This window comes from Mixophyes fleayi, chromosome 2 (assembly GCF_038048845.1).
Source record: "Mixophyes fleayi isolate aMixFle1 chromosome 2, aMixFle1.hap1, whole genome shotgun sequence".
Lineage (NCBI taxonomy): Eukaryota > Metazoa > Chordata > Amphibia > Anura > Limnodynastidae > Mixophyes > Mixophyes fleayi.
In genome coordinates, this window is record NC_134403.1 from 234,333,900 (window position 1) to 234,910,615 (window position 576,716).

General features: G+C 42.7%; 1 protein-coding gene and 1 long non-coding RNA gene across 2 annotated transcripts; one reads left to right on the forward strand and one right to left on the reverse strand.

Annotated features, from left to right (window-relative positions):
- Window positions 1-16,983: 16,983 nt before the first annotated feature.
- CACNA1S (calcium voltage-gated channel subunit alpha1 S) lies at window positions 16,984-468,960 on the forward strand. Its single transcript, XM_075195636.1, has 42 exons — window positions 16,984-17,278; window positions 52,079-52,287; window positions 53,135-53,240; window positions 55,594-55,733; window positions 88,413-88,555; window positions 117,719-117,871; window positions 120,238-120,443; window positions 150,471-150,574; window positions 151,040-151,188; window positions 151,265-151,346; window positions 151,448-151,608; window positions 203,885-204,110; window positions 216,534-216,741; window positions 220,135-220,255; window positions 234,892-235,006; window positions 267,717-267,810; window positions 272,405-272,474; window positions 300,471-300,603; window positions 300,910-301,039; window positions 318,324-318,383; window positions 318,503-318,609; window positions 320,396-320,483; window positions 320,577-320,684; window positions 335,853-335,905; window positions 336,026-336,172; window positions 337,500-337,701; window positions 337,843-338,001; window positions 338,965-339,075; window positions 339,498-339,581; window positions 349,204-349,356; window positions 353,201-353,266; window positions 353,675-353,766; window positions 383,291-383,450; window positions 383,550-383,677; window positions 423,651-423,747; window positions 424,767-424,869; window positions 436,517-436,618; window positions 437,273-437,397; window positions 437,917-438,048; window positions 467,471-467,673; window positions 468,068-468,170; window positions 468,745-468,960. Exons 2-41 carry the CDS (start codon window positions 52,136-52,138, stop codon window positions 468,153-468,155), a joined length of 5,061 nt encoding a protein of 1,686 aa, XP_075051737.1. The 5' UTR covers window positions 16,984-17,278; window positions 52,079-52,135; the 3' UTR covers window positions 468,156-468,170; window positions 468,745-468,960.
- Window positions 468,961-566,267: 97,307 nt separating this feature from the next.
- On the reverse strand, window positions 566,268-568,923 carry LOC142140320 (uncharacterized). Its single transcript, XR_012688401.1, has 3 exons — window positions 568,115-568,923; window positions 567,505-567,713; window positions 566,268-567,134 (listed from the first exon to the last, which is right to left on the reverse strand). It is a non-coding gene; the product is annotated as an uncharacterized LOC142140320 (long non-coding RNA).
- Window positions 568,924-576,716: the final 7,793 nt, after the last annotated feature.

Consider the following 576,716-nt stretch of genomic DNA (forward strand, 5'->3'; position numbering starts at 1 on the left):
TAATAAGTGTCAGAGGGGCATGATGGCAATAATAAGTATCAGAGGGGCATGAGGGGGCATGATGGCAATAATAAGTATCAGGGAGGCATGATGGCAATAATAAGTAGCAGAGGGGCATGAGGGGGCATGATGGCAATAATACGTATCAGAGGGGCATGAGGGGGCATGTTGGCAATAATAAGTAGTAGAGGGGCATGAGGGGGCATGATGGCAATAAAAAGTATCAAAGGGGCATGATGGCAATAATAAGTATCAGAGGGGCACAATGGCAATAATAAGTATTCAAATGGCATGAGGGGGCATGATGGCTATAATAAGTATCAGAGGGGCATGAGGGGGCATGATGGCAATAATAAGTAGCAGAGGGGCATGAGGGGGCATGATGGAAATAATAAGTAGCAAAGGGGCATGAGGGGGCATGATGGCAATAATACATATCAGAGGGGCATGAGGGGGCATGATGGCAATAATAAGTAGCAAAGGGGCATAAGGGAGCATGATGGCAATAATAAGTATCAGAGGGGCATTAGGGGGCATGATGGCAATATTAAGTTTCAGAGGGGCATGAGGGGGCATGATGGCAATAATAAGTAGCAGTAGGGCATGAGGGGGCATGATGGCAATAATAAGTATCAGAGGGGCATGAGGGGGCATGATGGCAATAATAAGTAGCAGAGGGGCATGAGGGGGCATGATGGCAATAATAAGTATCAGATGGGCATGAGGGGGCATGATGGCAATAATAAGTATCAGAGGGGCATGAGGGGGCATGATGGCAATAATAAGTATCAGAGGGGAATGAGGGGGCATGATGACAATAATAAGTAGCAGAGGGGCATGAGGGGACATGATGGCAATAATAAGTATCAGAGGGACATGAGGGGGCATGATGGCAATAATAAATAGCAGAGGGTCATGAGGGTGCATGATGGCAATAATAGGTATCAGAGGGGCATGAGGAGGCATGATGGCAATAATAAGTTTCAGAGGGGCATGAGGGGGCATGATGGCAATAATAAGTTTCAGAGGGGCATGAGGGGGCATGATGGCAATAATAAGTATCAGAGGGGCATGAGGGGGCATGATGGCAATAATAAGTAGCAGAGGGGCATGAGGGGGCATGATGGCAATAATAGGTATCAGAGGGGCATGAGGGTATATGATGGCAATATTAAGTAGCAGAGGGGCATGAGGGGCATGATGGCAATAATAAGTATCAGAGGGGCATGATGGTATTAATAAGTATCAGAGGGGCATGATGGCAATAATAATTATCTGAGGGGCATGAGGGGGCATGATGGCAATAATAAGTAGCAGAGAGGCATGAGGGGGCATGATGGCAATATCAAGTATCAGAGGGGCATAAGGGGGCATGATGGCAATAATAAGTATCAAAGGGGCATGAGGGGACATGATGGCTATAATAAGTATCAGAGGGGCATGAGGGGCATGATGGCAATAATAAGTAGCAGTAGGGCATGAGGGAGCGTGATGGCAATAATAACTATCATAAGGGGCATGAGAGGGCATGATGGCAATAATAAGTAGCAGAGGGGCATGAGGGGCATGATGGTAATAATAAGTATCAGAGGGGCATGATGGCAATAATAAGTATCAGAGGGGCATGATGGCAATAATAAGTATCACAGGGGCATGAGGGGGCATGATGGCAATAATAAGTATCAGGGGGGCATGATGGCAATAAAAAGTAGCAGAGGGGCATGAGGGGGCATGATGGCAATAATAAGTACCAGAGGGGCATGATGGCAATAATAAGTATCAGAGGGGCACGATGGCAATAATAAGTATAAGAGGGGCATGAGGGGGCATGATGGCTATAATAAGTAGCAGAGGGGCATGAGGGGTCATGATGGCAATAATACAATAATAAGTATCAGAGGGGCATGAGGGGGCATGATGGCAATAATAAGTAGCAGAGGGGCATGAAGGGGCATGATGGCAATAATAAATAGCAGAGGGGCATAAGGGGGCATGATGGCAATAATAAGTATCAGAGGGGCATGATGGCAATAATAAGTATCAGAGGGGCACGATGGCAATAATAAGTAGCAGAGGGGCATGAGGGGCATGATGGTAATAATAAGTATCAGAGGGGCATGATGGCAATAATAAGTATTATAGGGGCATGATGGCAATAATAAGAATCAGAGGGGCATGAGGGGGCATGATGGCAATAATAAGTATCAGGGGGCATGATGGCAATAATAAGTAGCAGAGGGGCATGAGGGGGCATGATGGCAATAATACGTATCAGAGGGTCATGAGGGGGCATGATGGCAATAATAAGTAGCAGAGGGGCATGAGGGGGCATGATGGCAATAATAACTATCAGAGGGGCATGAGGGGGCATGATGGCAATAATAAGTAGCAGAGGGGCATGAGGGGCATGATAGTAATAATAAGTATCAGAGGGGCATGAAGGCAATAATAAGTGTCAGAGGGGCATGATGGCAATAATAAGTATCAGAGGGGCATGAGGGGCATGATGGCAATAATAAGTATCAGGGGGGCATGATGGCAATAATAAGTAGCAGAGGGGCATGAGGGGGCATGATGGCAATAATACGTATCAGAGGGGCATGAGGGGGCATGTTGGCAATAATAAGTAGCAGAGGGGCATGAGGGGGCATGATGGCAATAATAAGTATCAGAGGGGCATGATGGCAATAATAAGTATCAGAGGGGCACAATGGCAATAATAAGTATTCAAATGGCATGAGGGGGCATGATGGCTATAATAAGTATCAGAGGGGCATGAGGGGGCATGATGGCAATATTAAGTTTCAGGGAGGCATGAGGGGGCATGATGGCAATAATAAGTATCAGAGGGGCATGAGGGGGCATGATGGCAATAATAAGTAGCAGAGGGGCATGAGGGGGCATGATGGCAATAATAAGTATCAGAGGGGCATAAGGGGGCATGATGGCAATAATAAGTAGCAGAGGGGCATGAGGGGCTATTGTCTGAGTAGCATTACGTCCGTAAGTACGGCGACCCCATAGTTAAAAAAAAAAGAGATACACCCAGCGATGCCAGTCCAGTAATATCCGGACTCGAGCAGGCATCCTTGAGAATGATTATCATTCTTGGGAGGGTAAGGTTTTAGACCAAACAAAGTGCTGGGCGTGCTCACGCGTGCCTCAGTGATTATATCAAGTAGTATTAGTTCTCTTTCCACTAAATATTCTTGAGGTACCCGAACTATGGGTGGGAGGTCACTAGGGGAAAAAGTAGGACACCTAGGTCCCTTAGTCTGAAGTCTCCCAATGCTTTACAAGCCGATCACTGTTAAATCTGGGTATTGGGAGACTGGGAAGAACGAACAGACAATAGCCCGCCCACAAGTGTTGATGAAAAGAACTGGTGACATTATTAGATGTGTGTATATTAACGCAAGCTGAAGGAGATTGCATATGACATTATTTATAGACATAGGATGATGCTATTGATGAACATGAAGTGTTTAAATGTATTCTGAGCTTAAAGACATGCGTTGGACAGAAGAACCTGTTAAACTTGAAGAACTGTAGTAGAGAATTCTGTATAGCTGATACACGTTCTACTGTACCATGTACCTTTCCAAATAATGTATTAAGTGTTTTATTGCACCCTCGAAGGGCATACAAAAAGTTATCTCCAAGCTCCAGAAGTGTACGGTTTATAGTAAAAGAACAAGTCGTTTAGAGGATTAAGACTCTCTCTTATGATAACTTGTTTAGATCTACAAACAGTGTGGACATACACCAAAGGGGATTTGTATTACATAACAATGAAACGTGGTACTGAGATCCTGCTTATACCATCTTTAAGGTGATAGTTTATTGTACTATCAAAGGGTGGCCTGTTGAAGTCATATAATTGGATGAACGAAAGAGGGGCATGAGGGGGCATGATGGCAATATTAAGTTTCAGGGAGGCATGAGGGGGCATGATGGCAATAATAAGTATCAGAGGGGCATGAGGGGGCATGATGGCAATAATAAGTAGCAGAGGGGCATGAGGGGGCATGATGGCAATAATAAGTATCAGAGGGGCATAAGGGGGCATGATGGCAATAATAAGTAGCAGAGGGGCATGAGGGGCATGATGGCAATAATAAGTATCAGAGGGGCATGATGGCAATAATAATTATCAGAGGGGCATGAGGGGGCATGATGGCAATAATAAGTAGCAGAGGGGCATGAGGGGGCATGATGGCAATATCAAGTATCAGAGGGGCATGAGGGGGCATGATGGCAATAATACGTATAAAAAGGGGCATGAGGGGGCATTATGGATATAATAGGTATCAGAGGGGCATGAGGGGGCATGATGGCAATAATAAGTAGCAGTAGGGCATGAGGGGGCATGATGGCAATAATAAGTATCAGAGGGGCATGTGGGGGCATGATGGCAATAATAAGTAGCAGAGGGGCATGAGGGGGCATGATGGCAATAATATGTATCAGATGGGCATGAGGGGGCATGATGGCAATAATAAGTATCAGAGGGGCATGAGGGGGCATGATGGCAATAATAAGTATCAGAGGGGCATGAGGGGGCATGATGACAATAATAAGTAGCAGAGGGGCATGAGGGGACATGATGGCAATAATAAGTATCAGAGGGACATGAGGGGGCATGATGGCAATAATAAATAGCAGAGGGTCATGAGGGGGCATGATGGCAATAATAGGTATCAGAGGGGCATGAGGGGGCATGATGGCAATAATAAGTATCAGAGGGGCATGAGGGGGCATGATGGCAATGATAAGTATCAGAGGGGAATGATGGCAATAATAAGTATCAGAGGGGCATGAGGGGGCATGATGGCAATAATAAGTATCAGAGGGGCATGAGGGGGCATGATGGAAAAAATAAGTATCAGAGGGGCATGAGTGGGCATGATGGCAATAATAAGTATCAGAGGGGCATGAGGGGGCATGATGGCAATAATAAGTATCAGAGGGGCATGAGGGGGCATGATGGCAATAATAAGTATCAGAGGGGCATGAGGGGGCATGATGGCAATAATAAGTAGCAGAGGGGCATGAGGGGGCATGATGGCAATAATAGGTATCAGAGTTGCATGAGGGGGCATAATGGCAATATTAAGTTTCAGGGAGGCATGAGGGGGCATGATGGCAATAATAAGTATCAGAGGGGCATGAGGGGGCATGATGGCAATAATAAGTAGCAGAGGGGCATGAGGGGGCATGATGGCAATAATAAGTATCAGAGGGGCATAAGGGGGCATGATGGCAATAATAAGTAGCAGAGGGGCATGAGGGGCATGATGGCAATAATAAGTATCAGAGGGGCATGATGGCAATAATAATTATCAGAGGGGCATGAGGGGGCATGATGGCAATAATAAGTAGCAGAGGGGCATGAGGGGGCATGATGGCAATATCATGTATCAGAGGGGCATGAGGGGGCATGATGGCAATAATATGTATAAAAAGGGGCATGAGGGGGCATTATGGATATAATAGGTATCAGAGGGGCATGAGGGGGCATGATGGCAATAATAAGTAGCAGTAGGGCATGAGGGGGCATGATGGCAATAATAAGTATCAGAGGGGCATGTGGGGGCATGATGGCTATAATATGTAGCAGAGGGGCATGAGGGGCATGATGGCAATAATACAATAATAAGTATCAAAGGGGCATGAGGGGGCATGATGGCAATAATAAGTAGCAGAGGGGCATGAGGGGGCATGATGGCAATAATAAGTATCAGAGGGGCATGATGGCAATAATAAGTATCAGAGGGGCACAATGGCAATAATAAGTATTCAAGGGGCATGAGGGGGCATGATGGCTATAATAAGTATCAGAGGGGCATGAGGGGGCATGATGGCAATAATAAGTAGCAGAGGGGCATGAGGGGGCATGATGGCAATAATAAGTATCAGAGGGGCATGAGGGGGCATGATGGCAATAATAAGTATCAGAGGGGCATGAGGGGGCATGATGGCAATAATAAGGAACAGAGGGGCATGAGGGGGCATGATGGCAATAATAAGTATCAGAGGGGCATGAGGGGGCATGATGGCAATAATAAGTATCAGAGGGGTCATGAGGGGGCATGATGGCAATAATAAGTAGCAGAGGGGCATGAGGGGACATGATGGCAATAATAGGTATCAGAGTTGCATGAGGGGGCATGATGGCAATAATAAGTAGCAGAGGGGCATGATGGCAATAATAAGTACCAGAGGGGCATGATGGCAATAATAAGTATCAGAGGGGCATGAGGGGGCATGATGGCAATAATAAGTAGCAGAGGGGCATGAGGGGGCATGATGGCAATAATAAGTATCAGAGGGGCATGATGGCAATAATAAGTACCAGAGGGGCATGATGGCAATAATAAGTATCAGAGGGGCATGAGGGGGCATGATGGCAATAATAAGTAGCAGAGGGGCATGAGGGGGAATGATGGCAATAATAAGTATCAGAGGGGCATGATGGCAATAATAAGTATCAGAGGGGCATGAGGGGGCATGATGGCAATAATAAGTATCAGAGGGACATGAGGGGGCATGATGGAAATAATAAGTATCAGAGGGGCATGAGGTGGCATGATGGCAATAATAAGTATCAGAGGGGCATGATGGCAATAATAAGTATCAGAGGGGCATGATGGCAATAATAAGTATCAGACGGGTATGAGTGGGTATGATGGCAATAATAAGTATCAGAGGGGCATGAGGGGGCATGATGGCATTAATAAGTACCAGAGGGGCATGAGGGGGCATGATGGCAATAATAAGTATCAGAGGGGCATGAGGGGGCATGATGGTAATAATAAGTAGCAGAGGGGCATGATGATGGCAATAATAAGTATCAGAGGGGCATGAGAGGGCATGATGGCAATAATAAGTATCAGAGGGACATGATTGCAATAATAAGTATCAGAGGGGCATGATGGCAATAATAAGTAGCAGAGGGACATGATGATGGCAATAATAAGTATCAGAGGGGCATGAGGGGGCATGATGGCAATAATAAGTATCAGAGGGGCATGATTGCAACAATAAGTATCAGAGGGGCATGATGGCAATTATAAGTATCAGAGGGGCATGATGGCAATAATAAGTATCAGAGGGGCATGAGGGGGCATGATGCCAATAATAAGTAGCAGAGGGGCATGATGATGGCAATAATAAGTAGCAGAGGGGCATGAGGGGCATGATGATGGCAATAATAAGTAGCAGAGGGGCATGATGATGGCATAATGGCAAAAATATGTAGCAGATGGGCATGATGACAGAAATGTGGAACAGGCCATGTGAGGGGAAATAAACAAGGGGAGCAAAAATATGGAGGGCACAGTGTGATGGTGAAGGGAGGACAGTGTGATGATTAAAGAGCAAAAGCATGATAGAGGGGCACAGTGTGATGATGAAGGGAGTACACTGTACTAAAGGGGAAACAGTGTGAAGCAGGAGCAAAAGTAATCAAAGTGATGAAGTAGGGGACATTTTTTTCTCTTCTGTACTTCAACTTATTTGCCCAAATACATTTTTTGTAGGAGGGAGCTGTGAGAGCTTACACAGGCCCAGTGTGCTTGGACTGGGCGTGCAGGGACTGAAGTGACATCATACAGAGGATCAAGGTACAGTGCGCAGAGTTGGACCTATAATATCAACCTGTAGGGACTGAAATAACCTTTCTTTTCATCAGCAAATGTGAGTAATGAAAAATTATCATTCTAAACGATTATTGTAAAAATCCTATTATTAAAATGTAATTTTTTCTATTGAAATAATGTGCACTCTTCAGTCTGTGACAGAAGCTCTGGGCAAGAGGTAAATAGCAGGTACATTAGTCCCAGGTTTCTGTCGGTTGTACTTTAAAACAGACTGATCAAGAGATGGGAGGTGTCTGTGAAAAGGCAGCTAGGATATACATCCAGTGTCTGAGACCTGGGGAGGAGATGAGCTGCCTCCTCAGACACTCTGCTGCAGTGAGCAATAATAAGTTGTAGTTCTGAAAAAGGGTCTTGCTAAATGTATTGTCTAGTAGCCAGATGGCTAGGATTTTGATTATATTCTGTTTTGTTTACAAGCTGGTGAATAAACTGTCTGTGGTTGTTATGGTGAAACGTCTGGACTTGTGTGGTTTACTGCTGCTGCTCACCAAGGAGATAGTACCTATTCCCCTGATTACACTACAAGTCTTTATATAGTGCAAAATCATGGGTGGAGCATGTCTCTGATATCAGACGTTTAAAGTTAATATATTCTATTTAACAGCAAAAATTGGAATAGAAGATTGTTTGCAGTATGTTTTATGTCAAGTGTATAGTTACAAAAAAAAGTTTGGGGTAAGAATTATTAGCATTTAAAGCTATATACAACATTATTTGCACTCTGTTTTATGTAAGGATTTAATTAAAAGTTAATATTTATTGGTATAACATTGTCTGCACTATCTTTTCTAGAACCTATTAAAAGTTAATATTGTTTCACGGGGGGGCACCAAACCAGTATCCTGCCTAGGGCCCTATGAGGTCTAAATCCGGCTCTGGACTCTGGAGAGATGGACAAGGTAGATCAGTAGCTCCCAGAGTGTATCTTCCAGACCCAGCGGAGGCAGCACATGGTCTGGCTCAGCTGGGTTCAGAAGGTATGTGCAAGCTGGTAAGAGTATATTGGGGTGCACCAGACATTCCTTCTCAAGCTAATAGGACGGCAACGTCCTATCTTGTTAAGAGAATGTCAGGAAAATGATACCAATAGAGCCATCCCATATCCCTCCTGCAGATGGGGTTTTCTCCAGGTAAAACAAATCCACGTCATCCAATTACCACCATGCAGGATCCTCAAGTATACACTGGTGTACCAATGAAATATGTCTGGGTAAAGGTGAATTGAAATGTGTCTAATGTATTACTGTATCATACTCAAAGCTTTTGTTATTCAATGTGATAGTCCTAGAGTTGTAATAGATGATAGGGGTATTCATGTTATTGATAAATAGAGGTATAATGTATGAGTAGTGGTAACAAATCACATACTTTCGATTAGCCACAAACCAGTGTGAACATAAAGTAATGGTACTCGGTAGAACGAATTGAATAGAATAAGAGTTGGAACTTGGTTGAAGTGACTGATAGCTTCGGACACTAGTCCTTCCCCGCTACCAAAGATTTGAAATGTTCTTGACCCCTCTTGGGATGAATTTGTAAATGAGAGGCTAGCTTAGACCTTGAGAGGAGGTAAATGTTGAGACAGCAACCGAGAACGTCCAAAACACTGTTTCCTGAAAAGTCACACTAGCTGTCAGGATGTTGGATCGGGAGAGTAAGTTGTGGAACAGAAATTTCTTAGGCTCAGGTTATTTGACAGACAGGTACCAGGTGTAGGCTACCAGCATCACGGCTTCAAGGGTAGCAGAGACACACTGGTGCCCATTCCACCCACTGCAGAGGAGCCAACACTCAGAGAAGGGTCCAAGGGCACTCATGAATCTGTTCTGGAAGGCCTCGAATGTAGTTAGTAGCACCTGAGCCAAAGGCTAATACAGTTGTCCATCATGAAGTTGTAGTATTTCCTGTTCTGTGTTTCTTTCATTTCATTCTCTTCTCAGGACGGTCAATTCTTTTAATTATTGGCAGGTGACAGAGACTGGTTTAGGTAATGATAATGAGGTATTGGGGATGAAGGAGACGTTAGTAGCATAATCGGTCCAGCCAATTATTCTATTCAATTCAGGGGTAAAGGAAAATTCGGAAACCTTGGAGCTTGGAGAAAGTGCAAGGGGCTATTGTCTGAGTAGCATTACGTCCGTAAGTACGTTGACCCCATAATAAAAAAAAAAAAGAGAGAGGTACACCCAGAGATGCCAGTTCAGTAATATTCGGACTTGAGCAGGCATCCTTGAGAATTATTATCATTCTTGGGAGGGTAAGGTTTTAGACCAAACAAAGTGCTGGGCGTGCTCTCACGTGCCTCAGTGATTATATCAAGTAGGACTAGTTCTCTTCCCACTAAATATTCTTGAGGTACCCGAATTATGGGTGGGAGGTCACTAGGGGAAAAGTACAACACTTAGGTCCCTTAGTCTGGAGTCTCCCAATAGTTTACAAGCCGATCACTGTTAAAACCTGAGTATTGGGAGACTGGGAAGAATGAGCTGACAATAGCCCGCCCACAAGTGTTGATGAAAAGAACTGATGACATTATTAGAAGTGTGTATATTAACGCAAGCTGAAGTAGATTGTATATGGCATTATTGATAGAAATAGGATGATGCTATCGATGAACATGAAGTGTTTAAATGTTTTCTGAGCTTAAAGACATGCGTTGGACAGATGAACCTGTTAAACTTGAAGAACTGTAGAAGAGTATTCTGTATAGCTGATACATGTTCTATTGTACTTTGTACCTTTCCAAATAATGTATTATGCGTTTTATTGTTCCCTTGAAGGGCATACAAAAGGTTATCTCCAAGCTCCAGAAGTGTACGGTCTATAGTAAAAGAAGAAATCGTTTTGAGGATTAAGACTCTCTCTTATGATAACTTGTTTAGAGCTACAAACAGCATGGTCATACACCAAGGGGGATTTGCATTACATAGCAATGAAACATCGTACTGGGATCCTGCATATAACATCTTTAAGGTGAAGTTTATTATACTATCAAAGGATGGATTGTCGAAGTCATATAATTGGATGAACAGAAGTATATTGGTTAATATTGTTTTGCTGTGCGACTGCGATCCGTACACCACGTAACGCGTGGCATGGTGCGATCGCATGGTAAAATGCGCACACACGCACTATAATATTTAGTTTCACATATATATTTATAGATTCCATTCCAAAGTGATTTATGAGCAGACAGTATTTGGTTTATTATTAGTTTATATATTATGATTATATGTACACTTTAGTGTTATTTAAGGTTCATGTTATAGGAAATGTGTCATGTCTGATATCATACTAATCCCCTATTCATCAGCAGCTGTCCGGTTCCATCGCCGAAGAGATCGCATATTGCATACTCTAGTTATTGATGTTTGGGAATAAATGGCCAGATTGATATCAGATGGTAAAATGTTAATGGACTAATTGTAACTGGAGCACATCCCCTGGAGAGATGACCCCCACCTTTGGATTCCTTAGTCTGAACTAGCCTATGACCTGTTTACCCTGGACCCATGTGAAGTCTGGACCTATAGAAGCAAGCCACATCATCTCTATTGTTCACTCTGTAACACTGACTGTATATATAATCATAGCTGCACCCCCACTAGTCTCAGTCTACTCTTATCACAGTATTCAAGGGTGAACTACTGTTCACTGGTGCCCGTGGTTAGCGCAGCGGTATGTATGTATCTTTTGGTATTGGCTGTACTGTACTGTATCATAATATAATCATGTATTGAACTGTTAAACTTTACATCTGCTAAAATAAATCACTTTGGGCGTTAGAAACACAATACAATCACTTGGGCAATGCTTATTTGAAAACGATAGAATTATTTTAATAATATATACACTCACACATATATATATTAGAGATGCTCACTGACCCCCGTGTTTTGGTTTTGGATCTGGATTACCGTCGTGTTTTGGTTTTACCAAACCGCCATTATGTGTTTTGGTTTTGGTTTTGGTTGGTCTTGTTTTGCTATTTTGTTTATAAATCTATGTTTTTGGGCATAAAATAACCAAATTTAGTGCTCCACCTGTTTCTTGGATAAGTAATGTAATTGTAAAGCTAATAAATTATCCAAAAAACAGTTTAATTCCTGGTAGGCCTTCATTAATTCTACACAAAAAACAGATTGTCTTCCTCTCCATCTATGCATATTGGCAATGCAGCCATAGTCTTTGGATGTATATTACACCCTACACTTATAATTAAATATGTAAAGAAATGGACAAAGGCAGTTTGGTTTCTGTCTCTCTAGGCCCCCCTCCAATTGTAGAAAATACTCAAAAATTCAGCCATTATAGACCAAACAGCAGCCTTTCAAAATGGTACGTGATATAGAAATGCCCCAAGTCCCTTTCCTCTTTGGGGGTAGATTGCACCCTACACTTAAATAAAAAGTTTTAAAAAGATGTTATTGTCATCATCTTGAGCTTCATCCTCACCCTCATCAGTGTGTACGTCATCATCACAGACTATCAATTCATCGCCTCTTGAATCCACCATTAGAGAACAGTCTAACTGACTAAGTTCCCGGCTGTGCTGAACACTCATTCAGAGTACACACTGGAGGGTGGGCAGCTTAGGTATTGCAAAGCAAGTTTGATGGGTTTCCAAATCGCCTGCTTTTCTTCCCAGTAAGTAAAGGGACTGTCTGACATTTCCATATCACTTAACTCTTGAAAATAATCCTCCACCATCCTTTGCATGTTAAAACTCATATTGGATGGAGTTATGGGCAAGGTGACACATTTTTTTTAAAAATCCTTCAAACCAGCCCAGATGTTAAGCTGTTCTGGTCTGACCCCTGCGTCTTCCCTGCTTCTTTTTGGAAAATTTAATTTTTTACGAGCAGCAGCTGCTTGAGAAACTGAAGGAGGACACGTCGTCAAGCCAAGGCCCAGTTCAGCGAACAACTTGCTGAGCAATAGCTCCTTGCAAAAGTTCACATCTCGTTCATTTTGAAGCAAAGACTCAATGTAGGTCTCAAACCTTGGATCAAGCACAGTGGCCAAAACTTACTGATCCTAGTTTAAGATCTAAATAACTTGTGGATCATTGTGAAGCGAATTAAGTACTTGATCTACAAGGCCAACATACTTTGCAGAATTGCTTGCGTTCATCTCCTCCGTCAGTTTATGAAGCTGCTTTTCCAATAGTCTAATTAAAGGAATGACTTGGCTCAAACTAGCAGAATCTGCACTCACTTCACACATCACAACTTCAAATGGTTTCAGCACCTTGCACAGCACTGAAAGGATTCCCCACTGTGCAAGAGTGAAATACATGCCCCCTCCTTTCCCAATGTCATGGCTTGTGCAATATGCTTGGATGGCTTTGCGCTGTTCGGAGGGGACCTAGCTACCAACTCTTGCTTAAGTTGGTGGCAGGGCAAGTTAAACTGCTCTTGGAGCTGCTGCAATCTTTTACATGCTGTGGCAGAATGCCTGAAATGGCCTGAAATATTACGGGCCACCGAAAGCATCTCCTGCACCTCACAGTTATTTCGTAGGAAGCTCTGCACCACCAAGTTGATGGTGTGAGCAAAACAGGGAATGTGATGGAATTCACCCAGCTGTAATGCTCGCACTTGTTGGCGTTATCAGAAATGACATATCCTGGGGAGAGTCCAAGTGGTATAAGCCATGTATCAATCACATCTCTTAGTTTGCGTAACAAAATTGTCAGCTGTATGCCTGTTAGTGGAGCCAGTGATACAAAGAGTGGCCTGCCTGTGACAAATGTTATGTAGTGGTGTACATGCTGCTGCTGTTCCTGCTGGTGAAGGTGAATGACCAACCCAGTGGACTGTCACAGTCATATAGTCTTTGGTTTGACCACTTCCACTTGTCCACATATCTGTGGTTAAGTGGACAGTGGGCAGAATGGCATTTTTCAGCGCAATCTCTAGATTTGTACACACTTTTTGGTATAGTTGTGGAATAGCTTTACGGGAAAAATGTTGTCGCGATGGAATTCTGTAACGCAGACACAAAACCTCAATTAAATGTGAAAAACCAGCTGCGTTTACTGTGGATATTGGATGCATATCTAACACTAACATGGCAGCCATGGCGTCTGTGATTCGCTTGGCGACTGGGTGACTGCTGTCATATTTGCTTCCCCTAGCAAATGATTGTTTCACAGTTAATTGTTGAAATGTAGGACTGCTCTTTTTCTTGGCCTTCCTCTGGGCTGACGATTCACCCCCGACAGCAGCAACAGCAGCAGCAGTGGGACTAACGCTTTCTTCAGAGGAATCAATTATAGTGCAGAAGTAATCCAGCCTTAATGAGTTGGATGCACGGCTAACTCAGAGCGCTACTGAGGATATTGATGAGGATGGTGTGGTGGGTCCGTCGAGATGTAGGTGACCGGAGGGTCCTAGCTGATGATGGAGTGTATCACCGGCTACACTCGGGCTGTTCAGGCACACATCAGCAGGACTGCTGAAGGGCCCTTCTTTATGGGTACACTAACAGAATGCTCACGATTAGACATACCACTGGTGGATGGACTCTCCACAGGGATTGTTGTCATTTCTGATTCAGAGCATACATTATCCTTTAATGCCTTACTGTTTTCTTGCAGCTCGGCTTTAACGCGTAACAGTAGTTGTGCACCACTTTTAGACTCCAAATTACTTGGTCTTGCTTGCTCACGAGTGACTGTACAAGAAGAAGGCTCAGTAACATTTTTTGATCTGCCACTAATAGAGAAAGGCGAAGGCCTCATTCTTTCTTTGCCACTGCGTGTATAGAATGGCATGTTGACAATTTTTTTTTTTTTCAGCACTTAACTTTTCCTCAGTTACACTTCTTTTTCGCTTCAACACAGTAAAAAATTTTTGGGTGTGTGTTTTTTTCTTTGATCTAAAAAGACTATGTACTTTTACTTTTTCCCAGAGGACGTACTGGGAACACTACGATCAGGACTGGTGACAGAACCTGGTTGCTGATTCTGCTCATATGTGGACTGCTTTGAATCCATTTTAATGAGCCCAAAGCACTTGTAGTGCCAAAAATTGTATTAGATAGATACTGCTGACAAATATGACTTTTTTTGACAGCCAGAAAAATTACTGTAAAACACTGGGGAATATTGGACACCCCAAATCACTTGTAGTGCAAAATATTGTCTTATATAGATACTGCTGACAAATATGACTTTTTTTGACAGCCAGAAAAATTTGTATAAAACACTGGTGAATATTGGACACCCCAAATCACTTGTAGTGCAAAATATTGTCTTATATAGATACTGATGACAAATATGACTTTTTTTTGACAGCCAGAAAAATTAGTGTAACACACTGGGGCATATTGGACACCCCAAATCACTTGTAGTGCAAAATATTGTCTTATATAGATACTGCTGACAAAGATGACTTTTTTTGACAGCCAGAAAAATTAGTCTAAAACACTGTGGAATATGGGAGACCATAAAGCACTTGTAGTGCAAACAAATTGAAAAATAAGCCTCCTCTATCCTCCTGTCTTGCTGCTCTAACAATTGCAAATAGAATTTGATTTAATAATAGAATTGAATAGATTTGAAATGAAAGAATAATAGAAAGAATAAGGTGTACAATTATTGCTCTGTCCCTGCGCTAATAGGGACAGAGCCCTGCTCTCTCCCTCTGTCAAATGGCGATGGATTGCTGTGGAGGCGGGTATTTATGCTTTTCAAATCTCACGAGAACCGAGCTCAGAAATTCGAATACGTCAGGATGACATTTTGCCTCGATTTCAATTCCGAATGGGCGGTAGAGTACCGAGTCTGCTCGGTTCAGTACTCGGATAGGCCCGCCCATCTCTAATATATATATATATATATATATATATATATATATATATATATATATATATATTTATTTTATTTTTTATTGTGAGACATAGGGTGAGATTCGGTTAGACGCGTGGTGTCTCAGGAATGTCCGCGGGACACATTTAGCTGCGGAGATTCCTACTGTACTTGCTAGCAATGTGCGCAGCGCAATGTCCTCATGCCACATCGCCAGCATTTGAATCTCCTCCATATTGTTACTTTATGAATAAATTAGTTTGGAGTTTAAAAGTTTATGTATTTTTTCATCATTATTGGATTTATCTTTAAGGGTTTTTGAGCTCCTCTTAATTTTCTATTGTGTGTTTATCTTTGTATGGAGTTGCAGAACCCCTAGAGGCAGCCATTTCTCTAATACACCATAACTACCTGACCATTTCCAAACATATAGATATCTGTGATTATTTTTAACACACATATTTTGCTTGTTATTTAATTTTATACTGTGTGATCTGTGTTGTGTACTGTGTTCACTAATTATTACCATTCTTTTATGTATCTATACATTTTCCAAACAGTTCCCAACATTCCATGATCTATACAAGAATCCAGTATTATTACCAGCTGCAATAACAGGTAGATGAGAGCAACACCGTTTTAATACACAATGGGGGTAATTCAATTGCTGGCGATGTGGCACAAATTGAAGGCAATTACGATAGAAATTCCAGACAAAATCTCAGCCGCAAAGTTTCTCACGGACATTCCAGAGACACTTCATGGCTAATTGAATTCCCCCCCCCATAATGTCATCTCGGACACAACCCCATCACTATGTGGCTACGCCCCCTTTGACGGTGAAGTCGCTTAGCAGTCGCACACATCCCTTCTCCTGCTATTGCTATGTGTGGAGAGGGGCCCAGAAAGTTACTGTACCAGCCCCCAAATTCCTCTTGGCAGCCCTGAGCACATATAACCAGCAGGGGTTTCACACTACCATGCATATAAATAAGTTCCAATGCTGACAAGCCCTATCCCTAGCTCAAATCAAATTTAAAGAAATAGACTTGTCCCTCTAGCAAATACACTGGGAACTTAAATGGCCACACTAACAGTGTGTGCCTCTGTATGCACAGTTAATATATGCTGATGACGCTCTATGTAAGCACCAATCATTTACATTGTGTCTGTTTTAGAAAAACCATAGGTTTTGGATGGTAAATGTACACCACCTTTTTTACATTAGTAACCTGTTTTATTAGATATTTAATAAATAAATATAAAAAATAATAAAAATAAAGATCACATTTATAGCAAAGATCATGTAAAGACAAAAGGTCTGCAAAAGTTGCTAATTATATAAATAAAACATGTAGTACTTTTTAACATACTTGGAGTATAAGAGTTAATTTAGCACACGTTACTAAGTTGGATAAGTTTGTTCTCCTCCCCCATACAGTGAGAATTTGAGCTGTGCAGCTGTCACAAGGAGAAGATGCTTTTGGGTCTAAATTTAATCATGAGGCTGTGTCTATCTCTGCCCTGATCTCACTCCACACTGGATAGGAAGGGACTCTCGAGTAAAAAAGCAGCAATGGCACCAACTTTTCACCCCTTCTAAAATATCCAATTTTTGCCCACTTCTAATTGTTTACATAAAAATATGTGCTTTTTAACTGGATTCACTGTTAAATGGTGAAGGGAGAACACAAAGGATTTGAAATTGGATGGAATATTACTACTTCAAGAAAACTGAGGAGGAAAAACAGAAAAATAATTTCAAGGAGAGGAACAGTGGTGTGAAAGAGAAGAAAACATACAGGTATGTGTATATGCTTTAATATTGCATGTATTTATATCTGTATATGAATATGCTTGTGTTTGAAGTTATATACCTGCTGTATTTTTGAAGGCTAACCATATATGATAATTTATGGACAAATTATTTGCTCCAAAAGTACTTATGAATGTTATATGGTTATTTCAAACTAGAGATAAGAAAAATCACGGTGGAAATGTACAATATGAGTTTTGTGAGGGAGAAGGCAGCTTTGCAGATGTGAAAGTCTGGTGGTGCAATCTTCAAGTTTCACCTTTACTTCACAATTCTGCGTAATTTGCATTTCATGGAAATTAAAATCTATGAAAACAGTTGGGATAATGACGGACACTTTCGGCTTTGTAGTGAATTAGGACTAGGAACACTTAATACCAAATTAAGACAGCAAAACATGTAAAATATTTTTTTCAAATTGAGCTGGTCTCTTGTCCTAACTTATATCTTAAATGACTGTTTAAAAACTTCAGCAATGTATGTACTTCAGATGTATATACTTATAAACAAACGTTTTTGCAACTGACAATTTTTTAATGTATGCTAGAAGCAAAATCTATTTTTAAAGGCAGCACCTTAAAATAAAGTTTGCTATTACTGGTTATGTATTAAGCAGCTGCTTTTTTCAAAGCCTTCTGAAAATGAAAAGGGATGCCTTCAAAATGATTGTTCTTAAGCTGGGTACACACTACAGAAATTTCGACCAACTTTTTATGCAGAGCGATTTTACATGCAATCGATGATCCGATCGCTCGGTCCATGGACTGCATACACACTAGCCTTGTTTAGGACGATAAAGGGAAGAGCGGACGTCCCTTTAGCGACTTTTTACAGCCATGTTGTCGTGAGCAATGACTGTAATTTCGTACTCACTGTTGTGGATCGGTCGGAAGTTTATATACACTACACAGCGGAAACGAGATTGGACCGAAAATATTAAACGGTACGACCAACCACATGAGGCGATAATTGTCCATTTGGGCAAACTTTCGACCATCGTGTCACTGCACACACTGACCCGACTTTTGAACGAGCGGTCGTATGTCGGCTGTTTGAGCCGATTATTGGATGAAAACAGTGTAGTGTGTACCCAGCTTTAGTAAATGTCTGTGATCACATAGACGTGTCAGAAATTACACCACAAAGTGCTTAGGTGATTGTTGTTTTAGATAGTGGCAAGTATTGCACTTTAAAATAAAACTCTGCTATATATAATCCCTTAAATATGTTCATGGGTATAAACTAAAGTATTGTGTACATGTATAGATATAATGGAATGCAAGTATGTTTAGTATTATTTTAAATTAAACATTTTAACTTTACATTTTAATATTTATTTTTCATTTGACTTTTTTGTGTGGCGTCTCAATACAAATACACAAAATGGTTTCACATATGTTCATATTTTTTACCAATATATTTTAATAGCTATCTACACTATATGGACAAAAGTATTAGGACGCTTGACCATTACACCAACAGGGACTGTAATGACATTAAAAACTTTACTTTAAAACATACTTTAATTTGGAGTCGGTCCCCCTTTTGCACCAATAACAGCTTCCACTCTTCTTGGAAGGCTTTCCACAAGATGTTGGAGTGTTTCTGTGGGAATCTCTACCCATTCATTCTATAGAGCATTTATGTGGTCAAGCACTGATGTTGGATGAGAAGGCCTGGCTCGCAAACTTTGTTCCAGTTCATCCCAAAGGTGTTCTACGGGGTTGAGGTCAGGGCTTTGAGCGGGCCAGTCAAGTTATTCCACACCAAACTCACCAAACCATGTCTTTGTAGTCCTTGCTTTGTGCACTGGGGCACAGTCTTGTTGGAATAGGAAAGAGCCTTCCCCAAAATTGCCACAAAGTTGGAAGCATAGCATTGTCCAAAATGACTTGGTATGCTAAAGCATTAAGATTGCCCTTCACTGGAGATAAGGGTCCTAGCCAAAACCCTGAAAAACAGCCCCATACCAATACCCCTCCTCCACCAAACTTCACAGTTGGCATAATACAGTCAGACAGGTAACGTTCTCCCGGCATCCGCCAAACCCAGACTTGCCCATCTGAGTGCCAAAGAGATAAGCATGTTTTGTCACTCCACAAAACACATTTCCACTGCTCCACAGTCCAGTGTCGGTGTGCTTTACACCATGTCATCCGACGCTTGGCATAGCCCTTGATCATGTGAGGTTCGCATGCAGATGCTTGGCCATGGAAAACCATTCCATTAATCTCTCGCTGCACAGTTTTCGTGCTTACATTAATGCCAGTGGAAGTTCGGAACTCTTGAGCTATGGAATGAGCAGAGCGTTGACAACTTTTATGCACCATTCCCCTTAGCAGTTGTTGACCACGGCTCTGTGATTTTATGTGGTCTCCCGCTTAATGGCTGAGTTGTAGTTCGTGGCTGTTGTTCCTAAACGCTTCTACTTTCTAATAATATCACTTACAGTTGAACGTGAAATTTTCAGCAGGGATGATATTTCACAAACCGCCTTATTGCAAAGGTGGCATCCTGTCACAGTACCACACTTGAAGTCACTGAGCTCTTCAGAACGACCCATTTTGTATCACAAATGTTTGCACACATCTGGCAACGAGTCTGATTAAAACACCACAATTCAATAATTAACAGATGTAGCCAAATACATTTGTCCATTTAGTATATCTATGTAGTGTGGCAAAGAGGCATATTTGCCACAGTTCCCCTATAAGGGAACTGTTAAAAACACAGCCAGTCTGCAGCAGCAGGCTGCACAGGGTTAAAGGTTTCCTAGGTTCCTCTTTGAGCACACACAGACACAGATGTACCACATGGGTGTGATTGGTTTGCTGTGATTTGTTTGTAGTGCTTGGGGTGGAGGATAAAGACACTGGGCCTGAGTCATTAAGGAGAGCAAAGCATAAAAAATGAGTAACTTTGCACCTGGGCAAAACCATGTTGCATTGGAGGGGAGGTAAATTTAAAATGTGGGGCCAGATTTATAGTTGGGGTAAGGCATGTCCTAGATCAACTTTAAATTTCAGTGTAAAAATAAAGCTATCAAGTATTTATGTGCTACATGAAAAAGCAGCCAGTGTTTAACTTATGTGCAAAATAATAAACTAATTTACACTCCTTGCATTGCAACATGGTTTGTCCCGGAGAATGGAGAATATTTACTCCTTTTTTTTGCCTTACTTTCCTTAATGACTCAGGCCCACTGTCTGTATGTGTGGGTGGGACCTCGGATGCCAGTAAGTGGCCGCCTTGTAGACAGGGAAGAAATGTCTAGTCAGATGTTGGTGATGGGGATTTTTGTGTACCATTACTGGATATGATTGCTGAACCAGCGTTGGAACTGTTTACCATCCTGACAACTGCTAATAGACAGTTAAATGGTTCAGCATACCTGTGTTGGATTCCTGTGAATGCTGTACTTTCTCACAGTATCTGTCTGCCTATCCAGGATTGTCATTAATGTTTATTTAGCAGGGGTAAATACAACAGAGAAATTGAATGAGACCGAGGTGATATAAACGCTGAGGGGGCAGGCAGAGGAAAATGTACAGGCATACCAGGAGTTAACTTATCTGGGTGGTGGTAGAAACCTGAGTTATCCAATCAGTAGAGCAGGAAGGGGAGGGGTTAGTTTTTCCAGAGGAGGCTTATAACATATAGGAAAAGGATGTGACTCCCTCTTGCCGGATAGATTTGTAAGAGTGAGTATCTGCTCTGCTGTCCTACTGAGTATAGCTGTAAAACTTGTGTTTCACTGTTTTTTACACTGTATTATACTGTTTTGTTGTGTATATATTCCTATATTCTGTTTTCAGAATTATTATTGCCAATTGCTGTTTTGTGTCTTGTGTTTTCCAATTCTTTTCCTCCTTCTGACCCCCTTTTTTCTTTGTTTCTTCCCCTTCTCCCCTTTTCTTTTTCCCTCTCCCTTCTTTTCCCTCTCTTCAGGGTTTTTTCCTCCTTTTCCCACCCCACTTTTTTCTCATTTCACTATGCTTCGTGCCAAGAGGGTCCGGGTCCCCCCCACCGCCTCGCTGAAGCTTGTATTGCCCCCTCTGCCCTTAGCAAGCGGCGAGCCCAGCTCCGGGACTCGCCTCCGGGCATTTCTTCCCCCCCGGGTAGTGTGGTAGTAAGAGGGTTACCGCGCAAGCGCCGGCATGTGCGCGCGTCAGGTCGCGCATGCACGACCGTGTACCACAGGTTCGGCGGCCATATTGGAAGCTGTGTATAATCCTGCCTCTGGCTATTCAGCTTCCCCCTCTGACCCCCCCTGGCCGGAGACCAGATTGTCATTGCGGCTGGCGGGGGGAGCGCTGCAGGCTCTGCAGAAATAGCGGAGGGGTCTGGTGGCATTTTTTCCTTTGCCAGTTCCCCGGGGTCCTTGTCTGGTCTGGGGTCCCCCCCCTCCATTAACCCTTAGCTCTCCATCAAGCACTACTGTGCCTACCCCCCTTGGTCCAGTCTCTACTCCCCATCCATCCCACCCTGGCCTAGCTCTAGCTTCATCTGTGGGTCTTCTCCTCCCCTTGTCACAGCTGCAACCCCCCCTCCCTCTATTTTCCTCCCCCCTGGCACTTCTGGCCCCCTTTTTCCTTCTGGGGCACCTGGCCCTTCATTCCACCCTCCCCTTCCCCAATATAATATTCCCTTATCCTCCGCTATGTCGGTCTCCCATTCAGGCACTGCGGTATCTTCTACCCAGAGTACTTCTTCGGTGGGTGCAACAGGGGTTGGCTCAGGGCTTACCAGGGGGGGCACATTTTCCCTAGCGGGGCACAACCAGAATGTTAATGTGGGCCACACAGTCAGGTCCGGCACTCCTTGGGCAGGTTATCTCCCTCCTTGGGGGTCAGGGTATGGGCCTAGTCAGTTGCAGTTCCCAGGTTTACTTCTGCCCCCCTTTCCATGGGAGGGGACTGGCTCGGGTAGGATGTCGCATAGTCAAGGGTTTCCAACTTATCCTTTTGCGATGCCTTGCCCCCCTTGGGGATTTCCACCTTGGTATCTTCCTCCTACTTCTGCTTATGGTCCATATTTCGCTGGTCCCTGCTGTCCAGGTAATGTAATGATAACCTCGAGTGTTTCTTCCACAGTGGCTGCGGTTCTGGCGGTTGCGGGATCAATGGGGCCTCAGGTTCCCATATCCTCTCTGTCAGTGCCTGTAGGGTCTAGCGATGTGCAGTCGGCTACAAGGGGGCCGGTTTCGGGGCAGGGTCAAGCGTCCTCTTCGGCAGGTCCTCAGGTCGTCCCATGCACGGCAGCATCGAGGTCACAGAAACGGCAGGTGCTCTATTGGCATCTGACCATAGCTTAAGAGAGCAGAGCATGGCACTGCCAGTGAGAGCGGGGGCTGGGGGTCCCAGGCCGGAGAGTTCTTGTTCTGCCTCCCCATCTGCAGGCTTGCAAGGGCGTGTGAGGTCGGGTCAGAGATCTGGGCGTGCTTCTTCTGCAGAAGCCGCATCGGTGGCCACGGTGGGCCCATCATCTAGTGTGGAAGGAGGTGGCCGTGTAATCGGTGAGCATGCCAGCGGGGGGTCTGGTTCTAGCTCCAATATCAGTTCTTCAGGCTCAGAGAGTGAGGTTCCGGCCAGGTCTGAGAGTGCAGACGCAAAGTTGGTGAGGCTCCTGAGGAGGAAGTTGCATAGTTCCCGCCGTAGGGCGGAGGTTGGAGGCGGGGAGCCTCGGGAGGACAGTGGTACCTCGGGAGGTGATTTTGTGCACTGTGCTAATACAGCGGTCCTGCGTGATATCAGGAGCAGTGTGCGCAGTAGGATACGCGCTGGTCGGTTCGTGGACATGTTTGCCATCACAAACAGGGCTAAGGATGGCTTAATAGCAGCACGGTCACGCTCTGGCGTGGTAGAGGAAGCATACAGGAATTTCCAGAGTTGGTTGGAGGGCTTTCTAGTTTTTGCTGCATGTTATCTTGAAACCAGGTCAGCTGAGCACATGAACGTGATTAAGTACATTTACTTAATACAAGGAATGTTTACCCGTTCCAGGGGTATTATGTGGAGGCGGTACGATGAGGCCTTCCGGAGGAAGCATGATGGAATGTCATTGATGGATTTCGGGTGTAAGGATGTGGAGGTGTGGTTGGATGTGACACAGCCGAGGATGGCTGGTAATGACGTGGGTGTGGCAAGACAGAGGCAGCCCCCGGTGCGGTTTGGTCAGCCCTTTCGAGGGAAGTGTTTCGCTTTCAACGGGGGCCAATGTGAGAGAGGTGCAGCCTGCAGATTCAGGCATGTATGTTCGGCATGCAGTGGAGGTCACCCAAGGAGAGAGTGCCCCAGGAGGAACGGTCCTGCCGCTACTGATAGACCCGCCGCTGGAGGCGCGGCTCGGTAAGGCGACATCGCCCATTGTATTGGTTGAGCTTGGGAAATGGCTGGGTTGGTACCCTGATAGGAGGGCTGCTGAGTTTTTATGGAATGGTTTCAATGTTGGGTTCATATTGCCGGTGACAGGTGTGGTGCAGACTGGTACGCCCCGGAATTTGAAATCAGCTACGGAATTGCCGATGGTAGTGCACGAGAAAGTGTGTAAGGAGGTGTCTTTGGGAAGAATGTGTGGCCCTTTTTCGGTTCCCCCAGTGCAGGATTTAGTTCTTTCCCCGGTAGGGGTGGTGCCAAAGAAGGAGGTGGGGAAGTTTCGGCTAATCCAACATTTATCCCACCCACATGGTACATCTGTGAATGATGAAATTGCAGAGTCTGAATGTTCGGTTGGTTACCAGTCGTTTGAGGATGCATTGGCGTTTGTTCAGGGATGTGGCGCGGGTGCGCTGTTAGCAAAATTGGACATTGAGTCTGCTTTTAGGTTGTTGCCCCTCCATCCTTCTTCATTTCGGTACATGGGCTTTCGGTTGTCAGATGGTTATTACGTGGATAAATGTCTACCTATGGGATGTTCGATGTCATGTGCGTTTTTTGAATGTTTTAGCACTTTTCTCCACTGGTGTGTGGTGGCCGGGTCGGGGCATCAGAGTGTGGCCCACTACCTTGATGATTTTCTGTTTATTGGTCCAGCAGGTACAACAGTGTGTCAGGACTTGTTGTTTTCTGCTCAGGCGTTGTTTAGGGTGATGGGAGTTCCGGTGGCAGCGGACAAGTCAGAAGGCCCGACTGTGAGGTTGTCATACCTAGGTATTCAGATTGACACGGTTGCAGGCTGTTGTAGGCTTCCAGCAGAGAAGATGGCTAAGTTGAGGGGAGCAATTGATACAGTTCAGGGTGAGTGTAAAGTGCAGTTGAGACAGGTGCAGTCACTGCTTGGTCTTTTTAATTTCGTCTGTAGAGTCATTCCCATGGGGAGGGTGTTTTGTCAGAAGCTGTAGAGGGCTACGGTTGGCGTTACAAAGGCAAAGCATTTTGTGAGAATGTCCAAAGAGATTAGGGATGATTTGGCCATGTGGCATTTGTTCTTAGAGAGTTTTAATGGAGTTTGTTTGTGGCCCCTGCCTGACGCCAATAACGTGGAGTTGCAATTGTTTACAGATGCTGCTGGGTCTTCCGGGTTTGGGGCTTACCTGGATGGGAAGTGGTGTGCAGCAGCTTGGCCAGGTACTTGGCGTCAGGAGGGTCTCACGAGGAATCTCTTGTTGTTGGAGTTGTTCCCCATCATTGTAGCTATCGAGTTGTGGGGTGTTTGTCTGCATAATAGGAGTATATCTTTCTGGTGCGACAATTTGGGGGTAGTCCATGCTATTAATAATCAGAGGGTCACCTCCCTGCCAGCTCTGAGGCTATTGAGACATTTGGTTTTTAGGTGTCTGACTCTCAACATTACTTTCAGGGCAAGACATGTACCTGGGGTAGATAACGGTATTGCGGATGCTTTGTCTAGGTTTGATTGGAATAAGTTTAGTTTGTTAGCTCCGCATGCTAATGTGTTTGATGTTTCATGCCCCGATTTTGTCTGGCAGATTATAAGGCCGGCGTAGAGGATCTTGCTAGGCGCTTGGTTGCACCTGGGACGTTGAAGAAATATCGGGAAGCTTGGTCGTCCTGGGAGGGTTTTTGTGGATGTGATGAGGCTCAAGGTAAGATGGGGCGACAGCGCATGCTCGCGTTTGTGTGGCATTATTTTCAGGCGGGTAGATCTAAAACATATATGGTGTCCGCTTTGGCTGGTATTTCGTTTTTTCTGCAGATTTCAGGTAGTGGTGATGTTACCAAACAGGCATTGGTGCGTAAGGTTTTAAGAGGTTGGGCTAGAATTTTCCCCCCATTAGTAGATAGACGTAGACCTATTGATAAGAGAATGTTAGTGAACTTGGTGAATGTTATCACGGTTGTGGCAACGGATGAGTTTGAGGCAGCCTTGTTTCGGCTGGCGTTTGTTATGGCTTTTTTCGGGGCTTTTAGAATAGGTGAGTTGGTAGCCTCGTCTAGGACGGCTGTTGAATCGGACTTGCTTTTCAGGGATGTTGTGGTTCAGAATGAGAGTATTGCTCGTAAAATTCATAGATCAAAGACTGATTCGTTGGGTAGAGGGAAGTGGATCACTTTGCAGCGGAACCAGGATATAGCGGTTTGTCCAGTAGAATTGACAAGATTGTACAGGGATAGGTCTCCTGCTCCCAGCGGTAATTGGCTTAGACATAGTGATGGTTTTCCCTTACGAAGTTTCAATTTTCAGCAGTATTCAAAAGTTGCGTGGTTAAGCTTGGTTTGAGTGCAGCGGACTATGGGACGCATTCCTTTAGGATAGGGGCAGCTACGGTAGCGGCAGAAGAAGGTGTGTCTGAGCAGAGCATTATGGCTTTGGGTAGATGGAGGTCTAAGTGTTTTAAGCGGTATGTTAGGCCAGCTGTGGCACTCTAGGCTTAGACAGTGCGATGTAGTAAGGCTGACCCATGACGTTGCGTTGCTTACCTTGTTGAAAGGGAGCGCGGAGGGTTTTGCCATTTCTTTTCTCCGGGGGCCTGATTGGCAGTGGCACCCCGGGGTTTCCGGTTTTACCTCCGCATGGGTCACCCTGCGTCATGCGCGAATGTGGCAATTTTTTGTTTTCCGTATTAATTATATTATGTTTTGCTGTTGAATTAACATGCATTGTTACTCCATGTTGCAGGTGTATGTCAGGATGGGAGGAGTATTTGGCTGGTCGGCCATTCATTTGTTTTTTGGGCCGGTAGGAGCGGCCCTGCTCATGATTTGAGCAAATTTCCCCGGGCAGAGTCAATAAGATGGATAGGTGTTAGAGGTATGCGTTGGGCAGCTTTGTTGAATATACTAAAAGACACCGAGAGTAGGTATGGGCGTCCTTCAGAACTTATTATTCACCTTGGGGGGAATGATCTGGGTAAGTGGTCCAGTTTAGAGCTCTATATGGCATATATATGGATTTTATTTCTCCAAAACATTCAGATTTTTTGTCCAAATATAGTTTAATCTGCCTACATACAACAATACAAATGAAGTTTAGAGTGATCATAATTTTCAAACTTTATTAAACAGTCTTTTCTATCAAAATATTTTATTTGTCACACACACATAGGGCTAGATTTACCAAACTGCGGGTTTGAGAAAGTGGGGATGTTGCCTATGGCAACCAATCAGATTCTAGCTGTCATTTTGTAGAAGGTACTAAATAAATGAAAGCTAGAATCTGATTGGTTGCTATAGGCAACATCCCCACTTTTTCAAACCCGCAGCTTAGTAAATCTAGCCCTTAGTGATAGCTCTAAGATGTCACCAAAAATGATCACACTAAGAAAAAAAAAATACTGGTTTGCACTTTGTGTTCTTATTAGTGAATGTAATTGATTTTATATGTATCTCAATAATAGCTGTATTTAAAAACGAATCACTTTGTAAATCTGACACTTTAAAATAAATTTTAAAATAAATGGGCCTGATTTATGTTTGAACATACGCACGTCTGCGTAGCATACCTTGCCTGAAATAGCTCTGTGCATGCCCAGAAATAGACATTATGCCAATAAATGCAGTTGCATGCAATTCATGTCAGCATGCAACTGACAATTACGACTGTCAACGACTTGAAAGGGGGAATGGGGGTGGGAAGAGGGGCCCATGTACAGTAAGGAGTTTCAACTCAGATGTAGCCCATTCAACATCTGTGTTTGTCGTAAATATGCTTGTATTCACCCATTTTTGCACTGACATCGTATAACCTTTGACTAAAATAATGACACGCATGTGCAACTAAGATAAACTATTAAAATGCATCAGTGGCGATCAGAATTCCAGCAGAGGAATTGCACGCGCTTAACCCGCTGACATGAACATGCCAGCTGGCTAAATGCTGTCACTTCCATTGTACTGACAGGTTCCCAATGGCGCTACTGTGAGTTGTAATATCAACAATGTTGCTAATCACAATACCGACATTAAAAGAGTAACGGAGGCGGGTCCGGGGTATAGCCGGTGTCAGTTATTTTTATTTTACAAAATGTCAAGTGTCTGAGGGGCTTGGAAGTGAGATCTGGAGTAGTATGAATCCTCATAGGACCCAGACGTATCCTCCTGGCAGAAAACCAGAGTGGATGGTCCATGGTAGGCCTGGGGTCCTGGGTCACCAGATTTGGAGCTGTAGTGCAGTGATCCAAAGGTTGTGTGGCTGGTGATTCTTGCTGAGCCAGTGCCCTCACAAGCTCACACTCGGCCAATATCTCCTCATCTCTCAATTCTGCATAGGAAAGGTGTATGAGGGCCCCATGGTATTGGCCCCTGCCGTTGTCACGCTTTTTATCAGCCTCCTTTTCCTGCTAACTTGGAATCTCTGAACTAAGCGCTCAAATCTCTTGTATCACTGGTTATACTCCACAATTTGTGAGAAACAAGGGACAGGCTGGTTAAGGTGATATCAAACTTGTTTCATCACAGTTGTTATTTTTATTTTACAAAATGTCAAGTGTCTGAGTGGCAGGGAAGAGAGTTTTGGGGGAGAAGAAGGTCAGTGGGCTGAAGCTTTGCCTAGGGTGCAGAACAAACATGCAGGGCACTCATATTATATATATGGTGCTATAATATCAATTCAATATATTATCTCTTCTTAATGTACTTTTATACAGTAAGAATAGATAAATCTATATGCTTAAATACACATAATACATCACATGGACAGTGATACCTATATCAGGAAATATTGCAAACAGATGTAGAGATTCATTTAAATATTATATATTCTCATTAACATAACAATATAATATAAAACAGTTTAGTATAGATTGTACAATATATTGTCAAATTGCCTTTACTCTGCCTGTTTTTATACATGCATATAAATACCTTGCTCAAGCATGTGTGTGCATATGTGTGTCAATAACCCAGATTCCATTACAATTCCCAAGGTAGCAGCATTAGCTCAGCATTCCAATATAGCACAGCAATATCCTACTACATACAACTTTCTCCCAAGACATATAACACCGCTGGTCCCAATGCATATCTCATATATATTGCCAGTCCTGTCAATACTGTCCCAAATATACATATAAACACACTATCCCCATATATACTTCTCATACTGCCATATATACTCTATAAACTGACATTTATACTACTTTCCATGGAGTCCTTGATCCTGTTCCCAATATTCCAGCTGGGAGCACTGCTTTCAGTCCGACAAAATTATGTAACTACACATTCACTGTCAGGGCCGTCTTAGCATCATTATAGGCCAACAGTCAAGGCAGTGGACTGGGGCCCTACACATACTAATTGTACAGTAGAATTAGTACTTGTACGTTGTTTTCCTCAAGGTCAAGGTTTGTATTCACAACAGCAAGATCGCTTGTACAGGTAACAGCTGATACTGAGGTGATTAGTCCTCCTAAATGTTTTAATAAAGAGGTTTTGAATATACATTAAATACATTAAATGGTCAGTACCTAGATATATCTTCTAATAGCGCCGCTTTTTACACCTGGGGTAGCAGTTTTTCTCTGCTACTATTCAGCGCCCTGTAACGGACAAATAGCAAGTGGTTAGAACTCATATACAATGTTACATTAGTGCGTCTGATCATACCTAGGTGTAGCAGGAAAATTATTCATTTGACAATTAATGACTAGATCAGCTAGGGAATTTTGAACCAAATACTCAGTACCCAATAGCTTTTGTTTGGTAATGCTGGTCTATGTATCTGGGAATGTTTGATTACACCCAGATATAGCAATAAAAAAATATTTTTTTTTTCTCATTTGAACATAATAATTAGACCAGCCACAGGATCGTTAATAAATGTATCCTTGGTAGTTACACCACTATAGGGAGACACCTTTTCTATTTGTGATGAAGATAAGGTCAATCTGAATTAGAGTAAGGCGGGCTCGGTTCCCCGAGAACCGAACCCACCCGAACTTTGCCTATCCGAGTACCGAGCAGGCTCGGTACACCCCCGCCCGCTCGCCTTCCAAATCGAGGCCGAACGTCATTGTGACGTCGTTGGATCTCGGGGCTCGGTTCTCGCGATACTTGAAAATTTTAAATGCCCGCCTCCACAGCAATCCATCGCCATTTGACAGAGGGACAGAGCAGGGTGTAGTCACAGGCTGATTAGAGCAGGGACAGAGAATATACCTTATTCTTCATCCAATTCTGATAACAATTGTGATAACAATTCTGATTACAATTCTGATAACAATTGATAAAGAAGAGAGGAGGATAGAGGAGTCTTTTTTTTCAATATTTGGCACTACAAGTGCTTTGGGGTGTCCCCCATTCTTTTGCATTAATATTTCTGGCTGTCAAAAGTCCTGTTTGTCTGCAGTATAAAAAAATAATATTTAGCACTCCCAAGTGCTTTTGAGATGTCCCCCATTCTTTTGCATTAATATTTCTGGCTGTCAAAAGTCCTGTTTGTCAGCAGTCTAAAAAAATAATATTTAGCACTCCCAAGTGCTTTTGGGGTGTCCCCAATTCTTTTGCATTAATATTTCTGACTGTCAAAAGTCATATTTGTCAGCAGTATCTAAAACAATTTGTAGCACTACAAGTGCTTTGGGCTCAGAATGGATTCAAAGCAGTCCACATATGAGCAGAATGAGCAACCAGGTTCTGTCACCAGTCCTGATGGTAGTGTTCCCAGTACGTCATCTGGGCAAGGCGATGTCAAACTACACAGTCTTTTGAAATCAGTCAAAAAAACGCACCCCCAAAAAAAATTTACTGTGTTGAAGCGAAAAAGAAGTGTAACTGAGGAAAAGTTAAGTGTCGATAAAAAAAAAATTGCCAACATGCCATTCTACACATGCAGTGGCAAAGAGAGAATGAGGCCTTCACATTTCTCTATTAGTGGCAGATCCAAAAATGTTACCGAGCCTACAAGTGGTGCAAAACTACTGTTACACATCAAAGCCAAGCTGCAAGATAACAGTAAGGCATTAGAGGATAATGTTTGCTCTGAATGACACCAATCCCTGTGGAGAGTCCATCCAACAGTGGGATGTCTAATCGTGTGCATTCTCTTAGTGTACCCATAAAGAGGGACCCTTTCAGCAGTTCTGCTGGTGTGTGCCTGAACAGCCCGAGTGTAGCCGGTGATACACAAATTGAGGATGCCACTATGGAAATAGAAGAGGATGAGGGGGAGATTTGTGTAGGCGACGAGGGCGCTAATGAGGATGTTGATGAGGATGAGGTTGTTTGTGTAAGTCCTGCACCAGTGGCAGCAGTTCTGGCACGTGACAAGAAAAAGGCCATTGTCATACCAGGCCATAAAACTAAAAAATCCACTTCTTATTTGTGGAATTATTTCTACCCCAATCCAGACAACAACTGTATAGCCATTTGCAGTATATGTCAAGCCACAGTCAGTCGAGGGAAGGACCTTAACCATCTTGGAACCTTGTCTATGTTACGCCATTTGACTAGAGTTCATGGCAAAGTGTTGGGAAAAGCTGAAAGTTCTTTCAAAAAAATTACAAGCACTCCATCATGAGCTAGGACCCTCTGCTCACCGACATCACAATGGCTACAAAATACACCCACCACACCATCCTCATCAATATCCTCAGTAGCGCTTGTAGTTAGCCCTGCATCCAACTTATTAAGGCTGGATGACTCCTGCACTATTAATGATTCCTCTGAAGAAAGCGTTAGTCCCACTGCTGCTGCTGTTGGAGGTGAATCGTCAGCCCAGAGGAAGGCCAAGAAAAAGAGCATTCCTACATTTCAACAATAAACTGTGAAACAATCATAAGCTAGGAGAAGCAAATATGACAGCAGTCACCCAGTCGCCAAGCGAATCACAGACGCCATGGCTGCCATGTTAGTGTTGGATCTGCGTCCAATATCCACAATAAACACAGCTGGTTTTTCACAGTTAATTGAGGTTTTGTGTCTGCGTTACAGAATTCCATCGCGACACCATTTTTCCCGTAAAGCTATTCCACAACTATACCAAAAAGTGTGTACAAATATAGAGATTGCGCTGAAAAATGCCATTCTGCCCACTGTCCACTTAACCACAGATATGTGGACAAGTGGAAGTGGTCAAACCAAAGACTATATGACTGTGACAGCCCACTGGGTTGGTCAGTCACCTTCACCAGCAGGAACAGCAGCAGCATGTACACCACTATGTAACATTTGTCACAGGCAAGCCACTCTTTGTATAACCGGCTTCACAAACTGGCATACAGTTGACAATTTGTTACGCAAACTAAGAGATGTGATTGTTACATGGCTTATACCACTTGGACTCTCCCCAGCATATGTCATTTCTGATAACGCCAACAATATAGTGCGAGCATTACAGCTGGGTGATTTTCAGCACATTCCCTGTTTTGCTTACACCATCAACTTGGTGGTGCAGAGCTTCCTACGAAATAACCGTGATGTGCAGGAGATGCTTTCGGTGGCCTATAATATTTCAGGCCATTTCAGGCATTTGGCCACAGCATGTAGGAGATTGCAGCAGCTCCAAAAGCAGTTTAACTTGCCATGCCACCAAATTAAGCAAGAAGTGGTAACTAGGTGGAATTCCACCCTGTACATGCTGCAGAGGATGGAGGAACAGCGCAAAGCCATCCAAGCATATTGCACAAGCCATGACATTGGGAAAGGAGGGGGCATGTATTTCACTCTTGCACAGTGGGGAATCCTTTCAGTCCTGTGCAAGATGCTGAAACCATTTGAAGTTGTGATGTGTGAAGTGAGTGCAGATTCTGCTAGTTTGAGCCAAGTCATTCCTTTAATTAGACTATTGGAAAAACAGCTTGAGAAACTGAAGGAGGCGATGAAATCAAGCAATTCCGCAAAGTATGTTGGCCTTGTCGATCAAGTACTTCATTCGCTTCACAATGATCCTCGAGTTATTAAAATCTTGAACTCGGATCAGTACGTTTTGGCGACTGTGCCAAAAGATAAGACTTACATTGAGCCTTTGCTTCAAAATGAATGAGATGTGAACTTTTGCAAGGAGCTATTGCTCAGCAAGTTGACCGCTGAACTGGGCATCGGCTTGACGACGTGTCCTCCTTCACTTTCTCAAGCAGCTGCTACTCGTAAAAAATAAAATTTCCCAAAATGAAGCAGGGTAGACACAGGGGGCAGACCAGAACAATTTAACATCTGGGCTGGTTTGAAGGATTTTTGCAAAAAATGTGTCACCTTGCCCATAACTCCATCCAATACGAGTATAAACATGCAAAGGATGGTGGAGGATTATTTTCAAGAGGTAATTGATATGGAAATGTCAGACAGTCCCTTTCCTTACTGGGAGGAAAAGCAGGCCATTTGGAAACCCATGTACAAACTTACTTTGCAATACCTAAGCTGCCCACCCTCCAGTGTGTACTCTGAACGAGTGTTCAGCACAGCCGGGAACTTAGTCAGTGATCGCCGTAGAAGGTTACTTCCCAAAAATGTGGAGAAAATTATGTTTATTAAAATGAACTACATCTTCCACGAGGAAGGCCTTCACTATCAAAGACATCCAAGCACTGACTATTCTCTAATGGCGGATTCAAGCGGCGATGAATTGATAGTCTGTGATGATGATGTACACACTGATGAGGGTGAGGATGAAGCTCCAGATGATAATGATAACATCTTTTTAAAACTTTCTATTTAAGTCTAGGGTGCAATCTACCCCCAAAGAGGAAAGGGACTTGGGGCATTTTCATATCACGTACCATCTTGAAAGGCTGCTGTTTTGGCAATTTCTCATTATGGTGTCATACACAGACTGACCCCAAACTGTCTTTGTCCATTTCAATTAATATTGTACAGTCTATAATGGCTGAATTTTTTTTTGTATTTTCTACAAGTGGAGGGGGGCCTATAGAGACAGAAACCAAACTGCCTTTGTCCATTTCTTTACATATTTAACTAGAAGTGTAGGGTGTAATTTACACCCAAAGACGATGGCTGCATTGCCAATATGCATAGATGGAGAGGAAGATAATCTGGTTTGTGTGTAGAATTAATGAAGGCCTACCTACCAGGAATTAAACTGTTTTTTTGCTAATTTATTAGCTTTACAATTACATTATTTATCCAAGAAACAAGTGGAGCACTAAATTTGGTTATTTTATGCCCAAAAACATTGATTTTCCAACAAAATAGCAAAAGAAAACCAAACAAAACCAAAACCAAAACACGCAATGCCGGTTTTGCAAAACCAAAACACGACGGTAATCTGTCCTATGAGGCAGAATTAAAACTGTTCTTTTTAAACAATATCACGCTAGATGTGTATTTTTTCTGTCTCTCTGATTCTGCTATGATCGGAGGAGAAATAAAAACATTCACTAGAAGACTCACACTCAAGAGACATTACTTGAAGAAAAATGAGAATGCTATTGAACTTGTAGATTGTAAAAAATCAACTACAGGTCTTAAGTTACCCTCAAAATTTTATCCCCTTGAATCCAGGGGCAGTAGTATAGAGATGTTTTATTAGTTAGTTAAGAAAGATCTTTGTCAAGCAAATGCTACAACTAGATTTAAAAAGAATATCTCACCCTCTGAGAAAAAAGCATTGGATAATCTAATGAATAATGATAAGATTGTTATTAAGCAGGCCGATAAAGGGGGAGGGATTGTGGTCTTGAATAGGGATGATTATATCATGGAGGCTGCGAGATTATTAAATGATAAAATCTCTTATATGAAATTAGAGCAAGATCCCACACTGAAATTTGTGGAGGAGCTAAGGATTATTTTGCAGGAGGCATTAAGAAGAAATATACTAATTTGGGATGAATATTTATTTTTGTTGCAGGAATCACCTGTGATCCTGATTTTCTATTATTTGCCTAAAGTGCATAAATCTTTAGAGAAGCCCCCTGGGAGATCCATTGTGTCGGGGATTGACTCCCTTACGTCACATGCGTCACATGATGTAGACTTTTTTATTAAAAAGTATGTTGTCTCCTTACCTGCCTTTCTGAAGGACTCCACCTCTTTGTTACATCTTTTGGGCGATATACAGTGGAAGCCTAGTTTTAGATGGGTGACAATAGATGTACAAGCCCTGTACACTTCTATCGACCATGCTAAAGGAATAGAAGCCGTGAATTATTACCTTCAGCTAGATAAGGATTTAGATGATGGGCTTAAGATGTTTATTTATAAACTGATTGGATTCATTCTATCTCGGAATTATTTTAAATTTATGGAGGATTTTTACCTACAGATATGCGGAACGGCAATGGGGACTATTTTTGCCCCCAGTTTCGCCAATCTCCTTATGGGTAGATGGGAATATGAGTTCATCTATGGCGATAGCAAGCCTTTTTCCACATACATCATTTTTTACCGTAGATACATAGATGATATTATTTTAATCTGGGATGGTCCCCTCCAGCCTTTAGAAGAATTTCTGGGCTATTTGAATAAAAATTACTTCAATTTGAAATTTACATCCAAGATTGATGATAGTAGTATAGAGTATTTAGATCTGGTTCTGGAAAGTAAGGGTTCTGAAATTCACACGAAAACTTTCATTAAAGAGGTAGACACAAACAGCTACTTGCACTATGATAGTTTTCACCTTTAAAAATGGAAGGATAACATTCCCAGGTCACAATTTTACCGCATTAAACGCAACTGTTTCGGATGAGAACTCATATAAGGAACAATCTCTCATCTCTCATCTCTCAATCTAGAAAGATTTAAGGAGAGAGGCTATCCTGATCCCATTATTGCAGATGCGCTATTAAAAACAAATGATGTGGATAGAAGAGAGATGCTGGTATATAGGAATAATCAAATCAAAAGAGGACCTGCGCTCAACTCCAAACGGCAAGAGCAGCAATAATTCAGGAATCCCTTCCTGTGTACCAAGCAATGTATAATAAATTAATGCGCTCAAATTGCCTAGAACATATCTATAATATAAATGGTAACTATTTGTAGAATTAGATAGTTAACATGAAATAGTGCAGAATGGTAAAAACAGTGAATTTAATTGGCATAAATAAACAATTCCAGAAAAAAAAGGGGAATGAATATTTCCAACGATAATTGGATTTTGATACATGAGTACATACATGAAATGAAAATAGAAATAATAATAAGATTAAAATAAAAATAAAAATAAAAATAAAATTAAAAATAAAGAAATATAAAAATGAAAATAAAATAAAATTAAAATAAAAGTGAAAAAATCCGGAAAATGCAAAAATGCAGTCCAAATAGAAGCACTCATGAAATTCCTGGTGAAAAATGACTAAAAAAATGACCTAATAAAGCAAACAGCAATAATCCCAAATGGGGATGCAAAAACTGTCCAGATACCTGATATGTGCTGCGGTCATCCGGCAAATGTCACTATGGTAGACAGGATAAAAACAGGAAGGCTAGCGGTGGAGCTCACGGCAACCGATATTAACTGTGTCCCTAGCGATGCTGCAGTTTGATGATGGAGAGCCTGGCGTGCGTTCCACAGTGGAACGCATGAACCGGATATCCTGTGACGTCACGAAAGTGGGCGTGTCCCAATGCGTTTCATCTGCAGGAGCAGATTTCTTCAGGGGATGTGGTATGAGTGATGGTCTAATGTGCTTCCTTATATATTGTCAATAAATGATTGTTTGATAGAGTGTAATTGAGGATTCATTACTAAGCCTACAGAAGGGCTTAATTGTCCATTGTAATAAAATCTAAACACCAACCAAGTCATATGAGTATACAGGTGATAATACATCTATCATAAACAAGGTGGTAGTTATAAATGTTAAATATATAATTACATACCAAAGATTAATATAAGCCAATTGAAAACCCTAATATGGATTGGTGTAACAGATTATATGGATAACATTGGTATATAGGAATAAAGAACAGGAGGGAAGTAAAGAACTAGTTCCTTTCATCACAGAATATAGTAAAGATGAAAGAAATATAAAATCTGTTTTAAACAAGCATTGGACCCTAATTTGTATGGACCCAATCCTAGGTCCTGTAGTTCCATCAAAACCAGATATCATTTTTAAGAAAACTAGAAATCTAAAATCCTTACTGGCGCCAAGTTTACTAAAAAAGGTAAAGGATAATAAGACTATATTTTTGAATAATCTAGGAAAAGGTTCTTTCAAATGCAACAATTGTAATATGTGTAAATTTGTTTCTCCTCTGAATAAAGTTTTCTATGATTCATCACACCAGAGGGAGTATAAAATTAATGATCGTATTAATTGCCTCACAATGTCAGTTATTTATCAATTAGAATGCTCGGAGAGTTTGTTACCTGGTTCCTGCGCTCACTGTTGGATGTCTGAGGTGTTGCCGGCTGTTACCTTCAATATCTCTGATTGTGCCAGAGGACAGATAAGCTTGTTTTCACTGTGCTTCATGTACGGGCATTGATTTTACTATAAGCTGCTATTAAATTTGTGCATTTTGAGACTTGATTGGTCTCTTTTCCTATGGTATTACACTATTGTGGCTATATTTGAGTTTGCAGATCCTCACTTGCCACTTGGTTCATGGTTGGAGGGACTTCTCGATATCCAGACTTGATGTGGATTCCCATTACGGTCAGAAAGATCTCTATATTGGCTTCAATAAATTGAATATCTGGTACGGGGATTTCCTATCTGTGGAGATATTTTTACACTGTTTATCACCTGTAATACACTATGTGTGGCGCCCCCTGTCTCTTTTTGTATTTTATCTATCAGGATTGACACTTGCAGACAGGTGTTGAATGACTGGGGAGCTGCCTATTACATTTAAGTATTTTATGTATTTCTTATATACATTAAATTGATACATGAGTAACCATAGTGAATCATAATATAAATATATAAGAAGAAACACAGTATCGCTAGGTACATCAAAAAATACTACGACCTACAAGAAAACATTTTTTAAAAATGAATTAAAGTTTATTCCCAGAATTATCTAAAATTATGTTAAAATTATGTCTTTTAACCCTTCAGGGTGAAGTGTCCATAATTTAAAACTCCATAAGATTTCTCTTTTACATATATTATCTCCACTCCTTATAGTGGGTTTAATATGCTCCATAGCAGTGATTGTAAGGTTGGTAGGATCTGCATTATTTATCTCCATCAAATGTTTGGATAAACTGTGAGAGCCAAATTTATTAAGAATATTATATCTATGTTCCACAAAATCTAACCCTAATGGGTCTATTTGTCCTGACAACATACTGTAGTCCGGAAGGACATTCTAAAAAGTAAATCACATAAACCATGTCACAATTACTAAAAGAGAAAATATTAAAACTTTTCCCTGACACTGAGGAGCTGACATTCCTAAGATTATTTTACATATGTTTACAGGTGGTACACCTTGATTTGTTGCATCTAAAATTACCGTTGGCATTTTTTAGGAAACCTGACATAGCCCTTACAGTAATAGAGTCACCTGATGTTTTAAAAATACTAGGACCTAACATATCTTTAAGATTTTTTTTTTTTTTTTAAATGAAAATTATGTGGGCTCATAAGCTTCTTCTACAAGTACATGTGGATACCTCTATCTTTAAAACTATCTATCATTTCAAATGCTTGTTGTTGAAATATAGTATATGAAGAACAGTTTCTTCTTAAGCGATTTAGTTGACTGTCATTTCCTCCTTCTGGAATAAGGTTGCTAGTCTCCTGTACTTCCTTCTTCAGTCTCCTATTCGGAAAGACCCATGGTCCTTCCCTCTGCACTACCCTCTGCAAGACACCAATATCCACTCAGCGAAATTGGCTTCACATGTCGCTAAGTGCCTGATTGCCAAACTGTGAAACACACAGAACCCCCCCGTGTGGTAATGTATTTAAAATATTAGTGCCATTGCGGCAGAAAAAGATTTTTATGGTACATATTCCCAGTACAGTGCTGCATAATATGATTGGCTCCATATAACTAATATGTTTTTCTTTTTTTTTTATAGTAACATATGGTTATTACATATGGTTATTTGCTAACATGAAAAAAAATCACATCCCACCTGAAAGATAAAAAGCAGAGGTTTCACCAAGTTTGGGCCCCCCGTTAGCTCACCTTTTGAGTCACTTTTCCCTCATCACACATCCCTGCCCATAACTTGCATATGACGCGCGTTAGAACTTCTGAGAACCCCCCCACCTGTGAGATCCCTAATCTTCCTAGCTTCCAATAGCTGACGACCACTTACCCCTCCCCGTACTCCTTATCTCCTTCTATTATGTGGTTATTGCTTGATTTAGCGTCTAATTTTCATTGCCTCAATGTTTTATTACCATTGGCAATTTCATTTCAGATCGTGACATTGTATGCATGTTCTATTCCTGTTGTCTCTTTCTTGCATGTTGTGATCCATGTTTGTTTGGTTTTTTTTTAAAAAAAAGTAATTGTGTGTGAGATTGAAAGCAATAGAGTTCAATATAAAATTGTATTGTCACCGAGATCCTCCCATCCTCACAAAATTCCTGTAATAGTCCAAATGAAAATGACAAATAACTAGAGATGGGCGGGTCCGGTTCCCCGAGAACCGAATCCATCTGAATATCGCCTATCCGAGTACCGAGCTGAGTAGCTCAGTACTCTCCCGCCCGCTCCGAATCCAAATCGAGACGTTGTCGGATCTCGGGGCTCAGTTCTCGTGATACTTCAAGATTATAAATACACGCCTCCACAGCAATCCATCACCATTTGACAGAGGGAGAGAGCAGGGTGTAGTCACAGGCTGATTAGAGCAGGGACAGAGAATACAATATTCTGATTCCAATTGCGCTAACAAAAATCACTAGAAAAGAGAGGATAGAGGATTTTTTTTTTTTCAATATTTGGCAGTCAAAGTTTTTTTTGGGGTGTCCCAAATAATTGTGCATAAATATTTCTGGCTGTGAAAATTACTATCTGTCAGCAGTATCTACCAAATACTTTTTAGTACTACAAGTGCTTTGGGCTCAGAATGGATTCAAAGCAGTCCACATATGAGCAGAATGAGCAACCAGGTTCTGTCACCAGTCCTGATGTTAGTGTTCCCAGTACGTTATCTGGGCAAGGCGATGTCAAACTACACAGTGTTTTGAAATCAGTCCAAAAAACACACACCAAAAAAAAAATTAATATGTTGAAGCGAAAAAGAAGTGTAACTGAGGAAAAGTTAAGTGCCGATAAAAAAAAAAAGTGCCAACATGCCATTCTACACAGGCAGTGGCAAAGAGAGAATGAGGCCTTCACCTTTGTCTATTAGTGGCAGATCTAAAAATGTTACCGAGCCTACAAGTGGTGCACAACTACTGTAACGCGTCAAAGCCGAGCTGCAAGATAGCAGTAAGGCATTAGAGGATAATGTTTGCTCTGAATCAGAAATTACACCAATCCCTGTGGAGAGTCCATCCAACAGTGGGATGTCTAATCGTGAGCATTCTGTTAGTGTACCCATAAAGAAGGGCCCTTTCAACAGTTCTGCTGATGTGTGCCTGAACAGTCCGAGTGTAGCCGGTGATACACCAAGTGAGGATGACACTTTGTCTTTAGAAGAGGATGTGGGGGAGATTTTGGTATCCGTCGATGAGGATGCGGTTGATTGTGTAAGTCCTGCAGCAGTGTGGCACCAGTGGAAGCAGTTCTGGCACGTGAGGTTCTGGCACCAATATGCACTTTCCAAACACAAGCAGGGATGACGCAGAGGGCAGAGCACAACAGATTAACATCTGGGCTGGTTTGAAAGTTTTTTTTAAAAAATGTGGGAACTTAACCATAACTCCAACCAATCCTACTATTAACATGTAAAGTATGGTGGAGGACCTATCAGGGATTAAACTGTATTTTTACTAATTTACAGTCATAAGGCTTGGGTGTAATATACACCCAAAGACGAGTGCTCAATTGCTAAGAGTCATTGATGAAGAGGAAGACAAGCAGGCTTGTCTATAGAATTTGCAAGACCAAGTAATTTGAATTCCAAAAGTGGTGCACAACTACTGTTACGTGTGAAAGCCAAGCTACAAGTAAACACTAAGGCCAATCCCTGTTGAGAGTCCATCCAACAGTGGTATGTCTAATCATGAGCATTCTGACAATGTACCCATAAAGAAGGGCCCTTTCAGCAGTTCTGCTGATGTGTGCCTGAACAGCCCGAGTGTAGCCGGCGATACACAAATTGATGATGCCACTTTGGAATTAGAAGAGGATGAGGGGGAGATTTGTGTAGGCGACGAGGGCGCTAATGATGATATGGATGATTAGGATGCAGACAGATACCAAACTGTCTTTGTCCATTTATTTTAATAATCTAATTCTACAGTGTATGCAGGCTGCTTTTTTCTATTCAACTACAAGTGGAGAGCAGGGGGGGCACAGACAGGCACCAAACTACCATGGTCCATTTATTTTTTATATTGTTCAGTCTATCCAGGCTGCTTTTTTCTATTCAACTACAAGTGCAGGGCGGGGTAGGGGGGGGGGGCACAGACAGCCACCAGACTACCTTGGTCCATTTATTTTTTATATTGTTCAGTCTATCCAGGCTGCTTTTTTTTTATTCAACTACAAGTGGAGGGGGGGGGGGGGGGGGGGCGGTGGCTCTAGAGACAGAAACCAAACTGCCTTTATCCATAGATGGAGAGGAAGACAATCTGGTTTGTGTGTAGAATTAATGAAGGCCTACATACCAGGAACTAAACTGTTTTTTGATCATTTATTAGCTTTACAATTACATTACTTATCCAAGAAACAGGTGGAGCACTAAATTTTCTTATTTTAGGCCCAAAAACATTGTTTTTCCAGCAAAATAGCAAAACAAAACCAAACAAAACCAAAACCAAAACACGCAATGGCGGTTTTGCAAAACCAAAACACGACGGTAATCCAGATCCAAAACCGAATACAAAACCAAAACACGGGGGTCAGTGACCATCTCTACAAATAACAAAATCTGACAAATAGCAGCAACTTGACATACTGTTGTGCTGAAAAAAGTACAATCAGCAGGTCAATAATCAAACAGACAATGAGAAGCTGCTAGAATTTGCTGCTGTGTCATCATCATCTTTACACCAGGCCTCAGACACCTGCAGCAGATACAATGATGCATCCAAGACTAATTAGGTAATTCTTCAGGGGACAATGCTACACTTATGTGTACATGTACTTATTGTATATAACTTACTCTTGCCAACCTCTTCAGGCATATGTGGCCGCAAGTCTAAGATAAGTACAGAACTAAAAACGGATGCATTTTCGTATGCATGCACAGTACAGAAATGCGTATATTTATGCCACAACAATTCACTTTTGTCAAAGTTTAAATCAGGCCCATCAAAGTTTACAGATCAGATTGTCATACACACCACAATATTAACCCCAGATACTATATGGGGAATTCTAGTATTTTAATGAATACCAATAAAGCTATGTTTTTATATATACATGAATCTTTTTCAATTTGACTGTCTATATTCAATAATTTAACCCATTGAGTGCCCCTCTATACATATTTTCTCTTGCTCTTTCCTTTTTTGGACATACATGTTATAGTATGGGAGGGTGCACCACACTCAGAAATGTATTACTTATATAGGTCAAATTTGTGTTGACTTTATTAAATATTTCTGGATGGGTTTACCCAGTGCGGTCTACAATTCTCTAACACCACAATATTAGTCTGGGGGCATGTTCAGTTCTGACACCATTTAGCAAACAAAAAGGAAACACATAGCTCCATCCAAGTGTCTGGCAAAGAAATTTGCAGATAAGTTTTGCATCCTGACTGCATGATCCAGTTGTTTGCTGCACATACAAAAACATCGAAAACTTTCATGTGTTGGAGTCCCTTCACTGTTTATTAAGCTTCAAAATTACAACCTGTTATCACTGAATAAATGAAGCAAAAACTATCACAAAGCGGAAGTCAAGCTTCTGGTCTTATAGAATGCAATGAAAAAGCGAAGTAATTATAAAATTAACAAAAAGAAAAGCAAATTGACAACTCATAATTCTATTACATTGTAGAAAACAAAAAAGTGCCTAGGAGTATATTTATAAATTATGAATGTATATTATTTATGACTGCATACAGACAATTCCAATAAGTAAAATCATTATGTTACTAATAAACTATATATTATTATCGGATTTGTTATCTGGAATGTTTGGTACTTAGGATTTTATGAATTCGGAATCTGAAAAACCATGTTTGACATCTACTAAATATCATTTAGATTGAGCACTGTCTTTACTAACGCTACCTCTGACATCCTCTGATTATATTGCTTAGATTAGCTCCTCATAGTTTATGTAGGAATAAATGCATGGGGCCTCAATTACAATTTGAAGCAAATCCTGCTTTGCAGTGCAAAGTTTGCACCTGTACAAGCTATGTTGCAATATAAGGGATGCAAATGCAATTTTTCATTTAGCATGCTGGAAAAATACTACCTGTATTTGCATGTAAAGCACAAATATTGAGCAACATAAAATGCACAGTGTGGAAGTTCATAGTGTTTACCATAATACCATCCTAAAACCAATAACGACACGGACACCAGAATAACGTTGGAATTAAAATATATTTATTAAATGGCTAATATTAAACTAAAGGGGCTGAAAGGCGGACGAGAGCAGGGCAGTCAGCAAACACAAAACCAATAACGGCGGAAAGGTCAGACCATTGAACCACCAACCCAGGATCATACCTTATCTATTGGCCGGTGCGAAATATATGTCCAGTGGCAAGACTACACCCCCCTTTTTACCGCCAGCAAGATATTCAACATACTGGCCCAGAGTCCCATTCACTGGACCCAACACACGTGATGACAACACAATCCGAAAGGGGGAGTAGTGACCTATGACAATATAACCCAAGCACCATATGCAAACTTACCGACTGCACTGCTCTCCGACCCACGCCGCAGAGATGACTATAAATGCGGCCCGCCAACCACAGCCCTAAAAATAGTTCTAAGCTTCCAAAATAACTGATCTATAAAAAAGATAATGCCTTCCTCGGACAGATGAACCCCGTCCACTCTAAATAGATGAATACATTCAGCTTTTAACAAAGGATGAGAAATGGAAAAACCCCCCGACTGTCGGAAAATCTTACTAGCCACCTGAATAATTTTTCTGACCACAGATGCAATAGCCATAGGGGGCAAATCAGACCTCCATATCCTGCGAGGAACAATGTAGGACCAACATAACTTTATAGACGGCCAATTCTTAGAGACCGACAAAATGTCATCATGAATATTTATAATGAGGTCCAGGGATTTAACTTGCCCAATGTCATTACCACCCAAGTGAACCACGAGGATATCGGGAACTCCGCGAACAGCAATCTCACAGAATAAAACCGACAAGAACTGCCTCCATCTCATACCCCGTCGGCCTATCCAAATGACTTCTGAATTCACAGGGAACCACGGGCACGAACGCACAAACGGGTGTCTACCGGCCCAGAAGATATAGGAATGTCCAAAAAACCACACCGAGATTTTTCTGGTATCAACCCCTAAAAGAATAACAACTTGTAACAAACGTAAGGCCAAAAACAACTTAAAACTGCCCATAGACTAAAAACTTAATGAAACTAATAACCAAACCGAGCAGGAAGAAAAACCCAGAAACTAACAACAAGGGTGATTTTACTTCCAACATTAAATAGAACGGAAAAGGAAAGGCAGCGAACCCAGGTGAAGGTGAAAACCCGGTGGGAAAAAGCCCTTCACGCACCCGCAAATAGCGGCGAGCAGCTAGCCCCTGGGTCTACCACCTGAGGGAGTAAAGCGAAGAAACAGAAGAACTGCGCAAAAGGGAAGCAAAACAAATTGTTAAACATCAGGTCTAATGTATCGCTTATAACAACTGGATTTCCATCTACCTAATGTCTGTATAGCTGAATTAGAAGCCCCATCTGCTGCTGCCACTGTCGCTGCGCCAATGCGAAAGGAATGTGTCCCGAATTCAGAGGGGGGTAAGCCCAGGCCCCTTAGAGCTTTGCACATAATAGCATGAAACTGAAACTTGGTAACCGGGGAACTGTCTTTACGAACTAACCAAGCTTCCGCATGTTGCGGGCGTGCTTCTGATAACTGATGGCAAAGCCTGACCGGACAAATCATACCATCGACCTGCTTTGAAAGTGTTAACCAATGACCGACTCGACGGAATCCGAATTCATGATGACATTTCTTGCTAAGATAGCTGACCCTAACTGATTCTTAGACTGAGCAACCAACTCCCCTACTCTCAAAGCCCCGTAAAAAGCCATGGAAAAGGCCGTGCTAAAAAGGGAAGCCTCAAAGGCATCCACCATTATATCAGGCAATACTCCTAACAACCGGGACAACAAACAAGTGTCAATGGGACGTCTGTGATCTCTTGGTACAGGGTGTAACCTAGCCCACCCTTTCAGAGCTTTCTTAACCAGAAAGGATTTTGTAGGATCCGTTAACCCCCGAACTCTAGACATAAAAGATATACCTGCTATAGTGGATGACATGGACGTTTAGCTAAGCCCCTCCTGATAACACCTCAACATAAACTCCTCCATGTCTGAACCATTGCCCATTAACCGCCTACCAGAAGATACCAAATAACTCTCCCAGCGCTTCCACGCCAACCGGTAAGTCTTCAGCGTAGAGGAAGCTAGGGCCGATTCAGCCAAAAACCTTAGTCCGGACCGACCATCTGCCAAATATAAGATGGACAAGCTATACCTACGGGATTAGCTCTCGGAGCCAATAATCTAAACCGCCCCCAATCAAAGCGAGAAAGAGAATCAGCAATGCCATTTTCAATCCTCGGGACATGTTTGGCACAAAAATTTATGTCGCAGTCCAAGCAACGAAGAACCAGAACCCGCAATAAATTCACTGCTGGTCTTGACGATGCGCTCTGGCGATTAATTGCCTGGACCACTCCCAAATTGTCGCACCAAAAGGAAACATTATGACCTTTAAGCTGAGAAGCCCACAACTCCAGGGCCACTATAATGGGAAATAGCTCCAATACCAGTAAGTTTTTAATCAAATCGCTGTCAACCCACTCCTGCGGCCAAGAAGTTGCGCACCACTCGCCCTGAAAGTATGCTCCAAAACCTTTAGACCCAGCTGCGTCTGTGAACAATTCTAAATCCCTAGTGGAAATAGGGGGGGGGGGAGGCCAAATTCTAATACCTTTAAATCTCCCCAGGAAAGATGTCCACACCAACAAATCCTGCCTAATCTCTTCTTTTAGTTTGATCAAAGCATTCGGCCTGTTCATACCCGCCGTAGAAAGCTGTAGCTTTCTACAAAAAATCCTACCCATTGGAATAACCCTACATGCAAAGTTAAAAAGCCCTAACAGCGCCTGAACTTCCTTCAATTTAAGGGAGGGGGCAGACATAGCATTATCTATCATCCCTTTTAGCTTCATGATTTTATCTGCCGGCAACCTACAGCAGCCCGCCACTGTGTCTATCTCAATCCCCAAGAAAGCCAGACATGTAACTGGACCTTCAATCTTGTCCCGCGCCACTGGCACCCCCATGACTGAAAAGAGGGCCTGTCCGGAGAACAATAGGTCTTCACACGTTGAGGACTTGGCCGGGCCAACAAACAAAAAATCATCAAGATAGTGAGCAATGCCCTCCTGCCCTGTCCCTGCTTGAACTGCCCAATGAAGGAAGGAACTAAAAGCTTCAAAATAGGCACATGACAAAGAACAACCCATGGGCAGACATCTATCCACGTAAAACCCTCCCTTAATTTGGAACCCCATATATTTGAAGGAATCTGGGTGAAGGGGAAGTAATCTGAAAGCGGATTCAATATCTAATTTCGCCATGAGAGCACCCGCGCCATAGTGCCTAACCATCAATAGGGCCTCCTCAAATGATTGATAAACTACCGAGCTTATGTCCTGATCGATAGCGTCATTAACCGACTCACCTACCGGGTGCGACAGATGTTGAATTAGACGAAATTTACCCGGTACCCTTTTTGGAACAATCCCCATCGGAGAAATGACTAAATCTGATAAAGGGGGTGAGCTAAAAGGGCTGATCATGCGTCCTAGGCTAATTTCTCCACGAATCTTTTCTTCAAGGACTTCCGAGAAATTATAAGCTGATTTTAAATTTCTCGCCGCCCTGGCCTTGACTGTTGCCCCAATCGGCAACCGGAACCCGTGACGAAAACCCTCCCGGAGAAAAGAAGCCTGTTCTGCATCTGGATATAATCTAAGCCATCGTTCTAAATAATCAATACGAATAGGGGAGAGGCCCTTAACCCATACTTCCGTCGCTGCCACGACCTCTGCCGAGACCGGGGGCACTCTTCGTACACTCCATGGCAGAATGTGGTCCGCGGCAATACGTACAGCTGTGCCGATACCTACATGTTTCCCCCCGCCCACAGGACGTATTGTTAAAGGCGAAACATCTGTTCTTAGCAAACTGGGGAGCACTACGTCTCCCCCCTTGCGGAAACCGATTCCCTTGTGCCCCTGGACCGAAAGCTAAGCTAGCCCGGTTAAGTTGCATCCAAATCTCTACGTCTTTCATCCCCAGTGGCATGTCAATACGACCGTCCACCCTCTCTCGACACAACTCATCGTATTTAAGCCAGGTTCCTGGACGATCATTAATATACATCTCATTTATGAGGTGCAAATATTTCCAGACCTACTCGTGCGCTTCCGGCTTCGTCTCGATGTAGCATGCCGCAAAGGCACAATAACCGGTCACCCAATTGGGGCAGGTTTTATATGCCTCCTCGCCGATACCCCCTTTTTCGCAAGCTGCGTCTAAACCCCTTTTTTGCCGCCTTCGTTATCTCGAACATGTTAACGAACCATCCCTTCCTAATCCTGTCTTTAATACTGGGCCGTAACCCTGCTAAAAGAGCCGTGTTCTCACATAGCACCATAGGGGCTTTAGACGCTGCCAACTTAGCTGCCACACCCCGTCTCCCTCCCTGGGATCTAGACCTGCCAAAGTGTGTATTAGGCAACTTAATCAACTTCCGAGGACCCTCACCTGATGAAGAGGGAGAATCCTCGTCAGTGGAGGACAATGGAGGACTATGTGTGCGCTCTTGTGAAATAACAACATCTGACAACTCACCACCAACGACAGCCTCCGCTTGCGGCCCGGATCCTGATGGCCCGGAAGGACCTGATGCAGCTCCGACCTCCGCGGCGTCCGCCTGCTGAGATTCCGCTCCCGACAGATCAGCTGATGTCCTCGCTGCTGGCGACAGACCATCTGCTGCGACCAGAGCTCGTGTTTCCGCTCCTGGCCTGTCACCGACCACCTGCAATGGCTGCGCTCTTGTCCCACCAACCATAACTTGCAAATCTGAAACAAGAGGCATGTTAACATCTGACAGTCTTGCTGGCATCCCTGCCGGTGAATCTACCACTGCCACTGAAGCAGTGCCTCCCAAGAGCTTCTTCTCTAACCCTAAAAACCCCGGTGGAGGGAGTCTATTCAATGAAGCGCCTGGGCCACACCCAGGTCGTACACCTTCCCCCCCAACGGGCACTTCGGGCACCGGGTAGGAAAGCATGTAAACCCCGGAGGGAATAGAGTAAGAGGGACCCTCCCCAGCCCCCGCCAGGACCAGCGACGGCCCACCCCCCGGGGGTACGGCAAATCCCACGCAACCCGAGCGGGAACCGCCATGGCTGCCGGAAACTGAGGGATGGGAGACCGCAAGTTAGACTGGCCTAACGGAGTGGGGAGAAACCCTACCCTGGAACCCACCCCGGCAAGACCCCGCAAGCCCGCAAAGGGACTACCTGCCCAGGGAAAAATGGCCCCAAGACCCTGAGGGTCTGCCCCCCCCCCCCCACCGGAGGCAAAGGAACCTCCCCATGCCAGGGCCTATCTGTACCTAGCCTAGCTAACCCGCTGACCCCACTGAAGGCACCCGTAATGGAAGGGAGAGTAACATGGCTCACTCCACCCGCCAACACCCCCCGAACGGACTCACCAATAGAAGGGGGGAAAGGTAGCACCCCCGGGATAGGAGAATCCCAAATCACAGGCCCCAAACCTCTGTAAGTGGACACAGCCCTCTCTTCCACCCTGGGCCTGGAAACTCCCCGGGACACACGGGCTGGGGAAGACTCCCAGCCCCTAAACACACCACTTGTTGAAACGGGCCGGGGGCATTATCAGAGGGGCAGGAACGGACCAGGGACCCCCCCTGAATATCACCGATGACAGGGCCAACTGCCGCCACCCCTGGCCCCGCCGGGGAACCAGATGCCTGGGCCAATGGAACAAGACCGCCGACCGCTGTGCTCACCCGAGGTCGCCTCCCCCTCCCGACAGCCATGCTCCTGGAGGAAGAAGGGGGAGAGACACTGCGCGACCCCCTGGAGGACACACCGCCAGGGGCCGAGGGAGGGACACCCGATAACCGGGCAGACGGGGAAGCTGGAAGGGACACTGGACCTGGCCCCACCTCCCAATATCTAGCTGGTGCACTACGCACCTGGCTAGGCCGCGACATGACCGCGACGGTTGAAAACCAGAAGAAGTTGGGGGATGCGCACCACGGAGCCACGAAGAGGTACAGGGGGAGAAAAATGGGGGGGGGAATTGGGAGAGGGGGAGAGGGGGAAAGAAGGAGAAGGGAGAGGGGAGGGAAGGAAGGAACAGAGAAGGGAGGGAGGAGAAAAACGAAGGGAACAGAGAAATGGGAAGGAAGGAAAATACACACAGACAATGACACAGGGGACAAGGAAAATACACAGTGCTGCAATACAATACCACCAAAGCACTCTCCACACGGCCTGAATCCACAGCTCCGACTGCACAGCTAGGAATCCGGAAGCAGAGAGGGGAAAATGGTGGAGAACATCACCTATATAAAACTAAGCCACCCCCCTCCTCTGCCTTATTGGTTCACATATAGAAGAAGCCCATAGGCTAAACATCTAATCACTCACCCACGTGATTTTAACTGCGTTCAGGCTGATGGCCACACTTCTCTTATTTTTGTACTGTGTTTTAGAGTTGAACTATGATGCACACCTCAATTCTAAATCTTTCTGAACATTTTAAATTTGCACTACCACCCCCCTTGAAGGGCAACACTGTTTTGCTGCTAACGCTAAATGAGTTGATAATGTCTGTGTATATAGCATACTTGTCAACTTTCCCGAAATGTCTTGGAGACTCCTGAAATCCAAATAGGTCTCCCGGACTTCCAGGAGTGCAGGCAAGTCTCCCGCATCCTGCAATTTGCTAGCCAAAATGATGTGTTTCGCATTGAATTGCGTTATTTTAGCACCAACCCGCAACAAAAATTATATTTACATCTGGGGGGGGGCAAAATGATGCGATTGACTGCGCCAAGCCCTCTAGCCACACCCCCGCCCGGGGTCTCACGGACTTCACTATTTAAAAGTTGGCAAATATGGTATATAGCAAATTCACCAAACAGCTTCAATAATTAAATTTTATTTCCTTTCTGTTTTTATGGAACATTCTGGATAATGCTTCTGGAATTGTTTTTTATTTTGTATCCATATATGTTGCATTACATATACAGCAGATTAGGGTCGGGTTATATAAGACCACAGCGAAGATCAGATTGACCACAAAGCTGCTTTATTCTGATTTGCTACTACATGGTCTCTCAGTCAAAGACTTGCTTACAGATCTCTTACACCAAAGAAGCATGGCTAAATCAGCTCTGTGACTGGATCCTAACATGTACATTGATTCAAAGCCAACACTGTTTCTTGTCTTGGATAAAAGAGATTACACTTTACAAGCAGTCAGAGCTTCTCCGGAGATCTTTTCATCTCATATTCAAAAAAACCTCCTAAATTTTAATAATTCTCTGTCAAGTTAAGATCCACTATATGGTGGTCACTAGGATGCACTGTGTATTCTATGGTAGTCACAAGAATGCACTTTGTATTGTATATCTGTCACTGGGATGCTTTTTCCATTGTATATTGGTCACTAAAATGCTCTCTGCAATGTATGCATAGGTCAACTGAATGCAGACAGTATTGCATAGTGGTCACAAGGAGGCAGACTGTATTGTTTGGCTATACATGTATTGCATGTATAGTTTATAGGTCACTTGAATGCTCTCTGTATTGTTTAGAGTTGTCTAGAATAATCTCTGCATGGAATACTAGTAAGATGGGTGAGTTGTATTTGATTATAACTCTTTGACATAACAATTTTATTTATTTTATTAGCTATATGAAACCGAACTCACATTACACAAACCATGTTCAAACAGTTTTTGTCATGCACATTTTTCTGTTACCGTCGTATTGAAGCCTGGGACACTTATTTGAGTTTACTCCGAAGGCAAAAAGTTGCCAGCCTTCTCCACTCAGAAACTCAGAATTTATACAGACTGTGATTGTCCTCACAGTTTTATGGTGATTCGCTGGCTAATTGTTGCATGCTCTGATAAGTTTGGCATCCGTGGAATATCCTTCCATTTCATCCGGGCGTAAAAGGAGTTCATTATTGGATTCAGGGCTATCCTTCACAGATACTTTTGATACTTTTACCCATTTGTAAGAATACTGTCTTCTGGCTACATTGGATTTCATTGAGAAAGATCCACTTCAAAGAAGTCAATGATAGATAAGCATAACTTTTATACATAAAATGTACGCTGATTGTTTCTGATCACAATTAATGGCATTTGAAAATACTACACTTTGAGTGTCCTTTTCCTTCACTTTATTTGTCTTTAGAATTCACCACATTGTGTTGTGGGAGATTGGAAAGAATGAGCTGCTAAATTTGACATTTATTGTATACTGTTTTTTTAATCTGGTAGTGTAAGCGCTGATATAGGTATTTATTTTGTTACCTCTTTTACATCCATGATTTATCTCAAAAAACCCACTGCAATAAAAAATTTGGCATAGAATAAAGGGCAATGTTAACAATAATCCCTGAACACACTTAACTAAAATTGATTTCAGACTGACAGTTCTGGTGGAAATTTCACAAACTTGTATGCATAAATTGAGTATAACACTGTAATTATGATCGCTTTCAAATAATGAATGTATGTAATTACATACTTACTGCAATTTTCTCATAATTTTCAGAGTTGGTTTAATTTTCTATTTATTCAGACATGTGAGCTTGCATCAGAAATGTAATAATGGTCCGGAAAGAGTATTCTTGATCATTGGTATTTCTGTATTGCATTTGTTAAAATCACAGGAATCTGTTTGAAAAGGTATATTATGAAGAAACATGGCATGACAATATACACAATTAAAATTAATAGCATGAATTACCATTTTGTTTGTTTTTGTTCCATTGTTGCTATCGTACAAAATAAATGAAAATGCACACACCTTATCTTTACGGATCTGTACGTCTTTATAACTTAATAAAGTAAATTATTTTTTGTGTACGTACTAGGATATTGCTGTAAACGGAACGGAAACGGAAGCAGTGCTGTAAGGTGTCATAGAAAAGATGGATCCAAGGGAAGCAACAGTCGAGGAAGGAGCACAGAAGAAAAAGAGGAAACCATTAGTGCCACCATCCCCTCGCCCCCCTCGCTCACTATTCTGCCTTGGCCTTCAAAACCCATTCAGGAAAAGTTGCATAAACATTGTGGAATGGAAGTATCCTATCTCAAGTCAAAATATTGATCCATTTTAAAACATTAAGTATTTAATTTTAATATGTTCTTATTGCATACAACACTTTGTCCATGTTTTTCACAGACACAAGCTGATTTAATTGCCTTTTACTTTGTATTAGATGTAGACTATGTAAATATATTTACAGACATACCTATATTACCTCAATCCCATTGAAATCATGTGGAATTACCTTAAAATAACTGTGCACAGGAAATACCTTCACAGTTTCAAGGACCTTGAACTTTTCTGCAGGAAAGGGTGAGATAGAATTGTATAGGGGGGAAACTTATTAAGCTGCGGGCTTGAAAAGTGGAGACGTTGCCTATAGCAACCAATTAGATTCTAGCTATCATTTTGTAGAATGTACTAAATAAATGATAACTAGAATCTGATTGGTTACTATAGGCAACATCTGCACTTTTCAAATCTGCCGGAATCTTGAAGCTTGACAAATTTACCCCTAGGGGTGCAAAGGTGACAAACTGTTATAATAAAAGTGAAAGGTGCTTCCACAAAGTATTAGTTTAGGAGTATGCACAATTATGAATTATGCAACCAAGGTATTGTTTTTTTTTTTAATTTTCACTTTTTCTTTTTCCTAAAAAATGTCTGTTTGGTTTTCACTCGAATTTTGTGTGTTGCAAGATCATTTTAAGGGTGGTTGAGTTCAGGCTCTACATCACAAACACCTGCTATTTTTAATAAGGGTGTGTAAACTCTTTATATATACTGTAATAGCTAATAGTATTGTCAATGTATTTAGTTAGCTAAATTAATTTATATTTACGTGTTAAACAACTTATTTCCTTTGACTGCTGGATGCCAGACCATTTGAGATAATAATCCTCCTCACCATTTTTGCAAATTGTGTGGCACTAGCAATCTACTTGCCCATGCCAGAGGATGACACCAACTCCACCAATGCTGTCTTGGTAATGATTTATCAGCCTCTTCTTTTGTTGTGTCTATCAATGATGTATAAATAAATCAACATATGCAGGATCATATGTGAAAGTAAATTATTCTGAGGATTCACTTTTTGATAAGTAAATAGGGTGCAAAGATGCAATAATATAGTAAATTATATACTTAAGTATTCATAAATAATTAATGATATACATTCAACCTATTATGATCCCAACAACTGCCATGAGCTTCTATGTTACAAATCTGATATGTAGCTGATGTACAGCAACACTGCATAGTGACAACAAAGCAGTTTACAGGAATAAACATTTGCTCTGACAGTTTATTTTTTCAACGGAACTGTAAACTGGATCCATACACTGAAATTGTATACATATACAGCACGGCAGCATCTTATCTAATTATGATCCTGTCCATATTGATGTTCAGAAGTTAGGTGACCTTTCAGTCATAGCTAGTAGTAAGTAATCTCCAAAATTACCCTTTTGGTATTTATCAGATCCAAGGAAAGATGAGGTAATGAATTGCCCTGTACCCTTAAAGGGGTCTCCACTTTCTGCCATGTTCATTGTAGAGTGTATTAAAAGTTAGTGACAACACTTACCTCATACTTACCTACTTTCTTCAGCTCTCTTCCGGGAGCCAGCCAGTGGAGGGGGGCGTGAGGGGGCGGGGCGGCCAAAATCGCGTCATTTCGGCCCCGCCCCCTGTGACGTCATGACGCAAATTGCGTCATTTGACAGCGGGGGGCGGGGCTAAACGCCGCGATTCATCGGGAATCGCGGCGTTTGGGATCTAATTCTGCCCACTTCACTAGGAAGTGGGCACTTCCTAGTGAAGTGGGCAGAATTCGGGAGATTGCCACACTCGCCCGGGAGTCCGGGAGACTCTCGCAAAATGCGGGAGTCTCCCGGACATTCCGGGAGAGTTGGCAAGTATGACTTACCTAATAATCGCAGTCCAGAACTAACCACTACTGCTCATCACTTTCTCTCAAACCCTGGCTGTAAGATGTTAAATTTACAGCCTTTGAAAGAGCTCATGGCTTCCTCACAGGTTTCCTGTCACTTATAATAAATGTTTATAATGTGCTATACTGTAAAATCACATTATAAATATAATATTGTCATTGTAAAACACATTGGGCCTGATTCATCTAAAAATGTATGTCTCTTTGCAAGCTGTATCTTGTGTGAAATTGCTCTGTGCATGCTCAGAAATGGACTTTACGCCAATGAATGCAATTGCAATGCAATTCATGTCTGAGCGCAAGGAACACTTACTACTGCCTAGGACTTAAAGGGCGCATACGCAATGTACAGTAAGGGTGTGCTAAGGGCGTGCCATCGCAGATGCTACCGATTCAAGGTCTGGGCATCTTGTACGTATTTTTATTTTTAGCCGTATCATTTACACCAGCTACAGGGCATGTGTAAGTGCCGACTAATAGTGATGACTGTCAAGGCATCTTCTTTATATTATACTACACGTGTCAGTTGCACTATATAGCATAGAACATGTGCATGGAAGGAAGAGAAACTATAAAAACGGACTGTATGTACATTACGTATTAAGAACATTGTGATCTATGTATTTAATGAAAAAAAAAAAAATGTTTTCTTTTAAATTATTATTTTTTAATGATTTATAGTATTATGAATTTGCAATTTCTGTTATAAAAGTTTTTTGTGCTTGCATTCTGGTGGGATTTTATATTGCACATAGGCATGTGCATATCCTGCAGTCTGTTCTGTCTGTTATATGACAAGTACTGTTTAGACAAAGCGTATTTATAGCCAGATTCAAATGAAAATGTACCTAGAAATCCACTTGTAATTGAATATAGGCGCACATACTCTCAAGTTCCGTGGTCATTTTAAATGCGCAACTTGCATGCAGGTTGCATTTGAAGAGGAATCACGTCCATTATGTTCATATACAGGTGACAAGTGACTACAGGGATTTTGAAATCGGGGACCTTTGTCAAATTCTATAACTTATAGCCAGGAAAGAGCGATCAGCACTGGACCATGTTTATTAAAGGAAACTAACAATACTTACATAACAGAGTCTACAATTAAAAGAACACCTTAAAACTAAAAGGCTAAATGTTATTTACTCCCTCATCTTTTTCTGGGTCAGATTGGTACACAGAAGGTAACTGTGGTGATTTTTGCCCCCCCAATAACTATGACTGAAGGGTTACCTTTATAAAATGAACAAGTAGGTTTCATAAGGAGAAAAAACAAACATGGAGAACACCTTTAAAATTAGATGGAGTTTAGCTAAATATTTAGGTCAAGAATAAACTTGAGCTTGCAACAACATTGACCTTCTATTGTCTGTTTTCATTTATAGGAGAAGATTGAGTATATCTTCCTATTTATTTTCACAATTGAAGCATCTTTGAAGATTGTAGCCTATGGATTCATTTTGCATACGGATGCTTATCTCCGCAATGGCTGGAATATCCTTGACTTCACCATCGTGTCTGTAGGGTAAGGATATATGAACTATACACAGTGTTTAAAGAAGCCTACTAATAGATGCTTCAGTGTATGGACATAAACTGTAATAACAACCATAGCCATATAAGAACAGTCAAATTATCATGAAAACATAAAACATACTTGTCTTTACAAGAAAACATAGAAACGCTTTGCAACAAAGCATATATATGTATAGTTTACTCTTGCAAATCTTGTTTATTCTTCATCATTTTTTGTAATGTTTTATAATCTCATGTAATCAATATTTATATAAGTATTGAGTTCTGATTTCATGTTTTTATTTTCACCATCTACTCTTGTATGTATTGACTGATGTGAATGGTTCCATAGAATAGCAGCTGAGCATTCCCAAGATGGCTGCTTCTCCTTCTGCAACAATGCAAAGTACTTTAAGTCCTATTAGGAGAAAATTAGGAATTATTATTGTTATTATTATCATTATTATTATTATTATTAGTTATGGCTAATTGATTTCAAGTGAGACAAACATTCCTTTTTTGTTTTTTGCTTTTTTTTTTTTTACATTGAAAGAAGCTCTACACAAAGCTTATTAAAGTATATTCTAACTGCTCTATTAACCCTGTTACAGCACATGATAATGAATGCTGTGTGATAGAGCAGACTGGACGAATCATTAGTCACAGTAGATTCTTAAATATATTATGTTGCCCAATGAGAGAGCAGTGTTAACGAAAGCCATGCACAAGTCAACACCAAAAAACTATCTCTTTTTTTCATAGAAAAATAAGAAGTAAATGTTAGCAGTCGCGACGGCCGCGGGCACCGCCACGACTCTCACCTAGTTATTGCAGGCGTCCCAGTCGTCACTATGGCAACCGGGACGTCACTTCCTGCCTTTACCCGACCGTTGCCAGGACAACGGCTGGACGCTAATTACAGGGGCGCTGCGTCCCGGCAGCTGGGAACAGCCGGGCGCATGTGCAGAAGCGCCCACAAGCCTGTGGGCTGATTAATATGGCAGGATTGAGCCTGCCCATGTGATTTCAGAGCTAGGCTCTGATTGGCCACTACTGGTATTTAAGGCAGTGAGGTCTGCAGCCTCACTGCCGGTTATAGCGTTCTGTCCTCAGTCCTGCTGCCTGTTTGTGCTATCCATTTTGGTTCCTGCTACCTTGGATTTGACTACCCGTGTTTTGACACCTGCTTGTTATTTGGACCTGTGACCCTTCTCTTCTGACCTTGACCTTTTGCCTGGAATTCGGATTTTGCTTCTCTGCCTGTGAGTTTGACCCTTCGCTTGCCCTTGGATATTGCATCTGTGCCTGTGACCTTTTGAACTAGGATTCTTCTTATACTACAATCCACCAATCACTCCACTTCTGGGAACTCCTTTAAGTCAGTATACGTTACTCTACCCTCGGTCGGCCCGAAGCCCAGTCTGTCCCCACCACTAGGGGCTTCAGCGAACACCTGGCCTTCAGAGTAGTTCCCGAGTTTCACTGTACTGACTTGGGAGTTCCTAACATTATAACCGGCCAAGGAAGATTGGTATCATACGGCCATGGACAGAGAGGAGTTGAATCTGTCCCCAGTCCAGATTCTGGCCAACCAGATACAGGCGGTTTCCCAAGTGGTGCAGAGTTTATCCCAGCGCCTGGCAGTCCAAGAAGGGGCATCCAGAGACCGTCAGCTCCAGCAGGTTCCCGCTGGTGACACACCGGAGCCTAAGATGAATTTGCCTGACCAATTCTCTGGAAGTAGGCCAGCCTTCCGTAATTTTAAAGAGAGCCGCAAGTTGTACTTTCGTCTGAAACCACGTTGCTCTGGTTCCGAACAACAGAGGGTAGGGATCATCATCTCTTTACTCCAGGGCGACCCTCAGTCTTGGGCCTTCTCCTTGCCTTCCACAAGTCCAGCCTTACAGTCAGTGGATGCCTTTTTTCAAGCTCTGGGGCTATTGTATGATGACCCGGATAGGGTAGCCTCAGCTGAGTCTCATCTCCGTACGCTGAGGCAAGGACGTCGCTCAGCGGAAGAGTATTGTGCGGAATTTCGACGATAATCCACTGAGAGCGCCTGGAACGATCCAGCATTGCGAAGTCAATTTCGCTTAGGACTCACTGAGCAGATAAAGGATTATTTGGTCCAGTATCCGATATCCGACACTTTGGAGAATTTAATGCAACTAGTTATAAAAATTGATCGCCGGATCAGAGAGAGAAAGGCCGAACGGGAGTCCTCTGCTCCTATGGACGTTTTCGCTAAACTTGATAACACTTTGCCCGATTCCTCTGAACTCATGCAGTTGGGCGCTTATCGTTTGCCTCCGGAGGAACGCTCCAGAAGACGCTCACTAGGCTTGTGTATGTATTGTGTTCAACCAGGCCACTTAGTTCGTTCATGTCCCAGCAAGCCGGGAAACTCTAAAGCCTAAGTGCAGGTGAAGAGGTGCGCTTGGGTCTTCAGATTACCTCTTCAGACAATTCTTTATTAGTCCCTGGACGTCTAACTTTCCGTGAGAGATCCATGGACCTGAAAGCTTTTCTTGACAGTGGTGCGGCTGGTAATTTTCTGGATATACATTTGGCTCAGACACTTGATATTCCACATATCAGGTTAGGATCAAGCATCACCACATGTGGTTTGGATGGTAACCCCTTGCCTGGGGGAAGAATTCTCGCCAGGACTCCAATGGTTCAGTTGTCTGTAGGAGTCCTCCATACGGAGAAGCTCTCCTTCTATCTTATCTCTTGTCCCTCTGCTCCTTTGATATTGGGGTATCCATGGCTTCGCAGTCATAACCCCTTATTGATTGGAAAACAGGGGACATTGTCCGTTGGAGTCCCGGGTGCTCTATGTCCTGCTTGACCCTGCCTCTTAGAATTATACAGCCTAGTCCAGAATTATTGCTGGTACCCTACCAGGACTTCAGTGATGTCTTTTGCAAGAAGAAAGCTGATTCACTTCCACCACACCGGGAATACGACTGCGCAATTGAATTGGTACCCGGTTCTAAGTTGCCCAAAGGGTGTTTATATTCACTATCCCTTCCTGAAACACAGGCCATGGAATTATACGTAAAGGAAAACCTGGAGAAAGGGTTCATCCGCCCTTCTAAGTCTCCGGTAGGCGCAGGTTGTTTTTTCGTTTCTAAAAAAGATGGCAGCCTGAGGCCGTGCATCGATTTCCGTGGACTAAATAGCATCACGATTAAGAACATGTATCCGTTACCCTTGATCTCTGTTCTGTTCGATCAATTAAAAACAGCTACTGTATTCTCTAAGATTGACCTCCGAGGGGCCTACAATCTTATCCGAATCAAGAAAGGGGATGAGTGGAAGACTGCCTTTAATACCCACTCGGGACATTACGAATATCTCGTAATGCCATTCGGTTTGTGCAACGCTCCGGCAGTCTTTCAGGACCTGATTAACGATGTATTACGTGAGTTCTTGGGAAAAACAGTTGTTGTTTATTTGGATGACATCTTAATTTATTCCGAATCCTTATCTCAGCATTGTCAGCACGTCCGCCAGGTTTTATTGAGATTACGAGAAAATCATCTGTACGCAAAACGGGAGAAATGCGAATTTGAGGTGTCCACAGTGGCATTCCTGGGTTATATCATCTCCTCATCAGGATTAGCTATGGATCCCGCCAATGTGCAGGCAATTCAAGATTGGGTCCTACCTACTAACTTTAAGGCGATCCAAAGATTCCTTGGCTTCGCCAATTATTACCGAAGGTTTATTGGCTCATTCTCCTCGTTAGTGGCTCCTATCACTGCCCTCACTCGAAAAGGAGCTAACCCAGCGGACTGGTCCGCAGAAGCACTGGCAAGTTTCTCAGCTCTCAAAGCTGCCTTCATTTCCGCTCCAGTCCTTAGACACCCTGACCCAGGACTTCCGTTTATTGTGGAGGTGGACGCTTCGGATGTCGGTGCTGGTGCCATTCTCTCTCAGAAAGACCCACAGAGTAAAAAGTTACATCCTTGTGCATTTTTCTCGAGAAAGTTTCTGCCTGCGGAATGTAATTATGACGTTGGAAACCGTGAATTATTGGCCATTAAGTTGGCATTGGAGGAATGGCGACATTGGTTGGAGGGAGCTGCACATACCATTACCATCTTCACAGACCATAAAAACCTCCAATATATTCAGACCGCAAAAACTCTGAATCCCAGGCAGGCTCGCTGGGCCCTATTCTTCACCAGATTTAGGTTCATCCTCACATTTCGTCCAGGTTCCAAAAATTCTAAAGCCGATTCGTTGTCCCGAAGTTTTTTGGCCCATCACCCTCAGTCACCTGATCCGTTGCCTATTGTTCCTTCAACCACGATTCATCTCGGACTCACCCAGGATTTAGGAGCCACTATCCGTCACTTCCAGAAAATTGCTCCGGTGCAGACACCTGCCAACAAATTATTTGTTCCGGTGCACCTTAGGAAATCGGTTCTCATAGAAGGTCACAATAACCGCTCTGCTGGTCATCTAGGAATTCGTAGGACTATCGAAATTCTTTCTCGCTGGCTTTGGTGGCCTACCTTATCGGATGACGTGGAGACTTATGTCCGTGCCTGTCCCGAATGTGCCAGAAATAAATCTGCTAGAAATCGTCCTTCTGGTCTACTGTTACCCTTACCTGCTCCAACCAGGCCTTGGACTCATCTTTCGATGGATTTTATTGTTGACCTGCCAGTATCTACAGGTCATAACACCATTTGGGTAGTGGTGGACCGATTCAGTAAAATGGCACATTTTATTTCCTTACCCAAATTACCTGATGCCAGGACCTTGGCCACCTTGTTTCTCACACATATCTTTCGTCTCCATGGGCTTCCCGAAGACATTGTATCAGACCGAGGATCCCAGTTTATTGCGCACTTTTGGAGATCGTTTTGTAAATCCATTGGGATCACTATCAGTCTGTCTTCGGCATATCACCCTCAGTCGAATGGTCAGACAGAAAGAACCAATCAGGCCTTGGAACAGTTCTTACGCATGTATGTGTCTAAATTCCATGATAACTGGTCCTCTCTCTTACAATGGGCGGAATTCGCGTATAATAATTCTTGCCATTCCACTTTACACACACATCCCCGTTCTTCTGCAACTTCGGGTTCCATCCGAAATCCAACTCGTTCTCTACTGCTGTTTCCTGTGGGGATTCCGGAACACCTGCTTTTACTGCCAGGTTGAGGGGTGTCTGGAAAAAGGTGCACTCTGCATTAGGTCTAGCCTCCCAAAAATCCAAGGTTTTCGCTGAGCGCAATCGTGCACCATGTTCATTGAAAGTGGGGGATCGGGTTTGGTTGTCCACACGCAACATCAGGTTACGGCAACCTTGCAGGAAGCTGGGGCCCCGATACATTGGACCATTTTCAATCGAGAAAAAGATAAATCCAGTGGCGTTTAGGCTGAGACTACCACCTTCCTTAAAAATACCCTCAACATTCCTTTGTTCTCTTCTAAAGAAAGCTGCGGCTCCCAGCAAATTCAGTCAGCCTTCCTCTAACAGGCCCTGGCCTTTGATTGTGAACGGAGATGTCACGGGCACTAGGAGTTGCTTACCCGAGTTTCACCAGATGGAACTCTGCTAGAGAGGCGGGGTTATGGCACGCACCTCAAAGCAGGCAGGTGAATGATTGGAGCGACACAACATCAGGAGAGTAGAGGTAGTCTGAGGAAGTCAGCGACTTGCAGCTATGGTTAGAGGAAAGTCAGCGACTTGGAGCAGTAAACTGGAGGCTAAAGATAATGTAGACACGAGGAGTGGACGTGGATAGGTGATGGTAGGTAGAGGAGGAGTCAGTGGTCTGCGTACAGCAAGTTGTACAACTGCAGTGATGGGAAGAATAGTACTGGTGCAGGTAGGAAGCAGGGTAGTCGGTGGTCTGCGTTCAGCAAGTTGTACCACCGCTATGGTGAGGAGTCTGGTCCAGGTGTAGGTAGGTAATAGGAGAGTCAGTGGTCTGGGTCAGAGATGACCTAAACGGGTCCTTTCTCCTGAACTCCGGCTGCTATACCTTGTGGGTATCGATCGATAGAGAGACAGACAAGCTCAGATATTAGGCTGAAACTCCATCTGGTTCTGACCAGCCCTAAGTCAGAGTAGCTTTATTTATACATAGTTAAACAGGAAAGGGAGATAAGGAATACAAGGTTTGTAAAGGCAGCTTGTACATGTCAGCAGTTTGTGGGCATGACGAAAAGCATATGTTCGTATCTCAGTCACGTAGGCCTCAAGTGGGGGTTGTGGGTTCCTGGTACAGAAGCTGCTTGATGTGCACATTCTTGAGAAGAAACATGTTGACGAAGAGAAAAGAAATGTAAGGCAAAGGTCATAGAGAATGATCTGCAGACCTGCAGATCATCCTACTTTCAGCAGTAATTATACAAAATGCATTACTTTAAGAAGTTCATAAAATGTATATCTCTCACATCTGCGTATAGCAAGTTGTACCACCGCTGTAGAGGAAGACCCGGAGGACCAGGTGTTATAGATGATCTGTTGATTTTGAGTGGTACCACTCAGGTTAGGCATCTATGATGACAATCCAGGCCCCAGGATGTGACTTGGGGAGTACTCCAATCAACTTGTGGTGAATAAAGCTGAAGCCATGGAAGGCCAAGAACGATGGGACTAGTAGTAGCAGGAAGGACCAGCAAAGAGATTTTCTGTCGGTGTAAGGCTCCAATTTGAAGGGTCAAAGGAGTCGTACAGTGGGTGATAAGTCCATTAATGATGCGAGAGTCGTATATAGCGGTGACCGCTATGGCGGTTTTTAACGGGGCCACTGGTAGGGACCACTGGTTAACAAGAGCACTGGAGATAAAGTTGCCAGCAGCGCCGGAATCCAGAAGTGCTTGAGAGATAAAAGATTTGGTGGCTGAGAAGATGGTAACATCAAATGCACACACTTTGGAATCCATAGAAGATGGAGAGGAGTCCAGGGACCCTAACCTTACCTCTCCAGAACTGGTTAGGGCCTGGCATTTCCCGACTTCTTAGGACATGAGTTCAGGCTGTGAGTAGGGTCAGCACAATAGATGCAGAGTCTATTTTGTATTCATCGATCCCTCTCTCTAGATGTTAACTTAGAACGTCCTACCTCCATGGGTTCCACTGGAGGGGGAAGATGACGAACTTGAGGTGATGGGCGAGTGAACCCATTAGAGGTGCTTGTTATTTAAGACTCCGTCTCACAGTATCTCATGTCTACCCTATGACATAGGGAAATTAGATCGTCCAAAGAGGAGGGTAACTCTTGTGTGGTCAGTGCGTCTTTGATCTTATCCGTCAGACCCTGCTAGAAGGCAGCTATCAGGGCCTCCGTGTTCCACTGTAGTTCAGAGGTGAGTATCCAAAACTGAATGACGTACTGGGCCACAGAGTGTGATCCTTGGCGTAGTCGGAGAATGCTGGAAGCCGCAGAGACAACGCGGCCAGGTTCATCGAAAATTTTGCGGAACGTGGAAATGAAGAGTGCACTATCCTCCAATAGAGGGTCATTTCTCTCCCACAGAGGGGAGGCCCACGCAAGAGCCTGTCCGGAAAACAGAGAAATGAGGTAGGCAATCTTGGCACGGTGAGTGGCAAAATGGTGAGGTTGAAGCTCGAAATGAAGAGAGCACTGATTCAAAAAACCTCTACACGTCTTGGGATCTCCATCATATTTTGAGGGATTAGGCAGGTGTAGCGTGGAAGCAGTAGACACCTGGGATGGCACTGGGAAAGGAGAAGGCGCTTGAGGTTCAACAGTCGCTGAAACAGTTTGTAGAGGAACTCCTCGGGTGGCCAGAGTCTGGAAACACTGGAACAGATGTTGCTGCCGAACATCCTGTTGTTCTACCCGAGTGATCAGATGCTGCAGCATCTCCTTAGCTGTTGGTTCCAATCCTGGGTCTGTCATGGCCTGATCTTACTGTCACGGGCACTAGGAGTTGCTTACCCGAGTTTCACCAGATGGAACTCTGCTAGAGAGGCGGGGTTATGGCACGCGCCTCAAAGCAGGCAGGTGAATGATTGGAGCGACACAACAGCAGGAGAGTAGAGATAGTCTGAGGAAGTGAGCGACTTGCAGCTATGGTTAGAGGAAAGTCAGCGACTTGGAGCAGTAAACTGGAGGCTGAAGATAATGTAGACACGAGGAGTGGACGTGGATAGGTGATGGTAGGTAGAGGAGGAGTCAGTGGTCTGCGTACAGCAAGTTGTACCACTGCAGTGATGGGAAGAATAGTACTGGTGCAGGTAGGAAGCAGGGTAGTCGGTGGTCTGCGTTCAGCAAGTTGTACCACCGCTATGGTGAGGAGTCTAGTCCAGGTGTAGGTAGGTAATAGGAGAGTCAGTGGTCTGCGTATAGCAAGTTGTACCACCGCTGTGATAGGAGGACTTGTCCAGGTGCGGGTAGGTAGCAGGGAAGTCAGTGGTCTGCGTGCAGCAAGTTGTACCACTGCTGTGAGAAGGAATGAGGACTTGTCCAGGTGCAGGAGAGTGAAGTTGAAAGGCAAACTGTGGCTGTATGGAAACAGCGCGAGTACAGCAATGTCTTGTGAGGCAGAGATGGAAGGCACAATGAATAGTCTGTATGGAGTAGATGCCTTGCAGGGAGGAGAAGCTGGTCACAGCAGATATGCACAATAACGCTAAGTAGTAGCGTGAGGAGATATCATAGCTTGAGTGAAAGCTTGTCCTAAATGAAGCAATGCAGTAACACAGTCTATATGGGTACTTGTACCCTGTGCAGCAAACAACAATGGATACAACTGGTATGCGAGCAATAGTCAATAGTCAATAGTCAGTAGAGCATACCCAGTTGTGTAGATCCGGAATCAGCTGAGAAGTGAAGCGTTGTAGCGGTATGGGAACCGCCGCTGAGTTGAGCAGGGAGCAGCGTGGAAGCTGTAGCACGAGTAGAGCTGGAAGCAGTTTGGAAACTGTACACATGAGTAGAGCTGGAAGCAGTTTGGAAGCTGCACACAGGAGTTGAGCTGGAAGCAGTTTGGAAACTGCACACAGGAGTAGAGCTGGAAGCAGTTTGGAAACTGCACACAGGAGTAGAGCTGGAAGCAGTTTGGGAACTACACACAGGAGTAGAGCTGGAAGCAGTTTGGAAACTGCACACAGGAGAAGAGCTGGAAGCAGTTTGGAAACTGCACACACCTATAGAAGTTCACTGGGAGTGAGACTTCAAGATCAGGCAACTACCTAAGGCTGCAGGTGCCTTAAGTAGGGAGGGGTGATTGATCCATCAATCACATTAGTGGTCAGGTGTAGTTATTAAAGGGACCTGCGCATGCCCAGTGCGACAGGATGGCGGACGGCCGCGGTTCCACACAGGTGTGAGCGAGAAAGATGGAGAACCACGTACCAGAGTGGAGGCACTCACACTCCGGTGAGTGACAGGAGACCAGGAATACATCATCGAAAGGATCCTCGACTCTAGGACGGTTCAAGGCCAAGTTCAATTCCTAGTCCACTGTAAGGGTTACGGCCCAGAAGAGAGATGTTGGATACCACAGAGGCGTCTCCATGCTGAAAGGCTCATTAAAGAGTTTTTTTAATAAGTTCCCCACGAAACCTGGATGTCGGGGTTCCTTGACCACTCCTCAAGGAGGGGGGTATTGTTAGCAGACTCTCACCTAGTTCCTGCAGGCGTCCCGGTCGTCACTATGGCAACCGGGACGTCACTTCTTGCCTTTACCCGACCGTTGCCAGGACAACGGGCGGACGCTAATTACAGGGGCGCTGCGTCCCGGCAGCTGGGAACAGCCGGGCGCATGCGCAGAAGCGCCCACAAGCCTGTGGGCTGATTAATATGGCAGGATTGAGCCTGCCCATGTGATATCAGAGCTAGGCTCTGATTGGCCACTACTGGTATTTAAGCTCAGGGAGGTTTCTGTCCTCCCTGAGCTCGCCTTAATAGTGAGAATTGTGAGCAAACTCTGCAGAGGGAAGAAGAGTTAACCAATCGTCTTGGGACCGATACATAGAGCCTGATAAAAGTCTCTAGATCCTGGCTGACCCTTTCTGTCTTACCATTAGACTGTGGGCGGTATGCAGAGGAGAAGTTCATTGTGACTTGGAGGGACTTACACATGGAACGCCAGAATTTAGCTACATTCTGAACTCCTCGATCAGACATAATTTCTTCTGGGCATCCATGTAAGCAAAAAAATTACTTTGCTGAAGTATTGGGCAAGTATGGGGGCAGATGGAATTAAGTGAGCCATTTTTGAAAACCTTTCAACCACTACCCAAATGGTATTAAAGTTGTTTGAGCTCAACAGGTCAGTAATAAAATCTATGGATATATGGGTCCACAGACAGGAAGGAGTTGGCAGGTGTAGTAGTAACCCTACTAGAGCTTTCCTGGGACTCTTATGTTGGGCACACTTGTAACATGCTGCAACGAAAAGTTTAACATTTTTGAGAAGCATCAATGCATGTGTCTTTCGTACGCCAGCGTGTCCTGCGAAGTTAGAGCAGTGAGCCCAGTGGAGAAGTTTCTTGTGTAGGAATACTGTCACATAAGTTTTCCCATGAGGAGGAACTGGCTCAGGATTGTTGGCTGTTATGTGTATTGGATTGATGCTAGGTCATGGTTGTTAAGGATTGGGGTCCTCATCTTCAACTATTGACCATGACAAGGCATCTGCCTGCAGTTCTTGGAGCCTGGATGGTAGTTAACATAAATGTCAACTGAGAAAAGAATAACACCCAAAGAGACTGATGGGGTTCAGAAACTGTGCAGTCTTCAGGTATAACAAGTTCTTATGATCTGTATAAACTGTCACCGGATAACGACAGAATGGGCTGTTAATGTCAGGTTGCAAGAGGATAGGAGCCAAGACATATGCTTGCTGCAATTGCTAGAAGGCTGACTGTGCTTAAAGAGACCACTTAGCCAGGTTGGAACCCTTTTGGGTTAAGGCAGTAATTGGCGTTACTACAGGGGAGTAGCCTTGAATAATCTTCCGATAATAATTGGAGACACATAGAAAATATTGTATTGCTTTCAAGGTGGTAAGTTGAGGCCAATTTGATAATGGCTTGCACCGTGTCTGGATTCATGCGAAGACCAGTTCCAGAAATTATGTAGCCCAGAAAGGGGATGAAGTTAACCTCAAAGGTGCATTTTTCCAGCTTACAATACAACTTGTTCTCACAAAGACATTGAAGAACCTGCTTGACTTGGGCTCTTTGAAACTTGCTTTCTGGAGAGAAAATAAGAATGTCGTCCAGATAAACTACTATGGTGTTGTACAAGAGATCTCGGAAGATTTCATTCATAAAGCTCTGAAAGACCGCTGGGGCATTACTGAGGCTAAAGGACATAACAAGATATTCATAATGTCCATCCCTGGTGTTAAAGGCTGTTTTCCACTCATCACTTTTTCTAATCTGGATCAAATTATAGGCACCACGGATATCGAGTTTGGTAAACACTTTAGCTCCTCTGACCCGTTCAAAGAGTTCATTAATGAGAGTCAGCAGGTATCTGTCTTTTACAGTTATGTCATTAAGTCCCTGATAGTCTATACAGGGGCGAAGGTTGCCACCCTTTTTAACAAAAAATAATCTGTCCCCAGTGAGTGAGGAAGATGGACAAATAAAACCCCTTTTCAAATTCTCCTTGATATATTCAGACATACAATACAATCCAAAGGAGATCTTATATCAGTGATTTTCCTTTTGGAAATATTATAAACTCTGATCGGCTCCACCACAGGGTCAACTTATTTTTAAATTCTATACTTTTCAACACTACAATCTTTTTTATATTTCGCTTTTTTATCTGTGTGGTATATCTATACGTACCATTTTTAATGCATACCAATAAAAATAATATGTATTAATTCCCTACTCATATGTACCTGGAGTGCTTATTTAGGTAATTTTTCTCTTTTTTCCTCCTTTGGATTGTATTGTATGTTCATATACATGACCTTGGCAACCCCCCACACAATAGTATATCTATTACTGAGGTAGGGTACTATCTTGTGCGGAGCGGTTTTCCCATTACCCTTTCCCCATTTCTCTCCATGATATTATATATTCAGACATAGCCTTTGTCTCGGGTACAGAGAGAGGGTAAACCCATCCACGGGGTTGAATTTTCCCAGGTATCAAGTCAATGGGACAGTCCCAGACCCAGTGAGGTCGCAGAGTCTCAGCAGCCCGTTTCCTAAATACATCCATGTAATCTCAGTAGGACACAGGAATGATAGGAGTCTCTTTGCTGGAGGTATTGCGATGAAGCAATACCTTCTGAAGACAGATCTTAGTGCATTCAGAGCCCCAGGTGAGCACTTGGGGGAAAAAACAGTCAATATGGGGGTTATGGCATTTGGAATCACTAGGAATTGAATAGTCTCAGAGTGCGAGGCTCCTACCTGCATGGTCACTGGAAATGTCTGACAAGAAATGGTGCCCCCACAGATGCAACTCCCATCTACAGCTGTCAGAAAGATGGGAGGAGACATCAGGACCAGATGCATGGCTAAATGCTTGGCAAACTGAGCTGACATGAAGTTGCCTACAGCTCCAGAGTCCAAGAGGGCAGAGATGTACATGGAATTTTGAGTCAGACTCAATGTGACTGGCAATACACAGTCTCTAGCTTGAGGAGGACAAACTAATTCTCCTAGCCTAACCCCCTCACCATTGGTTAGTAGAAGGCGTTTTTCAGACCTCTGAGGACAGGACTTCAGATAGTGGCTGGGAGCACCACAGTAAATGCAGAGTCCTCCTTTGACAATCCATTCACGCTCAATGGGTGAGAGACAGGCTCTGCCCATTGGCATGGGTTCTTCTTGAGGGGAGAAGAGGACCGGAGTTGAGATGTCTGACGAGACTTGACACACCCCGAATTACTGCACTGTGATGTGCGGCATACCTCCCAACTGTCATTGCAGTTGAACCAAATCATGACTAAGGCGAGGCGGTCATCCAAATTCGGGACAGCCCCACCAGATTCAGGACAGTTGACAGACTTTCCTGCTCTTTCCTACCTTTTCTTCTCAGTTTCACCACCTGTGGCTGCTGGTGTCTTTAGATAAGTTGCTGTTTGTCTGAGATTAATATTTAGGGTGACATGGGTAGAGGGACTACCTGTGATCACGCCATAGGCATAGACAACTTAGGCATAGTTCAAAGGTGTAAAAGACTTGTGGAAGGGGCCACTTACAGATGGAGTTAGGACTTAACACCTTGTCTTGTAGAGCTACTATGTGCTGAGCAGACCAGCTGCGTGATGTAACAGAGAAGTGCACTTCACTAAATGAATAGACTCCAGTAGATTATTACAATCAAGAGTTAAATCCTTCCTTTTTTTTTTTTCCCCTCTCTTTATTTTAAGCAGCCACCAGGTGGCAGTGTAACCTTATATTTGCCTTTGTCTAGATAGAAACTGGAGTGGATTGTAAACGGCAATAAAGTGTTAGTGTTGTAGTTACAGGAAGCCTCTCCAGCCTGCTAGTGCCTGTCATTTGTGGGGAAACACGGGCACAGTACCTCAGCCGGCCAGCCAGCAGCCCCGATGGCAGTGGAGCAGACAGATATCCTCCTGTGCATTCACTGCTGCACACAGTTACTCGTCTCCCTCCTCCTCAGCTCCCCCTGTGTCTCCGCTGCTGACTCAATCCCCGCAGCTCTTCCCAACCCCCAGACTCGGCGATCACACTGCTGGGATGTGGCTGATGCCAGCAGGTTAGTGCTGCTCTATTATTCACTGTAGGGGAAGGACAGGACCGCGGCCGGGCGCCATGTAACACAGCAGGGTCTGATGTGCAACAGGCCTCTCACCTCCCGCCGACAGTTACTGCCTCGCTGGTCACGCTCCGGGTATACAGTTGGCACCCTTGTATATAGGCACGCAGAGGGGAGCTCTAGGAAGAGTTTTGGGTCACATGAGTCCCGATATTTAAAGGGGTTTTGGCACAGTTTCCTCGGAGCCTACTGGTCACGCGTCCGCTGCCAATGGCGTCCAAACCACGCCCCCAGTTACTGTTTGTCTGGATCCTGGAATGTTGGAGGCCCTATTTGGGAAAAGAAATAGATACATGAAATTTAGAAAACTGCAACCAGCTCCAATAGCACCCACATTTTATAATTAGGCCTCCCTTCAGCCCCAACAATAAAATAATAATATTCACATTTGCTAAATAGAACTATTTCTCTCCAACCAGTCCCAATATTAAATTAATAGTATTCCCTTTTAAGATATAAACCTATTGTCCTCCCCCCAAAAAGCCCTAGTAATAAATGAAATAATATTTGCTTTTAATAAATATAAACATTTCCCACAACCATCCTTGGAATATAATAATTAATATTCACAATTAATAAACAGCCCTCCTCCATAATCTACCCCAATAATTCATATTCAATTAATAGCCCCAAACCACTTCAGCATTTAAATGAAAATGTCCAATTACCCCATCTTAAATTAATAGGCCCCACTATTAAATGATATAGCCCCAACAATAAATGAAATTGCCCCATCATCACCCCACAAATAAAATAGCACCCATTAAATAATTCACCCCCACCGGCACTCCACCATTAAATAGCTTACCTTCCACACTATATTAACATACTCCCCTCCACACACGTTAAATTAACATACTCCCCCCCACACAAACACACATTAACTTAACATACCTCCCATCCTCACTTACCTTGTTCCACTCGTGCACGCTATGTGGTCGCCAAAAGGGGCATCGTCAACATAGGGCTTTGTCGCTTTAAACATTATTATTATGTATTAAAATGCTGTTCCCCTCATTTAGCTGTTATTGCAGCTTTCAGAACCTGGTACTGGATTCTTCTATGCATCCTGGAATGTTGGGACCTGTTTAGAAAATGTATAGGTACATGAAAATTGAAACTCAAGCAAAAAGTGGAAACAGAGCATGCAGTGTATAATACATACATTATAATAAAACATTACACTCATCACGCCACTCCCCAGCCACATCATGCCACTCCCCAGCCACATCATGCCACATCACACCAAACACCAGCTACATCACACCAAACATCAGCCACATCACAACCCCTCAGCCATATCACAACCTCCTCAGGCATATCACATAATTACTGTAATGATTATAATAAAGACGACATGTCATGCCAATCTAGCCATGTGCAAACTATTTTGCCATCTATAACTCCACTACATCTCACCGATATGTCTCTTAGTGTATGTGTGTATATGTATATATATGTACACATATATATCTACATATATTTTTGAAGAGAGGAATTGTTCTGCTTTGGTTTTAGACATTCATTACCTGTCTTAAACAGTGTACCTAATTATCTCTGTGACATATTCTAGTATTCATTCTCAAGATGAACAAACATATTTACTCCTCAATAAAGTTTTTTATTTTATTTTATTTCATTTTATTTTTATTTTTATTTATATATCTATATTCATTTTAATTTTTATATTCATATTTATAATTCCTTCCCAGTGATGTTACAAACTGTATAATGTTACCATTAATGTATTTATCCCCAATTTAATTTTATTAGCCTTTTAGGGGCGTATTCAATTGTTTGCCGTGACCGCCGAAAAACGAGCGCTCGAAAAACATTACCGTTTATATTGTAATATTGCGCATAATTACCGTTCATACGGTAATTTACTCGCTCAATTTCAGCTCGCTGCTCAGGGAGCTGCGTGCTGAAATTGAGCGAGTAATTACCGTATAAACGGTAATAGTTTTAACGCGCTCGTTTTTCGGCGGTCACGGCAAACAATTGAAAACGCCCCTTTATGTTTTGTTCCTTAACCATCTTTATTTGGCACATAATGTCTAATATGATATCATATATTTCCTACATCAGCCACTAATGTTTTCTGCCATCATGTCTCAACTGTATATCTAATCAACTAAAGGACAATTAAATTGCATTCAATATGAGTCACAAATAATGAATTAGACAACCAATCAAAGCGACTTATTGGCTATAAAAGACAGGATTCCCATTACATCACTCAAGACATCCCTTGAAAAAGAGTGACAAAACCGGTCGGGAACTCAGCTTACTTTGAAACAGGAAATAGGAAGTACCGTGCGATCCAAGGTGGAATGTACACCACCGCTACATTGGAAAAGACTCTTCTCCATGCACTGTCCACTGCGGCCAAATCACTCTAACATTTAGTATGGGACTCAGAGGACTTCAGTCCCACAACTAATTGCAAGTATAGTGGCGGACAGTGCGCCCAGCTATTTCCGTATTGGTCATTCAATATAGATATCTACTCAAGACCTTTTCTCCTCTTTTTACTCTATACCTGGCATGCGCAGGCATTTTTTTTATTTTGGTCACTTATAATTAACCCTCAAGATTTTTGTTTGAGGCAGTTTTGGACTGTACAACTGCAATTGTTTTTGTTTTCATTATTATGTTTTTTTATGTGGTTTGATTTATATTTTTCTTTTTCTTTGTGTTGGTAAACACATTAACGGACTTCCAACTGTGGATTTGTTCTATAAATCTATGAATCTATAAATTGTCACAGTTGCTGTTTGTGGCATATTGCACTGTTGCATGCATATTTGCATCATATAGAATAAACATTGTTTTTACATTGAGATCACCACCATCAATACATCATTTCATGTATCTGTGTTTAGCGCTGCTTTTCTATCTATAATTTTATAAATCACAGACCCGCCCAGACACACATCATGACCCTCCAGCCACATAACGACCCCCTCAGGCACAACACAACCCTCCCCCAGACACACGTGATGAGCCCCCAGCCACAACGTAACCCACCAGCCACATTTTACCACAACCCCTCAGGCACATCACACACACACCCCCAGACACATCATGACCTCCCAGCCACATCACAACCTCTTAGACACATCACAGACCGCCCCCCCAGACACATCATATCACCCCCTCCATACACATCACATACACAAATACAACCCCCTCAGACATTTAAAAAAAAAAAATCAGCATACATAACTCATACTTACCAACTCCCGGAAACTTGAGGGGGCGTGACTGGAGGGCGGAAGGGGGCAAAAACGTAATTTGCGTCGCGGGGGGCAGGGCCAAAATGACGCGATTGGCCTCAACCCGCCCCCTCCCGCCCTCCAAAATGGCGTGATTCACAGAGAATCGCGTCAAATGACGCGATTCTCTGTGAGATTGGGATGCGGGAGAAATGCCAGCTTGCCCGGGAGCCCGGGAGACTGACCCGAATTTCGGGAGTCTCCCGGACTTTCCTCGAGAGTTGGCATGTATGACATAACTAAGATGTGCTGTGGATACTGTCTGAGCAGGGAAGCACTAAATCTCGTGAGATTCTCACCAGACTTAGAGCTCCTCAGACAGTGTGTGATGTCACACATTGTCTGGGGACTTGTAACTGCTGACAGCTGTCAGCTCACTCCCCTTCCCCCAGTCGTGGATGTGTGCATCACCTGCTGGACAAGAAAATAATAATTTAATTTTAAAAAATGCAGCCTGCCTGCCCCTGGTCACCTGTCCCTGGCACAGTGCCTCTGACCCCTATGAGAGAGGGGTGTCTGGGGTATAGTGTCTCTTAATCCAGCTCTAGGTTTAGGTTGGCACAATAGGATAAGAGCAAAGGAAGACTGACCTGAGAGTACCACTTCACCTACCAGGGCCTTATTAATTGTTCCAGCCAGTCTAGGCTAATTCACCCCTAGCACCCCCTCCCACCAATATTTTCATTCGTTAGCCCTGCAGCTATTTCATCAACCTCCGAGTCAATTCATCAGACATAGACATTTCAACAACCCCAGCCATTTCATCAAGTCCCACAACCATTGCACTTAAGTGACTTACTTGCTGAAAATAGTATGATGATGACCGATGTTTCTCCTTTCTCAGTCAGCAGTTATCATCCCCATTACTTGACAGGCAGTTTGGCAGCAAATAAGATAGATTGCTGTTAGTTGTCAGTGTGGGCCATGGTTCTTAGTCTGGTCTCCTTATATCTCAAAACCAGGCTAAGGACCCTAACCGCTTAGTGTGCCACCCACATTGTAGGCATTTGTATGTTCTCGGTGGAGTTGATGTTAAAATAATCTTGAATTTTGGTATTATTAAATCTTTGATATGTGAGCTTTTCAAAAGGTTTCATTCAGTCTCCATGCTGGTCTTTCCCACTGTGAGTCATTTATCTCATATGTTTCTTCTACAATTGAGTGGCCCGACCAGGGGTTTGTTTGAATGCCGGAGTTGACTAGGGATTGGAATAAGGTGGCGTTAACTAAGATACATGTAAATTCTAGAGTGAGTGTTCTTTGGGTGTGAATGAAAAGTTTAGTCCCTGTAGAGGGATTGAAACCCCTCCATGTATCAAACATACCATACGTCTGTTAAAGGACCTGGATTCTGCTGCTGGCATTACCGGGGTGTTTGCCTGATATTTCCAAGGTCTGAGAAATAACCATGTTAATATTGCCTTTTTCGGTTTTGTGTAGGTTGTCAATAAAGGTGTGATTGTGCTGAATTTGGGTCATCAAGATTTGTGTTTTCTGTTTTCTTGAACTCTAATCTTACCGCTGAGGATGACGCATATGGATTCTGTTAGTGGGAAAGTGATGGAACTAAGGATCATTATTGCCACTCCATTGTGCTTGGAGCTGTGGTTGGAGTAGAAGATTTGTGGGAATCTCCTGGAGGATATCAAGGGAAGGCTTTTCTGCCTTGAAGTGTGTCTCCTTGTTAATGGATTCATGTAGTAATGAGTGTTTTGGAGGTTTATTTAGGCCTTTGGTATTGATAGATATGAACGTGATTAACATATTGGGGTGTACATGTTTTGTCTATGTAAGTTGGGTTGCACAAATGGTGGTGGAGAAGTGAGAAGGAGGTAAAATTTGAGATGGTGAATTTTGAACTACCTTGGGATGCACTACTTGTTTAGAGCCCTTTTAGGGTAGGTCTGGATGTTGGGATTTATTTAGAACTAAATAGTGCAAAAAGGTAAATGCCTGAACTATTTAGGACTAGTTAGGACACCTGATCACTGGTTGGGGATGAGGGGGAAGTTGAACTGAGCAAAGGCATGTAAATCCAGACTACAGCAAGTAAATTATATCCTGTTGCAAAGATAGTACTAGATATTGTTACAACAAGCTTAGCAGTATTGGTAACAAACAAGAACAATTGTGACAATTGAGGTCTAGGAACTGCATATTAACATAAAATAACCACTGTTTTTTTAAGGACAGCATATGATGATATACAGGGGGCTCCACTTGACCCTGGCATTTAAGGTAATTTGAAGGGGTTACTGGTTGAATAAAAGTTGGTCATGCTACAGGGGAGGAATAACCTTTTAGTATCAATACCTCCAGTCTCTCACAGTCCCCACAAAGTCCCCATCCCAAACCAAAGGGAAATTGGATCTTCACCTTAACCTTTCCCCCAGCAGTGGGAAACTACTCTACTTCACACCACATATCTAAGTGTATCAACCACACAGAGATGCACATTAAATTGGTTAACAGATTATTAGACAGAGATGGATAATCTGCGCTTCCCAAGAGAGAGTAGTTGCAGCCAGGGGGAAAAATTAGAAGGGGATTGGTCCCAACCCCTAACGTAGAATGAACCAGGTTCCCTTTGTGGGGAAGCCTTCCCTTGATATCCTCCAGGAGATTCCCACAAATCTTCTACTCCAACCACAGCTCCAAGCACAATGGAGTGGCAATAATGATCCTTAGTTCCATCACTTTCCCACTAACAGAATCCATATGCGTCATCCTCAGCGGTAAGATTAGAGTTCAAGAAAACAGAAAACACAAATCTTGATGACCCAAATTCAGCACAATCACACCTTTATTGACAACCTACACAAAACCGAAAAAGGCAATATTAACATGGTTATTTCTCAGACCTTGGAAATATCAGGCAAACACCCCGGTAATGACAGCAGCAAAATCCAGGTCCTTTAACAGACGTATGGTATGTTTGATACATGGAGGGGTTTCAATCCCTCTACAGATACAGAAAATATCATCTATATACCTGAGCCAAAGGTGGATATTTTCACGGAAAGGGTTGTTGTTATAGATGTGAGATTCCTTCCAGTGGGCTACAAACAGGTTCGCGTAACTTGGCGCGAATCTCGCGCCCATAGCAGTCCCGCGAACCTGTCTGTAGTAGTTCCCACTGGTCCAAAAATTGTTGTGATGAAGTACAAAGGATATGCTATCGACCAGGAATTCTATTTGATCTGGGGTGAGGTCTGACAATTTCTCCAGAGCTGACCTGGTATGGGCACAGCCTGCCTCATGATCTATAATAGTGTAAAGAGAAACTATGTCACATGTAAGGAGGAGGAAATCCTTTTCCCATTTTGTGTGTTTTAGGACCTCTAGTAGATGGCCAGTGTCCCTCAGATAGCTCTGTTGTTGGGTAACCAGTGGTTGGAGGTAAAAGTCAATATAACTAGATATATTTGTGGTGAGGGACCCGATCCCGGAAACAATGGGTCGGCCAGGTGGGTTATTGAGGGTTTTGTGTATCTTAGGCATCTGATAAATGACTGGGATTCTGGGGTATTTGATGGAGAGAAATTGTTATTCGTTTCTGTTTAGAATGGCTTTTAGTGCTGCTCCACTGAGGAGTGTTTCCAATTCCTTAAGATATAAGGAGGTTGGGTCTTTGGGTAATAATTCATACGTGGAGTTGTCTTTGAGTTGTCTATCGAGTTCAGCAAGGTAATTTGCTTTGTCAAGAACGGTAACTCCTCCTCCTTTATCAGCAGGTTTTATGATGATATTTGGATTTTCTCTGAGTTGTTTAATGGCCACTGTTTCTGATTGAGTCATGTTAGAATGGGTACTTGCCTTATGGATTTTAAGGTGCTCAAGATCTTTCTGCACTAATTTTTCAAAGGCATTAATGAGAGGACCTTTTGCATATCTTGGGTAGAAGGTAGATTGGTTCTTAAACTGAGTATGTTTATAGGTATTGGTGGCAGAATCTGGGGTATTACATGCTAGGGTTCTTGAAGGGTCTGAAAAAAACTTTTTAATAGTAAGTTTTCTGATAAATTTATGGACATCTATAAAAGTGTCAAATTTATTGAGTGCTTTTTTGGGAGCAAACTTGAGGCCTTTTTCTAAGACTTTGTTTTCTGAGATAGAAAGTTCTGTTTTACTTAAATTGAAGATACCATTCTGTACTAGGCCTGTTTTGTTATTTTCGGCCTGGCTCCTTCTCTTTTTCCCACCTCATTTTCTTCTGGGTCTAGGGATTCCCTCCTTCTTTTTAGGCATCCTGGGAATTGTTGGTTGGAGGGTGTATTCGGAGTGGGAGGGGATGTGTTCTGAGCCAATCCTAAAAAAATGTCTATGTTTTTTTCAATTTCTAAGGAATTGGGAGACAGAGCAGATTGGTTCTCGGTGTTTGTGTGGTTGATGTCATTAAGCTTAGTCATGAATTCATATTTGGTTTTATTAAGATCAGCTGGTCAAGCGATTATGAAACTTTTTGCATGTCCTTAAGGTACTGCTTTTTGGTATGTTTTATCTGTTTCTGGAACAAAACACGTACATAACCTGTGTATATGTATATATCCCAGTTCTACTACAAAGTACCTAATTGAATTGGGAAATTCGTTCCTGACGGATGAACTACAGTGTTGACTCCTTCTGTGTTTACACTTACTTTAGTGGCTAAGCCGGCTGGCTTTAGCATCAGGAGTGAGTGACTGTTGTCCAAGACTTTTTGTCATTTCAAATTACACATAAACGTGTGATTCCTGTTATGTGTGTATATGCTATCCACCATAGCTGAAACTGATCTATTACTATCCACCTTCTCACATTAAACACGAGTACACCGGCTGGTTTACTTGTTTGTATATCTTTTGCATTTTTTCATTTTCTCTGGTTAACAGATTATACCTCACCCCAGCTAGGCTCCATATTATGTGGCCCTCCAAGACGAAATCATGCAGGCGTCAAGGCGAAACAGCAGATATATGTCTTTTGGACATGCCCTATAATACGTCCACCCTGGCAAGAGGTTTTTGATTTTATCTCTATGTTATGGGGGTATGACATGGATCTAGGCCTGGCACTACTTCATCTATATCCACCTCTGTCCCTAAACATGACTGATATCTTTTGGGTCATATTCTGATAGTGACCAGAGCAGAGATGGCCCAAAATTGGAAGGTCGCTACTCCCCCTACGTTACCTAGAATCATCTATAAAATCCAGAATAGTTTCAAGATGGAGACGATCAATATGCTTTATGCTACCTCCGCTTCAGCCCCCATCATTAAGTGGCTAAAGTTGCACGTATATGTTACAAAGTGAGCCGGAGCGTCTGGTAGACCCCCTTCCCCCTCTCCTATCCATTAGCCACAAGCTCTACTTGATTCCCCCCAGGTCGATTAGAAGGTTAATATTTCCACTTTCTCTTCTCAGAAGTTCTATACTTTTCCATTTGGCAATGTTATGTTTATTCTTGCTACATAGTTTAACAATGTTTCTTCTTTTTGATTGTTTATAATTATTGGTAAATTATGTTATGTTAAAATACTCATTGAGCAACTTTTTCCTCTCCCAATTGGTGTGGGGACTCTGTGTGTCTCCCCTCTACCTCTCCTCTCCCTTCAACTCTTCATTGTTTAATCCCTTCTTTTATATTCTGTACCCCATATACCCCAAAATTTCTCAATAAAACTTTATTGATGGAAAGAAAAAAAAGTTGGTCATGCAGGATGGATATGGGAAATGTATAACAAAGAAGAGATCAATACTTTAATGTACATCCCTGTTCCTAACTATTAGCAAGAAACTGTTTGCATGGTGAGTGGATGCTCTGTCTGCCTCTGAGGTGCCAGGTGAAGGTTGGAGGTTAAGCTTTCGGAGTAGAATCTATCCTTACTCTAGGTTCCTGAGTTGTCATCCCCGTATTCTACAACCAATTTAAAGGGGACTCCCCATCTGTACTTGTAGCTTTGATCACACAGGGTGAGGCTGATTTCCCACACGATTGACAAAATAGTGTGATCCTGGAAGATATGAAGTTTGGATCCATCAAAATGTGATTAGAGTTTTTGTTCCAGTCCTTAACTTGGAACGATAATAGTTTCAAGATGATGTCTCTGGGGGTGTCTGTATCTTTTGGTTTGGGATGCCTTGTGAGCTTGTTCTATGGAGATTTGCTTGTCAGTCAAGGAGGGGACTAGTGTTCGGAATAGTCTTAAAAGGTACTGCTCCAGTTTGTCAGTGTTCACCAATGGTTTCCAGGATAATCCTTATGTGCTGATTGTTCCTCATTTCTCATTTTTTCCAGCTCTTCATTTTTACTTTGAGGGTGTCCAGTTCCTTGTTTAGGTATTCCAAGTCTCTTTGCGTTTCAGCTTGGAAATTATGATTCTGGTTGAATTTTTGTTCCAGGTGCATTTGGAGCCAGTTGCGATATTTCCATTGCAATGGAGTTTTTGAGGCCCATGATTAGAGCTGGAAAACCAAGTATGTCTTCTGTTATTGACTGGGCCCCTTCTGAGTCCATGTTGAGGTATGCAAACCCTTAGGAGGAAGTCAGGGAGGGGTGCTGCTGAACCTATTTATCTTGATGGGGTTAATGGTGGGTTATTTCTGCAGCAGCTCCTTTTTTTCTCCTAGCAGAGGCTTTCTCTATGGCTGAACTTATGGTGTTGATGATGATGCTGCTGTAATTGTTTTGTTCATTTGCAGTTTTAACAGTTCTGGGAGGATTTCCAAGTAATTGAGAGCATTAGGACTGAATTGATATCAAGTGTAGGATGAGAGAGCCTAAGGTGCTCTTCTGGGTCTGGGTATGAAAGATGTATAGCCCAGTTAGGAGGTGAATAGTGCTGAGGACATGGCCAAGTCAGCTGAGGTGGGCTGTTATACTAAAATAGTCTGTGCCTGATCCAAGATTGCAGCTTTCTTGGTGGCTTGTACAAGGAAGGAAAGAGTGCTCTTGCACTCCCACATTTAAAATATGCAGAGTTGGGGTGTATGCTCTTTGGCTTTATAAAGACTTACTAAATAAGTGTTGTATTCTCTGACACTGTAACAAAGTAATGTGTGTTTTTTTAACAGTACTGAGAGTACTGACCTGAGAGTATAGTATATAAAGTTTGGGTCATACTGATGAGGGATACAAGAACAAATGGGTTAACAGTATAAATAGAATATTGCAGGCTGTGGGATTTTTGTGAGTAATGTTTTGCTGGTGATATTTACAGGAGCTCTGCTTATGTATAATCTGGTGACTACAACGAAATATATGTCAGGAGACTAATGAAGGCACCCTTAGGATAATCTGGAGTCAGATCTTAAGGTCTGTGGGGAATTAGTACTGCTGAGACACTTAACTTTGCCTCAGCATACAATATTTGTTTAAGATGGATGCCAATCTTGCAGCCCAGCTAGGTCTAATGGTAGGAGGGGGTCCATAGTTGCAAGAGATCTTCAAGGGTCTTTAAAAGGGGTAAAAGTATTTCATACCCTGCCATAGGATATGCATAACAGTAGGTTTTTCTTCGGTGGTGATGATATAATGGCACGTCCAGTCTGGAGGGGAAGTCCTCCTTGAGAGACATGAGGCTGACGGCTGGAGATTCTGGTGAGGTGCTAAATTGTATTGGTATTGCTGTGCAGCATCTGTCTCACCTTATCGATCATGTGTTGTAGGGCCTGCAAGATGACTTCTCGGTGCCTCCCAGTGGAAAGGATGGGACTGAGCTTGGTATGTGTTATCTGGGTTCTTTGTGGCTAGGCGGGAGTCAAACAGTTGGAGTTGGCTCCACAAAGCAACATTCAGGAGGGCTTTAGAAGCTCTGAGAGGAAGAGGGAGTATCACCATGCAGCATTTGCCTTGTGTACTGGGGAAATTTTGCAAATGGGCCTTAAATTAACTGTTGTTAGAAGCAGGGGTTATAAAGGAAAAATGAAAAAGGGGTCCTGTGTTGGAGGCACTATCAATTAACTTTGGTGTTATAGCAAAATAAGGTATGGCCATATTCATAAATATAAATTGTCTTCAAGATTAAAATTAGGGGGGTTAAGAAATTTCACCCCTTAGGTACCTTAGTTCATGTATTCATAATTTCTGTAATATCTTTCCACCATTTGCTTATGTAATTTAAAGGTCTCTGGTTATATGGGAGGATATTTTCACATTATAGAAGTTTTTCGTATTGTACATATAAACACTTCTAGTAACTAAAATAAAGTGAATGTTGTTATCAGGTCTAGGATTGTAGACCCAAAACCCAGCTAAGATTGATACTGCCAAGTGGTAGCAAGTATTCACCAGCACTATCACAAAGCATAATGGAATTGGTTGTGGTCCACCAAACTGGCCCTTAGCTTGGTGGTCGGAGCACTACAGGCAAATAGCTCTGAAGGCAGAATAGTCAGACTAGCCTAGGGCGCAGCAGTAGGATGCAGGTTAAGTGAACAGAATCAGCAAGCAGAGGAATAGTCAGGAAAAGCTAAAAGTCAAAATCAATCTGTCAGCGCAATACAAAGTCAGGATCCAGGTATCACAAAGTTAGGAACATGTCTGTCAAGAAACCAGTAAACAGGACGTGACAGGATGGAACGCCTATTCCACCCTGTCTGTTGTTGCTGGGAACAGGCTGGGCTTACTTTGCCACCTTTCCCGTTCGTTATTCTAAATGTGCCCTCTTGCCGCAGTAGGAGGGGCTTACAAATGCTGGCACCACTGGACTCCTTACCTGCATCCAGTACTGGGTTTCTTCTGGGTAACTGGTGCTGCGAGTGTACCCTGTTACTGGCGTACCTGGGCTGGTACTCCTGGGGGTAAATGTATCAATATGCGGGTTCTTCAACACCCGCGTGTTCAGCCTCTTCCGCGATTAAATTTCAAGCGGCGCTGCATTGTAAAGGGTTAACTTCCCTTTACAATGCAGCGCCGCTTGAAATTTAATCGCGGAAGAGGCTGAACACGCGGGTGTTGAAGAACCCGCATATTGATACATTTACCCCCTGACCTCTTACGATGGATCAGGGTTGCTGTGGATGGATCCCCCCCTGGCCTATCACACTGACCAGGGCTGCAGGGTAGCAGGCAGAGCGGTGGTACCGGAAAAGCTGGGTCCAAACCTCAGAAACAGCCTGGAACGGATTAGATTTAGGATCTAATCTGTAGGTCACAGGATTTTCAGCATGAAAGATATTTTCAAGCAGGTCTTTGAAGCATGCGATGTTTATTTGCTCTTACACTAGTTAAAGGTACTAGTGATGCTGTTTTTATACACATTTGAACACAGCCTCACTGGGTAAGCCAGCCCCCTTGAGGTCTGAGCTATTGTTAGAATCAGGATGTAACCTGTTTATCCAAACATAGATTTACATGCAATTCAAAGCTAACAATTATCTGTGATTTGCTGTGGTTTGCTGTGATTTCCTGTGTCTTATTTCAGAGGCAGGAAATCTACGAGCAAGTCAAAGGGTCTAATTAACATGAATACTTTCTTCAGACAGTTGCAGAATACATTCCCAAAGAAAGGTACAAACCCAAAACAAGCCATTTCCCCACATCACAATACACAAAAGACCTCCATCCACAAAGGTTTATTGTATCAGATATATACCTCCACAAATAATGCATCTCCTCTAGCAAGGCTAAACAAGAAACAAATTTATTTCACTGGTCTCAGAAATTAAAGATTTCCCTTACAAAAATATACACAATATCAAAAATAAATGCATGTGCAATTATATAAATAAGCACCCTGCGCTATTTCCTTTAAAAAAAATTATACCAGAAGTTATTTATAAGTGATCCAGTCACTCAGGATAACATGCTCAGGAGCTCAGAACAGCAAAGCTGATACTGTGGCAGGAAATGATATGCAGAGCAGGTTTATATACTGTTTGGAAATTTAAATCCCTGCTGTGATATCAGCGATCACCTGATTGCAACTCTGTAAACTGGCATCAGTTGTACATATGTGCAGTGAGAGTTGAATACTGAGTTCTGCATCTAAATTCCTGACAGTTGTTACTTTTCCTGCTACAATACGATAGCCAACAGCTTAGAATTTTATTTTTATTTGTTCAGTTTCTTTCAATACTTGTGAGGGGAGATATAAGTGTACATGCTTTGATTCTCATATGTCATCAATTGCAGCAAATTGATATTGTGGCTTTGTAACAATACCATATGTACTTATCACTAGTTTTATTTATATATATGTATATATATATATATATATATATATATATATATATATATATATGTATATGTGTGTGTGTTATATATTTATTATTTCGTTTTTTCCTAGAGGTCCTAAAAGTGTCACTATTTTTCTTTGGATGGTTACTATATTCACTAGTATGGCACAATATTATCTCTTAACACTCGCCATACTTATCCTCTTCTAGTGATCAGATATCAGCCCTTTACATGGTTTCTTTTTTATTACCGTATTATACCATTTGTTTACCTCCCATTCATTTCAAACTAGCAACCTCCATTAGCTACTTAATTGAATCATAGCTCACACAGGTTCACCAGATTTATTTAAACATGTGTTCCCATTCATACAATTTCATATGACGCATAGTTTCTGTTGTTTAAATAACTGCTGCAACAGAAACTATGTGTACTATGACATTATATTTATGAGAACACATGTTTAAATTAAACTGGCAGACCTGTGTGAATGGGAAGGGTATAAACTACAAAGCTATGATTCAAATAAGTATCATAACATGCCATTTTTGTTTAGATAATATCCACATTTATGTACTGAAAATGAAAACCGATAATGCGTATGCATACATCCGTATATAGATTTTTGTCTTTTTTTCTTGCATCCTCTTATGCCTGCAGAGGCAGAACATGGGGAGGGAAAGCTTTATGGAGGAGTATCCCTTGCAGGTAGTAAAGGGCTGGCGCAATGATAGTGATGATAGTGATCTAGCAGCTTTTGATTGGCTGATAAGCTCCGGTTTTAAATCATTAGTGTCACTGTAATATTAAATCGCGTTGTGGCCATCTCGTTGCATTACTTAATTGACATTTCCATTTGGACTACTTCAGAAAAGAAGATTCCCATTTGATTGTTTAAGGTGTAAACAAGAGATATAGATTGGTTTGTATTCATTTACATTTTATATGGAAAATGCAACTTCACATTTATTAATATCTGTCCAGACACTATTCTCTTTTGTGTATATGACATTTCATTACATTATTATATTATGTACATATATTATGTCTGCTACTCACACTGTCAAGCAACATAACTACGCTATCATGGGTTGTAAGCATACACATTTGTTATGCCAGACATAAATATACTGCAAATGCTACTGTTTTTGAGATGCATTCATCATTTCCTATGTACAGTTGAAGCACAAATGCATCCCCTTCTATATGAGCCCCAATATATCGAAGAAATGCTGCCACTGGTTTTATAAATATTTATAACAATTAAACCTAGATTAAAGAGGTAAACGCTGGTTTTAATAGAAACTAGACAATTGTTTTCAACATTAGTTGTACAAAAAGTTATATTTGCTACATTTATAATTAAGAGGTTCATAACATGAGCTCTTAATATGATGCAAGCAGTGAGCTTGGCTGAATGACCTGAGCAAGACTCTCAGATTACAGTGACTATTTCTACATGTAAGGCACTGATTCAGAAACAATCAAAACAGAATTTCGGTGGATTTTGAAATATGTAAAGTTTAAGGTGACTATTTGTAAAAGCATACTAGAACATCTTGGTAAATATTTTTACCAGTACATCTCATGTCTGAAAAACAAAATAATTTTTGTAGTGAAACTGATATAAATTGCAAAACATGGACAATGTACCGGCAGCATAAATTAGGATTCCATTTTCCGTTGAGGTTATTCCTGTAATTAATTAGCTTTATTCACAATAAAGCAGGTGAATACATGAGGCGCACTGGTGAAATGAATGTATTTATTAAAACCCTCCAGTTTTGTTTATAGGAGAATTAAGTCAGGAATCAGCATTTTGTTTAGAACCCACTAATCAGTGATCACAAACAGCTTTCAAAAATAAACACTTCTATACAGTGCAGAAGCACTGGAACTCTTCTGCATATTGATGAGAAGTCCCAATGACATCACCACAAGACATCATCAGGCACTTTCTTCTGGTAGATTGAACTGGGCTTTGTGTTTGGGATAGTTGATTCAGCTATGTTAGGCAATCCAATGCATTACTAATAGATTAATGCTTACATGGATATATCAGGTATCACATGTTGAATCTCTAAAGAGAGTCTGATTTATTTATTTATTTTAAATTGAATTGAATGTTTGAAGTTTTCACAGCACTCACATATTTTGTTCAGAGACTATATTTCTGGTCAAAATGTAATGCAAAGAGCAATCTACTGACTTCTACACAATACAGAGACAATTTCGATGACAAATATACACAACATAGAGCATATTATGTAGGAAGCTATTAAGTTTAAGAAAGTTATTTGCCTGCAGTGACACAGCTGGATAAACATAAGAATGGTTCTACTCTGTATAAATAAGGGATCTAATATCCAGGATGCTTGGAGCAGCTTTTGGTGCCATTTTTTCCAAGTCACAAAATGTCTGCCCATCGAGCCAAACTAAATACATAGACAAAGTTTGCACATATTAACCCCCACAGCATACCATGATCTGCTTTCCCCGTCAATATCACCAAGAGAATTACAGCCTAGAAATAACACAACATGATTTCTTGGTCTTCCAAGACCCAATGTCATGGTGAAATGTTCAACTTATATGTACACACAGTAATTCACACTACGGTGCACATACACTCTGTTATAAACAAGCTAAGTACAGTTTTACAGTATAATTGTACACCTGTCCATACAAAAACAAGAAGAAAACACATGCTTGAACAATAACTGACTTCTAAAACAAAGTTCTTAATGTTTGTCTTAACTTTCTCACTGCCACTTGTTTGATCATACATATATATATCTAAGTAGTGTTTTTATTAATTTACTTGCAGCTATAACTACGTGATCGTAATTATTTGCATCTTTAGCGTTACTATAATGACTCTGGCAGTCCTATTTAAATGTAATGCATGCAGGTACTATTTCATCTAATGATTGTTACTAATAAACAGATATTTTTGGTGAGAAAAATCTAAAACAGGAGTACTCGTGGTTCATGGTATTTAAACAGTTACGACAAACCTATCAGAAGTAATTGCATTTGACAAACTAAGTGCATCTCACTGTGCATCCACTGTGGTTGCTGTTTGCTCCATTGAACTTCCTTGTCATTTGAATATGGGGCCAAGAAAAGATGTGCTCTCGCAGTGTACCTGGCAAATGTTCCTAAACTGTTTAACTATCAGAGCATCATTAAAATAAATGTTGATGTTTGTTATCTATACTACAATAATTATAGTCATATATATTATTTGACAAGGAGCAAAGAAAGGAAAAACCAATGAAACTAAGTGCACTCATTGATTGAAATAATACTGATTAATACTTTATTACATGAGTTAAAAAATGTTCCCTAATTGGGCAAAGTGCCACAAGTAGCAGAATATTTAAAAACAATAGTGACAGTGATACATGCACAAAAACAAAAAACGAGTATCTATTATAATAAAACACAGCAAGGGGAACGCTAACACTTAAAAAAAGCGAGTATGTGAAACGTGCATCTGCGTTCACCTCGCTGTGTTTTATTATAATAGATCCTCAATTTCTAACTATTGATGTTTTAGATTAGCTGCAATACCCCTGACAATTTTATTATCCAGGACGTGAACCACTTAGAGTAGTATATTATGTTAATTATATTATAACAGCATTGTCTACTGAAAGAGTGGTATAGACTACATTGTGTCAGCATGATAGTGTTCTACTAAGAGAAGCCCTCTATTCAGGGTATTAGACATTTTTGGAAGCATTTGCTTAGAGTGCTCCAAATCTGGACCATTGTACACACAACAGCAGCTCTTTCTCTTTCATTCACTAACTAGTAGCATTCTGAAATATAATATTTGATCATCTCTGTTGTATTAAGCCATTAGCAGCCACTCCTGCATTCAATAAAATAAGACATCATAGGAGATTATATAATCTTTATTGAAAGATAGATAACCTTACTAATAGGATCCAATAAACATGTATTGTGCTTATCAGCTCACCATAATAATACAGTTAACATAGCGAGGCAGGGCAGCAGGTACTGCCATTTTTAATCACTTTTTTTGCGCATGTATTACTGTCACTATTGTTTTTAAATATTTCGCTACTTGTGGCCCTTTGGACAATTAGGGAACATTTTTAGCTCATCTAATAAAGTATTTTGTTTGAATCAGTATTATTTCAATCAATGAGTGCCCTTAGTTTCCATGTTTTTCCCTTTTTTTGCTCTTTGTCAAATTTCTACTAGTTATACATGGTAAGTGAGCACCACCCAAAAGTACTTATTGCTGTACTTTAATAATACAGCTATACATAATACATAGGGTGATTGAATGCCTGGTGCGGTGGATACTTTTTTGCTAAACTAATATATATTATTGCAGTTACAAAACATTGCTAATCTATGGCTAGCTTAATGAAGAAAACTATAAGTAGTAAAATAAACTTTGTAAGGTAGCAGACACTAAGGGGTATATTCACTAAACTGCGGGTTTGAAAAAGTGGAAATGTTGCCTAGAGCAACCATTCAGATTCTAGTTAGCATTTATTTAGTACATTCTACAAAATGTCAGCTAGAATCGGATTGGTTTCTATAGGCAACATCTCCACTTTTTCAAACCAGCAGTTTAGTATATATATACCCCTAAGCTTTTTTAGTCAGTCAGTGTACATGGATAATAAATCATTTAAAGCCATTTTGAACAAAATATATTTAATGCCAATATTGTTGATATAAGATTTCAGCCAATGTAGTCAATGTATTTTTATTTTTTTCAACTTATCTAATGTATCAAAATTGTTGCATTCAGAACAATTGGGGTTTATAATACAAAGTCACTAATTACTAGAATTTCTACAGAATATTTATGTCATACAATTTTGATTGGTTTTTATTTTGTTAATACATCTTTATATGAAAATTGATACTTTCACCTTTTTCATATAAAAAAAACCTCAAAATGTCTGTAATTCAAATTATTTACAATAACATTACCAAGAAGAAATTTTCTATTATAATTTTCAGAAAAAAATCAGCTTATGTATTATACCTAGGGGTAAATGTATCAAAGTCCGTTTTCTTCATCTCGCGGGAGATCAGCGTCTTTGCAGCTAAAATTTAAAGTGGCGATGGCTTGTAAAGGCAAGTTTGCCTTTACAAGCCATCGCCCCTTTAAATTTTAGCTGCAAAGACACAGATCTCCCGCGAGATGAAAAAAACGGACTTTGATACATTTACCCTTTAGACTGTGTACAGGAAGAAAAAAAACAAAAACTTTTTTAAACAACATTGGTGGATTCAAGTGAAAGTGGACTCACCGAACTGAAACTTTTCTGTGGTCTATTGTAAAAAAAACAAGAGTGGTATTATGTAGAGATACATCTTTAAAAGAGGCCAATACTCCTGTGAATCTGGTACAACCATCTCGGAACGCATTTGTTGGGAACCTTTTATGCTTTATGTTGCATTAATTCTATATGTAATCTTAAAACACATATCATATTACAGACTTTTCTCAGTGATCCTGGAGCAAATTAATAAAATTCAAGGCGTAACAACTCCAGGAAGTGGAACAGGATCCGGATTTAATGTCAAGGCCCTAAGAGCTTTTCGTGTCTTGAGGCCCCTTCGCCTGGTGTCTGGAGTGCCCAGTAAGTTTTGCAAAATTTCTGCAAATTATGTAATATTATGTATGTGATCATTTTATCTGACAAGAATGGTTTGCGATCATAATGATTATATATGTACAGTTTATCAGAGCAGCAAAGTTTTAGATTGTGAGAATGAAACAGAATAATAACAGGAATGCAAGTTAAAATATCTGACTTATTGACTTACCATGATAAAGTAGTCTAAAGGATCATACTGTGAAAGTCAATACACCATAGAAGTGGACAAAAGGAAAAATCTGTTAATACATGCATTCCACTATCAAAAAAAGTATCCAAATCTTCATTTCAAACAAGCTAAACAAAAAGCCAAATAAAAAAATGGGTGCTATTACCATACATGTTTTTTTGTGACTGAAAAGAGAAATTATTCATTCCTAGTTAGATAGGGTGTAGTACCTGTTAACGGTACTGACTACCCCGACACAGAACAGAACGACATGAGAATTCCGAATGAATAGTACACCAGAATGCAGATGACTTCACATCACGACTCCCTGTCTTGCCAACTGGAGAAAATGACATAATCAGCAAACGCGACTTGGCTTAAAGCGGCTATGGATGGACCCGCCTGTCATTTATGTAAAGTAAGTACTCTTTTAGGGGTAGGGTGTTAGGGATAGTAGGGTTAGGAGTTAGGGTTAACCCTAATCCTAACTCTAACCTTAACCCCTAAAATAGTACTTACATTACATAAATGACAGGCGGGTCCGCCCATCGCCGCTTTAAGCCAAGTCACATTTGCTGATTAGGTCATTTTCTCCAGCTGGCAAGACAGTGGGTTGTGATGTGAAATCATCTGCATTCCGGTAAGTAGGTTTTTTCACAGGTCAGTGTACTATATCATTCGGAATCCTCATGTCGTTCTGTTCTGTGTCTGGGTAGTCAGTACCGTGAAACTGACTACCACCGGTTAGTTGTTGTAATTTCTATACCAATAATCTTCAACTTATACATTAAGCTTTTGTGAGACACAGGGCTAGATTTACTAAGAATCGAGTTTGGAGGCAGTTTGAAACCACCACACATCGGCGGCGGTTTAGTGGTCCAAACTGCCGCATTTACTATAGGGTGGTTTGAGGCTGAGATTTAAAATGGATGGCGATGTGTGGTGGATTGTAATGCCTGCGGGGGAACAGGACAGAGGCACACAGATACCTTACCTTCCGAACGATTACCAACTTCCGTCCGCTTCGAATTCACCCTAGCCGCTCTCCGCCTCTGCACCGTCTCTTTCCCTATCTGGCAGACCAGCAACTGTAGCTCTGTCAGATCACTCCCCTTCTCTATAGGGGAGAAACAGAGATCACAACCCATGCTTACCAGGAAGGGACTGTCCGAGGCTAAGGCAAGGAGAAGAGACCTTCACTCAACCCCGTTTGCCAACACCTCACTTTACTCTTGCCAAGGGTGCGGGACTACGAATATTTGGAATCAGGAACAGTTCCGCCCCAAATACCCAACTCACCTCTCGGTGAGGGCCTAACCAAAAGAAAGAATCAAGAGCAATACTCACCAGGCACTGCAACTTCCGGTCCCTGCTCTCCTGCTCCTCTCTGTCACCTGTGGAAGACAGAACACAACACGTCCTCCTTCTACTCTACAGGTGAGGCTAAATGTACCACCCACACAACTGGTGCTAGCTAACAACAGGCGTCCTGACCCTAAAACAAACAAGTAATGGTTGGGTATGCAACTTCGCTAAGTACTGGGTGTAGTGCACTCCCTAGACCTCCTCCCTCTACCTGCAGGGAACACTAGCCGGTGTTCACCTTCTACTCCAGGGCCAATCCTGTCCCTCACCCAGGTCATACCAAGAAGACTATCTTCTCACTATTTGGTCCCTCACAGAATCCCAAGGACCAGTCGCCACCTGCACAACCGAGGCTCACTGGAGCAACGCGCCACCAGGGTGGAGGCTTCCGCTCGGAACCGCCAGTGCCCACTACCGGAACTCGAGATGGTCGCGTTCACCCAAGTGGAACACCGCCCCTATCTGGAACCGCCAGGGAACCTGCTGGAACTCAGGCTGGGACACCCAATTGGAACCACGGGACTCACTGCTGGAACTCAAAAGGGCTGTGCTGCACTGGCAGGGAGGTGCCCAATCACTGCCTCAGGAATTCCTTTGTAACCCCGGGGACTACTGTGAGTCCTAACCCTCACTGCGTGTGTGCTCTAGCTAACCCCTTGTCCCCATAGACACAGAGTATAACAGGATTACAGTCAGGAAACAGGTGAATACCTTTACTGGGGCCTGACGACTTGCACCTGTAAATAAACATACACAGCACAACCAAATACAATGCACAATACTGTATTTCACCACACATGCGTAATTACAGTTTGCTGCTGTATCTGGAAGGCTGACAACGGAAGACACTTACCTCTACCTAACCAGTTGGTTAAGTAGAACAACAACAGGAGCCTTCTGCTCAACTATTACCTCAGGACTATCACCTGAGACTCAATTTCTCATGCCACACTACTCTCTGGGACATGTGCCCTAGTCTAACTTAGGGCTCTCACGCCCACTCTAACTCCAGGTACCTAGTGCCTCATTGGCCCGGCCTAATGCCCGACAGTGCCCCCGGGCCTTGTTCCCGACCTAACTGCGCAAGGTATACTTACCTGCTCCGCGCAGGATACTCCACTTGTCCCCGGCATCTTCTTTTCCGGGTCTTCCAGACCCTCCAGCCGATGATGCCTCTTCTCCTGTTCGGCGCGTCTTTTTTCTGGGAGGGGCACTCTTAGCCCTTACAAGGGCTTCCCACTGGCGTTTCCGGCGCTCTCTTCTTGTGGAAGGGTAGCTCCTTGCCCTAACAAGGGCACCTTCCGTCTTCTTCCTTCTTTTTGGCAGCGGACGTCCCACAACATCCTCTCTCTTTGGCTCCTCTGATGAACTACTCTAAAGATGTCGGAGCCCGGTGGCTTAAATAACCACCAGTGCCCCATCATCACCTGGCGCCGTCACAATCGCTGATTGGCTCGCGGCGGCGCCAATAATTTAAACGCCCGAAGGTGAGCCAGGATTGCCTCACTCATCCAGCCGCCGACTGCCCAGCAGGGGAAGGTGAGCCCTGATTGGCTCACCTGCCCTCTGCTACCAGTACCTGCAGGGAAGGAGGAAGCAAAGTACTCACCTGCGCTGGAACGCAGGAACAGTGAGTAAATTTTATTTTTTTCTGTCTTCACCCACTTCTCGGGTACAGCAGCGAGACACATCTTCGCCCTCTTCATGGGCACCGCAATGGGGCACATCTCCACAGATTGTAAAGCTAAACCACCAGCAGTTTTGTCCAAACCGCCAGCGGTGTGGTTAAAACTGCCATCAAAACTGCCATCCAAAAGACAGAACAGGACAGTTTTAAAACCTGCTTCTGAACATGCTGTTTTGAGCTATTTTGCCATTCATAATAAGAGACAGCACAATTGATATTTAAATTAATTGAGCAATCATTATTTATTGATTAAGGAGCAAATTTTATTTAATAACTTATGGAGGGATTTTTTTCCATTATTTTAAGAGGACAAAATTATTAATTATATTATTATGACACTATGTAATGCCAAATTTTGCAAAATTTATATTCACCATTAACAATCAATTAATATTATTATATACTCACAATTCCCCCATAATATAATGCCATAATAGTGTCCCCTAAAAAAAAAAAAATTCCCCCATAAGTTAAGATTAAAATAATTTTGCCCCTTAATCAATAAATAATGATTACCCAAATAATTTAAATGTTAATGGTGCTTTCTCTTATGTTCTGAATGGCAAAATTGATTAAACAGCATCCAGTTTGAGCAATCTCGCAACTCACAACCACCTCTTTTATTTTGGCCGTTTGGATGTCGGTTTTGCGGCAGTTTTGCAAACCCTAGCTTATTAAATCTGGCGGTTTGTATGTTCATCATTGTTAAAATCGGGATGTCGATTTATAAAGTGGTTGTTTTGTAAAATGTCAATTCTGGCCGTTTTAATGGCAGTTTGGGCTTTAGTAAATCCGGCGGTTTTAAAACTGGCGGAAAAATTGCCAAAAACCGTCAGTTTCACCAAACCACCCTTTAGTAAATCAAGTCCACAGTGTCAATGTCTTTTGAAAACTATATACTCCGCATACCCCACTGCCAGACCCTTCTTATTAAGATGCAAGCATATTTGTTTGACAAGATCATTCTCTCATAAGTCCATTCTGACTTTTGCTGATAATCATATTTTCTTGAATCCCAACTATAGATGGCAAACTTACTGTCTATAGTTACTAGACAGAGACCTCAATACATTTTTGAATATTGGTACCATGTTTTCCAATCCATTGGTACCAATCTTTACAAATATAAAATAATGGTTTGACTGGGCTAAGTTCTTTGAGGACATGAGGATCTAAGCCATCCAGGAGCTTTAGTCGCGATTCATCTTGGACCAAAATCTCTGTCAGCTAACTGCCTTCTCACTGTAACAAATTTTTTGGTTCACCTAAATGTTTGGTCCCTGTCCTGTTACTTTTTATATTGATTGAGTATTTTTGAGAAGTGGAATTGCCCTTTTTAGCAATATGTTTTTAATTTACTATTTTAAGCAATCTTTGCAACTACAACATTGTTCTATTCCATGTAGCTCTCAAATTAAGGTTTAATAATTTCTGGTTTATATTCTTAAATGTTCTCTTGGTGTCCATTAAACTCTACACTAGGACACATTGGTTTTAAATGTATGTCTTTATATTTGTTCACCACAGTAAAAAAAAAATGTTGAATATATTTTTGTAATATTTATTTCAAATTCTTGATTGAATTGATGGCCTCAGCATAGGAAAATTAGATTTTTATAGTGGTTTTGTCAAACTAGCATGCACATCTGTCGTATAACTTAAAGTAGAAATGGATGTATCGATTTGGACGATTTCAAAATTCTATTCTATAGGGGTACCGTCTCCAGGGGTTAGAAGGCTACATTTCACACACTTCAGCCAGATAAATCACATCAGTCCAGTGTCTTTGGTTCAACTAGCCTCAGCTAGATTTATTCTCCAGGTATAAAAATAAACAAACAGAAACAAAAGTCCTTGCCTCGCCAGCTTCTAACTTGACACACAGGAACACCCTCTCTCTTGTGAAGGACCTTGTGACCTACACACATACAAAATACAGAATTTACTGGTCACCATGTGCAGTGTCTCTCAAACCTCCTCCCCAGATCTAAGAGACTGATTGGGCTGCATTGCAGTCTTGTACCAACCCTACACAGATGCAACTCCTGATTACTAGCAGAATGAATTACAACATACTCCTGTAAATTGGAAGACCCGCAGTGGGCCTTATGAATGATGCCCACACTTCTCTCTCTGTACGTACCCCAGGGACCCTTATAATGGCTTTTCCTGTAGCCAAACACACTCTTTGTGAAGCTCCTTCCAGCATAAAAACAATCTCCTTGGGGTTTGAAAGCATACAAGACAGAAAGCCTGGGACATATACCTCTGCCATTCACCACTTACCCAGTGCTTCTGTTACATTGGGTACCAATGCAATTATTGTGCAGATCACACGATAAACTACCATTTGGTCAGATATTGCAAGAGTGTGTACGCTCCCACGATCATGTTTTATTGTATCAAAACACATTCTATTATTTGATTTGATTTTGATTCTTCCTAAAATTCACGATTAATGATGAAATGATGACGGACAAATTTGGAAGTGTTTTGTGATTGTGCATATTTAAATTTATAATGTATCCTACGTGTTTTCCATACGTACAATGTAAGCACATGGAAATACAGTTCTGTTTTCATAGTGAATCAATAGCAATGTTCTTTGCATGTTCTATATGTCATCTATGTGTTCCTGTATCCAAGTGTCTACAACATGAAATGTAAACACATGTGCAAATATATATTTTAAATAAAGTCTAATACATTTACTAGTGAGCTATGTGTATTTTTTTAAATGTTGAGTTATCTACCAGCAAGTTTTGTGTTACATATATATATATATATCTATAAATCTCTCTCTCTCTCTCTCTCTATATATATATATATATATATATATATATATATATATATATATATATATATATATATATATTATTGTGAAAAGCATGCAAATAGATGGCTCCTCACACAGGTTTTCTGGAGCAATTTGACGTTTATTTTACTTGTCAGGATGGATAAACAGTCTTGGCAGTGTCTTCAGCAAACAAAATGAAACTTTCACTGCAATAAACATAATCCAATAGCCCTCAACTCTGACTATAACAGTTAGGTCCTTAACTGGTCACTGGCCACTTGATGGTACGAGCCTCCCACACACAGATGAAACCCAGCTTTTCAAGCTTCCTGTCAGGCCGTGCTCTGGCTGACTCATTAACCGATTGTGTGTGTGTGCGCAGATTTAACCATCTCTGCACCTTTAGGCTGTGGTTTCCCAGGAAAACCACCACTCTTTCCTCTATTAGACTGTGGCAAAGTGTCCCAATTGCCATATATATATATATATATATATATATATATATATATATATATATATATATTGTCACGGGCACTAGGAGTCTTTACCCAGGGATCACCAGGTGGTAGGCTTACCAGAGCAATGTAGATGGTAATAGAGTACTCTGGTAGCAGGGTGATCACGGAACAGGCAATGGTAGATGATGAGATGCTCAGGAAAGTCTATGACTAGCAGCACTGGTAATATGGAGGTATTAATACACGAGGAACTGTATGGACAAGGACACGTGAAGGTAGTCAGTGGTCTGCGATAGCAAGTTGTACCACTGCTATAGTGAGGAGGAATGTCCAACAGAAACGAGGAGGTGATGAGAGTCAGCGGTCTGCGGGTAGCAAGTTGTACCGCTGTCTGAGTGAAGGAATGGAATCCAAGTGGAGGTATCCGGGTAGTCAGTGGTCTGCGATAGCAAGTTGTACCACTGCTATGTGAGAGGATACTGGAACAGGTGATACAGGAAACAGGGATCAGTGGTCTGCCTTCAGCAGGTTGTACCACTGAATATATATGTGAGGAGGTGTACGGGGAGAGACTGCAACACAGGATGTACACGGGCACCTTAAACACGATCCACAATAATATGCACAATATATATAAATGACTGAACAGGTCTGCAAATATAGAAAGTCTCTTGAAGTAATCCAGCACAAGATAACACAGTCAATGATGGTAATAGACTCAGCGGATAGCAGACTCCAGAGGAGAGCCAACACAGTCCAGCAAGATATGCAATACACCAGCACAGTCAATGAGAAGTATGCATACCGTGGTTCAGAAGTAGGCAGTCAGATAGGAGTGCAGCGATACCTGAGCGGCAGGAGGCCGGCAGGATGAGAAGTCCCTGGATGGATGAGGAAGAGTCTAGTAGGTGCAGCGCACAGGTAAGTAGACCAACAGGGACACGAATCCACAGGAATCAGTAGAACGTGGAACTGGACTCATGGAGGACCCAGGAGAATGGAGATGATCTAGCAGAGGAGTAGCTGATGAGATACGAATCCAATGCTGACAGGAGGGTAGAGACCAGCGGGACACAGGAAGGCGTGGAGAGCGGATCAGCAGTGGATGGACGATAGCGCTGACAGCAGCAGCAGGGCTCTGCGGACACACGGAGGTAACCAGTAGCAACCAACAGGTGCCAATAGCGATGGAACACGGGAGAGCAGAGTAGACCAGGAGCTGTTGATCACGAAGAGAAGCAGATGGCAATAATAGCAGCAGTCTCGAGGAAACACGGGAGAGATGAGGTGAGGCTGAGGTGCACAGGAGCAGCGGATAGGAATCAGCTAACAGTCACGATGGTGAACACAGGCGAGTTGCAAGCTGGAGACTGTAGTGCACGGAGGCAGCGGATAGGAATCAGCTAACAGTCACGATGATGAACACAGACGAGTTGCAAGCTGGAGACTGTAGTGCACGGAGGCAGCGGATAGGAATCAGCTAACAGTCACGATGATGAACACAGACGAGTTGCAAGCTGGAGACTGTAGTGCACGGAGGCAGCGGATAGGAATCAGCTCACAGACTTGATGATGAACAGGTGAGTGGATGTGGAGAGAAGGCTGTAGTGCACGGAGGCAGCGGATAGGAATCAGCAAACAGTCACAATGGAATATGATAGCGTTGAAGTGGTATAGAAGACTGTAGTGCACGGAGGCAGCGGATAGGAATCAGCCAACAGTCACGATGATACAGTTGATGGTAGAAGTGGTATGGGAACCACAGTAGTAGAAGTGGTTTGGAAACCACAGAGGTAGAAGTGGTTTGGAAACCACAGGAATCAGCAGCGCTGAATACACGAGGAAACATAGGAACACCTTCAGAGACTCATGGGGAATGAGACTCCAAGATCAGGCAACGTGGTGTTGACCACAGGTGCTTAATATAGGGAGTGTTGCCTGATCTGCCAATTGAGTTAAAGGGACATACACTGAAGTATAGGAAAAGGGTTGCGCATGCGCAGACCCTCAGGATGGAGGACGGCCACGGTTCCTAAATGTCCGGGAAGAAGCACTCACAGTCCGGTGAGTGACATATATATATATATATATATATATATACACACGCACACTATGCTTTTACACTCAGAAACTTCATCATATTACCTATTATGGCCAGTATAAGTTATATAGACAAGTCCATAGGTTCAGCTGTTTAAACCCTGCAGCTGTACCATACCACATGTCAATTGTCTAGGTCTTTATTCTTGGAATGCCACCAAATATACCAGAATTTTTTTCGAAAATAGTTTTATTTTTTAATAAAGCAAAATGTTTTAATTGTGTTTTAATCTTATTCACAATATAGAATGCAATGATTGATATATAACAAGATATACATATATGAACTGTTGAAGAACTCAACAATCAAAGCTATACAGCATCCAGAAAAAGTTATTTGTCATTTCAAAATAATCATTTAACAAAAGGCATACATATATGAACATTTGAAGTACACATGTTGTACACAGTGTACAACATGTATACCCTACTGTGGTCCTATAAGTATGCCTTCTAAATATATATATTTGAACTATTTGTTTATATTATATATATACAGTATGAGCCATAATATTCAGACACTTGACCATTACACCAACAGGGACTGTAATGACATTGAATTCAAATACATTTACTTTAATATGTAGTTAGTCCCCCTTTTGCAGCGATAACAGATTACACTCTTCTTGGAAGGCTTTCCACAAGATGTTGGAGTGTTTCTGTGGGAATTTGTGCCTATTAATTCTGTAGATAGCGTTGGAGACATTTATGCACCATGCGCCTTTGTTGTCATTGACCCCATTCTGTGATTTTATGTGGTCTTCCACTTCGTGACTGAATTGCTGTTGTTCCTAACGCTTTCACTAACAGTTGACCGTGGAATATCCAGCAGCATGAAATTTCACGAACCGTCTTATTGCAAAGGTGGATCCTATCACGTACAACGCTTTAAGTCACTGAGCTCTTCAGAACAACCTATTTTCTATCATAATTGTTTGCAAATGGAGACTCCATGGCTAGGTGCTTTATTTTATACCCTCTGGCAACGGGACTGATTGAAACACGTCAATTCATTAATTAACAGGTGTGGCCAAATAGTTTTGTTCATATAGTGTAGTCATATAACCTTAAATGTATGTTGTATAAACATGATTGATAGGTTGAAGGTATAGGGCAGCACAGATGTGGTATAAGGGCAGCCAGATGTGGTATAAGGGCAGCCAGATGGAAAAACCCCTGTCCCTAGACACATATGATAATATATAAAGTCGCTCGGCGCTTGAACAATGGAATATACACTGGTGTTTAATGGTACACAACAGAGAAACGTGGTCTAGCCAGACCCATGCAGCAAGTGACAATCAGGGATACACATATGATCACATAGTGAGCGGAGTCACATTGTGCACAATAACAATAAAATGCATAAGTGTCGATGTTATCAATAACCGGTGTATACAGCCGGATAGTCCTGGAGGATTTGCATATCCTCCTCTAGAAGGAAATCCTCCACTTGGTGCAGAAAAATCCTGTAATAAATGAAGTGTACAGTTCGTATTCCCACAATAAGTGAATAATGTCCGTTTCGGCAAAAAGCTCAGTCGGCTGGATTCACAGATGTGCAAAGACTGTGGCCTTACATTTGCGATGAAGCGATCAGCTCCTGATGTCTCCTGTTGGTTCAGAAAAGTCCTCTCCGATATGAATGTGAACGGTAAAGTGCTGATATGCTGGATTCCTTTGGTGCGCGCATGCGCAAAGCATCGCTGGCGTCCCAGCTGTTTATTGTGGATATACACTTGTACAGTGTATTGCAGCGCTGCGAATCCACAGAAATGCTCAGTGTAGTTTTAGCAATCAGGGAACTCCGATATCAGTTCTAATGTAGGACCAATGGTTGCCGGCAGTTGGGCTGGTCACAGCAGTGATGTGTAGAATATTCAAACGCGTTTCCCCCGCACTGGGCGGGCTTCGTCAGGGAATGTAGTGGTGTTAGAGTTGTGTTCTTTAAATAGTTGTTTGGCGCCAAACTGATCCAATCAAAGAGGAGGCTTCTTTAATTAGTAGTGTCCGTATGTGATCAATCAGGCTGTAGAGAAACACTCGTAGTATGTATATTGGGGTGCAATTTCGGGGATATGATAAAGTTGGTCATACGCTCTAGACTTCACAAACAGATTATAAATGATGCTGTATGGTATTTGTTGATGAGCAAGTAAAGGGTTTCTAATATTCTCATCAGGATTATCAGATGTTCGGGAAAAATAAATGATAACTTGACAGAAATGAGGTACTGGGATAGTTACTTACTTCCATTGTTTGAGTGGAAATGTATAACCTTGTTAGATATATTGTATGCTTATAGAGACTGGTGATGAATATTAGACTGGCTAGCAGTTCAGTCATAGAGGAATAGGAAGTTACAAGGTCATGTGTTATATTAAAGGCAAAAAATCTACTAGTGTAAGGAAAAGGAGGCTTATATATATACAGAGTGTTGGAGCATTCATACTCCTGTATTCGTAAGAGGGTTTCTTGTTAGGGAATGGACAGAGGTTGTGGCTGCAGTCTTGGTATGCAGGGTAGGTATGTACCTATCTACAGGACCCTAAAGCGTGTTACAGAGTGTGCACTGTTGAAGGGCTGGTTTGGCTTACTTGTCGGAAATAAAGGTGCCCGAATCGAAATCCAGGTTTAGCCCTTTAGGATGGAGGGTACGGAGGTCATAGATCCATCTAGCTTCCTCTTTTGATATTTTTTTAAGAAAGTCTCCCCCCCTCCAGTATTTTTTAACTTTTTTGATACCAGTATATTTCAACTGTGTGGAATCATGGTTATGATGGGTGGCAAAGTGGGCTGAAACATCATGGGTTTCTAGCTGTTTGGTAATGTTTCTGATGTGTTCAGATATCCTCACTTTAAGGCTCCGGATGGTTCGGCCTATATATTGTAGTCCACATGGACACTCAAGTAGGTATATGACTCCCATCGTGTCACATGTGAGTTTGTCCTTAATTTCGTATTCTTTGTTGGTAGTGGATGAGCGGAATTTGTTAATTGGTTTAGTAGATCTGTATTTCGTAGTTCTACAGGCTATGCACCTTTGGCAGTGGAAGAAACCCTTAGTGTCTTCCTTTAGCCACGTGGTCTTGGCAGGAGGATCCACCTTTGGTATGCAGCTGGATACTAGTTGGTCTTTGAGATTGGGTACTTTCCTATATACAAAGGTGGGATGGTCTAAGAGAAAGGGTGCCAGTTTTTCATCTTTCATAAGAATCGGCCAGTATTTCCCAATGATTTTTTTCTAGATTCTTGGATTGACTGTTATATTGCGTAATAATAGAGATGGGATTGGTTTTGAGTGGTTTCTCTTTAGGACACAGCAATGTTTTCCTGTCCAGTTTTTCGGACTCTTCCAATGCTTTATTGACAGAGATTTTATCGTAGTTTCTATCTAGAAACCTATCCCTTAATGTCTGGGCTTGTGTTCTGTATATATGTTGGTCCGAGCAGTTACGCCTAAGGCGCATAAATTGGCCTTTAGGTATATTTTTCAGCCACGGTGGGTAGTGTCCACTTGAAGCTGGAATGAAGGTATTTCGGTATACTTTTTTCACATAAGTTTTGGTCTTAAGATGTCCATTTTCTATATAGATTTCTAGATCTAGAAATTGTATATTATGTTTACTTTTGGTAGCCAAGAATTTCAAGTTTAGAGTGTTGTCGTTGAGGTAGGAGATAAAGGAATCAAGGTCTTGGTCGTTTCCCTTCCAGATACAGAATATGTCGTCGATGTAACAACGCCATATACATATGTCCTTAGTGTACGGGTTGTTCTGCCATATTTGGGAATCTTCCCAGTGGGCAAGGAATAAATTTGCATAGCTCGGTGCGAATTTACAGCCCATAGCTGTGCCTCTTATTTGTTGGTAGTATACACCGTCAAACCAAAAATAGTTGTGGTTTAGCGTGAAATGGATAGCTTCCATGATGAAGCAGATCTGGAGAGGGGGGATGTTGGACTGTTCTTGTAGGATGTGCTGTACATGTCGGCATCATGCATTGTGAACGATGACTGTATAAAGGGACGATACATCACAAGTGAAGAGATTGTATGACTCGTCCCAGAGAAAACCTTCCAAAATGTTTAGTACATCTGATGTGTCTTTGAGATAACTGGGTTGTTGGGTAACTAGAGGCTGGAGAAAGAAATCAACATATTCAGATAGCCTGGTGGTCAGGGAACCGATGCCTGAGACTATCGGACGGCCGGGGGGATTCTGTAGATCTTTGTGAATTTTGGGCAGACAGTAGATCACTGGAATTTTTGGGTAGTGACATTGGAGATATTCAAATTCCTGTCTGGTGATAATTCGTTCTGTGTGAGCTTTGTCTAGGAGGGATCCTAGATTCTTGGTGAATTTCTGGGTGGGATCTGAAAGCAAGGTATAGTAGGTAGATATGTCATTGAGTTGGCCTCTAATTTCATCTTCGTAATCTGTTCTATTTAGAATGGTGATCCCACCCCCTTTGTCGGCTGATTTTGATAATAATTTGTTTGTTAGTTTTGAGTTCCTTCAGAGCAGTGACTTCTGCTGTTTGAAGGTTGCGATGATGGTATATCCGAGTTTTTATCTCCATTTTTTCCAGATCATCCTCTACCATTTTTTGGAATGTTTCAATATAGGCACCCTTTAAGTGACTGGGGTAAAAAGTGGATGGTTTTTTGAGATCTGTATGGACAAATATATCGGGTTTGGAGTGTGTAGGTACGGACTTGGGGTTGGACACAAAATATTTTTTGAGTGTGAGTTTATGGATGAATTTATGGATGTCTATGTAGGTATTGAACTTGTTCATGGTTGTAGTGGGGGCGAAATTGAGGTCCTTATCTAGAAGCTCTACTTGTGGGTCAGACAGTGTAATGTTGCTCAAATTAAAGATACCTTCCCCTTTTAGTTTAATTTTTGATTCCTTTATTTTCGGTCTTACGACTAGCTCTTCTTCTTCCTCTATTTCCTCTAGGGAGGGAGATCTTATTTTTCTCTTCAGGCCCAATGGGATGTTTGGGATGGAAATCACCTGGTCTTGAGTGGGGTCCAGATGCAGACTTGCCCCCAGGCAATTCTCTAAAAAATGAGAGGATGAGGAATCCTCCTGAGTGGACGTAAAATCATTGTAAACTGAAAATTCAGAGTTGTTGGGTAGTTTGTTTAATAGTGAGGTTTTGAATTGTTCTATCTCTTTGGTGACTGAAATAGCACCCTTATCAAATTGAGTGGTCGCTATTTTGGTGTATTGTGCTCGATTTGGTGGTTTTGATGTGTACCGTGGGTATGCTGAAGTGGATCTAGGGCTTCCTATATTGAGAGGATTCAAGGGTCGGTATGTTTTTTTGGGGTATTTGTATGGTGGGAGTGACTTGATCAGGGGAGATCTGTAGATGTTGGGTTTTGGATTTTGTTGGTACCTTTTTGGTGTCGGTGTCGTAGAATAAGAAATAGGTTTTTTTTAATACTTATTCTTTTTTCTTATTTCTAAATTTGGTTCCCACCTTGGACCATTATTGGTTACTGATTTTTTAGATTTTTTTGAATCTCTAATACCCAGTTCCTTATCTTTTAGATCTCTCCTAAACTTGTTACCCTTTGTTTGGGTAATCCGATCCTCAATCTTTTTCACTTTGTTGGTGGTTAGTGCTACAAGATTGATGTCATCTTCTAGATGCTCAATCGGTTGAAGTTTGTTTTGAATAAAGGTAATGTATTTCTCAATACTAAGTAAAGAGCTTTCTCGTTCTTCAATAATTAGTGTCATCAATTGTAAAGAGCATTGGTCTAGAGTGGTGTTCCATTTATCTTGAAAAGTACAGTCCTTTGAGGTAAATGAAGGTACCTTAAATAGTCTCAAACTTCTAGGGATCAGATCATGCTCAATGTATTTATTTAATGTGGTTATTTCCCACCACTGTTTTACTTCAGTAATTAGAAGTTTCTCATATTTTAAAAAAATATGAGCAGAAGTTTTCTTCATCAATATCTGGGTTGATATTAGTTTGTTCTTTTGAAAAGATTTCACCTAATTTGGATAATCTCTCTTTCCTATGTGATAGAATCATGGTATATGTCACAAATGGTGCGCTATAGGGGTTAAGTCACAGTATTAGGTTGAAGGTATAGGGCAGCACAGATGTGGTATAAGGGCAGCCAGAGGGAAATAGGGAACCCCTGTCCCTAGACACATATGATAATATATAAAGTACCTCGGCGCTTGAACAATGGAATATACAGGAGTATGAATGCTCCACCACTCTGTATATATAGAAGCCTCCTTTTCCTTACACTAGTAGATTTTTTGCCTTTAATATAACACATGACCTTGTAACTTCCTATTCTTCTATGACTGAACTGCTAGCCAGTCTAATATTCATCACCAGTCTCAATAAGCATACAATATGTCTAACAAGGTTATACATTTCCACTCAAACAATGAAAGTAAGTAACTATCCCAGTACCTCATTTCTGTCAAGTTATCATTTATTTTTCCCGAACATCTGATAATCCTGATGAGAATATTAGAAACCCTTTACTTGCTCATCAACAAGTACCATACAGCATCATTTATAATCTGTTTGTAAAGACTAGAGCGTATGACCAACTTTATCATATCCCCGGAATTGCACCCCGATATACATACTACGAGTGTTTCTCTACAGCCTGATTGATCACATACGGACACTACTAATTAAAGAAGCCTCCTCTTTGATTGGATCAGTTTGGCGCCAAACAACTATTTAAAGAACACAACTCTAACACCACTACATTCCCTGACGAAGCCCGCCCAGTGCGGGGGAAACGCGTTGGAATATTCTACACATCACTGCTGTGACCAGCCCAACTGCCGGCAACCATTGGTCCTACATTAGAACTGATATCGGAGTTCCCTGATTGCTAAAACTACACTGAGCATTTCTGTGGATTTGCAGCACTGCAATACACTGTACGAGTGTATATCCACAATAAACAGCTGGGACGCCAGCGATGCTTTGCGCATGCGCGCACCAAAGGAATCCAGCATATCAGCACTTTACCGTTCGGATTCATATCGGAGAGAACTTTTCTGTACCAACAGGAGACATCAGGAGCTGATCGCTTCATCGCAAATGTAAGTCCACAATCTTTGCACATCTGTGAATTCAGCCGACTGAGCTGTTTGCCGAAACGGACATTATTCACTTATTGTGGGAATACAAACTGTACACTTCATTTGTATTTATTACAGGATTTTTCTGCACCAAGTAGAGGATTTCCTTCTAGAGGAGGATATGCAAATCCTCCAGGACTATCCGGCTGTATACACCGGTTATTGATAACATCGACACTTATGCATTTTATTGTTATCGTGCACAATGTGACTCTGCTCACTATGTGATCATATGTGTATCCCTGATTGTCACTTGCTGCATGGGTCTGGCTAGACCACGTTTCTCTGTTGTGTACCATTAAACACCAGTGTATATTCCATTGTTCAAGCGCAGAGCTAATTTATATATTATAAACATGATTGATGTTGCGAGGTGCTTAACAAATTCCTATACACTCTTCAAACTAGAGATGCTCACTGACTCCCGTGTTTTGGTTTTGTTTCTGGTTTTGGATCTGGATTACCGTCGTGTTTTGGTTTTGGTTTTGGTTTTGCAAAACCACCATTGCATGTTTTGGTTTTGTATGGTTTTGTTTTGCTATTTTGTTGGAAAATCAATGTTTTTGGGCATAAAATAACTAAATTTAGTGCTCCACCTGTTTCTTGGATAAGAAATGTAATTGTAAAGCTAATAAATTAGCAAAAAAACTGTTTAATTCCTGGTTGTCTTCCTCTCCATCTATGCATATTGGCAATGCAGCCATCGTCTTTGGGTGTATATTACACCCTACACTTATAGTTAAATATGTAAAGAAATGGACAAAGGCAGTTTGGTTTCTGTCTCTCTAGGCCCCCCTCCACTTGTAGAAAATACAAAAAAATTCAGCCGTTATAGACTGTACAGAATTAATTGAAATGGACAAAGACAGTTTGGGGTCAGTCTGTGTATGACACCCTACCCATAATGAGAAATTGCCAAAACAGCAGCCTTTCAAGACGGTACGTGATATGGAAATGCCCCAAGTCCCTTTTCTCTTTGGGGGTAGATTGCACCCCAGACTTAAATAGAAAGTTTTAAAAAGATGTTATCGTCATCATATGGAGCTTCATCCTCACCCTCATCAGTGTGTACATCATCATCACAGACTATCAATTCATCGCCGCTTGAATCCGCCATTAGAGAACAGTCAGTGCTTGGATGTCTTTGATGGTGAAGGCCTTCCTCGTGGAAGATCAAGCACAGTTGCCAAAACGTACTGATCCAAGTTCAAGATCTTAATAACTCGAGGATCATTGTGTAGCAAATGAAGTACTTGATCGACAAGGCCATCATACTTTGCGGAATTGCTTGATTTCATCTCCTCCGTCAGTTTCTCAAGCTGCTTTTCCAGTAGTCTAATTAAAGGAATGACTTGGCTCAAACTAGCAGAATCTGCACTCACTTCACACGTCACAACTTCAAATGGTTTCAGCACCTTGCACAGGACTGAAAGGATTCCCCACTGTGCAAGAGTGAAATACATGCCCCCTCCTTTCCCAATGTCATGGCTTGTGCAATACGCTTGGATGGCTTTGCGCTGTTCCTCCATTCTCTGCAGCATGTACAGGGTGGAATTCCACCTAGTTACCACCTCCTGCTTAATTTGGTAGCAGGGCAAGTTAAACTGCTCTTGGAGCTGCTGCAATCTCCTACATGCTGTGGCTGATTGCCTGAAATGGCCTGAAATCTTACAGGCCACCGAAAGCATCTCCTGCACCTCACGGTTATTTCGTAGGAAGCTCTGCACCACCAAGTTGATGGTGTGAGCAAAACAGGGAATTTGCTGGAAATCACCCAGCTGTAATGCTCACACTATATTGTTGGCGATATCAGAAATGACATATTCTGGGGAGAGTCCAAGTGGTATAAGCCATGTATCAATCACATCTCTTAGTTTGCGTAACAAAATGTCAGCTGTATGCCTGTTAGTGAAGCCGGTGATACAAAGAGTTGCCTGCCTGTGACAAATGTTATGTAGTGGTGTACATGCTGCTGCTGTTCCTGCTGGTGAAGGTGAATGACCAACCCAGTGGGCTGTCAGTCATATATTATTTGGTTTGACCACTTCCACTTGTCCACATATCTGTGGTTAAGTGGACAGTGGGCAGAATGGCATTTTCAGCGCAATCTCTACATTTGTACCCACTTTTTGGTATAGTTGTGGAATAGCTTTACGGGAAAAGTGGTGTCGCAATGGAATTCTGTAACGCGAATGCAAAACCTCAATTAACTGTGAAAAACCAGCTTTGTTTATTGTGGATATTGGACGCAGATCTAACACTAACATTGCAGCCATGGCGTCTATGATTCGCTTGGCGACTGGGTGACTGCTGTCATATTTGCTTCCCCTAGCAAATGATTGTTTCACAGTTAATTGTTGAAATGTAGGAATGCTCTTTTTCTTGGCCTTCCTCTGGGCTGACGATTCACCTCAAACAGCAGCAGCAGTGGGACTAACGCTTTCTTCAGAGGAATCATTAATAGTGCAGGAGTCATCCAGCCTTAATAAGTTGGATGCAGGGCTAACTACAAGCGCTACTGAGGATATTGATGAGGATGGTGTGGTGGGTGTATTTTGTAGCCATTGTGATGTCGGTGAGCGGAGGGTCCTAGCTCATGATGGAGTGCTTGTAATTTTTTTGGAAGAACTTTCAGCTTTTCCCAACACTTTGCCATGAACTCTAGTCAAATGGCGTAACATAGACAAGGTTCCAAGATGGTTAAGGTCCCTCCCTCGACTGACTGTGGCTTGACATACACTACAAATGGCTATATAGTTGTTGTCTGGATTGGGGTAGAAATAATTCCACACATAAGAAGTGGATTTTTTAGTTTTATGGCCTGGCATGACAATGCCCTTTTTCTTGTCACGTGCCGGAACTGCTGCCACTGGTGCAGGACTTACACAAACAACCTCATCCTCATCAACATCCTCATTAGTGCCCTCATTGCCTACTCAAATCTTCTCCTCATCCTCTTCTATTTCCATAGTGGCATCCTCAATTTGTGTATAACCTGCTACACTTGGGCTGTTAAGGCACACATCAGCAGAACTGCTGAAGGGTCACTCTTTATGGGTACACTAACAGAATGCTCCCGATTAGACATCCCACTGTTGGATGGACTCTCCACAGGGATTGTTGTCATTTGTGATTCAGAGCAAACATTATCCTCTATTGCCTTACAGCTCGGCTTTGACGCATAACAGTAGTTGTGCACCATTTGTAGGCTCAGTAACATTTTTGGATCTGCCACTAATAGAGAAAGGTGAAGGCCTCATTCTCTCTTTGCCACTGCGTGTGTAAAATGGCATGTTGGCAATTTTTTTTTTTTAGCGGCATTTAACTTTTCCTCAGTTACACTTCTTTTTCGCTTCAACAGAGTACATTTTTTTTGGGGTGTGTTTTTTTGACTGATTTCAAAAGACTGTGTAGTTTGACATCGCCTTGCCCAGATGACGTACTGGGAACACTACCATCAGGACTGGTGACAGAACCTGGTTGCTCATTCTGCTCATATGTGGACTGCCTTGAATCCATTCTGAGCCCAAAGCACTTGTAGTGCTACAAATTGTTTTAGATACTGCTGACAAATGACTTTTAACAGCCAGAAAAATTAATGCAAAAGATTGGGGGACACCCAAAAAGCACTTGGGAGTGCTAAAAATTATTTTTAAGATTACTGACAAACAGGACTGTTGACAGCCAGAAATATTAATGCAAAAGGGGACACCCCAAAAGCACTTGTATTGACAAATATTGAAAAAAAAGACTCCTCTATCTTCCTCTCTTCTCTATCAATTGTTATCAGAATTGTAGTCAGAATTGTAATCAGAATTATATTCTCTGTACCTGCTCTAATCAGCCTGTGACTACACCCTGCTCTCTCCCTCTGTCAAATGGCGATGGATTGCTGTGGGGGCGGGTATTTATAATTTTCAAATATCGCGAGAACCGAGCCCCGAGATTCGACGATGTCACAATGACATTCGGCCTTGATTTGGAATCCGAGCGGGCGGGAGAGTACCGAGCCTTTTCGGGTCGGTACTCGGATAGGCAAAGTTCGGGTGGGTTCGGTTCTCGGGGAACTTCAAACAGAGAAGAGTCTATAAATTCACAAAACTAAAATAAGATCTATTTAACTATATTGAGAATTAATCATTTGATTCTGTTAGAGCCTTCCCTCATACAAGTGATATAAATCAAAATGATTATTTTTTAGTTGAGCACATTTTTTTTCAGGAATGTTTCCCCTTGATGCGCAGAGATATTCTTGCAGCTTTGTCACCTTTTTCAATGACACTGGTTAAATCACCGGAAGCCTATTTGATGTCTGTCCCCTCCTTTTCTCCTTCCGAACTTTCGACTGAAATGACGATAATATTTATGTGAAGAACAGAATCAAAATGTACTTAAGTTTTACGATTAAAGGGAAAAAATATTTATTTTTAACACTCAGTGGACTACTAGCATTTGCTCACCTTGGACACTGTTTGAAATCACTTTGTGCTAAAGTCCCTCTTGGGTTTGTTCTGGTACACTGTTGTGATGGTCCATTACAGCTGTAGTGAAATACAGGTGTGATATATTCACAAATAAGCACAAGGTACACAACATGACAATTTTGTTGTATAAAAGGCGGGCTGGGCCAGGGGACAGGAGGGCATATGCCCCCCGGGCCGGACACATAAAAGGCTATTTTGGGCCAGTACAGGGACAGGCCTGAGTTTCTATTACTTTGTGGCTGGCCCCTCCTCTGGGACCAGCCACCTTAGATCATTGGCTGCGGATCCATGTCTCCTCCCCTCTCCCCTCCCTCCCCTTGTGTGGCCTATCATATGACCTGGTGTCACATGGGATGCGCAACACGTGACAGGTGCCGTCCCATGTGGAAAGATCAGTGCGCAAGGATGGAACAAGGTATGTGGTGTGTGTGTGTGATGTCAATACAGTGTGTGTGCGTCATGTCAATGCAAGGTGTGTGTGCTGTCAATACAGTGTGTGTGGAACATGTCAATATAGTGTGTGTGCTGTAAAAATATTGTGTGCTGTCAATACAGTGTGTGTGCTGTCAATACAGTGTGTGTGTGCTGTCAATACAGTGTGTGTGTGAGAGGTCAATACAGTGTGTTCGTCCTGTCAATACAGTGTGTGTGTGTGTGTGTGTGTGTGTGGAGCATGTCAATATAGTATGTGTGTGTGTGGAGCATGTCAGTATAATGTGTGAGGGAAGGGGGTTGTTAATTTAATGTGGGAGGTAGGATATTTTATGGTGGAGTGCAGGTGGGGGCTAGTTATTTAATGGATGCTATTTAATAAAATGTTATTTCTTTTGTAGCATTTTTCCAACAACTTTTATTCATTTGAGATGTACTCCAGTAATCTATTTTTAATTATATTCTATTTATCACTATTCTACAGTGCAGTCTCCTTTTTTGTTTTTATTTGCTTATTATTTGGCTTTGCAATAGGCCCTAGGCTTGCTGCAGTGGATAGTGTTATTTGCTTTTATTATTTGGGAATATATCCTTTTTCTGTATTATTAGTTTTCCAATTTGAACATCCTTAATCCTCTTCTTTGAGCGCCGGTTAACCCTTTAGTGGGTATATTTTGATGGAAACTATGAAATGGTGATGGAAATACTGTTGTAATGCTAAATCAATATATGTATCTATTGTTATCATACTAACTATATTTTTATTATACAGTCATCTGTCTTCATTGAGGAGGGGTTGTCTGATGTGGTGGAGAATACTGTTGAGACCCCTGCTCTCACCCAGCTGAGTTCAGAAGCCACTCAATAACCCACCCAGCAACCCACTCATTAACACAGTCAAAAGCCTGGCAGGAGGGGAAAGTAAAGTGCACTGGAGGCAGACAACCCAGAGGTCATGACTCATTGGATACTGGCCTCAACCAGCAGGCTGATTGAAAAAGAAGGCAATGAGTGTGGCCTTATGTGTGCGACCATAGCAAAAAAATTGAAATGCTTGGATTCTGAAAACATCATCATCTTTATCATTTATTTATATAGCGCCACTGATTCCGCAGTGCTGTACAGAGAACTCATTCACATCAGTCCCTGTCCCATTGGAGCTTACAGTCTAAATTCCCTAACACACAAACACGGACAGACAGAGAGAGAAAGAGACTAGGGTCAATTTTGATAGAAGCCAATAGGCTTATAGGTTATATCAGTATGTTTTTGGAGTGTGGGAGGAAACCGGAGCACCCGGAAGAAACCCACGCAAACACAGGGAGAACATACAAACTCCACACAGATAAGGCCATGGTCGGGAATTGAACTCATGACCCCAGCGCTGTGAGGCAGAAGTGCTAACCACTTAGCCACCATGCTGCCAAAACAGGGCCTTCGGAGGGGACCTCACCCAATACATGGGGTTGACGAAGTTTCCATCGAGACATGGCCCATCCCCTCATTTGCCGCTACCACTCCACAGTTAAAATCAATTCAAAGAAAGACAGTCCAGTACCCCTCCTGTCTATAGGATCTCCACACTAAGCAGCAGTGCCAGTATGCTGCAATACTGTGGAAGCCCATCATCATTATGAGCACCTTTGACTTTTATGTCTAAGCATTTTTCAAGATTTCGTTCTGTTTATTTATAGGTTCTAAATATAAATATATAAATATTTATCAACAATACCAACAATCGGTGCGCACAAGTCAAATACAGTGGATAATAAAGTCTCAGCGTGCTTGTTCGTGAACAGCCTTTGTTTCACTATATTTCGATACACCAGCAGGATAAAATCTGCGCGTCCTTCCCTTCTATCGCCCGATCTCCACAGGGGAACAACCAAACTCTTAAAATATCAAAAAAGAAGGGGCGCTTCCATGGTGTGTTATCCAAGTTAAAAGTTTTATTCCAAACAGTAAAATCACACGTACCAGATGGTAATATTCAGGCATAAACAATGCAACGGCTCAATTCTGATATCCACATACGAACAGCTCTATCTGAAGCAGCTCGAATTCAAAGAGTCTCCACAGTCACCTATATATATATATATATATATATATATATATATATATATATATATATATATAACTATATATAACTTTGTGTTTCAATTTTTATGTTCAGAAGTTCAGTTTATAAGTTAATTCAACAATTGTTAAAATATGTGTATTTCTTGCACAAACCTTCAAATATTGTCTGTGGAGAACTAGTATGATGACCTCACAGATCTCATGTATGATCAAGACTAGAGTTTGAGGAGAAATAGCTGTACTGTACTTGAGATCAACCAGTGTCCTTCCAGTAGCCAAATATCCCAGGCTAGCAACCAGTCTCTGCTCTGCAGATATGGGTCTTCTAAAATATGTTCTCCTTTTCTCTGAGTGGGGTACCCAGTTGCAGCAGATTTTGAAAAGTAAGGTCATCCATACACAGAAAATTTCTAAAGTCTTCAGAATTATTCTCCCGTATCTCCTGTAACAATGGCATATGTGAAAAGGACTCTCACCTCAGCAACCAGTCCTTGGTCCAACAAATCCGGTTTTTGCTTCTCCTTTTCTCCAGTTTATTGATTGCAGCACATAAACTATATATAAAGCAACACAAAGCAATGAATGGCACTAATGCTAATTCCACTTCCTGAATGATTGTGCGTGTGCGACTCAGTCCATTATTTACATTAGATTTACATATTGCTGCAAGGTAGGCAGATATCTGTTGAGTGTGTACAGAGTCACAATCTTTTCAGCAGATGGTTATGAGAGACGCAGATCTCAGTTCTGACTGTAAATCGTGCAGGTGTGCACGCATAAATCGGAATGCTTATCTGGACTTACAGTCGCTAAAAAATTGTATCTGAAGTCAGATTGCATAGGTTTGTACCCAGCTTAATAATGAAGTTATTATATATTTACAACAAATCCTACTGATTTCCTGTGTAAAAACAGTTTTTGCAGTCCTGAGAAATGTTCTCTATATCCCTCTGCACCATGCCCTTGCCATTGCTCTCCACGATACATAGCCCATCTTACAATCTCTGAAGGTGCTGTAGGTGTGTCAATATAATAATTAGAGATGGGCGGGTCCGGCTCCCCGAGAACCGAACCCACCCAAACTTTGGGTATCCGAGTACCGAGCCGAGTAGCTCGGTACTCTCCCACCTGCTCCGAATCCAAATCGAGGCCGAACGTCATTGTGACGTCGTCGGATCTCGGGGCTCGGTTCTCGCGATACTTCAAGAATATAAATACATTCCTCCACAGCAATCCATCGCCATTTTACAGAGGGAGAGAGCAGGGTGTAGTCACAGGCTGATTAGAGCAGGGACAGAGAATACAATATTCTTTTTTTTTTAATATTTGGCAGTCCCCAGTGCTTTTGGGGTGTCCCCCATAATTGTGCATAAATATTTCTGGCTGTCAAAATTACTGTCAGCAGTATCTACCAAATACTTTTTAGCACTCCCCAGTGCTTTTGGGGTGTCCCCCATAATTGTGCATAAATATTTCTGGCTGTCAAAATTACTATCAGTCAGCTGTATCTACCAAATAATTTTTAGCACTCCCCAGTGCTTTTGGGGTGTCCCCCATAATTGTGCATAAATATTTCTGGCTGTCAAAATTACTATCTGTCAGCAGTATCTACCAAATACTTTTTAGCACTCCCCTGTGCTTTTGGGGTGTCCCCCATAATTGTGCATAAATATTTCTGGCTGTCAAAATTACTATCTGTCAGCAGTATCTACCAAATATTTTTTGCACTACAAGTGCTTTGGGCTCAGAATGGATTCAAAGCAGTCCACATATGAGCAGAATGAGGAACAAGGTTCTGTCACCACTCCTGATGTTAGTGTTCCCAGTACGTCATCTGGGCAAGGCGATGTCAAACTACACAGTGTTTCGAAATCAGTCAAAAAAACACGAAAAAGAAGTGTAACTGAGGAAAAGTTAAGTGCCGATCAAAAAAAAATTGCCAACATGCCATTCTACACATGCAGTTGCAAAGAGAGAATGAGGCCTTCGCCTTTCTCTATTAGTGGCAGATCCAAAAATGTTACCGAGCCTACAAGTGGTGCACAACTACTGTTACGCGTCAAAGCCGAGCTGCAAGATAACAGTAAGTAATTAGAGGATAATGTTTGCTCTGTATCAGAAATGACACCAATCCCTGTGGAGAGTCCATCCAACAGTGGGATGTCTAATCATGAGCATTCTGTTAGTGTACCCATAAAGAAGGGCCCTTTCAGCAGTTCTGCTGATGTGTGCCTTAACAGCCCGAGTGTAGCTGGTGATACACCAAGTGAGGATGACACTTTGTCTTTAGAAGAGGATGTGGGGGAGATTTGGGTATCCGACGATGAGGATGCGGTTGATTGTGTAACTCCTGCAGCAGTGTGGCACCAGTGGGAGCAGTTCTGGCACGTGAGGTTCTGGCACCAATATGCACTTTCCAAACACAAGCAGGGATGAAGCAGGGGGCAGAGCACAACAGATTAACATCTGGGCTGGTTTTAAAGATTTTTTTAAAAAATGTGTGACCTTGACCATAACTCCAAACAATCCTACTATTAACATGCAAAGGATGGTGGAGGGCCTATCAGGGATTAAACTGTATTTTTACTAATTTACAGTCATAAGTTTTGGGTGTAATATACACCCAAAGACGAGTGCTCAATTGCTAAGAGTCATTAATGAAGAGGAAGACAAGCAGGCTTGTCTATAGAATTTGCAAGACCAAGTAATTTGAATTCCAAAAGTGGTGCACAACTACTGTTACGTGTGAAAGCCGAGCTGCAAAAAAACACTAAGGCAATCCCTGTGGAGAGTCCATCCAACAGTGGTATGTCTAATCGTAAGCATTCTGATAATGTACCCATAAAGAAGGGCCCTTTCAGCAGTTCTGCTTATGTGTGCCTGAACAGCCCGAGTATAGCCGGTAATACACAAATTGAGGATGCCACTTTGGAATTAGAATAGGATGAGGGGGAGATTTGTGTAGGCGACGATCATGTAGGATGATTAGGGTGCAGACAGATACCAAACTGCCTTTGTTCATTTGTTTTAATATTCTAATTCTACAGTCTATGCAGGCTGCCTCTTTTCTATTTTAATACAAGATGGGGGGGGGGTCTGATGCAGACAGATACCAAACTGCCTTGGTCCATTTATATTTTATATTGTTCAGTCTATCCAGGCTGCTTTTTTTCTATTTACTCCTAGTGGAGAGGGGATCTGATGCAGACAGATACCAAACTGCCTTGTCTGTTTCTTTTTATATTCTAATTCTACAGTCTATGCAGGCTGCTTTTTTTCTATTCAACTACAAGTGGAGGGCAGGGGGGTCATAGACAGCAACCAAACTACCTTGGTCCATTTATTTTTTATATTGCTCAGTCTATCCAGGCTGCTTTTTTTCTATTCAACTACAAGTGGAGGGCGGGGGGGCTATAGAGACAGAAACCAAACTGCCTTTGTCCATTTCTTTAGATATTTAACTATAAGTGTAGGGTGTAATATACACCCAAAGACGATGGCTGCATTGCTAATATGCATAGATGGAGAGGAAGACAATCTGGTTTGTGTATAGAATTAATGAAGGCCTACCTACCAGGAATTAAACTGTTTTTTGGATAATTTATTAGCTTTACAATTACATTACATATCCAAGAAACAGGTGGAGCACTAAATTTATTTATTTTAGGCCCAAAAACATTGATTTTGCTACAAAATAGCAAAACAAAACCAAACAAAAACATGCAATGGCGGTTTTGCAAAACACGACGGTAATCCAGATCCAAAACGGAATACAAAACCAAAACACGGGGGTCAGTGACCATCTCTAATAATAATACAGAGTTAGAGTGAATGCTTGTAGTTAGCTATAAGTAGAAACAATTTTTTGGTGCTTGACTGTATAACCTATAAAGTCATTTATTTCTTATACAATCCCTACTTTATTGTGAGATGCTAATTAAAGCTAGTACATGTTTACATACTAAAGTATGCAGGAGTGAAATTGTTTATTTAAATTTGTAGTGGACTGTTATATATATTTTTGAAATCATTCAAAGGGGCACTAACATGGCTGAATTAACCGTAAATATACATCTAGGGTAAAACAAGGACATATGGGAATGATTTAATTATTTGTGACCAAATCACTTGAGAATGCAACAGATTATGTCTCTATTTTTGTTTATTTATGATATTAGTAAACCTTTGGCAAGGGTTATTCATGATATAATCTGTTCCCCATTTTAATTAATAGGCAATTGAAATAAAAGGAAAAAGGTTGTGCTTCGTGTCCAGCACCTATCAATCCGAGTATGTTGAATGATGTAGTGTGAGGAGGGTAGGTGCAGTGCTGTAGAGGAGTAGTCTGAGGAGGAAGGTGCAGGGGTATGTCTAATCGTGAGCATTCTGATAATGTACCCATAAAGAAGGGCCCTTTCAGCAGTTCTGCTTATGTGTGCCTGATCAGCCCGAGTGTAGCCGGTAACACACAAATTGAGGATGTCACTTTGGAATTAGAAGAGGATGAGGGGGAGATTTGTGTAGGCGACGAGGGCGCTAATGATGATGTGGATGATTAGGGTGCAGACAGATACCAAACTGCCTTTGTTCATTTGTTTTAATATTCTAATTCTACAGTCTATGCAGGCTGCTTCTTTTCTATTTTAATACAAGATGGGGGGGATGTCTGATGCAGACAGATACCAAACTGCCTTGGTCCATTTATATTTTATATTGTTCAGTCTATCCAGGCTGCTTTTTTCTACTTTAATTATTTTTAATTATTTGTGACCAAATTACTTGAGAATGCAACAGATTATGTCTCTATTTTTGTTTATTTATGATATTAGTAAACCTTTGGCAAGGGTTATTCATAATATAATCTGTTCCCCATTTTAATTAATAGGCAATTGAACTAAAAGGAAAAAGGTTGTGCTTCGTGTCCAGCACCTATCAATCCGAGTATGCTGAATGAGAATTGCATATGAAATGCTTAGCATTCATATGCATTTGTGCATGCAAATTTGCATTTAGACAAATGAAACACCAGTGGGTAACTGGCTGTAAACAACATAAGGCAGTTTTGAATTTAAATCATTCAGTTGGTTCCTTTATGTAAAAGTTTGCAAACTGTGAAATGATCTGACTAGTGCATTTGCTTTAGATTTTGTTTTGTTTTGCTTTTTACCTGTTGTTGTTGTTGTTGTTGTTTTTATCTTGTCTTGAAATAAAGCTTTTGGTATATTTTCACAATTGGCAAACATATGTTATTGACTCTTTTTCTCTTGTCCATTTGGACTTTTTCAAATTTACTATAACAGATATGATGTGGGAAATTTGAATTTCCTTTTAGTGATTTTCACATTTTAATAAATTTCCATTAATAATAATAATTAATAATATATTTAGAGACAACTATGTTTATTGAAAACTGAATTGAGCAGAAAAACAATTGGTATTTAAAATTAAAGTAGGTTAAATCGAGTTTTCTTGTACAATTCCGACATACTATACACTCAATGGAGGTAATTTCAAAGGGAAAAATAGCTGTTCTGCAGCTCAACCACAGCTTTGGCTTTTCTTTTATCTGGGGAAAGAGAGACAGAAGACTTGTATGCCTCCAATACCCCTCCCCCCTCAAGGAGGCTACCAGACCTACATAAAATAGCCCTGGGACTCTTCCCAACCTCCTGGGTTGTGGAGGCCTGGGTAAATAACAACACTAGAGACTCTGGACTGGCAACTTTGTCCGCCAAGTAGCCCCAGAATAATGGCAAGGGATCCCTAGTACTTGTGTAGCCCTGGGGCTTGTTTTCACTATATCAGGGGCATCCAGTGGTACAGGATTCCCTGTGACAAGGTTGTGGCTGGCTGAGGATTTCAGGGTGGGAAATGCTCCCTATATTTTTTAACTCTGTTTTTATATTTCAACCAATATAATAAAATTGGGTACTGTTTAAATCCGAGTGACAAGTGCATCTGCAAATATATATTTGTTTCACATGTTAGGGACTCATCTATAGATGCCTTGATGTTGGCAGGTGAACTTATCTCAATATAGCTATATTGTGCGCAAAATTCACCTACAAACATGTTCCATTAAATTTTTGGGTCTCCAGCAGAGAAATTCACTCCGAGCAATGTCATAAACAACTTCATATCCACAAATTTATTTAAAGCAAGTAAAAAAGGCAAAACTGGGATATATTTTTTAAGAAAAGCTGACAATATTATTTAGTTGAAAGGGTGGTACTAAAGGAGAGCAGGAAGTGTGAACCTCTTTGTGTGTTGGGCAGACCATCAAGGCCCATTGATGCAAAGCAAAGGTATTTTGCAGTGTGCATGAAGTGCACTTCGTAAATAAAGTCAAATATGTGTAGAAATTATAAAAAAAAACTGTAGCATACAAGCATGCTTATCTGTTAATAATGTATGATTTGCTTTTCCCCTAGGCCTTCAAGTGGTACTAAATTCCATTATTAAAGCAATGGTTCCCCTTTTGCATATAGCTCTGCTGGTTCTTTTTATGATTATTATATATGCGATTGTTGGACTAGAGCTATTTTCTGGAAAGATGCATAAGACGTGTTATTTTGCAGGAACAGGTAAGAACAAGTAATAGCAACATGCATATTTTCATAGTTATAGTATAAGTGGGATATATTACACTCTATTTAATTTTATACTGATAGGGACTGATTCATCTTCGGACATAAGTCCACTTGCAAGCCGCATCTTGTTTGAAAAAGCTGTGTATGTGCGAGGGAACGCAATTGCATGTAGTTTATGCCCTACAATTTGAAGAGTGGAAGGGGTGAAGGAAAGAGTGGACAGACGTAAGGGTGTGCCAAGGGCGTGCCTACAAGGATGCACCAGATTAAAGTTTAGGGCATCTCTGAAGTACGTGTTTTTTAATTGTATTATTTTTCACCAGCTACAGGCCAGGTGTTCCGACTAATAGTGATTACTACAAATGTGCCAGAACATGTGTTTGAAAGAGAGATTGTAAAAAAAGAGGTTTTAAAAGTTGGAAATAATTTTTGCGAACTTTTTTTTTTGCATTCTAATGTGGCACTCTATATTGCACCTATGCATGTACGTATACTGCAATCTGTACTGTAGGTCTGCATAGGGCAAGTAACATATTAAAATGGAAATGTATCCTGAGATCTGCTTGTATTGGAATACGCATACCGTGTAATAGTTACGGGCATTGTCGTGAACATAGGTTATATCAAATTAATCCATTGGTAGGTTTAGTTAAAGTGTAAAATGTGAAGTGAGAGAGTCTGATGTAAATGTATTGGTTGGCTTTGCACATCCCAGTGTGAGAAGATAGAAGTGTCACCTGGGGGCAGCTTCAAAGAGCTCCCAGGGTGAGATATAGCCTGGTTGTGACACCTGAACAGACGTTTAGGTACCGCTCAGCATGTGGTCTGGCTCAAAGAGGCCATGTGCTGACATAGGCTATATGTAATATAGACAAAAAGAATTCAGTTTTAAAATATGCCACTTAAAATCAATATAAGTAGTGATCAATGTTGAATTAAGAATTCTGCCCCACAGAGAAATGAAGGAAATGAGTGTAAGCTCTGCGAATACACTGTATTTAGGCGTGTTTGATATCAAAAGATGGACAGAGTCATAGGGGATTTATTAATGATAAAATTGGATCAATGTGACACTCTACAAAAAAGTTATATCACATAGTAGAATTGATTAGTAAATCAGGCAACATGCAAATGGTGATTGAAAAAGTGGCACGGGCCACAACCCCCTATTAGCATTAAACACTGCCCTTGTGAAGACCATCCCATTTCATTTTGCTTAAAAACCTGTGTTTTGAAGGGACAAATTGTTAGCTTCTTGGGTATCAATCTAATTGAAGGACTGTCCATCTTTTCTGCCTGCTCCAGGCATACAGATTATTATATGCAAGTGATGCTCTGTACTTTCATCCTATTTGTTTTTATAACTGTTTGATATCTTTTACTTGCATGTCAAACCTAATCTAACAGTTTTTTTTTATTCTCTGTAAGCATTGTACTTTTTGTATATTAAATCTAAAATGTAATAGTTCTTTCCTTATTGCTCTAAACAAATTCATTGCCTGTTTAGAAGAGACAGATTGCTTGGCTGGATTAACTCTTTAGAAACCAGTGTGTAAAGGATTAACTGTTTAGCTACCAGGGCACAATTGGGTGATTAAGTCATAGGTTTGCTATTGGCCTTATACGTAGCTGGTGGCAGTTGCTGAGAGGTGTGAAGCGTGTGTCTGTGTTGGGAAAAGGGATCAGCGAAATCTGTAGCCTTAGAGAGAGGCGAGTGTGAGATTTATGTTGGAATCCTGTGTGTTTCCTTACAGTAAACTTCCAAGTCACAAGTGCGCAGAGGGCAATTTGTGATAGATAAAGGGGTTCAGGAGCAGTTTCCTGACAAAATAGAGGTGATATATTGTATGACTGTTGGAATATATGATAAGATATCTAATCAGGGAGTAGCTAGAGGGGCTTATCCATGACTGGCGTGTTTTTTAAATGCAAGTTGCGTTGACATTGGCTACAAAAATGAATCAAATCCATAATGTGTAAAGAAATAACAGTAAAAAAAAGAATTAACAACTCAAAAGACAGATATTTACAACAAAATCTCTTAATATTATATAAAAATAAACTTCTCATAACTTGTCCAGGACCTTCAAGAGTTCAAGAAAATCTAACCATGAACTCTTTATCTATCTAGGCTCTAGTAGCATAAGTTAATTTGTGGGTTTTATCTCCACTACACATTTGATTCACCCCTTTCCTATAGCTGGTTATACAAAGTCCCTTTTGGATTTTAACATAACTAAACACTTTATTATTTTATATATTAGATACATGAATCTGATTTGGAGTGGCACATTTTAAGTTAATGAAACTGACATGGTTCAAAGGCAATGCATTTGTAAAAATATTACTTTTCTTCACAGATATAATTGCCACGGTTGAAATGGAGATGGCTGCCCCATGTAGTACTACAGGCCAAGGCCGTCAATGCACAATGAATGGAACACAGTGCAGGGGATGGTGGCCAGGGCCCAACAATGGTATTACTCATTTTGACAACTTTGGCTTTGCCATGCTGACTGTATATCAGTGCATAACTATGGAAGGGTGGACAGAGGTGCTTTACTGGGTAAGAGTGGCACTACGGCCTTTGTTTTTTTTTGCATAACATATAATCATGAAACTTCAGTTTTTCATGTCCATGAATGTATATTAAAAGAATGATTTGTATTTCTTTAGATGGTTTATTTTGTAGGAATGGAAACTTTCATTTATCACATTTATTTTAGAATTGGCTGCAAAGCTTGAATAATATCCCATTGGGCCCTTGGCAAGACACAGGTTTAGGCTTTTACCTGCTTAAATTTTCACACAAAAAAATCCACAAATACAAAAATGGGTTAGAGAAATCCAGGCTCCTCAGCAGCACCCACTTGGCCTAGGTTACTTTCTAGATGATCCGACTGTAAGTGAGGTAGTAAAAGGCACAACATCAGGGGAGAGAAAAGAGATAAATTTACAAATATGATCTGTGCCAACCTGCTGCACTCAAACTGGATCTTCACTGTCCAATAATTCACAAAATATAAAACAAAAGGAGAGTGCTGAAGTTGGAATAAAAGCATTTTAATTTGTAATGCAAATTGTATCCACTTATAAAAAAAGATAATAAAATGCAGTGATAGAAACAGTTAGTGATAACCGTGCTGCCCAAAACCAACTATCAGAAGTGCGGCTTGTGTCCTATGTTTCATTCCACAAAGATCACCCAAAATTCCAAACACGTTTCAAATGTATGCATGCTTCTTCAGTGGCATTATGGGTGTCCTCATTCATTGGGGTATTTATATAGCGCGAAAGCACTCATGAATGGCACAGAGGGGTCTATTTATGACAGTGTGATCAGCAGTGAAACAAGAAAAAACAGCTGTTTTCTCCGGAGAATGACCACTGCACAATTTATGGAGGCATTAACACAGGAGAAATCAGAGATTTCTCCTGCATCAACCTACTTTTCGTGGGTTACTGCAGTCCCCATAGAACTCCTCGGGGACTGCATTATTAGTAATTTGCTAAGCAGCAAAAAGCAATGCTTTTCGCTGCAAACTAACTCTATCTCAGGATGGCATTACCTTACCTTTGTCTATGGGGTCCATTGAAGCTGAAATGGATTCAAATGATCACCCGCTGGCTCAAATCCTATGCGCATTTGCAAATTTTATCCATGCACGTGCAGTACAGATTTGGCATTCAACCTGCAGCATTAGGCTGCAGGCGAAGACTTAAAACACTTTGTGTAGGAGGGGTTTCTTCGCCTGGGCTTCCACCGGTGCCCACCAGGGGTATCATAGGTACCCTGGTGGGCCAGTCCAATGCTGCTCTGAGGTTTCTCAGCTTGTTACCCAGTAGAGTATCTGTTTTTTATTACCTATTTTTTTTTATTGTGCTAGAGAACGCATTTTTCAGCTAACGTCTGAGAGGATAACAATTGGAGGATAGGCAGCAAAACTACAGTCATACTTGAATTATGAGCTGCATCTATCCTAATATACATGCAGCTCAAAATACAGCACATAGAATTGGCCACATCAAGATACACAGTCATCATAATCAACTGGATGACTATGACTGCTGTCTTTTTACTGTATAAAAAGGTGAAGAAATAAGATAAAGATGTGAACTAATCCATCCCCCACCCCCACCCCAGAAAATAGAAAAATCCAGCACCAGTGCTATATCATGGCAAAGCAGGATGACAAGGAGCATGGGGGCTCCCTGAAAAAAAAATGATAACTAACACCAGGCTATGCAGGGCCACAGACATGCAGGGTCTCTTTGTACAATGTGCAAGCCGCCTATCCTAGAGGCAACAAGCTCCTGAATATCACTGTGGCTTATCTTGGCTCCCCTGGTGCATTTGCTGTCAGTGTAATAGTAGAAATTAAAAATTAAATAACATACTATCGTGGAACTACAAGACCCAGCAAGATCTGGCAGCCACTAACTGGAGCTTGTGGATCTAAAAGTGCCAACATACTCTGATAGCAAAGACCTGCTTCTTGCTGGCTGGAGAGTAGGAAAACTGCTCTAGCTGATTGCGTTTTGAGCTTTTGTGGTCGATAAAGCTTGTTCATCTCGTTGTGGCGCTATTAGGAATACTATCACTCTTTTCTATTTTTTTTTTTTTTATTTGAAATGCCTTTGCACAACTTCAGAAACAAAGAAAAAAGATTCCCTATATATTTAGGAGTAGAATAAAAAGGTAAATGTTTGGTTGGAGTGCTGGAAGCAGTCCACTTGTTCTTTTCGCCTCAGACCTCAGTTTTTGTTGACCCTCCTCTGGTTTATAGGGTTTGACTTAAATTGTACAAGCAATTCATGATTTACTGATTTTATTAAAGAGGCTGAGTGATGTGGCATGTCTTTAAAACATGAGGGCCAATTGTAAAGAGCTAACTAATTTGCTGCCACTATATAAATAAATGAGGATGCTGGGAGATAAATGCGCCTGCACCTAGTGCCGTAACTAGACATTTCAGTGCCCTGGGCGAGACAGGGCACCGGCGCCCCCCATCGAAGTGGGAGTGACATTTGCCAAGTGGGTGTGGCCAACCTAATGTGGGGGTGTGGCTAGAACTTTACTGAAAGAATTCTGCTACACATTTGCAAATGCATGATATATATATCTATATACATATAGTTTTCTCTCTCTCATATAAATATATATATATATATATATATATATATATATATATATATATATATATATATAATGGCCGGACTGGAACCAAAAATCAGCCCTGGCTTTTAAAGTACACAGGCCCACCTTAGTTCCAACAGGGAAGAAAACATGTACCGCCACGCAGCGGCGGCGCCGAACAGGGCGTTACCTCATTGTGTTGTGGGTGTGGCCAACATGGGGCATTGATACATACATTATAATAATACATTACATTTATCACGCTCTCCCAGCCACATCACGCCATCCCCCCAGGCACATTATGACACCCCCAGCCCACTGTACTTATCTATTCTTCTGGTGTTGCTGACATCAATAAGGGTGGGAACTTCCTGTAGAGTGAGCAGGGAAGCTCTTTGTCTCATGAGATTACCAAATCTTGTGATACTTAGAGCTCTTCTGCTTGCTCTGCAGTCTGTGTCCTGTCCAGGAACTGGGAACAGCTATCAGTTCCCTTTCCCTAACCAGAGCTGGATTAAGGCTCAGGGTATTTTTGACATCAGGGCCCCTATTATGTAACATGGTTATCATTTTAGACAAATACACAGGCACTACTGTTAGAAGCACATAGCTCTGCCTTCACAAGCAGTATGTTGTGAAGCGGGACATACATCCCAACTGTCCTTGCAGTCGGACCAAATCCTGACTAAGGGAGACAGTCACCAAAATTCAGGACTGCCCCACCAGATTCAGGACAGTTGGCAGATTATCCTGCTCTCTCCTACCTGTCTTGGTCACTTTCACCACTTGTAGCAGCTGGTTTCTTTAGCTCAGTTCATTCTTGTCTTGATCCTGGAATATTGGATGCCCTATTTTGAAAAAAAAAAAAATTGGTACATGAGATTTAGAAAACTCCAACCAGCCCCAGTGTTAAAACAATAGCACTCACGTTTTATAATTAGGCCTCCCTCCAGTCCCCACTATAATAATATTCACATTTAATAAGTAGACCTATTTCCCTCCAAATGGCCCCAACATTTAATTAACAGTATACCCATTTACTCAAAACAAGTTTCCCTCCCTCCAAACAATACCAGCAATAAATTAAATAGCATTAAAATTTAGTAAATATAGCCATTTTCCACAACCATCCCTGACAATAAATAATTCATATTCACATTTAATAAATAGCCCTCCTACCCAAAATCAGCCCCATATTCAATTGATAGCCCTAAATCACCCCAGCATTAAATTAAAGGTTTCTTCACCTCACCTTAAATAATTAGCCTCCACCTACACTCCACCATTAAATAGCCTACCTCCCACACTCTATTAAGATCCTCCCTTCCCTCACATATTATATTAAAATACTGCACGCACACGCTATATTTAAAATACTGCACGCGCGCACATACACACTATATGAACATGGCCAAACGCACACTATAGCAACATGGGGCCACACAGACACACTATTAGCCACACAGACACACTGACACAATTTTAGCAACACAGACACACTATTAGCCACACAGCCACACTATTAGCCAAACAGACACACTATTTGCCACACAGCCACACCATTACCTACACAGCCACACAATTTGTCACAGAGACACACTATTTGCCACACAGCCACACCATTTGCCACACACACTATTAGCCACACAATTTGCCACACACACTAATAGCCACACAGCCACACTATAAGCCACATACACTATTTGCCACACTGCCACACAGACACACTATTACACAAACACAGAGACACTTAACTTTTAACATCCAGCAGCAGCACACTGCGCGCTGTCCGGCAGACGGAGAATCAGTGACTGCTGCCTATGCGAGCAATCACATGGGATGGCACCACGTGACAGGCGCCATCCCATGTGATTGCTTGTGTAGACGGCAGTCACTGATTCTCCGTTCACCGAGCAGCGCGCACAGTGCTGCTGCTCAACGGGCATGCGGACCGGCCCATCTCGCCATCGGCCCTTCTGGCATTTTCCAGAAGTGCCAGATGGCCAAACATAGTGTGATAATGTCAATTAGCAACACAGTGACCATATATTCCAAATTGGTCTCGTACCAAAAACAGAAGATAAAATCGCTTATCTGGATAATAATATCCCTTAGATTTTCCACAGAATTCTTCTCAAGTGACCTCAACCTTCTGCGTCTTATCCAATACTAGGACTCAATAAGAAATAGCAAATAATAGTGTAGTGTGTTCATAACATACAGAGAATTCCTTCTATATACAAATTTTATTCAAAAACCATGCCATATCCATTCATGACAATAAATTGCCCGTACATTGTATAAAATTAAGTCACACTTATCTGTAACAAGGACTCATCCAGAGATCCTTAAGGCCCACAGGTGATGTCAGTTCCTTCCACCAGAACAGGAGATAGCCACGAGTAATTGTTTCCTTAACTCCTCTGGAATTAAACCTCCTTAACGATCACCGGCCAAACATTCAATGAACCAGTACTCCCTTGACGCGTTTCGTCCTCCACGACTTTCTCCAAAGGGTAAGTTTCAAAACATTTAGAGGGTCCTCTCTTTTATAATCCCCCTTCTCCATCGACATTACGATATAGCGGAAGTCCGGGCCGGGCTCTCACTTCCGCCCACAGACATTGTGTCATTTCCGCCCAAAGATATTATGTCACTTCCGTTTCTCCGAGAGACAAACGTTTCCATAGATACCATGGCATTATAAGAATCACACTACAAACTAAAATGCATATACAATCGCTATCTAATTAATACAATCAGACATCGTAAATTGCCCATATGTAATAGGGTACTAAATCCCCATATACCGTTACTAATTAAAATCTATTCTAGACAGAGTCCAAATATATAAATATAAATATATCTAAAATCAGCTGCATTGACAGGATTGATAGATACAATAGGTTTACTAGTATACCACTACCATTGAATCTATTCTAGACAGAGTCCAACTACATAAACATATCTGTAGCCGGCTGCATAGACATTGCTACTAGATATGAATAAGTGACATATTATAACCATATCACTAATCTATATACAATTCACCTAACTCATCGTTACAATCAGGGAAAAGGCAGAATAAATAACAAAGAGAGGAAAAAAAGAGAAACGAGGTTAGTATACATTAAATAAAGGGGCTATTTCAAACGCCTCATTAAGACCCAGAGGTGCAAGTGTGTTCAACTTAAAAATCCACACCATTTCTCTACATGACAGTTTCCTAGCAAGATCTCCACCTCTAGGACCCAGTACTACATGTTCTATAGCCTTGAACTTTAATAAATCAGGATTACCATTATGAAATAGAGAGAAATGTTTTGGAACCGCATGTGTCTGTAGTTTGTTCTTTATTGCTCGTATGTGCTCCTGCATACGTATTTTCACCATTCTTTTGGTTTTTCCAATGTACTTCAAATGATATGGACATTCCAACATATAACTTACTGAGGTGGTTGTACAATTCATCCCACTTTTGATCTTATATTCTTTAGAGCTTGCAGAATAAGAGAATGTTCTATTTCTAGGATCAACCCACTTGCACATATTACATTTACCACATTTCCCAAAACCATAGTTGAAATTCTTCAAAAAAGTCCCCCTATTTATATCATCAGATTTATTTACCAATAGGCTAGGTGCTAACATAGCTTTCAAGTTTCTAGTTCTCCTAAACACAATGTCTGGTCTATCATTCAACTCAGTACCTAGAATCGAATCCATTTTAATGATATTCCAATGTCTGTTGAGAGTATATCTAATCCTCTTTTCATCGATACTAAAATCAGTTATAAACGAAACTATTTCCTTTTTAGTATCCTTGATCTTATACCTTAGAGTATCCTCCCTCCTTTTCTCTCTTGTTCTTTCCAAAGCATTATTTAATAAATCAGCAGGATAACCACGTTCTTTAACCTTTCTAGGTAAATCTTTGATTGTTCCTCACATATCTCTTTTTTAGAACAGTTTCTCTTCACTCTAGTGAATTAAGAGAGTGGTATATTATCTTTCCATTTTTCTGATGACAACCTTCATAATGGACATAACTATTACTATCCACCTCTTTAATGAAAGTACTAGTTTCAATATGCCCCTCTATAGCTTCAAGTTTAAGATCCAAAAAATCTATACATTTATTATCAGTCTTATAGGTAAAATTCAAATTGAGACTATTCCTTCCAATATATTCAAAAAATGATTGGAGACTATCACTGGAACCTTCCCAAATCAAAATGACATCGTCTATGTACCGCTTATAGAAGACAATATTAGAACTAAAGGGATTATTACAGTATATATTATCCAATTCCCATTTCCCCATAAAAATATTAGCAAAGCTAGGCGCAAACGGTGTACCCATAGCAGTGCCACATAATTGGATAAAAAAGATGTCTAGGTACTGATTTGAATGATAGACCAGACATTGTGTTTAGGAGAACTAGAAACTTGAAAGCTATGTTAGCACCTAGCCTATTGGTAAATAAATCTGATGATATAAATAGGGGGACTTTTTTGAAGAATTTCAACTATGGTTTTGGGAAATGTGGTAAATGTAATATGTGCAATTGGGTTGATCCTAGAAATAGAATATTCTCTGATTCCGCAAGCTCTAAAGAATATAAGATCAAAAGTGGGATGAATTGTACAACCACCTCAGTAATTTATATGTTGGAATGTCCATGTCATTTGAAGTACATTGGAAAAACCAAAAGAATGGTGAAAATACGTATGCAGGAGCACATACGAGCAATAAAGAACAAACTACAGACACATGCGGTCCCAAAACATTTCTCTCTATTTCATAATGGTAATCCTGATTTATTAAAGTTCAAGGCTATAGAACATGTAGTACTGGGTCCTAGAGGTGGAGATCTTGCTAGGAAACTTTCATGTAGAGAAATGTTCTGGATTTTTAAGTTGAACACACTTGCACCTCTGGGTCTTAATGAGGCGTTTGAAATAGCCCCTTTATTTAATGTATACTATCCTCGTTTCTCTTTTTTTCCTCTCTTTGTTATTTATTCTGCCTTTTCCCTGATTGTAACGATGAGTTAGGTGAATTGTATATAGATTAGTGATATGGTTATAATATGTCACTTATTCATATCTAGTACCAATGTCTATGCAGCCGATTATAGATATGTTTATGTAGTTGGACTCTGTCTAGAATAGATTCAATGGTAGTGGTATACTAGTAAACCTATTTTATCTATCAATCCTGTCAATGCAGCTGATTTTAGATATATTTATATTTATTAATTTGGACTCTGTCTAGAATAATTTTTAATTAGGACCCTCTAAATGTTTTGAAACTTACCCTTTTGAGAAAGTCGTGGAGGGCGAAACGCGTCAAGGGAGTACTGGTTCATTGAATATTTGGCCGGTGATCGTTAAGGAGGTCTAATTCCAGAGGAGTTAAGGAAACAATTACTCGTGGCTATCTCCTGTTCTGGTGGAAGGAACTGACATCACCTGTGGGCCTTAAGGATCTCTGGATGAGTCCTTGTTACAGATAAGCGTGACTTAATTTTATACAATGTACGGGCAATTTATTGTCATGAATGGATATGGCATGGTTTTTGAATAAAATTTGTATATAGAAGGAATTCTCTGTATGTTATGAACACACTACACTATTATTTGCTATTTCTTATTGAGTCCTAGTATTGGATAAGACGCAGAAGGTTGAGGTCACTTGAGAAGAATTCTGTGGAAAATCTAAGGGATATTATTATCCAGATAAGCGATTTTATCTTCTGTTTTTGGTACGAGACCAATTTGGAATATATGGTCACTGTGTTGCTAATTGATGTTATCACACTATGTTTGGCGCTCCTTTTTTGTATTTTTTAGGTGTCACATCTGCAATTGATGTATAAAAGTGAAGCAGCCTACTGTATGTGAATCTTTTTACTTATATAAGCACAATATATTCACGTGACTGTGTTAATGCACTAAGCGCCGTTGTCTTTTATCACTGTTTTTATATATATATATATATATATATATATATATATACACACACACACACACACACACACACACACACACACCTTGGCTGTTACTAAATTACATTAGAAATAATTGTCCAAGCCAGGCTCTGGGAGAAGGTTCAATTTTATGTTACTTGAATACGTACACGTAAACAAGTCATCTTAACAAAGTTAGAAATGATGTGCAGGATAAAATAAAAATAGATTTAATAGTGTGATAGGTGTTAGGGTAATTTTACCTCTCCTTTATCAAGTCCCTTCAGATATCAGTGAGATAAGATGCTGGTTAACCAGGAGATCAGTAATCAAGACACAGACATGCCAATGTCAAGATAGAACTGAGCTGTGCTCGTTTATTTCTGGCATACATTTATACATGAAAAAGCGTTTGATCTGGTTATAGAACAGAAACACATGATTGATATTTTCCTGAGTAAATATAAATCTTCTGACAAAGCTAGTTAGTTCTCTTCATGTCACTTTTATGGGTTCTTATCAACTTTCACTGGAGCCAGTACTCCCAATGTCATCATCATCCATTATCCCATGTCCTAGGCCTCCATCCGGGGTCTTTGAGATAGGTCAAGGCTGGAGCTGGTGATTACACTGAATGTATTTTTAAGGCAAATGCCAAGATTTTTAACTCCTTCACATATCATTATTTCCATCATCATTGAGAACCTAGAAATGCTCTCACAATCTCCCTCCTATTAATAATATATATAAAAGGTAAAAAATGTTAAGGCCTGAAATGGTGACATCTAACGCAGCCCAGACTAATTTTGTACAGTCTCTTGTGAGAAAGCAAGGGTCTTTCACCATTCACCCGGGACCGAGTACAGATATCAGCACTTCTGCCCCTGTTTATTCAAAAAGTATATTTTCTTCATGCCTCTGCTGTAATCTCTGTATATCTTTTCTGAACGTACATGACATATACCAGTTCCATCCTTTCAATATGATCAATACCACAGTGATAATGAGTAGTGGCTGTAATGCCCATACACAAACACTAGTGTTATGCTGCAACATACATGTTTGAAATACTGCAGTTTGTTGTGGGCAAACAGGTCCCATGTCTGTGTTATCACAGAGATCTAGGTTATGTGTCCAGTGTGACCAGCGTCGTCTCGCAGTGTGATGCGTGCACCCAGGAGTCTCGGTTTTGGAGTTTCACTGATGTGGGGGTGGTCAGCAAAACCTGATACGGACCCTCCAACCTTGGTTCAAAAGTTCTCACCACGTGTTTCTTTAAGTACACCCAATTGCCAGGTTTCAGCTTATGTGGCTGTAGGTCTGAATCAGACTCTGGAAGTGAAGAAAATGCTAGAATATACAAATAGTTCAAATGGTCAGTTAGACTTCTCATATAGCTAGTCAAATCTCCATGTTTATGTTGTAATTGCTGTGGATAATAACACCCTGTCTTTGGTAGTGTTCCAAAAAGTGTTTCATAAGGAGACCGCTTGCTATTCCTATTTGGCACAGTTCTTAAACTGAACAAGGCTATGGGCAGGCATTCTGGGCATGTTTTTTTTTTCCCAGCTATGATTTTCTGAATCTTCAGTTTCAATGTCCCATTCAACCTTTCTACTCGCCCACTAACCTGTGGTCTGTACGGAACTTGAAAAGCTTGCTGTATGCTTAGATCTATCATTATGTGTTGCATTCTTTCCCCTGTGAAGTGTGTACCTCTATCTGATTCAATTACCTCAGGGACACCATATCTGCACACAATCTCACCAATGAGTCTTTACGCAGTTGCTTTTGCTGTTGCCTTGGCTACTGGCCAAGTCTCCGGTCATTTCCTGAAAAGATCTGTACAGACTAGAACATATTCATATATTCCAGATTTAGGCAGTTGTTTATAGTCTATCTGTAGTCTTTGAAAAGGATAAAAGGCTTTTGAAGTTGTACCTTGTGACGTTTTTACCCTTTTTCCTGGATTTGAAGTTCCACAGATCCATCAGGCCTGAACATAGTCTGTAGCAGCTTTATTAAATCCTGGAGCTATTCATTGCTGATGGACCACGCTAGTCATCTGTTCCTTCCCCAGGTGTGGCTGTCCATGAGCTATCTGTAACATGAGAGGGAACAAAACCTGTAGAAGACAAAGTTTATCATTCAGTTTCCACATACCAACGCAATCTTCTTGTGCTCCTAATCATTTACATCTTTCTTTCTTCAATGGTCCTGTTTGTTGAAACTTTTTTTAGATCAGTGTAGTCAGACATTTCTTTCTGTACTGTGTATACTTCTCTTTCAGGCTTTCTCTTAGCCACCTTTTTTTTGCTTCTGCATCTGCGCAACGTGTTCCCTTTTGAAACAAAAGTCTCATTCCTTGTATGTGCTTCTATTTTAATTACGGCAACCTTGAGTGGCAATTGCAATGCTCTAAACAAGTTTCTTATTAGACTGGCATGCTGTATGTCCTTACCACTAGAGGTCTTGAAATCTCTGCTCTTCCATATTGGACCAAAGTCCTGCGTCACTCCCCAAGCATACCTGGAGTCCGTGTAGATATTGGCAGTGATTCCTTCTGCATATTCCAATGCCTTAGTGAGTGCTATCAGTTCAGCAGCTTGTGCTGACAGTATCAATCATAGTGGTCCTGAGTCAACTACTTCATTTTCTGTAGTCACCGCGTATCCTGTAAATGGTGATCCATTATCATAATACCTGGAACCATCTACATAAAGTACATACACAGCATTAGACAAGGGAGAGTCAGTAACATTTGGAAGAGTCTGTGCTTCCATATCCATAAGAGCGAGGCAATCATGTGAAAAAGAAAAATTGTGGTTAATGTTTTCACCCAATTCATCGTCATCACTATCACAATGTCTTTCTTCTGACGGCTCTTGTTCTTCAATATTATTCCCTCCTTTTGAATCTTGAGATTCATATATTAGGGGTAACAATGTTGCTGGATTTAATACTGTGCACAGTTTGATTGTGACATGTGAAGCACTTAACAATGCTACCTCGCACTTAGTGAGTCTGGCTGCTGAAAGGTGATTTTACCTGTTGTATCGCTTGTATGCTTTGTGGCGTCAGATGTTTAGTGCCCTATGAAATGCAGTGTCCTAAGAAAACTACCTTCTGTGCTGCTTGGAGCTTGGATTTGGACACTCTGCAGTCCTGCTGGGCCAAAAAGGTTAGTAGAGAAAGAAACAGTTTCTTCTTTACACTGTTGTTCACTATCAGCAGCTATCAACAAGTCATCAACATACTGCAATAGTCGGGTAGTTTCAGGATATTGCAGTAACCAACCTTGTTAGACAGTTGACATTGCTTCAGAGAATTCTGAAGGGCTGGTGGCCCCTCCCTGGGGCAATCTGGTCCAGCAGTATTGTGTTCCTTCATGCGTAAAAGCCAGCATTTTCTGTGAATCGTTAGTTATTGGTACAGAAAAGAAAGCATTTGCTAGATCTATAACTGTAAACCACATTGATGTAACAGGAATTTGGTTCAGCAAGGTATGTGGCTTTGGGACAATGGGTGTGTTCACAACCAGTCGTTTATTTATTTCTCTGAGATCGTGAATTAACCTGAATTCGGGAGCTCCTCCCTCTTACTGTTCTCTTTCCTTGACTGGGAATAAAGGTGATCGACATTTCTTTACTACACCTTTGTCTAGGTATTTTTGTAATTGTTTTGTGATTGCTTTATTCTGTAACAAAGTCAAAGGATATTGTTTAACGCATATTAGTAGTGTGTTCGGTTTTAGTATAAGTTGTACCGGAGCAACGTTTAACAGTCCCACATCAGTTTTTTCCCTTTGACCATATTTTCTCAGGTACATCCTTCAGCCACTGTGGCAGTGGTGCCTCATCTTGAGATGTGTTTTCACTTGGTTGCATCAAAAACACCTGTACTGCTGCTTCTACCTGATTAGATATGTTGTCTGGAAGTTGACTGGTGCATTTCATCCCTTCTGGGGTGTATTTAATGCATGCTCTCATTAACTGTAATATGTCGGCACCCAGTAGATTTACAGGACAAGTGTTTGAAGTGAGAAACTCTATAGGGACAGGAGTACAGTCTTTGTTTATTTGTATCTTCACTTTGTTTACTTTTCCTAAGGTGTATAGGCTGTCCTGTCAACCCTGATGCTGTTACATAATCTGAGGTCACTTATTCTTATGGTACTTGATCGTGTCTCAATACTGTTTGGCTTGCTCCCGTGTCAATTAGGCAGTCCAATTGTTGACCAGTGGGCAGTGTAAATTGCACTGTATTTCCAGGCAGCTTACCTTCTTCAGAGGTGTTTACAAGAACTGGACAAGGTGTTGACAACGGGGAGCCATATCTTCATCTCTTTGCTGCTGCTGCCATTTCTTGTATTTCCTGCAGTCCTTCTTCATGTGACCTGGTAATCTACATCAAAAACATCTGCCAGTCATGTCCTCACCTTGATTCCTTTGTCTTGCACTTACTGTTTCTGTTCCTTTTGGCTGCTGCCTTACTTGCCATGTTCCCTCTCCCTGTACCAGGTGTACAGTTACCTGAGGAGTCTTTTGGGACTTCTTTTCCTTTTTTTTTTTTTTTTTTTGCTTCCTGGTCCTCCAGTCCTTCAAGTACCTGTAGCAAAGATTACATTTTCATAGACAATGCCTCAGGTCTGACTGTGAAGAGTTAGCTTCTTACCTCGTTCTTTAAACCATTCAAAAACTTTGTTTTCAACAGTCTTTGACCATCTGGGGTTTCTGTAGAAAAAACATCATCATTTTGTCTGGTCGTTACTTTATCCAAATACATCTTTACTGAATCATTTCTCTGTGTTATGTCTGGTGCTGCTGGTGCTTTTAATTTTTGTTTATGACACCACCTGTCACGGTCCGGAGACTGGATAGGAGCCCAGTGGCAGGGCGGAAGGCTGGCTAACAGGAGATAAGATGGAAGAAAGGTCAAACAAGCCGGGTTCGGTACACAGAGAGGTGTAGCGGTCCAAAGGTTGAGGCAGAAGCGTAGTGGAGGGCAAGCCGAGGTCGGTTCACGTGTAGTAAATGCAGGTAGACAGGAACAGCAACAGGAGCTAGATCACAGGCACAGAGCACAATAATCAGGCACTGGAGACAGGAACTGGCCAGGCTTTTATAGGAAATCAAGGGGTGGAGCTAAGGCATGCTGGAAGATCAGGAGATCACTGGAACTGATCTAGAACACTGAATAAAGACAAGGAACTGTCCAGCAGCCAGAATAGCTCAGTCAGCAGAGCAGCAGTCCACGGAGGCAGAAGGCTTGGGTTCGAATCCTGACAGTACTCCCCTCCTTCCAGTACGTCCTCTGGACGTCTCAGGAGCTGGCTTACCAGGATGTCTCTGATGAAACAGTGCAGTCAATCTGGAGGCATGGACATTTTCTGCAGGCTCCCATGAATTTTCTTCTGGACCATATCCCCTCCATTTTACCAAATATTGTAATTTATTTCTGTGCATTCTGGAGTCCAGGATCTCTTCAACAATAAATTCTTCTTCTCCTTCCACCATGACTGGTGGTGGTGGGGCAGAAATCCGGCCAGGAAAGGGGTTGTCTCGAAAGGGTTTGAGCAGGGAAGTATGAAATACCGGATGTATTTTCATAGAGGTAGGAAGATCTAAGCGGAAGGCAACTTGACCAATTTGAGATAGAATTTTGAATGGCCCAATAAACCTTTGACCCAATTTTGGTGAGGGTATCCGTTGTTTAAGGTTTTTAGTGGATAGCCAGACCTTGTCTCCAACATGAAAATTGGGTGCAGCTCTACGGTGTCTGTTGGCAGCTTGTCTGTAATGTTCCTGGGCTTCTCTCAAATTTTCAATAAGCCTTTTTTGAACTTCTTGTAATGTTCTGATTCTATCAGTTACTGTTGGAATTGGTGTGGAAACCGGGAGATTTGGAATAAACGTTGGATGGAGTCCAAAGTTGGCAAAGAAAGGTGTCTGGGAAATTGAACTGTGTTCAGAGTTATTATAAGAAAATTCAGCAGTGGGAAGAAAATTCATCCAATCATCTTGAAGGTAACTAATAAAACATCTCAAATATTGTTCAAGTGTCTGATTAGTCCTTTCAGTCTGTCCATTAGACTGTGGGTGGAAAGTGGAGGACAGATTAATTTTTATTCCCAAAGCAGTGCAAAAACTTTTCCAGAGCTTAGAAGTGAACTGAACACCACGATCAGAGACTATGTCATCAGAGATGCCATGAAGCTTAAATATTTCCTGAATTAGAAGCTCTGCAGTCTGTTCAGCAGTAGGTACACCTCTAACAGGAATAAAATGAGCCATCTTAGTTAGACGGTCCACTACCACCAGAATTGTTGTCATCCCTTTCGAAGGAGGTAGATCAACTATGAAATCTACCGAGATAGAGCTCCAGGGACGAGATGGAATTGGAAAAGGTTGTAGCAAACCTAGTGGTGAGGAGCGAGGAGTCTTGTTTCGGGCGCATGTCAGACACGATGAAACATATTTTTTAACATCGCTTTTACACTTTGGCCACCAGAAGGAACGTGTCAACAATTCTTGAGTCCTGTATACTCCTAAATGTCCAGCGGGTTTGGAATCATGGACTAATTTCAGTACTTCAATTCGTACTGACTCTGGTACATAAAGGCGATGAAGCTGAGTCCAGTAGCCATTATTAAAAGTTAAATTAACATCTGAAGTAGGACTTCTGAGGAAAGGATCAGTGTCATAACCTTTCTTCAAAAGAGAGAGTAAATCCGTAGGAACAGTTGCCCCTAAGAAGTTGTGCTTAGGTAGGATAGTCTTTCCAGAATCCTTTTCTAGATGCGGATCAGAGAACATTCTTGAGAGTGCATCAGCTTTGCCATTTCTGGATCCGGGTCGGTAAGAAATTATGAAGTTAAAGCGAGAGAAGAATAAAGTCCATCTGGCTTGTCTAGGAGACAATTGTTTAGCGGTGCGTAAAAATTCAATATTTCTGTGATCAGTAAGGACTGTCACAGGGTGGATAGAACCCTCAAGAAGGTGTCTCCATTCTGAGAAAGCACACTTAATGGCCAGTAATTCCTTGTTCCCAATATCATAGTTTTTCTCAGCGGATGTCATCTGGCGAGAAAAATAAGAACAAGGATGTAACAACATCTTCTCGCCGGCACGTTGAGAAAGAATTGCTCCCACTGCAGAATCAGAGGCATCAACTTCCACAATAAAGGGTAATTCAGGATTTGGATGTATCAGGATTGGTGCTAATGTGAAAAGAGTCTTAAGTTGGGTAAAGGCTTCTTGAGCTTCAGGTGACCATTCAAAAGGAACGCCCTTCTTTGTAAGTTGCGTAATAGGAGAAACGATTCCAGAAAAGTTTCTTATGAATTTTCGGTAAAAATTGGCAAAACCAATAAACCGTTGTACTTGTTTTTCGTTCTTAGGTACAGGCCAGTTAATGACTGCATCGATCTTACTGGGATCCATGCTCAGACCATCAGGGGAAATTATGTATCCTAAGAATTGAATCTTGGCTTGTTCAAATTCACACTTTTCCAATTTGATATACAATTGGTTCCTTCGGAGTCTTTCGAATACAGTACAGACATGTTTGCGATGTTCCTCCAGATTATCAGAGAATATAAGAATGTTGTCCAGATAGGCAACAACAAATTGATCTAATAAGTCTCTTAAGACATCATTGATGAAATGCTGAAAAGTTGCAGGGCCATTACATAGGCCAAAAGGCATGACCAAAGACTCAAAATGTCCATATCTTGTCCGGAAGGCGGTTTTCCACTCATCCCCGGGTCGAATACGAACAAGATTGTATGCCCCACGCAAATCAAGCTTTGTAAAGATCTTTGCCTTCTGTAGCCTCTCCAACAATTCAGGAATTAAGGGGAGGGGATAACGATTCTTAACTGTAATATTATTGAGTTCCCTATAATCGATACAGGGGCGTAAGGTAGAATCTTTCTTTTCAACAAAGAATAAGGCTGCACCAGCAGGTGAAGTAGAATGGCAAATGAAGCCTTTGTTTAAGTTTTCATCCTGAAATTCCCGAAGGAATTTTAACTCCGGTTCGGATAGAGAGTAAAGTCGTCCAAAAGGTATGGATGATCCTGGTAGCAGCTCAATAGGACAGTCATAAGGGTGATGTGGAGGTAATATATCTGCATTCTTTTTATCGCAGACATCTGAAAATTCACTGTATTGCAGAGGCAATTTCAAATCTTTAGAAGGAAGTTCGGTGGCCTGCTGGTCTACAGATACCACAGTTCTAGATGGGCAGTTTAGTTTGCAGTGCTCAGAAGGAAAGGATAAAGTGCGAGTATCCCAGTTGACAGAAGGATTATGGGTAGACAGCCAGGGGATTCCCAGTATTATGGGAAATTTAGGTGAAGCAATCAAATGAAAGCTTATAGCCTCCTGATGCCCTGGTTCAATAGTCATTTGTAGCTGGATTGTTTCGTGAGTTACTGGCCCAGAAGACAAAGGGGATCCATCTACAGTCTCCAAATTTACAGGAGCTTCTGTACTCTTTGATTCAATGCAGTTTTCCTGTGCAAAGGTGATATCCATGAATTTGCCACCAGCACCCGAGTCAAGCATAGCCAAACTGCAAATTAAAAGAGACCAGGATGAAAGTGTTATTGGGATAACAAAATGTGATTGTTGAGGCAGAGGATCTCCGTTTTCATGAGCCAAGGGGTTAAGTGCTTGCGAGATGAAACTGGATTGACTAGACTCTTTGGAGTCCATTTGCTTTAAGTCAGTCATAGCGATGGTCTGGCGAATCTTATTTGGGCAAGTGAAGGCATAATGTCCTTGATCACCACAATATAAACAAAGATTCTCCTCCCGATGTCTCTGTTTCTCATTAAAACTGAGTGGTTTCCTAATTGCATCAATTTGCATTGGTTCGGGAGAGATGCTTGGATTGTCTGATGGTGCAGCTTTGAACACTGTAGGTCTATTAAACTGATGCAAATTACTGCTCATACCGAAGGCTCTTAATCTTTCATTTTTCCTCTCACTTAGCCTTTGATCAATACGAATGCACAGCTGGATAAAATCGTCCAGATCATCAGGGGTGTCTACTCTGGCCAGTTCATCCTTTACTTGCTCAGAAAGGCCGCGAGGGAACTGACTTTTTTTTTGCAGAATCGTTCCATGTAGTGTCTGCAACCAAGCATAGGAATTCAGCGGTATACTCAGCCACCGAGCGTCTTCCTTGTCGCAGTCTATGGAGTTTAGCTTCAGCGGTGGCACATCGGTTAGGATCATCAAAGACTTGCCCCATGGCGGACGTAAACACATCCAGATCTTGCAGAATAGCACTGTCTTGCTCAATGTAAGGAGAGACCCAGGCTAGGGCTTCCCCTATCAGGAGATTGATTATGAAGAAGATCTTCATCTTATCATCTTTGAACTGTGTAGGTAACATGTGAAAATAAATGTTGCACTGATTTAAGAAGCCTCTGTATAACCGACGATCGCCACAGAATTTAGTAGGCAATGGGGGACGCGAAACTTGTGCAGCAGTGGCGTCATAATCTTTTAATTCTTTCTGCAATTGAGCTATTTGTTTCTGCTGAGCTTCAACAAGGACTTCTAGTTCTCTCATCTTGTTCTGAGAAATGCAGGCAAACTCTTGCAACTCCTTTATTTGGTTTTTCAGAGTATTTAGCGCAGCTACTCCCGCGGGATCCATTTTTGGGCCTGATTATTCTGTCATGGTCCGGAGACTGGATAGGAGCCCAGTGGCAGGGAGGAAGGCTGGCTAACAGGAGATAAGATGGAAGAAAGGTCAAACAAGCCGGGTTCGGTACACAGAGAGGCGTAGCGGTCCAAAGGTTGAGGCAGAAGCGTAGTGGAGGGCAAGCCGAGGTCGGTACACGTGTAGTAAATGCAGGTAGACAGGAACAGCAACAGGAGCAGGAGCTAGATCACAGGCACAGAGCACAATAATCAGACACTGGAGACAGGAACTGGCCAGGCTTTTATAGGAAGTCAAGGGGTGGAGCTAAGGCATGCTGGAAGATCAGGAGATCACTGGAACTGATCTAGAACACTGAATAAAGACAAGGATCTGTCCAGCTGTCCCTGCTTTTCCATGCTTTATTGGTGTTTTGAAACCTTTTCCACTTTTCTGGATCTAGTGTGCCCTCTAATGGGAAGCCTGCTCTGTCAAATATTTGTTTTTAAATTTTTTTTTTTTTTTTAGAAATGTATTTACTTCTCTGTATTCCTGTACTTTTGTTGGGTTTTATAAACCCAACAACCCTGCTAGTCCTGTGCACCCTAGTATTCAGAATTGATCAATTTCTGAATATACTGTACTGTTGGGTTGCTTTACCGCATGCCCTCTTATAGCAGTTATCTGTATTTTACAGAGAATTATACCTCAATACCACCGTTCAAAAACCTCTTAATTCCTTCTATTCTGGCTGAAAAATATTTGCATACCATACAAAGAAATATAATCAAAAACAAACAATAATAACAATTGTGCAAATCTCTGTTGCAGCTGTAACCATTTTTGCTTTCTTATTTCATAATCACCAGAATATCCTTTTACAATTTCATTACGTAACCCAGGTGGTAATTTCTTTATACTGTACAGACAGATAGGCTTCCCTTCAAAGGGTATGTGATTAACTTGCCAATATAGTAACACTTGAGACCAAAAATACCCTATATTTTGCTGCAATATATATCCTTATTTAAATGCACATTTAACATACAATAATATTGCTTTGCATCCACAACACATTCAAAAACAGTTCTATCAATTACAGCTTCCAGTGTAGAATGCTTTCTAAGTATAACAGCACATGAACAGTCTGAGCAATAACCAAATTAATTATTAAAATACAATCGTGAGTTCTTTTGACATATATTAAATTCAACCATATAGTTAGCGCTTTTTATGCTCTCAAACAGATATCTGGGTTCAGGAAATCTCTCTTACCATATACAGATGAACAGCTTTTAGACACACAACAAGAATGCTGGACAGAGAGTAAATCAGTGGAAAAATCACAGCTGAATTTACTCACCGTACGGGTTTGAGCTGTCCGTGATTCTAGCTGATGCTGCAAGCGTTATTTGTCATCTGTATAGGTTGGCCGAGATCCCGGCTATTCGAGCCCCCACGTAATGTTAGGGTAATTTTACCTCTCCTTTATCAAGTCCCTTCAGATATCAGTGAGATAAGATGCTGGTTAACCAGGAGATCAGTAATCAAGACGCAGACATGCCAATGTCAAGATAGAACTGAGCTGTGCTCGTTTATTTCTGGCATACATTTATACATGAAAAAGCGTTTGATCTGGTTATAGAACAGAAACACATGATTGATATTTTCCTGAGTAAATATAAATCTTCTGACAAAGCTAGTTAGTTCTCTTCATGTCACTTTTATGGGTTCTTATAAACTTTCACTGGAGCCAGTACTCCCAATGTCATCATCATCCATTATCCCATGTCCTAGGCCTCCATCCGGGGTCTTTGAGATAGGTCAAGGCTGGAGCTGGTGATTACACTGAATGTATTTTTAAGGCAAATACCAAGATATTTAACTCCTTCACATATCATTATTACCATCATCATTGAGAACCTAGAAATGCTCTCACATAGGTAAGCCAGTTATACACTGTTAAGTATATCCCTGTTTCATTCACAAACTATATGGATACTAATTTGATTACTGCAATGTTTATTGTTATTACAGATATTTTTAAGAATAGTTTAGACAATGCTGTCCAATGCAGTGAGCCTCGCATTGACATTGTCTAAAAATGCAGTATGACCCTTTTCGCCTCTCTGTACACTTGCATGCCTATCAGGGTATGTCTGTGGAACTTTTTCAGCTGTCAACTGTCACCATCCCACCACGGCTTCTTACAGTGTTCTTGGTGTTAAGGGTCCAAACATGACTATCAGAATGCCAGTTACACAGTATGGTTACCTATAGGCAGTTAAGTAGGTGTTTAAATTATATATATATATATATTAGTGTATAACAATAATAAAAAGGTATTGATATTGGCATGAGTACATGATTTATTATATTTTGGGAGCCAGGGGATGTGTTATTCACAAAATAGGAAGCTGCATTCCCATGCATAACTGTTTGGAGGTAATAAAAGGAAATTTAATTTGCACCACATAGGATAGATAGGGATCATGCCAGTTGCCACATGCATATATGTTTGTTAACATAGCTTGCCCACACACACTACAAATACATAGTTTGCCCACACACACTACAAATACATAGCCTGCCCACACACACATAATATAAATACAATTTTACTTACCTTTCCATTGCCTTTATCTCTTCTATTCTTCTTTCTTCTGTGTTGCGCTGCTTGCGCCCTGGGCGACGGCACCGCCCGCACCACCCTAGTTACAGCTCTGCCTTCACCCCTGCTACAACAATTTTAAAGATTAGCCACACAATATATTGCCAGAGTATGCATCGGTTGCCAGAGGCATGGCTCTCAATGCCTTGCCACTATTTAAATAAATGAGGATGCTGAGAAACGAAGATGTCTTCCATCCATAATACAACAATTCAAAGGTTAGCAACACAATACATTGCCAGAGTATTCATCGTTTGCCAAGAGCATGGCTTTCATTATCTTGTTTTACTTAGATGCTCTGTGCCATAATGCTGCCTATCTGAATCAAACCAGGCAACTCCTATATATCTATGGGGAGGGAGGAAAATACATTCTCCTGGGGTAAGCTTCTTCCAAGCCTGGGGTAAAAGGGATTGCTCAAGATTTCCAGTGAAGGTGGTCCCCAAAACACATGTATATAAATATGGAATGTATATAAATTATATTTATATGTTCTATTAGTGACGTGTAAGAAATATGTAAAAGAGACAGTTAAGAATAGTCAATAGTCGCTCTTCCCACACATGCAAGTATGTATAATACTTACATTGATGCAGATTTGATTGCCCAAAACATGTCTTGACAATGCAATTGAAATTCCACACTCTGAGAAATTAACAGGACAGATTTTGGACCTTGCAAAGTGTCACCATCACATATCGCCCCAACACAAGGGGCTTGATACTCACACCTGCCAAACGTGGGGATTGCCGCCGGCGCCGTGTCCGTCTGATGGCGGCGGCCATCATAATTCAGGGTCTGCGCATGCACAGACCCGTCCTGTCAGACAGAACTCTTACTTTCTGCTCCCATTCGTCCAGCCTGTCATCACCTCACTATTTAAGGCACCTGGGCCAACACTCAATTGCCTGTTCTTTGTTTGTCAGCCCTGGCTGGGTGAAGACTTGGCTCCCTGGCTCCAGCTTATCTGTTCCTGTATCTCTGCTGTTATGCACGTTTTGTCACTATCCAATAATGATTGTCGAATCCCGATGTGTGGTTCCAAAGCACAAAGTAATTTAATAGCGAAAAGTAGCAGAATATCAATGCGAAATAAAACAAGTACAGCCGTTACTTATCGCAGGCGCTCTGGATCCAGTGTACAGTCATTCAGGTCTGAAGGCTCTGGTCAAGAAGACTGGTCACTAGGTCCAGAGCCCCTGCTTATATGCAGTCAGTTAATACAGTAAAACAATGCAGATGATGTGACTTGCTTCTATTGGTCCAGGCTTCAGGAAGGTCCAGTGTACTGCAGGTCATAGGCCAGTTCAAACCAAAATATCAAAAGGTGGGGGTCAACTCTCCAGGGGATGTGCTCTAACTTTCCCGCCAAGAATCCAGTTTCAACTAGTCTATTTGTATTTTACAGTCTGTATCACTTTAAACATTTATTCCCTAACATCACTAATTAGAGTATGCAATGTGCGATCTCTTCTGCGAATGAACCGGACAACTGCTGATGAATAGGGGATTAAAATTATACTAAACATGACAGTTCCTGCAACCTCAACCTTTGATTTCACTAATATGCAAATAACTTATAATACTAAACATAAATACTGCTATATTTCGACATAAATAACTATGTGTTGCAACTACAATTAATGTGTACTAATTATAAATGTGTATGTTCGTGTGAATATGTGTAAAAGTGTAAAACCTGTTATTGCCACGTGTTGCGCCCTTCCATGCTGTAGCGTGCTCTACGCATAATTTCAGACAAGGGCAACCAAATCTGCTCGATATTAATTGAAATGACTTTATCCAATTTGCTGTCTTCGACACTGCATAACTGTCTCAGCTCTGCTCATTGCTGGATATCAACTCACAGAATTAACATCCTTTCCAGCGCCTCAGCTCAGCTGCTCCAGTGTGTCTAATCTACATTTCTCAGCTCTCAGAGCTCTCTTACCTGTTCCTGTATTTCTGCATGTCTGACTCAGCTCTGCTTATTCCTGGATATCAGCTCACAGAGTTTACCATCCTTTCCAGCATCTCAGCTCTGCTGTTCAGTGTGACTAATCTACAGATCTCAGCTCACTGAATCCTCCTACTGGTTCCTGTATTTCTGCATGACAAACCCAGGAACCATATTCCCTGCCGTAAGTTCACAAAGAATCACGGAGAACAGACTAAATTAAATTTATTTAATCTGAAAAATGCTTTCAAAGCTTAGTTACAAAAATTAATAATAAGGCATACAGTATGTTGCACAAATAGGTTTCAGAAAATAAAATAGGAAATAAAATTCGAGTCACTACTTAGTTAAGACCTGGGGCCTGATTCATTAAATAATTTAAATTAAGAAGTTTCTTATTTAAGTCTCCTGGACAAAACCATGTTACAATGCAAGGGGTGAAAATTAGTTTTCTGTTTTGCACACAATTTAAATACTGACTGTTTTTTCATGTAGCACACAATATCAACTTTAAATTTCAGTGTACAAATAAGCTATCAAGTATTTGTGTGCTACGTGAAAAAACAGTCAGTAATTAACTTATGTGCAAAACAGAAAACTAATTTTCACCCCTTGCATTGTAACATGGTTTTGTCCAGGAGACTTAAATAAGAAACTTCTTAATTTAAGTTCCTTAATGAATCAGGTCCCTGGTGTGTGAGAGAACACAATTGAGAAAGAATGGACATGTCAGGTGCCGTCTCCGCACTTGGGGCAGGAGATGGACGCCTGCACCTTCCAAGCAACCACGTCCTGTTGCCTAGCAGCAGGACGCTATCTCTGCTCACCTGTCTGCAGCCAGCATGTGTTACCGCCAAAATCTCCCTAACCCTATCAGGAGGCACCTTAGGGTATATAAAGCAGCCTCTGACACATGTATAGTGCCAGAGTATTTGGTCTTCAGCTTTGCTCCAGCATTTGTTCCTGTGTTCCTGTTACTTGGATTCTGACTTGGCTTGTTCCTGACTTCTCCTTCGGTTCCTGATTCTCGCTTAGACTGATATTTGGTATTGACCCGGCTTCCTGACCATTCTCCTGCTTCTGATTTGGCTATATCCGTTCCTCTGGTTGTGACCCGGCTTGTAGACTACTCTTCCATCCTGCATCCTGGTGGGCTGTCACCGCTGCCTCAATTGTTACCTCGCCAGCTGACTGATACTGAGGGCCGCGACCTGCTCATCCCTTGCAGCGAAGTCCATACCTCCTTGCGGGAGTTCCTGGTGAAAACCAGGGGCGTGTTAGACTCTGCGCCTCAGTACTCAGTAGCGCCAACTGCTGGCAGGTATCATCAATTCCACAAAGTAATTCTGACAGGACATTTCAGTCTTGATAGACTCCCTCATGAAAATGCACACGTTATTGTCTAAGGCAGAAGATTTTGAACCTTTTTTCCACATAGCTCTCACCCCCAACCTTTGGAGTTTAGCTGTCAATAAGGGCAGATTGATCTCCCAAATGTCACAGGGCTTTTGAAATGAGCATTGGATGTCCTGAGTTCTCACCTCTGCTCTGCTTGAGTGGCTAGATGGTGTACAACTTTGGGGCTTCAAACTTCTCAGATCCTTATCTATCCCTGGCCTGGCTAGTTTCAAAAGACTTTCATAAGTTCAAACGCATGTCATCTAGCAAAGCACACGATGAGATACATTACAAGGTTACATAAAACCTTTATATTGTCATACATGAATTCAACAGAAAATAACAATCAGTCATTATATATACTACATAATCGTCACACAACGAATACATGTATAGATGGAGATATGATGTCTGATGATATGACTTATGCTATGTGCTGGAGTTATAGAACCGTAAAGTACGGTTAATTATTTTTTTAATTGAATTGAAAAAACAAATGCCCCGGTGTCACACTTACAAGATCCTTCATTAAGACAACAGTGGACAACTATTGATAGCGACATTAGTAGACATTTAAAAGATGATGATAGGGCACAATGTTAAATGGTGCAGGTAAAGATGGTATTGTCCTAGAAGTGAGGTACATGTGTGCTGTAATGCTGCACTTCTGAATTAAAGGGGACTTTCTAGGGGACTTTCCAAAATGTCTAACTCTAGTTAGACAAAATGTCTAACTAGAGTTAGACATTTTGGAAAGTAAAGTAACAAAGGTGTCCTGCACCCATGCTACAAAAATTAAAAGATTAGGCACACAATACATTGTCAGAGCATTCATCTGTAGCCAAGAGCAAGGCTTTCCTACCTTGGTTTCCCCATTACCCTGGGTAAGCTTCATCCAACCCCGGGGTAACGGGGACTGCCGAGATTTGCAGTAGAGGCGGTATCCAAGAAGTGGTGTACTCACTCTGACGCCAGAGCAGCCTTGATGCCTCATTCTGTCCCGGCAGTAGTGACAAGCAGCTGAGGTGTGCGGCTGTAATTAAATTAACAGGCAGAGGTCATTGGATGAACAGTGGTAGGAATGTATGAATGAAGAGAGTTAGACATTTTGGAAAGTAGATCGGCGAAGGTGTCCTGCACCCATACTACAACAATTAAAAGATTAGGCACACAATACATCACCAGAGCATTCATCAGTGAGCCTAGTGCAGGGTTTTCTTACCTTGTTTACCTTATATCATCATCATCAGCTATTTATATAGCGCCATTAATTCCACAGAACTGCACAGAGCACTCACATTAGTCCCTGTTCCATTGGGGCTTACGGTTTAAATTCCCTAATATGAACACACACACAGACCAAGAGAGACTAAGGTCAATTTAATAGCAGCCTTATATGCTCTGTGCCGTAATGCTGCCCTTCTGAATTAAACCAGAGGACACATAAACATTTATGTGGGAGGGAGGGAGGGCATAAAAATCATTGCCCCTGAGGTAAGCTTCATCCAACCACGGGGTATAGTGGACTATCTGAGACTTGTAGTAGATGCGGTCCCCAAGAAGAGGTATACTCACTCTGAAGTCAGGGTGACCGGGACGCCTCAAACTGACGCTGTGTCCCGGCTAGCAACAGGCAGCCATGGAGTGTGACTTTTTAAATTTAATTATTTATGCCTTCTGAGTGGACTTGTGGGGCATACTCTTGGGCCCCTGTTCTCCTATCTCCGTGCTACCGATTCCTGCTCATACGCTTTTGCTACATTGAGTAAAGTCCTGGGGTCATCAGAGTACCTGTGAGTGCATCCAACTCTATGGGAAAGGCGGCTGCTATAGGAGAAGATCTTTTCTGCTAGTTTAAAAGCTTTTTACTATGAAGCTGTAGCATCGTAACGGATTATATACTGGGACCAGTGGTGTAATGGCAATTTGACATTCCACTATTTGGTTTTGCTATTAGTTATTAGCTGACTCGAATTCCTTTCTCCACCGCCATTTTTGTTTAAATAAAAACTGTGACATTTTGCCAAGTGGATATTGGTGTCTGTGTGGTTATTTATTTATTCAATTACAGTAATAGTAAGTCTGAACATGCGAAGGAGGTTTGGGTGCAATGAAAGGGAGATATAAACACTATTCAGTTTATAATTTTTTAATTGAGTCTGAGAAGCAAATGCAATGATGGCAAAGTTACAAACTCCTTCATTGAGACAGTTCGCTGCAGACTTTGAAGAGCATTGGTGAAAATTTGGACCGCTGTGAATGGATCATTAGAAAATAGATTGGAAATGACTGGAAATGAATACTAATGCTATAAATAGTAATATAGGAGCAAAGCTAGCTCAAAATAACATTATTTTACCTATTGTTCATAATTTTCAATTAAATAAAGACCCAATACCAAAAACTTTCGAGACAGTTCGGCAAAACAGGTAGCAAAGCTGCAACACAAAGTTGGGTTAGAACCGACACTGGTTTGGAAACCAAAACAAGAGGGTCAGCACACATTTCTATTATATACTATATATAATAATTAATAAATATATATTCTGCTGAAAGAGGCCACTACCATCAGGAAATACTGTTGCCATGAAGGGGTATACTTGGTCTGCAGCAATGCTTATGTAGGTGTAGGATTTCAAAGTAACATCTACATGAATGTCAGGGCCCAATGTTTCCCAGCAGAACATTGCCCAAAGCATCACACTACCTCCGTCGGCTTGCCTTCTTCCCATAGGACATCCTGGTGTCATCTCTTCCCCAGGTAAATGAAGCACGTGCACCCGGCCGTCCACATAATGTAAAAGAAACTGCTATTCATCAGACCAGGCCACCTTCTTTCATTTCTCCATGGTCCAGTTCTGGTACTCACATGCCCATTGTAGGTGCTTTCGGCGGTGGACAAGGTCAGCATAGGCAATCTGACCAGTCTGCGACTACGCAGCCTCATATGCAGAAAGCTGTGATGCACTGTGTGTTCTGAAACCTTTTTATCATAGCTAGTATTATCTTTTTCAGCAGTTTGTGCTACATTAGCTTTTCTGTGAGATAGGACCAGATGGGCTAGCCATTATTCCTGTTGCGCATCAACGAGTCTTGTGCGTCCATGTTCCTGTTGACCGTTTTTTCTTCGTTGGACCACTCCTGGTAGGTACTAACCCCTAAATACCGGGAACACCCCACAAGACCTGCCTTTTTGGGGATGCTCTGACCCAGTCGTCTACCCGTTGCAACTTTTCCCTTGTCAAAGTCGCTCAAATTCTTACGCTTGCCCATTTTTCCTACTTCCAAAACATAATATATCCTACCCCTTCACAGGTGCCATTGTAACAAGATAATTAATGTTATTCACTTCACTTGTCAGTTACCGTGACTATGAAAACGCCGACAACAGTTCCCCGACTTGGTCAGTGCTAAGCTGACATCCACGACAGACTGTTAATCATGAGTGTTTGAAAAACAGACCTTTAACAATTGCGACGAATGAGCATACTGGCAACACAAAATGACGTCAGTTTGAAGAGTGATACTATTATTAGTACTGTTAAGGGGGTAGTGAAAGGAGGCAACGCCTCTACAATGTTTTTTACCAAGGTTTCTACATTGTACAGCCGCCACCTCCTTGCATTACCTCCCTTAACAGCACGATGCTCAATGGGTGGCTGTCTCTCACTTGTATAATTTCTTTGCTTCTCACTGACACTGTGTTTAACGCCTCATCCTATTTAACACCCAATTTAATTTACTTTTCTTGAATATTTTCTCATGCTTCCCTGAAGTTTTTCTCCATTCTAAAACCATAGACTGTGGGGTGACAATATTCTTCTAAACAGGCAGTGCAACTGTACCACCAGGGATGCATATATATATATATATATATATATATATATATATTGTAGCAAGAGCCCACTACTGCAGAAGCACACGCGTACAACTTCTTCCTTTTTATGGTGCTCTATTGTCAGGATGGTAAATGTTTTGACACCGTATAGATTTCACAGCAATACTTGGAGACCCTAAACGCTAGCTAGACATAGCTCAGCTCTCTCAAGACCAGCCAGCTTACCCAGTGTTGATCTCCCTGAACAAATGAAACAAACAAGCTTTTATACATGATGCTCCTCCCCCAGCCTTAGCTTGATGGACAGGTGACACACCCACCTTCTCTTTAAAAGAAAACACCCATCACTGCCTCTGTTTGCACAACCACGCCCTGTCTGTTTGCTGAGAGGAAGGATTTCAGATCATGTAAGTTTAACCAAATTTAAACTATTGATTTTCATACTTAAGTCTTCACTCTAGGTGCATTACTGCACAAATGTTTTACTCTACTTCCCTGCTTTCTCTGTATATTGCCAGCTAAATGCCTCCTTTTGTTACAATATATATATATATATATATATATATATATATATATATATATATATATATATATATATATATGACCTCATTTACATAGTGCACTGAATGTGCAGTGAAAAAATATCTTGGTTCTGCCAAGGTATGCCTCTAAGGTTTACCAAGAGCTTATCAAGGTACATGCATACTTTAAACTCTCAAGAACTGCTTCTGCAAACTAGTAGTGCACCTTCATTTGCAGAAAAATCTGAAGAGGTGCACCTCAAAATGTAATCTTTACACCAAAAGACGAAAGTCCCTCAACTTTAGATCAACATTTTTCATTAAATTAAACTTTTATGCTTTTCTCCAAAATTACTGCTTGGCTTAGCCTCATTTATTACTTAAAATAATTGAGTGAGGGGACATGAGCACTGCATTTAGTAGTACGTTTGTTTATTTGAAGCTTTTTAGTACATTTAGCAAAGTGTGCCCACAAATGCGCTGGACGGTTCAAAATGCATCCCACTAAAAGTATAACTTGAGACCTGATTTATACCAGCTGAGAGCTGGTTCAAAAATCACTTTATTTTTGTAAAGTGGAAATAGCTGTTCGCTCTTGCCACACTTTATTGTATGGCCCTAAAATTTTATGATTAAATTACTGAGCTGCTACAGAAATCTAAGCCTCATCCCCTCAGTTCTCTTCCATTGGCAGCGAGCTCTTTAATCACACACTGAAAATAGGAAGCAATCATCACTATGGAAGTTGTATACATGGAAAATGGATCCAACTTACCACTGTTCATAGTATATTCAGGATACATCAGGTTTAAGTTTTCATCCAACTACCATGGATGCAGGGGTTGCAGTGCTTACAGGGATAGAAGTGAGGAGGGCCTATCATGACAATCCTTCCTCCCCCTACCTAATGGAGGCTATTAAATCTGATGCTTGTTGAACAGTCTTGACTTCGTACAACTAGCCTAAAGTGAATGGCAGTCTCCTTTGGTTGCTGTCATACCTTATGCTGTGTAACATACAGTGCTTTCCAATTCCCCTGAACCCAGTTGTTGTGTTGAATTTAGGTGATATGTTATGTCATTATCTGTGTACATGGTCTCATTGGGATTTATCAAGAGTATTTACTGTATGTCAGAGCAGTTAATGATCCCTGGAATATGACATAAAAAAAAACATTTGAAAAACACTCATCTACACAAGCCCTAAATGGTTTGGGGCTTTGTCTGCATTTTTGGTCGTTTTTTACCATAATCATAAAATTATCAGATTAAATCCTTCTTTGTTTTAGTCATTGCTTGATTAAATAAATTGCATATAATTTGTAAAATGCATACTCTTGAAATTTGTGAGTCTCTCGCTCATTCCTGGAGAGTTGGCAAGTATGGATAAGTTTGAATTGTCCTTTTTTTTTTTACAACAACCTTTTTTTTGTTCTCTTTTAGGTTAATGATGCTATTGGCAATGAATGGCCCTGGATTTATTTTGTCAGCCTTATCCTCCTTGGTTCCTTCTTTGTCCTCAATTTGGTGCTTGGAGTACTGAGCGGGTATAACTTGTGACTTATTACTACACTCTAGAGATGAGCAAAGTTGTGACAGAAATTGAATTTTGTTGCAGAACTGATACATTTTGCAGAGGTTCAAAGTTCTAAAGAGTCATTCGTCAAGTTCCGTTATTGCTTTGCTATTCTGCAGAATGACATTCTGTACTGTATTTATAGATTTTGTTTGTGGACTAAATAGGTCTATAAACATGGGCTATAATAAGGGAGGTCAGGACAAAACAATTATAAAGGGAATACCTTACATGACAAAATTTTGCAGAAGAAAAGTATAAAATTCTATACCCAGGTGTAGAATGGGATATTCTCTGGAATAGTTTTGAAGATTTTGGTCATCTCTATAGCATTGACATAGTGTATCATTATTTGGACCTTTTTTATGTCTCATTTCACTATCAGCTTGTTTTTTTGTGTTCTTTTGACTTTCTTTTGGGTCTTTTTTCTCTGCAGTGAGTTTACAAAGGAGCGTGAGAAAGCCAAATCTCGGGGTGCTTTCCAAAAACTGCGGGAACAGCAGGCAATGGATGAGGATTTGAAGGGCTATTTGGACTGGATCACTCATGCAGAAGTTATGGATCCAGATATGGAACCAGGAGACGGTGAGGGTCTGGATATAAGCATATAAAAGAGAAGTCTCCGTTCTTGTCTTCACTTTTCCTCGTTTCTTATTTTTAGGGTTCTCACAGTTAGAGGAGCGTGGCTCAGAAACTGACAGTCTGTATGACATGGAGGGAATCAACAAATGTATTGCCTTTTTGTGAGTGAGAACCGAAATTAGAAAAATGCAACATTTAAACTGACAAGTATACTACATGTACACAGTATGTTTGATCTGTATATTTTTTCCCGCTCCCTTAGCCGTCAGTGGCGTCACTGGCACAGACTACTTCGCCGAAAGAGTCGTGCTCTTGTGAAGTCCAGATTCTTCTACTGGCTTGTTATAATTATTATCCTTGTTAACACTGTTACTATCGCAACTGAGCACCACCATCAACCTAAAACGCTAACACTAGCCCAAGGTAAGAAGCATGTTTTCTTTTCTATTGAATTTATAGTAGAAATTCTTGAAACATCACAGTAAGCTGTCTTTTTCATACATCTTCTTTTTGGGATATGAAGTAAAAGGCAACTTTTCTTAAACAATATTATAAAACTATAGACATGTAAATATAAATATGTGCTTCGCAGAACTATCATCATCATCATCATCATCATTTATTTATATAGCGCCACTGATTCCGCAGCGCTGTACAAAGAACTCGTTCACATCAGTCCCTGCCCTATTGGAGCTTACAGTCTAAATTCCCTAACATACACTCACACACAGACAGAGAGAGACTAGGGTCAATTTTGATAGCAGCCAATTAACCTACTAGTATGTTTTTGGAGTGTGGGAGGAAACCGGAGCACCCAGAGGAAACCCACGCAAACACAGGGAGAACATACAAACTCCTCACAGAACTATGCTTAACCAATAACATATAGGAGTTCCCAAGTCCAAATAGTATTTTATTCAAACTGTATTGCTTTCCTTATGTAATAATTTAACCATTTTTCAGCCACTGAAGGCATTGTTCCACTGGTGTCTATTTCAGTAAGCAAGAGGACAAATACAATCTATAAATTTTAGTTGACAGGCATAACGACGCATATTCCCATATAGATGACTGACCTGTTGTAAATTTACCATGCCTGAGACGGGTGGGGTACGAATTTACGGAGGTGATAAAAACGACAGGCAGTAGGATAAAAAAAATAAACGAAACTCAATAAAATAAATGCTGACTGAACTTAAGAATGACAAAACAAGTCCCCGACAGTGTGCTAAGCAGCAGTAATAGCGACAGCCTGTTTTGATGTCAATTTAAATTGTGACCTGTATATCAGTATTTTTAAAGTGGCAATGCCGGGTCCCTAACCTTAACCTTATTCCTAACCCTAACCATAACCCTAACCCTGACCCTATTCTTAACGCTAAGCCTAAGTGTAAGACTTAGCTCCGATTAGAAGCGGCATTGCCACTTTAAAAATACTGAAATACAGGTCGCAATTTAAAATTACGGCAAAACAGGCTGCCGTTATTACTGTTGATAGTGATTTCTTAGCACACTGTCAGGGACTTGTTTTGTTATTGTTAAGGTTAGTGATAATTTATTAGGAGTCGAGCAAGTGAGTTTCCTGTGTTTTTGTTTGTGGTAGTCACTGTTGGTGTTATCAGCACCGTTAAAGTGACTACCACCGACTGAGACTATTACATCTTATGAGTGCTGGTGTAAAAAACTGAGACACTCATGTGTTTTCTGAAGTAATACATTTATGCACAGCTTTTACTAACTGTTTAAATAAGAAAATATAAACAGTTAGTAGAAGTTGTGCATAAATGTATTAATACTAAATTGGCTCAATTTCAGTGCATTAAGACTGTAAGACCCTTACTACCCTTTGTCTCACACCTGCACAACCTTTGTCTACCTCATCTGTGCTTGTTCTCTTTTTAAATGTGATTGTATTTTGTATGATTTGTAACACTGACAGTCTGATGCTGCAGAATATTGAGGTGCCTTACAAATAATGTCGATGGCGATTAAGAACCACCCAATGGCTTTGGACATGATTGTATAGAGAGCCTAAATATTCACAAGATAATATACACTGAAAGTTACCCGATTAAAGAAGGAGACATATTAAAGGGCATTTATTAGGTTATGAATTTTAAAAAGATTTGACACTAGTAAAAAAAAAACTATTCATAAAGAATTCAATAGTGAAACATTTGTTAACCTACCTAAATGTGTAGCAAAAAAAAATAAAAAATGTTATTGCAGTACCGTGATACCTTTATCGGCTAACCAAAATACATTTTTATGTTTGCTTGCTTTCAGAGCACAGAGGCCCCTTCATCAGGCAAGTTTACAAATGAATGAGTGAGAAAAGGGCACAAAATTTACATCAACAATTTGTACAGGGAGCTTATCATTGAGATAAGCTAAAGTAATAAAACTGAGGTTTTTGTTACGGATGGAAGAGTGAAAGTCCTAGGATTTCAGAGTGTGTTATATAAACACATCACTGTTACACTGCCTGTCAGTGTAAAAACTGTAAAGAATAGATTAAAGTATAAAAAAAAAGTGTGGGGTCCCCCCTCTATTCATGCTTAACCCTAGTGCTGCCTGACTACTGCTGGTTCCGTGAAAATCGGGGAAAAATTTTGCGTGGGGTCCCCCCAATTTTCATGGAACCAGTACTAGGCAAACCAGCCGGGGTTGGAGGCACTATAGCAGGGGGGACATGCGGCAGGGGTCCCCCTGCCATAATGACTAACCAACTCCAGGCTGTTCAGCGCTGGGCTGGATTCCCTAGGGAGTGGGGTCCACCAAAAAAAACAAGCGGGCTTCCCCCCTAGGGATACCCAGCCCAGTGCTGATAGCACTAGGGCTCTTCCTACCCCCGTGGGCTGTGGGTAGTAGGATAATAACGGCGAAAAATAGTGAAAAAAACAAACAGACATCATATTGTTTTGTGGAACTACAAGTCCTAGGCAGCCAGGTTGCCCTAAATAGTGTGGGAATGCTGCTGCTTTTATAACTACAAGCACCAGCATACCCACAGCAGCCAGGGCATGTTGGCACTTGGAGAACCACAAGTGCCAACATGCCCTGACACCCAGGGCTGGCTGGGACCTGTAGTTCCACAACAGAAAATGTTTACAAAACCACCACTCCCTTGTTAACACCACTAGGATTTATTAAAAATAATAAACCCACAATAAATACAGTAAACACCCTCATTGATACCACATATTTTTATGAAAAATAATAAATTCCCTAATACCAATGAAGTTTTCTCCTTTTGTCTGCAGCTTTCAATCCAAAAATGGCTGTAAACCAAGTCCAAAATAAATTTGTATCCAACAGTCCATGCTTAACAAAGTCCAAAAGAAATTTGTAATTCCAACAGTCCGGCTTGCCCCTGTCCCTAAGTAATTTGTACTTCCAAATGTCCTTGCTTGTAATCTGTTCATTTCTTTGCCCAGGTGGGGCCCATTGTTGATTGAAGTCTTCTGTTCTTCACCCAGGGGGGGCCCATATTTATAATTCCCACGATTCTTCTGTCTTGATTGCAGAAAAATAGCAAATGGGAGGAGCCGCCGCAAACAGCTCCTAGCTAGCTAGGAACTCCGCTACGCAATGAGCTTAGCTTATTGCGCTATGTCTATTTACAGTATTAGGTAATTTTCCCACACTAGTGGGGAAATCCCCTAATACTATAAATAAACCTAATGCAATGAACTAAGTTCATTGCATAGCGGAGTTCCTACTAGCTAGGAGCTCCGATGCGCAATGAGCTTAGTTCATTGCGGTTGTTCTATTTATAGTATTAGGTGATTTCACCACTATCGGTTTTCACTTTGATCTATCCTTTACAGTTTTTACAGCTGCCGGAGCTCCGGCAGCTGTATGACACGCAGTGTAACAGTGATGTGTATACAACTCGCTGCTACAACACAGGAGAGTTTGCCAAACATGGGAGTGTTTGAAATCGCTGCAAATCGCCGGAGATGAAAAGCGATTTTGAAGATCAGGGTAAAAATCGCAGCTTGATACATTTGATGAGTTTGGGACTTAACACCCGCGATTTGCTGCGATTTTAACACGCTGGCAAAATCGGACCTTGATACATTTACCCCCAGATCTCTGAACTCCTAGGGCTTTCACTCTTCCATCCGTAACAAAAACCTCTGTTTTATTACTTTAGCTTATCTTAATGATGTATCCCTTCCCCCTGTATAAATTGCTTGATTTAACATCTCTTAAATGTTGTGTCCTTTTCTCAGCCATACATTTGTAAACTAGCCTGATGAAGGGGCCTTTGTCCTCTGAAAACTAGCAAATATAAAAATTTCTTTTGATTAGCCAGTAAAGGTATCACTCCTATACTACTTTTGTCTTTTTTGACACGAAAGTATTCAACATCACATAGAATTAACCTATCTAAGAAATTATTTAATAAGCTCTACAGTGAGTAGTGCCCAGCAATCTCATTATTGCTGAAATCTCAATCTTTCTCACTGTTATAGCTATTTTGAGAATAATTCCACATTCAGCCATGTAACACTTGACAAGTGACCCAAAAGCATACAGGGTTCAATGCAAAGTAATGCTTTGTGCCATGCTAGCCAGCAGCTAAAATGCAAAAGCATGTACATGTGTCCACAGATAACAAAACAAGAAAAACAAAAGTGGCACAAAAAGGATACAATTTAAACTTTGCTAGCTAATATATATATATATATATATATATATATATATATATATATCTTAGAGATGAGCAGTTTGGATTACTTGAAAGCTCCCGAAATCCGACGTTGGGAATCTGAGCGAAACCGAGTCATGACTCGGTTTCTCCTACCAAACTCAGATCTCGTTGAAATGTCATTCCTCCTTTTCTTCAGTGCCATTTTAGAAAAGACAGCATATCGGGAGGAGGTTAGCTGTGGTGCTCTGTTGATAAAATAACGTTAGAGGTGAACCAAAGTCATAGGAAAGCAATAGAATCCTGTCATTATTGTAAAGCAGTTCTGTAGGGAATAGTCAGTTTCAATTGTTTGCTGATCAATTTCAATTTCAATCTTATATACACTTTACACAGACTAGTGGCTCCTGGTTGTTGTTTATGCATTGCATTGCATATATCTAATAGTAGTAGACAGTATATTATACAGACTGAGTTAGATAGATATCAAAGATCTCATTCTGAATTAACTACTAGTATATTCTTTGAGAAAGACAGTGCTTTTGCTGTCAGACTATTAGCAGCAGAATCTAAAAAACAAACAGATTTCTTTCTTTTAAGCTTGAAAGTTTTTCTAGTGAAACTAATCTTGTGTGGGGCAGTGTCAAGTGAAATATTTTAGAAAAAAACTGGGTTTTGCCTGTTAGATTCAGCAGCAGTTTCACGCCCCCAAAAAAGGCTGTATATTATTATAGTACAATCTTTTGTATTTTTCAATACATTTACATTTTGGAAGGGTCTTTCAGTTAAATCTATATGTAAAGAAGGCTGTGTCACGGGCACTAGGAGTCTTTGCCCAGGATATCACCAGATGATGGACTTACCAGAGTAATATAGCTGGTACTATGGTTCTCTGGTAGCAGGGTGACAACGGAACAGGAGAATCAGCAGATGGTGAGAGAATGCTCAAGGAAAGTCTATGACTAGCAGCAACTGGTAATGAGTAGATGTATGTACACGAGGAACCAGATGGACAAGTAAACGTGAGGAGAGTCAGTGGTCTGCATATAGCAAGTTGTACCACTGCTATAGTGAGAAGGAATGTCCAGGAGTAACGAGGAGGGAGTGGGAGTCAGCGGTCTGCGTATAGCAAGTTGTACCGCTGTCTATAGTGAAGGAATGGATTCCAGGTGCAAGTAGGTAACGGGGAAGTCAGTGGTCTGCGTATAGCAAGTTGTACCACTGCTTATGTGAGAGGATACTTGAAACTGGTGTCACAGGGAAACAGGAGTCAGTGGTCTGCGTCAGCAAGTTGTACCACTGCTATATATATGTGAGGAGGGACACGAGGAGATGAATGTAATGCAGAGAATACACGGGGCACACCGAACTTGATCCCACGATGATATCCACAGTACAATAATAACTGACAAGCGCTGCTTGAAGTATACAAAGTCACTATAGCAATCCAGGTAATAGGAAACAAAGTCAATGGTAACAATAGCTGTATTGGATAGTAGACTCCGGAGATGAACACAACACAGTCCAGACAGATATGCAATACAAAAGCAAAGTCAATGGAAAGTATGCATACCGCGGTTCAAGAGAGACGTGCAGGGATACCTGAATGGCTGAAGGCCGGCAGGAGGAGAGACCACTGGAGGATGGAAGCGGTAATCAGGTAGGTGCAGCGCACGGCAGGTAATCCAGTATCAACGAAGCAATACTCAGGAAGCAGTAGTAAGTAAAACTGGAAACATGATGAACACGGGAGAGTTGAGGCTGCCTGGTATCCGGCAATAGTAGCGGAGGCAGCGGAGAGAAGACACGCTGAACACGGGAGAGTAGAGGCGGTCTAGAATCCGGTAGTAGTAGCGAAGGCAGCGGAGAGGAGACACGCTGAATACAGCAGAGTAGAGACGGTCTGGAATCCGGGAGCAGTAGCAGATAGGAATCAGTGGAGAGCTGACACGATGAACACAGGAGAGTTGGAGCAGACAGGAGCCCGGTGGTAGTAGCAGATAGGAATCAGCTGAGTGCAGGCACGATGAACACAGGAGAGTTGAAGTGGTCTGGAAACCACAATAGCGGTAAACAGGAATCAGCTGGAGCTGAATACACGAGGAAACACAGGAACACCTTCAGAGGCTCATGGGAATGAGACTCCAAGATCAGGCAACCAGGTAATGATCACAGGTGGTTTAAATAGGGAGGGTTGCCTGATCATCCAATCAATTAAAAGCAACAGGTACTGAAGGTTTAATAAGGGCTGCACATGCGCAGACCCTCAGGATGGCGGACGCCCACGGTTCCTGAACACAGGAGAAATGGCACTCACAGTCCGGTGAGTGACAGTACCCCCCCCTTTTAAAGGTGGGCACAGAACACCTGGAACCGGGTTTGTCCGGAAACTTGGAATAAAACTTCTTAAGAAGAGCTGGAGCGTTGAGATCTTCTGCTTTAATCCATGACTGCTCCTCAGGACTAAAGCCCTTCCAATGAACGAGGAAACGAAGAACTCCTCGCAAAATTTTTGCATCCAATATGTGAGTAATCTCAAAGTCCTCCTCTTGAACTTGAACTGGCCGAGGTGCTGAAGGAGGGACCGAGAAACGGTTGATGATAAGAGGTTTGAGCAAAGACACATGGAAGGCATTGGAAATACGAAGGTTCTTAGGTAGTGGAAGTTTGAAACAAACTGGATTTATCACTTGAATGATCCTATATGGACCAATAAAATGAGGAGCGAACTTCATAGATGGGACCTTCAAACGAATATTTTTGGTTGATAACCATACACGATCTCCGATTTTAAGTGGTGGAATAGCCCGTCTCTTTTTATCTGCAAAAGACTTATATCTGGCAGATGTCTTCTTTAAACAGGTTCTGACCTGAGACCAAATATTTTTGAAGGTCTGACAAACAGTCTCTACAGCAGGGACTTGGGTGGGAGGGAGGGCAGGAAATTCCGGAAAAGACGGATGGTGACCGTAAACCACAAAGAATGGAGTTTTAGAAGATGATTCATGATACATGTTGTTATAAGCTAATTCAGCCCATGGAAGCAAGTCTACCCAGTTGTCTTGGTTAGCTGAAGAGAATATCCTTATAAAAGTCTCAAGATCTTGATTGACTCTTTCGGTTTGTCCGTTTGATTGAGGATGGTAGGAGGATGAGAGTGATAATCGGATACCCAAGGTCTTACAGAGGGCCCGCCAGAATCTGGAAACGAATTGCACTCCTCTATCTGAAACAATCTCGGAAGGACATCCATGAATACGGAAGATTTCTTTGATGAAATAATCAGCCAGAGTAGATGAAGAAGGTAAACCGGTCAAAGGAACGGAATGTGCCATCTTCGAAAATCTGTCCACCACTAGCCAAATAGTATTGCACTTTTTACTAGGAGGAAGATCAGTAACAAAGTCCATACTAATATGGGTCCACGGCTTGGAAGGAATGGGTAGTGGTTGAAGCAAACCCGCTGGAGTTCTGCGGGGAGTCTTGAACTGGGAACACAATTCACAAGCAGCCACAAAATCTTTGACATCTCTCCTTATAGAAGGCCACCAGTAACTTCGAGAAAGAATTTCAAAAGTCTTGCGTTCACCAGAATGTCCAGAAAAACGAGAAGAGTGAAACCACGAAAGGATTTTCTTCCTAAGAGCAGGAGGCACGAGGGTTCTCCCAAATGGTAGCACCTTAGTGGAAGAAGCAGCCAGAGAAACACATTTGGGGTCTAATATAGAGTGGTTGGGACCATCTTCAACGTCTGAGGACGTCACAAAGGCTCGAGATATGGCGTCTGCTTTTTTATTTTTCGCAGCTGGTTTGAAGGTTATGATTAGTTCAAAACGAGAAAAGAAAAGAGACCATCTTGCTTGACGAGGATTCAAACATTGAGCAGACTGTAAATATGACAAATTTTTATGATCAGTAAAAATTGTCACAGGATGACGAGCTCCTTCCAACAAATATCTCCATTCCTCTAATTCTACTTTTATAGCCAGCAACTCCTTGTCCCCGATGGTATAATTCTTCTCCGCAGGCAGAAGACCCCGAGAGTAAAAGGCACAAGGATGGAACTTTTGTTGCTCCGATCTTTGGGAGAGAATGGCTCCTAAACCAACATTAGAGGCATCTACCTCTAGGAAGAAGGGAAGCGTCACATCAGGCTGTCGAAGAACAGGAGCGGAGGAGAAGGACTCTTTGAGAAACTGGAAGGCTTGAAGGGCCTCAGAGGGCCATTGTTTAGTATCGGCCACTTTACGAGTTAGGGCCACAATAGGAGATGCAATCGAGGAAAAATCTTGAATGAAGCGTCTATAGTAATTGGCAAAACCTAAAAAACGCTGAATTGCACGAAGAGTAGTTGGCTGAGGCCAATGTAATACAGCATTCACCTTTTCTGGATCCATCTGAAGACCAACTCCGGAGACAATATATCCCAGAAATGGAATCTGGGGCAACTCGAATGAACATTTTTCTAACTTGCAGAATAATTAATTTTTCCGGAGTCTGGAAAGGACCTCTGCCACATGTTGATGATGAGAAGGCAGGTCCTGCGAAAAGATCAATATGTCGTCCAGATAGACGACGACACAAACATATAACAAGTCCCGGAAGATCTCATTAATGAAACCCTGGAAAACAGCGGGGGCGTTACATAACCCGAAGGGCATTACTAAATATTCATAATGCCCGTCTCTGGTGTTGAAAGCTGTTTTCCATTCGTCACCGGACCTGATTCGAATTAAATTGTAGGCACCACGAAGATCCAACTTGGTAAAGATTCGGGCTCCCTTGATACGATCAAATAACTCAGAAATTAATGGAATGGCATACCGATTTTTTCTAGTTATGGCGTTAAGTCCATGGAAATCTATGCAAGGACGTAATGACCCATCCTTCTTTTTTACGAAGAAAAACCCTGCTCCAGCGGGAGAGGTAGAAGGTCGAATAAATCCTCGCTGGAGATTCTCTTTGATGTACTCAGATGTAGCTTGAGTTTCAGGTAACGAAAGTGGATACACACGACCCCTGGGAGGAGTCTTGCCAGGTTGAAGATCAATCGGACAGTCCCACGAATGATGAGGAGGAAGACGTTCAGACTGAATTTTATCAAATACATCGGCAAAAGAAGCATACTGAGGAGGAAGTCCCGGTGAACAAGGTGAAATGGAGGATTGCTGTATTTTGAGAGGAACGACTTGAGAGAGGCAACGATGATGACATTCAGGCCCCCAAGATGTAACTTGAGGAGTGTGCCAGTCAATCTGGGGAGAATGACGTTGAAGCCATGGAAGGCCTAATACAATCGGACTGGTAGTAACAGGAAGAATTAAAAATGAAATTTCTTCCTGGTGTAATACACCAATTTGAAGGGTTACTGGAGACGTACTCTGGGTGATGAGACCATTAATAATGCGTGATCCATCGATAGCAGTCACAGTAATAGGTATTTTCAAAGTAATCACTGGTAGGGACCATTGATTCACGAGGGATTTAGAAATAAAATTTCCTGCAGCTCCAGAGTCAATAAGTGCTTGGGACTTGAACGATTTGGTAGCAAAGGAAACCATAACATCAAAAGCACAAACTTTTAATTTCGTAGAACATGGAGAGGACTCCAGGGACCCTAACTTCACCTCTCCAGAACTGGTTAGGGCATGGCATTTCCCGATTTTTTTAGGGCATGAATTGAGCATATGAGTAGAATCAGCACAATAGATACAAAGTCTATTTTTTACTCTTCGGTCCCTCTCCTCTGAAGTTAATTTGGAGCGACCTATCTCCATGGGTATCACCGGAGATGAAACTGGGCGAACTTGAGGACTTGAGCGAAGAGGTGCTTTAAATGAAGTTGTTTTTTCAGACTCTCTTTCACGAAATCTCATGTCTATACGGTGGCAAAGAGAAATCAAATCTTCTAGAGAAGTAGGTAATTCTTGAGTAGTCAGTGCATCTTTAATTTTATCAGAAAGCCCCTGCCAGAAGGCGGCAATTAACGCTTCAGTGTTCCACTGAAGTTCAGAGGCTAATATCCAAAATTGAATGACGTACTGGGCTACAGTACGAGAACCCTGACGTAGACGGAGGATGCTGGATGCAGCGGAAATAACACGACCAGGTTCATCGAATACACTTCGAAACGTGGAAATAAATTTGGCACTATCTTGTAATAATGGATCATTTCTTTCCCACAGAGGGGAAGCCCATGCGAGAGCTTGTCCGGAAAACAAGGAAATGAGATAGGCCCCTCTGGAATGATGAGTAGAGAAATTGTGAGGTTAAAGCTCAAAATGAACTGAGCATTGATTTAGAAAACCCCTGCATGTTTTGGGGTCTCCATCATATTTTGAAGGAGTAGGCAGGTGTAGCGTGGAAGCAGTAGACACCTGGGATAGCACTGGGGAAAAGGAGGAAGGCACAGGAGCATCAACAGTAGCTGTGATATTTTGCACAGACGTTCTTTGGGAGGCTAACGCCTGGCAACATTGCAGCAATTGTTGTTGGCGAACATCCTGTTGTTCAATACGGGTAACCAGATACTGTAGCATCTCTTTAGCTGTAGGTTCCGCACCTGGGTCTGTCATGGCCTGATCTTACTGTCACGGGCACTAGGAGTCTTTGCCCAGGATATCACCAGATGATGGACTTACCAGAGTAATATAGCTGGTACTATGGTTCTCTGGTAGCAGGGTGACAACGGAACAGGAGAATCAGCAGATGGTGAGAGAATGCTCAAGGAAAGTCTATGACTAGCAGCAACTGGTAATGAGTAGATGTATGTACACGAGGAACCAGATGGACAAGTAAACGTGAGGAGAGTCAGTGGTCTGCATATAGCAAGTTGTACCACTGCTATAGTGAGAAGGAATGTCCAGGAGTAACGAGGAGGGAGTGGGAGTCAGCGGTCTGCGTATAGCAAGTTGTACCGCTGTCTATAGTGAAGGAATGGATTCCAGGTGCAAGTAGGTAACGGGGAAGTCAGTGGTCTGCGTATAGCAAGTTGTACCACTGCTTATGTGAGAGGATACTTGAAACTGGTGTCACAGGGAAACAGGAGTCAGTGGTCTGCGTCAGCAAGTTGTACCACTGCTATATATATGTGAGGAGGGACACGAGGAGATGAATGTAATGCAGAGAATACACGGGGCACACCGAACTTGATCCCACGATGATATCCACAGTACAATAATAACTGACAAGCGCTGCTTGAAGTATACAAAGTCACTATAGCAATCCAGGTAATAGGAAACAAAGTCAATGGTAACAATAGCTGTATTGGATAGTAGACTCCGGAGATGAACACAACACAGTCCAGACAGATATGCAATACAAAAGCAAAGTCAATGGAAAGTATGCATACCGCGGTTCAAGAGAGACGTGCAGGGATACCTGAACGGCTGAAGGCCGGCAGGAGGAGAGACCACTGGAGGATGGAAGCGGTAATCAGGTAGGTGCAGCGCACGGCAGGTAATCCAGTATCAACGAAGCAATACTCAGGAAGCAGTAGTAAGTAAAACTGGAAACATGATGAACACGGGAGAGTTGAGGCTGTCTGGTATCCGGCAATAGTAGCGGAGGCAGCGGAGAGAAGACACGCTGAACACGGGAGAGTAGAGGCGGTCTGGAATCCGGTAGTAGTAGCGAAGGCAGCGGAGAGGAGACACGCTGAATACAGCAGAGTAGAGACGGTCTCGAATACGGGAGCAGTAGCAGATAAGAATCAGTGGAGAGCTGACACGATGAACACAGGAGAGTTGAAGCAGACAGGAGCCCGGTGGTAGTAGCAGATAGGAATCAGCTGAGTGCAGGCACGATGAACACAGGAGAGTTGAAGTGGTCTGGAAACCACAATAGCGGTAAACAGGAATCAGCTGGAGCTGAATACACGAGGAAACACAGGAACACCTTCAGAGGCTCATGGGAATGAGACTCCAAGATCAGGCAACCAGGTAATGATCACAGGTGGTTTAAATAGGGAGGGTTGCCTGATCATCCAATCAATTAAAAGCAACAGGTACTGAAGGTTTAATAAGGGCTGCACATGCGCAGACCCTCAGGATGGCGGACGGCCACGGTTCCTGAACACAGGAGAAATGGCACTCACAGTCGGGTGAGTAACAGGCTGTTTGTCAGGGTCAGCACACAGCTGGACCCTCCAAAAATACTATATATTGCCTCTTCTTTTTACAATACTTTTATCTATATTTAATAAAGGGAGTTTTTGTTTGAGGGTTTTTTCTGGGCATTTTTGACCTTATGTACACATTGCAGCGGCTGCCAAAAAATGTCATATGCAATGCCACCAACTGAAGCAAGCCCATTAGCTAAATTAAACAACAACAACAAATTTAGTGTAAGGTGCAAGAGCTAAAAATGTTGAAACGCTATGCACACACTTAATTTGAAACTTTATACAAACTACCTAATTTTCTGTGGTTATATAAACAAAATGCTGAGAGACTAAATATGTCCTGCATCCATAGTACATCAATTAAAATATAAGCCACATTGCCAGAGTATTCATCGTTTGCCAAGAGCATGGTTTTCATTACCTTGTTTTACTTATATGCTCTGTGCCATAATACTTCCCTTTTGAATTAAACCAGGGGAGTCGTAAACATTTATAAGGGAGGGACGGTGGAAAAATAATTTCCTCGGGGTAAGCTTCGCCCAACCCCGGGGTAACGGGGATTGCCTGAGACTTGCAGCAGAGGTGGTCCCCAAGAACTCACTCACTCTGAAGCCACAGCTACCTTGACTCCTCATACTGCCGCTGCATCCCGGCTAGTGACAGGCAGCCGGGGAGCACTGTAATTAAATTAACATCCAGAGGTCATTGTATGGACACTGGTATGAATGAATATAGTTAGACATTTTGGAAAGTAAATAGACAAAGGTGTCCTGTACCCATACTACAAAAATTAAAAGATTAGGACCACAATACATTGTCAGAGCATTCACTGGTGTTACGTCTTACTGGAAACAACTACCAACCGGTATTGGCACTGGCCTTCCCAGGGAGCGGAGTCTAACAGACCCCCCGGTCTTCTTCAAGAACTGCCGCAAGGCGGGATTGTTTTAGCTGCTGGAGGCCCGCAGGTCGCGGCCCCTAGGTTAGCCCACTGGTGTGGTAGAGAGATAGTAGTAAGGCGAACGGTTCTGGGAACACAGTAAAAGGCCTCGCCTAGCTGGATATTAAACAGCTTAATTGTAAGAAGTAAGAAGCCAGACGTACCTTGCTGTCTAGTAGAGAGGCACGAGGAGACAAACACGAGAGGAGTCAGGAACTGTAGCCGGTTCGGTACACAGAAGGTCTGCCAGTGCGTGTTGCCAGGGATTGAGCAGAGGCAGGGTTAATCAGACAATTCCAAAATTTTAAAAGGTCCAATGAAGCGAGGAGCAAACTTCCTTAAAGGCACCAATAAACGGAGGTTCCGGGTGGATAACCAAACCTTGTCGCCAGAATGGGTGTAGGTCTTCTCCTTTTGTCAAAAGATTTTTTACTAGTGGCGGAAGTTTGGGACACTCTACGTTTGACTGATTCTCACCTAGAGGAATAATCTTGAAGGAGGCAGTCAACGGCAGCAACACCCGAGGGAGGAAGATCATGAAAAGGAGGGATTTTGGGATAGAATCCTTAGAGGGCAAAGAAAGGGGACATACACGTGGATTCATGAGCGTGATTATTATGAGCGAACTCTGCCCAAGGTAACAGATCAACCCAGTCATCATATTTGGCAGAGATATAGCACTGCAGAAACTTTTCAAGCTCTTGGTTGGTTCTTTCGGTGAGGCCATTGGATTGGGGATGATATGCAGAGGAGAAGTTCAGTTTGATCCCACAGACTCGAGAAAATGCCCTCCAAAATGTTGCCACAAATTGGGTTCCACGATCAGAAACAATCACATCAGGTCAACCATGAAGACGGAGAACCTCTCTTACAAAAATTTGTGCCAAGGCAGGAGCAGAAGGTAAGCCATTCAAGGACCCAAACTATGGAGAAACCTTTGGAAACGGAGAGGTCAGTAGTAAAATCCATGGAAAGATGACTCCAAGGATGATCCGGAATGGGAAGCGGATGCAATAACCCATAAGGAGCTTGTCGAGGAACTTTATTCTGAGCACAGGTAGGACATGCTGCCACGAAGTCTTGTATATCCGACAATATAGATGGCCACCAGTAGTTGCGTGACACAAATTCCTTGGTCTTCCGGATACCTGCATGATCAGCAAATCGGGAAGCATGGGCCCATTTAAGAAGCTTAGAACGTAGGTGGGAAGGGACCAAGGTCTTCCCCCGGGGAACAAGGTGAGTAGGGGTGGTAGCCATGATACATTTCGGATCCAGAACAAGTCTAGGAGAATCTTCCACAGCATCGGTAGAGTCGAAAGAACGGGACAGAGCGTCAGCATTTTTGTTCTTGGAACCTCGCCTGAACGTGATGATCATGTTGAAACGAGAGAAAAAACAATGACCACCTGGCCTGACATGGGGTTGAGACAAGATACTGTTTGAAGGTAAAGGAGATTCTTGTGGTCCGTGTATATGGTTATGGGAAACATAACTCCCTCCAAGTGATGCCTCCACTCCTCCAAAGCTAACTTCATGGCAAGAAGCCCCTTGTCCCCAATGCCATAATTCTTCTCAGAGGCAGAGAATTTCCGGGAAAATAAGCCACGCAGAGAGAGTTTCCCAGAGGAGTCACTTTGAGATAATATGGTTCCTACGCCAACCGAAGATGCATCGACTTCCAGGAAAAAAGGAAATGTAGGATCAGCCTGAGAAAGGATGGGGGCAGAAGTAAAGGCTCTTTTCAGTGAAGACAAAGCCTCGACCGCTTCTGGAGGCCAGGACTTAGAATTGGCGGATTTCTTGGTTAGAGAGTGATGGGTGCTATTAAAGATGAGAAGCTCTTGATAAATTGTCTGTAGTAATTGGCGAAGCGTAAGAACCTTTGCACCGCCTTAAGTCCAACTGGCTGAGGCCATTCCAACACTGCCTTCAGTTTCTTGGGATCCATGAGCAGACCAGAGCCGGACACCACATAGCCTAAGAAGGGAAGAGAATCTTTTTCGAAGAGACATTTCTCTAGCTTACAATATAACTGGTACTGACCTAAGCAGCCAAGTACCAAGGAGACATGTGTACGATGAGATGATATATCGGAAGAAAATATAAGAATATTGTCCAGGTAGATGACTACAAAGTGGTACAGAAAATCCTGAAAAATTGAATTCATAAAGTTTTGAAAAACGGATTGAGCAGATGCAGGGTTAATCAGACAAGCCGGGTCGGTACACAGAAATTCAGCCAGTGCGTGTTGGCAGGCATTGAGGAAATGCAAGGTTAAATAGACAAGCTGGGTTGGTACACAGAAAGTTAGCCAGTATTCACAGGGAGAAGTGCACAGGAAAAGCATAGGAATCAGGAGCAGCCAGACGCTAAGTACACTTGTTGCTCTGACACAGGAGAGTGTCAGAGTGAAGACTAAATAGTGGGGAAGTTTGAATTCCCCGCCTCTCAGGTAACGTGATCAGACAGACCTAACAATTGGTAGCCGAGAGCAGGGCTTTCCTATCTTGCTTTCCTTTTATGTTCTGTGCCGTAATGAACTTCTGAATTAAACCAGGGGAGTTATGAACATTTTACCCCTGGAGTGGACTGTCTGAGACTTGTAGCAGAGGAGGTCTCCAAGAAGTGGTGTACTCACTCTGATGCTAGGCTGTTTCCCAGCTGGTAAAAGGCATGTGGTTTTTAAATTAAATTATTTCTGCATTCTGAATGGATGTGGGAGACATGCTCTTAGCACCATGTCTACCATCTCCGTGCTCATAAGCTTTTACTATGTTGAGTACTACTACTAAGTCCTGGGGGCATTCGAGTACTTGTGAGTGATTCTAACTCTACGGGAAAGGCGGCTGCTATAGGTAAAGACCTCTCCTGCTATTTCTATAAGCTTATGACAATTACTAGGAAGCTGTAGCATCGTAAAGGATTATATCCTGGGACCAGTGGTGTAATGGCAATCTTTTTGGTTTGCTATTAGTTGTTAGCTGACTCACACTGCTCTCTCCGCCACCATTTTTGTTTAAATAAGAAGTGTTTTGTTTAAATAAGAAATTTACATTGGTGTCCGTGTGGTTATTTATTTATGCAATTACAGTAATAGTAAGTCTGAACATGCAAAGAAGGTTTGGATGCAATGAAAGGGAGATATCAACACTATTCAGATTGTTCTTGTTTTAATTGAATCATAGAAAGCAAATGCAATGATGGCAAAGATATAAAATCCTTCAATAAGACACTTTAGAGTTTGGACCGTTGTGAAGGGATCATTAGAAAATAGACTGGAAATGAATGTTAGTGCTATAGATAGTAATATACACCAGCTCAAAATGACATTATTTTACCATCTTTTTAAATTTTTTACATTAAATCCAGATCAAAATCAAACCCAAAACCTTTTGCGAAAGTTCGACAAAACCGGTAGCAAAGTCGAAACACGAATTTGAGTTAGAAGTTAGAACCGACATCGGTTTTGAAACCCGAAACCGAAACAGGAGGGTCAGTGCACATCTATAATATATATATATATATATATATATATATATATATATATATATATATATATATATATATATATATATATATATAAGCAGGGCCATCTTAACAACATTATGGGCCCCCGGGGAAAGCAGTGCACCAGGGCCCCTAGATATAGATATAGATATATACAGATAGAGATAGATAGATGCACTTGCTCAGTGACCCTTGAAGGTTTTTTTGCAGGTTTTTTTCTTTTGCAAGATTATTTATTCTCATTAAGAGCCCTGGCTATGGGGCCCCCGGGCAGCTGCCCATCGTGCCCAATGGAAAAGATGGCCTTGATTATAAGTGCACAGTAGTGCCCTTATATTAAGGTTGCATCTAATGAACAACATTCCGCCATTATAAATCTGTGAGAGGGGGGGGCATGGTGTTTGAGGGTCTACATTTTAAAACGTATTAAAGCAATTAAGCTGAAATTTGGCATGCGAATGGACCTGTCCACAGGTGCCGCATGCCAAATTTCAGAAAAAAAGAATACAAAATGACAAATTAGGAATAATCTGAACCTCAAAATCTCGCCGTTTTTTTCCACTTACTATTTTGCAAAAGTCAGTTTTTCTGTTTTTTTGGGAGAGCGTAACTAGATGTACAGGGCATTTAAAGACTTGGGGCTAGATTTACTAAGCTGCGGTTTGGAAAAAGTGGGGATGTTGCCTATAGCAAACAATCAGATTCTAGCTATCATTTTGTAGAAAGTACTAAATAGTAGTAAATCTAGCCCTTGGGGTTTGTTTTGGAAGATAGTTATTAGGGCTGAGGAGTGCCTTTGAGGGTTTAAAATTCAGAGAAATTTACAGTTTTTTTACAATTTAGTAAAATATGCCCCATTTTAAAGATAGGGGATTTCATAATGTTGCGCATGTCAGAAAGAGGTGTGTGCTGGGTCTATTTATAGTATTAGGGGATTTTCCCACTCTCTCGTGGGAAACCCCTAATACTATAAATAGACCTAAAAATAGCTAAGCTCATTGCGCATCGGAGCTTCTACTGTGTAGAAGCTGGTTGCGGCGGCTCTCATCTTTCTTTTATTTTTTCTCAAGCAAGCATCGTCCATCATGGATCTTACAAATCTGGGGCCCTCCTGGCTGAAGACAAGAAGACTTCAAGACTTCAAGCAACAAGAGGGCCCCCCTGGCCAATAAGATCAGAAGACTGCAAGCAACAAGGTGGGCTTTTTGCCCAAGAAGAAAAGAAGACATTACAAGCAGGGACTTTTGGATACAAATACTTTTTGGACATTTCAAGCCAGCCTTTGGAAATTACAAATTTATTTTGGACTTTTACAAGCCGGACTTTGGATACATAATTATCGGAGACTTAATTGACAGCCATTTTTGGATTAAAAGCTGCTGACAACAGATGAAAACATCAGTGGTGAGTATTCTGGGCATTTATTATTATTAATAAAAATATGTGGTATCAATGAGGGTGTTTATTGTCTTTATTGGGGTTTTAATATTTTTATTAAATGGATGTGGTTTTAATGAGGGTGTTGTGGTTTTGGAAACATTTTCTTTTGTGAAACTACAGGTCCCAGCCAGCCCTGGGTGTCAGGGCATGTTGGCACTTATGGTTCTCCAAGTGCCAACATGTCCTGGCTGTCATGGGTATGCTGGTGCTTGTAGTTATACAAGTAGCAGCATGCCCACACTATTTATGGCAACCTGGTTGGCTGGGACTTTTAGGTCCACAAAACAAAATGGCGTCTGTTTGTTATTTTAACTATACAATCGCCATTTATTACCCTACACCCACCGCCCACGGGTATAGGAAGAGCCCTAGTGCTTTCAGCACTGGGCTGGGTGTCCGTAGAGGGGGGTTGATTTTTTCGGTGGACCCCACTCCCTAGGGAATCCAGCCCAGCACTGAACAGCCTGGGGTTGGTTGTCATTATGGCAGGGAGAACCCTGCCGTGCGTCCCGCTGCTATAGTGCTACCAACCCTGGTTGGTTTACTTAGTGCTGGGTCTGTGAAAATCGGGGGGACCCTACGCAAATTTTTCACGGAATCAGCAGTAGGCTGGCAGCACTATGGTGTCACGGGCACTAGGAGTCTTGCCCAGGAATTCACCAGATGACTGGGCTTACCAGAGTGGTGAAGTTAACACAACGGTCCTCTAGTAGCAGGGTGACTAGCGGAATATATATCACAGAATATGTAGAGAGAATGCCAATAAAGAATAGGAAAGTCAGTGACTTGCAGCAATCTTGGTCAATGAGTCAGCGACTAGCTGAGATTGTGGAAAGGCAGATTTGAACACGGAGATCAGGATGGATGTGAGCAGATGCGGGGAGGTAGTAGGGAAGTCAGTGGTCTGCGTACAGCAAGTTGTACCACTGCTATGGTTAGAAGACTTGTCCAGGTGCAGGTAGGTAGCGGGGAAGTCAGTGGTCTGCGTACGGCAAGTTGTACCACTGCTTATGGTGAGAAGTTTTGTCCAGGTACAGGTAGGTAGCGGGGAAGTCAGTGGTCTGCGTACAGCAAGTTGTACCACTGCTTAGAGGATGTGTACAGGTGTCGATGAGTGTAGGCATACAAAGGATAATAGGATGCAGACACAGAGGAACTTGATCCCAATAGATATGCAGCGTATCCAGCAAAGTCTATAACGGTATGTGGCGCTGCTTGGTAGAGACTTGCTCAGCACAGATATGCAGGCCAATAAAGGATAGTCAATCACAATTATGCATATAACGACTGAGTAGTACGGTTAATTCTAAACAGATATGCAGCGTAACAATAACAGTCTATAGCGGTGTTATGTGCGTATTGTCGCTAACCAATAACGATTGTCGAACCTCGATTTGTGTTTCCAAAGCACAAAGATTTATTCGCAATAAGTAGAATAATATGCTCAAGCGGAGTAATAGTAAATACAGCCGTTACTTATCGCAGGCGCTCTGGATCCAGTGCAGTCATTCAATCCTGAAGTCTGGGGACAAGATGTCTGCACTCTGGATCACAAGCTGCTGCTTATATACACAATCAAATACAGTAATACAATGAAGATGGTATAGCTTGCATCTATTGGTCTGGGTCTAAGGAATGTCCAAGGGGTCGTCAATCATTGGCTGGTTCATCCTAAGGAATCCAAAGGAGGGAGTCTCTGCAGGGGGTATGCTCTGCTCTTCCCGCCAGGATTCCTTAGTCTTAAGTAGTTCATAATTCCCTATTATTCATAACTTGCGTATGCACTCTGCGATTCCCTCGCAGAGTGAACCAAACAGTAGGATATGTAACAAGGTTCATTACGATACCACTCATGATGTTATTCCTTCAACCCGGTCCGTGTATTTCACTAATATGCATGTAACTCTGATATAACATATAAATACTACTATATTTCGACATAACTGACTATGTGTTGCAACTACCATTAATGTGTACTATTTTATAAGTATGCGTGTTTGTGCGAATGTATGGTAAAAGACCAATTACTGTTGCTGCCACGTGTAGTGGATGCATACGCCCTTTCACGCCGTAGCGTGCCCTTGTACGTCGATGCGTACCGTACGCATCTTTTCAGACAAAGACAACCAAGTTTGCTAGACTTTAAATGAAATGACTTTATCCAATTTGCTGACTTCGACAGCGGGTATGGATACTGCTGCTGAGAGTAGAAACTTGTCCTAGCGGATATGCAGAGTAAACGTAGAAAGTCAATAACAGATAGGCATACCGCTATCCAGTAGTCTGTCCACAGGAAGATGCAGGGACTGCAGAGACGCTGAACGGCAGAGACGAGTGTAGGAACCACAGGTGAGTAGATCCGGTAATCAGAGTCCAGCTGAGGACACAGGCAGGAAACAGGAGACTGTAGCAGGTATGGAAACCAGCGATGAGTAGCACAGGGAATCCACAGGAACTGAAGAGACTAGTAGTACACAGGAGACAGTAGCGGGTATGGAGACCAGCGATGAGTAGAACAGGAATCAGCAGGAAACTGAAGACACTAGTAGAACACAGGAGACACCTTCAGAGACTCACAGGGAATGAGACTCAAGATCAGGCAATGAGGTAATGAGCACAGGTGCCTTAAATAGGGAGAGTTGCCTGATCAACCAATTAGATTAAAAGCAACAGTCACAAGAGTTCTTGGGTGCTGCGCATGCGCAGTCCATCAGGATGGTGGACGGCCGCGGTTCAAGATAGGTGCCGGCAGAAAGGCTAGGGAGCCACGCACCACCGTAGAGGCACTCACGGTCCGGTGAGTGACATAGGGTTAATAGTGAATAGAGCGGGGACCCCACGCTTTTTATATTTTTTTAACGTTCATCTATCTTTACACTTTTGACAGCTGCCGGGAGTGTATAACAGGCAGTGTAACAGTGATGTGTTTAGTAATCTCGCTGCTACATCACAGGAGAGTTAGCTATTACGGGAGTGTTTGACATCGCAGCAAATCGCCAGAAATTACCAGCGATTTTGAAAATCAGGGTAAAAATCGCAGCTTGATACATTTGAGAGATATTGGACTAAAATCGCGGGTTGCTGCGATTTTTACAAACTGAAAAAATCGGACTTTGATACATTTACACCATAAGTGAATATAGTGTCAGGGGGAGAAGCTCTGGCAAGGATATGATCAGAGAGCGGAGATCATGGATTAAAACTTTACTTTGTAGGTATTTGTTTAGCACAGTAGCACAGTGATTAGCATTATAAATATAAGGTGGTACAGTACTTAGCATTATACATAGGGTGGCACAGTAGTTAACATTGCCATCTCACAGCGCTGGGATCATTTGTCCGGTTCCAATCAGGTCCTATCTGTGTGGAGGTTGTATGTTCTCCATGTGTTTTGCGGATGCTCCGGTTTTCTTCCATACTCCAAAAACATGTTGATAGGTTAATTTTCCTCTGTCAAAAATGAAAGAGCAGGGGAGGCACTGATGTGGAAGATATAATCTCTGTACAATAATAATAATATAAAGGACAGGGATCCATAATTAAGGTAGTTTTAAGTTCTATGATTTTTTTCAAGGGAGGGGAGTCATTATAAGAGGGGAAAGTGTAACAGAATAAAGTCTGCTTATATATTCATCACTGGTTGACGCGGGAGGAAACTTCTCTGTACCATCATCATGTACATATTGTCTTTACATTCCAACTGAATTCTCCCACGTCATGTAATAATTATATTTTTATATATATGTCAATTCTGAGCTATATATATTTTGGGTAACAATATTTGGTAAATGTAAACAGACTTAACATTACAGACATAACTGATGCTGTCAATAGCCTGCACAGCTTATCGGAAGAGCGGCAGCCGACTTTGGCGTCAAATGACCTCCTCTGCACAGTACAGGAAGGTAACATGGCACAATTGGAGGAGGAGAAAGTGCATTGTGCAGTACAACCCTACAGTGCTCCATTACACCCCCCCCCACATTACTACACCTTCCCCCTCACTCAACACCTCTACAGCACTGCCCCTACCCCCAACAGCACTGCACCTACCCCATCTCACTACTCAGCACTACACCTACCCCCGCACACTACATATCTACAGCACTGCACCTCCCTCCCTCACACTACACCCCTACAGCACTGCCCCTGTCCCCTACAGCACTCCACTACTACTCTACAGCACTGCACCTACCCCCTCACGTTACAAGTCTTCAGAACTGCACCTTCCTCCTCAGACTACTCCTCTACAGCACTGCACCTACCCTCCTAACACTACATCTCTACAGCACAGCACCTGCCCCCTCAGACCAAACCCCTACAGCACTACACCCCCTCAAACTACACCTCTACAGCACTGCACCTACTCACTCACATTACACCCCTACAGCACTGCACTTACCCCCTCACACTACAGCACTGCACCTACCCCCCTTATTACACCTCTACAGCACTGCACCTACCCCCTCACACTACACCTCTACAGCGCTACAGAACTGCACCTACCCCCTCACACTACACCTTTACAGCACTGCGCTACCCCTTACACTATACCTCTACAGCACTGCACTACACCGTTACAGTGCTACACTACTCCCTCACACTACACCTATACAGCACTGCACCTACCCCCCTCACACTACAACCCTACAGCACTGCACTCATCCTCCCCTTACACTACTGCACTGCACCTATCCCCCTCACACAACAACACTGTACCTACCACCCTCACTACACTTCTGCAGCTCTGCATAAACCCCCTCACACTTCACCCCTAGAGCACTACACCCCCTCAAACTACACCTTTACAGCACTGCACCTATCCACTCACACTACACCCCTACAGCACTGCACTTACCCCCTCACACTAGAGCACTGCACCTACCCGCTCACACTGCACCTACTCCCTCACACTACAGCTCTACACTATATCCTTTACACTACACCGCTACAGCACTTCACCTACCCCCCTCACATTACACCTCTACAGCACTGCACCTTCATCCTCACACTACTCTACAGTACTGCACCTACCCTCCTCACACTACAACACTACAGCCCACACACTAAACCTCTACAGCACTGCACTTACCACATCACACTACACCCCTACAGCACTGCACTTACCCCATCCCACTACACTCCTACAGCACTGCACCTACCCCCTCACACTACTCATCTACAGTACTGCACCTACCCCCTTACACTACATCTCTACAGCACTGCGCCTAACTACATCAGACATTCCAGGCCAGAAAAAGTTCTGTGTCAGGCGCTTCAGTGTATACAGCACTGCACCTACTCCCTCAGACTACAGCACTACACCCCCTCACACTACACCTCTACAGCACTGTACATACCCCTTCACACTGCATTCCTACAGCATTCCACTACTACTCTACAACACTGCATCTTCCCCCTCACATTACACCTCTTCAGCACTGCACCTTCCTCCTCACACTACCCCTCTACAATACTGCACCTACCCCCTTACACTACATCTCTACTGCACTGCGCCTAACTTCATCAGACATTCCAGGCCAGAAAAAGTTCTGTGTCAGGTGCTTCAGTGTTCGGTCTCTTCCCTGGTGTTCCACAATAGGGATTTCATGGGCAACTGACATTAGTTGCGCACGGACGCCCCGTGGTACCACCAGTTGAACTTGTTCCCAGGCTGGTCTATCCCCATCTATCTTCCTAGCTACACGGTACAACAATAAAAAACAAACAAAATTCCCTTGGCGTTAAATATGGTAGCAATCAAGAGACACCAATGCACGAGGTCTGCAACCTCAAAAACCACATATAGAAAAGCAAAATTGCAATGGTGTCTCAAGTCACAATGAACTGTTAAAGCACTGTGGATATTCAAAATCGAATTTATTAAAATCACATAAAACACAAATTCTGTGATACCACTACTCAATGTCAAACACTATTGAGAACATCATGATGACTATAATAATATAAAAACCACAAAATATATAGGTGCACCTATATGGATAACTCTCATATCCTGATTGGTCTTTAGGCAAAAACTTGGTGTGTTATCAATCTGTAGCTAGAAGGGATAAATCAAGAAATTCCATTTCAGTTCTGTGGTATTTATACGTAAATTTAAGGTGATAATCATTCACATTCAAATAGTCTACAAAAGACCGTGCACGTGATTCACCCCTTTTCAAATAAATAAATCGTCGATATAACGGCCATAGAAGACGAGGTTCACCTTGAACTCGCCAGCCCACACTCCTCGAAGTCCCCCACGTATAGGTTGATGTAGCTAGGAGCGAAGCGTGTCCCCATGGCCGTCCCCATAATCTGCAAATAATTACCTTCAAGCAAAAAATAATTGTGAGATAAAATAAAAAAGAAATAGAATCTGTGATAAGCCTCTGGTGTTCGGACGAAAATCCACCTCCCAGAGCCAACACCTCTTTCATCACTTTCACTCCTTTTGTATGGGGGATATTAGTGTACAAGGACTCAATGTCCATTGTTAGAAACACATATTCTTCATCCCAAATAACACTTTGCAGAAGGCCCAAAAGATGTGTAGAGTCATGGATGTGGGATCTCAGACGAACCACCAGAGGTTGTAAATAAAAATCAACATAACTCGATAAATTTTCAGTCAGTGATCCAATCCCAGAAATAATAGGGTGCCCTGGGGGGGGAGAGTAGATGCTTATGTATTTTGGGCAAATGATTATATACCGGTGTGATAGGGTGAGAAATAAATAAGAAATCCCATTCATTCTTTGAGATAACCCCCCAAGATAAAGCCACATCAAGGAGGTCTTTTAATTCTAATGTATAAGACTCACCTGGATTATACACTAGATTTTTATAAAATTCACAGTTATCTAACTGTCTATATGCCTCTTTTTGATAATCTACCTGATCCTGAACTACTACACCTCCCCCCTTATCTGCATTTTTTATAATTATGGAAGAATCTTGTTTGTAGAGTTTTCAGGGCTTCCTGTTCACGATAATGTAGATTACTATACTTCTTTTGATTTTTATTATTCACTCTGGAGCATAGGTTCATAAAACAATCCATCTGCACACTCTTCATTTGAACTGGAAAAAATTTGCCCCAAGCTATGCCAACTTTTAAGTGGGGGATTTCAAAGAGTCCCGCATGTGGGCTGGTGAGTTCGGGGCGAACCTCGTCCTCTAAGGCCGTTATATCGACAATTTATTTTTTATTTGGAAAGGGGGAGAATCACATGCACGGTCTTTTGTAGACTATTTGAATGTGAATGATTGTCACCTTAAATTTACGTATAAATACCACAGAACTGAAATGGAATTTCTTAATTTATCCCTTCTAGCTACAGATGTTAGGATATCTACCTCCACATATTTTAAACAAGTGGATTGTAATAATTATTTACATTACTCAAGCGCTCATTACCATAAATGGAAAAAGAATATCCCTAAGGGACAATTTATGCATCTAAGACGCAATTGCTTACATGAGGAGGTCTTTCTCCAACAAGCTAATATAATGTCAAAATATTTTTGCATCAGGGATATCCTCCATCCTTGGCATTCGAGGAGGTAAAGAAATTGGATAGAAGATCTCTGATTCCGAGTGAGACTAGAATAGATCTAAAAACTAAAAATATTGGGACTCATCAAAGTTTTAATAAATAAATATAGCAATGAAAAAAGAAAAAGACACGGGGAGAGTTTAGAAGGGCTTTTATTTCTAAGTATAATAAAGCATCTGTGGCGATACAGAAAATCATTTGTTCGAATTATTCTAATTTGAAACAAGATCCATTGCTCAAATCACTCTTACCTAATGACCCAATAGTGGTTTTTAAAAAGGCCAACAATTTGAATAATATGATTGTTCTTAGTTTCTTGATACCACGAATAAAAAGATCCAAAAAGACACATGAAACAGATGAGACTTTGTCCTCCAATGGGGCTTATCTTGACTGGCTTCCATCCATTCCAGATAGCTCCTTTACACTCGTAAACATATTAAAAATAAACTTCATTCCGTTGAAACCAAAGATGGTGATAAGACATTTAATATTCGTGGATTCATTAATTGTAATTCAGTTTTTGCAATATATCTGCTTAGATGAAGCTGTCATTTATATTATGTTGGTCGGACCACAAGGAAACTTAGAGTAAGATTTAATGAACACAGAAGAAATATCCTAAATCAGTTAAATACCCATAGTGTATCAAGACATTTTCATGAAAAGCACAATTGCAATCCTGACTGCCTGTCTATTACAGGTTTGGAGTTTATTTAAGTCACTCCCAGGGGGGGAGATCGATTCAGCCTGTCTGTAAACAGGAGGTTTACTGGATCTATCTCCTGAATACACTATCCCCCATAGCCTTAATAAATCTATTGAACTTAATGAACTGGTTTAGTGTAGGCTGAAATAAGTTACATTTATTATCATTGTGTAATGATCTGCTTTATCTTGGGATATCAGTCATTTATTTTTATTATTATATGTTTATTGATCATTTTTTTGTTTTTTATTGTTATTATTAGGGTGTGCACCGGGCACTTTTGGTGTTTTGGGTTTTGGGTTCTGATTAGCTTGAGGTTTTCGGTTCTGATTTGTTTTGCCAAAATACCCCACAAAAGGTTTTGGTTCTGATTTTGGGTTTTGGGTTCTGATTTATTTTTAAAAAAGCATAAAAAGTGCTAAAATCGAGTTTTTTTGTTTTTTTTTCACTCCTACGCTATTATTAACCTCAATAACATTCAATAACAATCATTTCCACTAATTTCCAGTCTATTCAGAACACCTCACAAAATTGTTTTTAGTCCAAAACGTTGCACCGAGGTAGCTGGATGTCTAAGCTAAGCGACACAAGTGGGCGGCACTAACACGTGGCCCATCGTAGGTGGCTGTGTAGGCTTGAATGGCCTTTTTCTGCTCCTCCATCCTCTGCAGCATATAGAGGGTGGAGTTCTAGCGCGTCACTACCTCTTGTTTTCGTTGATGACAGGGCATTTTCATTCTTTTTTATTTGGCAGCAACAGTGAATGTAGTTTAATATCTGATACGAAGCTTTCTGGACTGCGTAGTGGAGTGGCCCCGGTACCCAATTTGGTACCGGGGCCACAATACCTCCTCCAACTTGGCTGAATTCTACTGCACAGATGGCTGCTCCTACATCCTCTGCAGCATATAGAGGGTGGAGTTCTAGCGCGCCACTACCTCTTGTTTTCGTTGATGACAGGGCATTTTCATTCTTTTTTTTTTTGGCAGGAACCGTGAACGTAGTTTAATATCTGATACGAAGCTTTCTGGACTGCGTAGTGGAGTGGCCCCGGTACCCAATTTGGAACCGGGGCCACAATACCTCCTTCAACTTGGCTGAATTCCACTGCACAGATGGCTGCTCCTACATCCTCTGCAGCATATAGAGGGTGGAGTTCTAGCGCGTCACTACCTCTTGTTTTCGTTGATGACAGGTCATTTTCATTCTTTTTTTATTTGGCAGCAACAGTGAACGTAGTTTAATATCTGATACGAAGCTTTCTGGACTGCGTAGTGGAGTGGCCCCGGTACCCAATATGGTACCGGGGCCACAATACCTCCTCCAATTTGGCTGAATTCCACTGCACAGATGGCGGACACCGGATGCACGTCTAACACCAACATAGCTGTTAAGGCCGCAGTTATCCACTTTGCCATAGGATGACAACTGTCGTACTTCGTGCTCATGGCAAACGAGTGTTGGACGGTCACATAATGCCAAAAAAGCGTTGCAAGATGGAATTGTCCTTGGGCCCTCCCACCCACCCTTATGTTGTTGAAATAGGACATGCGCACTTTAACAAACCAATCATTTCAGCAAAAGGGCCTACCAAGCAACTGTGGCTGAAATTATTGGTTTGTTTGGACCCCCACAAAACGAGCTGGCAAAGAAAAAAAAAGGTGCAAGATGGAATTGTCCTTGGGCCCTCCCACCCACCCTTATGTTGTTGAAATAGGACATGCACACTTTAACAAACAAATAATTTCAGCGACAGGGCCTACCAAGCAACTGTGGCTGAAATGATTGGTTTGTTTGGGCCCCCACACCAAAAAAGCTATTCATCTCTCCCTGTACAAACTAAACAGGCTCTACTGAGGCAAAATGTCATCCTCATCCTCTGATTCCTCTCCCCCTTCAGTGTGTACTTCCTCATCCTCACACATTATCAATTCGTCCCCGCTGGACTCCACAACCACAGGTCCCTCTGTAGTATCTGGAGGCCAGTGCTGTACTTGATTGAGGAATTGATAATTCATTTTTATGAACATCATTTTTTCAACGTTCTGCGGAAGCAACCTCCTTCGCTGCTCACTGACCAGGTTCCCCGCTTCACTAAAAACTCTTTCCGAGTACACACTGGAGGGGGGACACCTCAGGTAAAATAGAGCCAGTTTGTACAGGGGCTTCCAAACTGCCTTTTTTTTTACTACCAGTAACAATATGGACTTTCTGACATGTCTATTTGGATGGTGTCAGCAAAATAATCCTCCGCGATTTTTTTTCCACCAATTTCCTTTTTTTGGTAATTTTAGTGAACTTTGGGTTTTTGGATTTTACGTGCCCTCTACTAGGAGATTGGGCATCGGCCTTGGCAGACGACGTTGATGGCATTTCATCGTCTATGTCATGAATAGTGGCAGCAGCTTCAGCATTAGGAGAAAGTGGGTCTTGATCTTTCCCTACTTTATCCTCCAAATTTTTGTACTCCATTGTATGCAGCACAAGAGAGCGTACCCCTAAACCACACACACTTTAGGACTGCAGAAACAGTGAACGTAGTAATATAGATTGCAGTTCCTATTTTTTGGGACTGCAGAAACAGTGAACGTAGTAATATAGATTGCAGTACCTATTTTTTGGGACTGCAATAATATATTGCTCTATAATATTTTTTAAAATTTTTAAAAAAATTTATATTTTTTTAAAATATATATATATTTTTTTTTTAAGATTTTGGAATAATTATCAAATTACTATGGACTTAGCAGAAAAAAATACAGGACAAAAGCACCACTGGACTCAGCAGGACAGAGCACTGGCCAAAGTACTACTGGGCTCAGCAGGACAAAGCACCACTTTACTAAAATAATCAGCAGGACAGAGCACACTTTACTAAAATAATCAGCAGGACAGAGCACACTTTACTAAAATAATCAGCAGGACAGAGCACACTGTACTAAAATAATCAGCAGGAAAGAGCACACTGTACTAAAATAATCAGCAAGACAGAGCACAATGTACTAAAATAATCAGCAGGACAGAGCACACTGTACTAAAATAATCATCAGAACAGAGCACACTTTACTAAAATAATCATCAGGGCAGAGCACAGTATCACTATCTCTCACCAACCTCCCTCTACACTACCCACAGGGAGAATGAAGATAGCGGCCGCGAGCGGGCATTTATAACATCCGAGTCTCGCGAGATCCGACTCGAGACTTGGATGTCATAGCCTCGGTTTGGATTAGTTTGGCGCCCGGAAGTTCCCGAACAGTGCTCGGATCCCGTTGGATCCGCACTGTTCGGGTGGGCTCGGATTAGCGGAATCCGAGCCCGCTCATCCTTAGTTATTATTAATATTAGTTTTTTGGTATCTAATTTTATTTTTATTTTAATTTCATGTATGTATGTCATATTTATAATGGTAACAGTAAGGATTATAATAATGTTAATATAATAAAGATGACAATGAAAACATTTATGTTGTTCTTAACATATTTTTTTATATTTTTTAATGATGTCAAGTGACTATGTTAGTATATACTAATGTTCTTTCTCCCTCCGTTAGCTCATATATGATTATTGAAATCTTGGGACAAGCGTCAGATTATTATTATTTTGTTTGGAGTTGTATATTGTCTCTTTGTGTTGTATAATATCACATTTATGATATCATCTATCTTATTTTGGGATATAGATCCCTACGATGTTATATATGCACGATACTGGCGTATCTTCCCTCTCTAAATATATTAGTATGCGTCCAAGTCTTATGTCAAAGTGGATACTAAATGATGGCCAATTAACAGAAATGTATGGTAATGGGGAAAGCTAGATATCTTTTATAAATCAATTATTAAAGTAATTCTATCGTTTTCAAATAAGCATTGCATAGGCGATTGTATTGTGTTTCTAACGCACAAAGTGATTTATTTTAGCAGATGTAAATAGTCAACAATTCAATACATTATTATATTATGATACAGTACAGTACAGCCAATACCAAAAGATAAATACATACCGCTTGCGCTACGCTGCACAGTGAACAATAGAGATGACGTAGCTTGCTTCTATAGGTCCAGACAAGGGTGGTTCCAGGGTAAACAGGTCATAGGCTGATTCAATCTAAGGAATCCAAAGGTGGGGGTCGTCTCTCCAGGGGATGTGAGCATTTCATAGCCAGCATCACACAAAGGTTTATTCCCTAATATCAATAACTAAAGTATGCAATGTGCGATCTCTTCGCCGACTGCACCGGACAGTTGCTGATGAATAGGGTTTTAATATGATACTATGCCACCTTTCCTACTATCTGAACCATATATCTCACTGAAGTGCACATATAATCATATTATATAAACTAATAATAAAGCAAATATTGTCTGCTCATAAATTACTGTGTAATTGATCCAATATGAATATGAATTACATAAATAACTAAATGTCGTCATGCAAGTGTGTGCGTGCGTATTTTAGCATGTGATCGCCGTATGCCACGTGTAGCAATCGGCCAATAAAACAATATTAACCAATATACTTTCGTTCATCCAATTATACGACTTCGACAGTTCCACCCTTTGATAGTACAATAAACTATCACCTTAAAGATGTTATATGCAGGATCTCAGTACCACGTTTCATTGCTATATAATTCAAATCCCCCTTGGGGTATGACCACGCTGTTTGTAGATCTAAACAAGTTATCATAAGAGAGTCTTAATCCTCAAAACGATTTCTTCTTTTACTATAGACCGTACATTTCTGGAGCTTGGAGATAACCTTTTGTATGCCCTTCAAGGGTGCAATAAAACACGTAATACATTATTTGGAAAGGTACAAGGTACAATAGAACATGTATCAGCTATACAGAATACTCTACTACAGTTCTTAAAGTTTAACAGGTTCATCTGTCCAACGCATGTCTTTAAGCTCAGAATACATTTAAACACTTCATGTTCATCAATAGCATCATCCTATGTCTATCAATAATGTCATATACAATCTCCTTCAGCTTGCGTTAATATACACACTTCTAATAATGTCATCAGTTCTTTTCATCGACACTTGAGGGCGGGCTATTGTCTGTACGTTCTTCCCAGTCTCCCAATACTCAGATTTAACAGTGATCGGCTTGTAAACTATTGGGAGACTCCAGACTAAGGGACCTAGGTGTTGTACTTTTCCCCTAGTGACCTCCCACCCATAATTCGGGTACCTCAAGAATATTTAGTGGAAAGAGAACTAGTCCTACTTGATATAATCATTGAGGCACGTGAGAGCACGCCCAGCACTTTGTTTGGTCTAAAACCTTACCCTCCCAAGAATGATAATCATTTCAAGGATGCCTGCTCAAGTCCGAATATTACTGCTCTGGCATCGCTGGGTGTACCTCTTTTTAACTATGGGGTCGCAGCACTTACGGACGTGATGCTACTCAGACAATAGCCCCTCGCACTTTCTCCAAGCTTTCCAAATTTTCCTTTACCCCTGAATTGAATAGAGTAATTGGCTGGACCGATTATGCTACTAACTTCTCCTTCATCCCCAATACCTCATTATCATTACCTGAACCAGCCTCTGTCACCTGCTAATAATCAAAAGAATTGACTGTCCTGAGAAGAGAATGAAATGAGAGAACACAAAACAGGAAAAACTACAACTTCATGCTGGACAACTGTCTTAGCCTTTGGCTCAGGTACTGCTAACTGCATTCGAGGCCTTCCAGAACAGACTCATGAGTGCCCTTGGACCCTTCTCTGAGTGTTGGCTCCTCTGCAGTGGGTAGAATGGGCACCAGTGTGTCTCTGCTACCCTTGAAGCCTTGATGCTGGTAGCCTACACCTGGTACCTGTCTGTCAAATAACCTGAGCCTAAGAAATTTCTGTTCCACAACTTACTCTCCCGATGCAACTTCCTGACAGTTAGTGTGACTTTTCAGGAAACAGTGTTTTGGACGTTCTTGGTTACTGTCTCACTATTTACCTTCTCTCAAGGTCTAACCTAGCCTCCCAGTTACAATCTCATCTCACGAGGGGTCAAGAACATTTCAAAAGCCAACAGGTTAAGGGTCTGCCCAGGAGTGATCTTTTGGTAGCGGGGAAGGACTAGTGGCCGAAGCTATCAGTCACTTCAATCAAGTTCCAACTCCTATTCTATTTAATTCGTTCTACCGAGTACCGCTACTTTACGTTCACACTGGTTTGTGGCTAATCGAAAATATGTGATTTGTTACCACTACTGATAGATTATACATCTGTTATCAATAACATGAATACCCCTATCATCTATTATAACTCTAGGACTATCACATTGAATAACAAAAGCTTTGAGTATGACACAGTAATACATTAGACACATTTCAATACACCTTTACCCAGACATATTTCATTGGCACACCAGTGTATACTTGAGGATCCTGCATGGTGGTAATTGGATGACGTGGATTTGTTTTACCTGGAGGAAAACCCATCTGCAGGAGGGATATGGGATGGCTCTATTGGTATCATTTTCCTGACATTCTCTTAATCAAGATAGGACGTTGCCGTCCTACTAGCTTGAGACGAAATGTCTGGTGCACCCCAATATACTCTTACCAGCTTGCACATACCTTCTGTACCCAGCTGAGCCAGACCATGTGCTGCCTCCGCTAGGTCTGGAAGATACACTTTGGGAGCTACTGGTCTACCTTGTCCATCTCTCCAGAGTTCTCCAGACTCCTCACCACATCTCTTCACCTTCCAGACAGTTAATTCTTCAGGTAACACAAATCTTCATATATTAACTAATATGTGTATGTGTGCATGTTTGTGTGTGTGTGTGTTCACATTTTAAAACAATACAACGAAAAACAAAACAAAACATAAATTTGTTAGCTGTCACATAAAACCCTGCTGTCTATTTGACAGCTATGTTCGCCCTGGTGTGACAGCCATGTATGGTCGTGTGTGTAAGTGTGGACTTTACGAGCAGCTACTTCAGTTGGTAACTGTGTCACTGTATAAAGTCCTCTATGTAGTGTCCTACTCATGTGCTGGTATTGTTATAAAAAGATTTCTCAGTCACATCAACATCGTCCCCTAGACTAGAAAAATGCTGAAGATCAATGTATATCAATCGATTTTCCCTCTGCCAACTCACATGCCATTCTCAGTACCTCACATTCAGCTACTTGACTAAGTGAGAAAGACAAAGGGGTCTATTTCTATAACACTTTCTTCAAATATAACAGTATCCAGTACATTTCTGTCTAACAGTGAAAAATATAAAACACGAAAATTCTACATTTTCTAGGGTTTCACATTATGTCGTATCTTGTGGAAAAAATCCTACTCCAATGTTCTATACAGAGATGCATATCTGTATGCCTAACCTCCATCAATCTCTCCACCCTTTGTGCATAAATATAAAGGCACACTTTGTACAGGAGGCAAAAAGCAGATATGCATTCTAAATAAACAACATGATTCATTTTCTTTTCACACAAAACTTTCTGCTTAACATTAGCAGCTTCTATACACATAACACCAAACCCCTGACTGTTTCTGCAACTCATGTCAATCTAGTGTGTGTATCCCTGAATTTGTCTTATGTAAAAAAAAAAAAAATATGTCTTAGCCCCATTGATGAGACTGTTTCTGTTTTTCTTATCTCTACCAGAGCAGAGAGAGAGAGAGAGAGAGAGAGAGAGAAAGAGACTAGCATAGATGTAAAGAATGAGAAATAAGAAAGCAATGAATAATAGGAATGCAACGATTTGAATACAAAGGTTTGAAAACAAACATACATGCAGAAAGGGAGATTCTACAACACAAATGACAGCTGGATTGGACTCTATGGGAAAATGGCTGTATTCATTCCACTAATCCCCTTAGCTATTTGCTAAACTATGATCCCTCCCCATACTTGACTAGGGTGTTTTACGTCAACCGTGCAATCCAGCTGTTGTCCGTCATTTGTTCATTAAGAACTCGGTATCACATTAACTACATACCTTTTCAACGGACTTTCTGACTTATGACAGAGAAATGTAAAAATTAACTCTTGATGACTCATCTGATTAGTCTTCCAAGAGTGACTTTTCTATTTCTCTATCCCACCCTTGTAAACACTAAGTCTATATTTCTTTCATGTACTCTTATCTGTGAGGAGAAAAACAAGATAGTTATCTTAAAACAGCAAACAAAACAAACATTTCCATTCTTTTCCTTCGGCCAGCGATTAGGAAAGCAAGCATGTGACAACATAAAGCAAACAAGCAAAATCAACAAAGATTACATTTTAAATCAGTTTGTTTTTTTGCTAAACCTGCACACTGATACTTACCATAGATTAAATCCCACCTGGTTGTAGGACTACAGGTCTGACCTAACCTCTAGGGTTGGCTATGGTTCTCCCCCAAGGCACTGGCTGCTATGAGGTGCACAGGAAACTGTTGAGAAGTCTCTGAGACTTGTGTGCGCCGTCTCTGTGGGTGTCTGTGTGATTCCCCCTTAGATGGGCCAAGTCTCTTTGCTTCCACTCTTGTCATTGTACAGTCCTTTGCTTGGTGTCCCGTTTTAGTGCATCTAAAACACTTCCTCAACTCATGTTGTTTCTTTTTCTTAAACTAGGTGTTATTATGCTGTGGTTGTGTGTGCCGTCCCTCTAGTGCTTGGATACTCACCATCATTAACCTATCACTTAGTGTCTCTTTCTGTTTATTTATATTCTTATCATGTTCTATAGCTGACTCCCTGAGAGCATCCCTCTCCAGTTCGGTAATGAAGTTTGCACCCTTGTTTTCAAATTTTCTCTGAGGCCATCCATAAGAACTGAAACAGCAACCTCCCTGTAGTGTGCATTATCCTTTATGTCTGATAACCCAGTGTATTTGGCTATCGCTATCAGAGCTCTAGAAAAATAGTCCACTGCATTTTCACTATCCTGTTGTTTGATAGTGAAAATTTTACTCCAGTCCACTACCACAGGAAAGTATATGGCCAACTGAGAGATTATGCGTTTAATATTTTCCTGATTATCATCATCTGTTAAGGACTTCTCTTCCTCCAACATACAATCCTTAATAAACTTTTGTATATCAGTACCGGGAGGAAGACACGCCCTAAACACCACTCGCCAATCTTTATTAGTTGGCTCATGTGCATAACCTAAATCGCTAACAAATTTCTGACACTTGGCTAAATCTTTCCTAGGGTCTGGGAACTCAGATATAATTGCACGCAGTTCAGATCTAGTCCATGGACAATGCATTTCTACATGTCTTATGGGAACTACGCCATCTCTGTCTGCCTTCCCATTGGGAACTGCTATTGTGCGGACAGGATGCAAACCTACTAAATCACTACATTCTGAACTAGTTGCTGGAATTCCTGTTGCAGTATAATGGATGTCTCCCCTTCTATTAATCTCTACATTAATCTCATCGATTTCAGCCGCTGCCCCTGCTGGTGGAACTGTTCCCTTTCCTTGTCCATGTGGTGCCTCTTGCATGTTACTAGCATGGACAGTGGCCGAAATGACGGTGGGTTCACCTTTTTCCCTTGATAGCTTATCCTTAACGTAAATTATAGGATACAAGTTACTGGTTACATTCTTAACATTTTTGGTTTAGGCTGTACTTATCACATCAATTGCATTTGGCTGCGAGGGCGCACGTGCTCTCAGTTCTCCACGTTTCTCAACGCTCACTTCCGCTGTGCGCGCATTTTTCGCCACGCCTACTTCCGCTGTGCACTCGCTGCTCTGCCACGTATTGCCTTCCATTTGCCACAATTTGAAACAATCCTCGTGTTTAATTCTCGTTTTTGTTGATTTAATCAACCGCACTTTATTTCTAACAATATTTAACACCTCTGACTCAAAACTACCCATGTTTGGGAAAGGTCTTTTACAATCCTTGGTCATTTTGACCCACTTGTCGCAATATGCAGTTGCGTATGCACCATATTTATTAAACATGAGAAATCTTGCTGAATTAACCGGCCATTCATTAGGCAGCACAACACGAACTATCTCTAGCATTTGCTTCACATCCATTGTGAATACAACCTATTTCTCAAAGCTACGCAAAAATACTTTTTACCTGTTCTCCTTTCAAACAGAACCTACTAGAGATTTTTATCTGTGGATGGTTTCACAGGCTACGCCCACACACCTCCTAACACAGAAATATCATTGCGGACTAAAGGGCTATCAGCTCCTCGATACCCTTGACTCTACTACAAAATCTGTTTTTGCCGTATCGTAATTCTTCAATACACCGTATGCTACTCAAAATACCACATACTACCATAAAAACCCACACCATATACAGCTTAGAATACCGTATATTACCTATAACACCGTATGCTACTTAAAATTCCACATACTACCTGAACCCACACCATATACAGCTTAGAATAACGTATATTACCTATAACACCATATGCTACATACAAATTCACATACTACCTATTAAACTGCACCGTATGTTACATAAAAAATCCACATACTACCTATTAAACTGCACCGTATGCTACATAAAAAAATCCACATACTACCTATTAAACTGCACCGTATGTTACATAAAAAATCCACATACTACCTATTAAACTGCACCGTATGTTACATAAAAAATCCACATACTACCTATTAAACTGCACCGTATGTTACATAAAAAGTCCACATACTACCTATAATAGTGTTCTTTTTTCAAACACAACCTTGCTCATCCAGTCCCCCTGGTCAGGCAGCAATCGATATCTCTGTCTTTTCAATAGTAAATCACCTCTTTGTCTGTCTTCAGCAGTATGCAAATTCTTCCCTTATCAATCTCTTTTCAACAGTATGCAAACTCTTCTCTTATCTTTATGCATACCATTCACATACAACCTTTCGTTTTCTGCACAGAAAATAGATTTCCCAAACAATGGTAGTTTTACAGATGTTTCAACAAATGCTTATACTATACATATATAACAGACTATGCACATGATTGTTTAAACACGTGGTAACAATACCGGAAGTTCATACACATACACATAACCTTTGAAAACGCAAAACGACAATATAAAGAAACATTTTTCTTTCTTGTCCCTAGATTATAGTTAGCATTCCTTCAGATTACGCAACTGCGGACATTCACAAAATGGACAACAGGTTTTGAACACATTGCGTTCTTTCCCGTATGAGACGCGTCCGTCAATATCCACCCTTTGTTGAGGAACCGAATTCCGTCAGCGTTACCTCCTAACTCAAGAGCTCCCAAATTATTAAAGTAATTCTATCGTTTTCAAATAAGCATTGCATAGGCGATTGTATTGTGTTTCTAACGCACAAAGTAATTTATTTTAGCAGATGTAAATAGTCAACAATTCAATACATTATTATATTATGATACAGTACAGTACAGCCAATACCAAAAGATAAATACATACCGTTTGCGCTATGCTGCGCTAACCACGGGCCCAGTGGACAGTAATTCACCCTTTGAATACTGTGATCAGTCAAGACTGAGGCTGGTGGGGGTGCAGCTATGATATATATACAGTCAGTGTTACACAGTGAACAATAGAGATGACGTAGAGTGCTTCTATAGGTCCAGACAAGGGTGGTTCCAGGGTAAACTGGTCATAGGCTGATTCAATCTAAGGAATCCAAAGGTGGGGGTCGTCTCTCCAGGGGATGTGAGCATTTCATAGCCAGCATCATACAAAGGTTTATTCCCTAATATCAATAACTAAAGTATGCAATGTGCGATCTCTTCGCCGACTGCACCGGACAGCTGCTGATGAATAGGGTTTTAATATGATACTAGACATGCCACCTTTCCTATTATCTGAACCATATATCTCACTGAAGTGCACATATAATCATATTATATAAACTAATAATAAACCAAATACTGTCTGCTCATAAATTACTGTGTAATGGATCCAATATGAATATGAATTACATAAATAACTAAATGTTGTCATGCGATCGCCGTATGCCACGTGTAGAGTGGCATACTGAGTGCAATCGGCCAATAAAACAATATTAACCAATATACTTTCGTTCATCCAATTATACGACTTCGACACAATAGACAAATGTTGCTCAACTATTTTAGAGATTTATATAATGGTTGTGATTTTTTAAGTTTTAAAAGGTTTGCAGATGATGTTTTGACCTGATTTTCGCACTGTGGATATCTAGCTGAATGAACAGCAGGTGTAAATTATTGTAATTAGATTAAGGTTGGCTATATAGAGTAGCCTGTTGAAAATGTCTGACCCTTATCTCTGATGGAATTACCTGCTGGTAATGAAATGAGTCAGGTGGGCTTTTAAACTGTTTCTGTGAACGCTACCTATTTTTAGTCAAATAGATTTTTTAATCCTGTTGGCACGGGTGTTTAGATTTTTGGAACATTTAAAACCCACTTGAGATTCAACTTCAGTATTTGAGAACTTAATTTCAGAATCTGAGTGTGAATATACCACCGGCACTCCGGAATTTGTCCCAAGAGTCAGGGCGGGGGAGACGCCGCTATCTATATGGAGATTACGGAAAATCAAGCACTCGATACTAAGGCAAAAGTGTATGGGATTTCTTATTTGCAACAATTCATGCTGTGAAAATACAAGTTGGATGTTACATCAGTACTCCAGGTATCTGGTAAGAGACTGGTTTCCATGTTGCAGTTTATGGATCGCTATCCCCACTTGTTGAATGCTTAAATATCCATCTGGTTATCCGGTAAGAGACTATATTTCTTGTTATATTTTGTGGATTGTAATCTCCGTATTTAAACACCTATTTATCTGGCCACATGAATCAAATCTGCCATATGGGATTATCATCTTTATATTCTATACCAGTTTGTGACTGAGTGAGACTATCTGATACGATTCTCCAATCCAAGACACTCTATTGATAACACGCCAACTTTTTGCCTGAGGACCAATCAGGATATGAGAGTTATCCATATAGGTCACCTATATATTTTGTGGTTTCTCTATTATTATAGTCATCATGAGGATCTCAATAGTGTTTGACGTTGAGTAGTGGTATCACAGAATTTGTGTTTTATGTGATTATAAATTTCGATTTTGAATATACACAGTGCTTTAACAATTCATTGTGCCTTGAAACACCATTGCAATTTTTGCTTTTCTATACACGGTACAACAATCCTTTACAACAGGTCACACTCCCAACCTCCATCGCTGTAAGGCTGCCTCCAGCCTGGCACCTCATGCCTTCCAATGAGGGATCAGAGAGCTGTGCTGCCCTGGACTGTTCCCTGTGGCCCTCACTATCATCTAAGTCAGTATATGCTGCAGGAGGGTCTTTGTTGGGGTGAGTGGGGTCAGTCAAAGGGAGGTCCCTGTGGTCAGCTGTACTCACTGCTGGAGCTGGCATATTGCTAGGGACAGGAGCATCATCGGGCACTCCCACAAGATCAGGTTTGCAAGAGACAACATCCTCTGCATTGCTAGGGGACGTAGTGTTTCCAGAGGCAAAGGGCTGGCTGTTTCCTGAAGAAATAGCAGATGTGGTCTTTTCCTTTGGGCTGGCTGAAGCTGTGGTTGCTGCTGATGGCTGTTTTCTAGCAGCTGTGGTCTTTTCCTCTTGGCTGGGCTGTGCAGGTGTAGATCCTGAAGACTGTAGCTTAACAGCTTGGCTCCGGGTAATAGAGTTGAGAAATGCGGTCATAATTCCACCCCCAACATCGTTGCCCAAAATCACATCAGTTGGGAGGCCATCCATAACAGCAACATCTCGCAACTCCTGGCCATCTCCCCAGTCCAGATACACTCTTGCGACAGGCACTTCTTTCTCCAGTCCATCTGCCATAGTAACTTTGGCAGTGCAATCCTGCAATACTGCAGCAGGATCAATAAGATGGGGACTCACAACAGTAATTGTGGCCCCTGAGTCTCTCAGTCCTTTACCCTGCAGGGGTTCCACTTGGACCGGCTGCAGGTTTCTCCACATGTTTTTGGGGGATTTTTTGGACACACAGGTGACTCTCTCCGCTGAGTCACCTTCAGACATGCTATACTCCATTGGGCTGGCAAGGGTGGAAACAGTCTCTAATGTCTCACCTTCGCCAGTTAAGCAAGTCAGCCGGGCCCCAGGACTCGGATTAGGGGCACGAGTCAGGGGTGCTGGGGCTGTGGAAGAGTCCATCCTTAAATGACCGATTTTCCCACAGCTGTAGCACTTCTTCTCCAGTCTGGGCTCCGGTGGACTCTGATCACTCCCAGGGCAGCACGGAGCGATGGCTGGCGAATGGTACCCGAAGGGTTAGATACTTGCTTTTGGGGGTGAGTAAAAGAGGGGTGTCCCCCTGTTTGTACAGTGCTTTGGGGTTGGCTGTTAGCCTGGCGCTTCTGCCAGTGTGACCTCACTGCCACATACTGATCCGCTAGCTGGGCGGCTGCTTCCAATCCAACATCCATTCTGTCAACTCCAGTGTGCACCGGTGGTGAAACTGTTCTTGGCACATTAAGCCTATTACCTCATCCATGGTCTGGGCACCTGCTCTGCGCACCCACTTCCTGGCAGGTTGACAAACTCCTCATGGGTGGCGCGGAGGTCCTTTGTAAAGTCCGGGAACTTCCGACGAAAGGTCTCTGGGGTAATAGTGTACCGTTTAAGGAGTGCCCTTTTTACTATGTCATAGTCCGCACAGTTGTCTGTGGGCACCCCACGGTAGGCCTCCACTGCACGTTCTTGCAGTTTGGGTACCAGATGCTTTAGCCATTCCTCACAGCGTGTAGCCTGCATGTCCTTTTAAATACCTGCAGGTGCTCAGCAATATTCCCAACACAGTCCTCAAATTTAGGGCAAGGTAGAGATGACAGTCCTGATCCTCTCGGGGGTGCCTCCCCCCTAGGCTGCATGGCTGGTGCCCTTCCCTCTTGGTGCCATGCCTCGGTGACCTGTGCCCACTCAGCTGCAGATGCATTGTCCCCTAAGGCCACCAGCTGGATCTTTAGCTCGGCAACCCTGCGCTCATCATAGGATAGAGTGGCTGGTTGTGTGGGTGAAGTCTGCTGGGTAGAGGTCGCTGCAGTCTGTTGAGCAGGGATCTCTGCTGTCTGGGCGTCTGGAGTATCATGCTGTCGGTGCCATTCCCTCTGCACCTCTCTCATCTCCACCCCCATTTTGGCGAATGGCTGATGTCAATGCCCTTGGCACTGCACAGAGTCTCGAGATCCGCCCTGGACACGTTGGTGTAATCAGACATCCTATGCATTCTCCTGGCTGCAGTTATTCCTCTCCTGAATAACTCGGCTCTTCTGATTGTTTCACGAAAAGCCGCCTGCAGTTATCGCACCGCTTGCCACCAGAAATATGTGACAAGGTGGACCGCCTATGCCACCCTGTCTGTTGTTCCTGGAAACCGGCTGGTCTTACTTTGCCACCGTTCCCCTACGTTATTTCAAATGCTATTGCCGCAGTAGGAGGGGCTTACAAAGGCTGCCACCACTGGACTCCTTACCGGCATCCAGAACCGTGTTTCTTCTGGGTAACTGATGCTGCGAGTGTACCCTGTTACTGGTGTACCTGGGCTGGTACTCCTGACCTCTTACTATGGATCAGGGATGCTGTGGATGGATCCCCCCCTGGCCTATCACACTGACCAGGACTGCATGAGTAGCAGGCAGAGCACTGGTACTGGAAAAGCTTGGGTCCAAACATCAGAGACAAAGACAGCCGGAGAGAGGATTCGTTTTAGGGTCTAATCTGCAGTTTACAGGAATACAGCAATATTGAAGATGTTTTCAAGCAGGTCTTTGAAGCAAGATGTTTATTTGCTCTCACTGGTTAAAGGTACCAGTGAGCAGGTCAGTTGCAATCAGAAGAATGATACATTTCAGTGTACAGTTGTCAGGATCTGCCTGCAAGCCCCTTGCAGTGCATACTGATTTGCCTGGCAGCTCCTGCCTCCTGGACTATTAGACTTTATTAGTGTGTATTTGCAGCAGTACCGCTGATCACCAGAGGTGCTGCTATCATGCCTTTCATGTTGCATTAAGGGTTAACCGTTCTCCAATTATTCCATGCACCTGGGTGTGTTCTCATTTCCCTTATATATACCTGTTACTCCCAGCACACAGGGCTGGTTATTGATGTTACACCCTGTGGTCTCTTCCTCCTGCTTTGCTCCTGTGTTTATGCTGCATTGGGATCTCAACATACATTCTGCTGACCTGTTTCATCTGTGAACCTTGTACTTTCCTGTGCATTTCCCTGTACTTGCTGCCTGGAATCTTTCCACATCTCCCGTTTACCTGCAACTGCTGTATACCTGGTAATTTCTGCAAGACCATTATTACATCATCTGTTCAGACTCTTTAGCAATAAACTTGTATGTTTTTCACCTTATTCATGGCTCCTTAGCTGTATTTCTACATTGATTCGTAACAACAGTACAGTGCTTTTTATACAAATTTGGACACAGGCTATTTGTAGAATCAGGATGTACCCTGTTTACCAAAACATAGATTTACATGCATCACAAAGCTAACAATATTTACACTATCTGTGAAATTTTAAATTAAACCTTTCTGTCTCCAAGTGAAACCACACACATCAAAAAGCCTTGATTAGCATTAAAACTTTTGTTCCAACAGTTGCAGAATACACATTCCCAAAGAAAGGTAGTCATTTCCCCATATCACAATACACAGCAGACTTTCTAAACAAAGGCTCATTGTATCAGATATATACATCAGAAATAGGCATTTGCTTTAGAAAGTTTAAAACAGAAAAAAATAATTTTCTACCCTGGTCTCAGAAATAACGATTTTCCTCACCAAAATATACACAATATAATAAATAAGTGCATGTGCAATTATATAAATAAGCGCCCTGCGCTATTTCCTTTAAATAAATTCATACCATAAGTTATTTACACATGATCAGGTCACACCACACAATACACCTCTACAGCACTGCCTTTACCCCCTCACACTATACCCCTACATCACTGCTCCTACTCTCTCACACTACAGAACTGCACCTACCCCCTCACACTACACCTCTTGAGCACTGCAGTACCCGCTCACACTGCACCTTCCTTCTCACACTACATATCTACAGCACTGCACCTACCCCCTCAGACTACACCCCCTCACACTACACCTCTACAGCACTGCACCTACCCCCTGACACTACACCCCTAAAGCACTGGACCTACCCCCTCACACTACTCCTCTACAGATCTGAATTTACCCCCTCACTACATATCTATAACACTGCATGTACCTCCCCTCACACTAGATCTCTAAAGCACTGCATGTACCCCCTTCACACTACACCTCTACAGCACTACACCTACCTCTCACATTACACCTCTACAGCACTGCACATACCCCCTCACACTACAGCACTGTACTGCACCCCTCTCACTGCACCTCTACAGCATTTCACAACACCTCTCACAATTCTAACAGTCTATGTACCCCATTGCATAACTTAATCATAGCAAAGTATCAGCCCATAACCTTGATCCTTAAACCCACCCAAGAGACATAAACTGCAACCAGTATCCCTCTCCTCACACGTGAGAACTGTACCCCTAAGTATACACGGCTCAGTCAATTCTCTACACTGCATCTCAAGCATCCCTCCCACACTGCATATCTCATTTCACTGTATCCCTCCCACACTGAATCACATGCACCCCTCATACACTGCACTCTCATTTCACTGCTCCACCTCTGCACCCATCACACTACACTACTCACAAACTTCCCTGCACTCCTCACCCACTTCTCTGCTCTTTCACCCACATCCAGGGTCGCCATCAGGGGGGGTACGGCCAGTGCAGCTGTAAGGTGCCCGTACAGACAGGAGTGTCTTTCTGGGCACCCTGAACTGTCCGGGCCCCTTAGTCTGACCAATCTGCCCCTCGCGATGCTGCGGCTCCAAGACACCGTTAGACTGGGAGTGTGCGTCGCAGTGATGTCATCACTGTGAGTCACACTCCCATTCTATCAGTGACCAGGAGCCATAGCATCGCTTCAAGAACAAGGTAAGTTTATTGAGGATTTATTATGATGGAGAAGCGTTTATTATGATAGGAGAGGGGGGGTTGAGCCTTTTCTGTGATGAGATGGTGAGGAGGGGAGGGGAATATTTACTGTAATGGAATGAGGAGGGGGGAGCAGAGCATTTGATGTGCTAGAATGATGATAGGTCATTTACTATTATAGGGAGGGAGCAGATAATGTACTGTGCAGAGGGAAGGAGCACATGTACGGTGCAGAAGGACGGGGGGGGGGAGCCTGCCACATTAATTAGTACTGGGCCCCACAGATTCTGATGGCAGCCCTGTTTAGGGGACACATTCTGATTTTTATACTACAGAGAAGCTACAGTAAAAGTGCTTGGTAATCTGCCAGTACAGAAATATGTGTGTGAGAGATTGGCAGTACTGTCAGAGATTGTGCAGTAATGATTTTAGTGAAATCTGTCAGCAGGATTCTCACGTCCTATTCAATGCAGCACATCAGCAGTTTTTTAGAATTAAATATAATACTCACTGAAACATAGATTGTTTTGTTTTGTTTTTTTTATTTTTAATTATTCACTTGCCTTGCATTTTTAAAGGATTTGTGCACTTATGCCGGGCACAGTCGCAATAGCACACGGCCGGTGGGGAGCATTAAGTGCTGTAGAGACACAACCAATCAGAGACTGCCATCCTGCTTGCTCTCACTGTCACTGCTGACAGTACTGACACTGTCACTGCCGATCAGTGATCTGGTCAACACTCTGCCTTCCCCACATACTCCTTGATACGATCTGCCCTTCTACCTGCGCCTTGTACTTTCCCCGTGCCCCCCCTGTCCCGGGTCCCCAGCCAGCACCTATGAGCAGGATCGGGACCACCACTGGCTCCCTGCTCTCCTGAGACTCCAGCACAAGCCTTGGTGCAAAAACCCTCCTAGCAAACCAGAGCCCATGCCACCATTGTCAGTGTTGCTGCTTTCCACATTGGGCATCTAGCAGCATGGATTCTGAGCAGAGATTGAAGTAAGCTGTCACTCAACCTATTTGCAAATAATTGCTCAGATATAATAGAGTGGACTGTCCATTGCTTGAAATGGATCTGCTTGTAAATGCCCAACAGACAGCAAAGTAATTTGAAAAAGCGGCAGTTGTGACATGCCACACCACCCCGATGGTAGTCAGCATATCAATGCTGACTACACCGACAACACTTACTCCGACTTCAGCCATTCCCGATGCAAAAAGACGCCGGCGCGACTTTATGACATCAGTGTGATAGGCGACGCTGGTAACGCTGCTCTTAAGGAGGTAATGTAAGTATGTAACTATGTACATTGTACAATCCTTTCTAAAGTACATTGTACATAGCTGCATACTTACATTACCCCCTTTAGAGCAGCGTTACCAGCGTCGTCTATCTCACTGACGTCATCAAGTTGCGCCCGCGTCTTTCTGCACCGGGATTGGCTGAAGCCGGTTTACAAAAGAGTCGTCATGGATCCTCATCAGGAATCAGGACTGAAGATGTTGGGGTAAGTGTTGTCGGTGTACTCAGCACCGTTAGGCCGTACCCCACCTGTAGACCTGGGTGCTGTGGTGTTGGTGATGGCGACTTCAGGCAACCGGAGCTTTTTGGTTCTGTTGCTTCTAACAGCTGTTTGGTCCTTTCATCTAAGCCAAGCTGAAAGCGCAGAGCCATACCTATGGTACATGTCATAGAGAGTGGGTGTACTCAGCCTGGCTTCACATGAGAATACAAATATGGCTGACTTTTTTCGCCAAGAGATTTTCATCTCTGAGCTGGAGAAATTAGCCATATTTTCTATCCACAGTGGTGGTTAGTGTTTTGGGGCTGAGAGGGGGCTGTAGTATTATTAGTGCTCTCATTTCAAAGTTTAATCTCTCTGAGTGGTGCCAGAGCGGCTGTAACAGAGCCGTTTAAACTTCCCGCCCCTCAGTGACGTCAGTTAATTTATTCACTGCACTGAGCTGGGAGATTTTAAAGGGCTCTGAGGTTCCTGCTGTGATCACCTATCTATCATCTGTGTTCTGTGCCGAAAGCCAACGAGGTATGTAGCGAGTAACATAACACAGCTCTCCTTATAGCAGCCCACATGCTCTCCTCCTGACTGCCTCGGAACCTGAATTTGGGGAGCACACAATATTCACAAGCTGCGCTTCACAGCTGGAAAACATGAGCCACTTGATGTATGCCATTGCGTGGCTCACTAACATGTCACACACTCGCTGTCCTCAAACTGCACTACCTATCACTCACTGCCCTGGAAATTGCACTGTTTTACAAATATAATAGCATAATATTCTCTTTCATTTCGGACCTCGTTTAACTGTACACCAATAGATGCACAGGTGTAGACATGTTTACATATCTTTACTATATCCTGTCTCACGTTTATTAAATTCACAAAACATCTTTGTTATGACTCGTCGGGCTCTCTGTCAGAGTTAGCTAGATAGATTGATAGGTAGATAGATAGTTAGTTAGGGATAGGTAGGTAGTTAGGTAGGTAGTTAGATAGCCACATTGGGTGTTTAGATAGGTAGTTAGTTTAGTTCTTAGATAGATTAGATAGATTCGTTTAGGTAGATTAGATTGGCAGATAGATTAGCTAGATAGATCAGCCCCTGCAGCATCTCTGTGCTCAGATTTCTACAATCTCCTTCTGGCTCCTTGCCACAGGTACTTTTGACTGTTTACATATATCACCGTGTGCCTGTAATTGTAGTTACCCCTGGCAACTGACTACATTCAAGTTCATCATCTTTACCTATCACTGCAAGTTCTGTTCCTTTCCGGACAAGCACCGGTACAGAAGTTGCTGGGTATCAGGGGACTTCTCTATCAGCTGTTCCTTTATTTATTCCCATGACCACGATTGATATATCAGTCTTGACAACATCCACTCTGTGTCTCACCTGACTCCCTCTGGCCCTTCCAACTCTACAGCCTTGGTAACTCTATTCCTGGGTTCTCCCCAGCCAGTGCACATCTCAGGACCCTCTGTCTGCAGCCAAGTCTGTCCCCACCACTAGGGGCAACAGTGAACACCAGACTTTTGAAGCAGATTGCGGGTTTTGGGGTACTGGCTGGAACGGTTCCTAACAGTCTTGCTGTGTCTGCGAGATATGAAAGGATCAGTGGTAGTATATCTATTTTGTCTTCGTGGGTGGACTTGGGTTGAAAGGAATCAAAGCATGTGTGCTTGATTTTGCCTTTGTTTTTGCAAAGATATGATGCTTTTGTTTGAGTTGTATGGCTCTATGTCCTGGGGTTTCTTGCGTTCCCAAGCTCAGTTACATTTATCTCTGCTAGCTGATGGAAAAGTCTGGCTGCTATAGATGGACATACACTTCAAGTTGTCACACTGGCTGCACTCTGGAGCGGTGTGTCAGATAGTGTGCAGTATACTACAACGCACAGTATAAATCTCTATCTAGTCCACTGTACTGTGAATAAATTTCTTCTAAAGTACTGTCAATCTCAGTGCATTGCACTATATAAATGCAGATCGCATGTATATCTAGCTAAGTGCCCATCTCATTCACTGCACTATCTGGAAGTAATGGTTCTCAGTGGAATGCATAGGATATAGAGAGATGCACTCTGCCAGAGACATTCAGAAGTAAGTTGCAGCATGCATATGAGGGAGAGACAGCAAGCTGAGTGTGATCATCTGATAGTGGAGACAACATGGCAACGTGTGGAGACAGAGAACACTCATGGGAGATCTCCATTGGAAACCACAAGCTAAACTTTTGTCCAGTAGGAAAACCACCAATAGCTGGACTTTGGGTAAGACAGCAGAATTTACATTTACAATTTAAGGGACTAATAGAAGTCAGCTTGTATGATACAGATACATTTATTTTCTTTTTGTTTCGATGGAGAGTCTCTGAGATGATTCTATTCAGATTTTTCATATTGACAAGAACTTTTCTACCTTTGGGATACTAATTTGTGTCCATAGGTGAGTGGCACTTGCTTGTACTGGTATCACTATACCCCCTAGGGAAAAGCGAACATAGTGACATTATTCACTTATATTTGTGTACACTTATTATTATTTCTATTTCATACACACATGGTCTATATTTAACCAACTCCCCTCAGACACACGACTGAATATCTCTCTGGATTTCTTACCAAACACACAGAGTGTAAAGCTAATTTGTTTTCTTTATAGTTGTTGTAATCAAGGATGCTGGATACAGGTGCATAGGCTGTGACAATTGAGAGAAAAGCTGGTGCGCAGGGGGTGATGTGTGATAAAAGCTGGGGCACAAGGTGTGATGTGATAAAAATCATGGGCACATAGGAGTAATGTGAGAGAAAATTATACTGCTGGAAAGGCTTTGACAATTAAAAGAAAAGCTGGTGAGCAGGTGTTGACATATAAAAGTAAAGCTGTTACGCAAGGGCTGACATGTGAAAGCAAAGCTGGTACGCAAGGGGTAGAATGAAAGAAAGGATGGGCCACGGTGTGACATGAGAAAGAAAAGCTTGTGTGCAGGGGGTGGCAATTGAGAGAAAAGCAGGGGCACAGGGTGTGATGTGATAAAAAAAAAAACTTGAGCACATAGGAGTGACATGAGAGAAAATTTGGTTCACAGGGGTGAAGTGAAAGAAAAGCTGGTGCGCAAGGGATGATACACAGGACACGTGATCATCACCTAAGGTTAGAGGAGAGGAAATTTCACAACCAGCAAAGGAAGGGGTTCTTTACAGTAAGGGCAGTCAAGATATGGAATTCATTTACCAGGGAAGGTTGTGATGGCAGATTCAATAGATATGTTTAAGAAAGGGTTAGACAAATTTTTAGCGGAAAGGTGTATCCAGGGATATGACCGTTAATTTAAAATGAAGGATAGTAGTGGATATAGGGTAAAAATAGGACTGCAATATTGAGTCTGGGGGGATTTTCAAAATTGAAACAGATTGGCGGTTGCTTACTCTGGATTAATTTCAAAAATAAGTGCAGGATCGCAGGAGATCCAAAATAGGTTGAAGTTGATGGACTGGTGTCTTTTTTTAACCTCATCAACTATGTTACTATGTTATATGTGAATGAAAAGCTGGTGCACAAGTGGTGATGTGAGATAAAATCTGATGCATAGGCAGTGACAAGTGAGAGAAAAACTAGTGTGAATGGGATGATGTGAGAGAAAAGCTGGTGCGCAGGGGGTGGTTTGAGAGAAAATCTAGTGTGCGGTGGGTGACAAGTGAGAGAACAGCTAGTGCAAATGGAGGTTACAAATGAGAGATAAACTGATCCACAGGGTGTGACGTGCTAAAAAGCTTGTGCACATAGGAGTGACGTGATAGAAAAGCTGGTGCACAGGGGGTGACATGAGAATAAAGCTGGTGCACTAGGCGATGGCATGTGTGCCTTTATGTATCCTTAAAAGTTAGCTTAGGGCTTGTAAAAGAATATAATGGCAAACACTGCTCACTGAAAACCAAACTAAGCAGAGGCTTATACACCAATTTAATTTAATTTAACTCTAATATTATTTTGTAGTTCAACTTTTTTATGAAGTTGCTCTACTGTCTCTTTCTTAGACACGCAGGCCCTAAACTAAGAAAATGTAATAGTACTGCATGTGTGTATTCCAGTGAACACACAAATCTGTGAATTAGCAGCTCCACCATTTTGTGAGTGACAGCAATCTCATTAGTGCTGAATCTGCAGCTAACCACTGGATGTGACGGCATACTATGTCTGTATTGCGCAAGTAACACGTCCATTAAGGTTTCTGCCTTAATCATTGCAATTTCATTGCTTTTTGGAGTTTGAGTGGAAGAGTTTCAATAGTTTTCTTACATTTTAGATGGTGTGTAAGGAACCTTAATCGGACATGTTAAACCGTAAGGTTTTTGTCTATGAAATATATATATATATATATATATATATATGTATATATATATATATATATAGATATAGATATATAGATATAGATATATATGCATATAATACGTGTATTGTGACACAGGCCCTCTCCTGGTACTATATACTGCTTCTTGCTTTAAACCTTTCTTTTATTGTCAGGATGGCAAAGTAGCTCAGAAAATAAAGTTCCACATGTTTTCTTGTGACCCTATTGCTAAGTTATACAGAATCCAACTCAATAGTCGCCAGCCAACTTGTTCAGCATTGGTCACACTACATAATGAAACACTCAGGCTTTTATACTTTACACTCCTCCCACAGTCCTAGCTTGATGGACAGGTGACACTTCCACCTAGCTTTATAGAGGAGTTCACCTCGGGAGCTCTGCTTGATGAGTCTCAGTGCAGACATACCCTGTCAGCTGCTTTTAGCTGTTGAAAAGGATACTGCTAAACCACTTCAAAATATGTAATTTAAATCACACTCTATACTATTATTATGTCACTCATATATCCTCCATTTGTATCCATTTAAACTAGGTGCACTGCTGCTCAAATTTCTAACTCTATCCGCAGCCTTGCATTGTAGACTGTCAGCTGAATGCACAACTGTCAGCTGAATGCATAACTTCTCTTTTAGAGGCTTCTGGCAAACCACTCCCTTTGTCACTATATATATATATATATATATATATATATATATATATATGTATATATAGATACGTATAAGAGAGGGAGTAGGTTCAACTGACAGTCTGCAGGTAAAGGCCGCATTTAGGGTTAAGTCCTTGCCCAGTGGAACTCCTGGACTGATCACACACAGGTGGTGGACATGGTCTAATGAAGCAATTAGAACAAGGGGGAGGGGGTTGCATATAAACCTGAATTGTGCACTTATACAGCTTGACAGTGGCTGGTGTCTAGACAGGAGGTCTACATCTATTCAGATTTAGGTTGCCAGGTGTTATCCTGACAGAAGTGTTTGCTGTTTTGTTGTAATGCAACAGTAGAACAGTCTACTCAACAAGAAGTTGGCTTTATATTCATCACCGGAGTTTTGCTCAAGTCACTGTATATGTATATATACTGTGTGTGTGTGTGTGTGTGTGTGTGTGTGTGTATGTGTGTATATATATATATATATATATATATATATATATATAGAAAATTAGGCAAAAATCTTTGTTTAATCAATGCAAAGGGAAGCAAAGAGATATGCGTCTGATGAATGGTCCACAGAAATGCTTGTTGATTGTTTTTTCTTTTCTCTTTAGCCATTAAACACTTTCCAATGTGTGTATTGTGACACGCATTACTTTTTTATTTGATGACAGAAGAGCTAGTTGAGGAATTGGTGGTGGGGGCATAAGATGACAGGACACATTGACTTTTTTTGTATTATTTTTTATAGGCAGCATGTGTGGGCTGAGCGGAGGTAATAGTCAATTGGCTGTAGATTTCGTTATTCATTAGTGTGATACAAATGACTGACAATTATCTCCGCTCAGACCTCAGATGCTGATAATTCATTCATTTAAGCCAAGATACCATCAATTTGACTTACATTGCATACCTTTCATTCATATCCAATGCGTATCATAATTCTCTGAAAGTGACATCTGATATCAGAAAGATGTATTGCACGGAATTTTTACACAGCACAATGTTTTCCTTACAGTGGCAACACGCAAAAGAATAATAAAATCACTGGCATTGGAATCCAATTTGACTCATGCTAGATCTGCATCTTTCAAAGCATAACAAAGAATCATACTTAAATAAAAATGTTTTCTAACTCTACCACAACCATGTTAATAGAGAATGCTTGTAAACAAGCTTGCCCCTTATAATTCTGTTCCTTTCCTTTATCTCCAGATATTGCAAATCAAGTGCTGCTTGCTCTGTTCACAATGGAGATGATCTTAAAAATTTATGCACTTGGGTTTCAGTCATATTTCATGTCACTTTTCAACCGCTTTGACTGCTTTGTGGTATGCACTGGACTTCTTGAAGTTCTACTAGTCTCCAGCAACATCATGTCTCCACTTGGAATATCTGTTCTACGTTGTATACGACTACTTCGAATATTCAAGATTACACGGTAAGAATTAAGACATTGACATTAGAGAAACAATGCACAGATAGTAATTTTCAATAAAAATAATTCTCTTATCTAGCAAGTTTGAGCAATGTTTGTGCAGCACATGTACAGTCAAGTCCATAAATATAGGGACATCTACACAATTCTTATATTTTGGGCTCTATACACCACCACAATGGATTTGAAATGAAACTAACAAGATGTCCTTTAACTGCAGACTTTCAGCTTTAATTTGAGGGTATTTACATCCAAATCAGGTGAACGGCGTAGGAAGTACAACGGTTTCTATATGTGCCTCCCACTTTTTAAGGGACCAAAAGTAATGGGACAATCGACTCAAAAGCTATTTCATGGACATGTGTGGGCTATTCCCTCATTATTTCATTATCAATTAAGCAGGTAAATGGTCTGGAGTTGATTCTAGGTGTGACATTTGCATTTGGAATCTGTTGCTGTCGACTCTCAATATGAGATCCAAAGAGCTGTCACTATCAGTGAAGCAAGCCATCATTAGGCTGAAAAATCAAAACAAACCCATCAGAGAGATAGCAAAAACATTAGGGGGTAAATGTATCAAGCTGAGAGTTTGCCGGCGGGTTTGAAAAGTGGAGATGTTGCCTATAGCAACCAATCAGATTCTAGCTGTCATTTTGTAGAATGTACTAAATAAATGATAGCTAGAATCTGATTGGTTTTTCAAACCCGACGGAAAACTCTCAGCTTGATACATTTACCTCTAAGTGTGGCCAAATCAACTGTTTGGAACATTCTTAAAAAGAAAGAATGCACCGGAGAGCTCAGCAACACCAAAAGACCCGGAAGATAATGGAAAACAACTGTGGTGGATGACAGAAGATTTTTTTTCCCTGGTGTAGAAAAACCCCTCCACAACAGTTGGGCAAATCAAGAACACTCTCCAGGAGGTAGGTGTATATGTGTCAAAGTCAACAATCAAGAGAAGACTTCACAAGAGTGAATATAGAGGGTTCACCACAAGATGTAAACCATTTGTGAGCCACAAAAACAGGAAGATCAGATTAGAGTTTGGCAAACAACATCTAATAAAGCCATTACAGTTCTGGAACAACATCCTATGGACAGATGAGACAAAGATCAACTTGTACCAGAGTGATGGGAAGAGAAGAGTATGGAGAAGGAAAGGAACTGCCCATGATCCAAAACATACCACCACATCAGTGAAGCATGGTGGCGGTAGTGTCATGGTGTGGGCATGTATGGCTGCCAATGGAACTGGTTCCCTTGTATTTGTTGATGAATTCTGAAGTGTTTCGGGCAATATTATCTGCTCCTATTCAGTCAAATGCTTCAGAAGTCATTGGACGGCGCTTCACATTCAGATGGACAGTGACCCAAAGCATACTGCAAAAGCAACCAAAGAGTTTTTTAAGGCTAACAACCTGTTACTCACCCAATCCCGAATTAACACTATGGCTCAAACCACGACTACACACGTTTTTTCTTCACTGCTGTCTAGGAAGAAACAACAATTAAAACACGCACCTTGCAATAGGGAATATCCAAAGCCACAGCAAAGGGACAGAGACACTCACTCTCCCCGACCGCTGAACCCTCGTCTTGCTCTAGGCCTAGACGCGGGACTTCCAGTATTTGAGACTGGGAATGATCCTGCCACAAATACTATACTCGCCAACTGGTGAGGGCACAACAAACTCACCTGGGCACTCCAACTTCTGGTGTCTGCTCTTCTGCTCCATTTAGACACCTGTGGACGACAACACCATACATAGCCTCCGCCTAGCCTACGTGTGAGGCTATGGAGTACCACCCACAACACTGGCACTAGCTAACAACCGGCACCCCGACCCTACAACAACTAATGGTCAGGCAATGCAACTTTGCTAGTTACTGGGTGTGGTATACTCCCTAATCCTCCTCCCTCTACCTACGGGGAACACTAGCGGGTATTCGCCTTTTACTCCATGGATGACCCTGAACCCACCACAGGTCTTACCGAGAAGACTGTCTTCTCACTACTGGGTTACTCACAGAGTCCCAAGGAACAGTCGCCACCTGTCCGATCGGGGCCCATTGGAGCCGGTGGTAATCGCTTTGTCGATGCTGAGAAATCCGATGCAGAGAACACCTACAAAAGAAAACTGATATGAGGAGAAAACGACAGGTATATACACAGACTTACCTGAACAGCGACTGTCCAGATATCCGATGGCAGCAGAACACTTACAGCACCTCTTCCCGAATGCACAGGTGTCCGGCAGTAGTGTCTGACGTAAGTGTGCCCTGAATGAATTTTAATTTAAGGCGGCAATGTCGGGACCGCGCAGTTAACAGTTAACCTGCGTGGATACCCTTTATCCTTCATGGAATGGTGGAACTGCGCTCTGATCAGCTCCATCATGAACCTTGCCTTCCATACTTGACTTGGCCACATTACAGGCAATCCTTAACTGGCGCCTCTGCTCAGTGACCCAACCTGGCCATGTCCATCGTTCGTCCTCCGACGACTCCAGGATTAACTCCTGCATACTCTTCTCCATGTGGCCAAACATCAAGAGGTGCGGCGTATACCCCGTCGTATGATGCTCACGATTATTATAGACCCATACCAAGTCCTGAAAAACAACCGCCGGCCAGTGCATTCTCTGGTCATTTTCCAAGACCCACAGCATCTGTATTAATGTCCGATTGAACCGCTCACAGGCACCATTTCCTTGAGGATGATACGGGGTGGTAAGGGACTTCTGGATCCCGTACACCTTACACAGCCCTTCCATGAGCCAACCTTGGAAACAATGCCCTTGATATGAATGAATCCGCTTCGGGCATCCGTACTTCCTGATGAAATACTCCACAATGGACTAGTTGGTGGATTCAGCCATCTGATCTCTTGTCGACACGACTACCATGAACTTGGTGAAATGGTCAGTCATGACCAGAGCGTACTGATGTCCGCTTCGTGGATTCCCCAATCAGTACGTAGCCCACCATGAGGATCTCCAAGGGTCGTCCCATCATAATAGTTTGTACAGGGGGGTGCTGCTGGGTGGGCTTGGTCACCCTGCATCTCCGACACTCCCGGCATACCCGCTTGACCAAGTCTTGCAATCCCGGCCAGATAAACTGTTGCTTCAGCCACTGACCCATTTTCAGTGACCCCAGGTGAGCACCTCCTCCACCAACCCCCGGGCAACCTCAAATGGATCCACAATTTGCCACACCGGCCTCAGTTCATGCTCCAAGTAGGCCCGGTGTCTCAATTCTCCCTCATGTACTGCCAGATGGTCCCAGTGGCTTAATAGCTTCCACCGATTTCCAGGAAGACATCCTCTCTCCTACCTAGAGGCCAATGTCCCTGCTGGCGCCATTGCCGAACCTGACGCAAACCGGTACCACAGACCGTTGTCCGCGGCCCAATATTGCATCGCACACTATAAAGGGTGGTATAGATCCTCCCTTCAACCAGAGGACTTTGTAAACAGGCGAGGTCGGAGACTTACACTTCCTCGTGTTCTTCATCCCGGAAATGTGTCCCACTCGCCACCGGAAACCAGGATAGGGCATCAGCATTCCCATTATTCCGTCCAGGCTGGTAACAAAACCGAAAAGAGAACTTGGTCAACCGGGCTCGCCACCAAGGCCCCCAGTTTGGCCGAATCCAAGTGCACGAGGGCACTGTTATCCGTCACCACTTGCAATTTGGCGGCCGTTAGATATTCAGAAAAATTGACGGTCATGGCCCACACGAACGCCAAGAACTCCAGGTTAAAGGAGCTGTAGTTATCCGGGTTCCGTTCTGATTCATGCAAAGTCCGGCTGGCATAGGCGATCACTCTCTCCTTACCTTCTTGAACCTGGGCCACACCACCCCAAGTCCTTGCTGACTGCCGTCGGTATAATTATATAAAGGGCCTGCTGAAGTCAGCATATGCCAATACCGGGGCCTGAGTCCATTCCTCCTTCAACCATCCAAACGCTTCTTCCTGCGGAACACCCCACACCCCGATGCGTGACTTGGTCCCTGAGGGGACCCTTCGCAATAAATCGAACAAGGGATCAGCAATCTTCGAAAATCCTTTGATGAAGCAATGATAATAACTAACCAAGCCCAGGAAGGCTCATAGTTCCGTGACAGTGGTTGGTGCCGGCCAATTTGTCACAGCCGATACTTTGTCCAGGGTGAGGCGTACCCCCTCTCGAGATACCACATGTCCCAAATACTCCAACTGGTCCTTCAGAAGGTGACCTTTTGCGGGGCTTCAATTTCAGGCCAAAATTCTCCAGCCTATGGAACCTCATATCCAGGCGAGCCAGATGTTCTTCTACTGTGGGGGCGAAGATGATTATATCGTCCATGTAGATCAGTAGGGCCTCAAAATTCAAATCCCCCAAACAACGTTCCATCAATCTCTGAAAGGTAGCCGGAGCATTAGTCAAGCCGAATGGCATCCAGCAGTACTCGAAAAGTCTCATGGGCGTAATTAATGCTGTCTTCTCTCGAACTTTCTCTGCCATGAGTACTTGCCAATAGCTACTTGCCAGGTCCAAGGTAGAAAAATACTTCACCTGTCCCAAAGCTGCTAAAGACTCTTCGATGCCTGGTAAGGGGTAGGCATCCCGTACTGTGCAGTGATTAAGCTTTCTGTAGTCCACACAGTAGCGAACCGTGCCATCTTTCTTCCGCACTAGGACAGTGGGAGCCGCCCAGGGACTCCGGCTTTCATCATTATCATCATCACCATTTATTTATATAGCGCCACTAATTCCACAGCGCAGTACAGAGAACTCACTCAGATCAGTCCCTGCCTCATTGGGGCTTACAGTCTAAATTCCCTAACACACACACACACAGACTAGGGTCAATTTGTTAGCAGTCAATTAACCTACCAGTATGTTTTTTTGGAGTGTGAGAGGAAACCGGAGCACCCGGAGGAAACCCACGCAAACACGGGGAGAATATACAAACTCCTCACAGATAAGGCTTTCGGTCATCATTCCATTGCCCAACCTCTGCCGGAGCATAGTCTTAACTTCCTGATAGAACTTTGGTGGGATCTGTTGGTATTGCTCCAGCACTGAAACCGCATCACCTGTATGAATTTTATGATCCATTTGGTCTGTGAACCCAAAGTCATTCTCGTGACGATAGAACACCTGTTGTCTTTTCCACAAAATCTCCTCTAGTTGCTGAACGTCCCAGGCTGAAAGTCCTTCTCTTGAGACATCCATACTCTCACAGATCACCCGTCTGTTCCAAATGGGGGTAGGTACCACAGCGGGAGCCACTTGGACCACCATGATTCAAGGGTTATGCAGATCTGGGGACATCGTCAGCCCCGGGTTCACCTTCACTTCCTCTTCTCCAACTGGCTGTACCCTGACAAGCAAGGTACTGGGCAGTATCTTGTGCGGATGGGAACTCTTTTGTCCCGCACTATGGCTAGGACCCGACCAATCAAGGGGGGCAACACTTTTCCCCCGTCTGTTTCTGACAGTCCAACCGGTTCTATGAGGACTTCTCGGCCCTCCAGGCGCTGCCGGGTCCCTAACGCCATCCATAACAGGAGCTCTTGTCTGGGTGGGACCTCCACTGTTTGACGGTGGTTGGTGCGGATAGAACCAAGGGTCGCTAAGTGGTTTCCACTCCGCTTGGAACCGCATCGCCGGGTAACCTGTAGTAACGCTTGTTGGACGAGCTGCTATACACCCAACTTTTTCCAGTGCGAGAGATCTTTTTCCAAGCACAACACTTGATTCAATCCCCAGAGTATATTCATTCCAAGGATTACCGGTCCATGCTGTAATTCTAGGCCATCGACCACTATGATACCCTGCTTTCCCAGGGGTCGCCCATAGAGCTCCACTTCCATCCACACTACCCCGACTACAGGAATGAGTAAGTGATTAGCTGCCGTAAGGGTAATCCAGGATCCAGTCTGTTACTGTTGAAGATGGCTGTAATACTTCTGAAAACTGGAAGCATTTATGTTATCCGGTATCCAATAGACACCGATGATTGTGGCCCTGTAGACGAGCCACCACCACGGGACACTTTCCCACCAATTCTGCCGAATTGATGATACAACTGTCAGTACTAGCTTCCCCTGCGGTAGGTCGCTGTACCACAAAGGTTTCTAGTTTAAAGGCAATCGAGACCCGGCTTCTGGACAACTTCCGGCCAAGTGCCCCATGAGCCCACACTGCAAACATCGGGGTCCTTCCAGGTGCCGTCGCCGTTACACATCCCTCGATCCACCTCTTAAACTTTCTTGCTCTCCCCAGGTGAAGAACAAGGTGGGGGAATTAAAGAATTTTCCCATCTCCTTCTTCAGTAGTCTCATTTCTTCTTTCATCTGCCTAATCACCTTGGTCAGATCTCGAACACATCCTTCCAAAGGAGAGGCTTGTACGGGTGCCTGTACCGGGGCGAGTGTTTGCTGAGAAGCAAACACTCGCCGTCTGAGCCTGGTGGAAAGACATTTCCCTAACCATCCGCACGCGGTCTCATAGGTCCTTACGGAGTTGAACATTTCTGAGTCCCGTGATGAACTGATCCCACAGGAGCCGATCAGGATTATCCAATCCCTCCTCATCCCTCCGGAGCTCCCCCAGTATCTCCTGTAGGGCGATGGTAAATTGGGGAATAGTCTCATCTTCCCATTGAAACCGGGTGAAGATTCTTCAACGCAGCGTAACAGCAGAAGAAGGATCGCCATACAAATCGCCCAATATCTTCAAGATATCAGGTTGTGTCTTTCGCGAGTTGGCAGCCAGCTCCGCCAACATGTCATCTCCCAATCCATATAACTGGGCAGTCCCCCGCAGATGTTAATCCCAGTCGTACAACAGCAGATATCCTAGGAACGTTAGAGAGCGCCTCCCCTACAGCTATGAATGCCGGATGGCCTGGAGGTCACACAGGCTGCTCCACCACCGGAGGCCCAATTAACTGAAGACCAGGCAAGGTATTGATAGCTGGGGAATGCCCCAACTCACCCACAACGGCGTTGCCATAGCTTCCTATTGGGATCCTGCCAACTACACCAAAATGTGGGGAGGGTACTGAGGAGGAAAGGCCGCACAGACTGCAATCCCCCTCCCCTGCCCCCTGTTACTCACCCAATCCCACTATGGCTCAAACCATGACTGCACGTGTTTCTTCTTCACTGCTGTCTAGGAAGAAACAACAATTAAAACACGCAGCTACCAATAGGGAATATCCGAGGCCACAGCAAAGGGACAGAGACACTCACTCTGCCCCAACCGCTGAACCCTCATCTTGCTCTGGGCCTAGACGCGGGACTTCCAGTATTTGAGACTGGGATTGATCCTGCCACAAATATTACACTTGCCAACTGGTGAGGGCCCTACCAGAAGTAGGAATACAGAAAGATAAACTCACCTGGGTACTCCAACTCCTGGTGTCTGCTCTTCTGCTCCATTCCGACACCTGTTTAATGACAACACCATACATAGCCTCCCCCTAGCCTACGTGTGAGGCTTTGGAGTACCACCCACAACATTGGCACTAGCTAACAACAGGCGCCCCGACCCTACAACAACTAATGGTCAGGTAATGCAACTTTGCTAGGTACTGGGTGTGTTGTACTCCCTAATCCTCCTTCCTCTACCTACGGGGAACACCAGCCGGTGTTCACCTTCTACTCCGGGGGCTGACACTTAACCCACCACAGGTCTTACAGAGAAGACTGTCTTCTCACTACAGGGTTAATCACAGAGTCCCAAGGACCAGTCGCCACCTGTCCGACCAGTGACCACTGGAACAGCACCACCACCGAGGTGGTAGTCCCCGCCCAGAACTGTCAGTGGCCACTGGAACAGCACCACCACCGAGGTGGTAGTCCCCGCCCAGAACTGTCAGTGGCCACTGCCAGAAATCAGGCTGATCGTGTTCCCCCAGGTGGAAACATCGCCCAATCTGGAACCGTCAGGGATCCTGCCGGAACTCGGCCTTGGACACCCAATTGGAACCACAGGACGAGCCCCTGGAACTCAAAAGGATCATGCTGCACTGCCAGTGAGGAGCCCAATCACTGCCTCAGTAGCCCTGCGTAACTCCAACGACCTACTGGCCGGGATGACTACTGTGCGTTTTACCCTAGCTGTGTAATGCTCTAACTAATCACCTAGTCACTACAGCTACAGAGAATGATAAAAGAACAGCACTAACAATAGCCAACCTTTAATGGGGCCTGACGTCTTGTTCCCGCTCCAAGGATGTCTCGCACTACGTCCGCATAGGTCCTCTTTCTGCCGTTGTCCTCACTGAGCTGTCGCCGCTCTTCTCAGCTTGTACTCACTGGGTCTTCAGGAGACCGAGTCGCTCCCAGCCCTAACAAGGGCTTTCTGTCTCCGCTGCTGGTCTGCCACTGTTCTTCTCCACAAATCCCTCGATGTCCTCTCTCGTCTCTAGCCGCTGGCGACTGACTAAAATGGCGCCTGCGCAGGCTTCTTAAATAGACGATGGTGCGCCGACGCCCGATGATGTCAGTGTGTTTCTGCATGACACCGCCGCGAGCCTGGATTGCCAAAGTTTAAATGACCTCGCAGGGAGCGCTGATTGGCTCCCCGGCCCAGTCATCCCCACAGGCCCATTTTGGCCAACCGCCAAGGGACCCCCTGGATGCGCTGCACCCAGGTAAGTCCCTCACAATTACACTGATAGCTTATTGATTAATGGGCCACTAAACCTGAACACATAATTAAATTCTGTTTAATATAAATAGCTGCTAATAGCATTCTCAAATATATATGTATAAGTTTCAGGAAAGTATCTGAACTGAAGGTTTAGTATTTCAGAAAAATTATGATTGTTGGTGAATATTTTTTCTTAATGAATTCATAAATACAGTTGTAAAATATAAGAAATTTCACTACAATTTTAATCATCTCTAGATATGTGTTAACCTGTTTTACTAATTGACAAATATAAACAGGAAAATACAAAGGTTCTTGCTGAATGCATGCCAGCGTGTGTACAACCAATCAGAAGGCCATTAAAAAACAGAAGTACATGGCACAGATTGACTAGCATTCATTACACATTGCACCTGTCCTCCATTAGAGTAACACTAACAGATGTCTAATGGGCAAATTACTGCTCCAACAAAGACCACACACAGTTCCAGACACTCCCATCATCCTTTTAAATTTGAATACCACTCACCCTCTCTACATTCCATGCAAAACTTGTTGCTCACATTCCCTACTATCCTGGTATGGCACTAGTACTACCCTGCTTGTCATGACACCCAAGCCTGGTCTGAGGTTCCCACCTCATTCCCTGTTCTGACCCTGGGTTCCTTCTGTCAGCTAAATTTTCTGTTTATTTAAAATATAAATATAATTCAAAATACACATTAGTGATATCTTGTGAATGCAAAGATATTTATATAATAAATATTTAACGTTCTATTCTGATTTACTGTATATTTTAGATTTCAGATTTTAGATTTCTGAAGGTGTGCTAAGTCATTACTTTGTGGTATGATAGTCAAATAGAGACTGATGTCATTAAACTAAAAGGCAATTCTTTATCACAAATGTCAGTAAATACCTCCATTTTACCCCTATACATACAAAACACCCTTTGAAACATATACAATATCAATTAACAAAAAAAGTCCAGTAAACATTAATTGGCTCAACAAAGAGAAGACTGGAACAGCATACTTTTGGACCTAAAACATTGAGCCTTCATTACTTTCCATAAAAGCAATGACACACATTAGGATCATCCTCAGTGGGAGAGAGCAAACATTGCTGTAAAATTGCTGCTGTTTTCTAGTATACAATCACTTTATCAAGTTGTTTATTTCACAAAATGGCAGTTGGCTTCCCATGCACCCTCTGCTATCAAATTATCTGGGGTCTAGCTGATTTCTGTGTGTATCATGTTTGTTCTTAATTTATTTAGACTACCGTATATATGAACACATTAATGTTAAGGAAATTATTTTAATTAAATAAGGCAGGAGGTTTTAAATGTCCAGTGTCCTAGGCAGCGGCTGCCTGGGCCGCTCCCATAGTGGGCTAACTTAGGCTGGGTCACTTTGGCACAAAAGTATTATAAATTGATAATAAATAAATAAAGCCCAGTTTGAGTGAGAGGTGCTGTACTGGGTAATTGTCAAATTCCCAAAGAACGATAGAATCAAAGATGAGAACAAATGAACAGTGTAGAGACACATGTATACATTTGGTGCACCAACATGGGATTTGTAATGATTTTATAGTGATAATGAATATCATTTTATACGTTTTTCATTTGGATTGGTATTATTTTGCTGTTTTATTTGACACAGGGTTGAAAAAATTCTCAGCAGGAAAGGTTAAGTAATGGCAGTGCCCAAGCATTACTTAATGTAGCTCATTTGCATGAAGTATAGCTTATTACCTACATTTTTATAATAGCTTTATTTATAATTTTTGGTATGCAATACACAAATATTCCACACAAACACAGGCGGGCAAACACTCAAAAAAAGAAAAATTACATCATTCTCGAATGGAGAAGAGGCATCTGGTAAACAGGTAAAAGTATGCTAGCAGCCAAGAGCAGAAACACAACTTGGGTAAGGCATACAATAGTGTATAAGTGTATACAATAGTTAAAATGGAGAGAAGGGGAAAAGGTGGAAAGGGGGGGGGGGGGGGGAGAGACCAAATCTGCGACCATCAGTGACCGGCAGCCAGTTTGACAGGTGAAACATTTGTAATCCCACCTAATAGAATTTGTCATGCTCAGTCCTGTCATAGGAAGATAACCGAAAAGTTCTGAGCCTGGTCAGGCAGTGGGTAGGGTCGGGGACAAGAGGGGGGGGGTGGTGGTTCTAAAGACTCTTAGTTGAAGCATTTTAGAGCATCTGAGAGAACTTTAGAGCTATACAGTTATATGGTATAGAGCTTGGTCTATCTCCGAATCATATCCACCAAGCGAGTTCTTAGGGACTATTCTTACTATGATTAATTTATTGCCAATGAATTCCACAGCTCTGTACCACAAGGGAGAGCAATTTGAACATATGCCTAAGTATACAACAACAAATAATGAAATAGAGAGTGATAAGACTCTGCTCCCTACAGCTAACATTCTAATGTGGAAGGTGAAAAGAGATGCATTTGATCATATGTTCTCCAATAATTATCTTCTCAGTGATCAAATGGTACCTATTAGTTTTTGTTGTCCATCACTCCATTTTGCTCTTGATACTTTATAACAGTTGTTTTACTGTCAGCATATTATATATTATAATGAAGAAATTATATTGATGTCTTGAAAACAGATTTTAAAAGCAAAGATGTGGGTGTCATATACTTAATACCAATACTAATGCACAGTGCTCTATGCTCACTAGATAACTGATAACCTCTGATCATCACCTCATTCCACTCCATAACTCAAGACTTTTCCCGAGCTACCCTCCTGCACTGGAATGATCTCCAACGCTCCATCCGTTTGTTCCCTAACTTGTGCTCCTTCAAACGGGCAATCAAAACTCACCTCTTCCTCAAAGCCTACCAGCCTTCCATTTAACCCTCTATTCATGCTCGTTCTCATGACCTCGCTCCTCTCTTTATGCTCGCTCTCATTACCTCGCTCGTCCTGCGCTCCCTTTGTGTCAGCTGTCTGTTTACCCTCCCTTTAGGATGTAAGTTCTTATTAGCAGGGTTCTCTTCCCTCCTGTCTCTCTACTGACTCTTCTGCTTGAACTTCACTATAATTGCTTTGCCTGGAGCCTCTGAAGACATGGTATTACTCGTTTAATGTACTGTACTGTTTTCTCTGTATGGTCTATTGTTGTATTGTGCATGATGCTGCAGAAACCTTGTGGCACCTTATAAATAAATGATAATAATAATAACTGTAGATGTACGGAGTCTAAAGTTCAAGTCCTAATATGCATCCTATAGTTTTTGTGGGCTTCCAAGTGAAGTAAAACAGTCATAACTTATTTCTATTTATCCTGTTAGTTGAGAATCCCCAATCTACAATATGGGAGCACTTAAAAAAGATTCAGGATATCTAAGACTCCTCTATCCCGGTTGTTCTCTACTGTGCCGCAAAGATTTCAGGACCTGTAAAGAAGCAGTATATAAATATCACATGGTATCTTCTCTATGTGTACTGATTATCTGGAGTTAGCAGACATATCATGCAATTTGTGTGTTTCTATAAACTCACAATAGCAAGAGCTGTGTACTATTGATTCCCCAATCACGTTACATGATGGACAAACAGCCCTGCTGATTGGTACTGACATTCTAGTAAATATGACACACCCTTCTTTATAATGCGTAGGTCTGTAGATTTCTTATATGGTATCTGTAAACAATCCATAGTATGCCAAAGTCTTTCGTTTTGCTCATTATCACCTTATTGTGTGGTGTCAACTTGTGTTTCAGATACTGGACATCATTGAACAACCTGGTGGCTTCTCTTCTGAACTCTGTCCGCTCAATTGCATCCCTGCTCCTCCTGCTTTTCCTCTTTATGATCATCTTTGCACTCCTTGGGATGCAGATGTTTGGTGGAAAGTTTGACTTTGAGGACACAGAGATACGGAGAAGCACTTTTGACAACTTCCCTCAAGCATTGATCACTGTCTTTCAGGTGCCACTTAACAAAATCTATGTACTACAAAGGAGAATTAGGGATAAACAGAAATAGTGTTGGGAAGACAACATGAATAATGGAGATTTTAATAGCTATGAAGTAGTTGCTTTAAACGATAACAGTATATTTAAAGAAAAAGTAATCTACAAAACTCTATTGGTTTTTGTTACAAAAAAGCGACATATATCACTGTTGCTCATTATCTTCAGATTTACGTTAGTAAACAGTAATGCTTACTTTTCATAAACTTCATTTATGGCAATTGTATACCCTACAGTGCCGTGTGATGAGCAGCAAAATTCGTTTTTAAAGTGAAAACATGAACAAAAAAGGTTTTAATAAATTAATATGCCATTAACATGGAGGGGGAACAACACTATATATATTTAACAAATAAAATACCCTTCACTGAAAAGGAATTCTACAGTATTGCCTGAACCTGTAACTTTTATTATAGACTGTGCTGATTTACATGTTAAGGGGGTAAAACTTACAGCGCTCTTATTTAGTACAGTCTAAAAAATGACAACTAGAATCTGATTAATTGCTAGAGGCAATATCTTCACTTTTTCAAACCCGCAATTTAGTAAATATACTCCTTAGAGTTTATTCCTGGTTAAGCAGGTAGCATTAGAGCCCTTTTCTCTCCACAAGAGAACGAATGTACTACAGTGCTGTTTTTGAAACCAATATTTTCAATGCAGTGCTATGCATCAAGTGGTGATTTGTAAAACTGCAAAGCAAACTTCTGGAAAAAAAGAATAAAAGAATAAAAAGAGACAAAATTTGGCTGATATGGATGCTTTTGTTAAAATGGCGATGATTGGTGGAATAGGTGGCGTTCTTGGTTTGTTTTCCAAACAATGGAGGAGAATCAGGTTAGGAAAAAATGGGAGGAACAGCAGCAGCAGTGTGTGTTGTGGATGTTCAGCAGGGTTAATGTTTTCAGAGAAAGGCTGTCCTTGGAATCCTTCTCTAATATGGAGTTGATTCAGAGGTTTAAGACAGTTCTTTAAAAGCCATTATTGGTTATTTATATCTATTTTATCTTTAACTGTCTCCAATCTCCTCTTCCACAATAATGATAATGATAATGAGCAAATGGCAAGTTTTACGCCTGCCCTTTGGTGTGAGTTGACAATCTGGAGCTAGTTGAAAACAACATGTTTGTTTCACACATTAGTATTCCATAGGATTTGGATTCAATATTGAAACACATTGAATGGGATTTTATGCAAACCACAGATTGATATAAACTGTGATGTGTGTTCACAAACCGTATCTGATTGTATTGCGGTTTGAATCACATAGTAAATCACACTTTAGTAAATCTTGGCACAGGCAAACCAGTATTTTAGGAGACAAATGTTAAGGGTAAAACTAATTTAGGGAGCAGTCCAAAAGTATTTATAATCAAAACTTTAGAGTGAAAACTTACAGTCCATTTTGGACTGTAGTCACACAAATGGTTGCACGGAGCGTACACACTGGGTCACTTTCCCGAGTGAAAAGTGATTGTGAAAACCACTTTCGAATTTGTAGGAGTTGTCCTGGACTCCCAGGAGAGCAGTGTTACCTCCCACATCTGCCCACTTCTCTTGTGCAGTGGGTATGTGTGGGGTCTAATGATGCGATTCACAGCTTCCTCCTATCCCTTCTACTGGCTGTATTCTCCCGCTAATGGCGGCATTTGAGCAGCAAGTGCAGGGCCTAATGACACTATCCGCCAAGCCCGACAACAGAATCGTCACTCTTACTATGTCCTCTCCTGGAGGGGACATCCTAAAAGTTAACAAGTATGTTTTTACTTGTCCTAGAAAGTGACAGTGATTTTTTTCATTAGCTCTACAAGTGTCTAAATACAGAAAACCTTTTTTCATATTTAATAAAGTGATGAATTAGGGTCTTGGGGAAACTGTTATTCAATTAATGTAATTGATGTGGGTCTTCTTTGGGACATTGTTTTTCATACTGGGACCAGTAGTTAATTACCCTAGCTCCTGTATAGGCCAAAGCCTGGGACTGATTGTACTACAGTCTCCTTGTTATAGTGGAAACAGGTCTAAGCTGTCTAGTATTGGGGTTGTAAAGGCACACTGTCTGTTTTTAATTTTATACGTAATGAAAAGACAGCTGTGTGCTCTTTTTTTTTTTAACAGAAATTAATCTGCGAGTGAACTGTTTTATCTCATTAAAAGTGTAGGATGAGAACTGATCTTAGTCTGCTCTGTTAGAATTAAATCTGTTTTGTGGAGGGGAAATGGCCATGTGTAGCAAGGAACACCTCTGAAAATGTGCCTTCTCCACCCCTTTATCTCACTACAATAGTCACACAGTGCAAATGCACTACCGCAAAATGAGATTCACTTGTGTGCCTATCCTGCACTTCACTCAAAATGCCTTCACACCCCCCAACCCCTCCACGTGCCTGCTCGTCCTCAAATGGCTCAATCTTGCTTTGCAAACCTATGTGCCTGGGTGGAAATCAAGTAACGTTTGCGTAAATTAAAGCCTCAGTTGCAGCTATTTCAAGAAGATAATATTATCAGTATAGCAGATTTTTAAAATGACGCGATTCACTCCGTCCCCTTCCCGCCCCGACACTTCACACTTCAAAAAGTTAGTAAGAATAAGTCAAGACATATCTGAACCGGAAAAGCTGAAGCAAGCATGGGCTAATGCAGTGATGACTGACTTGCGAGGCCGCCACACTTTAGCAAGTGGACTTGTGCAATTTCTACCACACAAACACACTAGGGTTATTTTCATTAGACAAATTCAACAAGTTCATTAGAAACCAATTAAACTTCCAGTGTTTTTTGATTATGGTAGGGAACTGGAGCACCAGGATAAAACCCATGCAAAGACGAGCAGAACATACAAACATCACAAAGATAGTAGCCTTATCAGATTAGAATACTCTGTGAGTAATTAAGTAAAACATGCAATCTATGTAGTATATGTTTCTGTTAACTAAGCAATGTATTTATCGATCCAAGTCGGTCACTAGGGGGTAAATTTATCAAGCTGCGGGTTTGAAAAAGTACTGATTGTTAATACTCCTGAGTATTAACAACCAGTCAAAGAGGTAAGAGGGCCCTGCTTGCAAGCGTATTATCTTTACAATGTGATATATTACATTTACAAAAGTGCTGCCCATATGGATCACGTGGCTTCTACTAGAGGTATTCTATCATGGAATATATAGTTTTTAGGGAAAGAAAAAAAACACCTATTCTCGATGGATTCTGCTTCCTTATTAAAACTACCTTGACATTGTCTTAATGGTTCAAATCAGAAGAATAAATGTTCCCATTTGTGCATTTTGCCAAATATACCGTATGTTATCACAATGGATGTTTATTTAAGGTGATTCTGTTTTTCTAACAGATTTTGACTGGAGAGGACTGGAATTCTGTTATGTATAATGGAATCATGGCATATGGTGGACCATCCTCCCCAGGGATGTATGTTTGTATCTACTTCGTCATCCTATTTGTCTGTGGGAATTGTATCCTTAAAGCATTAAGTTACAGTGCTTTTTTTTTTCAATATAATCTAATCACAAGATATTTTGGGCCTGGTTCATCTGGAAACATAAGTCGCGTTGCGTGCCTTATTTTGCGTGAAATTGCTCTGTGCATGCTAACAAATGGACCTTACACCAATGAACGTAATTGCATGCAATTCATGTTCAAACACAAATGACAGTTACTACTGCCTACAATTTGATGGTAGAATGGGGGAGGGAAGGTGTGGATCAATGTAGCCAAGGTATACTAGAGGCGGGGATTCAAGTTTATGTGTACGCAGAGGTGTGCTTATTTTCAGATGTAAGGTTTGCAGCTGCTCCAGTGCAGTTGTAACTGATGGATGATAGTGATGACCAAACACAGCATTCGCTATCACAATCTAATGGGATGTTTGAGAACTTACTTGCACACCTGATAGCACTCATCTCAGCAAACAACATTATAAGATCATGGTAGGTGGACACCTTTGTGTCATTTCATTTCCAAATGAAGGAAAATAAAAAAGCTGCTGACTGATTACTTAAAAGAGGTAGGTGAAATGTTCACATGTGCGTCTCAGTAGCAAGTATTATTTTTTTGGGAAATCATGGCATAGATTTTTTATGTGGAGATGATTTAAATTGTCTTACTGACCTTTTTTTAAAAATTTTGTTCATTGTGAGACTTAAAAAAATACACCTAATAAATTCACAATTAAACATTAAAAAAAAATTACCTATTTGGATGGACCTAGCTTTGTTAGCTGGAGGTATGTTTTGCCTATTGTGTGCAATTTCATAGCGGGTCTCAGGGGGCGCACGGAGGATTGTCGGGGGGGTTTCTCCCTGCCAACCCAAAAAAAAAAAAAACCAGAGAGAGCATGCGCAGCAGCTCCATTTCGCCAGCGCTGTCCTAAACAGCAGCAACGGCGCTGTCTAAGAAGCGTCTGCTGTATTGTATACAGCACCGCCGCTTCTTTGACAGCGCCGCGGCTGCTGTATAGGACAGTGGCCACTTAGTTAGCGCAGGGGGGGTTTCTAGAGACTCAGAACCCCCCCCTGCGTGCGCCACTGGGTCTTAAAATCTACAATGCATAAGGAAATTTTTTCACAGTATTTCCATCCGGAGTGGGGTTCCATAAGTGGAAGAGGCAGAGGTTGCTGATCAGGAGGAAGGTGACATTGATCCTAGTCCTCCAGATTGATAAGATTATTTTGCCTTCAAGGCATATGTGATTTTATCTTACTTTACATGTAAGTACTTTTGGGTTTGCCTAAAATGTAATGCTTACAATTAGGGGTGTGCACCGGCCACTTTTAGTGTTTTGTGTTTAGGGTTCTGATTAGCTTGAAGTTTTGGGTTCTGATTTATTTTGCCAAAACACCCCACGAAAGGTTTTGGTTCTGATTTAGGGTTTTGGGTTCTGATTTATTTTTAAAAAAGCATAAAAAGTGCTAAAATCCCGTTTTTTTGTTTTTTTTTCACTCCTACGCTATTATTAACCTAAATAACATTCAATAAGAATCATTTCCACTAATTTCCAGTTTATTCTGAACACCTCACAGCTATCTGGACTGCGTAGTGGAGTGGCCTCGGTACCCAATTTGGTACCGGGGCCACAATACCTCCTCCAACTGGTCTGAATTCTACTGCACAGATGGCTGCTCCTACCTCCTCCAACTGGTCTGAATTCCACTGCACAGATAGCTGCTCCTACATCCTCTGCAGCATATAGAGGGTGTAGTTCAAGCGTGTCACTACCTCTTGTTTTTGACGATGACTTGTCATTTTCCTTAGTTTTTGATTTGGCAGCAACAGTCAACGTATTTTAATATCTCATACGCATCTATCTGGACTGCGTAGTGGAGTGGCCCCGGTACCCAATTTGGTACCGGGGCCACAATACCTCCTCCAACTGGTCTGAATTCCACTGCACAGATGGCTGCTCCTACCTCCTCCAACTGGTCTGAATTCCACTGCACAGATAGCTGCTCCTACATCCTCTGCAGCATATAGAGGGTGTAGTTCAAGCGTGTCACTACCTCTTGTTTTTGACGATGACTTGTCATTTTCCTTAGTTTTTGATTTGGCAGCAACAGTCAACGTATTTTAATATCTCATACGCATCTATCTGGACTGCGTAGTGGAGTGGCCCCGGTACCCAATTTGGTACCGGGGCCACAATACCTCCTCCAACTGGTCTGAATTCCACTGCACAGATGGCGGACACCGGATGCACGTCTAACACCAACATAGCTGTTAAGGCCGCAGTTATTTTTGGGTACAGCAGCAACAGTGAACGTAGTTTGACTTTTAAATAGCAGTACCTAGTATTTTTGGGTACAGCAGCAACAGAGAACGTAGTTTGACTTTTAAATAGCAGTACCTAGTATTTTTGGGTACAGCAGCAACAGAGAACGTAGTTTGACTTTTAAATAGCAGTACCTATTATTTTTTGGTACAGCAGCAACAGAAAACGTAGTTTGACTTTTAAATAGCAGTACCTAGTATTTTTGGGTACAGCAGCAACAGAGAACATAGTTTGACTTTTACATAGCAGTACCTAGTATTTTTGGGTACAGCAGCAACAGAGAACGTAGTCTGACTTTTAAATAGCAGTACCTAGTTTTTTTTGGTACAGCAGCAACAGTGAACGTAGTTTGACTTTGACATAGCAGTACCTAGTATTTTTTGGTACAGCAGCAACAGTGAACGTAGTTTGACTTTTAAATAGCAGTACCTAGTATTTTTTGGTACAGCAGCAACAGAGAACGTAGTTTGACTTTTAAATAGCAGTACCTAGTATTTTTGGGTACAGCAGCAACAGAGAACGTAGTTTGACTTTTAAATAGCAGTACCTAGTATTTTTGGGTACAGCAACAACAGAGAACGTAGTTTGACTTTTAAATAGCAGTACCTATTATTTTTTGGTACAGCAGCAACAGAAAACGTAGTTTGACTTTTAAATAGCAGTACCTAGTATTTTTGGGTACAGCAGCAACAGAGAACGTAGTTTGACTTTTAAATAGCAGTACCTAGTATTTTTGGGTACAGCAGCAACAGTGAACGTAGTTTGACTTTTAAATAGCAGTACCTAGTTTTTTTTGGTACAGCAGCAACAGTGAACGTAGTTTGACTTTGACATAGCAGTACCTAGTATTTTTTGATACAGCAGCAACAGTGAACGTAGTTTGACTTTTAAATAGCAGTACCTAGTATTTTTTGGTACAGCAGCAACAGAGAACGTAGTTTGACTTTTAAATAGCAGTACCTAGTATTTTTGGGTACAGCAGCAACAGAGAACGTAGTTTGACTTTTAAATAGCAGTACCTAGTATTTTTGGGTACAGCAGCAACAGTGAACGTAGTTTGACTTTTAAATAGCAGTACCTATTATTTTTTGGTACAGCAGCAACAGAGAACGTAGTTTGACTTTTAAATAGCAGTACCTAGTATTTTTGGGTACAGCAGCAACAGAGAACGTAGTTTGACTTTTAAATAGCAGTACCTAGTTTTTTTTGTACAGCAGCAACAGTGAACGTAGTTTGACTTTGAAATAGCAGTACCTAGTATTTTTTGGTACAGCAGCAACAGTAAACGTTGTTTGACTTTTTTTTTTTTTTATAATTCTTTATTTTGAGTGGTCAAGCGATACAAGGTATACAGGATACAAAATCTGAAAGTTACAGTGTGTGCATAGGAAAACATTTACATTGTACTGAGATCCTGGAAGGACATCCACAGGGAACTTAAGCTGTAAAGTGACCAGTTTTTTTTAATATTATTTCTTGCTTTATCTTACATAGAACAGACAGCATCAAAGTAGTATTGGGGGGGGGGGGGGTTGTAAGAGAGGGGGGGTGGGAAGGAAGACCACAAAAGTTAGGCAGGGGTACAGTCAGGGGGGAGGTAATGAATGTGTGTTAGAGGGTTAGGGGTTGGTAGAGCAGGAGCAGGACTCATTCGCCACACATGGGCCTCCGCGAGGGAATCAAGTATCAGAGGGAAAAGCGCTTGCCGCCATTTGCCATGGAGCCCAGACTTGAGTGAAAGCGTAACCTCTATCGTGTAGGTGGTAAGTGATCTCTTCCATTGCTGCCACATTCCAAATTTGTTTTTTAAGGGCCGAAAAAGGTGGAGAGGAAGCACGCTTCCAGTTGAGGGCAATAAGAGATTTGGCGGCTGTGAGGATGTGGGCCGTCAGTTTTTTGGCGAATTTATCAAGATCCGGGGGAGGGTAACATAGGAGAAAGATCCAGGGGTCCTTTGCAACAGGAATCTCAAATAAAGTATTGATAAAGCCATGGATCGCGTCCCAGAAGGGAGCGATAATTGGACAAGTCCACCAGATATGTAGCATAGAGCCCCTGTGGCCGCAGTTCCGCCAGCAGTCCGGCGACGTGGAGGGGAACATTGCATGAAGTCGGGTGGGGGTATAATACCAGCGATAGTAAATTTTATAGGATGTTTCTTTTAGTCTGGTCGATATAGAGCTTTTGGCTATCCCCAGTCTCATGTCCTCCCAGGCCTCCTCATCTGGTGGAGGGCCGAGATCTCTCTCCCACTCAACTTCGTGGGGGAGCTGAGGGTGAGGAGTGGAATTGAGAAAGATACTATAAAGTTGTGATATCATGCCCTTGGACATGGGGTGGTGTTTGCATAGGTTCTCAAATGGAGTGAGGGGACGCAGTATAGAGTTGGGTGGTAGGGATCGCAAAAAATGGCTGATTTGAAAGAACTCAAAGGGGCTAAGCGTCCGGCCTGGGGAGTGGAACTGGAGCTCAGCTAGTGAAAGCCACTGGCCCTGTTTCGAGAAATCTGATGGAAATTTAAGGCCGGCCTGAGTCCAGAGACGGTGTCTCAATCTAGAGAGGCCGGGAGGGAATATGGGGTTAAACCAGATGGGGGTCAGGGGAGAGAGGGCAGATGTAAGCTTTAATTTGAAGGAGTAGGAATCCCAAATCTTAATATCAAATTTGATGGTGGGAAGGAGTTTGGAGGGCGAGGGGCGGTGTATAGGGGATAAACCCCAAAGTGGTGTCAGATCAGGGAGGGCAGTATGCGCCGCCTCTAGATCCAGCCATGACATGGAACCTGAGGGGGCATATGATGCAACAATTTGAGAGAAGTGAGAAGCTAGGTAGTACATCTTAATATCGGGTAGACCCCTCCCACCACCGGGAATAGGCTTCTTCATGACAGCCACCGATACCCGTGGGGGCCTATGGTTCCAGATAAACCGAGTGAGGGCCTTCTGGATGTTGGATAGGAGGGTGGCAGGGACAGGAACTGGTAGGGTTTGGAAGAGATACAGCCATTTGGGTATGATATTCATTTTTACTGCGATGATCCTACCCAGCCACGAGATAATAAGGCGGTTCCAGGAAGCCAAATCAGATTGCGTTTTGGCGAAGAGAGGTGGGAAATTTTCTTGGTAGAGGATGTCGTATCGGGATGTGAGGTAGACTCCCAGATATTTTATTTTCCTGGTCTGCCACTTGAATTTGAAAGAGGACCGTAACACTTCGGCCTCCTGGGGGGAGACATGGAGCAATAGGGCCTCTGATTTTGTATAGTTTATTTTATAGTTAGATACGTCACCATAGGCCTGGAGAGCGTTATACAGGTTAGGTAGGGAAATCGTTGGTTGGGAGAGTGAGAGCAGGACATCGTCCGCAAAAAGCGAAATTTTAGAGTTGATGTCCCCCACCTGCACACCAGAAATGTTAGGGTCATGGCGAATTTGAGAGGCCAGTGGTTCAATCACCAGAGCGAAAATAAGGGGAGAGAGGGGACAACCCTGCCTCGTGCCGTTTTGGATGGCTAACGAGTTTGAGGGTACCCCGTTAATCAGGACTTTAGCTGAGGGTGAGGAATATAGTGCCAGGACGCCAGTGAGGAAGTTGCCAGCGAAGCCAAAGGCCTCAAGAGCCGCGTTCATGAAACCCCAAGAGATCCTATCAAACGCTTTTTCAGCGTCCAGAGAGAGGATTATAGTGGGGGATCTCCTGGTGTTTGCAATGTGTATGATATCAATGGCTCTTCTGGTGTTGTCCCTCGCCTGGCGGCCCGGAATAAATCCCACCTGGTCATAGTGGATCAACGAGGGGAGGAATATGTTTAAACGATTTGCTAGGATTTTAGCAAAGATCTTTAGATCCAGGTTGAGAAGGGAGATGGGTCTGTAGCTGGAACAATGAAGTGGGTCCTTCCCCTCTTTTGGGATCACTACAATTCTAGCTTCAAGCATTTCAGGTGGGAAGGGGGTTCCCTGTAGGACACCATTGTACAGGGAGAGCAGGTGAGGGGCAAGCACACTCGAAATTTTTTTATAATAAGCTGCGGTGAATCCGTCTGGGCCTGGAGATTTTCCATTCTTTTGGGATTTGATAGTAAGCTGAATTTCCTCCAATGTAATTTCCTCGTTGAGGAATTGTAGGGCCTGAGGGGATAATTTGGGAAGTTTAGATTTAGCTAGGAAGTCTGATATCAACGAGGAGTTAGACTGCTGCGGGTTGGAGGCAGGGGGAGATGGGAGATTGTATAGGGCGGAGTAATATTGCTGGAAAGCCTCTCTAATGGCAGCAGGGTTGTGGAGGAGCTGATTCTTAGAATCACGGATTGATATGATATTTTTGTGGGACCTTTCTGAACGGAGCCGTGCAGCGAGAATTTTATCCGCCTTATCCCCCTTTTCATAGAAGGATTGCCGGAGCCATTTAAGGCGTTTGGCTACCTGCTTGGAGAGAAGAAGATCTAATTGGGCCTTAGTTTCGCGGAGGGCTAGCAGAATGGAAGGGTCTGGAGTAGCCTTGTGTTTGGCTTCTAGAGATTGTAGTTCAAGAGATAATTTATTGGTCATGGTATGGGTTTCCTTCTTCCATCTGGAGGCAATGCTAAGCAGGTGACCCCTCAGGACTGCCTTGTGCGCTGTCCATAGAGTGGCCCTAGAGATATCTGGGTGGTCATTGAGCTCAAAGTAATCTTCGAGGTGAGCCCCGAGCTGGGAGATTATATCCGCATTATGGAGCAGAGAGTCATTAAGACGCCAGGTCATGGGGCGGGGTCGGTCTGGGAGGCCGCATAGATCTATAGATATAGGGGAGTGGTCAGACCAAATCATTGGGTGAATTTGGGCCGTCTGGATGTTTAATGCGAAGTTGTGGCTGAGCAGGATCATATCAATGCGTGAGTATGAATGGTGTGGTGGGGAGTAATATGTATAGTCCCGAGAGGACGGTTCCTTCACTCGCCAGGAGTCGTAGAGAAGCTGGGATTTCATGAGACTGAGGAGAGATTTAGAGGATAGGGGGTCAGAAGTATTAGGGGGGGCAGCCACAGGGGGGGAACGATCCAAGGATTGATTCAAGACAGCATTGAAATCTCCCGCTACGATAAGGTCCCCCTGACGAATACGGGACAGCAATACATCTAATTTGGAAAAAAAGCGGTTCTGATGCTGATTGGGAGCATAAACATTAACTAACGTACATAGCTTGTTGTTAAGTCTACCCACCAAGATGAGGTATCGGCCTTCTTTGTCTATAAGGGAGTCAATGTGTTCATATGTCAAATGGCGGGCAAACAAAGTCGCCACCCCTCGTTTTTTGGTTGAGTGATCGCAAGCATGGTATGAGATGGGGTATGCTTTGGAACGGAGTTCTGGATGGGAGTTATGTTGAAAATGAGTCTCTTGTAAAAAAATTAAATCGCCCTTATGAAGTTTTAGGGTAGCGAAAAGCTTACCCCTTTTCTGGGGGCTATTCAACCCTTTAACATTAAAGGAGAGTGCTCTAAAGCCCATGTGCAGCGAGGAGGAGGAAGATCAGGAGAAGATCCAACACAGAGTGGTCAAATAAGAGAGGGGGAGGGTTTAGAGGGGGAGTGGGAGAGGAAGGGGGGGGTGTATGGTCACTCGGCGAAATAGGCCGGGACCTGTAGTGCCGACAATGGGAAGGAAAACTATGTGCTGGGGAAGCACATAGGTCAGCAAAAGAGCCGTAGGCTCTAGGGAGGCGTGGCGAGGTCGCGAGAGGGTACATCACCGGGGAGCGAGGAGCTAGGCTCTAGGTGTGCATCCCTCTGGTTCACCTGAGATATTGTAAATATTAGCAAAGGTAGCAGGAATTCACGGGTGGAAGAACCGTGTGGGCGAGAATGGGAGGGGGGGGCATAGACCCAAGGCAAAATAGAGGGTAGGAAATGTATTCCCGGGGATGGGGGGGTGTTGCATCGGGAAATAAGAGGGAAGGCAGTTGAGGGGAGTCAATGAGGTAGGAGAAAGTAGTGTGAGAGTTAAGTAACATCAAAGAAAAAAATTAGCAGAGCACAACAGTTTCTTTGAACAACAAATTCACGGCTCGAGTGGGGTGTCCCCGGCCGTATTTCACAGTCACCCCAAGGTGGACGTGAAGAGAGTGGTAGCTCTGGTTAACATTGGCTTAACATTGTATAACATAACCTAACATGGTATAAGTTGGGAATCCTAGGCGACCCAGGACGCGCCCCCTCATAGGGGAGGCATCCGAAGGGAGCCGGGATCCAGCAGCATAGTTATATCGAGACCAAGAACATCAGGAACAGATCAACAGGTAAATAATACACCTATGATAACCTGCAAAACATTGCGACTAGATACAGTGAGGCTTTCAGGTATCATAGCCCCACACCATTAGCATAAGGGGGCAAATATTGCAACAAAGAAAAAGAAAAAAATTTAAATATAAAAAAAAAAAAAGAAAAAGAAAAAAAAAATTTTGGAAAAGAAACACAAGAGAAAAACCTGGTGCTGCAAGTCAAGTCCCAGAAGTTTCGGTGGGTCGTGGAGAAGATGATGAGGTCGGTGGGATCGTGTTCCACTCGGTCCTGGGAGGTTGACGCGTCGACTGTTTAGACGCCCTCTGGGGGAGGGGAGAGGGTTCAGGGAGGACGGGGAGTCCTGTAGTGATGCCAAGCTTGGGAAGTAGAGCTTGTGCCTCAGGAAGGGTTCTGGCCATGAGCATAGAACCTTGGTGCCAGATTAGGAGACGAAAGGGGAAACCCCAGCGATACTTGATTTCTTTTTGGCGGAGAAGTGCAGTTATCGGTTTGAAGTCCCTTCGTTTGGCCAGAGTGAGTGGGGAGAGGTCTTGGAAGATCTGGAGGGTGGCATTATCGTAGGTAATTGAAGGAAGTCGGCGTGCTTCCCGCATGACAGCCTCTTTTGCTGTGAAATAATGCATTCTAAGGATAACGTCCCTGGGTTGAGACGGGTCCTGAGCGCGAGGTCTAAGTGCACGATGGGCCCGATCCAGTAAGAGTTGATCCTCCGGGATTTGGGGGGAAAGTCGTGTGAAGAGCTTTTTGAGGTAGAGTTCCAAGTGGGCAGACTCCACACTTTCAGGTATCCCCCGAATTCTCATGTTGTTGCGTCTGGCTCTGTTATCCTGGTCCTCCTGGCCCTCCTGCAGCTGGAGGATGTCTTGGCGGATCTGGTCCAGATCCGTATCATGTGTTTGCTGGTACGTCACCACCTCTTCGACACGGTGTTCCAGATGGACTGTTCTGTTTCCAATATTCACGATATCTGTCTTCAGGGAGAGGAGGGCCTGTACCGAGGTTTTGACGTCTTTCACCTCTCTGAGGAGGGACAAGAAGTCCCGGCGGGTGATAGGTGAGCTATCGTCTTCGTCAGATCCTGAATCAGAGTGTTCACCAGATCTAGCCTGGTTTTTTTGCTTGGAAAGGTAGGGGAGAAGGTCTCCCCCTGCAGATTTTTTGCCTTTAGGCATTTTGGTAAGGGGGGCAGGGGAGGATAAGCAGGCGGTACAGGTGAGGGGAGCCCGGTTGTTCCACAGGGTGTAGCTCAGGGTCCAGAGGGACACAATTACATAGTTAGAACCAAGTCATTTTAGAGGGTTGGGTCAGGCCACAGAGCAAAAAGGTAAGCAAGTAGCCAGGCTGGTAGAAAGGACGCGTACACCCGGTCAGTACTGAGTGAAAAAAGACTTCAGGCAGGCACAGGGTAGTGGGCCATCCAGGGGGAAGCAATACAGAAGGGGGGCATACAGTAGTTGCCAGTGCTTCTTACCCTTCAGTGGGGTCACAAACCCAGTGCAGCTAGGAATCAGGCTTCCGGGTAGGTCCTCTTTACTGTAGATCCTCAGAAAGGCAGCCGTAGGCGATGTGCAGCCCTAGGGGTCCGGCCAGGAGCCTCAGGTAGGGGGTGTCTGATCCCTGACCTGTAAAGCCAGCCAGAGGTAACGAGACAGTGCCGCTCAACGATGTAGCCCCGCCCACCGGAAGTGAGCGTCCCGCGGGTCGCGTCGGCACTCGAGGTCTGGAGCCCCGACCGGAAGTAGGCCTGTCCCCGGGGGGATCCACCGATCGTTGGCGTGAGGGAGCCCACAGGCAGTGGAGGGGCAGCGGGGAGCCGTGGAGGTCGCAGGAGAGGCTCGGGAGGAGTGGTCAGCGGGCGTCCGGGGGTCCAAAGAAGCGGGCAGCTGAAAGTGTCAGGTGAGCTGTTGGCGTTCAGACGGCGTGGATGTGCGCTCTGAGTGTCCTGCTTGCCTGGTTGTTCCTTTGAGGCAGCTTTTGGGGATCAGAAAGCCCAGTTTTAAGGTTTTGGATGAATGGATCCACGGAGCCCTTAGAAAGAACAGCTTTCCGGAATGGCGTCCTGGCCACGCCCCTCGTTGTTTGACTTTTAAATAGCAGTACCAATTATTGTTTGGTACAGCAGCAACAGTGAACGTAGTTTGACTTTGAAATAGCAGTACCTAGTATTTTTTAACTAATTTTTTTATATTTTTTTCAATTATTTTTGTATAATTTTTGTATAATTTTTTTATATATTTTTTAAATTATTTTTGTATAGGTTTTTTATAAAAAAAATTAAATTTTTTATAACTTATGAATAATTTTGAAATAACAATGCCCTTAGCAGAACAGAGCACAGGACACAGGCAGCACCACTGGACTCAGCAGGACAGAGCACAGGACACAGCACCACTGGATTCAGCAGGACAGAGCACAGGACAAAAGCACCACTGGACTCAGCAGGACTAAGCACTGGACAAAGCACCACTTGACTCACCAGGACAGAGCACTGGACAAAGCACAAAGAACCACTAAACTGATCAGGAGCTCCCTAACTACAACCTCCCTCACGAATGATCACAGCCAGAATGAAGATGGCGCCCGCCAGGTGAGTATTTATGACATCCGAGTCTCGCGAGATCCGACGCGAGACTTGGATGTCATAGCCTCGGTTTGGCTCCGTTTGTCGCCCGGAAGTTCCCGAACAGTGCTCGGATCCCGTCGGATCCGCACTGTTCGGGTGGGCTCGGATTTGCGGAATCCGAGCCCGCTCATCCTTACTTACAATAAATGTACAAGTAACCAAGGAAAACTTATGTTTCTTCAAAATTGTGTATTTATTGTAAACAGTGGTATCGGTCAATCTCGCCAAAGGTTGTATGGATCATGGTAAGTGTTTTCGATGTGATCCATTTTTAGTTCCAGTGATGCGTTCCTTGCACACTTTTTGTTAAAAAAAATCTTTATAGATTGACAGATGGCCACTATCCCCAAATTGTTCTGTCAGTGGCTGCTATACCTCCGTCCCTCTACAGGTGTCTTTGTTTGTGGGATCCTGTTCTATCTCACTTGGCTCTGCTCCTCTGCATCTACATCTAACATAAGGGAAGAAATAAATAACATCATAACCATTTATGTTTTTGGCTATAACATACAAGTTTTTGCATCATATCAGTAGATTTCATAGCACACATTAGTAATTAGTAATAAGTGTATATGTGGTGTCTTATACAGACAATGTTACACCAAAAGATTTGCAATACGCATAAAGTGAAAACTTTATGCAAGCTTGATAACAATTTTACCTACTAGTCTATTTATAACTTGGTTATTTTCCAAGGGATCATCAAATAAAATACATAGTAATCTTGACTACATGGCCAGATTATCTAATAGACTGACTAGGTTGCAATCTAGGGTGCTAGCCCTTGGTGGTGCTATTGTTGAAATATTGATAATCTCATTTTTAAAAAGGCAAGTGGAGATTATTTCGGAAAATACAGGCAAAATACAGATATAAAGATAGACATAATAGCAATAAACACTCCTTACCTGTCCAGCTTTATATAGTGTCTGGAGAGCACATACAAACATTTGTTGTGTGTGAACGCCCAGGTATTGGAACACCCCTATTTGCCTTGGTACGGTCCACTTTTGAGATTGAATTACAGATACTCGACTTGGGACAAGTGAAAGGAAATCCACCATTTTAGAAAGAAGAAATCCGCGATTTACATACCTATGGGAGCCAAACAGTGAGGAGATTGTTGAAAAGTCTCATTCACTTGCACACAGGAGGGTAGCAAGTTTCAACATAGCTGAGCTTCAGACACTTGGCAAATGTAAAGTTCTTTGGGACCTACTGCTCTTTACATAAGTAACAAGCAAAATAATGCAGCCAAAAGGGCTGCAAAGATTTGCCTGAGGAGTTGGTATGGCAGCAGCGCACAATTCTGATGACTACAACTCCTACAACAGTTGTACAGACAGGAAAATTGCGAAAACTATAAGGGCGATATGTACAAAAGGCACACTTACTGAAAAATGTGACAGGCAACATGTCCGGCATCCATTATATAAACCCTAACAGTAGAAAATCGTGACAGTGTGGATTCACGTCACTTAAAAGGGCGACACTCACATTTCAGGTATTAAGGTGGCAATGCCAGAACCAGGTAGTCATGACATAACCCACCCAAATAGCAAGGCATAAGATCTCAATTTAAAATAATTAATTTTAATAAACTGATTACAGTTTGATCTAGTCCATGTAGTTACATCAAAGTGTAGAAGAGAAAGTATTGTATATAGTAATGTAGCTTGTAATAACCTTCATTGGACAAAATACCAGGTCTGGTATGCAATAGTGATGTTTCAGTATCAGGTTGTGATTACATTCACTTTAGGATACTGAAGATTTTAGAAACGTCCTGGGTCAAGCACATATACAACCTCTTTCCTCACCCCCAGAAAACCACTTTCTCCACCCCAGGAGGAAAACCTGGAGAACTCCTCATAATGGAGTAGCCCCAGGAGAAGACCCAGCTGGAGGAGGCAGGGAGCCCTTCCCAGGATCTTGAAGAAGAATGTAAGTATTTTGATTTTATAATCTAGTATTATTTTATTAATTTTTTTTGCAGCGTAAAAGTGTCGGCCTCAGAAATCCTTTCTTAATGAAATGTGTCTTTGCCATAGGCTTAGGAAAAGATTACTATTCTACAGGTGTCTGACTTCATGGTACTAATAATTGTTTGTTGCAAAGCAGTGCTCCACAATATATCTGCATGTGCCTCCAAAATGCAGTCCCCTGCTAGTATTTGGTTCACACTAAGCTGAATGTTTCAGAGAATTTCTATTAATGTAGTACATCTGAACTCTGCAGAGCTAGAAAAATCTGGGCCAAATTTACAAACATAGATATGTTTGCAAAATATCGTAATGTTGTGAGGTCCTAATGTATTTTCTTTACAGGTACCGAAGAAAAAAAAAGAATAAAAGAATAAAAAAAATCTAAATATTAAGATTTGTTTAAAAACATTTTAGTTCATTTTTTATGTCAGTTAAATGTTTGAAAAGTTGATTTTTACTTATTTTGCTATAAAAATATTATTTAAACAACATCCTTGTGTGTGTGTGTGTGTGTGTGTGTGTGTGTGTGTGTTTTACTTTTACTCAGCAAATGTGTGATAGGTGATTAAAGTATGTTCTAAAGTGTTTTTGGATATCATGGAAAAGTGAAGGTTGATGTGGAAATGAATAGAAAGAATTAATATGCAGTAATTGTTATGAAATATGAATGTTTAGGAGTATTAGGGTAATTAAGGAACTGCATGCATGTGCAATCAATTGTGAAGCAGGAGTAAAGAAGCATGTCATGAAATAAAATGCAATTGCTCCAAAATCACATAGAAGAGCAAATAAAACGCAATGACACTTGTGTTAGATTTTATGTCACGTGAGCTACTACCGTATTCTTCGATGAATGTATTCCTTATGTGTGCTTGTCTTTGAGTACGGATGTACGTATGTACAGGTTAAATGATTTTTTTTTTAAAAAAAAAGTCTTTCTATTGTGTTCCTTGATGAATCAGGCCCTATATGTTCATTATACTTGTAATACAATGTACTAATGCACTTTAATTTGTCAATGACATATGTGTATATTTCAAATTGCAAATTATGTACATTTTGTTTTGTATATGATACATACAAGGCTGTATATGGCTTTATATTGATTGCAATGTAATTGTAGGTATTTTGAATATTTGTTAGTCATATTTCTAGCATATGCTTATATTAATCTTGCGGCTAGATACTTTGATGCTAATTACACCCTTCCACTCTGGATTAAATGGAATCGGGAGCATTTTGAAGAACACTGAAGCTTCACAGGACCTAAAAAAAGAATGCTCCAATTTATTATAGCAAAGTGTATAGCATAATATTTCAGGTAAACTATGTGTCACTTTGTCTCATGATTTTTGGCTTTTATATGATAGGATGCCTTTTTTTTTTTACAAAGAATGCTCTCCGTGTAATATTTCCTTAGCAAATTACAGACATTTTGCTAAATGTATTTCTCGCTATTGCTGTTGATAACCTTGCTGAAGCAGAGAACCTTACCTCTGCACAGAAAGCAAAAGCAGAGGAACGGAAACGCAAGAAGTTGGCAAGGTAAGATGATCAAATGGTATATATTTTGTGCTTTTCTGAATATTCAAGCATTTGTTTTATAACCAGTCATTATTTCTCACAAATGTTATAATTCCATTCATTAATTATTTATAAAATACTTCAATCACATTTATTCACCATTAGATTTAGAAGCTTGAAAATGTTGTCATCAAATCAAAATCAAACCAAATCGAAAGCTCTCTCGGACACTTAATATGAAATCCAAAAAAGCAATTATTCTGTCAATTACCAACAAAAACATGAATCACAGGGATGTTTGCTCTTTTCTAACCACTTATAGTATATATTCTGCATGTTATCTCACAAAACTGTATGTGGCAGATATACCATTGTTGCAGGAGTTGCTAGCATTTAGTTCCATGCTACAAAGCCTACTGCACTTTAATAGACAGTGGATTTGTGTTCCCCTGCATGTCAACAGTTTTGAAGACCAGCTGTCAGTGAAAAAATGGGGGTCCAGTTTTGGGGCCAAGAACCATGTCATAATATTGGTTACTACACATAGAGTTTGAAATGGTGCTTGAATGGTTTCAGTACCCTGCTCAACAACTATATGACATTGATAAAATGTTGTATCTAAAAGGACCCAGCTGTAGGAGATAGAGTTTCTTAAGCACCAGGGAGTCAAGATAGTGCAGATAGATTGAAATAGCCTCCTTAAGTAGGATGTGCATCAGATGTGTGCGTCCAGGTAGGTGCACACAAACACGCTTAGTTAATTCAGGCTGTGTATGCTTGAGATTGTCCTCCAGAGATCATTGCCAAAAATGAGGAACAAAATGGGTTCCAGGGTGTCCTAACAGCATCACTAGCATGCCACAAGTATATTATGAAGTAGAGGACGCTCCAAAAGCAGTGGGGAGGAGAGCTGTATTACTCCTTCAGTCCTAGATTGTTACACAAACTATGTTTTTCTATTTCTAGAGCTGGCATATTCTATTTTTGGTTAAATAAATGAGATTGCAGTACAAAATTTCTAACAGTTACAACAAACATAACTTAAAATGTATTATCCCCTAATTCTGAATATTTCTTTCTTTTCTCTCTCTATATTTATCAACTTGAAGTATAATTGTATGTATTTCGGTATGCCACCAATGAAGGTTTACTTCAACAGTAGAACTGTTAGTAAGGAACAAAGAGAAGCAGATAAGACATGTATTTGTCTTTTCCTACTAGTGATCACTAATTGATCCTTGAAGGCAGGCTCTAATAGTAACTGACTTATTAATTACTATATCAATTACTATAAAATGCAATTGTCCTAAATGTATTAATGCTGGCCAAAGGGCTAATAGGTTAATAGAGTCTTTAGGTTCTCTGCTTGCTAAAATACCATTAATCCCATAATACAAGTTACCTTATACAAAACGATTGCTAATTACACTCTCCAACACATTGTCACATACTAAATTTGCAGAGTCCGGCACGCTTACCTGGATGTCACCCCCGCGTCTCCTGGTACTGAGGCGCCACGTCCGTTCAGTGACAGGCGCCATCTTGGATTCAAGAATGCACATGCACCGATCCATCTTTAATTTTCCCTGTCATTTAGCCATAGGCTGAGTAGTTTTTCCCCACACTTACCTGTCTCAGTTATTTAAGGCACCTATGCCTTTTCCAGATTTCCAGATCTTCATGTCCTTCAGTCTGCTCAAATGAGGATTATTTGGCTTCCTGCAGTTACCCGTCAAACTTGGAAAAGCAGCGTCTCCAGCTTCCCAGTTTATTCTGGCTATCCATACAGCTGTACCTTCAGTTACCTGTCATACTAGGAGAACCAGCGTCTTCAGTTTCCCAGCTAAACCTGGCTATCCAGGCACCCTGTGCCTGCAGTCTCCTATCATACTAGGAAAACTTGTATCTCCAGCTTACCAGATTAACTTTAGTATCCAGACACCCTGGGCCTGCAGTCACTTGTCATACTTGGAAATCCAGTGTCTCAAGCTTCCCTGCTAAACCTGGTTATCCAGACAACTTATACCAGCAGTACCTATCATACCTGGATCCCAGTCTTTCCAGATTCACAGTTAAAGCTGTTTATCCAGTTCTTGTTCTAATCTTACACCTACCCCCTCTCCAACCAGGCTCATTTGGTGCCTGCCCAGAGAACCACAACCTGCGGGAGTGAAGCAGGTAAGACCAAATCTCCTTGCGGGGTTCCCTGGTGAATCCCATCACCCGGTTAGATTCCACATCTCGGTTGTAGGCAGAGCTAAACCACGCAGACTGCAAAGGATCCAAAAGGCTTGCCTGTAACGTGATACACATGTATAAAATTGTCTGGCACTTCTATATGAAGTAGATCTAGTACACAGTAATGTGTTATGATCTTCCTAGTTGCAGAATTTTCCCTTTAAATTTTGATATTGTTACAACAAGTTTATGAAAATGCATGAAAGGACCTAGCAATGTATAAATAATGGTGCTCATCTACAGTTGGACGCTCAGGCGCACCAAATATAGGTAGCAAAAGACCCACACTAAAAAAACATACTTACGGGTATATGTTGAGTCGGACACATATGAAGATACATACAGCTCAAAAACACTAGCATTTGTCCTGGACATCTGTTGGGCATAACAAGTGTGTATACTTGCATCCCACGATAGCATAGAGATTTGGCTTGACAATGCTAATAGTTGATGCTAAAATTGCATTATTGTATTTATACACAATATAATAATGTAATTTTGTCATATACACAAAAATAGTGTCTTGACAAATAAAAAATGCAAAAATTGCATTTAATTACATTTTATGATCAAATGCAAACACCTCCACATCTGTTGTTTAGCTCTTTAAAAATCAGATGGGAATCTTCTTCTTCTTTCCTGCAGTATTCCAAATGAAAATTTCAAGTAATATGAAAGTCTTCATATAGTATAGCTGTTGCGCTAATAACTTAAGGACTATCAGCTGGAGAGGTCCAATCAGAAGCAAAAAGATAGTGTTGGTGATAGTCATCATCATAATTTTGTTTCAATGCACTAGTCCTCCAGTAACCGGAAGAGAGTGCTTTCTAAAAGGCATATCTGGGAATGTGTTCACAACTAATCATGAACACACACTTACTGTACTCAGGATACACTTGCACGTTCCAGTTCTACCTCTAGGTGTAAGGGATAAAAAATCAACAATCGACAAAAATTTTGAATCTGAAGTATCAATACCCTAGAGATGCTCAACCTCGGTTCCCGGAGAATTGAACACACCCGAACTTAGCAGATCCGAGTACCAAGCCACTCCCTCGGAATTGAAAACGAGGCAAAATGGCATAGTTACATCATTGGATCTCGCGAGTTATGGATTGTATAAGTAATGCTCTCCACAGCGCCATTTCACAGAGGGACACAGAAGGGGTAGCACAGTTCTTGGCAGTCTTTAGTGCAGTTGGGCAGCGTCATAGGTAGAAAAGAAAGAGGAGGGGTAGCAGTGTGCTTCAAAGTCTCCAGTGACATTCAGGAGAGCTCCATTGCTAATTGTCATTGCTGAAATAATAGGGTTGGCAGTCTTGGTCTAAATCTGCAGCTAAATTGTACGGTGTTATATAGGCAACACCCAAACAGGAGAGCTCCATTGCTAATTGTCATTGCTGAAATAGAAATAATAGGGTTGGCAGTCTTGGTCTTCTAAATCTGCAGTCACCATGTACTGTGTTATATAGGCAGCACATATAGAGAAGAGCTCCATTGCTAATTGTCATTGCTGAAATAGAAATAATAGGGCTGGCAGGCTTGGTCTTCTAAATCTGCAGTTACATTGTACTGTGTTATATAGGTAACACACAAAGAGGAGAGCTCCATTGCTCCATTGCTGAAATAGAAATAATAGTGCTGGCAGGCTTGGTCTTCTAAATCTGCAGTCAAATTGTACGATGTTATATAGATAACACACAAAGAGGAGGGGTCCATTGCTCCATTCCTAATTGTCATTGCTGAAATACAAATAATAGGGCTGGCAGTGTTGTTCTTAATCTGCAGTCACATTGTACTGTGTTATCAAAATGGATTCACAGCAGTACACAGAAGACCAGGGACACCAAGCAGCTGCTGGCACCAGTCATTATGATAGTAATCCCTCTGCAACATCTGCTAAAGCCTAAGCTAAAGTGCATAGTGTTTTTAAGACAGGGAAACAAAAATGTAAAAAAACACCTTTCACCTTGGTCAAGAAAAAAAGACCTGTAAACCAGGCAAAGTTATCTGCAGAAAAAAATAAAATTGCCAACATGTCATTCTACACACGCAGTGGCAAGGAAAGAATGAGGCCTTCGCCTCTGAGTGCTAGTTCTGCAACTGTCACTGAGGCATCTTCTTGTAAGGTTAGTCATGACCAAGCAAGACCTTGTCATTCGGACTCCAAAAGTGGTGTCCAAATACTTTTATGTGTAAAAGCCAAGCTGGAAGAAAACAGTAAGGCATTAGATGAAAATGTATGTTCCGATTCAGAAATGACACAAATCCCTGAGGAGAGTTCCCATTTTGTGAATCTAGCTGAAGAGACATGTCTGGTTTGAGCTGAATTTAACAGAGCTGACACAGCATGGGGTGTATAGACAGTTGAATCATGTCCTAATACTACGTCCTCGCTCTTACTTACCAGAAGAGCAGTTGCTGCTACACTTCTGAGACATGTTGGGAGTGATCTTGCCACAGTGTCCAATTGTGCACTGTAGTATGTTACCGGTCTGCTAGCGTCACCATGTTTCTGTGTGAGGACACCTGCTGCACAACCATCAGCTTCCGTACAGTATAGCTCAAAAGGCTTTTCATAATCAGGTATTCCCAATGCAGGTGCTCTAGTCAGACTATCTTTAAGATCAAAGAATGCTTGCTCTGACTCTTCTGTGTGTACGACACATTCTGGTTTCGAGGAAGAGACTAGCTCCTGCAATGGTAATGCCAGAACAGAAAAACCTGGGATTCAGGATCTACAGTATCCACACATCCCCAAGAAGGTACGAATTTGCTTCTGTGTCACTCACCGGACTGTGAGTGCTTCTTCCCGGACATTTAGGAACCGTGGCCGTCCTCCATCCTGAGGGACTGCGCATGCGCAGCCCTTTCTATACCTCCAGTGTATGTTCCTTTAACTTAATTGGCAGATCAGGCAACCTCCCTATATTAAGCACCTGTGGTCACTACCACGTTGCCTGATCTTGGAGTCTCATTCCTCATGAGTCTCTGAAGGTGTTCCTGTATTACTTGTGTATTCAGTGCTGCTGATTCCTGTGGTTTCCAAACCACTTCTACTACTGTGGTTCCATACCACTTCTACCATCAACTGTATCATCATGACTGTTTGCTGATTCCTATCCGCTGCCTCCGTGCACTACAGTCTTCTACACCACTTCAACGTTATTTTATATCAATGTGACTGTTTGCTCATTGCTATCCGCTGCCTCCGTGCACTCCAGCTTTTACCTCACTCACCTGCTTCTCATCAAGTCTGTTTGCTGATTTCTATCCGCTGCCTCCGTGCACTACAGTCTCCTGCTTGCAACTCGCCTGTGTTCAACATCGTGACTGCCAGCTGACTACTATCCGCTGCCTCTGTGCACTACAGTCTCCTGCTTGCAACTCGCCTGTGTTCAACATCGTGACTGCCAGCTGACTACTATCCGCTGCCTCTGTGCACTACAGTCTCCTGCTTGCAACTCGCCTGTGTTCAACATCGTGACTGCCAGCTGATTACTATCCGCTGCCTCCGTGCACTACACTCTCATCTCATCTTTGCTGTGTCTTCCTCGAGACTGCCGCTTTTCATTACCATCTGCTACACTTCGTGATCTACAGCTCCTGCCCTGCGCTGCACTCCTGTTTCCCATCGCTGTTGGTTCCTGTGGTTGCTACTGGTTACCTCCGTGTGCCGCTGAGTCCTGCCGCTGTGGTCAGCGCTATCGTCCATCTCCTGCTGATCCACTCTCCACGCCTTCACGTGTTCCACTGGCCTCTACCCTCCTGTCAGCATTGGATTTGTATCTCTTCTACTACCCTCTGCTGGATCATCTCCATTCTCCTGGGTTTCCTATGAGTCCAGTTCCACGTGTTGCTGACTCCTGTGGATTTGTGTCCCTGTCGGTCTACTCACCTGTGCGCTGCACCTGCTAGACCGCTGCTTCTCCTATCCAGGGACTTCCTATCCAGTCGGCCTCCAGCCGCTCAGGTACCGCTGCAATCCCATCTGACTGCTACTGCTGAACCACGGTATGCATACTTCTCATTGACTGTGCTGTGTATTGCATATCTTGCTGGACTGTGTTTGGTTCTCTCTGGAGTCTGCTATCCGCTGAGTCTATTGCCATCATTGACTGTGTTATCATTGTGCTGGACTACTTCAAGAGACTTTCTAGATTGCAGACCTGATCAGTCATTTACATATATATATACCTATATTGTGCATATTACTGTGGATCGTGTATAAGGTGCCTGTGTTTATCCTGTGTTGCAGTCTTCCCCCGTGCACCTCTTCACATATATATGCAGTGGTACAACTTGCTGATGTCAGACCACTGATCCCTGTTTCCGGTATCACCTGTTCCATTATCCTCTCACATAGCAGTGGTACAACTTGCTACCGCAGACCACTGACTACCTGGATACCTCCACTTGGATTCCATTCCTTCACTCAGACAGCGGTACAGCTTGCTACCCGCAGACCGCTGACTCTCATCACCTCCTTGTTTCTGTTGGACATTCCTCCTCACTATAGCAGTGGTACAACTTGCTATCGCAGACCACTGACTACCTTCACGTGTCCTTGTCCATACAGTTCCTTGTGTATCATTACCTCATTATTACCAGTGTTGCTAGTCATAGACTTTCCTGAGCATCTCATCGGTCATCATTTCATGTTCCGTGATCACCCAGCTACCAGAGTACCCTATTACCATCTACATTGCTCTGGTAAGCCTACCATCTGGTGATCCCTGGGTAAAGACTCCTAGTGCCCGTGACAGTAAGATCAGGCCATGACAGACCCAGATGTGGAACCTACCGCCAAAGAGATGCTGCAACATCTGGTTAGCCGTGCGGAGCAACAGGATGCCCGCCAACAGCTGTTACTTCAGTGTTATCAGTCATTAACCTCCCATGGAACATCTGGACAGACTGTGACAGCTACTACTGAAGCTCCTGTGCTTTCCTCCGTTTCCCCATTGCCATCCCAGGTGTCTATAGCTTCCACGCTTCACCTGCCTACTCCGTCAAAGTACGATGGAGACCCCAAAACTTGTAGGGGTTTCCTTAACCAATGTTCAGTCCATTTTGAGCTCCAACCTCAAAATTTTTCTACCCATCGTTCCAGAGTGGCCTATCTTATCTCTTTGTTTTCAGGACAAGCCCTGGCTTGGGCCTCCCCTCTGTGGGAGAGGAACGATCCAATATTACAAGATAGTGCCAAATTCATTTCTACATTCCGAAGTGTGTTCGATGAACCAGGTCGTGTGACCTCCGCTGCTTCCAGCATCCTCCGTCTGCGACAAGGATCTCATACTGTAGGCCAGTACGTCATTCAATTTAGGATCTTAGCCTCTGAACTTCAGTGGAACACTGAAGCCCTAGTTGCCGCCTTCTGGCAGGGGCTTTCCGATAAAATTAAAGATGCACTGACTACCCAAGAGCTTCCTTCGTCACTTGAAGATTTGATCTCTCTATGCCATCGTGTTGATATGAGATTTCGTGAAAGAGAGGCTGAGAAAACGACTTCTGCTAAAGCACCTTTTCGCTCTAACCCTCAATTTCGTCCAGTGTCACCCGCTGTGATTCCCATGGAGATTGGACGTTCCAAGTTATCTTCTGAGGAGAGGAAACGAAGAGTCAAGAATAGACTCTGTATCTATTGTGCTGATTCCACTCATGTCCTCAGCTCCTGCCCTAAGAGATCGGGAAATGCCAGGCCCTAACTAGTTCTGGAGAGGTGAAGTTAGGGTCCCTGGAGTCCTCTCCATCGTCTATGAAATCTAAAGTCTGCGCTTTTGATGTGACTATTTCCTTTGCTACCAAGACCTTTGAGTCACAGGCATTGATTGATTCCGGAGCAGCAGGAAATTTTATTTCCAAATCGTTAGTTAATCAATGGTCTCTACCAATGATTACCTTAAAAACTCCCATTACTGTGACGGCTATCGATGGATCACGTCTCATCAACGGTCTCATCACCCAGAGTACGTCTCCAGTAACCCTTCAGATTGGTGCTCTGCATCATGAAGAGATATCGTTTTTAATTCTTCCTGTTACGACAAGTCCGATTGTCCTAGGCCTTCCATGGCTTCAGTGTCACTCTCCCCAGATTGACTGGCGCACCCCTCAAGTCACGTCTTGGGGGCCTGAATGTCACCATCATTGCCTTTCCCAAGTCATTCCTCTCAAGGTACAGCAAGCTTCCATTTCAGCTATTTCACCGGGACTCCCTCCTCAATATGCTTCATTTACCGATGTTTTTGATAAAGCTCAGTCTGAACGTCTTCCTCCTCATCGTTCTTGGGATTGTCCGATTGATCTTCTTCCTGGCAAGACTCCTCCCAGAGGCCGGGTCTATCCACTCTCGTTACCTGAAACTCAAGCTACATCTGAATATATACGGGAGAACCTCCAGCGTGGGTTCATTCGACCTTCCACCTCGCCCGCTGGAGCTGGGTTCTTCTTTGTCAAAAAGAAGGATGGATCATTACGCCCTTGTATAGATTTTCGTGGACTCAATGCCATTACTATCAAGAACCGGTATCCCATTCCGTTGATCACTGAGCTATTTGACCGCATTAAGGGAGCCCGTATTTTTACTAAGTTGGATCTTCGTGGTGCTTACAATTTAATCAGAATCCGTTCCGGTGACGAATGGAAGACGGCGTTTAACACCAGAGACGGGCATTACGAATATCTGGTAATGCCTTTCGGGCTATGTAATGCCCCCGCTGTTTTTCAGGGCTTCATCAATGAGATTTTTCGGGACTTATTATATGTATGTGTCGTCGTCTACCTGGACGACATATTGATTTTTTCACAGGACCTGCCTTCTCACCACCAACATGTGGCAGAAGTCCTCTCCAGGCTACGGAAAAATTCATTGTTCTGTAAATTAGAAAAATGTTCATTCGAATTACCCCAGATTCCATTCTTGGGGTATATTGTTTCCGGAGTTGGTCTGAAGATGGATCCTGACAAAGTAAATGCTGTACTACATTGGCCCCAGCCAACTACTCTTCGTGCCATCCAGCGTTTTTTAGGTTTTGCCAATTACTATAGACGCTTCATTCAAGACTTTTCTTCCATTGCATCTCCTATTGTGGCCCTGACTCGTAAAGGGGCTAATCCTAAGCAATGGTCTACTGAGGCTATTCAAGCCTTTCAAACATTAAAAGAGTCCTTCTCTTCGGCTCCAATCCTTCGTCAGCCTGATGTGACACTCCCTTTTTTCCTAGAAGTAGATGCCTCTAATGTGGGCTTAGGAGCTATTCTCTCCCAACGCTCGGAACAGCAAAAATTCCACCCTTGTGCCTTCTATTCTCGGGGTCTCCTACCCGCAGAGAAGAATTATACCATCGGAGACAAGGAATTACTGGCTATCAAAGCCGCATTAGAGGAATGGAGATACTTGTTGGAGGGAGCTCGCCACCCGGTGACGATCTTCACGGATCATAAGAACTTGTCATATCTCCAGTCTGCCCAATGCTTGAACCCTCGTCAAGCAAGATGGTCTCTTTTCTTTTCCCGTTTTGAATTAATAATTACCTTCAAACCAGCTGCCAAGAACAAAAAAGCTGATGCCTTATCTAGAGCCTTTGCTACGTCCTCTGATATAGAAGAGGTTTCCAACCATACCATTCTAGACCCCAAATGTATCTCACTGGCTGCTTCATCCACCAAAACGCTACCATTTGGGAAGACCCTCGTGCCTCCTACTCTAAGGAGGAAAATCCTTTCGTGGTTCCATGCCTCTCGTTTTTCTGGACACGCCGGTGAACACAAGACTTTTGAGATCCTCTCTCGAAGTTACTGGTGGCCTTCAATGAGGAGAGACGTCAAAGAGTTCATTGCTTCCTGTGAATTATGTTCGCAATTCAAATCCTCCCGCAGAACCCCAGCAGGGTTGCTGCGACCACTACCCATTCCGTCCAAACCATGGACCCATATTAGTATGGATTTCGTTACTGACTTACCACCTAGTAAGAACCATAACACTATTTGGGTCGTAGTGGACAGATTTTCGAAGATGGCTCATTTCATCCCTCTGTCTGGTTTGCCTTCCTCGTCTATCCTGGCTGAACATTTCATTAAAGAGATCTTCCGTATCCATGGATGTCCATCTGAGATTGTGTCTGATAGAGGAGTACAATTCGTGTCCAGATTCTGGCGAGCCCTTTGTAAAACCTTGGGCATACGATTAGCACTCTCATCTTCTTACCATCCACAATCCAATGGACAAACCGAACGTGTCAATCAAGATCTTGAGACTTTTATAAGGATATTTTCATCAGCCAATCAAGACAACTGGGTAGAGTTACTCCCTTGGGCTGAGTTCGCCCATAACAACATGTACCATGAGTCATCATCCAAAACTCCATTCTTTGTGGTCTACGGTCACCATCCGTCTTTTCCGGAATTTCCTGCCCTCCCGCCCACCCAAGTTCCTGCGGTGGAGACTGTTTGTCAGACCTTTAAAAATATCTGGTCTCAGGTTAGAACCTGTTTGAAGAAGACATCTGTCAAATATAAATCTTTCGCTGATAAGAAGAGGCGGGCTATTCCACCACTAAAAATTGGAGATCGTGTCTGGTTATCCACAAAAAATATTCGTTTGAAGGTTCCATCCATGAAATTCGCCCCTCGTTTTATTGGTCCATATAGGATCATTCAAGTTATCAATCCAGTATGTGTGAAACTCCTTCTTCCTAAGAGTCTTCGGATTTCTAATGCCTTCCATGTATCTTTGCTCAAACCTCTTATTATCAACCGTTTTTCAACTCCTCCCTCAGCTCCGCAGCCAGTTCAAGTCCATCAGGAGGAGGATTTTGAGATTACCGAGGTACTAGATGCAAAAATTTCGCGAGGAGTCCTCCGTTTCCTCGTTCATTGGAAGGGCTTTGGTCCTGAGGAGCGTTCATGGATCAAAGCTGAAGATCTTAATGCTCCTGCCCTTCTGAAGAAGTTTTATTCCAAAAATCCGGACAAGCCCGGTTCCAGGCGTTCTGTGCCCACCTTTAAAAGGGGGGGTACTGTCACTCACCGGACTGTGAGTGCTTCTTCCCGGACATTTAGGAACCGTGGCCGTCCTCCATCCTGAGGGACTGCGCATGCGCAGCCCTTTCTATACCTCCAGTGTATGTTCCTTTAACTTAATTGGCAGATCAGGCAACCTCCCTATATTAAGCACCTGTGGTCACTACCACGTTGCCTGATCTTGGAGTCTCATTCCTCATGAGTCTCTGAAGGTGTTCCTGTATTACTTGTGTATTCAGTGCTGCTGATTCCTGTGGTTTCCAAACCACTTCTACTACTGTGGTTCCATACCACTTCTACCATCAACTGTATCATCATGACTGTTTGCTGATTCCTATCCGCTGCCTCCGTGCACTACAGTCTTCTACACCACTTCAACGTTATTTTATATCAATGTGACTGTTTGCTCATTGCTATCCGCTGCCTCCGTGCACTCCAGCTTTTACCTCACTCACCTGCTTCTCATCAAGTCTGTTTGCTGATTTCTATCCGCTGCCTCCGTGCACTACAGTCTCCTGCTTGCAACTCGCCTGTGTTCAACATCGTGACTGCCAGCTGACTACTATCCGCTGCCTCTGTGCACTACAGTCTCCTGCTTGCAACTCGCCTGTGTTCAACATCGTGACTGCCAGCTGACTACTATCCGCTGCCTCTGTGCACTACAGTCTCCTGCTTGCAACTCGCCTGTGTTCAACATCGTGACTGCCAGCTGATTACTATCCGCTGCCTCCGTGCACTACACTCTCATCTCATCTTTGCTGTGTCTTCCTCGAGACTGCCGCTTTTCATTACCATCTGCTACACTTCGTGATCTACAGCTCCTGCCCTGCGCTGCACTCCTGTTTCCCATCGCTGTTGGTTCCTGTGGTTGCTACTGGTTACCTCCGTGTGCCGCTGAGTCCTGCCGCTGTGGTCAGCGCTATCGTCCATCTCCTGCTGATCCACTCTCCACGCCTTCACGTGTTCCACTGGCCTCTACCCTCCTGTCAGCATTGGATTTGTATCTCTTCTACTACCCTCTGCTGGATCATCTCCATTCTCCTGGGTTTCCTATGAGTCCAGTTCCACGTGTTGCTGACTCCTGTGGATTTGTGTCCCTGTCGGTCTACTCACCTGTGCGCTGCACCTGCTAGACCGCTGCTTCTCCTATCCAGGGACTTCCTATCCAGTCGGCCTCCAGCCGCTCAGGTACCGCTGCAATCCCATCTGACTGCTACTGCTGAACCACGGTATGCATACTTCTCATTGACTGTGCTGTGTATTGCATATCTTGCTGGACTGTGTTTGGTTCTCTCTGGAGTCTGCTATCCGCTGAGTCTATTGCCATCATTGACTGTGTTATCATTGTGCTGGACTACTTCAAGAGACTTTCTAGATTGCAGACCTGATCAGTCATTTACATATATATATACCTATATTGTGCATATTACTGTGGATCGTGTATAAGGTGCCTGTGTTTATCCTGTGTTGCAGTCTTCCCCCGTGCACCTCTTCACATATATATGCAGTGGTACAACTTGCTGATGTCAGACCACTGATCCCTGTTTCCGGTATCACCTGTTCCATTATCCTCTCACATAGCAGTGGTACAACTTGCTACCGCAGACCACTGACTACCTGGATACCTCCACTTGGATTCCATTCCTTCACTCAGACAGCGGTACAGCTTGCTACCCGCAGACCGCTGACTCTCATCACCTCCTTGTTTCTGTTGGACATTCCTCCTCACTATAGCAGTGGTACAACTTGCTATCGCAGACCACTGACTACCTTCACGTGTCCTTGTCCATACAGTTCCTTGTGTATCATTACCTCATTATTACCAGTGTTGCTAGTCATAGACTTTCCTGAGCATCTCATCGGTCATCATTTCATGTTCCGTGATCACCCAGCTACCAGAGTACCCTATTACCATCTACATTGCTCTGGTAAGCCTACCATCTGGTGATCCCTGGGTAAAGACTCCTAGTGCCCGTGACATTCTGGCTCTGCGGCAGAGTCATGTGTTGTATGGCCTCAATTCCGTCGGTCGTCAAGTGTCTTGGCCCCTGGGTGAGACAGTGTCCTAAGTATTTGACCTTAGTCTGACATGGCTGTAACTTGTCCTTTGCCACTTTGTGCCCTGTTTGCGAGAGATGGAGCAACAACAATTTAGTATCATGTAAACATGACATAAAAGAATCAGAGCACAACAACATATCGTCCACATATTGAATTAGAACAGACCCATTGCTAGGCTGGAAAGTTTATAAACAGTCATGTAAGGCTTGAGAGAAAATACTGGGGCTGTCAATGAACCCCTGGGGAAGTCTGGTCCATGTATATTGCACTCCCCTGTAGGAGAATGCAAATAGGTATTGGCAGTCAGGGTGAAGAGGGACTGAGAAGAAAGCAGAACATAGATCAATGACAGTAAAATGACTAGCATACGGTGGAATCTGCATGAGGATTACAGCTGGATTCGGCACTACCGGGAATTGGCTCTCAACAACTTTATTAATTCCCCTTAAGTCCTGGACTAATCTATAGCCCCTCCCCCCACTCTTCTTCACAGGGAAAATGGGACTATTTGCTGTGCTGGATGTACGAATTAAAATCCCTTGTTGCAACAGCCTCTCAATAACAGGATATACACCTAATTCCCCCTCCGAATTTAATGGATACTGTGGGATTTTTGGAGCTATCCTACCACTTTTTAGATTTACCATCACAGGAGCTACACTTGCCATCAATCCAGTGTCCTGTCCACTCTGGTCCATAGGGAACCCGGTATTTCCAGCAACATCCCCTTTACTTGAGATGGACTTTGTTCTATAACAGTAGAGTGTAACATTAACCTTTGAGGGGTGTAAAATATATCCTGTACCTCATGCGCGACCTTCTTTGGTATATCTAAGAACACACCATCTGGGGTACAGTATATGACACATCCCATTTTACATAACAAGTCTCTCCCTAGCAAGTTAGTAGGAGCTGCTGCAGCTAAGAGAAATGAATGCTTAGTATGCAGGGGCCCGATAGTAACTTCTGTGGGTTTAGTTAAAGGATAATGTAACACTCTTCCCGTTACCCCCATAGCTGGAATAGTTTTACTGGTCACCTGTAGATTAAAAGGAGATGTTATCACAGATCTGCCCGCCCCTGTATCTACAAAAAAGTTTGTTTCCTACAAGCTATGTCAACTATCATTGTTGGTTCTTCTCTCAGACTCTCAGTTAACCTCACTGGCTGTAGACTACAGGTATGACCTGACCCCTAGCGCTGACTATCGCTTTCCCGCACGGCATTTGCTGCTATAATGTGCGCGGGCAGGTTTGAGTCCTCTTGTTTATGTGAATTCCTCTTTGGAAGATACTTATGTGACCCACCCTTATGTGTATTGCGCCTCTCCTTTTAACAATCTCTCATGAAATGTCCTTCTTCGTTACATTTGAAATACCTGACTATTTTATGTTTCTTGTTATATGGGTTGTATGCTGGTGGTCGTGTATGCATTCCCTCTAGAGCCTGTATACTTACCGTCATTAACCTATCACTTTTCTCTTTCCTTTTTTCTAAAAAGGTTTTTGTCATGCTCCACAGCAGACTCCCTAAGAGAATCTACTGTGATGCCTCTCCAATTAGGTAACGTGGTTTGTACCCTCATCTTTAAATTTTCTCTAAGGCCATCCATTAATACCCCTACAGCTACCTCTCTGTGATGTGGGTCCTCACCTATGTTTGATATCCCAGTGAACCGTGCTATCGCTGTTAGAGCTCTAGCGAAGTATTCTGATGCTGTTTCACTATCTTTCTGTTTAATGGTGAAAATTTTACTCCAATTCACTACTACAGGAAAATAGATGGCTAAATGTGTGACAATTTGTTCTATATTTTCTTGATTAATCTCATCAGTCAAGGTGTCATCTTCCTCCAACGAACAATCTTTAATAAATTTTTGTATGTTAGTATTGGGAGGAAGACACGCTCTCAACACTACACACCAGTCCTTATTGGTTGGTTCATGTGCATTTCCTAAGACTTTAACAAATTTCTGACACTTAGCCAACTCTTTTCTAGGGTCTGGGAATTCAGTCATAATGGAGCGTAATTCTGATCTAGTCCAGGGACAATGCATTGTAACATTTCATAAAGGAACTACACTATCCTTGTCCGCCTTCCCATTGGGAACTGATATTGTGCGGACTGGATACGTACCCACTGGTTCACTGTCTTTAGAAGTAACTACAGGATTTTGCTGTTTCAGTATTTTGAATGTTATCCCTCCTAGTGGTCACACTACTCTCACCTATCTCAGCCATTGCCCCCTTTCCATACTTACGCTGAACCTCTAGCATATTAACAGCATGGACAATGGCTGAAATTACAGTGGGTTCATCTTCTTCTTCAGAAACACTTGTTTTAAACTAACTTAAAACAGGATATAACTTAGCAAATTCCTTTTTTAAATTTTTAATAACGGCTGTACTTACCCCTCCCGCCACATAGGGTGGCGGGGGCGCGCTCGCACTGAGTTCGCCACGCTTCTCACCGGCTACTTCTGTATTGCAAGCGCTTTTCGCTGCTCTGCCATGTGTTGCATTCCATTTGCCACAATTTCAAACAATCATTATGTTTATTTCTCACTTTTGTTGACTTAATCAACCACACTTTATCTTTTACATTATTTAGTACCTCTGAATTAAAACTTCCTATTGTTGGGAAAGGCCTAACACAGTCCTTGGTCATCTTGACCCACATGTCGCAATAAACCGTTGCGTATTCACCTTATTTCTTACACATAAGAAACCTCGCTGAACCAATAGGCCCTTCCTTAAGCAGTACACTGCCCATCTCTAGCGTATGCTTAGCACCCATGTTGAACAGTACCAATATCTATGTTGACCACAAATATACCGCAATACTTTGTCTCTTCCACAAACACTTTCAACCCTGTTGCTACAATCAATCTACCGCTAGAGATCTCTAATGCCCGGTGGACGTATTTCCACTAGCCGCATCCACTCGCTTTTTCTCTCACCAGGCGAGGACCCCTAACACAGAAATATCACTGTAGGCCCCCAAGGGTATCAGCTCCTCTATACCCCGGCTCTATTACAAAATCTGTTTAGTTTATTATCGCTGGTAACGCAAAGTCGATACAATCAACCTGCCTTTCCAGTATAATTCCTCCAAACTGCTCTTCCAATTCACACTCACGGTTGTCCTTACCGCGCGATCAGATCGCACCGCCTACTAATACTAATTATCAGTAAACCATGCGATCTATTGGGCGTTGCTGACGAAAACCCCTTTTGTTTTCGCCTTCGGTATATCTGCCTAATATACCGTTCACCAGTTGGGCACCTGCCTCGTCAGACAGCAACTGACACTCTATTCAACAATAGATCACAACTTTAGTGTATTGAAATCACAAAATCACACAACATACACCTTTTCTGCGCAGAAAATCAACAAAATTCCCAACAATAGTAATAACGTTTCAGAGGTTTTCACAAGTGATTATATTATGCGTATATAACAACTATCAAAACAATTGTTTAACCACGTGGCAAGTCTACCGGAAGTTCACATACGCAAAGCAGTACGCATACGCACGAACTGTAATACATAAAACGCAATATGACAATAAAAAGAAAGCAGTTTTCTCTTTTGTCCCGAGATTCAAGTTAGCGCACCTTACATATTGCAAAACGGACATTCGGTTTCACAACACAGAGTAAAATTCAGGTTTTGAACACATTGCGTTCTTACACGTATATGACGCGTCTCCACCCTTTGTTGCGGAACCGAAATCCGTTGGTTTTGCGTATCTTCCGGCAACGAAACTTCCGCCGCGAGCCCCCAAATTGTTATGCACGTTTTGTTGCTATCCAATAACGATTGTCGAATCTCGATTTGTGTTTCCAACGCACAAATATTTATTCTCAAAAAGTAACAGAATAATTCAAGCGAAATAATAAGTACAGCCGTTACTTATCGCAGACGCTCTGGATCTAGTGAACAGTCATTCAGGTCTGAAGTCTGTGGTCAATGTGTCTGAACACTAGATGAGAGCTGCTGCTTATATGCAAACAGAAATACAGTGAAACAATGCAGATGGTATGGCTTGCTTCTATTGGTCCAGGCTTCAGGAAGGTCCAGGGAGTTGCAGATCATAGGCTAGTTCAAACTAAGTAACACAAAATATACTGTAGCGCTCAGCCAACCTCAATATACTACCTATAACGTCAGAAACCCTTATTCAAACTTGTAATAATCACATCTAACCAGCAACATAGTACAAAGCACAACCGTGTGCAATCCTCAGTTATAGTTCGTTATATTCCGTGGCTTCTGTTGTACACTTCATGTGTTCGGACCTCACCGATATTGTCCCCGTTCCATGCAAGTCAAAAGAAAACACACCATCAGCTTCCAGAATGATATACCAAAAAACTGAAGCTATACGTTACTTACATGTAGGTTTAGGGGAGTCTAGTTCCGCTCGATGACCCGTAACGGAACCGTCACTATGGAAACCCGGTCCAACAGGGTTCAAATTCTTTAAGTGACCATGGTGCTCTCGGGTTGATTATAAGGAACAGATGTCTTACTCAATGTGCTCTAACGGCTGCCTCTGCTCCTGCTGAGATGTGACGTTTACAACCATAGCAACACAATGACGAAGCTTGATTGGTAGAGTTTTGAACAAAACTCTACCAATCAAGCTTCATCATTATGTTGCTATGGTTGTAAAAGTCACATCTCAGCAGGAGCAGAGGCAGCCGTTAGAGCACAATTTCAATTTTGCAGAATTCAAAGAATGAGCGTGGACATTGAGTAAGACATCTGTTCCTCATAATGAACCCGAGAGCACCAAGGTCACTTCAAGAATTTGAACCCTGTGGGACCGGGTTTCCATAGTGACGGTTCCGTTACGGGTCATCGAGCGGAACTAGACTCCCCTAAACCTACATGTAAGTAACGGATAGCTTCAGTTTTTTGGTATATCATTCTGGAAGCTGATGGTGTGTTTTCTTTTGACTTGCATGGAACGGGGACAATATCGTTGAGGTCCGAACACATGAAGTGTACAACAGAAGCCACGGAATATAACGAACTATAACTGAGGATTGCACACGGTTGTGCTTTGTACTATGTTGCTGGTTAGATGTGATTATTACAAGTTTGAATAAGGGTTTCTGACGTTATAGGTAGTATATTGAGGTTGGCTGAGCGCTACAGTATATTTTGTGTTATTGAGTGTTTTTAGGAGGGTAGGACCTCCTACTGCAGCTGCACGCCAACTTTTCTCATATGCAGACAGAGCTAGTGCGCAGAGGTCATTATTTGTTTATTTAGTTCAAACTAAGGAATCCAAAGGTGGGGGTCATCTCTCCAGGGGATGTGCTCATTTCTTCCCGCCAAGAATCCAGTTACAACTAGTCTATCAGCATTTTATAGTCAGCATCATCTTAAAGGTTTATTCCCTAACATCAACAACTAGAGTATGCAATGTGCGATCTCCTCGTCGAATGCACCGGACAGCTGCTGATGTAAAGCGGATCAACATGATATCAGACATGACACATTTCCCATAACCTGAACCATATATTTCACTAGTATGCATATAACTTATAATATTAAACATGAATACTACTATATTTCGACATAAATGACTATGTGTTGCAACTACAATTAATGTGTACTATTTACAAATGTATGTTTGTGCGAATGTGTGTAAAAGTGTAGAAACTGTTTATTGCCACGTGTTGCGGCTAGACACGCCCTTCCACGCCGTAGCGTGTTCTATGCATATTTTCAGACAAAGACAACCAAGTTTGCTCAATATTAATTGAAATGACTTTATCCAATTTGCTGACTTAGACAGGGGATATTTGTGTAGCTGACTAGGGCGCTAATAAGGATGTTGATGAGGATGATGTTGTTTGTGTAAGTGCTTCACTGGTGGAAGCAGTTCTTGCATGTGATAAGAAGAAAGCCATTGTCATGCCTGGGCATAATACCAAAATATCCACCTTTGATGTGTGGAATTTTTTTTACCTAAATCCTGACAACAGTTGTCTAGCCATTTGTAGCATTTGTAAAGCCACAGTCAGTAAATGTATGGACCTTAACCATCTAGTAACCTCACCCATGTTACGCCATTTGAAGCAAGTTCATGGCAAGCTGTTGGTAAAATCAGAAATGTATGCTAAAAAACTAACAACAAGCAATCTGGCATCAGCTAGCTCCCTTCTCTCACCTATATCCCGGCACCTGCAATCTACACCCACAACACCTTCCTCATCAATATCCTCAATAGTGATCGGACTTAGTCCTGCATCCAAGTTGCTAAGGCTAGATGTCTCCTCCACTATCCAGGAATCCTCAGAAGAATTCTTTAGTGTTAGTCCTGCTGCTGCTGCTGGGGGTGGATCTTCATCCTAGAAGCAGACCAAAAAGAAGACTACTAGTAGTTTACAATAATTGACTGTTAAACAATCCTTTGCAAGAGGAAGCAAGTATGAAAGCTGTCACCGAGTCGCAAAGCGGATCACAGTCGCCATGGCGACTTTGCTAGTATTAGATCTGCGTCCAATATCCACTATTAATGCAGCTGGTTTTACACAGTTACTTGAGGTCTTGTGTCCCCATTACCAAATTCCATCACAACTCCATTTTACTAGAAAAGCTATTCCTCACCTCTACCAGAAGGTTCATAAAAATGTAATTATTGGGCTACAAAATACCATTCTACCCACTGTACACTTAACCACAGATATGTGGACAAGCGGAACTGGGCAAACTAAAGATTATATGACTGTGACAGCCCACTGGGTTGGTGATTTGCCTTCACCAGCAGGAACAGCAGAAGCATGTACCCAAGTACGTCACATTTTTCAGAGGCAGACTACTCTGTGTATCACCGGCTTCACTAAGAGGCATACAGCTGACAATCTATTATAAAAACTAAGGAATGTCATTGCAACATGGCTTATCCCGCTTGGACTCTCCTCAGGATATGTCATTTCTGATAACGCCACCAATATTGTGAGAGCATTACTACTGGGTGAATTCCATCACATTCTCTGTTTTGCTCACACAATAAACTTGGTGATGCAGAGCTTTTTAAAAAATGACAGGGACGTGCAGGAGATACTGTCTGTGGTCCGTAAAATATCAGGACATTTCCGTCATTCGGCAACAGCATGTAGGAGATTGCAGCAGCTACAAGTGCAATTTAATTTTCCCTGCCACCAACTGAACAAGAGGCGGTGACAGGGTGGAATTCCACCCTGTATATGATTCTGAAGATGGATGAACAGCGAAAAGCCATCCACGCTTACTCCACAAGCCATGAGATTGGGAAAGGAGGGAGGAAGTATTTTACTCAAGCGCAGTGGAGAATATTTACGTGTTGTGCAAGGTGCTGAAACCATTCAAAGTAGTCACCTTTAAAGTGAGTTCAGACACTGCTAGCTTGAGTCAAGTGATTCCCTTAATTAGACTGTTGGAAAAGCAGCTTGAGAAACTGAAGGAGGAGATTAAACAAAGCAATTACACTAAGTATGTTGGACTTGTAGATCAAGTACTTTATTCGCTTCGCCAGGATACAAGAGTTATCAAAATTGTGAAATTGGATCACTACATTTTAGTGACTGTGCTTGATCCTAGGTTTGAGAGCTATGTCTTCTCTTTGTTTCCAACTGACCCAGATCTGAATGCAAAGAGCTCCTGGTGAGCAAGATGACAGCTCAAGTGTTACGTGACAGGATGCCGTCTCCTCCTTCAGTTTCTCACTCAACTTCTGCTAGGAAAAAACTTAGCTTTACCAAGAGAGCCAGGGATGATGCATATGACTCAGCACAACATTTTGACATCTGGTCTGGTCTAAAAGAATTGACCACAAAACTTGACACCTCTGCCGTAACTCCACCTGATCCTACTATCAACATCCAAAGGATAGTGGATGAGTATTTTAACGACTCCTTAGAAATAGACACATCAAACAGTCCCTTTACATACTGAGAGGAAAAAAAGGGAATTTGGAGACCCATGTACCAACTCGCTTTGCACTGCCTAAGCTGCCCACCCTCCAGTGTGTACTTGGAAAGAGTTTTCAGCACAGCAGGGAACCTTGTCAGCGTTCGGCATAGGAGGCTACTTCCTCAAAATTTGGAAAATATGATGTTCACATAAAAATTAACTTCAATTTCATGAGGAAGGCCTTTCCCGCCATTTACCTAAAAATACTGAGACTTCTGTAATGGTGTAATCCAGCGGTGGTGAATTAATAATGTGTGAGGATGATGTACAAACTGATGAGGGTGAGGATGAGGCTGAGGATGATGACACCAACATCTTGCCACAATAGAGTCCATTAACAGCATTGTTTTCTTAGGTGCCTTAAGGCTATTGTTAGCTTGTTTTATGAGGGCCCAAACAAACCAAGCACATCAGCCTCAAAAGTAGCACTCCTTGTCGCTGAAGTTCTTGGTTTGTTAAAGTGTGCATGTCCTTTTTAAGATCCAACATAAGGATGGGTGGAAGGGCCCAAGGACAATTCCATCTTGCACCATTTTTTCTTTCAGTTACCGATGTGTGCCAATGTTACCTACATGTGCTATATACTGTTGTGTGCTTTGCAAAAATCTTAGACACCATTGATGATGCAGATGACTCAGCACAACATTTTGACATCTGGTCTTGTCTACTGTAAAACAATTGACAAGAAGTAGTGACACCTCTGCTGTCCCCCCTGATCCTACTATAAACTATCATCATCCAAAGAATGGTGGAGGATAATTTTAATTTTTTTGAATGGTATAAAGACAACAGTATTATTAACAAAGAACAACATTGCTTGCAGAAGTAATGTAAGCATGAATGTCTAAATAGATCTGAATATGTATTACCTTCCACTTTGCTGCTGTTTCATCAGTATTGCACAAAGTGTTTGTAATCTGCACTTTACGTCAATGTACCTAACTTTATTATAATATTTTGGGAATTGGCGTTGATTTGAAGCTTAGTGATGAACTTGCTTTTTGCTGTGAATTACAATGGATCTTTTTAGTGCATTGTCTGGCACCCTGGATTGGTCTGGGTCTGATAAAAGCACGCATCCGGGGGGGGGTCAACACTCATCACCATGTTTTAGCTGTAGAATTACCACAGTTATCCAAGGAATGGCTGGATCGATCAAATAAACCATAACTGATTTCATGATCCAAGGACAATTCCATCTTGCACACTTTTCTTTTTTGCCACTGCTGTGTGAAAATGTTTCCTAAATGTGCTATGAACTACCGTGTGTTTGAGTCATTGCTCTGTCGCTTAGCATCCAGCCAGGCCGCTGCAGTCTTTGTTTGAAAGTGTATGAAAATAATATTGTGACCTGTGAGGTGTTCAAAATTGACTGCAAATGACCTGAAATTAGTGTTATTGAGGTTAATAATAGTGTAGGGGGGAAGCAAAATTATGTAATTTTATCAAAAAGAAAAAGAATTTTAGAAAAAAATAGGGATTCAAAACCAATACCAAAACACGCAAGGGCGGTTTTGCCAAAACCAAAACCGAAACACGCAGTTAATCCAGAGCCAAAACCAAAAAGAGAACACGGGGTCAGTGAACATCTCTACGATACACATTTTTGGTGCAAAACGTACTTCTTATGTCCAAAAATTGGATATGTCGAACACCCCAATGTATGCATAACAATTATTGGTTCTACTGATTTGCATGCATAGGGTGTGATTAAAGCTGGATACACACTACAGAAATTTCGACCAACTTTTTATGCAGAGCGATTTTACATGCGATCGATGATCCGATCGCTCGGTCAATGGACTGCATACACACTAGTCTTGTTTAGAACGATAAAGGGAAGAGCGGATGTCCCTTTAGCGACTTTTTACAGCCATGTTGTCGTGAGCAATGACTGTAATTTCGTACTCACTGTTGTGGATCGGTCGGAAGTTTATACACACTACACAGCGGAAACGAGATTGGACCGAAAATATTAAACGGTACGACCAACCAAATGAGGCGATAATCGTCCATTTGGGCAGACTTTCGATCATCGTGTCACTGCACACACTGACCCGACTTTTGAACGAGTGGTCGTATGTCGGCTGTTTGAGCCGATTATTGGATGAAAACAGTGTAGTGTGTACCCAGCTTTAGATTTGATCGTAAAAGATGACACACTTGCACATTTGCATTTCCTTATCTGTATTTTGAGATACACACTCCTAAAGATACATGCAAACTTACTTTTAGTAGATAAATCAGGAACAAATATGCAGCAATCATTATCAACTTGAAAACAGCAATGACCTTCTTTAGAAGCAGCAGAATTTACGCTTGGTAAGGAATGTATTTCAAAGATGTACATAAGATACAAGTCATCTCAATAGGATATGTTTATCCTACATTTGCCCTTAATGTACTGCACTTGCAGATGAATGCCCCTGATCCGCCTCTGGAAGCGCAAGGGAATGCCAGTCTTAGATACGTGCATCTCAAAATACTGGTGTAAGTTGTGCGCATGTGCAGTGCAGCAAATTTTACATTCTGTGCAAAATTATGATGCACAAATGCACTTGTGGTCAACTCTTAATCAGCCCCTCTGTGTTTACTAAATGTACACTTTTATTTTATTCAAGCCACAAATGTACCTGGCACATGTGGGCCTAGTGTTCACGTTTTGTTTTAGTGAAATTCTTTCCAGTAGTATTGCTGCAAGGGTTAGAAAATATTATGTTGGGGGTAGTGTTTCACCCTCGACTGCTACCTGCGGTGGCACATGTATACTACTGCTACTACTGACTATATTCTGTGCTCTCGGTCCCCAGTAGAGTAGTTGTATCTCTAGGGGTATGGGAGTTGTTTAGATAAGAGTTGTCCTTCCCCTTTACAGTAATTTAAACAAAGGTGAGATCAAAGTGCTACACCGACCACTAATAAATGTGGTGGTGTCAGAGCCGAGGAATAGCTGATACTCTATTGCAATATGATTTTAATCAGTTTAATGTGTACAATGTAAATCTGACCAAGACTAAAGTAACATAAAAAGTTCAATCATATTTGAAGTGTGATCTAAACAACAGTGCTTAAGTGTAAGAGAATGGAAAAGATAACATAGTAGTTATTCTACTGAATAAATTTGATATGATTACACTAAAATATCATGATATTATTACAATTTATGCAAGGAATAGACAGTAATTAGGCAGTCATAAAATTTCAACCATAGCTTAGAAAAAAGTGATCGTTTAACAGACAGATAGAGGGTCTGAAAGTGTTTAACAACCTGATATCTAGTTCTAACCAACCACTCATTGCAGGAGCAAGTGTGGTGCTCCACACAGTGAGAGGAGTGAGGACAAGTATTTTTCCTCTTTCTCTCCTGTCCCTACTCTTCTCACACTGTCACTACAGCTTAATGTTTGCAGGAGGGAGTGCAGAAGGCATGTGTCACCTAGCACCTTCTGCAGTTAACTATTCTGGAGCAGCTAGTGACTGGAGTGCTGAGAGAAAGGACACAGATTGGGGGCCAGAATGCGAGGTGAGAACCTAATCTTTGAACATCCCAAGCATGCTGCTACCTGAGAAGAAGCCTCATGGTATTAGCTGAAATGATTTTGGATGTCTATTTATGTAGTGTGACATCCATATATGGTCTTGTCTAATCTAATTCAGATTGTTTACCTGTAAGTGTCAGTTTATCAGTTATGAGCTCATCAGCTGGAGAGAATTAAATACACTGCATGGTTTGCGTGTACAATAAGCTCTGCTTTATTTTACAAGTCCATATCTATATAGCAAAAATCATGTATTACAGAAAACTATGCCCCAAAAGGTTTTAACCACTCATGCTTCCTTTACACAGATGTTTCTATATTCTCTCATTTTCACACAGGAATACTCCCCAAGGGGGAGTTGGCTTATCTCCTGTGCTGCCATATCCAAGGCCATGAGCACAGTCTCCTGCAAACAATGAATAACTCCTACAAACTAGCTGTATCTAATCTGTCTTTAAGCTATAAGAGAACAAAATGGCTATAAGGCACCAAAATGGCGTCAGCTTAGCAAAATCACATTTCTCATTTCCCATCTTTTTATTCTAACACTACCTATCAGAGATCACATTCTTGCTGTCGCTTTTAATGGGTACTTATATGCATACACCTTTCTAACAGACAGGGCTGGATTAAGGGAATGAGGCCCCTGGGCTAAGGTGGCCTCCATTCCCCTGTGAGGGCCCCCCCCCCCGTGATCCGAGCCACCCCCCTCCCCCCAGTGAGCCAAGCCGCCCCCAAGGCACTTACCTCCTCCTGGTATTGCAGTCCTTCCCCGGCGCGTGTACGCTCTTTACTGAGCAGATCTCGTGAGAGTGAGACTCATGAGATCTCCTCAGTAAGGAGACTACAGCGCGCCGGGGAAGGACTGCAGTGAAAGTGCTCAGCAGCATTGAACGCGCCGGGGGCGTCCCCGCCCCCAACCGATCAATACTGCTGCTGAGCACTTTCAAGGGCCCCCTGGATGCCCGAGGCCCCTGGGCTGTAGCCCAGTTAGCCCTAGGGTTAATCTGGCCCTGTTAACAGAACATATGAATAGGGATGCCTAAAACTGAAAGCATAGAACAACCCATCCCCCACCAATAGCAAGTCCATGATCCTTCTTCTAGCTGATATTAATAGATGGTCAATGAATTGACAACCGTCTTGCACCCGCTGCATGTCCTGATGTCAGATCTTCAGATATATCAGTGAACATGAGAGGCTATGGGGCCTCTTGTGCTTCCTTTTAATCTTCTAACTATGGATTTCTTAGGGACGGAACAAGGAAAGGGAGGGAGAAAATACGCAGTCTGCTCGGCAAGTGTTAAATGTCACTTATTTCACAATAGAAGGAATTGTCCATTGTGCTGTATATCTTCATAAGGATAAACTTCAGTAACGAGCATGTGGATTAAAAAAGGAAAAGGTTCTTGGTTTCTGCACTGATCACAACTGGCAGTAGTACTGAGAGTTCCACAAGGTTCACACTCATTAGATGGTGTACAGTACATCAGTTAAGACAGGTGTGGTAACTTTAATTTTTCTGGAAGAGAAACACTTAGCTTTAATACACTTGCTAATAAGCCACATAATCAGTTTTATAAGTTTATATATAATAATAATAATAATAATAATAATAATAATAATAATGATTAGTAACAGTCCTTGAAGTACAACATGTATAAGAGCTGATAACCATCCTCCTATACCCTTGAACCAATCGGCCAGGTAGAGCCATGAAGACTATCCTTCTAGATAAGCATCTCCAGTGTGATCCTTTAAAAAGTTATATTTCATGTCTTAATTTTTTTTGTAAGTGTTCATCAAACATTTTCTCTGGAACATCTGCGTCACTAGTTAAAAAGGTGCAACCCTGGGTTTCAATTTAAATATTTAGGGTCAGGCAGTACCCTCCAGACTAAGCTGTCAGGTAGTCCAATATTAACCTATTGTCTTGTATAAATGTAATAATGTGTTGGGCCACAATACTCACAAATACATTTCTGTATTGGGTATAAAGCCCTACAGTCATGGGTTGCTCATTCTTATTTGGTTCGGTTAAACTTTCATATTGGTATTTTTCTCATTATGTATAATGATCTCTACATTACTATTGGCATGAGTCTGGTTCTTCCAGACCTAGCTTTCCTTTCTAGACTAGTACACATCTACAGCCTACAGCAAAGGAACATAATGTGCAATCAATATTCATTCTGCTAATATCAATGAACACCTCTCTCTGGTCTCCCTTGGACCTTTAAAAAACTTGTAAAATACATTTTACTCAGACTCCTTGCCTGAAGATCTTGCAGTGGGATGCGTGTATCCAGGTGTCATTTCCCAGTACTTCCACTACCATGGGAATTGTCAATAAGAACCTGGAAAGGACTCTCATATCTGGGTTCAAGACTCTTCCTGAAATGCTTTTTTCACAACCACCCAGTCCCCTGGTTGCAGTTCATGGGTACTTGCATCAAAATTAGGGCCTCGAATTGAAGAGAACACTTGACCATGTATTTCAGTTAGTTGTTTTTATAATAAAGCAACATAGTTCAACAAATCACCATATACAGGCCGGGGGCAGAAGGGCCGCTCAGTCTGACCGCTATTTGGGCTGGCCCCGTGGATCAATGACGCGGCCGTATCGCGTGTCATGTGATGCGTCCGTCTGTTGCCCCCCCGGGCTGAAATTTGCCAGCCTGCGCCTGCATGCTGTAGTTGCTTTGGAAAATAACAGCCTGTTCTGTGTGCTGTGCCAAATAGTATCACATTTGGTGCTAAACCTGTGTCTTTCCTAGGAGTGTTTCTTACTGAGTGTAGGGCAATAGGTGAACATGAGATCCATGGCAGACCTGTTTCAGCCATTATTTTCTGCATTTTCAATTTCAGAGTACCATTAAGTCTCTTCACACATCCCGAACTTTGGGTCTGTGAGGGGTGTGAAGGGCCGATATGATTTCCATGTCTTTTAACAGTTCCTGGAATCCTTGCCCCGTAAAGTGTGTCCCTCTGTCACTTTCAATGACCTCTGGTACCCCATATCAGCAGATTACCTCACTCGTAATTTTCTTGGCTACTGCTCCCACCAGTAACTAAAGAAGTCGACACAGACTAGCACATTCTCAAAGCCCGAGCATTTGGGAAGTTGTATAAAGTCTATCTGTATCCTCTTATAGGGACAGACTTACCCGGGTTATTCTATACACAGATTAGGCATCCTGCCACTTACGCCTGTGTTGCTTGAACAAACCCTGGTGCTTTCCACAACCTGTTAGTGAGTGCAACCATAGCATCTTTCCCCAGATGCACTTTCCCATGTACTATATTGGCCATAATGGGATGAAGTGCTTTTGGCAGACACAGACCTTTACACCACTCTCCTTGCACTTCTAGTGCTCCATGTTTTGCCCAAGTCTTTTCCTCATTCTCTGTTTCTTGTCTCTGCATAAGTTGGAGTGTGGTATGGTCAAACTTGGGGTCAGGGGGTCACCATGTAAATAGACTCACCTTGGGGTACTGGGGCTATGGCGGCTTCTCGTGCGGCCTGGTCTACCAGTCTATTTCCCTTAGCTTCGGAGTTAGTGTCTCTCTGTGTGCCTTCACCTTTATCACTGAGTTTGGAGGAGAGCTGGAATGCGGTGAACAGTGCCGTGATATGTTCAGCATGTTGACTGGTTTGCTTGCTGAATCCATAAAGTCCCTACTTTTCTATATAGGGCCATAATCATGCGCAATTACGAACGCATAACTTGAATCAATGTAAATGTTTACTCTTTGTCCTTTTGCATATATGCATGCAAGTGTCAGGGCCTTTAATTCAGCTTCTTGTGCTGACCTGTGACTCGGTACAGTCTGTTGAATCACTATTTCTGTGTGTGTGGTTACAGCACACCCAGTATAAGAAACACCATCTATGTGGTAGCGTAAGATGTCTGCTTTTGATAGCTGTGCATCTTTAATGTCAGATAAAACCAAAGAACCTTGTTCTACACAATCATATTCAGAAAAAATTTGTGTTTGCATTTTTTTCTTCCTGTTCAAGCTGGGAAGGGATTCCCCCAAATCCCTAGGGGAAAGCCGATATATACAGGTACTTCTCCCATCTTTTGAAACTTGCTGCAATAAGGCAGCAGGATTCAACATTGTGCACGGCTTAAGTGTAATGTTACAGGGAGTTAGCAGTGCTACTTCATATTTGGTAAATCTGGCTGCTGAGAAGTGCTTTGTTTGTGCTTGATTTAAAATTTCTGTTACTGCATGTGGCACCATTAGTGTTACTGGGTACCCTAGCACAATATATGTACTTTTTCCAAACACTATGGCCGCTGCAGCCACTGCTCGTATGACTGGGTCTAATTGTGCAGAGTAGTATGCAAGTGACCTTAGCTTGCGACCATGTATCTGTGTCAGTACTCCTTGTGCATGTGCACTTACTTTATAACAAAATAATGTGAAAGGCTTGTCATAATCTAGCAAGTCAGTGCTGGCGCTGAAGTTAATTTAGATTAAAATTGGTTAACCATTTGGTTCTGCTCAGAGGAGAGTATAAATGGCTTGCTATCATCCAGAAGTGCTATTGCAGGAGCACAGATAATAGCTCTTAAAGTTTTAAGGCTTTTTTCATTTATGTACAAACATTGAATTCCCATCAATGCATTACCATACCCATGATATGAAGAGGTATTTACAGTATAAGACGATTATAGCACAGTAAATAAGGGCAGGGAATGTCTTTTCAACACTGATTGACTCAAAACTATTATGAGGATAAAAAATAAAAAACCTTTTGTTATCTACCATAATTTGACATTACATTGCATTACTTTCTTTCAAACCATCGGATATAAAATTTGGTTAAAAAAACAGAAGCAAACCCAAACACTATTTCATGTTCAACTATGTTAGTCCATTTCTCCTTTTCTCTTTAAAAGCACAGTAGTCATTGCTCAGCAGAGTCTACGTTATTTAAATCCTTCATTAGTTTATACTTGTGTTTTTTGTGGATGTAGACCAAAACATATTACAAACTTCTATTCATTGGAAGTTGGATCAATGCAATCTGGATTGCCTAAAGGGTCTTTGTAGCTGGAGACCTTCTGTGAAGAAAAACTATTTTGCATAGAGATTAACATTTATTCACTAGGAATTACAGTAACTATCATGCTTGTCAGTATCAGTACACCTTTATCAGGTAACCAGTAAACATTTTTGTGCAGTGAACAGCTGCTAAAAGCTTAACTGTGACGCTATGCGTTCCATGCCATGTTTTCCTCAAAGGGGCAGTCCCTAATCTCACAAACAAGGAATGTCAAAGTGACGAGACCTGGGCGAGTGTGCAAAGCCACTCCTTTCTCATCATCACCTAGTACAGCCCCCTTGAATGACACTAATATGTTTTCCGGGTTTACAAACATTTAATCTGTAATCTTGGTTCTCTCATAAATCATAGTACTCTCGTTAGACACCTCACATTGTGTCTGTAAATCACTCAACATTTTCTCAACAAAATCTCCTGTCACCAAATATTCACACATATTTACAGATTCTGTGATTTCCATGTTGAAAGTACAAATATATTCACAATTCTCGCTCACAGATGACATTTTATTCAGAAACAAAACTATTTTGTTCAAATACAGAAATGGCTTGTTGGACCCTAGCCAGCTTTCTTCTAACACTAGTAATAATAGTAATAATGTACATTATTTACAGTCTTGTCCATCCACTGATTCGTGCAGTGACGGACCAAACATTTCAACACTTGTTTTGCACCTCTTCAAAAGCTTACAATTAAGCAATTTACAAATGTACAACTGTTTCAACCTTGAAACATGTCTCTTGTAAAACGGTCAAGACAGACAAACACGGATCTCCCTCACACGCAGTAAAACGGAGATAAAACTCACATACAGAGAAAGAAAAATTAACTGTTATCTTCCAGTCTACTGCTGTGGAACTATAAGTCCCAGCATTAGACTAAATACAAATTAGCTTCAACATTATTATCACTTAGCACTCCGGACATATTTTTTACTCTTGAAATATTGAAGCATACTTAAAGAACCTTTTTATCAATGTTACATACATTGCCAGATAACAAAATACAGTCCTTCTTATATCAACATACTGAAACCTTTTACACAGAATAAGGGAGGGGCACATTTCACTCTTCAGCTGCGCAGCATCAAACATACATTTTTAGTACACAACCTGATTCATTATTTTAGTCATTATATTATTTAGCTTGTGATACATTTAGCCTATCCACATATATTGCGACTTTCCAGATCTCTTAACTTCCCTGTGCCACCTCAAACAATATCTTGGGGTTTGGTCTCAACACCCCTTTCTTCTTGTCACATTACCACTTGCAACACCCTTGTTTCTCCATTAACACATATCAATTCCTTTTTTTGCTATCCCCGATTTCTTGCCAAATTACTTGCAGACCTTCTACTCCCCACATATCCTAGAAATCAGCGCATCATTTCTATGGGGGGGGGGGGTTGCTGTCATCTATCTGCTTACTGTCTATATTCCCCTACATTGACAGTACTTTTGAGTCCCAATAGAGACTCTGGTCTAGTTTCTGTGGGTTGTCCCAAGAGTGGACATCCCGTTCTGTGGACTCCTAACAATGAATGTCCGGTTCTGTGGGCTCCGTACACTAGATGCCCCTTTTGGGCTCCATACACTTGATGCCCCTTTTGGACTTCTTATACTGGATGTCCGATTCTGTGGGCTCTGTGCACTGGATGCCCCTTTTGGACTCCTTACACTGGATGTCCCTTTTGGACTCTTCACACTGGGTGTCCGTTCAGAATAGCCTGACGGCATCTGGGACGAAGGTCTGAAAACTCTTTCTAAACTTCTTGACAAAGTTCTGGGGATGGTGTTGGTGTATCACACATGAACTCAAAATTCACTCATCTTTCAGAAATCTAATTACCAATACAATTACAGTAAACAAATTGAGTTAGTAATTACTGTATAATTCTGAGACTTACAGATCTGCATGCCTGATACCTTAGACGGACACGAGGAAGCTCTAAACAGAGGAGCCTGAAGAGTAGAAAACTCTACTCATCCGGGTCATAGTCAGAGTCCTGTGTTCAGGGCGACTTCCAGTTTTTTCTGTCCTTGACTCAGGTCAGCAGTCTCGGTGTCGACCTCCAATGCTGTTGAATCTAATTCAGAAGCAGTTCTAGGAGTTGATATCTGGGGCATGAGCTGTAACAGCTGATGAGCTCATAACTGATAAACTGACACTTACAGGTGAGCAATCTGAATTAGATTCGACAGCATTGGAGGTCGACACCGAGACTGCTGACCTGAGTCAAGGACAGAAAAAACTGGAGGTCGCCCTGAACACAGTGACGTCCTGGTGGTCATGATGACGGCAGGGACGCTGAGCCATGGAGGAGAGCGAGTTGCGGTGGTGCCCGGAGCCTCCGCAGCTCGTTACATCAGCTGGAGAGAATTAAATACACTGCATGGTTTGCATGTACAGTAAGCTCTGCTTTATTAGTTACAAGTCCATATCTATATAGCAAAAATCATGTATTATAGAAAACTACGCCCCAAAAGGTTTTAACCACTCATGCTCCCTTTACACAGATGTTGCTATATTCTCTCATTTTCATACAGGAATACTCCCCAAGGGGGGGTTGGCTTATCTCCTGTGCTGCCACAGGTTTTATTTATTAAGTACATATAAATCTATTTTCTGGAGTGAGCCTGCTAAACTTATTCATGGCCAAAATAGGACAAATTAAAATGTTTTGGGTCACCTGGGTATATGTAGCAAAATGTGCAATATGATCACACGAATTTATGAGCAGCATTGCTGATTTTGATGCTTGTATATATGTCTGCATATAAGATTAATTGAAGTAGGCATTGCTGTAATGTATTTTTAGAGTGAACCCAGACAAATCAGAGGAAGAAAAGCTGTTATTGGCAAAGAAACTAGAACAGAAGGCCAAGGGGGAAGGAATACCAACTACAGCTAAGGTAAGGAAATATTTAAACCAACATTTCATATTGAAATTTTGCAATATATACTTTGCTACCTGTCTGACCTGTCATCAAAGCTGTTGTGCCAAGGCTCTCTCTTCACTTAAATCAATCACAATGCTAGAGTGAAATTGCAGCCAAATTTTGTGGGAAATTACTTTCAAGGTAGGTCACTACAGAGGTGTCAAGTTTTGGAACACAATCTTCTATTTATATTTTTGCTTTGTAATTCCACAGGATGCTACTCCGCCCTGTATTTGTAAATTTGCGTTATGCAGTAATTTATATTCTATGAATAGACCTGGGACTACAACTATCAAGTCATTCTGTTGTGTGCTGTATATGGGATAGGAACCCTTAATGCCAAATTCTGCAGGCAAAAAGGCAAAATTTTGTGGCCAAATGTAGAATGAGGCAAATATATCATAGGACAGTTTTGAAAATTTCTGATGCATTTTCTTACTTCATAATATAACCTAATAAATCTAAATCTGTTTCTTAAGTACAAATAAAGAATAAATTTAATTGATTATCTAGGTATCCATATGCCCACCCCACCTTGTTTTAATACTTGATAGAAGCATATTTAGCTGCAGATACAGCTGTAAGTCTTTTGGATTTCTACCAACTTAGCACATTTGGACTCTGCTAATTTCACCTATTCTTCTTTGAAATACTGCTCAAACTCCATCTGGTTTAATAAGGACTTTTGGTGAACAGCAATTTTAAAATGGTATTGAAGTCTGAGCTTCTCCAGGTCATTGATCAATAGTCCTGCTTGAATATAAATATTCTCTCAAGTCATAAGTCTTTTGTAAAATGCAGCAGTTTTTATTTTCTAGATTTGTGTAAATCATTCTATATTGCCATCTATCTTCAAAAAGTTTTCAGTCCTTGTAGCAGAGAAGCATTCCTGTAGCGTTATGTTTCTGTCACCATACTTCACTATGGGGGTAGTGTTCTTCGAATGATGCATCGTGCAACGTGTCAAAAAGTTCAGTCTTAGGGGTTTATTTACTAAGCAACAATAACACAAAAATCTGGAAAAAACAGCTGTTTTCTCCAGAGAATGGCCATTGCAGCTCTTCTTTTAATTTATATCGGCAAGATTTCCACTGCCTTAATCTATAACAGTGATTACTGCAGTCCACATAGGCTTCTATGGAGACTGCGATGTGACCTAATTTAACAAGCCAGCCTTTAAATACTGATGCCATCTCAAGATGGCGTTAGCTTAACTTTTCACCATAGTAATGATGTTGGTGCCAGTGACATTTAAATATAATAAACACCTAAACCAGCAGTGAAACAGTTTCTACAGAATCATAAATAAGAGAATTAAAGACAGCATACTATTTAAATCTCTTAAATTCGTTAAATCAGATAGACAATGGGCCTGAATTATCAAGGCACTTATCTGCTGATTTTGTGCTTATCATATGCAAAATCACTCTGTGCATACCCAGAACCAGACTATTTAAACACAGAAATGTTCAATTCACCTTTGTACGCAAAGGACACTTATTATAGCCTATGATTTCTGGGAGGGAATGGGACGAGGAAGGAGTGTTCGCCTGTAGTCAATGTACAGTAAGGGCATGCCAAACTCGAGTGCACACCGATCCAAGCTTTTGGGCATCTCAAAGTTACTTGTATTTGTCCCGTATCTCTTGCTCCAGCTACAGGACTAGTCTAAGTCCTGATTACTAGTTATGACAGTCTTGTATGCGTGCTATAACATGTGTTTACAGTCAGTAATAACTACAAAAATGTATTTTATGTTCGGCAGACATTAAGATCATACTAATAAATGTATGTAATGAAAAAAAAATATTAAAAATCCTTTTTTTATATAACTGTTTTGTCATTAATGCTTATATTATTAACAGGTGACATTAATTCAATAATTTTTTTTCTGTGCGTTCTTTTTCGACTGTATATTCCACATAGGCATTGGACGTATCCTGCAATGTTTTGTGTAGAGCAGACCTACACACGTATTCATCACTATATGAATCTTCAGATCCATTATGTGTTGAATTTGGGAGTACGCAAAGCCGATTTACATGTGTTTTAAAGCAAACGCAGGTTGCGCTCAGTATGTGTGTCTTGATGAATCAGGCCCAATGTGTGTATCACTCCATTCTCAAAATTTCCACAGTCTGATATTTAAAGTTTAAAACCAATTCTATAGCTCAATGTCTTGTTTCCCTTTTGTTGTTGCACTTGCTGGAAAACTGTTTTCAATGAGCTTGTAGTTACATTTATTTTATTGTAGAATTCACAATCCGATGTATTCAACCTTCTCTGCCTCTCTCTGTTTATTCAGACACTAGGTACCAGTTTCATGTGACAACAGGAGAATATATAGTGCAATATGTAGCAATTAGTGTGAACACCTTTATTACAGCATGTTATAGCACCCAAATGTAAGAATCAAGCCACCAGTATGAAAAAACTGATAGTGTGTTTCAAACTAAATACAAATTACCACACTGTGCCATGCTGCTGCCCCCCTCTTCATCACCACACTGTGCCTCGCTCTCTCTCACCCCTCTTCCTCATCACCAAACTGTGCCTTTCTCTCCCCCCTCTTCTTCATCCCCAAACTATGCCTTTTTCTCTCTTCCCCTCTCTTCTTCAACACCAAACTGTGCCTTTCTCTCTCTCCCCCATCTTCCTCATCACCAAACTGTGCCTTTCTCTCCCCCCTCTTCTTCATCACCAAACTATGCCTTTTTCTCTCTCCCCCTCTCTTCTTCATCACCAAACTGTGCCTTTCTCTCCCCCTCTCTTCTTCATCGCCAAACTGTGTCTTTGTCTCTCTCCCCCCCTTCTTCATCACCAGATTGTGCCTTTCTTTCCCCCCTCTTCTTCATCACCAAACTGTACCTTTTTCTTGCCCCCTTCTTCATCAGCAAACTGTGTGCCTTTATCTCCACCCCCCCTCTTCTTCATCCCCAAACTATGCCTTTTTCTCTCTCCCCCTCTCTTCTTCATCACCAAACTGTGCCTTTCTCTCTCTCCCCCCTCTTCTTCATTACCAAACTGTGCCTTTCTCACCCCCTCCCTTCTTCATCACCAAATTGTGCCTTTCTCTCCCCCTCTCTTCTTCATCACCAAACTGTACCTTTTTCTCCCCCCCCCTTCTTCATCAGCAAACTGTGCCTTTATCTCCACCCCCACCCCCTCTTCTTCACCAGCAAACTGTATCTTTTTCTCTCCCCCCCTCTTCTTCACCAAACTGTGCCTTTCTTTCTCTTTCTCCCCCCCTCCCCTCACCTCTCCTCCCCTCTCCTCCTCTCTCCTCTCCTCTCCTCTATTTCATCTTTCTTGTCTCCTCTTCTGTCTTCTGTTCTCTTCTCTCTTCTGTCTTCATTCTTCTGTGCGGCGCTCCTCACTGAGTGAGTCAGCGCAAATGGAGGAGGAGGGAAGATGCCGGCGACGCTGTCATATGGGTATTTGTATACTCACATGATCGCGGCGCTGGCGTTTATCCCCCCATGGGGGGGTAAAATAAAAAGATGAGCAGATTAAGAAAATAGGGTTCAAACAAGAAAAAAAAAGCCCTGTTGGCAGTGAGGGCCCGGGATGGGCCCCCTGTCCTGCCCTTGTAAATATTACCCGCGCCCCTTCCTCTTGGTGGCCCTGAGTTTGATCTCCCATCTCCATCATGGAAGACTGCAACTCTGTCAGCAGGGGCTGGCTGGCAAATTTTACGGGGGGGCGAGTCTCGGCTCAACAGCCTATTAGGAACATTTTAAAGGAAACAAACGCAAGTAGCCCAGTCACCCTACCCAAGGTAGCCTTTTATTGGACTGGCCTGGGACACAGATGCTCACTGGCCTCCCAGCTCAGCCAGTCTCTGTCTGTCAGAGTTGTCATAGGTCTTTTTGGTGGGTATAGATCAAAATTAGTTATTCTGAGAAACAACTAATTTGTAATTGGTGAAAATGCTCTCATTTCTATATACAAAAGAAAAACTTAATTCTGTAGAAAATATGATAAAGGCCCTGTATCTTCAATATCATTCAAGTATAGACTGGAAGCACATAGGGTTGGAAAGGTAAAGAGAGATCTTGATTTCCAGAAAGGGCAGTTTCTGGGAAATGGTAATGAAGCATTTAAAATATGTAGAAAAGTATGAAATAGTTCTAGGATCCAAGAAAAGATTTAGAAAATCTAATCTAAAGCGTATATGGATAAATAAAGATCCTATACATTCTGAAGGGGAGAAAAACTATAGAAAGTTAAGCTGCTAAAGACTGCAGTGTGCATACCAAAGCAACCTGGAGTGTGAAACTGAAGGAATTGCAAAGCAAAGTGAATCATGCTTATATTTCTACTAAGTGTTCAACAATAAACATGGGCAATATTAGAAATAAATCATGTTACTTAGACCTATGCTATATGTTGTATGGATGTTATACAATCAGGGAATTTTAGAACAAGGTGCATTACAGAGGCCTTTATGTATGATTATATAAAGAAATGAATGTTATTGCCTGGATATGCTCCTCAAATATTATAAGTAGAGTAGTAACCCTCTATTACAGTTTTGTTATTCTCTCCCCTTTCCATCTGCCTGCAGCTAAAGATAGATGAATTTGAGTCTAATGTAAATGAAATCAAGGATCCTTATCCATCTGCAGACTTTCCAGGTAAGAGAGTTAACATTTTCTTTATTCTTCAAATATTCATAAACAAGTTCCATTGCACAAGTAACACATGTCAGTTGAACATCAGAATATAAATTGCATACCCAGGATGCTTTCGTCCTTTAAACCATAACCTTCAATATCTTAACCACTTAACTTAACATAACTATAGTAAAGACACAGAGACTTATTTGAGTGGCTAAAGAAAGTCACAGTTTTTTTATGTGGCGGTGAAAGTGAACTGTGAGGCAGCGACATTGACTGATATTGAGAATCAAGCATGGATAAATAACGGCCTAATCCACTTAAACGGAAACATTTCCTCAACTTGCCTGGCCAGCACTAAATCTGAAGTCATAGTGACCACGCCCCCTTTTTGACTACCCAATAGCATGCCCTCAGAAGCAGGCCAAGGGATCCTTCCCATAAATGACAATGAGTCCGTTACTCAAAGGGGGGCTCACTTACCATCAATCAGCGATAGGGCTGTAACTATAAGTTGCTGCTCACAGACACTTCCTACCTACTGTGCCTGTTCTGTGACCTGGGAAGAAAACCTGTTAAAACTTGAACGGCACAGGAACAGGGTGGTCCTCGAAGGGCAAGGGTAGGTGGGATCACGAACTGTGAAAAGGCAGAGCATGTGACCTGCCGGGGATTATAAAGACTGCTCACCAGGACCTCCCACTTGCTGCTCATTTAATCGGTCTGCTACTTGCTGTTAACTCTTTCAAGTAAGGTTTCAATACTCCATAACACTGGAATGCATTTAAGTGTTTTCGTCCCTATGGGGACTCTCTTGTCAAACTCCCCATCCCCAAGAAAAAAATGTAGAAAATGTTTTTGATACCATAAATTGTATACTCGTAGTTCACAGTTGCAAGGCCTAATTTGGAAATTAAGGATCTCTAGAGTATCAACATGTGCCCCACAACTCCACTGACCCAGTATAATGGAAATGTGATCCCCAAAAACCCTTACTATTATACAAATATAGTATTTAAAAACACATATTGTAAAAACAAATTTTAATTATGTTTAAATAAATGAAACACTTTACAATACCCTTGTTCATCATTTTATTACACCGCCATAATCCAATGGGAAATCTTGCAATTCTTAATCCAAAGGGAAATGTCCTTAGTTTGCAAGACAAAAGGGAAAGCCAAACCAGATCTTCTTTTACTCCAAGCGGGTAATCCAAAGGATTGTTTTTACAAAGCCTGTAACAGACAACATAAAATGGCCTTGGAGCTCCGTCGCAGAATGAGAACAAATTTAATTGACCGGCAAGGCCAAATGAAGGTTTGTGGGGGCCCCAGGGAAACTATCTTGTGTGGACCCTACTAATAAAATTGCCTGCAGTCAGATCACTCATCGGACCTGCTGGAGGGTTATTGATAATCTGACTGCAGCACCACTGAAGCGCTCAGTCAACTACCCGCTTTCCTCTCCATACTTGTAAATTTTCCACACCTGTAATCTGGCCCTGTTGATTCAGACTTCACTTAGCCACAGCCAATCACAACCGGTTTCCCACACTTTTGGCTGGCAGTGGGGGGGAATCTCAAGGACTTCCTGCTTTGTTCACATTAATAGAGATACATTGCATATCCTTTGATTTGGGAAAAGAAAAATTGCCAGTACTGACTTTGTATTCCCATTGATATATATGTTCCATTAAATTTAATTTATATAGCTCATTCATTTCAATGTATAGGGGTAGTCTCATGACAGTGTGGTGTCTGCTTGTCTTTTACCTTCAGAAAAAGAGTGTCGCTAACCCTGATTCAGAGTGGCAAGCCCCTTAACTAAAACAAGAACACAAGAAATAGTACATGGAACTATGGGTGATATTTGTTGGGTGAAGTAAGATTGTCAAGTGCCCGACCCAGAGTCTGGTGCTCACTTACTGAGTCCAGAGTTTAACACACTTACTCTTTGGTATGTTCCAGTTCCCTTGCTTATGGGCGGCCTCTTCTTCACCGTGGTCCACTCTCCTATAGCCGTGGGCACAAGGCAACACCAGTCCAATAAAACTGTGATCATATGACTGCTGACATCATGCTAGCATCACTAGGTCCGACTTAGTCAAACATACCTTACTATATAAAGCTAACTCTGAGCACACAATGGTGCTAGAGTAATAGGTCTCATTTGCTCCAGCACTCCTAGTTATTGTTTTCTTTGTATATTCTCTTCTGTACCAGTTATCCAATTAAGCCTACCATCTTGAACCTTTGCTAGTGACCCTGACCTTGTATTGTTCTGACCTTTCTCCTTGCTGGTCGATTTTGTATTTTGATTGCCTCTTGCCCATTACCAACCTGGTTTATCCTGATGTTCCTTTTTTTCTACTGTGCCATTTCAGACACTCATCCTCCTTACTGCTGTACTACCAGTCTGTCATGCCTGGATCCAGGGCAGAGGGCTACGATCTGCATGTCACCTTGCAGGAGACTTCAAACTTCCTTGCAGGAGGTCCATAGTGAAGCCTCTGTTCCAGACATTGCTAATCCTGGTGGACAGTTTAGGACTCACACTTTTCAAGAGTGAGTCTTACAGTATAGACAGGGCTTCATTTTCATCATCATCATAATTTATTTATATAGTGTCACTAATTCCGCAGCTCTGTACAGAGAACTCGCTCACATCAGTCCCTGCCCCATTGGAGCTTACAGTCTAAATTCCCTAACATACATATACACACAGACACAGAGAGAGACTAGGGTCAATTTGATAGCAGCCAATTCACCTACTAGTATGTTTTTGGATTGTGGGAACCCGGAGCACCCGGAGGAAACCCAGGCAAACACAGGAAGAACATACAAACTCCACAAACTTCTACAACATCTCATAAAAAGGATCAAGAAACAGAAGGCGAGTCAGAGTCAACTTATACAGTATCTGTAAGGTCTTTCCAGTCGCTTTGAAGCCCTCCTTTGGTACCACCAAAAGAGGGTTCCAAAGCGACTGGAAAGACCTTACAGACAAAACCTTCTTTGGTATCACCAAAGGAGGGTTTCAAAGGATAGACCTTGCAGACACTGTTTAAGTTCACGCTGACTCACCTTCTGTTTCTTGATCCTTCTTGCGAGATTTTGTAGAAATTCTCAGGGACAAAGTTCACCATCGGAATCCATTAAAATGAAGCCCTGTATATACTGTATTGCTGTATTGAAAAGTGTGGATCCTACCAGGATTAGCAATGTCTGGAACAGAGGCGCAGAGTCTAACCTGCCAACAATCTTCACTAGGGACCTCCTGCAAGGGAGTTTGAACGCTACTGCAAGGTGATCCCCATCCCTACAGTAACGAACCCAAAGCCTGTAGAGGCTTTTTGAATTAATGCTCTATCCAGTTTGAGCTTCTCCCGAGAAACTTCCATTAAAAAAAAGACAAATTGACTTTTCCCTCGTCACTGGAAAAGCGCTTGCTTGGACTTCTGAGAACATGATGATCCCCTTTTGTACAATAGCACCTCTTTTCTTGGATAATTTTCAAGGAACCCGGGAGTGTGTATTCTGCTGTTTTGGTTCTGCTTCCCCTTTGCCTTCATTAAGGCTCCCATAATGTCATACTGTGGACAAATATGTAATGCAGTTTAGAAACCTTGTGTCCAAGTTATAAAGGAATGCCGAAACTCTGGTAGCAATTGTTAGGAAAGGATTGTTGGACCGCATCCAACACAAACCAGCCTGTCAGTCTAGAGAATGCACAAAGTGGAATGAGCAGTCTCGCTGATCCAGTATTAAACTGGCATTTCACTTTCAAGCTCCTGAGGTCCCTCAGGAAGTGCTCATGTAGGGAACTCATACCTGTGCTCAGAAAAACAGAGAAAGAAGATTTAAAAATGACCTATGTTTATATTGTGCTGAGTCTGGCCATCTGCAGATCTCCTGCCCCAAATGCCTGTGAAACTGCAAAACCTAACTGATCCTAGCACATTCTCCCCCTTTGATTCTAACACATACTTTACTACTATGGTTACCTTACAACATCCCAAAAGTTTAGTTTTGTTACCTGCCTTTTTGAATTCTGGCACTATCGAGAATTTAATTTCCTAATCCTTTACCTCTAAGATGGCCCTGCCCATGTAGCCTCTGAACATCCCTGGTTTGTTATTATGATCAACTGCGGCAGATTAACTAATGCCACTCTTGTTTTCAGACTGTTCCACTGAATTTACAAGTGGAAGTTTTAAATAAAGAGCTCATTTCTTTTTATATTGTTGCTCAAGCTTTTAACCTCATTTTCCTGTGTCTTCCCTGGCTTCGGTTACACATGCAATGTGCACCATTGGTGCGGGGCTCCTGCACTCAAAAAAAACAAGTTTACCAGAATTTGAAGAAATTGAATTCTTGAATAAATAATCTGCATAAATATCTTCATTAAGGACTAGAGATGTGTGATATTTGCACGAACAGTAGTTTGTGAAAAAAACGTTACTAGTTACACAATTTTTTTGGGGAAATGCAGTTTCCCGCGTAGTACTACGGTAATTTCAACACTGATTTTTCTTTGCAGCTCAGCTTACAATAGTAACGGTAAATGAGCGCGACCCACATTCTAAAGAACTACGCAATGGACTTAAATCCCCCCTTTGAGTTCTTTAGCATTCCGCATTATATTTGTAAATTCTCATTTTACTGAATTTGTAGGCTATAAATAGAGCTAGGACAATGGCAATGAATTCAATATTTGGCTTAATTTAGTTGGGCTAGGGCTTGGGTCACTCAATGTTTAAATCCGCCAGTGAATCATGTGAATATTTCACAGAACAGTTTTGATCATCTCTAACAGGGACCCAAGAACACTCTTTTGGCCCATACCCTCTCCAGAGTTTTAAGGTACCCTGTAGCAACTATGAATCCAGAATCCCCTGCACCTCTAATTCCAGTTTACCCTCAGTTAAAACAAGAAGGAAATGTATGGCAGGAGACAAACAAGTATTTTAGTAGACATTAACACAAGTAATATGTTTGTATACCTACTGTAACACAGACAGGATTGATGATTTTGAAAATCTCATACAGATATAGGAGGAAAAATATAATTTAATGTTTCTTCAGCTGTTTTTTTTCCAGAGCTATATAGACTATTAGAGGTGTTGGGGATAGGAAATTATTGAAAGCCTAAATACCAGCGGGGACTGGAAAAGGAGTTGTTGAACTTTAACCTATTTATAGGATTTTGTATTTATATATTATTTTATGTATTCAACTTCCAAATGCTTTTACAGACTTTTTCTTGTCTGCAGTTTGCAAATCTGTTTTTTTTCTGGGCACACATCACTGAAAATCTATCATATGCTGAATTGTTCATCTCTATAATTGACTTTAAAGCTTTTTACATTTGATTTGTATTTAATCTAATCCATTCCCTTATAATAATACTTTGAATGGCCTTTTCCTAGGATTTCGACCATTTTTTGTACTTAGAGGTCCCATAACTTACACATAGTTGGAAGCTCTGTGACTCACCTTTGACACTGCTTTGGTCTCTCTAGAACTAAAGATGAGCGGGCTCGGATTTTGTAAATCAGAGCCCCCCCCCCCGAACAGTGCGGATCCGAGCCCGATCCGAGCACTGTTTGGGTATTCCCGGCAAACTCCAAACTGAAAACGAGGCTTAACGTCATAATCGCTGTATCGGATCTCGCGAGATCCGGATTCATATTAGTCCCCCCCCTACCCTGGGACCAGCAGCACCTCCTCCCCCGCCTCCTCATGCGTAGCCGCTGCCGTGCACTGGATGTATGTCAGACCTCGGTGACTGATCTCCGAACTGTCCCACTGTGGGAAAAAATAGGGATGGAACTGCGGGAGAGCTGTGTGTAGATGCTGGAGGTGTGAGGAGCTGATACTGCATGCAGGTTGCTACAGGGTGAGTGTGACTTATGTCTGCACTTATATCTGCATCTTACTTCCTGCACCTGCCCTCAGGTACACATCCAGCTAACATACACTAACATTCAGAGACTGTATGAACTAAGGTAATTCATGATAACTCCTAGTGTGAAGAAATGATGATCAGACACCATCAGAGATTCAGGATTCTGGACTCCGGGCACCTTGTGACTTACAGACTACTTAAATGAATTTACTGGATCTCACACATCTTTCGCCTTCCCTGGCAAATTACTTCAAATGTTTCCTGATAATCTTTTCATCTCACACAATACACTTTCTAAATGCTGGATAATTCAAATGTGCAGCCAGAAAAGTTCATTTATAATTAATTCAACTATAAAGAAGAAGTTGAGAGGGTAAGTGATACAAAGGGGGCAATTGTTGCTCAGTTAATTATAGTGTAATGACCATTTATCCCAACCCCGACATTACCACCATGTCCCACTGCTTGGCAGCACTACAAGTCTCAGACAGAGGCCCTCGGTGCAACACTATGGGCCCCAGGTCTTAGTTAAAGGGAGGAAAACCGCTTTAATAAATTAGTGTGCTACAAATCCCTGCATCAAACCCATAGAATTATCAACCTGTCATCTATTATCATTCAGCCCAACGCAATGTAAAGTATTGCGGATTAACTTATTGCCCAACACGCTTGAGCTGCGGAATTAGTGGCGCTATTTAAATAGCTGACGATCTACGCATGGCATGTCGGAGTGGATGTGTTCCATGGGGGGGCGCCAGGTTGCTTCATTTGTCTACAATAAACTCACTCCTTCTGTAGAATACTGGGCATTTATATCAGCAGCCCCCTAGATAGTTTAGAACAAAAATCTGGATTTTAGCAGTTTTTATGCTTTTTAAAAAATAAATCAGAACCCAAAACCCAAAATCAGAACCAAAACCTTTCGTGGGGTGTTTTGGCAAAACAAATCAGAACCCAAAACCTCAAGCTAATCAGAACCCAAAACCCAAAACACGAAAAGTGGCCGGTGCACACCCCTATCTAGAACAGAGAGATCTGCCAATGGGCTGAATATGAGCTAAACAATGAATGCTCTCATCCACCAAAGGTTAAGGTGGTATTGTTATGATAATTTACGTGTCATCTTCTTTTGTATTTCATTTTTGTTTTTTTTTGTAAGTCTGGAAATATTAAACATACAGGCATAAAAATCTTAGAATAAGTTGTCATAAACAACTAACTTTCCATTATACAGTAACATATAGTTGCAATTTATAAAGTTACATGACTAGTGCAAAGCCACCATATAGCTCCATTATGTCACCATATAGTATCATCAGAGCCGAATTTAGACCTCACTGGGCCCTAGGCAGGATGCTGGTTTGGGGCCCCCCTCCCTGAAACAAGCCATAGCACTATATTTTTGTAGCATACCATTAACCCCTATAGTTAAGCAGAAGTTAAAGCATGTGCCGACGCGTAGCCAAAGGAGGTGTGGCCATACCATTGGGGGCGTGGCTTGCATCATTGGGGGGCCTACCTAACATTTGAAAAGAGCCAGGCAACCCTCCTACAGAAAAGGGCCTCCCTAAATAATACAGAGCAGTCACGTTTTTTAAGTAGTTGGGTCAAAACAACTTAATAAGTATTTAAGTCAGGGCAGAAATGCTTACTAAGTTGTTTGCAAAAATAATACGCATAAATCCAAGTATGTGCTTTTGTCACTTTTGTCCCTCTATAATCACACTGTGCCCCTTCATTGTCACTTTTGCCCCTTCCCAATATCACATGTGCCCCTTCACTGTCAACACATCTGTGCCCCTTCACCATCACCATTTCTGTGCCCCTTCACCATCACTATCTCTGTGCCTCTTCACCACTTCACCATCACCACCTCTGTGCCCCTTCATCAGCACCTCCTCTGTACCTCCGTTGTTTTACTTACCTTTCTATTGCCTTTTTCTCTTTTGTATTCCTCTTTTCTGGTCTTCTTGTCTTCCTGTCTTCTTTCTTCTCCAACGCGCTGCTCCTTGGTTAGTCCTCACTGTGACCGGAAACAGATTAAAAAAAAAGTCATGTGATCGCACGGCGGCTCCTGGCAGACTCTCCTCCTCTAACTACCACTGAAAGAGAGACTGCCGGGAGCCACTGCGCGATCATGTGACGTTTTTTGTTTTTTTTTCTGTTTCGGCCGCAATTTGTTTTATTATGCCGGCGGAGAGAGGGGGATGGCAGGCGGAGGGGAGCACCTACCCTGCTCACCGCCGGCTCTGGGAGGGCCCTCTGGGGACCGCTGGGCCCAAGGCAGTTGCCTAGGTTGCCTAGCGGTAAATCCGGCCCTGAGTATCATCATGTGAATATGTAGTCCCATCTCTTCACCTTATAACTACACCATGTCACTCCATTATTACATCAGCTCAATCATGAAATTTGTCTCATTGTGTCTTGAGCCATCTGCAAGTTTCTTGTGGGTGATTGATTTCAATGAGTAAGTGTAATATTTGGCTCCAGCTTCTGGAATTCTGCATCTGGTCTTCACCTATTTTCCTATAGCGTGCTATGTATTCACCGGTACTCAGTCGGACCCAGGTCTTGTGTGGTAGTAAAGCTTTATTTGAACACTGGTGCATAAAGAGATATATTGGAGACTAAATCCTGAGTAGGAAATATGGGTAGATGGCAGGGCCGGACTGGCCATCTGGCACTTCTGGCAAATGCCAGAAGGGCCGATGGCTGGATGGGCGGGTCCGACTCCTCCGGGCTCCCTACCTATGTTGTGTGCTCTTCAGCTCCCTTCCCCTATGCTATGTACTGCCACATGTAACCTGGACAGCTTCAAGATTCTGTTCTACTGAATGGGGTAGGGGATTCTTGGAGGTGCCGCAATTTTCGCGCGGGGGGGGTCACAGGGTGCTGCGATTTTCACGGAGGGGGGTCGCGGGGTGCCGCAATTTTTGCAGGAGGGGAGGTCCTCGGGGTACCACCATTTTCGCTGGGAGGGGGGGGTCACGAATGTGTGAGGGGTAGGGGGTGCTGGGAGAGGGGGTGAGAGAGCCTAGGGGGAATGGGGTGCTAGGAGAGGGGTGAGAGAGCCAAAGGGGAAGGAGGTGAGAGAGCCAAGGGAGAATGGGGTGCTGGGAGAGGGGTGAGAGAGCCAAAGGGGAATGGGGTGCTGGGAGAGGGGGTGAAAGAACCAAAGGGGAAGGGAGTGCTGGGAGAGGGGGTGAGAGAACCAAAGGGGGAAGGGGGTGAGAGAGCCAAGGGGGAATGGGGTGCTGGGAGAGGGGTGAGAGAGCCAAGGGGGAATGGGGTGCTGGGAGAGGGGTGAGAGAGCCAAAGGGGAATGGGGTGCTGGGAGAGGGGGTGAGAGAACCAAAGAGGAAGGGGTTGCTGGGAGAGGGGGTGAGAGAGCCAAAGTGGGAAGGGGGTGAGAGAGCCAAGGGGGAATGGGGTGCTGGGAGAGGGGTGAGAGAGCCAAGGGGGAATGGAGTGCTGGGAGAGGGGTGAGAGAGCCAAAGGGGAATGGGGTGCTGGGAGAGGGGGTGAGAGAACCAAAGGGGAATGGGGTGCTGGGAGAGGGGGTGAGAGAACCAAAGGGGAAGGGGCTGCTGGGAGAGGGGGTGAGGGAACCAAAGGGGGAAGGGGGTGCTGGGGGAGGGGTGAGATAGCCAGGGGGAAGGGGGTGCTGGGAGAGGGGTGAGAGAGCCAAGGGGGAATGGAGTGCTGGGAGAGGGGTGAGAGAGCCAAAGGGGAATGGGGTGCTGGGAGAGGGGGTGAGAGAACCAAAGGGGAATGGGGTGCTGGGAGAGGGGGTGAGAGAACCAAAGGGGAAGGGGCTGCTGGGAGAGGGGGTGAGGGAACCAAAGGGGGAAGGGGGTGCTGGGGGAGGGGTGAGATAGCCAGGGGGAAGGGGGTGCTGGGAGAGGGGGTGAGAGAACCAAAGGGGCAAGGGGGTGCTGCGGGAGGGGTGAGAGAGCCAGGGGGGAAGGGGGTATGGGAGAGGGGTGAGAGAGCCAGGGGGTAGGGTGTGCAGGGAGAGGGGTAAGAGAGCCAGGGGGTAGGGTGTGCAGGGAGAGGGGTGAGAGAGCCAGTGGGGAAGAGGGTGCAGGGGGTTAAGTGAGAGGGACTAAGGAGAAGATGGTGCAGGGGCATAGGTAAAATAATGTGTAAAGGGAGAGACATCTTAAGAATGCTCCCGACTGCCTGCGTGAGCTGACAGCTGCAGATCCCTCATCGCCCAGCGCGCCCAGTATGAGAACAGAACACAGAATGCCATTAAAGGTAAGTTCATATATTTTCTCGTGTGCAATGTGTTTTTAACCATCCTTTCTTGAACTGGGGGCACTACTGTGAATCCAATGACGTTTAAAACGCTATGTATTGTTCATTATTGCGCTGTAATGTTTTTTGCATATTTATCTGTACATAGAATTTTAATTAAGAGGAAAAACGCTGCTTGTCATAAATTTTATCTGTGATTGTGTCAATATATCTATCGATATCGATTTTCGCAGGAGGGGAGGTCCTCGGGGTACCACCATTTTCGCTGGGATGGGGGGGTCACGAATGTGTGAGGGGTAGGGGGTGCTGGGAGAGGGGGTGAGAGAGCCAAGGGGGAATGGGGTGCTGGGAGAGGGGTGAGAGAGCCAAAGGGGAAGGGGGTGAGAGAGCCAAGGGGGAATGGGGTGCTGGGAGAGGGGTGAGAGAGCCAAAGGGGAATGGGGTGCTGGGAGAGGGGGTGAAAGAACCAAAGGGGAAGGGAGTGCTGGGAGAGGGGTGAGAGAACCAAAGGGGGAAGGGGGTGAGAGAGCCAAAGGGGAATGGGGTGCTGGGAGAGGGGTGAGAGAGCCAAAGGGGAAGGGGGTGAGAGAGCCAAGGGGGAATGGGGTGCTGGGAGAGGGGTGAGAGAGCCAAAGGGGAAGGGGTGAGAGAGCCAAGGGGGAATGGGGTGCTGGAGAGGGGTGAGAGAGCCAAAGGGCAATGGGGTGCTGGGAGAGGGGGTGAAAGAACCAAAGGGGAAGGGAGTGCTGGGAGAGGGGGTGAGAGAACCAAAGGGGGAAGGGGGTGAGAGAGCCAAGGGGGAATGGGGTGCTGGGAGAGGGGTGAGAGAGCCAAGGGGGAATGGGGTGCTGATAGAGGGGTGAGAGAGCCAAAGGGGAATGGGGTGCTGGGAGAGGGGGTCAGAGAACCAAAGGGGAAGGGGTTGCTGGGAGAGGGGGTGAGAGAACCAAAGGGGGAAGGGGGTGAGAGAGCCAAGGGGGAATGGGGTGCTGGGAGAGGGGTGAGAGAGCCAAGGGGGAATGGAGTGCTGGGAGAGGGGTGAGAGAGCCAAAGGGGAATGGGGTGCTGGGAGAGGGGGTGAGAGAACCAAAGGGGAAGGGGCTGCTGGGAGAGGGGGTGAGAGAACCAAAGGGGGAAGGGGGTGCTGGGAGAGGGTGTGAGAGAACCAAAGGGGGAAGGGGCTGAGAGAGCCAAAGGGGAATGGGGTGCTGGGAGAGGGGGAGAGAGAACCAAAGGGGAAGTGGCTGCTGGGAGAGGGGGTGAGAGAACCAAAGGGGGAAGGGGGTGCTGGGAGAGGGGTTGAGAGAGCCAGGGGGAAGGGGTGCTATGAGAGGGGGTGAGAGAGCCAGGGGGAAGGGGGTGCTGGGAGAGGGGGTGAGAGAACCAAAGGGGGAAGGGGGTGCTGGGAGAGGGGGTGAGAGAACCAAAGGGGAAGGGGGTGCGAGAACCAAAGGGGAAGGGGGTGCTAGGAGAGGGGTGAGAGAGCCAAAGAGGAAGGGGGACCTGGGAGAGGGGTGAGAGAGCCAGGGGGAAGGAGGTGCTGGGAGAGGGGGTGAGAGAGCCAGGGGGAAGGGGGTGCTGGGAGAGGGGGTGAGATAGCCAGGGGGAAGGGGGTGCTGGGAGAGGGGGTGAGAGAGCCAGGGGGAAGAGGGTGCTGGGAGAGGGGGTGAGAGAGCCATGGGGTAGGGGGTGCTGGGAGAGGGGGTGAGAGAGCCAGGGGATGCTGGGAGAGGGGGTAAGAGAGCCAGGGAGAAGGGGGTGCTGGGAGAGGGAGTGAGAGAACCAAAGGGGAAGGGGATGCTGGGGGAGGGGTGAGAGAGCCAGGGGGGAAGGGGGTATGGGAGAAGGGTGAGAGAGCCAGGGGGAAGGGGGTGCTGGGAGAGGGGTGAGAGAGCCAGGGGGTAGGGTGTGCAGGCAGAGGGGTGAGAGAGCCAGTGGGGAAGAGGGTACAGGGGGTTAAGTGAGAGGGACTAAGGAGAAGATGGTCCAGGGGCATAGGTAAAATAATGTGTAAAGGGAGAGACATCTTAAGAATGCTCCCGACTGCCTGCGTGAGCTGACAGCTGCAGATCCCTCATCGCCCAGCGCGCCCAGTATGAGAACAGAACACAGAATGCCATTAAAGGTAAGTTCATATATTTTCTCGTGTGCAATGTGTTTTTAACCATCCTTTCTTGAACTGGGGGCACTACTGTGTATCCAATGACGTTTAAAACGCTATGTATTGTTCATTATTGCGCTGTAATGTTTTTTGCATATTTATCTGTACATAGAATTTTAATTAAGAGAAAAAACGCTGCTTGTCATAAATTTTATCTGTGATTGTGTCAATATATCTATTTTTGTTTGCATTGTAAATGGTGTATTAAGCTTCTCCTGGGACTCCCACTCTCAGTATCTGATATTCTGTACCAATTTGTATTTGTGAATGAGTTTTTGTCTGGGCACTACTAATGATTTGGGGGCACTATTATGGCATAATGTTATTTGGGGGCACTATTGTGGCATAATACGATTTGGAGGCACTGTTGTGACATAATATGATTTGGGGGCACTACTATGCCATAATATGATTTGTGGGCTCTACTGCATGGCCAAATATGAATTAAGGGTAATACTATGTGGCATAATATGACCTTGGGACACTATGATGTGGCATATTATGAACTGGCCGCACTACGGTGTGGCATCATATGAACTTCTGCCAAAGACAAGTCTTTCATTGTTGAATATGATGGGAGCCCAAAGAAGTTGCTGTATTGGGTCCCAAACTTCCTCTTGTCGGCCCTGCCTGTGAGTTAAGGGGGTAGGCGTCTCCAGGTAAATAATCTAACTGTTTCCTATCTAATCAAACTCATGGATCACATCCAATTATCTCTCACCCACCTCCTCTATCCCCCTTAATTTATATACTGTGTTATTTAAAATGAATAGAAAAGACGCATGTCCAGTTACTGTAGTAATAAAAATATTTTTCTCTGACATTTTGCTGTAGATGGAAATACTTCTAATGCGGCCGTGTGGGTTCAAATGATCATTCAACAGTTATGTTTTTTTTTTATATATATGTCAGAGGTCATGGGCGCACAGAGGATTTTTATGGGGGGTTTCCCCTCCACCCCCCCAAAAAAAAAGCGAGAAAGCTGCCGTGCATGTGCCCGCGCATGCGCAGCAGCTCCGTTTCGGCAGCACTGTACTATACAGCAGCCGCGGCGCTGTCAAAGAAGCGTCCGCATTGGTTTCCTACAGTGGCGCCTGTATAATTGGTGGTATTGCTGTAGTATAGGGTGGTGTGGTGGTGGCAATGTTGTAGTGTGTTTGGGGCTTAGTATTGTTATTAAGTAGGAGAGGGTATTGCTGTAATGTGGAGGGTCATGCTGGTTGCTGTAATGTGGGGATGTGATAACGGATGCTGTAATGTGGGAGGTGATGCCGGATGCTGTAATGTGGGATGTGATACCGGATGCTGTAATGTGGGATGTGATACCGGATGCTGTAATGTGGGGGGTCATGCTGGACGCTGTAATGTGGGAGGTGATGCTGGACGCTGTAATGTGGGAGGTGATGCCGGATGCTGTAATGTGGGATGTGATACCGGATGCTGTAATGTGGGGGGTCATGCTGGACGCTGTAATGTGGGAGGTGATGCCGGATGCTGTAATGTGGGATGTGATACCGGACGCTGTAATGTGGGGGGTCATGCTGGACGCTGTAATGTTGGAGGTGATGCTGGACGCTGTAATGTGGGGGGTGATGCCAGTTGCTGTAATGTGGGGGGTGATGCCGGATGCTGTAATGTGGGGGGTGATGCCAGATGCTGTAATGTGAGGGGTGATGCCGGTTGCTGTAATGTGGGGGGTGATGCCGGTTGCTGTAATGTGGGGGGTGATGCCGGTTGCTGTAATGTGGGGGGTGATGCCGGTTGCTGTAATGTGGGGGGTGATGCCGGTTGCTGTAATGTGGGGGGTGATTGATGTAGTATGAGTGTGTGTGGGGTTATTTATTGCTGTAATTTGGGTACTAATGTATTGTCATGGTATTTATTGATGTAATTGGGGTGCTAACAATGTAATGTTGAGGGTCATTAGAAGAAATAAATACCCCCCTCACACACACTCATACTACATCATATTGTACAGCACCAGCAACGCCCACTGCGCCAGCATCAGTGTGCAACAATATAGTGCATGGAGCCCACAACACGTGGGCCTGTGTGCTTTAAATGCCAGGGCTGATTTTTAGTCCCAGTCCGGCCCTGGTAGATGGCTAGGTACACTAGGAGTAATACACTGAATAAAATGGCAAAAACAGTCAGATGAAGTAAAAAATGGGGCAGTCAGCAAACTCGGTGATAGACATTCGCCAGGCAAACAGGATGTCCCATCATCAACCAAGGGACATCCGCAAACATGGGGACAACCATAACACACCCCGGGCGCACATATCTACCTTACCGGGACCATCTGTCCCTGGCACTGCAAACCCACAACCCTTCTGGACTAAAAGGCATGCAACCACATGCCGACCCACAGGGGCGGTACTTGGATTGAGACTATAGCCGACTTCTCGAAGAGAGGCAGATTCAGCAACCCCACTACCACATGTGCGCCCCAACCACTGGCCATCGACTGCACTGCGTTTTCCGGAAACTTGCCACCCAGGATCTCCACCAGCAACACCAATACACCAGAAACTGGACACCGTTCCCAGAGAACAGCCTGAACATCCACAGCAGGCCCATGAGCTCAGCCAACATCAACTTCCCGAATTCAAGAGAATAATTTACTTCCCGCCCATCAATCTTATAGATTATACCTAGCCCTCCCCTGTGACATCAGATGGGCATACTCCTCCTCTGTTAAACTTTATACACTAGAGGACTAACTGCAGCTTAGTGATACAGCCTCAGCTTTTAACGTCCCTCCTGCTTAGTTCATCCCTCAGTTCTTATTCCTTTTCCTTTTTTCCTTTGTTTTCCACAGTTGTTTAAACTGTTTAGGGCTTGTGCACATGAGTGAAAACCTGTGTTGCGTTTCAAACGCAACATGAGTATACCACCAGTTAAATATTTATTGATCCTTATGTTGTGAAGTATTTGACATAATTGAGGTTCAAATGACTGGAATTTTGAGAGAAGAAAAATAAGTTAAATTTAGAGGTGTGGTCCAATGCTAGGCGGCTTTTGCAGATATGTGCATTTGTGTGTTTATGAATATGTGTAAAATGTTGTGTGAAAATGTGTAGTAGGAACATACTGCAATGTTTGTGCATAGGAAAATATTTTGGGGCATTTGTATTTTGGGGGAAACTGCAATACTGCATATTTCCCATTATAAATGCATTACCATCAACACTCTGGACTTTCGGATGTCAATAGGGGCATTGCCCACAGAAAAGGGGTGTGGAATCAAACAAAGAGCATGGCATGAGTGGATTGGGGCATGGTTTGATCTGAGTTAGGGGAGGGGGGGGGGATGCTTTAATTTTGTAGTTGGTAATATTTAGATACCTCATTCTGTCATGCCAGTAAACACATCCCATGTATGGGTAAAGCAAATATTAAATCAACATATCTAAATTCAGGGTCCTGAATGTACTGCATAAAATATTCCAGCGCATAGTATGTAGGAAATTAAAATAAACAAGCATATAGCATACGTCCCAATTTCCAAATAGAACAAAATAAGCCCCATTGCCTATCCACTCAATTCCCACCACCGATTTATCCAAAAACACCCACTTTGGTATTAGACGCCGGCCATTTCTGAGTAAGCTTAATCTCTTTAGATTTCCACACATTTGAGTCTGAAATTGGGACAGTTGGGTGGTATGAAATAGTGTGTGAAACTTATTCAACACCAAAACAACATTTTGGTGTTCAATAGTAAAACAATAAGTAATGTGTAAGATGTCAAACTAAAGATATTTATTGCCTATATATGAGAATATTTCTCATGGTATAGTATATAATCAGTGGTCAAAGTGGGAATTTAGAAGTGACAACATGGAAAATGTAATGGGAAAGTAAGTGAATGGAATTTGATAGTTTGAAGCAGTAGCAGAAATGGCAGACCACCGTATACACCTCCGATTTCTACCAATGGGTATAATCCAATTTAAAAATGTAGTCACACAAACAAAAGGCTGAAATTTGGTCACAAGTCCATACACAATATAAAAGGAATCATTTTCTCCTTTCTGCAGTGACTTTAATCATTAAAATCTCAGTAAATCAGTAAGTGCTTCCCTTGTGGTTCCAATGTTTACATGGTCCTCTGACCACTGCCTCAGGGGAATGAAGCTTGATAGCACAAAGGGTCTTATATACTCATCAGATGTAAAAGTTGAATAAAACAAATGCACTATGAAAAATATTTCTACATAAGATTATCCAATACAATAAATAAACAAAGTATATGCAAAATGGATCACTAGTATAACCATATTTCATAGGCTTCATTGGTTTAAATCAATAGAATCATTAACCCATGTATTTACAACATTTTATAAATTCAGAAATAATAGATCAAATAAATAATCCAGGGAAAAATAGAAATATACCATTTAAATAAATAATTGTATTAAAAACTAAAAGTAAACAAACACTGATATTAGTGGATTTCACCACGTATGTTACAAGAATACTGCACATACGTCTGTTAGTAAAAAAATAAAGAATGACCAGTTGGAAAATCTTCATGCAATTGGGCTTGATTGCGCATGCGGAAACTGTGCACAAAGCAAAGCAAATTCTCAGGAGCTGGACCCTTTCTTGGATAGAGACAGGAGCCTCAAATAACTAAAAAAATCATTCTTAAATGAGCAAGAGATAGATTCCAACACTAAGGAGAATATCATTGTTACAAAAGTGAAACATTTTCACAAATGAAGCTAAATTATAGATTGATTACTTAATTATTTGTTTTAAGACAAGTAACTCATTTATAACATAAATTGAGAGTTTCTTTTTTTTTTCTGACTACAACCAGGGCCGCCGAGAGGGGGGGTGGGCGGGTACTAATTACCTATGCCCGGGCAAGCCAGATGGCCTGGGCCCTCACTGCCCATGTTTTTTAGGGGGGGCTTTTTTTGCATTGTCTAAACTTACATTTCTTTTTCTTTTCTGCTTTTTTTTTTGCGGGGGGGGGGAGGCTCAGCCCCTCAGTTGGTGGGGGGAGCAGGGTATTAAAAAAAAATATACACATGATCGCGGCACCGGCATCCCTCCTCCTTCCTCTCTGCTCTGTTTACACTGAATGTCGGGCGTAACGTCATCAAGTCACGCCCAACATTCAGTGAGGAGCGGTACAGAGAGGACCAAGAAAGAAGCAAGAAAAGAGAGAAGAGAAACTTTTCTGTAGGAGGGTGACCTGGCCATGCCCAAAGATGCATAGCAACGCCCAATTGTAAGAACACACCCACTAGCAATTTTGCGCCGCAACTCAGCGACGGCGCTAAATTTTTTTACGTACTCAACTATACGGGGGGCCCCATAAAGTTATTGTACCAGGGCCCTGAATTCCTCTTGGCAGCCCTGACTATAACATATATGCAAATAAAACATAAACTATAAAATCATCATCATTTATTTATATAGCGCCACTAATTCCGCAGCGCCGTACAGAGAGCTCACATCAGTCCCTGCCCCATTTTAGCTTATAGTCTAAATTCCCTAACACACATAGACAGAAACACAGAATTGGGTCAATTTGATAGCAGCCAATTAACCTACTAGTATGTTTTTGGTGTGTGGGAGGTAACCCACACAAACACAGGGAGAACATACAAGCTCCACACTGATAAGGCCATGGTCAGGAATTGAACTCATGACCTCCAGTGCTGAGTGGCAGAAGGGATAACCATTAAGCCACTGTGTTGCCCTTAAAATTAAACCTTATTAGCCCAGAAAAATAAGCAAAATAATTAATATTAATATTTAACGCATGAGGCAAAGTTTTTTTCTGTTTCCACTGAAAGCATGCAAAGGAAAACAGGAGATAAACATTGACAATCTTACACAAACTTTCCAGTATTTTTCATAACATTGCAACAAAAGGGAAAATATAAAATATATGGAAAAATGTGGAGTCAACTAGGGAAAATGTGGGGAGAGGTAAAGGGAATAGAAGGGATGGTGATTTGGGATGACTGTCAGGAGTTGATTGAAAAACAACAACTAGAGAAAGGGATAAGCAGGACAGTTGGGGTACTCACTGATCATTTAAGAAAATCAAGAACTTAATGTCTGGAGCCTGCCTCAAACACATATCCCTTGTAGCAATCTGTATATTTGAATTTCAACCATTGAAGCCATGTGGCTATACATTCTGAGGATTTGTCATTTGCAGAAATAATTTTATTGTCCAAGGTCATACAGTAATCTATCCGGGCATATCAATCCTTAAGTGATGGGGTGCTAGGGTGTATCTAGCACCCCATCAGATCACACAGTTGCTTAGGTGACGTAATAGTGATTTCTTGCATTTGCTGATGGGACTTTTAATCACATTTATAACTCAAAATCCTGGGTCTATAGGAACACCACAGTTTAGGTAATTCTACTTCTTTCCAGAATAATTTTATTTGTGGACAATCCCACCAGTCATGTAACTCTCTATTACGTTGGAACATCTCCAGCATTCGCCAGAGGTCCCCTGGTACATCTTTTAAGTAGACTTGGGTGTCTGTAAAAATGGGCTAAAATCTTGAACTGGGTCTCTGACTGATGAACTGATTGAAGAAGTATGTGTAATTTGGAACACTTTCCTACTCTTTTCTTCAGTGATTTCTCTATTTAAGTCTCTTCCCCAAGTCCTTGTAAAATGAAGTAATTAATCAAATAGTTTTTAGACAATAAGTTTTTAAAATGTAGATTTTGTTTAGGTAGTGGTTTGAGAGGATACACAGAGGGGTTCAAAGACAGTAAGTTCTCTCTGAGCAGATTGACCTTGTTTTATAGAGTTGAGGAAGTGGTGAATCTACAAGTATTTCCAAAACTCTGTGTGGAGTAATTCTCATTTCACTTGAATTTCTTCAAATGGGCAGACTCCTATCGGGTTCACCAGTTGGCCCACCTGGAAAACTCCACCATGAGAACATACGTAGAATTCTGGTTAACAAGTTCCAGAGAAAATTCAGGATTAGCTAAGAAAGAGTTAAGAGGAGAAAACGTAGATAGAATATATGATAATTTGCTTGACCTTTTCCAGCTAATGAGGTTAGATGATAACGTTAGATGGGAGATTGGAGGAAGACATGACAACCAAGGTACGATCTCTGAGGGTAGTTGAAGAAATTGTTCTTCAATAGAAACCCATGGTTTGCGGTCTTTAACTTCCATCCATTCTAGAATTCTGTTCAGCAATATAGCTTGGTAGTAGCTAGATATGAGAGGAAGATGGAGACCTCCCAAATGTTTACACCGATATAGATAATACTGTTTTATGCAAGTAGGTTTCCTACCCCAAATAGATCATCTAATCACTCTTTCTGTGTCTTGGAGCCACCTAGGAGTAATATGTACTAGTAATGTCTGCATCATATAAAGAATCTTAGGTAGCGTGTTCATTTTAACAACAGACAGCTGTACAATGTTTTTACATTGTACAGCTGCAGCCTCCTTCCACTACACACTTAACAGCAGGAATAATAGTGTTGCGTTTCACAGTGACGTCATTTACTGGTACCGGTGAAGTTGATTGATCGCAATTGTTGGACGTCACTTTTTCAAACAGTCTAGATTATAAGTCAGTCAGGAATGACATCTTCGCCCTGAACATTTCAGGGTAAGTGTTTGTGGAGTTTTGATCATCGATATAAAGTACCCAACCGGATTTGGAAAAGGATCCATCGATTTTATTTTAGCTGAGGGAGAGTATATGCCTGTGGCTGATAAAAATATAGTCTATGCTGGAATAAATGCAATGCAGATGTGACTAAAATGTGTAATCATTATCATTAGGGTGCAGGAGTCTCCAGGCATCAGCCAACTGGTGCTCATGAAGTCTCCCAACTTGTGCCTCTTACCTTACAGTGTTTTCTATCAGGGTGTTTAGGAGCCCTATTCGATATATCATGGTTGGGGTCTAGTGTCCAGCTTAGATTGCCTCCTACTATCATGATGCCTTCAAGCTGAGGTTGTACTAGCTCCAACATCTTGGTATACAATGCAGGTTGACCTTGATTTGAGGAATAAAGGTTGGCAATTGAGAATTGATCATTTCAATAGAGGTCCCTACCTTCCTCTTATCTGTGGGTTACAATGTCTGATAATGGGTGGTGTCTGGAGAATAGACTAGCTACTGCTTTTCTTTAAAATTATTACTATAAGACACATTGGGATAATAGTAACTGCACAATGAGGGGAACTGAAGCCCATACTAAAAGAAAACAAAATGCAGCGCTATACAATTCACTTCTGTAATGATGAACCAATCACAGTATGGATTGAAGCCCATGTTTGAAATGTGTTTCCTGGACTAACGCTATATCAAACTTATTGCCCATAAGGATCTTTTTCAGGGATATTTAGCTCTTTAGAACAATATATTTATTTTCCATAGGGGGGATCATTTTATCTCATTAAGCAATAATTCTCTCATCTCAAAAAGCTCTATTAGAAACTTATAAGTGGTGAACGATACTCTCAAGGCAGGGGTAGGATAGTTTCCTAGTGACAAGGGCAGAGGAAAAAAAGGAACAACAGTAAACTTACAATAAACAGTGTAATACATTGACGAGTTAAGTTACCAATTTCAGGACTCATGGTGGCAATAACTACACCTGTGTCCAAAAAATATATCTATTTATATATATGCAGTGGGGGGGGAGGGTCACTGGTTTGCAGTGACATCAGCAATCTTTAATACCGAAAAGCACTTATGTCTAAAGGTTAATAACAATAACAATAATACATGTATAACACTAACTGCATCTCGATGAATATTCTGAATAATTCAAAGTGAAAACCTTGGAAAAAACAATGAAAAACAAGGAACACTGAAGAAGTCCCCAATTGGGACAATATTAAGAATTAGAAGACACACTTTGTAGCCTTGGCCACCCATAGAAACTTAAGTAATTCAATATTTAGATTGCTTAGTTTGGAAATATTGTATAAAAATAATCTCAACCGAGTTCAATAAAATGCCAGCTCTTGTATCGTCCTTTTCAAGGATCTTCTGACGGACAATGGCTCCTCTCCCTCCTTGGTCATATTTTTCATACATTGGACTGTATACCATTGTGACCCTTTGGTCAGAAGAGGAAGAGTCTCCATTTAGCATAATGAGCCATTACATTTTTGATATGCCTAATGTGGAGCAGAAAGTTCCAAGTCTGACTTTTCTTATAATAGGTAGGTTACTACTCTCCTATCTCCCTCAAACAGAAAACTCCATCTGTATTATAAGATGTTCTTCCGGAGCTCATCTGTGAGGGGCTTTAGAGCCTGCTCTCCATGTTGCTTTCGTCCCAGCTGTTGCCCTGACAGCCGAGAAATCACTTCCATTTCACTTGTCCTGACTGTCATCAGGGCAACGGTCGAGATGCTCTGTTGTTCAGTTCCGCATCCTGCCAAACATCCGACATACGGGCACGTGCACAGGGGGGGTTTAAATTAATGAGCCTGCCTCTCTAGCAAGCTGATTGGGTAATTTCAGTATTTAAGGCAGGGAGGGCCTGATCCAATTGCTGTGGATATTGTCCATTTGATATTGATTCCTGTTGTGATCTCTGGCTTGTTTCTGGACCCTGCTTGAACTCTGATTGCTATGACCTTTGGCTTTGTTACTAGATATCCTTGCTCGCTGCCAGTCCTGACCCTTTGGCCTGTCCCTGATTTACCTTCTTGCTACAGACCCCTGATTTCCGACTGCTCCTTTGGTCCCAGGTTTATTGGACCATTTGTCATTATCAAGCAAGTTAACCCTATGGCTTTCAGATTGGATTTTCCTTGCTCTCATTCAGAATTCTGAATACTGTTCATTCTTCACTTCTCAAACCATTTTCCTTGTCCTGCAAGTTCAGGCCTCATCAAGCTCACAGACCTCACCCTGTCAATGGGTGCCAGGAATTCAATATTGAAAAAAAAATTCTCCAAAAGAGTCCAAGGACAAGTTCACTTCTTGGTACATTGGAAGGGTTACGGCCTGGAAGAACGGTCTTATATTCCTCAGAAATGTCTGCATCTGTCCGTTTGATATTGATTCCTGTTGTGACCCCTGGCTTGTATCTGGACCCTGCTTGAACTCTGATTGCCTTGACCTTTGACTTTGCCAGCCCTGACCCTTTGGCCTTTCCCTAATTTACCTGCTTGTTATGGACCCCTGACCCCAGACTGCTCCTGACTATTCTCTCCTATTCTTGGTTACTGCCTCCTACGTACTAGCTGCGGTATTGCATGTAAACTTCTACAGCGCTAGAGTTAAGACCTGGGGGCATCCAAGTAGCTGTGAGCACTATTAGCACTACGGGAAAGGCGGCTGCTATAGGTGTATACCTCTGTTAATCAGTTCTAGAAATTTATGTCAAAAGCCACTAGTTGTAACACGAATATCTTCTTTTTGGGTATAGTAGTGGAGCCTGCAAATAACATCACTAGTTTTCTCTGTTTGCAATTCCCTTGGCTTCAGTGCTCTGTGTGCTCTGTCAAAGGTGATTTGTGAATTTGGATCCTGCTCTAAAAAACATCAATGAAACCCGTTTGAGGGATGTCTTCATGCATCCTTTGTTGTTACGCCTCCCCCTATTGTGTAAATCGTCCATCAGGGTTTTTAATGATCGCAACCCAAGAGCTTGTGAGGAGACAATTCCTCTGAGTTGGAGACACAGATTATCTGTGGGCTCTTATCCCTCCTCCAGTAAAGCAATATTATTTGTTAATTGTGATATATCACTCTTTATGATAGAGACTTCTTTGAGTTTTCATATATGAAAAGTTCTCCCTTATTTCGTTACTGATGTAAGAGGGTGCAGAAACCTCTGTTTAAGCTGTTGGAGTGGATTTTTTCAGGGAGGAGGGTGGAGAAAGAGTTCAATGGTTGATTGTCTGGTTCCACTTTAGCACTGGTCATTGTTCAAAAGGATCTTAAGTCTGTTTGAGGGGAATGTTCCCTCAGTTTGATGGATTCTCTTTTTTGTGCTTGTTTCTTGTCTTTCCCCATGATATTCTTTTCCGAGCCAAGGTTGTTAGCAGGCAGTTCAATAAGTAATACCTAAGTTATATACCAGGTATTGTTTGCTACATAGGTTGCCAATGGTCATGACCCCCAATAGAGTGGCTAGCAGTCATATTTATAGGTGTTTAATCATGTTGTGGCATGTTCAATTGGAGTAGTATAGATATAAATTGAATCGGCATAAGCCGCCGTGTTACAGAAAATGTGTAGAGGGTCACTTTAATTTTATGAGACCACTATGTTTTAGAGTCTTAGGGCATGAGTCATTAAGACATGTATCTGCATGTAGTAGTAAAACTCAGCGCAAATAGGATCTCAAGATACGTTCCTTGTTGTGTCCATAATAGGTCCTTTAGCTGTTTCTTGGCTAACTGATTACCCAATACGTTTAATACATTTTCCTTTTCGTTCACATACTTGTTTTGTGTCATTTGTGTATATGGTTCTGTGTATTTGACTGTTTTCAGCACTCCAGTGGCTAAGTACACGTTGAAGTGCTGTTTTATAATGTGTAACAACATATTGAGCATTTTTATAAAGTATTGAGCACTGATACAAATTACCGTAGTTCTCTCTACAGCGCTGCGGAATTAGTGGCGCTATATAAATAAATAGATGATGATGATGATGATGTGTGTATATGCATGGATTGGATATTTTCAAACTACATATTGATTTGATGGTAAAATTTATCAAACCTTCTAAAAGTAAACATAGGATTCTTCTTGTGTGTAAATCCCCTAGAATCTCCCAATATCAGCAGCCATTATAGACTTGACATGCTAGACTGGTAACAAAACAATCATCAAGAGATACCCAACTCAAGCTGTACTGTATTCCACACTTTAGTCAAATGAGCATGTATAGGAATTTAAAGACTTATAGGTGATTAATCCCACAGCAGAGCCACCACCAACTAATATTTTGCATTATGCTTAAAAGTGCCATTACATGGGCCTATCAAGTCACTATTGGGTTTGCTTGAAACTAGCTTCAAATGGCTGGATCCAAGTGTGGCTAAATTAGACAGATCCATCCCTACAGTGATTGGATTGAAAAGCTGGGTCCTATGGGCACTTGCATTGTTGGACAATGACCACACACACAGTGAGAATAGGGTAATCTCTGACTGCATTATCACAACTTCTTACAAATTACATCTAAACGTTCCTGATCAGATGTTGACCAGGAACTGCAGTTGTTTTGTGCTGTTATTTGCTGTAAGCTGTGTCTATAATGGCATAAATGCCGACCAAAATCAGAAAAGATGGGCACTTTAACATAAAAAACTGAAAGCCCAAAATAGAGGAAGGGGAGCATTTTGCAGCAGTTTTTCTTAAGAATGGAATATATGTTAGTAATTAGATATTGTTGTTAAAAACGCAAAATCCCAAATGGTAAGTGAATACTAGATTTGGTTATCCATATAATTTCTGGTAAACAATACAGAAGTGGAAGTTGCTCAATCAATGTATGGGTTCATAGCAGGTGCTTGAAAGGGGGGGGGTTATCCAGCAAGGAACAAATACAGAGAAAAATCCCTCAGCACACTGCTATAACCAGCAAAGGTGTTGCTATTTCTATCTAATATATAAAAGAGAAAATTTGTCCTTCTGTCCTTCTGCCTGTCTTTCTATACAAATCCACATTTTTCAAGCGAAGATCATGAAATTTTGCATACGAGTGTATTAAAACATGACGGAGGCAACTAAAAAAAATTTAAAATTGAAATTCATTACGGGGTGGGGGTGGCGAGGGGGGTAACACCTAAAAATCATCGAAAACGACCATAACTCTGGAATGTCTGGAACAATTTACACAAAACCTGGTACACATATGACTTACAGTCTGACAACAAATATTGTGGGGGTAACACACCCCTAGCACTCCTAAGGTTGGGGGTGGCGAGGGGGGTAACACCTAAAAATCATCGAAAATGACCATAACTCTGGAATGTCTGGAACAATTTACACAAAACCTGGTACACATATGACTTACAGTCTGACAACAAATATTGTGGGGGCAAGACACCCCTAGCACTCCTAAGGATGGGGGTGGCGAGGGGGGTAACACCTAAAATTCATCGAAAACGACCATAACTCTGGAATGTCTGGAACAATTTACACAAAACCTGGTACACATATGACTTACAGTCTGACAACAAATATTGTGGGGGCAAGACACCTTTAGCACTCCTAAGGATGGGGGTGGCGAGGGGGGTAACACCTAAAAATCATCGAAAACGACCAAAACTCTGGAATGTCTGGAACAATTTACACCAAACCTGGTACACATATGACTTACAGTCTGACAACAAATATTGTAGGGGCAAGACACCCCTAGCACTCCTAAGGGTGGGGGTGGTGAGGGGGGTAACACCTAAAAAGAGAAAATTTGTCCTTCTGTCCTTCTGTCCGTCCTTCTATACAAATCCACATTTTTCAAGCGAAGATCATGAAATTTTGCATACGAGTGTATTAAAACATGACGGAGGCAACGAAAAAATTTTAAAATTGAAATTCATTACTGGGTGGGGGTGGCGATGGACGGTAACCCCTAAAAATCATCAAAAACGACCATAACTCTGGAATGTCTGGAACAATTTACACCAAACCTGGTACACATATAACTAACAGTCTGACAACAAATATTGTGGGGGCTACACACCCCTAGCACTCCTAAGGGTGGGGGTGGCGAGGGGGGTAACACCTAGAAATCATCGAAAACGACCATAACTCTGGAATATCTGGAACAATTTACACCAAACCTGGTACACATATGACTTACAGTCTGACAACAAATATTGTGGGGGCAAGACACCCCTAGCACTCCTAAGGGTGGGGGTGGCGAGGGGGGTAACACTTAAAAATCATCCAAAACGACCATAACTCTGGAATGTCTGGAACAATTTACACAAAACCTGGTACACATATGACTTACAGTCTGACAACAAATATTGTAGGGGCAAGACACCCCTAGCACTCCTAAGGGTGGGGGTGGCGAGGGGGGTAACACCTAAAAATCATCGAAAACAACCATAACTCTGGAATGTCTGAAACAATTTACACCAAACCTGGTACACATATGACTTACAGTCTGACAACAAATATTGTGGGGGCAATACACCCCTAGCGCTCCTAAGGGTGGGGGTGGCGAGGGGGGTAACACCTAAAAATCATCGAAAACGACCATAACTCTGGAATGTCTGGAACAATTTACACCAAACCTGGTACACATATGACTTACAGTCTGACAACAAATATTGTGGGGGCAAGACACCCCTAGCACTCCTAAGGGTGGGGGTGGCGAGGGGGGTAACACCTAAAAATCATCGAAAACGACCATAACTCTGGAATGTCTGGAACAATGTCTTGGAAGAAGTTCCAAAAAAAAGGGGAAATATATTTTTTCTGGATGCACCCGGAGGAACAGGTAAGACATTTCTCATCAAGTTGTTACTTGCTAAAATTCGAGTACATTCCAAGATAGCTATTGCTGTGGCCTCTTCTGGAATTGCTGCAACTTTGCTCCCTGGTGGAAGAACAGCTCTTTCAGCTTTCAAGTTACCGCTTAATCATCATCATCATCATCATCATCATTTATTTATATAGCGCCACTAATTCCGCAGCGCTGTACAGAGAACTCATTCACATCAGTCCCTGCCCCATTGGAGCTTACAGTCTAAATTCCCTAATATATACACACACTCACACAAAGACAGACAGAGAGGGAGACAGACAGAGACTAGGGTCAATTTTTGATTGCAGCCAATTAACCTACCAGTATGTTTTTGGAGTGTGGGAGGAAACCGGAGCACCCGGAGGAAACCCACGCAAACACAGGGAGAACATACAAACTCCACACAGATAAGGCCATGGTCGGGAATCGAACTCATGACCCCAGTGCTGTGAGGCAGACGTGCTAACCACTAGGCCACTGTGCTGCCTTAATCTGGCCCGAAGTGAAACTCACGTCTGCAATATCACTAAACGAACAGAAAAAACTCAGATTCTGAAGCAATGTCAGGTCATTGTATGGGATGAATGCACCATGTCACACAAAAATGCTTTACAGGCCCTCAATCAAACACTTCAATTTTTAAGAGGCAATGATTTACTAATGGGTGGAGTCACTGTTGTATTGGCTGGAGATTTTCGACAAACATTGCCGGTCATTCCAAAAGGAACAATGGCGGATGAAATTAATGCATGCCTTATATCATCACATCTTTGAAAGCATGTTCGCACTTTGCGACTAACCACAAATATGAGAGTTTCTCTGCATGGCAACACAATGGACGGTCAGTTTGCTGATCATTTCTTAAATATTGGGAATGCTTTAATGCCGCTTCATCCAGTAACTGGTCTCTTCAAACTCAGAGAAACACTTTGTAACACAGTTGTGTCTTAAAATTCTTTAAATCCCGGGCAACGCCGGGTATTCTGCTAGTTTGTACATAAAAATGCAGAAATCTCAGTTGCACACATTTGCAAATGTATGGAAATGATCATTTCTGGCATTCGCAATTTAGTGTAAATGGCATGCAGCTCTTTTTTTTTCGTAGTTCATCCTAAAGTTAATTCGTTTTGATTTCCTCTTTTTTCCTTCTTATGCTTTACTACTTTTTATGTTATCATTTATTTCCCATCAATCAATATTTTTTTAGGTGATGATGAGGAGGAAGAGCCTGACATCCCTTTAAGTCCTCGCCCTCGCCCTCTGGCAGAGCTGCAATTAAAAGAGAAGGCAGTGCCAATGCCGGAGGCCAGCTCATTCTTTATTTTCAGCCCAACCAACAAGTAAGTCCTTACGACTATAACTAGATTAGACAAGCGAAAATTTGTCATGTAAATTCATAAAACAAAACTAATTTCAGAAATGCTGTAAGGATTTTTACATGGACAGAAACAGTAATTTGATATGGTTGCCATATGACCAGAAGAATGCCAAATTTGGCTACACATACTCAAACCGTTTGAGTACTATTAATTGAATTAATTGGGAATTCCTCTTCTTAATTAGCTATTGGTCTTTATTTGTCATTTTTTCATATTTCCCATCTTTCATATTCTTTCTATTTTGCTTTTCCTTTTTGTTATTTATAGAATCAGAGTACTATGTCATCGTATTGTGAATGCCACCACGTTCACCAATTTCATCTTGCTCTTCATTTTACTAAGTAGCATCTCTTTGGCTGCTGAGGATCCTATCCAACCAGACTCTTTCCGTAACCAGGTGACAATGCGCTGTTAGTAAAGCCATTTGGTAGCAGAGTGTATATGTATTAAGAATAATTATAGGAATATAAAATGTGGAGCACTGCAAAGAGTTCCAATCTAAACAACACTCAAATGCAATACTATAAGCAAGGACAGTTGATCCCTAATTCTTTTCCTTAAGAACTATTATTATCTTTGGTAAAAAAACTGCGATGATTTTACCTTAATAAGAAATTATTTTTTTTTTTGTTAACAGTTCTGACTCAGAACATCATTGTCAGCTGATTTTCTGTAGGAATAGTTGACATTACTGCTGTGATTCTTAGCAGTTTTTAAATTTGACATATTTAATTCATAACTTTGTCTTATTTTCTACATATAATATTATTCTGTATAAAATAACGTATATGGACAATATTTAAAATGAGAATTGGACCGTATTTGCTACGTTTTAATAATGTCTTTGAAAAGGTTCTCATGTTTTGTATATGTTCATAAAAGTTGATCTAACTGAAAATTAAAAGGTAACTGATTATTATCAGATATGTTAATAATGTGCACTATTCATTTTCAATATTCAGTTAAATATGTCAGAAGTATGTGTTTAATTTTATAGTCTGATGATGGTGTATAGCTTCAAAACTGGTCACTTTCAGGGTTTTTTTTTATCATAGAAGAATAATGTAATTTTTCTTTAAAAAAAAAATTAAAAATCACTTCATGTTTGAAGTGAGCCTGCCCGCACAGTACCATTTGTTGAATTATTATTTCCTGTGATTTGACAGACACATCATTTTGCAGAGATCTTACCAGTATATCTTTGAAATCTGTGGGAAAACTTAACAGCTTTGTAGACACCTCTTTACATGCAGTTAATTAGGTAGCAAAAAAAATTCCTATTTGCTCTAATTCAAATCTGCCATAAACATGAGAGTGTTAGGGCCATTTCTGCAATGTAAAGAATGGAATGTTTCTTGTCTTCTCCTTGTACACCAAGCTCATTTCAAGTAGGGATACTTAGGCTTGGTTTTTTGAAAACCGGGACTCCGTGGACTTCACCAATCCAAATACTGAGCCGAGCCAGCTCAGTATTTTCCCGCGTCCTCAGAACTGAAATAGAGGCAAAATGTCATTGACGCGTCATCGGATCTTGAGAGTTAGATTCCATAAGTACCACGATGATCCAGGGCCATTTCTCAGACAGACACAGGAGGGGTAACAACATTCTTGGCTGCCTCTAGGGCCATTGCTCAGCGTCATTGCTCACACAGAAACTGGAGGGGTGACAGTGTTCTTATAAGTCTCCAGTGACATTACTCTGTGCCATTACTCATAAAGAAACAGGAGGGGTGGCAGTGTTCTTATCAGTCTCCAGTGCCATTGCTCAGTGCCATTGCTCACACAGAAACAGGGGTAGCAGACAGTATTCTTATCACTCTCCAGTCTCCAGTGACATTGCTCAATGCCATTGCCCCCACAGAGACAGAAAGGGTAGCAGTGTTCTTGTCACTCTCCAGTCTCAGTGCCATTGCTCACACAGAAACAGAATGGGTAGCAGTGTTCTTGTCACTCTCCATTGCCATAGCTCAGCACCATCAATATGGCTACCAGCTGCTGGCACCAGTCATGATGATATTAGTCATTCTACATCATCTACTAAAGCTAATGCTCAAAGGTATAGTGGGTTTAAGTTAGAGATGGTCACTGACCCCCGTGTTTTGGTTTTGGATTCGGTTTTGGATCTGGATTACCGTCGTGTTTTGGTTTTGGTTTTGGTTTTGCAAAACCGCCATTGCGTGTTTTGGTTTTGGTTTTGGTTTTGTTTGGTTTTGTTTTGCTATTTTTTTTGAAAATCCATGTTTTTGGGCCTAAATTAACCCAATTTAGTGCTCCAACTGTTTTAGAGACAAGTAATCTAATTGTTGAGGTAATAAATCATCCAAAAAAACAGTTTAATTCTTCGTTGGTAGGCCTATTCTACACACAAAACAGATTGTCTTCCTCTCCATCTATGCATATTGGCAATGCAGCCATCGTCTTTGAATGTATATTACACCCTACACTTATAGTTAAATATGTAAAGAAATGGAAAAAGCCAGTTTGGTTTCTGTCTCTCAAGGCCCCCCTCCACTTGTATAAAATACCAAAAAATTCAGCCATTATAGACTGTACAATATTAATTGACATGGAGAATGCCAGTTTGGTTTCTGTCTCTCTAGGCCCCCCTCCACTTGTATAAAATACCAAAAAATTCAGCCACTATAGACTGTACAATATTATGAAAAATGGACAAAGCCAGTTTAGGGTCACTCTGTCTATGACACCCTACCCTTAAGGATAAATTGCCCTAACAGCAGCCTTTCAAGATGGTATGTGATATGGAAATGCCACAAGTCCCTTTCCTCTTTGGGGGTAGATTGCACCCTACACTTACATAGAAAGTTTTAAAAAGATGTTATCGGCATCATCTTCAGCTTAATCCTCACCCTCATCAGTGTGTACGTCATCATCACAGACTATCAATTCATCGCCGCTTGAATCCGCCATTAGAGAACAGTCAGTGCTTGGATGTCTTGGATGGTGAAGGCCTTCCTCGTGGAAGATGTAGTTCATTTTTATAAACATCATTTTCTCCACATTTTTGGGAAGTAACCTTCTACGGCGATCACTGACTAAGTTCCCTGCTGTGCTGAACACTCGTTCAGAGTACACACTGGAGGGTGGGCAGCTTAGGTATTGCAAAGCAAGTTTGTACATGGGTTTCCAAATGGCCTGCTTTTCTTCCCAGTAAGGAAAGGGACAGTCTGACATTTCCATATCAACTACCTCTTGAAAGTAATCCTCCACCATCCTTTGCATGTTTATACTCATATTGGATGGAGTTATGGGCAAAGTGACACATTTTTTTGAAAAATCCTTCAAACCAGCCCAGATGTTAAATTATTCTGGTCTGCCCCCTGTGTCTTCCCTGCTTCTTTTTTGGAAATTTAATTTTTTACGAGCAACAGCTTGAGAAAGTGAAGGAGGACATGTCGTCAAGCCGAGGCCCAGTTCAGCGGCCAACTTGCTGAGCAATAGCTCCTTGCAAAAGTTCACATCTCGCTCATTTACAAGTAAAGACTCAATGTAGGTTTTAAACCTTGGATCAAGCACAGTGGCCAAAACGTACTGATCCGAGTTCAAGATCTTAATAACTCGAGGATCATTGTGAAGCGAATTAAGTACTTGATCGACAAGGCCAACATACTTTGCTGAATTGCTTGCTTTCAGCTCCTCCTTCATTTTCTCAAGCTGCTTTTCCAATAGTCTAATTAAAGGAATGACTTGGCTCAAACTAGCAGAGTCTGCACTGACCTCACATGTCACAACTTCAAATGGTTTCAGCACCTTGCACAGCACTGAAAGGATTCCCCACTGTGCAAGAGTGAAATACATCCCCCCTCCTTTCCCAATGTCATGACTTGTGCAATATGCTTGGATGGCTTTGCGCTGTTCCTCCATCCTCTGAAGCATGTACAGGGTGGAATTCCACCGAGTTACCACCTCTTGCTTAAGTTGGTGGCAGGGCAAGTTAAACTGCTCTTGGAGCTGCTGTAATCTCCTACATGCTGTGGCTGAATGCCTGAAATGACCTGAAATTTTACGGGCCACCGAAAGCATCTCCTGCACCTCACGGTTATTTCGTAGGAAGCTCTGCACCACCAAGTTGATGGTGTGAGCAAAACAGGGAATATGTTGGAAATCACCCAGCTGTAATGCTCGCACTATATTGTTGGCGTTATCTGAAATGACATACCCTGGGGAGAGTCCGAGTGGTATAAGCCATGCATCAATCACATCTCTCAGTTTGCGTAACAAATTGTCAACCGTATGCCTGTTAGTGAAGCCGGTGATACAAAGAGTGGCCTGCCTGTGACAAATGTTACGTAGTGGTGTACATGCTGCTGCTGTTCCTGCTGGTGAAGGTGAATGACCAACCCAGTGGGCTGTCACAGTCATATAGTCTTTGGTTTGGGCACTTCCACTTGTCCACATATCTGTGGTTAAGTGAACAGTGGGCAGAATGGCATTTTTCAGCGCAATCTCTACATTTTTACACACTTTTTGGTATAGTTGTGGAATAGCTTTACGGGAGAAATGGTGTCGCGATAGAATTCTGTAACGCGGACACAAAACCTCAATTAACTGTGAAAAACCAGCTGCGTTTATTGTGGAGATTGGACGCAGATCTAACACTAACATTGCAGCCATGGCGTCTGTGATTCGCTTGGCGACTGGGTGACTGCTGTCATATTTGCTTCCCCTCGCAAATGATTGTTTCACAGTTAATTGCTGAAATGTAGGACTGCTCATTTTATTAACCTGCCTCTGGGATGACGATTCACCCCTAGCAGCAGCAACAGCAGCAGCAGGACTAACGCTTTCTTCAGAGGAATCAATAATAGTGCCGGAGTCATCCAGCCTTAAGTGGGATGCCGGGCTAACTCCGAGCGCTACTGAGGATATTAATGAGGATGGTGTGGTGGGTGTATTTTGTAGCCGTCGGTATGTCGGTGAGCGGAGGGTCTTAGCTGATGAGGGAGTGCTTGTATTCTTTTGGGAAGAACTTTCAGCTTTTCCCAACACTTTGCCATGAACTCTCGTTAAATGGCGTAACATAGACGAGGGTCCAAGATGGTTAAGGTCCCTCCCTCGACTGACTGTGGCTTCACATACACTACAAATGGCTATACAATTGTTGTCTGTATTTGGGTAGAAATAATTCCACACATAAGAAGTGGATTTTTTTGTTTTATGCCCAGGCATGACAATGGCCTTTTTCTTGTCACGTGCCAGAACTGCTGCCACTGGTGCAGGACTTACACAAACAACCTCATCCTCATCAACATCCTCATTAGCGCACTCGTCGCCTACACAAATCTCCCCCTCATCCTCTTCTAATTCCAAAGTGGCATCCTCAATTTGGGTATCACCGGCTACACTCGGGCTATTAAGGCACACATCAGCAGAATGCTCACGATTAGACATCCCACTGTTGGATGGACTCTCCACAGGGATTGTTGGCATTTGTGAATCAGAGCAAATATTCTCCTGTAATGCCTCACTGTTATCTTGCAGCTCAGCTTTGACGCGTAACAGTAGTTGTGCACCAATTGTAGGCTGGGTAACTTTTTGGGATCTGCCACTAATAGCCAAAGGTGAAGGCCTCATTCTCTCTTTACCACTGCGTGTGTAGAATGGCATGCTTGCAATTTTTTTTTTATCGTCACTTAACTTTTGCTCAGTTACACTTCTTTTTCGCTTCAATACAGTAAATTTTTTTTGGGTTTTTGTATTTTGCACTAATTTGAAAACACTCTGTTGTTTGACATCGCCTTGGCCAGATGACGTACTGGGAACACTAACATCAGGACTGGTGACAGAACCTGGTTGCTCATTCAGATCATATGTGGACTGCTTTGAATCCATTCTGAGCGCAAACCACTGGCGAGTGCTAAAAATTGTTTGGTTGATACTGCTGACAGATATGACTTTTGACAGCCAGAAATATTAATGCACAATTAGGGAGGACACCCCAAAAGCACTGAGGAGTGCTAAAAATTATTTAGTAGATACTGCTGACAGATATGACTTTTGACAGCCAGAAATATTAATGCACAATTAGGGAGGACACCCCAAAAGCACTGAGGAGTGCTAAAAATTATTTAGTAGATACTGCTGACAGATATGACTTTTGACAGCCAGAAATATTAATGCACAATTAGGGAGGACACCCCAAAAGCACTGAGGAGTGCTAAAAATTATTTAGTAGATACTGCTGACAGATATGACTTTTGACAGCCAGAAATATTAATGCACAATTAGGGAGGACACCCCAAAAGCACTGAGGAGTGCTAAATATTATTTAGTAGATACTGCTGACAGATATGACTTTTGTCAGCCAGAAATATTAATGCACAATTAGGGAGGACACCCCAAAAGCACTGAGGAGGGCTAAAAATTATTTAGTAGATACTGCTGACAGTTATGACTTTTGACAGCCAGAAATATTAATGCACAATTAGGGAGGACACCCCAAAAGCACTGAGGAGTGCTAAAAATTATTTAGTAGATACTGCTGACAGATATGACTTTTGACAGCCAGAAATATTAATGCACAATTAGGGAGGACACCCCAAAAGCACTGAGGAGTGCTAAAAATTATTTAGTAGATACTGCTGACAGTTATGACTTTTGACAGCCAGAAATATTATTGCACAATTAGGGAGGACACCCCAAAAGCACTGAGGAGTGCTAAATATTATTTAGTAGATACTGCTGACAGATATGACTTTTGACAGCCAGAAATATGAATGCACAATTAGGGAGTACACCCCAAAAGCACTGAGGAGTGCTAAAAATTATTTAGTAGATACTGCTGACAGATATGACTTTTGACAGCCAGAAATATTAATGCACAATTAGGGAGGACACCCCAAAAGCACTGAGGAGTGCTAAAAAATATTTGGTAGATACTGCTGACAGATATGACTTTTGACAGCCAGAAATATTTATGCACAATTATGGGGGACACCCCAAAAGCGCTGGGGAGTGCCAAATATGAAGAAAAAATAATAAACTTCTATCCTCCTCTCTGCACTAGCGATTTTGGTTAGAGCAATTGCAAGAACAATATTGTATTCTCTGTCCCTGCTCTAATTAGCCTATGATTACACCCTGCTCTCTCCCTCTGTCAAATGGCGATGGATTGCTGTGGAGGCGTGTATTTATAAAGTTGAAGTGTCGCGAGAACCGAGCCCCGAGATCCCACGACATCACAATGACGTTCAGCTCGGTACTCGGATACCCAAAGTTCGGGTGGGTTCGGTTCTCGGAGAACCGGACCCGCCCATCTCTAGTTTAAGTCAGGAAACTGAAATCCAAAAAACAAGCTTTTACATTGGTAAAGAAAAAACTCCTCTCTAATAAAGGGAGTTTACAGTAGAAAAACATAAAATTGCCAACATGCCATTCTACCCAAAACATTAACAAGCATACCAGCATCAGCTAGCTCCCTTTTCTCAGCTAGATCCCAGCACCTGCAATCATCATCATCATCATCATCAACATTTATTTATATAGCGCCAGCAAATTCCGTAGCGCTTTACAATTGGGAACAAACATTAATAAGACAATACTGAGTAATACATACAGACAGAGAGGTAAGAGAACCCTGCTCGAAAGCTTACAATCTATAGGACAATGGGAGTTAGAAACACAAGGGCACGTGCTACATCATATTGCACAATGGACCAGCCAGACTGAAAAGGTAAAAGTACTGAGTGGGCTGTGTGTGTTGCAATGTTGGTCAGAAGGTTGTTGTCTTGCGTTAGCAGTGTAGAGGATGGCAATAGGGTAATCTAGGGAAATTAAGATGATGGTTGAGGAATATCATAACCTTGTCAGAAGAGGTGGGTTTTCAGTGAACGCTTGAAGGTTTGAAGACTAGAGAAAAGTCTTACTGTGCGAGTGAGGGAATTCCACAAAGTAGGTGCAGCCCGGAAAAAATCCTGTAACCGAGAATGGGAGGATGTGATGAGAGTGGAGGAGAGACGTAGATCTTGTGCAGAACGGAGGTGTCGAGTAGGGAGATATTTCGAGACAAGTGAGGAAATGTATGTCGGTGCAATTTTGTTGATGGCTTTGTATGTTAGTAGAAGAATTTTATATTGGATTCGTTGAAATACAGGCAGCCAATGTAGAGACTGACAGAGAGGCTCAGCAGAGGAATAACGGTTTGTAAGGAAAATCAGTCTAGCCGCTGCGTGCAAAATAGATTGTAGGGGTTCAAGTCTGCCTTTGGGAAGACCAGTAAGGAGGGAATTGCAATAGTCAATGCGGGAGATGATGAGTGCATGAATTAATGTGTCAGATATGTGCGTATTCTGGAAATGTTCTTTAGGTGTATATAACATGATTTAGATATAGAGTTGATGTGTGGAATAAACGACAGTTGTGAATCAAGGATTACACCTAGGCAACGAGCTTGCGGGGTGGGATTTATGGTCATGTTATCGACAGAAATAGAAATGTCAGGCAGGAAGCTTCTGTTCTTGGGTGGGAATATTATTAATTCAGTTTTTGAAAGATTGAGTTTGAGTTGGCGAGAAGACATCCAAGATGAAATGGCAGAAAGACAGTCAGTAACGCGAGACAACACAGATGGTGAAAGATCAGGAGAGGATAGATAAATTTGTGTATCATCCGCATAGAGATGATACTGAAATCCAAAGGAGCTTATTAGTTTTCCAAGAGAAGTGGTGTAGATAGAGAATAGCAGAGGACCTAGGACTGAGCCTTGTGGATCTCCAACTGATAAAGGAAGCGGAGCAGAGGTGGATCCAGAGAAATTAACACTGAAAGAGCGATTAGATAGGTAGGATGAGAACCAGGATAGGACAGTGCCTTCAAGACCTAGGGATTGCAGCGTTTGTATGAGGAGAGAGTGGTCAACAGTGTCAAATGCAGCAGAGAGATCCAGGAGAATTAGAAGAGAGTATTGGTTATTATTTTTTGCTGTGATCAAATCATTGACAACTTTGGTCAGCGCCGTCTCTGTGGAGTGTTGAGAGCAAAAGCCTGACTGAAGAGGATCCAATAGGTTGTTTGCTGTAAGAAAGTGTGTGAGGCGTGTGTAGGCAATTCTCTCGAGAAGCTTGGAGGGGCATGGGAGCTGGGAGATGGGGCGGTAATTTATGAGAGAGTTAGGGTCAGAATTCTGTTTTTTTAAAATGGGAGTAATCACTGCATGCTTGAATATAGATGGAAAAATACCAGTAGAAAGAGATAGATTACAGATTTTAGTTAGAGGGGAATGAGCACAGGAGACAGGGACATACCCATTTGTGAGGGAATGGGATCAAGAGGACAGGAGGTAGAGTAGGAAGATGAGAAGAGAGTAGAAACTTCCTCTTCATTTGTGGGATCAAATAAAGAGAGAGTGTCAGAGGGTGCTACAAAGGAATTGAGCAGATTGCTTGTCAAGGGAGATACCATTTCAAGCCTGATCTTATCTATTTTGTCCTTGAAATAGGAAGCAAGATCCTGTGCACTGATATTAGTTGGAGGATTTGGGGCTGGAGGATTCAGAAGAGAGTTAAATGTGTTAAAGAGGCGTTTGGGGTTAGAAGCCTGAGCATAGCTGAGAGATCGGTAGTATATTTGTTTAGCAGTGTCCAGAGCATTTCTGTAGGAGTGGTAGATATCAGTATATGTAATGAAATCATTAGAGGCACAAGATTTATGCCAGTGACGTTCTGCTTTACGAGAAAGTTTTTGTAGAGTTCGTGTTACTGTAGTGTGCCATGGTTGGCAACGAATTCTACGCGAAGTATGTAGTGTCGCTGGATCCACTTGATCCAGAGCAGTTGCTAGGGTTTCATGAAAATGGGGTACTGCCCGATCAGGGGAGGAGAATGTAGAAATTGGGGAGAGAAGGTGTTGGAGAGAGGTGGAAAACTGTTGATAATCAATAGCGTTGATATTCCTGCGGGTACGAGGAGGCTTGGAAGAGTTTGACACCAGGGAGGGTAAAGAACTGGGGGTGAGCGCGTAGCTAATAACGTGATGATCCGAGAGGGGGAAAGGAGTGTTAAGGAAATTAGAAACTGAGCATAGTCTAGAGAAAACAAGATCAAGACAGTGGCCATCCTGATGAGTAGCAGATTCAATCCACTGGGAGAGGTCAAGTGAGGAGGTTAGAGAGAGTAGTTTGGAAGCAGCAATATACACTGTCATCATCCTCACCCTCATTCTCACCCTCATCAGTGTGAACATCATACTCACACAATATTAATTCATACCTGCTGGAATCGATCATTACAGAAGTCTCTGTACTTTGATGTAATTGCCGGTAATGGCCTTCCTCGTGGAATTTGTAGTTCATTTTACGGCAAAGCTGTCACGATTTTTGGACAATTCTTTTAGACCAGACCAGATGTCAAAATGTTGTGCTGATTCATCTGCATCACCACTGGGTGTCTTGGGAAAGCTACGTTTTTTTCCTAGCACTAGTTGCCAGAAAAACTGAAGGAGGAGACGTCGTTGTGTCATGAATCTCGTTACATCTCTTGAGATCTGGGTCAGACGGAAAGAAAGAGAAGACATAGCTCTTAAACCTAGGATCAAGCACAGTTGATAGTATGTAGTGATCAGATTTTAAAATAGTGTTAACTCTTGGACCCTGGCGAAGCTAAAAAAAAGTACTTCATCTACAAGTCCAACATAGTTAGCAGAATTGCTTTGTTTCATCTCCTCCTTCAATTTCTCTAGCTGCTTTTCCAAAAGTCTCATTAGGGGAATCACTTGACTTAAGCTAACAGTGTCTGAACTCACTTCACAGGTGACTACTTCAAGTGGTTTCAGTACCTTGCACAACATGGAAAGTATTTTTCACTGCGCTGTACTAAAGTACATTCCTTACAAATTCTATTTTTCTTGCAGCTGATGCAGGCTGTTGCAGAATGCCAAAAATGACCCAAAATATTTTGCGATACAGACAGCATCTCATGCATGTCACTGTCATTTTTTTAAAAAAACTCTGCACCAATAAGTTGATTGTGCTAGCAAAACAGGGAATGTGATGGAATTCTCCCCGATGTAATGCACTAATAATATTGGTGGCTGTGACTGGATCACTTATAAGTAACTTATGGTATAAATATATGTAAAGGAAATAGCCCAGGGCGCTTATTTATTTAATTGGACACACTTATTTTTGATATTGTGTATATTTTGATAAGGGAAATCCTTAATTTCTGAGAAAAAATATTTTTTTCTGTTTTAACCTTGATGGAGGAAATGCCTTAATTCTGATGTATATATCTGATACAATAAGCCTTTGTTTAGAAAGCCTTTTGTATATCTTGGAATAAGGAAATACCTTGTTTGGGGTTTGTAACTTTTCTTGGGGAATTCCTTTCTTTGGAGGAAATGTGTATTTTGCAACTGTTGGAAGAAAGGACTCATGCTAATCTCATGCTAATTAGACCTTTTGATGTATGAGGGTCTAGCACCTGAAAGTATAGGAAGATGTAATTAGACTTGCTGTCAGATGTCCACTGTGTCCAAATTAAGATGCAGGATATATCAGCAAGATTTTAAAATATCACAGATAAGCATAAATATCGTTAGCTTTGCCATGCATGTAAATCAATGTTTTGGTAAACAGATTACACCCCGATTCTAAAAATAGCCTGTAAGGCTGTGTCGAAAAACAGTATAAAAAGGGAGCCCTTGTAAACAGAAATGTATCATTCTGATGTTCCATCTGATCTGACCACTGATACCTTTAATCAGTGGAACCGTCCTTGTCAGGACTCTTGAGCAATAAACATCACTCTGCTTCAAGACCCTGCTTGACAACTTCTTTAATATTGCTGTAATCCTGTTACCTACAAATGCGACCCTAAATCTAATCCGTCCTCTGGCTGTTTCTCCAGTGCCACTGCTCTGCCGCTACCCAGCAGCTCTGGTCAGTGGGATATGCCAGGGGGGATCCATCCACAGCACCCTGATCCATAGTAAGCGGTCAGGGGTACCAGCCTAAGTGTGCAAGCACGGGAGTACACTAGCAGCGACAGTTATCCAGAAGGGACGTGGTTCTGGGCGCCATAAATGAGCCCAGTGGTGGCAGCAGGCTCCTCCTACTGCAGCAGGAGGGGCATAGTTGTAATAACAACTGGGGACAGTGGAAAAGTAAGCCCAGTCGGTTCCCAGCAACAAGAGACAAGTTGGCATAGGCGGTCCATCCTGTCACATTGGCAATATCAGAAATGACATATCCTCAGGAGAGTCCAAGTGGACCCATTCACACTCCCGCCCGCTCCCTGCGCTCAGCCAATGATCGCCGCCTCTCCGCCACTCTGATCACCTCTTCCCACTCTAGAATCCAAGACTTCTCCCGTGCTGCCCCCCTTCACTAGAACGACCTCCCTAGCTCCATTCGTCTCACCCAATCTGTGCTCCTTCAAGCGGGCTCTTAAAACTCACCTGTTCCTTAAGGCCTACCAACCATCCACTTAACCTCTCACCTCTTCTGGTTCTCCCCTGCCCCCTTTCTCTCTCCCCGTTGCTTCACTGGCTCCCTTATGTACCTGATTCTGTTTACCCTCCCTTAGGATGTAAGCTCGTATGAGCAGGGCCCATCTTCCCTCCTGTCTCCATACCTGTTCTTCCGCTCCGTCTCTACTGTATCTGCCTGCCTGGAGTTTCTGAAGTACTGGTACTTTGTGTTTATTGTTCTCTACTGTCTTACCCTGTATAGTCTACTGTTTGTACCATGTACGGCGCTGCGGAAACCTTGTGGCGCCTTACAAATAAGCGATAATAATAATAATAATGATAAGTCATGTTGCAATGACATGCCTTAGTTTTCCAAACAGGTTGTCAGCGGTTTGCCTCTTAGTGAAGCAGGTGATACACAGAGTAGCCTGCATCTGAAAGATCTGGCATTGTTTGTTAGATGCTGCTGTTCCTGCTGCTGAAGGCGAATCACCAACCCAGTGGGCTGTCACAGTCATATAATCTTTAGTTTTCCCAGTTCCTCTTGTCCACATATCTGTGGTTAAGTGTATAGTGCAGTGGTTCCCAAACTTTTGCAGTTCGCGGAACCCTTAGAGTCTCCAAATTTTTTCAAGGCACCCCTCCAAAATAATTATTGAGCAGTCCTATTTTAGAAGTAGTTGGGTCAAAAAATTGTAATAAGTATTTAGGTCAGGACAGAAATACTTATTTAGTTGTATGCAAAAATGCCCCCTCTGCATCCAGACACTCTGCCCTCAGGCACTCTGCCCCCTCTGCATCCAGACACACTGCCCCCTCTGCATCCAGACACACTGCCCCCTCTGCATCCAGACACACTGCCCTCTCTCACACTGCCCCCTCTGCCCTCTGTCACACTGTCCCCCCTCCTCTGCTCTGTCACGCTGTCCCCCCTCCTCTGCCCTCTCTCACAATGTCCCCCTCCTCTGCCCTCTCACACGCTGTCCCCTCCTCTGCCCTCTCACATGCTGTGTCCCCCTCCACTGCCCCTCTCACGCTGTGTCCCCCTCCTCTGCCCCGCTGTGCCCCTCCTCTGCCCCACTGTGCCCCTCCTCTGCTCTCTGTCCCCTTTCTCTGCCCCACTGTCCCCATCCTCTGCTCTCTGTCCCCATCCTCTGCCCCTCTGTCTCCCTCCTCTGCCCCTCTGCCCCCCTCCTCTGCTCTCTGTCCCCCTCCTCTGCCCTGCTGTCACCATCCTCTGCCCCGCTGTCACCCTCCTCTGCTCTCCTCCTCTGTCCCGCTGTCCCCCTCCTCTGTCATCATCCTGCCCCCCTCCTCTGTCCCACTGTCACCATCCTCTGCTCTCCTCCTCTGTCCCGCTGTCACCAACCTCTGTCCCGCTGTCACCATCCTCTGCCACCATCCTCTGTCACCATCCTCTGTCACCAACCTCTGTCCCGCTGTCACCATCCTCTGCTCTCCTCCTCTGCCCCGCTGTCACCATCCTCTGTCACCATCCTCTGTCACCAACCTCTGTCACCAACCTCTGTCCCACTGTCACCATCCTCTGCTCTCCTCCTCTGTCCTGCTGTCACCATCCTCTGCTCTCCTCCTTTGTCCCGCTGTCACCATCCTCTGCTCTCCTCCTCTGTCCCGCTGTCACCATCCTCTGCTCTCCTCCTCTGTCCCGCTGTCACCATCCTCTGTCACTAACCTCTGTCCCACTGTCACCATCCTCTGCTCACCTCCTCTGTCCTGCTGTCACCAACCTCTGTCACCATCCTCTGTCACCAACCTCTGTCACCATCCTCTGCTCTCCTCCTCTGTCCCACTGTCACCATCCTCTGTCACCATCCTCTGTCCCGCTGTTACCATCCTCTGCTCTCCTCCTCTGTCCCACTGTCACCATCCTCTGTCACCATCCTCTGTCCCGCTGTTACCATCCTCTGCTCTCCTCCTCTGTCCCGCTGTCACCATCCTCTGTCACCATCCTCTGTCACCAACCTCTGTCACCATCCTCTGTCACCAACCTCTGTCACCATCCTCTGTCACCAACCTCTGTCATCATCCTCTGCTCTCCTCCTCTGTCCCGCTGTCACCATCCTCTGCTCTCCTCCTCTGTCCCGCTGTCACCATCCTATGTCACCATCCTCTGTCCCGCTGTCACCATCCTCTGCTCTCCTCCTCTGTCCCGCTGTCACCATCCTCTGTCCCCCTCCTCTGTCCCGCTGTCACCATCCTCTGTCCCCCTCCTCTGCCACGATCCCTCTCACTCTGCCCCGCGCCAGGCGCCAGCCATAAAAAACAACAAAACACAGAAACTTACCAATTCGTCGGGCGCCGGGACCCAGCAGCCTCCTCTCTCCTTCAGCTTGTTACTGACGTCGATATTCAGTGACAGCTGCAGGAGAGAGGAGGCTCCTGGGTCCCGGCGCCCAGCGGATTGGTAAGTTTCTGTGTTTTGGGTTTTTTTTATGGCTGGGCCGCGGCACCCCAGTGGCAGCGCCGCGGCACCCCTGGGAGCCGCGGCGCACAGTTTGGGAACCGCCGGTATAGTGGGTAGAATGGCATTTTGTAGCCCAATAATTTTCTTTTTTGTAACCTCATCGTACAGGTGAGGAATTGCTTGTCTAGTAAAATCATGTTGAGATGGAATGTGGACACAGGACCTCAATTAACTGTCTAAAACCTGCTGCATTAATGGTGGATATTGGACGCAGATCTAATACAAGCATAGTCACCATGGCGCCTGTGATCTGCTGTGCGATTGGGTGACAGCTGTCATACTTGCTTCCTCTTGCAAAGAATTGTTTAACATTCAATTGTTGTAAGCTACTAGTAGTCTTCTTCTTTGTTTGCTTCTGGGTTGAAGATCCACCCCCAGGAACAGCAGCAGCGGGCCTAACACTCAAGGAATCTTCTGAGGAATCCTGGATAGGGGAGGAGTCATCCAGCCTTAGCGACTTGGATGCAGGACCCACTCCAATCACTAGCGAGGATATTGATGATGAAGGTGCTGGGAGCTAGCTGATGCTGGAGTGCTTCTTGTTATTTTTTTAGCATAAGTTTCTAATTTTCCCAAGAGCATGTCATGAACTTACTTCAAATGGCGTAACATGGATGAGGTTCCTAGATGGTTAAGGTCCCTACCTGACTTCTACTGACTGTGGCTTTACAAACACTACAAATGGCTAGACAATTGTCAGGATTTGGGTAAAAATGATTCCACACATAAGAGGTGAATTTTTTGGTCTTATGTCCAGGCATGACAATGGCCTTCTTCTTATCACTGGCAAGAACTGCTTTCACTGGTGCAGGACTTGACACTGTAGAGTTCATTAACAGCACTGTTAACTAGTTGCCTTAAGTTCATTATTAGCTTGTATTGTCAGGGCCCAAACAAACCAAGCACTTCAGCCACAAAAGTGTCACTCCTTGTCGCTGAAGTGCTTGGTTTGTTAAAGTGTGCATGTTCTTTTTAAGATCCAACATAAGGGTGAGTGGGAGCGCCCAAGGACAATATCATCTTGCACCACTTTTCTTTTCTGCCACTGCTGTGTGGCATTGTTTCCCAGAAGTGCTATAAACTGCCTTGTGCTTTGCAAAAATTAGCTTTTCCAAGAGACCCAGTGGTGATGCACATCATTTTAACATCTGGTCTGGTGTAAAAGAAATTGCCCAATATTCGTGACACCTCTGCCGTAACTCCACCTGTTCCTACTATCAACATCCAAAGATTTGTGGAGGATTATTTTAATGACAGCATAGAAATAGGCATGTCAGACAGTCCCTTTATATACTGGGAGGAGAAAAAGGCAATTTGGAGACCCATGTAAAAACGCGTTTTTCAATGCCTAAGCTGCCCACCCTCCGGAGTGCACTCAGAGTTTTCAGCACAGCCGGGAGCCTTGTCAGCGATCGGCGTAGGAGGCTACTTCCTACAAATGTGTAAAAAACGATGTTCATTAAAATGAATTGCAAATTCCATGAAGAAGGCCTTTGCCACCAATTACATCAAAGCTCAGAGACTTCTATAATGGTGGATTTTTGCGGAGAGAAATTAATATTGTGTGAGGATGATGTACACACTTATGCGGGTGAGGATGAGGATGAGGATGATGAAAACAACATCTTGCCACTGTAGAGTTCATTGACAGCACTGTTAGCCTTAAGGCAGCTAAAATACTGGTAGCTTGTTTTGTGGGGGCTCAAACAAACGAAGCAATTCAGCCACAAAAGTGACACTTCTTGTCGCTGAAGTGCTTGGTTTGATAAACTGTACATGTCCTTTTTAATATCCAACACAAGGGTGGGTGGGAGGTCCCAAGGACAATTCCATCTTGCACCACTTTTCTTTTCTGCCACTGCTGTGTGGCAATGTTTCCTAGATGTGATATAAACTGCCATGTGTTTGTGCCGCAGCTCTGTCACTTAGCAACCAGCCAGCTCGCTGCAGTCTTACAGTTCATTGACAGCACTGTTAGCTTAGCTGCCTTAAGCCCATTCGTAGCTTGTCTTGTTGGGGCCGAAACAAATCCAAGAACTTCAGCCACAAAACTGGCACTCCTTGTCACTGAAGTGTTTGGTCCGTTAAACTGTATCTGGTTCTCCTCCTGTTTCTGTGTGAGTTTATTAAACCTTTTTAACATATGGATGGGTGGGAGGTCCCGGGAGGGCCCAAGGACAATTTCATCTTGCACCACTTTTTTTTCTGCCACTACTGATGTGCTATAATCTGCCGTGTGTTTGTGCCAAAGCTCTGACACTTAGTATCGAGCGAGCTTGCTGTAGTCTTGGGCTGAAAGTAGATGAAAATAATATAGTGACCTTTGAGGTGGTAAAAATTGACTGGCAAGGCCTGGACATTAGTTTGATTCAGGTTAATAATAAAGTAGGAACAAAAAAAATAGCCAAATTATGTGATTTTAGCATTTTTTAGCATTTTTTCAAAACAATACAGATCCAAAATCAAAACACAAGAGGCCAGTTTTGTCAAAACCAAAACCAAAACACGAAGTTACTACAAATCCAAAACCAAAACCAAAACAGACATTTTTGGAAATCCCACCAGAAAAACAATCTGCGTATAATTTTAGGATAAACTTGACACTGTGTGTAGCAGAAACAGTAAAAATATCACTTCCACTTTAGGACATTTACTCCTGAATTAATTTCAACTTTACTTTTATCTCTTAAAATACTGCTTAAATTAAGCACATAGCTAAAGAAGAACCTTTATGTTATTGTGATTTTAAATAAGCTTTCTGTTTGTCTTTCAGATACTTTATTATTTTGATATTGTTTTCACGGTTATTTTTACAACAGAAATCGTCCTTAAGGTAAAAAGCTTGCAAAAAGCACTGTACACCACCCAGTTTGTTTTGCTTTCTCTTTCAACACTCTACTCATTTATATTCGCTTGGTACATTCTCTAATAGTTTTGTCTTTTTCATCTCAGATGACCACATATGGTGCTATATTGCACAAAGGTTCCTTCTGCAGAAACTACTTTAACATCCTTGACTTATTGGTGGTTGGAGTCTCTCTCATCTCTTTTGGCATTCAGTGAGCTATAAATGTTTCCCATTTAATTGTTAACTTACTGGTTGATCTTTCAATAAATACCACCTGTATATATTATGTTAAAAAAGGAAAAACAGCAAATTGGTAATACCAGATCTATATATATATATGTGTATATATATATATATATATATATATATAGATATATATATATATATATATATATATATATATATATATATATATATATATATATATATATAATATAAATGTCTAGTGGCGTGTGTTAGTCCATCTGTGTGTGTGGTAAAAATAAAACCAAGCTGCAGCGCCACCTGCTGGGCGGAGTTATACACTGACCTACTAAATTCTTAGTGTGTGTGTAAAAAAAATTCAGAAAGGGCTGAAATTTGGTATACTAAGATGTTATTTTAAATTTGTTAATTTAATTTGTTAATTGTTAAAAGTGTTTATAAAGATTTTAAAAATATATATATATATTTCTTGAAGGAGAAGTGACAGTTGGGATTGGTTAGGGGTTGCCGGGGGTGACAGTGGGGAGTGGTTGGTGGTTGAGGCTTGGGCTATGGCCCAAATGCATGACAAGAACCTTTTTAACACCTTAAGTAGCTTGATTTGACTAGAATGCATGAGTATCATGCACGGGTTAACTTGTATATATATATATATATATATATATATATATATATATATATATATATATATACATATATACACACACATACATATATACTCACACATACACATACATATATATATATATATATATATATATATATTAAACCTTGTGTAAATTGGAACTGCCAGTCTGAGGGACAAGTTCCCATAGGTTAGAGCAGTTGTCTTCAGAAATAAGAGATGATGCAGCGGTTGGGGAGGCGCTCTCATACCAGAGTCGTGCTGAAGTATATTGGAACACATTTTGAAATACTGAACATGATTTGAAGCTGGTACAAAAAGAAAAGTTTTAATAGACATAGTTTGAAATCCTCTTTTATACCTAACTCATGCTAATGTATCTCTGCCTCTGTATCATGTCCTCCCATATTGCCTTTTACTTTTACACTAATCTAACACAAAAATATTAGAATTACACAATTGCTTCAAAGTACCTTAGTTTGTAAAGCATGCCAAGAAGTGATGAACTAAATGTTCTAAACTGTTGTTTTTTTTAATATTTACCTTTGTTACAAAATAACTGTAAATTCTTTGAAATATGATTTTATAATACAGAAATTGCTATTCTATGAAATGGCAAAGCAGTAATAACACTCTATGGGGCGTATTCAATTGTTGAGAAATCCCGCCGTGTAAAAACTACTACCGTTATTACAGTAGTAGTTAGCTGGATTTCAGCTCGCAGCTCCCTGAGCCGCGAGCTGAAATCCAGCACAAAAATTACAGTAGTAACGGTTTTTCCGCACACTATTACCGTAACGGACCGCGGAATTTTCGGCTTTTCCACCGACAATTGAATACGCCCCTATGATTCTATGAACTTGACACCACTGCAAAATGCATTAAATTTAATTTGTGCAAAATTTTGCAGACACTTTGCAGGTTGCCTAAATAAGGAATAGGGGCTTATGTAATTAGATTATGCAGTGTTCTGTAACCCACAGCAACCAATCAAATTAGTAGCATTTCAAGCACAATTTAAAGCTTAAATCTAGCATTTAATTGGATGCTATGGGTTAATTTAATTTAATTACAGATTTATTTACATGTATGAACAAAGATTTCTGTCTCTCTCCCTCTATTTCTCTTACACTCATTCGATATCCTATTTTTTTAAAAAATATATAAGGTCTAGTGCTATCTCTGTGGTGAAGATTCTTAGGGTACTCAGAGTTTTACGGCCTCTCAGAGCCATAAATCGTGCAAAAGGTCTAAAGGTAAGTAAAATATGCCAATCCCACTTTTTACGTCTTCCTTTATAGCTTTTAAATTTTTAACTTTTTTGTTTCTTCTTTTGTACCTTACAACAGCATGTAGTACAATGTGTATTTGTGGCCATTAAAACCATTGGAAATATTGTCCTGGTTACAACACTTCTGCAGTTCATGTTTTCCTGCATTGGGGTGCAGCTTTTCAAGGTAAGAAGTAAGGAAATTAAGTGAGGTAGATATTAGTTGGAGAGGTTGACAAACAGGTGCATTAGTAAAAAGAGGACTGAATGATCAAGAAGAAAATAGTAGTCATGGAGTCAATATAATCAGCTGAAAAATGTTTGCATACTAAAATGCTAATAATTGGAATAATGTCACTTATACAGAACTACAGAATGTAGCAGATAAAAAACATATTTTTTCACAAACTATGAAGCATTCAAAGTAAGAAAAAGTAATGGTTTCATTTTATTTTGCATCCAAAACTAAGTATGGGTGAAAAGTTAATTTTCCACAAATCACAGCTTGGATTGAAGTGCTATCTACTCTTATAGACAGTTGTCAGCACTTATCCTTTTCACTGCATATCTGTGTGTGTCTAGCAAAATGAAAACATGAGGTATTAGTTCATATTTTGATCAAAAAATTTAAGCCTGCATTCCAACGTCAAGGGGACCTCATTATATGCAGGTCCTACACTGACCTATATGCTTTAAACACCATAAAAATGCAGTTAAAATCAGATGCACTCACCTCCCAGGTATAGGGGTTTACATTAAGGATGAGCGGGCTCGGATTTCGCTAATCCGAGCCCACCCGAACAGTGCGGATCCGATGGGATCCGAGCACTGTTCGGGAACTTCCGGGCGCCAAACTAATCCAAACCGAGGCTATGACATCCAAGTCTCGCGTCGGATCTCGCGAGACTCGGATGTCATAAATACTCACCTTGTGGCCGCCATCTTCATTTCGCCTGACATCAGGGAAGAGGGAGGGTGTGTAGGGTAGTGGTGCTCTGTCCTTGTGTCCAGTGCTCTGTCCTTGCTGAGTCCAGTGGTGCATCAGTCCAGTGCTCTGTCCTTGCTGAGTCCAGTGGTGCATCAGTCCAGTGCTCTCTCCTTGCTGAGTCCAGTGTTGCATCAGTCCAGTGCTCTGTCCTTGCTGAGTCCAGTGGTGCATCAGTCCAGTGCTCTGTCCTTGCTGAGTCCAGTGGTGCATCAGTCCAGTGCTCTGTCCTTGCTGAGTCCAGTGGTGCATCAGTCCAGTGCTCTGTCCTTGCTGAGTCCAGTGGTGCATCAGTCCAGTGCTCTGTCCTTGCTGAGTCCAGTGGTGCTTTTGTCCTGTGCTCTGTGCTGCTGAGTACAGTGGTGCTTTTGTACTGTGCTTTGTTCTGCTAAGTGCATAGTTATTTTAAAAGTATTAAAAAATCTTTAAAAAAAAAAAAAAATTATACAAAAATCATTTAAAAGAAATATAATTATTTTTTTTAAAAAGTATAAAAAAAATTTTTGCAGTCCAGAAACATTAATACTGCAATCTATAAAAAATTGTTCACTGTTCTTGCAGTCCAGAAACATTAATACTGCAATCTATTAAAAATTGTTCACTGTTCCAGCAGTATTTAAAAAATAGTACTGTAATACAACGTGTGCTGCATATAATGGAGTATCAAAATTTGGAGGATAAAGTAGGGAAAGATCAAGACCCACTTCCTTCTAATGCTGAACCTGCTGCCACTATTCATAACATAGACGATGAAATGCCATCAACGTCGTCTGACAAGGCCGATGCCCAATCTCCTAGTAGAGGGCATGTAAAATCCAAAAAGCCAAAGTTCACTACAATTAGTAAAAAAAGAAAATTAAAATCATCAGAGGAGAAACGTAAACTTGCCAATATGCCATTTACGACACGGAGTGGCAAGGAACGGCTTAGGCCCTGGCCCGTGTTCATGATTAGTGGTTCAGCTTCACCCAAGGATCTAAGCCCACCTCCTCCCCACCCCTCTAAAAAATTTAAGAGACTAAAGCTGTCATCAACAACACAGCAAACAACTCTGCCTTCTAGAGAGATGTCATCACAAATCCCCAAGGCGAGACCAAGGGTGTTGGTGGTTGCGAAGCCTGACCTTCCCATCACTGTACGGGAAGAGGTGGCTCCTTCCACCATTTGCAGCACGCCCTCTGCATATGCTGGAAGGATCACCCATAGTCCAGTTACAGATTTGGCTAATGAAGGTGTGAATGTTGTATACCGGGAGGAGGATATTGATGTAGCTGGCGCTGAGGAGGAACTTGACGAGGAGGATGCTGATGTGGTTATCATAAATGAGCCACCAGGGGGGGAAACAGTTGTTGTCCATGGGATGAAAAAGCCCATCGTCATGCCTGGTCAGAAGACCAAAAAATCCACCTCTTCTGTCTGGAGTTATTTTTATCCCAATCCGGACAACAAATGTATGGCCATATGTAGCTTATGTAAAGCTCAAATAAGCAGGGGTAAGGATCTTGGCCACCTAGGGACATTCTCCCTTATATGTCACCTGAATAACCTTCATAGTTCAGTGATTAGTTCAGGAACTGGGGCTAGGACCGTCATCGGTACAGGGACACCTAAATCCCGTGGTCCAGTTGGATACACACCAGCAACACCCTCCTCGTCAACTTCCTCCACGATCTCCATCAGATTTAGTCCTGCAGGCCATGTCACCAGCCAGACTGAGTCCTCTTCAATCCGGGATTCATCCGAGGAATCCTGCAGCAGTACGCCTACTACTGCCACTGCTGCTGTTGCTGCTGGTAGTCGGTCATCTTCCCAGAGGGGAAGTCGTAAGACCGCTATGTCTTTCACCAAACAATTGACCGTCCAACAGTCGTTTGTCATGAGCACCAAGTACGACACTAGTCATCCTATGGCAAAGCGGATAACTGCATCAATAACAGCAATGTTGGTGTTAGACGTGCGTCCAGTGTCCGCCATCAGTGGAGTGGGATTTAGACGGTTGATGGAGGTATTGTGTCCCCGGTACCAAATCCCGTCGAGATTCCACTTCACTAGGCAGGCGATACTTGGGATGTACAGAGAAGTACGAAAAAGTGTCCTCAGTGCTCTGAAAAATGCGGTTGTACCCACTGTCCACTTAACCACGGACATGTGGACAAGTGGTTCAGGGCAAACGAAGGACTATATGACTGTGACAGCCCACTGGGTAGATGCATTGCCTTTCGCAGCAACAGCAGCAGCTGCATCAGAAGCAGCATCTCCACAACGGCTGCTCGTTCCAAGGCAGGCAACGTTGTGTATCACCGGTTTTAATAAGAGGCACAATGCTGACAACCTCTTAGAGAAACTGAGGGAAATAATCTCGCAGTGGCATACCCCACTTAGAGTCTCCTGGGGATTTGTGGTGTCAGACAATGCCAGTAACATTGTGCGGGCATTACATATGGGCAATTTCCAGCACGTCCCATGTTTTGCCCACACCGTTAATTTGGTGGTGCAGCATTACCTGAAGAGTGACAGGGGTGTGCAGGAAATGATTGTGGTGGCCCGCAAAATTGCTGGACACTTTCGGCATTCTGCCAGTGTCTACCGCAGACTCGAGCAACATCAAAAAAGTCTGAACCTGCCCTGCCATCACCTTAAACAAGAGGTTGTGACGCGCTGGAACTCCACCCTCTATATCCTGCAGAGGATGGAGGAGCAGCAAAAGGCCATTCAAGCCTACACAGCCACCTACGACATAGGCAAAGGAGTGGGGATGCGCCTGAGTCAAGCGCAGTGGAGACTGATTTCCGTGTTGTGCAAGGTTCTCCAGCCGTTTGAACTTGCCAAACGAGAAGTCAGTTCCGACACTGCCAGCTTGAGTCAGGTGATTCCCCTGATCAGGCTGTTGCAGAAGCAGCTGGAGAAATTGAGGGAGGAGCTGTTAAAGCATTGCGATTCAACAAAGCATGTAGCTCTTGTGGATGAAGCCCTTTGTACGCTTTGCCAGGATCCGAGGGTGGTCACTCTCTTAAAGTCAAAGGAATACATTCTGGCCACCATGCTGGATCCACGGTTTAAAGCATATGTTGTGTCTCTGTTTCCGGCGGACACAAGTCTATAGCGGTGCAAAGACTTGCTGGTCAGGAGATTGTCCTCTGAAGAGGACCGTGACATACCAACAGTTCCACCTTCATTTTCTTCAACACCTGTGGCTGCGAGGAAAAAGCTCAGTTTTCCTAAAAGACCTGCTGGCGGGGATGCTGAGAACATCTGGTCCGGACTGAAGGACCTGCCAACCATTGCAGACATGTCTAGTGTCGCTGCATTGGATGCTGTCAAAATTTAAAAAATGGTGGAGGATTATTTTGCTGACACTATCCAAATAGACATGCCAGACAGTCCATATTGTTACTGGCAGGAAAAAAAGCCCCTGTACAAACTGGCTCTATTTTACCTGAGTTGTCCCCCCTCCAGTGTGTACTCCGAAAGAGTTTTTAGTGCAGCAGGGAACCTGGTCAGTGAGCGGCGAAGGAGGTTGCTTCCGCAGAACGTTGAAAAAATGATGTTCATAAAAATAAATTATCAATTCCTCAATCAAGTACAGCACTGGCCTCCAGATACTACAGAGGGACCTGTGGTTGTGGAGTCCAGCGGGGACGAATTGATAATGTGTGAGGATGAGGAAGTACACACTGAAGGGGGAGAGGAATCAGAGGATGAGGACGACATCTTGCCTCAGTAGAGCCTGTTTAGTTTGTACAGGGAGAGATGAATAGCTTTTTTGGTGTGGAGGCCCAAACAAACCAATCATTTCAGCCACAGTTTGGTAGGCCCTTTTGCTGAAATGATTGGTTTGTTAAAGTGCGCATTCCTATTTGAACAACATCAGGGTGGGTGGGAGGGCCCAAGGACAATTCCATCTTGCAACTCTTTTTTTGGCATTATGTGACCGTCCAACAGTCATTTACCATGAGCACGAAGTACGACAGTAGTCATCCTATGGCAAAGCGGATAACTGCGGCCTTAACAGTTATGTTGGTGTTAGACGTGCATCCGGTGTCCGCCATCTGTGCAGTGGAATTCAGACAATTTGAAGGAGGTATTGTGGCCCGGGTACCAAATTCGGATCACTACGCAGTCCAGAAAGCTTCGTATCAGATATTAAACTACGTTCACTGTTCCTGCCAAATAATAAAAGAATGAAAATGCCCTGTCATCAACAAAAACAAGAGGTAGTGACGCGCTAGAACTCCACCCTCTATATGCTGCAGAGGATGTAGGAGCAGCCATCTGTGCAGTGGAATTCAGACAAGTTGGAGGAGGTATTGTGGCCCCAGTACCAAATTGGTACACTACGCAGTCCAGAAAGCTTAGTATCAGATATTAAAGTAATTAAATTACGTTCACTGTTCCTGCTACATCAAAAAAGCATGAACATGCCCTGCCATCAACAAAAACAAGAGGTAGTGACGCGCTTGAACTCCACCCTCAATATGCTGCAGAGGATGGAGGAGCAGAAAAAGGCCATTCAAGCCTACACAGCCACCTACGATGGGCCATGTGTTTGTGCCGCCCACTTGTGTCGCTTAGCTTAGACATCCAGCTACCTCGGTGCAATGTTTTGGACTAAAAACAATATTGTGAGGTGTGAGGTGTGAGGTGTTCTGAATAGACTGGAAATTAGTGGAAATGATTGTTATTGAATGTTATTGAGGTTAATAATAGCGTAGGAGTGAAAAAAAAAACTGGATTTTAGCACTTTTTATGCTTTTTTAAAAATAAATCAGAACCCAAAACCCTAAATCAGAACCAAAACCTTTTGTCAGGTGTTTTGGCAAAACAAATCAGAACCCAAAACCTCAAGCTAATCAGAACCCAAAACACAAAACACTAAAAGTGGCCGGTGCACACCCCTAGTTTACATCTAGCAAGGGCTGGCTTGTGAGCCACACCCAAATGTGCATTAAATAGGCTTGATGGACAGCTGCTATGACAAAAAGGCAATATTTTGAAACAAAACCAGAGAAAAACAAGCCCGCACTCGGTATATCCCATATTGTATGTGGTACCAGCTGCATGGTAATATAAATGCCCATATATGTATTCATCAAGTCTATTTAAGGCGCATTTGGGTCTGGCTCACAAGCCAGCCCTTGCTAGATGTAAACCCCTATACCTGGGAGGTGAGTGCATCTGATTTTAACTGCATTTTTATGGTGTTTAAAGCATATAGGTCAGTGTAGGACCTGCATATAATGAGGTCCCCTTGACGTTGGAATGCAGGCTTAAATTTTTTGATCAAAATATGAACTAATACCTCATGTTTTCATTTTGCTAGACACACACAGATATGCAGTGAAAAGGATAAGTGCTGACAACTGTCTTTTTGTTTTGTATACTATCTACTCTTATAGCCTAGTTCTGAAACCAATATTTTTCTTGCTCCCAGAAAATATATAATATTAGATTTTATTTATACATTTAAACATACTACTCAGCACTGGACATTGAGGGGGTAAAGAGGGATCAGACCATATGATGGCTCTGCCCAAAGGAGCTTTCAATCTAATTCATGTGGGGCACACTTGATACATAAGGTTTTCAATAGTACAGGTATTTCTCTTACATCCACCTGGGGGACACTGCTTACCATGAGGTTGTATGAGGGAACATGGAGTAGGCACTCAAAAAGTTAACTTCCTGCCGACAGGCTATATCCCCTCTGCAACCCCGTTCAAACCCCAGTATGTTTTGAGTGCCAGAGGACCTCTGGTTTGCTGCTCGGCAGCACAACAGAGCTAGCAGCACAACAGAGCTAGCTAGTCTTCTTGCAAAGATGGGCTTTATTTTAGCTGATAGTTTCATTTATATTATTTATTTTTAATATCGGTGCTGGAACAGCACACTACTCACAGTTTTCGGCTGTGTAGTAGCAGTCACAGTGAGAATGGCAGAGGCTCACTGACTGCATTTTTCTCTCCCCTACTGATGCTGTCGGGTAAAACCCGCGGGTCATATTATTCTGTGGACCAGCGCTGCTCTGTCAGGCATAGAGAGCCGGAATCCAGCATGTACTGATGCTGATGGGCGGAGCAAAGACTCGCGGTCACATCATTTCTGAGGGCCGGCGCTGCTCTGTAGGGCATAGAGCACCGGAACTCAGCGTGTTTGCAGGCACCATCTTGGAAATGTTTCAAGTCTCCTCCTCAAGAGGGGGGAGGGGAAGATAGGATCTAGAGTGCAGGAAACAATTACGGGGAGAGAGAAATTATACTACTGTCTGCGGGCTTAACTCTGGAAGCCCCACAGAACAGGTGGTATTTAAGAATTAAAGAAATCTAGGCAAGGTCGACAGAAAGGGAGGAGTTAATAGGGAGATCCACCTGCCTTCATCAGCATGTTGATTTCTTCTGGAGGCACCAAACCATTGCTGAGCATGGAGGAATCGTTGCAGTCTAGTGATGGGAAATCGAGTTCATTTTGAAGATTAGTTCATTCTGATCTAGTTCACACAAAAGATTAGTTCAAAAGATTAGTTCATTTCACTCATTTGACTCAGTAGTTCATTTAGCTCAGTTAGTTCAATTAGATCATTGGCTCTGGAACACTGCTGAGAGAAGTGATTGGAGACATAGATCTAGTCTATTACACATACTGTAGGCATATATACTACATCTCATTAGATGAGTTATAGTCCTGTTAAAATGATCAGATAAGTTTAATATGTCGGATCATTTTTAATATTTTAAAAAGGGCAATCACTTATCCAAAAACTAGTAGTGACATGTTGAGCTCTGCAAAGTTAATTACATTTTCATTATTATTTTTTATTTCCATAATATGCAAATGAAAAAGACCCAAATTCAGAGTATTATAAAGTGTCACTTTTTTGCTTTTAAAATTGAGATCAGTGCAATCAGGATATAGGGTAGATGTATCAAACCTTAGGGGGGATTTTTACAGCTGTAAAAAGACCCCAAATAGGCATCAAGTCACTGGGGGCGGGGCCAAAATGGCGCAATTCACGAAGCCCGCCCCCTACGCCAATACCCCGCTCCAGGAACTCCCAGACGTAACCAACATAATGTTGGCAATTATGACTAATCAGCTTCTGTCATTTATCTAGCAGAGTCTATAAAATAAAGATGAAGAAGTCCTGATGCGCTCAAATACTGGTATGGAAGTGGGGGTGTGGTGCTGGGAATATGCCTCTGAAAATGGTGATAGATTACCGGGAGGTTGAACTGTTATCAGCAGAATATTGTGGCGGACAAGTGAGGTATGGTGGCCTCTCAGGGAAACAGGCAAACATAAACAAAATAAGGAGAGCAGGCAATCAAAAACAAATACAAATAGAAAGTCAAGTATCTATGATGTGGTTATAGATGGATGACCAAAAGTTCTGTGACAGCTGTGTGTCGTGTGCAGGAAAACTGCTGGGGATCTGGATCTGTGGCACTGGTGTGTCTGTATAGAGATGAGTGGCAGTGTGGAATAGCTGTGCAATTACCTTGCAGCGCTATGTCAATCGCGTGTGAGTAGATGTATCTGGTAGCGATGATCTGTTGCCTGGTGTCGCCGTGTGCTAGTGCGATTCTGAGGCCAGCTGACTGCAGGTGTGGGAAAGCATACGGTTCCCTGGTCAGTGGTGTCCTGGTTGCTAGCCGCCGTGTCGCTCGTCCGTGGATGGAATCTGCAGGCGCCGCGTGAGTGACGTCACGTGTTCGTCGGGTTCTGTTAGCGCTGGCAAACGCGCATGCGTGAACTGCGGAGGGAAGAATTACGGGAAACTACATGGTGAAGTATCTCAAGGAAGTTTATTACATGTGTAATGCAGCCCTTACATAAAGAATACTTGGCAGTCAATTGCTGAATGATCAGGAGGGATGTATTGCCCCGACGCGTTTAGTCCTATGGACTTTCTCAAGGAGTGAGTGTGTGGGAGTGTGGGGCCGGTATTTGAGGGGGTGGAGATCCCCTGATTAGATGGGCGATCTTTGTGTTGATTGGCTGATGATATGGAGGAGGGGTTATTAGATATAATCTCGCTGGTGGATAGGGGGATGAAGTGAAGGCGTGGATCTGTTTTCGCTAGGTGCAGGATAATGAAAATAGAAAAAAATGGAGATAAAGATGATACTGATTGTGATCATATCAACTAGTAGGATTTAAACTTGAATTGAAAAGTAAATGGAGATGGATAGTCTAAAGGGCGATGGCCTGATATGGACAGTTGGAAGCGTAAAATCGTGCTGATTTATAATGCATGTTTGCGGGTTCCGCTGTGTGTGTTTCTGTTGCTGCGGTCTTGATATGGATGAATAATAACCTGGTGAGTGTGACTCAATAAAAATTTAATAGATTAGGGAATGAGGGAGGGGGGGGGAAGGCTGGGGGATGGTGGAGCATGAAGCTGGAAGCTGCATCGATGTGAGGACGTTTGTGAGTAGACACACTTTGTGGCAGGAGGTGACAGTATCTTCTCATTACATTATGGACGTAACATGTAGATTTGAAGGAAGACTGTGGGGTAAAGGTTACTAATATCATAAGCGACCTTAATTAAGATAATAATGGTTTAGATCAAAATCTAAATTTAGACCTCTTGGGGCTGAGGGTCTTAAGGTTAAAGATCCAAAATGCTTCTTCCTTATTGATTAAATTTTAGAATGTCCCCTACTCTCCAATTCTTTTTGATTTGTTTAATGGCTGTAAAGGTGAGACCTTCAGGATTGGAGTTGTGAACTTTGTGAAAATGTTCTGGCACGCTGTGGAGAAGGAAGCCCTTCTTAATGTTACGTATGTGTTCATAAATACGGGTTTTCAATGGTCTGCTAGTTCTCCCTACATACTGTAGGTTGCATGTGCATTCCAGAAGGTAGATTACATTATTGCTGTTGCAGGTCATGAAATCTTTTATCTGGAACTGTTGTTTGGTGACTTGAGATTGAAACTGAATGACTGGTTTAGTTGAGTTGGTATGCATGTTTTTGCAACCTGTGCACCTGCCACAGTGGTAGAATCCTGTGGGAGGTGATGACTGATCAATAGTTGACTGTTGTAGTTTGGAGGGGGGTATATGATTGTGAACCAGGGTCCTATGTACACTTTTAGCTTTTGTGAACACTATTTTGGGTTGGGTGGGCAGAATATGTTGCATTGTTGGGTCCTTTAGTAATATGTTCCAGTGTTTCTTCATGATTTTGCTGATTTTGTTGGCTGCTGATGAGTATTGGGTGATGAAGTAAATATCGTCTGGGGAGGAGGTGGTTGATTTATCAATCCCGATAGGTGGGGGGTGTTTTGTATGTCATCAGAGATGCTCTGTCTGATTCCCTGGCCTGGGTAAAGGCTTTGTTGATCGTTGCTGCTGGGTATTGTTTGTCAAGAAAATGTTGTTTAAGTGCCTCCCCTTGTGTATCGTAGTCATTAAGGTTTGAACAGTTGCGACGTATGCGTTTAAATTGACCCAGTGAGACATTGGAGAGCCAAAGTGGGTGGTGGTGGCTTGAAGCTAGAATGTAGCTATTGACATCTACTTTCTTGTGGAATGTGCGTGTGTGGATGGATTGATTGTGTATGAATATCTCAAGATCCAAGAATTCTATTTTAGATTGGCTTATTTGGGAGGTGAACTTGATGTTGTCTGAGTTGTCATTGATGTCATCTAAAAATTTGTTAAGGGAGTCTGAGTCCCCTTTCCAGATGAATAATACATCATCGATGTATCTTTTCCATAGCACCAAATTTGCCCCGAGGTCCACGTTCCCCCATATGCGATCCTCCTCCCACTTGGCCATGAAGAGGTTCACGTAGCTCGGCGCAAACTTGGTGCCCATGGCGGTGCCTCTGTGTTGGAGGTAAAAGTTGTTTTCAAACCAAGTGTAGTTGTGGGTGAGTATGAAGTTTATGCCTGTGAGGATGAAGTCAATCTGATCCTTGGATAGTAATCCTTCAGATTGTAGAAAATGTTTAACGCTATTGATACCTGTCTGATGTTCTATGATAGTATAGAGAGAGGTAACATCAATAGATGCTAACCACATATCTTGGGACGAGTGAATATCCTGTAGTGCTTGGATGGCTGCTGTGGTATCTCTGAGGTATGATCTCTGTATGGTTACGTAATGTTGAAGGAAATGGTCAAGATACTGGGACAGATTAGATGTTAATGAATCTATCGCAGATATGATGGGTCTACCGAGTGGGTTGATGGGGTCTTTGTGCAGTTTGGGCAGATAATAGGAAACCGGGATGATGGGATGTTGTTTGTATAGGAAATCGTACCCTTTGCTGTTGAGAATTCCGGTTTCTTTACCAAATTTGAGTAGAGTCTGTAGTTCTTTTTGGAACATGAGGGTAGGGTCTGATTTAAGTCTGCTGTACGTATTGACGTCGTCCAAAATGAATTGGGCTTGTCGTATATAGTCCTGTTTATTGAGTATCACTAAACCACCACCTTTGTCGGCTGGTTTGATGACAATGTGGGTATTGGATTTGAGGTCCTTGAGGGCCATGTTTTCTGGTTTGGTGAGATTAGGCTTACTAGTAGTTGTTTTGGTATTCATCGTTTCGAGTTCGTCTGTGACTAATTTCTCAAAAGTGTCTATGTAACTTGATTTGGACTGTATTGGGTAGAATGTGGATTTGGGTTTAAGACTGGTGTGTATATACTGGGAGTCTTGTGGCGGGCGATGTTGCAGTTGGTGTTGGGCAAAATACTTTTTAAGGCAAATTTTCCTAGTGAAGCATTGACTGTCAAGGTATGTCTCAAATTTGTTGAGATGACAAGTGGGTGCGAATTTTAGTCCCTTGCTGTACAGAGAGTTCATGATCTGTTAGATTGTGTTCACTTAAATTGAAGATCCCCAATCTAGTGGGGGAGGGCTGAGGTTTGGGTGTGATTTGATCTTTTTGTTGGTGCAATTTGTGACCTCTTCCTCCTCGTCTGGTTCTGAAAGGTTTCGTTTTTTGTGTTGTGTGTGTATTTTTGTTGATGGGTCTGGGGCTGAGGGAGGTTTCAGGCCTAAGGCTAAAAAAGGCTGCTTGGAAGAGTTGGGGGTAACTGACGGATAGGGAGTTGATTTATGTTGGCTGGGTGTCTAGCGATGGTCTGATGTTCAGAAGGGATGCCTAGGGTGGAATTTGAAGTTGTGGGGTTATCTGGTTTGTTGGGGATGGTTGTGTTGCTGGATAGATAGAGGTTGGCATCTGTCCATCCTTGTTCAAATGAGCGAATAACCAATGACTCGTACCTGGATGTCTCTAGAGGTGTACTGGCAGGGGAAGGAATGGTTGTGTCATTATGTATAGTGAGTAGGGAGGAGTTGGATAAGTTTGTGTCATCAGTTGGAGTTGGTGAAATGGGGATGTTAATGGTCTGGGAGTTCACATTATTGGTGTGAATCCCTTTCATTTTCCACGATGACAGGGCTGTGGTGAGAACAGTTCTGTCTTTTCAGCCAAGGATGGTTTAAGGTTTTCACCAGAACCAGGAGACTAGGGTCTCAGTCTTCCAGGAGGCGGCTGCCTCTGTAGGCCCAAATTCCTTGACTTAGTTGGATGTGGTTTGTGCGATCCGCATCTATGTTAAATCAGCCATTCGACGGACTGACTCTCTTTGTACTATTTGAGGCCCACAAATGGGCTTGGTTGGCTTCTAAGCGGATTATTGCTAGATGGATTACGTCCACAATTAAGCAGGCCTATGTCAGCTTTGATCGGCCTGCGACGAGTCGTATTGCCGCCCATTCCACCCACTCAGAGGTGCTTCTTGGGCTGCGCATAACGGAGTTCAGCTGATCAGCTCTGCCCGGTGGCCACCTGGTCCTCTGTCCACAGCTTCACTAGGTTTTATCAATTTAATGTGTTTTCATCCCCGGACACCAGTTTCGGCTGCACAGTGTTGCGGACCAGGCTGTCAGAGCGGTTCTTCCCTTAGGGGGCTGCTTTGGTATACATCCCCATGGTAAGCAGGGTACCCCAGGTGGATGTAAGAGAAAAGAGGATTTTATTCTCACGTTAAATCCATTTCTCTGAGTCCATCTGGGGTACACTGCGTTCCCTCCCTTCTGCTCTTCTGCTGTTATTCTTGGGGTGTTTGAGTTCCGTTCCTTCGGGCTTTTGTATTGCACACTGAGGTTTGCACGGGGTTGCCGAGAGGATATAGCCTGTCAACAGGAAGTTAACTATTTGAGTGCCTACTCCATGTTCCCTCATACAACCACATGGTAAGCAGTGTCCCCCAGATGGACTCAGAGAAATGGTTTTATTGTGAGTATAAAATCCTCTTTTTTTCAATGCTGAAACCATATTTAAAAATATATATATTGTCATTTTAAAAATAAAATACATAAAAATAAATACATAAAAACAAATAAATAACTATTATATGCTTTTAGTTTATACCCACAATTTTTGGATTATTAATAAACTATCTATTAAATTTTTGGAAAGTCAGAAGAAATTGTGTAGATGAAGGAAAGTGAATAAATGATAAAATAACGTCTGGATATTCTGTCTCAGTGCTTGTTCTCACTGGTGTATCTGTCCCTCCATGTGACATGGAGGTAACTGGATGGTTGCCTCATATACTAATTTAACACTATATTCAACATGTGCTAAAGTCACTACTACAGTAATTCCCAAGGTCAAGGAAGAGTTATGCAAAGTGATGCTATACTTATATTATATTTTTGTTGTAACTTTCTCTTAGGCAGGTATACACCTGCCTAAGTGACACCTGTACTTGAGATCTTACTATTGTTGGTGCTCATAATTAAATGTTTAACCATATTAAGGAAACTATATTATAGAACAAATGTATTTTAAACCAAAGCATAACATAAATATCTACTCCAGAACTGGAGCTAGGCTACTGCAGCGACTTTTTTGTGAGTCAGTTCTTTTACTTTTGAATGTATAAACCAGGGTTGTCCAACCCGCGGCCCGCGGGCCGCATGAGGTCCAGCACACCTGTAAATGTGGCCCAGAAGGAGTTTTGGTTGTGGCAAGGGGGCAGCACTGTTAATGGAAAAAAAAATTCGGCAAAAAAAAGAAAAGAAAATACTTACCTTGCGGTCACGCGGTCACGTCAGCTGGCACTCCGGCTCCCTCCCTTGTCTCCTCCTCCGTGCGGTGCTCGCAGTGAATGTCGGGCGTGATGTCATCACGCCCAACATCCATTGCAGAGCGCAGCACAGAGGAGTCACCCGCGTGAGAAGAACAATCAGCAGGACAGAATTGGAGAAAAGGAGAGAAGAGGACAGGAGAACAAGCCGATTAAAAGGTAAGTTAAGGGGGATTTTTTTTATTATTTCAAGGGACGCTGACCAGTGAATAAAAGTCACCTGGTCCTGGAGCATCATGGACCTTATCTCCCTACTACATACTTCTACTTGTAATACTAATGGGGCATTATATATTATTCTCTTTGGCCCATTATAAGTTGTTATCCCTTAACTAACATAGTGGTGTAATTAGCAAAACTGGTCACAATTTGGGGTCACAGTGATGTATATCTCAGGTACCGCAGGCCTGGTCAGGGCACCCTGATATACAATGCCTGGCTTAAATGCACTTTATTGATATTGCATCGAAACAATACAAAATGTGATTATAGTATAATAACTAGAGAGGATTTTTTGAACAGGGCGATTGAAAGGTAAGTATAGGGGGATTTGAAAAAAAAGTGATATATATATATATATATATATATATCTCAATATCACTTTTTTTCTCATATATATATATATGTTAACTATGTTTTCTATGGTTTTTTGGATGATCAGCTATCGTTATTGTTAGTGTATCTTATGTGCGGCCCAAACCAACTCGTCGTCTTCCAATGTGGCCCAGGGAAGTTAAAAGGTTGGACACCCCTGGTATAAACATACCTAGAATTAGACAAATAAATAATATTTTTGTTTGCCTAATATTGGTTTTCTGCTACTGCTAATGTCAGGATTCATTAACAGAAGGAAATAGTCAAACAAGTGGACAAAAAAATTAACTCAGCACACACAGTACATTTTGTTTGCATTGGCCAACCTAATCAAAATTTATAGTTTTGACAGAGCCATAAATCTAGTTTAATCCTAATGAGTTAGTTTGTGTGAAAGACAGAGAATTTTTGAATTTTGGGCTTTGATTGTTTGAAAACATCCAGATGTGAATAAAGGCATTGTGTTAGATTTAGGTCCCATAAACAGAAGGAAAAGCAATACAGTTTATTTAAAAAAAAAGTAGTATAAGTTGATAACTTGTAAGTAAATTTATTAGACTCTCACCTTATACTTGCACTGATTTCAAATATGATATTTGTTCTATGAATGATAATTTAAGGCTATGACAGTATAGCCTAAATTTTCTATCTCTGCTTATTTTTAGGGTAAATTTTATAGCTGTACTGATACAACCAAGATGACAGCGGAGGAATGCATGTATGTATAATGCAAACAGTTACACTCTGATATGCCTTTATTTATCTTTATCATCCACTGATACATCTCTATGTTCCATTCCCACTCCTTTCCCTTAAAATTCACCTTTTCTTTTTTTAGGGGTTATTTTATTGTGGAAAAAGATGATGACCCAACTCAGCTGCAGCTAAAGCCAAGAATTTGGACTCATAGTGACTTCCATTTTGATAATGTCCTCTCTGGCATGATGTCTCTTTTCACCATCTCCACCTTTGAGGGCTGGCCTCAGTAAGTTCTAACAAAACAATACACTTACTAAAAATGGGCTAGTCATAATTTTACATAAATAAACATATTGTATTATTTACTATTGAAAATATTATCACAAATTAATTTTGTACATATGTTTAGCAATAGTTTTACACCTCAAATTTGTAGAGATTAGCAAAGAAAATACAAAAACCACTATATAAACATAATATACAGAAAATCTAAACACTTACAGTCAACAAGTGTCAATATATAAAGAAGGGTAATAAACTAAGGACTACATTATTTACAAATCAATCAAACATATAAAATAAATAACAGCAAAGCATAATTAACTAATACTGTTTGACACAAAGTAATGCATGGAAATGGACTTATTCAATATAACAGTAAAAAAATGTCTATCACAATATCAGACCTGATATGCTCAGAAGTATTAAATTGAGCAATAATATGGAACAGACAATGTAATTAACAATATGTGGATAAGAGTCTTGCAAGGCTCTATCTTTATATATTTCTGGCAAGTTGTCATCAAAGTTACCTACCCAGACTTCACCTCCATTTCCAAATTACATCCAACTTTTTAAAATAAACTTCAGGTATGCTTCTCGTTGGAGACATGTTATGTAGTGATCAAAGGATTCCCAGGTATTCCTTTGTCTGTCCTTATTTCTTCTATTTTCTTATTTCAAAAAGATATAACCTCTAGGCAAGCTTTATAGCACCACCTTGGTTAAGATATATATTAAAAAGTGAAATGGTGAAAACTCAATACCATTTGTTGATTTCCTTTCGTGACAGATTATGGGCAATTATGTTATGATAACTCTTTACCTAAAAATACAATCACATCAAGGAATCCCTGTTAATAATACAGACACCTATTGCATTTTATATAAACTTATCAAAATACATTTCACTAACAATTTCTTACAATAGAGTACTTTATATTGTCAATGTTGATACATATATTACAGATGCTCTAATTCCAGAATGTTGGTAATAATTTTAGTGATAGAGCAAAAACCTTTAGGTAATATGCTCTAACAGAGTTTGAATTTAACACAACTGTAAAAAGTAAAAAAGTAATACAAAAAAACACTTATTTTAGCTTTTTATTATATTTAACTCATTACTAAAACTATCTTTTGCTTGTCAACAGCCTGTGAATATGAATTTCATCAGCTTTGGTGGTACACAAAATATGTAGAAATATTAACAATATTACTTATGGACAAACTTGCTTTACTTAAAATAATGAACATATATTTCACTATTTTGCATGCTTGATAGCATTTAATTATATATGAGTAATTATTTGTCTGCATTTTTATATAAATAGGTTGCTGTACAGAGCTATAGACTCACACACTGAGGATATGGGACCCATCTATAATTACCGCATTGAAATCGCAGTCTTTTTCATTATCTACATTATCCTCATTGCTTTCTTCATGATGAACATCTTTGTGGGCTTTGTCATTGTCACCTTCCAGGAGCAAGGAGAGCAGGAGTATAAGAACTGCGAATTAAACAAAAATCAGGTAGAATTATGTCGTTTTCTATTTCTCAAATAGAATATTTATATCACTGAATTTTAATTATCAGTGCTTTTTCTAAATTAAATTTTGCAGCTTATAATTTATTAGTATTTGGTACATGTTATATCTGATTTTCTCAAACAGAGGCAGTGTGTGCAGTATGCTCTGAAGGCTCGTCCCCTGCGACGGTACATCCCAAAGAACCCATATCAGTATAAGGTCTGGTATCTGGTCACCTCTTCATATTTTGAGTACTTGATGTTTGCACTCATTATGCTGAACACCATCAGTCTTGGCATGCAGGTAAACTCTAGTTTATTAATAAGAGGCACATTACAAGTTTAATGTAAATTTACTAGACTTTAAAAAGATGTGACTTTTACCCCAATGAGTTTTGTAAGGTTTACTATTCTATGATCAAAATATACTTTTATAAGCTTAGCATACTTAAATGTACCTTACATGACAGAAGCAAAGCTAAAAGCCCCTGGGTTTCAGTACAAAATCCAAGTTGCCCCCCTTCACATCCCACTTCTCTTGTCTTCAGCCATGAATCCTACCTCCTCTTATCTCCTGTATGATACCAGTATTGCCTATCCCATCTTATCTGAAAACCTCTTCCCTAAACCCCTTGTGATCTACCTCTTTTTTTCCTAATGCTCGCTATTCTGGGACCCTTTCTTTTGCTCCCACGTTGTCTGTCCATCCAGTCCTTTTGCTTCAACTCCTTTCATGCATCTCGTCTTGCTTCCTTGACACTGTGATCTCCACTGTCAGATAACCAGAGCATGGCACGTTTCTATTTCAAGTGCACTGCAAATTAGAAAGGCTTCCAATTTTACTGCACACATTATATTGGCGGTCCTACATTCATGGTCCCAGTTCCAAGAAAGGAATTTGAGAAGATGTGAGTTTCATATTCTTAGAATATGCAATTAAAAAACTATATTTCAATTTTAATGTTACTTTTTCTTTAAAAGACTTGTAGTGAACAGAAATGTTCTGGAAATATTTTAGCTGTATTGCTTCACTTACTATTATTATGATTTTTATCTAATTGTATTTTTTGACTATTATAGCAATTCTTGTGAGGGGGTTTGTACATTGGTACACACTTAAATGAAATAAAATAGAAAATAAGTTTTGTTTTTGTAGTTGATGATGGACTAGCACATTCGTGGAACCTATTGAATTGCATTATTTAATAGTAAATTGCTACATTTTATATAAAAATAGGTATTTGATCATTTGTGTCTTTTTAACCAGCACTATGGGCAGACAGCAGAGTTTAGTCATGTGTCAGACATCCTCAATGTAGCTTTTACTGGAATATTCACTGTGGAAATGCTACTAAAGTTGGCAGCCTTCAAAGCAAAGGTCAGTATGTAGAGATGTACAGAATTCCCATATTTAAAATGCAATATGCACTTACCCTTGAAAATAGTCACCAAATGAATTTTACTTTACATTACTCAAAGCTTTTTAGGATTATTAGATTATTATTATTATTATTATTATTATTATTATTATTATTATTGTTGTTGTTATCATCATTAATAATTATAGACATTATTCAATCTCCTGAAATACATGATGTAATCAAGACATATTACTGGAACAGAATACATATGATATAGTTCCGAATTCTCAGTTAAATTGGAGCCATGTCCCTAACAAGAGTTAATTAATTCCCAGTAAAATGTATTTGCAACCCTGATTAAATCAAATAACATATATGTTATAAGTAGCTGTCTGTTTTAGATTGTCTTTAGCATGTTTTCTTTTTTTTTTCTTTTAAGGGTTACTTCGGGGACCCCTGGAATGTCTTTGATTTCCTCATTGTTATAGGCAGTATTATTGACGTTATCCTAAGTGAGATTGATGTAAGTGAATGTCTTCATGCTAACACAATGGCTGACAGAGGTCTCACACCTATATATGATGTCACAGTGGGCTGTGACATTTTATATAGGTGTGAGATCTCTTATCTAGAATCCTGTTATCCAGAAAATTTCTTATCACGTAAAGAAAAAATTAGAAAGTATTGTTTGGATTATTTTTTCATGTACACGAAAAAGTGCAGCACATTTCTTCCTCTAGTTGCTATTAACAGCTTTGCTAAACAATTTAGAAAGGGCAATGACTGGGGAAGAGTGAGGAAAGCTAGGCACAATTGTAGAATGTGTTTCAATACCTTTTAGGCATGATGATATCCTCTAAATTATGTAAAAACAGATGCCTCAAGCATTCCAAATAACAGATCCCATACCTACATGAATGTATTATTGAGGAATATACTGCTGTGTGTTGATACGGCCCTTGATGACAACTATATGACAAAATGCAAAGACAACTAAACTAAAATAAGTACTACAGGTTTATGGGAAATAGACTACATTTAATAGAATGTCAAATAGCAGCTGTATGTTCAGTGATTGTTCTGTTTCCTATTGTGATCAGATTTTTGTGGCACTGTCAGAATATTTGTTTTGACAGAATGATTAGCTACGTGTGTTAATTTAGTCTCTGTTTTTCTACATTCTACAGTACAGTGTCGGAGATCAACAGGTTGAGCAGCTACAAAATATGTGGCTGCTGATTTACTCCCATCTTTTTACGCACTTCTTTGGTAGACAATGATTTGTTTGTTTTTTCTGGCTACTTTGCAACTGGGAATTTGAAATTTGTTTATTCTCACACATTCTTCTATTGCCTCAGCTCACTACTGTCTTTCCTCTTTTTCTCTAATATTCTCTTCCAATCCACTAATACATAGCTCTATCTGTTAAGCTTTGCTGTGTTCTTCTATTCACAGACTGTCCTTGCTCCCAGTGGTGGGCTGTTCTGTCTCAGTGATGGCTGCAAGCCCAGCGTTGTAAATATCAGCTGCATGTGCTTGCTGTGCAAACAGACCATCATTGTTTGTCATTCTGTGTCATCATACGTGTCCAATGATAGCAAGTGCAAACTACCTTGCGCTAACGAAATGCTAGAAGCTCTAGGTCTGGGAAATATTGATATTGGCATATATGGCAAAGTTAATTTTCTCTTATTATCTCACTACTACTTTACCTCATCCATTTTTATCCACTTGTAAAAGCCAATTAGTTAATACATTCTGTGCCACTGACCTTGCAACATATTGCATAGATGCATGGAATGCCTTTATCTTGGGTGGCAGTAACTTTATGAAATGTCTATCTATCTATCTCTTCATTCCTGATTAAATTGTTTTGTAGTTCCTTAATGACCTTCGCTGTGATAAATAAATTCAGTTTTATAAAATTATGCACCTACTCAGGGCCAGCATGGGTGCCATAGGCTACCCCCCTTCTCCATAAGATGTCCCCCACATAGCTGCTATCATCCCTCCCCCGTTCCCTCCTGCGTTTCTTACCTTGTGTGCAGCATGGGCATGGCAGCATCTTCTCTTGAGAGTATGGCTCTGGACTGTGACTCTATATATTCCAGTGCTGCACTTCCAGCCTATTAGCAACATGGATGAGCAGCAGCGGGAGCTTCACAGGCAAGCAGCTGCCAGCTGTTGTTCTTACATGTCAGTGGCTGGTAGATATTGAGGGGTTGCCGCAGTGAAAACATAAACTGAATGAGTGACAATATGTCATTAGGAAGACTTTTTCTTCCCGCCTAAGGTCTAACAATCTCTGCCACCTCAGAGATTGAGTCTCGCCCCTATACTCAGAGACAGCTTAGAGTTGGGAAAAATGTTCCTGGAAGTGGTAGATTATAATGGGGATAGAGTGGTCTCCACTGAAGGCTAACAGAGATCAGGTTTTGTCCTATACTTTTAATGGGACCCATTTTGTGGAGAAATGCATTTGTAGCCGCACTCCAAGCAATGTAATACGCGTCACACCAAATTGTCACTTGTAACAAAGCAGACGGCATGCACAGTTCACTGCTGGATATCCGATTCACCAGACACCTATTTAGAAATTGTCCAGCATGGAAAACACTTGTTATTGACTGTGGTTGGTTATAATTATTTGGTAGGCTATAGTGTGCAGGTGGGCCTTTTTTATAGGGATTTTCCTGTTTTTGTCCCCGTTTGGCAAAAACTTTTCAAGAAAATATTAAACAATATATTTTTTTAATTTAATTTAAGAGAGCTGGCATCCTCTAGGTGGAGGGGAAGTATGATGAGTTTTTATTTTATACAGTCCCCTGTGTACATGCATGAGAACTGTTTTTTTCTCATTATAAGTATTGGAGCGTTTATATACTTAAAAGATAAGAATATAATCACTATCATCATCATCATCATCACCACCATTTATTTATATAGCGCCACTGATTCCGCAGCACTGTACAGAGAACTCATTCACATCAGTCCCTGCCCCATTGGAGCTTACAGTCTAAATTCCCTAACATATACACACATACGGAAATACAGAGAGATAGAGAGACTAGGGTCAATTTTTTTTTTTATAGCAGCCAATTAACCTACTAGTATGTTTTAGAGTGTGGGAGGAAACCGGAGCACCAGGAGGAAACACATGCAAACACGGGGAGAACATACAAACTCCACATAGATAAGGCCATGGTTGGGAATTGAACTTATGACCCCAGCATTGTGAGGCAGAAGTGCTAACCACTTAGTCACCATGCTGCCCTGGAATATGCTGGCACTATATAAATAAATATTATTAATAATAATAGTAATAAAAATATCAGACAGGACCCTTTCTCTGCTAGATCTGAGCTGGTGCAAAATTCAAGTGTTTTTGCAGAGTGGGAATGACTGTGTACTGCAAATATTATCCCTGAAAATCCTCTGCTAGATGAGATCCCATTTCTGCACTGCTCCATAAAACAAGGCACACTGAGCTCCTCTCTTTACTTTGCTAGGAATGCTTGTGCAAACTTCTGCATCTCCACAAATGCAGCCATTTTGCTAAGAAAACCTATGCGCCTTGGTGTAAATGTATGTCCGCATTAGGGAATTTGAGGTCCACTGGGGGTCCAAAGCTGCATTTGCGCTGTGGAGTTGCTGTTTTCTGCTTTGTAAACTATGGTTTGCTATGTACTTATGTATATTGCCCAACTTATTGCTGTCTCAAATTGGAGATGGGATTTGGCTTTATTAAAGCCAGGATGGGGGAGATCTGGACATTATAACCCATCTCTGGTGCTTTTAGCTACTACATTATATCATTTGAAAGAGTCGACTATTCTCTTTCAAATTATGGGTCCCATAGTTTTTTTGGGCACAGATGAGGGAGATCTGGGCATTACAAACCTTTCCCTATCCTCTCCTCCTTAATATTTTGATCACATGGGATCACCAAGCAATAACTACTAATGGGCCACAACATTTGAAATAGGGGACTCCCTTCTTTCAAATAAGGTTACACCAGAGTTCATTAAAGACAGAATGGGAATGATCCTTCCCATCCCTGGACTTCCTAATTAGGGGTTATTATCTTGTGATCAAAATAAGTAAGACCAATAATGGTGGCCATTTTGTTGAAGCTGAAGTTCATTAAAACATAGACACATCCCCACAAATATGAGTTTAACCAGACAAAGCGTTATAGTTTCTTTTTAATTCAGGCACTAACTGTGAGGTTCCTTGAAGCTGTTTCCTCCTTCTAAACCACATGATTTGATTGTGTGTGGGGGTTGTGGACGACTGAAGCTCCTACCCCTTCCAAGAGCACCATGCTGTGCATAAAACTCATATAGAGAACAAATGTAAAAAGCAAAACCTGCATATGATCTTGTGTAAAATTACAAAACTGCATTTGAACATAATAGAAAATCTAAAATATATGCTTTTATGCACACTAAAACTAAAATAATGTAATACCAGCTGTATAAAAAATGTGGAATTCTTTATGGGAGGCTGCTTGAACTTTAAATAAGTTTGTTCAGTTCTCAAGTTGATAGACCACATCTGCCTGTGTAGGCACCTTTAGGAAAGCCATTAAATAATTATATAATTACGCACAATATCAGTGATTGATGCTACTTAGCATCACTCCTGAGTTTTGTTACATTTCAGACAATGAATTTGAAGATACTGAACAATACCTTATTTTGTACTGATAGTTTTGTATTTTACCAAACTTTTAGCAATGTTTACAGATTAGATATTTTGGTAAAATCAAACTCAAAAAGAAGATTTTTGCTTGGACATTCTCTTGATAACAGCAGAGTTATTTTCTTTTTCTGTGATTTAGTCATTCTAATTTTTGCATGTTTTTGTGGTTAAACATATTTTTTCTTAACATTTCGACTTTGTTCATTTATTATGCTATAGCTTGCTAACCAATATACCTACACAATTTGTAAATTGAAACATATTATTATAGGATAGATGCCAAATGCAACAAATACATTTTGGGGGTCAAGAATCATCATTGTTTACTTTTCAGGCCCCACAAAATTCAACAGCGCAGGACAGTTATACAAAATACATTCACACATAATATATACAGAAAAGTACACACAAGGTTGATGAAGGAGGTGCAGTTGTGTGCCAAAGATGACAGCTTTAAAGGATTTGCCTGGATAAAGGATGAACTACAGCAGTCCACAAGCATATTTACATGGAAACATTTTTGTTACAAGTGCAGTGGAAAATCACACACAAAAGCAACAATGCAATTTTGTGACCCTGATATTTTAAAGAATAAAAGGAAATTTGCAAACAAACCTTATATGTAGCTCATCTGCTTTATTAAACAGCAAAGGGATTTGTATATATAGATGGTTTTCTTTATTTGATGGGAAGAAGATTATACATTGGGATCTTGGAAAGTTATTAAATAGAAAATGTGAAATTAACATGAAACATACATGCATTACAGCACCATCATCTTATCTTGACCAATTTACTGCTTGTTTGACCTTTTTTCATTAAATACTTTTAAAAAAGTGTGCCAAAGGAACACAATTACACTTTCTGTGCATGCATTGCGTAGAGGTAGTTGTGTATTGTATTGTGTATTGTAGACAGACACAGAAATATAATGATTATTTAAGAGATACAGGGCCTGAATCATTAGAGCAAGTATTCTGAGTGCAAGTATTAAATGCACGGATTTAGGCTTTGCGTGCGCCCGAATCATGCAAGGCAAGGATCTCAAGATTCATGCCCTGTTGAATTCAGGCACAGGACCGCTTTATTATATAGGATGCCGCTGGTACATATGAACATGTCAGTGGCTGCAGGTCTGGCGGCATTACAGCCGCCCCGACCCGTCGGCTCTATACAGTTGTAAAAAATAGATTTTTGTAAAAAAAAGTGTGGTGCCCCCTCCTAATGCTAATAACTCTAGTGCTACCAGCCCGGGTTGCAGGTCTGGCGGCATTACAGCCGCCCCGACCCGTCGGCTCTATACAGTTGTAAAAAATAGATTTTTATAAAAAAAAGTGTGGTGCCCCCTCCTAATACTAATAACTCTAGTGCTACCAGCCTGGGTTGGTGGCACTATAGCAGGGGGACTTGCAGCAGGGGTCCCCTGCCATAATGACAAACCAACCCCAGGCTCTTCAGCATGGGACTGGATTCCCTAGGGAGTGGGGTCTACAAAAAAATTGTGCGGGCCCTCTCCCTCTTGGAATACCCAGCCCCTGAAAGCACTAGGGCTATTCCTATACCCCTGGGCATAGGAAGAGCTACAGACTGTAGAGTAATAAGGTGAAAAAATAAAGAAAGAAAAGGTATAAAACACCCCTATTTTAGTTTGTGGAACTACAAGTCTCAGCCAGCCCGTGGTGACATTAACAGTCTGGGCATGTTGGCACTTGGAGAACGACAAGTGCCACCATGTCTAAGCCCCTGGGGCCCATTGAGTCATGTAGTTCCACAAAGTAAATTTTAAATAAAACACACAGCCCTCTTTAAAACCACATTATTTGAATACAAATAATAAAACCCCCCAAACCCCCACACACCTCATTAAAACCACATATATTTATTAAAAATAATGCATCCACATATACTTACCATCTGATGTCTTCATCTGTAAATCCAATCTTGTAAGATTAAAATCTTACAAGATTGGATTTACAGATGAAGACATCAGATGGTAAGTATATGTGGATGCATTATTTTTAATAAATATAATATTGCTTAAAACCATAACACCAAACCAATTAACCAAACCAAAATATTCCCAGGTCCTGATGTAGTCCCAAAAAATTAAATCCCCCAAAAATATTCCAAATATTCTTGAAAATAATCTTTTTTTCTTCAGTTTTAAAGACCCCAACATAGTCCAACGATCTGGCTTGGCAAAACAAGAAACCCTTAAGAACAACGGAACTTTGTTCCTTTATGGAGGAACATGCGGAGCAGAATGAAATATTAACAGACGCGAGGTCTACCTATATGGTAGTGTAAAAACTAGCACTAGCACTCCCCTCAAGTCTATATACTCCAGAATCTAATATGTGATCCCCAAATACAACAGCAGACGGCAGTAATGCCATACAGCATCAGCAATTTTTATGTTTATTTCATTCAAAGCTACAAACTGTAAAAATAACTTCTGGTCCAATCACATGCTAGGTGTAATCATTATTTTGTCTTACAATGCAACACGTTTTGATAAACATTCCCCTGACAAGGGGTCACAAAGGATAAGAAATACAATATGTATGAGGACAGCATATGATGTGTATGTGTGGACATTATTTATTTATATATATATATATATATATATATATATATATATATATATATATATATATATATATAAGAAATATAAATGCAGTGGACATCGTGAATCATAAACCAATCAATTCTGTTACAAGGCCAAAAACTTCTTGTAAATAGGGGCACTTTGTAGAGGGGCACACAGAGCTGGAACTACCATTAGGCGGCCTAATGCAGTCGCCTAGAGTACCCGTATTTTGGCGGAGCCTAAAGCACTAAAGGAGTGGCATCTTGTCACCCATTTAGTGTTTTTACTTTTACTTAAACCCACCTGGGACAACGACAGCCATATGGATTTAAATTTAAACACCCCCCTTCCTCATTAGCTGACAAGGAGAGAGAGGGGGTTGTTTAATAACTTAATTTATAAATTAAATTGAGTGCACCATGTGCACTTCTTACCTGTAGTAATGTTGCTGACAGCCACTCCTCTTTGTTAGTAATAAGCTGGGATTGTGGAGCTGGGCTGTAATGTTGCAATTCCATCATTACCCTCCCAGTCTATCATTGATGCAGAGTTGCAGCAACACTCTGTGTCAATGATAGGCCACTGGCTGCCAACCCGACTTCTCTGCATGGCAACAAGCGGTGGGGGGCATATCTGAGGGGGGCACCTGAAGAAATGTGACCAACTAAAGCCAGTTCTGTAACATTGTTCATAAAATACCTCAAGGTTTTACTCTGAGGCAAGTTTCAATTATTTGAATGTAATGCTGTCAACTATCAAATATTGATATGCTCTATAACTATTGACTTTTTAGCTCTACATTCAGTTTTGTCTTTGTAAATTAAAATTACGATTTCAGTTTCAATATGCTGTATTTCTTACCATACCTTAGGTAAGACAAAGTATTCATATTTAACAAATGTTAATTATTGATGACTAATTCAAGAACAGTGCACAAGTCAAATGTGCAAACAAAATGCATCAAAGAGCAGTAAAGTTGTGCAGTGAGCAAGCTGCTAGATTTTTTTATTATTTTTTCTTTAAGTTGTTTACTGCAAATTGTTCAGCACTAGTTTTTTTTATTTAGCTTTGAATCAATTATTTTTGTTAAAGCTGTTCTTTTACCGCTGATCATCATCATCTGTCCCCTAAGTGTCTTAAACTACACCTAGACTAATTACTCTTACTAATTAAACTCATCCCATATTAACCTATAAGGGTGCATTAAGAGGCCAACCTTTTCTGTTTTAACTATATTGTCTTCAACCTGTAGAAGTCCATATATTTCCCATCATTAATCATGCCCATGCTATTCCTAACTATGCCCATATTAACCTCAAATGATAAACCAAATTACTAATTAAGTGCCCTAATAAATTTAGATATCACCTTACTAGACTGTGAAGAAGTGGATCACATATTTCCCTCTTCCTCTTAGTTTCACAATTTCCCACTGCAATAATAGCCATAGCACACTCATACAATACCCTTGTAGGTTGTTAAAGCCATTTTTCCAATGAAGTGGTGTCAGGGTGTAAAGCTGTAAACAATAATATAGAAAATATAATGCAGCCAAGGTCTTGTGTTGTGGAGAGCAGGGGTACTGAAATAATAATTTAGCCACCAGTCTGATGCAATGGGGCTGAGGTAATACTTAGTTTTAGCTCATTTTGGTGTGTTGTGGGAACTGAAGCCTAATGGACGTGGGTTGAACATCATGGCTCTCTCAGTCAAGTTATGCAGACACTACCAAAATCCTCTACTGCGTCTGACCGGGTCAGAAAAATAACAACCCCACCCCATGTGTTTGATGGTCCCTAATTTTGCCCTTCTCACCAAGATGATTATGGGTACAAGGAGTAAGGGGGGAGTTGTTTCACCCCCTGAATGTGAAACTCATTACCATCTCCAGGTTTCTCCATATCCACTTTGCTGTTGAGAGATTTTTATTTTTTGTGTTGTCATCAGAGATGTCTCCGTTTTTGTTTTTATTAGACCCCATATTTTTTAATGACTTTAATGTGCAAAGGAAGTTGCAAAATAAACTAATCCATAAATTTAATTAATTAAAAGTCCCCACAATATTTACAGTTTTTCCTCTCAGTGTGGTGTTTTTTTTTATTAACCTAGCATTCCACTGCTCCAGGATATGCTAGGAAGAATTGTTAATCCACTGTAAAGTCCCTGAGATGCAATAAAATGTAACATAAACAAGTTAGAAAGATGACACCTTAATAAAAAAGCAACCTTTTAAGTAATCCTAATGTCCTACAAGCCACCTGCTTATTAACTCTTAATACACTGTCTCCCTAATTTACCTAGTGCAAACATATATTGATATCATATGAATATATACAGTATATTTGTAGCACAGATGCAGGTTTGGGGAGGGCTGCACAAAGCATGATTACACTCAGGCCCATCAATCATTTCATCCTTGGTCCATATGTTCCTTACATGATTAAACAACTCACTCCTCCTTAGCTTTATACTGTCTACCTATATGCAATAGCACAGTTTGATTTTTATTTCTAGCATACAATGGAGCAGATTTGTCCTGTGGTACATATAGCATCATGTACCATACCATTTGTGCACAGGGCTTTGGAAAGAAACATTCTGCATTGTGAAAGTATCTGAATATGCACACCAGTATCACCCATAAAAAGTAAAACTAATCTTCTTACCAACCCACTCCCCTCTTTCATGCCTGAAACTATTTATTTTTAATATTGTATTCTTTTACAGCAGTGTCAAGTCTCAGATCCTTTTATAAATCATCACCATGCCTTTAACTTCTTGACAGAGTTAGTGATGCCATGTGCAGTATTTCAGTCACCATTCTTTTCTAACCATCATTTTATCACCCCAGACACCAGGCATCCCGACCACCCCAGGAGCGGATGACTCTTCACGCATCTCCATTACATTTTTCCGATTGTTTCGTGTTTTGCGCCTTGTGAAGTTATTAAGCCGTGGAGAGGGAGTAAGAACTTTGCTCTGGACTTTTATCAAATCCTTCCAGGTAATGAAACATTCTCTTTTAAGACTGCTATAGCACTATAAATGAAAAGGTTTAATAGGCACCTACTATTAAACCTGCAGTCTTAAACTGCAGATTGAAGATGTATTACTTTTGCTGCTATAAACCTCTTTAAACACATCTTAATCCAATGCAATAATTATTAAAATAAAGACACGACACAAGATTTGTTGGCAAATAATAGGTCACAGTTTATTGAATATAAAATGGTGGTGGAGAAGGCAAATTGCGAGGCGGCACAAACAATAGCAATAACCAAACTGTGTTTGGCCATCTGGCACTAACCACTATCCAAGTCCTTTATGACTGGCTAAATCTGACTCCAGAGTGACTATGCCTCCTCTGGACTCACAATGACGTGCCCGCACAAGGCAAGTCAAGGGATCCCCCTCACAAGGGGACCAAGAGCCAAAGTACCACCACATATAATACTTCATTGTATGACACATGCCCTCTGGTGGACATTGTCATCAGTGTCCAACAGTATTGTGCTATTTCATGACAGAATTTAGTGACATATCCTTGTATATTAATTTTATATTATTTTTAGATGACTGTGCTTGAGACCATCGTAATGTTTGCGCCTCTGAATAACATAAGTGTGGCTCCTACTTGCTACATTAATAATATGCTATGTCTTGTTTTTCAGAATTTACATTCCTACAAGTCTTTCAGAAAGCCTTCTTAACCCCTGTGCCGCTGAGGCTTTTTTAGCCCCTGTGCTGAGCCTATTTCCAGCACTTTTTGGGCTGGTCAAATTCCAATATCAATATCAGTCATTTGTTTATGCAGTACCTACACAAATTATACATTGCTTTTTTCAGAAGACTTTACCTTCTCAGAAAATACCATTAGTTTACTTACAGCTTCTCACACAGCAAAGTCAATTTTTAACCTCTACCAATAAATACTTTGTAGTTCTTGCTTGTGCACCAACCCACCTTTCCACAACAGCAAAAATTCTATTCATAGGTCTTCGTAATAATGTCTGCACTTGATAATGATAATGCAGGTTTTGTTTTGTTTTTTTGCTAGATTGCAATATCTTTAATGATAAATACACAATGGATAGGAATAATACCATAGCCTAACAAGGCATACTATTCTGAAAATGATACAACCTGCTGCATTAAGTGAGGATGCTGTTGTATTTGTTGAAGCCAGGATAGAGCTTCATTATTTTAGCTCTTTAAAATTGGTTCATACATGGTTATCATTAATCATAAAGGTATATGGTGTGGTTAATACAAGAAACTTGCCAAAGTGGCGTTCAGTTCAGTTAAAACTGGGTCAATCTTACTAAGGACACAAAATTAAATCACAATTTTTACTTTTATTCACTGAAAAACATTCAAATGCAGCTTTCCATTCAAGGACTCATGTAGAGTCGGATGCAAACTGCATTTTCAGTATAGAATATACTTTTTTTTAATTCTGCACATGCCCACAAAGCACATAGTTATGTTTGTGGCCATATGCAGACTTATTGCATCTTGTGCTGACTGCCGCTTGCCCGCCTTACGATTGAAGAGGTGGAACAAAGAATAAGGGGGGCATGTAAGGGCCTGTTGGAGCAAATGTGACTTATGTAGACTGAGAATCAGTAGCAAACTAAAATTGTGAATGTTCAATCACTGGTGTAAACAAGTAAACAAAGCTGATCCGTTGTACAACAACCATTCAAAAACAATTTCTCTCACTGGGTTCTGGAGCTATCAGCCTGAACAGACTTTATTCTCTCTCTCTCGCTCGCTCGTGCTCTCTGTCTCCCTCTCATCTTTTTTAACTTAATATTGTTTAAATGATGCCTTAAGGTGCGCCTTGGAGTAGCTTTCAGCTTGCTTTATTAATAGCTGATAGCACTTGGTTTTCTGTTCTACAGTTAAATCTGGCACCAAATGTTTTTAAAATGTTTGCATTACTTCTTAAAGCTCTCGTCCTCAACCTTTCTCTCTCCACCGGCACATTTACATCCTCCTTTAAAAATGCACTCATCTCACCAATTCTAAAGAAACCATCTCTTGACTCGGCTTCTCTCTCCAACTACCATCCTTTTTCTCTCCTCCTCTTTGCCTCCAAACTACTTGGTGTCACACTTGACTCTGCCTTCTGCTTTATTCCTCACACCAAGACACTCTCCTAGTCATGTTGACACCATCTTAAACACATTGCCAGAATATGTCTTTTCTTACTCAATGTGCTACCAAAACTCTTATTCATTCTCTCATTATTTCCCGCCTTGACTACTGCATTCCAGACACCCATGTATCCATACTTCAATCCATAATAAATGCTGCTGCAAAACTGATCTTCCTCTCTCACTGCTCCATATCTGCTGCACCACTTTGCAAATCCCTTCACTAGCTCCCTGTGTCCTCCAGAATCCAATTAAAATGCCCCACCCTCAACAACACCACCCCTTCATACATTTAAAACTACATATCAAAATATTCCCCCTTCTGCACTTTTAGATCTACCTGTAAACTATGACCTTGTCTCGCCTCTGCTAACCACCTCTCAATCCCACCTACAAGACTTCTCCCATGCTGCTCCCCTCTTATGAAATTCCCTACCTCGCCCAATCAGGCTTTCCCACAGCCTTCAAATCTTTAGATGCTCTCTGAAGACCCATCTCTTTATTAGAGCTTACCTTATGCCCTGATAATACTATTCACATTAATACACCCTCACTGCTCCACGGGAGGTTTCTGTCCTCCATGAGCACGCCTTAGGACACCTGCGTTACGGTTTGACAGGTGTACCGCCCCAGTTAAACTCCCCACCTGCAACTGTCTTCGGAGCATCTCTGAGCCACATTTGCATCTCTTGTTTCAGCTGTGCCCTATTCCACTTAGAATGTAAGCTCTCTTATGAGCAGGGTCCTCCATACCCTTTGTTATCATGCATGCATTTATTTTGTCTGCCTTGTATGTCCCTTTTTTATGTATATCTTGTTTTCTCTACTATACAGCACTGCAGAGCACTGTGGCACCTTATAAATCTATGATAATAATATGTGATAAAGCATGGCATTCACTGGAGTCTCACACAGCTTGGCTGAACAATTTCACTGTTTATTTGCAGTTGTCAGGGTGGCTTAAACTGTGTCAGCGGTGGATACAGCAGACATTTCCAGTAAAGCATCACAATTCTCCCACAACCCAACGTCTGGCTAAACAGTAGTTCCCTCACTACTAGCCGGCCACTAACTGGAATCGGTGGCCCCGTCCACAAATTCAAACAATGTTTTTATCCTCCACCCTAGCACTACAAACGAATCACAACAAACCAATTACTACACGTGTGTGAGTGTGTGAGTGTGTGTGAGTGTGTGTGTGTGTGTGTGCACGTGCTAAAAGAAGTACCCAGAGGGACTTTAACCCTGTCTGCAGCCTGCTCCTGCAGACTAGGTGGGTTTTTTCCTGTTTCCCTAAAGAAGGGGTGTGGAAAATAAGCCACCTTGCCACAAATAATAATAATAATCACTTGAAAATGTTAGGAACACACATACAGATCTGGTTGTTTGACCTAATTGGCAAAGAAATGGGTATGTGACTAATTTGGATTCTTTTCTTGAGGACCTAATTGCACAAATTTGATTATTTGCTAATCTGTCAGAATAAGCAGATCACATTGTTTCAAGCCCTGTGTATTTTTGAGAGTACCAGATGAATATTTTATTAATTTGTTTGTTAGTCAATTTAGCCCCATATACATGAGTAATTTTATGACCGTTTGATTAGATTTGTTTATTATGGCCTGTTTTCAAGATATTCCAATTAAGTTATTTTGTTTTCTTCATTGTTATTCTTGTTTGTCCTTTTAGGCGCTTCCGTATGTGGCACTGCTCATTGTAATGCTGTTTTTTATCTACGCCGTCATTGGAATGCAGGTAAACATTCACATAACTGACTTTTAAAAAAGAAACATCTATTGGTCCTAAGTGTTTGTGACTTTAATTTTTGTTTTGGTTATATGGCAGTTTTAATAACACGCCTTATAAAGAATAAGAATTACTTTCTCCTGTATCTGGAAGGTGAGGAACATAGCCAGTTCCTGCAGTGTGATCCTAGTGCTGTTTCCGCCAGTTTCTGTTAGCTGAGATTTTCAGGCCAAATTGCATATTTTGACATATAATATAGTTGTGACGCTAGTCTTGCACTGTTCCTGGCACTATCCTACATATACATAATCTGTTTTACCAAAGTGTAGCAAATACAACAGTTACTGACAAGCGTCATGTTTGTTAAAACTCTCATCCTTTACAGTATATATATCATGGTGTTCTGCTTCTTTTCAGGTCTTTGGTAAAATTGCCTTGGTTGATGGAACACAAATAAATCGGAACAATAATTTCCAGACGTTCCCTCAGGCTGTATTAGTACTCTTTAGGTAATATGCATGTTATTACATGTTAATCATACTTGCCTACTTTCGGCAACTTGTTTCCGGGAGAGGGGCGTGACTGGAGGGTGGGAGGGGGCAGGGCGCGGCCAAACGCGGCATTATGGCCCCACCGCCGTGATTGTGATGCCGTTTTGTCACAGGGGCGGGCCAAAATGACACGAATCACCGTGAATCATGTCATTTTGGTACGGCAGTAGCGGGATGCGGGAGATTTGTCAGCTCTCCCAGGAGTCCGTGAGACTGACCCGAATTTCAGGATTCTCCCGGACATTCCGGGAGAGTTGGCAAGTATGATGTTAATGACAGTTAAAGATATAAACAGGATGCAGTGGCTTACACACACATATTTAAGTAGGCAAGATCTATCATATCCCCTGGTTAAATGTTAAAAAGAGACCATGTTCTAAACTTCGACAGAAACATACTCCAGGGTGTAAATGTATCAAGGTCCGATTTTTTTTTTCAGCGTTTTAAAATTGCGATTTTTGTCCCTAAGTCACTAGATGTATTAAACTGCGATTTTTACTCTAATTTTAAAAATCGCTGGTCATCTCTGGCGAGTTGCTGAATTGTCAAACACTCTCGTGTTTAGCTAACTCTCCTGTGTTTCCTAACTGCGTGATTAGTAAACACATCACATCACAGCAGAGGGACACGCAGCAGGGGTCACCCTGCCATAATGACAAGCAACCCCAGGCTGTTCAGCGCTGGGCTGGATTTCCTAGGAAATGGGGGCCGCCAAAAAAATGAGCGCCCCCTCCCCCTCTAAGAATAACCAGCCCAGTGCTGAAAGCACTAGGGCTCTTCCTAGCTCCGTGGGCTATGGCTAGTGGAGTAATAACGGGGAAAACTATGTAAAAAAAAAAAGACGCCATTTTGTTATGTGGAACTACAAGTCCTAGCAATGCCAGGGTGCCCTAAACAGTCTGGGCATGCTGATGCTTGTATAACTACAAGCACCAGCATACACATGGCAACCAGGGCATGCTGGCACTTGGAGAACCACAAGTGCCAACATTCCCTGACGCCCATGGTTGGCTGAGACCTGTAGTACCACAAAACAAAATGTTAAATAAGCCACAACTCCCTGTTTCAAACCACAACATTTTAATAAAAATAATAAAACCCCAATAAATACACTAAACACGCTCATTCATACCACATACATTTATTAAAAATAAGAAAACCCCAATACTTACCAATCAGATTTCTTCTTTTTTTGTTAGCAGCTTTTAATCCAAAAATGCATGTAAACCATGTCCCAAAATAAATTTGTAATTCCAAATGTCCGTGCTTTTAAATATCTTCTGTTCTTCTTGGCCGGGAAGACCCACTTTTTGCTTGCAGTCTTCTGTTCTTCTTGGCCAGGAGGGCCCCCTTGTTGCTTGTAGTCTTCTGTTCTTCAGGCCAGGAGGGCCCCCATATTTGTAATCTAAACCAGAACATGCTTGGTTAATTTTTTTTTAAAAAATGACAGACAACTCAGGAACAGCTTGTACACTGTACAAGAACCGATACGCATTGACTAAAACAGAGCTGCAAGCTCTATTTGTAGTCTAAGGGATTTCCCCATGAAAATCCCTTAGACTATAAATAGAGCTTAATAGGGTTAATAGTGGTCAGGCGGGGGGACCCCACGCTTTTTTTTTTAAACATTTATCTATTTTTAAACTTTTGACAGCCGCCGTACCTCCGGCTGTATAAACAGACAGAGAGTGTAGCAGTTATGCGTTTATGAATCACGCAGCTAGGATGCAGCGTGTTGTATTTAGCAATTTTTAAAGCAAACTCAGGAGAGTTTGCTTAATCGCAGCTTCATACATTTGAGACTTGTATATCTAAAGTGCAAACAGTCGGGACTTTGATCTCTATCGATTTTGGAAATAGCGATTTTGACAGAAACACATCTCTGGCGATTTTACATGAAATCTCAGGTTCATACATCAGCGAGTTTCCTGAGAAAATCGATGGACTTTCAAAATCGAAGCTTGATACATTTAACCCCAGGGGTATGTGTGGAAATAGTGCTGCAAAATTAGGAATTTTCAAACCAAAGGGTATTTTAGCTGTCATTTTGTAGAATTTACTTAATAAATGATAACTACATTCTGATTGGTTGCTATAGGCAACATCTCCACTTTTTCAAACCCACAGTTTAGTAAATATACCCCTGGGGGTAAATGTATGAATCTCCGGATTCTTCATCTCCGGCGTGTTCAGCCTCTTCAGCGCTTAAATTTAAAGCGGCGCTGCATTGTAAAGGGAGGCTGAACACGCCGGAGATGAAGAATCCGGAGATTCATACATTTACCCCCTAGTCTTTGTCTGCAAAACAAAGGCCTAATAAAATAGTATAATGAGCACAAATGATTTAATTGCTCAGTCAGCGTTTTTGAGTAACTGTGACAGAGACCAAACTTGCCTATGCCACCGATTTTCATGGTCCCAATTCCCACTTGTATGTGTGACCTCAACAAAGTATACACATATATAACAGAAAAAAACATAATAAAGTTGTAGTTACTGTCAAGCCCTTTCAGAGGTTCATAAAGGCCCGGAGAAACCCACATTTCTTTCTTAGAAAAAACATCCAAAAACAATACAACTGCATTTAAAAAATTTTTTTGGTAATGCTTAACTTTATTAACATTTACAAATAAATACTGTATACATACTGATGTACGGGATTATTGGAGATTTCATATTAGTGTTTTCTAGTTTTTTTCAATCACTCTTGCCCCTATAGTTGAGCGATGATAGTTTTTTAAGTTTATTCACCAGAAGCAACGGATGCTGCCAAACTGAGGAAAATGTGCAAAGCAATTGTGATGTTGGGAAACACCCCAGAAAGTCCTAGTTCTAACATTTCTGTAAGAAGTTCTTTTGGCTTGCTTTCCAACTTAAAGTTTGTACTATAAATTTGCTTCAGGAAATTAGATTGCCAGTGAAATCTTTGCCAATATCTTTCTTGTATTGTTGCTGAAAGTTTTCAGCTGCGGAGCACAGGTCTTCTTTACTCATTTTGTTGAATTTGCAAAGAAATCTAAGCAAGTTACAAATTACTTCCAATGAAGTAAATCTATGATAAAGACCAGACAGAATGTTGACCCTATAGTACTTTTCAGCATTGGATTGAGTAGGCGCGAGGTGACTGGTGGAGAACTCAAGGTTTAGTGTGGTTTCCACAGCTGGAGATAATACAGTATGAGTTTTGCTCAAGCAGAATTGCTTGTACTCCATTGTATTTCCCAGCCATGTTAGATCAATTGTAGTAAGTTTGCCAATGCATGCTTGAAAATCCAAGTTTAATGCTACCAAATTTTCCAATATTCGATCAGCAATTTCTTTTCCATTTATATTTCTGTGAAATTATCAAACAAAACAAACCGTTCCTCAATTGAAAATTTTGAGTAATAATATTGCTCTGAAGGCTGACTTCCATGCTACATAATTGTCTTTGTGGAGCGTTGAACTCTCGAATGAGGATTTTCGGTCGTACAGGTTCTTCCAACCTATATTTGAACTCCATCCGGATTGAGCAGATAAAAGTGTTTGCTGTACTTTTATTAAAAATGAAGCAAGGCACACAGTGGAGAGACTGTTTTGCTACACTCCAGTATAACCAGTCTCATGGGTAGGTCTCACCATTTGGAAGGGTTTTCTTATGTAGAAGATAAGGGAAAGCATGCTTACTATGTCTCGTGGAACGTTGTTTGGCAATTCAAAACTAGGAATCTTAAGAAATTACTTAATTTGGGCAGCATTGCTATTGTTGATAATATAAGACTTTCCTTTAGTCTTCAAACCTGCAAGCGTTCTCTGAAAACCCACCTCTTCAGACAAGCTTATAATATTCCTCTACCACCCTCTTATTCTTCCTAGGTAACCCTATTACCACCCTCTACATAGCTAGCACAAAACAACAACCCTCTGACCAACATAGTTGTGTGACTAAGCATACATCAAGGTGGCTTAGTGGTTAGCACTTCTGCCTCACAGCACTGGGGTCATGAGTTCAATTCCTGACCATGGCCTTATCTGTGTGGAGTTTGTATGTTCTCCCCGTGTTTGCGTGGGTTTCCTCCGGGTGCTCCAGTTTCCTTCCACACTCCAAAAACACACTGGTAGGTTAATTGCCTGCTGTCAAAATTTACCCTAGTCTCTTTCTCTGTCTGTGTGTGTATGTTAGGGAATTTAGACTGTAAGCTCCAATGGGGCAGGGACTGATGTAAATGAGTTCTCAGTACAGCGCTGCGGAATCAGTGGCGCTATATAAATAAATGGTGATGATAATGATACAGCCCACTAAATACTTTGTAACCTTTGTTTTCTAGATGGGCAAATATTCAATATGATGTAGCACTTACCCTTGTGTATCCAACCATTGTCTCATAGATTGTAAGCTTACCTATCTGTATGTATGTATTACCCAGTATTGTTTTATTAGCACTACGGAATATGCTGGCACTATATATATAAGAATTGATGATCATGATAATACCAATGTCGATCATGGTGAAAGTGTTATCATAAATTAATTCTTGCTCTTCTGGTTCTCTGCGTTCTTGCTGTAGATTGTCTGGATTGTAAACTGGATCATCTGCTGCTTGTCTTGGTGTCAGCAGACTTGGCGTATCGCTATTGGCACATTTCCTTCTCGACAAATGTCTTCATTTGCATGTTGAACTTCAGCCTCAGGCATTGAATTTGAAACGGAATTGTCATCTTTTGCAGTTGTGGTGGTTTGACTGGTTTTACTGTCAACTAGGTTTGAACCTGAAGTTCCTGATCTTAAAGCACTTGTTGTTGGATCACTTGGGTGAGGGGCGTTTTCTTGTACCGATGATATAAAAATTAAAATTATTGGCTTCAACTTTTTTTATTCGGCTTCCATTGATTGTTGCTGCCACCTTTTAGATGCCCACTTTCAAATTTCCTCAATGACATTGTATGGTTTATCGCAATATTCTGAAACATTCAGGGGCATATTCAATTAAGTCTAAACATTGCAGATTCGCGCTCCCACTGACAACACATTACCGCAACATTGCAGATTTCCATGCGTTCCCCATAGAGTTGAGAAGGGTAATCCTCGATGTTGTGGTACCGTATTGTCACTTTACACACACGGCCTCACATATTTGCGATGTCTAGACTTAATTGAATATACTATTTATATAACACCACTAAAAATTATTATTATTTGTTACTGAAATTGCCGTTATAAATTTCTAAAAACCGAATACACCTACATATGAGGGGAGGGTTAAAGGCTTTATGTCACGCTTGCTCCCCCCCCACAGCTCACACTGTCACCATCACACCTCACTGCTCACCCCACAGCTCACTTCCTCCCCCCTACAGCTCACACTGCCCCATCACACCTCACAACTCAAACTGCTCCCTTCAAGCCCTTGACCTTTTCCAGCACCCCAAATCATTTCTCCCACTACCCGAAGTTATTCCAGCACCTCAGTTGCCCCCCCACACACACTTACCCTAATTCTACCCCAGCACGCACACACAAACAGTCAGTCTTCCTGGCTGCAGCTCCTCCTCCCTGTGAGTCTGACAGCTGCTGCTCAATCCTTATAGCCCCACCCCCAAGCTCAGACATCACTCTCCCGCCCTCTCCTCTTCACTCGTTATGACAGCCCTGCGGAAGCCTGGAGGAGACTGCAGAGAATGATCCGGGCATACCGCTTATAAAAACATTACAGGCGGCGCCCGTAAAATGGACAGGGCAGCCTGCCCTCTGCGCTAGGGCACTGGCTGCACTGCCCTAGTTACAACACTGTTACCTAATTTATGCTATTTAACGTTAAAAGCATTCAGTTGTTTATGTAAAAAAGCGATATTTTAAAATGTATTCATTAAAACAAAACCTGTTGAATCTATAAAAGTATGAGCATTGCAATAATAAAAAATTGGTGATATTAACTTACCTAACACACTGTTATGTGCGTATTGTCGCTAACCAATAACGATTGTCGAACCTCGAGTTGTGTTTCCAAAGCACAAAGTTTTATTCGCAAATAGTAGAATAAATATGCTCAAGCGAAGTAATAATAAATACAGCCGTTACTTATCGCAGGCGCTCTGGATCCAGTGCAGTCATTCAATCCTGAAGTCTGGGGACAAGATGTCTGCACACTGGATCACAAGCTGCTGCTTATATACACAATCAAATACAGTAATACAATGGAGATGGTATAGCTTGCATCTATTGGTCCAGGTCTCAGGAAGGTCCAAGGGGTTGTCAATCATTGGCTAGTTCATCCTAAGGAATCCAAAGGAGGGGGTCACCTCTCCAGGGGGTATGCTCGGCTCTTCCCACCAAGATTCCTTAGTCTTAAGTAGTTCATAATTCCCTATCATTCATAACTTGTGTATGCACTCTGCGATTCCCTCGATTCCCACATTTGACAACTAAACCAATTGCTAAGATGACACCCAGTATAAGGAGAAGGAGCTTACCTACACTAGCAACCATTTCCTGTACCCACTCCCCCAGACTGGAGAACCATTTCACAGGGTTCAACCACGAGAACCAACCCGCCACCTTTTCCCTGACCTCATATAACGAAGAATTATGGCTCTTTCGAAATTCCCATTTCAGCTGCAAAATTTCATCCATCTTCCGGTCTATAACCTCTTTAGGATCATCCGTATTATTAGTAATGTACGTGCAACATTTGACACCGAACTGGGTGGCCAGTGTCACACAGTACCCACCAGTAATAGAGGTGAGATAATTTAGTACCAGTCTATGTTGCACCAACTCCTTCTTGTACGCCTGTAGCTCCCTTCCAGTATACCTGAATGTGTCATCATACATCTCGGTGATATTATCTATTAATTTAGCTAGGTCTTGGATATATTTAAAGTTTAATGTTCCCCGAGCGGTCCTGGTGAGTTCTAGAGCAACCATAACTTGGAAACCAGCAGTTTCACTAATCAATTTTGTAGCTATGGGTTCCTCACCAGGAATCATATTTCTCTTGCCACGGTGTTCATACTGTGTGTGTATGTATGGTGGTGATGTAGTCTTGTGAATACCAACCATTTCTTCATGAGTAATAGTCATGATTTCAGGAACCAGTTTAGCTAAGAAACACAAGCCCTTGGAACTCGGGGTCACCCAGGAATACGCTTTCCTCCCATAAACAAAATACACATCATCAGGGAGAACATAAGGAACAGTATGCCCATGAATTATATCACACAGAGTTTTGATAAAACTACCCATGCCCAGTGTCTCCATTTCTTCTAGACACGTGTCGGCATTAATGACATTTTTACATTTATCTGTAGAGACTTTTCCAATGGATACCTTCTTATGTTTGGTTATACGCCCTAATCTGTGACTTCCATGTACATTCCTGCCTAGTAGTGACCTTGTGAGTCTCCCTCTAAAATGAGTGTGGCGAGCCATTGTCTGATCTGATAGGTCAGCCTCCCAATTCTCCAGGCGCTTTGCATGAGATATGTTTAGGCACAGCAAAGATCTGCCTATGGAGTATTGTCGAAGTGTCAGACTAGGGGACCTAGTGTTATTGTACCTCCCGTCTATGGGCCTCCCACCCCTCAATTCGAGTACTTCAGATATGTTTAGAGGGAATGGCACTAGTCCTATATTATGCTGCCCTTGCGGAACGTGAGAGCACACCCAACACTCGGTTTGATTTAGTACCTTACCCACCAGGGAGTGATAATCCTCCAAAGGATGCCCGCCTATATTCAGAGTACTGGGGGACTGGCATCGTTGGATGCATCTCTCTTCAACTAGGGAGTTGCAGAACTTGCAGATACAATACTCATCAGACAATAGCCCCTCACACTGCCTCCGAGTTCCTGAGCTAGCAGACCTTTTCATAATCCCCGGACCAAGTTTGATAATGGGCTGCTCTGAGTATCCTATTAACTTTTCTTCTGCCTTAATTTTATCCGTATCACTCCCAGAACTCTCCTCCGTCCTCCATCCTCCTTCACAAAAATAGAATGTCCTAGAAGGAGTAAAAACAAGGAAAATCCTGGAATAAAAGAAAAACAAAACCCGCCACTCCATCGCTGGAAGGATAGTTCTGAGGCAACGTCTCTGGTTCAGGTGTCTCGACTGCAGGCTTTAGGTCTCCCGGAATAGGCTCACAAGTGACAGCTCTATGTCGTCGGTCTTAGTTTTATCTTGCACTTTCTCCGGATTATGGACTCTCCTGCAGTGGGTGGAATGGACCCAAGTGTCTCTCTCTGCAACCTTCAGTGATGTAGTACTGGTCAGCAGCACTTGGTACGAGCCTTCCCAACGGTCTGTTCAACAACCTGAACGTAAGAAATTGCGGATCATAACATAATCTCCAGGTTCAGCATCATGACAGTTCGTTTCTGGCATACCAAGTGACAGCATTATTAGTTTTTGTTGTTGTTGTTTTAGCTGTCTACTCATTCTTATAAGATATTGTACAGTCACTTCATTATTACACTTCAAGTCGTCTCACGATCAAATGAGGTTGTCGTCCGAACAGTATCTCAAAGGGAGACAGATTAAGAGGAGGTCTAGGAGTGGTCCGAATGCTATGGAGGACCAATGGCAAAGCCTCAGGCCATGCCAACCCAGTTTCAGCCATTATCTTACCAAGCTTGTTTTTTATAGTACCATTTACTCTCTCCACCTTACCAGTGGCTTGTGGTCGGTAAGGGGTGTGAAGTCTGCTACCGATTCCCATGAGTTTACAGATATTTTGGAAGATATCACCAGTAAAGTGGGTACCCCTATCACTTTCAATGATTCTAGGGATACCGAACCTACATACAAAGTCTTGTACAATTTTCTTTGCAGTGAACACAGCAGTATTAGTGGCTGCCGGATATGCTTCTACCCAACCGGAAAACACATCAATACACACTAACACATACTTTAAATTCCTGCACGGTGGTAATTGGATATAGTCAATTTGTATTACCTGAAAAGGTCCGTCTGTAGGAGGGATGTGGGATGGCTCAGTTGGAATAGTTTTCCCAACATTTTTCCTCAAACAAGTAAGACATGACATTGCTTTCTTACCAGCGTGAGAGGAAAATTTGGGAACACACCAGTATGCTCTCAGCAGTTTGCACATACCTTCTTTACCCAGGTGAGTTAGACCGTGTGCTGCTTCAGCCAGGCTTGGATAGTATGTTTGGGGAGCTACAGGCTTACCTTGTCCATCCCTCCAGAGTCCTGAGGACTCTTGACCACATCCCTTCGCCTTCCAGACCGCCTTTTCCTGCAGGGAACACAAATCTTGCATTTCAATTAAATTCTGCATGTCTAATGTCTGAAAAACCATCATAGTCTCGGTCGATACAGTCATAGGTTGCCCTGCTGCCCATTTAGCAGCTTCGTCTGCCCTGTTGTTGCCCAATGACACTGGGTCTTCTTCAAAGGTATGGGCTTTGCACTTTATGATGGCTACTGTTCTGGGTAACTGTATCGCTGTCAGAAGTCCTTTTATGTGTTGTGAGTGTGCCACTGGTGTACCTGCTGCTGTCGTAAAGTTTCTAAGACGCCAAAGGGCCCCAAAATCGTGCACTACCCCGAAGGCGTACCTAGAGTCAGTATATATATTGGCTGATTTACCCTCTGCCAATTCACACGCTCTCCTTAGTGCTACTAGTTCCACCACCTGGGTTGAGTGAGGTGGACCAAGGGGTTTAGCTTCTATCACATCCTGATCGTCTACAACAGCGTAACCAGTACATAGCTCTCCTGTCTCTGTCTGTCTATGGCAACTTCCGTCTGTATAAAACGTAAAATCTACATTTTCTAAGGGGGTGTCACGTATGTCGGGCCTTGCAGTAAAGGTCTGATTCAGGTGTTCCATACAGTCATGCGTGTCAGTATTCTTGCCTAACTCATCATCAACTAGGGTCTCCTCACCTCCCACCCTTTGTGTCTCTAGAGACACATACGGAAGGTATGTAGCTGGATTTAAGGTGCTACATCGCTTGAAGGTCATGTTTGAGGGTGCCATCAGGGCTAGTTCCCACTTTGTGAATCTAGCTGAAGAAACATGTCTGGTTTGGACTGAGTTTAACAGAGCTGATACAGCATGGGGTGTATAGACAGTTGAATTATGTCCTAATACTACGTCCTTGCTCTTACTTATCAGAAGAGCCGTTGTTGCTACACTTCTGAGACATGTTGGGAGTGATCTTGCCACATTGTCTAATTGTGCACTGTAGTATGCTACCGGTCTGCTAGCGTCACCATGTTTCTGTGCGAGGACGCCTGCTGCACAACCATCAGCTTCTGTACAGAATAGCTCAAAAGGTTTTTCATAATCAGGTATTCCCAATGCAGGTGCTCTAGTCATACTATCTTTAAGATTAAAGAACGCTTGCTCTGACTCTTCTGTGTGTACAACACGTTCTGGATTTGAGGAAGAGACTAGCTCCTGCAATGGTAATGCCAGAATAGAAAAACCTGGGATCCAGGATCTACAGTATCCACACATCCCCAAGAAAGTACGAATATGCTTCTGGCTCTGCGGCAGAGTCATGTGTTGTATGGCCTCAATTCTGTCGGTTGTCAGGTGTCTTAGCCCCTTAGTGAGGCAGTGTCCTAAGTATTTGACCTTAGTCTGACATGGCTGTAATTTATCCTTTGCCACCTTGTGCCCTGTTTGTGAAAGATGAAGCAACAATAATTTAGTATCATGTAAACATGACATAAAAGAATCAGAGCACAACAACAAATCGTCCACATATTGAATTAGAACAGACCCATTGTGGGGTGGAAAGGATTGCAAACAGTCATGTAAGGCTTGGGAGAAAATACTGGGGCTGTCAATGAACCCCAGGGGTAGTCTTGTCCATGTGTATTGTACTCCCCGGTAGGAGAATGCAAAAAGGTATTGGCAGTCAGGGTGAAGAGGGACTGAGAAGAAAGCAGAACATAGATCTATGACAGTAAAATGACTGGCAGACGGTGGAATCTGCATGAGGATGACAGCTGTATTCGGCACTACGGGAAATTGGCTCTCAACAACTTTATTAATTCCCCTTAAGTCTTGGACTAATCTATAGCCCCTCCCCCCATTCTTCTTCACAGTGAAAATGGGACTATTTGCTATACTGGCTGTACGAATTAAAATCCCTTGTTGTAACAGCCTCTCAATAACAGGATATACCCCTAGTTCCACCTCCGGTTTTAATGGATACTGTGGGATTTTTGGAGCTATCCTACCACTTTTTAGATTGGCCATGACAGGGGCTACGTTTGCCATCAGTCCAGTGTCCTGTCCATCTCTGGTCCATAGGGAACCTGGTATTTCCAGCAACATCCCCTTTACTTGAAATGGACTGTGTTCTATAACAGTAGAGTGGACCTTTAACCTTTGAGGGGTGTCCAATATATCCTGTACCTCATGTGCGACCTTCTCCGGTATATCTAAGAACACACCATCAGAAGTACAGTATATGACACATCCCATTTTACATAACAAGTCTCTCCCTAGCAAGTAAGTAGGAGCCGCTGCAGCTAAGAGAAACGAATGCTTAGTATGCAGAGGCCCGATAGTAACTTCAGCGGGTTTTGTTAGAGGATAATGTAACACTTTTCCCGTTACCCCCATAGCTGGAATAGTTTTACTGGTCACCTGTAGATTGAAAGGAGAGGTTATCACAGATCGGGCCGCCCCTGTATCTACAAGAAAAGTTTGTTTCCTACCAGCTATGTCAACTATCATTTTTGGTTCTTCACTCTGACTCTCAGTTAACCTCACTGGCTGTAGACTACAGGTATAACCTGACCCCTAGCGCTGACTATTGATTTCCCGCGCAGCATTTGCTGCTGTAATAAGCGCAGGTAAATGTGAGTCTTCTAGTCTATGTGAATCCCTCCTTGGAGGATATCTATGTGACCCTTCATTAGGATTATACCTTCCCTTTGTACAATCTTTTCTCATATGTCCTTCTTCTTTGCAATTGTAACATCTGAACATTCTGCGTTTCCCGTTATGTGGGTTATATGCTGGTGGTCGTGTATGCATTTCCCCTAATGCCTGTATACTCACTGTCATCAACTTGTCACTCTTTTCTTCCCTTTTCCTAAAGATATTTTTGTCATGTTCCACAGCAACTTCTCTAAGAGAATCTACCGTGCTGCCTCTCCAACCAGGGGTTGAGATTTGAACTCTGGTTTTTAGATTTTCCTTTAAACCATCCATCAGTACTGTTACCGCTACTTCCCTATGATGTGGATTCTCCCTTATATCTGATACCCCTGTAAACTGTGTCATTGATGCAAGAGCTCTACCAAAATAATCTGCTGCAGTTTCACTGTCTTTTTGTTTTATGGTGAAAATCTTACTCCAATTTACCACTACTGGAAAATATATGGCTAAGTGTTTGACAATTCTTTCTATATTCTTTTGGTTAATCTCATCAGTCAAGGTGTCATCTTCCTTCAACAAACAATCTTCAATAAATTTTTGTATGTTAGTATTGGGAGGAAGACACGCCCTCAACACTACACGCCAATCCTTATTGGTTGGTTAGTGGGCATTTCCTAACTCTTTAACAAATTTCTGACATTTAGCTAACTCCTTTCTAGGATCTGGGAATTCAGTCATAATGGAACGTAATTCTGATCTAGTCCAGGGACAATGCATTGTAACATTTCTTAAAGGAACTACACCATCCTTATCCGGTTTCCCATTGGGAACTGATATTGTGCAGACTGGGTACGCACCCTCTGGTACACTGACTTCAGGGGACACTACAGGATTTGCTGGTTCTAGATTTAGAACGCTTTCACTCCTAGTGATCACGCTACTCTCACCTATCTCAGCCATTTTCTCATACTTGCGCTGAGCCTCTAGTACACTAACAGCATGGGCAATGGCCGAGATCACAGTGGGTTCATCTTCATCTTCAGATACACTTGATTTAAACTGGCTTAAAACAGGATACAACTTAGCAATTTTTCTTTTTTCAGTTATAATACCGGCTGTACTTACCGCTCCTGCCACATAAGGTGGCGGGGGCGCGCTTGCGCTGAGTTCGCCACGCTTCTCGACGGTTACTTCCGCCCTGCGCGCGCTTTTAGCCACACCTACTTCCGCTTTGTATTCGCTGCTCTGCCACGTGTTACCTTCCATTTGCCACAATTTTAAACAATCATTATGTTTATTCCTCACTTCCGTTGAGGTAATCAACCATACTTTATCTTTTACAGTATTTAGTACCTCTGCATTAAAACTCCCTATTGTTGGGAAAGGCCTATCACAACCTTTGGTCATCTTGACCCACGTGTCGCAATACGCAGTTGCGTATGCACCATATTTCTTACACATGAGAAATCTCGCTGAACCAATAGGACCTTCCTTAGGCAGTACCTTGGCCTTCTCTAGCGTTTGCTTAGCACCCATATTGAACAATAGGGTCCCAGAAATATCACAATATCCTGCCACAAAATAGGGTTCCAGAAATAACACAATATTCAGCCACTAATTTTCAACACTACCGCTAGAGATATTTTACCGGCCTGTGGACGTATTTGCTACAAGCTGCGTCCACTCGCTTCCTCTTGTATTAAACAAGGACCCCTGATACAGAAATATCATTGCGGACTAAAGGGTTATCAGCTTCCTGATCACCCCTGACTCTCCAACAAAATCTGTTGAGTTTATTACAACTGGTAGCATCCGGTAAAGTCAATTACCAGCCTTACCAACGTAATTCCTCCCCGTTACTCCCAAGTCACAATCACGGCTTTCCTTGCCGTGCGGTGCAATCGCAACGCTTAAAGCTAATCCGTAAGCGATGCGATTACCCTTGGGTGCAGGTCGCGAAAACTTATTCAGTTTCCGCCCCCCGGTATACCTGCCTTGTATACCATACACCAGTTGGGCACCTGCCTCGTCAAACAGCAACTGACACTCTATTTTGCAATAGATAAAACCTTAGTGTATTTAAAGTCATCAAATCACACGACATACACCTTTTCTGCGCAGAAAATAAAAGAATTCCCAACAATAGTAATAATGTCCCAGAGGTTTTCACAAGTAATTATATTATGCACATATAATAACTATCAAGACGATTGTTTAACCACGTGGCAAATCTACCGGAAGTTCGCGTACGCACAGCAGGAAATACACATACGCTAAGCAATGCAATACAGTTAAAACGCACAATGACAGAAAAAAGAAACAGTTTTCTCTTTTGTCCCTTTGTCTAGTTAGCGTGCCCTAGATAATGCAAAATGGACATTCGGTTTCACAACACAGAGTAAAATTCGGGCTTTGAACACAATGCGTTCTTACCCGTATATGACGCGTCTCCACCCTTTGTTGCGGAACCGAAATCCGTTGGTCTTGCGGATCATCGGCAATGAAACCTCCAAAGCTCACGAGCCCCCAAATTGTTATGTGCGTATTGTCGCTAACCAATAACGATTGTCGAACCTCGAGTTGTGTTTCCAAAGCACAAAGATTTACTCGCAAATAGTAGAATAAATATGCTCAAGCGAAGTAATAATAAATACAGCCGTTACTTATCACAGGCGCTCTGGATCCAGTGCAGTCATTCAAACCTGAAGTCTGGGGACAAGATGTCTGCACACTGGATCACAAGCTGCTGCTTATATATACAATCAAATACAGTAATACAATGAAGATGGTATAGCTTGCATCTATTGGTCCAGGTCTCAGGAAGGTCCAAGGTGTTGTCAATCATTGTCTAGTTCATCCTAAGGAATCCAAAGGAGGGGGTCACCTCTCCAGGGGGTATGCTCGGCTCTTCCCGCCAAGATTCCTTAGTCTTAAGTAGTTCATAATTCCCTATCATTCATAACTTGTGTATGCACTCTGCGATTCCCTCGCAGAGTGAACCAAACAGTAGGATATGTAACGAGGTTCATTATGATACCACTCATGATGTGATTCCTTCAACCTGTTCCGTGTATTTCACTAATATGCATGTAACTCTGATATAACATATAAATACTACTATATTTCGACATAACTGACTATGTGTTGCAACTACCATTAATGTGTACTATTTTATAAGTATGCGTGTTTGTGCGAATGTATGGTAAAAGACCAAATACTGTTGCTGCCACGTGTAGTAGCTGCGTACGCCCTTTCACGCCGTAGCGTGCCCTTGTACGTCATAGCGTACCGTACGCATCTTTTCAGACAAAGACAACCAAGTTTGCTTTAATTGAAATGACTTTATCCATTTTGCTGACTTCGACAACACCAATTCTGCAATTCTTCAAGTAATCGTTGAACATCAAACAGTCTAGTTCAGTTTCCTAATTATAAACAGACTATTCCCTCGCCAAAGTTGGGACTCACCGGCAAATATCAAGTGACGTTCTCTTGTGTTTGTGTGGATAGATGCATCATGCACAGAGGTAGCAATAAGCGCATGCGCCACTGCACATTATGCCAATTTAGCCAATTAACATGTTTAGGCACTAGGGTTAAACTTTTATTACTTGGAAATTGCCAAATTAGCAAATGGTTAAAAAAAATTCCCTCAGAGTTGGAGCACAAAAACAATCAGAAAATTTTAAAACCCCCTGCCAGTTGGAGGTCCAGGAAAATTTCCCCCCTAACTCCCCCTAATGGTAGAACCTGGTTACTGCATCACTATACCTGTATCAATTCTACCTCAGAATGGCATCACAAAATTCATGTTTTTTTCTTTTCAGATGCTTTACCTTTTTTCTTGGGAGGATGGAGATAGAGGGGTGAGGGTGTTCAGCATGTAAAATTTGTATCTGTTTGGATTTAAACCAGCAGAGTGACATAGCCAGTTTAATTTTCCCATGACGCCTTGGTTGTGGTGCCAATGTGTGCCATTGTTACTTCAGGATGAATGGCAGGACCAAATAAGTCTCAAAGCATTTTTATTGTCATTAGTTATTATACAAAATCAATAAAGAGCAGTGATTCAGTTTCGGTAGCACCTCCACTCCTCAAAAATAAATATAATATTATAAATAATATATTTTTCATCTCTTTCATATCTGTATTTTTTGTACTTTCTTCACACTATAGCTTGCTATCAATTTTGGAGAGGTTTGTCTTTGTCTCGCTTGTCAAAACATTAATCCAGAACTATAGTTTTTTACCTTCATACTAGAGATGCTCAGGCTCGGTTTTCTGAAAACTGAGCCCACCCGAACTTAGGGGATCCGAGTAGGCTCACGAGCCGCCTCGTTACTTTTGCACATCCTCGGATCTGAATGGAGGCAAAATGTCATTGTTGCATTGTCGAATCTCGCAGGTTATGGATTCCATAAGTACCTCCCTCCCCAGGAGATCCAGCGCCATTGCTCACACAGAAACAGGGGTTAGCAGTGTTCTTGTCACTTGACAAAAATTGACTGGAAATGTAGGGATAATAATATAGGGATAAAAAAAGAGCCAAATGATGTGATTTTATCAAAAGAAATCAGGATCCAAAACCAAAACACGAAGCTAATTGAGATCCAAAACCAAAACAAAACATTTTGCAAAATGAAAAGCTTATCCTATTTGTAAGTGTTTGCAATATTATCTCTTTAGTAGAGTTTATATAGCACTTATCTGTCCTGCAGCCCCTGCCACCATCTTATTGAGAAAGAGGACTGTCACGTCAATAGGGTTTCTGGGATCCGTCTCGGGACCCTTGGGACTAGCTGGCAGGAATGTAGTGGAAACTGGGAGGCCGGATGAATGTCTTGCTCATAAGAATGCTCTAATCCTGTTTACCAGTTGTTAGGAGGAGGAATGCTGGACTGGACTCATGACTGGAAACTGGACCTGATGGACTGGAACCTGGACGTGGAAAAAGGGGAGACCTGAACCCACGGCCAGAGACTCAGTACCTCCAAGACCACAGAAACTCAGACAAGTATAGTACCACACCTGGGAATGGGGAGACTGAACAACTGAGAACTCAGAACCTGAGGTAGGCCTGGAACTGGAAGTTGGAACCCCGAGACACAGAGATGGTTCCAGAAGATGGATGACCCAGAACAACAACCTACTACCTCAGAGAGCCAGTAGGAGAGACAGGAAGAGATTGAAGAAGGAAGGATCCACATGGAAGGTAACAGCTGGAAACTGCAGATAGAATGAAGGTGTATCCACACAAGGAGTTAATATCCAAGGTCTTTATTTCAGCAGGTAGGATGGAGATGAATTCACACAAAGGGTTAACAGTTACAGTGTGTATAACAGCAAACAGAGTGAATAGGAATCCACACTAAAGGTAAATGGTAGTCTGTAACAGCAAACAGGATGAAGCAGCAACAAACAGCAACAGAGATAAACTAGAGCCAGGAACTAGGAAGTGTTGCACTGGCAATTAGCTGAGTGTAGGAGGAGACTCTTATAGTCTGCAGAGGAATCTAATTGGTGGATGAGATCAGGTGGTATATTTACTAATCTTAGGGTTTGAAAAAGTGGAGATGTTGCCTATAGCAACCAATCAGATTCTAGTTGTCACTTTGTAGAACACACAAAATAAATTAAACCTAGAATCTGATTGGTTGCTATAGGCAACATCTCCACTTTTTCAAATCCGCGGTTTAGTAAATATACCCCCAGGTGTTCAGACTCAGCAGGATGTTTAGCAAATGTCTCACCCAAGATTGCAGCCTCCACTACAGCAGACAGAAGTCACGATTTAGAATGCTGCATTCTGACAGGAGGGAGATGCACGGTGATATGATACCACCGAGTGGCGAAATCTGGACTAAGACCCCGCGATTCTTGACAAGGACTATGTATTGCCTACTCTTGAGTGTGAGTTGACGAGAGGCCCTCCAATGTGAAATGGCAGACAGACAGTCAGTAACATGGGACAATACAGATGGCAAGAGATCTGGAGAGGATAGATAAATTTATATATAATCTGAATTGATGATATAGAAATCCAAAAGGAACTTATTACTTTTACAAGAAAAGTGGTATAAATCAAGAAAAGCTGAGGACCTACTACTGAGCATAGGTGGACCAGAGAAACTAACACTGATAGAGCGATTAAATAGGTAGGATAATAACTTAGATAGGACAGCATTTTAAAGACCTTGGGATTGTATTGTTTGTATAAGAAGAGAGTGGTTACCAGTATAAAATGCAGCAGAGAGATCCAGGAGCATTAGAAGAGAGTAATGGCCCTTAGTTTTAGCAGTGGTCACCCTTAGTCAATGCAGTCTCTGTGGAGTGTTTGAATGTAAGCCTGAATGAAGAGGTTCCAATTGGTTGTTTTCAGAAAGAAAGCGTGTGAAGTGTAGGCAAATATCTCTAGAAGCATGGAGAGGCATAGGAGCTGGGAGATGGAATGGTAATTTGAGAGGAAATTTAGGTTAAAATTTTGTTTTTTCAGCATAGGAGTAATCACTGTGTGCTTGAATAATGAAGGAAAGATACCAGTAGAGAGAAAGAATTACAGATTTTAGTTAGAGGTAGAATGAGCACAGGAGACAGGGATCTAATGGTTTGTGAGAGAATAGGTTCAAGAGTACAGGAGGGTGAGTAGGAAGATAAGAGAGTAAATACTTCATCTTCATTTGTGGAATTAAATGAAGAGAGAGAGTCAGAGGGTGCAAGGAAAAAAATTAGCTAATTGCTAGTCGAGGAACAGGATATCATTTCTAGTCTGATCTTATCAATCTTGTCCTAGAAATATGAAGCAATATCCTGGGCACTGATAGAGGCATTTGGGGTTAGAAGCTTGAGTAAAGATGAGAGATTGGATGTATGTTTATTTAGCAGTGTCATGAGCATTTTGATAGGAGTGGTAGATAACAATATATGTAAGGAAAATATTAGAGCTATGAGATTAACGCCAATGACGTTCTGCTTTACCAGAACGTTTTTGAAAATTTTGTTTTACTTTAGTGTGCCATGGCTGACATCGAAGTCGAAGTTGAGTATGAGGAGTGGCTGGAGGCACTTGATCAAGTGCTGTTGCTGGGGTTTAGTGAAAATAAGCTATATCAGAGGAGAATGTAGAAATTGGGGAGAGAATGTGTGGGAGAGATGTGGAAAACTATTAAAAATTAATAGAGTTAAGATTTTTGTGGGCAAAAGGAGGCTTGGTAGAGTTTGACAGCAGAGAGGTTAATGCTCTGGGGAGAGGAATGTTAAGGAAATCAGAAACTGAACATTGGGAAAACAATATCAAGGCAGTAGATATCCCAATGAGTAGTGGATTCAACCTACTGGGAGAGGCAGAGGGAGGAGGCTAGAGAGAGTAGTTTGGAAGCAGCATTGGAATGCGGATTAGCAATGAGGATGTTGAAATCACCCATGATGCTGGTCGGGATGTTGGAAGATAACAAGTGAGGGAGCCATGCAGAGAAGTGTTCATTAAATTGTTGGTGTGGTCCAGGGAGACGATACATCACAGCAACACGCATAGAGAATGGGTTAAAAACCCTAACAGTATGAAATTTCAAAAGATGTGAACGTGAGTGATGGGATATTTGGTAGAAATGTGAACGTGCACTGTGGGGAGAGAAGTAGTCCAACCCCACCCCCTTATCTGCCTCCAGGTCTGGGGGTGTGGGTGAAATGGAGACCACCATGTGAAAAGGCTGCAGGTGAGGCAGTGTCTGATTGATTGAGCCATGTTTGTGTTATTGCCTTAAGGTTGAGGTTGTTTGAGAGGAAGAGATCATGTATTGAGGTAAGCTTGTTACAAACAGAGCGTGCATTCCAAGGGGCACATTTAAAGGAGGGGAGAAAGGTAATGTGTTTGAGGTTTGCTGGATTTCGGTAGTGTTTATAAATATGTGAATGGAAGAAGTGAGGGAGACCTGGATTAGGTGATATATCACCAGCTATTAGAAACAGAGTGAGAGAAAGATAGGTAAGTTGATTGTAAGTTGTGTGATCTTTTAATTTCTGCCGAAAGGATGAGGCTGTTACAGTTAGTGAATATATAATAGGAATACATCTCATGGGTGTTAAAACAGAGGTGAGTGGAATAAGTAAGGGGTAATGTGAGCAAAGGTGTGTGTTGCAGGAAGGGCAAAGGATGATATAGTCTTAAAGATAATTCCAGAGTATGAAAAGCAATTTGTTAAACATTTAGGGCCTAATTCATTAAGTAAAGTAAAGCTATTTCTTTTCTCATGGACAAAACCATGTTACAATGCAAGGGAGGCAAATTAGTTTATTATTTTGCACATAAAGCTATCAAGTATTTGTGTGCTACATGAAAACAGTGGGTGCGGGGCTTAATGATGCGATTAATCTCCGCCCCTGCCATTCAATGCCGTGAATTTTGGTGAATCTGGGAGGTTTGCTTACTCTTCCGGGAGTCCGGGAGGACTCCACGAAATTCGGGAGCCTCCCGGGAATTCCGGGAGAATAGGCAAGTATTGTCTTATTAGACTGGATAATGCCGGAACCCGGTCATAATTAGGCATCAATGATCACTAGGCCAGCACAGGTTAAAACAATATATAAAACATTCCTGTTACATACTTTTTAAAACACAAACATAAGTTGCACAGGTGAGAATAGGAGAGGATGAGATGGTGAGAATTTCAGTAATTCTTTGACATGCTTTTTAAAACACAAACCATCTCTAATTCTCTAATTGCTGGAAGATCTGAAGCATAACTAAATACTATAGGAAACTTGTGGATGACCAAAGGGCTCTTCTGATAAGTTAGCTGTCTCTTCCACATCTGGCCAGTGGAAAGGTCTCTTTGTCTTTATATGTCTGACATAGTAACATAGTTGATGAGGTTGAAAAAAGACACCAGTCCATCAAGTTCAACCTATTTTGAATCTCCTGCGATCCTGCACTTATATTTGAAATTGATCCAGAGTAAGCAACCGCCAATCTGTTTCAATTGTGAAAATCCCCCCAGACCCAATATTGCAGTCCTATTTTTACCCTATATCCACTACTATCCTTCATTTTAATTAACGGTCATATCGCTGCGTACACTTATCTGTTAAAAATGTGTCTAATCCTTTCTTAAACATATCTATTGAATCTGCCATCACAACCTTCCCTGGCAATGAATTCCATATCTTGACTGTCCTTACTGTAAAGAACCCCTTTCTTTGCTGGTTGTGACATTTCCTCTCCTCTAACCTTAGGGTGTGACCGCATGTCCTGTGTATAGTCCTTGGGGTAAAAAGTTCCCATGAAAGTTCTCTGTATTGACCCTTAATGTATTTGTACATAGTAATCATATCTCCCCTTAGATTCTACTTTTCTAAAGTAAACATGCCTAAACTGGCTAACCTTTCCTCATACCTTAATGACTCCATACCCTTTATCAATATTGTCACCCTTCTCTGAACCCTTCCTAGTTCCAAATTATCTTTTTTATAGAGTGGTACCCAGAACTGTACTGCATATTCAAGATGAGGTCGTACCAACGATTTATACAGTAGCAAAATTACACTGTCTTTCCTTGCATCTATGCCCCTTTTTATGCATGCCAATACTTTTATTTGCCCTTGTAGCTGCTGCTTGACATTGAGAACTATTGCTATCCTTATTTTGTAAACCAACCTCTTGTGTGGCACTGTATCAAAGGCTTTTGCAAAATCTAAGTAGACCACATCTACTGTGCTGCCCTGGTCTAAGTTCCCACTAATATGCTCGTAGAAACTAATTCGATTAGTTTGACATGACCTATCCCTCACAAATCCATGTTGATTCTCATTAATAATCTTACACACCAAGTAATCCTGAATACTATCACTTAATATACCTTCCAGTAGTTTCCCCACTATTGATGTCAGGCTTACAGGTCTATAATTTCCTGGCTGTGATCTCGTCCCCTTTTTAAACAACGGCACCACATCTGCTATTCACCAATTCCTTGGTACTGAGCCTCATGAGATTGAATCCCTAAAAATTAAGAATAGAGGTCTATCCTGCAGGGCTCTTCTGATCTCTCGGCACCTACCCAACAGAGCCGGACCGACATAATTAGACCAACTAACAAAAGTTCATAATTACCGTCGGTGCTGGACCTCGCTCAAATCAGAGAAGCTGTAGTACCTGGCGCTCACCACTAACGAGTCTGCAGACTTAACCCCTTGCTTCCCGCCATCTCTTGCAGCAGGGATCCTCTTGATAGATCCAAGGTTAAGGGGCTGACAACAGCGGGCGTCTGAGCCCCCCTAGACCCCTTCCTTGTATACCACTGGCAACACATCTAAAGGGTTTGAGGGGACGGAAATGATTTGAGCTGCTCCATACTACAAGCAAGGCTATCTGCTCTGAAGGAATAGTGCAGAGCTTGAATACAGGAAAACCATACCATATAGCAGTCTCTTAAAACAAGCCATTCTTCACTGAGGTGAGGACGAGCCACCTGTGGTGTGGAGAGTGTGAAGTTTAACACCTACCCGGCCTTCAGAGGGATCTGCACGGCTACCCAAGTCTTGTACGTAAATCCCATGCCTGCAGGCTAGCTAAACATGAAGATGTATCAAACCTGACCGTGAAATGGGTGACCCACCCAGGATACTTTAATCCCTTTATCACCTGTATCGTGCCTAAATATGTAATTCTCTGACTAGCCTTTTACTACGTTAACCTCAGCAGTTCCCGGCTTCATCTTTCAAATTCTCTAAAGTGTTTAGCCCCTTTTGTACGCTATATAGATCTGGACTCCGTTATGGCTCCTAAAAGACATAAGTCCTCGAAGACTCCTTCTGCCGTACAGTTCTTCAAACCTCAATCTTCACCTACCGCAGGAGTGGTCCCTAAACACAAAGGGCCAGAGGACCCGGGTTCCAGAGCAACTTCACCAGTTCTGATTCAGTCTACCGCCGCCTCGGTTCTATCACAAATGGACCAGGACGCCCCCGTCACTATTAAATCCATGCAATTATTGTTGGATTCTTTCAAATCTGATGTTCTATCTGAGACGCGCTCCTCGATCCGGGAGGTTAAAGCGCAGGTGGCGGAAGTTGGTGGGAGAACCTCTCACATTGAAGACAAGATGGAGGAGTTTGCTGCGTCTCATAATGCTCTTATTACGTACCATGAGAAATTGGAAAACTATGTCTATGGCTGATAAGTTGGCTGATGTGGAAGATCGCTCCAGGAGAAACAACTTGAAGCTGCGGGACGTCCCGGAGTCAATCTCATTTTCAGAACTCCCGGACTTTGCTAAAAGCTTATTTAAGAAACTCCTTCCTGAAGCCTCTGATCAAGATCTACTTCTAGACCGGATTCATAGATTGCCGAAACCGAGAGGCGGGCTGGAGTCGGCACCTCGGGACACGCTAATGCGGGTACACTTCTTTCACATCAAGAAAAGAATCCTGCGGGCAGCCAGAAAACAGACTGCGGAAGAGGCTTTACAAAATTTGCAATTGTTTCCGGACTTCTCCCCAGCCACTGTTGCTAAACTTCATACGTTCCAGCCTATTATTAAAGCGTTCTGGGAGAATCAAATTCAATATCGTTGGGGCTTTCCAGTTAAGCTGATTATCCAGCGTAACAACTCTACTCATGTGATAGCCGCAGTGGAAGAAGGTATCCAACTTTTGAAATCCTGGGACATTCAAACCGCATCCACAGCCTCAAACACTTCGTCTTGATCGTGGAAGGTCTAGTCGTGCCTGAATGCAGAAGTCCAGATAAACTCTTGGGCGATCCAGAGCTATATTATGCCCTCTGGACTCTTTAAAGTCTGCTTCACTACGGTTTCCGATCTCAACTAATACAACGAAGTGAAGCTTCAGTGGGAGGACAGATCGCATACCTTCGGGTGGTGAGCAGTTTCAGCCTGAGAGCTGAGTGGAACTCTTTGACCGTTTATATATAGGATATCTAGTTGATATATTTTTTTTCTTACTTAATAACCAAATTATATCCTTAATTGATAGGCGTGTTCAGGTTCTCTATATGCTTCTTCAATATATAGCAGGATTTTTGGTGTTTCTTGTAATCTTAACCTTACAGGTGATAACTGTAATTGTAATTGTTTTTGTTTTGTTTTAGGATATTTCTCGTTTTTTTGTTGTTTTTTGCCATGCAACTGTAATGTTATCTTGGGTGGGTACACTGTTTCTAGGGCCATGTCCCCATAGTTACTGATTTTGCCAGAAGATGTCTCCCTCTGGCAACTACTTTAATCCCAACATTGGGGTTATTTATGTTTGTTTTTGTCTTTTGTTATCCTTCCATCCTCCGCGCAGTTTTCCTCTCCCCCTAAGTCCCCCTTCCCCCGCAGGCAAGCACGTCTTTCTACTGACCAAGTGTAACCCCTCCGCGAGGTCCCCAAAGACTCATAGTAAGCCAAAATTGTCAAGTTTCTATCTCTAAATGTAAGGGGATTGAACTCTCCTGCTAAAAGACGTTTAGCTTTAGCTTTTTTTTACAAGCAAAAAGCCGATATTGTAGCAGTACAAGAAACACATTTCCTGGCTAGAGCCCCCCTGCCTTTAAAGACCACAAATTCCCAGTTTGCTATACTGCATATGCTCCTTTTAAACGTAGCAGAGTAGCCCTCCTGTTTAGTTCCAAATCTAATTTTACTCTTAAATCTAAGTTCGAGGATAAAAATGGGAGGTATCTTATTTTGGTGGGATTGCTAGACGGTAAATTGGTCACAATAGTTTCAATATATGCGCCCAATTCAAGACAAATTCCTTTCCTCAGAACCACATTACGAGAAATTGAGAAATATAAACAGGGCACCCTCATTCTTATGGGAGACTTCAACATTGTATCTGACCCTAAATTAGACAGATCATCACAACCTTCCTCCCGTTTAGCGGATAATTCACGGGGTCCCTCAGATGCCTTTGCTAGACTATTGGCAGAGTATGGACTCTACGATGTCTGGAGGACGCACGCCCCCTTAGAGCGAGATTACACATACTACTCTGCAGTACATATCTCCTATTCTAGAATAGACCTCATCCTGTCGGACAAATGGTCTCTGCAGAATACAAAGTCAACTAAGATCCTCCTGATATCGGGGTCTGATCATGCTCCGGTGATTTGGACATGGCGATACCCACAAAAAGTAATTCCCCCTGGTTCTTGGCTAATGGCCCCATATCTTTTGACCTCTCTCGAGGCAAAGATTGCCCTTAAAGAAACGCTTGATATATACATTGACACCAACTCCCCGGAGGATACCTCCGTTTTTTAATTTCTGGTACGCGCTCAAAGCTGTAATGCGAGGCACAGCCATTCAGACTGGAGCAGGACTTAAGCACGCATACCTTAGCAACCAAAGGAGGTTGGAGGCGGAGTTGTCCTCCCTTGAGTCTTTGAATAAAGCCCATCCCTCAGAAGATCTTAAGGCCCGCCTATCTCTAGTAAAAGATCAATTACAAAAACTATTACTTTTTCGTACTCAACAAGCCTTGAGTAGACTGCGGCAGAAATACTACGTTTCAGGGAATAGAGCAGGGAGGTTGCTTGCTAGAAAATTGAGAGGACAAAGGGCCCAAAATCGTATTAAAATTTTTAGTAGATGAATCCGGGGTCAGAATGTCTAATCCACGAGATATAGCCAATAAATTCGCAGCTTACTACTCTAAACTATATAATCTCTCTGAATGCGATATCTCTCCCAAACCGACCCCAAAGTTGATTGAGAATTTTTTGAGCCAACTAAAATTACCATCTTTGGATTCTGACTGTCTAATTTCCTTGAATGCCCCATGGTCTCAGGCTGAGATTGCACGCGTTATTAAATCCCTACCTAAAGACAAAACTAACAATTTTTATGCTACATTCCAGCCCGAACTTACCCCAATCCTAGAACAGTTATTTAATGCAGGCACTCACCAGGGGAATTTTCCTGCGGAGATGCTGGAGTCCCGTATTGTCACGATACCTAAGCCGGGTCAAGAACCCAACTAAATGTCAGAACTCTCTTTACTTGCAGTCCAATCTCCCTTCTTAATTCGGATATTAAAATTTATGCCAAATTGATTGCCAATAGACTTAATCCCCTTATCCCGGCCTTGATTCACCCAGATCAGGTTGGCTTTGTCCTCGAAAGACAAGCATCCGACAATACACGTAGAATGATTAATATACTAGAACAAGCCAATAAACACCACCACGAACTATTAATTATGTCGCTAGATGCGGAGAAAGCCTTCGATAGGCTTCACTGGGGCTATTTGGCGCGAGTCCTCACCCGGTTTGGTTTTAGTGGGGGATTACTGCAGTCTATACTGGCTTTGTATAAGGGTCCCTCCGCATCGGTCTACAGCAACGGCTTTTCATCAGCCAAATTTACACTCTCAAATGGTACCAGACAAGGTTGTCCCCTTTCACCCCTCATTTTCCTCTTGGCAATTGAACCTTTGGCCGAGCAAATCCGGCAACATCAGCAACTCCCTGGCATCACTTTAGCCGCCACCACTCACAAACTATGTCTTTTTGCGGACGACATTTTGCTGTACGTGACTAGTCCGGAGACCTCACTTCCACTCTTACATGATATACTACAGGAATTTGGAAGGGCCTCCTATTACAAATTAAACACAACTAAAATGGACGCTCTTCCTATTAACTTGTCAGAGCCCCTTCTGGGTCGCTCAAAATGATGGCCTTCCCGTATTCTTGGAGGTCTCTTTCCATGCCTTATCTGGGAATCATGATAACCTCACATTTAGATTCCCTCTTGGAGGCCAACTATGGTCCTCTGTTGATTCAGCTAAACACCCTGGCAAAAGCGTGGCAACACGCTTTTAATCTACCCTTAGATTGTACGCTCCTCTGAGCAGGGCCATCTCTCCTCCTGTTTCCACCACTTCTAACTCTGCTCTCCAGCTACTTAGCCCTCCTCCTCAAAGGTCCTCCACCCCACATCCACTTTCGCTCCCTCCTCCCCCCTGGGGGTCTCCCTGTCTTCCGCGCCCCCCTTCTTGGGCCCCGTCGTTTTCGGATCCTCCCTCCCCCTTCCCCGCCCTCTCTAGCTGTGCATTGAGCGTACTGAGTTGCTGTGTTTACTGTACTGTGCTGTCTCCCATTGTATTGTGATTTTGTTTGTCTCTGTACGGCGCTGCGGATGCCTTGTAGCGCCTTATAAATAAATATTAATAATAATAATAATAACACTATGAGGTCTCCTGGTTAGGCAGGATAGCTGCGTTTAAAATGTCTCTTCTGCCCAAAATGATGTATTTATTTAGGACTTTGCCTCTTAAGGTACCCAAATTTTATATGGATAAATTACGTAACTTACTTACCTCTTATGTATGGAAAGGGAAACCTCCTAAACTAGCTCACTCAATTATGGCACACTCAAAAAAGACAGGGGGCTTAGCCTTGCCGGATCTGGTTAAATACCAGGACGCGGCTATCTTAGCTCAGGTCCGGTATTGGTCTCTCCTGGGTTCCCTTAAATCCTGGGTTGACTTGGAGAGAGGCCTCAATAGTACATTTCCAGTGGCTGACCTTCTTTGGATTCCCAGGTCCTGGAGACCCCCCTCAGACTACCCTCCCACGTCTCACGTGTGATGCACTGACAACCTGGGACAAGTTCCTAAAGACCTCTATCCCTGACAACCTCCCTACCTCTAATCTCTCTTTACTTGCAGTATCGAAACTTATCCCCAATCTAAATCTCTCTCTGTGGTATACAAGGGGCATCACCAATCTCAAACAGCTCTACTCTGACTCAGGGTTATTACCCTTCTCTGAATTAAGGGATAAATTCCACATTCCTAATCAAGACTTTTACAAGTACCTCCAGGTTAGGCATTGGCTACAGTCCGTGTACCCATGGGGTCCCTCCCTTCAACACCCTCCAGCTATCTTTTTATCCAGACTTTCAACTGGAAGTAACAAAGCGGCTATCTCCTTCTGGTACACCTACCTCAACATCCGATAAAGGCCTCTTCCCAGCTAGCCTGGGAGAGGGATATTGGCAGGGAATTTGACTCAGATCAGTGGGACAAAATCTACCAAAATGCCCACAGGATGTCGAGGTGTTTGAATCACTTGTAGATGCTTTACAAGCTACTTTACAGACTCTATATGACCCCCGATAGGTTGCACAAGATATGGCCAGATCAGGCCAGGACCTGTTGGTGTGGATGTGGAGAGATAGGGGATATTTTCCGAGTTTTTTGGAGTTGTCCAGTGGTCAGAGATCTCTGGGCAGAGGTGTACGTCCTTTTTTCTAAAGTTATTCGAACCCCGATCCCTAGTACTCCAGAAGTCGCTCTCTTTCATTTCTTTCCCTCACAAGTGTTATTCGGGGATCGATATGTCATAGACCACATTTCTTTAGCCACCCGGGTGGTGATTGCCCAAGCCTGGAAATCACCCACGCTGTCTTCCATAGGCAAGATAATTTCTAAGGTTCAGTTAAGTAGTGACATGGAAACGCTGGGAGTCCCTTACTCCTCCTCTGCCTCCTGTCCCCACATCATATGGTTTGATTGTAATCAATATGTAGCCAAATCCTCAGTCCTGCCGGTCTCTGGGGGAACACCGTGTAATCCCTCACAGTAAAACCAAGGGTCTACTATCCATATTGTCTCTCAAACGACTTGTAAAATCTGTAAAGTGAGAGTGGTAATGTTTCATGCTTCTGCTTCATATTGATGTGTATTGCCTCCACCTCTTTCCCTCCCTTATCCCCCCTTGTATTTTACAATGTATGTTTTTCTGTTTTTTTTATGTACTATGCAACCAAAAGGAAAAAACTTTAATAAAATCATTATTGATAAAAAAAAAGAATAGCGGTCTAGCTATTTCTGAGTTTAGCTCCATAAGGACCCTTGGGTGTAAGCCACCTGGACCTGGAGCTTTATTTATCTTAAAATACTTCAGGCTCCTTTGGACTTCTTCCTCTGACAACCAAGTATTAATTAATGGTACGGTTTCATTTCCATTTTATGTATTACTCCTACCATTTGTTCTTCTCTAGTAAATACTGAAGAAAAGAAAGTGTTTAATACCTCTACTTTTTCCTTAGTATCATTTATCAATTCTCCCATCTTACTTCTTAGGGTCCTATATTATCTTTTTTAATCCTTTTGCCATTCATATACTTAAAAAAACTTTTTGGGGTTTGTCTTACTTTCTTTTGCATTTATCCACTTTGTTCTGCAAGTGCCCTGTCCCTTTTATCCTCTTTTACTGCTACCTCACATTCCTGCTTGCAAGACTCTTCCTGTACTATCATCATCATCATCATCAGTTTATATAACACTAGCAAATTACATAGCGCTTTACAATTACTACAACATTACTTTGTAATGTTCTAATTTGATTATCATTCTTATTTTAATGGCCAGTTGGTCATACTCTCCCCTGTTAGAAGATATATTAAATTGTACATCAGAGGCACCGCCATGGAGTTTTCCTATCATATTAATTACTTTTGTTCATTTTGTTGTGTTTTTGATAGCCTATCAATTAAAGAAGTAGTGTTTCACATAATAAGGGGATAGATAGATATTGTAAGATAAAACTCAAACATCTCAGATTTTTGTTCTATCTTGTAGTATTTCAAAACTGAGAAATTAATTCATATATGTTACTACTACTTTTTCAGGTGTGCAACAGGGGAGGCCTGGCATGAAATCCTTTTGGCCTGTTCTTATGGGAAGCTATGTGACCCAGCGTCAGATTTTTTACCTGGTGAAGAATACACATGCGGAACAAGCTTTGCTTACTTCTACTTCATTAGTTTCTACATGCTATGTGCTTTCCTGGTATGTTTATTTAAATATATCAATCAGATTATTTTTCCACTGTACCAACTCTAATGTTTTTTGGCATCAGTGCTCATGCATAACTGATTTATCTTTCAGATCATTAATCTCTTTGTGGCTGTTATCATGGACAATTTTGACTACCTGACTCGTGATTGGTCAATTCTGGGTCCACATCATTTGGATGAGTTTAAAAGGATATGGGCCGAGTATGACCCTGAAGCAAAGTACGTACTTCAAGGCCAGATTTTATTGATTTCTATGCACAAAAAAATGTGTGTGATATATATAAATATATATATATATATATATATATATATATATATATATATAAATATATATATATATATATATATTGGTCAAAAGTGAAAATTTAGAGTGGCGATATGTGAAATGTAAGCAAGTGGAATGTGACATCCATATTAAAAAAGGGTGTTTGCGTTTGAGGGTCAGAACGCAACTCACACCCCAAAAAGGGTGTGAGTTGCATTCTTGTCTTTGACTCAGAGCAGAACAACTACCCAACAATAATAAAAGTTGTTTGTTAAAAGTATATTGTGAATCAGTGTCATAAGAGTTCGTAAGATAACATTCCTTCCTTTCCTTTACTCATTGTACATTCTCCAGGTGTGGTGGCAGGCATCTATAATTAGCTCCAAATCTATTCATGCAGCATAACACCTCTTGGCAACCATGGATCACTGTGCAGATCAGGAGCAGCCCAGTACCAGTACTGGCAGTAGTCAGAAATCTTATGAGGTGCACCTGGTCGTGGCCAGTTTATGGTGAAATGATGTTCTTTGCACTTCCAGATTATGGCCCCAACAGTGCTCACTGGAACATTCAGCAGTTTAGAGATCCTTCTGTAACCAATGCCATCAGTATGTTGTGCAACAATAAGGTAGCAAAGGTCTTGAGAGAGCTCTTTGCTTTTACCCATCATGAGATGTTTCTTGTGTGACACCTTCGTAATGAGATACCTTTTTATAGGCCATCAGTTGTGGCTGAACCAGCTGGCAGTATTGCTTTCTACTTACTGATATATTTCAGCTGGTGTCTTGGCTTCCCATGTCTTTTTGCACCTCCCTTCCTTCATGTGTTCAATATTTATTCCCTGTGTCATTTCACATTATTACTGGAGATGGGCGGGCTCTGTTTCCCGAAAACCGAGCCCACCCGAACTTAAGGTATCCAAGTACCGAACCGATCCGGCTCGGTACTTTTGCGCTTTTTCGGATTCCAAGACGCGGCAAAACGTCATTGTGACGTCGTCGGATCTCGCGAATTTTGGAATCTATAAATACCGCCCTCCACAGTGATCTAGCGCCATTTGAGAGAGGGATACAGATGGGGTAGGTTAGAGTGAGAGCAGTTGGGCAGGCAAACGTACAGAAGTGAAAGAGGAGGGTGGTAGGAGTGTTCAACAAAGCTCCATTGCTAATTGTCATTAGTGAAATCAAAATATACAAGTCCTTGCAGGCTTTTTTTTCAGAATTTGCACCAAAAAGTGTAGGGTGTTATATACACCCAAAGACAAGAGCTCCATTGCTGAATTTCTCATTGCTGAAATACAAATATACAAGTCCTTGCAGGCTTTTTTTCTGAATTTGCACGAATAAGTGTAGGGCGTTATCCAAATGGATTTACAGTAATACACAAAAGAGCAGGAGCAGCAAGCAGCTGTACATCATCTGGTAAAGCCTATGTAAAAGCACATAGTCTTTTTAAGTCAGGGAAAAAAAACACCTTTTACCGGGGTGAAGAAGAAAAGAGCTGGAATCCATGAAAAGTTAACTGCCGGAAAAAAAAAATTGCCAACATGCCTTTCTACACACGCAGTGGAAAGTAATGAATGAAGCCTTCACCTTTCTCTATGAGTGCAAGATCTAAAATTGTTACTGAAGCATCTTCTTGTAAGGTCACTCGTGACCAAGCAAGACCAAGTAATTCGGACTCCAAAAGTGGTGTAAAAGCCGAGCTGGAAGAAAACAGTAAGGCATTAGAGGAAAATGTATGCTCAGATTCAGAAATGACATTAATCCCTGAGGAGAGTCCATGCACGAGTGCTATGTGTAATCGTGACCATTCTGATAGTGTACACATAAAGAAGGCCCCTTTTAGCATTTCTGCTGATGTGTGCCTGAACAGCCCGAGTGTAGCCGGTGATACACCAATTAAGGATGCCACTTTGGAATTAGAAGAGGATGAGGGGGAGATTTGTGTAGCTGATGAGGACGCTAATGAGGATGTTGATGAGAATGATGTTGTTTGTGTAAGTCCTGCAACAGTGGAAGCAGTTCTTGCACGTGATAAGAAGAAGGCTATTGTCATGCCTGGGCATAAGACCGAAAAATCCACCTCTTATGTGTGGAATTATTTTTACCCATATCCTGACAACAGTTGTCTAGCCATTTGTAGTGTTTGTAAAGCCACAATCAGTAGAGGTAGGGACCTTAACCATCTAGGAACCTCATCCATGTTACGTCATTTGAAGCGAGTTCATGGCAAGCTGTTGGGAAAATAATGTGTGAGGATGATGTACACACTGATGAGGGTGAAGATGAGGCTGAGGATGATGACAACAACATCTTGCTAAAGTAGAGTTAATTAACAGCACTGTTATCTTAGGTGGCTTAAGGCCATTGTTACCTTGTTTTGTGGAGGCCCAAACAAACCAAGCACTTCAGCCACAAGGAGTGGCACTTTTGTGGCTGAAGTGCTTGGTCTGTTAAAGTGTGCATGTACTTTTTAAGATCCAACATAAGGGTGGGTGGGAGGGACCAAGGACAATTCCATCTTGCACCATTATTCCTTTCAGCTACCGCTGTGTGCTAATATTACCGACATGTGCTATATATTGTTGTGTGCTTAGCAAAACTCTTAGACAACCATTGATGATGCAGATGACTCAACACAACATATTGACATCTGGGGCTAGATTTACTAAGCTGGCGGTTTGAAAAAGTGGGGATGTTGCCTATAGCAACCAATCAGATTCTAGCTATCATTTTGTAGAAGGTACTAAATGAATGAAAGCTAGAATCTGATTGGTTGCTATAGGCAACATCCCCACTTTTTCAAACCCGCAGCTAAGTAAATCTAGCCCCTGGTCTTGTCTACTGTAAAAGAATTGACCAGAATTAGTGACACCTCTGCTGTAACTCCACCTGATCCTACTATCAACTACCAACATCCAAAGAATGGTGGAGGATTATTTTTAATTTTTTGAACCGTTTTTAATAACAAAGAACAATGTTGCTTGCAGAAGTAATGTAAGCATGGATATCTAAATAGACGTGTATATGTATTACCTTCCACTTTGTTGCTGGTTCAGCAAGTGTTTGTAATATGCACTTTTCATCAAATGTACCTAACTAGATTATAATTTTGTGGGAATTGGGGCTGATTCGATGCTCACTGATGAACTGACTTTTTGCTGGGAATAGCAATAACTCTTTTTAGTGCACCCTGGATTGGTGTGTGTCTGATAAAAGCACGCATCCCGGGGCGGGGGGCAGCGCTCATTGCCATGTATTAGCTGTAGAATTACCTCAGTTATCCAAGAAATAGATGGAGCGATCAAATTAACCATAACTGGTTTCATGATCCAAGGACAATAACATCTTGCCCCACTTTTCTTTTCTGCCACTGCTGTGAGCCAATGTGTCCTAGATGTGGTAAAAACTGCTGTGTGTTTGAGTCATTGCTTACATCCAGCCAAATTGCTGCAGTATTTGTCCCAAAGTGAATGAAAATAATATTGTGACCTGTGAGGTGGTCAAAATTGACTGCAAATGACTTGAAATTACTGCTATTGAGGTTTATAATAATGTAGAATAAAAAAAATGAGCTAAATGATGTGATTTTAGCATATTTTAGCAATTTTTCCCGAAAAATATAGATCCAAAACCAAAACGCACGAGGGTGGTTTTGTCACAACCCAAAACCAAAACACAAAGCTAATCCAGATCCAAAACGAAAACCATTTCACAGGGGTCAGTGAGCATCTCTAATTATTACACAAACCTTAAATTATGGATATCTATGTGTCACGAGCCGCGGTGGTACGCCGCATCCTGGCGTGAACTAGTAGCCGGCGCGTGCTTTAGTTTCTATGCTCTGTTATTATCCTTGTGGCATAGATGTAGGATAGTGTAGGGACATCCTCCAACTCCAGGGGGAGCTCTCATATGATTTAAACTGGTTCACTTATATTTTTATACATGCTTCCTGGTTTATGTTATTAAGTATGCCAGTTCTAGCTAGTAATTAATTAGCAGCCTCCTGAGGCTGATTGACAGCCCTGTCCTCCTTTGTCCTGATTGGTCCTTAGTACTATTTAAGGCAGTGAGGTCTGAGCCTCACTGCCGGTTATAGCGTTCTGTTCCAGTACTGCTGCCTTCTCCTGTTCTTGTTTAGTGTTTGGTGTTGAAACCTTGGATTGATTACCTGTGTATGACCTTTTGCCTGTACCCGGACTCTAAACCACTGCCTGTGACCCCGACCTTTTGCTTGTACCCGGACTCTAAACCACTGCCTGTGACCCCAACCTTTTGCTTGTACCCAGATTCTGAACCACTGCCTGTGACCCCGACCTTTTGCTTGTACCCGGACTCTAAACCACTGCCTGTGACCCCGACCTTTTGCTTGTACCCGGATTCTGAACCACTGCCTGTGACCCCAATCTTTTGCCTGTACTCAGACTCTGAACAGCTGCCTGTGACCTTGACATTTTTGCTTGTACCTGACATCCTCTATGGGGCTCTGTCCAGTCTGCTGATCTCTGGCCTGCCGCTACACCTTGTGTTACCTCCTGTACCTGTGCGCTGCCGTGTTAGCATAAACTCATACTACTCTGAGCATAAGACCTGGGCGCATCCGAGTACCTGTGAGCATAACCAGTCTCTACGGGAAAGGCGGCTGCTAAAGGTGAAGACCTCTTCTACCTGTTCTATGAGTTTATGCCGCACTGGTGGCCATAAAACTATGGTTTGATTTCTTGGCATGTGTGGATTGCAAGGGTTGTTGCTGACATTTGGTGTAAATTTTATTACAATAACTATACTAAATATATATTTACTGAGAAAATGTTGATGTATTCAATACTTATTTCACCCGCTATATGTGGTATAGCATCCAAATGTAAAATTTTAACTAACTCCCCTAATGCAATCCATGATTACCAAGACATATCCTTGTATGCTACACCTGCTGCTGAGGGGGAGAAATCTATACAGAAGTAACGACAGTGCACTGAACTAAGGATATGTGGACAAGTGGTCCTGGTCAAAGCAAAGACCGTGACAGCCCACTGAGTAGGTTTATCACCATCAGCAGCAGCAGGAGTACCAGTAGATATCATCCTCCTCATTCTTTCTGCATAGTAGATCTAGCGCTCAATGCCAGGTCATTCAAAGGCAAGCTACTCTATGTATTGCTGGCTTTACATGAAACATACTGCTGTTAATCTTTATGAAAAACTCAGGAATGTGATAGCAAAATGGTTCACTGAGCTAAGACTCTCCTCAGGGTTCCTCACTGTCGATAATGGAGCAAAGATGATGTGTGCATTGTAACTTACAACAATAAATTTTGTGTTGCAGAATTTCTTAAGAAATGAGAGGTCAGTGCAGGAGATATTGTTCATGGCCTGTTAAATTTCTGGCTATTTTAGACATTCTGTGACTGCATGTAAATCATTGCAGCAGCTGCAAAAAAAAATGTCATGTGCCATGCCACCAACTGAAGCAAGAGATAGTAACAAGGGGCCTGATTCATTAAGGATCTTAACTTGAGAAACGTCTTATTTCAGTCTCCTGGACAAAACCATGTTACAATGCAAGGGGTGCAAATTAGTATTATGTTTTGCACATAAGTTAAATACTGTCTGTTTTTTCATGTAGCACACAAATACTTGATAGATTATTTGTAAACTGAAATTTAAAGTTGATATTTGTGTGCTACATGAAAAAACAGTCAGAATTTAACTTATATGCAAAACAGAATACTAATTTGCACCCCTTGCATTGTAACATGGTTTTGTCAAGTTAAGATCCTTAATGAAACAGGCCCAAGGTGGAATTCCACACGTTATATGCTTCAGTGGCTAGAGGAACAGCAACAAGCCATCAAGACCTACACAGAAAACCATGAGATTGAGAGAGGGAGGACATGTTATCTTACACCAGCACATTGGAGAATCCTTAGTGTTTTATGCAAGCTACTGAAACTCTTTGAGATTGTAACAAATTAATTGAGCTCAGACACTGTCAGCCTGAGTGAAGTCTTAATTAAAGTAGTGGAAAAGCAGCTGGAGAAGCTGAAGGAGGAGACGAAAAATTTGCGATTTGGCAAAGTATGTTGGCCTTGTGGATCAAATTCTTTGTTCACGTCGCCAGGACCCAATGGTTTGCAGCATCTTGAAATTGGAACAATACATGTTGGCAACCATGCTTGATCGAGGTTTAAGTCATAATCAGAATGATTGTCAAATTAAGCATTTAAGCCACAAAAGTGCTCGATTTGTTAACTTATGTGCATGTTCTTTTCAACATATTGGTGGGTGGGTGCCATCTTGCACGTTTTTGGCTCCTCCACTTTTTCCCAAAAATCTTCTGAAGCCTTCATTGTAGTACATTTTTGCACCAAAGCTCCCTTTTTTGGGGGGACTTTTTGAAACTCATTGTAATGCCTAACTGTTTTCAGCATGTTACTAGTGCTGCCACCTGCTAAGTGTCTGCTGGTTGGGTGACCAATATGCCAAATTCTGTCTCTTAATTTCTCAGAATGTGGACTTTCAAATTCAATTGCATTGTCTTGTCTAAACAGATGTTTGTTAACAAAATCAATGTGAGTTATAGATACTTGTGTGGGAAGGCCAGCTATCGCCCAATCTGAACTGTCTCGTTTACATATTTTTTACACTTCACTAATATAACATATGTATTATTTATACATTCCATATTTATATACATTAAATATTGACATACATAGCATATATTATAAAAGACATATTTATATACTTGCAAATATGTACGAGTGACGTGTCCCCTTGTTTGATTCACAAGGGCGGCATTACAACACATACTAATTTCTTTTCAGTCAGATCTACCATACTCCTACCATAACAAGCATTTATAGTAAAACAAGATGTTTGAAAGCTTTGCACTTGTCTCCCAGTGAATACTCTACCCACCAATAAGTGCATATAAAAGTCTGGGGAGTATATTCATTTTGACCACATTGATACAGCCTATCCAGGAGATATAGTGATGTGAGCATGCAGTAAGGTCCTTTGCAACTAGTGAACCTGACCAGAAACTTTTGGTGAGCTCCCACTTCCTGAGTCATTCCTCTCTCGATCTTCCCCTGCCAGTGAGAAAACTATTCCCAGACATGGGTACTAGACTCCACCATTCTCGAGCAATTGGAACACCCCCCCTTCCCCCCAAGTATGCACCTGTTACCTGTCAAATAAAGATATATAAAGGTTCTGTTATCATAGATAACTATACAAGGCCTATGTATAGTATTTGGTCAGCATGAAAAATTAGCAGTATACACATATGATGGTTTTGTAAAAGCTCCTAGAAAGCACTTGTTAGATTCCCCCCCCCCTTTCCCCCTCTCCCCATCTTTTGTATTTCCTTTAAAGTACTGCAATCTGAAAGTGTTAAATAAATTTGCCTGGGGCAGGACCCACTGTGGAATTCACTATGGGATTCATAAGAGGACTACAGCAAAGCCAAAGCACAATTAGGATTGATCACTGACCATTACTAAGTTTCAAGAATAGCCCCCTCTGGCTACTCCCAGATATAATATCTTATCCTATATTCACACCGTCAAACAATATATCATCTCTATTTTGTCAGGAAACCTCCCCTGACTACCTTTACCTGTTACAAACTGCACTATGAGCACTTGTGACTTGAAAGTGTTTACTGTATGAGGTTACACAGGATTCCAGCACTCAGTCTCTTTTTTACCTATGAACGATTCCCAAGAGTGTATTCAGGTGTCAAAACTCCATCCTAGGCCAGGATATAGCTTACCCCATGAGGTCTTTGAAGCTGACACAGGTGACAGTGCTATCTTCTAACACCGGGATGTGCAGAGCCACCGAATAAACACACAACAGACCCTGTGACTTCCCATTTTACACTTTAGTAGCTCAATTTATCAATGGATTCATTTGATATACCATATTTACACTGCAGTTAAGATTAGGCCTTATTCCTCCCAGTTATGTTATAGGTTAATCTTTAGAACTGTAATTCCTCTACACTAAGTAAATCTCATTTAGTGTTAGCACTAATAAACATAGGACATGCAATGCAACTTTGGGAAAACTCATTCACAATGTTGTATTCAGATTGCTGATATGTAAACGTTCTAAACTAACACACTTCAATGTGTCCTGTGTTTGAGACTTTTCTCTGGAATTAATACCTGAAAATCACCTCACGTGTGAATAAGACTGACAGGGAAGACAATATTTCCATCTGAATTCAGTAGAAATTGCAATGTTTGTTGCTAGAACACTGCTCTACCTGGTTCTCTATCACTTTCAGCAGCTACACTGGAACAAGTACATTTGCAGCAGCCCATCTGCCCTGTGTACCATGTGACTACAGCACTCACATGACCTGGTGATGTAAGAAGTATTACCACCCTGGAAGAGAAGCAGCCTCTCTGCTTCTCTGAGTGGACAAATGTTAAAATTAAGCTTGGAATTGCGGAGTTGCAAGGCAACTGGAAACCCCCCATAAGTACACCCCTACTCCTTACGGACCCCTTCTGCGAACTCATGCTTTATAGTTACACAACTCCTTATGACTAATATACTGTATTTTCTTTTAGGAGTATATTATTTTTTGAAATACCAACAGTTTAAATTACAGCAAAGATGATTATTGGATTTTATCCTTATCTCGAGATGTATTTTAATTTTTCTGATAGATATGCATTCCATCGCTGAACATTGTCAAAATAATTGATGTGATAGGAGTGACATCACTGCTCTTCATATATAAATTATATTTTTTTACTGGAGTGACATCACTGCTCAACAAATGTAAAAATATATTTTACAGGATATTTTAAATATGTCATTTTTGTATTATATACTAAAATATAGTAAGTATACTGTTTAATATTGAGAGAATCAAAACTCTTAAAGGAACATTGAATAAATGCTTCATTCTTGTAGTTGTTCTGGGGCCTAATTTCCCACTTAAATCGATTAATCGCAAATTTCAGATTTATTATCATAGCATCGCAGCATATATCGTAGATATCTGCTACTTTGCATCTCGTTTTACTGAGCATTCCCCATAACAGTGTATGGGGACTGCTCAATAACGCTATTTACCAATGACCGAAATTAGGTTTTCAATCATGTTAATGTACGCCAGCTCAAGCATGCGCACAGGGATTCAATCAAGCCGGAAAACACATCGCAAAAGGACCGCAAGAGAAGAAGTAGTGTAAAGTAAGTGATACACTTCACAGGAACAGACGTTTTTCGAAACGGCTGTTCCTGTGTTGATTTTTTAATAAATATGAGATATCTTTCAATCCTCATCTATGCGAGGATGTAAAAGTATCTTTCATAATATGCAGTGTTACTTAAATAGGACCCTCTGTCTCTTAGGGACCTATTTATTAAACCTAATTTTCATGTGAATTCCCCGAAAACAGCTGTTTTCTGGCAATAGATGCCAATTGAAGTATCTGCCCAATCTATCAACAGTGCATTGGCTGCGTCACACTTTTGTTTGTGATAAATAGCAGTCCCCATAGATGTCTATGGTGACTGTTATGTACCTCAATTTAACAATGAATGAAAATTATTTTACACATACGGTAATGCATGTAACGGGGGCTAAAATCGGTACACAAACACGAGGCAATCCCCTACCCTACACCCCAGTTACTCACCTGATCCCGAGGGAACATTATGGACCAGCTTACCGTACGCGGACTCTCGATCCGGAACCCCCCTGACTTATCCTTCTCTCTGGCACAACCACGGGTACGACCCCTGCGGAGGAAGCAAAAGGAGAGGGCCCACTATCCTATGAGGGAGGGCGATGTACGAGGTGAAGAATACGAGGCAGAGACACCTCGTTTTACTCTTGGCTACTACTTCGACGCGACAAATACGAGGACATAGGAACGATCCCTCACACGCATTCCACCCACCAGAAGGTGGGAGTCCGTAACGACCAAGGGGACGCCAGAATATACTTACCGGGTAACACCTACCCTACCTCCGTGCGTCCTTCTATACCGGTAATGGCCACACTGTGCCACCTACAACTCTAACCATGAGCCTATGGTGGAAAGCTACAATACCCAACTGCTAGGGACTTACCAAGCCGGAAGACTTCTTTCTAGGGGGATCAGCACAGTGCCAAGGCACTGCGGTGGAACCCACAGAACCCGCACGCCACCTGGTCAGATGCCTCCGCCTGGAACCGTCAGTGGCAGCTGCCAGAACTCAGATGATAACACACTGTGATAACACCGCCTGAACTGGAACTGTCAGGCTGGCCTGTCGGAACTCAGCGTCAGGCAGCCAAGTGGAACCGTAGACGGGGCCTACGGAACTCACCAGGGTTGTGCTGTGCAGGCAATGGGGAACTCAACCACGGCCCACCCAACACTGCGCAGCCCCAGGGACGTATGAGGAGAGAAACTACTGTGTATCCTACACCTGACCGTATGTGTAACTAACTACTCCCCAAAGTGGATACAGGAGGGGGAGAGGGGGGACCGGGAGACAAGGCCTATCCTGGAAGAGAGCCAGATGACTACTCCTGCAGAGAGAGGTGCAACCAAACAACAACAAGCAATACACACGGTTATACAGTACACAAGAAGATCCCCAATGTCCTAGGCTGTCCTGATACTAGACTAGCAGTAACAAGAGGAGTGTCCCAAATCCCAAGTATGTCCCACAACAGAAAAAAACCTTATTTCACCTTGTGTTAGGGCTCCAACCAACATGGAGGGATCCTGCGCTGTGCTACAGAACAGGGGTCTACACTCTGCTATCAATACCGGTTGGGCCTTCCACCCAGACTCTACTCCTAGGGCCTTATACCTCTGAGGCCTAGTGCCCAGGACCTGCTGCTAGGGTCTTGTGCCCTCTTAATACTACATATGGGGCCTAGTGCCCAGAACCTGCTGCTAGGTCCTTGTGCCCTTTTACGCACTACCTATGGGGCCTAGTGCCCTAAACTTACTGCTAGCTGCGCCCGGGCCTTGTGCCCCCTATCCGCGCCACAGGCCTAATACCTGACTGTGCCCACAGGCCTTATGCCTGATGAAAGGGAAAATGGCTGAAGGCCGACCAAAGGATTATGAACAGAAGTGCAGGTGTGGGCCCGGGAGAAGGGTTGCCCAACAGGGCCCTACCTTATTCTGACATCTTCAGGGGTATTCTCCTGGGGTACCCCCTGCCGTCGTCCTCCCTGCTCACCGCTGGCCTCTTCCGTTGTCCCTGTTGGGTCTTCAGGAGGCAGAGGCGCTCTTAGCCCTGACATGGGCTCTCTACCTCCACTGGTCGGCGCCGGCTGCTGTCTTTTCCTTTTGCTGCTTCCTCTGTCCTGTTGCACGCGGAGTCTCACTCTTCCTGCACTGCTGCCGACTGAACAATTCCCGTGGCCGCCAGCGCCTTAAATAGACGCTGTGATGTTTGATGACATCCCTGAGCAACGCCGCGGCGAGCCCTGATTGGTTTGCTGTGGCACCAAAATACAGATGAACGAGCGGGGAACTCTGATTGCTTCCATGTCTCAGTCAACCGCACATGCGCCGCCGGAGCGACTGCAAGAGCGGAGAGGGACCCACTGGATGCCTCACATGGATCCCTCACATGTACGCCAGCTCAGGCTGCCGTACATTACCGTTTCTGCTAAGAGCAGAGCTTTACAGCGCATGTGCACTGTCACACATCGCTCTGCAACAGTGAAGTGCAGGGATGTTTGTGCGCATGCCCGAAGTTTTCAGACTGAGCATGCACACAAGGCTTCTGTGCATTGCAAAGCAGCTTCGGGAACGAAGAGGCAATGAAAAGGTACGTTTTTAACTTCGCATGAACAGCAGTTTTTCATGACAGCCGTTCTTGGTAAAGTTTTGTAAAATAAACTTTAAATCCTTATCTTTGCGATAAGGAATGCCCCTTAAGTTGACTGTGCTGGGAAAGGATCCAGGTTTTACCTTAACTGTCTACATTTCTTGGGGAGCTTCAATGATCACTCTTAGGGGCATATTTAAGAAAGCACGATCGTGCACTTTCGTGCACTTACCGTGAAATTAAGCTGAAGCTGGCGTACATTATCATAATTGAAAAAATCCAATGCTGTCAGCTCTGCTCCAAAAAGCAGAGCTGGACAGCGCATGTGTGGAGGGATCACATGATCCCTCCCTGTCACTCACCGCTCTCTATCGTTGCAGAGACAGAGCAGGGATCTTTGTGCGCATGTGCAGTTCTTCGAAATGCACATGCACAATTGAAGGATGAAGAGGAGCGAAGAACACCTGGAGGAGATCCTGAGACAGCCCTTCCGAAGAGGGGTGTAAGTATGATTTTTTTTTATCAGAGAAACAGCAGTTTTTCGGAACTGCTGTTTCTGTGATCCGTTTTTCATAAATTTGAGAAATAGTTCAATCCTTATCCATGCGATAACTATTTTTCATTTTTGCCGATGATTGATAAATGTGCCCCTTAAAGTTTCTTCTTTGGAACTTCTCCTTTAAACAATTCCTTGTGAACCTTAAGCAGGCGGTCTGTTGAACGCAGTCACAAGTTTTAGGAGCTCTACGTATTCTCTGCGAACCAGTCATTGTGGGAGTGGATAGCTACCCAGAGATAGAGGCAGACAAGCAGATCACCTGCTGCAGCTCTCTGCAATACTTCTCCATCGGATTCAAGTCTTAAATTGCTGGGTGAATATGCTGCTGGTTATTTGGAGTGGAGCCTGAACTGGAATTCAGTATGGGAAACAGGGAGCTGTATAATCATTCTGATATAGGTGATTTGTTGGTGTCCCGGCATTCTGCGTGATGCTTATCTGTCATTCAAGTTGCAAATATTTGTTTGAGAACTGAGGACTGAAGAGTTAGTGCCCGACCATATGTGCTGAAGTTTCAAGTTTCATAAGCTGTAAGGGCCTGTCAAAGAGGTGCAGGAAAGTGGCAAATGGAGGATGGGACCTGGTTGGGATGGGATTTATGATCGGACTCTGCTGAGTATACTTTATTGATGTCAGCTGCTCCTAGTGCCAGAGTATAACAGGAGTATGTGGATCTTCTGTTATTGTTACATTTCTTTTACCCTATTACTCTTTATTAGATATCAGGTAATGGCCAGCTGATTAGCTCAACTTAATTTGGCTTGGTCTAGGAACTTAATGGCCTGAGTTTACAATCTGCAATTTGACAATCTGATAAGCAGGGCCGGCGCAAGGTTGCTCGGCACCCTAGGCAAAGCTTAAGCTATCTAGAGTAGCCCCAGCAAGGTGAATTAAAGCGGTGCTTCATTATGCATAGCTGCATTTTGTCACTGCACTATTTTAGTACATAGAGCCCATAGTCTCTAACTCAAGGATATTTCTAAGTGTAATCCCCCATCTCCCCATTTTCTCCAGCCTCCTCCCCCTCCCCCTCCCCAATATTCTGTAGCATTCATTCTTCCCCCCCCCCAATTTTCTGTAGCATCCACTCTCTCCTCCACACATTTTCTGTAGCCTTCATTCTTCCCCCATCCCTTTCTGTAGCCTCCATCCCCCCCTTTCTGTAGCCTCCATTCTCTCCCCCTTTGTACAGCCTCTGTTCTCTCCCGCCCTTTCTGTAGCCTCCGTTCTCCCCCCCCTTTGTATAGCCTCCATTCTCTCCCCTCTTTGTATATTTGTATAGCCTCCATTCTCTCCCCCTTGTATTACCTCCATTCTCCCCCCCTTTTTATAGCCTCCATTCTCTCCCCCCTTTGTATAGCCTCCATTCTCTCCCCCTTTGTATAGCCTCCATTCTCCCCCCCTTTGTATAGCCTCCATTTTCCCCCCCTTTGTATAGCCTCCATTCTCCCCCCCCCCCCTTTGTATAGCCTCCATTCTCTCCCCCCTTTGTATAGCCTCAATTCGCTCCCCCCTTTTATAGCCTCCATTCTCCCCCCCTTTGTATAGCCTCAATTCTCCCCACCTGTCTAGATCTATTTATAGTATTAGGGGATTTGGCCCATTTTGTTGATCCTGGTGGTAGGTTTCTTCTCTCGAATGCTGAAATTAATAAAGAGCGATTCACTTTTCTGAATATTAATGCTCCAAATGCTCCGAAATAGCGACTTTTATAATTTATTATTAGCTTTTTTGTTATAGCTGGATACTGCAAATCTTATTATTGTGGCTGATCCTTATTTGAATAAATTTTAAATTTCACCACATTTGCCCAGATCACAATGGGAACATTCAGTGTTTGAAACATAGACATTCTCCGATTGATCCATGGAAACTGTATAACTCGGAGTATTTTCGCAATTTCTGATGATGATAATTTATCTCACTGGGATGACCCTATTCTATTCTGGGATACAACTAAGGTTGTGTTGAGGGGTCATATTATTTCATATTTGGCCAAGACTTGGCGAGAGTATTATAAAAAAAAAAACAGTAATTTGCATACAGGTATAACTAACGCTTTTAATACCTATTTAACTGCTCCTTCGGAGGACACTCTTTCTATGTATAATTCAGAATGACAACTTTTGGAATGTTTTTTAACTTATAATGCTCAACTTAGATTTGATTACTCTAAGAATAAGTTTTGGGGATGGGGCAAGAAGGCAAGTAAACTTCTTACAACTATGGTAAAATTGAGGACAAAAAACAGTCAAATACTTGCAATTAAAAATCCTGTCACTGGGTCTAGATGTATGACAACAAGTGAGATTATATCAGTTTTCCCATTCCTATTATGTACAAATCTATACAGCTACTCTGAATGATTCGGTCCATCATTCTGGAGGCTGCTAAGCTGCTATAGGTTGCTATACTGCATTGTTTACTATAGAGCAAAAGATAATTTTTAAATGCAGATATTACTGAAGAGGAGATTAGAGATACTATAATACTATAATAATAATTTACCTGGTCCCGATGGATATACTGCGGAATTTTTTAGAATGCTATGTCTGTGGATTACTCCTTTTTTAGGTATACCGTTCCGTAAACTTAATCTTGCTAAACCTTCCTATCCTTCTTTCAATCAAGTGTACACTATTTTTATATTGAAGCCTAAAAAACCCTGATTTAGTTACTTCTTACAGACCGATTAGTTTACTTAATCAGGATTTTAAGATTTTGTCAAAGATCATGGCTAATAGATTACAATTCATTTTGCCCCAACTCCTTACACCACATCAGTTAGGATTTACACATGGCCGACATTCTGTTCGAAGTCGGGACTGCTATTGCGGCCATTGTGGCATCATCCCAAAGAGGTTTGGGTAATGGTGAAGATATCCTTTTGAGCATTGATGCTGAGAAAGCTTTTGACACGGTGTCCTGGACTTACCTTCAACAAGTGTTTTTATACAGAGCTTTTGGTTCTATTTTTTTGCATTTATTAGTTTATTTTATGATTTGCTGGTTACCTTTCTCGCCGTTAATGGTCGGAAGAGTGATCCCATTATTATGACAAGGGGAACCCATCAGGGTTGTCCATTGTCCCCACTATTATTTAATTTGGCTCTCGACCCACTATTTCAAATTCTAGATGCTGTGCCAAGCTTTAAGTGCATCCATTCGGGTACATCTGAAGTTAAGATCACTGTTTTTGCCAACGATTCTTCATATATTTAACCCAATAAGTTCTCTTAACTATATTTTGGATGCCATTACAGACTTTGGCATTGTATCTGATTTTAACATTAAATCGAGATAAATCAATCGAAATGATGATTAATTTCTCTTCAATACCTCAATGTCTTAAAAAAAGTACGTTTTCTTGGGCAAGTTCTGCTATAACATATCTAGGAGTACAAATTCCTAAAAATTTTCATCAATTATGTTCAGTTAATTTGAAACCAATTATCAAACGGGTATTCTAAGAAATTCAGAGTTGGATGAAATTTCCTTTGTCATATTTGGATCGAATCAATTTATTAAAAATTATTTCCTTTCCCAAATTACTATACCCCTTCAAATCCTTTTCATAGTTCTGACCCGGGCTCACGAGTTACTTCTTAACTGTGAATTTCAAAAATGTATTTGCATAATAAACGCCCATGAATTATCTTTGTTAAGCTCATACAAAGCCTATCAAAAAGGGGAGTTAATTTTCCGAATTTAAACATTTATAATTCCACTAGTATTTTGCATACTATTTGGGATTGGCTCTATTATACAACTCTACATACTGACGTTAGGATGGATCATTCATTTTTGCCTAATGTTGATTTAATTTCTTTTCTACATTTGCACAAAGCCGATATTTCTCAAGATATCTTAGATAATTCTTTATTGATGTTCAGTTGGATAACTTGGAAAGCCCTGTGGAAAAAATTTATTGAAATAGTTCCCAATCTTTGTTTTTACCATTTTTGGGGCACCCTGCCTTTCATAGTGGTAAAGCCTCTTATCTTTTTTCTGCGTGGAGCAATCTGGGCATTTGTAATGTTCGATTTTTAATAAATGTATCTCAGTTTAAACCGATGACGATTACTCAATGTTTGTCTAAATATGAGATACCAGGGACACATTGGTTAGCCATTTATCAAGCTGCACACTATGCTTTTACAATATCTGCACAATTGACATCACGTGATTGGTCTAATGAACTCATTGATGTACTGATGCTGCCTGTGACTGTTTGGAGGGCTGTTTCTTTACATTATCGACTTCTTCGTAGATCATTTGATCATTCTACAATTTCCTCTGGTTTATCGCAATAGCTCACAATATTCCCGGAACTCCCTATGGATTGTCTTCTTAAAACTTTATTTTATTCTTATACTATTGTTTCATCTAGCTCATATAGGGAGATGTTTCTTAATATTTTTGTCAGTCCAACGTTATTATGCTTTGGGCTAATCTGAAAATATGTGCTTGAAATGTGGATCTTCTGGTGACTCTTTTCTGCATTTTATGTGGGAATGTCCTAAAATTAAATGTTTTTGGAGACAGGTGTAACAATATGCTTTTGATTATCTTGAATAGTTGCCCACTCACTCCGGAATGGGCGATACTTGGAGTGACTGATCTCTCTGGCTATTATTTCAGCGGTGTCTAGAAAGTGTATATTACATCATTGGATTTATTATCAGCCCCCTACCTTCACTTTATTTAAGAATAAAAAAAATTTGGTGTTTAGGATGGATTAGTTGGAGACATCGCTATACAAAGAAACTTATGTTGAAAAGTTTTTCCTTATTTGGCAAAGTTGTATTAATAGTCTGCCTACGAAACCTTATTCATCAATGTTTTCAGTATAGAACTTGGTATGAGACGAGAATTTGACTGGAAGACCCTCCAATTATATTGGAGGATCTGGATTCAACTGGAGGTCTTGTTAGTTGAGTGCAATGTCTCCAGCCTTTGCATTAATTAATTTATTTTTTGTATCATATGCTTTGGGGTGTTATTTATATGTATTGAATTTATTTATGCACTGGTATGTATTCATTGTATTGTACTGTGCTATAATGTTACTTCAACAATAAAAAAATAAATAAATAAAAATAATTCCTCGAAACAAAAGAAGGTAAAAACAGGACTCAAATCCTGGCGTATTACCTTTTTTATTTGTGAAGTGCTAAAAGAAGTGGATGCTCTTATACTTAAAACTTTAAAACATCAATATATAAAACCCCAAAGTGGCTACTGCAAGTATTCATACCGGATACACATGGAGAATGTAAATTCATATTACAGTAAAAGTGTGCCTTTCTCAAATGAAAAGCCTTTTGTCACGGGCACTAGGAGTCTTGCCCAGGAATTCACCAGAAGACTGGGCTTACCAGAGTAGTGAAGTTAACACAACGGTCCTCTGGTAGCAGGGTGACTAGCGGAACATATATCACAGCAGATGGAGAGCGAATGCCAATAAAGAATAGGAAAGTCAGTGACTTGCAGCAATCTTTGTCAATGAGTCAGCGACTAGCTGATATTGTGGAAAGGCAGATTTGAACACGGAGATCAGGATGGACGTGAGCAGATGTGGGAGGTATACAAAGGATAATAGGATGCAGACACTGAGAGCACAGAGGAACTTGATCCCAATAGATATGCAGCGTATACAGCAAAGTCTATAGCGGTATGTGGCGCTGCTTGGTAGAGACTTGCTCAGCACAGATATGCAGGCCAATAAAGGATAGTCAATCACAATGATGCATATAACGACTGAGTAGTACTGTTAATTCCAAACAGATATGCAGCGTAACAATAACAGTCTATAGCGGGTATGGATACCGCTGCTGGGAGTGGAAACTTGTCCTAGCGGATATGCAGAGTAAACGTAGAAAGTCAATAATGGATAGGCATACCGCTATCCAGTAGAACAGTCTGTCCACAGGAAGATGCAGGGACTGCAGAGACGCTGAATGGCAGAGACGAATTTAGGAACAACAGGTGAGTAGATCCGGTAATCAGAGTCCAGCTGAGGACACAGGCAGGAAACAGGAGACTGTAGCAGGTATGGAAACCAGCGATGAGTAGCACAGGAAATCCACAGGAACTGAAGACACTAGTAGTACACAGGAGACAGTAGCGGGTATGGAGACCAGCAATGAGTAGAACAGGAATCAGCAGGAAACTGAAGACACTAGTAGAACACAGGAAACACCTTCAGAGACTCACAGGGAATGAGACTCAAGATCAGGCAATGAGGTAATGAGCACAGGTGCCTTAAATAGGGAGAGTTGCCTGATCAAACAATTAGATTAAAAGCAACAGTCACAAGAGTTCTTGGGTGCTGCGCATGCGCAGTCTATCAGGATGGCGGACGGCCGCAGTTCAAGATAGGTGCCGGCAGAAAGGCTAGGGAGCCACGCACCAGCGTAGAGGCACTCACGGTCACAGTGACAGTGACAGTACCCCCCCTTTTAAAGGTGGGCACAGAACACATGGAGCCGGGTTTGCCCGGATTCTTGGAATATAATTTTTTTAGAAGAGCTGGGGCGTTGAGATCATCTGCCCGGATCCACGAACACTCCTCTGGACTAAAGCCCTTCCAATGTACAAGGAAACGAAGAACTCCTCGCGAAATTTTTGCATCTAATATATGAGTGATCTCAAACTCCTCCTCTTGATGAACTTGAACTGGCCGAGGTGCTGAAGGAGGAACAGAGAAACGGTTGATGATAAGAGGCTTGAGTAATGACACATGGAAGGCGTCGTTGGCGATACAAAGGTTCTTAGGTAGTAGAAGTTTGAAGCAGACTGGATTTATCACTTGAGTGATCCTATATGGACCAATGAAACGAGGAGCGAGCTTCATAGATGGAACCTTCAAGCGAATATTTTTGGTAGAAAGCCATACACGATCTCCAATCTTAAGTGGTGGAATAGCCCGTCTCTTTTTATCCGCAAAGGACTTGTATCTGGCAGATGTCTTCTTAAAACAGGTTTTAACCTGAGACCAGATATCTTTGAAGTTCTGACAAACAGTCTCCACAGCAGGAACTTTGGTGGGAGGGAGGGCAGGAAATTCCGGGAAAGACGGATGGTGACCGTAAACCACAAAGAATGGACTTCTTGAAGATGACTCGTGATACATGTTATTATGGGCGAATTCAGCCCATGGGAGTAAATCTACCCAGTTGTCTTGGTTGGCTGAGGAGAACATCCTAATGAAAGTTTCAAGATCTTGATTGACTCTCTCGGTCTTTCCGTTTGATTGAGGATGGTAGGAAGATGAGAGTGATAATTGAATACCCAAGGTTTTACAAAGGGCTCGCCAGAATTTGGAAACTAATTGCACTCCCCTATCCGAAACAATCTCAGAAGGACATCCATGAATTCGGAAAATCTCTTTGATGAAATGATCAGCCAGAGTAGATGAAGAAGATATACCGGTCAAAGGAACGAAATGTGCCATTTTCGAAAATCGATCCACCACTACCCAGATGGTATTACACTTTTTACTTGGAGGAAGATAGGTGACAAAGTCCATACTAATATGGGTCCAAGGTTTGGAAGGAATGGGTAGTGGTTGCATTAATCCCGCTGGTGTTCTGCGGGGAGTTTTAAACTGGGAACACAGCTCACAAGCGGCCACAAAGTCTTTGACGTCTTTCCTCATAGAGGGCCACCAGTAGCTTCGAGAAAGGATTTCTAAGGTCTTGCGTTCACCCGAATGTTCAGAAAAACGTGAAGAATGAAACAAAGACAAAATTTTCCTCCTAAGAGATGGAGGCACGAGGGTTCTCCCAAATGGTAGCACCTTGGTGGACGAAGTGGCCAGAGACACACACTTGGGGTCTAATAAGGAATGGTTAGGACCATCTTCAACGTCTGAGGACGTCACGAATGCCTGAGACAGGGCGTCTGCTTTTTTATTTTTGGAAGCCGGTTTGAAAGTTATAATAAGTTCGAAATGGGAAAAGAAAAGAGACCATCTTGCTTGACGGGGATTCAAACATTGAGCTGACTGTAGATATGACAGGTTTTTGTGATCCGTAAAAATGGTTACAGGATGACGAGCTCCCTCCAGTAGATATCTCCACTCCTCTAATGCTGCTTTTATGGCCAACAGCTCCTTGTCCCTGATGGTATAATTCCTCTCCGCGGGTAGAAGACCTCGGGAATAAAAGGCACAAGGATGGAATTTTTGTTGCTCCGATCTTTGGGATAATAGGGCCCCTAAGCCAACATTAGAGGCGTCTACCTCTAGGAAGAAGGGAAGCGTCACATCAGGCTGTCGAAGAACAGGATCGGAAGAGAAGGACTCTTTGAGAGACTGAAAAGCTTGAAGAGCCTCGGAGGACCATAGCTTAATGTTAGCCCCCTTGCGGGTCAGGGCCACTATAGGAGAGGTAATGGACGAAAAACCTTGAATGAAGCGTCTGTAATAATTCGCAAAACCTAAAAAACGTTGGATTGCTCGGAGAGTAGTTGGCTGGGGCCAACGTAATACAGCGTTCACCTTTTCTGGATCCATCTTAAGACCGACTCCGGACACAATATATCCCAGGAATGGAATCTGGGATAACTCAAATGAACATTTCTCTAATTTGCAAAATAAAGAATTTCTTTGGAGTCTGGGAAGGACCTCTGCCACATGTTGATGATGAGTGGGCAGATCCTGGGAAAAAATTAATATGTCGTCCAGATAGACGACGACACAGACATACAGCAAGTCCCGGAAGATCACATTCACGAAACCCTGGAAGACAGCGGGGGCGTTACACAACCCGAAGGGCATAACTAGATATTCATAATGGTCATCCCTGGTGTTAAAAGCTGTCTTCCATTCGTCTCCGGACTTGATCCGGATTAAATTATAGGCACCTCGAAGATCCAACTTGGTAAAGATCCGGGCTCCCTTAATGCGATCGAAGAGCTCGGTAATTAACGGAATAGGATACCGATTTTCGATGGTAATGGCATTGAGTCCACGAAAATCTATACAGGGACGTAATGATCCATCTTTCTACTTTACGAAAAAGAACCCCGCTCCAGCGGGGGAGGTAGAAGGTCGGATAAATCCTCGCTGGAGGTTCTCCTTAATATACTCAGATGTAGCTTGAGTCTCAGGTAATGAAAGTGGATACACACGGCCCCTAGGAGGATTCTTGCCAGGTTGTAAATCAATCTGACAATCCCATGCCCGATGAGGAGGAAGGCGTTCTGATTGAACCTTATCGAACACATCCGCAAAGGAAGCATACTGTGGGGGGAGACCCGGAGGACACAGTGAAAAAAAAGACTGCTGTATTTTGAGCGGAACAACTTGAGAGAGACAACGATGATGACATTCGGGACCCCAGGAAGTGACTTGAGGAGTGTTCCAGTCAATCTGAGGGGAATGAAGTTGAAGCCATGGAAGGCCTAGTACGATGGGACTGGTAGTAACAGGAAGGATCAGTAAAGAATTTTTTTCCTGGTGTAAGGCTCCAATTTGAAGAGTCAGTGGAGACGTACTTTGAGTAATGAGACCATTAATTATACGTGACCCATCGATAGCAGTAACGGCAATGGGTACCTTTAAGGAAATCACTGGTAGAGACCATTGATTCACTAGGGAACTAGAGATAAAATTTACGGCAGCTCCAGAATCTATAAGTGCTTGAGAGACAAAGGATTTGGTAGCAAAGGAAACAGTGACATCAAAAGCACAAACTTTCACATTCGTAGAACATGGAGTGGACTCCAGGGACCCTAACCTTACCTCTCCAGAACTGGTTAGGGCCTGGCATTTCCCGACTTCCTAGGACATGAGTTCAGCATGTGAGTAGAGTCAGCGCAATAGATACAGAGTCTATTTTTCACTCTTCGTTCTCTCTCCTCTGATGTTAGTTTAGAGCGACCTACCTCCATAGGTTCTACTGGAGGTGGAGAATGACGAACTTGAGATACCGAGCGAAGAGGCGCTATGCAGGAAGTTATTCTCTCGGAATCTCTCTCACGAAATCTCATTTCTACATGATGGCAAAGGGAAATCAAATCATCCAAGGAGGAGGGTAATTCTTGAGAGGTCAGTGCGTCTTTAATTTTATCGGAAAGCCCCTGCCAGAAGGCGGCGATCAATGCCTCAGTGTTCCACTGAAGTTCAGAGGCAAGTATCCGAAATTGAATGACATACTGAACTACAGTCCGAGATCCTTGGCGTAGTCGGAGGCTACTGGAAGCTGCAGAGATAACACGACCAGGTTCGTCAAAAATACTTTGAAACGTAGAAATAAACATGGCACTATCCTGCAATAAAGGGTCATTTCTTTCCCACAGAGGGGAGGCCCATGCGAGAGCCTGCCCGGAAAACAAAGAGATGAGGTAGGCCACTTTGGACACCTTTGTATCGTAAGTGTTCAAATGTGAGAAGGGACTCCCTCATCCTGGAACTACCATCTGGGGGTAAATGTATCAATTTGCGGGTTCTTCAAAACCCGCGTGTTCAGCCTCTTCCGCGATTAAATTTCAAGCGGCGCTGCATTGTAAAGGGAAGTTAACCCTTTACAATGCAGCGCCGCTTGAAATTTAATTGCGGAAGAGGCTGAACACGCAGGTGTTGAAGAACCCGCAGATTAATACATTTACCCCCTAGAATCTTGAATTGAACGCACATCTATTTGTATCACAGCACCCAAGTTTGGGGTTTTATCATTTTAAGTTTTATGTGAAAGTTCATTCACATATTTTCATATTCGGTTTAACAGGTCTAGTATTTTGCGTATCAGTTCTAACATTTAATTGTATTGTTGTAGCTGTAAAATCTACCCTCATCAACCTCCGACATAACTGATTATCAAAAATTACTCTTTATTATTGTTATTTATTTGTAAAATGTTAGATGTACAGCGCTACAATCTCAGCACTGGCCATGTTAAGGCATACCTCATTTATATTGAGGATTGAAAAAGAGAATAACCTTCACATTTGTTTGTACACTGTGTTTGGAGGTTATTTACAGATTATTTGCTTCACTCCTATGATCCTCCATTTTATATACCTCTGCCAGACATTAGACTGGTCAAGGAAGACCTCTAACAAAGCCTCAACCCAGCTCTTCTGCCATCAATAAGCTTCCTGTTGCAAAATGTTTTGCACTGCAGAAATAAAGAGGCAAATATTTTAGTAGACAAATATATTTACCAAAACATGAAAAGAATTCTAAAATGTTTAATTTATATTTCAAAATATACAAAGTACTACATATGTATTTCAAGTAATACAGCACACTACTGTGAAAAATAATATTAGTAGTCACCTCAGAATTATTTACTTTATATAGCCTGTGGCCCTTTGGTTAAACATTGGAAAGAAATAACTCGGTGACTTCCAATATCCTTATAATTCATACTATGCGTGAAGTATCCCAAATATATTTCACAGGGATTTTTACATATAGAGATGGAGTTCATTTGATATACAAAAAAAGAAGTTTATTGTTGCACCAATTATTTGGAGTTTGGTTATCCATAGTTCTATATCTAGAAAATTATTCTTGTATTAACCATGGGGTGCAACCACTAACTTGACATTGTTAAGTATTGCAAAGAAAAGAAGTTAGTTAAAAAATGGTGCACAATCAAATTCCCTTATGAGAATAGTTTCTTGTATCTGAAACATCTTAATTGTTTAAAACACAATTTTTATTTGTTATTATTAAAACTGTAGTAATAAAATCCTGCAAAATATAAAAGTAAAAATATTGTGCAAGTGAACAAACATTGTGTGTTTAAAATGGCTTCAATTATCTATCTGACTTAGTTGAGGATTTTGTATTCTGAATGGTAGATTAGCATATTTTAAATCTTAAATACAAACTTTATCTTTAGGAGTAACATTTCCTCTATGTAATAAACCCTTCGTAGTCCTAATTATCTCAGCACAAATGTAGCTCTATGAGTGCTGTTTGTATATTTGTATCTATTCTTAATTCCTCTGTTGGATTGCTGGCCAGAAATGTTATGTGTTACAAATTCACTTACTAGTAGAGATGCTCACTGACCCCTGTGTTTTGGTTTTGTTTTTGTTTTTGTTTTTGGATCTGGATTACCGTCGTGTTTTGGTTTTGGTTTTGGTTTTGCAAAACCGCCATTGCGTGTTTTGGTTTTGGTTTTGTTTGGTTTTGTTTTGCTATTTTGTTGGAAAATCAATGTTTTTGTGCATAAATTAACCAAATTTAGTGCTCCACCTGTTTCTTGGATAAGTAATGTAATTGTAAAGCTAATAAATTAGCAAAAAAAACAGTTTAATTCCTGGTAGGTAGGCCTTCATTAATTCTACACACAAACCAGATTGTCTTCCTCTCCATCTATGCATATTGGCAATGCAGCCATCGTCTTTGAGTGTATATTACACCCTACATGTCACTCACCGGACTGTGAGTGCTTCTTCCCGGACATTTAGGAACCGTGGTCGTCCTCCATCCTGAGGGTCTGCGCATGCGCAGCCCTTTCAAACCCTTCAGTACCTGTCCCTTTAACTTAATTGGCAGATCAGGCAACACTCCCTATATTAAGCACCTGTGGTCAATACCACGTTGCCTGATCTTGGAGTCTCATTCCCCATGAGCCTCTGAAGGTGTTCCAGTGTTTTCTCGTGTATTCAGCGCTGCTGATTCCTGTGGTTTCCAAACCACTTCTACCCCTGTGGTTTCCAGACCACTTCTACTCCTGTGGTTTCCACACCACTTCAACTCACCTGTGTATCATCGTGACTGTTAGCTGATTCCTATCCGCTGCCTCCGTGCACTACAGTCTTCAAGCCACTTCAACTCTGCTATATATCATCGTGACTGTTAGCTGATTCCTATCCGCTGCCTCCGTGCACTACAGTCTTCAAGCCACTTCAACTCTGCTATATATCATCGTGACTGTTAGCTGACTCCTATCCGCTGCCTCCGTGCACTACAGTCTTCAATCTACTTCAACTCGCCTGTGTTTCATCGTGACTGTTTGGCTGATTCCTATCCGCTGCCTCCGTGCGCTTCAGTCTTCAGCTCATCTCATCTCTCCCGTGTTTCCTCGAGACTGCTACAACTGATTCCTATCCGCTACTCTCCGTGCTCAACAGTTCCAGCTCAGCTCTGCTCTCCCGTGTTTCATCGTTACTGCACCTGCTGGTTGCTATCGGCTACCTTCGTGTATCTGCAGAGTCCTGCTGCTGCTACTCCTCAGTTCTACTCGTCCTACAACAGCTGATCCGCTCTCTGTGCTTTCCCGTGTTCCCGCTGGTCTCTACTCGCCAGTCTGCATCGGATCTGCGCCTCACTACTTTCATCTCATCTAGACCATCGCTACTCTTCAGGGTCCTCCAGGAGTCCAGTTCTACATACTACTGCTTCCTGAGTATTTGTTCCCCTGCTGGTCTACCTACCTGTGCGCTGCACCTACTTGACTACCGCTTCACCCATCCAGGGACTTCGCATCCTGCCGGCCTCCAGCCGTTCAGGTATCTCTGCACTCCTGTCTGACAGCCTGCTTCTGAACCACGGTATGCATACTTCTCATTGACTGTGCTGGTGTATTGCATATCTTGCTGGACTGTGTTGGTTCTCCTCTGGAGTTTGCTATCCGCTGAGTCTATTGCCATCATTGACTGTGTTATCGTGTGCCGGATTACCTCAAGTGACTTTCTATTATTGCAGTGCTGTTCAGTCATTAATATATTGTGCATGTTATTGTGGATCAAGTTTAAGGTGCCCGTGTATCTCCTGTATTGCAGTCTCTCCCCGTGCTCCTCCTCACATATATATTCAGTGGTACAACTTGCTAGAGGCAGACCACTGATCCCTGTTTCCTGTGTCACCTGTTCCAGTATCCTCTCACATAGCAGTGGTACAACTTGCTAACGCAGACCACTGACTCCCCGGATACCTCCACTTGGATTCCATTCCTTCACTCAGACAGCGGTACAACTTGCTATCCGCAGACCGCTGACTCTCATCACCTCCTCGTTTCTGTTGGACATTCCTCCTCACTATAGCAGTGGTACAACTTGCTACCGCAGACCACTCACTACCTTCACTTGTCCTTTGTTCATACAGTTCCTCGTGTATTACTACATCCATATTACCAGTGCTGCTAGTCATAGACTTTCCTGAGCATCTCCATCATCTGCTGCTATTTCCTGTTCCGTGATCACCCTGCTACCAGAGTACCATATTACCACCTATACTGCTCTGGTAAGCCTATCACCCGGTGATCCCTGGGTAAAGACTCCTAGTGCCCGTGACAGTAAGATCAGGCCATGACAGACCCAGATACGGAACCTACAGCCAAAGAGATGCTGCAGCATCTGGTCACCCGTGTGGAGCAACAGGATGCTCGCCAACAGCTGTTACTTCAATGCTACCAGTCGTTAGCCTCCCAAGGACCATCTGGACAGACTGTTACAGCTAATGTTGAAGTTCCTGTGCTTTCCTCCGTTTCCCCAGTGCCATCCCAGGTGTCTACAGCTCCCACGCTTCACCTGCCTACTCCGTCAAAGTATGATGGAGACCCCAAAACTTGTAGGGGTTTTCTCAACCAATGCTCAGTTCATTTTGAGCTCCAACCTCAAAATTTTTCTACCCACCGTTCCAGAGTGGCCTATCTTATCTCATTGTTTTCTGGACAAGCTCTGGCTTGGGCCTCCCCTCTGTGGGAAAGGAACGACCCTGTATTACAAGATAGTGCCAAATTCATTTCTATGTTTCGAAGTGTGTTCGATGAACCAGGTCGTGTGACCTCCGCTGCTTCCAGCATTCTTCGTTTACGTCAAGGTTCTCATACAGTAGGCCAGTACGTCATTCAATTTAGGATCTTAGCCTCTGAACTTCAGTGGAACACTGAAGCATTAATTGCCGCCTTCTGGCAGGGGCTCTCCGATAAAATTAAAGATGCACTGACTACCCAAGAGCTTTCTTCGTCACTAGAAGATTTGATCTCTCTTTGCCATCGTGTAGACATGAGATTTCGTGAAAGAGAATCTGAGAAAACAACTTCAGTTAAAGCACCTCTTCGTTCAACCCCTCAATTTCGTCCAGCTTCACCTTCTGTGATTCCCATGGAGATAGGACGTTCCAAATTATCTTTAGAAGAGAGGAAACGAAGAGTAAAGAATAGACTCTGTATCTATTGTGCTGATTCCACACATATGCTCAGTTCTTGCCCTAAGAAATCGGGAAATGCCAGGCCCTAACTAGTTCTGGAGAGGTGAAGTTAGGGTCCCTGGAGTCCTCTCCATCTTCTATGAAATTAAAAGTCTGCGCTTTTGATGTTACGATTTCCTTTGCTACCAAATCCTTTGAGTCACAGGCATTGATTGATTCTGGAGCAGCAGGAAATTTCATTTCTAAATCCCTAGTGAATCAATGGTCCCTACCAGTGATTACTTTGAAAACACCGATTACTGTGACTGCTATAGATGGATCACGTCTCATCAATGGTATCATCACTCAGAGTACGTCTCCAGTAACACTTCAGATTGGTGTGCTACACCATGAAGAAATTTCGTTTTTAATTCTTCCAGTTACGACAAGTCCGATTGTCTTATGCCTTCCATGGCTTCAGTGTCATTCTCCCCAGATTGACTGGCGCACTCCTCAAGTTACGTCTTGGGGAGCTGAATGTCATCATCGTTGTCTTTTTCAAGTCATTCCTCTTAAAGTACAGCAATCTTCCATCTCATCTTCCTCACCGGGACTCCCTCCTCAGTATGCTTCATTTGCCGATGTGTTTGATAAAGCTCAGTCTGAACGTCTTCCTCCTCATCGTTCTTGGGATTGTCCGATCGATCTTCTACCTGGCAAGACTCCTCCCAGGGGTCGGGTCTATCCACTTTCGTTACCTGAAACTCAAGCCACATCTGAGTACATCCAGGAGAATCTCCAGCGAGGGTTTATTCGACCTTCCACCTCTCCCGCTGGAGCTGGGTTCTTCTTCGTAAAAAAGTAGGATGGATCACTACGCCCCTGCATAGATTTTCGTGGACTCAACGCCATTACTATTAAGAATCGGTATCCCATTCCGCTGATCACTGAGTTATTTGATCGCATCAAGGGAGCTCGGATCTTTACCAAGTTGGATCTTCGTGGTGGCTATAATTTAATTAGAATCCGTTCCGGTGACGAATGGAAGACAGCGTTCAACACCAGAGATGGGCATTATGAATATCTAGTAATGCCTTTCGGGTTGTGCAATGCCCCCGCTGTTTTCCAAGGCTTCGTTAATGAGATCTTTCGGGACTTATTATATGTATGTGTCATTGTCTACCTGGACGACATATTGATCTTTTCACAGGACCTGCCTTCTCATCACCAACATGTGGCAGAGGTCCTCTCTAGACTCCGGAAAAATTCATTATTCTGCAAATTAGAAAAATGTTCATTCGAGTTGCCCCAGATTCCATTCTTGGGGTATATTGTTTCCGGAGTTGGCCTGAAGATGGATCCAGACAAGGTGAATGCTGTATTACATTGGCCCCAGCCAACTACTCTTCATGCTATCCAGCGTTTTTTAGGTTTCGCCAATTACTATAGACGCTTCATTCAAGACTTCTCGTCCATTGCATCTCCTATTGTGGCCCTGACTCGTAAAGGGGCTAATACTAAGCAATGGTCATCTGAGGCCCTTCAAGCCTTTCAAATTCTTAAAGAGTCCTTCTCCTCTGCTCCCATTCTTCGACAGCCTGATGTGACACTTCCCTTCTTCCTAGAAGTAGATGCCTCTAATGTGGGCTTAGGAGCCATTCTCTCCCAACGCTCGGAGCAACAAAAATTCCATCCTTGTGCCTTTTACTCTCGGGGTCTCCTGCCTGCAGAGAAAAATTATACGATCGGGGACAAGGAGTTCCTGGCTATCAAAGTTGCATTAGAGGAGTGGAGATACTTATTGGAAGGAGCTCGTCATCCGGTGACGATTTTCACGGATCATAAGAACCTGTCATATCTACAGTCTGCCCAATGCTTGAATCCTCGTCAAGCAAGATGGTCTCTTTTCTTTTCCCGTTTCGAATTAATTATAACCTTCAAACCAGCTGCCAAGAACAAAAAAGCTGACGCTCTATCTCGAGCTTTTGTGACGTCCTCTGACGTTGAAGAGGTCCCCAACCATTCTATACTAGACCCCAAATGTATCTCGCTGGCTGCTTCTTCCACCAAAATGCTACCATTTGGGAAGACCCTCGTGCCTCCTACTCTGAGGAGGAAAATCCTTTCGTGGTTCCATGCTTCTCGTTTTTCTGGACACGCTGGTGAATGCAAGACCTTTGAGATTCTCTCTCGAAGTGACTGGTGGCCCTCGATGAGGAGAGACGTCAAAGAGTTTATTGCTTCCTGTGAGTTGTGTTCGCAGTTTAAATCCTCCCGCAGAACGCCAGCAGGGTTGCTGCAACCACTACCCATTCCGTCCAAGCCCTGGACCCATATTAGTATGGACTTCGTTACTGATCTGCCACCTAGTAAGAATTATAATACTATTTGGGTAGTGGTAGACAGATTTTCGAAGATGGCTCATTTTGTCCCTTTGTCTGGTTTGCCTTCCTCGTCTACTCTGGCTGAACATTTCGTTAAAGAAATCTTTCGTATCCATGGATGTCCGTCTGAGATTGTGTCAGATAGAGGAGTACAGTTCGTTTCCAGATTCTGGCGGGCCCTTTGTAAAACCTTGGGCATACGACTAGCACTCTCATCTTCTTACCATCCGCAATCAAACGGACAAACTGAACGGGTCAATCAAGATCTCGAGACCTTTATAAGGATGTTCTCATCAGCCAATCAAGACAACTGGGTAGAATTGCTTCCTTGGGCTGAATTCGCCCATAACAACATGTACCATGAGTCATCGTCCAAAACTCCATTCTTTGTGGTTTACGGTCACCATCCGTCTTTTCCGGAATTTCCTGCCCTCCCTCCCACCCAAGTTCCTGCTGTGGAGACTGTTTGTCAGACCTTCAAAAATATCTGGTCTCAGGTCAAAACCTGTTTAAAGAAGACATTTACCAAATATAAGTCTTTCGCAGATAAGAAGAGGCGGGCTATTCCACCACTAAAAATTGGAGATCGTGTCTGGTTATATACCAAAAATATTCGTTTGAAGGTCCCATCTATGAAATTCGCTCCTCGTTTTATTGGTCCATATAGGATCATTCAAGTAATAAATCCAGTTTGTGTTAAACTTCTACTTCCTAAGAATCTTCGTATTTCCAATGCCTTCCATGTGTCCTTGCTCAAACCTCTCATCAACAACCGTTTCTCGACTCCTCCTTCAGCACCTCAGCCAGTTCAAGTTCATCAGGAGGAAGATTTCGAGATTACTCAGGTATTGGACGCAAAGATTTCGCGAGGAGTTCTCCGTTTCCTCGTTCATTGGAAGGGCTTTGGTCCTGAAGAGCGTTCATGGATCAAAGCTGAAGATCTCAACGCCCCAGCTCTTCTTAAGAAGTTTTATTCCAAATATCCGGACAAGCCCGGTTCCAGGCGTTCTGTGCCCACCTTTAAAAGGGGGGGTACTGTCACTCACCGGACTGTGAGTGCTTTTTCCCGGACATTTAGGAACCGTGGTCGTCCTCCATCCTGAGGGTCTGCGCATGCGCAGCCCTTTCAAACCCTTCAGTACCTGTCCCTTTAACTTAATTGGCAGATCAGGCAACACTCCCTATATTAAGCACCTGTGGTCAATACCACGTTGCCTGATCTTGGAGTCTCATTCCCCATGAGCCTCTGAAGGTGTTCCAGTGTTTCCTCGTGTATTCAGCGCTGCTGATTCCTGTGGTTTCCAAACCACTTCTACCCCTGTGGTTTCCAGACCACTTCTACTCCTGTGGTTTCCACACCACTTCAACTCACCTGTGTATCATCGTGACTGTTAGCTGATTCCTATCCGCTGCCTCCGTGCACTACAGTCTTCAAGCCACTTCAACTCTGCTATATATCATCGTGACTGTTAGCTGATTCCTATCCGCTGCCTCCGTGCACTACAGTCTTCAAGCCACTTCAACTCTGCTATATATCATCGTGACTGTTAGCTGATTCCTATCCGCTGCCTCTGTGCACTACAGTCTTCAATCTACTTCAACTCGCCTGTGTTTCATCGTGACTGTTTGGCTGATTCCTATCTGCTGCCTCCGTGCGCTTCAGTCTTCAGCTCATCTCATCTCTCCCGTGTTTCCTCGAGACTGCTACAACTGATTCCTATCCGCTACTCTCCGTGCTCAACAGTTCCAGCTCAGCTCTGCTCTCCCGTGTTTCATCGTTACTGCACCTGCTGGTTGCTATCGGCTACCTCCGTGTATCTGCAGAGTCCTGCTGCTGCTACTCCTCAGTTCTACTCGTCCTACAACAGCTGATCCGCTTTCCGTGCTTTCCCGTGTTCCCGCTGGTCTCTACTCGCCAGTCTGCATCGGATCTGCGCCTCACTACTTTCATCTCATCTAGACCATCGCTACTCTTCAGGGTCCTCCAGGAGTCCAGTTCTACATACTACTGCTTCCTGAGTATTTGTTCCCCTGCTGGTCTACCTACCTGTGCGCTGCACCTTCTTGACTACCGCTTCACCCATCCAGGGACTTCGCATCCTGCCGGCCTCCAGCCGTTCAGGTATCTCTGCACTCCTGTCTGACAGCCTGCTTCTGAACCACGGTATGCATACTTCTCATTGACTGTGCTGGTGTATTGCATATCTTGCTGGACTGTGTTGGTTCTCCTCTGGAGTTTGCTATCCGCTGAGTCTATTGCCATCATTGACTGTGTTATCGTGTGCCGGATTACCTCAAGTGACTTTCTATTATTGCAGTGCTGTTCAGTCATTAATATATTGTGCATGTTATTGTGGATCAAGTTTAAGGTGCCCGTGTATCTCCTGTATTGCAGTCTCTCCCCGTGCTCCTCCTCACATATATATTCAGTGGTACAACTTGCTAGAGGCAGACCACTGATCCCTGTTTCCTGTGTCACCTGTTCCAGTATCCTCTCACATAGCAGTGGTACAACTTGCTAACGCAGACCACTGACTCCCCGGATACCTCCACTTGGATTCCATTCCTTCACTCAGACAGCGGTACAACTTGCTATCCGCAGACCGCTGACTCTCATCACCTCCTCGTTTCTGTTGGACATTCCTCCTCACTATAGCAGTGGTACAACTTGCTACCGCAGACCACTGACTACCTTCACTTGTCCTTTGTCCATACAGTTCCTCGTGTATTACTACATCCGTATTACCAGTGCTGCTAGTCATAGACTTTCCTGAGCATCTCCATCATCTGCTATTTCCTGTTCCGTGATCACCTTGCTACCAGAGTAACATATTACCACCTATACTGCTCTGGTAAGCCTATCACCTGGTGATCCCTGGGTAAAGACTCCTAGTGCCCGTGACACTACACTTATAGTTAAATTTGTAAAGAAATGGACAAAGGCAGTTTGGTTTCTGTCTCTCTAGGCCCCCCTCCATTTGTAGAAAATACAAAAAAATTCAGCCGTTATAGACTGTACAATATTAATTGAAATGGACAAAGGCAGTTTGGTATCTGTCTGCATCAGATCCCCTCTCCACTAGGAGTAAAATAGAAAACTATTCAGCCGTTATAGAGTCTAGAATAAAAATAGAAATTGAGAGAGGCAATTTGGTATCTGTCTACATCATAATCATCAACATCATCATTAGTGCCCTCGTCGCCTACACAAATCTCCCCCTCTCCTCTTCTATTTCCAAAGTGGCATCCTCAATTTGTGTATCACCGGCTACGCTCGGGCTGTTCAGGCACACATCAGCAGAACTGCTGAAAGGGCCCTTCTTTATGGGTACATTATCAGAATGCTCATGATTAGACATACCACTGTTGGATGGACTCTCCACAGGGATGGGTGTCATTTGTGATTCAGAGCAAACATTATCCTCTAATGCCTTACTGTTATCTTGCAGCTCGGCTTTGACGCCTAACAGTAGTTGTGCACCACTTGTAGGCTCGGTAACATTTTTGGATCTGCCACTAATAGAGAAAGGTGAAGGCCTCATTCTCTCTTTGCCACTGCGTGTGTAGAATGGCATGTTGGCAATTTTTTTTTTATCGGCTCTTAACTTTTCCTCAGTTACACTTCTTTTTCGCTTCAACACAGTAAAAAAAATTTTGGTGTGTGTTTTTTGGACTGATTTCAAAACACTGTGTAGTTTGACATCGCCTTGCCCAGATGACGTACTGGGAACACTACCATCAGGACTGGTGACAGAACCTGGTTGCTCATTCTGCTCATATGTGGACTGCTTTGAATCCATTCTGAGCCCAAAGCACTTGTAGTGCTACAAATTGTTTTAGATACTGCTGACAAATATGACTTTTGACAGCCAGAAATATTAATGCAAAAGAATGGGGGACACCCCAAAAGCACTTGGGAGTGCTAAATACTATATTTTAAGTCTGCTGACAGATAGTACTTTTGACAGCCAGAAATATTAATGCAAAAGAATGGGGGACACCCCAAAGTACTTGTAGTGCCAAATATTGAAAAAAAAAAAGACTCCTCTATCCTCCTCTCTTCTCTATCAATTGTTATCAGAATTGTAATCAAAATTGTTATCAGAATTGTATTCTCTGTCCCTGCTCTAATCAGCCTGTGACTACACCCTGCTCTCTCCCTCTGTCAAGTGGCGATGAATTGCTGTGGAGGCAGGTATTTATTATTTTCAAGTATTGCAAGAACCGAGCCCCGAGATCCGACGACGTCACGATGATGTTCGGCCTCGACTTGGAATCCGAGCAGGCGGGAGAGTACCGAGCCTGCTCGGCTCGGTACTCGGATAAGCAACGTTCGGGTGGGTTCGGTTCTCGGGCAACCGAGTCCGCCCATCTCTACTTACTAGTACTTATTTGTATTTGTACCAAATATATATGGAGTCTTTATCATCAGGGGTTAAATGTAGCAAGCTGAGAGTTTTTCGGCAAGATTGAAAAGTGGAGATGTTGCCTATAGCAACCAATCAGATTCTAGCTGTCATTTTGTAGAATGTACTAAATAAATGATAGCTAGAATCTGATTGGTTTTTCAAACCCGCCGGAAAACTCTCAGCTTGATACATTTACCCCCTGGACTCTTAAATATAATAGAGAGTGATTTGTAAACTGCAAAGCATTATTTTGCCGAATAGAATCTGCACATATAACTCATTATCTTTCAGCTACAATGTGAGGAGTCTACATCATCTAAACTCTTAAATATAACAGGAAGTGATTAGCTGTCTTCCCCTGACAGAGCCGATCTCACTGTGGACAGAAGAACATTAGTTCAATATATGAACTTAGTGCACACAGCTTGTTGCCTGTCATCTAAAAATATTTAAACTACCAAGTGTAACGGAGTGATATGCTGACTACCTCCTGATGAGCTGATCTCATTGTGAGTAGGGGAACATTGGTTCAGCATATGATTGAAGCACACATAGATTACTGCCTGTCGTCTAAATATATTAGAAATCCTAAATGTGACAGGGAGTGATTTACTGACTACCTCTTAATGAGCCGATCTTGCTGTAGGCAGGGGAACATCAGTTTGGCTGGGTACACACTGGAGCATTTTTGTCCAATAATCGGGCAAATCAGACCATTCAGTCGGAAGTCGGGTTAGTGTGTAGAGTGATACGATGGTCGAAAGTCGTTCCAAAGTGTCAATTGTCGGCTCATTTGGTTGGTCATACTGCTTAATATTTTCCGACTGTGACTGAATCACTGATAAATAACTTTTGGTATGAATTTATTTAAAGGAAATAGCGCAGGCCGCTGATTTATATAAATTGCCAATGCGCTTATTTTTAATATTGTGTATGTTTTGATATAGGGAAATCTTTAATTTCTGAGACCAGGGGAAGAAATTTGTCTCTTGTTTAACCTTGCTATAGGATATGCCTATTTCTGATTTATATATCTGATACAATGAGCCTTTGTTTACAAAGGCTTTTGTGTATTGTGATGTGGGAAACTGGCTTGTTTTTGGTTTTTGTTGTTCTGTGTGAATATGTATTCCGAATGGTCTGATGAAAGGCCCCATGTTAATTATATCTTTTGATGTGTGAAGGTCCAACATTGAAGGTAGAAACTTTTAATTAAGACTAGCTCCTGGATTCTCTGCATCTAAAAACCAGATGCAGGACATCACAGCGTTTCTAGAATTTCACATATAAGTGTAAATATGGCTAGCTTTCCAATGCATGTAAATCGATGTTTGTGGAAATAGAGTACATCCTGATGCTAAAAATAGCCTGTGTCTGAACTGTATAAAAGATGAGCTGTTTGAGCATGTAATGTATTCTTCTGATTTTCATCTAACCTGATCACACTGGTAACTTCCACCAGTGTGAGAGCAAATAAACAGATGCTTCAAGACCTGCTTGAAAACATCTTCAATATTGCTGTATTCCTGTGATCTGCAGATTAGACCCCAAATCTAATCCGTTCTCCGGCTGTTCTGAGGTGTGGACCCAAGCTTTCCAGTACCACCGCTCTGTCTGCTACCCATGCAGACCCAGTCAGTGTGATAGGCCAGGGGGGGATCCATCCACAGCAACACTGATCTATAGTGAGAGGTCAGGAGTACCAGCCCAGGTACACCAGCAACTAGATACGCTAGCAGCATCAGTTACCCAGAAGGAACATGGCTCTGAGTGCCATAGAAGGAGCTCAGTGGTGGCAGTAGGCCCCTCCCACTGCGGCAGGAGAGGCATATTCAGAATAACGAAAGGGGACGGTGGCAAAGTAAGCCCAGCCGGTTCCCAGCAACAACAGACAGGATGGCATAGGCAGTCCATCCTGTCACACCGACCAGTCCACCTAACGATCATGTAGTGTGTATAAGTTTCCGATTGATTCACAAGCAACTTCCGATGGTTCCTTGAGCTGCGACTCCTTTGGGGGCAAGTGTATGTTAATTTGCTGCTAATTAGTGGTTATGTCTTTTACAGAGACATTCTCAGCACGGTGGTAGTCACTTTTCTGACTGCGACTACCCCGACAGTGACTACAACGACATTGGAAATCCGAAAAACGCATACCCAGACATGACATAAACAGTGACCTACCATTAGACAGATGGACTAATTTCATGATCCGATCTGTTCTCGACTGTACTAAATGTCGTCACTTCAAAACGCTCTAATCTTAAAGCGACAATGCACTGACCCGTCTGACATTAATCTCATGTAAGTAGTATTTTAGGGGTTAGGGTTAGCCTTATCGTTAAAAGCTGGGTCCGTGCATTGCCACTTTAAGATCTGTTGCGTTTTCATATGACGTCATTTACAACAGTCAGCAACAGATTGGGTCATGAAATTAGTCCATCTGTCTAATGGTAAGTCGCTGTTTCTGTTATGTCAGGGTATGAGTCTTCGGATTTCCAATGTCGCTGTTGTCACTGTCGGGGTAGTCAGTATCGTTAATTAGTACTGCACCCTCTCAGCTAGTCCCTTTGCGTATAGTCACTGTATTGAGCACTACTACACAAGTGTAATGCATACTTGCCAACTCACCCGCAAAGTCCGGGAGACTCCCGAAATTCGGGTCAGTCTTCCGGACTCCCGGGAGAGCTGGCATTTCTCCCGCATCCCGAAATTCCCTTGCTAAAATGACGCGATTCACTGGGAATCACGACATTTTGGCCCCGCCCCCCTGCAAAAAAATTCGACATTTTACTTGAGGGGGCGGGGCCAAATGACGCAATTCAAGGCGCTCCGCCCCCTCCATCCTCTAGCCACGCCCCTCTCCCGGACGTCACCTACTGGAAGTAGGAAAGTATGGTGTAACGCCCCCTTGTGGCGTTATAGTGAACCATGCACCCTGGTTACTGTAAGCAGGGGTCACTGGGGGTAGGGGGGGTAAGTTAGGTGTTTGTGAAAAGAGCAGGGACACAGGTTGGTTGCTGTGCTGATGATCCACACAAGCCTGCTAGAGACTGAGAAGAAGGAGGGGCTGTGAAAAAGTGCGGGAAAGAAGGAGGAGAATGTAAGCAACAGAGGGAGAGCAGAGACAAAGAAGTGCTGTGACAGTCGGGTATCTTGACATTGCCTGGGAATGTGAGCACGGTGGCTGCAGCAAGGGAAAGTAATGTGTGCCCTGAATAGGGGAAGAGTCCACAGAGAAGAGACCCCTGGAGAGAAAAGGGAATTTGCTGCAAGAGCAGGGCCTGATTAAGGGTTCTGGCCGCCCTAGGCTAATACGGCCGCAGCGTCCCCCCCCCCCCCCCCCCTCCGAATATTTAGGTGTATAGGAACACTCCTGAATATGAATGTTCAGGTGTATTCTCCAGCATTCAAATTTAGACAGATTGTGCCATTGTCTCTTACCTGTCCTTGCTCTTCTCTCTTGCAACTTTGTTATCCTCTCGCTGGCTTCCGGAAAGTTGGCGTCCTTTTTTGAAAATGCAAAAATGTATTATAATGCAAACCCTGAATGATTAGGCCCTTTAGTTAAAACAAAACACTCCATTATGGCCAGCTAAAAGTATCCCATTGGACAGGCATATATAAGCAATATCTGAATATTTGTTGTCAATCAAATACAAACCTCTACCAGCCCCATCTCACTAATATTTAGTATTCTAGTGATTGCTGAGACCACCCATGTGACCACCACACAATCATGAGATTCTGCCCCCCAAAGCTGCTCTATTTTTTAAATACCCCCTGCAGCCATTTTCCTTAACCACAAACCCCCCCCCACAGCCATTTTCCTTAACCCCTGCTGCAGACATTTTCTTTACCTCCCACCCTGCATCCATCCCCCTTGCAGCTATTTTCCTTACCTCCACTCTGCTAGCTAGCTATCCCCCCCCCCGTCACATCAAAACTCCCCCAGTCACATATATCAGCCCCCCTCCTCTGCCCTCCTTCATACATATCAACCTCTCTACCTCCCTATAGATTTTCATGGCAGCCCCCCCCCCTCCCACCCTATAGATTTGTATGACAGTCCCCCTCTCCCTCCCTATACATATGCATGACAGTCCCCCCTCTCCCTCCCTATAGATATGGAGGGTAGTCCCCCCCCCCCTCCTATAGATATGCAGGGTAGTTACCCCCCCTTCCTATAGATATGCAGGGCAGTTCCCCCTCCCTATAGATATGCAGGGCAGTTCTCCCCCTCCCTATAGATATGCAGGGCAGTTCCCCCCCCTCCCTATAGATATGCAGGGCAGTTCCCCCCCCCCCTCCCTATAGATATGCAGGGCAGTTCCCCCTCCCTATAGATATGCAGGGCAGTTCTCCCCCTCCCTATAGATATGCAGGGCAGTTCCCCCCCTCCCTATAGATATGCAGGGCAGTTTCCCCCCCCCCTCCCTATAGATATGCAGGGCAGTTCCCCCCCCTCCTTATAGATATGAAGGGCAGTTTCCCCCCCCCTATAGATATGAAGGGCAGTTCCCCCCCCCTCCCTATAAATATGCAGGGCAGTTCACCCCCCCCCCTCCCTATAGATATGCAGGGCAGTTCCCCCCCCCCCTCCCTATAGATATGCAGGGCAGTTCCCCCCTTCACTTACCTGTAGTTGTGCCAGCGTCGCTCCTCTCCTCAGATCAGCAGATAGGAAGTGAAGACGTCCTGCTTCCTGTCTGCTGCAACAGGCAGCCTGGCGATTGGCTGTGTGTTGCTAACCACCAATGCTTTTGATCGTCGAGCCCCCCCCCCCCCCCGCGGCGACCCCCCCCCCCCCTCCCCCACCCTGCAAAAAAATATGAATGAAGAAAAAAAAAATGTAAAAAAAAAAAAATTAAAGAAATAAATAAAAAATACCCACAGTGCCGCGCCCCCCGGGACCCAGCGCCCTAGGCTGCAGCCTGGTCAGCCTAGTGGTTGATCAGGCCCTGTGCAAGAGACAATGTGCATACACAAAGGGATATAAGAAAAGAGACCCTAGAGAGAGGGTTGTAGCAAAGAGAGGCAGTTGTAGGAAACCCAGGAGGTGCAAAGAGAACACTATAGAAGAGTGTTACAGCGCAATGGATTTTACCCGTGCAGACCAGGCTGCCGAGTACACTGATAGAGTGTCAGAGCTTAAGCTGAGAGAAACACAGAGAAAGTGTCAGAGTATGTTGGAGATAAGCTACACTGTCAATCCTGCATTTGTATACTGGAAACAGACAGGCTGAACTGTGAATAGTAGTGGAACTATTGTGACCAGGAGAACCTAGTATATATATACTGTGACACCAATAATAGTTTGAGTGCAGGACGAATAAGGAAATATACTTGCAACCATATGCATATTGTCTATTTAAGAACCGTGTTGGAGAGAGTAAGGAGCTGTACATAATTTTTTTTATTTCTTTGAAATCTAGTAATGTGCTGGAGGGAAAAAGTTGTTTAAATAACAGAGTTCAGTTTGTGATAGAGATTGTCTGGCGACCAAATTATTGTCACTTTTATATCACCTTCAAGCAAAACTTTGGAAAATAACCTGCTTGTGCAGGGATACCCAGGTTATATAATATAATTTTAACAGCTACATATTAATAGTAAACGGGGAATATCATAACTTCAAAGCACTGATTTGATTCTGTTCCTCTACACAGGGGGAGAATCAAACATTTAGATGTTGTTACTCTTCTGCGAAGAATTCAGCCTCCTCTAGGTTTTGGAAAATTTTGCCCCCATCGGGTGGCATGTAAGGTAAGTAAAAAAATCTTGACTTTGAAAGAATGAGGGAACATTATGGATAAATCCTAAATGTGATTGTATGGTTTTGATATTACATAGCTTTTTTGTATCCTGATTTTAAAGCTACCATAATTGTAATTGCTTATTTAAATGATCAATTAGGATTTTTTTTTAATGCGCTCTACATGAAGTAATTGGAAATTAAATTGATATACCCTCTTTAGAAAACCTCAAAACTTCATTGTCATGCTCACATTTATTGTACATGCACAGGGAACCAAAAACATATTTATATATCCTACTCTAATTTCCTTCTTCCATTTTCAGCTTACAGCAGATATTGGGGGGTAAATGTATGATACCCTGGTTTTTGCAACTCGCGGGAGATCGGCGTCTTCGCGGCTTAAATTTAAAGCGGCGCTGCCTTGTAAAGGGAAGTTTCCCTTTACAAGGCAGCGCCGCTTTAAATTTAAGCTGCGAAGACGCCGATCTCCCGCGAGTTGCAAAAACCGGGGTATGATACATTTACCCCCGGGTCTCTACATTTTCACCAATAATACCATTGCTCTCTACTACATTGTGCCTATATGACCATGCTTGGTCTAAAGCCATAAACATCCTTGCCTTCCCTTTCAAATCATGTGCCTTATCTAACCATGTCTGAATTTCTCACAGCACTAGTCTCCAGCTTTCCAAAGTTCCAATGTTTTCTACACATATATCCTGTATTGCAAGCATACACTGTATATTGATACGCAGTACTTCAGCATATGTGTAAATGGCTGAAACATTGTCAAAACTATATGTTTGCATTTATAATTCTCTTCAAGCAAAGAGTTGTAAATTTTGAATGGGGAGAAACACATGCAACATTTAAAATCATACCAGTATTAGAAACCAATATCTATAATGTAAATGTACACAAGTAATATTGTTATATTCATTTTTAGCCTTGATGTTATACCCATATATCTATTTAGAATATATATATATATATATATATATATATAACTCTTATTTTTATTTTGTAGAGATTGGTCAGTATGAATATGCCTTTGAATAGTGATGGTACTGTGACATTCAATGCTACTTTATTTTCACTTGTGAGGACGGCTTTGAAGATAAAAACTGAGGGTGAGATAATAAATTTCTAATATCAGCCACAAAGAGCTCTGTAATATGTGTGTGTGTGTGTGTGTGTGTGTGTGTGTGTGTGTGTGTGTTTGTGTGTGTATGTGTGTGTGTTGGTAGATACAAAGTGCCCAGGCTTGCCATGGTGAAATATGGTTGGGATGCATGATGGCTCAGGCCTCATCCATGCCCCATCTGAGCGAGATAATAGAGCAAGGGTTGGTGGCAACATGGACCAATAACTTTCTAGCAGTGGCTTTTAATCACAGGACAATCCATACATAGAGAAACAATGAATAATGACACAGAAAGAAGAAAATAGGTTTACACGTGTTACAGGTGGCACATGTCACGATCCGAAACTGAAATATAGGATCCCTATGTCTGTCTAACTTGGCACTACTCTACCCAGAGGCACGGAGTTTAACAGGACTGGTTGTCTTCACCAAGAACCCCCGCAAGGAGGTATGGGCTTTGCAGTCACTGCCCCACAGGCTGCGGCCCTCAGGGAGAGCATTAGACGAGACCTGTATGGAGAACACAGGAGCGAGAAAACCACAGAGAGGTGAACAGACTTGAGAAGGAGATAGCACTGAACAGAAACTGGGGAATCACTGGAACAGGGAACTGAACACAAGGAAGTGATATCTGTGGATGAGAGTAGCACTGAACAGCAACTGAGGATTCGCTGGAACAGCGGACTGAACACAAAGTGATATCTGTGGATGATATTTAAATTAGGGATGTGCACCGGCGACTTTTGAGGTCTCGTGTTTTGTGTTTTGGATCCGGATTTTCGTTATTTTTGAGGTTCGGATTTGTCTCGCAAAACACTTGACGAAAGGTCTCGGTTCGGATTTAAGGTTTTGGATTCGGATTTTTTTGGAAAAAAACATAAAAAGTTTAAAAATCAAGTTTTTGGGCTTATTTTCACTCCTAGGCTATTATTAACCTCAATAACATTCAATAACAAGCATTTCCACTAATTTACAGTGTATTCTGAACACCTCACAATATAGTTATTAGTCCAAAACGTTGCAACAAGGTATCTTTCTGGACTGCGTAGAGGAGTGGGTCACCACAATATATATTAAAAACCCTGAACTTTTATGATTCGCACCAATAAATGTACCTGGACTGCGTAGAGGAGTGGGTCACCACAATATATATTAAAAACCCTGAACTTTTATGATTCGCACCAATAAATGTACCTGGACTGCGTAGAGGAGTGGGTCACCACAATATCTTAAAAACCCCGAACTTTTATGAATCGCACCAATAAATGTACCTGGACTGCGTAGAGGAGTGGGTCACCACAATATATTAAAAACCCTGAACTTTTATGATTCGCACCAATAATTGTACCTGGACTGCGTAGAGGAGTGGGTCACCACAATATATATTAAAAACCCTGAACTTTTATGATTCGCACCAATAAATGTACCTGGACTGCGTAGAGGAGTGGGTCACCACAATATCTTAAAAACCCTGAACTTTTATGAATCGCACAAATAAATGTACCTGGACTGCGTAGAGGAGTGGGTCACCACAATATCTTAAAAACCCTGAACTTTTATGAATCGCACCAATAAATGTACCTGGACTGCGTAGAGGAGTGGGTCACCACAATATATTAAAAACCCTGAACTTTTATGATTCGCACCAATAATTGTACCTGGACTGCGTAGAGGAGTGGGTCACCACAATATATATTAAAAACCCTGAACTTTTATGATTCGCACCAATAAATGTACCTGGACTGCGTAGAGGAGTGGGTCACCACAATATCTTAAAAACCCTGAACTTTTATGAATCGCACCAATAAATGTACCTGGACTGCGTAGAGGAGTGGGTCACCACAATATCTTAAAAACCCTGAACTTTTATGAATCGCACCAATAAATGTACCTGGACTGCGTAGAGGAGTGGGTCACCACAATATCTTAAAAACCCAGAACTTTTATGAATCGCACCAATAAATGTACCTGGACTGCGTAGAGGAGTGGGTCACCACAATATCTTAAAAACCCTGAACTTTTATGAATCGCACCAATAAATGTACCTGGACTGCGTAGAGGAGTGGGCACTGGGCACCACAATAAAATATATAAAAAACCTTCAACAGATCTGCATTACACTACACATACGGCTGCTCCTCCATCCTCTCCATCATATACATGTTGGAGTTTTAGCGTGTGACAACCTCTTGTTTTTGATAATGTCAGTGCATTTTGAATATTTTTCAATTTGCCCCACACCACTGAATGTACTTTATCTATGATACGCATCTATCTATCTTGACTGCGTAGTGTGGTGGCCCCGGTACACAATTTGGTACCGAGGCCACAATATAATTAAAAAACCCTCCACGTGTCAGAATTCCACCAAACAAGTATCTGGACTGCATAGTGGGGTGGCCCCGGTACCCAATTTGATACCGGGGCCACAATACCTCCTCCAAACATGGTACAGACAATTCGTCATTGAGATCCCAGACAGACAGGGTCAAAGTGTTATTGTTTGACTTTGTAAACCCAAAAAACTGTCCCTGTTGCACATAGTCGTGCAATGAAGACTGACTTTTTCATTTAAAGGCACGATCTTTCAAGTGTAGTGTTTGTAAGTCTAAGTCATATTATACTTTTGGTAAAATTGGTTTATTTTGTTCCTCTTTATGGTAATTAGTAATAGAATTAAAGTATGAAATAGAATTAAAGTATGAAATAGAATTAAAGTATGAAATAGAATTAAAGTATGAAATAGAGTGGTATAGAGTTGTAGTGTGGTATAGATAGAGTGGTCCACACAATATAATAATAATAAAACCCTCCACGTGTCAGAATTCCACCAAACAAGTATCTGGACTGCATAGTGGGGTGGCCCCGGTACCCAATTTGATACCGGGGCCACAATACCTCCTCCAAACATGGTACAGACAATTCGTCATTGAGATCCCAGACAGACAGGGTCAAAGTGTTATTGTTTGACTTTGTAAACCCAAAAAACTGTCCCTGTTGCACATAGTCGTGCAATGAAGACTGACTTTTTCATTTAAAGGCACGATCTTTCAAGTGTAGTGTTTGTAAGTCTAAGTCATATTATACTTTTGGTAAAATCGGTTTATTTTGTTCCTCTTTATGGTAATTAGTAATAGAATTAAAGTATGAAATAGAATTAAAGTATGAAATAGAATTAAAGTATGAAATAGAATTAAAGTATGAAATAGAATTAAAGTATGAAATAGAATTAAAGTATGAAATAGAGTGGTATAGAGTTGTAGTGTGGTATAGATAGAGTGGTCCACACAATATAATAATAAAACCCTCAACTGGTCTGAATTCCACCAAACAAGTATCTGGACTGCGTAGTGTGGTGGCCCCGGTACACAATTTGGTACCGAGGCCACAATATAATTAAAAAATTGGGCATCAACTGTCACCGTTGTTTAATATCTGATACACCTAAATATGGACTGCACAGTGGAGTGGCCCCGGTAGTAAATTTGGTGCCGGGGCCACAATACCTCCTCCAACTTCCAAGTGTAGTGTTTATAAAGACAGACAGCGTCGAAGTGTTATTAGTTGACTTTCTTAACCCTAAAATTGTCCCTGTTGCAAATATTCGTGCAATGGACAGTTACTTTTTTATTGAAAGACTCAAGCTTTCAAGTGTAGTGTTTATAAAATATAAACAACAATACAGTAGTTTTATAGCACGTCAATACCTCTTGTTTTAAATTATGACACGACATTTTACTTTTGGTTTAATTTCTTGTATTTTTTTAAATTTGGTTTTACTTTTTGAACATGGCAAACGACTGTTGATTGGTCATATAATGCAAAAAAAAAAGGTCCAAGATGGAATTGTCCTTGGGCCCTCACACCCACCCTTATGTTGTTTAAATAGGACATGCACACTTTAACAAACCAATCATTTCAGCGACAGGGCCTACCAAACAACTTTGGCTGAAATGATTGGTTTGTTTGGGCCCCCACACCAAAAAAGCTATTCATCTCTCCCTGTACAGACTAAACAGGCTCTACTGAGGCAAGATGTCGTCCTCATCCTCAACCTCTGATTCCTCTCCCCCTACAGTGTGTACTTCCTCCTCATCACACATTATCAATTCGTCCCCGCTGGACTCCACAACCACAGGTCCCTCTGTAGTATCTGGAGGGCAGTGCTGTACTTCATTGAGGAATTGATTATTCATTTTTATAAACATAATTTTTTCAACGTTGTGAGGAAGCAACCTCCTTCGCCGCTCACTGACCAGGTTCCCCGCTGCACTAAAAACTCTTTCCGAGTACACACTGGAGGGGGGACAACTCAGGTAAAATAGAGCCAGTTTGTACAGGGGCTTCCAAACTGCCTTTTTTTCCTGCCAGTAACAATATGGACTGTCTGACATGTCTACTTGGATGGTGTCAGCAAAGTAATCATCCACAATTTTTTCTATTGTGACAGCATCCAATGCAGCGAGAGTAGACATGTCTGCAATGGTTGGCAGGTCCTTCAGTCCGGACCAGATGTTATCAGCATCCCCGCCAGTGCCTCTTTTGGGAAAACTGAGCTTTTTCCTCGCAGCCATAGATGTGGAAGAAAATGAGGGTGGAGCTGTTGGCATGTCACGGTCCTCTTCAGAGGACAATCTCCTGACCAGCAGGTCTTTGCACCGCTGTAGACTTGTGTCCGCCGGAAACAGAGACACAACATACGCTTTAAACCGAGGATCGAGCACGGTGGCCAGAATGTATTCCTCTGACTTTAAAAGAGTGACCACCCTCAGATCCTGGCAAAGCGTACGAAGGGCTACATCCACAAGAGCTACATGCTTGGTGTAATCGCAATGGCTTACCAGCTCCTCCCTCACTTTCTCCAGCTGCTTCTGCAACAGCCTGATCAGGGGAATGACCTGACTCAAGCTGGCAGTGTCGGAACTGACTTCTCGTGTGGCAAGTTCAAATGGCTGCAGAACCTTGCACAACACGGAAATCAGTCTCCACTGCGCTTGACTGAGGCGCATCCCCACTCCTTTGCCTATGTCATAGGTGGCTGTGTAGGCCTGAATGGCCTTTTGCTGCTCCTCCATCCTCTGCAGCATATAGAGGGTGGAGTTCCAGCGCGTCACAACCTCTTGTTTGAGGTGATGGCAGGGCAGGTTCATGCTTTTTTGATGTGCCTCTAGTCTGCGGTAGGCACTGGCTGAATGCCGAAAGTGTCCAGCAATTTTGCGCGCCACCGCAAGCATCTCCTGCACACCCCTGTCACTCTTGAGGTAATGCTGCACCACCAAATTAATGGTGTGGGCAAAACATGGGACGTGCTGGAAATTGCCCATATTTAATGCCCGCACAATGTTACTGGCATTGTCTGACACCACAAATCCCCATGAGAGTCTAAGTGGGGTAAGCCACTGGGAGATAATTTCCCTCATTTTCTCTAATATGTTGTCAGCGTTGTGCCTCTTATTAAAGCCTGTAATGCACAATGTTGCCTGCCTTTGCATGAGCAGCCATTTTGTAGATGCTGCTACTGATGCAGCTGTTGCTGTTGCTGCGGAAGTGGATGCATCTACCCAGTGGGCTGTCACAGTCATATAGTCCTTCGTTTGCCCAGAACCACTTGTCCACATGTCCGTGGTTAAGTGGACAGTGGGTACAACCACATTTTTAAGAGCACTGAGGACACTGGATCGTACTTCTCTGTACATTTTTGGTATCGCCTGCCTAGTGAAGTGGAATCTCGAGGGGATTTGGTACCGGGGACACAATACCTCCATCAACCCTCTAAATCCCACTCCACTGATGGCGGACACCGGGCGCACGTCTAACACCAACATTGCAGTTACAGCCGCAGTTATACGCTTTGCAATAGGGTGACTACTATCGTATTTTGTGGTCATGGCAAACGACTGTTGGACGGTCAATTGTTTTGTGAAAGACTTAGCGGTCTTACGACTTCCCCTCTGGGAAGATGACCGACTAACAGCAGCAACAGCAGCAGTGGCAGTAGTAGGCGTACCGCTGCAGGATTCCTCGGATGAATCCCGTATTGAGGAGGACTCAGTCTGGCTGCTGACTTGGGCTGCAGGACTGAATCTGATGGAGATTGTGGAGGAAGTTGACGAGGAGGGTGTTGCTGGTGTGTATCCAACTGGACCACAGGATTTAGGTGTCCCTGTACCGATGAGGGTCCTAGCCCCAGTTCCTGAACTAACCACTGAACTATGAAGGTTATTCAGGTGACGTATAAGGGAGGATGTTCCTAGGTGGGCAAGATCCTTACCCCTGCTTATTTGAGCTTTACATAAGCTACATATGGCCATACATTGGTTGTCTGGATTTGGATAAAAATAACTCCAGACCGAAGAGGTGCATTTTTTGGTCTTCTGACCAGGCATGACGATGGGCTTTTTCATCCCATGGACATCAGCTGTTTCCCCCCCTGGTGCCTCATTTACAATAACCACATCACCATCCTCATCATCAAGTTCCTCCACAGCGCCAGCTACATCATCAATAGCCTCCTCCCGAGCCACCTCTTCCCGTACAGTGATGGGAAGGTCAGGCTTGACAACCACCAACACCCTTGGACTCGCCTTGGGGATTTGTGATAATTTCTCTTTAGAAGGCAGAGTTGTTTGCTGTTTTGTTGCTGACAGCATAACTCTCTTCAATTTTTTGTAGGGGGGGGGAGGAGGAGGAGGGCTAAGATCCGTGGGTGAAGCTGAACCCCTAGTCATGAACACGGGCCAGGGCCTAAGCCGTTCCTTGCCACTCCGTGTCGTAAATGGCATATTGGCAACTTTACGTTTCTCCTCAGATGATTTAAAGTTTCTCTTTTTGCTACTTTTTCTTAACTTGGGCTTTTTGGATTTTACATGCCCGGTACTACGAGATTGGGCATCGGGCTTGGAAGACGACGTTGATGGCATTTCATCGTCTATGTCATGACTAGTGGCAGCAGCTTCAGCATTAGGAGGAAGTGGGTCTTGATCTTTCCCTACTTTATCCTCCAAATTTTTGGTCTCCATTATATGTAGCACAAGATACTGCAGAATGTGTGAACTTGGTAATATTGCAGTACCAATGGACTTATACTGCTGGATTGGTTTTGCAAATTTGGTTATAATTATTATATATTTTTTTTTTTTTAAATTTTTTATTTTTTTTTACTTTTTTATTATTTTAAAAAAACTTGGGAATAGTGGGGAAATAACTATGCCCTTAGAAGCACAGAGCACAGGACACAGCACCACTGGACTGAACAGGACACGGCACAGGACCCAGCAGCACTACGGAACTCAGCAGGACAGAGCACAGGACACAGCACCACTGGACTGATACTGCAGAATGTGTGAACTTGGTAATATTGCAGTACCAATGGACTTATACTGCTGGATTGGTTTTGCAAATTTGGTTATAATTATTATATATATATATTTTTTTTTAAATTTTTTATTTTTTTTTACTTTTTTTTTATTTTTTAAAAACTTGGGAATAATGGGGAAATAACTATGCCCTTAGAAGCACAGAGCACAGGACACAGCACCACTGGACTGAACAGGACACGGCACAGGACCCAGCAGCACTACGGAACTCAGCAGGACAGAGCACAGGACACAGCACCACTGGACTGATACTGCAGAATGTGTAAACTTTGTAATATTGCAGTACCACTGGACTTTTACTGCTGAATGTGTGAACTTGGTAATATTGCAGTACCAATGGGCTTATACTGCAGGATTGGTTGTGCAAATTTTGTGGTAATTAAAAAAAATTAAAGTAGTTTTTGGTATTTTTAAAAAAAACTTTTTTTTATTTTTTTAAACACAGGGGAATATTGGGGAAATAACTATGCCCTTAGAAGCACAGAGCACAGGACACAGAACCACTGGACTGAACAGGACACAGCACAGGACCCAGCAGCACCACTGACCTCAGAAGGACAGAGCACAGCACACAGCACCACTGGACTGATACTGCAGAACACAGCACAGCACAGCACAGCACAGCACAGCACAGCACAGAACTAAACAGCACAGAACTAAACAGCACAGAACTAAACAGCACAGAACTAAACAGCACAGAGGACCACCTAACACACCCTCCCTCTACCCTGATCAATGCCCGAGTGAAGATGGCGGCGACTAGCGGGGAATTTATAGGATCCGAGTATCGCGAGATCCGACAACGGGATTATGAGTCAGAGCCTCAGTTTCACTTTTGAATTTGGCGCCAATACCCGGATCTGTCTCGGATCCGACTCGGATCCGCAACGTTCGGGTGGGCTCGGATTTCATAAATCCGAGTGCGCTCATCCCTAATTTAAATCTTCACTTGTTAAGCACTCATTGCCAGCGATAGCATTGGACACACTAGTTTCCTGATTCCTGTATCTGTGTTCTATTTGTTCCTTACCTTGCTCCTGGCTCAGCATTTATGTGCCACCTGATACCTGGATTGCATCATACAAGTATGCTGGTTCCTGGTTCTGCTTATGTCTCCTGTTTCCTGTTCTCCTGCATCTGCACGCTATTCATACATAGATCAACTCGCAATCCTCAGGCATGGACTGTGGCTCCATGGAATTCCAGAAAATATTGTGTCTGACAGAGGTTACAATTTAAAGCTTGTTTCTGGAAAGCCTTCTGTAATCTGCTCGGAATAGATCTGATTTTCCCATCTGCATATCATCCACAGATAAATGGGAAGACAGAGAGAGTTAATCAAACCATGGAGCAATATTTAAGATGTTGTACCTCTCGTTTTCAGATTATTGAGCAGAACATTCTTCTAGAATATCACCTTTCTACTGCATTTGTGGGATTCATCCTAAATCTACATCTTTTTATATTCTTGATTATGTATATTTTTCTGACATGCGATACTGTCAGAATTCTTTAATCAGTCTGGAGGAGAGTTCATAAGGCCTTGTCCCAAATGTTTTGATAAAAATCACAGACCATTTAAATTCCACATTGGGGACCTTGTTTGGTTTTGGACAAAAAACATCTGTATTCGCCAAAACACTGCTAAATTGGGACCTTGAGTAGGTTCTTAGTCAATATAAGATCATCAAGAAACAGTTGGCTTTACATAACACCCATAACATCCCTAACTTCTTGATTGTTCTTTTCTGAAATTGTCTTAAAGAACTCCTTCCTAGGCTTCACCTCCGGTACTTATTGATGGATCTGCTGGGTATGCAATTGAAAAAAATATTAGATTCAAGAAGAATTTGGAATAAAGTAGAATATCTAGTCCATTGGATGGGCAATGGACCTAAAGAAAGGTCATGGGACCCTTCTCAAGCTCACCATGCAGAAATATTAAAAGCTAGATTTCATTATCCATTTCCAAACAAACCCATTTAGGGGTCTCATAACTGCTCCTCAATGGAGGGGTATTGTTAGGGTTAAATCTGTCTTGCAACCTGCTGAGCACTCATATCTTTTAATGCACTTCAGCTGCAAACTGATCGGGGTACTCCACTATATAAACCCTCTCTTGTCAAGCTCTCATTGTCAGTAATAGTGTTGGACATGCTAATTTCCTGGTTCCTGTACCTGCGTTCTATTTGTTAGACATTATATCTGTTCCTGGCTCCAGCATTTGTCTCCTGATACATGGATTGCATCATACAAGTCTGCTTGTTCATGACTCCGCATATATTTGGCTCCGATTTTCTGGTCTACATCTACATGCTATTTATATATAGCTCAAGAATCCTCAGGCACACACTGCAGAAACTATCTTTTGCTCAATTGTAGGGCTTTACAGTGATTTTTGAAATGTGTGTAAATTTGTGCCAGCATTGCTTCAGAGACATTGTTTATTATCTTGCATTGCCTCAGACACTGTAAACCTGCACCAGGATTTCTTCAGAGAAATTTTTTATATCTGTGTTGTAACAAAAGACTGTAATATTATTGTATGATTCCTGCATCACCTTATTCATCCTCATATTACCTCAGAGCTTACGCTTTCATGTCTGCTCTTGATACTGCAATACATTTCATATAACTTTTTACTACAACATAACCTCGCTATTCCTGTGATGTTCTAACACTCACATTGCCTAGCAACCATTTTCCCTCCCTGCAGTAATCAGCTATATGTAACCATATGTTACTATATGTTATTATCGGTGGTAGTCATTGGTGCGAATAAGAGATTACCGACATCAGTAACTCCAACAAAAGAATGCAGATTGTTTTAATTTACACAAGTAGGAAATTGCGATTTACTCAAAAATGGACACACAGGAATTCCATCAACCCTGCTATATTAACCCTGACTGTACAACATGCCGGCACTCACAGTGACATCGCTTCAACTAGCGACAGTTACATTGCTAGTATTAAAGGGGCAATGTGAGGATACGCCAGCTCTATAATGGCTTTTGATAAAGCCAATTAGACTGCTAATTGGACTGCTAATTAGACTGGACTACCAATTAGACTGCTAATAGACGTTTCGCTAATTGGCTTTATCAAAAGCCAATTAGCGAAACGTGCGTTAGGCGTTTCTGTGTCATGCTGTCCTGTCAAACTGTAATATTATCTTTACCACAGCGCTTTTTATAACATAGTACAGATTTCATGTCAGGGGGCTAGAATGTTACTATCTATCCTCCGTTACAGGTTAGATTGTCTCTGCATATAGATGCGGGTCACAGAGGCTGCATAACAGAGTCCTTTACAGGGAATCCTTTGTTAGACAATCAGTTTTGACCCTACAAAGCAGAACCATTCGCAGAGGCTGCATAACAGGGTCCCTTTACAGGGAATCCTTTGTTAGATAGGCAGTTTTTGACCCTATAAAGCAAAACCACTCACAGAGGCTGCATAACAGGAGGGTCCTTTACAGGGAATCCTTTGTTAGATAAGCAGTCTCGATCCTACAAAGCAGAGCCATTCACAGTGGGTTTTTGAATCCATAACAACTGGGTAACGACACCTAAGGAATACTATCAATACAGTCCCCACTACTATAGATACATCACGGATTAATTATCCACTATTGTATAGGTGTTATCTAGGATTCGATAATCCAATTAACACAGTCTTTATGTAACACAGCATAGTTTATTACATGAAACTGTGTTATATGATTCGCTTATTCAACTCTATTTAGAGTGAATATGTTTATAAATGTGTTCTATTATTGACACATATTTCTAATAGGATTATAATTTCATTAACCCATAACTTCCCCCTTGGCAGTTTTCATAATGCCACTGATAGGTTTAGATAACAGGTATTTTGACTAATAATAGAAAGGGTATTTTACCCACACATTGGAGATGTTAGACAGCTACACAGTTTAGCAGGTAATACTGCTTCTTAACAGTATTTTCATTTTTGGTCATTATCAGTCATTTACACCTTTTAATACTTTCGCTAATTTTGTGTATTATCACTAATCCCGGATATTATATGGGAAATCTAGTATTTTTAATGTATATTAATAAAGTTATTTTTTTTAAATAAACGTATTTCTTTCGTTCTGATTGCTTATAATTAATAATGCAACCCCCAGAGTGCCCCTCTATACATATTCTCTCTTGCTTTTCGTTTTGGTCCTAAACTCTAACAATGCATACATCTTTCTTCAATTGCCCTGTATACTCTCGCGTCATGTAGGTAACTTTGAACAAAGTAATGAAGAGCTGCGAATGATTATAAAGAAAATTTGGAAAAGGACCAGCATGAAACTACTGGACCAGGTGATCCCACCAATAGGAGGCAAGTATGCTTGTGAGCGCAAAGCTTACACCGCTTGCTTTCATATTTCTAATGTGTATAGCTTTTTATTGTATACAATATATTTTGTTTTATCCTATATTTAAGGTATTACAAGTATAATCCATTGCTAATAGTACATTAATAATTAATTAATGAAAAAGAAGAAGGTGCAATTCTTTAAATTAATGAAACGTGTACAAGTGAAACAAAACATTTGAAAAAGTGCAGCTAGGACAATTAAGACTGTGTAAGTGAAAACAAAAGAAAATGTATTCCAGTACTCTAAAGCAAACACTAAATCACTATGTGTCAGCATATACATAAGTAGAGGAATTTTGTGCACAATATAGCTATATTGGGATAAGTTCACCTGCCAATGTCATGGCATCTCCTGTAGGTGAGTCCCTAGCCACTTTAGCAGCAAGAGTACTCGGGGTGCCACAATTAAAACCTACCCTGAGCCTCCATTTTGCAAAGCATGCAGCAACTGAAGGGAGTGGTCCAACTCCCAAACAACAAACTAGAATTTGTGAAAAAGAAAGTGCTAATGTATCTTGGGTAAAAAAGAATTAGCAGGGATTACTGAACTATTCTATATTTCATAACAATAAACAGACCTGCAATGTGTTAGTGATTTATTTTTCTATCCCAAAGATGATGAGGTGACCGTAGGTAAGTTTTATGCCATCTTCCTGATACAAGAACATTTCCGCAAGTTCAAGAAACGTCAGGAAGAGTATTATGGATATCGGCCTAAAAGGAATAATGTGGAGATCCAGGTAATTGGGCATTTTTGTTACTAAGAATAACAGGTACAATTTCCTGCTAATCAATCAGTTATTAATAATGAATAATATTCAAGCCAATCAAAGATGAATATTATGGAGTGTTTAGTAAACCCTTTTCATTTTTCCTCATCAGTATTTACCTATACCCTATCCTACTTCACAATATTACTGGTACTACTATATGCCCTCAGATACATTGTCAGTTGATTAATACACAGAAATATGAAGCCAATCAAATATATCAATAATGCTCTTTTCTCATCCATCATTTGTAATACAACTCCTAGGATGCATTGCTAGATTCTTTTCCAGAACACTAATCATTCATTATACATTATTCTCTACCTGATCTTGAAATTGAAGTATGAAAAGATTAATCTAAGGACAATTCTACCCCGGAAGGCTGCATTGAAAATTTGATTAGTACAAACTTGCGCAATAGAATTTTCTTGAAAAAACCATTAACATTATAATTTTAAGAAGTATAACAAGATTTGTTAACTGCTACAGGCTGGTTTGCGTACTGTGGAAGAGGAGGAAGGGGAAGGTGAACTACATCGTGCTGTCTCCTGTGATCTAACCCCTGAGGAGGAATTGGAGAGGGCAATGGTGGAAGCTGCCATCGAAGAAGGAATTTATCGGGTGAGGATGAGTATTAGAAATTAACTGTACATTTGGGAATTATATCTATTCAAGAACAAACAAAAATCTCAAAATCTGCCCTCAACATTTGGCCCGAGGATGTAGTGTAGTTGTGACAAACATAAACACCTTTGCTGCAAGAGACCTATTCACTGCCCGACATTTTGTTCACACAAGCCAGTAAAAATAATAAGAATCCCTACCCTTACTCCTGTTTTAATGTTAATTAAGTTAACCAACGATGCTGAAAATGAACATGAAGTACATGAGCATAGCGTAAAGTCTCTGGGTCCCAGAGTAGATTTTAAAGAGAGCACCACTACTCTAACCCACTCATTGGATCTATGTCATCCCTAAGTCATGGGTTTCGAATCCCTGTTTTCTCAAGACAATAATATTTTTGGACTCAACAAATCAGAACAAATCTAGCTATATAGGTACGCAGTTAAGGTACATGTTTCATATGGAATCTGGGAACGCTATGTTGCTGGGCCCTATAGCTCTCACATGGGATTCAATAGCTGTTGTTATGCACTTGATAGAGAGCTCCAAACTCAATGTTACACCTTAATGTTAATCTTTCCCAAACACTAGCAGCCATGGGAGACCTGGGACTCACCTGACACAAGTTGTAATTGATTAATGTGAAAAATGGGGTGCAAGAGAGATGGGACTTCCATTCTATAAACAAACAAAAAAATAGGTCTCCCATGGCTGCTAGTGCTTGGGAAAGAGTTGCCTTTAAAAGCTGTATGCAGGTAAGACTTTAGCCCAGATAAAAAGCATAGCATTTGATCATGTTAGGACTGACCAGAAAGGGAAGATTTTGGCATGAGCTGGTCAGCTTATCATATATTTCAATATGTGGAACGAACATTCCCTGCTTTAATATAGAAAAGTAGTTAGTACAGCATTAATTATGTGTGTGGAGAGTGCAGAGTATCCCTGATTTACATATATATATATATATATATCTCTCTCTCTCTCTCTCTCTCTCTCTCTCTATATATATATATATATATATACAAGTTAACCCGTGCATGATACTCATGCATTCTAGTCAAATCAAGCTACTTAAGGTGTTAAAAAGGTTCTTGTCATGCATTTGGGCCATAGCCCAGGCCTCCTCAGGGGAAGAGCGTTACATCCCGACGCAAGCGCCCTTTTTTAACGTTGTTTTGTCCACATGTCACCACCTCATGATTTTTCTCCATCACCTCATCCTTCATCTTCATCGCCACATCCTTCATCAAGCTACTTAAGGTATGGTCTACAAAAATTAAAATCAAGAATGGGCGCTGATGTGTCACCAGAAAGCAGCCCAAGTTAACATATAGGGAGCCACCTGCTCCCCAAAGACATATAGCAATAAAAAAGGTAACTCACAGCGCTGAATGGTTCACATACATAAATGCCAGCATCTAACATGGATAGCTGTAACATAAGAAAATAAACATAGAGCAGTACAGTCTCAACATATTATGGAGATAAATAGGATGTCTATTAAAGGTGATCCCTCTTCCACAAAGTGTTCAAGATCCTTGATAAAGAATCCATTGGATTTGAAACGCGTTGATTCAACAGGGGTGACTATCGTTTAGGACTACCGGAGGAATGCCCAGCAGGTGGCGCTGCAGCTTAGTTTTTTTTTTCCACACACGCCACTAGGCATATATATATTAGATATATATATGTATATGTGTGTGTATATATATATATGTATATATATATATATATATATATATATATATATATATATATATATATACATATATATATAAATATACAAAAAAGTGTCAAGCGCTGGGAAAACATGTGATGGGCGCTCTAACTAATTAACCAAAACACATGTTGATGTTTAATACATTAAGACAGTGCAAATATAAAAATAAATTAAAATAAAAAATACTTGTGATATATTATTTGGCTATAATTTCTTTCAAGAGCCGCTTTTAGATCCATATATTGGAGCGGTTGTCTTGTGCCGAGGATTCTGCATTATAACAATTGTGGATTTTTTATATGCACACATATATTTTTTACTATTTTTATTTTTTGGACACAATTCTTAGACTTGTAGGGATTGATACAATTGCCCGGGGGTGTTTTAATGTTTCTATTTTACATTCGTGAGTATATACCCATATATATGGTGATTCATTTATTATTTGTTATTGTGAGTAGTTAATTATGTCCTTTTTTATTTTAATTTATTTTTATATTTGCATTTAGTTTGTACTGTCTTAATGTATTAAATATCAACATGTGTTTTGGTTTGGCCAAATTAATTTATGTTAATTAGCGACCATCATAGGTTTTCCCAGCGCTTGACACTTTTTTGTATGCTTTGTTTGTTCAACGATTTGATGATTCATTGTTAGAGCTGCAGGGATATTGCCTGTTTATTATTTTGGTTATTAAGTCCCACGGATTATTATAGTGGACTGTCAGTGCCGTAGGCGATTCTCTAGAGAATCCAGTTTCAGGTTTTACATATATTCAAATATCTCTCTCTAGCAGGGCCGGACTGGGACTAAAAATCAGCCCAGGCATTTATAGCACACAGGCTCACCTGTTGTGGGCTCCATGCACTATATTGTTGCACACTGATGCTGGTGCAGTGTGCGTTTCTGGTGCAGTACAACATGATGTAGTATGCGTGTGTGTGTGTGTGTGGGGGAGGTATTTATTTCTCCTAATGACCCTCAACATTACATTGTTAGCACCCATATTATATCAATAAATACCATGACAATACATTATTAGTACCCAAATTACAGCAATAAATAACCCCCCACACACACTCATACTACATCGATATCCACCCACATTACAGCAACCCGCATCACCCCCACATTACAGCAATCGGCATCACCCTCCACATTACAGCAACCAACATCACCCCCATTACAGCAACCAGCATCACCTCCACATTCCAGCTACCAGCATCACCCCCATTACAGAAACCAGCATCACCCCCCACATTACAGCAACCAGCATCACCACTCACATTACAGCAACCAGCATCACCACTCACATTACAGCAACCAGCATCACCCCCCACATTACAGCAATCAGCATCCCCACTCATATTACAGCAACCAGCATCACCACTCACATTACAGCAACCAGCATCACCACTCACATTACAGCAACCAGCATCACCCCCCACATTAAAGCAACCAGCATCACCCCCACATTACAGTAACCAGCATCACCCCCCACATTACAGCAATCAGCATCACCACTCACATTACAGCAACCAGCATCACCCCCCACATTACAGCAACCAGCATCACCCCCCACATTACAGCAATCAGCATCCCCACTCATATTACAGCAACCAGCATCACCACTCACATTACAGCAACCAGCATCACCACTCACATTACAGCAACCAGCATCACCCCCCACATTACAGCAATCAGCATCCCCACTCATATTACAGCAACCAGCATCACCACTCACATTACAGCAACCAGCATCACCACTCACATTACAGCAACCAGCATCACCCCCCACATTACAGCAACCAGCATCACCACTCACATTACAGCAACCAGCATCACCCCCCACATTACAGCAACCAGCATCACCACTCACATTACAGCAACCAGCATCACCACTCACATTACAGCAAACAGCATCACCCCCCACATTATAGCAACCAGCATCACCCCCACATTACAGCAACCAGCATCACCCCCACATTACAGCATTCAGCATCACCACTCACATTACAGCAACCAGCATCACCCCCACATTACAGCATTCAGCATCACCACTCACATTACAGCAATCAGCATCACCACTTACATTACAGCAACCAGCATCACCCCCCACATTAGAGCAACCAGCATCACCACTCACATTACAGCAACCAGCATCACCACTCACATTACAGCAACCAGCATCACCCCCCACATTACAGCAACCAGCATCACCCCCCACATTACAGCAACCAGCATCACCCCCACATTACAGCAACCAGCATCACCCCCACATTACAGCAACCAGCATCACCCCCCACATTGCAGCAACCAGCATCACCCCCACATTACAGCAACCAGCATCACCCCCACATTACAGCAACCAGCATCACCACTCACATTACAGCAACCAGCATCACCACTCACATTACAGCAACCAGCTTCACCCCCACATTCCAGCAACCAGCATCACCCCCACATTACAGCAACCAGCATCACCCCCACATTACAGCAACCAGCATCACCACTCACATTACAGCAACCAGCATCACCACTCACATTACAGCAACCAGCTTCACCCCCACATTCCAGCAACCAGCATCACATCCACATTCCAGCAACCAGCATCACCCCCCATTCCAGCAACCAGCATCACCCCCCACATTCCAGCAACCAGCATCACCCCCCACATTACAGCAACCAGCATCACACCCCACATTACAGCAACTGGCATCACACCCCACATTACAGCAATACCCTATCATACTTATTAGCAATACTAAGCCCCAAACACACTACAACATTGCCGCCACCACGCCACCCCATACTACAGCAATACCACCAATTATACAGGTGCCACTGTAGGAAACCAATGTTTTGCTTTTTTCAAATCTCCCACAAAATAGCACCAACAGAGTACTTACACACATATAGGTAACAGGTACCCTTTTCCCTCAATTAAATAGTAATGGCAGAATTTTCATGAATCATTCCACATGAAATAAAACTCAAACAAATATATCAGAAAAAACATAACTATTGAATGATCATTTGAACCCACACGGCAGCATTACAAGTATTTCTATCTACAGCAAAATGCCAGAGAAAAATATTTTTATACTACAGTAACAGGATATGCGTCTTTTCTATTAATTTTAAATAACACAGTATATTAATTAAGGGGGATAGAGGAGGTGGGTGAGAGATAATTGGATGTGATCCATCAGTTTGATTAGATAGGAAACATTTAGATTATTTACCTGGAGACATTTACTCCCTTGACTCACAGGCAGGGCCGACAAGAGGAATTTTGGGCCCCAGTACAGCAACTTCTTTGGGCCCCCGTCATATTCAACAATGAGAGACTTGCCTTTGGCAGAAGTTCATATTATGCCACACCGTAGTGCCCCCAGGTCATCTTATGCCACATAATATTACCCTCAATTCATTAAATTTCAATTTGGCAATGCAGTAGTGCGCACAAATCAAATACCATACAGTAGTGCCCCCAAATAACATTATGCCATACAGTAGTGCCCCGAATAACATTATGCCATACAGTAGTGCCCAGACAAAAATCTCATTCACAAATAAAAATTGGTGCAGCATATCAGATACTGAGAGAGTGAATCCCAGGAGCAGCTTAATACACCATTTACAATGCAAACAAAAATAGATATATTGACACAATCACAGATAAAATTTATGACAAGCAGTGTTTTTTCCTCTAACTTAAAAGTCTCTGTACAGATAAATATGCAAGTAACATTACAGCGCAATAATAAGCAATGCATAGTGTTTTAAACATCATTGGATACACAGTAGTGCCCCCAGTTCAACAAAGGATGGTTAAAAACACATTGCACACGAGAAAATATATGAACTTCCCTGATTATGGCATTCTGTGTTCAGTTCTCCTACTGAGCGCGCTGGGCGATGAGGGATCTGCAGCTGTCAACTCACACAGGCAGTCGGGAGCAGGGACAGAGGGCAGTGGTCGAAGCGGAAATTTAGAAATGGGGGTATGGAAAATATAAGTGAATGGAGTATGAAGGCTTGATTTTTTATTTTCTTTTAACACTTGTCCCCTCTGTGCATTCCCATTCTTCATTACTACTTGTGTTTTATGATGGCTGCTTCCCTGACATTCCCATTCTTAAGATGTCTCTCCCTTTACACTTTCTTTACCTATGCCCCTGCACCATCTTCTCCTTTCTCCCTCTCACTTATCCCCCTGCACACCCTTCCCCCTGGCTCTCTCACCCCTCTTCCAGCACCCCTTCCCCATGGCTCTCACCGCTCTTCCAGCACCCCCTTCACCCCTGGCTCCTTCACCCCTCTTCCAGCACCCCCTTCCCCCTGGCTCTCTAACCCCTCTTCCTGCACCCCCTTTCCCCCTGGCTCTCTCATCCCTCTTCCTGCACCCCCTTTCCCCCTGGCTCTTACCCCTCTTCCTGCACCCCCTTCCCCCCCTGGCTCTCTCACCCCTCTTCCAGCATCCCCTCCCCCTCTGGCTCTCTCACCCCTCTTCCAGCACCCCCTTCCCATCTGGCTCTCTCACCCCTCTTCCAGCACCCCCTTCTTCTTTGGCTCTCTCACACCTCTTCCAGCACCCCTTCCCCTCTGGCTCTCTCACCCCTCTTCCAGCACCCTCTTCCCCCCCTGACTCTGACCCCTCTTCCTGCACCCCCTTGCCCCCAGGCTCTCCCACACTCGTGACAACCCTGCCCCCTGCAAAAATTGTGGCACCCCCCGTGCAAAAATCGTGGCACCCCCCCACCCGCGATCCCCTCCCCATTCAGAAAAAACATAAAAACTGTGTCCACATTGCAGGGCACAGTGCAGAGAATAAGAGGGAGGGAGCAGAGGAGCAGTCCACCGTCGCGCAACTTAGGTGGCTGGTTCCTGGGGAGGAGCCAGCCACCAGGAATCCAAGAAGTGTCGGGCCGGCCCATCTAGCCATCGGCCCTTCTGGCATTTGCCAGAAGTTCCAGATGGCCAGTCCGGCTCTGCTCTCTCTATAAATATATATATATATATTTATATATATATATCTATGTATATGTATGTATGTATATATGTATATATATATATACAAGTTAACCCGTGCATGATACTCATGCATTCTAGTCAAATCAAGCTACTTAAGGTGTTAAAAAGGTTCTTGTCATGCATTTGGGCCATAGCCCAGGCCTCAACCACCAACCACTCCCCACTGTCACCCCCGGCAACCATCAACCACTCCCAACTGTCACTTCTCCTTCAAGAAATATATATATATATATTTTTTTTACATCTTTATAAACACTTTTAACAATTAACAAATTAAATTAACAAATTAAAAACATCTTAGTATACCAAATTTCAGCCCTTTCTGAATTTTTTTTTCCACACACACTAAGCATTTAGTAGGTCAGTGTATAACTCCGCCCAGCAGGTGGCGCTGCAGCTTGGTTTTATTTTCTTCCACACACAGACAGACTAACACACGCCACTAGACATTTATATTATATATATATATATATATATATATATATATATATATATATATATAAATATAAAGCATCCAGGTGTTTGCCACTCATAAATAGCATGTGTACATTACCCGGTTGCCTTTCTCGGTACTTCACTTGTATGGATAGTATATTAAATAGATTCCAGGTGAGGTGGCACTTAAGGATTTAAGACAAATTGTAATTGTATCAAAAGGGTGTATTAAATCAATTCCAATGCACATGTTACAAACATCAGAAGTTAGTTAAAAATTTACAAAAGTACGCACAGGTTGCTTTAAGTGTCCAAATTGTGTGACTGAAGGTATATAGACATTTCACTATTCCATCCATTTCACAATGTCTCACACTATAAACTTCTATTTATCTCACTTATAAATTTCTACCATTTATTTACTTATAAGCTTCCGTTTTTCTCACATATCAATTTCTAGCATTAATTCACATATAAACTTCTACCATTTATCTCACATATACACTTCTAGCATCACAGCAAAAACATTTACCTCACACAGGAGCCATTTTGTCTAGTCATGATGATCATATTAATTTACAATGGCAGCCATCGTGAGACATGGAGGGATTAGATCAGCTTTCATTTTCTCTATTGTCTGAAACTCAGCCTTGCTGCCATAGTAGCTATCATCCCATAAACTCAATTTCTCCAGCAATAAACCACCAGTTTCCCATTACAAACTACCTTCAGTCATTAAACAATCCATTCTAAATATGTTAGGAACTCCAGGACTTAAATTTTAAACCAAACAAAAAATACAAACTCTATATATTCCATTAACACACCATAATCCTATTTCAATGTATCTCATCACATTGTCTTACTAACACTATTCACAGCATTGCAACATTGTTACAAGACAAGCAATTACACATTTTTCCATTCAATCCATTCAAACTAACATATAACCTATTTTTCATACTAGCCAGCCTCTAATATAAATTGTCTTCGGGGCCACTTCACATATACACAAACCTCAATTGCATTCATCTCACAGTTTCCAGCATGTTCATCTAGGAGCTGTGTCTGTATGTCCTATCAGGGTGGAAGTAGAGAAGGAAAGAACTCCAGCGTCTTTTGTTATGATATCATATCTATCTTCTGGGTGGAGTTTACCCTCCACAGGAAGTCGGTCACAGCATTTCATATGCAAATCTTGAGCTGCTACTCAGTTTTACACAAGTCCCAGGCCAAGAGGTGTGGAAAGAAAGTTATGAGTAGAGATGCTCACTGACCCCTTGGTTTTGGTTTTGATTTTGGATCTGGATTAGCTTCGGGTTTTGGTTTTGCCAAAACCGCCCTTGCGTGTTTTGGTTTTGGTTTTGGTTTTGTATGGCAACGAGTGCTCCACCTGTTTCTTGGATAAGTGAGGTAATTCTATAGCTCATAAATGTCAATGAGCGCTGACCCCCCTGGGATGCGTGCTTTTATCAGACACACACCAATCCAGGGTGCCAGACAATGCACTAAAAAGAGCTATTGAAATTCACAATAAAAAGCCATTTCATCAGTGAGCTTAGAATCAGCCCCAATGAACTGCTTTAAGGACGCTATTAATCAAAATGACCAAAGCACCTTTTCTCTTTGGGTGTATATTACACCCTAAACTTATTAGTGCAAATTACGGAAAAAAACCTGGAAAAACATGTAGATAAATAAAAATGACCAAAGCACCTATTCTCTTTGGGTTTATATTACACCCTACACTTATAGTGAAAATTACGAAAAAAAAGCCTGCAAAGACTTTTAGATAAATAAAAATGACCAAAGCACCTTTTCTTTTTGGGTGTATATTACACCCTACACTTATTAGTGCAAATTCTGAAAAATACAGTTTAATCCCTGCTAGGCCCTCCCTAAACAAGCTATCAATGGCCTAAAGGCATGTTAGACCAACAGTGCTGTGAAGTGAATTCTACACTGTCAAGATGATGTCGTCATCATCTTTAGCATCATCCTCACCCTCATCAGTGTGTACATCATCATCACAGACTATTAATTCATCTCCGCTGGAATCTGCCATTAGAGAAGTGTCAGTACTTGAATGTATTTGCCGGTAAAGGCCTTCCTCGTGGAAGATGTAGTTCATTTTGCTGAACATTATCTTTTCCACATTTTTAGGAAGTAACCTCCTACATCGATCACTGACAAGGTTCCTGGCTGTGCTGAATACTCGTTCAGAGTACACACTGGAGGGTGGGCAGCTTAGGTATTGCAAAGCAAGTTTGTACATGGGTTTCCAAATGGCTTGTTTTCCTCCCAGTATGGAAAAGGACTCTCTGACATTTCCATATCAATTAACTCTTCAAAATAATCCTCCACCATCCTTTGCATGTTAATAGTAGGATTGGATGGAGTTATGGCCGAGGTCACACTTTTTATGGTAAAATCTTTCAAACCAGCCCAGATATTGTGGTTTGTCACCTGCGTCATCCCTGCTTCTCTTTGGAAAGTGCAATTTGTTCCGAGCAGCAGCTACCTGACAAACTGAAGGAGGAAACGTCGTCAAGCCAAGGCCCAGTTCAGTGGTCAACTTGCTGACCAATAGCTCATTGCAACTGTTCAGATCTCGGTCATTTGGAAGCATAGAAACGATGTAGGTCTTAAACCTCAGATCAAGCACAGTTGCCAAAACATAGTGATCTGACTTCAAGATTTTAATAACTCAATGGATCATTGCGAAGCGAATTAAGTACTTCATCTACAAGGCCAACATACTTTGCGTAATTGCTTTCTTTCATCTCCTCCTGCAGTTTGTCAAGCTGCTTTTCCCAAAGTCGAATTAAGGGAATGACATGGCTCAAACACGCAGAGTCTGAACTCACTTCACATGTCACAACTTCAAATGGTTTCAGCACCTTGCACAGCACAGAAAGGATTCTCCACTGTGCAAGACTGAAATACATTCCCCCTCCTTTCCCAATGTCATGGCTTGTGCAATACGCTTGTATGGCTTTGCGCTGTTCCTCCATCCTCTGAAGCATGTACTGGGTGGAATTGCACCTTGTTAACACTTCTTGCTTAAGTTGGTGGCAGGGCAAATTAAATTGTTTTTGGATCTGCTGCAATCTCCTACATGCTGTGGCAGAATGCCGGAAATGTCCCGAAATCTTACGGGCCACCGAAAGCATCTCCTGCACCTCACGGTTATTTTACAAGAAGCTCTGCACCACCAAGTTTATTGTGTGAGCAAAACAGGGAATGTGATGAAATTCACCCAGCTGTAATGCTCGCACAATATTGTTGGCGTTATCAGAAATAACATATCCTGGGGAGAGTTCAAGTGGTATAAGCCATGTATCAATGACATCCCTTAGTTTACATAACAATTTATCAGTTGTATGTCTGTTAGTAAAGCCGGTGATACAAAGAGTGGCCTGCCTGTGAGAAATGTTACGTAGTGGTGTACATGCTGCTGCTGTTCCTGCTTGTGAAGGTGAATGACCAACCCAGTGGACTGTCAGTCATATAATCTTTGGTTTGGCTACTTGCACTTGTCCACATATCTGTGGTTAAGTGTACAGTGGGTAGAATGGCATTTTTGAGCCCAATTAGTACATTTTTACGAACGTTTTGGTACAGTTGCGGAATAGCTTTTCGTGAAAAATGGTGTCGCAATGGAATTTTGTGACGGGGACACAAAACATCAATTAACTGTGAAAAACCAGCAGCGTTTATAGTGGGTATTGGATGCAGATCTAACACTAGCATAGTCGCCATGGCATCTGTGATCTGCCTTGCGACTGGGTGACTGCTGTAATATTTGCTTCCTCTTGCAAAAGATTGTTTCACAGTTAATTGTTGTAAAGTACTAGTGCTCTTCTTCTTGGGCTGCTTATAGGAGGAAGATTCACCCCCAGCAGCAACAGCAGCAGCAGTGGGACTAACGCTCAAGAATTCTTCAGAGGAATCAATTATATTGCAGGAGTCATCGAGCCTTACCAAGTTGGATGGAGGGCTAACTCCGCTACTGAGGATATTGATGAGGACGGTGTTGTGGGTGTAGATTGCAGGCATCGGGATATACGTGAGAGAACGGTCCTAGCTAATGATGGACTGATTGTTGTTATTTTTTTACCATAACTTTCAGCTTTTCCCAACACCTTGCCATGAACTCTCGTCAAATGGCATAACATAGATGAGGTTCCAAGATGGTTAAGGTCCCTCCCTCAACTGACTGTGGCTTTACATACACTACAAATGGCTATACAACTGTTGTCAGGATTTGGGTTGAAATAATTCCATACATAAGAAGTGGCTTTTTTGGTCTTATGCTCAGGCATGACAATGGCCTTTTTTTTGTCACGTGCCAGAACTGCTTCCAGTGGTGCAGGACTTACACAAACAACCTCATCCTCATCAACATCCTCATTAGCGACCTCATCGGCTACACAAATATCCCCCTCATCCTCTTCCAATTCCAAAGTGGCAACCTCAACTGGTGTGTCACCGGCTACACTCGGTCTGTTCAGGCACACATCAGCAGAAATGCTGAAAGGGCCCTTCTTTTTGGGTACAGTATCAGAATGGTCATGATTACACATACCACTTGTGGATGGACTATCCTCAGGAATTGGTATAATTTCTGATTCTGAGCATACATTTTCCTCTAATGCCCTACTGTTTTCTTCCAGCTCGTCTTTCACACGTAACAGTAGTTATGCACCACTTTTGGACTCCGAATTACTTGGTCTTGCTTGGTCACGAGTGACCTTACAAGAAGAAGCCTCAGTAACATTTTTAGATCTCGCACTAATAGAGAAAGGCGAAGGCCTCATTCTTTCTTTGTCACTGCGTGTGTAGAATGACATGTTGGCAATTTTTTTTTATCGGCAGTTATCTGTTCCTGTACTACAGCTCTTTTTCTTTTCAACACGGTAAAAGGTGTTTGTTTTTTTTGGGGATTTTTTATCTGACTTCAAAAGACTATGTACTTTTACATAGGCTTTACCAGATGACGTACAGGGAAGACTACCATCAGGACTAGTGGCAGCAGCTGCTTGCTGCTCCTGCTCATATGTGTACTGCTGTGAATCCATATTAATGAGACCCCAAACACTTTGTAGTGCAAATTCAGAAATATGCAGTGCTGCTATATTACAATTTCAGCAGTCAGCAAATACAGTTTTTTAGACGGGGGGATATGACACCCCAAACACTTTGTAGTGCAAATTCAGAAATATACTGTGCTGCTATATTACAATTTCAGCAGTCAGCAAATTGTCACGAGCCGCGGCGGTGCGCTACATCCTGGCGTGATCTAACAGCCGGGCGCGTGCATTAGTTTCAATGCACTGTTATTCTTCCTTGGGCTTATCTTTGTGGCTTAGAGTAGGAGGGTGTAGGGACATCCTTCAACACCAGGGGGAGCTCTCCTATGATTTAAACTGGTTCATTTATATATGTATACATGTTCCTGGTTTATGTTATTATCTATGCCAGTTCTAAGCTAGTAGTTAATTGGCAGCCTCCTGAGGCTGATTGTCAGCCCTGTCCTCCTCTTTTCTGATTGGCACATTAAAGTATTTAGGGCAAGGAGGGCTTAACCTCATTGCCGGTTATAGCGCTTACTGACCCAGTTTGCTGACCTGCTCCTGTCTGTTTGTTGGATTCAGTCATGTGGATACTCTGCCTGTCGGATTTCCTGTTGTGACCATCTGCCTGGACTTTGGACTCTGCCTGTTTGCCCGTGACCCTGACCCTTTGGCCTGTACCTTGGACTCCGCTACTTTGCCTGTGACCTTGACCTTTGGCTTGTTTACTGACTACTCTGCCTGCTTGTGACCCTTGACCTTGGCTACCGTCTGACTATCCGCTGCCTTCTATTTCAGCCTCCTGGCCTGCCGCTAGGGGCCTCTATTACCAACTCACACTACGCCTGGAGTTAACTCCTGGGGGCATCTGAGTACCGGTGAGCATATACAGCTCTAAGGGAAAGGCGGCTGCTATAGGTGAAGACCTCCGCCATCTTGTTCTGTGAGTTGGTTATCAGTAGGGATGTGCACCGGCGACTTTTGGTGTCTCGTGTTTTGTGTTTTGGATTTTCTTGAGGTTTTGGGTTCGGATTTGTTTCGCAAAACACCTGCCGAAAGGTTTTGGTTCGGATTTAAGGTTTTGGATTCGGATTTTTTTTGAAAAAAGCATAAAAAGTTTTTGGGCTTATTTTCACTCCTACGCTATTATTAACCTCAATAACATTCAATAACAAACATTTCCACTAATTTACAGTGTATTCTGAACACCTCACAATGTTATTAGTCCAAAACGTTGCAACGAGGTATCTTTCTGGACTGCGTAGTGGAGTGGTCCCCACAATATAATAAGAAAACCATCAACTGGTCTTAATTACACCAAAAATTGTACCTGGACTGCGTAGAGGAGTGGTCACCACAATATAATAAGAAAACCATCAACTGGTCTGAATCGCACCAAAAAATGTACCTGGACTGCGTAGAGGAGTGGTCACCACAATATAATAAGAAAACCATCAACTGGTGTTAATTACACCAAAAATTGTACCTGGACTGCGTAGAGGAGTGGTCACCACAATATAATAAGAAAACCATCAACTGGTCTGAATCGCACCAAAAAATTTACCTGGACTGCGTAGAGGAGTGGTCACCACAATATAATTTAAAAACCCTCAACTGGTCTGAATCGCACCAAAAAATGTACCTGGACTGCGTAGAGGAGTGGTCACCAAATTTTAATAAGAAAACCATCAACTGGTGTTAATTACAACAAAAATTGTACCTGGACTGCGTAGAGGAGTGGTCACCACAATATAATAAGAAAACCATCAACTGGTCTTAATTACACCAAAAATTGTATTTGGACTGCGTAGAGGAGTAGTCACCACAATATAATGAGAAAACCATCAACTGGTGTTAATTACACCAAAAATTGTACCTGGACTGCGTAGAGGAGTGGTCACCACAGTATAATAAGAAAACCATCAACTGGTCTGAATCGCACCAAAAAATGTACCTGGACTGCGTAGAGGAGTGGTCACCACAATATAATTTAAAAACCCTCAACTGGTCTGAATCGCACCAAAAAATGTACCTGGACAGCGTAGAGGAGATGTCACCACAATATAATTTAAAAACCCTCAACTGGTCTGAATCGCACCAAAAAATTTATCTGGACTGCGTAGAGGAGTGGTCACCACAATATAATTTAAAAACCCTCAACTGGTCTGAATCGCACCAAAAAATTTATCTGGACTGCGTAGAGGAGTGGTCACTACAATATTATTAAAAAACCCTCCACGGGTCTGAATTCCACTAAAAAAGTTTCTTGACTGCGTAGTGGGGTGGCCCCGGTACACAATTTTGTACCGGGGCCACAATATAATTAAAAAACCCTCCACGGGTCTGAATTCCACCAAAAAAGTTTATAGACTGCATAGTGTAGTGTTCCCCACAATATTATTTAAAAATTTTGCAGCAACAGTCAACGTTGTTTAATATCTGATACACCTCTATCTGGACTGCATAGTGGAGTGGCCCCGGTACTAAATTTGGTACCGGGGCCACAATACCTCCTTCAACTTCCAAGTGTAGTGTTTATAACATATAAACACTACAGTAATTCTAGCACGTCAATACCTCTTGTTTTAAATAATGACAGGGCATTTTACTTTTGGTTTAATTTTTTGAATTTGTTGACATTTTGTTTTACTTTTTGAACATGGCAAACGACTGTTGAATGGTCACATAATGCCAAAAAAAGAGTTGCAAGATGGAATTGTCCTTGGGCCCTCCCACCCACCCTTATGTTGTTGAAATAGGACATGCACACTATAACAAACCAATCATTTCAGCGACAGGGCCTACCAAACAACTGTGGCTGAAATGATTGGTTTGTTTGGGCCCCCACACCAAAAAAACAATTCATCTCTCCCTGTACAAACTAAACAGGCTCTACTGAGGAAAGATGTCGTCCTCATCCTCAACCTCTGATTTCTCTCCCCATTCAGTGTGTACTTCCTCATCCTCACACATTATCAATTCGTCCCCACTGGACTCCCTCTGTACTATCTGGAGGGCAGTGCTGTACTTCATTGAGGAATTGATTATTCATTTTTATAAACATCATTTTTTCAACGTTGTGAGGAAGCAACCTCCTTCGCCGCTCAATGACCAGGTTCCCCGCTGCACTAAAAACTCTTTCCGAGTACACACTGAAGGGGGGACAACTCAGGTAAAATAGAGCCAGTTTGTACAGGGGCTTCCAAACTGCCTTTTTTTCGTGCCAGTAACAATATGGACTGTCTGACATGTCTATTTGGATGGTGTCAGCAAAATAATCCTCCACCATTTTTTCAATTGTGACAGCATCCAATGCAGCGACAGTAGACATGTCTGCAATGGTTGGCAGGTCCTTCAGTCCGGACCAGATGTTATCAGCATCCCCGCCAGCGGCTCTTTTAGGAAAACTGAGCTTTTTCCTCGCAGCCATAGATGTGGAAGAAAATGAGGGTGGAGCTGTTGGCATATCACGGTCCTCTTCAGAGGACAATCTCCTGACCAGCAGGTCTTTGCACCGCTGTAGACTTGTGTCCGCCGGAAACAGAGACACAACATACGCTTTAAACCGAGGATCGAGCACGTTGGCCAGAATGTATTCCTCTGACTTTAAAAGAGTGACCACCCTCGGATACTGGCAAAGTGTACGAAGGGCTACATCCACAAGAGCTACATGCTTGGTGTAATCGCAATGGTTTACCAGCTCCTCTCTCACTTTCTCCAGCTGCTTCTGCAACAGCCTGATCAGGGGAATGACCTGACTCAAGCTGGCAGTGTCAGAACTGACTTCTCGTGTGGCAAGTTCAAACGGCTGGAGAACCTTGCACAACACGGAAATCAGTCTCCACTGCGCTTGACTCAGGCGCATCCCCACTCCTTTGCCTATGTCGTAGGTGGCTGTGTAGGCCTGAATGGCCTTTTGCTGCTCCTCCATCCTCTGCAGCATATAGAGGGTGGAGTTCCAGCGCGTCACAATCTCTTGTTTGAGGTGATGGCAGGGCATGTTCATGGTTTTTTGATGTGCCTCTAGTCTGCGGTAGGCACTGGCTGAATACCGAAAGTGTCCAGCAATTTTGCGCGCCACCGCAAGCCTCTCCTGCACACCCCTGTCACTCTTGAGGTAATGCTGCACCACCAAATTAATGGTTTGGGCAAAACATGGGACGTGCTGGAAATTGCCCATATTTAATGCCCGCACAATGTTACTGGCATTGTCTGACACCACAAATCCCCATGAGAGTCTAAGTGGGGTAAGCCACTGGGAGATAATTTCCCTCAGTTTCTCTAATATGTTGTCAGCGTTGTGCCGCTTATTAAAGCCTGTAATACACAATGTTGCCTGCCTTTGCACGACCAGCCATTTTGTAGATGCTGCTACTGATGCAGCTGTTGCTGTTGCTGCGGAAGGGGATGCATCTACCCAGTGGGCTGTCACAGTCATATAGTCCTTCGTTTGCCCAGAACCACTTGTCCACATGTCCGTGGTTAAGTGGACAGTGGGTACAACCACATTTTTTAGAGCACTGAGGACACTTGATCGTACTTCTCTGTACATTTTTGGTATCGCCTGCCTAGTGAAGTGGAATCTCAACGGGATTTGGTACCGGGGACACAATACCTCCATCAACCTTCTAAATCCCACTCCACTGATGGCGGACACCGGGCGCACGTCTAACACCAACATTGCAGTTACAGCCGCAGTTATACGCTTTGCAATAGGGTGAATACTATCGTATTTTGTGGTCATGGCAAACGACTGTTGGACGGTCAATTGTTTTGTGAAAGACTTAGCGGTCTTATGACTTCCCCTCTGGGAAGATGACCGACTAACAGCAGCAACAGCAGCAGTGGCAGTAGTTGGCGTACCGCTGCAGGATTCCTCAGATGAATCCCGTATTGAAGAGGACTCAGTCTGGCTGCTGACTTGGGCTGCAGGACTGAATCTGATGGAGATCGTGGAGGAAGTTGACGAAGAGGGTGTTGCTGGTGTGTATCCAACTGGACCACGGGATTTAGGTGTCCTTGTACTGATGACGGTCCTAGCCCCAGTTCCTGAACGAACCACTGAACTATGAAGGTTATTCAGGTGACGTATAAGGGAGGATGTCCCTAGGTGGGCAAGATCCTTACCCCTGCTTATTTGAGCTTTACATAAGCTACATATGGCCATACATCGGTTGTCCGGATTTGGATAAAAATAACTCCAGACCGAAGAGGTGCATTTTTTGGTCTTCTGACCAGGCATGACGATGGGCTTTTTCATCCCATGGACATCAGCTGTTTCCCCCCCTGGTGCCTCATTTTCAATAACCACATCACCATCCTCATCATCAAGTTCCTCCACAGCGCCAGCTACATCATCAATAGCCTCCTCCCGAGCCACCTCTTCCCGTACAGTGATGGGAAGGTCAGGCTTGACAACCACCAACACCCTTGGACTCGCCTTGGGGATTTGTGATAATTTCTCTTTAGAAGGCAGAGTTGTTTGCTGTTTTGTGTCACGGGCACTAGGAGTCTTTGCCCAGGATATCACCAGATGATGGACTTACCAGAATAATATAGTTGGTACTATGGTTCTCTGGTAGCAGGGTGACAACGGAACAGGAGAAACAGCAGATGGTGAGCGAATGCTCGAGGAAAGTCTATGACTAGCAGCAACTGGTAATGAGTAGATGAATGTACACGAGGAACCAGATGGACAAGGGAACGTGAGGAAAGTCAGTGTTCTGCGTATAGCAAGTTGTACCACTGCTATAGTGAGGAGGAATGTCCAGGAGTAGCGAGGAGGTAGTGAGAGCCAGCAGTCTGCGTATAGCAAGTTGTACCTGTCTATAGCGGTATAGTGGCACTATAGTGAAGGAATGGAATCCAGGTGAAAGTAGGTAACGGGGAAGTCAGTGGTCTGCGTATAGCAAGTTGTACCACTGCTTATGTGAGAGGATACTTGAAACTGGTGTCACAGGGAACAGGAGTCAGTGGTCTGCGTCAGCAAGTTGTACCATTGCTATATATATGTGAGGAGGGGCACGAGGAGATGAATGTAAAGCATAGTATACACGGGGCACACAGAACTTGATCCCACGATGATATCCACAATACAACGATAACTGACAAGCACTGCTTGAAGTATACAAAGTCACAATAGCTATCCAGGCAATAGGAAACAAAGTCAATGGTAACAATAGCTTCAATGGATAGGAGGCTCCGCAGGAGAACACAACTCTGTCCAGATGGATATGCAATACACAAGCAAAGTCAATGGAAAGTATGCATACCGCGGTTCAGGAGAGCAGGCTGTCAGAGAGACGTGCAGGGATACCTGAACGGCTGAAGGCCGGCAGGAGGAGAGACCACTGGAGGGTGGAAGCGGTAATCAGGTTGGTGCAGCGCACCAAAGGTAATCCAGAATCAATGAAGCAATACTCAGGAAGCAGTAGTAAGTGGAACTGGAAACATGAAGAACACGGAAGAGTTGAGGCTGTCTGGTATCCAGTAGTAGAGGTGGAGGCAGCGGAGAGCTGACATGATAAACCCAGGAGAGTTGAGACGATCAGGAACTCAGTAGGAAGCAGATAGGAATCAGCTGAGTGCAGGCACGATGAACACAGGAGAGTTGAAGTGAACAGGAACTCTGTAGTAGTAACGGAAGCAGCGGATAGGAATCAGCTGAGTGCAGGCATGATGAACACAGGAGAGTTGAAGTGAACAGGAACTCTGTAGTAGTAACGGAAGCAGCGGATAAGAATCAGCTGAGTGCAGGCATGATGAACACAGGAGAGTTGAAGTGAACAGGAACTCTGTAGTAGTAACGGAGGCAGCGGATAGGAATCAGCTGAGTGCAGACACGAGGAACACAGAAGAGTTGAAGTGGTCTGGAAACCACAATAGCAGAAAACAGGAATCAGCAGGAGCTGAATACACAAGGAACACAGGAACACCTTCAGAGTCTCATGGGAAATGAGACTCCAAGATCAGGCAACCAGGTAATGATCACAGGTGGTTTAAATAGGGAGGGTTGCCTGATCATCCAATCAATTAAAAGCAACAGGTACTGAAGGCTTGATAAGGGCTGCACATGCGCAGACCCTCAGGATGGCGGATGGCCACGGTTCCTGAACACACGGGAAATGGCACTCACAGTCCGGTGAGTGACAGTACCCCCCCTTTTAAAGGTGGGCACAGAACACCTGGAACCGGGTTTGTCCGGAAACTTGGAATAAAACTTCTTAAGAAGAGCTGGAGCATTAAGATCTTCTGCTTTGATCCATGACCGCTCTTCAGGACCAAAGCCCTTCCAATGAACGAGGAAACGAAGAACTTCTCGCGAAATTTTTGTGTCCAATATGTGAGTAATCTCAAAGTCCTCCTCTTGATGAATTTGAACTGGCCGAGGTGCTGAAGGAGGGACCGAGAAACGGTTGATGATAAGAGGTTTGAGCAAAGACACATGGAAGGCATTGGAAATACGAAGGTTCTTAGGTAGTAAAAGTTTGAAACAAACTGGATTTATCACTTGAATGATCCTATACGGACCAATAAAACGAGGAGCGAACTTCATAGATGGGACCTTCAAACGAATATTTTTGGTTGATAACCAAACACGATCTCCGATTTTCAGTGGTGGAATAGCCCGTCTCTTTTTATCTGCAAAAGACTTATATCTGGCAGATGTCTTCTTTAAACAGGTTTTGACCTGAGACCAAATATTTTTGAAGGTCTTACAAACAGTCTCTACAGCAGGAACTTAGGTGGGAGGGAGGGCAGGAAATTCCGGAAAAGACGGATGGTGACCGTAAACCACAAAGAATGGAGTTTTAGAAGATGGCTCATGATACATGTTGTTATGAGCGAATTCAGCCCATGGAAGCAATTCTACCCAGTTGTCTTGGTTGGCTGAAGAGAACATCCTTATAAAAGTCTCAAGATCTTGATTGACCCCTTTTGGTTTGTCCGTTTGATTGAGGATGGTAGGAGGATGAGAGTGATAATCGGATACCCAAGGTCTTACAGAGGGCCCGCCAGAATCTGGAAACGAATTGTACTCCTCTATCTGAAACAATCTCGGAAGGACATCCATGAATACGGAAGATTTCTTTGATGAAATAATCAGCCAGAGTAGATGAAGAAGGTAAACCGGTCAAAGGAACGAAATGTGCCATCTTCGAAAATCTGTCCACCACTACCCAAATAGTATTGCACTTTTTACTAGAAGGAAGATCAGTAACAAAGTCCATACTAATATGGGTCCACGGCTTGGAAGGGATGGGTAGTGGTTGAAGCAAACCCGCTGGAGTTCTGCGGGGAGTCTTGAACTGGGAACACAATTCACACGCAGCCACAAAATCTTTGACATCTTTCCTCATAGAAGGCCACCAGTAACTTCGAGAAGGAATTTCAAAGGTCTTGCGTTCACCAGAGTTTCCAGAAAAACGAGAAGAGTGAAACCACGAAAGGATTTTATTCCTAAGAGCAGGAGGCACGAGGGTTCTCCCAAATGGTAGCACCTTAGTGGAAGAAGCAGCCAGAGAAACACATTTGGGGTCTAATATAGAGTGGTTGGGACCATCTTCAACGTCTGAGGACGTCACAAAAGCTCGAGATAGAGCGTTTGCTTTTTTATTTTTTGCAGCTGGTTTGAAGGTTATGATTAGTTCAAAATGAGAAAAGAAAAGAGACCATCTTGCATGACGAGGATTCAAACATTGAGCAGACTGTAAATATGACAAATTTTTATGATCAGTAAAAATTGTCACAGGATGACGAGCTCCCTCCAACAAATATCTCCATTCCTCTAATGCTACTTTTATAGCCAGCAACTCCTTGTCCCCGATGGTATAATTCTTCTCCACAGGCAGAAGACCTCGAGAGTAAAAGGCACAAGGATGGAATTTTGTTGCTCCGATCTTTGGGAGAGAATGGCTCCTAAACCAACATTAGAGGCATCTACCTCTAGGAAGAAGGGAAGCATCACATCAGGCTGTTGAAGGACAGGAGCAGAGGAGAAGGACTCTTTGAGAAACTGGAAGGCTTGAAGAGCCTCAGAGGACCATTGTTTAGTATTGGCCCCTTTACGAGTTAGGGCCACAATAGGAGATGCAATCGAGAAAAAAATCTTGAATGAAGCGTCTATAGTAATTGGCAAAACCTAAAAAACGCTGAATTGCACGAAGAGTAGTTGGCTGAGGCCAATGTAACACAGCATTCACCTTTTCTGGATCCATCTGAAGACCAACTCCGCAGACAATATATCCCAGAAATGGAATCTGGGGCAACTCGAATGAACATTTTTCTAACTTGCAGAATAATGAATTTTTCCGGAGTCTGGAAAGGACCTCTGCCACATGTTGATGATGAGAAGGCAGGTCCTGCGAAAAGATCAATATGTCGTCCAGATAGACGACGACACAAACATATAACAAGTCCCGGAAGATCTCATTAATGAAACCCTGGAAAAAAGCGGGGGCATTACATAACCCGAAGGGCATTACTAAATATTCATAATGCCCGTCTCTGGTGTTGAAAGCTGTCTTCCATTCGTCACTGGATCTGATTCGAACTAAATTGTAGGCACCACAAAGATCCAACTTGGTAAAGATCCGGGCTCTCTTGATACGATCAAATAACTCAGTAATTAATGGAATTGGATACCGATTGTTGATAGTTATGGCGTTAAGTCCACGGAAATCTATGCAGGGGCGTAATGACCCATCCTTCTTTTTTACGAAGAAAAACCCTGCTCCAGCGGGAGAGGTAGAAGGTCGAATAAATCCTCGCTGGAGATTCTCTTGGATGTATTCAGATGTAGCCTAAGTTTCAGGTAACCAAAGTGGATACACACGTCCCCTGGCAGGAGTCTTGCCAGGTTGAAGATCAATCGGACATTCCCACGAACGATGAGGAGGAAGACGTTCAGACTGAGTTTTGTCAAATACATCGGCAAAAGAAGCATACTGAGGAGGAAGTCCCGGTGAGGAAGGTGAAATGGAGGATTGCTGTATTTTGAGAGGAACGACTTGAGAGAGGCAACGATGATGACATTCAGACCCCCAAGACATAACTTGAGGAGTGTGCCAGTCAATCTGAGGAGAGTGACGTTGAAGCCATGGAAGGCATAATACAATAGGACTGGTAGTAACAGGAAGAATTAAAAATGAAATTTCTTCCTGGTGTAATACCCCAATTTGAAGGGTTACTGGAGACGTACTCTGGGTGATGAGACCATTAATAATGCGTGATCCATCGATAGCAGTCACAGTAATAGGTATTTTCAAAGTAATCACTGGTAGGGACCATTGATTCACGAGGGATTTAGAAATAAAATTTCCTGCAGCTCCAGAGTCAATAAGTGCTTGGGACTTAAAGGATTTGGTAGAAAAGGAAACTGTAACATCAAAAGCACAAACTTTTAATTTCGTAGAACATGGAGAGGACTCCAGGGACCCTAACTTCACCTCTCCAGAACTGGTTAGGGCCTGGCATTTCCCGATTTTTTTAGGGCATGAATTGAGCATATGAGTAGAATCAGCACAATAGATACAAAGTCTATTCTTTACTCTTCGGTCCCTCTCCTCTGAAGTTAATTTGGAGCGACCTATCTCCATGGGTATCACCGGAGATGAAAATGGGCGAACTTGAGGGCTTGAGCGAAGAAGTGCTTTAAATGAAGTTGTTTTTTCAGATTCTCTTTCACGAAATCTCATGTCTACACGGTGGCAAAGAGAAATCAAATCTTCTAGAGAAGTAGGTAATTCTTGAGTAGTCAGTGCATCTTTAATTTTATCAGAAAGCCCCTGCCAGAAGGCGGAAATTAACGCTTCAGTGTTCCACTGAAGTTCAGAGGCTAATATCCGAAATTGAATGATGTACTGGCCTACTGTACGAGAACCCTGACATAGACGGAGGATGCTGGATGCAGCGGAAATAACACGACCAGGTTCATCAAATATACTTCGAAACGTGGAAATAAATTTGGCACTATCTTGTAATAATGGATCATTTCTTTCCCACAGAGGGAAAGCCCATGCGAGAGCTTGTCCAGAAAACAAGGAAATGAGATAGGCCACTCTGGAACGATGAGTAGAGAAATTGTGAGGTTGAAGCTCAAAATGAACTGAGCATTGATTTAGAAAACCCCTGCAAGTTTTGGGGTCTCCATCATATTTTGACGGAGTAGGCAGGTGAAGCGTGGAAGCAGTAGACACCTAGGATGGCACTGGGGAAACGGAGGAAGGCACAGGAGCATCAACAGTAGCTGTGATATTTTGCTCAGACGTTCTTTGGGAGGCTAACGCCTGGTAACATTGCAGCAAATGTTGTTGGCGAACATCCTGTTGTTCAATACGGGTAACCAGATGCTGCAGCATCTCTTTAGCTGTAGGTTCCGCACCTGGGTCTGTCATGGCCTGATCTTACTGTCACGGGCACTAGGAGTCTTTGCCCAGGATATCACCAGATGATGGACTTACCAGAGTAATATAGTTGGTACTATGGTTCTCTGGTAGCAGGGTGACAACGGAACAGGAGAAACAGCAGATGGTGAGAGAATGCTCGAGGAAAGTCTATGACTAGCAGCAACTGGTAATGAGTAGATGAATGTACACGAGGAACCAGATGGACAAGGGAACGTGAGGAAAGTCAGTGGTCTGCGTATAGCAAGTTGTACCACTGCTATAGTGAAGGAATGGAATCCAGGTGAAAGTAGGTAATGGGGAAGTCAGTGGTCTGCGTATAGCAAGTTGTACCACTGCTTATGTGAGAGGATACTTGAAACTGGTGTCACAGGGAACAGGAGTCAGTGGTCTGCATCAGCAAGTTGTACCATTGCTATATATATGTGAGGAGGGGCACGAGGAGATGAATGTAAAGCAGAGTATACACGGGGCACACAGAACTTGATTCCACGATGATATCCACAATACAACAATAACTGACAAGCACTGCTTGAAGTATACAAAGTCACAATAGCTATCCAGGCTATAGGAAACAAAGTCAATGGTAACAATAGCTTCAATGGATAGGAGGCTCCGGAGGAGAACACAACTCTGTCCAGATGGATATGCAATACACAAGCAAAGTCAATGGAAAGTATGCATACCGCGGTTCAGGAGAGCAGGATGTCAGAGAGACGTGCAGGGATACCTGAACGGCTGAAGGCCGGCAGGAGGAGAGACCACTGGAGGGTGGAAGCGGTAATCAGGTTGGTGCAGCGCACCAAAGGTAATCCAGAATCAACGAAGCAATACTCAGGAAGCAGTAGTAAGTGGAACTGGAAACAGGAAGAACACGGAAGAGTTGAGGCTGTCTGGTATCCAGTAGTAGAGGTGGAGGCAGCGGAGAGCTGACACGATAAACCCAGGAGAGTTGAGACGATCAGGAACTCAGTAGTAGTAACGGAGGCAGCGGAGAGGAATCAGCTGAATGCAGGCACGATGAACACAGGAGAGTTGAAACGAACAGGAACTCTGTAGTAGTAACGGAGGCAGCGGATAGGAATCAGCTGAGTGCAGGCACGATGAACACAGGAGAGTTGAAGTGAACAGGAACTCTGTAGTAGTAACGGAGGCAGCGGATAGGAATCAGCTGAGTGCAGGCACGATGAACACAGGAGAGTTGAAGTGAACAGGAACTCTGTAGTAGTAACGGAGGCAGCGGATAGGAATCAGCTGAGTGCAGGCACGATGAACACAGGAGAGTTGAAGTGAACAGGAACTCTGTAGTAGTAACGGAGGCAGCGGATAGGAATCAGCTGAGTGCAGGCACGATGAACACAGGAAAGTTGAAGTGAACAGGAACTCTGTAGTAGTAACGGAAGCAGCGGATAGGAATCAGCTGAGTGCAGGCACGATGAACACAGGAGAGTTGAAGTGAACAGGAACTCTGTAGTAGTAACGGAGGCAGCGGATAGGAATCAGCTGAGTGCAGACACGAGGAACACAGAAGAGTTGAAGTGGTCTGGAAACCACAATAGCAGAAAACAGGAATCAGCAGGAGCTGAATACACAAGGAACACAGGAACACCTTCAGAGGCTCATGGGAAATGAGACTCCAAGATCAGGCAACCAGGTAATGATCACAGGTGGTTTAAATAGGGAGGGTTGCCTGATCATCCAATCAATTAAAAGCAACAGGTAATGAAGGCTTGATAAGGGCTGCACATGCGCAGACCCTCAGGATGGCGGATGGCCACGGTTCCTGAACACACGGGAAATGGCACTCACAGTCCGGTGAGTGACAGTACCCCCCTTTTAAAGGTGGGCACAGAACACCTGGAACCGGGTTTGTCCGGAAACTTGAAATAAAACACAGTCCGGTGAGTGACATTTTGTTGCTGACAGCATAACTCTCTTCAATTTTTTGTAGGGGGGGAGGAGGAGGAGGGCTAAGATCCTTGGGTGAAGCTGTACCACTAGTCATGAACACGGGCCAGGGCCTAAGCCATTCCTTGCCACTCCGTGGCGTAAATGGCATATTGGCAACTTTACGTTTCTCCACAGATGATTTTAAGTTTCTCTTTTTGCTACTTTTACTTAACTTGGGCTTTTTGGATTTTACATGCCCTGTACTAGGAGATTGGGCATCGGGCTTGGAAGACTCTGTAATATTGCAGTACCACTGGACTTTTACTGCTGAATGTGTGAACTTGATAATATTGCAGTACCAATGGGCTTATACTGCAGGATTGGTTTTGCAAATTTTGTTGTAATTAATTTTTTTTTAAATTATTTTTTTGTATTTTATTTTATAATTTTTTTTTAATTTTATAAACACTTGGGAATAATGGGGAAATAACTATGCCCTTAGAAGCACAGAGCACAGGACACAGCACCACTGGACTGATACTGCAGAATGTGTGAACTTTGTAATATTGCAGTACCACTGGGCTTTTACTGCTGAATGTGTGAACTTGGTAATATTGCAGTACCAATGGGCTTATACTGCAGGATTGGTTTTGCAAATTTTGTTGTAATTAATTTTTTTTTTTATTATTTTTTTGTATTTTTTTTATAAGTTTTTTTAAATTTTTTTAAACACTTGGGAATAATGGGGAAATAACTATGCCCTTAGAAGCACAGAGCACAGGACACATCACCACTGGACTGAACAGGACACAGCACAGGACCCACCAGCATCACTGAACTCAAAATTGACAGAGCACAGCACACAGCACCACTGGACTGATACTGCAGAACACAGCACAGCACAGCACAGAACTAAACAGCACAGCACGAGATCTACCAGGACAGAGGGCCACCTAACACACCCTCCCTCTACCCTGATCAATGCCCGAGTGAAGATGGCGGCGACTAGCGGGGAATTTATAGGATCCGAGTATCGCGAGATCCGACAGCGGGATTATGACTCCGAGCCTCGGTTTCAGGTTTTCATTTGGCGCCAATACCCGGATCTGTCTCGGATCCGACTCGGATCGGCAACGTTCGGGTGGGCTCGGATTCACGAAATCCGAGTGCGCTCATCTCTAGTAATCAGACCGTCAGCCTAACACAAATACAGTTTACAGTGCTATCTTACAATTTCAGCACTCAGCAAATATAGTTTTTTTAGAAGGGGGGAATATGACACCCCAAACACTTTGTAGTGCAAATTCAGAAATATACTGTGCTCCTATATTACAATTTCAGCAGTCAGTAAATACAGTTTTTTTAGAAGGGGGGATATGGCACCCCAAACACTTTGTAGTGCAAATTCAGAAATATACTGTGCAGCTATATTACAATTTTAGCAGTCAGCAAATACAGCTTTCTTAGAAGGGGGGATATGACACCCCAAATACTTTGTAGTGTAAATTCAGAAAAATGCCTTCTCTGTACTGCTCTTTTCCTGCTCTACTCCTGTGATCTAACCCTTCTCTGTCCCTCTCTCAAATGGCGCTAAATCTCAGTGGAGACGGCTATTTATTCATTCTAAAACTCGCGAGATCCGACGACGTCACAATGACGTTTTGCTTCGTTTTGGAAACCGAATAGGCGCGAGAGTATCGAGCCGTCTCGGCTCAGTACTCGGATTCCCGAAGTTTGGGTGGGTTCGGTTTCAAGGAAACCGAGCCCGCCCATCTCTAGTTATGAGTCACTTTTCTAATTCAAGTATGGCTGAATTTGAAGCTCATATATTTTAAAATAGAATATAAAATAATAATTTATGTTTATATATATAATTAACTTATTCAGCCAGTCACAGCACAAATCAAACACTGACTGAAGGAGGTAGCACGCTGGCATGGCACAACACCTAAACACTGACATATCATTAAGAGGAATCAGGAAATGTGTCAGTGGGTTCCTGGGTGAAGGGCAGGGCCATCTTTCCCATTGGGCACACTGGGCAACTGCCCAGGGGCCCCTCAGGCATTGGGGCCCCATAGGCAAGGCTCTGAAGTAATAAAGAGAAAAAAAAAGAAAAAAAACCTTATCTTTTTGTGGTCATGCGGGGGTGATCCGGGTCCCTCCCTGGTCCCCTCCTGCACTCACACTGAATGATGGCATGTGGAGTGGTGTTATGGGTATGTTGGCCATTTATGACTTTTTCCAGGTAACAATAAATATAAACTTAATTTTATCAATAATTTACGTTTGTATTCCTGGGAGTGTTGGTAAGGGCCCCAGTGCACTGTAGGTAGGGGCCCCAGCGCACTGCTTTGCCCGGGGGCCCATAATGTTGTTAAGATGACCCTGGTGAAGGGAAAGTTGAGGCTGGGAAGTGAGACTCTGGGGTTACAGTCAGTAACACCAAAAGTAAGGCATTGACATCCCCAGACAGACTCGCACCATTTCTATACTCACCAGTCATTCCTTAACTCTCATCGCCATACTTCTAATACCTGCTTTCAGTTTCACACAGTATCAGACCCCCCTTATGCACTATTATGGCTTCAGTCAATACTGTCTCAATCTCCTTCCAGTCCCCATTGTCAACTTCAGCCCAAATGTCAACCTGACCCATTTAATTCACTAAATATCTGACATGGTCCAAATTTAGGATTGACTTATAGACTGAATTAACCTGCAGACATTTCATTAATTATTAAATAATTAAGTAATTGAGCCTAAGTTAATTCTGTCATGCTATTTGAGGCAAAGGGAACACAGGCCAGGTTTTCCAAAATCCTGAACTCTACTGTCTAAAATAGAATAGAGGAGGACAGGTATTATAGTGAGTTATTTTGCCAGTCTCCTGCAGGATTGGTGGAACTCTTACCTTCATGAGGAGGCATCAGATATGAGAAATGGGTAGGCATTATGGTGAGTACAAGGGGATAAGAGTAGGTAGAGAACAAATTTAGAAAGAAGGACATTTTCTTATGGTGTACATATAGTATAAGACAATTCAGCCCTGAATGTTGCTAACATGTATCAATGCCTACATAGGCATACTTTCTAACTGGTTGTAACACCCTTTGTTTTAATCCAGCAACGTCTCTTTTCCTACACATAAACAGTTAAAAGGGACAACAATTTGTTTAATGTTTTAAAGGGACTTTTTCAACTGAAGACTACATTACTGACATATCAAGTTTGATGTAAGAACTTTGTATCATATACGGTTCATTTGACACAATCATGTCCTGTATCAATTTGCCATGAGCCTCACATCACTGCTCTGTTCTGTTCCTGCTCCCTCTACTATAATTCTCAGTCCTTGGCATATTGATTGTCTCTATTATTCCCCTATTTCATGAGACTGCTTCCATCTTGTTGGGTGTGATTCCTCTTTTATATGTTTTGAATAGTTTTGGTGGTGTTAGGTGCTGTCGGTATGTGCTACAACTGGAGTGTGCTAAATTAGTTCTGTCATCTACAACTCTGTCTTCACTAACATACCACATGAGTGAGAAAGTCACTGCTTAACTCAAGATTAGCACTTTCTTCTCATGCAATAATTTGTGCTACTGTGAACTTTCTGATGATCTGGTAAGCTGCAGGTTGTTCTACCCTAGTCCACTTCAAAACAAGGTACACATGGCCAACATAAGATAAAGGATGATTAATAAAGGTTCTCAGACCCTAATCAAACACAGCCTAAAATCATAAGATGGATGACAAGTTAACAGAAAATGATATACTTGAACTGGACATTGGTAAACATTTAAACTTTAAACACTTCTCTGATTCCATTTTTCCATACTGTTCTCTATTACAGAGGACAGGTGGGCTGTTTGGACAGGAAGACAGTTTTCACATTGAGCCCGTCAGCCCTATGCACACAACGATTACCAGCCAGCGGCCCTTGCGCTTTTCTGAAGCCGGTAGTGAGGACCTAGATTCTCCTGTATTTCTACCAGATCCTGTGTTTTTCCCTCCACCGAGGAGGAACCGCAACACAAACAATAGTACAATTTCAAGGTATGTGTTATCATCATCATTTATTTATATGGCGACACAGATTCTGCAGTCAAAAGTACAACAATGCAGTAAACAAAATATGAATGCCGCTAGATTAGTATCAATACAAAAATAATTAATGAAGAAAAGATCATGTATGAACACAATTGAACGTAATAACATATATAAAAAAAGAGATACACTAAAAAAATTTGGTGTAATACATAACAGAGATATGCAAGGTACATTCGTAGACAAGAGAAATAGGTTAGAGAGGGCCCTGCTCATGAGAGCTTACATTCTAGTTGTTAATATTAGCATAGAATATTTAATACTTAAAGGCAAGGGCTAAAAGAAAATCAATTTATTATGCTGCATGTCTAAAGCTTTGTTACCATAGTCTCTCATTTCATAGGGGAGTAGGACACAGATTCACTACTCCAGACTTACAGTGGGATGCTAACAGTATCAACAGCCAGGAGGCAAGGTCTTGGAAGTTATGAGAGCAAGAACTAAATGTAAGATCATACTAATACAATATTTCATTTCTATGTATGCATTTTATCATTCCATGTACCCCACATAAATACAAACTGTCATTGTACATGTCTCTCAAGTAATTTAACTGCAAACTACATACTTCATTTTGTATTTTTATTTTAGGTACTTCAAGTAACTACAAACTCATACCTCCCAACTTTCCCTATTTTGGCAGGATTTGTCCTAATTTGCGGCTCACTAAAGGGTGGTGCTTAATGGGAATGTGGATGTGGTTTTTATTAAATACAGTACATTTGTGGGTGGGGCTTATTTTGTCCCATTCTCGGGATTCTGAATGTTGGGAGCTATGCAAACTGATTTTTGATTGTTAAAAGTTCATATCCATCATGCAATTATCTGTAGTGAAAGTACAACATAAAGGTTTTTTTTTATAAAAATATTTTAAACAATAATGTTATGTGAAGTGACTTTGTATTACAGTGCATACAAACCTCTGTAATATGTTTTTCATAATAGATTTAGGAGAAGTTATCTAAGATTGTTTTGGTAGTGGGAAATGTGAAGACTGATCCTACTCGTCTCTTTCTTTAGGAGCTGAATAACCATTCTTTCAAGATGAACAAAGACACCTTGTCAACTACTCCTTGATGTGATAAAACAGCACCAAGACTGACAAATGGCTTTATATCTTTCAGTTAAACATTTCACTGCAATGGAGTTGGAAATCTGTATAATCTTTACAAGTGAAGTGGTTAGAGTTTTCATTTCAATCCGATACTAACATAAATAAATTATGTTTCACTTGTTTATTCTTGCATTTCAGTCTATTGATATGTTTGGACTTTTTCTTCTAAAACTTCATCACTCACAAATCCCTGAGCTTGCAAATAATATATAATCTCCATGTCCTCCACAAGCCTAATTCACCTTTTAAAGTGTAACTATCACCCTTACTCATTGACCGCTACCATGATAGTTTGTTCTACATCTCTAGTAACCAGGGGCGAACCTAGAATATTTTTTTTTTGTTATTGCCCCGATCGCCCCCTCCACCTTGATCCGCCACTGCTAATCTCTGTCTTGGATCATTACTTGTATTACCCTGCTATCAGCAATGTTAACTGCAATGACATCCTTTATCTGTTCATGAAGTTGTCAAAAATATATATGCAGAGCAAAGTATATCTAGAATTTATTAATCTCAGCAGTTATATAGTGCAGAGCCATATTTAGACCTCATGGGGCTCTAGGCAAGATATTGGTTTGGGCCCTCCCCCCCCCCTCCCTTCCTCCCTGAAACAATCCATAGCACTATATTTTTTTTAGCATAGCATATACTCCTATAGTTAAGTAGAAGGGTAAACTATGTGCCGCCGCACATCACGCTGCTGCTCCTGCATCACCATGTGGCCCCTCATAAATGTAACGCCCCCCCTGCGGGGAAACAGGGACAGACGCAACACAAAAGAACTTACCTTGAAAACGGTGGTCACCTCCAGTCCGCTTCCGATATCCCAGCTGCGATCCGATCCCAGCAGATCCGCAGCCGAAACCCTTGTCACCTCCAACCACGTCCCTCTAAGAAAGAGACAGAGATTACGGCCGTGCCTACCAGGTAAGGGCTGTCCGAGAATACGGCAACGAACAAGGACACTCTCAGTCCAAGCCCAGTTGCCGCCTCCTCACTTTGCTCTTGCCAAGACGCGGGGGACTACAGGCACTTAAGACCAAGACTAGTCCGAGGACTAATCCCGCCTCAAGTACCTCACACACCTGCCGATGAGGGCCTAACCGAAAGGGGGAATCGAGCGTGATACTCACTGGGACACTCCCACTTCCGATCAGGTTCTCCTGCACCTTCCGGACTCCTGCGGATGACAAGAACACACAGCCTCCCTCTGCGCTCTCAGTGAGACTAAGATGGCACCCACAAACTTAAACTGACTACAACAGCGACCCGACCCTAACAACGTTCTAATGGTCGGCAACGCAACTAAGTCAAACCACTATGACTAACTAGGTGTGGTGCACTAACGGAACTGCTCACTTGCACACTACGGGGAACACCGGCCGGTGTTCACGGACTAAACCGGAGGGCGGTACCTAACCTCCTCACCCAGGTTGTACCAAGAAGCTGCCTTCTTGCTATGGGGTCACCCACAGACCCTAAGGACCGGTTGCTTCAAGCCCGGCTAAGGCTCAGTGGAACAGCCCACTAACCCGCCGGCCGACTGCCGCACGGAACAGCCGATCGAAACTGAACCGCCTGACTGCCTGTACTCGGGTATCTCACACGTGTCCTTACGTTTGGAGCCACAGGTCCACCTGCACGGAACCGGCCTTGGGGACCCTCAACCAGAACCACGGGCCGCCCCTGGAACTGCCTTAAGGTGTGCTGCACTGCCACCAACTCACTTAGCCACCCCCTCTGGGAACCAGTGTGACCCCGGGGACCTAAGGGATGAGAAAACTACATGTGTTCTCCCCTGACTATGTGTACGCTGGTAACTACACTTGTCCCCCACAGCACGGGTTAGCACAGAACAACACAGGAACAAGAGCCTACCTTTAATGGGGGCCTGACGTCTTGCCCCTGGACACAATTATGTAGCACACCCCAAAATACCGTAATACAAACAATACTCGCCGCACAGACAAAATAAATGTAGTATACAGTACTTTGCACGCTACTCACCAGAGCACACCGCTGCTAGCCAACCAGCCAGTTGCTTTACTGTACCTCCTAACTCTGTGTGCTCACCTCACACAGGACCACGCCCACACTCACAAGGCTCTCACGCCTCTACCACACCACCACCAGGGCCTTATGCCCTACACACCATGGGCCTCTTGCCCAGTGGCCTACAGAGCCTTGTGCTCTGATTAATGGGCCTCAGCCCCCTCTCTAACTCTGGGCTCTGAGCCCACTAACTAGGGCCTTGTGCCCTGCTACTTAGGGGTACTAGCCCCCTGCCTACTGAGGCCTGTAGCCTCCCTTACTAACTGAGGGCCTTGTGCCCTTTTAAGCCTACAGGCTACCAGCCTCTAACCAGGCCCTGTGGCCTTCCTATGGCCTCTAGGCCACTAACTACCTAAGGGCCTTGTGCCCTTGCACCTGGGGCTCTCACACCCCCTGACTAACTAACAGGGCCTTGTGCCCATTAACAAAAGTATTGTGGCCTACTGGCCCACTAACTTTATCGGGGCCTAGTGCCCAAGTCCCTGGGCCTTGTGCCCCTAATTTAATCCATCCCACGGGCCTTGTGCCCGACCATGGCCACGGGCCTAGTGCCCGAATTAACACTGAGTCAACTTACCTGCTCTGCGCAGGAATCTCAGCTTGCCACGCCGTCTTCCTCTTCTTTCTCCGGGTCTTCCAGACCCTCCAGCCGGCGGCGCCTCTTCTCCTCTTCGGCGCGGGTCTTCTGCCTACTCTGGAGGCGGGGGCGCTCTCAGCCCTTACAAGGGCTCCCCGCCGACGATCTTCGCTGCTGGTCTTCTTCCACTCCGGACGTCCTTCTCCCTCCGCCGCCGGACTCCTTCTGCCAAAATGGCGCCACCCGGCGACTTATATAGTCGCCGGCATGACGTCATTAGCCGGCGCGAGCGCTGATTGGCTCGCGTCGGCGCCAATCTTTTGAATGGCCAGGCGCGAGCCGTGATTGGCTCGCGTATCCGGCCGCTGATTGGCCAGCGGGGAAAGATGAGCCCTGATTGACTCATCCTTCCTCCGCGGACGGGACCTGCAGGAAAGAAGCCACGATACTCACCGCTGGATCGCTGGACGGGTGAGTACTTCTCTTCTTCCCTCTTCACCCGCTTGTAGGGCACCGCCATCTGGGGAGTCTTCAGCCCCTCCAGGGGCACAGCGACAGCTGGAATCTTCACCCTCTTCACGGGCACCGGCTCCGGAGGCATCTTCTGTCCCTCCAGGGACACAGCGCTGGCGGGGGTCTTCTCCGGGGACATCTCCACACCTCATTACTGTCCCTCTCATCACACTGTGCTCTCCTTTATCATTACACTGCATCACACTGTGGCCCCTCTTTACTGTCCCTCTCATCACACTGTGCCCTCCTTTATCATTACACTACATCACCATGTGGCCCCTCACTACTGTCCCTCTCATCACACTGTGCCCTCCTTTATCATTACACTGCATCACACTGTGGCCTCTCACTACTGTCCCTCTCATCACACTGTGCCCTCCTTTATCATTACACTGCATCACACTGTGGTCCTAGCAGTTAAAGAATAATGTCCATGGACCCCATATTTTGTCAAAGGATCTAGCAGAATTTTGAATTATACTGGTCATATACTCCATACGATGAATATTAAGCTCAGTGGTCGAAGTGGAAGTTTAGAAGTGGCGGTATGAAAAATGTAATGAGAATGTAAACAAGTGAATGGAATTTTATTATTTTACAATGAAGACAGTATGAGAAGTAGCGGTATGGCCTACTACCATATACACCCCACTTCCACCACTGCTTACCTTTCAATTCACACAAATTGTACTTTATCTTTAACTAAACTTAGGTATTAATCATAATTAACATGTCAAGAAACTGCAGTTCATGGTTAGCAAGCCCAGTAATAAAAAAAACAGCAGTCTCCTCTCACTACTACGTCACATACCGGCCGCCACTACAGTTACTGACTGCAGCCCTCTACCTACAGAAACATGAAAAAGTGCTGGAATTCAATAATCATGTTAATATGTCAGTCTTCTGCATAAAATCCGATAGTGCAACATTTAAAGCAGTCAGACCTCATCATAATATAAATCCCACCAGATTCAGGATAGTTGGCAGACTGCCCTGCTCTCTCCTACCTGTTCTCGTCACTTTCACAGCTTGTGGCTGCTGGTGTCTTTAGATCAGCTGCTGCTTGTCTGGATCCTGGAATGTTGGAGGCCCTATTTGGGAAAAAATATGGGTACACGAAATCTAGTAAACTCCAACCAGCCCCAGTGTTAAATCAATATAGTACCCACATTTTATAAGTACACCTCCCTCCAACCAAAACATTAAATTAATAGCATACACATTTAATAAATAGACCTATTTCCCTCCAACCAGCTCCAACATTAAATTAATAGTGTTACCATTTAAAAAAGAAACCTATTTCCCTCCCACAAACAGCCCCTCATACAAACACATAATATAAATACACTGGCCCCTCACACACACATAATATACATACACTGGCCCGTCACACACACACATGTTATATTAATATAAAGGGTGCCTCTTTTGATTTTGAGGTAAGAGAGGTGTCAGGATTGAGGCAGTGGGTCATGTGAGGGAAAAGATAATGAGCACGTGTCATGGGGAATATCAATGAAAAGCTGGTGAGTGTTGTAAGGGTATTAATGGCTGAGGAGGGGCCATGTGGGGAACAGACTTCTAACTCACATGCCCCCCCTCTGCCCAGCTCCTTTAGCCACACATGCCCCGCTTGTGCTCTGCAGCTACCATCACACATCCCCCCTGTGCCAGCGCAATTTCCTTCACACATGCCCCCCGTGCCAGAGCAGCTTCCATCACACATGCTCCCCCTGTGCCAGAGCAACTTCCATCACACATGCCCCCCGTGTGCCAGAGCAGCTTCCATCACACATGCCCCCCCTGTGCCAGAGCAGCTTCCATCACACATGCCCCCCTTGTGCCCTCCAGCTTCCATCACACATCCCCCCTTGTGCCAGAGCAGCTTCCATCACACATGCCCCCCCCCCCTGTGCCAGAGCAGCTTCCATCACACATGTCCCACCCTGTGCCAGAGCAGGTTCCATCACACATGCCCCGGCCCTGTGCCAGAGCAGCTTCCATCACACATGCCCCCCTGTGCCAGAGCAGCTTCCATCACACAGCCCCCCTTGTGCCAGAGCAGCTTCCATCACACATGCCCCCCCTGTGCCAGAGCAGCTTCCATCACACATGCCCCCCCCCTGTGCCAGAGCAGCTTCCATCACACATGCCCCCCCCCTGTGTCCTGCAGCTTCCATCACACATGCCCCCCCTGTGCCCTTCAGCTTCCAACACACACACACACACACACACACAATCTCCCCTTCTTCTTCTTAGCTTTTTGTACAGGAACTGAAAGAAATGATGGAAGTTTCTGCACAATTGCCATACACTTCCAGCAGCCCGCCTAACACAGTGTACCATGTGACCGCTGCGATCATATGACCCTGTGATGTCATATTGACTGCCAAGCTACCTAGGCTGAAGGGGATTTAGCCACTACAGCCTCTACCCCTAGCTCTAACACCAGACCCTTCCCCGATTCGATTTTAATTTATTTAATCCTCCCTTGTCCTCCCCATCTGGGCCCCCAGAGAGCCGCCAGGTGCCTAGGTTGCCTAGCGGTAAATCCAGGCCTGATATAGTGCTGAAATAATACTATTTGAGTCTGTGCTCACCGTCCCTGTTGTGCTGTTAAAATGATGGGGGCGTGGGCAGCATCAGTCTCTATTTACAATATTGCTAATGCAGACACTTTTTTAAATGTTCAATTTTTTTTGTGCTTTTTCATATTGATTGAGCAACTATGGAAGAATATACTTCTTAATCTTGAAAGAACTGGAACCATTGTTTTCTTTTCACATTTTTTGAAACAGTAACCTGCCTAAACACACCAATAGCCCTACTATACATTTACACTGCACCTTATATTGGTATGCGGCATGATGTTTGTCCACTAGAAATAAGGTATGGTTATCCACTCATAATCTTAGACTTGGGTAAACTTCCATGAAATTTGCGCCTAGATTCACAGGACCCATTATGATACTCAGAAAAATAACTCCAGTAGCATATAAATGGATTTACCTGCTGATCTGAGGATTCCCAACTCCTTTCACGTTTTTCTGTTGAAACCATTAGTCATCAATAATTATGCATCTTCTTGTCATATTCTGGTAACTATTCAGCAACAGGAGGAGAATGAGGTTCATCCTGGAATCCTGCATCTCTAGGGAGTCTTTCAGTTTTTGGTACATTGAAAATAATATGGTTCTGATCGTTTTTGGGTTATGGCCTCGGACATACATGCACCTAGAGCCTTGAAAACATTTCATAAGAAGTATCCAAGAAAACCTTTTATTGGGTGTTCGGAGCCCACCCTTAAGAGGAGGATACTGTCAGCAATCCTGTATTTAATTGCAGGACTCAGTATCTTTCATTTCACAGTGTGGCAAGCACAACTGATAGTTCACGGAGGTGTAATCAGATGATCACTGACAGCAGAGAGGCAGAGAGTTGAACTCCTAAAACAGCATTTAAACCTGTCTGTCATTCCCTGCAGAGTATCAACTTTGCTGCTCTGAGCTCCTGAGCTTGTGTTCTGATAACTAGTTGACTCCAGACTTGGATCCTAACTTTGTAATGCACTGATTTTGACCTTTGACTTCTGTGAATATTCCCCACCAGCTGATACTGTTTTGTGTTACCTGCATCCTGCTGGCCTCAGCCAGTCTGACCACACTGCCTTCTGTGCTACTACCAGAAATGCTATGCCACTCATGCTAAGGGCCAGTTTGGTGCCAAATCCATCCCTCCTTGTTGCAGGCTCTGGTGAATACAATAGTAATCTAGACTCCACACCACTACTTTCTAACTGTGTCAATCCTAGCTAGTGTGGTATCCACAACCCTGTTCTTTATAGTTATAGAACAAATTCTCCGTGGTTTGGGACAACTAAACTGTTGATATGTTGTGTTCATGTCGGTTCCATATACCATGTTATGAAATGCCTCTTTTCTTCTTTCAACTGTCTTTCCATCTGACCAACATTTATGCAAAGTCATCCTAGGTGAAAATTTTTACTCGATAGCCAATACCATTGCTTATAAAGGGGAGACCAAATCCAGAGCCATCTTTTCCATTGGGCACGATGGGCAGCTGCCCGGGGGCCCCATGGGCAAGGGGGCCCCATAGGCACAGCTCTTAATGAGAATACATAATCCTGCAAAAGAAAAAAATCTGCAAAAAAAAAACCTACAAGGGTCCCTGAGCAAGTACATCTATCTATCTCTATCTCTATATATCTATATCTGTATACATCTATATATATATATCTAAATCTAGGGGCCCCGGTGCACTACTTTGCCCGGGGGCCCATAATGTTTTTAAGATGGCCCTGACCAAATCTTGTCTGCTTCAACTTTGTAAGAATATTGACCCTTTTGCAAACCAAAAGTAATGATTTATGAGCCTCACAGATGGTTTGATGCTTCTTGAAAATATCTGGCAACACACATTCTGTGCAAGAGTTATGTTCACAGGTTAAAACCTTAATTGGGAAAAAAAAATGGTATTTGACTGATGGAATATATCTTAATTTTTATGAATCAGTCCAAGATCTGGTTCACTCACTCAGTTTTGTCCATTTTACTATGGGTTTTAAACAGGTGACAATTATCTCTATTTAATTCATGTCACAAAGAGCTTCCTATAATCATGTAGTGAATTGAATGCTCTGATCTGAAATGTCTTCTGAACATCCATGTAGGGAATACATGTCTTTGATTAAGATGTTGAGTTGAGCAAAGAGGAGAACCTTTAATGGAACAAAATGACTATCAACAGTCCCTTATATGATGTCATAACCAGGTGGAGGATGTAAATTTAATATAAAATCCATAGAAATGGATGTCCACAGCATGAAGGGAGAGGTGATGGCTGTTAAAACTCTGGATGGGATGAAGAATCTTATTCTTGGTATGGCAATATGTTGCATCTTGCTCTACCTGTGCTGTTTGTCGAATAGTGGGTACAATAGTGCCAACTTATTCCAAAGCTTATCGGACCCTAAGTGTAGATAATGCATTGTGAAAACACTGTAAAACTTCTTTTTGTAGTTGTTTAGTAAGAATAAACACTATAGATGTGTATGTCACACCCATTTGCATGTACCATAATTTCCGGGTACCTTATTTGAACAATAGGGAAGAAGTATCCTTTCCTGGTGGCAGCTGCTAGAAATGAAAAGGACCATGAGCAATTTAAACAAGATAGCTTATTGTTAGAGATTGCTGTGGCCGCGGGCACCGCCACGACTCTCCTGGGTCCTCTGGTGATGTCATGGCCGTTGCTACGGCAACTGGGGCGTCACTTCCGGTTTCTGTGTCCCGGTTGCCTGGGCAACAACCTGGACGCGTTGGTCTCCCTGACGCCGCGCCCGGCCAGCTGTCAAACAGCCGGGCGCGTGCGCACAGGATTAGGTTGGACCAGCCCTGCAAGGCTATGTAGGATCAGCTAATCGAGGCTGATTAGAGATTAGTTTATTGCTGGCACTCTGCCTATTCCATTGGCTGCAGGCTCTGCATATTTATTATACTGCAGCTGAGGACACATTCTGGACTGTGTCCTGATTGGCCATCTGTAATATTTAAGGCAGTGAGGACTGAGCCTCACTGCCGGTTATAACGTCCTGTTCAAGTACTGCTGCCTGCTATTTGTTCCTCTGTTTGGTGTTTAACCTGAGATTGATTACCCGTGTATGACCTTTGCCTGTTCCTGGACTCTGAACCTGTGCTTCTGACCCTGATCTATTGCCTGAACCCGGATTCTGAACCTCTGCTAGTGACCTTGATCTTATGCCTGTCCCTGGATCCTGAACCCATGCCTGTGACCTTGACCTTTCTGCCTGACTTGGGGGCATCTGAGTACCTGTGAGCACAACCAGTCTCTATGGGAAAGGCTGCTGCTAAAGGTGAGGACTTCTACCTGTTCTATGAGTTTAAGCCGCACTGGTGGCCTTAACATTATAACCGGCCAGTGAAGATTGGAGGTAATCCTGCCATGGACAACGGTGACTCGAATCTTTCTCCAGCTCAGGTCCTGGCTAACCAGATCCAGGCGATATCGCAAGTTGTACAGAGCCTATCTCATCGTTTGTCAGCTCAAGAAGAGGCCTCCAGAAACCAGCAGCCTCATCAAGCCTCCTCTGGCATCTCTCCAGAGCCAAAGCTGAATTTGCCTGACCGATTCTCGGGAAGCAGGTCCGCCTTTCGCAACTTTAAAGAGAGTTGCAAGTTATACTTCCATCTTGGACCACGCTCCTCTGGTTCGGAACAGCAAAGAGTCGGGATTGTTATCTCTCGACTCCAGGGCGATCCTCAGTCCTGGGCCTTCTCCCTTCCACCCACGAGCCCATCATTGCAAACCGTGGATGCCTTCTTCCAGGCCTTGGAGTTGCTATATGACGACCCAGACAGAGTGGCCTCAGCTGAGTCTCATGTCAGGGCATTAAGGCAAGGACGTCACTTTGCTGAGGAATATTGGGCGGAATTCCGGCGATGGTCAACTGATAGTGCCTGGAACGATCCGGCACTGCGGAGTCAATTCCGCCTGGGCCTTACCGAGCAAATTAAGGACTCCTTAGTTCAGTATCCGGTACCCGCCTCACTTGAAGATTTGATGCAGCTTGTCATTAAAATTGACCGTCGAATTAGAGAGAGGAAAACGGAATGGCAGTCTTCAATACCTCCTGGCTCGCCATCCTGGTTCTTCTTTGCTGGATTCCTCTGAACCCATGCAGTTGGGTGCTTAACGCCTGCCTCCGGAGGAACGCTCCAGACGACGCTCCCTAGGCATTTGTTTGTATTGTGGCCAGTCAGGCCACCTAGTTCGTTCCTGCCCTAACAAGTTGGGAAACGCCAAAGCCTAAGCGCTGGCGAAGAGGTGCGCTTAGGTCTTCAAATTGTCTCTTCAGAAAACTCTTTATTGGTCCCTGGACGTCTAGCGTTCAGTGACAAATCCGCGGAGGTGACAGCTTTTCTCGATAGCAGTGCAGCAGGTAACTTCCTGGATATCCACTTGGCTCAGACGCTTGAGATTCCGGATATCAAGTTAGGATCAAGCATTACCACCTGCGGTTTGGATGGTAACCCCTTGCCTGGGGGTAGAATACTCACGAAGACTCCAATGGTTCGGTTGTCTGAAGGAGCCCTCCATGCGGAGGAGCTCTCATTCTTCCTGATTACCTGTCCTTCTGCTCCGTTGATTCTGTGGTATCCTTGTCTTTGCAGCCATAATCCCCTTATTGATTGGAAAAGAGGGGAGATCATCCGTTGGAGCCCAGAGTGTTCTGCTTCTTGCCTGACTCTACTTCTTAGAGCTCTCCAGCCTAGTCCAGATTTGCACCCTATCAGGACTTTAGTGATGTATTCTGCAAGAAGAAAGCTGACTTGCTTCCACCACATCGGGAATATGACTGTGCAATTGATCTTGTACCAGATTCCAAGTTGCCCAAAGGGCGTCTATATTCCCTATCCATCCCTGAGACAGGCCATGGAGCTGTATGTGGAAGAAAACCTGAAGAAAAGATTTATTCACCCCTCTTAGTCTCCTGTAGGAGCAGGTTGCTTTTTTGTATCTAAAAAAGATGGCAGCCTTAGGCCTTGCATCGATTTCCGTGGTCTGAATAACATCACGGTTAAGAACACGTATCCTTTGCCGTTGATTTCCGTCCTGTTCGATCAGCTTAAAGCAGCCACTATCTTCTCAATGATTGACCTCAGAGGTGGCTACAATCTTATCCGAATCAAAAAAGGGGATGAGTGGAAAACGGCCTTCAACACTCAGTCGGGACACTATGAGTATCTCGTAATGCCATTCGGTTTATGCAACGCTCCGGCAGTCTTCCAGGACCTAATCAACGATGTACTGCGGGAATTCCTTGGAAAAACTGTCGCTGTCTATCTGGATGACATACTAATCTATTCCCATATTCCCAGTCGTTGTCTCAGCATTGCCAGCATGTCCGCCAGGTTCTACTGAGATTACGGGAACATCATCTGTACGCAAAAAGGCAGAAATGTGAATTCGAGGTGTCCACAGTGGCCTTCCTGGGGTACATCATCTCCTCATCAGGATTCGCAATGGATCCCGCTAAAGTTCAGGCAATTCAAGACTGGGTCCTCCCTACTAACTTGAAGGCAATCCAAAGATTCCTTGGCTTCGCCAATTATTATCGAAGGTTTATTGGCTCATTTTCCTCTTTGGTGGCTCCTATCACCGCTCTCACTCGAAAAGGAGCTAACCCAGCTGAGTGGTCCCCAGAAGCGTTGGCAAGTTTTTCAGCTCTCAAAGCTGCATTCATTTCTGCACCAGTTCTTAGACATCCTGACCCAGAACTTCCGTTCATTGTGGAGGTAGACGCCTCAGATGTTGGTGGAGGTGCCATCCTTTCGCAGAGAGACCTGCAGAGTAAAAAATTACGTCCTTGTGCTTATCTATCTAGAAAATTTTCGCCTGCTGAAATTAATTACGATGTTGGAAACCGTGAATTGCTGGCTATTAAGTGGGCATTGGAAGAATGGCGACACTGGTTAGAGGGAAATGCACATACCATTACCATCTGCACTGACCATAAAAACCTCCAATATATCCAGACCGCAAAAAACTCTGAATCCCAGGCAGGCCCGTTGGGCCTTGTTCTTCAACAGATTTAAGTTCCTCATCACATTCCGTCCGGGTTCAAAAAATACTAAAGCCGATTCATTGTCCCGAAGTTTTATGGCCCGTCATCCTCAGTCTCCTGACCCGCTGCCTATTATCCCCTCAACCTCTATTCATATTGGACTAACCCGGGATCTGGGAGCCAAACTTCGCCAGTTCCAGAAAATTGCTCCAGTTCAGACACCTGCTAATAAATTATTTGTTCCGGTTCACCGTCCTCATGGAGAGTCACGACAACCGCTCAGCGGGTCATCCTGGAATTCATAAGACCATTGAAATACTTTCCCGCTGGCTTTGGTGGCCCACTTTGTCTGCTAATGTGGAGGGTTATGTCTGTGCTTGCCCAGAATGTGCCAGAAACAAATCATCTAGAAGCTGTCCTCCTGGTCTACTGTTACCCTTACCTACTCCAAGAAGGCCTTGGACCCATCTTTCGATGGATTTTATTGTTGACCTTCCAGTATCTGCGGGTCATAACACCATTTGGGTAGTCGTGGACCGATTCAGTAAGATGGCACATTTCATATCCTTACCCAAACTACTAGATGCTAGGAATTTGGCCACCTTGTTTCTTACGCATATCTTCCGTCTCCACGGCCTTCCAGAAGACATAGTTTCGGATCGAGGGTCCCAGTATATTGCACGATTTTGGAGGTCCTTTTGTAATTCCATTGGAATCAGTATCAGTCTGTCCTCTGCTTACCACCCTCAGTCGAATGGTCAGACGGAAAGAACCAATCAGTCCTTGGAACAGTTGGAGGAACTGCGGAGGGCATCTATGTTTCCAAGTTTCACAATAATTGGTCCTCTCTCTTGCCCTGGGCGGAATTCGCTTACAACAATTCCTGCCATTCCGCAACACACACATCCCCATTCTTCTGTAACCTCGGGTTCCACCCAAAATCTAACTATTTCTCTTCTGCTGTTCCCGTTGGTGATTCCGGAACACCTGCCTTCACTGCCAGGTTGAACAAGCTGTCTGTCTGGAAAAAGGTGCACTCTGCACTAGCTCAAGCCTCCCAAAAATACAAAGCCTTTGCTGATCGCCATCGTGGTCCATGTTCATTGAAGATGGGGGATCGAGTCTGGTTGTCCACACGGAACATAAAATTAAGACAACCCTGCAAGAAGCTGGGACCCCGATACATTGGACCATTTACCATTGAAAAACAGATAAATCCAGTAGCATTCAGGCTCAAACTATCACCTTCTTTAAAAATACCTTCTACATTCCAATGTTCTCTTCTAAAAAAAAGCCGTTGCCCCCAGCAAATTTAATCAGCCTTCCTCTAACAGGCCCCGGCCTCTGATTGTGAACGAAGACCATGAATACATCGTTGAAAGAATCCTTGACTCAAGGAAAGTTCAAGGTCAAGTTCAGTTCCTAGTCCATTGGAAGGGTTACGGCCCAGAAGAGCGATGCTGGTTGAATACCACAGAGGCGTCTCAACGCTGGGAGACTCACTAAAGAATTTTTCAAGAAATTTCCCACCACGAAGCCTGGATGTCGGGCTTCCTTGACCCCTCCTCAAGTGGGGGGGGGGGTACTGTTAGAGATCGCGGCGGTCGCGGGCACCGCCGCGACTCTCCTGAGTCCTCTGGGGAAGTCCCGGCCATTGCTACGGCAACCGGGGCGTCACTTCCGGTTTCTGTGTCCCGGTTGTTGCCCAGGCAATTTAGTGGCTCATAATAATTCTAAGAATTCTGTAATTAGAGGAAGCCAGTTTTATTTTTGTACTGTGATTATTTTAATTATTATTAATAACATTTATTTATATAGCACCATCATATTCCATTTCATTTGGGAACAAACATAGTAATAAAATGATACTGGGTATTACCATACAGATAAAGAGGTAAGAGGGCACTGCTCACAAGCTTACAATAGGTTGATACAAGAGGATAAGTGTCACAAATTGCATATTAGTCCAGCAAGGTTAATAAATGCGTTGTGGAGCTAAGTAATTTAACACACAACAATGTTAGTGGGAAAGACAGGAGGTATGTCAAAGCAACATGCAAGGCACTTAAAAATTGACATCTGTGATGGGATTTAAACTTCATCTGCAACCATAATCTATGCACACAACGAGCGCAGTTTAGTCTACTGAGCCACATTGTGCTTTGCAAAAAGTTTAGACTATTCTCTATTTATTCTATCTTCCTACTGCACACTGCACTATATGTTGGCTTGCAAATGGGGGCAAAATAAGCCCATCCATCCACTTTTTTTCAAAGCTGAATTCATGGTCACTTAAGATCCTCCCCTTTTAGGTCAACCAGTCAGGGAAGTTGGGAGGAAACCAAAGCAGCAGTTAAAAAAAAAGAAAGTGTTGCCTGTGATGGCATTGGAACCCAAGACATAGCCATAAACAACTCACACAGCAGCTGTGTATTAGTCTACTGAGGCACGTGAATATTTAACTCAAGGAGTAACTTTTCTCTATTTCTTCCCTCTGCATACTTCACAATACATAAGTTTGTAAATGAGGGCAAAATAAGCCCATCTACTTTGTTTTAAAGCTGAATTTATGGTTGCTTAAGTTTCTCCCTTTTTTAGGTCAACCAATCAGGAAAGTCAGGAGGCATACAAAAGCAATATGCAAGTGACTTAAAAAATAAAGTCTATAATAGTTTATGTCTGTGACTCAAGTTCAAATCCTTTGTACTTATCATATGATGAATAGCTTACTGAGCCACTCAGAACTTTGGTATAAGATTGAGACTTTTGTGTTTTTCCTCCATATACCTACTGCATACTTCATAATACATAAGCTTGCAAATGAGGGGAAAAAAGCCCATCCATCTACTTTGTTTTAAAGCTAAATTCAGGGTCGCTTAAGCCCCTCCCCTTTTAGGTCAACCAATAAGGAAAGTTGGGATGAATGCCAACTAAGCATGTAAGGCATTTAAAACAGTGGTGATTATGATCGGGTTTGAACCCGAGCCGAAGGCATAAACAACTTACAAAAGTTGATACAAGATGTTAGTCTGCTGAGTCCCAAGGATATTTAATTTGAATAGGTGACTTTTGTCTATTCCTTCCATCTACCTATTGCATACTTCACAATACATAGGCTTGTAAATCAGGGCAAAATAGGCCCGTTCATCTACTTTGTTTTACAGATGAATTCAGGGTCGCTTAAGCTCCTCCCCTTTTAGGTCAACCAATCAGGAAAGTTTGAAGAATTGCCAAAGAATCATGCAAGGCATTTTATAATATTGATGCCTTTGATACCTAGCCATAACAATAGACAGCTCACACATCACCTGTGTATTAGTCTACCGAGCCACACAGATATCTAGTTCAGGTAAGTAACTTTTCTCTATTTCTAAATCTGAAATCATGGTAGCTTAAGCCCCTCCCCTTATTAGGTCAACCAATCAGGAAAGTAAGGAGGTATGCCGAGGTTACATGCAAGTTACTTAACAAGAGTAGTTTGTCATGGGATTTGAATCTGAGCACAACCATAAATTACACATACATCACATGTAGTTTAGCCTAATGAGCCACACAGACCTTTTCCTAAGAATTAAGCCTTTTGCGTTTTTCTTTCATCTACCTGCTGCATATTTCACAATACATAAGCTTGTAAATGAGGGCAAAATAAGCCCATCCATCTACTTTGTTTTAAAGCTGAATTCACAGTCGCTTAAGCTCCTCCACTTTTTAGGTCAATCAATCAGGGAAGTAAGAAGGTATGTCAAGGTAACATGCAAGTTATTTAAAAAGAATGAGGTTTATAATGGGATTTGAACCTGGACCACAGCCATAAACTACACATACATTACATGCAGATTAGCCTCCTGAGCACCATGAAACTTTGGCAGTGGGTGGAGACTTTTGTCTATTTCCTCCATCTACCAACCACATACTTAACACATAGGCTTGTAAATGAGAGCAAAATAAGCACATTGTCATTCTACTTTGTTTTCAAGCTGAATTCATGGTTGCTCAAGCTCCTCCCCTTTATAGGTTAACCAATCAGGAAAGTTGGGAAGAATGCAAAAGAAGCGGGCAAGGCATTTTTAAATACTGATGCCTGTGACAGGATTTGAAACCTAGCCATAGCAAATAACAACTCATACAGTACCCCTGTATTAGTCCACCGAGCAACACAGATATCTAGTCAAGTTTAGTGACTTTTCTCTATATCTTACATCTACCTGCAGCATACTTCACAATACATAAGCTTGTAAATGAGGGTAAAATAAGCACATTTTCTATCTATTTTGTTTTAAAGCTTAATTCATGGTTGCTTTGATTTCCTCCCCTTTTTAGGTCAACCAATCAGGAAAGTCAGAAGGTATGCCATAGCAACATGATTTGACGCAATTTGATTTAAACATGTGCCGCAGCCTTAAACTATGCAAACATCACATGTAGTGTAGCCTAATGAGACACACAGACCTTTGGTACATACTTGTGTCTTTTGCATTTTTCTTCCATCTACATACTACATGCGTTACAGCATATAGCTTGTAAATGAAGGCAAAATAAGCCCGTCCACCTACTTTGTTTTCAAGCTGAATTCATGGTCGTTTAAGCTCCTCCCCTTTTTAGGTCAACCAATCAGGAAAGTTGGGAGGAATGCTAAAGAAGCATGCAAGACATTTAAAAAAAAGAGATGCCTGTGATGGGATTTAAAGCCTATTCATAGAATGAAACAGCTCACACAGCACCGGTGTATTAGTCTACGGAACCACATGGATATTTAGCTCAAGATGGTGACTTCTCTCTATTTTCTCTTTCTCTATACGCCATACTTAACAATATATTTGCTTGTACATGAGGGCAAAATAAGCCTGTTCATCTACTTTGATTTACAGCTGAATTCATGGTCACTTAAGCTCCTCCCCTTTTTAGGTCAACTAATCAGGAAAGCCAGGAGGTGTTCCAAAGCAACATGATGGTCACTTAAAAAACAAATTCTGTAATGAGATTTGAACCAGGGCTTCAGCCAAAACTCCATATACGTCACTTGTAGTTTAACCTACTGAGCCACATAAAGCTTTGATATATGGTTGAGACTTTTGTCTATTTCTTCCATCTACTTATTGCTTACTTCACACTTCTTGTACATGAGTGTAAAATAAGCCCATTCATCTACTTTGTATTAAAGCTGATTTCATGGTTGCTTAAGCTCCTCCCCTTTTTAGGTCAACCAATTAGGAAAGTTAGAAGGTATTCTGAGCAAGTTACTTAAATGAAAAAATTTAATTGGTAATGGAATTTGAACCTGAGCCACAGCCACGGACTACACATATATCCACAGAGAGGTTATAGATTTCAGTCTTTTCCATTTTTCTTCTATCTACCTACTGCATACTTCACAATACAGAAGCTTGTAAATAAGGGCAAAATAAGCCTGTCCATCTGCTTTGTATTTTAGCTGAATTCATGGTTGCTTAAGCTCCTCCCCTTTTTAGGTCAACGAATCGGGAAAGTTGAGAGGGATACCGAGGTAACATGCAGGTCACTTAAAGTAATAATGTCCAAAATGGATTTTGAACCTGTGCCACAACCATAAACTACACATAAACCAAATATGGTTTAGCCTACTGAGCCATATAGAACTCTGATATTGGTTTGAGTCTTTTGCATTATTCTTCCACGTACCTACTGCATACTTCAAAATATAGATGCTTGTACATAAGGGCAAAATAAGCCAATTCATCTACTTTGTTTTACAGCTGAATTTAGGGTCGCTTAAGCTCCTCCCCTTTTTAGATCAACCAATCAGGTAAGTAAGGAGGTATGCCGAAGTAACATGTAAGTTACTTAAAAAAAATTCGTTTGGAATTGGATTTGAAACTGAACCACAGCCATAAACAACACATACGTTACATGTAGTTTAGCCTACTGAGGAACACACAGAGCTTTAGTACAGGGTTCAAAATTTAGTCGATTTCTTCCATCTACTGCATACATCACAATACAAATGCTTGTAAATGAGTTCAAAATAAGGACATCGTAGATCTACTTTGTTTTAAAGTCGTATTCATGGTCACTTAAGCCCCTCCCCTTTTTAGGTCAGCCAATCAGGAAACTTGGGATGCCAAATAAGCATGCAAAGCATTTAAAAGAAAAAAAAGGGAGATGCTTGTAATGGGCATCTCACACAGTACTTGTGTATTAGTCTAATGAGCCCCAAAATCCACCTCAGCTAGGCGACTTTTCTATATTTCATCCATCTACCTACTGCATACTTAACAATACATATGCTTGTACATGAGGTTAAAATAATCCCTTTCCCCTTCTTTGTTTTAAAGCTCAATTCATGGTCGCTGTAGAAGGCCAAAAACACATTCTGGTTTCAATCTCCAATTGAGAAAGACCAAGGAAGTTCAGAAGTTAGGTCAGTATAGCCCACTAGACAAGAATTATGTAAAATGATTCAAGTAAGTAATTGCTTCCAGGACAAAAAATAAGACGGTTATGTGTAGGATTGAAGAAAATACTTCATTTTAAATTGCAAATGACACTGGACATGATTTGCTTATTAACTCCAGTTGAAAAACAGGTAGGAAGCTGAAAATTGTTGAGTGTTAGTAATCTCATCCTAGAGAACAATTATGTAGTGATTCATGTATGTCATTGCTTTGCATTCATGAGAAAACCCCAAAAGTATTGTCTGAAATATAGAAGGCCAAAAACACAATCTGCTTTTTATTTCCAATTGAGAAAGAGTTATGAAGTTCAAAATATAGGACATTATAGCCCATTAAATTCTAGAAAAGAAAGATGTAAAATGGTTCATGTAAGTCATTGCTTCCAGGAGAAAAAAAGAAGTTTGTGTAGGATTGGAGAAAATGCTTTATTTTCAATGGCAAATTACAATGGACATGTTTTGCTCATTATCGCCAGGTGAGAAAGAGATAGAAATCTGAAAATTGTTGACAATCTCATCATAGACAAGATTTATGTAAAATGAATCATGTAAGTCATTGCTTTCAAAAGAAACCCCCCAAAAAAATTGTCTGAAATGTAGAAAGCCAAAAACACATTCTACTCTCTATCTCCAATTGAGAAAGAGCTAGGAAGTTCAAAAGTTAGGACAGTATAGCCCGTTACATTCTACTGTCATGGTGAAAAGTTTTGAGAATGACACAAATATTATTTTTCACAAAGTCTGCTGCCTCAGTTTTTATAATGGCAATTTGCATATACTCTAGAATGTCATGAAGAGTGATCAGATGAATTTAAATTAATTTCAAAGTCCCTCTTTGCCATGACAATGAACTCTATCCCAAAAACAACATTTACACTGCATTTCAGCCCTGCCACAAAATGATCAACTGACATCAGGTCAGTGATTCTCTCATTAACACAGGTGAGAGTGTTGACGAGCACAAGGCTGGAGATCACTCTGTCATGCTGATTGACTTAGAATAACAGACTGGAAGCTTTAAAAGGAGGGTGGTGCTTGAAATCATTGTTCTTCCTCTGTTAACCATGGTTACCTGCAAAGAAACATTTGCAGTCATCATTGCTTTGCACAAAAAAGACTTCACAGGCAAGGATATTGCTGCTAGTAAGATTGCACCTAAATCAACCACTTATCGGATCATCAAGAACTTCAAGAAGAAAGGTTCAATAGTTGTGAAGAAGGCTTCAGGGTGTCCAAGAACGTCCAGCAAGCGCCAGGACCATTTCCTAAAGTTGATTCAGCTGTGCGATCGGGGCACCACCAGTGCAGATCTTGCTCAGAATTGGCAGCAGGCAGGTGTGAGTGCATCTGCACACACAGTGAGGCAAAGACTTTTGGAGGATGGCCTGGTGTCAGGAAGGCCAGCAAAGAAGCCACTTTCCAAAAAAAACAACAGGGACAGACTGATATTCTGCAAAAGGTACAGGGATTGGACTGATGACGATTGGTGTAAAGTCATTATCTCTGATGAATCTCCTTTCAGATTGTTTGGGGCATCTGGAAAAACGCTTGTCCGGAAAGGTGAGCGCTACCATCAGTCCTGTCATGCCAACAGTAAAGCATCCTGAGACCATTCATGTGTGGGGTTGATTCTCAGCCATGGGAGTGGGCTCACTCACAATTTTGCCTAAGAACACAGCCATGAATAAATAATGGTACCAAAACATCCTCCAAGAGTGACTTTTCCCAACCATCCAAGAACAGTTTGGTAAAGAACAATGCCTTTTTCAGAATGATGGAGCACCTTGCCATAAGGCAAAAGTGATAACTAAGTGGCTCAGGGGTCAAAACATCTAAATTTTGGGTCCATGGCCAGAAAACTCCCCAGACCTTAATCCCATTGAGAATTTGTGGTCAGTCCTCAAGAGGCAGGTGGACAAACAAAAACCCACAAATTCTGACAAACTCCAAGCATTGATTAAGCAAAAATGGATGTCTGTCAGTCAGTATGTGGTCAGTTACTCGAAACTGTCACGGGCACTAGGAGTCTTTGCCCAGGATATCACCAGATGATGTTCTTACCAGAGTAATATAGCTGGTACTAAGGTCCTCTGGTAGCAGGGTGACAACGGAACAGGAGAATCAGCAGATGGTGAGAGAATGCTCAAGGAAAGTCTATGACTAGCAGCAACTGGTAATGACTAGATGTATGTACACGAGGAACCAGATGGACAAGTAAACATGAGGAGAGTCAGTGGTCTGCGTACAGCAAGTTGTACCACTGCTATAGTGAGGAGGAATGTCCAGGAGTAGAGAGGAGGTAGTGAAAGTCAGTGGTCTGCATATAGCAAGTTGTACCACTGTCTATAGTGAAGGAATGGATTCCAGGTGCAAGTAGGTAACGGGGAAGTCAGTGGTCTGCGTATAGCAAGTTGTACCACTGCTTATGTGAGAGGATACTTGAAACTGGTGCCAATGGGAAACAGGAGTCAGTGGTCTGCGTTCAGCAAGTTGTACCACTGCTATATATATATGTGAGGAGGGGCACGAGGAGATGAATGGAATGCAGAGGATACACGGGGCACACGGAACTTGATCCCACGATGAACCACAATACAATAATAACTGACAAGCGCTGCTTGAAGTATACAAAGTCACTATAGAGATCCAGGTAATAGGAAACAAAGTCAATAGTAACAAATAGCTTCAGTAGATGGAAGACTCCGGAGATGAACACAACACAGTCCAGACGGGTATGCAATACAATAGCAAAGTCAATGGAAAGTATGCATACCGCGGTTCAGGAGAGCAGGCTGTCAAGGAGACGTGCAGGGATACCTGAACGGCTGAAAGCCAGCAGGAGGAGAGACCACAGGAGGATGGAAGCGGTAATCAGGTTGGTGCAGCGCACGGAAGGTAACCGGTAATCAACGGAGCAATACTCAGGAAGCAGTAGTAAGTAAAACTGGAAACATGATGAACACGGGAGAGTTGAGGCTGTCTGGTATCCGGCAGTAGTAGTGGAGGCAGCGGAGGGAAGGCACGCTGAACACAGGAGAGTAGAGGCGGTCTGGAATCCGGCAGCAATAGCAGATAGGAATCAGCTGAGCTGACACGCTGAACACAGGAGAGTTGAGGCGGACTGGAATCCGGCAGTAGTAGCAGATAGGAATCAGCTGAGTGCAGACACGATGAACACAGGAGAGTTGAAGTGGTCTGGAAACCACAATCGAAGTAGACAGGAATCAGCTGGAGCTGAATACACATGGAAACACAGGAACACCTTCAGAGGCTCATGGGGAATGAGACTCCAAGATCAGGCCACCAGGTAATGATCACAGGTGGTTTAAATAGGGAGGGTTGCCTGATCATCCAATCAATTAAAAGCAACAGGTACTGAAGGCTTGATAAGGGCTGCACATGCGCAGACCCTCAGGATGGCGGACGGCCACGGTTCCTGAACACAGGAGAAATGGCACTCACAGTCCGGTGAGTGACAGTACCCCCCCTTTTAAAGGTGGGCACAGAACACCTGGAACCGGGTTTGTCCGGAAACTTGGAATAAAACTTCTTAAGAAGAGCTGGAGCATTAAGATCTTCTGCTTTGATCCATGACCGCTCTTCAGGACCAAAGCCCTTCCAATGAACGAGGAAACGAAGAACTTCTCGCGAAATTTTTGCGTCCAATATGTGAGTAATCTCAAAGTCCTCCTCTTGATGAATTTGAACTGGCCGAGGTGCTGAAGGAGGGACCGAGAAACGGTTGATGATAAGAGGTTTGAGCAAAGACACATGGAAGGCATTGGAAATACGAAGGTTCTTAGGTAGTAAAAGTTTGAAACAAACTGGATTTATCACTTGAATGATCCTATACGGACCAATAAAACGAGGAGCGAACTTCATAGATGGGACCTTCAAACGAATATTTTTGGTTGATAACCATACACGATCTCCGATTTTAAGTGGTGGAATAGCCCGTCTCTTTTTATCTGCAAAAGACTTATATCTGGCAGATGTCTTGTTTAAACAGGTTCTGACCTGAGACCAAATATTTTTGAAGGTCTTACAAACAGTCTCTACAGTAGGAACTTGGGTGGGCGGGAGGGCAGGAAATTCCGGAAAAGACGGATGGTGACGGTAAACCACAAAGAATGGAGTTTTAGAAGATGATTCATGATACATGTTGTTATGAGCGAATTCAGCCCATGGAAGCAAATCTACCCAGTTGTCTTGGTTGGCTGAAGAGAACATCCTTATAAAAGTCTCAAGATCTTGATTGACCCTTTCGGTTTCTCCGTTTGATTGAGGATGGTAGGAGGATGAGAGTGATAATCGGATACCCAAGGTCTTACAGAGGGCCCGCCAGAATCTGGAAACAAATTGCACTCCTCTATCTGAAACAATCTCGGAAGGACATCCATGAATACGGAAGATTTCTTTGATAAAATAATCAGCCAGAGTAGATGAAGAAGGTAAACCGGTCAAAGGAACGAAATGTGCCATCTTCGAAAATCTATCCACCACTACCCAAATAGTATTGCACTTTTTACTAGGAGGAAGATCAGTAACAAAGTCCATACTAATATGGGTCCATGGCTTGGAAGGAATGGGTAGTGGTTGAAGCAAACCCGCTGGAGTTCTGCGGGGAGTCTTAAACTGGGAACACAATTCACAAGCAGCCACAAAATCTTTGACATCTCTCCTCATAGAAGGCCACCAGTAACTTCGAGAAAGAATTTCAAAAGTCTTGCGTTCACCAGAATGTCCAGAAAAACGAGAAGAGTGAAACCACGAAAGGATTTTCTTCCTAAGAGCAGGAGGCACGAGGGTTCTCCCAAATGGTAGCACCTTAGTGGAAGAAGCAGCCAGAGACACACATTTGGGGTCTAATATAGAGTGGTTAGGACAATCTTCAACGTCTGAGGACGTCACAAAAGCTCGAGATAGGGCGTCTGCTTTTTTATTTTTCGCAGCTGGTTTGAAGGTTATGATTAGTTCAAAATGAGAAAAGAAAAGAGACCATCTTGCTTGACGAGGATTCAAACATTGAGCAGACTGTAAATATGACAAATTTTTATGATCAGTAAAAATTGTCACAGGATGACGAGCTCCTTCCAACAAATATCTCCATTCCTCTAATGCTACTTTTACAGCCAGCAACTCCTTGTCCCCGATGGTATAATTCTTCTCCGCAGGCAGAAGACCCCGAGAGTAAAAGGCACAAGGATGGAATTTTTGTTGCTCCGATCTTTGGGAGAGAATGGCTCCTAAGCCAACATTAGAGGCATCTACCTCTAGGAAGATGGGAAGCGTCACATCAGGTTGTCGAAGAACAGGAGCGGAAGAGAAGGACTCTTTGAGAAACTGGAAGGCTTGAAGGGCCTCAGAGGACCATTGTTTAGTATTGGCCCCTTTACGAGTTAGGGCCACAATAGGAGATGCAATCGAGGAAAAATCTTGAATGAAGCGTCTATAGTAATTGGCAAAACCTAAAAAACGCTGAATTGCACGAAGAGTAGTTGGCTGAGGCCAATGTAATACAGCATTCACCTTTTCTGGATCCATCTGAAGACCAACTCCGGAGACAATATATCCCAGAAATGGAATCTGGGGCAACTCGAATGAACATTTTTCTAACTTGCAGAATAATGAATTTTTCCGGAGTCTGGAAAGGACCTCTGCCACATGTTGATGATGAGAAGGCAGGTTCTGAGAAAAGATTAATATGTCGTCCAGATAGACGACGACACAAACATATAACAAGTCCCGGAAGATCTCATTAATGAAACCCTGGAAAACAGCGGGGGCATTACATAACCCGAAGGGCATTACTAAATATTCATAATGCCCATCTCTGGTGTTGAAAGCTGTCTTCCATTCGTCACCGGAGCTGATTCTAATTAAATTATAGGCACCACGAAGATCAAACTTGGTAAAGATCCGGGCTCTCTTGATACGATCAAATAACTCAGTAATTAATGGAATGGGATACCGATTTTTGATAGTTATGGTGTTAAGTCCACGGAAATCTATGCAAGGACGTAATGACCCATCCTTCTTTTTTACGAAGAAAAACCCTGCTCCAGCGGGAGAGGTAGAAGGTCGAATAAATCCTCGCTGGAGATTCTCTTTGATGTACTCAGATGTGGCTTGAGTTTCAGGTAACGAAAGTGGATACACACGACCCCTGGGAGGAGTCTTGCCAGGTTGAAGATCAATCGGACAGTCCCACGAACGATGAGGAGGAAGACGTTCAGACTGAATTTTATCAAATACATTGGCAAAAGAAGCATACTGAGGAGGAAGTCCCGGTGAACAAGGTGAAATGGAGGATTGCTGTATCTTGAGAGGAACGACTTGAGAGAGGCAACGATGATGACATTCAGGCCCCTAAGACGTAACTTGAGGAGTGTGCCAGTCAATCTGGGGAGAATGACGTTGAAGCCATGGAAGGCCTAATACAATCGGACTGGTAGTAACAGGAAGAATTAAAAATGAAATTTCTTCCTGGTGTAATACACCAATCTGAAGGGTTACTGGAGACGTACTCTGGGTGATGAGACCATTAATAATGCGTGATCCATCGATAGCAGTCACAGTAATAGGTATTTTCAAAGTAATCACTGGTAGGGACCATTGATTCACGAGGGATTTAGAAATAAAATTTCCTGCAGCTCCAGAGTCAATAAGTGCTTGGAACATGAAAGATTTGGTAGCAAAGGAAACCGTAACATCAAAAGCACAAACTTTTAATTTCGTAGAACATGGAGAGGACTCCAGGGACCCTAACTTCACCTCTCCAGAACTAGTTAGGGCCTGGCATTTGCCGATTTTTTAGGGCATGAATTGAGCATATGAGTAGAATCAGCACAATAGATACAAAGTCTATTTTTTACTCTTCGGTCCCTCTCCTCTGAAGTTAATTTGGAGCGACCTATCTCCATAGGTATCACCGGAGATGAAACTTGGCGAACTTGAGGACTTGAGCGAAGAGGTGCTTTAAATGAAGTTGTTTTTTCAGACTCTCTTTCACGAAATCTCATGTCTACACGATGGCAAAGAGAAATCAAATCTTCTAGAGAAGTAGGTAATTCTTGAGTAGTCAGAGCATCTTTAATTTTATCAGAAAGCCCCTGCCAGAAGGCGGCAATTAAAGCTTCAGTGTTCCACTGAAGTTCAGAGGCTAATATCCGAAATTGAATGACGTACTGGGCTACAGTATGAGAACCCTGACGTAGACGGAGGATGCTGGATGCAGCGGAAATAACACGACCAGGTTCATCGAATACACTTCGAAACGTGGAAATAAATTTGGCACTATCTTGTAATAATGGATCATTTCTTTCCCACAGAGGGGAAGCTCATGCGAGAGCTTGTCCGGTAAACAAGGAAATGAGATAGGCCCCTCTGGAATGATGAGTAGAGAAATTGTGAGGTTGAAGCTCAAAATGAACTGAGCATTGATTTAGAAAACACCTGCTTGTTTTAGGGTCTCCATCATATTTTGAAGGAGTAGGCAGGTGTAGCGTGGAAGCAATAGACACCTGGGATGGCACTGGGGAAACGGAGGAAGGCACAGGAGCATCAACAGTAGCTGTGATATTTTGCGCAGACGTTCTTTGGGAGGCTAACGCCTGGCAACATTGCAGCAATTGTTGTTGGCGAACATCCTGTTGTTCAATACGGGTAACCAGATACTGCAGCATCTCTTTAGCTGTAGGTTCCGCTCCTGGGTCTGTCATGGCCTGATCTTACTGTCACGGGCACTAGGAGTCTTTGCCCAGGATATCACCAGATGATGTTCTTATCAGAGTAATATAGCTGGTACTAAGGTCCTCTGATAGCAGGGTGACAACGGAACAGGAGAATCAGCAGATGGTGAGAGAATGCTCAAGGAAAGTCTATGACTAGCAGCAACTGGTAATGACTAGATGTATGTACACGAGGAACCAGATGGACAAGTAAACGTGAGGAGAGTCAGTGGTCTGCGTACAGAAAGTTGTACCACTGCTATAGTGAGGAGGAATGTCCAGGAGTAGAGAGGAGGTAGTGAAAGTCAGTGGTCTGCGTATAGCAAGTTGTACCACTGTCTATAGTGAAGGAATGGATTCCAGGTGCAAGTAGGTAACGGGGAAGTCAGTGGTCTGCGTATAGCAAGTTGTACCATTGCTTATGTGAGAGGATACTTGAAACTGGTGCCAATGGGAAACAGGAGTCAGTTGTCTGCGTTCAGCAAGTTGTACCACTGCTATATATATGTGAGGAGGGGCACGAGGAGATGAATGGAATGCAGAGGATACACGGGGTACACGGAACTTGATCCCACGATGAACCACAATACAATAATAACTGACAAGCGCTGCTTGAAGTATACAAAGTCACTATAGAGATCCAGGTAATAGGAAACAAAGTCAATAGTAACAAATAGCTTCAGTAGATGGAAGACTCTGGAGATGAACACAACACAGTCCAGACAGGTATGCTATACAATAGCAAAGTCAATGGAAAGTATGCATACCGCGGTTTAGGAGAGCAGGCTGTCAAGGAGACGTGCAGGGATACCTGAACGGCTGAATGCCGGCAGGAGGAGAGACCACAGGAGGATGGAAGCGGTAATCAGGTTGGTGCAGCGCACGGAAGGTAACCGGTAATCAACGGAGCAATACTCAGGAAGCAGTAGTAAGTAAAACTGGAAACATGATGAACACGGGAGAGTTGAGGCTGTCTGGTATCCGGCAGTAGTAGCGGAGGCAGCGGAGGGAAGGCACGCTGAACACAGGAGAGTAGAGGCGGTCTGGAATCCGGCAGCAATAGCAGATAGGAATCAGCTGAGCTGACACGATGAACACAGGAGAGTTGAGACGGTCTGGAAACCGGCAGTAGTAACGGAGGCAGCGGAGAGCAGACACGCTGAACACAGGAGAGTTGAGGCGGACTGGAATCCGGCAGTAGTAGCAGATAGGAATCAGCTGAGTGCAGACACGATGAACACAGGAGAGTTGAAGTGGTCTGGAAACCACAATCGAAGTAGACAGGAATCAGCTGGAGCTGAATACACGAGATAACACAAGAACACCTTCAGAGGCTCATGGGGAATGAGATTACAAGATCAGGCCACCAGGTAATGATCACAGGTGGTTTAAATAGGGAGGGTTGCCTGATCATCCAATCAATTAAAAGCAACAGGAACTGAAGGTTTCATAAGGGCTGCACATGCGCAGACCCTCAGGATGGCGGACGGCCACGGTTCCTGAACACAGGAGAAATGGCACTCACAGTCCGGTGAGTGACAGAAACTTTTGCCCATCACTGTAGACAAGTATGATGTAAAATGATTCATGTAAGATTAGAATGATTCATGTAATGATTCATTGCTTCCAGGAGAAAAAAATAAGTTTATGTGTAGGATTGAAAATGCTTTATTTTCAATGGCAAATGAAAATTTTTTGCTCATTATCTCCAGTTGAGAAAGAACTAGGAAGTTCACAAGTTAGGACTGTATAGCCCGTCACATACTAGACAGGAATTATGTCGAATGATTCATGCAAACCATTGCTTTGAGGAGCAAACCCCAAAAGTATTCTCTAACTGTAGAAGATTCTACATAATTCTTGCCTAGGATGAGATGCCATCACTGTCCACAAATTACAGCTTCCTAACTCTTTCAGAAATGGAGATAGTGAGCAAACTTATCCATTGTCATCAGAGCCGGATTTAGACCTCATGGGGCCCTAGGCAAGATATTGGTTCCCCCCCCCCTCCCTCCTTGAAAGAATCCATAACACTATATTATTTTTAGCATAGCATATACTCCTATAGTTAAGTAGAAGGGTAAACTATGTGCCGCCGCACATCACGCTGCTGCTCCTGCATCACCATGTGGCCCCTCATTACTGTCCCTCTCATCACACTGGGCTCTCCTTTAACATTAAACTGCATCACACTGTGGCCCCTCTTTACTATCCCTCTCAACACACTGTGCCCTCCTTTATCATTACACTGCATCACCATGTGGCCCCTCACTACTGTCCCTCTCATCACACTGTGCCCTCCTTTATCATTACACTGCATCACACTGTGGCCCCTCATTACTGTCCCTCTCATCACACTGTGCTCTCTTTTATCATTACACTGCATCACCATGTGCCCTTCACTACTGTCCCTCTCATCACACTGTGCCCTCCTTTATCATTACACTGCATCACACTGTGGTCCTAGCAGTTAAAGAATAATGTCCATGGACCCCATATTTTGTCAAAGGATCTAGCAAAATTTTGAATTATACCGGTCATATACTCCATATGATGAATATTAAGCTCAGTGGTCGAATTGGATGTTTAGAAGTGGCGGTATGAAAAATGTAATGAGAATGTAAACAAGTGAATGGAATTTTATTATTTTACAATGAAGACAGTATGAGAAGTAGCGGTATGGCCTACTACCATATACACCCCACTTCCACCACTACTTACCTTTCAATTCACACAAATTGTACTTTATCTTTAACTAAACTTAGATATTAATCATAATTAACATGTCAAGAAACTACAGTTCATGGTTAGCAAGCCCAGTAATAAAAAAACAGCAGTCTCCTATCACTACCACGTCACAGACCGTCCGCCACTTCAGTTACTGACTGCAGTCCTCTACCTACAGAAACATGAAAAAGTGCTGGAATTCAATAATCATGTTAATATGTCAGTCTTCTGCATGAATCCCATAGTGCAATATTTAAAGCAGTCAGACCTCCTTATAATATAAATCCCACCAGATTCAGGATAGTTGGCAGACTGCCCTGCTCTCTCCTACCTGTTCTCATCACTTTCACGGCTTGTGGCTGCTGGTGTCTTTAGATCAGCTGCTGCTTGTCTGGATCCTGGAATGTTGGAGGCCCTATTTGGAAAAAAATATGGGTACACGACATTTAGTAAACTCCAACCAGCCCCAGTGTTAAATCAATATAGCACCCACATTTTATAAGTACACCTCCCTCCAACCAAAACATAAAATTAATAGCATACACATTTAATAAATAGACCTATTTCCCTCCAACCAGCTCCAACATTAAATTAATAGTGTTACCATTTAAAAAAGAAACCTATTTCCCTCCCACAAACAACCCCTCATACACACACATAATATAAATACACTGGTCCGTCACACACACATATTATATTAATATAAAGGGTGCCTCTTTTCATTTTGAGGTAAGAGAGGTGTCAGGATTGAGGCAGCGGGTCATGTGAGGGAATAGATAATGAGCACGTGTCATGGGGAATATCAAAGAAAAGCTGGTGAGTGTTGTAAGGGTATTGTTGGCTGAGGAGAAGCCGTGTGGAGAACAGACTTCTAACTCACATGCCCCCCTCTGCCCAGCACCTTTAGTCACACATGCCCCCCTTGTGCCCTGCAGCTTCCATCACACATCCCCACTGTGCCAGAGCAACTTCCATCACACATGTCCCCCCTGTGCCAGAGCAGGTTCCATCACACATCCCCCCCTGTGCCAGAGCAGCTTCCAACACACATGCCCCCCCCCCTTTGCCAGAGCAACTTCCATCACACATGCCCCCCCTGTGCCAGAGCAGCTTCCATCACACATGCCCCCCTTGTGCCCTGCAGCTTCCATCACACATCCCCCTTGTGCCAGAGTAGCTTCCATCACACATGCCTCCCCTGTGCCAGAGCAGCTTCCATCACACATGTCCCCCCGGTGACAGAGCAGCTTCCATCACACATGCCCCCCCTGTGCCAGAGCAACTTCCATCACACATGCCCCACCCTGTGCCAGAGTAGCTTCCATCACACATGCCCCCCCTGTGCCAGAGCAGCTTCCATCACACATCCCCCCCTGTGCCAGAGCAGCTTCCATCACAAATGCCCCCCTTGTGCCCTGCAGCTCCCATCACACATCCCCCCTTGTGCCAGAACAGGTTCCATCACACATCGCCCCCTGTGCCAGAGCAGCTTCCAACACACATGCCCCCCCCCTTTGCCAGAGCAACTTCCATCACACATGCCCCCCCTGTGCCAGAGCAGCTTCCATCACACATGCCCCCCTTGTGCCCTGCAGCTTCCATCACACATCCCCCTTGTGCCAGAGTAGCTTCCATCACACATGCCTCCCCTGTGCCAGAGCAGCTTCCATCACACATGTCCCCCCGGTGACAGAGCAGCTTCCATCACACATGCCCCCCCTGTGCCAGAGCAACTTCCATCACACATGCCCCACCCTGTGCCAGAGCAGCTTCCATCACACATCCCCCCCTGGGCCAGAGCAGCTTCCATCACAAATGCCCCCCTTGTGCCCTGCAGCTCCCATCACACACCCCCCCTTGTGCCAGAGCAGCTTCCATCACACATGCCCCCCCTGTGCCAGAGCAGCTTCCATCACACATGCCCCCCGCTGACAGAGCAGCTTCCATCACACATGCCCCGCCTTTGCCAGAGCAACTTCCATCACACATGCCCCCCCCTGTGCCAGAGCAGCTTCCATCACACATGCCCCCCCTGTGCCAGAGCAGCTTCCATCACACATGCCCCACCTGTGCCAGAGCAGCTTCCATCACACATGCCCCCCCCGTGCCAGAGCAGCTTCCATCACACATGCCCCCCTTGTGCGCTGCAGCTCCCATCACACATCCCCCCTTGTGCCAGAGCAGCTTACATCACACATGCCCCACCCTGTGCCAGAGCAGCTTCCATCACACATCCCCCCCTGTGCCAGAGCAGCTTCCATCACAAATGCCCCCCTTGTGCCCTGCAGCTCCCATCACACATCCCCCCTTGTGCCAGAGCAGCTTCCATCACACATGCCCCCCCTGTGACAGAGCAGTTTCCATCACACATGCCTCCAGCCCAGTGCCAGAGCAGCTTCCATCACACATGTCCCCCCGGTGACAGAGCAGCTTCCATCACACATCCCCCCAGTGCCAGAGCAGCTTCCATCACACATGCCCCGCCTTTGCCAGAGCAACTTCCATCCCACATGCCCCCCCCTGTGCCAGAGCAGCTTCCATCACACATGCCCCCCCTGTGCCAGAGCAGCTTCCATCACACATGCCCCACCTGTGCCAGAGCAGCTTCCATCATACATGCCCCCCCGTGCCAGAGCAGCTTCCATCACACATGCCCCCCTTGTGCCCTGCAGCTCCCATCCCACATCCCCCCTTGTGCCAGAGCAGCTTACATCACACATGCCTCCCCTGTGCCAGAGCAGCTTCCATCACACATGTCCCCCTTGTACCCTGCAGCTCCCATCACACATCCCCCCTTGTGCCAGAGCAGCTTACATCACACATGCCTCCCCTTTGCCAGAGCAGCTTCCATCACACATGTCCCTCCGGTGACAGAGCAGCTTCCATCACACATGCCCCCCCAGTGCCAGAGCAGCTTCCATCACACATGCCCCGCCTTTGCCAGAGCAACTTCCATCCCACATGCCCCCCCCAGTGCCAGAGCAGCTTCCATCACACATGCCCCCCCTGTGCCAGAGCAGCTTCCATCACACATGCCCCACCTGTGCCAGAGCAGCTTCCATCACACATGCCCCCCCGTGCCAGAGCAGCTTCCATCACACATGCCCCCCTTGTGTCCTGCAGCTCCCATCACACATCCCCCCTTGTGCCAGAGCAGCTTACATCACACATGCCTCCCCTGTGCCAGAGCAGCTTCCATCACACATGCCCCCCCGTGCCAGAGCAGCTTCCATCACACATGTCCCCCTTGTACCCTGCAGCTCCCATCACACATCCCCCCTTGTGCCAAAGCAGCTTACATCACACATGCCTCCCCTGTGCCAGAGCAGCTTCCATCACACATGCCCCACCCTGTGCCAGAGCAGCTTCCATCACACATCCCCCCCTGTGCCAGAGCAGCTTCCATCACAAATGCCCCCCTTGTGCCCTGCAGCTCCCATCACACATCCCCCCTTGTGCCAGAGCAGCTTCCATCACACATGCCCCCCCTGTGCCAGAGCAGCTTCCATCACACATGCCCCCCTTGTGCCCTGCAGCTTCCATCACACATCCCCCTTGTGCCAGAGTAGCTTCCATCACACATGCCTCCCCTGTGCCAGAGCAGCTTCCATCACACATGTCCCCCCGGTGACAGAGCAGCTTCCATCACACATGCCCCCCTGTGCCAGAGCAACTTCCATCACACATGCCCCACCCTGTGCCAGAGCAGCTTCCATCACACATCCCCCCCTGGGCCAGAGCAGCTTCCATCACAAATGCCCCCCTTGTGCCCTGCAGCTCCCATCACACACACCCCCTTGTGCCAGAGCAGCTTCCATCACACATGCCCCCCGCTGACAGAGCAGCTTCCATCACACATGCCCCGCCTTTGCCAGAGCAACTTCCATCACACATGCCCCCCCCTGTGCCAGAGCAGCTTCCATCACACATGCCCCCCCTGTGCCAGAGCAGCTTCCATCACACATGCCCCACCTGTGCCAGAGCAGCTTCCATCACACATGCCCCCCCCGTGCCAGAGCAGCTTCCATCACACATGCCCCCCTTGTGCCCTGCAGCTCCCATCACACATCCCCCCTTGTGCCAGAGCAGCTTACATCACACATGCCCCACCCTGTGCCAGAGCAGCTTCCATCACACATCCCCCCCTGTGCCAGAGCAGCTTCCATCACAAATGCCCCCCTTGTGCCCTGCAGCTCCCATCACACATCCCCCCTTGTGCCAGAGCAACTTCCATCACACATGCCCCCCCTGTGACAGAGCAGTTTCCATCACACATGCCTCCGGCCCAGTGCCAGAGCAGCTTCCATCACACATGCCCCACCTGTGCCAGAGCGGCTTCCATCACACATGCCCCCCCGTGCCAGAGCAGCTTCCATCACACATGCCCCCCTTGTGCCCTGCAGCTCCCATCCCACATCCCCCCTTGTGCCAGAGCAGCTTACATCACACATGCCTCCCCTGTGCCAGAGCAGCTTCCATCACACATGCCCCCCCGTGCCAGAGCAGCTTCCATCACACATGTCCCCCTTGTACCCTGCAGCTCCCATCACACATCCCCCCTTGTGCCAGAGCAGCTTACATCACACATGCCTCCCCTGTGCCAGAGCAGCTTCCATCACACATGTCCCTCCGGTGACAGAGCAGCTTCCATCACACATGCCCCCCCAGTGCCAGAGCAGCTTCCATCACACATGCCCCGCCTTTGCCAGAGCAACTTCCATCCCACATGCCCCCCCCTGTGCCAGAGCAGCTTCCATCACACATGCCCCCCCTGTGCCAGAGCAGCTTCCATCACACATGCCCCACCTGTGCCAGAGCAGCTTCCATCACACATGCCCCCCCCGTGCCAGAGCAGCTTCCATCACACATGCCCCCCTTGTGCCCTGCAGCTCCCATCCCACATCCCCCCTTGTGCCAGAGCAGCTTACATCACACATGCCTCCCCTGTGCCAGAGCAGCTTCCATCACACATGCCCCCCCGTGCCAGAGCAGCTTCCATCACACATGTCCCCCTTGTACCCTGCAGCTCCCATCACACATCCCCCCTTGTGCCAGAGCAGCTTACATCACACATGCCTCCCCTGTGCCAGAGCAGCTTCCATCACACATGTCCCTCCGGTGACAGAGCAGCTTCCATCACACATGCCCCCCCAGTGCCAGAGCAGCTTCCATCACACATGCCCCGCCTTTGCCAGAGCAACTTCCATCCCACATGCCCCACCCCTGTGCCAGAGCAGCTTCCATCACACATGCCCCCCCTGTGCCAGAGCAGCTTCCATCACACATGCCCCACCTGTGCCAGAGCAGCTTCCATCACACATGCCCCCCCGTGCCAGAGCAGCTTCCATCACACATGCCCCCCTTGTGCCCTGCAGCTCCCATCACACATCCCCCCTTGTGCCAGAGCAGCTTACATCACACATGCCTCCCCTGTGCCAGAGCAGCTTCCATCACACATGCCCCCCCGTGCCAGAGCAGCTTCCATCACACATGTCCCCCTTGTACCCTGCAGCTCCCATCACACATCCCCCCTTGTGCCAGAGCAGCTTACATCACACATGCCTCCCCTGTGCCAGAGCAGCTTCCATCACACATGCCCCACCCTGTGCCAGAGCAGCTTCCATCACACATCCCCCCCTGTGCCAGAGCAGCTTCCATCACAAATGCCCCCCTTGTGCCCTGCAGCTCCCATCACACATCCCCCCTTGTGCCAGAGCAGCTTCCATCACACATGCCCCCCCTGTGCCAGAGCAGCTTCCATCACACATGCCCCCCTTGTGCCCTGCAGCTTCCATCACACATCCCCCTTGTGCCAGAGTAGCTTCCATCACACATGCCTCCCCTGTGCCAGAGCAGCTTCCATCACACATGTCCCCCCGGTGACAGAGCAGCTTCCATCACACATGCCCCCCCTGTGCCAGAGCAACTTCCATCACACATGCCCCACCCTGTGCCAGAGCAGCTTCCATCACACATCCCCCCCTGGGCCAGAGCAGCTTCCATCACAAATGCCCCCCTTGTGCCCTGCAGCTCCCATCACACACCCCCCCTTGTGCCAGAGCAGCTTCCATCACACATGCCCCCCCTGTGCCAGAGCAGCTTCCATCACACATGCCCCCCGCTGACAGAGCAGCTTCCATCACACATGCCCCGCCTTTGCCAGAGCAACTTCCATCACACATGCCCCCCCCTGTGCCAGAGCAGCTTCCATCACACATGCCCCCCCTGTGCCAGAGCAGCTTCCATCACACATGCCCCATCCGTGCCAGAGCAGCTTCCATCACACATGCCCCCCCCCCCGTGCCAGAGCAGCTTCCATCACACATGCCCCCCTTGTGCCCTGCAGCTCCCATCACACATCCCCCCTTGTGCCAGAGCAGCTTACATCACACATGCCCCACACTGTGCCAGAGCAGCTTCCATCACACATCCCCCCCTGTGCCAGAGCAGCTTCCATCACAAATGCCCCCCTTGTGCCCTGCAGCTCCCATCACACATCCCCCCTTGTGCCAGAGCAACTTCCATCACACATACCCCCCCTGTGACAGAGCAGTTTCCATCACACATGCCTCCGGCCCAGTGCCAGAGCAGCTTCCATCACACATGTCCACCCGGTGACAGAGCAGCTTCCATCACACATCCCCCCAGTGCCAGAGCAGCTTCCATCACACATGCCCCGCCCTTTGCCAGAGCAACTTCCATCCCACATGCCCCCCCCTGTGCCAGAGCAGCTTCCATCACACATGCCCCCCCTGTGCCAGAGCAGCTTCCATCACACATGCCCCACCTGTGCCAGAGCAGCTTCCATCACACATGCCCCCCCGTGCCAGAGCAGCTTCCATCACACATGCCCCCCTTGTGCCCTGCAGCTCCCATCCCACATCCCCCCTTGTGCCAGAGCAGCTTACATCACACATGCCTCCCCTGTGCCAGAGCAGCTTCCATCACACATGCCCCCCCGTGCCAGAGCAGCTTCCATCATACATGTCCCCCTTGTACCCTGCAGCTCCCATCACACATCCCCCCTTGTGCCAGAGCAGCTTACATCACACATGCCTCCCCTGTGCCAGAGCAGCTTCCATCACACATGTCCCTCCGGTGACAGAGCAGCTTCCATCACACATGCCCCCCCAGTGCCAGAGCAGCTTCCATCACACATGCCCCGCCTTTGCCAGAGCAACTTCCATCCCACATGCCCCCCCCTGTGCCAGAGCAGCTTCCATCACACATGCCCCCCCTGTGCCAGAGCAGCTTCCATCACACATGCCCCACCTGTGCCAGAGCAGCTTCCATCACACATGCCCCCCCGTGCCAGAGCAGCTTCCATCACACATGCCCCCCTTGTGCCCTGCAGCTCCCATCACACATCCCCCCTTGTGCCAGAGCAGCTTACATCACATATGCCTCCCCTGTGCCAGAGCAGCTTCCATCACACATGCCCCCCCGTGCCAGAGCAGCTTCCATCACACATGTCCCCCTTGTACCCTGCAGCTCCCATCACACATCCCCCCTTGTGCCAGAGCAGCTTACATCACACATGCCTCCCCTGTGCCAGAGCAGCTTCCATCACACATGCCCCACGCTGTGCCAGAGCAGCTTCCATCACACATCCCCCCCTGTGCCAGAGCAGCTTCCATCACAAATGCCCCCCTTGTGCCCTGCAGCTCCCATCACACATCCCCCCTTGTGCCAGAGCAGCTTCCATCACACATGCCTCCCCTGTGCCAGAGCAGCTTCCATCACACATGCCCCCCGGTGACAGAGCAGCTTCCATCACACATGCCCCGCCTTTGCCAGAGCAACTTCCATCACACATGCCCCCCCCTGTGCCAGAGCAGCTTCCATCACACATGCCCCCCCTGTGCCAGAGCAGCTTCCATCACACATGCCCCACCTGTGCCAGAGCAGCTTCCATCACACATGCCCCCCCCCGTGCCAGAGCAGCTTCCATCACACATGCCCCCCTTGTGCCCTGCAGCTCCCATCACACATGCCCCACCCTGTGCCAGAGCAGCTTCCATCACACATCCCCCCCTGTGCCAGAGCAGCTTCCATCACAAATGCCCCCCTTGTGCCCTGCAGCTCCCATCACACATCCCCCCTTGTGCCAGAGCAGCTTCCATCACACATGCCCCCCCTGTGCCAGAGCAGCTTCCATCACACATGCCCCCCGGTGACAGAGCAGCTTCCATCACACATGCCCCGCCTTTGCCAGAGCAACTTCCATCACACATGCCCCCCCCCTGTGCCAGAGCAGCTTCCATCACACATGCCCCCCCTGTGCCAGAGCAGCTTCCATCACACATGCCCCACCTGTGCCAGAGCAGCTTCCATCACACATGCCCCCCCCGTGCCAGAGCAGCTTCCATCACACATGCCCCCCTTGTGCCCTGCAGCTCCCATCACACATCCCCCCTTGTGCCAGAGCAGCTTACATCACACATGCCCCCCCTGTGACAGAGCAGTTTCCATCACACATGCCTCCGGCCCAGTGCCAGAGCAGCTTCCATCACACATGTCCCCCCGGTGACAGAGCAGCTTCCATCACACATCCCCCCCAGTGCCAGAGCAGCTTCCATCACACATGCCCCGCCTTTGCCAGAGCAACTTCCATCCCACATGCCCCCCCCCTGTGCCAGAGCAGCTTTCATCACACATGCCCCCCCTGTGCCAGAGCAGCTTCCATCACACATGCCCCACCTGTGCCAGAGCAGCTTCCATCACACATGCCCCCCCGTGCCAGAGCAGCTTCCATCACACATGCCCCCCTTGTGCCCTGCAGCTCCCATCACACATCCCCCCTTGTGCCAGAGCAGCTTACATCACACATGCCTCCCCTGTGCCAGAGCAGCTTCCATCACACATGCCCCCCCGTGCCAGAGCAGCTTCCATCACACATGTCCCCCTTGTACCCTGCAGCTCCCATCACACATCCCCCCTTGTGCCAGAGCAGCTTACATCACACATGCCTCCCCTATGCCAGAGCAGCTTCCATCACACATGTCCCCCCGGTGACAGAGCAGCTTCCATCACACATGCCCCCCAGTGCCAGAGCAGCTTCCACCACACATGCCCCCCCTGTGCCAGAGCAACTTCCATCACACATGCCCCCCCTGTGCCAGAGCAGCTTCCATCACACATGCCCCCCTGTGCCAGAGCAGCTTCCATCACACATGCCCCCCCTGTGCCAGAGCAGCTTCCATCACACATGTCCCCCCGGTGACAGAGCAGCTTCCATCACACATGCCCCCCAGTGCCAGAGCAGCTTCCACCACACATGCCCCCCCTGTGCCAGAGCAACTTCCATCACACATGCCCCCCCTGTGCCAGAGCAGCTTCCATCACACATGCCCCCCTGTGCCAGAGCAGCTTCCATCACACATGCCCCCCCTGTGCCAGAGCAGCTCCCATCACACATCCCCCCTTGTGGCAGAGCAGCTTCCATCACACATGCTCCCCCTGTGCCAGAGCAGTTTCCATCACACATGCCCCGGCACTGTGCCAGAGCAGCTTCCATCACACATGCCCCCCTTGTGCCAGAGCAGCTTCCATCACACATGTCCCCCCTGTGCCAGAGCAGGTTCCATCACACATGCCCCCCTGTGCCAGAGCAGCTTCCATCACACATGCCTCCCTGTGCCAGAGCAGCTTCCATCACACATGCCCCCCCTGTGCCCTGCAGCTTCCAACACACACACACACACACACACACACACACATAATTTCCCCTTCTTGTTCTTACCTGTTATTACAGGAACCGAAAGAAATGATGGAAGTTCCTGCACAACTGCCATACACTTCCAGCAGCCCGCCTAACACAGTGTACCATGTGACCGCTGCGATCACATGACCCTGTGATGTCATATTGATGTGCCAAGGTACCTAGGCTGAAGGGGATTTAGCCACTACAGCCTCTACCCCTAGCTCTAACACCAGCCCATTCCCCATTTTTTTTCCCTCCCTTGTCCCCCCCATCTGGGCCCCCAGAGAGCCGCTAGGCCCTAGGCAGGTGCTTAGGTTGCCTAGCGGTAAATCCGGCCCTAATTGTCATTTGCCATTGAAAACAAAGCATTTTCTCCAGTCCTACACACAAGCTTCATTTTCTCTCCCTAAAGCAATTCGTATAAGCAATGACTTACATGAATAATTTTACATAATTCTTGTCTAGTATGTGATGGACTATACTGTCCTAACTTTTGAACTTACTAGCTCTTTCTCAATTAGAGATAGAAAGCAGAATGTGTTTTTAGCTTTCTACAGTTCAGACAATACTTTTGGGGTTTGCTCCTGAAAGCAATGACCTACATGAATCATTCTACATCATTCTTGTCTAGGATGAGATTGCCAAAAAACTGTCCAATATTTTCAACTTCATACCTCTTTGTCAACAGAAGAGAATGAACAAAACATATCCATTGTCATTTTCCTTTGAAAACAAATCATTTTCTCCAATGCTTTTCATAAACTTCTTTTTCTCCTGGAAGCAATGACTTACATGAATCATTTTACACAATTGTTGTCTAGGATGACATTACCAACACTGTCCCCAATTTTCAGCTTCCTACAGGTCCATTGTCATTTCCTATTGAAATAAATGTCCTTTTCCACTTCTGCACCTAAACTTCTTACTCTGTCTTGGAAGCAATCTTGTCTAGGATGAGATTATCATATTGTCCACAATATTCAGCTTCCTACCTCTTTATCAACTGCAGAGAATGAAGAAAACATGTCCATTGTCATTTGCCATTGAAAACAAAGCATTTTCTCCAATCCTGCACATAAACTTTTGTTTATTTTTTCCATCTCCCTACTGCACACTTCACAAGAAATAGGTTTGTAAATGTGGTAAAAAGGACATGAACCCACTTTGTTTCAAAGCTGAGTTCATGGTTGCTTAAGCTCCTCCGATTTTTAGTTCAACCAATATGAAAAGTTGGGAGGAATGCCAAAGAAGCATGCAAGTCATTTACAAAATTGCTGTCTGTGATGGGATGTGGACCCAAGCTATAAACAACTCAGAGAGGACCGTATATTAGTCTACTGAGCCACATGGATATTAATTTCAGAAATGCGACATTTCTCTATGTCTTCAATCTACCTACTGCATACTTTACAATAATTAGGCTTGTAAGTGAGGGCAAAATAAGCTTCTCTATCTACTTTGTTTTAAAGCTGAATTCATGGTTGCTTAAGCCCCTCCCCTTTTTAGGTCTATCAATCACATAAGTCAGGAGTTATGCCAAAAAACATGCAAGTCATTTAAAAATTGAGTGGTTCTAATGGGCTTTGAACCTGATCTGCATCCATAATCTGAGCCAACACCTGTAGTTTAGTCTACTGAGTCACACTGTGTTTTGGTACAAAGTTAATACATTTATTTATTTATTTCATTAACCTACTGTATGCTTCACAATACATAGGCTTGTAAATGGAGGCAAAATAAGCCCGTCCACTCACCATGGATGGTATCCTTGATCTCAACATTGAGTCCTAAATTAAATATGATGTCTGGTCATATAATTCCAATGGGCGCCGTCTACCCATCTCCGAAAATCAGTTGTATATTCCATCACAGATCTATGACCGTGCTATCAGGACTGCCAAGAGGAATTCAGGGCCCCGGTACAACAAATTCATGGGGGCCCAAAATTTTTCGGAGGTGTGGTCATGCATTTGGGGGCGTGGCAAATGCGCAATTGGGGCGTGGCTAACACATCAAAATCACTCGGCTCTCAATTCGCCGGAGCGTCACATATGTCCCAGCACTCCTGACTTTCAGGACATCTAGCACCCCAGTGTAGTATAGAAAGAATGCAGTGTGTACACAAAGAGTTCAGTCTTGGCCTGCACCTTACATTGGGCACAACACTCACCAAAAATTGCCATTGTCCCACTAGAATCACAACACTTCACATACTGTCTTGCTCTCTCCTACCTGTTCTTCTCACTTTCACCACCTGTGGCTGCATGTTTTTTTCGTTGCGACTTGTCTGGATCCTGGATTGCTGGGGGCCCTATTTGGAAAAAAAATGGCTACATTTAGATAATTCCAAACAACCCTGGCGTTAAATCAATACCACCCACGATTAATAATTAGGCCTTCCTCCAGCTCCAATATTACAATAATGTGCCCCTTCATCATCGCCATGCCTTAAGATCACACTGCGCCCTCCATGCTGCTTTTGCAACCTTCACCTGGCTTGCCTTCATCACACTATACTATGCTGCTCCCCTCCTTTTTCAAACCCACTGTGCCATGCCCCCCCCCTTTTTAACCCCACTGTGCCATGCTGACCCATTTTTTAACCCCTCTGTGCCATGCTTACCCCTGTTTTTTAACCCCACTGTGGCATGCCTCCCCCCTTTTTAACCCCACTGTGCCATGCTGACCCGTTTTTTTAACCCCTCTGTGCCATGCTGACCCCTGTTTTTTAACCCCTCTGTGCCATGCTGACCTCTGATTTTTAACCCCACTGTACCATGCTGACCTGTTTTTTAACCCCTCTGTGCCATGCTGACCCCTGTTTTTTAACCCCACTGTGTCATGCTGACCACTGTTTTTTAACCCCTCTGTGCCATGCTGACCCCGGTTTTTTAACCCCTCTGTGCCTGGCTGACCCCTGTTTTTTAACCCTCTGTGCCATGCTGAACCCTGTTTTTTAACCCCACTGTGCCATGCTGACCCCTGTTTTTTAACCCCTCTGTGCCATGCTGGCCCCTGTTTTTTTAACCCCACTATGCCATACTAACCCCTGTTTTTTAACCCCTCTGTGCCCCCCCCCCACCACAGCTAAATCCCTTTTGGCCCCCTGCTTGCCGGGTCATGAATTGGAAGGGGATTTAGCCTGCTCACAGTGAAGTGTCTAAATCGCCTTCAGTGTAGGTACCTGGTACATTGACTGTATGGGAAATAGAATTTAGACAGCTCTTAGCCACACTTATACTGTCTTATATTACTGAGGTTGTTTTTGGTGATGGTAGTATCAGTACTGAATAACAATAAAATGGATAGTATAATATGTGCATTTTGTCTTGAATTTGTTTCCAGGCCAACCTTTTAAGAGTTAATTTCTCTTGTGGTTACTCATAAATGATCCATATTGATCTGTAGAGATCTAAAAACAAGATCATTTTAGAGTGAGAAATAGAGAAACTGAAGATACAGGGTCATAAATTGGAAGCAACAGCAAGAAATGCAAACTGAAAGGTCAACTCAAAGTAAAGGATAATGTGTAGATATTAGCCCATGAGAAAAGTTATTTGCAATTATTATTTTATGCTAGAACCTTAATGCACATTAGCATGCATTAGATATATATGAAGAGCCCCCTCTCCCTCTCTATTCACAGAACTTGTTTTCATCAGCAGACAATTATAGTTGCCAACTCATTTGTATGGTGTTACTTAGTATTCTCTGGGGCATATTCAATTCAGTCTGGAGCATGTAGATTTGCTTACAGAAATGAACTATTGTACTTGTATGCTTTGTAGTGGATAAGTTAGGCTATGTTTTAATCATACTTGCCCACTCTTCCGAATTGTCCAGGAGACTCCCTAATTCTGCATAGATCTCCCGCAGTACCTGGTTGGTTTTCCCGCATCCTGCCACTTCCCAGTGAAGTGGTCAGGATGGGGTCCTCCATGATGTGAGTCACAGCAAACCGCGTAATGTAGGCTTTGCCACCTGGGTCATATTAACACATATGTATAAATGTATAGTTAAGGGCGGTACTTAAATGACACGATCCCCTGCCCCCTCCCCCCCCTCCAAGATATGTTCAGATTCTAGTGTTAACATTGTAAGTTAAGAAAGTCCTTGGATATACCCATGGTGTATATTTTACTCAAGGGGTACTTATGTGGCATTATTTACCACAATGAGTCTGGTGACTCCCCAGTCATTGGCTCCTGTCCATGTACTAGGATACCTCTTCCCTATCCTAATCCTAATCCTACTGGAACCGTACTCAAGAAGGGGACTGGGAGTAGGTATGGCAATTATAACAAGAGCGCAGAATGGTGAACAATGTAAGTAAGGCAGACAAGAGGAGGAATGATTCTGAGGATGCCCTATCACCAGGGCCGAATTAAGGGAATGGAGGCCCTGGGCTAAGGGGGCCTCCATTCCCCCATGAGGCCCCCCCGTGATCCGAGCTGCCCGCACCCCCCCCCCCCCCCCCCGTGATCCGAGCTGCCCGCCCCCCCCCCATGATCTCCTTCTCCGGCGCGCTGTATGCTCTTTACTGTGGAGATCTTAGTAAGGAGACTACAGCGTGCCGGAGAAGGACCGCAGTGAAAGTGCTCAGTAGCACTCATCGCGCCGGGGGCGCCCCCGCCCCTGACCGATCAATACTGCTGCTGAGCACTTTCAAGGGCCCCCTGGATGCCATACAGCCCAGTTAGCCCTATGGTTAATCCGGCCCTGCCTATCACAGTAAAATCTTATATCTAAATATTCCATAGACAAAAAACCTTTACGGTTTAACATGTCCGATTAAGGTTCTGCAGGTATCTCTAATAAGCAGGCATAGTCTTGGAGGGAGAAATGCTCTGTAGGGATTTTGTAGTTCTAATTTTTTATGAAGTTGCTTTACTGTCTCTTTCTTAGACACCCAGGCCCTAAACTACGATAAAGCTAAACTAAGAAAATGTAATAGTACTGTATGTGTGTATTCCAGTGAACACACAAATCTGTGAATTAGCAGATCCACCATTTTGTGAGTGACAGCAATCTCACTACACGATAGTGCTGAATCTGCAGCTAACCACAGGATGTGATGGAATACCATGTCTGTATTGCTCTAGGAACACGTCCATTAAGGCTTCTGCCTTAATCGTCGTAATTTCATTGCTTTTTGGAGTTTGAGTGAAAGAGTTTCAATAGTATTTTTTACATTTTAGATGGTGTGTAAGGAACCTTAATTGGACATGTTAAACCGTAAGGTTTTTTGTCTATGGAATTTCATGGCTTTTTGTAAAGTAAAAATATTGATAATTCTATGTATCCAAATGTGAAATCACCCACCCTCTGCCCACCAACAATTCTGTATCACATGCCACCCTGCCCCCTAAATTATTACATGCCCCTCCCACTGCGTCAGGTTCTCTCACATGACACCCACTTTTCTCACATACCATCTCCTGCTCATCAGCCTTTCACACATATGGGCCCTTGCTGACCAGCTACTTTTTTATATGCCACCACCTATCAACTAGATTTTCTCTCACATGCTACTCCCTGACCATAAGCTTCTAATATCAGCCCTGCACACCAGCTATTCTATCACATGCCACCTCATAACCAACAGCTTTTCGCTCACGTTACCCCATGTCTACCAGCTTTTCCCTCACATGCCACCCAACTCACCAGCTATTCTCTCACATTCCAACCTCTGCTCCGCCAGTGACAACTTCACAACACAGAGAGCCATCCTCTGGTCCCTGCACAACACAGAGAGCCATCCTCTGGTCCCTGCACAACACAGAGAGCCATCCTCTGGTCCCTGCACAACACAGAGAGCCATCCTCTGGTCCCTGCACAACACAGAGAGCCTTCCTTTTGTCCCTGCACAACACAGAGAGCCATCCTCTGGCCCCTGCACAACACAGAGAGCCTTCTTCTGACCCCTGCACAATACATAGAGCCATCCTCTGACCCCTGTCCAATACATAGAGCCATCCACTGACGCCTGCACAACACAGAGAGCCATCCACTGACGCCTGCACAATACATAGAGCCATCCTCTGACCCTCTACAACACAGAGAGCCATTCTTTGACCCTGTACAACACAGAGGTCATCCTCTGACCCCTGCACAATACATAGAGCCATCCTCTGACCCCTGCACAATACATAGAGCCATCCTCTGATCCCTGCACAACACAGAGAGCCATCCTCTGACCCCTGCACAATACATAGAGCCATCCTCTGACCACTGCACAATACATAGAGCCATCCTCTGACCCCTGCACAATACATAGAGTGATCATTTGACCCCTGCACAATACATAGAGCCATCCTCTGACACCTCCACATTACATAGAGCCATCCTCTGAATCCTGCACAATACATAGAGCCATCCTCTGACCCCTGCACAATACATAGAGCCATCCACTGACGCCTGCACAACACAGAGAGCCATCCACTGACGCCTGCACAATACATAGAGCCATCCTCTGACCCTCTACAACACAGAGAGCCATTCTTTGACCCTGTACAACAGAGGTCATCCTCTGACCCCTGCACAATACATAGAGCCATCCTCTGACCCCTGCACAATACATAGAGCCATCCTCTGATCCCTGCACAACACAGAAAGCCATCCTCTGACCCCTGCACAATACATAGAGCCATCCTCTGACCACTGCACAATACATAGAGCCATCCTCTGACCCCTGCACAATACATAGAGTGATCCTCTGACCCCTGCACAATACATAGAGCCATCCTCTGACCCCTCCACATTACATAGAGCCATCCTCTGAATCCTGCACAATACATAGAGCCATCCTCTGACCCCTGCACAACAGAGAGCCATCCTCTGACCCCTGCACAACACAGAGAGCCATCCTCTGACCCCTGCACAACACAGAGAGCCATCCTCTGACCCCTGCACAACACAGCGAGCAATCATCTGTCCCTGTACAACACAGAGGTCATCCTCTGACCCCTGCAGAATACATAGAGCCATCCTTTGACCCCTGCACAATACATAAAGCCATGCTCTGACCCCTCCACTTTACATAGAGCCTTCCTCTGACCCCTGCACAACACAGAGAGCCATCCACTGACCCCTGCACAATACATAGAGCCATCCTCTGACCACTGTGCAATACATAGAGCCATCCTCTAAACCCCTGCTCAATACACAGAGCCATCCTCTGACCCCTGCACAATACATAAAGCCTTCTTCTGACACCTGCACAGCACAGAGAGCCTTCCTCTGACCCCTGCACAACACAGGGAGCCATCCACTGACAACTGCACAATACATAGAGCCATCCTCTGACCCCTGCACAATACATAGAGCCATCCTCTGACCCCTGCACAATACATAGAGTGATCCTCTGACCCCTGCACAATACATAGAGCCATCCTCTGACCCCTCCACATTACATAGAGCCATCCTCTGAATCCTGCACAATACATAGAGCCATCCTCTGACCCCTGCACAACAGAGAGCCATCCTCTGACCCCTGCACAACACAGAGAGCCATCCTCTGACCCCTGCACAACACAGAGAGCCATCCTCTGACCCCTGCACAACACAGCGAGCAATCATCTGTCCCTGTACAACACAGAGGTCATCCTCTGACCCCTGCAGAATACATAGAGCCATCCTTTGACCCCTGCACAATACATAAAGCCATGCTCTGACCCCTCCACTTTACATAGAGCCATCCTCTGACCCCTGCACAATACATAGAGCCATCCTCTGACCCCTGCATAACACAGAGAGCCATCCTCTGACCCCTGCACAACACAGCGAGCAATCATCTGTCCCTGTACAACACAGAGGTCATCCTCTGACCCCTGCAGAATACATAGAGCCATCCTTTGACCCCTGCACAATACATAGAGCCATCCTCTGACCCCTGCATAACACAGAGAGCCATCCTCTGACCCCTGCACAACACAGCGAGCAATCATCTGTCCCTGTACAACACAGAGGTCATCCTCTGACCCCTGCAGAATACATAGAGCCATCCACTGACCCCTGCACAATACATAGAGCCATCCTCTGACCACTGTGCAATACATAGAGCCATCCTCTAAACCCCTGCTCAATACACAGAGCCATCCTCTGACCCCTGCACAATACATAAAGCCTTCTTCTGACACCTGCACAGCACAGAGAGCCTTCCTCTGACCCCTGCACAACACAGGGAGCCATCCACTGACAACTGCACAATACATAGAGCCATCCTCTGACCCCTGCACAATACATAGAGCCATCCTCTGACCCCTGCACAATACATAGAGTGATCCTCTGACCCCTGCACAATACATAGAGCCATCCTCTGACCCCTCCACATTACATAGAGCCATCCTCTGAATCCTGCACAATACATAGAGCCATCCTCTGACCCCTGCACAACAGAGAGCCATCCTCTGACCCCTGCACAACACAGAGAGCCATCCTCTGACCCCTGCACAACACAGAGAGCCATCCTCTGACCCCTGCACAACACAGCGAGCAATCATCTGTCCCTGTACAACACAGAGGTCATCCTCTGACCCCTGCAGAATACATAGAGCCATCCTTTGACCCCTGCACAATACATAAAGCCATGCTCTGACCCCTCCACTTTACATAGAGCCTTCCTCTGACCCCTGCACAACACAGAGAGCCATCCACTGACCCCTGCACAATACATAGAGCCATCCTCTGACCACTGTGCAATACATAGAGCCATCCTCTAAACCCCTGCTCAATACACAGAGCCATCCTCTGACCCCTGCACAATACATAAAGCCTTCTTCTGACACCTGCACAGCACAGAGAGCCTTCCTCTGACCCCTGCACAACACAGGGAGCCATCCACTGACAACTGCACAACAGAGAGAGCCATCCTCTGACCCCTGCGCAATACATAGAGCCATCCTCTCACCCCTGCACAATACATAGAGCCATCCTCTCACCCCTGCACAATACATAGAGCCATCCTCTCACCCCTGCAGGGCCCTCTTAACAACATTATAGGCCCCTGGGCAAAGTAGTGTACCAGGGCCCCTATATATATATATATGTGTATATATATATATACATATATATACATATATATATATATATATATGTGTGTGTAAAAAAAAGTGATATATATATATATATATATATATATATATCACTTTTTTTCAGCCGTCAGCGTCCCTTGAAATAAAAAAAACCCCCTTAACTTACCTTTTAATCGGCTTCTTCTCCTCTTCACTTTGCTGCTGCTGCTGCCTGCTGAATGCTGTTTTCGCGCAGGGGTCTCCTCCGTGCTGTGCTCCACAATGGATGTCGGGCAAGATGATGATGATGTCACACCCGACATGCACTGTGAGCGCCGCACGGAGGAGCCGGATCGCCGGCTGACCGAAAGGTGAGTATTTTCTTTCTTTTTTTTTTGGCAGGATATTTTTTTTAGCGCTGGCTCGGACGGGCCCCCTGGGCTGCAGGGCCCTCGGGGCACCTGCCCATTGTGCCCAATGGGAGAGACGGTCCTGCACCCCTGCACAATACATAGAGCCATCCTCTGACTAGAAAACTGTATATCAGAAATGAAAAAAATAAATATATATATATATATGGGGAAAAAATAAAATGGGAACCCTATGGGGATCAAAATAATGAAATAAGCATATCAAAACTTTTTATATGCTTATTTCATTATTTTGAAACAAAAAGACAAAATATATATATATATATGCTCTTAGGAGGAATTGAACCCAGAACACTGTATATATCAGTTGAGCCACAGGTCCTGATGTAAGTCAATGGGCAAATGTATTTTATATGAACGAAAACTATATATATCAGAAATGAAAAAAAAAAAAATATATATATATATATATATGGGAAAAGAATAAAATGAGAACTCTATGGCGGTCAAAATAATGAAATAAGCATATCCAAATTTTTTATATGCTTATTTCATTATTTTGAAACCAAAAAGACAATATATATATATATATATATATATATATATATGCTCTTAGGGGGAATTGAACCCACAACACTATGTTATCAGAAAAGTGTATATATCAGTTGAGCCACAGGTCCTGATATAAGTTGATGGGCAAATGTATCTTATATGAAAGAAAACTATATATATCCGAAATTAAAAAAATATATATACATGGGAAAAGCATAAAATGTATATGGTGTATATATCAGTTGGGCCTTGAAAAAGCTATACTAGCGAAACGCGCTTTGCGTTTTGCTCCATGTACCTGTACAAACATTACTTAAGAGCTTACTGTTTATCTATAGCTCTAGATCAATACAACCTAAATCAGATCAGGGGACTCTATCAGGAATCGAGTATGTTGCAGTTCCTCTATGCCGCTAATGTTTCAATGATAGCTGACAGGCAGACTGTTTAGACTGCTTACCTTATTTAGCTAACAAAGTACACAAATGAGGAAATCACAATATTATGTCTTTATTAAACCACCATTGAGAAACAACCTCTCCGTGTTTTAGAAGCCTTAACAACAGCTGAACAGGCAGTTTGTCAATGACACTCATACTGCCAATTATAGTGTATTAGCATGCTGTATAATAAGAAACCCTCAGCTTTGTATTTTAAAGTTAACTACCATTGAGAGTTAACCTCTCCGTGCCTTGTACTGCCTTGACACTTATACTGCCAATTACAGTGTATCCAGGGCCGCCGAGAGGGGGGGGGGGGAGCGGGTACATTTTACCCGGGCCCGGGCCGGGCCCTCGGTTCTAATTTTAAAATTTTTTTAATGTATTTTTTTTTTTCGCGGCGGGGGGGGGGTCGTTTCATTGGTGGCGGGAGCTGGAACAATAAAAAAAAAAAAAAAAAAAAGAAAAGAAAAATACCCACGTGACCGCAGCACCACCGCATCCCTCCTCTCCTCTTCTCCATTCACACTGACTGCCGGGCGTGACGTCATCAAGCCACGCCCGTCAGTCAGTGAAGAGCGACGGACAAGACAAAGCTAGAAGAAAGAAGAGAAGACGGAAGAGAAGAAGAGTAAAAGAAAGAAGCTGACAGGAGGTAAGTAAAGAAACAGAGAGGCAAGGGGAGGAAAGGGACAGTGCTATAAAGAAGGGGGAGTAAAACAACAGGGGAGAGAGGCTGAGAATAAATAAAAAAAAAGGGAGAGAAACATAGAATAAAAAAGGGGAGATAAACAGTATAAATAAAAAAGGGGAGAGAAGCACAGAGTTAAAAAAAAAAGGGGAGAGGCACATTTAATAGTGAGGACTATTAATTTAAGATGGGGTGGTTTGGGGGCTATTGAATATGGGGTTGAGTTTTGGGAGAATGAGGTCTATTTATTAAATGTGACTCTGAATTTATTAATGGCAGTGATGGTTGCGGGAAATAGGTATTGGTAGGCTGTTTGCAGGAAGGGAAATAGGTTTATTTATTAAATGTGAATACTATTATTTTAATGTTGGGGCTGGAGGAAGGCCTAATTATCAATCGTGGGTGCTATTGATTTAACGCCGGGGCTGACTGTAATTTTCTAAATGTAGGCATTTTTTTTCCCAAATAGGTCCTCCAACATTTCAGGATCCGGACAAGCCACAACTAAAGAAAGCAGCAGTCACAGGTAGAGAAAGTGAGAAGAACAGGTAGGAGAGAGCAGCACAGTGTGTGAAATGTTGTGATTCTAGTAGGGATAATGGGAATTTTTGGTGAGTGTTGTGCCCAATCTAAGGTGCAGGCCAAGACTAAACTCTTTGTGTACACACTGCATTCTTTCTATACTACACTGTGGTGCTAGATGTCTTAAAAGTCAGGAGTGCTGGGACATATGTGACGCTCTGGTGAATTCAGGACCTAGTGATTTTGATGTGCTAGCCACGCCCCAACGGCACATTGCCACGCCCCAAATGTATGACCACACCCTCAAAAAAATTTGCACCGGCGTTAGGCTAGCCACGGCCCAACCGTAAGACGGCGCAAATTTTTTTCAGGGCTTACTCGACTATGAGGGAGGCCCCATGAATTTGTTGTACCCGGTCCCTGAATTCCTCTTGGCAGCCCTGAGTGTATCAACAAACTGCACAGGGAGGAACCCTCAGCTCTGTATCTTACAGTTTATTACTATTGAGAGTTAACTACCAAGTGCCTTATACGCTTAAATAAACAATTGACTTAGATAGCTGACAGTTTTATTGTCTGTTAGATGACTTATTACACTGAACCAACAGGCTTTCAAACGTACGAACCACAGTGTTGTTCTCTAAATAGAATCAATACCAAGAGGCAATCTTCCTGTGCTCTATATATCTTTAACAGGTGATAAGTAGATTACTATTAGAAACGGAGACTCTCCAGTGTAAATAATTATTATCGAGGGTTTACTTCTCTGTGCTGAACATATGTAAATAAACAGCTGATAAGCAGATGATTGACACTATTTGTCTCACAGCGTCGGCACCTCAAAGGAGACACGCAGTGGTCATACTGGATGACATTCTGGGCAAACGAGTTGTCACACTGCTCAACGCTGAGACGGATGCATTATCCGAGGCAGCGAGGAAGCTGGAGAGTGCATCTGTGAGAGCCTGCTGAGTAAAGCTGAGTACCCTCACCTTTAAAGCTCTTAATCAATCCTCCCCTCCATACATCTCCAATCTCATCTCTACCTACACTCTTAGCAGCTCCCTCCGCTCTGCCTGTGACCGCCGCCTCACTCTGGTCTCCACGACAGTCCTCCTCCTAACTTCCTTGTCATGGCTCTCTCCCCCAGTTAGTACCACCCTATTTGTTTTTCCTCCTTTCCTTTAGGATGTAAGCTATCAGGAGCAGGGCCCTCTTTCCTTATGTGCTCCTTCTACGATTCCATCACCCCCTGTACCTCTTGGCCTGCTTCCCGAGCCCTGTTTTCTTAAGCTTCAGCCTACTTCTCGCTGATTTCTACCATCACTTTCACTCATTGTCCCAGAAATAATTTGATTTGCATTACCATGTTACCTGTGTGTGTGTGTGTGTGTGTGTATATATTTTTGTTCTTCATTTTTTGTTCTTTCTGTATCATGTTGTGTCATGGGTCACTGTCTTCTGTATATGTTATGTACGGCGCTGCGGACCCTTTGTGATGCCTTATAAATTAAATATAATAATGATGTTTTCATCACTTAGTTTTTCACTTTTTAGTAATTTCACACATAGGAAGTACTACCTGAATTCTCGAGTACTATCTGAATTTATTTAATTGAATACATGTATTATACTTGGTTATAGGAATTTATTACTGTCTGTAACATTTACTAATGGATACAAACAGAGAAACACTACGTCATAAACAGGCGCAACAGTAATCAAACCAATGAAATGTAATGAAATAGGTCACACCTGTACCTATAGAAAATAGACAATCAAACAAAACAAATTTGCTGACAGGCGCCAATAAAATGTGAAACAAAAAATCACATAACATCAATCCATATAAAATGGTATATGAACAAAGCTCAAAACTAAGAGGTTATAACTATATCAACATACAATCGTCACATAGCATCAAAAAATGTTCATATGGATGGAGAAATAACTCATAACTGTAGTAGTGACATGTGTATATTTTCAGATAGAACATATATAAAATCTCTAGCAATCTAGTTTAGATCGAAAAAAACGAATAAACCTCTATAAGGTTAGAGAACAAGGCGTAAATGTATCAAACTGAGAGTTTTCCAGCGGGTTTAAAAAACCAATCAGATTCTAGCTATCATTTATTTAGTACATTCTACAAAATGAAAGCTAGAGTCTGATTGGTTGCTATAGGCAATATCTCCACTTTTCAAACCCGCCGGAAAACTCTCAGCTTGATACATTTACCCCCAGATCTCCTTAAAAAAATCCACCTGTTACCAGTCCGGCTTGGTAATAAACTCTATAAGTCCCGTATATACTTATCTCAAGAAGATAATCAAATCCCGAAGCTCCTGGACTGAATCTACCTCTCCCCGTCCTGATCCCAATAGCAAATGTGAAACTCTCGTGTTTGGAGTTCTTCAGATGAGTTTTCAATAGGTCTCAAGGGGGATAGATAACAGATATTCAGGATACATATGGAATGAAAATAGAAAAAGAGAAAAAAAACTCCTAGTATAGTCCAGTTAAAATAATACAAAATGCTTTTATTACATCAACACAAAGGATAAAATGACTAACATCACTCGCATAGCTGAAAACATAAGGACCAGACATAAGATGAAATAATGCCTTCTTAACAGTATTCACTGCTTAACCTAGGATGTAGCAGGAACAGGGTAACGGCTCCGATGTACAGACACAAATGACAGATGCAGTCGCAATCAACTCTCGCCCACCAACGCGTTTCGGCTCACCTGGAGCTTTTCTCAAGGTGCATGGGTGGCGTTACAAAGACTTGATAACCTTATATACTCTGAATTCATATAGGTCACATGCATATTATAAAAACGTGTTAACATAAAATAATTAACTCAATCACTAAAAATACAAAACACAGAACATAGTATAATAAACTTCTTCTTATATCAAATCCTTAAAATAGTATTCAAGGAAAAATAGTAGTTCAAAAATAAATCAAAATGCATAATGCACATAAAAGCAAACAACTATATAGGAAGGCCACTAGCAGTCTCCCATCCACAACTAAGCCGAAGCTAACACTGCTTAGCTTCCCCAGTGTAACTCATTCACATTTTTACACTCTATACCAACCCTGAAATAACATCAATGGCCAAAGAACTAATCATCTGTGAGGAACCATTTCAGTTCAAAAACCTGAGTAAGCCCTGCTGGGGATAAAGTGCCTAAATTATATATCCACTTTATCTCACATTTAGCAAGGGATATTGAGGTGTTCCTCCTTCTCCAATTCCCCTCTATTCTATCGATTGCTAAAAAAAAAATTAAACCACTCCCAGCGCAATTGTGATGGCTTTTAAAATGAGCGGAAACTGAGTGGTTTTCGAACCCCTTCTTGATATTGTGCAGATGTTTAGATAGTCTAACCTTTAATAGATGGGTGGTACGTCCCACATAAAAGAGACCACACTTACACTCATCAGATTTACTACATTAGAGGTGTTACAACTTATAAAGGTTTTAATAGGATACTGACGACCCTTAACTTCAAAACTAGAAATCTTATTCTTTTGATCTATAAAGGTCATTCTGCATGCTGCACATATTCCGCCCCAAAAAAATCCCTTAGAGATGACTCCTGGGGTAAATGTATCAAGGTCCGATTTTGACAGCATGTTAAAATCGCGGCAAATCGCGGGTGATAAAAAAACTGAAATGTATCAAGTTGCGATTTTGACCCTGATCTTCAAAATTGCTGGTCATCTCTGGCGATTTGCTGCGATGTAAACACTCCCGCGTTTAGCTAACTCCCCTGTGTTGTAGCAGCGAGTTGTAAACACATCACTGTTACACTGTCTGTCATACTCCGGCAGCTGTAAAAACGGTAAAGAATAGATGAAAGTTAAAAAAAAAAGCGTGGTGTCCCCCCTCTATTCCTATTTAACCCTAGTGCTGCCTGACTACTGCTGGTTCCGTGAAAATCAGGGAAAAAATTTGCGTGGGGTCCAGCAGATTTTCACTTAACCAGCACTAGGCAAATCAGCCCGGGTTGGCGGCACTATAGCAGTGGGACATGCAGCAGGGGTCCGCCTGCCATAATGACTAACCAACCCCAAGCTGTTCAGTGCTGGGCTGGATTCCCTAGGGAGTGGGGTCCGCCGAAAAAATGAGCGGGCCCCCCCCCCTAGAGACACCCAGCCCAGTGTTGATAGCACTAGGGCTCTTCCTACCCCCATGGGATGTGGGTAGTAGGGTAATACCAGTGAAAAATAGTTAAAAAAACAAACAGACGCCATTTTGTTTTGTGGAACTACAAGTCCCAGCCAGCCAGGTTGCCCAAAATAGTGTGGCCATGCTGCTGCTTGTATAACTACAAGCACCAGCATACCCACGGCAGCCAGGGCATGTTGGCACTTGGAGAACCACAAGTGCCAACATGCCCTGACATCCATGGCTGGCTGGGACCTGTAGTTCCACAAAAGAAAATGTTTAAAAAACCACCACACCCTCGTACAAACCACTAACATTTAATAAAAATAAAAAAACCACAATAAACACAGTAAGCACCCTCATTTACACCATATATTTTTATTAAAAATAATAAATCTCCTGATACTCACCAATGAAGTCTTTCTGTCACAAATGTCCCAAATAAATTTGTAGATCCAAAAGTCCGGCTTGCCCCAGTCCCCAAGTTATTTATACCTTCCAAATGTCCAGGCTTGGCCAAGTCCAAAAACAATTTGTAGATCCAAAAGTCCGGCTTGCCCCAGTCCCCAAGTATTTATAATTCCAAAGTCCTGGCTTGTAATCTCTTCATGTCTTCGCCCAGGAGGGGCCCATTGTTGATAGTAGTCTTCATTTCTTCGGGCAAGGGGGCCCCATATTTTTACATCCCCGAAATCTTTTTTCTTGATTGCAGAAAAATAAAAAAAGACAGGAGACGCCGCAAACAGCTCCTAGCAAGCTAGGAGCTCCGGTACACAATGAGCGTTGCTCATGCGCAAACTCTATTTACAGTATTAGGTCATTTTCCCACGCTAGTGGGGAAATCACCTAATACTGTAAATAAACTTGCGCATGAGCAACGCTCATTGCGCAGCGGAGCTCCTAGCTAGTAGGAACTCCGCCATGCAATGAACGTAGTAGTTCATTGCATTTGGTTTATTTACAGTGTTAGGTGATTTCCCCACTAGCGTGGGAAAATGACCTTATACTGTAAATAGACTTTGCGCATGAGCAACGCTCATTGCGTACCGGAGCTCCTAGCTTGCTAGCTAGGAGCTGTTTGCGGCGGCCCGTCTTTTTTGTTTGTCTTCAATCTTCAGATGGTCAGCGTATCAGAGGGCAATCCGCTTGGTTTTCCCATCAGCTACATTTCACCAGGGCACCAGGTAATAACAAGTTACCTTCAATTTCACTCTAGCTGTGCGGAGCTCCACAAAGATGCGACCGATCTTGCTGGCAGTTCGTCCCAATACACTTTAAGCTTGGCGGCAGCAGTGGTAACGATAGGGCATCAGCTTTTGTTGTACAGTGCAGTGTCCCGTGATCCCGCAGCCGCAGTTGTGAACTGGTGGTTCCAGGCTCACCTTTAGATAAGAACCAGCAGAGGAGAGGTCCAGTAACGGTAAGTAATATAGGGAGGCCTTGTCAAGGGGAATAGAGAGATTGCCCCAGTCGCGGTGGGCACTCCCGCTCGGCAGTCAGAGGCGGTGTACATGGCAGCAGAGGCAGCCTGGAATGCGGCAATTTCTATACCTAGCAATGCTAGGAGGGCTAATGAAAGGGTCAGGAAAAAAGCAGGTCTTCACAGTGTCTCAAAAGGTGATAAATTTGGAAGTATCAGGGAGAGCTCTGCTCAAAAGGGTCCAGCTAAGATGGCTGGATTTACCTTCTAAGGAGTCCTCCTCCATCTGGCTAGCGACTGCGACATTTACATGCTGTAGGATTACTGTTTGAATATAAAGGATAAACATTTGCACCATTATACAGTACTCTCCAGCCTTAGATTGAGACACAGGTCTGTCGGTGTCCCGCACATTAATTCCCTAGAGGAACTCAATAGGGATGAACTGCTTGAACTCCTCCTTGTAAGTTGTGTAGTACATTTCAAGAGCAGGCCCACATCCAGTCCCTGCAGCTGCTCGCCTCTCCTCAACCATCTTCTCCTTCACTCTGTACTTTATGTCACTGTTGCGCTTGCGACTTTTTTCATTGATGCGCTTAATGGGGCCCCCTGCTTTAACAGCCAGGGGCGCACAGAGGATTTGTCAGGGGGGGTTTCCTCCGCCCCCGGAAAAAAAAAATTCTAGAGACCTGCCGCACGTGCGCTTCTTAGACAGCGCCGCGGCTGCTGTATACTACAGTGCCGACATGTAGGGCACTTTTTAGCGGAGGGGGGGGTTTCTGGGTCTCCACTGACAGCATCACATAATTGTGACCAAAGCTGCTTCTTACATGCAAATGTGGTGTTTTCAGCAAGGTTCCCCAAAATTCTGTCATACACAAGCACTAAATTGTGTATGAGGGCACATTTTTCCTGGAAACTAAACCCACATTGCACCCGGATTTAGATTTGCCCACAGAATGGCCTGCCTCTTCCTCCTGCTACTCCTTACCTCTTAGCTCCTCTTTCTCCTCCTCCCCACTCTCCCTAGCCTCCTCAATGACTGAAAAAGAAAACACAGGGGAAATACAAAACAACAAACAAACACACTCACAAATCAAGGACAGGGGAAAAAAACAGTAAACAGCAAATTAAGCTATTTCTGAGTTTAGCTCCATAAGAACCCTTGGGTGTATGCCATCTGGACCTGGAGCAATATTTATTTTAATATTCTTCAGTCGCCTTTAGACTTCTTCCTTTTGTCAGCCAAGTATTAATTAATGGTATGGTTTCATTTCCATTTTTTTATATTATTCCTACCCTTTGTTCCTCTCTAGTACATACTGAAAAAAAGAAAGTGTTTAATACCTCTGCTTTTTCATTAGTATCATTTATCAATTCATCCATCTCACTTCTTAGGGGTCCTATATTGTCTTTTTTAATTCTTTTGCCATTTATATACTTAAAAAACTTTTTGGGGTTTGTCTTACTTTCTTTTGCAACTTGTCTTTAATTTTCTAATTTAGCCAACCTAATTTCCTTCTTGCATGTTTTATTACATTCCTTGTACCTACGGAAGGACTCCTTCGACTCTTCAGACAATTTAAATGCACGCTTCTTCCTTTGCATGTCTTCCCTTACCTGTCACACGCCGGACTCCCGCTGTCTCCCCGGGAGCCGGCGTGTGTGTCCGCTGATTCCAGAGGCCTTCCCCACCAAGACTCTCTTTCTTTTTTTTCACTTACCTGGTCCACGCTGCTGCAGCCCTCCAGCGCTGTCTCTCCCCTTCTTCCGTTCGGCGCTCAGTGGTTCTGCGCATGCTCAGAACTGTCTAACTGTTTTATGTGTTCTCACTGCCCTCTATTGGCTGTCCAATAGGAACTGCACTATATCTACCTCCTCTGACCAGAACTCAATGCTGGTTCTTTCAGTCAGTCCCTGACTTTAAGATTGAAAACAGCTCCTGTGTTTTTGCTATTGCTTCAGCTCCCAACCTACATCTCTCCGGGGAATTCACCACTAGGTGGCTACGCTGCTGACATTCCAGTGAAAGCACTTCCAACTGGCGGCACTATCTTTTCCTGCTAACCAGCTCCATATTGACTACATCGCTGAACACCCCAGCTATATTGCCTCTCCCAAGTGGCAACGCTGCCAAACTTCCCGGCTAAATGCCACTATCAAGTGACAGCACTACTTCTACCTGATTCTACGCTCCGTCTGTCGTGTTCGCTGAGAACTTCTCCAGGGGACCGCGACCTGCAAGTGGAAGCCGCAAAAGCCCATATTCCCTTGCGGGAATCACTGGTGAACACCTTTCACTTGTTAGACTCCGCGCCCCTCGCTGAAGTAATGTCAATCTCGGCTGAACTATCAGGATCCAGTTGAAATCCCTCTGGTAACGTGACACTAAGAACCAGCCATGTCAGATCCTGATAGAGAACCTTCCGCGAAGGACATGCTTCAACACTTGGTTGGAAGAGTGGAGCGTCAGGATGCAGTTCAGATGCAACTTTTGCAATGTTTGCAAACTCTGGCTACCCGTCTAGACGCATTACAGGAGACCACGCCTCAGCCGGCTGCTCAACCACAAGCAGCCGAGGACCCTGCTGCAGCCGCTTCCTCTCTGCGTTTGCCTACACCCTCCAAATTTGATGGTGATCCTAACTCTTGCCGTGGCTTTTTAAATCAGTGCTTCATCCAATTTGAGTTATTACCTCAGAATTTTACTACTTCCAGGTCAAAAGTAGCTTATATGGTCTCCCTCCTATCTGGGAAAGCCCTGGCATGGGCCTTTTCCTCTTTGGGAACGTAATGACAATCTCCTCAATGATGTTTCAGCCTTCACCTCGGCATTCAGGAGGATTTTTGATGAACCAGGACGAGTGACATCCGCTGCTACCAGCATCCTAAGACTACGTCAAAATTCTCGTTCTGTGGCTCAATACGTTATTGAGTTTTAGACTCTATCTTCCGAGCTCCAGTGGAACGATGAGGCTCTTGTTGCTGCCTTTTGGCAAGGGCTGTCAGATAAGATCAAGGATGCTCTCTCTTCTCAAGAATTGCCACCCACCTTAGATGCCCTAATTTCTCTCTGCAACCGGGTAGATCTTCGGCTTCGGGAAAGATCGTCCGAGAAAGACCTTCCTAGACGGTCTACCTTTCGTCTAGCTCCTCGTTTTCAACCACCCACATCTACGGACGAGCCTATGCAACTGGGGCGCTCCCATTTAACTCCGGATGAAAGAGAGAGAAGGATGAAGAATAAACTATGCCTATATTGTGGAGAGTCTGGTCACCTCCTGGCTTCTTATACCCAGCATTCGGGAAACGACAAACCCTAGCCTGCACTGGAGAGGTCAGTCTAGGGACTCTTACTTCCTCTCCAACTTCTTTTCCAGACCTAACATGTTCTTTTCCTGTCACCTTACATTTACTTTAAGGGCCTAAGTCGTCCAAGGCCTTGTTGGATTCAGGAGCAGCCGGGAACTTTATGTCACAATCTCGAGTTACAAGACTGGCGCTGCCCACTGTTCCGCTGAAAAAGCCCATGGCTACTACGGGCATTGACAGTTCCCGTCTCCCTAATGGCAGTATTCTTAGACGAACAAAACCTCCATGCAAGTTGGGGCCCTCCACTGGGAAAAGATTTCCTTTCTCGTTCTCCCACTGACCATCAGCCCAATCATTCTAGGTCTACCATGGCTTCATCTACATTCACCCCATCTGGATTGGCGTTCATCACAAATCACCGCATGGGGCCCTGCATGCTCTCGCCAATGTCTAACTCCGGTCAAGCCTCTCGGCTTCACACAGATTCCTTCAGAACCTACTACAGTTATCTTACCGCACCAGTATTCTTCCTTTTCGGATGTCTTCTCTAAAGCCTCCTCTGAGCGTCTACCACCCCACCGAGCTTGGGATTGCCCCATCGATCTCATTCCGGGGAAAACTCCTCCTCGAGGCCGAGTCTATCCGCTCTCACTGCCCGAGACAGAGGCTACTACACTCTACATCAAGGAAAATCTGCAACGTGGTTTCATTAGACCTTCCTCCTCACCTGCCGGGGCCGGGTTTTTCTTTGTGAAAAAAAAAGATGGAGCTCTCCGTCCGTGTATCGACTGCAGAGGCCTGAACGCCATCACTATTAAAAACCGCTACCCCATTCCATTAATCACCGAACTCTTCGATCGCATTAAAGGTGCGAGAATCTTCACTAAACTCGATCTACGCGGAGCTTACAACTTGATCCGGATTCGCTCTGGGGATGAGTAGAAAACGGCTTTTAATACACGGGACGGCCATTACGAATATCTAGTGATTCCGTTTGGCTTATGTAACGCCCCAGCCGTTTTCCAAAGTTTTGTGAATGAAATCTTTCGTGATCTGCTATATTCCAATGTAGTAGTATATCTGGATGACATCTTAATTTTCTCCAGGGACTTTTCCACTCATCGTCTACATGTGGCTGAAGTTCTTTCCAGATTACGCACCAACCATTTATTCTGCAAATTGGAAAAATGCATATTTGAGGTCCCTAAGTTGCCTTTCCTGGGCTATTTGGTTTCTGGATCCGGTCTACAAATGGACCCGGGAAAAGTTCATGCTATAATCAACTGGCCCCAACCAACTACACTCAAATCCATTCAACGTTTCCTGGGTTTCTCCAATTATTATAGACGCTGTATTGCTGGTTACTCCTCTGTTGTGGCACCTCTGACAGCTCTTACCCGAAAAGGGGCAACTCCGCAAAATTGGACCTCAGAAGCATTAGAAGCGTTCCAATTTCTCAAAAGAGCCTTTTCATCGGCACCTATCCTCCAGCAACCCGATGTCTCCCTTCCTTTTTTCCTAGAGGTGGATGCATCTTCCACCGGTGTGGGGGCAGTTCTTTCGCAAAAAATGATTCAAGGCAAGTTACATCCCTGCGCATTCTTCTCCCGCAAGTTCCTGCCAGCAGAGAGTAATTACACCATTGGGGATAAAGAACTCCTGGCCATGAAGTTGGCCCTAACTAAATGGCGTTATCTTCTAGAGGGGGCTCGTCACCCAGTTACGATCTTCACGGATCATAAGAATCTACTCTATCTCCAGTCAGCCCAATGCCTGAATCCACGTCAAGCCCGCTGGTCCCTTTTCTTTACCCGCTTTGATCTGCGGGTCACTTTCAAACCCGGTATCAAAAATAAGAAGGCGGATGCATTATCCCGGGCTTTCCCAGAAAATTTGGGATCTGACACCTTGCTGGAACGTCCTATCCTGGACTCTAAATGCATTAGATTATTCTCAACTTCCTCAACTCCTATTCCCCCCCAGGGAAAAACATTTGTTCCTCCTCATCTACGGAAGAGTCTTCTTCACTGGTGTCATTCTTCACGATTTACAGGTCATCTTGGCTCCCGTAAAACATCTGAACTACTCTCTCGACAGTACTGGTGGCCCAAATTCCACTCTGAAGTTAAAGATTTTGTGGCTGCCTGCCCTACCTGTGCCCAAAACAAAATTCCCCGCCAGGTTCCACAAGGGCTACTTCACAGTCTTCCACTACCTACCAAACCGTGGACCCATATTAGCATGGATTTCATCACTGACTTACCTCCAGCTAATAAATTTAATACCATCTGTGTTATTGTGGACCGTTTCTCTAAAATGGCACACTTCGTTCCACTCATCGGTCTTCCGTCCTTAGCATGTCTAGCTCAACATTTCATAAAGGAAATTTTCCGACTACATGGCTGTCCCGCTGAAATTGTCTCGGATTCTGGAGGTCCCTTTGTCATTTTCTGGGTATCCGTCTGAAATTCTCTTCCGCATATCATCCCCAGACCAACGGCCAGACGGAAAGGGTCAATCAAGATCTTGAAACGTTTCTCAGGATATTTTCCTCAGCCAACCAGAGTAATTGGGTGGATTTGCTACCCTGGGCAGAATTTGTTCATAACAATTCCTTTCACGAATCCACATCAACCACTCCGTTCTCCGTGGTATTTGGAGGCCATCCTCGTATGCCAGAATTTTCAGCCCTCCCTCCCACCCAAGTTTCAGCGGTTAACACTCTTCGACAGGACTTTCTATCCATCTGGTCTCGAGTTCGAAAGGCCCTTCAGAAATTCTCTACTCGCTACAAGCTGGCGGCAGATAAAAAACGCAGAGCCATTCCTCTTTTGAAGGTTGGCGACAAGGTGTGGTTATCCACAAAGAACATTAGTCTTAAAGTGCCCTGTATGAAACTTGCTCCTCGCTACATTGGTTCTTATAGGATCATTCAAGTAATCAGTCCCGTTTGTTTTAAGTTACGGCTACCACCCACTCTACGTATTGCCAATGCCTTTCATATTTCCTTATTGAGACCACTCATCATTAATCGATTCACTGTTCCTGTCACATCTACCACTCCTCTTTCTCTCCAACAAACTGATGAATTCGAGATCAGCCATATTCTGGATTCCAAAAGTTCTAGAGGAACAATCAAGTATTTAGTGGACTGGAAGGGGTACGCCCCGAAGAGCGCTCCTGGGTACGGGCTGCGGACATCCGTGCTCCTCTTCTGCTGAAAAAATTTCACTCCAGATTTCCGAAGAAACCAGGTCCCTGGTGTTCGGTGCCCACCTCTAAAGGGGGAGGTACTGTCACACGCCGGACTCCCGCTGTCTCCCCGGGAGCTGGCGTGTGTGTCCGCTGATTCCAGAGGCCTTCCCCACCAAGACTCTCTTTCTTTTTTTTCAGTTACCTGGTCCACGCTGCTGCAGCCCTCCAGCGCTGTCTCTCCCCTTCTTCTGTTCGGCGCTCAGTGGTTCTGCGCATGCGCAGAACTGTCTAACTGTTTTATGTGTTCTCACTGCCCTCTATTGGCTGTCCAATAGGAACTGCACCATATCTACCTCCTCTGACCAGAACTCAATGCTGGTTCTTTCAGTCAGTCCCTGACTTTAAGATTGGAAACAGCTCCTGTGTTTTTGCTATTGCTTCAGCTCCCAACCTACATCTCTCCGGGGAATTCACCTCTAGGTGGCTATGCTGCTGACATTCCAGTGAAAGCACTTCCAAGTGGCGGCACTATCTTTTCCTGCTAACCAGCTCCCTAGTGACTACATTGCTGAACACCCCAGCTATATTGCCTCTCGCAAGTGGCAACGCTGCCAAACTTCCCGGCTAAACGCCACTATCAAGTGACAGCACTACTTCTACCTGATTCTATGCTCCGTCTGTCGTGTTCGCTGAGAACTTCTCCAGGGGACCGCGACCTGCAAGTGGAAGCCGCAAAAGCCCATATTCCCTTGTGGGAATCACTGGTGAACACCTTTCACTTGTTAGACTCCGCGCCCCTCGCTGAAGTAACGTCAATCTCGGCTGAACTATCAGGATCCAGTTGAAATCCTTCTGGTAACGTGACATTACCTTTTTATTTAGCAACATTGGTTTAGACTTAATTCTTTTACAATTATTTCCCATATGAATGAACTTATACGTGTATGTTTCCAACAACATTTTAAAGTCAGTCCGCTTTTCTTCCGTATTTTTTCCTTCAAAAACGTTTGTCCCAGTCTATGCACTCTATAGACTCCTTTAGCATATTAAAATTTGCCTTTCTAAAGTTTAAAGTTATAGTTGATGCCTTATTCCTTTACTTCTGGAAACTAATTTCAAATGAGACCATATTATGATCACTGTTGCCCAAGTGTTCCCTTACTTGAATATTTGATATTACATCTACATTAGTTGTTATTACTAGGTCCAGTATAGTCCGATTCCTCTACTAATTGGGACATGTAATGGTCTTTTCCCTTAGCTGTACCGCAGGTCTCAGTAAAATCCCCCATAATTAAAACTTGACCTATTTGCTGTAGAAGTTGGGCTTCCTCAATCATACTAATATCTGTCGGTTTATAGCATATCCCTATCAGCAATTTCTCTGAACTGGATATTTCCACCCACAACGCCTCTATATTATCACTAATATTCTCGTAAATAACTTCCTGAATATTTGGTTTTAACTCTGGCTTAATATAAGTTGAAATGAGGCTTTTAGCCAGAAAGCAGTTAAAATCATGTGAGTTACAGGTGTAATCACCATTCAATGTGGCGTGCAGAAGAAAGGATATCAGCCAATAAGGACAGAGAGGAGTGTTTTTGTTGATCTTTATAAATGATTGTTCATGCACTTCTTTTCCTGTTCCTGCATTCGGATTTCAGTGTGGAGTCAGGCTGAGGAGTTTAAATTTAATTCTATAGGCCATGGAGAGCCAATGTAGTGACTGTTGGAGGGAGACAGCAGAGATAGAGCTGCGGGAAAGAAAAATGAGGCGGGCAGCAGCATTGAGGATAGACTTAACAGGGTCAAGGTGAGAGTCAGGTAGGCCAGAGAGAATGAGGTTACAGTAGTCAAGACGAGAGATTACAAGCGAGTGAACAAGGGTTTTCGTAGCTTCCGTGGTGGATATATTCCGAAGGTGGAAGTAGCAGGATTTTAAGAGGGACAGAATGTGAGGCTTGAAGGAGAGGGAGGAATCAAAGATGACCCCAAGGCATCCGGCTTGAGGGACAGAGACGAGGGTTGTGTTATTAACAGAAATAGAGAGTGGGGGAGGTGTAAGAGTCCTTGAAGGGGGGAAGACGATAAGTTCAGACTTGGAAATATTGAGTTTAAGGAAGCGTTGGGACATCCAAGATGAGATGGCGAAGAGACAGCAGGAGACACGAGACAGAAGGGAAGGGGAGAGGTCAGAAGATGAAAGATTAATTTGGGTATCATCAGCATAGAGGTGGTACTGGAGGCCAAAAGAGCAGATGAGGACACCAAGGGAGGAGGTGTAGAGGGAGAAAAGCAGGGGCCAAGAACGGAACCTTGAGGAACGCCAACAGGTAAGGGAAGATGGGCGGATGTAGAGTCATGTGTAGAGACTGAGAAGGAGCGGTTGGTGAGGTAAGAGGAAAACCAGGAGAGGACAGTGTTACAGAGGCCTATAGATTTGAGGGTTTGCAAAATGAGTGCGTGGTCAACGGTATCGAAGGCAGCAGAGAGGTCAAGAATGATAAGAAGTGAGTAGTGTCTTTTGGATTTAGTGAGGAGAAGGTCATTAGTGACCTTAGTGAGGGCAGTTTCAGTGGAGTGGAGGGGGCGGAAACCAGATTGGAGCCGGTCAAGGAGTGAGTGAGAAGAGAGAAAGGAGGTGAGACGGTTGTAGACAACCCATTCAAGGAGTTTGGAGGCGAAAGGAAGAAGCAAAATAGGGCGGTAATTAGAGAGGAAGGCGGGATCAAGGGATGGTTTCTTGAGTATGGGGGAGACAAGAGCATGTTTAAAAGAGGAGGGGAAGATTCCAGAGGAGAAGGATAAGTTGAGGAGGTGGGCAAGGAAGGAGCAGGCTTCAAGAGAGAGGAGGCGGAGGAGGTGGGAGGGGATTGGGTCCTGTGGGCAAGTGGAAGTGGGTGAGGAAGAGAGAGGTGTACGGACTTCATCTGCAGATCGGAGTGAAGGAAGAGAAGGAGGGTGAGCTAGCAAGAGGGGACAGGAGAAAGGAGATAGCAGCCGGAGATGAGGGTGGGAAGGGGGACAGAATGGGCAGGGAGGGGAAAGAGGGTGGACTTAATAATAATTGTGAAATATGTGATAAAGAACGTGAAGAATAATAGTGCTCGGCTTGTTAATTTGGTGATGAGTAAAGTGAGAAATTGATTACATACATACATGATGTATTTGATAAATGTATTATTATTCATTTACATAGTATAATTATAATACCTGTATTACATTTAAATGTTCAAGTGTAATGACCTTTAAAAGTAGTGACATCACAACTTTAATGATGAGTAAGTTCTGTGTATGTACTATTTCAATGTGTATGCCATATTCATAAAGTACTGGTGAAGCCATTATAGATAACTGAATCCTATTCGTGCCATACTATCCATGTGGGGAACACAAAATCTAAACAGAAATATAAACTAAAAAATGTCACCTATTCATACAGTGACAACCAAATCGTGCTATATAATAAATCCTTCACAAACTTATAGTGCAAAATAAAATAAACTAATACAACCTTTTCATGGTAGGAACATCCTACATCGTTCAGCGGCTCCAATGATGAGTACTATATTAGTAATGAAAGTCTTATACAATAATCAGTGGTATGTAAATAATATAATATTGGTCAGATTTTTTTAATTGAAATTTAAATCTTTTAATTGAATATCAATAATTAGTATATAGAACCATATTAAATTATCCTTCTTTCATCTTTTCAACGTCATTCTATAATGGATATAGCATATTTTAAAGTATAGGTATATTATATTAAGGTACATTAAGGTTTTGACGCCTACTTATCTGCTGTAATTTCTGTGTCCTACAGCTTAGACAAATATAATCCGTGTTCCAGCTGTTCTGCAGTTGGACCCAGCATTCCAGTACAAATGCTTTTCCTGCTACCTGCAGCTCTGGCCAGTGTGATAGGCCGTGGAGGGACCATCCACAGCAACCCTGATCTGAAGGCAAGAGGTCAGTGGTACCAGCCCAGGTGTACCTGCCAGTGGGTACAATAGCAGCGACAGTTACCCAGAAGGACGCAGTTCTGGATGCTCTAAGGAGTCCAGTGGTGGCAGCAATTTAAGCCCCTCCTACTGCGGTTAAAGGGTGCATTTGGGATAAAGAAAAGGGGACGGTGGCAAGGCAAGCCCAGCGGATCCCCAGTAATGCATGGACAGGGTGGCATAGGAGGTCAATCCTTACACAGAGGCCGTCCTCTATCTAGAGTTTTTCAGGGAAGATTGGGAACATATTTATATAAATTGTTTTAAAACATCTTGTTGTATAAACCATTCAGAAATGTAAGTAAAACTTGTTATAGTTTACCCCTGAAAAACTCCACAAGATGTGGCCTTTCATGTCCCCTTTATGTTTTCGTAACTGCTCAGTGAAGCTAGACATTTTCCATATTTTCTGGGCTTTCCCTGTCATGCAGCCATTATGGTCTGAAGTCTTTGACTTACTTGGTAAACTATTTCAGTATTCTGTAACTCCCTATCCTGAGCCAGCCCTTTTACACCACTATCCACCATTTATTCCATAGATGGCGGATATTGGTGGGGCACATTTTTATTTTTTGGATTCGATATGTGACGGGGCACTTTTTTTTTTTTTTTTTCAATGATGTGTTTTTTATTATAAGATTTTTATAACACAGATACAAATTATAACAAACAAAGAAAACCTGACATATGTTATGGTAACAAGTATTTGCTAATCTAATCAATGAATTGATATATTAGTTATCCAGGTGAAAAATATAGTAACAAGTTAGGTAAATAGTTAACTATAGTATATAAACAATTATTAATGAAAGGGCTGACATAATGGTAGTTGTTCCAATACAGAGATTTGAAACATATATAGCTGTGTCAGTGGATAAATTAACAAAGCATATAAAACAGAATTTATGTACATTTAATAATATAGCTCAGAATAACAAATAAATAGGTGGATGCACAAGACAATGCCAACCAGGAACCAAGAAAGAGAAGCCTGTGGATATACTAGTCAGGAGGCACATAAAATTCCCTGTCTCCAAAATGTATTCTATACTTGGAGTTTTATCAGCTAAACCATATCTGATAATACTTATGACTGGCACTTCTAACATTGTACATGTAGTGTTCATGGTCCATAACATCATTTATGAGAGATCTCCATTTTTGGAAGTCATGGGAATCAGCAGCAAGCCATGTAGAGGCTATTATGACTTTTGCTAATGTCAGGAACATAAAGATATATTTGTAAATCATTTTAATTAGGGTATCCTCTAATGAGATGCCAAACAGACAGCTCCGAGGGGTAAAGGAAGGACCGCCTGGTAAAGTGTCACAGACACATCTCCACACACATCTGCCCAAAACCGCTGAACTGACAGAAAGTCCCACAATGAGTGCCAAAAGTCCCCATCTTGGGAACCACATTTTGGATAGTAAGCGTCTCCTCTACCACCCATTATAAACAGAGAAATTGTTGTAAGATATATCCTGTGAAATACAAATAAGTGAATTTGTTGGAATCGGATGCAGGAGGTGACATCCCGAAGGCTTTTAAGTGCCTGAGCCCAGTTTTCATCAGAGAGCAGACCCAGGTCAACCTACCATTTAATTTTGAGAAAGAAAGTAATCCATCAGGATCAAACTCTTATTTAAGTCAAGACTATAAGGTGGAAATCATTCTCCATCTTCTCATAGTAGATAGTAATTGTTTAATATGGGAAATTGAGATTAGTGGAGGAGAGACAGGAGATGTACAAATCAAATTCTTGTTTTAACTTGGCAAAAGATTTAAGTGCACCATCACAATAAATATGTCCCAGTGTAGATACACCATACTTGCGCCATATATTAATTTGAGAAAGTTTATGCAATTCCCACAGATTGCTGTAATACCAGAGAGGTATATCAGGGTCATAGCCCTCCCCCACCTAAAATATTATGAGCTAACGACCATACCTCTATTGCTTGTTTGATAATTGGGGCTATTCACCGTCCTCTTCTGCCCGCCATGAGCATCTGAAGTGGTGTGTTAGAAGACCCCATCTGCTCAGCCATGTACCCCAAGACACTGTCTCCTGGATCTTTCAATCAATCAGATGGGACAACTGTGCAGTTAGGTAGTAAGATAATATATAAGAGGGGTAGATTGTGCTAATAAACCACTGCTGCTAAACACACCTATGGGAATCACACAATATTCCCAACATAAGATAAATAGAATAAATCAATATAGGAATGTTTCAGCACTGTTGGCTGTAGTCACATAGATATGTCCCACAAAAATGAACATACATCAATCTTGTTTTCTAACAACATATATAACTGAAAAATAATACTTAAATTTTGGAAGTAGATGTGCAGGTCACTTTGTTCAGATCAAATACAAGATATACACGTGCCTTGAATATTCATAGGTATTCCATATAGTATGATGTCATATATATTTTCACCCAACTTCTTATGTGATAACACTTACAAGATGGAGAGAAATAATAAGCCTGGGTTCAAATTTCTCTAAGATCCTCCACAGGGGTAATCAGGATTTTTTTCTCCCAAACAGATATTTTCAGGTTTAAATATAAAAAGAAGAAAAAGAAACGGATCTAGTGTGATACCATTTATCTACAAAGTTTTATTATACATACATAAAAAAGAATAAAATAACATACATAAAAAACAGCAATAAAAACTGGATCATAGGATTATGAGGGTCCCTACCAGATCCAAGTGGATTGTCACGGGCACTAGGAGTTCTTCCCAGGATTCACCAGTTGATAATGCTTACCAGAGGGGCGGGGTTTTCCACAGCGGTCCTCTGGGCAGTAGGGTGAATAGTAGGAACGTATATAACAGCAGTTGGAGAGAGAATGCCAATGGAATAGATGAGAGTCAGTGACTTGCAGCTATACTGGTAGGAGAGTCAGCGACTTGCAGCTGTACTGGTAGGAGAGTAGAGTGGACGTGAACAGGTGAAGGAAGGTAACGGGAGAGTCAGTGGTCTGCGGATAGCAAGTTGTACCACTGCTGTGAAGGGAAGACTTGTCCAGGTGCAGGTAGGTAGCGGGAGAGTCAGTGGTCTGCGTATAGCAAGTTGTACCACTGCTGTGATGAGAAGACTTGTCCAGGTGCAGGTAGGTAGCGGGAGAGTCAGTGGTCTGCGTATAGCAAGTTGTACCACTGCTGTGAAGGGAAGACTTGTCCAGGTGCAGGAAGGTAGCGGGAGAGTCAGTGGTCTGCGTATAGCAAGTTGTACCACTGCTGTGAAGGGAAGACTTGTCCAGGTGCATGTAGGTAGCGGGAGAGTCAGTGGTCTGCGTATAGCAAGTTGTACCACTGCTGTGATGAGGTGAGGACTTGTCCAGGTGCGGATAAGTGGAGGAGTGATAAGAGTCTATAACTGTATAAATACAATTGGAGAGCAGAGGAGCTAGTCCCAAACAGATATGCAGGATAACAACTGATAGTCAATAACAAGTATGCATATCGCTGCTGAGTAGAGAAGCTTGTTTAAACAGATATGCAGCGTAACGGCTAATAGTCTATAGCGGGTATGGATACCGCTGCTGAGTAGAGAAGCTTGTCAAAAGCGGATATGTAGGATAACAGCTGATAGTCAATAACAAGTATGCATACCGCTGCTGAGTAGAGAAGCTTGTCCAACGAGGATATGCAGGCACAGCAGGAGAGCTGAGAGACTGAAGCGGGTATGGGAACCGCAGGTGAGCAGAGCAGGTAATCCAGCAGACAGCTGAAGACACGAGCAGGACACAGGAGTCAGTAGCGGGTATGGGAACCGCCAATGAGCAGAGCAGGTAATCCAGCAGACAGCTGAAGACACGAGCAGGACACAGGAGTCAGTAGCGGGTATGGGAACCGCCGATGAGCAGAGCAGGTAATCCAGCAGGAAACTGAAGATACGAGCAGGACACAGGAGACACCTTCAGAGACTCACAGGGAATGAGACTCAAGATCAGGCAACGATACAATGGCCACAGGTGCCTTAAATAGGGAGAGGTGATTGATCCACCAATTAGGTTAAAAGCAATGTCATAAGAGTTCATGGATGCTGCGCATGCGCAGTCCATCAAGATGGCAGACGGCCGCGGCTCAGGACAGGCGCCGGCAGGAAGGATAGAGAACCACGTACCAGCGCAGAGGCATTCACGGTCCGGTGAGTGACAGTACCCCCCCTTTTAAAGGTGAGCACAGAACACTTGGAGCCGGGTTGGCCCGGAAACTTGGAGTAAATTTTTTTTAGAAGAGCTAGAGCGTTGAGATCATCTGCGCGGATCCAAGAACGCTCCTCTGGACCAAAGCCCTTCCAATGCACTAGGAAGCGAAGAACTCCTCGCAAAATTTTGGCATCCAGAATATGAGTAATTTCAAACTCCTCCTCTTGATGAACTTGTACTGGTCGAGGTGCTAAAGGAGGAACAGAGAAACGGTTAATGATAAGAGGCTTGAGTAATGACACATGGAAGGCGTTGGAGATACGAAGGTTCTTAGGTAATAGTAGTTTGAAGCATACCGGATTTATCACCTGAGTGATTTTATATGGACCAATGAAACGAGGAGCGAACTTCATGGATGGAACCTTCAGGCGAATATTTTTGGTAGAAAGCCTTACGCGGTCTCCAACTTTAAGTGGTGGAATAGCCCGCCTCTTTTTATCAGCAAAACACTTGGCAGATGTCTTCTTCAGGGAGGATTTAACCTGAGACCAGATAATTTTGAAACTCTGACATAAACTCTCCACTGCAGGAACTTGGGTGGGAGGGAGGGCAGGAAATTCTGGGAGAGACGGATGGTGACCGTATACCACAAAGAATGGAGTTTTTGAAGATGACTCGTGATACATATTGTTATGGGAGAATTCAGCCCATGGAAGCAAATCTACCCAATTGTCTTGGTTGGCTGAGGAGAACATCCTTATGAAAGTCTCAAGATCTTGGTTGACTCTCTTGGTCTGTCCATTTGATTGAGGATGGTAGGAAGATGATAGTGACAATCGGATACCCAAGGTCTTGCAAAGGGCTCGCCAGAATCTGGAGACGAACTGCACTCCTCTATCTGAAACAATCTCAGATGGACATCCATGAATCCGAAAGATCTCCTTGATAAAATGGTCAGTCAGAGTAGATGAGGAAGGTAATCCGGTCAAAGGAACAAAATGTGCCATTTTCTAAAATCTATCCACCACTACCCAGATGGTATTGCAACTTTTGCTAGGAGGAAGATCGGTGACAAAGTCCATACTAATATGGGTCCATGGTTTGGAAGGAATGGGTAGTGGTTGAAGTAATCCCGCCGGTGTTCTGCGAGGGGTTTTAAACTGGGAACAAACCTCACACGCGGCCACAAATTCTTTGACATCTCTCCTCATAGAGGGCCACCAGTAGCTTCGAAAGGATTTCTAATGTCTTACTTTCTCCCGAATGTCCAGAAAAACGGGAAGAATGATACCATGATAATATTTTTTTACGTAGAGATGGAAGCACAAGGGTTCTCCCAAATGGTGCACCTTGGTGGAAGAAGTGGCCAGAGTCACACATTTGGGATCCAATATGGGATGATTAGGACTATCCTCAGTGTCAGAGGACGCCACAAACGCCCGAGATAAGGCATCTGCTTTTCTATTCTTGGAAGCTGGTTTGAAGGTTATGATAAGTTCAAAACGAGAAAAGAAAAGTGACCATCTTGCTTGACGAGGATTCAAACACTGAGCTGACTGCAGATATAACAGGTTTTTGTGGTCAGTAAAAATAGTTACAGGATGACGAGCCCCCTCCAGCAGATATCTCCACTCCTCTAATGCTGCTTTTATGGCCAGAAACTTCTTGCTCCGATCTTTGAGATAGAATGGCCCCTAGACCAACATTAGAGGTGTCTACTTCCATAAAGAAAGGAAGGGTTACGTCAGGCTGTCGAAGAACAGGAGCGGTAGAGAATGCCTTCTTGAGGAAGTGAAAGGCTTGAAGGGCCTCGGAGAACCATTGTTTAGTATTAGCGCCCTTACGGGTCAGAGCCACTATTGGAGAGGCAATGGAGGAAAAACCTTGAATGAAGCGTCTGTAGTAGTTTGCAAACCCTAAAAAGCGTTGGATTGCTCTGAGGGTAGTTGGCTGGGGCCAACGTAATACAGCGTTCACCTTCTCCGGATCCATCTTTAGACCTAATCCGGACACAATATATCCCAAGAATGGAATCTGGGATAATTCAAAGAAACATTTCTCTAACTTGCAGAATAATGAGTTTCTCCGGAGTCTGGAAAGGACCTCTGCCACATGTTGATGATGAGTGGGCAGATCCTGAGAGAAAATTAATATGTCGTCCAGGTAGACGATGACACAAACATACAACAAGTCCCGGAAGATCTCATTCACGAATCCCTGGAAGACAGCTGGGGCATTACACAACCCGAAGGGCATAACTGGATATTCATAGTGTCCATCCCTGGTGTTAAAAGCTGTCTTCCATTCGTCTCCGGACTTGATGCGGATTAAGTTATAAGTGCCTCGGAGATCAAGTTTGGTGAATATCCGGGCTCCCTTAATGCGGTAAAAGAGCTCGGTAATTAGCGGAATAGGGTACCGATTTTTAATGGTAATGGCATTAAGTCCACGATAATCTATACAGGGTCGTAATGACCCATCTTTCTTCTTAATAAAAAAGAACCCCGCTCCAGTGGGAGAAGTGGAAGGTCGAATAAAACCACAATGGAGATTCTCCTTGATATAATCAGAGGTTGCTTGGGTCTCTGGTAACGAGAGAGGATACACACGACCCCTAGGAGGGTTCTTGCCAGGTTGTAAATCAATCGGACAATCCCACACCCCATGGGGCGGTAGGCGTTCAGACTGGATTTTATCGAACACATCCGCGAAGGAAGCATACTGTGGAGGAAGACCCAGCAGACAGGGTGTAATAGAAGCTTGATTAATTTTGAGTGGAACAACTTGAGACAGACATCTATGACGACAATCCGGACCCCAGGAAGTGACTTGAGGAGTGTTCCAGTCAATCTGAGGAGAATGAAGTTGAAGCCATGGAAGGCAAAGGAAAATGGGTGTCACTCACCAGACTGTGAGTGCTTCTTCCTGTATGTTTAGGAACCGTGGCCGTCCACCATCCTGAGGGTCTGCGCATGTGCAGCCCTTTCAAACCTTCAGTACATGTTCCTTTTAGTTAATTGGCTGATCAGGCAACACTCCCTATATTAAGCACCTGCTGTCTATACCTCGTTGCCTGATCTTGGAGTCTCATTCCTCATGAGCCTCTGAAGGTGTTCCTGTGTTTCCTCGTGTATTCAGCCCAGCTGATTCCTGTGGTTTCCAGACCACTTCAACTCTCCTGTGGTTTCCAGACCACTTCAACTCTCCTGTGGTTTCCAGACCACTTCAACTCTCCTGTGTTTCATCATAACTGCACCAGCTGATTCCTATCCGCTGCCTCCGTGCACTACAGTTACCAGTTCACTTCAACTCTCCTGTGTTTCATCGTGACTGCACCAGCTGATTCCTATCCGCTGCCTCCGTGCACTACAGTTACCAGCTCACTTCAACTCTCCTGTGTTTCATCGTGACTGCACTAGCTGATTCCTATCCGCTGCCTCCGTGCACTACAGTTGCCAGTTCACTTCAACTCTCCTGTGTTTCATCGTGACTGCACTAGCTGATTCCTATCCGCTGCCTCTGTGCACTACAGTTACCAGCTTACTTCAACTCTCCCGTGTTTCATCGAGACTGCACCAGCTGATTCCTATCCGCTGCCTCCGTGCTCAACAGTTCCAGCTCACCTCAACTCTCCCGTGTTTCATCGTGACTGCACCTGCTGATTCCTATCCGCTACCTCCGTGTATCTGCAGTGTCCTGCTTATCGCTACCCTCAGTACTCCTCGTGTCTGCAGCCAGCTGATCCGCTCTCCGTGCTTCTACAGTGTTCCTGCCTGTGTCAACTCGCCTGTCTGCATTGGATCAACGCTCCGCTGCTGTCTTCTCTGCCATACCACTTCTACTCTTCAGTGATCTCCAGGTGTCCAGTTCTATATACTACTGCTTCCTGAGTATTGTTTCCATCGTTGCTGGTCTACCTACCTGTGCGCTGCACCTACTTGGTTACCGCTTCCATTTTCCTGGGACTTCGTATCCTGCCGGCCTCCTGCCGCTCAGGTATCCCTGCACTCCTTTCTGACAGCCTGCTCTTCTGAACCACGGTATGCATACTTATCATTGACTGTGCTCGTGTATTGCATACCTTGCTGGACTGAGTTGTTCTTCTCTGGAGTTGCTATCCACTGAGACTATTGCCATCATTTGACTGTGTTACCTTGTAGTCTGGATAGTTCCTGTGACTTTGTATATTTGTGCAGTGCTGCTCAGTTATTACTACTTTGTGCATATCATCGTGGGATCAAGTTCAGTGTGCCCGTGTATACTCTGCATTACATTTATCTCCCCCTGCTCCTCCTCACATATATATTTCAGTGGTAAAACTTGCTAGAGGCAGACCACTGATTCCTGTTTCCTGTGTCACCTGTTTTCAGTATCCTTCCATATAGCAGTGGTACAACTTGCTAACGCAGACCACTGACTTCCCGGATACCTCCACCTGGATTCCGTTCCCTCACCTAGACAGCGGTACAACTTGCTAACGCAGACCGCTGACTCTCATCACCTCCTCGTTACTTCTGGACATTCCACCTCACTATAGCAGTGGTACAACTTGCTATCCGCAGACCACTGACTACCCTCACGTTTCCTTGTCCATTCAGTTCCTCGTGTACTATTACCTATATATTACCAGTGCTGCTAGTCATAGACTTTCCACGAGCATTCTCTACCATCTGCTGTCTCCTGTTCCGTGATCACCCCGCTACCAGAGTACCATATTACCACCTATACTGCTCTGGTAAGTCCATCACCTGGTGATCCCTGGGTAAAGTCTTCTAGTGCCCGTGACAATGGGACTGCTGGTAACAGGAAGGACCAGCAAAGAAATTTTCGCCTGGTGTAAGGCTCCGTTTTGAAGGGACAATGGAGTCATACATTGAGTGATGAGTCCATTAATTATGCGAGAACCATCGATAGCGGTGACAGCGATAGCTGCTTTTAAAGGAATCACTGGTAGGGACCATTGATTCACTAGAGAACTAGAGATAAGGTTTCCAGCAGCTCCAGAGTCTAGAAGCGCTTGAGACATAAATGACTTGGTGGCAAAGGAAACGGTAATATCAAAAGCCCAGATTTTAGAATCCATAGAATATGGAGAGGACTCCAGGGACCCTAACCTTACCTCTCCTGAACTGGTTAGGGCCTGGCATTTCCCGACCTTCTAGGGCATGAGTTCAGCATGTGAGTATAGTCAGCGCAATAGATGCAGAGTCTATTTTTCACTCGTCGCTCCCTCTCTTCAGATGTTAGTTTAGAACGTCCTACCTCCATGGGTTCTACTGGAGGTTGAAGATGACGAACTTGAGATGCTGAGCGAACAGGCGCTTTGGAAGAAGTTACTCTTTCGGAATCTCGCTCACGAAACCTCATGTCTACACGGTGGCATAGAGAAATCAAGTCGTCCAAGGAGGAGGGTAACTCTTGTGATGTCAGTGCGTCTTTGATCTTGTCGGCAAGACCCTGCCAGAAGGCAGCTATCAGCGCCTCAGTGTTCCATTGGAGCTTGGAGGCAAGAATCCGAAATTGGATGACGTACTGGGCTACTGACCGGGATCCTTGGTGTAGTCGGAGAATACTGGAAGCCGCAGAGATAATACGACCAGGTTCATCAAAAATTCTTCAAAACGTAGAAATAAACATGGCACTATCTTCCAATAAAGGGTCATTTCTTTCCCACAGAGGGGAGGCCCATGCGAGAGTCTGTCCGGAAAACAAAGAGATGAGATAGGCCACTTTAGAACGATGAGTAGAAAAGTTGTGAGGTTGAAGTTCGAAATGAATGGAACATTGGTTAAGAAAACCCTTACAGGTTTTCGGGTCTCCATCATACTTAGAGGGAGTAGGCAGGTGTAGCGTGGAAACGGTAGACACCTGGGATGGCACTGGGGAAGAAGAAGAAGGTACTGGAGGATCAACAGTAGCTGCTACATTTTGCGCAGGGATTCCTCGGGAGGCTAGAGCCTGACAACATTGGAATAACTGTTGCTGTCGAACATCTTGTTGTTCAATCCGAGTAACCAGGTACTGCAGCATCTCTTTAGCTGTTGGTTCCGATCCTGCGTCTGTCATTGCCTGATCTTACTGTCACAGGCACTAGGAGTTCTGCCCAGGATTCACCAGTTGATAATGCTTACCAGAGGGGCGGGGTTTCCACAGCGGTCCTCTGGGCAGTAGGGTGAATAGTAGGAACGTATATAACAGCAGATGGAGAGAGAATGCCAATGGAATAGATGAGAGTCAGTGACTTGCAGCTATACTGGTAGGAGAGTCAGCGACTTGCAGCTGTACTGGTAGGAGAGTAGAGTGGACGTGAACAGGTGAAGGAAGGTAACGGGAGAGTCAGTGGTCTGCGGATAGCAAGTTTTACCACTGCTGTGAAGGGAAGACTTGTCCAGGTGCAGGTAGGTAGCGGGAGAGTCAGTGGTCTGCGTATAGCAAGTTGTACCACTGCTGTGATGAGAAGACTTGTCCAGGTGCAGGTAGGTAGCGGGAGAGTCAGTGGTCTGCGTATAGCAATTTGTACCACTGCTGTGAAGGGAAGACTTGTCCAGGTGCTGGTAGGTAGCGGGAGAGTCAGTGGTCTGCGTATAGCAAGTTGTACCACTGCTGTGAAGGGAAGACTTGTCCAGGTGCAGGTAGGTAGCGGGAGAGTCAGTGGTCTGCGTATAGCAAGTTGTACCACTGCTGTGATGAGGTGAGGACTTGTCCAGGTGCGGATAAGTGGAGGAGTGATAAGAGTCTATAACTGTATAAATACACTTGGAGAGCAGAGGAGCTAGTCCCAAACAGATATGCAGCGTCACAGCTAATAGTCTATAGCGGGTATGTATACCGCTGCTGAGTAGAGAGGCTTTTTCAAAGCAGATATGCAGGATAACAACTGATAGTCAATAACAAGTATGCATATCGCTGCTGAGTAGAGAAGCTTGTTCAAACAGATATGCAGCGTAATGGCTAATAGTCTATAGCGGGTATGGATACCGCTGCTGAGTAGAGAAGCTTGTCCAAAGCGGATATGCAGGATAACAGCTGATAGTCAATAACAAGTATGCATACCGCTGCTGAGTAGAGAAGCTTGTCCAACGAGGATATGCAGGCACAGCAGGAGAGCTGAGAGACTGAAGTGGGTATGGGAACCGCAGGTGAGCAGAGCAGGTAATCCAGCAGACAGCTGAAGACACGAGCAGGGCACAGAAGTCAGTAGCGGGTATGGGAACCGCCGATGAGCAGAGCAGGTAATCCAGCAGACAGCTGAAGACACGAGCAGGACACAGGAGTCAGTAGCAGGTATGGGAACCGCCGATGAGCAGAGCAGGTAATCCAGCAGGAAACTGAAGATACGAGCAGGACACAGGAAACACCTTCAGAGACTCACAGGGAATGAGACTCAAGATCAGGCAACGATACAATGGCCACAGGTGCCTTAAATAGGGAGAGGTGATTGATCCACCAATTAGGTTAAAAGCAAGGTCATAAGAGTTCATGGATGCTGCGCATGCGCAGTCCATCAAGATAGCGGATGGCCGCGGCTCAGGACAGGCGCCGGCAGGAAGGATAGAGAACCACGCACCAGGGCAGAGGCACTCACGGTCCGGTGAGTGACATGGATAAATAGCTTGTAGTTAATATCCCCGGGGTCCACTTTGCTGGTTGTTGAGATGGTATAAATGGGGTCCTCATAGATTCCAGGTCCAGTAGCCCTATTTCCAATGCGTTTCAACCTCTTATGTTAGGTCTTTCTCAAGGATAGGGCTGATGTGAAATGAGCTCCCTTTTATACAGAAAGCTGTTGTGATTTAGGTTCAAAGGTTACATATAATTTTCATGAGAATAACACATCTCTCATATAAACAACAGAAAACTGGGAGCAGGAAACAAAATTCCACTACATTTAATCCATCATAACTTCATATAATATGCATATTTAACAGTTTGGAAAAATACATGACAGTTGGAGAAATACATACATATTTAACATTGAGAAACATCTTTATTAATGTGTCCCTTCTGCCAATGTCCGCTCCCGTGGTCCTTCTCTGAATCAATCTAATCATAGATTAATTGTTGTGGACTTTCTTTGCATATACCCAATCTGGTTTGGGTGTACCAATTGGCCAATAAAAGAATTAAGACATGTGGCAAGAATTTTGGCTAGAATTTTGATATCTGAGCTCAGGAGTGAAATGGGGCGATTTGAGTGGGGAAGAAAAGGATCCTTACCTACTTTTGGGAGCACAACTATCAATGCTTCGGACATGGAGGGTGGTAAGGTTCCCAGGTCTAATAGACAGTTAAATGTATCCAATAGTTATGGAATGAAAAAAATTACAACATTTTTTATATACTTCAATACGTATGCCATCCACACCTGGTGCTTTGTTGTTTGGGAATGAGGTGACAGCCACATCCAATTCTTCAAGAGTTATGGGGCTTTTAGGACTCCATTGAGTGTCTGGAGAGACTAGGTAGGAGAATTGAATGTAAATATGCTTTAGAAGCTCTGAGAAACACAAATCTTACATAGGGGTCAATCTGTATATGTTCCAGAACAAAACGGAGATGTTTTTTAATTAAAATAGAGACACATCGAGTGGTCAGGGAATGTACTGAATGGTACGCTCAATCTACTCAAGGTTGTTTAAGGGCCAACACTCTACTAACATATAGATGAGTTTCAATTAAGCATGCGATATCTGGGTTATATTTTCTGATTTGAGACAGCACCAGAGTTTTTTTGATTTTGTCATTTAAACCCCTTACATTCTATGTGAGCAGACGTAGTTCCCTACCACAGAATTACTCACAGCCATGACGCGTCAAAATTCCAAGGAGTAAAGCAGCTGAGCATGAAAGGGCAGAAGTCACCAGTAGCTAAGGGGCCCTGGCAGCATGTCCTGCGCACAATAAATGTAGAAAAAATAGAGCAAGGTAAACCTGTAAGGACAGTCAGTACATAAAATGTAGAGAAACACATGCCAGTCAAAAATAAAAAAAAAACAATGAAACATGAATACCATTAACTAACCCCACCCCCTCTCGCCCATATACCCTGCTTAAATTGAAACATCTAGGATATATCTAAATCCCAAAACCAACCAAACTCTCAACTATCCTAAAATTACAACTATCTTAACACTAAAATTTGAACAGAGATTACAAGGGTTAACACCTAACTTGCAGCAAGCATAGAACTATCCTTCAGACCTAAAAGAGAATTCATTAAAACACAGCATGAGGGGCCTGATTCATTAAGGATCTTAAATGAAGAGGATTCTTATTTCAGTCTCCTGGACAAAACCATGTTACATTGCAAGTGTTCTGTTTTGCACATAAGTTAAATACTGCCTGTTTTTTCATGTAGCACACACATATCAACTTTAAATTTCAGTGTACAAATAAGCTATCAAGTATTTGTGTGCTACATGAAAAAACAGGCAGTATTTAACTTATGTGCAAAACAGAACACTCATTTGCACCCCTTGCAATGTAACATGGTTTTGTCCAGGAGACTGAAATAGGAATCCTCTTCATTTAAGATCCTTAACGAATCAGGCCAGAGAATCATAAAAGTTGTACAGCACAATCATTAACAATATCCACTAGCCCTGTCCGGACCGCTGCCATCAAGCCAGTCTATAGCATCTTTAGGAGTGGCGAAGAAATGGTAACAGCCATCTGCCACCACTCGAAGTCTGGCCGGGAAGAGCATGGTGTAGGGCATTTGCAGTTCACAGAGTTTTCTTTTAATTTGATGAAATTGAGCCCTACCCTTTTGGACTTCTATAGTACAGTCCGGAAATTCTAATACAGTCTGATTATTAAACTTAAGAGGTCCTTTATCTCTAGTGAGTCGAAGAATTCTGTCTCGATCCTGGTAATGAAGTAGCTTGACAATAAGAGTATGTGGCGAAGCTCCAGGTTCTGGAAAGACGGTGGGCACACTCAATTGTAAATTGCGGAGTAAATGCATGAACAACCCACTCTTCAATAAATGCTTCAGAAGCGGAACCCTCAGCTCTCTCAGGTAGACCTACAAATCTCAGGTTATTTCTCCAAAGTCTGTCCTCCAAATCTGACATTTTTTGTTTGCAAGTATTAAATTGAGATGCCAACTCAGCAATATAATTTTTCCTAGGATGTGTAATATTTTCAAGTGCAGAGATCCGGTGTTCTGCTTCATTAACTCTCTCATTTTCTGTAAATCTTGGCGGATGAGAGATACATCTGATTGCACTTCAATAATCTTTTTCATAACCCTCTTTTCTGACGAGGTAATGGCAAGAAGGACTTGCTGCAGAGAGGGAACTTCTTCAACTGCAGAAGATGGTGGTTCGGTCATCACTGAGCAGGTTTTGAAAGAATTTAAATGGTCAGTAGAATTAGAGTTCTAATGAGGTGCTGAGGAAGATCTGAGAAATCTTCTTAATTTGGCAGCAGCTGTTGCTTGTGTTAATTTTCCCATGTTAGCAAATTTAAGTGAAATTGTGCAGAGGAAAGATTCAGAAAGATATATAAACTGCAGCAATAAAAATATCAAAAATGTTTGTTAACAGTCAAGAATACAAGCCGGAATCAAGATGTAAATATTATTATTCAGATGCGCTAGGTGACAGTATATGCAGAATCCCCTCTGTATAATGAATTTTGAACACATGAAATTTGTAAATATAGCAAGGCAGACAGTACTTACAATGCCCATAACATTTCAGAAATGTTGCAATTCCTGGTAATCCAGAGAATCATTTATAGGATATTTCAGCAGGCAATATGGGATATAGCTCACAGTACACAGGTTGCTTCTTCCCTGATGGAAAATATTCGTAAGTATAGCAAATAACTGCACGATGACAAGTAAATTGGGCCATTAAAAAGAAGGAGTGGGACTTTTTACCTGTCCCAACAGTTCATTCAGTAGTTAGGATGGTAGAAGTGACAGTTGGAGGAATCAAAATGGCCGACATCCATAGAAAGGCACAACATTCCGTTGCAGCAGCTGCATACAGGATGACAATTAGCAGATAGCTGATAACTTGGGGCTGTAACTGCAGTGAACAGTGTATGTACTGGTATAATAAAGGCCACGCTGTGTCAGGCAGGGCTAGACTGAGATTCCCCCAATGTCACCACAGTATAGGCACTATGTGAGGGAAGTGGTGATAGAGTCTAGCGTCATCCAGCCATGAGCGAGGTATCCTAAATTAGCAGGTATGTATGCCCACAGTAATGGGAGATAGCAGGAACATTTTGAGGATACAAGGGTCTAAGGGAATAGGATTTTTAACAGGATGGCTGCAGGAGACTATAGAACAATCAGCCTACTCCATGCTGATCCAAGCCACGCCCCTCTTGTAGCCGCTAGGGCAGCTACAGCCCAATCATGGAAGCAACCACTACCCCCCAAATTTACTTCCAAAGTGCAATACAGTATTGAAATGGAAACCCGGGGGGGGGGGGGGCTGTATTCTACTGCAGCTATTTCATCACTGTTGAAAAGGCATAGCTGGCATACATATGTGACAGAGGGAGAGGGCACCCTTCTTCAGGCTGACAGGAAGCAGACATTGACCCTTCTGGGTTGTCTATAATTGCTCTCAGTAGGCTATTCTGGTGTTTTCTCTTGCTTCTTTTTTCTGAATATCTTCTTCTCTTATAGGGCCCGATTCATCAAGGTACGCAAACGCATACGCATCTGTGAATTTGTTCTGCGCACGCGCGAAACGGCACTTGAGATGCGTAAAACGCCACTTAAGAGATGCAAAACGCCAGTTACACTACGCAATCACGGCAGATACTACTCTCAAAGTCAACGTAATCTCAAAGGACAACGCAAATAGATTTGAGATGGCTGCTGACCACTTGAGAACAAAGGGGTGGGAATGGGCGGAGAGTAGGCGCGGACTGGGCGGAGATGAGACACCATTTGAGTAAAGTAGGCGTTTTGCATTTTCACTTGAGAACAGTAGGCGTTACCTCTTTCCAGTTGAGTGAAACTGACGTCACTCCTGTCTCAAATCTTTCCCAAAAGTTAGTAACGGCCAGGGTCATGTTTAAATCCCAAAAACCTAGCGCAAACAACTGTTTAAAGCCTTTAGAAGCATACTCTGTGTATGAAAAAAAAAAAAATTATGCTAAACAAACACACGTATTAATATTAGGATTTTAATAAAAAAAAATAAATAAAAAAAAAAATATTTTTTTATTATAGTGCACTATGCTGCTTGCTGCCTCTTCAGTAAAGAGGCCTGGCTTTTATGGGCCCTCTACACTGCAGTTTGGTATGCTAGGCAGATATATTTTCTACTATCACTCCCTATCCATTCCGGCTGAAAAATGGAGTGCACACTCCTTCCCCATTCATTGTGCCTTCCGGAATGGAGTGCACACTCCATTCCACATTCATTGTGGCTTCCGGAATGGAGTGCACACTCCATTCCACATTCATTGTGGATTCCGGAATGGAGTGCACACTCCTTCCCCATTCATTAAAGTTTCCAAAATGGAGTGCACACTCCATTCCACATTCATTGTGGATTCCGGAATGGAGTGCACACTCCATTCCATTCATGAGTTTCCAAAATGGAGTGCACACTCCATTCCACATTCATTGTGGCTTCCGGAATGGAGTGCACACTCTATTCCACATTCATTGTGGCTTCCGGAATGGAGTGCACACTCCATTCCACATTCATTGTGGCTTCCGGAATGGAGTGCACACTCCATTCCACATTCATTGTGGCTTCCGGAATGGAGTGCACACTCCATTCCACATTCATGACAGTTTCCAAAATGGAGTGCACACTCCATTCCACATTCATTGTGGCTTACGGAATAGAGTGCACACTCCATTCCACATTCATTGTGGCTTCCGGAATGGAGTGCACACTCCATTCCACATTCATGACAGTTTCCAAAATGGAGTGCACACTCCATTCCACAATCATTGTGGCTTCCGGAATGGAGTGCACACTCCATTCCACATTCATGACAGTTTCCAAAATGGAGTGCACACTCCATTCCACATTCATTGTGGCTTACGGAATGGAGTGCACACTCCATTCCACATTCATGTCGGCTGCTGGAATCGAGTGCAAAGTGCATGGCTAATTTGATAAATTGTGTTAAACTGTTTGGCAAACATTCTGCTTTATCATAAATATTGATTACAAATCTCTTTTGATTCTCAGCAACTAACAATTAACATTAGTCTCAATATGCAACATGGATGATTTGACACTTGTTGATGGTGGCTTTTCAATATATTTAAAAATAAATACACATAGAATAACTGTACACTTTTTCAAGGAATTTACACCCATTTTATTAGCTATTGTAAACGAAGCGTTCGATTACCACAGGCTAAGTTTTATCACCAACACAAATATTGTAAGGAAATATCTTTAATCCCTAATTAAGGATCCCTAAGACACAAGTGAATTAGTGAGGTCTTGAACACATGTTTGCAAGCTTCAAAGGTGCCTTGGCTATCTGCTACGCCACTGTACAAGTAGTGATGAGAACAGAATAGAATAACAATGAAAGATGAGCATCTTTTAAGGACAACAACTTATATACGTAGGGTATATAATAAGTTGGGTGTCCTTAAAAGATGTTTAAAACTCCAAATATTTTCACATATTATACATGGTAGGAACTGGTATATGGTGAGTTAAAATGTATGCATATGGAATTATATCCATGTTCATTAATACAAATCAAAAGTATAATAATATTGCTACCATTTTTGTGTTCTCTTTTTCTACTTCTGAGAGTATAGATTTACTATGTCTTTGCAATAAAGTCTTTTGCTACAACTCCTTTCATCTGTTGTAAGTGATCACAATGTTCAACATGACAGATAGGCAGATTAAACATCAAACCATATACAAAAGCACTCTTACATAAGTCACAGAGTAGAGTAAATGCGCTCAAACATTGAAATAAACAAAGGTAAGCCACATACACGCATGAATCGGGGGTCAAACTCATTACCTTATCATTGCAAGGTTAGTTCTTTATCCACTAACGTATACTTCAGATAGAAAAACACACACCAAACTGCACAATAACTTTTTCGGCCAGCTGAATCGCTGTCTTAGGTCTGTCAAATCTGGCTGGTTGCATTTATTGTTAACGGAATGACGGATAAGGCGCTATAAAAACCATAACCGTACATACACACACATAAAATTAAAAAATGCTTGTCAAACGCATAAGGACCTTGAAAGACTTGACCATGTTAAGAATTGAGGGGGAATAAAAAAATAGGAAAAAATTGCGTGTCTTGCGCTATGTTACAAGTATTTGCATATTTTTATTCCTATTACACTTTACTGAGTATGCTTAATGGAGCCTCGTAAATGGCTCTGTGCTTATGGTTGACCTGTGGGCTTGAACTCCTGCACTTAGTACTGGTGGGTGGAATACATAACCACTACACTATAGTGTCACACATTAAGTTTACACATGTTAATTCAATACATGTAAATGATTTTTAGGGAATATGATTATAGCCCAATCAATTTATTCTTTATTATTGGCACAGTAATAAAAGCTAAGCGCATTATTGACATCTGTAATAATAGTTTAAAAATCGACTCACCGTACAATGAAGAACCTTAGGTTACATGCCAGCATGACTTTTAGTCAAAAACAAAATTGTTTCATTGGTACGCAGCTGTCAGCTCTTAATGATTTCTGTTTACCATACGCTCCGGCGTTCGCACCGGCATTTAATTACCTAATTAGAGTGGTAGTTAAAAATACCTTGCTACCACTTCTGTGTTGTTGTGAGTTTGACAAATCAGGGTAAGTAGACTGTAGATGGGCAAATGTTTTTTTAATCAGATGTTTATTGCTGTACCTTGCTCAGTACTCTGTATGTTTAAAGATGTAACTTTAAAGTATGTTTAAAGATGTGTGTGTGTTGGTGAGCAAGAAATCTCTGTTGCTGCAGAAAGGGCTTAATGTACTGTGCTGGTGGTTTTTATGTTGAATGTTAGTGCAAAAGTGTTTGGTTAGCTGTGGAGTTTTAATATTTAGTCCACTGTGTATACTTAGAGGCGGAACTGCATACAGTCCTCTAGAATGTAGTGAAATGTTTCAATATTATCCCTATTTTTTTTTTATATATTTTTTTTTCTTTCTTGTTTACCCTCCCCCACAGCTATTTGGGTCTGCTGGGATTTTGACTAATCTTGTTGTGTGCCATTTTAAGTAGAGATGGGCGGGTCCGGTTCTCCGAGAACCGAACCCACCCGAACTTTGGGTATCCGAGTACCGAGCTGAGCAGCTCGGTACTCTCCCGCCAATTCCGAATCCAAATCGAGGCCGAACGTCATTGTGACGTCGTCGGATCTCGGGACTCGGTTCTCGCGATACTTCAACTTTATAAATACACGCCTCCACAGCAATCCATCGCCATTTGACAGAGGGAGAGAGCAGGGTGTAGTCATAGGCTAATTAGAGCAGGGACAGAGAAAGAATACAATATTGTTCTTGCAATTGCTCTAACCAAAATCGCTAGTGCAGAGAGGAGGATAGAGGTTTATTATTTTTTCTTCATATTTGGCACTCCCCAGCGCTTTTGGGTTGTCCCCCATAATTGTGCATTAATATTTCTGGCTGTCAAAAGTCATATCTGTCAGCAGTATCTACTCAATAAATTTTAGCACTCCTCAGTGTTTTTGGGGTGTCCTCCCTAATTGTGCATTAATATTTCTGGCTGTCAAAAGTCATATCTGTCAGCAGTATCTACTCAATAAATGTTAGCACTCCTCAGTGTTTTTGGGGTGTCCTCTCTAATTGTGCATTAATATTTCTGGCTGTCAAAAGTCATATCTGTCAGCAGTATCTACTCAATAATTTTTAGCACTCCTCAGTGTTTTTGGGGTGTCCTCCCTAATTGTGCATTAATATTTCTGGCTGTCAAAAGTCATATCTGTCAGCAGTATCTACTCAATAATTTTAAGCACTCCTCAGTGTTTTTGGGGTGTCCTCTCTAATTGTGCATTAATATTTCTGGCTGTCAAAAGTCATATCTGTCAGCAGTATCTACTCAATAAATGTTAGCACTCCTCAGTGTTTTTGGGGTGTCCTCTCTAATTGTGCATTAATATTTCTGGCTGTCAAAAGTCATATCTGTCAGCAGTATCTACTCAATAATTTTTAGCACTCCTCAGTGTTTTTGGGGTGTCCTCCCTAATTGTGCATTAATATTTCTGGCTGTCAAAAGTCATATCTGTCAGCAGTATCTACTCAATAATTTTTAGCACTCCTCAGTGTTTTTGGGGTGTCCTCCCTAATTGTGCATTAATATTTCTGGCTGTCAAAAGTCATATCTGTCAGCAGTATCTACTCAATAATTTTAAGCACTCCTCAGTGTTTTTGGGGTGTCCTCTCTAATTGTGCATTAATATTTCTGGCTGTCAAAAGTCATATCTGTCAGCAGTATCTACTCAATAAATTTTAGCACTCCTCAGTGTTTTTGGGGTGTCCTCCCTAATTGTGCATTAATATTTCTGGCTGTCAAAAGTCATATCTGTCAGCAGTATCTACTCAATAAATGTTAGCACTCCTCAGTGTTTTTGGGGTGTCCTCTCTAATTGTGCATTAATATTTCTGGCTGTCAAAAGTCATATCTGTCAGCAGTATCTACTCAATAAATTTTAGCACTCCTCAGTGTTTTTGGGGTGTCCTCCCTAATTGTGCATTAATATTTCTGGCTGTCAAAAGTCATATCTGTCAGCAGTATCTACGCAATAATTTTTAGCACTCCTCAGTGTTTTTGGGGTGTCCTCCCTAATTGTGCATTAATATTTCTGGCTGTCAAAAGTCATATCTGTCAGCAGTATCTACGCAATAATTTTTAGCACTCCTCAGTGTTTTTGGGGTGTCCTCCCTAATTGTGCATTAATATTTCTGGCTGTCAAAAGTCATATCTGTCAGCAGTATCTACGCAATAATTTTTAGCACTCCTCAGTGTTTTTGGGGTGTCCTCCCTAATTGTGCATTAATATTTCTGGCTGTCAAAAGTCATATCTGTCAGCAGTATCTACGCAATAATTTTTAGCACTCCTCAGTGTTTTTGGGGTGTCCTCCCTAATTGTGCATTAATATTTCTGGCTGTCAAAAGTCATATCTGTCAGCAGTATCTACTCAATAAATGTTAGCACTCCTCAGTGTTTTTGGGGTGTCCTCTCTAATTGTGCATTAATATTTCTGGCTGTCAAAAGTCATATCTGTCAGCAGTATCTACTCAATAAATTTTAGCACTCCTCAGTGTTTTTGGGGTGTCCTCCCTAATTGTGCATTAATATTTCTGGCTGTCAAAAGTCATATCTGTCAGCAGTATCTACGCAATAATTTTTAGCACTCCTCAGTGTTTTTGGGGTGTCCTCCCTAATTGTGCATTAATATTTCTGGCTGTCAAAAGTCATATCTGTCAGCAGTATCTACTCAATAATTTTTAGCACTCCCCAGTGGTTTGCGCTCAGAATGGATTCAAAGCAGTCCACATATGATCTAAATGAGCAACCAGGTTCTGTCACCAGTCCTGATGTTAGTGTTCCCAGTACGTCATCTGGCCAAGGCGATGTCAAACAACAGAGTGTTTTCAAATTAGTGCAAAAAACAAAAACCAAAAAAAAATTTACTGTATTGAAGCGAAAAAGAAGTGTAACTGAGCAAAAGTTAAGTGACGATAAAAAAAAAATTGCAAGCATGCCATTCTACACACGCAGTGGCAAAGAGAGAATGAGGCCTTCACCTTTGGCTATTAGTGGCAGATCCCAAAAAGTTACCCAGGCTACAATTGGTGCACAACTACTGTTACGCGTCAAAGCTGAGCTGCAAGATACCAGTGAGGCATTACAGGAGAATATTTGCTCTGATTCACAAATGACAACAATCCCTGTGGAGAGTCCATCCAACAGTGGGATGTCTAATCGTGAGCATTCTGCTGATGTGTGCCTTAATAGCCCGAGTGTAGCCGGTGATACCCAAATTGAGGATGCCACTTTGGAATTAGAAGAGGATGAGGGGGAGATTTGTGTAGGCGACGAGGGCGCTAATGAGGATGTTGATGAGGATGAGGTTGTTTGTGTAAGTCCTGCACCAGTGGCAGCAGTTCTGGCACGTGACAAGAAAAAGGCCATTGTCATGCCTGGGCATAAAACAAAAAAATCCACTTCTTATGTGTGGAATTATTTCTACCCAAATCCAGACAACAATTGTATAGCCATTTGTAGTGTATGTGAAGCCACAGTCAGTCGAGGGAGGGACCTTAACCATCTTGGAACCTCGTCTATGTTACGCCATTTAACGAGAGTTCATGGCAAAGTGTTGGGAAAAGCTGAAAGTTCTTCCCAAAAGAATACAAGCACTCCCTCATCAGCTAAGACCCTCCGCTCACCGACATACCGACGGCCACAAAATACACCCACCACACCATCCTCATCAATATCCTCAGTAGCGCTCGGAGTTAGCCCGGCATCCCACTTAAGGCTGGATGACTCCGGCACTATTATTGATTCCTCTGAAGAAAGCGTTAGTCCTGCTGCTGCTGTTGCTGCTGCTGGGGGTGAATCGTCATCCCAGAGGCAGGTGAATAAAATGAGCAGTCCTACATTTCAGCAATTAACTGTGAAACAATCATTTGCGAGGGGAAGCAAATATGACAGCAGTCACCCAGTCGCCAAGCGAATCACAGACGCCATGGCTGCAATGTTAGTGTTAGATCTGCGTCCAATCTCCACAATAAACGCAGCTGGTTTTTCACAGTTAATTGAGGTTTTGTGTCCGCGTTACAGAATTCCATCGCGACACCATTTCTCCCGTAAAGCTATTCCACAACTATACCAAAAAGTGTGTAAAAATGTAGAGATTGCGCTGAAAAATGCCATTCTGCCCACTGTTCACTTAACCACAGATATGTGGACAAGTGGAAGTGGCCAAACCAAAGACTATATGACTGTGACAGCCCACTGGGTTGGTCATTCACCTTCACCAGCAGGAACAGCAGCAGCATGTACACCACTACGTAACATTTGTCACAGGCAGGCCACTCTTTGTATCACCGGCTTCACTAACAGGCATACGGCTGACAATTTGTTACGCAAACTGAGAGATGTGATTGATGCATGGCTTATACCACTCGGACTCTCCCCAGGGTATGTCATTTCAGATAACGCCAACAATATAGTGCGAGCATTACAGCTGGGTGATTTCCAACATATTCCCTGTTTTGCTCACACCATCAACTTGGTGGTGCAGAGCTTCCTACGAAATAACCGTGAGGTGCAGGAGATGCTTTCGGTGGCCCGTAAAATTTCAGGCCATTTCAGGCATTCAGCCACAGCATGTAGGAGATTACAGCAGCTCCAAGAGCAGTTTAACTTGCCCTGCCACCAACTTAAGCAAGAGGTGGTAACTCGGTGGAATTCCACCCTGTACATGCTTCAGAGGATGGAGGAACAGCGCAAAGCCATCCAAGCATATTGCACAAGTCATGACATTGGGAAAGGAGGGGGGATGTATTTCACTCTTGCACAGTGGGGAATCCTTTCAGTGCTGTGCAAGGTGCTGAAACCATTTGAAGTTGTGACATGTGAGGTCAGTGCAGACTCTGCTAGTTTGAGCCAAGTCATTCCTTTAATTAGACTATTGGAAAAGCAGCTTGAGAAAATGAAGGAGGAGCTGAAAGCAAGCAATTCAGCAAAGTATGTTGGCCTTGTCGATCAAGTACTTAATTCGCTTCACAATGATCCTCGAGTTATTAAGATCTTGAACTCGGATCAGTACGTTTTGGCCACTGTGCTTGATCCAAGGTTTAAAAGCTACATTGAGTCTTTACTTGTAAATGAGCGAGATGTGAACTTTTGCAAGGAGCTATTGCTCAGCAAGTTGGCCGCTGAACTGGGCCTCGGCTTGACGACGTGTCCTCCTTCACTTTCTCAAGCTGTTGCTCGTAAAAAATTAAATTTCCAAAAAAGAAGCAGGGAAGACACAGGGGGCAGACGAGAACAATTTAACATCTGGGCTGGTTTGAAGGATTTTTCAAAAAAATGTGTCACTTTGCCCATAACTCCATCCAATATGAGTATAAACATGCAAAGGATGGTGGAGGATTACTTTCAAGAGGTAGTTGATATGGAAATGTCAGACAGTCCCTTTCCTTACTGGGAAGAAAAGCAGGCCATTTGGAAACCCATGTACAAACTTGCTTTGCAATACCTAAGCTGCCCACCCTCCAGTGTGTACTCTGAACGAGTGTTCAGCACAGCAGGGAACTTAGTCAGTGATCGCCGTAGAAGGTTACTTCCCAAAAATGTGGAGAAAATGATGTTTATAAAAATGAACTACATCTTCCACGAGGAAGGCCTTCACCATCCAAGACATCCAAGCACTGACTGTTCTCTAATGGCGGATTCAAGCGGCGATGAATTGATAGTCTGTGATGATGACGTACACACTGATGAGGGTGAGGATGAAGCTGAAGATGATGCCGATAACATCTTTTTAAAACTTTCTATGTAAGTGTAGGGTGCAATCTACCCCCAAAGAGGAAAGGGACTTGTGGCATTTCCATATCACATACCATCTTGAAAGGCTGCTGTTAGGGCAATTTATCCTTAAGGGTAGGGTGTCATAGACAGAGTGACCCTAAACTGGCTTTGTCCATTTTTCATAATATTGTACAGTCTATAATGGCTGAATTTTTTGGTATTTTATACAAGTGGAGGGGGGCCTAGAGAGACAGAAACCAAACTGGCTTTCTCCATGTCAATTAATATTGTACAGTCTATAATGGCTGAATTTTTTGGTATTTTATACAAGTGGAGGGGGGCCTAGAGAGACAGAGTGACCCCAAACTGTCTTTCTCCATGTCAATTAATATTGTACAGTCTATAATGGCTGAATTTTTTAGTATTTTATACAAGTGGAGGGGGGCCTAGAGAGACAGAAACCAAACTGGCTTTCTCCATGTCAATTAATATTGTACAGTCTATAATGGCTGAATTTTTTGGTATTTTATACAAGTGGAGGGGGGCCTAGAGAGACAGAGTGACCCCAAACTGTCTTTCTCCATGTCAATTAATATTGTACAGTCTATAATGGCTGAATTTTTTAGTATTTTATACAAGTGGAGGGGGGCCTAGAGAGACAGAAACCAAACTGGCTTTCTCCATGTCAATTAATATTGTACAGTCTATAATGGCTGAATTTTTGGGTATTTTATACAAGTGGAGGGGGGCCTATAGAGACAGAAAGCAAACTGTCTTTTTCCATTTCTTTACATATTTAACTATAAGTGTAGGGTGTAATATACATTCAAAGACGATGGCTGCATTGCCAATATGCATAGATGGAGAGGAAGACAATCTGTTTTGTGTGTAGAATAGGCCTACCAACGAAGAATTAAACTGTTTTTTTGGATGATTTATTACCTCAACAATTAGATTACTTGTCTCTAAAACAGTTGGAGCACTAAATTGGGTTAATTTAGGCCCAAAAACATGGATTTTCCCAAAAAATAGCAAAACAAAACCAAACAAAACCAAAACCAAAACCAAAACACGCAATGGAGGTTTTGCAAAACCAAAACCAAAACCAAAACACGACGGTAATCCAGATCCAAAACCGAATCCAAAACCAAAACACGGGGGTCAGTGACCATCTCTAATTTTAAGACAATCTTGTGTGTGTGTGTGTGTGGTAAGTATAAAACAAATATAGTTTCTTGCATACCCCTTGTTACAACACCTTGCAGTAATAATGGCCATGGTTTTTGGAATAATTTTCTTGTGCTATAATAAAAAAAAATTTAAGTGGTGTTTTTTGCCCCTACCTTAAACACATTAGCACTCTGTGTTAAGTGTTTCACTCCCTTCACATTTCTATGGCACATAAAGGTCAATATAACTAATCTGATTTGTGAAAGGGTCTATGGCGATGGTAAGTATCACGTTTGCAAGCACTTTGGTGGTGGTTCTATATGACTATATGGTGTTTGGTTATGAAAATTGTTTGTTTTTGGTTTTTTTTTCAAACTCGCCTTAAACATTACTTTCATCTTCTTATGGAGTGGGGCACCAGGGGTCATGGATGAGGTTGCTGGGGTGGAGGAGGAGGAAGATCAAGTTCCCCTCCCCCTCCCCGTGAAGCAGTGCGTGGCTGAAACTTCAGGAGCTATGTTGTCTATCAGTATTTTTGAGGTAATTTTTAATGCACTTTTTAACCCTTAGCATTTCAAAGCTGTGTGTTAAAATCAGCGGCAAGCTTATTCAAGGATAGATGATCTAAGGTATGTTAAGTTCAAATGGCAATATGAATCTACATGGACTGTTGTGATAGAGAAATGTATAAAATGTGGGAAAATTAGTATTTCCAAGCGTTGCTACCTTTTTGTAACCTTTACAATGTGTGTAGAAAGTATAGATTCATGTCTGTAGGTTTTGTCTCAATGTCTTTAGCTAAATGCACCTTAGTGTGTTAGATTTAATCTACAGGCTTTTTTTTTGGTTTGTACAAACAAATTGTTTAATGTTTCATACACTTTGGCCAGTCCAGACTTTGCACACTTGATGCTTGTATTTGCTAAGTCTCAAAAGGCATTAATGCTGTAGTATGTAGATGTTCCCTACTGTCATAATGTGTTTGCTAAATTGTGACCATGTAAATGTGGCCTAACTCTGGTTATTTATCCATGTGAGGTTTATAGGTAATTGTTTGGCACATATAGTGTGTTGTAGTGGTAATTTTTCTAACTGTTTTTTAATTTTCTTATATCTACAGCCTGTATATAACACCTGGCCTGGAGTGGTGGTCTTTGTGGAATTTAACTTTTTAAATTGTTTGCTTTTTGGAGTGGTGCAATTCGTGTCTCACTACATGTTGAAGTATTTCTCCAGAGCTCCAAGGCTGCTTATGTCTCTCTTCAGTCTGGCCACATTGGCATCTCTTCATCCAAGGATCTTTGCCACACACAGACTATTAACTTCTTTGCTATGTTTTTGTTCGGCCGTTTGGATTCATATATGTAATAAATATATCTTATCCTGCAATTGACTCTGCAATCAGTTGTCATGCCATTTTGTACCATTACTATAGTACTGTGATTTCTCTTTGCATACACACACATTCTTGTGAATTGCTTTCCTAACTATTGTGTAACAGGTATACTTAAAAAAAATAAAATATTATTATGTGTGGTTCTTTTGTCCTTTGCCACAGACACACCTTAGGCTACAAACACACTCTATGCTTATGTTCAGTTATAGGAAATGAGTTTAGTTTGGAGGTTTGTATGTGTGTTTGGTTGCTTAGTAGTTAATTTCTTGTACACTTTACAGCTTTTAGAGGGAACATGGTAGGTGCATAGCAATATAGGCATTATAAAATGTGTAACTCATACAAATAATGAAAAAATGTTACCGGTCTTACGTCCAACACTATAAACTGTTGTCCGTTGCACAAACAGGATAACTAGCTTTCGCCTGTGCTAGTGGCACTTTGTTTAAAAGTGACATCCACATGGCACACACAAAACCGACACTAACAATGATGGTAAATGCGTTAGTGTCCTAAGTTAGTGTAGTGTTGCTACAAGGGCAGATTAACATTATGTGTAACCTGCCTTTGGAACAGCTAATAATACAGTATACACAATTTTCATGGTGTTTTTACAAAGTTTCATTGTTGTGATAAGGAATACTTCACCTAGTTTGGTAATAGTCTGCAAAATTTAGCACTTGTTACATTTGTCTGATGACACACATTGTTTGGCAGCTGTCACATTACATGTTTGGTGGCCCTGTCAATGTTATTTATTGTGGTGTATAAATGTGTAATTATTAGACTATCCAAATATCTGTTAAATTGCCCTCTGAAAATATAACATATCGACAAAAGCCACATTCCAGCTTGCTTGTACTACAAATCCTATGTCAGTGTGTGTGTCACTAGTAAATTATGTTCGTTTGGCCCTGATTAGAAGCTATGACTGTTTAAACATGCTACTACATGCGAAGAGTCTTTTGCGCCTCTTGCATTGTAACATGGTTTTCTCTAGGAGACTGAAATAAGGATACAAGGCTTTGGACCTCCTTATACATTCTGGGCCAGTGATTATGTTCAATGGGTACCTGTGTCTGTCTATACACAAAATCTCTACCTACTAAACGACTCAGCATTATAATTTGCACGTCATGAAAAACCTGCCTTGAAAAAGCCAGTGAGCGAAACGCGCATCGGCGTTTGTGTCTCACCTTTCTTTCTTTTATGCTATGTACCTCAAGGATCGCCTCCCAGTTTATTTTAGGTAGGGAAATTTCACAAAACCCTGCGAATCCTGTACTTAGCTTTATTAATCTCCTATGTCTCTACCTAAATCTATCAAAATTTAGCGCTACGAGTTTTGTATGAGAGGGACTTTTGCTATGAGTCTTTATCAGACTCCTAAGCTATGAGCCTGTACCAGACTCTTAAGTTATAAGATTACCTCCCACAAACTCCATAGGAGAATTCTATTTGTGATGCTATTGTAAGTTTATCCTTAGCCAAAGATCGATTGACATTATAGTTAGAATAATCTTACCTAACCACTATTATCATTGGTGCCTGGATAACAATACAATTAGCTAAATCCCACTACTTTGCTTATAATATTAAGTGTTACATAGCTGTAAATTAGTGCCATTTAAGCCTGTTATCTCATATATATATATATAAGAGGATTAAGGTGAGACCTTGCAAAAAAAAAATTCTTAAGCATTTTAATCACTATTCACAACTTTTATCTATCTTTTTAATTATTTCGCTCAATTCTTGTCCATTTTAATCAATCTAATAAAAGTTAAATATTAATGAGCATCCACGGAGTGCCTCAATTTACACTGTCTTTTCTTTCTCTGCAATAAACTAAATATATCAGTGTCTGGGTGCACCCCCCCCGGTTTGAATTTTTCTCTTCGGGTTAATCAGGATTTATTATACTTTATGCTCGCAATACTTTACCTAGTGCGGTTCTTCCATCCCAGTCCTTTACAATTTGCACGTCATGTCAACTAGCTTGCCCTTGCCTAAATAAAATCCACCACTGCAAGGGAGCACAAAAGTATTGTCATGGCCAGTATAGCAATGAATGAATGAGTTTTCATAACTAAATAAACAATAAGGTCTGTTTAGCCAAAAAAGGTATTAAGGCATCCAAATTGTTTAGCACTGTCATGCAATTGTGGAATGATACCATAGAGTTTAGTACAGTAAGGACTGTATCAATAAAATAGGTAGAAAAACTACCTCTTGGATATCCATCACGGCCAGCACAGTGGCGTAGTGGTCAGCACTTTTGCCTCCCAACACTGGCCTAATGAGTTCAATTTCTGACCATGGCGTTATCTTGTGGATTTCTCCCTGTGTTTGCATGGGTTTCCTACAGGTCCTCTGGTTTTCACCCACACTCCAACAACATACTAGTAGAGTAACTGGCTGCTATCAAAATTAACCCTAGTCTCTCTCTCTCTCTGTGTGTATGATAGGGAATGTAGACTGTAAGCTCCAATGGGGCAGGGACTGGTGTCAATGAGTTCTCTGTACAGTGCTGCAGAATCAGTGGATAGAAATAAATGATGATGATCACTAGGTGATGTAGATAATGTTGTGTATAACTAATTGAATTAGAGGGTGTGTTTCTTTGGCAGAGTAAACCATAATCAAACTGCGATGTTTTTAGTGTCCTTATGACATGATTAGCCAGACACACAGCAAGCAGCTCACACAACACAACATACACCCTTATATAGTGTACACATGTCATGGCCATCTGTATTTCTTTGTCCGGTTATGGGCCCTTGGGACTAGCTGGAGCTGGACTGAATAAGAACCTAGCACACTGGATCATCTTCCTGCTCATGTTCTTGATTATTGTTTAATATAGCAGTTGAATGAGCAGTCAGCAAATGTGGGCAAAAACTGCTTTTGTAATGCAGGCTAGACCACTGGAGGCAAGACCTATCCTCTGGAGAGAAGTGTGTTGTTCGGCCAATGAACAGATCACAGCAGCAGATCTAAATAGGGTGTCCCAAACAGCTATTGTCTGATCAGTTAATGTGATCTGAGCTGGTGATTCTTGTTGGTCACCTGACTGCATCCAAGCTGACCACGCCCATGCAGCAGAACAAACAGTGTGTGTTTTCCAATGGTGGTGTGGTTGACGGGAATGTTGCAGCCTAACAGAAGGGGCCAGGGTAGATGTGATATGACAGAGGTGGATGGGGTAAGTGCACCTAGGAACCCAATTTGACTCCATAACTATATGTGCTTAGTGCAATAAGGACATTAAGTAACATTTAAACAAGCGTTAGATTAAAGGATGATTGGTGTACCATACACTGTGCATTAGTACTATTCTTAAAGACAAATGCCTTATTAGATGTGTTTAAATTTTCTACAGTCAGAACGGTTCAGAATAGTAGCTACCAATACTTGACCTGTGCCATGATGGGAAATAATCTTAGGAGTATTTTGGCGCTATTTGCTCCTTTCTTTTCCGGCTACTTTGTGTCAACTTACAGTTTACAAAAACAAAACTTTCTTTACAGGATCATTTTTTCTACCTATAAAGGCCCACTGTAGTAGTGGCACGCTTGATGTCAAAACATTTACTCACACAAACAAAGAAATACTGTGGCAAAAGCATTCTGAAGCTTAGCTTGATAAACTTCTTGTTTAAGTCTTCTTGACCAAACCAGGGGCCTGAATCATTCTAGAAAGTTAAGGCAAAGTAACTAAGTCAGGCCAAACCATGTGGCATTGGAGGGGTATGTTTTAAAAATGGAGCTTGCTGATTCTTATGGGGGGGTAGGAGAGGTCCTAGATTACCTTTTAATTACCGTCTTCAAATAAGCTAACAAGTAGTTTGGAACAATATTAAGATACAGACAGTATGCAAGTTTTTAAACAAAAAGGGTGATATTTTATTACACTGACATTAATTCATGGTTTATAGAAGATTATTGTAATAAGGATCCTTTCCATTTATGACCCTGAATCAATCTGCCACTTCCTTTTGGACACCACACTGAAATTAGATACCTATTCCTTAAAGAACCTTCATGATTCCGGACGTTTTTTGGGAGGTAATCTTTTGCTGATACTTGATAACAAGTATTGCGTACAAATAACCATCATAGATGATGTAATAATAAATCAACAAACACATACTTAGTAATAAAAAATAAAAAATTTATTAAACAATACATATTTTGTTATCCAAATATGAGATAATGTTTTAAAACAAACACTATTATTTATTTTTTGGTTTGTTTTTTGTAAGGAGTCTGAATGGGCTGGCTCCGACTCCTACTTCTTGTCACCCGTGATGTAGAGGCCTCAGATGAAGCAGCCAAACCTGCATGGGAAACGGTTTGTGTCCGACGAGGTGAAGGCTCATGGACAGGGGATTGGGAAGGGACCACGACAGGGGATTGGGAAGGGACCACGACAGGGGATTGGGCTAAGCCACAGGCAAAAGCTAAACACATAAGACGACAGAGGGCTGGGTCAAGGAGGGGGGACGCAACAGACCCAACAGGGAGGGGGGACGCAACAGACCCAACAGGGAGGGGGGACGCAACAGACTCAACAGGGAGGGAGGAGCCACCAGCCAACTGTGTATGGGGGCTGGTGAACACAAAATCTGAGCTGGGTGAAGGGAATGTGGCGGAGGTGCGTTGGGAGTGGGCATGCAAGAGTTCACCCAGGAGTGTTTCGATATGTGACATAGATTGAGTTAAATTTGACATTTGGGTGTGTGTGTGGCTATTAAAGAGTTGTGTGAGGTCATTAAAGAGGTGTGTGTGCACATGAAAGTGGAGAGTGTGCTTATGAGACTTGTAATTTGCTGATCCGTGTGTTGGACAGTGCTCGCTATAAGTGCCAAGTGATCATTCTGTGAATCTGTGGCGCAGTAAAGTCTTTGTGATGCGTCCGAGAGTGCCCGCTTCCATGAATTGTCATCTGGATCCACCTGACCCCCCTCCACATCACGGGCAACTTCAGAAACTACTTCAGTGGCCTGCTGCTGGGAATCTGTAGAGAGATTTAAAACAAACACTAAGATATGTGATAAAAAAAATTGCCAACAATAATATTGTTAAAAAACCTATTGAAGTACGCCTGAAGTAGCATTGGTCAAGTGTGAAATCACTTTTAATGTGCTTCCTGCCCTTTACAGTCACCCAAATGAGACTTTAGAATCTTTAATTTATTCAAATTATGCACAAAACTGTATATATAGAGAATTTTTAGCTTCACAGTCTACATGACATTTCCTCAAATGTGATAGGCTAAGATATAGTGCAATCAAAGTAATCCTTCAGACACACCCAGAGAGTTTACACATTTGCTCAGACATATAGAAACATTTACAGTCAGTAACTAAACACACTCATCATTGTACCTAGTGGAGCGGAATCTCCTCTTCGGGGTGGGCTATAGCCAGTGTCTATGTCGCCCACCCCAACAATCTCAACAAGAGAAATAGCGGCCCTCGCACGCTCTTCAAGCGGGGTCAAGGAAATGACCATTGGTGGCCTACCCCCAGTGCCGTGCGCATGGCGGTGTTGCCGTGCTAGTTTGCTTTTCAGCCTAGCTTTATAGTGTGCCCAGCTGCGGAATAGACAAATATTAGGGTGTTAATTGTTTCTATTTTTTAAAGGTTAAAATCAATATACTCATCCAACCACATTTATTAATGCCACATTGTACACTAATGTCTTGGAATTTACAATTGTGGTTAATGTGGCCAAGGTCCATGCTGCTTGGAACCATCGCCTAAGGGCCTGATAGAAGAAAAGATTATACACACTAGGCTGCTTGTACATCACAGTTGGCTAAGTAATACTAACACAGAATGTACATACATATCTATATATATATATATATATATATATATATATAGAGAGAGAGAGAGAGAGAGAGAGCGAGAGAGAGAAACAAAAGCAAATAAATACTACTCCACAGAGTTAGTCACATTCTATAGGCATTTTTTCTAAACAGTGGCTTTGTACCGTTTCTGAACCTCATGCACTTTTCGTCCATGGGGCGATATTTCATTAATTTCTAACGTAATTTGCTCCCAATGGCGGTGACGCTCCGGGCCCGTAATCTGGCGGTCCCCCGAATGGAATCGCTGTAAAACCTCTCCCACTAAAACCTCTAATTCCTCATTAGAAAAAATTTTTTTACGCATAGCTGGCCGCCCGGGTGGCTGCTCCCCACTGGGGCCTGAGTCACACATATTCCTATTGGAAAGAAAATAAAATTAGGTTTTGGCAATGCAAACAATCAGGTGCCAATACAGATTTTATGGCCATCCACCCCCTTAAAAGTTTTAATTTGGGAAAGTACTACCTAGGTATAAAACACATGGACCTTATTCAAATCAACATTGTTGCTTCTATATTGATCCAACATTTACTTTGTACACTGTATTTTCACATTAATGGTGTACAAATACTAGTTCAACATTCAGCTACTACTACCAGTTTCCATTTTTAAAAGCCTAACCTTGGTTAACACGTTTAGCCACATACATAAATTCATGATATCACATTACGTTTTTTGGAGTAGCAAGCCCTATATCGTGCTTCCAATATTACTTTGGTAAATAAAATCAGCCAGCAACACACTTAAATTTGTGCACTACAAATGCTATTTGTTAAGTAAGCGTCCCAATACATTTAAACATTTGGATGCATGTGTCCCTCAATGCAATAAGTCAGTTATTAGTGTGTGGGATATGGATAATCTAACAGTACTTAGCATTGTGTAAGCTACTAATGCATTCTTTTACAGTTAAATGTGAGGGCTAGGCCACTTCTGGTCACACTCTCATTACAGCTAGGACACAGATTTTTGTGCATACACAGATGGTTAAATGAGCAGGTACAAACGATTGGTATATAATACAATATATCTGACCTATTTATACTTACTTTTATATATTTGCACAAAAAGGGAAAAAAAATTAGATTACAACAGTGTGTAATGTTTGGGGTTGCCTGCAAAACAAAAAATTACGTTGATTAAAATGCAAGTTAATGTGATGTTATCAACAATGCTAACATCTAAATATTATTGAGTGCAAGATTTATCAGATAAAAATGATTAGCTTATTGTAGGCTAATATAACATTAGTGCCATGTTAAAATGTGATGCCAAGGCCCCTTTTTATAGCAGGTTTATGTCAACTAGGACACACATATTTAATTTAAAAAAAAACCCACTACATTAGAAGAGACAAGCACATTGTATATATTACAATAATTTCCTTACTTTTGTTGTTACTGTTTGTTGTTTGCTTATTAGGCAAAGTATGTAAATGTTTTCACAGTTCAATGTGTCCTGTTCAGTCAAATCAGCTACTGAACAGGCAGTAAGGCAAAGCACAGGTGGGTTTAAATTAGGGATGAGCGCGCTCGGATTTCTGAAATCCGAGCCCACCCGAACGTTGCGGATCCGAGTCGGATCCGAGACAGATCCGGGTATTGGCGCCAAATTCAAAAGTGAAACTGAGGCTCTGACTCATAATCCCGTTGTCGGATCTTGCGATACTCGGATCCTATAAATTCCCCGCTAGTCGCCGCCATCTTCACTCGGGCATTGATCAGGGTAGAGGGAGGGTGTGTTAGGTGGTCCTCTGTGCTGTTTAGTTCTGTGCTGTTTAGTTCTGTGCTGTTTAGTTCTGTGCTGTTTAGTTCTGTGCTGTTTAGTTCTGTGCTGTTTAGTGCTGTGCTGTGCTGTGCTGTTTAGTGCTGTGCTGTGCTGTGCTGTGCTGTGCTGTGCTGTGCTGTGTTCTGCAGTATCAGTCCAGTGGTGCTGTGTGCTGTGCTCTGTCCTTCTGAGGTCAGTGGTGCTGCTGGGTCCTGTGCTGTGTCCTGTTCAGTCCAGTGGTGCTGTGTCCTGTGCTCTGTGCTTCTAAGGGCATAGTTATTTCCCCAATATTCCCCTGTGTTTAAAAAAATAAAAAAAAGTTTTTTTAAAAAATACCAAAAACTACTTTAATATTTTTTAATTACCACAAAATTTTCACAACCAATCCTGCAGTATAAGCCCATTGGTACTGCAATATTACCAAGTTCACACATTCAGCAGTAAAAGTCCAGTGGTACTGCAATATTACAAAGTTTACACATTCTGCAGTATCAGTCCAGTGGTGCTGTGTCCTGTGCTCTGTCCTGCTGAGTTCCGTAGTGCTGCTGGGTCCTGTGCCGTGTCCTGTTCAGTCCAGTGGTGCTGTGTCCTGTGCTCTGTGCTTCTAAGGGCATAGTTATTTCCCCATTATTCCCAAGTTTTTAAAAAATAAAAAAAAAGTAAAAAATATTAAAAAATTTAAAAAAAAAAAATATATAATAATTATAACCAAATTTGCAAAACCAATCCAGCATTATAAGTCCATTGGTACTGCAATATTACCAAGTTCACACATTCTGCAGTATCAGTCCAGTGGTGCTGTGTCCTGTGCTCTGTCCTGCTGAGTTCCGTAGTGCTGCTGGGTCCTGTGCCGTGTCCTGTTCAGTCCAGTGGTGCTGTGTCCTGTGCTCTGTGCTTCTAAGGGCATAGTTATTTCCCCACTATTCCCAAGTGTTTAAAAAATTAAAAAAAAGTTATAAAAAAAAATACAAAAAAATAATTTAAATTTTTTTTAATTACAACAAAAATTTGCAAAACCAATTCTGCAGTATAAGCCCATTGGTACTGCAATATTACCAAGTTCACACATTCTGCAGTATCTTGTGCTACATATAATGGAGAGCAAAAATTTGGAGGATAAAGTAGGGAAAGATCAAGACCCACTTCCTCCTAATGCTGAAGCTGCTGCCACTAGTCATGACATAGACGATGAAATGCCATCAACGTCGTCTGGCAAGCACGATGCCCAATCTCCTAGTACAGGGCATGTAAAATCCAAAAAGCCCAAGTTCTCAAAAAACAGCAAAAAAAGAAACTTAAAATCATCTGAGGAGAAACGTAAAGTTGGCAATATGCCAATTACGACAAGTAGTGGCAAGGAACGGCTTAGGCCCTGTCCCGTGTTCATGACTAGTGGTCCAACTTCACCCAAGGATCAAAGCCCTCCTCCCCCCCCCTACAAAAAATTTAAGAGAGTTATGCTGTCAGCAACAACAACAAAACAGCAAAGAACTCTGCCTTCTAAACAGATGACATCACAAATCCCCAAGGCGAGTCCAAGGGTGTTGTTGGTTGTGAACCCTGACCTTCCCATCACTGTACGGGAAGAGGTGACTCCATCCAGCATTTGCAGCACGCCCTCTGCATATGCTGGAAGGATCACCCACAGTCCAGTTACAGATTTGGCTAATGAAGGTGTGAATGTTGTGCACTGGGAGGAGGATATTGATGTAGCTGGCGCTGAGGAGGATGTTGATGATTATGATGCAGACAGATACCAAATTGCATTTCTCAATTTCTATTTATATTCTAGATTATATAACGGCTGAAAAGTTTTCTGTTTTACTCCTAGTGGAGAGGGGATCTGATGCAGACAGATACCAAACTGCCTTTGTCCATTTCTTTGTATATTTGAATTGCTAGTTCTACAGTCTATGCAGGCTGCTTTATTTATATTCAACTACAAGTGTAGGGCGGGGGGGGGGGGCATAGATAGCCACCAAAGTAACGTGGTCCATTTAATTTCACTTTCTAGCTCCACAGTCTGTGCAGCCTGCTTTTTTTTATCTTCAAAGTATTTATATTTACAAGCCTTGCAATCTAAATTAACTAGAGGTAGTGACGTGGTAGAACTCCAAAAGGCAGTTTGGAAGCCCCTGTACAAACTGGCTCTATTTTTTAACTGAGTTGTCCCCCCTCCAGTGTGTACTCGGAAAGAGTTTTTAGTGCAGCGGGGAACCTGGTCAGTGAGCGGCGAAGGAGGTTGCTTCCTCACAACGTTGAAAAAATGATGTTTATAAAAATGAATAATCAATTCCTCAATGAAGTACAGCACTGCCCTCCAGACAGTACAGAGGGACTGTGGTTGTGGAGTCCAGCGGGGACGAATTGATAATGTGTGAGGAGGAGGAAGTACACACTGTAGGGGGAGAGGAATCAGAGGTTGAGGATAAGGACGACATCTTTCCTCAGTAGAGCCTGTTTAGTTTGTACAGGGAGAGATGAATTGTTTTATTGGTGTGGGGGCCCAAACAAACCAATCATTTCAGCCACAGTTGTTTGGTAGGCCCTGTCGCTGAAATGATTGGTTTGTTAAAGTGTGCATGTCCTATTTCAACAACATAAGGGTGGGTGGGAGGGCCCAAGGACAATTCCATCTTGCAACTTTTTTTTTGGCATTATGTGACCATTCAACAGTCGTTTGCCATGTTCAAAAAGTAAAAGAAAATGCCAACAAATTCAATAAATTAAATCAAAAGTTAAATGCCCTGTCATTATTTAAAACAAGAGGTTTTGACGTGCTAGAATTAGTGTAGTGTTAAGATGTTATAAACACTACACTTGGAAATTGGAGGAGGTAATGTGGCCCCGGTATCAAATTGGGTACCGGGGCCACCCCACTATGCAGTCCAGATACTTGTTTGGTGGAATTCCGACACGTGGAGGGTTTTTAAATTATATTGTGGCCTCGGTACCAAATTGTGTACCGGGGCCACCACACTACGCAGTCAAGATACTTGTTTGGTGGAATTCAGACCAGTTGAGGGTTTTATTATTATATTGTGTGGACCACTCTATCTATACCACACTACAACTCTATACCACTCTATTTCCTACTTTAATTCTATTTAATTCTATTTCCTACTTTAATTCTATTACTAATTAATTACCATAAAGAGGAACAAAAAAAACCAATTTTACCAAAAGTATAATATGACTTAGACTTACAAACACTACACTTGAAAGATCGTGCCTTTAAATGAAAAAGTCAGTCTTCATTGCACGACTATGTGCAAGTGCAACAGGGACATTTTTTTGGGTTTACAAAGTCAAACAATAACACTACGACCCTGTCTGTCTGGGGTCTGTCAATGACGAATTGTCTGTAGCATGTTTGGAGGAGGTATTGTGGCCCCGGTATCAAATTGGGTACCGGGGCCACCCCACTACGCAGTCCAGATACTTGTTTGGTGGAATTCTGACACGTGGAGGGTGTATTTATTTTATTGTGGCCCCGGTATCAAATTGGGTACCGGGGCCACCCCACTATGCAGTCCAGATACTTGTTTGGTGGAATTCCGACACGTGGAGGGTTTTTAAATTATATTGTGGCCTCGGTACCAAATTGTGTACCGGGGCCACCACACTACGCAGTCAAGATAGATAGATGCGTATCATAGATAAAGTACATTCAGTGGTGTGGGGCAAATTGAAAAATATTCCAAATGCACTGACATTATCAAAAACAAGAGGTTGTCACACGCTAAAACTCCAACATGTATATGATGGAGAGGATGGAGGAGCAGCCGTATGTGTAGTGTAATGCAGACCTGTTGAAGGTTTTTTATATATTTTATTGTGGTGCCCAGTGCCCACTCCTCTACGCAGTCCAGGTACATTTATTGGTGCGAATCATAAAAGTTCAGGGTTTTTAATATATCTTGTGGTGACCCACTCCTCTACGCAGTCCAGGTACATTTATTGGTGCGATTCATAAAAGTTCAGGGTTTTTAATATATTGTGGTGACCCACTCCTCTACGCAGTCCAGGTACATTTATTGGTGCGAATCAAACAAGTTGATGGTTTTCTTATTATATATATTGTGGTGACCCACTCCTCTACGCAGTCCAGGTACATTTATTGGTGCGATTCATAAAAGTTCAGGGTTTTTAATATATTGTGGTGACCCACTCCTCTACGCAGTCCAGGTACATTTATTGGTGCGAATCAAACAAGTTGATGGTTTTCTTATTATATATATTGTGGTGACCCACTCCTCTACGCAGTCCAGGTACATTTATTGGTGCGATTCATAAAAGTTCAGGGTTTTTAATATATTGTGGTGACCCACTCCTCTACGCAGTCCAGGTACATTTATTGGTGCGAATCAAACAAGTTGATGGTTTTCTTATTATATATATTGTGGTGACCCACTCCTCTACGCAGTCCAGGTACATTTATTGGTGCGATTCATAAAAGTTCAGGGTTTTTAATATATTGTGGTGACCCACTCCTCTACGCAGTCCAGGTACATTTATTGGTGCGAATCAAACAAGTTGATGGTTTTCTTATTATATATATTGTGGTGACCCACTCCTCTACGCAGTCCAGGTACATTTATTGGTGCGATTCATAAAAGTTCAGGGTTTTTAATATATTGTGGTGACCCACTCCTCTACGCAGTCCAGGTACATTTATTGGTGCGAATCAAACAAGTTGATGGTTTTCTTATTATATATATTGTGGTGACCCACTCCTCTACGCAGTCCAGGTACATTTATTGGTGCGATTCATAAAAGTTCAGGGTTTTTAATATATTGTGGTGACCCACTCCTCTACGCAGTCCAGGTACATTTATTGGTGCGATTCATAAAAGTTCAGGGTTTTTAAGATATTGTGGTGACCCACTCCTCTACGCAGTCCAGGTACAATTATTGGTGCGAATCATAAAAGTTCAGGGTTTTTAATATATATTGTGGTGACCCACTCCTCTACGCAGTCCAGAAAGATACCTTGTTGCAACGTTTTGGACTAATAACTATATTGTGAGGTGTTCAGAATACACTGTAAATTAGTGGAAATGCTTGTTATTGAATGTTATTGAGGTTAATAATAGCCTAGGAGTGAAAATAAGCCCAAAAACTTGATTTTTAAACTTTTTATGTTTTTTTCAAAAAAAATCCGAATCCAATACCTTAAATCCGAACCGAGACCTTTCGTCAAGTGTTTTGCGAGACAAATCCGAACCTCAAAAATAACGAAAATCCGGATCCAAAACACAAAACACGAGACCTCAAAAGTCGCCGGTGCACATCCCTAGTTTAAATGGAGGTTTGGATTAATTAATAAACCTGGTGTACACTCTTCCTCCTAATTGCAATGCACAGAGTACTCGTCTCATCGTAGGGGGCCGCCATGTTCTTGGTGGGAGAAACACAGGTGTGTGAAAGATCCGCATGTGACGTGAGTTACGGCCATACGTGCTCTGAGAACCATTCGGAGCGCAGAATACTGGAGGGTGTTGGTTCCTGTTTGCAAAAATGAGGGCCAACATTTTTGCGAGGCGTGAGCTCCGTGTCCTGACAGAGGCCATGGACAACGTGCCCTTAGGGCGCTATATGTCCAATGAGCCGTATAAAAGGGTCCGCAGACACCTCCGCCTGCGGTATGGATTATTGAGGAGCGTCGTCCAGCTCCAGAGGCGCTGGAGTGACCTCCGGCGCCGTCAACCAGGGCTCCTTGCTGAACTCCGGCAGGAGATTGTAAGAAGTGAGTTCTGTATTAATCGCAAAAACCATCACATGTGTACATATATATTTGCTATATGTTTGTAAATAAATTCACACAAATCACCTGACATGGCCTACATAACAATGTGCAAGCACACTCTAAAGGACATGCCCCTTCCAGTACACCCAAAATGCTTTGCCTCCTGTCTCCTACATTTGTCTGCTAGCAATTTAATGACCTAAATGTTTGATTGTGAAAAATCTGACCATTAAGGGTGGGTTTTGGAATCAGCCATTGTAACTCTTGACCCATTTGCTGTAGCTTGCTGGTCTAACCTTAAAAATTTTTTGTAGGGGCAGATGTGTTGTCATTATTTGGCAAAGATGTAAAAGCCAGATTTCAAATTCCAAACACCTTAGTGTATAGACGAATTTTTAAAAACTCCCATAAGATGCAAACAGATTACAGAGTGTACTAGATATAGCTAATCAATCATTACTTAACTGCCTATTTTGACTATTGTAGACTGTGAGGTAGTCCCAACAAAGGGTGATTTCCAAAATATACTCAACATTCTACGATTTGGAGCTCCATCAACTAATTCTCTGATCATGTAAAGAGAGAACTAATTGACATCATTACCAGGGCCATGGGAGTTTGCTGACTTAAATTCACCGACATGAAAAAACATACTAGGGCCAAATTTGTTCAAAACCTAATTAGGCGGCCAGTAGTATGTTTAGGGAGTGTGGTAGACAACACATGCAAATATGGAGCAAGCCTCCAAACTCCACACATATGAAACAATAATCAGGGAGTTTAATTCCCTACCCCAGTGCTGTGAGAGCAAAGTGCTGACCACTAGGCCACTGCGATATTCCACAACTCTATGTAAAATACCATAAATTGTGCAAGGTCATCATCATAATCATTTATTTATATAGCGCCACTAAATCCCCAGCAATGTACAGAGATTCCATTCACATCAGTCCCTGCCCCATTGTACCGGGCTGACAAGTCATGTGAAATGCTTTGTGTTCATCATGTTTAGCTCCTTGCATTGTTAGTAGCTAATATTTCTGGCTGCTGACAATGTAAAGATTATTAAATATGTATGATCACCTGATTGTCATAATACTATCAGTTCTTTCAAATGGTGATTGTGTTAACATGTCCTTTTGTTTATATTTCCTTTTCTCAAACAGACCGGGCACGCTGGGAACGCCGGCATCGCCGGCGGGCTGTGG

Bases quoted from the DNA above. Each gene is read 5' to 3' on its own strand.
- CACNA1S (XM_075195636.1), top strand. From the start codon at position 52,136: ATGGATCCAAGGGAAGCAACAGTCGAGGAAGGAGCACAGAAGAAAAAG. The intron at 349,357-353,200 runs GTAATGAAACAT...TTGTCCTTTTAG, and splicing joins CTTTTATCAAATCCTTCCAG to GCGCTTCCGTATGTGGCACT. The intron at 437,398-437,916 runs GTAATTGGGCAT...TAACTGCTACAG, and splicing joins GGAATAATGTGGAGATCCAG to GCTGGTTTGCGTACTGTGGA.